Below are 576,716 nucleotides of genomic sequence, written 5' to 3' on the forward strand. Positions count from 1 at the left end.
TTCAAGCAAACATTACAATAAAAATTATACAAAATTCAAACACATCTAATCTTGTGAGTTAAAATAGTCTTCTAATGAGAACGTTTTTATAGCATCAAGAATTGTAAAAGAAAAAGTCAGAAGATAACAACAATAATAGCCCTTGATACTAATTATCCTTATAAAAAAAAATCACGAGAACCGATTTTTTCGACGTACAACAAAACGGTTGCTCTATCGTTCGAACAATTAAAAAAGAAACATCCTCCACATGATCGCAGAAAAATGGCTGTCGTTGTCACGTGACTCGAACTAAAAATAACAACGTCGGCAATGCAGAGAGGCAGCCGGATCGGCAAAGAACACGTTCGATCTTTCCACGCGGCGCGCCGATTTCTTCATAAAGCTGTCGCGATGTTTCGACGACGTACGGCCGTGTCTGACGCCAAGCAAATGAGTAATTTATTGCGCACACGGCCATCGATGGTTCCGTTGATATTTTTTTTCTGTCGCCGGTTCGCAGCCGCGCGTCGATCGGGAGCCCACGGCGTCGCAGGCAGCGCCCTCTATCTACGGCCACTAAACAGCTTTTCAGGTTTAGGAGCGAGCCCGTGTCGCGTTTCCCACGGCTGCAGTGTAGCGGGAGTTGCATACATACACTCGCATGCAAGAAACCAACCGCCATAAAATGTTCTTTACGCATTTCGCAGCTCCCGCTTAGGCGAACGACGAAAGGGAGCTCGCAGGAGCGGAGCGGAGCGTTCGCGATTTTTCTATCGGACCGCGGCCGTTCTCCGATGCGAGAGCCGCGGCTTTATATTTATTTCGTGTGGGTCCGGCGGAGCCCCCGGAGGAATTGCGCTCGCGTCGATGCGAGGCCTCTTAGAACGCTGCCGCCGCCGACGCCGACGCTGAACTTTCGGTCTCGTCTCCTCTTTCGTCCCGGAGCCATTGCGCAACCGAAAGAAAGAACGTTTAACGGAAAGAATATAAAACCTGGGAAATATTCGACACTTTCCAATGGGCTCGTGTTTCGCACCGCCGGTGTCTAAGCCTACCAGTGTCCGTCGAATAACCCATTTCATGTTTCTCGTTTAACAATTATTGAAATTACAGGTCGTTTCATTTATTTATTCAAGCATATTTTCTGATGGAGTTCGCACAAAATCTAAGTAAATTCGATCGTGTCATTTTGCAGAGGAAAATCATTCCACTTGCATTCACACATCCGTGACATCGATGGTATTTTTTTTTAGGACTATGAAAAATACTTTCCATTTATTGGAGCATACGACAGATATTTTCACATGTCGAAATATTTAGAATTCCACCGTCTGCATTGTTCTGGACAAGTGCCTCAACTTACTAAATGGACGAAACTGTTTCGGGACAAATGATTGACACATTTCTTTGCAATTTCTATTTTTATTTCCGTTGGAAATCAGCTGCTAGTTGTCGCGGTACGATCATCCGTCAGGAGGTGGCAGTCAAAGACATCGTTCCAGCCCTTTACAGCTGTCCGAAATCTGAAAACTGCGACAGACGTTGCACGGTACCGTAGAATCGACTATTGCAGAGGACACGGCCACGCTGGACCAAAACAACAAAAACAGTCACAAAGAGGAGACTTTTCCCTTGAAAATGGGCAATTGATCATCGCGATACGACCATCCTTTACAAGATGGCTGCCGTTTGAAGTTTCCGAAAGGATTTTCACCCTGCTTCTCGTACGTGTCGGGGAAGCTTTAAATCCAGCAACTGCTGATTCGTTTTTCAGAACTCGATAAAAAGAAATCGTACAACGATGTATCTGGACTCGTTGGAAAGATCTCGCGAAATGTAAACGAACAGTTTTACTCCCGATGTTAGAAAACATTTTTCAAACTGTCCACAGTTCTTCGAATATCGAAAACTGTGATGGACAGTGCACGGTCCTGTAAAAACCGTGGCTGCAAAGGGCACGGTCACGTTAGACCAAAACGGTAAAAACACTCGCAAAGAGGAGACTTTTCACTTGAAAATGAGTTATCGATTATCATGATACGACCATCCGTTACAAAATGGCAGCCGTTTGAAGTTCCCGAAGGCATTTTACCCTGCTTCTCGTACGACGGCTGCAATTGTTTAAATTAACTCGTTATTGGTTAAACACGATTGGTCTACCGAGTCAGCCATTTTGAAATTATATTTCTCCAGGCGCGCGACGTTCACTGGATTCATGGATTTCCTGTACGGTGCACGAGCCGTGTCTGGTAGCAATAGCCTGGCGAAAGATTTCGAAAATGGTCGACTCTCATCACTTTTCCTTTCACCCGTCCATAGTTTCGCGAACGATCGTGCAACGACAGGAACGCGAAGTCGCGTGATCCCCCACGCGGCTAATTGAATGAGATACGCGCAAGAACTCGGCAGGCCGGGCGTCATGAACGTGTCCATGATTGAATTTGACGAGAAGCAGTGCATATAAACCTTGCGGCGCGCAGTCGGCGGCCGCTAACGACCAATAAAGCATATAACTTATACTTCGTGCACAATGCAGCCATGATTTTTATGCTCGCCACAATATATGGAGAAGATTGAGCCATCAAGTGTGCTGCGCGCCGTGCGCGAGCATAACTCCGGGATGCGTTTTTAACTTCGCCCGAACATTTACGGTGCCCCGTCCGGGGCCCTTTTAAACGCGGCCCGCTCGTAAGCGATCAGTTTTTATGCGTCACTCTTCGACAAACATTTACAATATTCGCTCGCGGATCGCGGAACATCGAAAACGTTTCACGTCACGGAAGCTCCTTTCGATTAGATTTGTTCCATTACTTTCCAAACCGTTTTAATCGAATGTCCGCCATTTTACCACACCGCGATATAACGCTGTTCTCAATTTTTTTTGTTTACATTGCCACCGTTTTGAAATCCACGCGAGGTTAAGGTACCCTGTTGCTGCGGTGACATGCTTTACTTGCACCTTTTTTACACAGTTTCTTTTTATTCCTTGTGAGAAAACGAGTCTTGCACGACTTTTTCTAAAGAATAATGCATTTTAAAGTGTGAAAAAAAACGAGCGAGAATTGAGAACAGATATGAGAATAGATAACCTACAACCAACGCGTGCAGCTTGAAGACGAATATTAGATCGCGATGGAGTTGGCCTACCTTGTATATTCGATAGATGGCGTCACCATAGCATTACGTCCGTTCTCAATGAACTTCGTGCCGCAGTAATTATTACTGCGGCACCAATCGAGCGTACGTAACGTCGAGGGCTTAATTATTTTGTTGAAACTACCAGAAAAATCTCTTTTATTATTTTTTAAACGATGCAGGTATTTAAGAAAGAACCTTCGTAATCAACCGAAAGCAGTGCGTTGGATGTACAATTATTCAAGCAACGATTTTAATCTATTGATTAATCTATTAGTCTATTGATATTAACATATGAAAAATGTAAAAATGATTGAACAATATTTCCATTTCCTTGGCTAAAAGGTATTCCAATCGTATTACAGCAATTTTCTTAAGACAAGAAATCAATCTCTAGGCATTTTAATCTTAGCAGAAAAATTTGTAGTTTTTAGCGCAGGTACATCCTTTTTAACTGGTACACCCGCGATAATGGGTACACCTCTAACCTATACAGTTTCGTTCCGAATGCATATAAATCCGCAGTCTGATCGTGGAGCACCGTCTCGCGATTCCGAAACGATTGTTATTGAAAAAAAGCACCGCTGGAACACGAGATCTCCTTTCGAAACAAGGAAACGACAAATCCTTGTTGCACGCCGCATGGAAACGACGCTACTCATGTGCAACCTTGATATCCTCTGTCGTGCACCGAGTAACTGGTTAAGGTAAAGCTAATAATCGCAGACACGACGACTCGCGTGTACCTTTCTACAGCCGTGCCAGTGAACTGATTTCCAAGAGCTGCATCATTGTGCAACTGAATTCGTTCGTTGGAACCTTGGCTACTGTAAAACACGCCTCCCCGTTTATGCTCTGTTCACACTTGCTTTTCACGTCTATGTCGTTCCGACGGTCTCGTGGCTCGCGCTTTACACCGCGCAACGGTTTTACAATTTTATTTTCATTTTACAATAAATAATTCTCCGCCGTGAAACACAAAAAACATAAAAGAAATATAATGTAATATATTTTCAATATAAAAAGTTAATACATAATACGCTTGCAAGCATTTAAGAATTATAAATTATGCATAAGCTTTGATAAGTGATCTCTGCTCGTTGAAAAATATCTGCAATAAATAATTTACGTTTATCGTGCAAAAATATTGTCGTTTGAGATTCTTTTAGACGCATTTAGACCGCGGATTTTCTGCATTTATGGTAAAATTGAATAAATTAAATACAAAGCAGCGAAGATACAAGAAAAACGCGAGGATATTGTTATATTATTTTCACTCTGTTAAAATTATTAAAAAAAGGAATACATTCTTGTCTGCCTCCTGGTATTTGCAACTGACGAAGAAGCATTTCATTTTGCAACGAGCTCCTTGGTCTGGTCATATTATCGTAAATATTATATATTATCAAACAAATAAAAATGAAAATAAAAATAAAAATAAAATTGAAAATAAAATAACGGTGTTCCGTCGAACCTCGGTAATTGGAACCCTTGCCCCGTGTACACCACGGAAGACAATCGAAGATTTAGGGACCTCGTTTTAGGGACCTCGGCGAACGATTTAATAAAGGTTTTTCGTGACGCAGTTTAGGCTTATTTCTCAATTGATGCAGTTGACGCACGATGCGTATGCAGCTAAATCAGCCAATCTATAGCGCCACTCCGGCCCGTTTTTAACAAGATATTTCCGTATTGTCGCGTTAACGCACGCAGGCTCGCGCGCGCGCGCACGTACACGTGCACACACGCACACGTACGGGAAAGCGTCTCGACCCGCCCCTGTCCAGTCATGTCACCGCTAAATGAACCATCAGGGCCGCCATAAATCCTCGGACTATCAGATGAGTAGCCACGGACTTGCCTGTCCCGGATATAACGAGGGACCACCGCCCAGCGTAATGGAAGCACTCTCTGTCGACGGTCGAAAGATACCTTCGAGATTGGACCACGGGGCCCTTGTCCAGCTGGACGAACCAACTACACCTGATGCGGCCGCAGCCACGCTGTAACGCCGTTCTAACCACCGGTCTAAAGTTACCCTAATTCCGGTCATTTTAACCATCGCGCGGCGCGCGTTTCAATGATTCGCTCTGCTCCTGAGCCTGATTTTTTTTAAGTCGATACAATTGTTTACTTTGACGAGAAAGAAAGGGTTCACAGTGTTTTTGTCAATGGGGCCGGAAGACGTATTGCAAGATTTCAATTTTTTGTGAGGTTATGTCGAGGTTATTTTCAGTGTTTTCAGTATTTCTAGTAAGAAGTTAGTAAATGCTCCTTGCAAATTGTTAATTTAACATTGTTTGTATCAGAAAGGACAAAATAGATCCTTTGAGATATTAATTTAACGCAGTTAAATGTTTATTTAACGGTTTTACAGTTTATCAAACTGTGTTTTCCCCGAAGGGGTTGAAAAGTGTCTTCTCACAATTTTTATTTGACGTCGCGTTTATTTTAATTTAACACTTTTTTACCACTTTACACAATTTTAATTTAACACTGTTTATTAACAAAGTGGTTCAAAGACAACTTATCAATTATTAATTTAACATTGAGAACCCCAAGGACACCCTTTGATACATTAATTTAACGATGTTAATTGCCAAAAGGGTCGAAGGAGACCTATCATAGTGTTTATTTGATTGTATTTCCCCCGAAGGGGTTGAAAAGTGACGTTTTACAATTTTCATTTAACGCAATATTTAACAAATTAGTATACCCTTCCATATGTTAACTTAACATTATTACTAGCCAAGAGCTGAAAAGACAGCCTTCAAATTGTAAATTTAATATTATTTCTAAAAAATCCCCTTCCAAATTATTAATTTAACATTATTTCAACGAAATGGGTCAAAAGAGACCTATATGTCAATCAATAATAAGATTAAAAAATACCTTTCTGCAATTATAATTTGTCATTACTTTTGCTAAAGGACTAAACATACAGCTTTCACAATTTTCATTTAACACTGTTTTTAAATTATGAGTAAAAAGACACCTTCTACAATTTTAATTTAACAATATTTTTGCAGTATGAAGTGCAACGACACTTTCCACAATTTCAATTTAACAGTATTTTTGCATTACAGGGTGAAAAGGCATCTTCCACAATTTCAATTTAGCAATATTTATATTTAACAATATTTATGCAGTATGAAGTGCAAAGACACCTTCCACAATTTCAATTTAACAGTATTTTTGCATTATAGGATGAAAAGGCATCTTCTACAATTTCAATTTAGCAATATTTATATTTAACAATATTTTTGCAGTATGAAGTGCAAAGACACCTTCCACAATTTCAATTTAACAGTATTTATATTTAACAGTATTTTTGCATTACAGGGTGAAAAGGCATCTTCCACAATTTCAATTTAGTAATATTTATATTTAACAATATTTATGCAGTATGAAGTGCAAAGACACCATCCACAATTTCAATTTAACAGTATTTATATTTAACAGTATTTTTGCATTACAGGGTGAAAAGGCATCTTCCACAATTTCAATTTAGTAATATTTATATTTAACAATATTTATGCAGTATGAAGTGCAAAGACACCATCCACAATTTCAATTTAACAGTATTTATATTTAACAGTATTTTTGCATTACAGGGTGAAAAGGCATCTTCTACAATTTCAATTTAACACTGATCAGAATGTACGTCCAGCAATTCCTACAAGATGAAATTCATTACTATGTATTAACTAGAAACGGCCATAAGTGGACTCATGGTTAAAGAATTATGCCACGCATCTGGCATTTCTTTCCTGTCGGGAATCTCACGATTTCTCTCGCTGGACATACACGAGATTAAACAACCGGAAGCCATCGAGATTCTACGATGAATATTCTGCCGGACCTGTACCCGTTCCGTGGAAACTTTTACGAGCTTGTTTCATTTCCATCGATCACGCGAAATATTCGTGTTATTCGACCAGCTAATAAGTGAGCTACGCGCGTTTATCGCATTCCAGAAGATAGAACGCGCAATGATATTTGCAACTTACAATGATGGAATAATGATGGGAAACCTGGGTACTTGTGTACGTACAAACGCGACCCTATTTCAACAGACTCGTACTGATTTCATCGTATTACATTTTCTTCGAATAAAAACGAACAAAATTTCCATATATTATTTTACAATTTTTACAATTTTTCCATCCAATTTTCAATTCTCATATTTGTTGCTATTACAGTACATTGACTTTCTAGTACATCCATTTGCAGGTACTGTCGTAGATTGTCAATGATAAATACAATATCGAGCATTTTTTTCATATATATATTTTATTTATATATTTCATCTCATTTATGTACTTTATTTTATTCATATATTTTATTTTATTTATATATTTCATTTCATTTATTTATTTTATTTTATTTATATTTTTTTGTTTCATTTGTATTATATATTTTATTTTATTTACATATTTAATTTCATTTATATATCATATTTTATTTATATTTTTTTGTTTCACTTGTATTATATATTTTATTTTATTTAGATATTTTGTTTCGTTTATATGTTTTATTTTATTTACATATTTTATTTCATTTGTATATCTTATTTTACTTGGATATTTTATTTCATTTATCTTATTTTATTTAGATAATTTTGTTTCATTTATATATTTTAATTTATTTATATATTCATTCATATATTAATATACATTTATATATTATCCATATATTGCTTAACAACTAAAAAAATACGATTAGCAAAGTTTACAATTTGTTTGCTAAATTCGTTAATCCGTTTGTTACAACGAAGCACGTACGAATGGCTCCGCCACGTTTCCTTAAGCAGCCGGCCAGGATTAATTCATGATTTTATTACGATTAAACGCGATTTTTCAGAGCGCATAAGTAAGTAGCCGCCTTTATGAGTCAAGTTTCCGGTTCGAAGCGGCGCGCCGCGGCGGGAAGATAAGTCGGATCTTCGGCGAAATCAGTCTAAGAAACTCGACCTGGCCCAAGGTCGGCTAAAGGCGGAGAACATTGTTAATTACAGGGGCCCGATGTGCCGGGGTATCGATGTGGCCTGCTCCGTTCGAGTAACTCGGCCGAGTTGGCCAGCAGTAAAGATGGCATCGTGCACACTAACGAGTAACAAGTGGCGTGACGTTTCAGTTAGGCTTTAGTTTGCGATGTGCGCGCGAGAGACTGAGAAGAAGATATCGGTATGCCACGACCAGCCACCTATCGCCCTCACCTTCGGGGCCTAATTAACGGTGAGATTCATTATCGACACCTCGTTGCTCCGCCGGCCACTGTCTTAATTTAAGCCGCGGCCTTTTCCGTCATTTCGGTGCCGGCCACCGGTATTCACTTCAGAGAAATGCACGGAACGTATACGGCATTTATGGCAATGCAGCCGGGCTCGGCATTCCTGCGGCTGATAAATGAAATCGATGCTCGAGAAATTAAGTTGGGCAGATGAGGCAGGATTTGGGTAAATGAGTAAGTTAGGTAAATGAAGCACACGAAATTAAGTTAAGTAAATGAAGCACATAAAATGAAGTTAAATAAGTGTAACACAAAATTGAGTTAAGTAAGTGAAGCACACAAAATTAAGTTAAGTAAAAAAGTGAAGCACATAAAATTAAGTTAAGTAAGTGAAACACAAAATTAAGTTAAGTAAGTGAAGCACATAAAATTAAATTAACTAAGTGAAGCACATAAAATGAAGTTTAGTAAATGTAGCACACAAATGAAGTTGAATAAATGGAGCACACAAAATTGAGTTAAGTAAGTGAAGCACACAAAATTAAGTTAAGTAAAAAAGTGAAGCACATAAAATTAAGTTAAGTAAGTGTAACACAAAATTGAGTTAAGTAAGTGAAGCACACAAAATTAAGTTAAGTAAAAAAGTGAAGCACATAAAATTAAGTTAAGTAAGTGAAACACAAAATTAAGTTAAGTAAGTGAAGCACATAAAATTAAATTAACTAAGTGGAGCACATAAAATGAAGTTTAGTAAATGTAGCACACAAAATGAAGTTGAATAAATGGAGCACACAAAATTAAGTTAAGTAAATGAACCACACTGAATTAAGTTAAGTAAATGAACCACACAAAATTAAATTAAGCAAAATGAAGCAAAATTCCACATAATTAAGTCAAGCAAATCTTAAGTACCACAAACGCGGAACAAAACTTGAACAAACGAAGCAAAAGTCAAGTGAATCGAAAGAAGCATGAATCAAGTGAACCAAATGTAGCGAACGTCTGATTATACTTAGAATTAGTTACGAATATGGAAAAATGTGTATCGCATATGGCACGATGATGACTTAATTCGCCGGAGACCGAGTATCATCTAAGTCCATTATGCAAAGCAGAAATTTGTTCGGGACACGAATAACAAATGGTCGTCAGTCGGTGCCATCATTTGTAAGCCGCAGCTTACTTTGCATGTATGCATCTACGGGCCGCATTAAGTTAGTTACGCTTAAATGCAAATTGACGTGTTAATCGATCTGTTCCGACTTTGGAACTCTCTGTGTATAATGAATCTCCGCGCGAGATCGAGCGTAACGAAAAACCCGTGGCCGTATCATTGTTCCTGTGTTCAGGTCGAACTTAATTATATAAGAATATCTCTCTCTCTCTCTCTCTCTCTCTCTCTATTTCTTTCTCTTTGATATTTTAATAAAAAAATTTGTAAACTTAATAGAGATGTTGCTTGCTTATTCTATTTTCAAAGTTTATTTATTGTCCCTGTATATTTATTCTCCCTACGTATTTTTGAATTCGAACTTAATTTTAATACAGTTGAGCCTCGATTATCCGGATCGGCAATCTCCGACTTATTAATTATTCTGATTCGTTCCACACGACGAACGATTCAATCTAAAACGATTTATAGCAACTAAATTAATTGCACGACACAGTAAAACTGTCAAGTGGTCCGCCGACTAAGCAACTATTCCATTATCCGAACCCCAGGTCCGGATAATCGAGGTCTCGATATATCGAAAATTAGCAATGGAACGAAGAAGCTTGTTTTGAATAATTCGACAGAAAGCAGCGAAACGAAGAAACGTATTTCGAATAATTCGCCAGAAGTTCTAATAATCGAATTTTCATATTTTAAAGAATCCGGATAATCGAGTTCCGACTGTACTGCAGAACCTCGATCATCCGGATCGCTAATTTCCGACTAAAGAACAGTCGTTCGACCGTTCGATGGTTTTCAAACGTACGTTTCGCGGTGCGGGTCACATGCGACACGTGGTTCGGGCGTCGAGATAAGTAGAATTTCGACGAAAGTTCATGCAGTTCCCTGACACCATCGGCGCTATTACATTGTCGGCGAAACGATGGGAACCCCCTAAGCGTCCACTCAGGATTCTATGGCATAACAGTACCAGAAGGTAGGTGTTCACCCGAGATCGATGCTGAATTTGTGCCCGGGGCTTGTCGGCGGGCTCTCCGTCACAGCAGATTTGACTCGATCGTGACCGACACTCGAGCCGGTAGTAGCTTTCAATTCTCGTCCTTATTCGTGCTCGAAAATCGAAGAGTCCTCTTTCGATTGCTCGGATCGAATTTCAAACGGATTGCGACTGACCGTTGCGATGAATCCCCTGAACCGAGATTGTAACCCTTTGACGGACAGATTCGTATCATCCGCCGATGATACCACAACGCCCGGAGGCCTCTGGACCTCTCGCGAGTGACCGCGTCCGTTCTTTTAATCTGCAACGGATTTCTTTTTTTCTGCGTTTATCGAGCTTTCGTTTTGCCAATCTGCTGGAATTTTTCCAATTTGTTGTTGCGAAAGTAATCTCGGTTTTCCAAACGGACAGCTTGAACAGAAAATTCAGACCACTTTTGCGACAATCCGATAATTGTTTATTTTTCATTTTTACGCTTGGACTAGTATTTTATTTTTTTTATTTTTACACTTCAAATCAAAGACATGAATATTGTCAGTTGACAAACTAGTTTCTGATAATCAATTGAAATTTTCACGTGTTTCATCGAGGTTCGACTAATAAAATAACCTTGAAGAATATGTTGAACAGAATTCACAAACGAAACAATAAATGAGATGAAATAAAAAGAAATAAAAATTGTCTGCATTAATTGGAATGCGCAGAAGCTGCATGGATTATAATTGCTATTGATCATTTAACTAGGTGGCTATGATTTTCTGTAATTTTTCACATTTTGAGTATTAATGGAACAAGTAATCTGAGATGGATTATTTTGTCCCACCCGGTAGTTCCAACATTAATTGTACTTCGTGTAAATACTGTTCTCCCATGGATATAAATTGTATATAAATTGTGCATAATATATAAACAGAACATATAAATTGCACATAATATACATATAAACAAAATATATAAATTGTACATAATTCTATATGTCGTAAATTTTATGACAGAAAATATCAGGTGTAATCTAAAACAGTAAAGAGAATAAAAGAATTTAAAGAGCACTAGAACATGTAATTCCTATTCCTTGTAATTGTTGCAGAAAATTTGTATTTCTATTTATTTTATTCTATTTTTATATATAATAAAAGATGTTTATTTTAACTTCCTTAATTGCTTAGTATAGCTCAGCTAAATTGATTAAATACAGATTTCTTGCTTCGCAGAGCAAAGTTTTGCAAGAATGAGATTAGAAAAGAGATGTATGAATTAAAATGAAATATTCCGGCTTCTAATATTAAGAGTCGACAACAGAATAGTTGGTAATGATGCCGAAGCTGTTTGGTATGATTCTCATCGAATTTATTGGAATAAACAGTCAATCGCCTCCGTGGCGCAATCGGCTAGCGCGTTCGGCTGTTAACCGAAAGGTTGGTGGTTCGAGCCCACCCGGGGGCGTTTATTTTTTTCTTTCAAAGAAATACAGAAAGAAAGTTGAGAAGGTAGAGCTCTCGTCAATCAGCGAAGTACAACATCCAAGCTGCGTTTCCTTGTCAGAGATATTGTCGAATTTTCATTGATCTTCGCATTTTCTCTAGTATTTCAGAAATGACCTGGAATCAGATCACTCCTTGTATATTTCGTTGTCTTATTTTCTCTATTAATAATCGCCGAATGCGGCATATTTAATTAATATTAAATTAATAATATTTATTGCAAGCTCGACCGCGAATGATTCTTGCCGCATTGCTGGTAAGAGGCGGTTGAAATCTCGGCGAGAATCATTTGCTTTTAAAAGTCTTCGAACAGCGCCATTCGACGTAGCGGCGAAACGCTGAAACTGGTAGATAGACGTTGCCGCTGGTAACATTTGGGTATACAGACATTCAAAGAACTTAATCGATTATATTATAAATATCTACGCTGATAAACTCCGTCAATTTTCAATCATTTAAATTTAATAATTCTCAATTTTTAAATATTTATATTGATGAATTTTATACTTATTGAGATTTAATAGAACTTTCTTCGACGAAAGTTTACTTCAGTCTGTTTATTTCACAAAAGAAATTTGTTGATAAGTACAGAAAGAACTGAATTGCATATTCATGAATTGTTCCTATATCCGGTAACGTCATAAATTGTTAGTCTATATTGTGGATAAAATAGGAAATTTTGTGCAGACATTGATAATGAAATTTCCTATTTTATTAACGACAGCTATTCTGCCATTTTAACGACATCTTTAATACAGTAGAATCTCGATTATTCGAATTCAAAATTGATAATTCAATCCTTTTGTTTTCGATTAATTGTTGATACAACAGAAGGTTGAGGTTTCTTCGAGGGCCTTCTGTGGTTTCATCGCTATTATTTGGAATAATAAAAAATCTAAATAATAAAGATCGAAGAAAATCCAGTTCGATTAATCGAGGTTCTACATCAGGGGTGTCAAACTCAAAAGCTAACTTGGGCCAAATAAACAATGCTTAACTTTAGGTGGGCCGCAAAAAAAAATCAATGTTCATAGAAACAAATATTTTTATTTTGACTAGTACATTGTAATAAACATATATAAAGTTAAATTATTGTTTACGTCCTGATACTTGACATCAAAAATGTTCATCTCGGGCCGCGAGTTTGACACCCCTGTTCTACATAGACTACATCACATTTTAGTTTGAACAAAATTTCAGATATCGATCGAAAAAATGGATACCGACGAACGAGTCCGTTATCTTACCACAGTATTTTCCGAGTCGGTAATTCAGATCCTGAGACATACCTTATCTGTGCTATTATGTTTTCGTTCCTCTTTATTATGTATTCCCTTAATTTTTGTTCTCGAAAAGAAATTTTATTTAATCTACAAGTGGAAAATAATAAGTTAAAAAATTACCTATTGCTTGGATAATTGTCCCTTTCAGCACAGTTTCATGCTAGAAAATGATCTGTAATTTGTCTTGTAAACAAAAAGATGTTTTAAACAATTCACTTCAATTTTACAAGAGTTCATTTTTATCCTCATTTTATTGTTTCAATGTGCCTTCACTTAAAGATTTATCAATATTTAAAAAATTAATTAATTTATGGTTGAAAATTTATTTTTCTTCGCTCACCCTTTCATCCAGAGATGAATTAGCTCTTCCGAACAACTTTTGTATAAACATCTATGAGCGAATATTTATCGATTGAATATTTATTCGACAATATCGATTAAAATTGTATTCATTAATCTTTATCTTTTATCCGTCATTCAAACAAACTGTTGCCCAATTTTAATCGATACATAGTGAGTGCATTATCAATTGGTCGTCGTCAAGTGCGTTTAAGTAAATATTAGGTCTACCGGAAAGTTCTGTCCGATAGTGTCACTTCAAGTTTCAATCCATATGCACATGTTGATTTGAGACATATATGACTATCTCTCTTTATCATTGCATTTGCACACATGTACTCTCCTAAATAAACTGAAACAAAGATGTCTCATGTCATTATTAAGTGAGACGCGATCGTGAAAACAGGGCTACCGATGATAATGCCAGACCACATGCTGCTTTGGCAACTCGTCAGAAAATCGCAGAGCTAGGCTGGGAAATTCTGTCGCATCCACCATACTCCCCAGACCTAGCACCCTCCGATTATCACTTGTTTCTCTCTTTGCAAAACTTTTTACAGGAAAAAAAATTCAAAATGGAAGCTGATGTCGACCAAGCACTAGTTGAGTTCTTCGCCTCTAAAAATAAATAACTTTTTAAAAATGGCATTTACAAGTTGCCATCACGCTGGCAAGAAGTCATAAGTAACGATGGAAAGTATATTCTACAATAAATATTATTAAATGTATGAAAATTGTGTTATATTTCAATTCAAAAACGGGCAGAACTTTCCGGTAGACCTAATACGTAGATGCCAATAGGTTAAAAGTATCGGATAGCGCACGAAGCCCAGTTCCGCTCATTGGCTCGGCCGCCATGCGCCAGCATATCTCACCTCTCATTGGTCACTCTTTTTCGTTAATAACTCGTAAACGAAGCCGTGGATTGCATTTTCGCCAAGGACAAACTTACTTCGAATTACCTCGGGAACCTCCCATTCTCGAATTGCGAGACATTTTTCGGACACACACACACCCTATATATACAATAACCTTTAATGGAAGCAGTTTTGTGACTTCAATAATTGTGAAATGAAAAGTGTGTAATCGGTCATTTGACCGGCGGTGATAGTGATAGACATGATTTCGTCATATTTCACGATTTTTTCCCCGATCTTCTTTCTCAATTGCTTGACAATAGAAATTCCGTTCTGCAGTTCGTGCTTCTCAAATGTTTCACCGCGAGTGCCAAAGAAAGTGTTGCTTTTCTTTGCGCGGAATATAACTTCGGCGGTGGTTGCGAAATATATATATAATATATATATATATATTATAAATATTATATATTATAATATATTATAATAACTTATTATATTAATATAATAATAATAATAATATATAATATAATATATTATATTAATATAATAATAATAAAATAAATTATATTATATATTATAATATAAATATATATATATTTTTTGGAATTCTTAGAATTTCTTCGGATTTCTTTGAATTCCATCGAATTATTCTCGGACTTTTTTCGACTTTTTTCGGATTTCTTCGAATTCTCCCGAATACGTATAGCGAACATTCTAGTTCTTTAGAGTGATGTAATTGGGAGGCTAGTCACCTTGCACCTCTTACCTCCTCCTCGATCATCATACGTGAAGCAGCCATCTTGTCGCTTTCCGTTAAATATTTCGCAAAACCGTTAAGACTCCTCCCGCGACCCCCCCCCCCCCTCCCCTCCCACGAATTTTTAATTCTGCATCATATTAAACTCGATGTTTCATCGCGAGAGTTTTCGGAATTGTATTTATTTTGATTTTCTTCTTAATTCCCGTTTGTTCTTTGTCCGTTAGCGTGACGTCAGAGGGAGGCTGGCCATCCTGAACCATCTTGGCTTCGTGAAGCGAATCAACGCTCGGCAGGCCGCCATTTTAGATCTTGCTGGTGCCGCCTGTGCGCATCGATTGGTGAGCACTGCCTTAGCCTCTTAAATTGTATAACAATTAGATCCATTGTTCAAACATCGAGTAAGTGCTACAAAGAATGATATTTCATCTTTTATTTCGGATTATTTCATTTTCTATGGATTCCATCTTGAATTCCATCATTTTATTTCTTTATTTTTATAATACAACTCTGTGGTAGTCCCCGCTTCGTGTTTAGATACAATTATATAAATACCGAAATTTATGAAACTTTCGATATTTTGTGATTAAACTTAATTGAATAATTCTGTTCGTTTCAATTTCCATTCGTGAATTAAGTGAACGATGCGTATTGAAACTAAAATGAATTCTGTGAACATTTCAGTATTTAGCGTAGCAGGTGAAGAAGCCATTTTGTGGCCAGACATCTTTAAATCTGCTAATCTCCTCAAGAGCCGCCCCCGCCGTGCTGTATTCGCTGGTGCCTTCGAACGGCCATTTTGCCACGCCCAATGGATCCAGTGTCCAATTAGATACCTCGAAGAAAAATTACAGACCTTCCGACCCATTCTGCACCTAGTCGATCCGGTACTTGTTCTATCTAAACAGTCGTTTATTATTTTCTCTTTTGTTCTCGATTTTTCAGAATGCGTTCTAGATAATTTGTACTAACTTCTATTACTATTTGTAGACGGTGATTAACGAAGTCGTCGTCGGTGAGTCCATTGATTACTCTTCAGTGGGAGTTCGATAGTGGAATGACAATTTATTTATATTGACAAAATATTGAATATATATTTATGTGTCTACGGAGTATTTATTTACATGACTATTCACATATGTGACTAATATTTGTTTATGTCTCTATTTGATATTTGTGTATTTGTATTTCTGTATTTGTATGATGATTTCATATATAGATACAGATAATGTATCTAAACTTGTGGAATGAGAAGAGCTAAACTTGTGTATAAAAGTGTAACATGAATACACAAAGTAGGCGTGCAATTCTTCATTGCTCTGCAGCCAATAAATCTCTGCCGAATAAGATAAAATAGCCAAGCAAGTATCTAACGACTAATTTTAGTTTGGAAGCGATCTGAAAAAATATTTTATCTAATCTTTATTTTATCTAATTTTTGGATTTTCTCAAAGCCACGCGGGCCCGATGCGGTACGCGGCTGGCGACGTTTTCATCAGCGAAGTCTGCTGTGCACATGAAAGTAGTAAAAAAATAATCAGGGTAGGTTTTTCTCGCCTAATCCCTGACATCTGCAAGCTCGGATGGTTATTACGGTCGCCGACCGTGCGCTGCTACATATATCTGTTTTTATCATCTCAGTGTCGCTCCCTGTAATTTTGAAACGTTTTATCACAGACTGTGATTCACGATCTAGAAATCGTAAGTCTGTGTTGATAAGGCAGTCGACTTGGAGTAACCGAAATTCACGAGTTCTCGGATCTATTCTTGTAACTATTCCATGCTTGTACATATAATGTACTTTTTATAAGAAATCTTGTGAATTGTATAGTCAACGGCGTAGACAAAAAGTTGCATTGCACTATGCGTCTATAGAAAATCTTTAGTTCGTGACTTCATGTGCTGTCCGATAATATTTCGTGATGCATGAACCGTTTGCGTATGACAATTTGACAGAGTTCGTGTGACGTCGATACTTTTTATAAGTATCGCACCATGTGCATTCAATAATTATGAGCATAAAAAAATGGTAAAACTATATTTCTCAATGGTATACGTATAATAATGCGTGAACGTAGCAGTGTAAATCGGCAGTAGTATATAATACATTCACGATATACGGTCACGAATAGTTTTCTGCTACCTTCTGTTTGGCACTATTATTTGCATCTGTTACCTTTCCATATTTACTATTTTCCGAGATAAGATACTGTAATTCCTAGATATCATTTGTTATCAAACGTAAATACGACTCGTGCTCAGGAAATGTTGAACTTCGCTATCACAGTGCTACTTCTAATGAGTAAAATCTAAGCTTTAATCTCTTCAATTGTGTGATTCACAGACTTTCAGCAATTCCAGCAAAGATGTCAGAAACGGTAGATACAACTGCAGAGAAAATTGATGTTGTCCTTCCAAGGCAAGGTTTGCTGTTCCAAGAAGAAAATCTAGATTACATACTCTGCAAGCCCAAGTTGATTCCGTTGAAATCGATTACATTAGAAAAGTTGGAAAGCATGCAAAGAGATGCGGAGCTGAAGATCAGAGAAGCTACAGAAGGAGAGGACAAAGCAGAGAACAATGAATAGATTTATGTCTGAGAATTGAGGACAGGACATGTGAGAAGTTTGTGATAAAGCAAAATTAAAAGAAGAAATACAAAATGATTCTCGGAGCATTTCTGATAGAAATCGTGGTAGCATTTTGCCTTGCCGCAACTTTGTTATACAAATATGGAAATATTTTTCGACACCACATCTTTGTTACAATCTCTGTGCTCGTAGCATGGTACTTTTCGCTGCTGATAATATTCATATTGCCTTTAGATGTTTCATACGTAAGCCAAGTTTTCAGAAAGAAACTTTCTATTATATAAACTGTAAGCTAAACAGAAGTTAATGTTAATGTATATGTTTACAGACTGTTTTTAGACAGTGCATTGAACAGAACACCACTAAAGCAACTAGCGATAGCACAACATCGCTACCATTTCATGCCTGCAAAGAACCCTGGCCTATTGTTCCAAAAAATGTATTTCCAAATTTATGGAGAATTGTATATTGGACATCGCAGTGCTTAACATGGTTGATATTGCCACTTATGCAATCGTACATAAAGGCAGGGGATTTCACTGTTCAAGGGAAACTGAAATCTGCTTTGATAGATAATGCTATATATTATGGGAGCTATTTATTCATATGTGGCATTCTCCTAATATATATAGCATTGAAACCTGGTCTAGATCTCGATGGGTAAATATCTGCCATTGATACCCAATATTTGATGTGTAATGATACAGGCGCTACATCAACTTCTATATTTTACAGACAAAAGCTGAAGGCCATAGCTTCATCCGCATCTAACACATGGGGCTTGTTTTTGTTGGTACTGCTTCTTGGATACGCACTTGTAGAAGTTCCTCGTGGATTATGGAATGCTAGCAAACCGGGTTACACATTAAATTACAGCTACTTTAAGGTTGCTAAACTAAGTTTAGACAAATGTGAGGCAGAAGAGACGGTGGATGATATACTAGAGGTAATACTTTTAATCGATGCTTGACAGTAAATTTCTGTGTGCAACGCATTATTTATGCTTTCGTTTAGTCTCTACAAGCTGCTACGGTGTCTATTGGGCCAGGACATCCATTTCATTGCAACTTAGAGACAATCTTCCAAAAGATTCCTGCAGAATTAAAAGATAGGATGAACAGGAGACAACTACCTGATGACACACCAACCGACACACCATCTGAGAAATCTTTGATTCGTTTACATAGACAAGTTCGTTCACATTAAAAACATCGTATTAACATTTACGTATATACGTAAATAAATATTGACGTATCCAATCTTCCTTCAGACTATAAAAGCGTTACAAACTTTGCAACGTATAGAAACACAATGGGGAATCTTGGTCAATAAGATAATAGATTTAGAGGATATAGCAAAAAATCAAGAGAGCCACGACAAAAGATTCAAACCGACTTTCCCGGCGCATCGTTCATTTCCGCTTCGTGTCTTTTACAATCCTGTTATTGGTATGTACCAATGTACGCAGAGTTCCAATCTTTTACTCAATGTTTGCAACTTCTTCAAATTTTTTAGAGTGGTACTGGAAATGTGTCGTAAAGAGTTACGTCCAGAAAATTGCAGCTATTATTGCTGGTTGCCTTTCGGCAGCTGTTGTATGGTCAGAAGTAACATTTTTCAACAAATCTCCAGTGCTGTCGTTGTTTGCTCAATTCGTGAAATTAGCTAAGGAGAATTACGATTATTTTACAATCGAGGTGAGAACGAACACTCAAACATTAACATAATATTTACTGCTTGGACGATCCAGGTTCAGAGTTTCAAGCGACTCGCATTCCTTTGCTTCGAATAAATCCTGGAATAGTGAACCGTACCATCGATACCGACGATAGAGGATCTCATTTATAGAATTGTAATATTTTCTTTCCAGTTACTGTCCACCCTGATAATCGCGTACCTCTGTTACTGTGCTTACTCGACGGTTCTAAAAATTCGTGTCTTGAATTTGTATTATCTGGCGCCGCATCATCAAACAAACGAGTACAGTTTAATATTCAGCGGTATGATGTTGTGCCGACTGACACCGCCGATGTGCTTGAATTTCTTGGGTCTCATCCACATGGATTCGCACATTATTAAGACCCATATATTGGAAACTTATTACACTCAAGTTAGTTCGATGTCAACTACCCCCTAGTTCTCTTCGATCAACGCGACTTAATTCTTCGAATTAATTGCACAGGTGATGGGCCACATGGACGTTATTTCCATTATTTCGGATGGTTTTAACGTGTACTTTCCAATGGCAATTTTAGCATTTTGCCTAGCAACGTATTTTAGCGTAGGAAGCAGATTATTGTCGATGTTGGGTTTCCAACAGTTTCTGGATGACGACGAGTTCACGACAGATCTTGTCGAGGAAGGTCGAGAATTAATAAAGCGAGGTACAATTCCATTTATTTGTGTATGTGTGTGTGTTTATTACCAAGGTTATTATTTATACATTTTTTATCCACGTTGCTTTCAGAGAGACGCAAACGACAAAGAGCCGAGGACTCGATGTGCAGAAGACGCGAATTCCAAGAAAGATTCAGCGGTTCTGCGACCTCATCTCGTTACAGAACGTCGCGGCAGAGCACTGACACAGGTATACAATGTACGGATTATCCTGTGCAACCGAAATAAGCTGTATTATTAGTTCTCGGTTGCAAAACATGCGAACTTACTCGCATATATATATATAAATACAAATCGTCAGCTAATTGCACAAGATGTTTACATAAAATGTTTAGCCTCATTTTGCCTTATGTAATGTTTCTCTTGTGTGATTAACTCTGGCCTTGAGTCGAGACGATACCGAGAAGTAAACACGAGATTTGATTTCGATTTTTGTTGCAGTGAGACCTTTGAAACGAGACGAGTCAGTGGAGTCGGCAAGGGCTGGACTACTGCGTGATTTCGATCCGGCGGATTATTACATCGGCATGACTTCCGGTGTGGAGAGTTATGGTGCAAATAATAGTTATGATAGAGACTATCAGGTAGACGATTTTTACGAAGAGCGTGCAGACAATGCAAGAGCATTTACCACGAACACGAACCGTGTAGGACCCCCGCCGAGGGGACTGTTCGACGACATTTAAAAATTAACCCAAACACAGTTTAGTATTTGCCCAGTAAATGAATTACTAAACGAACACACTTATAGTTAATAAATACTCACATTTAACCCATCTACTCTTGATACATAGAGTTTGTTTTTTTTAATACAGAGGTTGTGAACATCATTATGTGTTTGAATGGTAGAAATAGTATCAAAATATGCTGTCGTAAATACGGTATCAATTGAGGTATGATTTTAAAAGGTGCGATTAAATGAATTTTCAATTTACATGTTCCCGTTGTTCATTACAACTGGATTGCGGATTTTTATGCGATGCGCGTTGTCAGTAGTTTTATAAATATTATGATAAACAATTTTTATTAAATTGATTATAAAATTCTTTATAATGAAAAGTTTGATTAAAATAACATTAATTTTTGTTGATATACACGTTCCCTTTTATTTAATTATCGCAGCTGTCGCGAATGCATAAAAATCTACAGTCTAATTATGACATTATTAAGCGAATAAAGGTAAAGTGCATGATTTTCTTATTAAAACTTTCAGAAAGTTCATTGATTCTATTCATGTTTGTATATTCGCATCATTGGAACATTTATCACTGTCCAAATAAATAAATCATAGAAATAGGTTTTGTCAATCCGACGTAAAACGTTAAATTTCGTACAGTATTTGATATATTTTTAACAATGAATACGTAGACGTAGGGTACATAAATAAACGTAAAATATTCATTATTGTAGTAAATTAATAGAAATGAAAAGTCGAGGTACACACGAATCGTTAGTGTTCCTGGTCTCAATTTTATTTTCGACTCGAAATGCCTGAAAACTTGAATGCGTAGCTTTCGCGTTCGAAATTCATCGTGCGCGAATAAAATTATAGATTAAGTTCCAAAATCTAGGAATAATTTATCTATTCGTTGCGCAACAGTGTAGTTAATTGTATAATTCAATAATTATATGTAAGTGGGTACTTATAGTTCTTGTCGCAAAGTTGAAGTAAAAAGTATTTGCTTAATTGTATTTATATTGCATGAGAAATGAGCTAATTTGCATAATTACAATGGAAACAGGGATGTTTATCTGTGTTACGAACGTGTTAATCGTTCGGTTGTTATTTTGAAGTTTCAACAAATGGAGAAGTTTAATATTTATACTAAATCGATGCTGTCTATCCTAAGTGTAAGTAGAGTTTCATTTGCTTCGATAACAGCAATATGTTTTGTAAATAATAGGTAAATATTTTATTATCTAATTAATAACACAGCGAGACTTTATTTACCATTATAATACTATATGTGCACATTGTTCAATAAACTAATTTATTTTATACCACATGAAATATATATATGGAAAGGAAGAAAGTATTGCTAAAGAGGGGAATATATAGTTCAATAATGATTCCACCGTTATGCAAAATAACATTATGTATATTAATTTTATTGCAAATATTCCATACAGATATGAAAGCGATTAAGAAAATATGTGTCCGAAATATACCTGCAATATTAACGGCATCTGCTAATAAATATATGATTAATATATTAAAAAACAGAGTTAGAAATCTCAACAACCCGTTTATTGTCCCGGTAACCGTTTTTATAAAGTTTCCAAACTGTATGAAAAAATAGTTATCGTTCAGCCAATATCTGCTTCAGTGTTACATAAATAGAATTTCTTTTCGTTGTTGTACAATTTTGTACTAATGTTTCTCCATAAAATCGCTGGAATACAGTTCCCTAACAATGTATATAAATATGTTGTTCTACATGGTTATATGTAAGCAAGAACAAGTTTCAAGTAGCATTAACAAATAATAATAATTAATACAATAATTAGATATGCGACAGAACAGTTAACGTTGAATTGTCGTATAAACAAATTTTATGCAAACAAATGCTAGTAAATTAGAAAAATTCATTTTCTTCAATGAAACGATCTTTCTACTTCTTTTTCAAAAATGCGTTCCTTTCGAATTTTCTCTCTCTCTCCCTCTTTTTCTCTCGAATGTGTTTTTATATAATCGTTTCCTTTCGTTCAAATTTCTACAATTCTTCGAAGATTAAATTATGTCAAATAATTAATTCTCTGATTCCGTGTATTCGAAGTTTTACAAACTCCTTAAAATTCAGATCGGATTTCGAGAAAGTAGAAGCTCTCTGGGATATCGCTACATATATTATAAGTGACAAAAATGTGTTCCGCTAGGTCCGCATAATCCTCAAGTGAAATAAACTATGTAAAACGTAATCGTCGCTAATATGAAAAATGACAGGGTGTAAGCAATAACAATTTTCACTATTTTCATGTGTTCCGATTGCGCGTACCGGTTCTTCCTGTGCCCGTTCCTCGGTCTTGTGAACTCCGGCATCAGCAGCAACGGCTCCAACAACAACAAACTGGATCGGTTCGCCCTGTGCTCGACAACATCATCTTGCTTGAAACCATGCGATCGGAATACGTCGTTTCGGTAGTTCATCCAGTTCTGCAAGTCGGTGTCATAACCGACGTGCTTTATGCTGCTCAGAATGTTATTGTGGTCCATGCGAAACGCGGCCGCGACTCCGGTGTTGGATATTCTGTTGTAAAAATTACTTGCACAACGGTGATACAAATCCGTGCTGACTACACCCTTATTTTGGCCTCTAATGAGAAGAATATTCGGTAAGAGCGAGGTCCTTAAGTCGAACGTGTCTCTAACGGACCCGTTAAAATAAAATATGCTGGATGCATTCGTTTTAGTATATGCGTAGACTAACAAGCGATGCTGAGTATTATCGTATTGCGAGAACATTATGCCGTTACGTTTACCGTCTTCTGGACAATACTTGAAGCATATAATATCGTTTAGCTGGAACAAATTCACCTCCCTTGCGTTCAACGGTCTCTTTCCGTATACCAATCGGTCGGAGTATACTGGGCTGTTTTGTAAGCTGGCGCACTGTTTGCAGATCTTTTGCCGAGGAAGGAAAAGCGTATTGATCAAGGTCTTCGCGGTCGTTGGACTATATTTCTCGTAATAATCCATTATGTCGTACTCGAACGCGTTCACCTCTTCGTAAACGTGATCCGTGTTTGCCGAATACTTTACGCCCGTTTCAGCCTCCGTGTTCTCGTCCGCGATTACGTTGCTCTGATCAGTCAATTCGTTTAGGAACTTTGCCGATAGTTTGCTCGAGTATTTCAATGGCTCGTTTCCGTAGGTAACTTGTGCCGTTTTGTGCGCCTCGCCTCCTGATACCGTCGAAAGGTCCGCGGTACTCGACATGGCCTCTATCGCCTCTAAATTACCGGGGTAAGCAGGAAAAACGAACTCGTGCCTGGCGTCTGATCCGCTTCTGGTCTCTTCGGACTCTTGGATCGAGTACAAACCGTTGTTCGTAGAAATGATATCGGTGGTAATAAGTTTGCACGGCGGCGTGCTTGTTTTCTCTACGTGCGAAATACCGTATGCGTGTGTCTCCGTGCGTTGTGTTCCTGCGACAGTATCCGAGTGGTGCAACTTGTCGTCGTGTTCTGTACCTCTATGTCTACGTTCTTCCTCTAATCGTAAATGTTCTAAGTGTAACTGGCGGTGGTGAACACACGCAAAATTGTATCAGTTCGTTCGTTCGATCTCCTCGGAGCGTAACTCCCGTTTTATTTTATCTAAGTCGTAAAGAACCTGAAATCGAAATATGAATTTATAGGCTTTAATTATGGAATTTCTATAAATGTATAGATCGAATTTAAAATTTAAGACTTGTAGAGAAAACAAAATGGCTATTTTCTTTGAAAAATGCAGAACATTTTCTGCCGTCATTCGAACCTCTAGGATAGCAGAAGCGCTCCAAGCTTGGGTCCTGCAGCTGTCCTTGCAATACTCGCCGTCCTTGTTGGTCAGTTCAGGAAGACCTCTCCAGTGATTTGTGGAAGCCTCTATGTAATGTCGAGAAATAATCGCTTCGGTTGATTCGATGGTACGGAGCAACTCTTCCTTTCCGCCGACTAGCGGAGCAAAGTACAATCGTGCTCGAAGGAAATATCCCATAGGCCAAACCCATTCCTGTTAAATTCAACATATTAGTATCGGTTTTATTTTCAAACACGTCAGGGTGACAAATAATTCCTGGAACACTATTTACAGGGCCTTGATGGTAATTCCAACCGTGCGCTAATTTAGTATCCCCACTGTCGTTAGAGTTGTCATAGTATCCATTGTATGCCCAATCAGCAGGGTCCAGTGTCTTCATTCCAAGCGATCCTAACAAAATTTCTTCTGCCTTCTTCAGCGCAGTCCACGCATGTTTCGGATTAAACAATTCTGGAGCCTTTTCGAAACGACGATGTTTTAATTTTGCATTTTTCAATAAATACGATAAGCGATTGCAATACTTACAACTACCATCGCAATTGGGAAATTAGGTCGCAATTGATAATCAGCCCATGCTTGGGTTGCTCCGTGGCTATCTTTATATATCCCACGACGATGGATCAGTTCTGTCTGCAATTCGTTCTCGGTTTTAACTTCATTGACGTAAAAGTTTTTCTCGAAACTCATTGAAATCTTGTCTGCCCATTGCTTGTAGCTCCATGTTACGACAGATCCTGAAAATATTACATCAAGGTAGAGACGACAATAGAAGGTAAATTATGAAGAGAGGAGCCGAGTAAGTCTCACCGTCGCGGTTCTTTCTTTGCACGCTACCATGCGGGAACAGATTCTGTTTGTACAGTTCAGCCAGGAAGCTCAGAATGCTCTTACTGAGCCCCACTATTTCTACGGCCGAGCCGTCTCTCGGTGTCGCAGGTTTCCCCTTGTTACCTGCCTTCTCGGAAGATCCCATTTTGTCCATCCATGTGCCACAATTTGCGTCATTTCCGCCAAATACAAACCCGGTCTCCGGATGTACCCCGATCTGATTATTAAAACCGCGGTCAGTCATATGCTCGTCGATTTGTCTTCCAGCGTTCCTTTCCCTGAAGCACAGCCCTTGGAAGTGAGTCAGCAGTGCCTCTTGGATAACGTCATGAAGATGTTGGTCCTGAAAATTCGTTGCAACATTATCCACCAAATTGCTTGGCAATTTTCTCCAGAATATAGACACTCTACGTACTACTTCCCCTGCTGGCAGTGCTGGCGAATCGTCGGTCGGGAACAGCCGGGAGACTTTATCAGTGAAGATCTTCAAACCATTTGGCACTTCTTGTATGTAACATTGAATTGTGTACAACCACCACCACAAAGAATCTCGGCAGTTATATCTAGGAAGAGAAGTAGTTCGTTATTGGAACAGTTTGGTATTTAATATTGTTGCTGCTTGATGCGGAATGGCTCTTTACCTAGCGTTCTTTCCTTTGTCGAGTAGATTAGGGATCAAACCATGTCGTAGAGTTTCCGCATAACCGAGAATGATGAATCTCGCTTCGGTGTGTCTGCCTGTTAGTATGAGCAATCCTCGCACAGCAATAAAGGTATCTCTTCCCCAGTTTCTCATGTAACCGGTAGTAAAGTGTGGCAGGCCAGCGGACAGTGTCATGCACATTTGTTCGCTCTCTCCGTTGTATTGTTTAATCGGTGGTTTAGGAGGGTCTAAATTAGGCGAGAGATCCGGCAACGGGGAAGATCTTACTACGCCTCCCATTTGTATTGAAATTAGAGAGAGCATCTTGATAAAGGTGGAACCGTCTTTCACGAAGCTAATAACATAATTAGTAGTTAAATATAAATACGAGATATGATACGTGTACTACGAAATAGATACCTTGACATTAAGCTGTAGGACTGTTCGAGGAGAATCATGTAAACGTTTACAACGATGACATCGAAGTAACTGGGCACTAAATAACGAGGTATCAATTTAAACGGCTCGGTAGCTTCTTCCAACCATTTTCCGAGAGCTCTAGTCCCGTCGTCCTCCTTCAGACGTTGCCACGTGTAATCTGTGTGTTTATATGTATTTAAGTATAATACTATGAGTTTAATTAATAGAAGCAGACTATACACTCACCTATCAACCAATTACCCTGTCTCAGATTAATGCACAGTGGATGACCCAGATCGTTGTTTGGACGAATATCCGCCAACAGAGAAATGACACCTGATAATGAACAAAATGTTCCTTAGTTATTGTAGTCAACGAATTATTTGCAAATAGTTTACCTTGCAATCCTGCGTAGACGAGAGGACCGTATCCAGGGATATCGTACACACCGAATCGGTTCGAGGTTTCATCGCGTTCCTCCTGGTCGCATCTGTACAAGGCCTTGTTCAAATCCACTAAATTCATACGGGAAGCTACGACACGTAAGTCAGAGCTCTTTGATGATGTTATCACGGAGATGGTGTTATGCAGTTTCGCGAGAGCAGGTTTTATGTTGACGTGAAGCGACACGCTGAAACGAAATGTTCATAGTAAAATCGGCGACAGAAGTATAAAGGGGGAATCATGTCGATGTATTACCGAATTGCGATGATAGAGCCTGGCTGGAAGTTTACAAAATTCAGCTGAGTGATCTTAGGATCTCCAGAGTCAACTTTCTCCAAAACCTCGGAATCGCAGATCTGTATATGCTCTTTGAGACTTAAAACATACTCGGACAGACCGTTTATGTACGTTTCGTCTTGCGTGTATTTCTCTGGATAATGGAAAGGCGATGTCCCATTCCTGAAATCAACGCGATGTCAATCAGGTTTCGAGATGCACGCTAACGGGGGTAATAAAGAAGGAGGTACGAAATGTCTTACTTCACTCCCGCATGAGACAAAGACGCTTCTAAAATAATTTCTTCCACCACACCTTCTACACGCAACGGTTTCACATGCCTTCTCAGATCGTTGGCGTTGGGGTCAGGGTGTTTGAATGCTGTGAAGGCGACCAGGACCACGCTGTCGTGACTCGTCGGAGAATGTCTGGTTACGGCGACTATATCAGTATCCATTTGGTCAACAAAAACCTGTAATTCCGATGATTAGATCGTTCATGATTGATACAATACACAGTGCCGTAAAAGATTGACATACTTGAGAGAATTTCTGCTGTCCAAGAGTATAATGTAGCTCATTCAATGCTTTCTTCCCTAGGATTATGCCTGACTTTGATCCAACATGTCCAATACCGTCCACCAAATCTTCGACGTCTGTCCAAGAAGTATATTGTCTTGTTTCGTCCACCACGTGTATCTGTGGAAATGCATTTGTTACGACAAATCATCTCAAATAGGAATAGCTGTATAAAAGAATTTACATGATGAGGAACTAGTTCGTCGTATCCACGATTACTGCCGCTAGCACACGCTGCCATTGACACGAGTGCAGCACTTGGTAGCAAATCAAACACGCTGCGCTTCTCAACCGGATTAGGGTTGTCGTGGGTTAGATCCAAGAAAAGCGCGTGCGCTATGCCCGGTACTAGAGGCCGTTTACGTGGTTGCATGAAAGCTCCAACTGGTTCGCCTCCGTATCTGTATACCAATCGACCTTCCTCGTGACTGTCCCACGCTGACATTGCCTCTGTTTCGTCAATCATCAAACATTTAATAGCAATACCGACTTCGTTTCGCAAGAGTATCGCAAGCAAAATGTGAATGTTCCGTACCCCTAATTAAAGAAGTAATACCAAGACGATTCACAAATATATTATCCTTCTGATCGGAATTTGTAAACAACTCTGCGACAACGTATAAATCTGGACGCACTCGACGAGCAGCATCAAGCATATACTGAAACGTTCGAGGATACATACGTTAGAGATTAGTATGAACTTCTGTATACTTTAGTTTCGTTTGTTGAAGTACCTCTGCGACCGGAATTGGTGTCGAATGACAATTGTCCAAACGGATCCCATCGAATATCTTAGCTGTCTGTTCAACATAAGCAGTCATATGTTGCCACAAAAATGGACTATCTTCTGGTTTTTCGCCAAACCTGGAGCACATATATCAGCATTTAACAGGAATAATAGAGACCTTGAAACCCTTTAATCTGAGAAAGAAGTGTTCGTGTTACCTTAATTTTACACTGTCGCCCCAAGCAATTAGCTCTCTTCTTATATAAACATTGGAATCGGGATCCGCGAAATTTTTCAAAGGATCGCTATTCATCACCCAACCGTTATGAACCATCAAATAACATCCTGCGTCAGAATACATAGTTGCTTCTCTTTCAGCCAACGTTTGAGGCGCTCCGTAGTCAGTAAAATATCTGAATTGTCATTAGAAAAATCATTCGTTATGCTTTAAAATAAGAAAGATAAGCAAGGTCCGAAAGCAAGCAAATTTGTTCGAAAGAGGAATACCTAGGGACGAGAGGGTTCCTTTCACTTATTTCTTTAAGCCTTGGTCCGTCAGGTTGAACTCTGAAGTATCTGATACCGGCAACAGTGTTCTCAATCGCAGCATTCAAATGGTTTTGTACCTCGTTGATTATTCCGTCGTTAAGCTCTTGCAACTTTTTTCTTAAATCTTCGGCACATCGTTTCAGACGAGTCTCCTCGTCGAAACAATCCACTCTGTAATCACATAATACAACAATGATAAAAAAAGACATTGTATCGTTGTTACGAAACAATTTACCTATATATATTGTATTTTTGCAATGCAAGCTGCATATTTATCGTAGCCTTTAATCTACGGAATTTCGGGTCCTGTATCACTTTAATATCCTCCGATATTGGCTCAGCAATGTCCTGAGGCATTTGATTTCGTGCCAAGTTCAGAAATTCGGCAATCGTTTCGTTGATGTCTACTATGTATAATTCTTGTATTTTTATGAGCGGTAGAAAATATGTATGCAGTGCATGACGAATCGACTGAAATCATAAAAGGATAGTTAATACGTATGGCACAGTTGTTGTTATTACAAATGTAATTTCTTCGATTTACATTTAGATGTTCTTCGGTTTCAACTACCGAAGGAATACCCTTGAACTCCCATTCTCCAGCAGCTACTTGTACTGTTAATTCAAATAGTGCAGCATCCAAGATATATGCGGGACGCAAATGAGGACTGTTCACGCAATTGTATGTACATTCTGGGTGAGATACTAAGAAATGACTTTCGTTGGCCGTGTGGTTCAGTACAATATCACATACACTTAACATCTGTAATTGGATAACATTAAAAAACAAATCGTTCCGTTTAGAGGAAATTAAACAACTTACATTCCACTCGTTACGCATTTTATTTGTGAATCCTTCAATATCGTCGAATGTAACTGGTTTATCTTCATTATTAAAGGATGGATTTAATTTCAATTGATCGCTGAGGCTATAAGATGATTTAGAGGATCCCAGTTCCTAAAAAATAATATAATTATTATTAGAAACTACACTGCATGTGCGTAGACGCTATGCAACTGTTACAAATTAATATTACCTGGATTGGTGTGAAATGGACTACATTGTATCCAGAATTTCGAGCTACTAGAAGCTTGTCTTCCCATGTGGAGAAGGGTCCTAAACACTTCGCCAGAACAGTTTGACATTGGATACAATCTAACGGCAAATTTTCTCCAGATGCTCCAATTTTAAGTTCTGGATCAACCAATAAGTATCCAGAAGCAATAGGTTTTGTGCCTTCAGAACTAAAACATTTAATACGTTTTAGATAGTCAATATTCAGATTCTACGTGTAATAATACTTACTTAGGATCTGTAAGATAATAATGGAATGAACCAGCTGAAGATAAACATATGCTAGCTGTCTCATTTGACCACTCTAATGGATAATAGGTGTGTCTTTCGAATGGCTGAGTGCTGCTCAAAGGATAATTTATAAATAGATCAAGTGTTTTCCCAAGCAAGGAAGCGCCTAATCGAAATTCCACTCTCCATCCTGTAAGAAATCATTTTAAGTTTAAATAAAATTTGTACAAGAACGACATCTACATATTTATAATGACATACCTTTCTTTAATCTGTATAATATACCATCAAGATGTTCTCCATTATTTAAAGTTAAGACTCTTATTTGTTCAGAGTCCACGCTTTGAGACGATGACATATGCTCTGTCATATTCTCTGCCAATACCTGCAAAAATATTTAATTATTTTTTTGTAACTTCTAATGTCTATATGTATTCTGTAGATTGTACATAAGAAAAATTTATAGTATTATACTTTCACAACATATTTCTTGTGCTACACACCGTACTACAACACTAAATAATCCTGTTAATAACACAACAGAGGACTTCTGAGGGCAATAGATACTAAATAGAAAGTAAATAAAGAATTTATCTTAACAGATACACTGAATTTACTGAAATGATTTGAAGTTAACAAAACATTTCGAACTAAGCGCGTAAATCCATATTACACATGCAAAATAAATTGCTCGTCAAGAGATTAGTACTTACACGCGAGATGCGGTAAATGGATAAATACTTAGGCCACGACTCCCTTAATATAAGTTAGCAGCACAAAGCAGTTAGCGAGCGTACAAGATGCATATTACATTACAAGGTTCCGCTGCACGAGCATGCACAAAGTCTTGAGCTATTCTCATCTAGATGCTTGGATTACCTCTTTGTAATAGTAAAGACAGAAGCAGACTTCCCACTATATGATATTAATTGTATATTTATTACTATAGTTCTATGTCTGGCACCTAGTTTAATTGTGACTAATTTTAACAGACAAGTTATTGTGATTATTTACCTGTTGTAGCATTAGTCTAAACATTCAAAAAAGTATTCTGTTTCAATGTTGTTAGAATGAAAATTTTAGTATTAAATACATAATAACATGTGCATGTACATGTACATACATTAAATGTTAATGATCTTTGACCGAATCACTGTGATTACCTTGACCGAGTGTTATGAAGACAATGCATTATCAAATGGTAATTAAATGAATAATGAGCCCTTATCAGTCATGACAAATGATGCAGAAGTAAGGGGAATTATTGGAGACCAATTGATATAACTGTTGAAACTTACATAATAGCAAAGACATTTTAAGTAGTGACAACTGTAAAGACTCCGAAGAATGCTCCTAAGTTTCCTGATTAGTGCCTTTGATGCATTTCGAACAAAATTACTTATTGCAAGCACAGAACCCATTCTCAAAATAACGTAATCATACAGCTGAAATCACTTGTTACTAAGCGAAACGAATTCGTTAAATTAATTGTATATTATCACAGCTCTTATCACAGTTGATTTTTTTTTGTTACTTAAGCAAAGGCCATTTCCTATAACAAATGCAAAGATATATGTATATAAATAGAATTGATGATAAACCATTAATCGCTTTCAGTAAAAAAAAAGTGTCTTAATTCCTTTTAAATTAGTGATAAGAAAATAATCCGAAAATATTAGTTACTAATATTTACTGTATCGTATTATTAAAACAAGATATTATGTTAGAGAAAAACTGCTTTATTTGTTCTTTCAATGTACAATGTACAATGTGATTACATTCGAAATACAGTAATATTAATTTATTTATTGCTTGCATTCGATTTTTAAACAATGTTAAGAACGCGTGTTTATATAAAATTTTCGTTTAATAAAATAAAGATTCGAATCGAATCGTCGATAAATGAATGGAGTACAATCGTGTAAACATAAAGAAACAAACGACGATAATGTTGTCAAGCTTGTATAAAAGAATAGTGTAAAGATTTCAAAACAATTATTTGTAGATGCTACTTGAACCGAATTATTATGATTGTTATAATATGAATACATGATTGATCTGTAACGGTACATAATATGTATAGTGGGTTAATATAAATGCAAAGAAAATTCTAATTAATATTTTGCCCTCGTGTAACTAAACCATGCAATGTAAAATAGTTACAACGACTTTCTTAGGAAACACAAATATTACAATTTTCTCCTGAAAACGATCCCGTTCGTTTTGCTTTCATACCTGACCACTCTGCTAACTTTTTCGATGCGAAAAATAATTTTATACTCTCATTCCAAGAGAATAGGAGAAAAGTGTAAATATCGGGCAGAGAAATTGATATTCTAACGAACGTACGTGTTTCTACGGAACAAGTGTCTAAATAGGATTCACTGTACAATGGATTATTTTTGTAATAAATTTAAGGCTAACGCGTTTCGTTCGAATTTGACCTCTAATTCGACGCAGACAAAGTTTGGAGGTCACGAAAATAGAAGCATGGTTCAAGTTAAGGTAACATATAACAGCTGAAAGCAGACGACAGGTTGCAGTTGATAAAATCAGACTTGTTGATTGGATGATCATCCACGGCAACTTCGTAGCCATTCTTTAAATATATCTTTCGCGTGAAATACATATGTATTCATAATTTATAATGAATTATCTTATTTAATTATGTAATTGAACGAAATTAACTACCGAAATTAACATTAACTGAACGAAATCTTTAATTCAATCGGTTGATTCATCTTTATGATTAACCGGGATTAATCGTCGAAAATAACAATTGTATTTGTATTCACATAGTCTATTATGAATATGAATCATTGATCTTTATTAGAAATAATAATTGTTAGCCATTGGCAATTGTTCCGTCAAAGCCTTTGCTTTCGAGCTCAATGACATGACACTTTGATCTGAATTATAAATTCATGAAAGCAAATTTTTAATCTTCAAAGAGCTGTATCTAGGGAAAAAGAATTTTTCGATTAGGAAATAATGTAAATTACACATTAGGTCTCGGTATTTGTCAATAAAAACGAAATAGTTTTCTTTCCGTTCTGGAATAGCAATGATACGATCCTAACTTACTTTTAATTAAAACCATTTTATACAAGATCTATACATTTGCATATTAAATTAGGTTATAATTCTGCAATACACAGTACAACTACATACTAACAATTGTATAATTGTACATAGTTACTTGTGATACCTCAATTAAAAATTTAAAAACTATTTAACAATATTTCAATATTAAATAAAGCAAAATTTTGTTCTTTTATGTACATATTCTATATTTAAATGTTTCCAATGTTGTGAAGATAAATGTTGAAAATCAAATATTATCATTTATAATGTGAATCTGCTGAATTTAGGAAAACGAATATAGTGCATTAATCATTTTTTAGTATAAATAGCATTGTGAGAAACAATGACTTTAAAAACTGTTGATATGTATTTCTTATTGTAATCGCTGTCATTCGCTTTCTCTTGCGCACATTATTTCAAAATGGCAGCCGCTACGGACGAGCTTAGTAAGTAATCTCGAAAAAACTCAAAATTATTCTACATTTAAATGTTTTTTCTCAATCGGATGATGCTTAATATCATTAAACATATCGTGAGTTATTTAATAAAATCGAAATTGTTAACGATTAGAATAATATGAACAATATCATTGCTCAGAAAGAAAGTTAGTTGTCATGCCGTGTTGCAGAAGGCAACTTTAAATGTTTATCTCATTTTTTATAGCTCTCATTCAAATTTTATAATTGATTTCACGGTTCAACATTATTTCTTAACGATTTTCTATTCGTTTTTGTATTTGTCAATTGTGTGATATTGTGTGACATTCTTCTTTTTCCTACCATTTATGGCTTAATATCATTTAATCACTAATTGTAGAATTAAAATAATTACTTTTTTGTAACATATAGTATAGTAGTTTAATCGTTACAAGTTGTCAAATCTTATTAATTGTTAACACTTTTGTTTAGTACTCAATGTCATAGATCAAATTTGAAAATTCTCAATTTATTTTCTATATATTTTTCAATATAGGTAATATTGTTAAATATTTAATAAATAATTTTAGATACATTATGTAAAATTAATTTATCTATAATTTATTTCCTAATAGTTTTATTGGAACGAGTGTTTCTTCGAGTGGGGTTAGCAGAAACCGACGAGCAATTGCAGACGGCAATATGCAAGTTTCTACCTCCAGTTTTACTGAAGTTATCCAGCTCCCAAGAAGGAGTCAGGAAAAAAGTGATGGGTATATTAATCCATATAAGTAAAAGAATTAAAAACAGGCCTCTAGTTCAACTGCCAGTCGAGGCTCTACTATTGCAATATCAAGATCCAGCAGCTAGTTCATTTGTCATTGTACGTTATCTTCGTAATATAGTCAAGAAATTGTGTTGAAAGAAACATATAGGAGGATCAACTGTGTACTATTTTCATTCATTAAGTTTCTATAGTGCACAAAATAATTATTATATGTTTGCAGAATTTTACTATTATATACATAAAACTGGGATATCCTAGGATGGAGATGAAAAGACAAGCCAACCTAGTTCCGAGTGTGTTGAACGCTATAGAAGGAAAACCTTTGCTTCATCAAGATGGGTTTGTTAATAATCTATTATTAAATGTAAATAAAATAATCTATACAATTGAACGTGTCTATAAAAATGTTTCAGTTTGTTACTCATAATAATGCCCGTGTTGGGTCACATCAATATCCCTATAGATCCAGATAAACGGGCATCCCTTCTTGGCTTACAAGATAAACCTTACGTACAAAAACAGCTGCTCGATTTTATGCTTGATACACTGTTACTACCATATGCGTAAGAATATTTACTATATAGTTCCACTTCAAGCTTATTTAATTACAATCAATTTGAACTCTATAAAACATTACTACTCTAGATCTGTAGGGGTACAACAACAACAACAGCAGCTGCAGACTCCTCCACGATCTGGGTTAAGTGAATATGCTTTTAAACGAGTAATCGGAGAAAAACCACCGACAGCTGAACAGATTGAACAAACAAAGCTTGGGATTGTTAAATTCTTGGCTGGAGGATTTTTCCTTGATTCAGATATCCTCGTACATTTGATAGTGGCTGCTGCAGATACTAGATTCAGCGTGGCTAACATGGCAGATTTGGAACTGAAGAAAATTGTAAAGTAGGTTTACTTATATGTGCACGTAATTCGTAACATACACTAAAGCTGACTATGTTAAGTACTTTAAACTGTTCTTGTGAATATTTAGTACATTGGATTGGTCTTCGGAGCAATTAGCTACTCCACTGGTTACGTTATTTTTGGGTACTAGTGACCCTCTGAAGGAAGTTAAGCCAGAAATGAAGCGACAGCCTGCGAGTACCCGAATTCGATTGAAATTGTTACATTATTTGTGTCGTATTACGAAAGCCGATTACATTGTAATGCCGTGCATCGAGGTACGTATTTTGGTGGTACATCTCGTGTAACGATATCTAATATAAATTAACTCATAGGTAATTTTTGAGTCACTTTATGGAACGGATACAAATTCGAAACTGAGATCAATGGCACTGCAGTTTACGTTAAATATTGTCCAACAGTAAGCCTAATATATTCTAATTGTTTTGTACTCTGGATTATTATTTGTATGTACAGCAATAATATATTTTCTGCGTTGCTTCAAGGTGCAGCCTTGCGCTATTAATTGGCGTAGATGCTCTGATTCTACAAGGAATGATGCAATTAATCTCTGAATTCGAGGATAGCCACAAAATAATGGCGTGTACTATTATTGGACAATTGGGACAGAGAATTCCGTCATTGGTTACCAGAAATTCGAATATGCTAAAGAATTTATTTGACACGCTTGTATCTGTAAGTAATTAACAACAATCAATTGTACGTTAGAGATATCGAAACATTTCGTTACGAACTTTTTCGTAAAATTCTGATATATAGTTCCAAACATCGTCACTATTAATTGCAGATGGCGTTGTCCTATAATACATGATTGTACGTTATGCTAATCAAATTTCCTGTCACAACTCACACATTTTTTTTATGATGTTTAAGACTGAAGGTGATTTACGGAGGGCTGTACGCGATGCTTTAATCTCCGTAACTTCGGCATATAAGCTTAGTAAAGAAGACGAGAGTAAAATAACTAGGATGAATGATTTATTGTCTACTTACATCGAATCACCCGAGTCTAATGTTAGGCAAGTGTATATGATTATCTACGTTAATAAGTATGTATACAAAATCCTACGCATTATTTTGACTGTCCTTGTTCCTATTGCAGATTTGTAGCCATGCATTGTGCTGCAAATGTATTTCCATCAGATGATATACCTTCCCGTTATCTTCTATTACTGTCAGCTGGCGATACTAAAGACGAAATTAGCTCAGAAGCTAGAAAGGCTCTGTACGGTGCACTTCACAAGAACAAGAGCGACGCGCAAGAAACCAATCAAGTTGTGCTGCCAGATTTTCAAAAAATGGTCACTTATATATATTCGAAGATGCAGACTAGGATGCCTACCTCTACCGATGGAAAGATTAACATAGAAAGTAAAGTACTTCCGTACAGTGTTGCTGTATTCACACAGGTAATTTATTTCAAATAGATTCGTGTATCTCGCGTGACTAATTAAAGCTTTTCTCTTGCAGATAATCAATTATCTCCGAATTTGTTTAGCGAGAAGCGCTAACGTGGTTGTAAGCAACGAACCGTTACAACATCCCTGTGAAAGTACACCGTTGATCGCACGTTACGTCGAAACTCTGTATAAAAGTCAGCCTGAGATATTGAACAACTATCTCGATATGATCTTGCTTCTTAGCCATGTTTCTGCAGGTAGAAATAACGATTGCGACTCTACATTGATCATTAGTGTGTTCCACTAAACATTAGATTTTTCTCCGATACAGATCAATGTTCCCTGCAAGCTTTATTGGAAGTAGACAGTTCTATTCCGCAATATCTAACACATCTATACGAGAAAGAGACTCGAGAGAAGTGGCTTTTGGGTTTGCTGAAGTCTGCGAAACCAGAAATACGAAAGTTAGCTGCTCAAATTTACGGCGCGATCGCAGCTCCATTGGTCGATTCTGTCTTCTGGAACGAGATACGCGAACTTACAAAGTTGACGAAAGATTACGACAAGAAACAGAAGAAGAATGTCGAGGAACTGCACGGAATGATATTGGCCTTCACGTACATGATAGAAAGACGATTGTTCTCTTGTAAAAACTCCATGACCTCGTTTAATATAGATCTGTATGCTGATATTGTACAATCTACATGTACGTATATCGATAATACATACAGCCACGAAAGCATGTTCAAACTCTATTGTGAGAATACTCTTTCAGGCGTTCTTCTTCACGACAATTCGCGCCTGCTAATGGAGGTTGCGATTGAAAGCATCGGTATCCTAGGAAAAACGTACAGCTTACCCTTACCCGACGTTGGTGGCGATGAACCGAACAAGAAAAAACTTGTAGAAGAACTATTTTCTATAGTGACTGATGCTAAGCTAAACGCCAAGGTTACACTGAGTTCATTTTTAAAATGAAATCCATGAATTGAGACACTGATCCTCATCTTACACATTTAACTTTCATTTTTATAGCTTAAAGAAAGGGCTGCCATTTCCTTAGGATATTTATGTTTAGGGGAAAATTTTCCACACACCACGGACATAGTGACCAAAATCATTACTATGGTCAAGGAGGTAATTAGGAAATATTGAAACTCAGATCGCCGTGTACTGCGAAATAAACTCTACTGATTTTACAGACGAAAGATATCGAAGTGCATTTAACTTTGGGAGAAGCTCTGGTGTGCTGTGTTCAGGGGCCGGCACACGTGCAGGCACGAAACGCTTGGGAGACACTGCCGAGCGAGTATCAAGTACCTCTTAGCAACTCTAGTACAGAACTCCTGATACACACGGTAGACGAGTTGCTTAAAATGTATAGAGTACCGCATCCCAACTTGAGACAGGTATTCATTTGTTAACGTCCGTTCTAAAATCAATGGTCTTTTCATTCTTAATATTCTCTTTGCAAGGCGGTTTGTGTGTGGTTACTAGCGCTTCTGAAATACAATATTCAGGAAGAGTGCATTAAACAAAGGTTTTCGCCGTTGCATCATGCGTTTGTAGATTTTCTTTCGGACGATAGCAGTAAGTGCTGCCATGCTTCATAATTTTACCGAAAATAATTACACAATTTTTTCCTAATGTACGTTATTCCAATTGTAGATATAGTGCAGGATATTGCAGCGAAAGGACTCAGTTTGATACACGTTAACAGCTCAAAGGAGGAAAAAGAAGTATTGGTTTCGAGAATATTAGATCAATTTATACGGGGTCGCACAGCTGTGAAACAAGTGACCTCCGATACAAAATTATTCGAGGAGGGTCAACTGGGAACAACGCCCACGAGGTATAACATTTTCTCGCGCTTCTCAAGCTTCGCTCGTTCGATTTATCAGTATTGAAAGCATCTGATTTGTAGCGGAGGCTTGTCAACGTACAAAGAAATTTGTTCCCTAGCCACGGAACTGCAGAAACCGGATTTAGTATATTATTTTATGCACCTGGCGAATCACAACGCGATGTGGAATTCTAAAAAAGGTGCTGCATTCGGGTTCGCAGCTATCGCTGAAATGGGCAGCGACGAGCTGAACAAGTATCTGCCAAGTATAATCCCGCGTTTGTACAGGTATCAGTTCGATCCGACGCCGAAAATTCAGCTGAGCATGTCCAACATCTGGCGTATTATCGTTCCTTCGACGAGCAAGGCCGTGAGTACCCGCTGCTAGAAAGAAGATCTGCCAACTTCTCATATGCAAGAAATCATTTACAATAATCTTTCGTGCCTTGATAGATCGAACAGTATCATAAAGAAATATTGAAAGATATAACTGATAATTTAACGCACTACGAATGGAGAGTGCGTATTAGTTGTTGCAATGCGCTTGCAGATCTGTTAAGAGCGAATGTTCGTTTCAATCTCGCGGAAATCGCGCCCGAGTTGTGGAAAAAACTGTTCCGAGTAATGGACGACATTCACGAGGGCACCAGATTGGCAGCCACGAACACGACCAAGCTGTTCAGCAAAGTTAGTTCTCCGTTTAACATTTCCGCGAGCTTTTTTCGGAATCGTTGTTCATAATCTTTACCGAATCACAGATCTGTATTCGTTACTGCGACTCCTCCAACGGCAAAGAAGGAGAACAAACCATACAAGCGATACTACCTGTACTGTTGGATACAGGGATAACTAATTCTGTGGACACCGTGAGATCGGTGTCCCTGCAAACGGTGTCGCAATTGGTATCGAAAGCCGGCACGTTGCTCAAATCCTCTTTGGCGACTTTAATCCCGGCTATTCTAACTTCGATTGGGGAAGCGGAGAATCCAAATTTATCGTACTTGAGCATCAGACATGGGTCCTCGTCGGAAACGCAGGAGACTATTGATAATATTAGAGCCAGTGCCGCTAAAGGACACACTTCTACTGATACGTTAACAAAAGTAAGATTTCTTGTAACAGTACATGTATATGTGTAGTGTACGGAAGATTTACACTATAATAATATTCTACGTTTATTTGAATATAGTGTGTACAGTATGTTGACTCGGAGACGTTAAAAGAGCTAGTACCTAAAATAGTGGAGCTAATAAAGTCCAGCGTAGGATTCGGAACGAAAATAGCTTGTTCACATTTTGTAACTCTTCTAAGTCATTATCATAAGCTGGAATTGCAACCTTACGCCGGTAATTTGTATATCCGTTATAATTACAATGACAGCTTCGATCCAACCGATTGTATTTGTCATACTATTTTGTCGCACAGGTAAAGTTTTGTCTGCTTTGTTGAACGGTTTGTCGGATCGCAATTCGATCATTCGGAAGAATTATGCGATCGCCATCGGTCACATAGTAGGATCAGTGAAAGAATCTAGTCTGGACAAATTGTTCAAAACGCTTCATACATGGTACACAGAAAAAGGTATGTAAGAGTTCTTAAACGCCACGCAGCTTTGTCGAATTACCGAAAATATATACCGTATTTTTCATTTTTCATTTCAGATGATTCGACCAAACTATCGATTGGACAAACGCTGCAGGCTATAAATAATCATAATCAAGATACGTTGAAGAAATATTCGAGTATCGTTATACCACTTACCTTCTTCGCGATGCACATGCAAAAGACACAGGGTTCGTAGTTGCTCTAACTATATTATTTGTAAGCAATTTCCGATATTTATGGATTGATATCTTATCAGAGAATGAAAATATGGTCGCGTTATGGACTGACCTCTGGAACGAGATAACACCCGGGACAGAAGCCGGAATTATGCAAAACTTGGAAACAATAACAGAACTTTTGCGGACCTCTCTGGAGTCACCGTCATGGACGGCAAAAGCACAGGCCGCCAACGCGGTTCATACTTTGGCACAGAAACTGGGACACCGTCTCGATCCCGCTGTTCGGAACACTCTGCTGAAGGTGTTGACGGACGGTTTGCGTGGAAGAACTTGGGACGGAAAGGAAAGGGTGCTGAATGCTTTGGCTACGTTGTCGAGCAACAGCAAGTACGGACAGAGACATGTTTTCTGCATCTAGGATGAATTGCTTGTAAACTTTTCTCACGGATTTTATGGATTACAGGCAAGCCCTAAAAGAGGACCAGGAAATGTGTGCGATCATAGTCGACACGTTGCACAGAGAAAGTAAAAAGGAAGCTATAGAATACCGACGTCATGCTCTGCAGGCCTTCGGTACTGTTCTGCATGAGCTAGACATTGATAAGTTCCAGGAAATAAGCGATATATTTGAAGAAATTTGGGGAACGGTAAATTCCTAAATATTTAATTGTATAACACGATGTTTCTATAATGTGTAGCATGATTTCAACATTTGTATCTGAACCGGTCATAGGTAGGAAATAAAGATAACAACGAAACCCTACTCTCTGACGAGAGAACAAAGAGAAATGAAGACATCCTGAAGTTACATGAAACCGTTTATGGGGCTCTTGGAAAATCATGGCCGACTTGCAAAGAGACTCAAGGTAAACATGTGAAACGGAGTCAGCACACGAGATTTATAGCTTTCTATATTTAATTTTTGTTTGTTTAGACAAATATTGTGTAGAATTCGTAACCCGTTTTGAAAAAGTATTACCTACACAGTCGACATCTATACAGGTGTCGATGTTGACATCGCTTACCTTATTTGTGGATAAACTTGCCTTGCTCAAGATGAACAGCGCGGAATTGTCAAGCACGGATAAAGAAATGCTGCACGCGATCTGCGATAAATTGAATGAAATACTAAGATACGGTCTAGGTAAGTGAACTTCTAAGCTGTATTGTGAAATTTTGCAGATAGATTCATTTTACATGAAAACACTACTTACCAGAAGAATTTCAAATAAATAACTTTTTCGTTTCAGGTATTTCGTACACTAGGATTAGAAACGAATCTTTGAATATAGTTTTATCCCTTGGCACAAAGTTGCGCGACACTAAAAATGTTGAACATTTCAATAAAACGGGTGTAGTAGTCAAAGAGTTTCTACCCCAGTTAACGAATGATAATGAACCGGAGGTCTTAGCCAGGCTTATGATTATCAAGCAAATATTTAAACTGTGAGAATCAAATGAAATTTGAAATACTACTTAATCTAAATGTTGTTGATAATTGACGTTGAAACAACAGTGATACAAAAAAAAAAAGCGTAATATTTGCAAAAGTTCTTTTAATGATGAAATTTCATTATAATCATGGCTCCTATGTATAACAATAACAAAAATTGTCTACTATCGCATAATTTAATCCTGTCGCGTTCTTCAGGATTCCCTTTTTAATAATATTACAGTCGAATATTTATTTTGTATGAAGTCGCTCGTTCTTTTAAAGATAGTTTCGTAGTCCAGATAAAAATAAGAGAATTGTTATTGATGTGCATGTTCACTTTTTTCTGAATATCGTTCTAAATGTATGGTGCAATTTAGGATCGCGGCAGGATGAAATCTAGCTTCAGTACTTCATACTTCTTTTTATGGTTTCCTATGTTTTTATATGATCTTATAGAAAGATAGGAAAATGTATATTTATAAATATATTTGTCGGCCGTATAAGTTCTGTACGAATAATATATTACATAGAATGATCGTGGAATTTGATTGAATACGATGTACTTGTATTGCAAATAAAATTGCAGCGAATGATTTTACCGCTGACATTTACATTTGTTACGTTGTTACAGTTGCTTCTAAACTATGCATCCTGCAGAATTCGCAGTTGTCGCAGTGACGTTTCACATTTTACAACGTTTCTTTAAATTGTTTAAATAAAATTTTCGCTCCTGAATTTGTTTTTAATTTCAGAGCATTCTTTATTGGATTCAATTTAGAACGTAGAATATTCGTGATCGATTTCACTTCGTTTTCTAATAAAAATACTAATAAAAAGCAGCCTCTATTAAATTCTATCCATTCCTCGATGACATTTCTTTCTAGACGATTGATCAGTATTTCTCCGAATGTGGTGTCGTTATTTTCTCGTAACTTCTTATCATTCTGTATAAGTTTCTTCAACATCATATGTAAACCTGGGTGTTCAACAATCTTATGTTCAGTGTCGTCCACTTCTTTGATTTTTGAATCAGGATCTGTGATGTAGTCAGCAATGGACTCGAAAACTAGCTTCAATTTTTCTCCAGTACCTGCATTCAAAACTGCCAGTGTTACCATTGCAATGGAACTATTAGACATCCATGTTGCAATATTTTCGACTACAGTTTCGAGTAATAAATTTGAAATGCTATCTCGAAGTTCTTTCTCCCGAGTGTCCGGTAACTTCTTGCTTGCTTTATTGTGATCTCCTTGTTGCAAAAATTTAATTAGATTAGGATGGAAGTAACGAGGGCTTCTTCTTGCTACTAAATACAAAATTATGTGCTTTCCATGTTCGTTTAGTGCTATCTCTGTCAGATCTTTCTGAACTTCTGATAGTATAATTTTCTTTACAAGTATAGTATCATCTACTGTGTCGAACAATGCTAGTAGTATTAAGTATCCATGCTCAGACATAGATACAGTCTTTACGTTTCCCTTAAGACTTTTCATAATCAATTTCCTATCTTTGTTGGTGCCGTGCCATATGCATTGAACTACGATTTTTGAACCGGGTTTGGTCTGAGATAATTCTACAACGGAATCTTTTAACATAACTATCATTTCCGATCTATCTTCGCTTGAACACTCGCATATGTATTCTAAAAGTATAGTCTGTACAAGTGTAAACTGCAAAAGTTTTTTATTTAATATCCTCATTAGATTTCCTTTTACAGCTGTCAATGTCGCCGATTTCATATTTTCTGCAGTTTTATATACATCGGGAAGAGACTTAATTTGATTGTCTTTAGCTTGTTTGTACATATCACCATAAAATTCTTGTTTAAAATGCGCCTTCTCAGTGTTTTTTGCATACTTAGTATACACAAGTTCTATCAAAGGTGCAGATACAGAGTGACTCATGAATTTCACTATGTTACCATAGCAAGCAGAAATAATTTCATGTTTCACATCTCGTGGACCATACTTGAATATACTTTTCACACAGTTCTTTGCATATTTTGACAAAATCATTTCTTTGATAGATGGTTTTATCTCTGTATAAATATCTCTTTGAATTTTTTGATCGCTGAACTTGATCATCCATTGAATAATACGAGATAAATCATGCGTGAGCATTACTTTATTGTAATGAGAGCTTAGCAATTCGTGAGTGTTTAAAATCAACTTTTTACGTTCTAATGCTGTGCAATCTGATCTACGTAACTTCTCGCCGATCTTTTTAGCTTTAATCGTTATTTCATAGATATTATTTAATTTCTTTGCTCTGTACTTTTCTTTCAATTCTTTCTTCTTCTTTTTAATTTCCATCCAATTAGGTTTCTCCATCTCCTTGTTACCATTCGCTAAGTGTTTCTTGTCCCTTTTCTTTTCTTTTGGAGATTTTTGCGTATCATCGTGAGAAATATTATTTTCATTACTTACAATATCGTTGTTTACAACGTGTGATATCTTACAATGCTTAACTTTCGATTCTGTACCGGGGTGCTCTTTCCGTTTCTCCATTTTGCAACACCTCTAAAATTAAATTAAAATACATAATATAACGCATGAAAACAAGATCGTTTTTCTCTTTATTTTTATGATTACCATATTTACAAATAAATTATACTAACTACTAAAATATTGCTAACATTAATAGATCAACATAACCAACAATAAATTGTAACTAACCTAAAGATTCTTTTCAACGTGTTTTACTGATATTTCTGATATGTATGCACTTGTGCGTTTATATTATATTAAATTCAATTCGGTAAAATTGTTTTCAATCATAATTAATCACTAATTACTGAATCTAAATAATTGTGTTCGCTCCTACACGTGCACACAAGTTGCACGCCGCACTATGAAATACGTACAGTCCAGTACAGTCAACCGGAAAAGTAATTCGTACATTGAATTTCAGATTTTTGATAAATTCTCGATTGATTTGAACTGTTATAGTTTCGTAAACACGTGTTGCACAACAACAAGCCTAGACTCGTTTTAAAGCTTAAAGCTTCTAGTTACGCGCTCCATCGTTCAGTTTTCTCTAACGCGTTTTTGCATAATGCAACAGGTGGAAAACTGGAGACATAGACTTTCTCGTAAATGTTATGGAAACTTCTGTAAATACACTGGAGAATTTTATTCACAACTCATCTTAGCACAGATTTCAAGATAAAAGCCTCTCCTTTACAACGAGCCCTTAAACTTTGATGTACGATCTTTTTTAGTCACTCTATCAAACTTCGAAAGCAAGGTGTACAACCTGTGCTTTTAGAGTCGGGCAACTTTTATTTTATATAATAGATGACAAATTAAATTAATATTTAAATCATCAAGTCATTCAATCATTTAAGTAATTCGACAAATGTTCATATATCTGTCCGGAAGCTTAATACTACTTAAAAGTCTATTAGAAAGCAATCATCTGAACGCAGTTTTCATTGTTCATTGCTGACAACATACTTTATTTCGTTTCTTACATAAATAATGAAAAACAAGTTGAAAAATCACAAGCTAACCGAGAGTGTGTTACGAATGCATATACAAGAAATTTATTAATCGTTCAACCATAAGTGTGCTATATTTGTTAGTGATGCTTAAAACGAATATAGTTGAAAGTAATCTTCGAAGCTCGTTTCACGCCCGTGAAATCAAGTTTACAACGGATACAGAAACGTATATATTCATATTAAAACAACAATAACGCATTGCATAAATTGCGGAAGTACTATTCAATTAACACAAGATATCGTTCTTTTTTTAATATATAAATTTATAATGATTTAATACAGTTTTCTTTTATTATTTAATTTAGTATAATAATAATAATAATAATAACATTAATGAGCTAGTTAAAATAAAAAGTAATAATACAATTTTTACTTTTACAATTATTCGTGTATAAATCACTGTGTATGAGTGCAACTGGATGTTTTCCTTCACATGAGCCGGATTCTTTATCGCGGAATGATTGGTTATTTCTTAATGTTCATTGCCCTTCCAGTAGGTATTATATTATAAATGTACGTTAGTTTTATTTCACATCCTCCATCTTTCCTTTCAGTGTGCGCGTCACTGCGTGCACGATCCATGTTTCCCATAGAGTTCCCTCGGCAAACTCTCAGTTAAATAATCTAATCTGATCCTTGGCATAACGTGGCCGATCAGCCATGGACATGTAGCAAACTAGGTATTTTTCCAACAGAATATAACTGATTCGTTTGAGATTTGTTTTATTGGCTAAGGAGTGTTCTTATCTCTTTGTGCATATGGCAAAGGAAGTCAACGTAGCTGGGACTTCCGTCCGTTCCTCTGTCTTCGATCAAGAAGTGACGTAACACCATCTCGAGTTTCTCACGCTGTCTCACTACGGTTAGCTGAAAAATACGACGATCAATTGTAGTCGCATTCTTAAACTTTCAAGACAGTTTTAGATGTTGGAAAGTGATTTCTTCTTTTGTAATTGCTTACCCTCATACAACGATGCCTCTCCATGCGCACACGGTCGATAATATCTGTTATTCGTTTATTTAATGGAGTGTCTAACATTGGCAGTAAAGTACGATCCGTGTCGACTTGGACCACCGATGGAACTCCGAACACTGCCTGTACCCATTGTGGAGAAAGTGCGAGGCCCAGCCATAAGAACATATGTATACCGTTTTCTAGAGAAAAGAAAAAGGCAAATAACAGATTAGCGACATACGTTTTCTTGGTATTTTCCAGGAATGAAAATACATGGAACAATGAATAGCATATTTACCAAGTAAAAATGCGCCATCATCGGTAAACTTGTCGATGGAACAGCGTAGCAACTGTGGCAACTCTGTGTCTTGAGGATCAACGTTATGTAGGGGTAGTAATCTTGGGTAAATGTACACAACTGATATTGAGATAGGCATTGTAGCAACAGTTTGCATAACGAAAGATCTGTCGTCAATAGTCATATCAGCTCCTGTTAAACAATTACGTTAATAGACGATAGACAGCAGACGACCAATGAATAAATGAAATAAAAAAATAGTACCTCCAGATAACGCGTCGCTCTTCAATAATGCATTTGTATAAAGCGGAAGCAATTTCATGCATTCCGGTAATATTAATTGACCAGCACTTGATGGGGAAGCACAGTGCTTCCGGTATGCAGCTAACATGTTCGCGCATCTCGCGACCAAATTTTCTTTTACAGTTTTCGGAGTCGATTCGATCAATTTGAAAACACCTGCGAGAACGTGCGTTTCAGTTTCAACCATTGATAATGTGTACGTGGGTGAATTAGTAACAATATGTCTTACTTTGCTTGGCGAAGAAATTTAAAATGGCGTCTAGGTCACACACACGGTACAATTCAGCTATTTGAGACGATGTCTTTAAACTAAGATTAATGATACGCAATCTTCTGATTCCGCTGCAAGAAGTATACAACAAAGCCGCTTGAATATATACACCTTCGTCATCCGTCAATTTGTCATCGTGTTTCACTTCTACAGCGATTGCCTGCGATGCAGAATGAAAATGTTAACGACACGATACATTTACAAGCCATACGATACAGCTGGAATTGGTTGGAGTTACCTTATTGCAATCTATACTAGCTAATTCTATCTCTGTAGTATTCGACATGAAGAAATGCCCGAAGAAATCGGTTGCTCGAACACCGGTAGATGTGCGTACACGCATGGTCGCGTTAAACGCGATTGGTCTGCTAATATTGTTAATAACGTCCGCGATTAAACGATCCCCGTCTATGTCGGCCTGAAAATATGAGACGTTGTTACGCATTTTAATAGTAAATAACAAACAGCTTAACATGAATCTGTAGTACCTGGAAGTAGGTGTACTTGTTAACCTCTCCACCGGTTAATCTGGCAACCTGGCTTATCGTCGCAATATCCACGTATGAATTATTGAAAACGAACAAATCTACAGAACATCCTGCACTTTCACAGTCTTGTCCTAAGTTATTATAAACGTTATTCTGCGGAGCTGAAATGGAGGAGATCGTTTCATCAACACTGTTCGTGCTTGTGATGGCAATACCAACGCATGAACAAACGATTTACCTAATACCGTTTTCTCTTTCTCCGTTCCAAGCACTTTACGATCGTCACGATTTTTTAATTTTCCAGGAGCATCGGCGATTGGCAAAGAAGAGTGGAAAACCAGTAATTTACCAGCACAGTCCGAAGCCTTAAACATAAAGTGAATTACTATATCATAATAGGACATCCCAACGTTCCTATCCAGTTAGCAAAAATACCTTCAACGCTTCCAGCCCAGCTTGTATCGCAGGCGCAAGAATAGTTTCTGTTTCACGAGTGTCCGCGAACATTGCCGGTATCTGCGTCATTAAACTGTCTATAACTGCTTCGCTTTCCTCGACGTCGCACAGGAACCCGTCCAGAAGCGGCATAAACACGTCTTGTATGTCTCCGACGACCATCATTTGCGGTTGCGCGAGGCACGAGTTCACATTGTAAAAGTGTACTGTATTATTGTACGTTATAAATCCTACTTTCATGTTCGACTTCGCTTGGCCGATGTCGACCGGCAGATTTCGCAGAATTGATTTCATCTTCGCGCAAAGTAAATTGACTAAGCCAGACTTGACTGTGTTGTATGACACGTCGATCACGAACACAAGGGCTGGTGGTTTGGGGAAAGTATCGTTCTACGAAAAATGAGAAGCAATTACAGATATTTTAAATCAAAATCGACGCAATCATAGTACCGGTTAACTCACTTTGCAGTACTCTTTTGTAGCAAGGTACTCGTACGTTCCCAAAGTTAACTCGGGTCTTTCGTAACGATCCATGCGTTGACCGGTATGATCTAAATGTTGGAAATATTCGGCTGGAACTGAAATAGAAAAAGAAATGGTAGTTGGGACGGTGGTGTAAAGAATCCTACAGAAAACACGGCGGTAGATGTACCTTCAGTGGTTGCTTTACAAAACATGCATTGAAATCTTCTTCCCGCATCGATGAAGTTCATAAACGGGCTCATATAGGCTTTGCATCGCACGCAACGAACTGGACCATTCTCTCCCATATCTACAATAGGCGGTTCATACTCTCCTTCCGCTATACGAGCCATTGGACTTATTATTAGACCAAACGGAACATTCGTCTGCGAATGAAATACGTTGCATAAACATCACGAAATAACATCAGCGCACGTGGTATGTACGTTCGACGATTAAATTACTTGTTTTATAATATCTGCAGTTGTAGGAACAGTGTACATAGTGGACCTAATATATCTAGGAGAGGCGTTTCCCTGATCCTGCGTCACGAACTTGGTAGTTACTAATGGTGGAATCAATCCCCTTTGATTTGTTACGAATACACCTCCCCTGACATGTTGATCATCTTCTATCACTTGAATCTGTATGGACAAATAAATACTCAAAATTAGCATGAACTATCAACGAACGATTTTGCAAGCATCTTAGGTCGATTTGTTTACCGGGCTTGGCATGTTGTCAGGATCCAAGCGTCTAGCTTGTTGTGTTGGAACATCTTCGGCCTGGTATCCTCCAGGCGCGCCTGGTATACCACCTTGATATGATGCTCTTTGAGCGCTGTACATATCCTGCAATACAACAAAAATCATTTAACATGATACAGCACGGTAGATCCAGCTGTTACAAACATACATTATTATAGCCTTGGTATCCAGTAGGTTGGTAACCAGCCATTGCACCGGGTACAGAACGATTAAGCCCTAAAGGAGGTACCATAGGTTGTCCCTGCATGGGAGGACCAGTTGTGTATTGTCTCTGACCTGACGGTGGTAAATTCGAAGCGGTATTCATCATGTGTCCCATAGGTTGACCGGGTAATGGGGGTGGACCTTGCGGATCCGGTAAATTTTGTTGTCCCATGTACGGATGTCTATTAAAATTTTGTTGACCTGGTAGTGGTGGTGGTGCTATGTTTTGTTGTCCCGACATTGGCGGCGGACCAATGTTTTGCTGACTCGAGATTGGCGGCGGAGGAATATTTTGTTGACTTGACATCAGAGGCGGAGCAATGTTCTGTTGACTCGACAACGGAGGCGGGGGCAGATTTTGTTGGCTGGACATCGGAGGCGGGGGCATGGATTGTTGACCCATCAAAGGAGGACCAGGGAGATTGGATTGGCCATGTAAATTGTACGACGTCACGTTCGAGTAGTCTGAATAGGACTGACCGGGTCTCTGCTGGCCCTGCATCGGTGGGTACTGTTGTCCAGGTAAAGGAGGCCCTGAGAGATGAGCAGGCAAATTCGACTGAGCTAAGTTCTGCGATAAATTCTGCTTGGATAACGGAGGCGGTCCAGATAGAGTCTGTTGCCCGTGTACTCCTTGCGGAGCTGCATTATTTTGATTTTGTTGATTCGGTAATGGAGGTCCAGATAAATGTGGTTGAAGCGGCATTAACGGGGTAGGCAGATTTTGGTGCCTTGGCAAAGGCGAATTAGAGCTCGGTGGCGGTGCCTGCATCGGCAGATTAGGCATGCTCGGCTGGCTTGGCAAAGGTGGAACCGATTTCTGTCCCGTTGGTGGTGGTCTTGGGAAATTCGGTTGTCCAGGAGCTGCGTCAACGACGTTTCTTTGACCACTTTGATTAGGTAATCTTGCGTTAAATCCTTGTTCAGGCGATGCATTTTGGCCGGGATAGTATTGTCCGAGATTAGATTCCATAGAATGTCCAGAGAAAGGGAAACCAGACTGAAATGTGGAAGGATTTTTTAAACCTGCTTTCAGCTGTAGATCTTGCCCAGAAATCGTTGATACAGGGTTTCCACCAGGATCAGTTTGTCCAATAGGCCCTGCTGAAATTAAATACACATAGTATTAATATATAAATATCATTCGATCATTCTCTCTGTATACTAACCAGCTCCAGGCGTTGATGTATCTAGAGCATTGTTAAATCTATTGATATTTGCAGGTATAGACATCGGTGGACTACTTTTCCCAGGTAAAGGTGGCGGAGGAAAATTCTACAATATATTCAGTAGTATCATTATCAAATAATAATGTTGTCATTACTGCTATTTCATTCAAGATTAATTACTGCAGACGGTGGTCTTTGTTGATCTCCCAAGGACATGTTGGAGATTTGATTAACTATATTGTTTTGACCGGTTGACGATGGCATCATGTGTGGATTGTTTGTTGATGGTTCAAACTGAGTATTTCCTGAAGGATAATATATTCTGTTCACATGGAATTTACATGTCGCATGAACATGCGAAATGTAATTAGATTATATCATGATGTGTTCTCAATGAATTATTAATGAATTTATAAATATAGTACTTTTTCAGAATAAACTCATTTAACTTTAACTGTTCGAATGTAGTTTCACTATTATTTAATATATGTCAAAAGTCAAAAAATCCTATGTAAGATCGGTACAGGTAACAACACTTTTGATTTGACATTTATCTTGACACTTATATGTCTACAAACACTGTCATACGTATTCATGAAGGCATAGATATGGACTATTTTTGTCTACAGATAAACGTGAATTTTCTGAATCAGTTTCTACATTGGAAATTCTTCTTTCTAATTGTAATACGCAAGTGTATAAATTATGCTTAATGCTCAATCTGTTTGTAAAGACACACAAACGTACAATGTTTCAAAAAAATGTGAACAGATTGTACAAAGTAAGCACAGGTATGAGAGAGCTACAATTCTCCAAAATAATGTATTTAGGAAATTCGATAGGTTTGTTGAACGTACAAACATGATACGTGTTAAAGTGCCAACAGACTGTTCGTTGGCATGACCGAAAGTTTGTAAATCAGTAGGAAACGTTCAAAATATGCTACACATTGACAGCGTAAGATAACCTATACGGAAATCTCTGTACAATCTCCATGGGCTGCGAACGCTGATCACGCGTAAAACGTTTCTGTTGACTGTTGAAAAGTATTGTCACTAATCGACGATCAATTATTCGAATCTTCTGTTGCTTTACCGAACGATAAAAAGGGAATTAGCCATTTTGCACACGAATCGCGTTTAACGAACGAGCCACGCGAACGCGAGGGTCCGGCGATAGTTGCACGGAAAATCTTGCGTACTTACGTTGTGTCATTGTACGTATTTGAACCATAACAAAAGCGAATATTTCCACAACTGTTTACAGTAAAATGAAGAAAATGTATTTCGCTGCAATAGTGATTGTTGCCGATGCCACGTAAGGTGGCATTGCGCATGCGCCCAATGCACGCTGACGAGACACGTCATGATAAAAATTGGAACATGTTCAAAGGGATAATTAAACGAAGACACGTTTCTCGTTGGTCCAGTAATTTTATTGACGAAGAAAATCTTAAGATCCGACGAAGCAACGAAAAAACACATTAAACATTTCGTGGGACACGTCGGTCTTTCAAAGTGAAAGCATGCACACGTTGAAACATTTTTAGTTTCCAGCCAATTGGTTGGCGCATACGTCAGCGCATCATTTGAAAACTTCCGTAGCAATTTTATTTTCATTTCGAATAGTTCTCTTTTATCACTATTTCGAACACTTCCTTTTTACATTTATTTCAAATACTTCTTTTTCTTATTTATTTCAAATATTTCTTTTTTTATCGTTATTTCAAATACTTCTTTTCTATCTGTATTTAAAGTATAGTTCTTTTCTTTTATCTTCATTTCAAATCAAATTCGTAGGTCCGATTGGTGACGAAAAAATTCGACGACGTCGAGTGGACAAATTATCCACGTTCCAACAAATTAGCCTGGTATTTTGAAGTTACGCTACCTGTATCAGTAAAATACGGTACAAATGGATAATATAGACCAATTTCGCTATGTCTAAAGAACCCCAAAGTACGCTCAGAAATGTATCTACCAGATACCGGTTATAATCGCTGCAATTATACACGACACATATGTGCAAACATAAGTATAAAATGTACAACGCCGTTAAAACTTTCAACGAAATTCCGTACACCATGTTCACCAGCGACACCGTTTTCCACAGCTTCAAAAGGAGCACCTTTGACAGTATCAATCTGAAATCTGTATTAATTATTATTAGTATATATAGATATTAGATTATTAGTATATATAGATTATTAGATATATAGATATTATTAGTATATATACATATATATTAGTATATATATATATATATATATATATATATATATATATATATTGTATATATATATTGTATTAATTATTAATTAATTTTAATTTAATTTCAATTGATTTATTTTTTTAGGGTAAGACCGAATTTCATCGACCAATTTACCATTGTTGACGTCCGATCCGATGACAGAGATGAAATTTTTCCCGCCATTGATGCTGTCTAGAAGCTCGTTGATTTTTCGAAATCGGAATTGGATTTTGCGTGTCAGCACGGCGAAGGAGCATAAGACGATCGTATTAACGAAATCCGGCGTTCGATCCGCGATCCACATCAGAACGTACATGTAGTTTCTATCGTTGTCGCTTAGACCATAGTAATCCATCAAGTTGAATAGTATCGTGACGAACGCCACGGTCGTGATCTGAACGATGTCGGTTCTCATGCATCTATTGTAGTCGATGTAAACGTTCAAGAATTTCATGTTTTCGTCGACGCTGTTCAGATTCTCGAACGCCTTTCGCGTCTTGTCGCAGCGGCGGCTGGTCGATATCACGACGACGAACAACATAACAACGTTCGTGTAGAATCTGAGCTGACGTATTTTAGTTGCCGGGGTTATGATCATCATGAGATTCATTTTTCGTGTCGCGTAATGAAACACGTTGCTGAAAAGACAGTAGTAGGGTAGCAGAATTATGATTCCGCATATGTGGTTCAGATATGGAGATCTGTGGAACCTGATCGGGTATAATCCTAGGTAAAAGTTAACAGAGAAAGTTAGCATGATGGATGGAGAGCTAATGAAATGTCTTTTTTTTTAACGATTCCTTACCTAACAGTTTCATGTAGAAAAACAAGTACCACGACTCTTCGTAGACATTAGAGGGTCGGAACAGAGGGCCGAGCTTCATGACCGCAAGCTTTTACGTGAATAAGTCAGATTCATAAAAACGTTTCGCTTTCTACAGAGCGTTCGTGTGTTAAGTTCGTCGATAATTGCGTGGGTCACGTTAGGTAATAGTGCATAATTTATTACACACTTTAGTATTCGTGATTTATAATCTGTACTAGTTCATCTGCTTCGTGTAAAATTGATCGATGCACGGAGCTCGGGCAATTCGAGCCCAACAGATTCGAAAAATATCATCTACTGATCCAGGCTTAATGTGATGATCCATTATCTTATGATCTAATGATCCATTGTTCACTTAATGATTCGTGCTTTTCACGTCGCTCATAACGTCGCAGTGACTTTGTCGAAATTATATCGTGTAATATTATCAAGTCGCAAATTTATTCTATTTTCAGCCACGAATGCAAGTTTATCGTTTTAATCCGATTTTGAATTCAAATTGAAGATCGAAATGTTGCGAACCTGCGCAATCACAGCGCGCAAGATAACTAGATTCTAGTTACAGGATCAGCAGGGTTAGTGACACCTCAATATTGAACAGATCCGTTGGATTATGTCGATGTAAACAAATACAGAATTAAATGTAAATTGTAATTTTTTATTGTACTCGTCCCCGTTTATACTTTTTTTTTTGTAGTACCGGAAGATTATACCACAAGAATGAATGAAAACGAGACAAGTAATATGAATATTTTAACATACTTCTTTGTTTTCCTTGAGTTTAACAGACACTTAACTGTGAAAACGTATGCATAAAAATATAATCGTGTACAATCGTTCGAATGGCCTGTGTAATAAGTGAATTTTCATGTCGCAGATAAAAACCACTCTTTGCAAAAGGTTCTATTACCTGGGCATGATCCAGGATGGAACGATCCTCCAAAATGGGCATACTCCGGCACGCAAAGTTCCACAACGACGCCCACTAAACGAGTATTGAACAAGAGGGTAGCGTTTCCATTATCTTCTCCACAAACTTCCAATAAAGAGACTCCAGTATCAAGTCCGTCAACGTCTATGCCACCATTGCCACAATCTTCCATTAATTTGACAACAGCGTCGCATCCTCCTTTGATACCTCCTTCCAGTGCAGATGCTGAAATCAGTACGAGTGCAATGACTATTGACAAGGAACAGGCATTGAACGAAGTATTAGCGAGTTTACAAACTGCAATCGATGAGCATATGAGTAAAACTAAAGCTGAGGAAGTGAAAAGAAGATTAGATGCGCTAAAAGCTGCATGGGTGGAAGATAAATTAAGTGATGTTATATGTAAGAATATTTTAGATTTGTCGAAAGGTTGGTATTATGTGGATTTATATGGAAATCAAGGATGCAGTATTTCCTTGACTATGCAAAGAGACGACAGAAAATATTGTTTACAGCGCTACAAGAGGGAAATGCTGATAAAGCGGATCAGATACATCTGACACTGATGATGCAGCATGCCAGCCTGTGCAGTCCTTGGATACCTGGCATTAGGCACATCATTTTAGGATTAAAGAACAAGCAACAAGATTCAAATGCGATGCAATCTAATAACTGACAATATCTGTTTTTATTTAGAAGAATGTTTTAAAAGTGATAATAAGATGGAATAACAATTGTTTCTTAATTTCTCCAACGAATGCTTATAGTAATAATAATAAATGTATATATTTATATTTCAGATTTGATATTTTCTTCCGTTTATTGTGCAATTTCTATTTACAATTAAAATTGTTGTTCGTCGATGTGTATAAAATAAATTTTATTGAAGAACAAATTGTATTATTTTGCGAGAAATAATAGTGGCTATTATAGCACAGATATAGGAATTCATATTAAAAGTTAAATAAGAAATTCTAATTATTCTTCAAAACATGTTGAAAAAGTACCTTTAAACAGATATTTTATTATATTTACAATATTGTCACAGAAAATCTTCGAAATTACGCTATTTTTTGGGTCGCTATAGCGGCGTTATCTTAAATATTCTGACGGTGTTATCTGCACCTCCAGACGCCATGAATTTTGGATTTGACCAGTTGCAACATAACACTTTGTCTTCGTGACCGGATAGGTCATACAACGGTGCTTTCGGGCTGGAAACAAACAGTTTTAAATTAATCAAAACCTTACACAATTTACTAATAATTTGATTTATCATACTTTCTGGTGTCCCAAAGTTTCATGTCGTTATCGTATGCTCCTGAAATAAATAAATGCTCATCTATGGTCGACCACTTTACGGATTGTACCCATTGCGTGTGAGACGTGAATACTGTTTTCACAAGCGTGCCCTCTGAAAGTAATTACATTTAGTTTGTAGAATTCACAGTAACTGACAATTAAAATTAAAATTCTGAGTGTACCTGTAGACCTTGGGTCGTACAGTCTAATGTGCCTATCGGCGGACGCTGTTATTACAGAGCGATTTAATGGCGAGTAATCTATATCAAAGAAGCTTTTGTTGCCAGCAAGTTCGTGTTTGATACCACCTAGTTCTGAATCCCACACTTTTATCGTGTGGTCCCACGCGCACGTTATAATTTCCATTTTGTCGGACCAAACTATACCACTGATGACTTCTTTGTGACCTTTCATTGTTCTTTGGGGCACCTACAAAATCACAATAATAGGAGAGACTAATAATAACAAAATTTATAGATCGTACTAGCGCTTCTCGCATTTATGCGTATTAAACTTACTCTTGTTTTACCGTGCTCTGATTTTGATCGTTTCGATGTAGACTCACCATCTTCGTTTTCATCTTGAGTAGCTAAGAACACCAGTAGGAGGATAAATCGTATGCTATACGCTGTTCAGTCACTTAGAATATTTTTGTTTAATATCCACCTGTAGACCAAATCTTCACCATAGTATCCCAAGATCCTGTAGCCAGAAGTGTACTGTCATAATTAACGCTAACCGCTTCGAGTCCACGTTCGTGACCTCTGCATACATGTATACAGTCCACAGAGTTCTCTGCGATATTCCAGTCCCATATTATAGCTGTTTGATCTTGTGACGCGCTGTGTACATGTTTATTATAGATCGAAATTATTTGAACAGACCCATGCTACTACTGGTGATTTACCTAACAAAGCTAGCAGTGTCTTCGTTCAACGATATCCAAGCTACAGCCTTGATTGGTGATGTGTGACCAGGAATTACAAGGTGATGTTTTCCTCTGTACGTCCAGATGTGCAATGTATTGTCATAACATCCAGTTAATATCCTATCAAAACCATAATTCTGTATGAATATTATGTGGATTATTATTGTCGCTCTATGTCGATAAGCTATAAAAGTAACCATTTCTCACGAACTGCAACAGCGGATACCCAATCGTCATGTATGAGACAGTCTTGAGGTTCCGGTGGTGGATATTTCTCGATGTATTCTACATTTATTACATCCTCTGTAGAAACACTTTTCTCTGTTATGTGATCTAATAGTGAGGAGCGCAGAAACTGCGAGCATACCAAAAAATCAAACTCCACATCGTTTTTTATACTGCCTGATTCTACAAATAGAAGCATTTCATCGGTGAACATGATTCATTGAAATTCATACAATAGTTCTAGACGGTATACCTTTCAGAAGTTCATTTACGAGAGTATTTAATTCGTTCGGCACAATAGCCGCATGTACGGACAATGGAAAATCTGGAACAGCGTATCTGGAATTGATAAAACAACTATGTAAATATATTTGTATCGAGCGTACATAATATTGAAATTGTTTTGTGTTACTCTAAAGAATGTATGTTGTCAAATGTATTTTGTTTATGCGTTTAGCATAATGCATTAACCTCTTAGTATCTGTCACAAAAAATAATCGTAAGGTTTACTTACTGTTCTTGTTTGGTAACAAATTTGATTTGAATTTGCGGAGCATTACTGTTCATTGCAGTGCTAGCCATTGTGATCATTTAATTTATAATCTTCTATTAAATATAATGTGCTTCTTCTTAATATTTCTACAAAACAGAAGCTTGCAGAGATTCCCCGAGGTTGCACGTGCAATTTAAACTGACACTAATCAATGGCATCAATACTGAATTGATTGCTCGAAACTCGAAGCATCTATGGTTAACTTCACAGTTCGTTATCTTCATATTACATAGTATCGATTGTTTCGACTAAACTATTGATAATTTTCGATTGTTTCGACTAAACCATCGATAATTTTCGATTGTTTTGACTAAACCATCGATAGTTTTCGATTGTTTCAACTAAACCATCGATAGTTTATCGATCGTCTCATTAAGGAGGGAGATTCAAATTAACTGTTAAAGTAAGGATGATTTTCAGTAATCTTTTTATAAGATAAAATATTGATGAAACTTTTCCTGACATTAAATTTCAGTTAATGTTTATATCATCATTATGCCTAAAGTGAATAGAATGAACAACACGCTGTTTTAGTTAAATGAATGCAATCTCAAAATGTTTTGTATTATGTATAATAAATTATATATATGGATATGAGTATTAATAAATATGTTTACAATATAATACATTGCACATACAATACAAGGTGTCTCGTAGCATGTGAGATCCACTTCAGGAATAGATTCTACACATGAAAACAATAAAACAGAGTTCATATAAACATATTGTATCCTCTTTGACTTTGTTTTTCAATTATAGTGAGTTTCTTTTTTAACGCACTGTATTTGCTCACATTCACAACAACTTTTGTTATTGTTTTTATGTGTAGAATCTATTCCTAAAGTGGGTTCCATATGCTGCGTGATACGGAACACCCAATATACAGACATATTTATAAATATGTATATTATTCGCTGTCGCTAGTCTCTTGTCCAATAAGATTTTTATATGTTTTGGGTACTTGTTCCATTTTATACATATCTTGATTAAAATTTTTTAAATAGTCATCGCTTATGATATAATTCGAACATACTGTGCCGGTATTTTGAAATTCTAATTTGATTCTGCATAATGCAGCAATCGTGTCGGATTTAAGTCGATCACGATCCGCAGTTTTTATTTCGCTGACCATGGAAAAAAATCTTTCGGTGTCTGCGTTCGAGTGAGGCAAAGATAAGCACGTCATTGCCAAATTATAAATATTTTCGAATCTTCTTTTCGCTCCAATGTCAGACATATTATAAATTTCCTGCCAAAAGGCGTGAATTCCTAAACCCATTAATTGCTCTTTAAGAACTTTATCACGGATAGTTAAAAATCCAAGCGCGTGCCATTCGTCTCGAATTATTGTCCAGTCAAATTTCTCCCCGAATTTAGTTATCAAACAATCTAATTGATTCGTGTGTTTCTCGATGTCTAACGCGACAGAAGGATCGAGAAACTCCAGAGCCTTCAAGAAGGCATCGTTGATCGGCAATCGTTTCACGGCTCCTTTGTATGCCGTTTGATAAAATTTTTGACATCTTTCATAAAATTTGGTAAGTCTGTTTTGTTCTTTGTTATCGGTCGTCATTGCTTTAATTTCCTCTATTGTACGTTGTGCTTTTCCACCAATATAAATGGATTCAGGAGGCAATAAATTCTCAACTTTGAACGGATCTATTTCACTTAAATTTTCAGCTGTTGCCAGAACCGTGTGCTTAATGAAATTACTGCCTATTTCTTGCAGAAATTGATCGCAATATTTCGACACATTGAAAACTAAGATTTCTGAGGATTTAAATATTTGATTAAATTTTGTTATTATATTCAATGAAAATTGTACGAACTCTAAGAATGCTTTGGTGTATAAACTGCGCAAACTATTCATTATCTCTGTAGATATCATACTTAATCTTGGCATATCTGAGCTTTCTGCTACATCCGATTCCGACTCACTTTCATACATGCCACGCACTTTCCTCTCAAAATAGTTTCTGAGCGCATCCCACTGCTCTAATATTCTATCGACGCATTCTGACACTGCCAACCATTTTGTTTTCGATGGCTCAAGCATCTCCTGCATCGCCAGATTCATTTCCGTTTGTATTTCCCGTAATCGCTGTTGCCGTTTTAAACTTCGCGAGAAATAGGTGTAGACCTTATACATTAATTTAGCTAAATTTTTGGGAAGATGTTCGCACGCATCGGAAGCAAGCAGCTGTATATTGTGGCAAATGCACGGAAAAACGGCAATGTTAGGGTTGCTTTTTAATAACAGCGAAACAAACGATTTTTTTTTCTTCAACGTGACGCTTGAGGTATCGATTGAAATCCCGATTACGTTTTTCATAGACAATTGATATTTTTCCAATGCAAATTCAAAATATTTGTATAAGCTCTCTGCATCTGCATTTCGAATATTTACATATTCCAATAGATAAGTTTCTATTTTTCCCTCATGCGTGTATCGGGCTAAAACACATAAGGCAGATAAATCTGTACTTTCCTTGATCAGTACCGAAAAGTATTTCTTTTTCAATATTCTCGTCCTCGTCTCTATGATTGTCTTATCAAGAACATTTTTTATTATTGCCTTAATTTTAGTTCTTTTCAGTCTCATTTTTCTGAGACTTTCACACTCGCAATCAGCATGCGCTGCCTGAATGATAGGAAAATATTGTTTATGCGCATAAAAGCTTCTACCATGATTCACTATGTCTAATACATATCTTATCTCTGTTTTCTTAATCGAGTTCCTATCTTCGATGCCGCTAGTTTCACTACCACTGTGGGAAGACATGCACTCTGAGAATTGCATTCCAGCTAAGACCATGCACTCTGTATGTCTTTTGGTGTGGCTGTGCCTTAGAAGATCATTCTTCCCTCCTCGCAGTGGTATCCCGCACACAAGGCATTCCGCTCCATAGGGGATTTTATCAGATTTTCCCAACCATGATGCAAGAAAGGGATTTGTCAGCCACGAATCGCACAACTGCATCAAATGACGTCTTTTTACAGGTGGCGGGTGCACACTGCTATCAGTATCTGACCCTGAATTTGCTAATAAAATTTGAATCGTTAGACGATTTATAAAATATAGTTAGAAATGTATGTCTAAAGAATAACATAGTTGGAAATATGACATGTTTCATTTGTGAATCAGTTTGGACAACCTTGCGTAGGATTTCTCATTGCTAAGTAAAAGTTTGACTGACCCACGTACGACCACTACTCTATTTATTTATAGATTTGAAAGGTAAATGACCAAAGTTCGTGGAAAAAAATTATTGGTCTCCCAACTTCGAAGTATGGACAGTAAAAGCTCTACACGTTGGTAAAAGTTCTGCCCAAAGCTGTCCAAAATTAATGCACAACTACAATAGCACAGAAATAAGATATAGATATTTACATCATAGTTCTATAATGAATATTACTCAAAAAACATATACATTACCTTCACTGAGTACAAAACTTGTATCTCCACTGAAAGTAATGGGACCAGGTTTTTCTTCAAATTCAGTCTTGATATCAACTGTTCTTAAAATAATATCCAACATTATAATACATTCACCAAGGTCAAATAAAATAACAATACAAATATATTCGAGTTGTAAAATGAGTTGTAAAGTGCACTGAAAAAGCACATTTTCAGCATTTCAAAGTATCTATTAGTAGACTGTCTCTTCTCTAAAATAATTGACAATTAAATGTATATTTTACCTGGATAGAATTCACCAGTTGTAAAATTAATCGCACTGTTACTAAAATCAGTCATGTTGCTATCTATTTCTGAAATAATAATTAATACAATGTGATAAGCATAATATAAGTTTACAATTAACAAAAAAGTAGCTGTATAGTCATTTATATTATGTATTTAAGCTATACTGATTTAATATTCAAAATATACCGTACCTGAATCCTCAATAATTATGAAAAACTCACGATATTATGAAATATTATAAACAGTGCTCGGAAACTCTGTATTCTGAAACTAAACTGCACGGTGGAGGTCACCAAAGATGTATTCGAAATTCCAAATGAAAACAAACGTAAACCAAATGAAAACGTCAGCCGCCTTGTTTAGTACAAAAGAAAAAATAACTGTTATTCTGGTACATAACTAGATTGATCTGGAAATCCCTAGCTGGTGTAACTATACAAAAAATGGCAACACCAATTGACCATACAAGATGACAGAATAAAGTAATCCGACCAGCTGGAAGGGTTGGAGGAAGAAAAGAAAGAGAAGCGTTTCGTCCTGGTCCGCTAGAGGACTCGTAAATAAAATTTTTCTAGCTTTTCAGTTTTTCAAACTGAGACGGATCAGCTACTTGCGGGAAAAGGAATCCATCTAGAGGTGAACGCCGGAGGTAGTTCCCACACTTGGCATCCCTTATTGGAAGGTATCCATCTGGTGGCGGGCGCAGAAAGCAGCAACTCCACACCTGCCCCTAACGAATGGCTACCCCACATTCAAGATACCTGTCTTATGTATCGTCGTTTAGATCCGTAATTTTTTATCAATTTCCGGGTTCTGTCAGTGGCAAATTATATATATATATTTGGTTAATGAATTGCTATTTGCTTTCTATTTCATTTCTTACATGTAAGTCACGAAATTATTATAAGTTAATTGTATTCTCGCATGAATGTGCTACAAATGTACTATGTATTTTCAATGTGTGAAATAATTTTTATAAGACACATATTCTTAGGTTTACACTAATATTGCCACGTGATCAGCGATGACGAGTGCTACCAAGTTCTGTTTTTGCATGTTACTATTGAAAGTATTATTATAAAATGTTTGTTTAAATCTCAGACCATATATATGTATGTATATGGTCTAAGGTTTAAATGTTGTTTAGGTTAGATTTTAATATCCAAATTTTTATTTATCTATAGATTCTATGAAAGATGACTGAAAAAGGAAAAATTATACTCGTAACTGGTGGAACAGGGCTAGTTGGTAAAGGTATTCAAAATATTATTGGAACTGATAAAAAAGAAAATGAAAAGTGGATATTTACAAGCTCCAAAGATGCGGACTTATGGTAACTTATCTTTTACATTACTATAAATCAACTACTTAAGGCTTGAATCCATCTGAGAGTGAAACTCTTTCTAAATTTGTAGATTATCAGAAATAAATGTGTTTTTAATTTTTAGTGACAAGAAAAGCACAGAGAAATTATTTGAAAAACACAAACCTACTCATGTTATTCACTTGGCTGCCATGGTCGGTGGCTTGTTTCACAATATGACACATAATCTGGACTTCCTGGTAATTAACATGAAATCAAAGGTATTAGTGTCTCGTTGACATTGCATCAATTAATATTCATCTCTTGAACATTTAGAGGAATAATATTCGCATGAACGATAATGTATTACAAACGGCTCATGAGAATGGAGTTGTTAAAGTTGTCTCGTGTTTGTCGACTTGTATATTTCCTGACAAGACTACATATCCTATCGACGAAACCATGGTAATATTTTGTAAAATTCTAATTAATATCATATGCATAAATGTGCTGTCTTTATATTAAAAATTTCTTCTAGGTTCACAATGGCCCACCGCATCCATCAAATTATGGTTACAGTCATGCCAAGAGACTCATAGATGTATTGAATAGAGGCTATTATGAACAGCATGGTAGACTTTATACCAGTATTATTCCCTGCAATGTATTCGGACCAAATGATAATTACAATCCAAGTGCTAGTCATGTTATACCAGGATTGATGAGAAGACTTTACGATTTAATTAAAACTGGTACAAAATGTTTCATATTAATTTTTTAGTATTCAGACACCACGTAGAATGTAATCTGAGGGAGTGTACATTTTTTTTTAAGGAAATACCGAAAACAAGATATTTACTGTATTAGGTTCTGGAAAACCCTTGAGACAATTTATTTATAGCTTAGACTTAGCCAAATTGATAATATGGGTATTAAGAGAATATGAATCTGTGGAGCCAATAATATTATCAGGTACACAGACAGCACAAGGTATAGTATAACTAAACGATGGTTTTCAATTAACTGTTCGCTCTAATCTAATCCAGTGGACGAGTCCCAAGAAGTCACAATAGCGCACGTGGCCGAAGCAATCGCACAAGCATTCAATTTCAAAGGAAAAATAGAATATAATTTATCCGCAGCCGATGGACAATATAAGAAGACCGCGAGCAACGCGAAATTGCGGAAATATTTACCAGACTTTGAGTTCACGCCATTCGACCAAGCCATTAAAGAAAGCGTCGATTGGTACATAGCTAATTACGACCAAGCCAGGAATTAATAAACGCTGCCTAATTATATATTCCAGTCTTAGCACATTTACAACGTATATATATACCACTAAGGTATATTTTAATGACGTTAAATTTTAGTGTAAGATATTGCGTGTAGGGGTACTTACTCGATTGTATGATCATCTGTTGGGAGATTGGGACTGAGTTATAATAATATCCCTTCGTTCGTGATATTGTACGCTACACAATTCCAGAATAAACTCGTAATTAAGCATCACCGCTAGAAATATTGTATATTTTTGGAGTTAATATTCTGTAGATATCGTGTATTTACATGTAAAATAAAGACTCGTTATTTTCGAATAAACTTGCGGCGAATAAATGAAATTCCAGGAACCTGTAGCGTTTCTAGTGGGGGTGGGCGGATATCGTGAGCTTCGGTGCACCTGCACCTAGCAAGTACGGTCTCGCGAGGACTCGGGTACGCAGTGAAATTTATTTTTGATATCGCAATGTGTAACACAATGTAACACTTTCTTTTAACAAAAATTGTACGAAATGATCTCGGCAACAGAGTCAGCGAAATCGGTAGCGGCTCTGTTAAACTCCATTTTTGCCACAAGTTTTATGTAGGTCAGAAGTTATTATTACGCCGTTGTTGCTTGGTAATGTGTCCGGTCTTCTCCATTAGCAATTACAATAGAACCTTGGTTGTCCGGACTAGTTAGACAAACAGAAGCGTTTGAATAATAGACCAGTTACTTAACTACAGTGTTACATTAAGACTTCGTTGGTTTGTACAATAAATAGTGTTGCCTGTGCAGTGTCTTAACGTGAACGATATATGTATGTACATGAGAAACGTGCTCGTGCGGTAAAACGTTACAGACATTACAGATCCGGATAATCGAGATTCTCATAAGTCCATGAAAACTGTTTTCTTTTTTAATACTAATGGTATCAATACATATAGTACTTCGACATGTGACATTATTTTCTTCTAATGAAATTCTTGGTGTCATTATGCTTTCATTATACATTATACTGTCAAGACAGTCTTTGCTCTTGTCTGTATAGAAGCTTCTATACAATTCTGTGACTGAAACGAACCCAAGCCTTTCCTATCTCTCACGGTCTAATAAAATCACGGGAAACGGTTCAGAATTAGTCGACCCTTTCTTCTTTCCGAGCATACATTTTTCCTGCATTTCTATCTTTATCTTTTTGAGGGTGAAACTTTGTTTACCTACTATACCGAGGCCCTCTACACACAAATGTAAGAGACACACATATACGTGGAAGTGTTTCAACTCGCAAGGGTTCCGGATATTTCGTTTTAACCCTTCAATATCGCAATAAGTAGTTCGAGTGTGGTGGTCGATTGTGTTTCCTGAAAGTTCAATCTAGGCCGCTTAAGTCTTCAAAATGCTAATTCTGACGTTATTGTGGAACAATTTAAGTAATGTAAATCTCCAGTAAAATGCATGAGATGATATCGCGGACAAAATAAACAAAGAGGAGTCGCGATGAATAATCGTGTACTATAAACAAAGTCGGCTTACCGCTTGGCTCGTATGTCGTACAGACTAAACTGTGACAGGGTTTTTAACATCATTTATACATTTTAACATAAATTTATAAAACATATTTATTGTATAAAATTAAAAGATAGATAACATTGATTAAGAACAGAATTACATAGGCTACTTAAAAACTTGTAACAAGTTGGAAACTTGTTACAGCTTGAATAAAAGCCGATTTTACTTCTCGATCGTCCCTCTTTGCCTTAATCACTCGTTGACTGTACCGGGAAAACTCCAGTCGCATGACCCGACAGACCTTTGCAAAAGCTGGGCCTTTCATCCCGCTAGGTATAAGACAGACGACCATTCTCTCTCTCTCTCTCTCCCTCTCTCTTTTCTCTTTCTTGAGATCTTAATAACCTTAATAACCTATCTTTTTATTCTACATTGAAATATACAGGGTGTCCCAAAATTATTGTACAAGCGAGAAATGAGGAGTTCAATTGGCACGAAGCGGCTGAGCCAATCAGCGGAACTAGACTTCGACCACTCGTTGGCTCGGCCGTCTCGCACCAGCTGATCTCGCCTCTCATTGGTCACTGTGTTTCGTTAATAACTCATAAATGAAGCCGCGGATTGCATTATCGCTGAGGAAAAGGTTACTTCAAATGACCTCAGGAACTCCTCATTTCCCGCTTGTACAATAACTCTGGGACACCCAGTATAATTCTTATAAATGCCAGAACCAATGCAATACGTTGCTTTAAAGATTAGAAGACACAATGAAAAAAGTCAATGTTTTAATGTAGAATTTAATCTAGCATTCTGTACCTAAATAACTGCTCTGTTATTTGAATCTTGATTAGTTCAGATAATCGAAGTTCCACTGTATTCGATTATGGGACACGTGAACAGAAGTTTGAAAAATAAAAAACACAAAGTCCACTCGTTTGTCTACCCGTAAATCAACCCTTAACTGATATAAAGATTATCATCGCTAAGCGATGACATACATGGCTCGGGTCATAATAGACCGAAAACAAAAAACGTACACGAATGCGAATTCCAGCGGAATATAGTTCTAATTTTAGCTAGCGTACACGATAATTAAAAAGCATGGACAGTAAGCTTTTACAGTAGAGCCTCGATTATCCGAATCAGCCTTTGTTCGAATAATTATGTAGTTACTTAATTAGACGACTACCTGACAGTTTCACAGCTGTACAATTATACAATTAATTTAGTTGCTATGCATTGTTTTAGATTGAATTCTTTATCATGCGAAACGAATTAAAATAATTAATAAGTCGGACATTGGCGATCCGGATGATCGAGGTTCCCCAAAAAGTACTACAAAATGAAAACGAAGCAATAGGTCACAATAGACTCGAACTAAAAAAACAAAAGCAAGCAAACGTGTTTCCAGTCAATCATTCCTATCCAAAATAAAAGAATAGTATGGAAATTCAACTTTAAAATGATGGTAAAATGTCGGCGGTCACCAATGACCCAGCAGTACCAGTAAAGAGTTAGCCGACTTGAAGAAGGCGACCTCCTATACTATATTTTTTTCTTTTCCTTCTTTTTCACTTTATTGAATTGGCCATCAGAGTATCTATATTCTGTATAAGCAAATGTGCTGCAGGGAGTCCATATCGCGGACTCCTTTAGCGACATGACGAGGAAACCTCCACTGAAGAGTCCTCTCAGGCTTCATTGAGGTCCGATAGCCATAATCTTCTCAGTCCTCTTCCGATGTGTTGGCGAAGTAATGGTTGAATGAACTTTATTGGTTTCCTTATAGATTACAAGTGGTCGATCACCTTGTATCGCACCTACCCTACAATAAAATAAAACGGACAAAATAAAATAAAGTAGAATAGACTAAAATACAATAAATTATATCCAAATGAAATACAATAATTTATACAACCAATTGAAGATTATACTATTATTAAACTATTAATATTATTAATACTATTATTAAACTATTAATATTATTAATACTATTAATACTATTAATAACTACTTATACAATTTATACTATTCACACTATTAATACTATTCAAATTATTCATACTATTAATACTATTAATATTGTTTATACTACTTATACAATTAATGCTAGTTATACTATTTATACTATTTATACTATTTACACCATTTATATGATTTATACGATTTATAATATTAATACTATTAATATTATTTATACTACTTATACAATTAACACTATTTATACTATTTACACCATTTATAATATTTTAATACTATTCATACTATTAATACTATTAATACTATTAATATTATTAATACAATTAATACTATTAATACTATTAATATTATTTATATTATTTATACCATTTATATGATTTATACGATTTGTACCATTTACAACATTTATACCATTAATACTATTAATATTATTAATACTATCAGTACTGTCAATATTATTAAACTATGAAACCATTAAACTATTAAGCTATTAAACTATTAAACTATTAAACTATTAAACTATTAAACTGTTAAACTATTAAGCTGTTAAACTATTAAACTATTAAACTATTAAGCTATTGAACTATTAAACTCTTAAACCATTAAACCATTAGTACTATGAACATTGTTCAACTATTATTGCTATTCGAAACAACTAGATAACAACTATATATTCGCTTTTCTATTGCCTCTAATTTTGCGATGATTCCAGCCCGAGTGTATTTGGACGAGTCCCGAGTCTGGCACGGTGTTTGACGCCCCATCATGCATTATTCTTTTTATTCAGTGTATTCCCGGATGCTCGTGAACGGCCATACCGCATCGAATCGGAAAAAAATACGTTCCCGTCCACGTTTCATCCGACAGGATCAACGATGTGAGCACTGTGACGACGATGTCGAGTAGCGGCGACGCGACGCGTCGCGTCGCGTCGTCCGCGGCACGAGGCATCGGGAGCAGGCGTCGCGACGCCTGCGCGCCGGCCGTGGTAAATTGAGCGCCCCCGTCGTCGGTGGTTGCACGACGTCTGAAATATCGTTGTTCAGTTGCGCTCGAGGTGGCTCACCTCGACGGTCACCGGGGTGATAAGCGTTTCCGGCGTCGCGATAAACACGGTGTGTCGCGGACATCATGCCACGGCCGCACGTGGCGCGGCGTCGTCGGCCCTGGCTCCGCGGTTGAGATGCGCGAACGGGAACGACGGAACGGGGACGAGACCGACGAGACGATGGGGGTGGACTCGCTGGCGTTCTGGCACCGTGCACGGTAACGCCGGCCCGATCGGCTTTGCCGGTGGGAACGCGCCAATGGGGGAGGCCGCTATGGGGTTTCCGAATCTAGCGAACCACGCCAGCGGAAGCAGCGGTGCGATTTCACCGAGTCATCGTTGAGACTGGCCGTCACTGCCGCCGGAGACTCTTATTGTTGTTAGTGCTGTGAAATCAAGAGGGACGCTGTACCGTTCAACGATAGACACCGGTGTGGACTGTACACCGAGGCTGCTCGGGAGAGCTGACGAAACTCCGTGAGGAAGTTTGTGTGATCATCGGGAACACAGTGCGCAAACAGGTAATTTCACGAGGGATTTCACGCGAGGGATTAACCCTCGGACACGGCGGTCCATTTTCACAATTGTACGATCGACGGTTTTTTTCTCTTTTTTTTATAACAATTCCGCGCTTCATTCGACTATTTTTCCGAACGTATTTTCGAAGATGCAGCGGCGTGCATGATTTTAGAGTCGAAGCAACTTTTACATCGTTACTGATATCCTAAACGAAAACTAATAAAATATCATATTTATATATTTTTAGTTTCTATTATTTCCAGTATAGAAATGTACAAGTATGATATTTTGTTGAGTTTCTTTTTCTTCGAATATACTGAATTATTCAGTTATATAAAAGAGATCATCTACAGTGCTGTGAATAATTGTAAACCCAATGTAAACTTAACATATTTACAGTTATCTAAACAAAAACCAAGAAAATAATTGTATATTTGTATATTTCTGTGTTAGAAATAATAGGAACTAGAAAGATACAAATATGATATTTTGTTGAGTTTCTTTTCTTTAAATACAGTGTTGTGAATAATTATAAACCTAATATAATGTTTACATTTTCGCAGATATTTAAACAGAAACCAAGAAAAGAATTACAATATGTTAGTGTATTAAAATGAATAGAAAGTAGAAATATACAAATATGATATTTTGTTGAGTCTCTTTTCTTTAAATATACAATATTACTCGACTAAAATATCATCTACAATGCTGTGAATAATTGTAAACTCAATATAACTTTTACATTTTCGCAGATATTTGACCAGAAACCAAGAAAAGAATTACAATATTTATATATTCCTGTATCAGAAATAGCAAAAAAAAAATAGAAATATACAAATATGACATTTCGTCAAGTTTTTGTTTAAATCGTCACCGAAAGTGTAAAAGTTACTTCGAGTCTCTAATTATTTACTCCCCGTATTTCACGCAGACCTCTTGGTTTCTTTGTCGTCGCCAGCCCGACCAACCATTCATTTCATTCAATTGCCGAAAATCGATTGATTAGGTGACGATTTAAATGCATCGGGTCGCAGAGGACCCGGCGACCGCAGGCCGACGGATTAAGCGTAATCTCTGCTCGTTTCGCAAGCAGGCCGACTAATTCAGACGAGGACAAGTTGATTAGTATCGATTGTGCCTCCGCGATGATGAACTTGCCGCCTTCCGCGGTAGCCGAGAATCTTCTTTTTTCTTTTTTTAAATTAGTTCCGTTCTCTTCCTTCGGGCAGATTAATCTCGCCGCTTCTTACAAGAGGCGTTACGTCACCATCGCTTTAATGCCGCGCCGGGCGAACACGGCGGCCTTTCTTTAAGGTCTCGCGACTCCCTTAATAGGTCCCATTGATTCCATGTGAGAAACTGCGGTATAAAGAGCCCGTTCCGCCGCGGCTCCGGTTCCAAAGAACTCGTCGTCGAGGTCCTGGCCTGTCCCGGCGTTGTCTCCGCCGTTCCGGGCATCCTACGGGATTTAAAGCCTCGCCTTACAGGCGTAAACGTCGCTGCTAAGTACTGTCGTACTCGTCGGCCCGTCCGGCACACAGCTTCTTCTTCGAAATAAGATTCCCTCGGCCCGCGTCGTCTTGCTCGAAAGTTTGTTTAAGGGGAGGAGACTCGGCGAAGCGTCCAAACGAGAGCTGATATTTGGCAATTTTTTTACAAGAGCGAGTCCTTAATGAAGTTCATCGCCACTTGACACGTATATTCTTAAATAAAATGATACAAAATGTTCTTTCCTTTCGTTACATTTTATCGACTCTTAATGAAATAGTACGTCTGTTATTTTTTTATCGTCGACGGCGTGCAGCGTAGCGTTCTTTCCCTTCCATTTAGAAAGAAAAGTCGAACGACGTTTTCGTCGTGATTGTATTACGCGTCGTACGAACTAACATCCTTGATAGTAATAATTATTGGTAATAATTATTGGCAGCGAATTAAATTATTAGTAATAATTATTTAAACTGTGTCATTCTTTCTGCGTTCGTAGACGCGTATCTTCGGCAATTTTGCATTTTTCGAAGGAGAAGTTCAATTTATACGACGCGTTATACTATCGCGAAGAAAATGGAGTTCGATATTTCCTTCTGAATCGAAGGAAATAGACGCTAGACTGCACGCCGTCGACGAGGAGTTCGATAAAGAATAACACACGTACCATCTCGTTAAATGTCGATAAAACGTAACGAAAAAGAAAGATATTTTGTATCTTGAAATGTTAGAGAATACGTGTGCCAAGTGGCGATAAAATTCATCACGGTCTCGTGTTATAAAAAAAATTGTCAAATACATATCAGCTCTCGTTTGAACGCTTCACCCGAGGCTCGGTGCGACAATGACTGCAAGCGCAGCTTTCTATTTGCGTCCCGTAGCATTCGCGTTTACGAAGAATACTTTTGCTTTCCGGAGTGTAAAAACCGCGATCGGTTCCGTTAGCGTAAACACGCGCGGAGCTTAAACGGTTGAACAAAAAAAACAACCACGAGTTCAGCTGCGAAAAGAAGCGAGATTATGATTATCTCGATCAGATCGCGTGAATCTCTGCAACATTATCTTATCGTCTCATACAAATTAGTAGAACTTTGTTCCTTCTTATTTTTCACGCCGCTTTAAAAGCAGGAAGACAAAAATGTCGAGGCGCAGTGTGACAAGTGACTGCTGTCGTTCGTAAAAAGAAATGTTTGACACTGAACCTACCGTAGGCTAAAGACGTCGAACGTGTGTTGTTTTAGAAGAAGAATCACAAGACCGAATTTATTTAGACGTGTTACCATTTCGATTAATGATTATAATTAACGTGTGCTATTAATAAGTAGACTGCGGATTTTATGCGTTCACGATAAGAACGGACAGGCGAAGTTTAAAAGGACGTAAATATTGAAAGAATTTAAGGGCACGTGTGTGTTATTTTCACCTCACTGAAATTGGTAACGAGGGAAAGAGAACTCTCTGTTCGACTCATGCTTGTTGCAATCGATAAAACTAATTTTTATTTTGCGGAAAGATCCGCGGTCTGCTTGAAATACCTTTAAAAATATGTTCGGAAAAACTGTCGAATAAAGCACGGAATTGTTTGAAACATCGTCGATCGTATAGTCGAGAAAATGGTCCGCCGTCCGAGGTTACGTCTCCCAGTCTGGTCCCTCGGTGCAGCCTCTTAGCCTCGGATATAACTTCGCAGATAAAGAAACTCTATACACCTTCAATTCCGACCGAAACCGTAACTCGATCAACACCATCGGGCACGATGATTACGTCTCGCCGACGACCGTGTCCATCCGGAACGCGTTGAGGCTCCACTGTGTCAGCAACGCGACGAACGGATGCCGACACGTGACCGCGAGAGATAGCGGATGTTAATCGTCCGAGCGTCTTCCGTTTGCCTGCGGAAAAAGGAAAAGGAAAGAACCGAGGGTCTCGGTTGGCCCAGCAGTAGTGTTCGACCGGTCCAGTGGTAGATCGTTCGCGAGCCAGTGAGCAAGTGACAAGTGTTGAGAATTCGACGACGAACGACCCTTCGGAACGTTATTCTGCGAAACTTGTTCGTTGGGATATGCGCTGTCGTTGGGCGGCGGCGTTGCCGTTCCATCCGCTCGTGAACAATAGTAGCTAACGCCTGGCCTCGGAAGAGGATGGGGAGGACTCGTGGCCGGCAGGACGATAGCTACGGAAATGCGCGTCTCGGTACGCGGCGACGACCCGGAGGATGCGAACGGCGCCAGTGTCGGGCTTCGAAGGGATATCGGTGCAAGCTGCAGGCCCGGGCCCGGTGATTCGAGGACGAAAATCGGCCGATCCCGGTTCGCCGGAGCACTCTAGGCGATTGAATGGGAGCTGAGAGAAGAGATGCCTGGTATCGTGGTATTCCGACGCCGATGGAGCGTCGGCAGCGACGACCTCGTCGTGCCTGGAGCTTTCCTGTTCGTCGTCCATCTGATATGGTGAGCGAACCACCTCTTTATTTTCCTTAAGCCGTTAAGCACGGATTTCGCAGCGAAATTATATATATATAAAACTAAAATTTATTAAGACTAAAAATTATTTATAAATATAATTTATATATATACATATATATATAAATTATATTTATATATATACATATATATAAATTATATTTATATATATACATATATATAAATTATATTTATATATATTTTATACTTGACGGGTTTCCTATCCCAACGTCACATGTGCGTGACGACCACGACGGATTTCGCACGGAAAGCAACGAATTAATTTTACAAATATAATTACTAGACCGCGGATCTTTGTGCAACAAATAAAAATGTCCTGTATCAATTACAAGGACAAACGAGCCGAGCGCAATTTTATTTGTTTCTGTAAATAATTTTAATAAAATGAAGCTAAGTATAGCAACGTTCCCAATTTCTTTCAATCTTCTCGCTATTTTCAATTATACCTACTTATTTATGCCATAAATGCATCAGATCCGCAGACTAATAATTATTTAACACCAAAATCGAAATGTTCGGTTCCACATTTTGTATTCAAATAATAATGTTAATAATTATAATAATAATGATAAGACGTTTATTTAGACGTAAATTTTAAGCCTGTAATTCTTAGAAAATAACGCGTGTCAGTTGTTTTTAGCGCTAAAATAGGTTTAGCGTTAAAATTCACACTTGGAGACACTTGGAGAATCTATGGCGACTCTTTGACGACGTTCTTGTCGCATTTTACATGATGATACGACGTATTTTAATACGATAAATACAAATAATAATACAAGTAAACATTAAAAAGAAAAAAAATTAAAAACATTAGTACAAATATACAAGTAAAGATTAATCAAATAATTAATTTATCATGATAAGTACAGTAAGCTTAACCAGGTACGCTAGCGACGCCGCTAGAGAACGTGTTGATGACCTAACCTTATCCAGGTCCTTGGGTAAGGTCGATCGCTTTGACCCACGGACCTAGTTTTATCTTATTCCAATCAACAGGAACTTAGTATACAACGACACAGCACACTTGTAGAATCTAGATTACCACCAATAAATTGTAATTGAATCGCGGCGTGTGTTGATTCAGCTAAATCAGAGATTTTTCATGATGTTCGAACATGGCTGGTCATCCTGGTTATTTCTGTTTTCTTGAAGACTATGCAGCGTGAACACTTGCATCGATCCTGTTGCAAAACCAAGTTTCCGTCTGTAATTTGCACAGCGCGTCTCCCTCGATTCAGCTAAACTTTTGTAAACTGGATTTCCGTGTATCATTAGCGGCAAACTTCAGACCGCGCCATTACTCCTCCGCCATAGCTGTAATTCTCAGCGGTGTCAAATCTGTTGTTCTTTACAGGAACTATGAGAGTAGTAGAGCTATAAAAATTAGCTATATGTGATATTGTAACAGCCAAGAATGATCTCGGCAAATTGTTATTAGACTGATCCTTGAAGAACAATTAAATAAATAAGTAAATAAGAATAAAAATATATAATAAAAAATAATAATAATAAAAATAGAAAAGTAATAATAATAATAATAATTTTTTTTTGGTTTTTATAGCGGGGGAAATTTTATATAATAATAATAGTAGAGCTATAACCGCCAAGTTCACGTGATACGAATTTCTTCTTATAACTAAAATGGTTCACTGAATATATTTCTCTGTAAATTGTAAGTCACCTTCTTCTTGTAATCATTTGGTACACAATGCTGTTTATGTACATCGCGGTATTTATTATAATCCTTGCATTCAGATCAGGATGACTTCCGGTTTTATACGGTTACGCGCTTTTGTCCCTAGTCTAATTTAACTCATTGTTTTTTAACATCTATTGTTCTTAACGACTATTGTTCTTGATACGTATTGTTGTTAAGCATCCTATGCTTATCTACTCGACTTATCAAGAGACACAGATCCTATTGTATCTGTGGTTCTTCACCTTTGGTCCGATTCTCTCTCGGTTCTCCCTCCCCCCACTCTCTCTCTCTCTCTCTGTTTTGTTATTCTCTCGTACCTTGTCTGTTTCTCTTAACAGTTCCCCAATTAATAATTATCTGATTCGTTATCTTTTCATTTCTCTTATCGTACACTCGAAACAATCTTTCATCAATCTGTTGTTGGGAATAAGAATTTAGTATATTCTAGGACAGGCTCTTCTGTAACAGATAATCAAATTTTAATGAGATATTTAGATAAGTATTAAAAAATTTTCATAAAAACACTCTGATAAGTATTATCAAATTTTAATATTTCATTTCAGATAAGCGATATGATATTTTATTAAGTCATTTAGATAAGTACTGTAAAATTTTAATATTTCATTTTAGATATGCGATATAAAATTTTATTATGACGTTTAGATAAGTACTGTAAAATTTTAATAAGTCAATTTAGATAAATGATATAAAACATTTTAATATAACACACATTTAGGAAAGTATTATAAAATTTTAATAGGTCACTTAGATAAGTACTATCAAAATTTAATAGAACACTATAGATGAGTACTATACAATTTGATAACAAAAGACTTATCTTAGGTAAGTACTATAAAATTTTAATAGAATACTTAGGCAAGTACTATAAAATTGTATAATAAAACAGTTGGTAGTACGCTCCACTGACACTATAAAAATTTAGCTGATTTTGATCGACGTCAATCGAAAAACAAACGCAGGTCTATTACTAGACCGCGGATATTTATGCAAAATAAAAATTGTCCGAAACTATTCTTTGAAACAGAAATGAAATAAAAATAAAATGTTTCTGTTAATCATTATGATAAACTAAGAATAGCGTTAACCGTGTTACAAAATTCATCTTATGTCTTTACAATTTAATATTTCATCTGCACACTTTTGTCATGAATGCATAAAAAATCCGCAGTCTAGTTATTATTATCATCATCTTTCCTCCATCAGAAAAATATATAGCACATCTCGGTCAACGATTCTTTCTTCGTGAAATCCCTCGAACGATCGACCTAGACGGGCTTTTTTTCACGTATCCATAAATATCGACACCAATACGTGTTCACGGTGCGCAGCTTTATTTTTATCACGTGGCTCGTTCTGCGTGCAAAAAAACAAAACGAAATGTTTATTTATACACCGTCGACCGATTATTCATTTCGTCGCGTATTCATTATCGCTGCGGACGCAAACACGACACGCCGCGAACGTTTCCTTTCGTATAGTCGCGCATCGTTCAGTTCATTTGTCGACCTGCTTTTTAATCGGCGGTAAAACGAACGGAACGAGAGATCGATCGATATCTCAACGAAAAACAGCTACGTTGACGACCAATCGCAAATCGGTGTCGAGCGTGCAACAGTTACGCCAACGTTGTCGCTCCCCACTCCTCTCGTGGCAGTCCCGGTGCGTCACGTGACCTATCCCCACTCCTTCGATCTGAAATTTAGCTTGATTTACCGGGGTTCGCACCCGGCCGTAATTAGACGAAGGACACATGAGTTTTTGCTCGCAATGAATAGATAAGGGCGCGAAATAAATAAAATAGAAAAACAAGAAAAATAATAATAAATAATAATAATAATTATTATTATTATTATATATATTATATTATATATAATATATATTATGTTACACACTATATTATATATTTTTTATATTATATATATTATATACATATATCATTTATTATTATTATTATATATAGAAATATATATACTATTTATATATAAATAGTAATAAATAATAATAATAAACAAATAGAAAACCAAAACAAATAAATAAAAAATAGCAAAATAAATAAATAAAAAACAAAATAAATAAATGAAAAGTAGCAAAATAAATAAATAAAAAACAAAATAAATAAATGAAAAATAGCAAAATAAATAAATAAAAAGAACAAAATAAATCTCAGATGAAAAACGGAAGTCATTTACGAGTCGACCTAATAATTATAGCGCCACCTTAAAGTAGGGTACGTCCGAGGGTAATCCCGTGCGACCTAGATTTTCGGCATCGAGCCGCCCACGGTGCACGCCGTATTACAACTAATTAATAGAGATATTAGCGGACCGTCATTTCCGGCTGTTGATGACGACTGTAATCGAATAATCCGGGCCCCCGTTCCCCGCGTAAATGCGGGGCGCACGCGAACTTGCTATTGACATTCGTGGATACGTGTAGACGTCGGACGATTAATTACGTTAACGTGTAATTAAGCGCGAGAGCAGCCGCTTCGGGCCGGAATTTCAATTACGCTACCGAGGATTTTCTCTACGGCGCGTCGGCCGCCCAGCGGCTTCGGCCGTTTCTCTTTGTCCGGGGGCGAGAGAACCGCCCAGAATTATAGGGGCCAAGAAATATTATGCAGATTCGCGTCCCGTCCCGTCCCGTCCCCGGCCCTCTGACTACCGCCACCCGGCCTGCAATCAAATAAATATCCCCGGTACCGGCGAAACGGCGGAACGTTTAATTAATGGCGGCGAAACATATTTTCCGTCGCGTGCCGCATGTGTTACTGGAAAAATTAGTCTTCCCTCCCGACGTTCCGACGCTAAGCGAATCTTCCGTCTTCTTGACGATCGTCCCGTGACTCGCGCCGCTTAAACATTTACGCGCGCAATTATTTCAGCCCGACGGAAGCCGACGCTGAATCGGTCGGTATAATCGCATTGCCGAGGCGAACTGCGTTTCTTGTTTCTCGGTGTTTTGTGTTCGCTAAACGTTCGGACGTTATTTGATTGCAGATTTTATGCATTTGTGCCGAAAATGTATAGATCAAATGCAAAATAATAAAAATATTTAAACAATTTGAAGATGTTATTGCATCGTTATCGACTCGTTACATTTATTAAGAAAGCAAAATAAATGTCTACGTGGGTTTCTGCATTTAATGCAGGAAATTAATGGAGGCAATTTCTCTTTTGCATAAATTTTGGATTTAATACTGATTTAATTGCACACTTGTTCTACCTGACAATATACAGCGTGTCCCAAAATTATGGTACTTCCGAGGAATGAGGGATTCCTGAGGTTATTTGAAGAAACTTTTTCCTGAGCGAAAATGCAATCCGCGGCTTCGTTTGCGAGTTATTAGTGATAAACAGTGACCAATGAGGAATCGCGTACGGCTGACGCCCTGCCCTCGCGACCACCGCCGCTGCGTCAGATGGCCGGCGTAGCACGGCATTGGCCGCAAGGGCGGAGCGCCGGTCGCACTCGTTCTCCGATTGGACACTGTTTTTCGTTAATAACTCGTTAGCGAAGCCACAGATTGCATTTTCGCAAAGAAAAAAGTTGCTTCGAATGACCTCAGGAACCCCCACTTATGAATTGCGAGATATTTTTAGGTCATCCTGTATACTTAACAGTGAAATTAAAGCATTGCTAATTGTTGGCCGATCTTTGAACAGCTGTGACTGCGTTCGAAGCTATCATAAAATTATGAGCCTTTTTGTAAATTATAGTTTGAAATCTCTACTTTACGATACTGTATTTTAATTTTTAATATCATGCATACCCGTAATCGTGTCCTAAATCTGGAGTTATGTTCGCGATATCGAAAAAGTGCAAAGTTTAACGTCCTCTATGGTCTCGGACAAATTTTCGTCCTCCATGCCGTTCACAGCATCGTAAAGTTCGGTCCTTTCTCTTTTATTTGAGGGCCGAATTAAGCAGCAGAGATTTTTTCTCGCGAAGTTACAGCACTTTAAATGATCGATGCGCCGTCAGCATTGGAATAATCCAAGGTACGCCACGAGGCGTAGGATTTAGGGTACTGCGGTCATGGGGATGCATGATATTAAAAAGTAGAGTATGACATTGTAAAGCAGAGATTTCAAGCTTTAATTTAAAAGAAATGCCACGATTTTATGATGGCTTTCAACGGAGTTACAGTCGTTCAAAGATCGACTATTTTTCGGTCGAAACGTTAACAATGAAAACTTCGGAAAAGTGATTTGGAAACGAGCGTCCGCTTGCACTTTTCGTACGGTCCGAAAAGGGTTCGAATTCGAGGGTTTACGCGCCATGAAAAGCGAATGGGAATGTCTATAAATGGAAATCTTATGAAACTCATTTTTTTTTACCGAGTCATAACCCTTCCGGCTGAATCCAACTGGAGCACAGTCACGCTTTCCATAAGCAAAGGGATACGCATCAACATTAATGCGGCGCTTTCCCGTGCTTGCCGGCAGATGGTTACCTTCCCGGCTATTACACAAGGGACTAGGTCAAAATTAGACGAATATGAGAATATTTTCTGATTATGGAAACAACTTATGAAAATAGGAAAGACATTTTCGAGTGGCTTACGTTTCTTACGGTCCATTGGACAATTCTTACTTTGCGTAAAAATTGTAGGTCTATCGATGAGTCACTTTGTATAATCAGGACGACATGAACTTCTTTTCTACTACTTCTCTGCCATTTAGGTGGAATTCTAATGCAAATGTATTTCTTGTCCAGATTCAATTCTAAACCAGATTTAATTCTAATCCAGATTCAATTCTAAACCAGATTTAATTCTAATCCTGATTTAATTCTAATTCAGATCAAATTCTAATTCAGATCAAATTCTAATCCAGATTAAATTTTAATCCAGATTCAATTCTAATTCAGATTCACAATTCTAATCAAGTTTCTACTCTAATCCGGATGAAATTCTAATTCAGATCAAATTCTAATCCAGATTCAATTTTAATCCAGATTCAATTCTAATCGAGATTCAATTTGAATCCAGATTCAATTCTAATCGAGATTTAATTCTAATCCAGTTTCAATTCTAATCCAGATTCAATACTAATTCAGATCAAATTCTAATCCAGATTCAATTTTAATTCAGATTGAATTCTCTAATCGAGATTCAATTCTAATCAAATTTCTGTTTTAATCCGGATGAAATTCTAATTCCGATAAAATTCTAATCCAGATTCAATTTTAATCGAGATTTAATTTTAATCCCGATGAAATTCTAACCCAGATTCAATTCTAATCTGGATGAAATTCTAATTTAGATGAAGTTCTAATTCAGATGAAATTCTAATCCAGATTCAATACTAATTCAGATCAAATTCTAATCCAGATTCAATTTTAATTCAAATTCAATTCTAATCTAGACTCAATTCTAATTCAGATTCAATTATAATTCAATTATAATTCTGTTGAAATTCTAATCCAGATGAGAGAATTCTTCGTACGCAAGAAAATAATATCGAAGCAGCAACGTCGCTACTTTGCCGAGGCATGACTCTTTTACAGGTCTGTTAATTACATGCTTAAGGTGTTATTAGGCGCCGATATCATTGGATTATTATTAGCGACGATCAAAGGGTGGTTTTCGCGTCACGACAATCCGTGTTAGCAGGTCTTCTCTCAGTCTTCGGAAAATCGTTAACCGACGTGGTAAATGACCCGGGACAGAGGGGCAAGGGTAACAGGAATTGGCGATCGTCCATTTCGTTTTCGTCATTCGTCCTCCTACCCTGCCCCCCAGCCCCCCGTTCTCTCCTATCTCAAGCGACTTTCAATACGTCGATGCAGCGTCTTGGCTTCGTCGGGTTTCCTTTCACCCTCGTACGAACATGTACCACGGTCGATAAAATTTTAATTAAAACAACGTTCCCGGCCATTGTTGACATTTGCACAATTTCTACGGACGAATATGCAATCAATTTTCGCACTTCATTTCGCGCATTCCGCCGTGAGATTCGTCACGCACGGATGTCGAAACCTCGTCTCAAAGTGGGGATTAATGATTGCGAACGAATTCTGCTTCGACCAGGCTCGCTTTTTTAAATGAAATTTGTTTCGCTGTAATAATAATGTAATAATAATGTAATAATAATGTAATAACAATTGTTGATATTTATATCGATTTTCAGAGTTTATTTACTTATTTATTTAGTTATTGAATATATACGGCAAGTTAGCTATTAGTTATCAAATTGCAAAAAATATACACAAAAAAATATAGAGGTTAAGTATAATAAGATAACTGCAATTCCTTAAATTAATATGATAAGTTTTTCCAAACGTATTTTTGCAGATGCTTCATGCAGTATTATTAGTTATTCCGATGCTTCTGTAATGTATTTCAAAGGGGCTTATTTCAAATATATAACAACATTTATAAAAGTAAATTATTGGAGTTATTAATTTTGTCGTGTTAACCGCAGCGACAATAACAATCGACAAATATTTTATTCACAAATAGAAATATAATTTCTATAATATACATTCAATAGTAAAATGTTTTGTTATATGGTGCAGCGAAATGCTAACTTACCCCCTCCACCGTGCTTTAAAGTACAAATATATTCCAAGATCTAAAAATTAACTACGAATGAACAATGTGACATTGTGGCGCTGAACATGAAGAGAATTTTGAGAATCTATTTTTCACTCGATGCGTTGGTTACTGTGCTGCTTACAACGGGATAAGTTTACACAACCTCAAATCTCAAATCATCTGTGTCGTATTTTTAAAGAGGTTAAAACAGTCATCTGTAATGTAAACTTGTAAATAACTTATTATTATACTGAATTCTTTTTATAAAATAGAAAATTTCTGAAAGTACATTAAATATTAAATTTTTATTGTGCACGGTTGTTGAGGCTCAGTATTCAGGGAGAGAGCACAGTGATCGACACACAGTGTTCTGGGATTTTTCTAGATCACAAGCACTTTATCTTTCGCTTAATATCGAAAGGAGGTCCGATACTTGTGTCATAAAATTGCTATCGACAAAAAGAAACGTTTAAATTTACCTCCAGCTCCTCAAGGAATGTCACTTACATCGCTAAAGTTGTTTTCACCCTAAAGATGTCACCACATCTAGCAACGCGCAGTAATATCTCTCACCTTGTCCCAATTCTTGGAAACGAAAATGGACAAATTGGAAAAAGCAGAAACGATAATTCGAGTCTGGCGGCACGCTTTTATAGCTGTTAATACGTTCAGTGCCGCGTGAGTCACGTATGGGTGACTTTTTAATATAATAATTAATTAATTTGATATAATAATTATTATATTATATATATTATTAATATATACATAATTATATTATATATTATTATTAATATACACATAATTATATTATATATTATTATTAATTATATAATAATTAATTAATTAATTTAATATAATAATTGATATAATATAATAGTTGACTTTTATGGGTTAATTTTTAACTAGGCTTTTTGAAATTCATTTCTATTGCAATATATTGAACAAATCGAATATTACCCAGAATTTGTAGAATACAAAATAGCTGAACCAATATTTCCTATGGAAAATGTTCACTTTCTAGTTTTGGGTTTCATTAATTAAATAACCTCGAAATTGTATGAATTTCTCGAGTTGATATTCATCACTTAACCTGTCCCCGATCGGCAACTGTAAGAGCGAGGCTCGATGAATCTCTCTCGCCTCTTCCCAAGTTGTCCATTTTCGTTCCCAAGCCGAGATACACTGCGACAGAAATCACTGTATCCCTCCGCAACCCACAGGCCGACCATAATTGGGACGGAGGGAGTTTCCAGGAAGGGACAGAGACACTTCGTAGCGTACGTTTCGCAGGCACAGGTGAGATTCCTGCTGGTCGCAGCATGACGGGCCGGCCGGGGATGGGTTGTTCGTTCCGCGTTTCAGTGATCCAGTGCATCCGTGACAGCCGGCTGGTCACGAGGTCCGGTCGTTCGCCTCGTGCCGAGTTAGCACAGTGTGCGGAGAGCGCGCGGTCCGGCGCGTCACCCGGCGCGCGTTCTAGGTTATGTCACCGGCTGTGCGTGACGTTCCGTCGTGTTCACGAGGGGCGCGCGGATCTCTGGGTCGGGCGACGCAACGTCTGGCGAAAGGATGCCGAGTTTGGTGGCGTTCGGCAGGCGATGGAGGATCGGCAGCGACGACCTGTTGTTCCCGGCCGCCCTCTGGGCGATCTTTCACCTACTCCAGTGAGTGTGCAGCCGCTAAGATAATCATTTCGCGCCTAAACGATTCGCGTTAACGCGTTGAGTGCCGCGTCGGTCACACGTGGGTTTTTACTGTAACAGTATTTATTATTTATACAGAACGACATAAGCTTTCAGTTTTGGAATGATTTCCAATTTCTTGACAATTTTACTGTGATACATTGAACAATTCGAATGTCAACACAATTTTTCGAAATACGAAACTGTTGCGCTAAATTTTAACTTGCTGGTTCCGGTTTCGTCGATTAAATGACATATCGTGGAATTTCTTGGTGCCGATGCTCGGCACTTGACTCGTTAAGGAAAATCGTTGCATACCCGATTTCATTGCGACCCGTCGTCCGGGTTTTGAGCCCGAACGTGTCGCACCCGAACGTCGGATAAATCGGTCTCGCCGACGTCAGCTCCTCTGCCGTTGGACTTTGATCGATGAACAAGCCCGATACGTGGCTATCCCGCGTTTGCACGATCGACGTGCACCGTGACATGTCGAGTGGCCGAGATCACTCGCGGATGAAATCGAGAGCGAAGCTTCTCCTCGTTCCCGGCAACGGCGGACCGCGGGCGCGTAACGAAAGTACCGTGCTGCAGCCGGCGGACCGTTTCGTTGCGTACGGCGCACGTATATAGTGCGTTTAGCTGTGACAGATTGTATGGCTTAAGGTCACGCGAAGGTCACATCGCTATAGGTAACGTTTAAATAAAATTTATATAATAAAAAATTATAATTAATAAATTATAATTTAATATAAATTTTAGTTAAATTTTAATTTTTAATATAAATCGTAATTAAATTTTAATTTTTAATATAAATCATAATTTAATTACAATTAATAATAATAATAAAATTTATATAATAAAGTTTAAATAAATAAAATATCCCATTTAAAAAAACATCGACGACATTGAAATCACGAGAAATATGATCTTCAAGAAAAAATTATTATTTTCTCATAATATTTTTGGGTATCGTTAACGATAACGGAGATATTGCCGGCACATATGAGATATCTTCGCACAAACATGAACCGTTCCCGTCCCTTCTGCGAAGTTCGCATCAACAGCATGGGTGGGGTTAGTGCGTGCGACGTTCCATTTAGGACGCTTTGTAGCATTCGACGGTAATTTGGACGAAAATTCATACCGATTGCGTGGCGCGTGTGATAGTTCACTAGCTTCTAGATATCGTGTTGAGAATTCGCGGTTTATGGGAACGTCGCCATCTATTCGTGCCTGAAGTAACGAAGATGATTTTTTATGGTGGGGGAAGCGATGATCTATTTTCACTGAATCTTTAAAATCTTCAAATATTTATTATTGTTTATATCTATGTTTGTATTGCCTCGTAGATGTAGACGCAGTTCGCTTTTACGAAGTGCAAGTAAATCGTAAATTATATACAGCTCAGTACACATATATTTATAAATAAAATATCGATTTTTGAGTCGCGTTAGGCTGAATGCTTGACGGTCCAATGACTACTTGATCTTGAAATATTTCTACTTGGAAATTCGGTGGTTGAGGTAAGTAAGTGTCTCGCTGCACCGTGTAATCTGACACACACGAACGTAATTTAAAAGTATAAGAGTATAATAGTATAAAAGTATAAAAGTATAAAAGTATAAAAGTATAAAAGTATAAAAGTATAAAAGTATAAAAGTATAAAAGTATAAAAGTATAAAAGTATAAAAGTATAAAAGTATAAAAGTATAAAAGTATAAAAGTATAAAAGTATAAAAGTATAAAAGTATAAAAGTATAAAAGTATAAAAGTATAAAAGTATAAAAGTATAAAAGTATAAAAGTATAAAAGTATAAAAGTATAAAAGTATAAAAGTATAAATGTATAAAAGTATAAAAGTATAAAAGTATAAAAGTATAAAAGTATAAAAGTATAAAAGTATAAAAGTATAAAAGTATAAGAGTATAAAAGTATAAGAGTATAAAAGCATAAAAGTATAAAAGTATCAAAGTATAAAAGTATAAAAGTATAAGAGTATAATAGTATAAGAGTACAAGAGTACAAGAGTACAAGAGTACAAAAGTATAAGAGTATAAGAGTATAATAGTATAAGAGTATAATAGTATATAATAGTATAAAAGTATAATAGTATAATAGTATAAGAGTATAAGGGTATAATGGTATAATAGTGTAATAGTATAAGGGTATAATGGTATAATAGTGTAATAGTATAAGAGTGTAAGAGTATAAGAGTATATAAGTATAAGCCTGCAAGAGTATAAAAGTATAAAGTACAAAGCACCGGTAAAGTATAAAGTTCACAAAGTATTTTTATGGATAAAAGGTATAATGGAATTGGTTCAAGCACGGTCTGTCAGATCCCCGATGGTCGCAGCGTGTGTCTTATCAGTTTTCTCTTTCGTCTCATTATAAGCGAGTGATATCGGCAAAAATGGCGTACACGCCGAGCAAAAGTGGTTTACCATAACAGGGACAATATCGATGATATCCGTTTAACGTATAAGTGATGTCTCTTCTACACGTCGCGTTACGTGACGGGCCGAGTTCACGGGAAAAAGTTTTATCGAGCACGCTGCGGAACTTCTCCAAAGAGTAATAACCGCGCGCGGATATGTGCACAGCATGGACTATTTTCCTACAAAGTGACGTTTCAGCGTCTTTGCGACCAAGATGGCGGCTGCATTTCGTTAACCGGATGGGAAACATCTTATTAGCTTTCACACGAAAAATATGCAAGCGTTCTGTCATCGCGACGATATTTTTATCTTTGACAGAAAGAGTTTGAAAAAAGTTTGATCTTTAAACACAAATTGTTGAGGGGACAAAATTTGTATTATTTTTGGTAAGAAGTTTGAAAAATGTATCAATTTACTTGCGAATGACTCATAGACTGTTGTAGAAAAGAGATCGTTGATTTTGAGAGTTGATTCAATGTTGATCTTTCAATATTGTTGTGAATGTTGTGGGGAATGTTTGCATGGAATGTTTGCATGAAATGTTTACATTGAATGTTTGCATGAAATGTTTGTATGGAATGTTTCCATAGAATGTATGCATGGAATGTGTGTATGGAATGTTTGTATGAAATGTTCATTTCTATGGAATGTTCCTAATGGAATATTTATATGGAATGTTTGTGTAGAATGTTTATATAAAATGTTTCTATGGTATGTTTGTGTAGAATATTTTGTGTGGAATATCAATGTATACAGTTTGCACCCAATCTACATTGTCAAGAATAAACATCCTCCAGTTTACCTCGATTTTCCACGCTCTTTTTCTCCATTGGTCTAGATCAGGTCCGAAGATCTTAATGCTTCTGGAGAAAGGATAGAATATAATGTCGGTCGCGTCTCTATATTTCTCGAACATCGCCGCCCATAAATTTCTATATTTTTCGAAAGTTATTCGAACAGCCAGTAAATCTCAGTATTCCGACCATCCAAGAGCACACGATGCACCGATGCAAGAATAAAAATCGAGCACGTACAGCCCGAACCATTTCTTCAATGGAATAAAAAGTAAAACAGCGTATCTGGTGACCTGGAACGATGGTATTTTTCTGCGATTCTTCTCGTGCAACGTGCCTAAACCCACGTGTAACATTCAACGCTTATTTTCCAGCGAAAAGTCGCGGAGGCGGCGCGGCGCGTCCCACGTTTGAAGTTCTATTAAAACTCGCGAACTCGTTGCAATAAAGTTCTCCGGTGATCGGAAACCTCGGACACGGATACTTGACGGTGTTCGTACATTTTGAACGGGACGGGATCTTTGTCTGGTTCAGTTAACTCATTAGGAAATCGGTCGGTGCTGGGGAGTCTCAGAAACATTCACTGCAAACATTCACTACAAAGATTCAGTACAAATATTAAGTTCAAACATTCACTGCAAATATTCGTTGGAAATATTGAATACAAACATTTGCTGGAAATATTGAGTACAAACATTCGCTAGAAATGTTGTCTAGAAACAGTTTAGATTGAGTACAAGCAGTCTATATTGACATATAAACGGTTCATATAAACATTTCACACAAAACATCCTATGCAAACATTTCAAATAAAGCATTCTACACAAACATTTCATGGAAACATTCCATAGAAGCATTCCTTAGAAATATTCTATAGACATGAATAGTCCATGTAGACATTTCACATAAACATTCCATAGCAATATTTTACACAACAAATATTTCATACAAACATTCCACAGGAATATTCCATAGAAAAATTCTATACAAACAGTCCATAGAAACATTTTATAGAAACATTCCATATAAATGAATAGTCCATATATACATTCCACATAAACATTCTATACCAACATTCTAAACAAACATTCCATTAGTAACATTGCATAGATTAGATATAAACAGTCCCCCCCCCCCATTGGAACATTCCATAGATACATTCTACAGGGTGTCCCAAAAATGTCTCGCAATCCGAAAGTGGCGGGTTGCTCAGGTCGTTTGAAGCAACTTTTTCCTTTATAAAAATTTTCTCCGAGGCACCATTAACGAGCTATTAACGAAAACCAGTGACCAATGAGAGGCGAGCTCAGCTGGCGCGAGGCGACCGAGCCAATGAGCGGAACTGGGCTTCGTGCGCTGATTGGCTGGCCCACCTCGCGTCAGCCGTACTCGATTCTTATTGGTCACTGTTTTTCATTAATAACTCGTTAACGGTGCCTCGGAAAAAGTTTTTGTAAAGGAAGAAGCTACTTCAAATGATCTGAGGAACCCGCCATTTCCGGATTGCGAGACATTTTTGGGACATCCTGTATATAAACAGTCCAGGCACACAATCATTCTTATAAACATTCTGACAAACATTCCATTCATACATTCCATATAAACATTCCATGCAAATATTTAATGCAAACATTCCATGAAAACATTCCACACAACATTCACAACAACATTGAAATATTTATTTCTCCCACGAAAGCAGTTCCAAGTCTCAAAACCAGCAATTTATAACACACAAGCCCAACAAAATCTCGCATTTTAGCTGCAGGAAATTACATTTTGCTTGGATCCGTAGTCAATTTCCCAGATAACGGTATTCCACAAGGGTACATCTGTCTCGACCGCGCGGTTCCTTTGACAAAAGTACCCGGAAAATCCCGCGAGCGTTTGCTAATACGACCCAGCAGATATCTGAAATTTTCAAACGCCATAAATGCACGCGTGCTCGCGGACAAGCGATGCGTCAGCTTCGCGAGAGGCAGTTCGGCCGAGCGGCGGCGCAGAGTGACGCGAGCAATGGAAATAAATAAATCAATTTTTTTTTTATAACATAACCCTCCAGCATTTGCCTGTGTGCATTGGCCTGTGCCTGTTACATCGCAGTGTGCCTGACATCGAGTTATTCAAAGTACATGCGGCAATAAATATAAATACGAATGGATTATTCGATCGATGATACCAGACGCTTGTTATTTCGATTCTGAAATGATTTAATTGCTCATCTTATTATTCAGTTCTATTTTCTCGCAGTAATGCACCAGCAGAAATGCTGTCTGAACGCGCCGCTGCGGCGCTGCGTCCCTTGAAAACGCTCGCGTTTCCTTCAAACGCTTCTCGCCGCGGTAACTTTCCTTTGAGCTTGTTTGGGAGAACGTGGCAGCGCCGGTAAACCGAATACGTAGACGATGGTTTGCTCTTTCCGGTCCTCGCCCGATCACGTATCCGTTCCGCGCTGCAACGTGTCCGAGGCACGAAACTGCGACACACATTTCGGCGCGTTTTCTCGATTTATCTCTGACCTTTGCGGACCGCTCCGTTTACCCCAAACGCGGACAGCGCCTCGCAACACCGTCAGCTGACATTTACAGCGGATAGCGAAAGTATTCGGACGCCGTCTTAAACGGCATAACTTTTTCAGAGACTGGATTGAACGACATGAATTTTTTTTCAGATGATAAATCGACCAGTCTGCGTAACTAGAATGATTTTCTGAAATTTTTCTGTCGCTTGAAATGACACACACACACAAATAAAAGCTCATGTCTTCGAATTTACAACGAAATGCAAGCCTACAACGAAAATATGTCAAATGCGTTTTGTATATATTTTTTATATAATATAATACAATACAATACAATATATATTGTATTAATAGTAGAATATAGAATATATATATATATATATATTATAATAACAATAATTATTATTATTATATTATAATATATATAACAGTATATATTATTATTATTATTACTATTATATTATAATTATAATTAATATATTATTATATATATATATACACCGAGAACGCATTTTTCTTCGTGCTGGAGATTGGAAAAAGGAACACGCGGAGCTAGTTTCTCGGCGTATCGAGTCCGATACGGACGACGACGACAACGACGGATGATAAACGATGACGAACAGAGGCGTTCCCGAGCCGGCAAAAAGTAAGGAAACGGTTAGGACCGATCTCGAACGATCAGTGATAACGGGTTTACGGCTCCCGGCGGAGGCCGCGTCGAATGCCCGGCAAATTTATAACGTTGCTTCAGAATCACTTTGTAGATGGAATCGCCATTTCACCGTAAAGACCCGCGGATGTATGTATACCGGCGCTATTGCGCGCTTTCGGCGCCGTGGACGCGAACAGATGCACCGTGTTGCGGTTAAATGGCGCGTCCCACGCGTGGCAAAAAATTTTTATATCGCTACATTTATCGTGCTTCGCCGTATAAAAAATATGGCATGTAAAAAGATATAGGGAGGAAATGTATCTAGAGTGTAGATTACGGAACATTCGGACGCGAATGTTCACAACGTGACGGGAAAGTTTTCGAGCATCATCGGATTTCTGAAAATATCACGAAAACTAATTATGTTTTTGCCACGATATCCTAATAACTTTTTGCGTGGAATGAACAGAGGAATCGACCTGTCCAATAAAAAGTATGCATTTCTATTTAGAGAAATGATGCAATTGTTAATTGCACATGCACCGATGCACTTAAAAAATATCTGAGGGCCTAGAAATGTAGAGCTCTTCGAGCCATTTATCTTTCTCCTTTGTCATTTTTTCGTAACTGCACTGATAGCGGAGTTACGACCCGAAACAATCGCGTACACCATCCCTGTATACAGGACTTTACGACGAGACACACTGGGTGTCCTAAAATTATGTTACTTCCGGGTAGCGAGTGATTCCTGAAGTAATTTGAAACAACTTTTACCTCAGCGAAAATGCAATCCGCCGCTTCGTTAACGAGTTATTAACGAAAAACACTGACCAATGAGGAATCGTGTACGGCTGGCGCCCCGTCCTCGCGACCACCGCCGCCGTGTCGGACGGACGGCGCGACGCGGCATTGGTCGCTGTGGCGGAGCGCCGGCCGTACTCGCTCTGCGATTGGTCCGTGTTTTTCGTTAATAACTCGTTAACGGAGCGGCGGATTGCATTTTCGCTAAGGAAAAGGTCGCTTCAAATGACCTGAGGAATCACTCCTTTCCAGGTGTTAATATAATTATGAGACACTCTGTATAATACTCTAATCAACTTTATGTTACTTTCCTTTTCTTGTCAAGATAAGAAGTTCGCCTTTGATTTTGTAAATGTCATGCTTTACAATTTCTCCCGAATTCGTAGTCAATTGATGTCGTCGCATTATAAAACACCCTGTATAGGCTTCAAGGGTAATTCTAGTAATAAAAGAGCGCTGTCGGCGACTGTCGAACCGGGTTCGAATTTTCGGAGACAGCTGCGACGATTTGACAGCTGCCTTCTGTTTCCGCGTGCAACGTTTCCCACTTTTCCGACGCCGGACGTCGAAGCGTCGCGTGGCGGGGTTCGACGGTAAACAGCTCCGAATCCGACGTCGCATAAACACATCGGGCGTCCCCATCCACGAAGCGTCGACGGTATCCAGGCTTTTCTGCGACTCCCGGGTCCTTTTCTCTCCCGTCTCGAATGAAAAATTCATAGGGCTGCCCGTCGGGCTCCATTAAATTTCAAATTTCCCGCGGCTCCATTGGCGCACGGGGAACCCCGGCCATGGAGATTCCGCGGGAAATTCATTCAGTAAATTAATAAATAAATTTGTTTACTATTTTTTTTAAAGGTCATTTTAGGTTGTTTCAATTCTTCTAAATGAAATGCTGCATTTTTGTTTCGCTGGAACGAAAGAGCGTAAAAAACGTATTCAAAACAAATTCAAAACGCTATTTACAAATAACCTCGAAGTGACCTTGGAATGACTTTCCAAATAGTAAAATGTACAATTTTAGTGAAACAGACCAGGATGGGTTTTCTGTTCTTTTATTCGCGTCGTCTGCAGAATGTGCGCAAAATTTCTTTTTTTCGACTTGGAAGGTCACTTCAAGGTCACTTTTAAATAGCGTTCTGAATTCGTTTTTTTTACGCTCTCTCATTGTAGCGAAACAAAAATACAATGTTCCATTCAACAGAATTAAAACAATCTTCAAATGACCGTGAAAAATTTAGTAAAAAAAGTCCTTTATATAAAAAATACATTTGACGCTTTTTTCATAAAGTAAACCGTTTACCAGTTATTCAAAGTTATTCAAAGTCGAAAAGAAAATTTTTTAGCACATTCTATGGTCGATGCAAATAAAAGAACAGAAAAACCCGTTCATAGTGTTTAGAATTTGTTTTTTACGCTCTTTCGTCGTAGCGAAACAAAAATACAATACTCCATTCCGAAGAATTACAATAACCTTCATACGACCTTGAAAAATTTAGCAAAAAATTTAATTATTACTCGCTAAATTCATTTGCTAAATTAATTTACTAAAAAAAAGAAACGTTAAAAATGCGTCTCACTCTTTTTTTTCATGGCGTCAACCAGTTGCCTGTTATTTCAAAACGACACCCTCTATGATAAACACAGTTTTCCAGAGTTGTTTAGTTTGTAAGAAACGTTGCAGACGCATTCTCTGGTTCGTCGACACGGCGAAACCGTCCTCGAAAGGCCGCCGGTTTCCAAGTCGGACCGGATTCATGCTGTCGTTTTCTAAAACGATCCCCTTTAAAGCCTCGTAACACTGTCGGCGACGGGCACGCACCCCCGGAAAAGAAAAACGCGTCCCCGAACAGCGCCGTGCGCTTCGGCCTGCTTTTCACGGCGGGTGGGGGGGGGGGGGGGCTCTCGTCGTCGACCGTCTCGCCTATTCGCAGACCCGCTGGTCCCTTTCGGTCGAGCAGAAAGCCATCGCGCGTCGCGCGTATTTCCGCGACAGAGGGATGACCTTTGGAAAATACGAACCGGGCGATCGTAAAGCAAAACCTAACCCTCGTTTCTGCGACGCCTCGTTTCGTCCTCCTCGTCCTCCTCGCCCCCTGCCCCGGTGTTACGGCGAACATGTTAATCCGGACGTGAGCGCAACATTTCCGATCGGAATTAAAATCGCGGACGGAATTAATGAATTTTTCGGGCCAGCGATCCTCCCTTTGTGTACATTTCGTTCGCGGGGATGATCGCGTTTTTCTCGCAATTGCGCCGTGTCCGTCATTTGTTGGCGAGGATTAACGTTAACAAAAATATATTACGAACGAAAATTTTATGCGGCTATAAGGAGAAACGCGGCGAGTCAAAATTTCGAGAAATTTCAATTAATGCAGTAATTGAACTGTAAAGTATATACATATATACATATGTATATACACGCGATGCTCGACTGGCTTGAGGTCACGCGAAGGCCACGTTGTTACAGGCCATCGAATTCGTCTTGATCTCAACTATCCTGATGAAATGATAGAAATATGTAATCCCGTTTAAGAAAACATTGGTGACCTTGAAATCTCGAAAAATATGACCTACAAAAAGAAATCATTTCCACCGCAATATGCACCTCTTTGAACTGTACAATATGTTCCTGTAGCATTTTTCAGTACCGTTAACGGTAACGGAAATATCGCTTTCGTGAATCACCCTGTATAAGAATTTTCTCGGTTAGCTTGAATAAAGACACTGTTCTGTAGATTTTGTTACCAATATTTTTTTTGCCGAAATATTTTAATATTTTTACTTAATATTGTAATATTTTTAATATTTTAATATTTCTAATATTTTAATATTTTAATATTTTTGATATTTTTAATATTTTTAATATTTTTAATATTTTAATATTTCTAATATTTTTAATATCTTAAATATTTTTAATATTTTGATAGTTGTAATATTTTTAATATTTCCAATAATTTTTAGGATCCACTGTTCATGCAATGCACACCAATTCTAAGCTCAAATTTCATCCCCGCATACAGGCGGAACCTAACGGTTACACCACCCGTGTCCCGTTCGGCTTCGGTATAGTCATCGCGGTTCAATGACAGCGTTAGGTTGAATCAGCGTAGTGTGTCAGGGATCGGCAAAAGGCATCGGCGATACTGCTCTTCGAGGATCAATACGTCAGCGCGACGGTCTCGCTCGTGAATGGCCCGTTACACCCTCTCTCGCCGACTATGAATCATTTAAGGGTCACCCTATATATCCATTCTCATTCAGGGCCATTGTGTTTACGCGCGCGTTACGCGCTCGAAAACCGGTGCGTGTCCGCGCCGTCGGAGATCGATGGAGAAATTCTCTCTCTCTCTCTCTTTCTCTTTCTCTCTCCCCCTTTCGTTACGTCTTTGTTTCTCGTTTCGTGAACAAAAGGAACGTGGCCGAAATGAAAAAGAGAACTCGTTCGTCCCGCGAGTCGCCGCCAAGAAAAGTTGAACAAACTCCGTAGCAAGTTGTGATCATCGCGGGACGAAAAAAAAGAGGACTGAATCGATCGGATTTCGCAATGCGAGATAACGTTATTCCGAGGAGAGCGCATCGTTTCCGTGCGAGTCCACGCGATTCGTTCGCTGACGCAGCGGTTCCACGTTTATTAACTCATTTGCATCGCAATCGCGGCGCAGGCTGCTCTGTTCGCGGTTCTTCCTCCTCGAGAAACGCGACCGGATTTTCATCGGATTTAGTCTCTGGTTCGAGGAGAGTAAGCAGAATTTGATGTTGGCTAATGACACGGTTCTCTGAGAATGATCAAGTGTGATATTAAGTTTTTATTGTGTCGCCGCAATTCAATTGTTTTAATACGTTCAGTTCCTTCTAATGTACGTGATACAGCAAGCTGCAAGCGTGATCTTTAGCTTCTCTTGTATTGCTACAGTTTCATAAAGTTATTTCTAATGCACCATAAGCGATCATCAATTTTCGAAAATGTCTCGTAATCTCGGAATTCGGGGGTTCCTGAGGTCATTTCAAGTAACTTTTTCCTTTGCGAAAATGTTCTACGAGGCTTTGTTTACGAGTTATTAACGAAAAACAGTGACCAATGAGAGGCGAGCTAGGCTGACGCGAGGCGGCTCAACCAACGAGCGCGCGATGGCCAGTTCCGCTCATTGGCTCGGCCGTCTCGCGCCAACCGAGCTCGCCTCTTATTGGTCACTGTTTTTCGTCAATAACTCATAAACGAAGCCTCGTAGAACATTTTCGCTAAGGAAAAAGTTATTTCGAATGACCTCGGGAACCCCCATTTCTGGACTGCGAGACATTTTTAGGACACCCTGTATACTCAACGGTGAAATTAAAGCATCACGAATTGTTGACTGTAAGATGGCCAATGTTTGAACAGCTGTAACTGCGTTCAAAGCTATCATAAAATTATGAGCTTTTTTGCAAATTGAAGCTTGAAATCTCTACTTTATGATACCGTGTTCTAATTTTTGATATCATGCATACCCGTGATCATATTTTAAATCTGAAGTCATGTTCGCGATACCGAAAAAGTGCACAGTTTATCGCCCTCTGTGGACTTGGAAAAATTTTTCTTTACCATGCCGTTCACAGCATCGTAAAGTTCGGTCTTTTCTCTTTTACTCGAGAGCCGAATTAAGCCGCTGAGATTTTTTCTCGCGAAGTTACAGAACTTTAAATGATCGATGTGCCGTCGGCACTGGAATAACCCAAGGTACACCACGAGGCGTAAGGATTTAGGGTACTACGGTCATGGTGATGCATGATATTAAAAAGTAGAGTACCGTGTCGCAGAACAGAGATTTCAAGCTTTAATCTAAACGAAAGTTCATAATTTCGTGATAACTTTGAACGGAGTTACAGTCGTTCAAAGATCGACCATTTTTCGGTCGAGAATTAGCGACGCTTTAATTTTGCTGTTGAGCGCAGTTTCGCAAAGTTATTTCTAATACACCTTATGCGACTATAACCGATTCAAGGAACTTGCGTCCAATATACCTAATGCAAACACGCACCAATTCGTGATCAGCCAGCCGTTCCACGGCCTCGTTCACGAGTCTCTAATGAATAAAACACAAGAAACGCATACTTCTCCCGCTCGAAATTGTAATAAACGTCAAACGTGATCAACGGGACTCCGCATAAACTCGTGTTTAAAGCACGATTTATTGCACGGGTTGCCGGGCGAAAGGCGCGGTATGATTGCACACCGTAAATTGGTAGACGACAGGTTGAACAGCAAATTTTTCGCGAGCTCGGATTTGTCACGAGCCGATCATTACCGGCGGGTTGCGCCGTTGAAACAGGAGCCTGTCGCGCGCGCTTTTTTTTTCTTTTTTTTGGCGAAGATAGCTAACCGTCGGGAATGTTCTATTTATGCTTCAACCGGGCCGTACGTTTTCATAAATCATGGAATGCGCCAACGGCGAAATATTCTCGCCGCGGGTCGCGCCGTTAACGCGCGCGTGCACCGCAACTATTACCGCCCGAAACCATTATACACGCGTATTGTACCGGTCGCATTCTGGACCGATATCACGTGCTGCCGACACCTCGATAGATTATATTCGATAAATTTCTGGGGCACGCCGCATTCCCGGCGTTTCTTCGGCGTGTCCGACCGTGGCGATTCTACGGGATCCAAGGTACGTTGGAAAAAGTAGCCGGGGAGGCTCCGCTCGCGTCGCTGCGACGCTATTTTATGTCACATAACCTCAAACGACGAGCATCGTTACGTCGCGGAGTTTTCTGCAATGTCGAGTTTCACATTGGACTGTCTTTCGGTAATTATATAATTATATATTCGAGTTTTACTACGTTTTATTATTGTTTTTAGAGGACCGCGGATCTCCGTGCAAATTCTCATTTTCATACGTCATTTTACGAAAATTAGGATAAAAGAGAAGTTGGCTTCGTCAACTGAAAGATTACTTATTTCAATAAATGAAGTAAAAATGCTATTAAATCATGTTAATTTTCTACGTTTCTTTGCATTTCAAACATCTCGTCGAAATTATTAAATAAATGAACTAATTCTTTTTTCATTTCCGTTTCCTAGAGTCGTCTTGTAAATAGAATGAAAAATGAGTTGATTTATTTAATAATTTTGATGAGTTGGTAATGGTGTGATATTATCATTAAATTCTTCTTAATGTCTTCATACGATTTTATGTTTCGGCTACTCGTTTCTGTCATAAATGCATCAAATCCGTTGTAAGGTTATACGTTGAGGTTAATGTTAGGTTAGGGTTAAGGCCTAATAGATCCTATGAGAGTGCTATAGAAGGCAGTAGGTAGCGAACAATATTTCGTTTTTTTCTTTTTTAGAACAGTGATAGATTTTATTTATACAGAATTTTCTGTTAATAAACGTTATTTATTAACGCAGAACTAGGTGAGACATGTAATCAATTTTTAACGTATAACAACAACTTATAATTGGACTTATCATACCTAATCCAGACCTAACCTCGAACCTAATGCTGGTTTAGTTATACATATAGTTTCTCGCGAATATCTGGCAAACGAAAACAGATCGAGATTTCTTACAAAGGAAACGATTGTTTAAAACGATGCCTTTGATAACATATTTCGAGATCATCGAAATCAGAATGGTCTCCCTTGAAGTGCACATTCACCCTGAATTCCAATAACTGGGTGGCACAAAGCAGAGAAAAATTGTATCGCAGAAGTCTGGAATTGGATCTGTCTGCGGCAATGAAAATATTTGTAGAAACGAATCGATTTCTGAGCACAGTCCACCGCGAGTGCTCTGCGTAAGTCGGCGTTTAACGCAATACATTCTAAATGGTGACGGCTTATAGAACGAACTTATATTTAGCCGCCTGCATATCGGAGAAAAAATAGTATTCGATACACGTGCGCGTGGAAGATGTTCCACCGAGGCTTATCGCACGTTCGCGAGCAAATGAATCCGGACTCGAGCGAAAGAACTATCGTATTTTTGTTACTAAATACACTTTGGCTTGCGTTAGGACTGTGTTAGGTCTACGCTAGGTCTGCTTTAGGTCTGTGTTGACCGCCTGGCTGTCCGGAAATCTTAAGATATTAAATAACTAATTAACTAATCTACTAAGCAACTAATTAACTAATCAATTGACTGAATGTTTAACTAATTAACTAATTACTTTATTAATTAACAAGTTAATTGACTCAGCAACTAACTATAATTAATTAGATGTTGATTAATAAATTTCATTTAGAGAATACTGTATTATTACAATGTATTAATATTAATTGACTTATTACCTTGTAAATCATATTATTATTAATTATATAAATAAATAATAAAACTAATTAGTTCACTAGGTCTTGATTCATAAAATACATATAGCAAACACGGTATCATTACAATGTATTAATATTAATTAAATTATATTATAAATTACATTATTATTAATTAAAGAAATAAATAACAAAACTGAATAACTAATTAGCTAGGTATTGGTTAATAAGTTACACGTAGAGAATACTGTATCATTACAATGTATTGATATTAATTAAATTATTATATTATAAATTACATTATTATTAATTAAATAAATAACGAAACTAACTATCTAATCAACTAGATCTTGGTTATTAAATTACATTTAGATGAATACCGTATTATCGCAACCTATTAATAATAATTAATGGCCTCTTTAACAGTATATTTTAAGTGCATTAAAATCGAAGCCGTCGTCCCTGAAACAATTCCTCGTTCAGTTATCCAAGTTTCTGCGTTTTATCCGGGATAAACGGCGCTCGGGAAGGCTTCTTAGATCGGACGAGAATCAAGCGATTATTTCTCGCACTCGGACCCCGATTACTCTTTATTCAAAGTTTAAACATGTATGCGCCCGTACTGCGGAGCAGAGAAGAATAGTAAAATCGATAGAAGGTATTCTGGCGCGGATGAGACCTTTATCAATCCATCGCCGTATGCGTTCTGGCGTCCTTCTTTTCTTCCCTCTTCGCTTCCCAACCGTTCACAGGAATCCATTAATTTCGACCGATCGCGCGGGCTCATTGACGGATGATTTATTTTCAATGCGATACCGCCGCGCGCCGCCGATCGAATCTCTTCCGCCCGTCACTTTTCCGCACGCCGCTTTTCCGCATTGTTCGCTTAAGAAAATCCCATTTTCCGCGTCGCGATAATAAATATTGCCTTCTAATAGCAACGCGGACGAAGGAAGGTAGACGTCGATATTTAATTAGTTTCACCGTGAAGCGTTTCATTTTTGTTGGTTATGTTGAAAGCAGCACGTGTCGGAGAATGGGTCGTCCGAAGTTATGTTCCAAGCTTGTATTTGATACCGTTCAACGCACGGAAAATTATGTATACGACAAAATGATGAGAAATAATAAAATAAACAGTTACAAAATAAAATGGACTAATAAACAAAACGAAATAAATTAATAAGATAATCATACAAATAGTAACAGAATAAAATAAACTGATGCAATAATAAAATAAACGGTAACAAAATAAAATAAATTGATAAGATAATAGAATAAACAGTAACGAAATAAAATAAATTAATAAAATAGGCAGTAACAAAATAAAATAAACTAATAAAATAATCATATAAATAGTAACAGAATAAAATAAACTGATAGAATAATAAAATAAACGATAACAAAATAAAAGAAACTAATAAAATAATAGAATAAACAGTAACAAAATAAAATAAATTAATAAAATAGATAGTAACAAAATAAAACAAACTAATATAATAATCATATAAACAGTACGAGGATAAAATAAATTGATAAAATAATAAAATAAACGACAAAAACTAAAATAAACTAATAAAATAATAAAGTAAACAGTAACAAAATGAAATGAATTAATAAAATAATAAAATAAGCAGTAATAAAATAAACTAATTACTTCTTGGCTTTGCGTTTTCTCTCTTGGTCATTCTACGGCAGCTTGATTCACGTCAACCTGTTCAAATGAATTGTTACCAACGATCTATCATAAATATCCATAAATCCAAAGTGCAGTAACACTTGAACTCGTACACGTTTACCATCGTATTAACGGTTCCGTGGTCAGCGTTAAAAGTTGCGTCAGCGGGAAAAGAAACTGAATGTAAGGAAATCGGATGAACCGGACTGAAATATGGTTGGGACCTCGTTCGACATAGAAATTGCTCGATAATGCCAGAACTGGAAGGCTCCTATCGTCGCTTTGAGAAAGTTAGCATTGCTGATTCGGACGTTTCAAATCAGTATTGAAAAGAGAGAGAGGGTGAGGGAGAGAGAGAGAGAGAGAGAGAGAAAGAGAGAGAGAGAGAGAAAGAGAGAGAGCAAGAGAGAAAGAGAAAGAGAGGGAGAGAGAGAGCAAGAGAGAAAGAGAGGGAGAGGGACAGAGAGAGAGAGAGAGAGAGAGGGAGGGAGAGAAAGGGTCTTATCAGCAGCATGCGCGGACACTGATACCAAAGTTTGTCCTCGCCCATTGTCCTTATTTGTACGGCGTTCTCGTAACACATCTCGGCGACCAGCACAATTCCTTTTTTTCCTCCCCTCTTCCGGTGAAACAGATGGTCTTCCAGCTTACATTCTAAAGGCTCGATATCATTGGCTCTGATTCCGATTGTCGGCCATGTAGGTCGCTAACAAATCAAACACACTCGCCGGACAGCCTCGAAAAAAATTGTGCCACTTTGTCTGCCGGTGGAATTACTCGTCCTTGACACGGACACAATTTTTCAACATTTAATATCGAGCCCCGCCGTTTAGAAAATTTCTGCTAGTGGAATCACTGGTTCGTAAAATTGAACTTTCGCCATTTTTTAAATTTCTGCGAGTAAAATAACGCAGTTTTCACAGATACGGAATCTTTTGATCCTTAAAATTGAACTTCGCCATTTTGAAAATTTCGGCGTGCAGGATATATATATAATAATAATAATATAATAATATAATAATATAATAATATAATATAATTTGTTTTGATCCTCGAAATTGAGCACGAAGTTGAGACCAGTTTTTAAATTTCTGAAACAAATTTCTTCGAACAAACAATTACGTGCATACAACGTGATTTATAATAACTATCAACGTTATCTTACTCTGGCAATAAATCACTGAACGATATTAACGAGATCCTAATCTCAGTGTAATTCTTAAAATACAATTTATCTCTAAAGATTCAACCGATTGATTTAATGTAATGGAAATAGTTTAAAAAGGACGCCGCATAAATAGACGGCGTGGGTCAGAACGGACCCAATCGGTCGAGCCGATGCTCGAAGGTTGTCCTTTTCTATTAAAAAAGCATGAACCGGGTCGGCATCTGACCAGCGTCTTTTTGTTCTCGATGTTGCAACGTCGCACAGTGTTGCCATTCGAAATACTAACTTCTATGTGTGTAACAAATGAATGCACTTATTGTTTTATATGTGCTGCGGTGACTAATAAAAATTGTTTAATACGACATCTCGTTCACAAGGAACGTATTGATTGAAAAATAATCAAATAAGGTGAAATAAAATAATATAAAATTATATTCAATTAAATTAAATTTAATAATAAGTCTATTAAAATAATATAATAAATAATAAATCATCGTTTGCAGAAGTAGATGCTTCAAGGTTAGATGAAACGATGTCTTCATCAAACGAATTTTCGATGGGAATGTAGCTAAAATTTATTCGTGTTCGCAACACTGTCAGAGAAACACCGATACTCTGAATTGTGTGGACGCTGCACCGTGCGGCGAGCATATATATTTTTTCCGAAATCGAGTTACCAGTTTCGTCCGCCTAATTGGCACAAATCGCAGTGCCGCTGTACGTCGCCGCCGGTTAATTAAAACTGGCGTTAATCCTGGCATTAACGGGGGGATCTTAATTGAACGAGTTACCATCGTCTTGAGGACGGGTTTACCGGTCGCCGGGCGGACAAAGGTGGTAACCGACGCGAAAGATCGATACCAGGTGATTATCGACTTGAGCAAATTGGAGGGAGTGCGAGCCCCTCAATCAAGCGGATGCGTAATCGGAACGCGGAGCTGTGTTGCCTCGCGACCGAAGGGAAGGGGAGAACGAAAGACGCGGCACGCGCGCGCTCTTTTTGGTCGACTGTGCCGAATTCATGGACGAGAGAAAGTCCGATCTGTGTGTCAGGACGAAACTGTAAGTCCTGGCACATTAACCTTTGGACGGCGGATTATTCTCGAGCAATTTTATATTAACATTATTTTATTTTATTTTATTTTATTTTATTTTATTTTATTTTATTTTATTTTATCTTATTTTATTTTATTTTGTTTTATTTTGTTTTGTTTTATTTTATCATTTTATTTTATACTAATATTTTTATATTAATATTTGTATATTATTAAAACCACTTTGTCGAGACCAAAGTTAAACCTTCTATTAGTTTCAATATTAATAGTTCATAATTACATACGACTGTCGCAAAATTATAATCTAGGTGGAATGTTTGTAACTCCGGGTCAAAATTGACCCGGCGCCCGCTATCCGAGGGTTAAATAGAAATATAGAGTTAAATAGAACGTCTGACAAGAAGAGGTCCTCAGGCGTGACGCTCACTTCTCGATGAGATTTTGCACGGTGATAGAGCTCGCGAAGCTGAATCTAACGATACCCGGTTTTGCGTGCAAGCGGCTTATAGTTCCTGAGATATTTAATGTTAAAGTTGTTAGTGAGAAAGCCAGAGAGACGGCTCGCTGCACCGTGTCGCATGCTAGAGGAGTGCTCGCGAGTGGTGGGGGAATGGTAGAGGCGAACGTTAGGAGTGGGAGTGAGCGCGTCTTCCCATAGGTCCTTTTCCCCCACTCCATCGCCTCGCCACCCTACTCCGTCGCACGGTGCCGCGTCACTGACAACTTTAACATTAAATATTTCGAAAACTATAAGCCGTGTGCACCTAAAACCGGGTATCATTGGATTCAGCTTTACGAGCTCTATCACTGTGCAGAAGCTCATTGAAAAGCGTGCGTCACGCCTGACATATATAATAATAATTATATTTTATAAATAAATATATATAATATAATATATTATAAATAAATACATATATACATATAATAATAATAATAATAACCTGACCACGTCACTGTGGCATCACCGGTACTGTGGTATTCTGTGCAACTCGCATCATCCTGTTCGCATGGCTCCGGCGAGGAGACAGTGGATGACAAAGCGTCGCGCTGAAATTCTATTAACACTCCGCCGGCCAACCACCACCCCTTTTGGTGACCCGCGATCCCCACGGTGATCTGTTTAACGCTGCGACTGCGATTTTCCCGCATTTTAGCAACACGGCGCGTTCGACGAGATAGGTAGAACGAATGGCCGGATAATGGAACCTTGGCACGGTGCTAGACTTGATATCCGTTGATTTATGCGATTTCGTTTTCGGCGATTATTTTTTTGGAGTCTTCTATTCGTCGCTGATACCGATGAACCTGAAGACCTATTAATGATAGTAATAACGCTTTGTTGTTTATTGTACAGGGTGCCTCATAATTATGCTAACACCCGGAAAGAAGTGATTCCTGAGATCATTTGAAGTAACTTTTTCCTTAGCGAAAATGCAATCCGTCGCTTCGTTAACGGAACAATCGGAGAGCGAGTGTGGCCGGCGCTCCGCCCTTGCGGCCAATGCCGCGTCGCGCCGACTGTCTGACGCGGCGGTGGTGGTCGTGAGGGCGGCGCGTCAGCCTTACGTGATCTCTTATTGGTCACGGTTTTTCGTTAATAACTCGTAAACGAAGCCGTGGATTGTATTTTCGCTAAGGAAAAAGTTACTGCAAATGACCTCAGGAATCACTCCTTTCCGGGTGTTAACATAATTATGGGACACCCTGTATACATAAACATTTAATATGTAACAATTAATAAGTTAAAATTAATTACTCTAATTTGTAATTTAATGTAGTAAAAATATATTTCGATTTTTCAGACGTTTCTGTCTTTAGAAATGTTTTTATTCGTATAAAAGTATTTAAAACAAATATTTCTTAAAATCTTAAAAATTTACTTTTCGTATACGTTTTTAATCTGGAATCACAGCGATTGGGACAGGCGCAGAAATTGGGACAGGCACAGAAATCGGAACAGACAGAGAAATCGGTATAGGCACAGTAATTGGTACAGGCACAGTAATCGGGACAGGCACAGTAATCGGGACAGACACAGTAATCGGGACAACTATCACGTCGCTTCGTCGATCTCAGACTGTACCTTTCCAGACACTCGAAAAGACCCGATGAGTTGCGCGAATAAAACTTCCCCGCCCTTTGTTCCCTCGGAGAAGTTTCTTTCCAGACAGTGACAAGGTTCAATCTTCGAGCAGAACGGCGACGGAAAGGGCTGCGGGATTCCAGGAGAAAGGGGTGAAGCTCTTCCTTCTGGCTTCTTCCTGAAACCGAGCGTCTACGAAAATCGATTCCGCGTATCTACCGTGCCCCGGCTGTGGTGCACGCGACGCGAAAGAATTCGAGAATACGCGCGGACACGTCCTCCTGTCAGGCCGCGGGGCTCGCAGAAATATCATAACATCGGAACGGTACTATGCCCGCAGAAAATGAGATGCAGTAGCTTCTGCTGAAGTTTCCCGCATCGAATTCCCGGCGGAGCAGCCGCGAGCATCTAAAGTCTAAGCGCTGCGGCGAGAACTCCGTCTGGTTTGTTGCTCTCTTAAAATTCAAGACGTCCGGCTTGGGGCACCTGCGCTCGCGAACGTGCTCCTGCAGCCGCAATGGGGACAGGCTGCTGCAACTTACGGGTGCAAACGACGTTTAACTACCGCACGTTGTTCCAGAAGTTCCGTTCTCGGATTGACGAGTTGATAATGAAGGAACGGGCTCAGCCTGTAGGTACTCGGTGTCCACGGAAACTCCGTGAAACGAAAGCAGTTGGTTCGATCGAGGTAACATTGACGAGGCAAGATTCGTTAACTTGTTGGCTGCCGGATGGCAGCCTAGACGAATTCGTTCAGATAGAGATAATTTAGGGATAAAGCAGGTTTACCAAAGGGATATCCGAGGTCTGTACAAGGTTTGATCAAGATCTGATCAATGTCTGACCAAAATCTGACCAAGCTCTGACCAAAATCTGACTAAGGTGTGACCAAAATCTGACTGAGATATGACCAAAATCTCATCAAGATTTGACCAAGATATGACCAAGATGTGATCTAGATGTGACCAAAATATGACCAAGATATGACCAAGCTGTGACCTGGATGTGATCAAGATATGACCAAAATCGAAATAATTTGGGGCTAAAACGGACCTATCAAAGATCTGATCGAGATTATGATCTAGATGTGATCAAAACCTGATCAAAATCTGACCAAGATGTGATCAAAATCTGACCAAGATGTGACCAAAATATGATCAAGATGTTACCAAGTTATGATCAAAGTTATGACCAAGATGTGACCAAGTTATGATCAAAGTATGACCAAGTTATGACTAAATTTTTTTCCAAGATGTGACCAAAATCTTTTCCAAGATGTGACCAAGGTATGACTAAGATGTGACCAAATTATGACCAAGATATGACCAAATTATGACCAAGATATGACCAAAATCTATTCCAAGATGTGACCAAGTTATGACCAAGATATTACCAAGTTATGATCAAGATATTAGCCAAATCTGACCAAGATATGACAATAACATGACCAAGATCTGATCAAGACCCGGCCCAATTGTTCACATGGAACTCAACGCGTTCATTAACGCTACTCATAATGTGCGTGACTTCGCTCAAACCTAATCTAGAGATAACCAGGACATAACGGAGACGTAGCCAAGACCTAATGGAGAACTAACCTCAAATCTACTCCAATTGTTGATAGAGTAGTGAACGTGCCAATAACGAGTTCGTTGCAGGATTCTTGGAACACGATGCTATTTACTCATCGATCTGTTGAACGAAGCCCCGTGATCGGAAGGCTCTATCCCGCAATCAAATTGGTTAGCTGCGAAGCTGTACAAATAGGCCGCCGCCATTTTCTTTAACCTGGTGTCCGAGAACCGTGGAACCTGCGACGATTGCACCATGATGTGCCTCTCTGAAATGGGATTTAGAATTGGGTCTTGATGGTGGAATATTCAGTGTACAATTATTGATCTATATTTGCAAAAAGATGAGTCATAAAATATGAGAAGATCGGGTACCATGTACATAACCTAACCCTTACATTTTTATTTGGCGTTGGAAGGCATTATGGTTACCATTGATACTCTAATATTATTTTTATAATAATAATAATATATTATTAAATTAACAATATTATTATTATACATGTGTATAATACTCTAAAATACGTCAGTAATTGAAAACATCTAGGTTCGATATAGGTTAGGTCTGGGTTAGATTTCGATTTGGGTTAGGCACAAAATTCCGAGGCCATAAGATGTCATAGACATAACCTAACACTTAAATTTTTATTTAGCCGTGGAAGACGTTATGGCTATTATTGATACTCCAATAGTTGACTACTGTTTCAGTAATTAAGTTCAGTCTGAATTCGATATAGGTTAGGTCTTGGTTAGATTTCGATTTGGGTTAGGTCTGAGTTAGACTTCGATTTGAATTAGATTTGAGTGAAGTTTGGGAAAGATGGCGTCATAGTTGTCTGCTTAAGTATTGATCAAGATGGCGCTATTGACAACGGCACTTTTTTTTACTGTCATCTCGATAGCAACTCGATCGAGAGAACGAATTAATTTCCGCGGGATAAAAAATCGTAAAGACGCGAACGATGCTACATTTCTGCTTCTTTTCACGGCACCGTTCAGCCTCGTCTCTCCGAATCCCATAAGACAAAAAAAAAGAGTGCGAACTTCCACCATTAATTTCAGACATATCCGATTCCGTTTTCCATATACTGAATTATGGAGCCGCTCGGAAATCCGCGACCGTATTCCTCGAAGCCTGCGGTTCTACGTGCACTGCTTATGGCTTATGAAAATCCTCGCAGAAAGGATCAAACAGAGGCTCCTCTTTTATATTTTCAATATTATAGAAGATTTCATTCCGTCGCCGCTTTCCCGGGGAAAAAAATTTGCAATTTCACTCGACCAATGTGAATTCCTTGCCGCTTGGTATTTTGCGATCAGCCGAGCACCCGTGCGATTATCATTTTTTCTCGTCGACTTGATCGTTCCTGACAGCCCTCATTGCCATCCGGAATATTAACCCGATCTTCGATAATAAAGAGAAACGAGACTCTAACATTTTTGCTAATTTGCCAGAAGCATCGAAATTGTTTTCCTTCGAGAAAAATATTCTCGCATTGTATTTATTAATTATTATTTTGATTATTAATTATTACCGTCAATTATTATCGTAATATTATCAATTGTTATCGAAATTATTAATTATTATCCTAATTATTAATTATCATAACAGTTATTATAATGGCTCGGCGGTGTCGTAATTATTAATTATTATTCCAATTATTCGTCAGCAATATTTCCACGGAGAGATTACGAAAGCTCGAACTTGCGTTGAGCAATTAGTCTTCGAGCTTCGTAATGTTGAAAGCTGCGACCAACATTAACTAGTTCATAGATTTATCCGATACCTTAGCGCCCATAGTGGAAGAGAGAGAGAGAGAGAGAGAGAGAGAGAGAGAGAGAAGCAAAGAGTGAGAGAGAGGGACAGAGAGAGCTGGCGGAACTCACGAGGCCGCTAATAATAGCGGCGCATCTAATTGCAACTATTACTCGTGATTTGTGATCGATAGCTGAGTTATTTTCTGTTCCGTGGCGTAGGTTCGCTGATAAATGGCGAAACCAGTTACGCCGGAACCAGTCGCGGCCGCAACTCGAGCTGGCTTTAGCAAATCTCTGTTGAAACGCCATTAAATACCATCGACACGCTCCTTGATCCGTATCTGGAATACAATTCGCTGTTCCAGAAGAGTGTGCATCACCATTCGTACAACACGTGGGGTTACAAAACCTAGAAATCGTTCGTACTTAATCGTACGAAACATTGAAACTGATACATTGAAATTAACACACGCTTTCAGAATAACTTGAGAATTTGAATCTCAGATATTTACGAGATCGTTCGATGAAAATTGTCGCTTTTCTAGACAGAGTGCCCTGAAAACGATTCCTCAGGCGATTTCGAGTAACTTTTTCCTTAGCGAAAATTTCGTCCGAGGCTCCGTTAACGAGTTATTAACGAAAAACGCGGACCAATCAGCGATCGAGCGCAGCGGACGCGTTCCCGCGCGATAGCGAGCGCGCCGCGCCATTGGCCGCGCGACAGTGAGCGCGCCGCCGTACTCGTCCTCCGATTGGTCCGCGTTTTTCGTCAATAACTCGTCAACGAAGCGTCGAACAAAATTTCCGCAAAGGAAAAAGTTGCTTGAAATCGCCCAAGGAATCGCCTGGTTCTCTCAACAAAGAGTTCCGGGACACCCGGTGGTTACGGCGCCGCTGCGTATTCTGCACGGCAACCTTCTCGCCGGCGTCCTTCGCGACACAGAAAAATCCTGATTGATCAACTAATAATAAAAAGATAATAGGGGTGGACCGCGCGCTGCGGCATAAAAAATCCATACCATTATTATTTTCAGACGTTCTCGCCGATGATTATATTTAGAACCGTCGCGAGAGCCTCCATCGAAAATCTCGGCGGATTCAATATCAAATCGGCCAAAAGCCGGCGTTACACGACGGGATCACGCGACGATTCCTCCTCGCTCGCGTTACCGTGCCAATATCGACGTGTTAGTTAGTTAGCTCGAAATATCATTCCAAGTTTATTCCAAGTGTCGGCCGAAGTAAATAACAGGTTTATGTATCCCGCGGCGGAGAGCGGTCTCTCCCCGCGCGGCTTCGGGACGCGAGCCGAACTTTCGACACGAACTAATACGAACGAGATCTCACGTTTATCGCTACTACGCCCGTGTTAATCCCGATTATTCATTAATTAACGACAGGGAAGACTGTTATCCGAATTGTACGGACACAGCTGTCGACGGCGACGGACTCTACGGAATTTTCGATCGCTCCGGACCGTACGCTTCGTTCCAACTTACTTCGCTAACAGTCTGCCCTTTGGGACGCGTGACGTCATTAACTTCTTGGACACCGTTCCATACAGTTAGGATGTCGGGGATCGACTCATTTAACTAATTAATTTTTATTTACCCTGTAGTGGTAGAAAGAACAATACAAATTAATAGTATATAAATGTACAAATATAATATTTTTGTATATATATAATATTTATTATTATATTTATATTATAATATACATACATACATTTATATATATATATATTTATATATTTTATCATAATATTTAATTATATTATTATATTATATTTATATATATAAATATAATATAATAATATAATTAAATATTATAATAAAATATACAAATAATACACAAATCTTCTCTGCTTTTTGAATGTAGCAAGTGCAAGATTTTTTAAAAAAAGTCAGACGTCCAAATAAACTCTCAGTTATTTTTACAACTTATCGTTGAATTTTTATGTTTATCTAAAAAAGTTCAAAAGCGCGACTAAACTGTCTACCCAAATCTAGAACAACGAGACAGAAATCTCACTATTTTGCAAATATCTGTCCACTGTTCTTTTTTTTAAACATCCTGAACAATTTTTAGCTATCAAATACAATATTTATTCGAGTTTTATTCAGGCATTTTCCGCTAGAACAATTTCAAACAACACCGGTAACGACGGGTAAAGAGGACAACAAAATTGGTACTCATTAGTATTCATTGGTATTCAGAGAGAAACATGGTACTCATTTATCTTTCTACCACAGTTTCGTCGCACAGTTAAGTAGTTATTTCGTCGAATAAACGATGAAAATAGTTTGAAGAATGAAATGAAAATAATTTCAATGGAGCAGCAACGTTGCCCGCGACGTACAAACACGTCCCAGCAACCGGCGATTTTAATCAAGGTCTGCGCCCGTGGCGGAATGTTCGAAACGTTCACCCCATCGACGGTCTCACCCCCGCGAGAGGGGTAGAAGAGGTCCGTGAAGCATCCCACGCATCTGGAGGGCTATCCCGACCGGTCGATTTTTTTCGGTCGACCTTACGGACGCGTCCCCTCCCCCCCTCCCCCCACGCCGAAGCCCCTCCACGCGTCAAACGCCGAATTGTTTTACGTAGCTGCCCCGCCGTGAGAGGGTGGTCCCCTTCCCGACATCGATGCAAATCCACCCCCGCGATCCTTTCATGCCGCCTACCATCGAACCATACTTCCTTCCCCCCGTACCATGCCTCCTTCCACCGAACTAGACCCCAAACCCAGCCGTACGTGGCAGCAGGAAGCCCCTCTGGACGAAAATCTACGTCTATCCTCTTTGTGCGCGAATCTGCAACGGAAAAATCTGCGAACCTGACGCAGACTAAACGTGAATTATGGTTCAGGTTGTAAGTAGACTGCGTATTCTTTTGCGGAATAATTATTTTTTCATGTTGTGTTCTCGAATTATAATTGAAAATATTGGGCAGACCTAACAGGAACCTAATCAGGACGTGATTTAGACCTAATGCAGACTTAAATTGTAATTATGACTAGATCGAGGATTCTTTTGCGGAATAATTATTTTGTTAATGTAGTATTCTCGAATTATAATTGAAAATATTGGGCAGACCTAACAGGGACGTAATCAGGACGTAACCTAAACTTAACGCAGACTTAAATTATAATTATAACTAGACCGAGGGTTCTTTTGCGGAATAATTATTTTTTAATGTAGTATTCTCGAATTATAATTGAAAATATTAGGCAGACCTAACAGGAGCCTAATCAGGACGTGATTTAGACCTAATGCAGACTTAAATTGTAATTATGACTAGATCGTGGGTTCTTTTACAGAATAATTATTTTGTTAATATAGTATTGTCGAATTATAATTGAAAATATTAGGCAGACCTAACAGGGACCTAATAAGGACGTAACCTAGACCTAACCCAGGCTTAAATTATAATTATAACTAGAGGATTTTTAACTCGGGAATTTTACGAAATTTTTCTTATTAAAAGATGAAGTTTATTGATCAGGTTGTGTCTGGGTTAAGTATGCCAATAAATAATAACAAATAATAAGCGAGAAAGAAGAATAAATAAAAAATCGTAAGAAATGTTTACATGATTAAGATCAACGACGCGATATATTTTACAAGGAATTGCTGAATATTTAAAATTCCATGTTGGGGATGCGATCATGGGGCCCCATGTAATTTGAATATCGGGTAATGACTTTTTCGAATTTCGTCCATGGCAACGTTCCCCTCGTTTCTGTTTGTCGCGCGTGCGAGGGGTCGATAGAGGTTTTTCGGGGGCCGTTCCCAGCGTCCCGTTGCGATAAATGCCCCTTTGTCTCTGGCAAACGACAAAAGTGCCTCCCTTTTGCGGCACAAGGCTGCACCGCGCCAAGAGGACGCTTCGTAACCAGCCACGTTCCTTTTTCCGCCTCTAATTTCACGAACGATATGCTCTCTCTTTCCCTCTCTCTCCCTCTCTCTCGCTTGCTCGTTCTCTCCCTCTCTCTCGCTTGCTCGTTCTCTCTCTCTCTCCCGCTTGCTCGTTCTCTCTCTCTCTCTCTCGCTTGCTCGTTCTCTCTCTCTCTCTCTCTCTCTTGCTTGCTCGTTCTCTCTCTCTGTCTCTCTCGATCATTCGTTCTCTCTCTCTCTCTCTCTCTCTCTTTCTCTCTAAACGGAGCACTCGACCCCCTTCGGGTTCGAGGAACGGGTGCTAACCCTTTGAGGACAAATGTCGGCGTTTCGACGTCACCAGAACGGCACATCTTATTCCAGAAGTTGCAGGACCTACAGCTTCATTATGCATACTGACTGAGTCATCATCTATCATTCTCGCCTGAAGTGTCTTCGTTGCTTCCAATTGCCTGAGAAAATGCACAAAAACGGCTAACGATTGCCCAACGACAAGTTAATTACTGCAATGTAAGAGATCTTTGTCATCAAACCCAATTTTCACGAAATTTCAAGGTCATGTCAACGTGTTTTTTTATATTGGATGATATAAAGTCAATAATGTATATCGGAAATGTAAAGTCAATAATGTATATTATGTGTTGACCTCCAAGTATCCTCCGAAAGAGATTCTTCAACAATGTTTTACTGTTTAGATTAGCTGATCTTTCTTCTCTGCGAGAACATTGTTGCTAGACCCCAAGTATAAGTACAAGATTCGTCTGTCATCTCCTTAGATATAAGTACATGCGAAGATTTTAGCTATATTATTTCCACAACATTTTTCTGTAATGTATTTGCTATAACATTCTGTTGTATATTGTAGCAATGTATTTGCGACACAATATTTTAACTACAATGTTTTTGCTACAACATTCTTGCCATAATATTCGTGTCACAACATTCTTGCTACAATATTCTTGCTACAACATTCTTGGCACAATATTCGTGTCACACTATTCTTGTTACAACATTCTTACTACAATATTCTTGCTACAACATTCTTGATACAACATTCTTGTCACAATATTCGTGTCACAAACGCTTGCTATAATGTTGGTGCCACAATGTCCTTGCTTCAACATTCTTGCCACAATCTTGGTGTTATAACATTCTTGTTACAACATTCTTGCTACAATATTCTTACTACAATGTTTTTGCCACAACATTCTCGATATAACATTCTTGTCACAATATTCGTGTCACAAAATTCTTGTTATAATGTTGGTACCACAATGTTCTTGCTATAACAACCTTGGTACAATATTCTTGCCACAATGTTCGTGTCACAAAATTCTTGCTACAACGTTGGCGCCATAATATTCTTGCTACAACATTCTTGTCACATCATTCTTGTTACAACATTCTTGCTACAATATTCTTGCTTCAACATTCTTGCCACAATCTTGGTGTCACAACATTCTTGTTACAACATTCTTGCTACAACATTCTAGTTACAATATTCGTGTCATAAAATTCTTGTTACAATGTTGGTGCCACAATATTCTTGGTAAAACATTCTTGCCACAAAGTTCGTGTCACAAAATTCTCGCTACAATGTTGGTGCCATAATGTTCTTGCTACAACATACTTGCTACAATGTTATCACCACAATGTCCTTGCAGTACTATTCCTGTGAAAATATTCCTGCTGCAATATTCCCGCCACAAAGTTCTAACAGCAATATTCCAGTCACAACGTTCGTGTCGCAACGTTCTCCCTATAACATTCTCGTTTCCCGAGATCGTAACATCCACTGTTCTCGAACAGTCGCATGGAACCAGCGACATTCCGTTGCTACAACCCCAGAGCGGCGGGCCGCAGATACGATCGAATCACTGCGAAACACGAGATTAGGTTTCACCCATAACCTGGTTCGCGAACTCGCGTGTACGGCGATAGTCAGCACGCGTAATCGTCCGGTTTCCGACGAGTGGGCTCCGGCGGGACTAAACATCGGTGCCGTTTGACGAGCTGGTACGAGAGAGAGCCGGTGGCCCAATTAAGCTGCAAGTCGATTTCCGAAAGACCGATCCCGCGGCCGCCGCCGCGGCCCGCGCCCATAATTAATCGACTTCGCGCGGCTTGTCGGTTAATTTACGATGCCGGCCGCGCCGCGATATTGCACAACCGCGGCCTCGGCAATCTTCCGCAACACATTAAGCATGCAGTTTCAAAATTTTAACTTTCATATATTATGACTTGATATATTATATATATTTCATTTTATACATTATATATATTTTTTATTTTATATATTATATATATTTTATTTATATATATTATATTATATTATATTTATATTATATTATATTATATTATATTATATTATATTATATTATATTATATTATATTATATTATATTATATTATATTATATTATATTATATTATATTATATTATATTATATTATATTATATTTATCGGTAATTACAGAGTTGTGTGTAACATTCTGGAGGGGGGGGGGGACATTTTCCCGTAAATTAGAATTGAGGAATTGATATTTCGCCAAAAAATCGCGTAAGCGTTTCGAAGATCGTTGAAACAGCGTGAAAAAAGGAACTAATCTCGATTCGCGGCTGCTTTGCATGGAGCTTAGCGCCATGCCACTCTTTCGCGGAGTCAATGCGGATGGCTGCGTGGACCCGCAATTTCGCCGAGCTATTTCCGTGGGAAGAAGATTGCGGTCGGCTCTTTGTGCGATCTCAGGATCAAGTACTTTCCGTGCGATTGCTTATGTAACGTATCACTCTTGGCGCTGGAAGTGGTGAGAAGGCGATCGCGTTTGTTTGCTTCGGTAACGTAAGTAGAGCGAAGTCGTCAGAAACAAAAATGAAAAATTGTCCAAAAATTGTTTAAATATTGTCTAAAAATTGTCTAAAATGTTCACGTACAATTTTCTAAAATATCCATTTTGATTTAATTTTCTAAAAATTGTCTAATATATACACATGTAGTTTAAATAAAATTGTTTAAATATTGTCTAAAAATTGTATGAAATATTCAAGTGCGATTTTCTAAAAATTGATTAAAAATTGTCTAAAAATTGTCTGAAATACTCAAGTGCAATTTTCTAAAGATTACTTAAAAATTGTCTAAAAATTGTCAACAATATTCAAGTGCAATTTTCTAAAAATTGACCAATAATTGTTTAAAAATTGTCTAAAAAATTGACTAATAATTGTCTAAAAATTATCTAAAAATTGTCTTAAAAAATCGACTAAAAATTGTCTAGAAATTGTCTAAAATTTGTCTAAAATTCGTCTAAAAGTTGTCTAAAAAAATCGACTAAAAATTGTCTAAAAAAAAAAAAACGTGCAGTTTTTAAAAAATTGTCTGAAGATTGTCTAAAACATTCACGTGCAATTGTTTAAAAAGTTATCTAAAAGAATCGTCTAAAAATTGCCAAAAATCGTCTAAAAACGATGCAAAAGCCGGAGCAAGAAGGAAAAAGAATTGCCGTACTCTGTCATCCGAAAGATCATAAAAAAAAAGATTGGCGCAAATAAAAGTAAACGTTTCGTCCGTAGTAACGAGTTCGCAGCTGCTGCGAAAGAGCACGCGCGCCGCGATGTTTCACGAAGGGGAACGGTGTTCCATCAGCGATCGAATATAGTCTTCGTAACGAAATGTTCAGTCGCGGTGAACTTTAGCTCCGGTTCGCGATTTCTATTCTTGGAGCGTAACATTCAAATTCAGATTTAAACACCGTCGCTCGTAATGGGGCATAAAGGTTAATACCGCGTGTGAAACAACAGCGGGCGTGGGTGGAGAGCGCGTTCTATCAGAAAAACAGACGGACGCGTGGCTGTTTTGCCGGGGATTACCAGAGTAAATTTGTTTAGATGGTTTTTTCACATTTTCACGACAATGTACTTTGGTATTTAGGTGTACGTTTCAGCGTTCGCCGCGTGGCAATTTTTATGATTATGCACGTATATATATATACGTACAATATTTTAAAAATTATCTGAAAATTATATAAAATATTCACGTGCAATTTTCTAAAAATTGCGTAAAAATTGCGTAAAAATTGTCTAAATATTGTCTGAATATTGTCTAAAAAATGTTTAAAATATTCACGTGCAATTGTCTAAAAAATTGTCTATAAAAATGGTCTAAAAATTGTCTAAATAATTTTTATTTAAATAATATTTTTTAGATATTATCTGAAAATTGTCTAAAAAATATTTATACGTGCAATATTTTAAAAAATGTTTGAAAATTATATAAAATATTCACGTGCAATTTTCTAAAAATTGCATAAAAATTGTTTAAAAATTGTTTAAAAATTGTCTAAATATTGACAAAAATTGTTAAAAATATTAACGTTCAATTTTCTAAAATATTCATTTTGATTTAATTTCCTAAAATATTCATTTTAATTTAATTTCCTAAAAATTGTCTAATATATAGCGCCTTGACTTCGAAAATTTCTTTATTATTATTCTTATTATTTATTCATCGTTTCACGCGGAAATGGGTCTTTTAACGCGAAACAATTCTGAACGTGCGATTTGAATATCGTTGATAAAGTATGACGAACCAGAGAGAGAGAGAGAGAGAGAGAGAGAGAGAGAGAGAGAGAGAGAGAGAGAGAGAGAGAGAGAGAGAGAGACCCGGTCGAAACAGTTTCGTGCGATTCCACATAGTCGTGGATCACATGATTCGTGTTCCCGAAGATACTTGAAATAAGAAATGGCTCGCGTGTTCGCTGGAAGTTCGCCTGATTAAATTACATTCTACACGAACATGCTAATACGAACGTTTTACGCGAGCTTATCGAATATAATATACAAATGTAAATTGGCGAATATAAATTCCGCACGGTAACGAAAACTTTCTAATAATTACGGAGCGTTTGAAATTATAAGCTGCAGCGAAAAACACCGACGAATTAATTCTTTTATTATTCCAGTTCAAAATCACGCGTTTCATTGAGCTAGGGGCTGCGCTTGTTTCAATTTTCTGGAAGGATCTCGCGATTTCCTTTGCAACCTAAGTTTACCTATATTAAAATAGATACTTTCAGCTTTAATTTGAGCTAAATAGCATTGAAAATGTTCTGCAGGAACATTACCTAAATTTATCTTGAGTTATCCTTTTAAAATCAGAGCATTTTTCGTGGAGTTCGGGGTTGCGCTTTTTCACTTTTCCGAAATGGTCTCATAATTTCTTTTGCTACCTAGATTACACTATATTAAAACGAATACTTTCAGCTTTAATTTGAGCTAAGTAGCATTAAAAAAGCCCTGCAGGAACACAACTTAAATTCACCTTGAAGTTTCCTTTTAAAATCGAGACATTTTTCACGAAGTTCGGGGTTGCGTTTTTTTAATTTTACGAAATGATCTCGCGATTTCTTTTGGAACATAAGCCACCTTATATTAAAACGGATACTGTCAGCTTTAATTTGAGCTAAGTAGTATTAAAAAAGTCAGACGGGAATATAAGTTATAATCGACCTGAATTGTCTGTATAAAGTCGAGGCATTTTTCATTAAAGTAGGGCTCTGCATTTTCCGATTTTTGAAACTGATTACGTTATTCTTTTTTAAGCTTCTCTATCCTTTCTTAAAGTAGAAATATGAAATTTTAATATAAGCTAAGTAGGCTTAAAAAAATCGCACGAGAACACATTTTAAAATCGTCTTCAACTTTCACCTTAAAATCGAGACATATTTCTTCGTGGTAGGGACTAGGATTTTTCGATTTTTCAAAATAATTAAGCTATCCTTTTTTAAATATCATTTAACCTATCTTAAAGTAGAGATATTAGGCTTCAATTTGAGCTAAGTAACGCTAAAAAAGTCTCCCGGGAACATACTTTGAAAGCTTCTTAAATCTTCCCTTTAAAATCGAGACATTGTGCTTCGTATCACTCCCTGCGATTCTTCGATTTTACAAAATGAATACGCTAGTCTTTTTTAATATCATTTAACCTATCTTAAAGTAGAGGCATCGAACTTCAATTTAGGCTAAGTAGCATTAAAAAAGTCTCCCGGGAACATAATTTGAAAGCTTCTTAAACCTTCCCTTTAAAATCGAGACATTGTGCTTCGTATCACTCCCTGCGATTCTCCGATTTATCAAAATGAACACGCTATTCTTCTGTAATCTTATCCACTCAGTCTGAAACTAGACACTTCCACCTTTAATTTCAGCTAAGTATCATTAAGAAAGTCCGCCATGAACGCAACTTAAATTCAACTTGAATTATCCCAATGAAATCGATACATTTTTCATCGCGTCGTCGGGGCTCGATGTTTCCCGATTTTTCGAAACGATCGCGCGATTATTTTTCCACCCGACTTAATTCATCTTCAAATGGAGATTTCCACTTTAACGAATTCGAATTAAACCGAATTCTTCAGCATCGAGAATACCTCCGAGAGATATATCCGCGAGAGTCTTAATGGGAGTTTGATGAGCGCCGAGATGATCGCGTAAAAATCTTCGATCGAAAAAGGAAACAGCTCTGGCCTTGATATAATCAGAAGTTTAAACACTTTCCATCTAAACGAATTCCATTTCTGAACGGGGGGTAGACGGATTTGCTGTCTTAGCAGGATCCCCGGGGAAGAATCCGAAGAAGAGATCATTCCCGTCTCTTGCTCTCGTCGGGCGGCGCAGCTCGCGTTGATCGAGTTTTCTAAAATGCAAATGGAACGGTGTCTGTCCGGGGCCAGGCACCATTCCTCATCGAACGAAACAAACATTCCGTGACCAATCAGCGATCCGCGCTATCACGGGAGAACACACGATAATTCAATGTTCGCGTAAACAGATTACTCGCCGTTAATCTAATCGATATCGTGATCTACGATCGACGAATTGGAGCGGAGCAATCCTGGCTTTAGAAATCTTAAGATTTTTAATCGGATCAAATTTTCAATCTAAATCTGACTCGAGACCTAACCAACAGCTGACTCAGACTATACTGATAATTTTGTTATTATACTTAATTATTATAAGTTATTATACTTAACTAAAGTTTGCAAAATAATTTTCGAGAGCGAGCCTGGATTAGGTCTGAATTAGGTTAGGTTGTTCGAAGTGTATGTTAGGTCTCAGTTAGGTCTCTCGATTAGGTCTGCGTTAAATCAGAGATAAAAGAATGACTGTATTATAGGCTGTTTTATTCAGTTAAGCCTGGATTAAGTCTGGATTAGGTTAAGGTTAGGTTACTCACAGCGTAGGTTGGGTCTCAGTTAGGTCTCGGTTAGATCAAAGATAAAAGATAAGGTTTAGGTTAGGTTATTCGAAATGTAGGTTAGGTCTCAGTTAGGTCTCGATTAGATCTGCGTTAGATAAAAGATAAAAGAGAACTATTATATTATTGGCTATTTTATTCAGTTAAGCCTGGATTAGGTCTGGATTAAGTTTAGGTTAGGTTGTTCGAAATGTAGGTTAGGTCTCAGTTAGGTCTCGATTAGATCTGTGTTAGATAAAAAATATAAAATAGTTATTGTATTATTGGCTGTTTTATCCAATTAAGCCTGGATTAGGTTAAAGTTAGGTTGTTCGATGAGTAAGTTAGGTCTCGGTTAGATCTGGATTAGGTCTGCGTTAGATCAAAGATAAAAGAACTATTATATTATTGGCTGTTTTATCCAGTTAAGCCTGTATTAGGTCTTGATTAGATTAAGGTTAGATTGCTCGATGTATAGGTTAGGTCTCGATTAGGTCTGGGTTAGATCAGAGATAAAAGAAATTACATTATTCTCAATATTATTATAAATTATATTATTAGCTGTTTTATTCGGTTAAGCCTGGATCAGGTCTGGATTAGGTTAAGGTTAGGTCTAGATACAAGAGAACCATAATATTAATAACTATTATATTGAGTGAGGTCAAGAGTACTATCTCCAAAAACTGTCTCGAAATTTTTCTTCCACGAGCATAGGTCATGGAAAACATTATTAATGTTTCACCGCGTGACTCGGAATTTTCTGAAAATTATAAAAGTATATTTCCGCACGAAAGAACTGATGGTATCTTGACGAGCAGCACTTCCGAGCAGCTGGAATCGCACGGACAAGATCAATTAGCGTTCTTCCGGCGTGTAATAATATTCTCGCGAGCAGTGACACGACGTGCACGCCGCCCATGGCTCTGCCGCCGCAGACGTGATCGATCAATTTTCTTGGATTGCGTGGAAATAGTATTATATTTCGCGCGAATCGTTTCCTACGCGAGAGAAATTGATGAACGGTCGCCGTTCTCATTCTCGTTCTCGTTTCACACTTCCGGCGCTTCGGGCGCGTCGATACGGTCTCTCTGTCACGCGAGAAAATCTCGCGAATGTTCTACGGTATCCGTTATTCGTCCGCCTGTCGACAGCTAATCGATCATGCCCGATCGAGTTGTCGCGGCGTGAAACTTTGATGAAGACGACGATTGGACGGCCGCGATAAGACACGATCGCTTTCCGCAAAGCATTCATGGCTTCGCGATTTCATTCGAACAGCAGACCCCATATTATATTTGCATCACAAAAATTGCTGTTTTTTCTTTATTAAATTGTTGTCCAGAAATTTCATTCTGTTTTGTGATTGAACCGGAAGCTAGCTAAGCGTAAAATTGTTTCCAGGTATTTTTTGTAATTAAAAAAAAAGATTATTCTCGTTCAAACACCGTCAAATAACGTCACACCAGCAAAATACCAATTAAAATGAGTATGCCTTTGTCAGGAGTTTTGTCCGACAACGTCGTACAAGAAGGTGAACAATCGAAGCAAATGCATTTGTATTTATTTTTGTTCAAACAACGTAAAACAACGTCAAACAACGTCAAACAACGTCGTACAAGCAAAATAACAATTGAAAGAAGTGTGCTTTTGTTAAGAGTTTTATCCAACAACGTAGTACAAGAAGAGGAACAATCGAAGCAAATGCATTTGTATTTATTTTTGTTCAAACAATGTCAAACAAAGCATTTAAATCAAATAGATTTATAATTATTATCATTCGTACAAGAAGAAATCACAATTAAAACGAGTGCATTTGAAATTATTTTAGTTCAAACAGTGTCAAACGCCGTCATACAAGCAGAATCGCAATTAAAACAAATGCATTTGTAATTATTTTCGTTCAAACAGTGTCAAACGACGTCATACAAGCAGCGTCACAATTAAAACAAATTTATTTATTATTATTCGACCAACAACGTTATACAAGAACAAACCTTTCGAACCGCGCGATTTTTCTATCTTCGTGAGGGACAGAATTACGATCGATCGATGATTCAGTTGCACTGATTAAAGCACTGTACTTCTGCGCGACCTAGACGGCACTAAATATCTTGGAAAGCATTCGGAAGCAATTCTAGCTGCGGAATGGCACCGAGAGACTCGTGCCGACGATTTTTATGCTCCCTTAGTGATTCACTAAATTTGCTCGGACAGGACTTAGCCAGCCCTCCGGTGCACGGAGGCTCTGGCGGGATCACGAAGAAAATTATTGTTCTTTCGGTCCCTCCCGGAATTCCGGAAATTTCTCTCCCGTAGCCGTTCAATTAGATAAACTGTCTGTTTTATTAACACATTAACCGGGTATTTACTTACTTACTAACTCACTCACTTATTTACTTACTTACTAATTAACAGACTGACTGACTAATTTATTTATTTACCGACTAACGATATAACTAACTAACTAACTTACTTATTATCCAACTATCTTACATACTTGCTAAGTAATTATCTCACTTGCTTATTTTACTGATTGACTGATTTACTAACTCACTTACTAATTAACCCACTCATTTACTTACATACTAACTAACTTACTTAGTTACTTACTAATTATATTATTTATTTGTTAATTAACTTACTTACTCACTTACTTACTTATTGACTTACTTGCCACCTAACTGACTAACTGACTAACTTACTAATAAACTAACTAACTTGGGTTACTTACTACTCAACTAACTTACTTACATACTTACTAATTAACTTACTCAATTATTTACTATTTATTTACTTATTTACTTGCTAAGTAAGTAACTTATTTATTTACTTACTTGCTGGCTTGCTAAGTAATTAACTCACTTATTTATTTGCTTGCTAAGCAATTAACTTGCTTACTTGCTTGCTTGCTAAGCAATTGACTTACTTACTTGCTTGCTAAGCAATTAACTTACTTACTTGTTTGCTAAGTAATTAACTTACTTGCATGCTAAGCAATTAACTTACTTACTTGCTTGCTAAGCAATTAACTTACTTACTTGTTTGCTAAGTAATTAACTTACTTGCTTGCTAAGCAATTAACTTACTTACTTGCTTGCTAAGTAATTAACTTACTTACTTGCTTGCTAAGCAATTAACTTATTTACTTGCTTGCTAAGTAGTTAACTTACTTACTTGCATGCTAAGCAATTTACTTACTTACTTGCTTGCTAAGTAATCAACTTACTTACTCATTTTCTTGGGTGCCAAGTAATTAACTTAAATTCTTACAAAATAACTAACTAACTTACTAATAAACTAAATATCCTTGCACCACCAAAATGTACATCTTAATATCTCAGTTTCTGTATCGCGGAATCTCATCTGGCCTCATTCAAATCTTTTCGTCCAGCGAAGAGTATCTGTCCACGAAAGATACAAACGGAAGATTGAAGTCCCAATCGAACGTTTTCTGTCAGTTTACCGTCTCGGGATTCGTCACGTAGCACCGAACCCCACCGGCGAAGTGGGTATTAAAACCGTGGCTTGCATCTCAACGAGTAACCTTGCACCAAGTCGTCTGGCCACAATGAAGCCATCTTCCCCGACGCGTAACTACAAACTCCACAAAAAAAAGTTCATTCGATTCTCCCGCTAATTCCAACGTTACGTTTCCCGATTCCCCTCTACGCCATTCGAATGACGCTAATCACCGGTTAATCGAATAAGGATCACGTTGATAGAGTTTCAAAACCAAGCGAGTACGAGCACGTTGTACGGCTGCCGGGGCGGAGGGACGGACTGCAGGGTCGACGACTCTCTGAAATAAATCTCTGTCTCGAATTACAGCATGCGAAAAGTGCGCCCGGGATGTCTCGTTCCAATGTCCCGCGGTGCGCGGGTGTCGAAACGATTTTTTTTTCAAGTATGATGCATGTAGTAAATTCTCACAAATTTTACCTCAGCTTCTAAACAAAAATGGACAATTTGGGAAGACGAGGCTCGTTTTTATAATTGTCCATTTTTGTCATACATCGTTCCGAAATTGTCATAAGCAGTTCCAAAGATGTCATAAGTTGTACCAAAGTTGTTATACATTGTTCCAATGTTGTCATACATTGTACCAAAATTGTCATAAGCTGTTCCAAAGTTGTCATAAACAGTTCCAAAGTTGTCATAAGATGTAAAATGGAGAAAACCGCAAAACTACCGTAATGCAACGTCGCATACGTCGTTTTAAAAATGTCTATGACACTGGATTGCTAAATTCATCGACAGTAACTTTACCTAAATTTTGGTCACTGTCCTAAAGTGGTCATAAGCTGTTCCCAAATTGTCATAAGCTGTTCCAAAGTTGTCATAAGCAGTTCCAAAGTTGTCCTACGTTGTTCTAAGGTTGTCCCATGTTGTTCCAAAGTTGTCATAAGATGTAAAATGGAAAAAACTGCAAAACTAGTGTGATGCAAGGTCGCATAAGTCATTTTAAAAATAGCTATGACACTTGATTGTAAAATTCATGGACAGTAACATTACGTAAATTTTGGTCACTGTCCTAAAGTGGTCATAAGCTGTTCCCAAATTGTCATAAGCTGTTCCAAAGTTGTCATAAGCAATTCCAAAGTTGTCATAAGCTCTTCGAAAGCAGTCAAATGCAGTTCCAAAGTTGTCACAAGCAGTACCAAAGTTGTCAAATCGCAGTTTCAAGGTAGCCCTTCACGTTCCAGCCAGCACCATTCGCCCTGTTTAAATCCCAACGAACGACCTCAAAGTCTTCCTAAACCTATCATAAACTAACCAACACCGTTCCTCTCCTGCCGGAAGCCTCGACGGGCCGACTAGAGGACTGCATCAAACCGCTGCTCGAATTTCCCCGGGCTGCGCCGCGGCAGCGTTGAAGTGTCCACTTCGTCAGGATTGGCCTGGATGTCCCTTTCACAGCGAAGAGCACAGTGGCGGCCGCTCTTCTTGCCCGGTCGGTGGCCGTGATATCCGTCCGCGAGGTTGCAGCTCTTTCGCTGCGCTCGCTAAATGAGCCTACTGTGTGTTCGTTCGAGTTCCCTCTCGCATCCGCTTCTTGCGCTATCTGCCGAACGCCACTTGGAGCCGCGGAAGAAAACAATTAATCCGCGAAATTCAGCCCGGTGTGGCTCCGTTAGACTGCGCGATCCCGCAGCCGAAACCGCTAAGCCGGGGTCCGGGTATTATTCGCTGCATTCATCATTCGCTGCTACGATCCGGACGCGCACGCTCGCGCTCATCCGTTTATCTACGGCCGCCATTCTACGCGTGCTTTCGTCGATTGTTCCTGGCCGGCCTCGGCTCGGGACCCTTGTCTGAGCTTTGCCGAGGAGCCGGTAATGGATGGCGCGATGTAAAACATGTGGGAACCCGCCGTAGGAACATGTGGGAATGGGGTAACAAGATTAACGAGGGAGCTGTGGATGATCGGGACTGAAAGGTTTAAGTTTCAGCGCGGTACTCCGAGAGCTAACGATAGCTGTGTTTCCATTCGTTGGGATAATGTGACGGCCGTGTAGTTGCAGTTAATTATGAATCTGCGAAGGAGATCGTGTCTTTGATTGAACCGTTCGCGTGTGATACGTGCTCGGATAATAGGGGTTAGACTTTTCTTTGGGGGTTTCTATTGTTTTGGCTTTTCAATGTACGTTACGATGGATTTTGTCGAGAAAAGTCCAAAAATCGAAACACCGAATCTAGGAATTCATTTGTTAAAAAGTTATGCGCGTCCAAAGTTACATCAAAGCTAGACTTTTCATTGGGGGTTTCTATTGTTTGAGCTTTTCAATGTACGTTCCGATGGATTTCGTCGAGAAGAGTCTAAAAATCGAAGCCCCGAATGTAGGAATTCATTCGTTAAAAAGTTATGCGTGTCCAAAGTTATGTTAAGGCCTGCCCTTTTCCTTGGGGTGGTTTTCCTTGGAAGGTGAATTCAGGACTTAATTCAATTACATTCCTAGATTCGGGACTTCGATGTTTCGACTTTTATCAACAAAATCCATTGGAACGTATACTGGAAAGTCAAAAAATTAGAAACCCCCAAGGAAAAGTTTGATCGAGATTTCAGAGTTAAGATTATATAATATATATATAAGATTATATAATTAAGTTAGAGAAACTATTTTGAATTCAGAGTTAAAATGGCTTCGAGTGCAAAGGATTAAGATCGTCATGGCTATCATGAACTTTCCGCAAAAGTGACCTTGACCATATTTTTCAAGGTCATGTTTTTTAAATGATAGCATCCTATCCTACTCGTCGAGAGGAGTAAACTTGCAAAAGGAACCATATATCCCAAAGCAACTATTTCGTTGTAATTAAATTTTTGAACATTTGCCGATTGAATTCCATTTATAGTAACTTACGTGCGCCACATAACCGTCGCTAGGATTTTTCAAGCAATTTCCGACAGTCCAACAAAAAAATGTTCCGAATGAAAGTTAATCAGTACATAACCGGCTATATATTGAAAAATAACAAACTTCAAAAACCATTGTTTTTCTACTAAAACTCAAGGTCATCTTGACTGTTCTAAATGGCACCCTGAATTTTCGACTGTGTAGGGTAATTGCCGATGAAAAAATGAATTCAACTACCTACTACACCGTGACCTTCAGACGACCCTGACTTCAATAATTTAGAATTGTACAACAGAGACTGTCTGTTATAAATTTGTTTTGAAAATTATGCTCTTGATGCTGAAGAAATATGCACAGAGTAGAAGTAACCAGATTAACAGAAGCGTCTATTAATTATTATTGTTAAGTATCGTTAAGTAACTATGGAAGATCAGGATAAAAAGGGTTTGACGTGTGAATTATGTGTTTGAAGATGGTCTAAGCTAATCAAGAAGTCGAGGACGTTTAAATAATAATATAGTGTACAATCACGACGATTACAATTAGTGTTTATGTGCACAAAAGATCGTGTTACGTTTGGTTGTGTATGAATGAAGACTTCAGACAGGAAGAAATCTATTCAATCTCGATGGAAGTGAAAAAGTGCTGGACTAGTTTGTAAACAAATATCTGCGATGGTGCACGATTTATTGCTGTTTGACCTTGTTTGCCCATGTTTGACCATGTTTGACCAAGTTTGCTAACTCCAAACAATCGAGACACCTCGAATCCGTTTCTCGATTGGCCACCACCAGCTGACCCGGCACGAAGTTCAGATGGATTTGCGCCGGATAGAGAGATAATTTCTGTAAAACTGTGGAGGACGGCTTGGTCTTCGTCATCAGATTCTTCGTGAAGACGGATCGGCCTTCGGGAGCCGGCCGTTAATCCGTTCGCCGTTTCACGGTCGACCCCCGATTGAATTAACGCCCTCGGTGACTAGCCAATCGATAACCATTTACCGAAGAACTCGATTATAAATCCGTGTCATTTGTTCCGCTGACGCGGCTGTAACACAGCGTCCTTCTGGAAACGGCGAGCGAACGCCACTATACCGCGTCTAACCGAACGGCTATTAATTTCGGGAAACTTGTTCATACTCCGTGGAAACTCGATTACGTTATTTGGAAACGTATGCGGATCGATTGATCGCGTCTGCTGAGTGCACTGCGGCGGCGGCAGAAGAGGTCGGTACGTTGTTTATCCGGTCCGCCGAGTACCCGAATGTGATTGATCGACGCAACTGCGGCAACCGACTGCACAAACTCGGCCGTGCTCCACAATGCCCAATGGGAACCAGCAAAATATCGTCGGTACGCATTGCGTAATTTTTAGAGCTGGTGAGCTTCCAGTGAAATCTGAGCCTCAAGTTTGTAGGGGGGTTGGAATGTTTGTTTCAGCATGATTCTTGGTTTGGCTTAGTTTGTTTCGTTTTGTCGGTTAGACAGTTTGTTTCAGTTTGAGTCTCAGTTTGGCTTAGTTTATTTCAGTTTGAGTCTCAATTTGACTCAGTTTGTTTCACTTTGTCAGTTAGCCAGTTTGTTTCAGTCTAATTCTCAGTTTGGCTTAATTTGTTTCACTTTGTCAATTAGTCAGTTTGTTTCAGTTTGATTCCCAAATTGCCATAGTTTGTTTCACTTTGTCAGTTAATCAGTTTGTTTTAGTTTGAGTTCCACTTTGGCTTCATTTGTTCCACTTTGCCAGTTTGTTTCAGTTTGAGTCTCAGTTTGCCTTAATTTGTTTCACTTTGTTAGTTAGCCAGTTTGTTTCACTCTGATTCTCAGTTTGGTTTAATCTGTTTCACTTTATTAATTAGTTAGTTTGTTTCAGTTTGATTCCCAAATTGACACAGTTTTTTTTCATTTTATCAGTTTGTTTCAGTTTGACTCTCAATTTAGCTCAGTTTGTTTCACTTTGTCAGTTAGTCAGTTTGATTTACTTTGTCAGTTAATCAGTTTGTTTCACTTTGTCAGTTAGTCAATTTATTTCAATTTGAGTCTCAATTTGGTTTAATTTGTTTTACTTTGTTAGTTAATCAGTTTATTTCAGTTTGATTCTGAGTTTCTTTCACTTTGTCTGTTTGTTCCAGTTTGATTCTCAGTTTGGCTCAGTTTGATGCTCAGTTTACTTCAGTTTGTTTTTCAGTTTGCTTCAGTTTGATTCTCAGTTTGACTCAGATTAATTCTCAGTTTGTTTCAGTTTGTTTGTCAATATAAAACAGTTTGCCACTTTGGTTCAGTTTGATTCTCAGTTTGTCTCGCTTTGTTTGTCAATTTGTTTCATTGTTTGTTACTTTGTTTCAGTTTGTTTGTCTGTTTGTTTCAGTTTGTTTAATCGTGTCTGTTTGTTTTAGTTTGTTTAATTGGGTCTGTTTGTCTCAGTTTGTTTAATTTTTTTTGTTAGTTTCAGTTTGTTTAATTGTGTTTGTCTGTTTGTTTCAGTTTGTTTGTTTCAGTTCGTTTGTCTGTTTGTTTCAGTCCGTTTGTCTGTTTGTTCGTCAGTTCGTTTCACTTTGTCAGTTTGTTTTAGCCTGTTTCTATCAAACATTAAATTACATCACGTTACATTCCATCATACATCGATTTCCTAAAATACATACAAAAACAGTGTAACCAGTAAAAGCGATCTAAATTCTTGCGAACAAAAATTCCACCAACAAATCAGGCTACCCAAGTACGTATAAACTACATGTAGATCGCAAACGACATTATACATACCATGCAAATGACGGCGCGCCGTCGTTAATATTTATGCACAATAATTTACGAAAGCTATGCAAACTGCGTCAGCGAAGATACAGATAGGTCAGACCAACGGGCACAAAAAGTATTCCGAGCACGGAAATACCGTGTACCCGTTGTTCCACGTTGCGGGACTTTCCCCGCACGTTCTACGGTGAAATCGATCGGACAAGCTCGTTGCATCGGTGTCGCAGTCGCCGTAACCTGCGCGGCTGATTAAAAAGTTTCGATTTTTCGAAGCGCCGATACACCTTCGTGCCGGTCTCAGAACGGACCGAGGGCACGACGATAGCCGAGGGAAGTCGATAAAATACGAGTTTCATCGTTCGCCCGGACATTTCTCGGCACCGTGGACCCAATAATCCCGTCGACGATAGTAAACGTAATCCACACGGAAGACCTGTTTCCGATACCTTGGCCAGCGTCGCGTCACCGGCACCGTGCTCCGCGGGCAAACAATAATCTGCGGTCGAAATTCAATTTCTCAGCTTTCGTATTTACGCGACGTTTTCTCGTCGTTGCGTATCTCACAATTCCTTGGGAATTTCGTTGGGAACAATTGTAAAAACAAATATATGAAATCAAAATTGGAATATCAAAATGCACGTTCTTCCTGTACTTTTACGTGCGTGAGCACTTGTAGGCTTTTAGTCTCTGTAAACGAAGGAATTTGTTCTCGTTCACTTTTCTATTTTTCGTCCATTAGAATGTAAAAAGCTTCTAAGAAGAATTTCGTTTTATATAAAAAGATATTCAGGGCCTGAGAATTCGTAGTGATCGTTTCGTATATATGGATATACAGCGGGTCCCATAATTATGTAACAGTCAGGAAAGGGGTAATAGCTGAGATCATTTGAAGTAACTTTTTCCTTAGCGGAAATGCAATCCGCCGCTTCGTTAAGGAGTTATTAACGAAAAACGCGGACCAATCGGAGAGCGAGTGAGGCCGGTGCCCCGCCCTCGCGGCCAATGCCGCGTTGCGCCGGCCGTCTGACGCAGCGGCAGCGGTTGCGAGGGCGGGGCGTCAGTCTTTTTCGTTAATAACTCGTGAACAAAGCCTCGTAGAACATTTTCGCTAAGGAAAATGTTACTTCAAATGACCTCAGCAATCATCCTTTTCCGGGTGTCAATATAATTATGGGACACCCTGTATATTTGATCTCGGAATATCCTAGCCAACGTCGGGACGACTTCAACAACCCATCGTACCATAACCTTAAACCAAGAAACGTCTCAAACACACGTTCGTCTAAATTATAAATAATAAGAAATGAATAATAATAATTATCACAGGCAGAGCATCTCAAAAAGCAGAAATCATAAATAAGCAGATCAGAGATTATAAATCGGCAGATCAGTAATTATAAATCGTTTAAAGTTATACATATTCTGGATATTCTGGGTCAAGACTGACCCTAGCACCGACCCCGTTTCACCGACAGCTACGAAGATCCGAGTGAACCGCTCGACGATCTAACATGGGCTACTTTAACGTCTGCCAACTGATCCGGAGCACCGGCGACGCTTTGAAATGGTCTCAGAAGATACGCTATGGCTTCCCGAGATCTTCCCCCTCAGCGATTCCGAACGTCCTGACGCAATCGACTGACGTTGCCTAACGGGTTCACGGCAAATAACTCGAGGATCAACGGTGTTCTTCAACGGAGTATTATCGTCCAGTCTACAGTGAAGATGAAATCTTCACGAGCATTATCTGGCTGCTATTCAGGTTTTCAGATCTAGGACAAATTTGGTAGAACTGATTTGGTAGGACAGGTTTAATAGAATAATATTGGTAGAACAGATGTGGCAGAATAAATTTGGTAGAACAGATTTGGAAGAACAGTTTTGGTAGTACGAATTTGGTAAAACATAGTTGATAGAAAAATTTTGGTAGAACTGATTAGGTACAACAGATTTGGTAAGACAGATTTGGTAGAACAATTTTGGTAGGACAAATTTTGTAGATCTGATTAAGTACAACAGATTTGGTAGAACAAATTTGGTAGAACAATTTTGGTAGAACAATTTTGGTAGAACAAATTTGGTACAACAATTTTGGTACAACAGATTTGGTAGAACAATTTTGGTAGATCAGATTGATAGGACAGATATGGCAGAATAAATTCGGTAAAATAAATTTGGAAGCACAATTTTGGTAGAACATATTTGTAGAACAAAGGAAGAATAAATTTGGTATTTTTCAATGCATAAATATATTAAGAAATATTAAACGGTCTGCGATGGAAAATTAGATTTAAGACAGACTCTGCTAGTTAGCTCTACTGTAGAGTCCTCCAGCTGACCCAAGTCGCAACGCACCGTTTGCGTTTCTTTTCCACCGTCATTTTTGCACACCTGTTACAAGCTTCTACAAAGTCCAAGCAATTCTCCAGAGTCTACGAAGTGTTTTTAGCTGGCTCAGACAATTAAATACTTCAGAACTGTCGAGGTTCCCGGGGAACCCGAAACCCCAAAACTGCTCGAATCCTCTTGATAGACCCGGAGGACCTCTATATGCCCTCGGCGCTCTCTTGGTAGACCCCAGCAGTCATCGAGGGCCTCCCCAGAGAGAACTCTCCAGCTCGTTGTGGCAATTCAGAATGGAAATGTTGTAGTACACAGCCCTATGCAGTCCTATGCAGTCCTATGCAGTCCTATGCAGTCCTATGCAGTCCTATGCAGTCCTATACAGCCCTATGCAGGCTATTTAAAGACAGTCGAAGGTCCACCCTCGTTGGAACCTTTGTACAAGACTCTTGGACGATAATACTGCTCCCCTTAACGGTAATGGCCTCGTGTTTGCGCATTTATGGGATATGCAAGGTTGCCAAAGCAAGGAAACTGTATTCTACAAAAATTAATTCAAGCGCTGCACTGCGTTTTCTCGGCTAAATTGTAGGATAAGTGTGTTTTATAGCGTGTAATTTTCTAAAAATGAATCTCGTAACTTTTTTATATGTTTAATATTGATAATTTATGACATACAAGTAACAGCAATCGCAGTTTTAATTCATCCATTGACTTTTGATATACGGAAGCTTATAGAAACATCGAGTCTTATGAAATACTCGTAACGGCAGCTATGAAAACGCCGATTCGAAAGGCATTTATATTTTGGTAATTAATAGTAAACTATTCATTTCAGCGTTACTTTTAAATAAAATAATCATTACTTTGATAAAAAATCGACATACACTGTCATCTATCATCAAATATTATTTTCTAACAAAGTATTTGTCGCATAGTTTTTTACTATGTCTGTACATTACCGCGGTGCTTTACCGAACTACGTACCATAACCTATACAACAAGCGTAGTTCTCGAGGAGCCGGAGCGAGAGCGCGCTTGATCGTAGAGTGCATATATGCCTAATTTGTAAAGTGCTACAGTGAGAATATCTTGATCCTAGGAATTGTAGCTGTGTATGTACATTTGAAAGAAAATGGGGGAAAAGTACAAAGGAAGAAGTCAAAGGAAAGAGAACAAAAAAATATCGAACGACATGAAGAAAAGGAAAAATGTAAGGTTATGCTGCCCTGAGGAAAACGTGGCGTTGGCCGTGCAAGAAATTCGTGGGGGAAACTCTGTTGCACAAATATCTTGGAAATATAAGTAATCGAAATGTCCACAGTATGTATTTGACACGAAATAATCGGAACGTCTGCAGTATTTGTCACGAAATAATCGCAACGTCTGCAGTATTCAATTCGAAGTAACGAACACATAACCGCGATAATGTATGCACGCGTATGGTTTCTTTACATTACGCTTTTCAATGAAATACGTGCGTTCAGAGGTCGAATATTTTGTGAAAAGTAAATGTTCAAGTTAAAGAATAATAGGTGTAGCTCAAGTTGCCAATTTATTGGCGTAAAATTATTATATTATTATTTGTATATTTTATATTATATATTATATATATACATTATTATTATATATTATATATATACATTATTATTATATATTATATTATATATATAATTATTATATTTTCTCTGTCAAAGTTCGCCTTCATTGAGAAATCTATAGTAATAACCTACACTCACCTTAGCGATCGTGCTCGGTGTTGACGTAGCTGTTTTGCTTGTTTTTACTATTGAAATCCGGATCATTGAAATTCCCATTCATTCGATCGCGCGACTGCTCGCTGAATGTCTCATTCAGTCGATTATTCAACTAATTTCTCACTCACGCACAATTGCACATTGTAAACACACGCTCGGGTTTCGATCGCGTCTGTTGCTCGTCGATCGCTCGAAAGCTGATAGAGGTCGCGATAAGATCAAAACAGAGGAGCAGCGCTGCTTTCGTTGTGACTAAGAATTAATATCGAAATTGCGGCGATTCCAATGGATACGGTGGAACGTCTTCGTGATGCTGTCGTCCAGAAATAATTACAGTGGTGTGTGTGTGTGTGTGTGTGTGTGTGTGTGTGTATGTGTGTGTGTGTGTGTGTGTGTGTGTGTGTGTGTGTGTGTGTGTGTGTGTGTGTGTGTGTGTGTGTGTGTGAATAATTATAGACTCGATGAAATTATTACAAACAAGTATAGCTTTTTTTTGGTTTATTAATTGTAATTGATACATTTTATTATACTTCTCATGCAGATATCAGCAACAATGTAAAGGTTACATCGAATCTATAATTATTCGCACACCACTATAATTATCTAGAGCAGGGGTGTCAAATAAAATAGAAATGTGAATTAGAAAGTTTGAAAGTAGTCTCGGTCAATAAAATTTCTCCCGAAATAGGAAAGATAGTATCAGAGAAGAGATGTCAAGTATCAGGACGTAAAGAATAATTTAACTTTATATATGTTTATTACAATGTACTAGTCAAAATAAAAATATTTGTTTCTATGAACAGTGACTTTTTTTTGCGGTCCACCTAAAGTTAAGCATTGTTTATTTGGCCCAAGTTAGCTTTTGAGTTTGACACCCCTGATCTAGAGAGTTACACCTAGAGACGTTACCCCTAATTTTAAACCAATCAAATCGATCCTCTATGGCTTTCTGTCCAGGCGAATTTAAATAAATAATAATAAAATGATAACATTTGTATCGATTACATTAAATATATACTCAACCTACTTAATTGAAAAATAAACGATCTCTACGAACTTTCAGGCACTGAGGCAAAATTAATGAACAAATCTTTCGGACAAAAGTATTCGATCAACAATAAATTGTGTTAATGCAAGTCTGTACAAAGTTTTTATTCGACAAAATATAAAGGCGACGACAATTTTTTTTCTTATGAAATCATATAATCTTTTTTATGCAAATCGATGCATTTTTGTATTCTCTTTGACAAATTATCGAGGCATTTCGATCGAAAAATTGATTAGTTTAGAAGTTACGATTTTTGTCCGGGAACGCCCATTTAACCGTCCCACGGTACGTCGCCGCGACGGAATCGAAGCTGACGTCGATCCTTCGGCAAAGTAATCCGCGATTTCCTCCACCTCGAGCGTCGTCCCCGGACGTTTTTTCTTTGGAGAGAAGTTCGTCCAAACAATTCTCGATGCGCGGCGCGGCGCCCGCTCGCGATCCCTCATTATTCCGGTAAAAAACTAACCGACGACGTCGCCGCGGCTTTGCCAGCAAGTTGCCGCATAAAAAACTCCGCGGCGGCGTTTCAGTTTAATTGCTCGGCCGGCATCGGCTTTGAAATAATGTCGTCGTCGCTCGGCGATGCACTTTGCCTGCTCCTTGAGCGAACGCGTGTCCTGGCACCGCCGTGGCGCGGCGCGACAACGTGGAAACCCGGGAGAGGAGGAGGGGGGGGGGGAGAGAAAAAGCGAAATCTGCGGCCATAAAACGCACAAAGGAAGATAATTCAACGACGCGCTGGGGAGCGCCGCTTTAAAATCGGTCCGCGAGCCAAAAGATGCTCGCGACAATACGCGCGGAACCGTTTGTGCCGCGAGCCGGCCGAACCCGCGACCATGTTTGTCATCCTGGTGCACGTAAATGGGCGAGCCAGCTCCTCAAAGGAACATTTCACCGGAAATAAAAGGCACGGCACGCCGACGACACCGATTTATCGGCGCGACAGGATTTTACGACGGTTTTTTTTTAACTGGTACAGTGGTGCACGGTTAAATTTACACGGAATCCGTGCGATTAAATTTACACGAGTCGGCACCGAGGATTCGTCCAAATGTAAAGGAACAGAAAATTACCGCAGTGAAAAGGAAGGAGATATCAATACAATTTCACGACTAATAAATGGATAAATATGCGAGAAAGATATTTTTATTGTCATTAATATCCATCTTACGTTATTTATTCTAGCATAAGCGGATAGCTGAGATTCTTCCGGTTAAAATGAGTCCGAACAGGATGGAAATCGCACTACTTTTACCCAAGAGCACATTGATATATACCGGGTGATCAAAATCACTTGGTCCTTCTGAACATTTCACTCGTTTGTTTTATAAAAACAATGTCAAGTATGTTCATTTCAATGTCCATTTTAAATGGTGTATATATTTTTATCATTACGAAGTTGTAACTAGATTCACGATCTACCCGATGTCCTATGACGCAGCGACCTTCGGGTGACCATGAATTCAAAAAGTTTTGACATCCGTATTCCCAAAGTTATGACTTTTCTTCGAACTAAAGACTATTTTGCTTCGATATTTTCGTTGAAAAGCAAGTAAAATATTGCGAAAGTGATCAAGTTATTTTGTACACCCTGTAGATCGCTTGTCGAATGATCTTAAAATAGCTAAAATCGATCTGATTTGCGTCGTGTTTGGACTCATTTTAATCGGCAGAATCTCAGCTATCCGTTGACGCTATAATCATAAAGATGAAGCGACAATTACTGAAAATGAACGTATCGAAACCTCGAGCGCTGCGATTCTCGCGCGTTAGAATGATAAGCACATCCACGGTGGCAGCAAGTTCCGGCGATCGAGCAGTTTATTTCCGCGGGATTTCTTAAAGTGTTTATTTGAACGCAAATGAGCCGGATGCGACGCGCATGAAAATTGCACCGCCAATAAAACGAACTAATGAGGGAGAAGCTGACGTCCGCGCCCGTTGGGAGTATCCTCGATGTTAAATATGCAGTAAACACCCGGCTCAAGAGGGTCGCTTTTGCAGTTGTAGCTTTTGCTGTGCCATGCTCGCCGCCTCTCGAAAATAATTGATTATTCGGAATGCGTACAGCGTTTTCAACAATCCAGAAGTGTTTAGACAGATTGCAAATCATTTTTACAGAAGATAAATTAGAAACTACCGGAAATACCGTGCTGTCATACTTACGCAAAAGTATTCTACGGTATCTCTTGTAATATAACCACGAATTCTTTATTATCCAAACACGTCGTATACAAGATTTTGCAGCATTCTATTTATACATGGAACGGGATGATTCCCGACGTAATTTGAAGCAACTTTTTCCTTTGCGAAAATCTTCTCCGAGCTTCCGTTGATGAGTTATTAACGAAAAACGACGACCAATTGGAGCGCGAGTTCAGCGCATGGCTTTCAGCACGGCCAGTGGCACGTCGCGCTAGCTATCGCGCAGGAACGCCCCCAGTCCTACTCGCCGTCTGATTGGTCCGCGTTTTTCGCTAATAACTCGTTAACGAAGCCGCGTAGAACGTTTTCGCTAAGGAAAAAGTTGCTTCGAATCGTCCGAGGAAGCTTTGTATCGCGTAAAATAAGAAATCTGCGACACCTTGTGTATAAATAAGAGTTCTCTACAATCGTAGAGATCGCAGCTCGATTTTCGTGCTCCAATTCATCAGTTCTGATGCGTTGAGATTAGTGGAAAAATCGGGGCGTAAATAGTTCTGCCGTGCACACCTTTGTCACGCGATAGAATCGCAAATCGCAAAGGCACACAATGTCCCGGAGCCGCGGCGCGGGCTTTCCCCGTGAGCAATAACTTTCCGCGTAATTAAACACATCGCCGGGCAAAAAAATATTTGCGCGGCGCCCGGCGCTTCCATTTTCTTTTCACCGCGCACACGAACCTTTTCACGCTTGTTCTGCCGAATGCCGGGCGAGTACCATGCGAGCCGGGCTCGTAAAAAAAACGTCGAAAAATGCAGGAACAGAAGCCGGAGACAGAGTCTCTGTTTTACCTGAACGGTTTCGCGGAGAATCGCGTTTGTAAAATCGTTCATAATCGCGTTCTGTCCCGGCAAATTCCGGGCGCTTTCGATGTTCTCGTTAGGTAATTTTTGGGGCCGTTTTTTTTCTTTTGGATTTCACAAAAATTCACGAATCCGCGATTCTTGTGAAGTGAATTTCAACACTGGTTCTAAATATTAATTAGGTTGAGATTATTATATTATTATATATTATTATTATTATGTTATTATATATTATTATTATTATGTCATTTTTTATATATTATTATTATTATATTATTATATATATGATATTATTAAATCAGGATAATATTAACCGGGTTGGGAGGATGATTGTGAAGCGTCCCTAACTTTTCTGAGGCTGGCGTTTGCATACGTTCAATCTAGGGAGTTCTGGGGGTCCCTAGTCGATCTCGACGCGGAAAGCGGAAAGTATTAAAGGCACCAGTCTTTTTTCGATTATGGAGCGCAAGTGTTCAGCAATCGAGAGGGGGACTATTGACGTTTGAAGGATTCCAGCAATACTTGAACGCTGCACACCGGGTGTCCCAGAAACACGGGCCAACCTTGAACAATTTTCACAAATATTTTAAATTCTATTTGTTCGCGATCCATATTATTTATCCATGGATTTGATTTCAGTTCTGGTCCTTTTTCACACACTATACATCATCGTACTGTAGAAAATAAAATTTCAAATTGTATCAGAAAAGTCGAAAGGTCTTTTTATTCCTGTTACGATTTTTCTACGGCACGCTTTCACAGTCATCGCTGCTCAAATGTATTCTCAGACGTTTTTCATGCACTATACACAATTGCACTATAGGAAACAAAATTTTTAAACAAATACAGAAGACACATTGTGCATACGCATCAGTAGCAGTATTAAAGAAAAGCCTCTACGCTCTTTCGAAAAATAGTTTCGTCCATTGTTAATGTATACAATACATAAAATATTAATATATAAAAAAGTATACAGTCGCGTATATATACTATACCAATAAATAGTCCGCCATCACATTTCCAAAAGTGTAAATTACGATCGAAATGTCCGAAGTACGTGGAAACGTGGGCAATAGTTTAACGACGATGGAAAATTTCCGCAAAACCGCGCGCCAAGATATCGCGCACGATGTTTCCATGCCACCCGGTGTGCAGTGTCAGCGGCGAATGGATTAAACCGGAGGAACACGTGTGCGTATCTCGGAAAAATAGCGCAGTTGAGCCACGACCTCCGTTACTTCTCTGGGCGCGGTATCGCCGTGAATTTTGCATGAAGACGATGCACCGGTAACCTTTCCAACGGCGGCGGCTGGCACCTGGGGAACATCTCGCGGCAATTATTTCGGAACGTATCGTAATCGCCGGCAGCCGTGCAGACATTTTATCGTAGCGCGTTAGAGCTCTCTGTCCGTGGATGGAAATTAGAGATAATGGGAGGCCCGGGCGTCGGAGGGAATATTAAAAATGGTCCGAACAAGGGAAGCGACGCCGAGGAGACGCCGAGGAGACGCCGGGGAGACGATGTGCAGTGGCCTGGTTTCCATGCAAAAAGCGGAGAAAGACGTGTAACAACGAAAATTAAATATTTAAGCCTAACTTATTCATTTTGAAATGGGGGATTCCTGCGGTCATTTGAAGAAACTTTTTCCTTAGCGAAAATGCAATCCGCGGCTTCGTTTACGAGTTATTAGCGAAAAACGCCGACCAATGAGGGATCGCGTACGGCTGACGCCCCGCCCTCGCGGTCACCGTCGCTGCGTCGGACGGCCGGCGCGACGCGGCATTGGCCGCGAGGGCGCAGCGCCGGTCGCACTCGCTCTCCGATTGGTCATTGTTTATCGTTAATAACTCGTAAACGAAGCCTCGTAGAACATTTTCGCTAAGGAAAAAGTTACTTAAAATGACCTCAGGAAGCCCCCATTTCTGGCTTGCAAGATATTTTTGGAACACTCTGTATACTCAACAGTAATATTAATGCATCGTTAATTGTTGGCCGAGAAATGGTCAATCTTTGAGCAGCTGTAACTGCGTTCAAAGCTATCATAAAATTATGAGCCTTTTTGCAAATTCAAGTTTGAAATCTCTACTTTACGATACCGTCTCCTAATTTTTAATATCACGCATACCTGTGACCGCATCTTAAATCTGAAGTCATGTTCGCGATACCGAAAAAGTGCGAAGTTTAACGTCCTCTATCGACTCGGACAAATCTTTTTTCACCATGCCGTTCACGGCATCGTAAAGTTCGGTCTTTTCTCTTTTATTCGAGGGCCGAATTAAGCCACTGAGATTTTTTCTCGCGAAGTTACAGCACTTTAAATGATCGATGTGCCATCGGCATTAGATTAACCCAAGGTTCGCCATGAGGCGTAGGATTTAGGACACTACGGTCATGGGGATGCATGATATTAAAAAGTGGAGTACAGTGTCGTAGAGCAGAGATTTCAAGTTTTAATTTAAAAGAAAGTTCATATTTTTATGATAACTTTGAACGGAGTTACAGCTGTTCAAATATCGGCCGATATCGGTTCAAATATAATTTTCCGGAACAAAAATCATAACTTCCAAGCTAATCAATTTTCGACCAAAATATCTTAATAATAATACAAAGAGAATACAAAAATGCATCGATTGGAATAAACAAAATTATATGATTTCGTAAAAAAATTTCTTAGCAGCTTCGTTCCTTGTCGAATAGAAACTTTCATGCAGATTTTCATTGACATAATTTATTGTTAGCCGAATATCGAGCAATTTTTGTCCGAAAGTTTTTTTTTCATTAATATTGCGTTAGTGCCTGAAAGTTCGTTAAAATATTTTGTTGAACAACTCGGGAGATGGCGGAAAATTTGCTTGAAATTAATCTCATCTTTGAACATTCCGTTGCTAAATATAATAATTTGGACATTTTAACGCATCGTGCACGTAGTTTTGAACGGATAGGAAGCAGTGACTTTTTTGAATTTTGTGAATTGACGGGCGCAGTATGCGTCGCCGCGCCTGTCGGCGCAAGCGTCGACCCTTTTCACTCTCGTTATCTGGTTTTCCTGGTAACCGAGTGCGGCCAACCCGGCCCCACGAGCACTCCGTCTCGTTACGACACGCCGCTCCGCGTCGGAATACGTCTAAGCCGGCCGTCACTGTCTCTCGCGCGGATCGTGCTACGTCACCGAAAAAAATCGATCTTTCCAGCCCACTTTTTCGGACACACACAGCTTCGCCCCACTTAACCTAAGCTCGTCAACCCCTCGCGCGCGCGGAAAGTCATGTATATGTACATTATTTAGAATTTGATGTGATATTAATCTAAAAAGTTTTAATATTAATCTAAAAATTATATAAGACATTTGATATTTTTTCAATGTGACGCACCTTTCTAAGAAATCTGAAAAAATTGCAAGTTAACGATCATAATTAGCTGGCCATACTGTGATGTCAATATAATTAAATGACTGACACCGCCGGAAATATGAAAAGTTAACGGTTTTTTATTTTTTTAACTATGTGCCCTCACTTTGAAAAATCTGAGAAAATTGTATGTTGTACGTACAAATATAAATTTAGTTGTTTCATAATATCTATAAGAAACCGGTATTTCAAAACTTTTTTTAATTACTAAAAATTCGATTTTAAATATAGAAATATAGACTTTAGTTATAATAATAGAAATAACGAATCTTGAATCTACGGGAAATGAATTAAATTTTTATATTGTAAAATTTGTTGTGTTTATGAGTAAAAATTTATAGTATATATATATGATAATAACTTTATAATAACTTACTAATAACTTACAGAAAACGCGCACTAAATAATATAAAAATGGAAAGGAATTTTTGTATATATTAAATAAAAATTAGGATTAATTATGAATAATATTTAAATAATTGTAGAACGGAAATAGCACTTATAAAAAAGGAGACTGCGGATTTTATGCATTTCTGACAAAATTATGTGTACGGAGTGACGCGGCATTATTCTCGGTTCCCACATCTGGACCAGACGCATTTAAATGACCGCGGTCGAGCGATACTCGTTCGGACTTAATTCGAAGCGTCGATAACAGCGGAGCACACGCGCTCGTGCACGCAGGGCACGCCGAAGGGAAATAACTGAGCAAGATAAACCCGGGTGCCGCTGCAGCTCCGGTTGCGGGGATGCTTCCGGAATATAAATTAGCGTATCGAACGACGACGCTAATTTACTAGCGGCGCTACACGTTCGTGGAACCTCCAGTCGGGGACCATTGCGCAGTGCTGTTCGAACTTTCGGAATTACACGGTTCTGTGCCACCGGCTTCCCAATTGATGCAGTAATCTGTGCACCGCGATAACGCAGGCTGTTTGCAAAATTACTCTTGTTCACTCGTCACTTAGACTGGCGATTTTTATGCGAAAGAAAAATTTAAAACACAATAACTTTTTCAATTTTCCATAATTATTGTTAACAACCGAAAAGGTGCGATCACTGAGGTCATTTGAAGCAACTTTTTTCTTTACAAAAACTTTCTCCGAGACATCGTTAACGAGTTATTAACGAAAAACGCTGACCAATGAGAGGCGAACTCGACTGGCGCGAGGCGGTCGAGCCAATCAGCGGACGAAGTCCCGCCCATTTGCTCGGCCGCCTCGCGTTGCGCATGCTGCCATCTAGCGGCGCCGCTCATTGGACGTCTATGGACTGGGCGCGCAAACCTGTCAAAAACGCTGGAGATTCGTCAACTTTGGATGCGCATAACTTTTCAACAAGTGAATTGAGGACTTATTTTAATTACATTCCTAGATTCAGGACTGCGAGCTTTGCACTTTTCTCGACAAAATCTGTTGGAATGTACACCGAAAACTCAAACAAATAGAATACCCTAAAGAGAAGCTCAAACCAATTGACTTTATAAAATGTTTCCCCGTTTTGTATTTAATCTACTTATTTTTATTACACTTGCACGATACGGTCTAGCTACAATTCTCGCATAGAAAATGACGCACACTTCGCCAGGCTGATATGTCACTTGTCATCGATGGCATGGGAAAATGTTATGATACGTAATATATGATTTTGTTCAAGGTCGCATCAATAAATTCTCATCAGTGTCATATTTTATCAGACTTCGTCGTTAATGTCGGGTGCATCAGTCTCGTTTTTATCACCGCTGTATAATTGTGCAGATAAAAACCGGGGCAATTATGACACCACGTCCTTCATGCAAGTCTAAGCGTCGACTTTCGTGTCCGCTGCGCGAAAGTCTGAAGGAATTGTAAAATAAAAATGTTGCTTCTGCGGACGCTTTGATAAGAGCGAGACGATTCTCTTAGACTCGTAAGTAGACTGCGGATCTTCAAGGAAAATACAAATTATCTTCATCGATTGTAAGACAAAGAAATCGAACACAAGTTTATTTTTCTTTTTTTAATTTTTTAATAATTTTCTGTCTTCTAATCTTATGACGTTGTTTTAAATTTTGTCTGCTCATTTTATGCAGCTATGACAGAAATGTGTAACTGAAATATAAAACTGTGAAGACATAAAAAGAATTTGATAATACAGTTACACCATTTTCAGTTTATTAATATGATTGAAAGAAACAATTTTTGTTTATTTGATTTTTTGTTCCCGCAAAAGCACTTCGGAAATTTTTTATTTAGCATAAATTGTTTCAGCGTGGATAGTCAACTAAACGCGTAACATTTTTAAAAAATATAACAAAGCAATATTGTTGCCAAACGCGACTGCCCCAGCGGGTCGATAGAGCAGATTCCTGCGTTCAGTCGTGGCGCCTGCAGCGTTTCAGTGAAGTCCTCTTGTGATTCTAATTTTTGTTTTTTTTTCAACGTCATTCTATGTGAAGAATGTGGAACAAAATCGTAATAAATAAACTCGACGAGCGTAACTTTCTTCCTCGCAGCAAAAACGTCGACGCGTTCGGTTTTCATTTTTCTTTAACCACGGCGCAGCTCGACAAAAAATCCGAGAAAAATTGAGCACACTGCTCGCGATAGCACCCTATCAGGGAATTAGTGTGAAAATTTAACGTATTTTTGTTTTCAAGAAGTCTGCAGTTCTCCGATTTTTGTTTCTTTTTCTGCTTTTTCATTTTTGGTAACTGCAGCTTGCAGCCGAAAAATCTGAAAAAAATTCTATAATAGGCGGCTCGATGTCCCAAATAGGCTAGATTTTTTTCAAAATTTTACGAAGCCATCGAGGGGGTGAAACGGGCGGGGAAGCGCGCGATCTAATTTATCCTGTAACTTGTCCTTGCGAGTATAGTTGCACCCTCTCGATGGCTTCGTAAAATTTAAAAAAAAATCTAGCCTATTTTGGACATCAAGGCGCCTATTATAGAATTTTTTCAGATTTTTCGACTGCAAGCTGCGGTTACCAAAAATGAAAAACCAAAAAAAAAGAAAAAATCGGAGAATTGCAGATTTCTCGAAAACAAAATTATTTATTGTTGATATTTTGTGAAATTTAGCACAGACGAGTGTTTCTCAGTCAGCTGTCGGACGGTACTATAGTCATTGAAAAACCCCTAAGCACAATTTTGACCAAGTTAATCGGCCAGGTCCTTTGCTGTAACAATATTGTTGATCCGATAAACACGCCGGACGATCATCTCGCTCGTAATCCACATATTAGGTACACGGAGTGTTTGGACTGTGCTGAACAATTATTGCGTCCGCCTCGGATCCGGTCGTTGGAAAAATAAGCCACGCGTACGACGATTCCTCGGACAACTGGGTTAAAACAGCAGGGACCCTTTCGCCGGCGGTGTAAAGCGTCGCCGTTCGAGCCGAAAATTTTCGTAGAAACGGCACGGTATTAGCAGATTTAAATTAGGCTCGAAGGAGACCAGCCCTGAAATTTGCTCCCCGCCGGAAGATGACTACGGGCCTGGGCCGAGTGTTTACGTTGCGAGTAGGGGAGCCCCAAATTGCCTCCTTCAACAAGAATCGCGGCAGGTCCTCGCTTATATACCGACGGTCTTAATGGTTCTTGTCGTTCGCCGTTGTATGGAGTATGATTTGGAAGAACGGGAATCATCGGCGCACTTTGTACGCGTAATTGACGAGCTAATGTTGCCAGATCCGAGGCTCGAGTGTCTTATTAACTTCGCGCGGGCTCCAGCGGCTCTATTAACTCTTGCTTCGTTAAGTCGTGACGGGCTTCGCGGTTGTTAATGCGCCAACAAAACGAGGGGTTGATATTAGGACACGCGACATTTCTCGGATTTCCGTTGCACGATCAATTCTGCCAGTCGGCGCTAAAGACGAATTTTAAACTCGTTTTACGAAAAGGGCGATTCCTGAGGTCATTCGAAGCAACTTTTTCCTTTACAAGAACTTTCTCCGACGCACCGTTAACGAGTTATTGACGAAAAACGCTGACCAATGAGAGGCGAATTCGGCTGGCGTGGGGCGGCCGAGTCAACCAGCGCACGGAGCCCAGTCGCGCTGATTGGCTCGGCCGCCTAGCGCTATGCGAGCTCGCCTCTCATTGGTCACTATTTTTCGCTAATAACTCGTAAACCAAGCCTCGTAGAACATTTTTGCTAAGGAAAAAGTTGCTTGAAATTACCTCAGGAATCACCCCTTTATGTGTGTTAACATAATTATGGAACACCCTGTATTAACGAGACGTCTATTACTATCATTCTTAGGATCTACTATAGATATTTCAATTTCAATCTTTCTTTTAATTATTTTACAAAATTTATTAGTTCACATAACCTCGAACTATCAGTTTCAATTATTCAACTATATGTATTTATTATTTTAAGTTTATTATATTATCATGAAACATTTTATTAATCGTCTCTTAGCGTCAGCTGCGTAGCATATTTAGGTTTAGTACATCAGTTCCAACAATTTTTCTCCAATACCAGAACAAGGTTTGCGATAGGTCTGCTTTAGATCCACGGTTTTTAGCGAACATCTCAGAAACCAAAGCAGATGAACATTTCGTGCAAAGGAAAAATTCGTTCCAAATGTCATCCCCCGCAACGTATTTCTCCTTTATACCTCGTTGGAGGTTAGATCCTTGGACGAAGAAAGCGTCAGAGAAATGTCCGTAACGCTAGCTTTCAATAAAAACCAACGATTCCATTGGATCTCAAGAAATCGAGTGGCGACGTTATCGCCATTTGCCGAATACCAGGTGACATGTTATTGCAAATGCCACTCTAGACCAGCTGGCTCGTCAACGGATCTTCTGCCGGGGAGGACGCGGGCCGAGAACAAGTAGCGGAACACAAACAGAAAGGGAGAAAGAAAATCAGCAGTCGGCCTCTGGCTTTTAACTCGTCGAGTAGTATGGTGGGACAAAGCACGGGGAAACCGAGAAAGAGAGAGAGAGAGAGAGAGAGAGAGAGAGTGAGCAGAGAGAGACAGAGAGAGAGAGAGAGAGAGGGAGAGCAGAGAGAGAGAGAGGGAGGGAGAGCAGAGAGAGAGGGAGGGAGAGCAGAGAGAGCGCGAAAGAGAGCAAGAGAGAGAGAGAGCGAGAGAGCGTGCGAAAGAGAGAGCAAGAGAGAGAGAGAGAGAGCGCGAAAAAGAGGGAGAGCAGAAAGAGAGAGCTCGAGAGAGAGAAAACTCGAGGGAGAGAGACAGCTCGAGAAAGAGAGCGAGAGAGAGAGAGCGCGAAAGAGAGAGCAAGACAGTGAGAGAGCGCGAAAGAGAGAGAGCAAGACAGTGAGAGAGCGCGAAAGAGAGAGAGCAAGAGATAGCAAGACAGTGAGAGAGCGCGAAAGAGAGAGAGAGAGAGGGAGAGCGTGTGAGAGATAGCGAGAGAGAGCGAGAGAGAGTGCAAGAGAGTGCAAGAAAGAGAGCAAGAGAGTGAAATCAGCGAGAGAGAGAGAGAGAGAGAGAGAGAGAAAGAGAGACAAGCAGAGAGAGAGAGAAGAGAGAGACAGAGACAGCGATAGATACAGAGAGAAATAGAGACAGAGAGAAGAGTAACGGAGACAAAGTGGAGAAAGAGAGTAAGAGAGAGAGAGAGAGAGAGAAGGGGAGTGATAAAGTAACGTGGAAACGGCGGAGAACTCGGCACAAGGTAAATCGATACGGACCTCGCAGCAGCCAAGGCTGACGGCCCTTCGTTCCGGCGTCTCTACTTTCTCTCCTCCTCGGTTCTTCGCACCCCTTTCCGACCCTCTCGCCCGCGACCCCCTCGCGCACAGATTATGGTGCTCGCTGCTGGCTAGCGATGGGAATGGAGTGCTACTCGTACCACAAAGTTTGCCATCGCGGCGGAGCACAGTGGATCAGGTTGCATGAAGATATCAGGTCTTTATTGCTTTTCTTTTTTATTTAAAATACCAGCTTTTCTTCGTTTTCCAGCCTTTTATTTTTATGTCCGCGTGTTCACCGCGATTACAATGTAGCGTATATTCTTTTATTACTTTTTTTACATTTGTTCCTATTTTCTTTTTAATTTCTTCTTTTCATACCATTACATGTTAACCCTTTGCAATCGAGTGGTGACTCCGAGACGTCATTAAGAATATTAAAAACTGTTAGGTCGCGTTTCAAAATAATTTTAATTAATCGAATTCGTTTATATTTAAAGAACTGTCAAAGCTGTTGCACAGAGTCGCAAAATTTCAATTTCGTATGTTCAAAATGCACTGGGTTATGTAATATGGAAATACCATGGGTCAGAGAAACTATTTAAAATTTTTCGTTAATTTGGCTTCGAGAGTGAATATAAAAATATCAGTTTGACATCAAAAATACCGTAATTTACCGTCGAAGTAATAGCAAAAATATTTAGAACAGTATTAGTTGTTCATTCGTTTGTTTAAAATCAATAAATAACACGCATTTCCAATATTGCGAAAATAAGGTTATGTCCGATCCTGAACCACAGTGCGGAGCCTGCCCCCTCCCCCCCTCAACAAAGCCCATTGCACCTTCCGACGGCAGCCAGTTTTTCAGCGCAGTCATCGGCACTCGTCGACGTGATCGACGCACCCGACCTGGCAAACAAACCGTCTTGGTACGTATCTCCGCTCCTCTATGCCGACTCTGGGTGCTGAAGTTTTATGCGGAGGCTCGGAAATCCTGGCGAAAAGCGTTTTGATCGAACGCCCGTGAAATGCCTTGGGAAAAGCTATCGCCCTGTTGGGTGCCGAGATGCTTCTAACCCGGGGCGATGAACGGGATCGTTCATCCTTAGGAAGTACAGGTGCCGCCGGGGCTGTTTGGATGTGAATGAACCTCGGCTACCCGGATCGTGTAATCTGGGCAACTGAACCGGTCGCATGATGGAGTGGTTGTTTAATTAATTTGCTGGCTGAAGCGCTCCGGGATTTATGGAATACGTTGTGTGCCGTGCGATCAGTCCATATTGTTCGCGATGGATACATCGATTTAAGACGACTCGTAGACAGCGTTGCAGGTTTTCGGTTGATCGTTGTACCGACGGCTGTTGAACTGTAAGCGGGGAGGGAGAAATCAGGAGTTTCGGCGAAAGCGACAAGGTTATGTAACAGGTTGTGACAAACGCGAGATAAAGTGTCGCTAGTTGTAACGGAAAAGGAAGGTCACGATTTAGGAGAGAAGTGCGGAAAACGCACAGGTTATAACAGTGCGGAAAGGTCGCAACTTGTGATAAAATCCAGGGAGAAGTCACGAGTTGTGATGCAAGCGAGGATGAAATGATGTGGTATAACAAGAGTGAGAGGAAGATCGCAAGTTCTGAGAAATTGGGGGAGACCCACAAGTTCTGGTGAATGTGGGAATAGCCCACAAAATTTGATAATTTGACGGTGATATCACAAGTTCTGATAAATTGGAGAAAAACCACAAATTCTGCTAAATTGTGGAAATCCCACAAGTTCTGTTAAATTTTGGAAATTTCACAAGTTCTGACAAATTGGGGAAACCTCACAAGTTCTGACAAATTGGGGAAACCCTACAAGTTCTGATAAATTAGGAAAACCACACGAGTTCTGACAAATTGGGAAAATCGCCGAATTTCTGACAAACTGAAGAAATCCCACAAGTTCTGATAAATTGGGAAATAATTCCCAACTGTAGATAAATTAGGGAAACCCAACAGATTCTGACAAATTAGGAAAATCACACAACTTCTGACAAACTGAAGAAATCCCACAAGTTCTGATAAATTGGGAAATAATTCCCAACTGTAGATAAATTGGGGAAACCCCACAGATTCTGACAAATTGGGAAAATCACACAACTTCTGACAAATTGGAAAACCCCCACAAGTTCTGATAAATTGGGAAAACCACGCATTTTCTAACAAATTGGAGGAACCCCTCAAGTTCTGACAAATTGGAGGAACCCCACAGTTTCTGACAATTTGGTGGAACCCCTCAAGTTCTGACAAATTGGAGGAACCCCACAATTTCTGACAATTTGGTAGAACTCCTCAAGTTCTGACAAATTGGAGGAACCCCACAGGTTCTGACAAATTGGAGCATCCCCACAGGTTCTGACAATTTGAAGAAAAGTTCGGAAGTCCTAACAAATTGGTAAAAATCCCTCAAGTGCTGACAAATTGTGCAATACCCCCCCCCCCCCAAGTTCTAAGTAACTGAGTAAAAAAGTCACGAGTTTTATACAAATCAGAAATGATTCAATTTCTTCAGTCTACCAGAATAATTAACGACTTAGTCATGCTCGACGAAAACAATAAGCAAACACAGGAAACAGCAAAATCAATAAAAGAATTTAACTTAGTAACCGCGGCGTATTGCCGTGCAAAATGGCCTTGCTCCTTCATCAAATATAGAACAGCGAAAAACTTTGTAACGCTTTGAACGATACAAGTCGTTAAAAAAATATTGTACAATGCTGGAGAATGATTGAAAGCTTCCTGAGAAAGTTCTACTTCCAGCGGTTAGAGTACAAGGATTGATCGAGGACAAAGCTGTAGGTTTCACACAAACTCTCTTCCTCTCTCTCTCTCTCTCTCTCTCTCTCTCTCTCTCTCTCTCTCTCTCTTTCTCTGTGCGTGCGCGCGCGTATGTGTGTGTAGTGCGCAAGCGAGTCGATATGCACGTGTGCAGAGACGGTCGGCTGTCGGCTTTCTTGAGTTTGAGACATTATGAGATTCACACCACTCCCATCTTAGATTGTCTTGTTATTACGAGATGTCAAGTGCTCTGAAAATTACAGTTGTTGAACACGTACCGAATATGTGTAGAAGCCCGAGCAGTGCCAGCTGTAACCTCCAACTCCGGGCAACTTTTTTATGCACGGAGCTCTCGACGCTGTTTTAATATCTCTGGCGTTTCGTAGTCGGTGAAAAAAGGTCGATCGTGTTCCAAATTGTGTTAGTTATTAGTATAGTACATTATTAGTTATTATATACTGTTATACTATTGCTATCATATTATTAGTATTATACTATTACTATTATACTATTATTATTATACTATTACTGTTATACTATTACTATTATACTATTATTATTATATTATATAGTATTATACTATGCTATATATTATTATATATATATATATTATTAGTTATTAGTATAACCGTTCAATTGATCGCTACAACTGTTTACTGAATAACGTAGTCAGCACAGTATACTACGCTATGGTATACTACGCTGTACTGTCATGTGAATAGGTTAGAGTCATCGTGGCGTGAGTCACATTTTCCAGATTGTGAGAAACAGCGAGTGTTATCGTGTACCGACGTGTCTATTGTTCACTGGCCAAATTTATTGTTAACATTTTCCTTCTTAACATTTTTCCATGTACGGATTACAGTTCAAGAGAGAATTCAAAATTTTCGGAAGTATCGCTTACGTCACTGCGCTCCTAACCTAGTCACGTAGAAGAAATTCGCAAGTTCCAACGGAAGCGGGAGAGAAATCTCAAGTTCTGACGAGCTCCCTTGCAATTTGCTGCACAATATTTCTATCGTGTGCAAAGAATTCCTGTTTGCAAACAAAATACAAAAAGTTACAACAAAATTGCAAAGAATTCGTCCGCAAAAGGTTTCGAAGATTTTGCCCGCAAAAAGGATCGCGAAGATTTCACCGACGAAAGATTGCGAAGTTTTCTCATGCCCCCGTGATCTTCCGTGTCCCAGCGGTGCATCTCGTGGCTGCGGCAGATGAAAATACGTCCTCGCCGATAGCGGTTGGAATTTGGAAAAAAAGTGGCGGTGTCCTATGAACCGAGGTGGACCGAAGACGACGATGAAACAGAGTATGCGGCTTGGCATTTTCGAGGATAACCACTCGCTCGGCGGAGTAACGGTCGTATCATAAGCTTCATTTAGCATCCTGAACAGGAGCTATGCATGCATGTGCCTTGCGGCCGAGGACGCAGTTTTGCGACGAGCATGCAGCGCTGTCTTCGGACGATAGCGGGAGGATTCCTGGGACATCGCTTGCCGGGCGAAGGCCGCCCGCGACAGCCTTATTTTTATCAGCAGGAGTCCCCTGAAACGGGCGCTGTGTGGCTTGTAACTCGACGCCCGGTTCTCTGGAGTGACAGCGAAGGTTGTCTAACGCCAAAGGCAAAAATCATCGGTGCGTCGTGGAATTGATCTGTGCGAGCGGCAGAATCATTCATGAGCCTCGAATTGAATTTCTGAGCAGGTTGTTTTCGTTCTCAGGAGATAGATAGAGAGAGAGAGAGAGAGAGAGAGAGAGAGAGAGAGAGAGAGACTGAGGTGATACAAAAACTCTTGGAGATTATAAATCAAACGGGAAGAGACCGATTACTTGAATGCTTCGGCGAAGAAAGGAGGGGGGTTCGAGGTGTGTTCACGATAGTCAGGTTTTTTTCGGAACTAGGGTAGCAAAGCCGGTTACTTTACAGCAGACAAGCATAATTAACTTTGTATTTATCGTATAGGACATGTCATATTTTTTCAATCCAATCAATTATTTACCTGTTAAAATTAAACGTGTAAGAGGCGGAAGTTCCTAAAATACTAAATTGATTAATTTTCTTATGAATATGCGAACATACGGACGACGTCTCTCCTTTGTTCATCGCAAGAACTGTCAAACCAATCAAAATAACTGGTTTCCGGTTTTTCATTTTACAGTTGCTACCATACAGATATTTCTATAAGAAATTTGTTGATAAGCTTCTCTATTCGAGCATATATTCTCGTAGAAATCGCACGAAGTTTAAGTAAATCCAATCTTTCCGTTGTTACAAAACAATGCGTATTAGTCCTGTTGAAGATTCGGTAATTCTAATATTAGGTGCTGCAATTAGTTTTCATTGTGGCGACTGCTTTCTTCGCTTGTCAACAGATGGCTCTGTTGCCACCTGATCCGTCGCCGATCCGCATGTAAGGCAGTCTTGCTAAATATCCGTACCGATGAGTCACTTAACGGTCTCAGGACTAGGACAAAAGTCGCCCCCTTTACCTCGAATCTTTCATCGTCGACGGATCCGTCAAAAGAGCATTTATCTATCGGTTTTTTTCTACCGAACTGCAACCGGTGGTTTTCATAGAACGAGTTCTCGTTTCATCGCGATCGGTTTCTTCAATGCACGCCGGTCCCAGCGAAGGCACGTGGAAAACCGTTAATCCGATACGCAAGTGGTACTTCCGGTTGATCAAACCGTTTGAAAGGGCCGACTCAGTCCATTGTGACAGGCGGTGCAGACGTCATGCATCGGCGGCTGCTTCGGTCAAAGTTCAGCCGTCGAATTCATAACGCTGTCCGATGGGTTTTAAAGGCTCGCCGTTCACACGGCCGAGGAACTCTTGAAAATTATTCGGTCGTGCACCTTCCGGATAGTTTGATGCTCCTTCTTCCATGCTGGATCGTGCACCATCGCTGCAATTTGAAAGTTTATTGAAACCAGCCTCTGTTGGGATACGTCTTTTACTTTCTTTCGCGAACTCCGACCAAGGGTTTCGCTAAGTAAGCAGTGCAAATGTAACGCTCTTTCTCATTTTACGAAAATTAGAGAAACTTCTCAAGATAAGCCACTTCGTTAGGGAAACAATGCGGAACAGCATGAAACGCCGGGAAACGTTGTACGCATTTGTAAACATTTGAACCTTGTACCATGTTTGGTCATTTGATAAAAATATGCAAATCTGACACAGTAGGAATATTGAAGGAATTGAAAAGTGTTAAATGATTCTAACGAAATAAAATTTCCGAAGCGAGATATTTTTATTTGGGGTCTTCTCGTCGTAATTAATGCAAGATACTTCGGTCGATCTTACGTTAAGGGGAGCTAAGATTGGTTTTAGGTTAGGTTACGTCTTGATTGCGGCCGCATGAGATCTAGGTTAGCTCTTTGGGGATTATTATTACTCATTAGTAGATTGAGAGTTTTATGCATTTATGACGAAAAATGGTAAAACTTAATAGGTAAAATTTAAAACAATACGGAGATTAAAATAAATTGAGAACGTCTATGCATTAATTTGAACTCCCTATGTCCTGCAATTGATGCAGACAATTTTTATTTAGCATAAAGATCCGCAGTCTAGCCATTAGTATTACTCAGACCTAATGCAAAAAATCATTATTATAGTTATTATTACCAAAATTGTCCAAACTATATTTCATTCAAATTTAACTCAAATTTAACGCAGATTTCATTCAGACACGACTTACGCTAAACACAGGCGTATCCTATTCCAAGCACAGACATAACCTAAACAAAGCCAACGTGTTTCGCGATAATAAAAACAACCTAAGCGATTCTAATAAAAATACAGAATTTGCTGTTCGAAAAGAAATCTGAAGAATGTTGCCCGGAGGTGATAAGAAAGCCGGCAAGTCCTTGATCCAGTTTGTCACCGCAGTCGCAAGGGCGCAGATAATTTCGGTCGGCGAGGTAACTTCATGGTAGAGCTATTGCGGAAACTCAGCTGCGGAACTTAAGCGGTGCTCGGCCAATTAAGCTATCAAGAGGATCTCCAGTGTCGTAGACGTTTAAGAAATCGGTGAATTAAGGCGCGATAATAATCCCATCGGGACGGAAGTGTGGCACTCGTCCGGGAGCCTGTCTCCTCGAGCGAAGATTCCGTTCGAGCAGACGCGCGTCCCACGGCGCGCTTCGAGTCCTCCGAATTCTGCCAACCGGCTACGAATCAATTAACTCCGCGCGTTCCCGAGCGCCCGCTAACTTGAGGAACATTTGTCAAACAGGGCCTCCGTAGTTGCCCCGAGAACGGGACAAGCGGCGCGGAACGTTTGTCTTTGACACCGCCGGCTGATTCATGCGATACTACGTTGCTTGCCGGTTGCGCGCGGCTTCCGAATCATTCGAATAAATCAGCGCATAAAAATAAATGAGCCATCCCTTATCGGGAGTTGCACTCGCGGTCACCGGGCTACGCCGCCACGTGAATAATGCGCCGTATCGGTGTGCGTGCGCCGAACGAAACTAGGAAATAGTACGGAAATTGATAGACTCGATTGTTAACGGGATTCTGGAACGGTTATTGTTGTTATTTTTTTTTGTTGAATTCGTAGGTAAACATTTCTGCGATTGACCAGTAACATGATTTTGTAATTCTAACTTATTCAGGGTGTTTCAAAATTGTGGCACATGCGGGAAATGAGGGATTCCTGAGATCATTTGAAGTAATTTTTTCCTTTACAAAAATTTTCTCCGAGTCACCGTTAACGAGTTATTAACGAAAAACGCGGACCAATTGGAGAGCAAGTGCGATCGGCGCGTCGCCCTTACGGCCAATGCCGCGTCGCGCCGGCCGTCTGACGCACCGGCGGTGGTCGTCAGGGCGGGGCGTCAGCCGTACGCGATCTCTCATTGGTCCACTGTTTTTCGTCAATAACTCGTTAACGATGCCTCGGAGAAAATTTTTGTAAAGGAGAAAGTTACTTCAAATGACCTCGAGAATCGTTTTACATAGAAATTGGTATAAGATCAGTTTCTGCTCTATCGACGTCTATCAATCTAGTTAAGAAAATGTCCGGTGGAGGAGTCAATTATTGTGCCTCGTTAGCAGCCTTCAGGAATTTTCGCTAGTGGACGCAACCTTAGCAGTTTTAAAATTGAAACAATTAAAAGAATTAATTAAATAAAGAAATAATTAAGAGTGGAAAATCATTTTCGTGGTATTTTGTGAATTACGTGCTATTCTAACAATCGAATTTAGACAAAAATGATTTGATATATCTAACACGATAATTATAAAGTTAGTTGTGCTTGAGAATAAACGAAAGACACAGTAATTGACTCCACTCCACCCTAACCGGCTCCGCTACCCTATCCTTTTTTTTCTTCGATCAGTTCAACATTTCACGTTCCATGTTCCACGTTGGAACGGGAATAGTTTTGTTTTCGGTTTCATTTTCGAGGACCGGCACGCGGACCCGAAAAGAGCAAGGGCCATTGTGAAGGAGATAAGGGACGGATAACAAGCGGGGCGAAGAAATACGCGAAGATGGGGGTCCCCGGAACGAGGAAGAAGGAACGCGACGTGCGGTTAGGGGAGATTTAGTGAGGTTGCTTGCTATCCCGGATAAGTAGCGTTGGGATCAAGAGGCTCGCGCGCTACATTTATACCCGTGCAACTTTTCCTATTGGGGTCCGACCCGCCGCGGACGCGCACTCTGAACGCATCGCGCGCCGCATCCATTAAGATAGCGACGAATTTATGCGCCGGTAATGTTGCGATACACTCTACGCGAATTTCCATGGCGTCCGCGGCCGTTTTCATGGACCATCGGTTTCATCGTTTATACCCCGGCAGCACTTCGATCGGCTCTCTCTTCGAGTGTTGTTCAGGTTGATTTCAGGCCGTTTACAGCGTTGCCGCGCTTGTTTTGTATTTCACGAATTTTTACGTTCGCGTCCGAACAATGGGTGAACTATCGACCGCAGAATGACGTTCCTAATTTTCTGACGTAAAAGGGGGTACGTTGGAAAATGGCAACACTATAACAGAATCTCAGAGAACGGCAACCCTGTAATAAAATCACTGAAAATGGCAACCCTGTGATAAAATCTCAGCAAATGGCAACTCTGTAGTAGAATCTCAAAAAATGGCAACACTGTAATGAAGTCTCAACAAATGGCAACACTGTAACAGAATCTCAGAAAATTTTTGCTTTTCGAATTTAAATCGTCCGTCCACCGAAACTCGGCGATCGCGTTGCGTCGAGGTGCGTGTGAACGTTTCGTCAACGACGAAATATTTATCCGGCCGGCTGCGAGTGTTTACAGAAACTCGCAGTTTCAGTGGCGGTGTTTCAAAAATAAGCATCGCGAGGTCCCCGCGCCTCGCTGAAGAGCGCGCCGTTGTTTGCGAAACGTAATAACATAAGTCACGTGTTTTCGCTCTCGAGGTGCTCCGGAATGGTTGAAGAGCGGTCTTGACCAGTGACCTTGGCGCTATTGTATTTTTGTTTGTAGAACGATCCCTCGAAAGCATTGCACTACTCCGATCATTTTTATCAAACGCTGCCGGTTCCTTTTTTTATTCAATTGATGAACAGTGCGCGAACCATTGACCAGAGAATGACGTTCCCAATTTTCTGACGTAAAAGGGGGTTACGTTGGAAAATGGCAACACTGTAACAGAATCTCAGAAAACGGCAACCCTGTAATAAAATCTCAGCAAATGGCAACACTGTAACAGAATTTCAGAAAATGGCAACCCTGTAATAAAATCTCAGCAAATGGCAACATTGTAACAGAATCTCAGAAAATGGCAACAGTGTAACAACATCTAAGAAAACGGCAATACCGAAAACAAATCACAGAAAATGGCAACCCTGTAATAAAATCTCAGCAAATGGCAACACCGTAACAGAATCTCAGAAAATGGCAAGACTGTGACATCTCAGAGAACGACAACAGCGTAACAAAATTACAGAAAATGACAACCCTGTAATAAAATCTCAGCAAACGGCAATGTAACAAAATCTCAGAAAATGGCAACACCGTAACATCTTAGAAAATGACAACACTGTATTAGGCTGCAGATCTTCAAATTCATATACCGATGATAAAGTTGACCACTTGTTACGTTTTGTTGCGTCTTAATATTATTATTTACTATATTTTGCTTTTAATATTTACAACGACTTGAAAATACGAAATATTGATAAATCAACGGTAAACCGATGTTTACTGAAAATACTGAATTATCTAATAGATTATTAAAAACGAATTGAAAAAGTCTGTGTATTTGCAATCCCCGATACCGTCTCTCATTTACTTCGATTTCGCGGTTCACTTGTCGCCGGCGTATTCGCGTATAGAAAACCCAATGACAGGCGCTTATAGAGAGCTCGCGAAGAATTTAGTGAAAGCGCGACTGCACCACGGAATCACGTCAAAGCCGCCGCAAGAAACGAGGCGAAACGTGCCCGGCAACTGTGAATGGAGATACACACCGGCTGTGCATTTAATAATGCAACGTGTGCATCGTGTTCTATGGATAAAGGTCTCAAGGGATATGACCGATCGTTGTGCTTCACCGTTTGTTAGCCACTTCAGAACACGATCTCTCGACAGCTTTGTATCGCGGGACTCGCGGTGTGCACCGTTGCAGACAGGCCCGGCCGGTAAATGAACGTGTCACGAGAGACGGGAACGCTGCTCGAGACCGTGCCGCTTCGCGTCGTCAAGTCCGAATGAAATCTCACGGACCTCCGAACATTTCCCTCCAATTAGCTGCCAACCGATGTCGGGGACACCGACGATTTTCTTCGAAAAGCTTTCTTCATACGATATTCGTTCGAAGGATTTTTATTCGAACAGTATTCCTTCAAACAATTTTTATTCGATGAATTTTTCCTCGAACGATTTTTCTTCGAAATTTTTTCGCGAAACTTTGGTAGCGATCGATCGATTGTTTCTTTGCACGGCTTTCGTGCAAGCCACACAACCTGTATTAATCATGCTCCGTGGGAATTGTTAATCGCCGGCCGTAGGTGTGTAAAGACGGTTAATCGATCGGTTCGGCCTGCTTCGGTTATGCTTTGTTACTACGAAACTCTGTTGGGTCAACAGAAAACTATGAGAAAAGTGACGCGCTACTGTATTAACCCGCGGACATTATGCCTAACCTGCGGTTACAATGTTCGTAATTTACAGGTTTCTAGTTTCTGTTCGTTGTGGGTAAACAGTGCAACGGGCGTACTCACTGGAACAAACAATGCTGACTTAAACAAAACTTACTCTTACTTAAACCAGACGTAATCTTGACCTAACTCGGGACTATTTAATACTTGTGATTAAACTGCAGATTTGTATGCAGAATAGAAATTTGTCGAAACTAAATTTTAAGAAACGTAAGTCGTATGAAAACGTGTCTTCTATTTTATTAATTTTAATAAGGTATACAGGGCGTGTCATAATTATGTTAAAACCCGGAAAAGAATGATTCCTGAGGTCATTTGAAGAAACTTTTTCCTTTACAAAATTTTTCTCCAAGGCTTGGTTTACGAGTTATCAACGAAAAACAGTGACCAATGAGAGGCGAGCACACCTCGCCGTCTCGCGCCAGCCGAGCTCGGCTCTCATTGGTCAGCGTTTTTCGTTAATAACTCGTTAACGATGCCTCGGAGAAAATTTTTGTGAAGGAAAAAGTTTCTTCAAATGACCTCAGGAATTCACCCCTTAACATACTTATGGGGCACCCTGTATGTATACAATATAAATGTATCCTAAAACTTCGTCAAATTTGTAGTACTTGAGTCTGAGTCAGATCAGGGTAAACAATCTATAAAGCAGATGAAACAAATAATAGAGACCTAACCAATTTATAACCCTGGCCTAACCTACAACTAATGCTAAATTAAAATCACGGAAAATTCGAAAAATTTCTGCCTGCGTCTCGAAATCTAAAACCGATCGGCCGGTGACATCGACCTTGACGATATCGTTCAAGGCCATCGTAATCGATAAACCCTTTTCTACGGAGTTTCCGGTGAATCAATTCTAGAAATCGCAAATACGCGTGTACAACGTTTCAATCGTTATTCCAAGCATAGCAAAAGTTTTGACGAAGGTACTCCTCGCTTGAATAATAACGCGCCATTAAGGAACGAAAGTGAAACGACAAAGGGGGTTTCAAGATTCGAAGGAGCCATTAAAGCTGTTCGGCCGATCCGCTCTTAATGATCGCTCCCGGACAATGCTCGCACCCCGCACTCGGCGATCTCCATGTGGCGACCATTGATTGTGCATCGTTAATAAGTCATCCCCATCTGTCTACAGTCCGCAATGCAACGCTAACGGCACTCGACGGTCGCGGTGCTCTCGCGGGAATATTTATTGGAGTATCCTCGACCGGCCGCTCGTCTCGTTCGAAATAAAACCGAACAATTGGCATTTCGTCGTGTGGTCCATCGACGTTCTAAATTATTTCATGCATCACTCGCAGTAAGGCCAACAGGCCTAAGTTTCCTTCCAACGGCGACAACGACGACCGAATTCGGTTTTGATTTTTTTTCGCATTGGCGCAGCCGTACGAAAAATCTGAGAAAAATTAACGACACTGCTTGCGCCAGTACTCTATCGGAGAATTAATATGAAAAACGTATCTTTCTTCGTTTTCGAGATATCTGCAATTTTTCGCCGTTTTTCGTGGTTTTCCATTTCTTGCGATCGCTGCTTGCGGCGAAAAAATCTGAAAAAATGTCCTTAAACGAGACCAAAGATACGAAGTGTGTCGCATCTTTTTTCCAAAATTTTTGCATGCATTTAAACAGAAACGATCGTTCGTCAGTTTGCACAGAGGTTCGCAGTCGAATAATTCATTCGAATGAAAATGTTTACTGCGCTTTAACGGTCGCATAAATCACATTTACATTCGGGCGATACCTTTCGACAGTGCTGAAAGCAAACGATACGAGCTTAACTGTTCGCGACAGGCGGATAAAATTTATCGTCGACCGAAGGGTAAAGAAGGTTAAATTACAGTTCCCCACGCGTCGATGTTCGTTTCTGTACAAAAAAAACGTCGTACGAGAAATTAACGGTTAATTTACGTTTTATGATTAGAGCGAAGTTTAGAGGACGCAGGGAATAGTAATTTTGTTCGAGCTAAGATAACCCAGGCTAAAAGAATTTTTAATAGGTTTTGCAAATTTATGGAAATACCATACGCGATGAATTCGTTCCCCGGAGGGCTGTCTGAAAGGGCGTAAATTAGGAGCGTGTGCCGCAGCGCTCTTCTCCTTTTAATCCCGGTCGCTTTATTGCCGGACTGCGTGAGATCCTGCGGGACCACGATCCAGCAAATATTTCATAGCGTTGTAGTCTAATTATCCAACGAAATTCAAGTTCCAATTAAATTAAAGAGAATTCTTCTAATTTCCGAGGCAGCGGCCGCGCGCGTGCGATATTTCACGGTCAGTTTAATTGCGTCAGTCGTTACCAAGCAATTTTAATTCGATGAACTACATTTCCGTCGGAGTACGTTCGAACACAAATGCGTAATCGTTAAACGACGCGGCTGCAAATTGACGAGACACTCGCAAAGCGAGATACTCTCTTTCGACTCCATCGCACCTGATTTATAAATTCGTTTATTGTTAACAATTCCGGCTCTCGTTAAAATTTCTGCATTGCTGTTCTTTTTTCCGCATGATGAATTGCAGGAATTTTTATTTAAAAAAAAACGTATATTCCTCAAGCGTTACGATTGATTAAATATAAAATCATCTAGCTCCAACGAGTGATACGGAAACTCCTTAAAGCCAATGCTGTTGCTTTCTTGTAACTTCCTCGAACGGCGTGTTAACACGTCGCTGATTAACCCTGCGGATCACGAGGGCGCTCCCAAAAATGTTCGAATCGAACGAAACGAGGCGATTCGGAGCAACTTTTTCCTTTGCGAAAATGTTCTCCGCGGCTTCGTTAACGAGCTATCGAGGAAAAACGTTGACCAATCGGAACGCGAGCACGGCCGACGAGTTTCGGCGCGGCCAATGCCGCGTCACGCTCGCTGTCACGCCCGGCCGCTTCGATTGGCCCGTGGTTCTCCGTCGATAACTCGTTAACGGAAGCTCGTAGAGAATTTTCGCTAAGGAGAAAGTTGCTCGAAATCGCATCAGCTATCGATCAATTCGTTCGATTCGAATATTTTTCTTTCGAGCTGTTAACGCGATTGATCAGCGTTTTCGTACGTGCCGGCGAACGATAATTCCGATTACACGGAGCACCGTGAATTTTCCGAACGATGTGTCTGAAGATGGCAACATCATTCGAGCAAGTGGGCCATAAATATAACGGCTGAACGCGACGGTGAAATACGGCACGGTGGATATGAGTGAAAAGGGCCCAGCGGTGGCCGTGTCACGTGCTCCTCTCCGGAGCGTTTCAAACCTCAAAGACCGTTGGATAGACTTACACTGCTCGATGTATGCGATCTTTATAGCGTCGACCGACGCGGATAGAATTTCTCCTATAATTTATGCGCATACCTGCCGGCGAACTTCGGCTTTATTGGGGCCGCTAAAAGCGGATGGAAAGCATAACTCGGCGACCGTTAGTCTCCCGAATCGGTTATGGCGTCCTATCCGTCAGTGTCGACCATTCAATAGGTCTGTATTCGAACTTCGGATAGTTGGCTTAGTTTTCTGGTATTTCATCGATTCTTATCAAGAATTTTAATACTTTTTGGCACAATGTATCTTTTCTCAACGGTCGAATTATGTAAGTCAAAGTTCCATATATTTTCGAAAAATTACATTGCAGTCCATTATAAATGATTAGACTGCGGATTTCATGCATTTCTGACAAAAATCTATGAATCGTACACAAAATTATAAAGACATTAGACGAATTTTATTTTATTTTATTATTATATATTTTATTATTATTATATATTTCATTATTATTATATATTTTATTATTATCATTTTCAACCAACTTATAATTCTCGCAATTAACTTACACAATTTATATTTTTCACAAAGCTCCGCAGTCTGTAAATGATGCACAGGTTTCATTATTGATCTGCATTACCGGCCGTGTTTTCTCAGCAACGACCGCGCGGGGTCGCTGTTTGTAACAGAACACTAGCGCCAGTAGCGGGAACTGTTGGAAGTTCGAGTTGACGTTGGGAATACGACGTTTTACAAATTAAGCGAGCAACTAATCCACCAAAAATACATACCATCGGCTCTGTTCATGTCCTGGCTAGGACGGTATTTTCCCAGTTTCGCTGTGCGAACGCTAAATCTCGTCGTATTAAGGGAATTCGTCGGTGGGCAGCCATCTTGTGACGTCACGCTTCGAAAGCTTGGCGATGGGCCTGTTACGAATTACAGATACCACGATGACGTAAAAATAGGATTTTTGAAGTAAATCTCACCGGATTTGACCCTAGATCGGACCATAGATCTTCCAAAGGATTCCTCGCGATATTAAGGTGCACTTACATAACCTTAAATCGAGCAATAAGCAAGACGTTCCTTCACGGAGTCTTATCCGTTTAAAATCTGTTTGAGGGAAACTCGTTTCAGACGCTCGACACCGTCGACAATTTTCCATAAAGGAAAGCGGCATTGTAGGTCACGAGTTAAGCAGAGCACTCTGTGTGCAATCGATTTTGAGAAGCTTTGCTAAGCCGCGGCGAAGACACCGAGCGACGCGAGCATTATCGGAAGACGTTATAACATAGAATACACGAAACGCGTGATTTTCCCCATAATGTAACCGAAATTCTGGGACACCTGTTGTACATAAACACAGATTCGAGGAGGTCGACGGTATTTTCCGAATTCGCCGTAGAAATATTTAACATTGAAGTTGGCAAACATAGATCATGATTTGTACGACGTAAACGAAAATTATCAAAAATTCCTAAAGACAAAAAATTACACGAATCAACAGTAACGCTATCGTGGGTCTAAATGATTGAATTTTAATTTCACAATACCACGAAATTTCGAGACTTCTTCGCGGGCTATGATCGAGCAAGTTTTATAATTGAAACTTTACAAAATCTAAATGAATTCTATTTCTCATTCCTAAGAAATGCTAGCTCCACATAAAAATTATGATATTTCCGGAAAATGAGGGATTCCTGAGGTCATTTGAAGCAACTTTTCCCTTAGCGAAAATGTTCTACGAAGCTTTGTTCACGAGTTATCGACGAAAAACAGTGGGCCAATGAGAGGCCGTGTACGGCTGATGCCCCGCCTCACGACCACCGCTGTCGCGACGCGGTATTGGCCGCGAGGCCGAAGCGCCGGCCGCACTCGCTCTCCGATTGGTCCGCATTTTTCGTTAATAACTCGTCAACGAAGCGGCGGATTGCATTTTCGCTAAGGAAAAAGTTACTTCAAATGACCTAAGGAATCCCTTAGTTCCCGAAAGTACCATCATTTTGGGGCACCCTGTAGACAGACGCGGTGGTTTAAATTCACGATCCGACCGGTTTAAAAAACCACGAAAGACCAACGCGACGTTTAGCGCACGATGGAAATCCGAGACTCGTCAAATTGACGGGTAAATCCGGCGGGAAACAATAACCGAACAAATACGGACCGCGGTCCAATTGTGTAATTTCGGCGGTGCGGCTAATTAAACGCTGAGTCGCGGGACTACACCGGCGTTTAATTATTCGAAAACAGAAAGGATAGAGGTGGCTGGATGAGAAGGATTGGGCTTCGCGTTATGCCATGGGAACGAAAGTAATTAGAGGAGAGAGATCTCTCTCCTTCTCTCTCTCTTTCTCTCTCTCTCTCTCTCTTTCTCTCCTCTGTCGCTCACCCTCTTTCTAGTTGCTCGACAACGTATTCCGTTCATGGTTCGATGACTGATTCGACAGGCGTGATATCTTTACGGGAACGCCGGTTCGAGCCGAACTCTGATTTCATTCCTTTTTTTCTGACGCCGTTGTCTGACGTTTTGTTACAGGGCGGTAGTGCTGGGCGTTCTGCTGGGCGTCCTCACGTGGGATCGCAGCGTCACGTGCATACTTCTTCTCTGGGAGTACGTCGTTGGCTACCTGGGGATCCTCGGCGTCTCCATGCTGGTCGAATTCTCCATTTGCTTCCTGTCCACCAGGGGCAGCATACTGGACACTGCGGCGAGGGCACCGATGCAATACGTTCTCTACGTACGACTTTGTAAGTTCTCCGTTTCGTCACAATAGATACAAATACATGTCCCGGAATTATGGCAACGCCCTAAGGGGGCGATTCCTGAGGTTATTACAAGTAACTTTTTCCTTTACGAAAATGTTCTCCGAAGTGTCGTTCACGAGTTATTGACGAAAAACGCTGACCAATGAGGCGAGAGCTCGACCGGCGCGAGGCGGCCGAGCCAATCAGCGCGCGAAGCCCAGTTCCGCTCGTTGGCCCGGCCACCTAGCGCTAAGCGCGCTCGCCTCTCATTAGTCCGTGTTTTTCGTTAATAACTCGTAAACGAAGCCGCGGATTGCATTTTCGCTAAGGAAAAAATTACTTCGAATGACCTCAGGAATCCATTACTTCCCGGAAGTACCATGATTTTGGGACACCATGTATATTTAAAAAAGTAGCTATTGTTTTGCGACATTTGTACAAGAGAGATCAAAGTGAAACACTTCACAGTCGAATAAAATAAAATAAAAGTAATAATGGGGCACCCTGTACAGATTTTTTAATTATCGAAGAGTGTTCGTTGAAAACTGTAAGCGTCAAAATTCAAACATTTCGTTTTTTCTTCAGTTCCATTTTGGTGCAATGGCTTTTTATAATCAGTTATAAATAGATGACGTATTTTTTTGCATTTACGACAAAAATGAATGGGTCGAATACAATGTTGTAAAGGAGTTCCAAGAATTTATGGTCAATATTACATCATTTTGCATTATTGCAGATGATATTTACAAATTAATATCCAAGGTCATTAGGCAACTGCTCTGAATAGTTATAAAATTGACTGAGCCCTAATCGAGACCTGAACTATACTTCGACGCTGGAGATATTATAAAAACTGTTCCGGAAAATTATAACATTGTCACAGAACTAACCTAGACACAACTCAGACATAACCTAAAAAACTAATTCCAACTTAAAAACGCAACGAAAATCGTAAAAAATATTTTCGTTGTTCCTTGGACACATGACTCATAATATGAAGGAAAAATAATAGGTTAATAACCTAGATCCAACTCAGACATAACCTAAAAGACTAATTCCAACTCAAAAACGCAGAAAAAATAGTAAAAAATATTTTTGTTATTTCTTGGAAAAATAGGGTAAACTCTTCGAAGGATCTTTGAAAATAGCGTAATCTATAAAAAAAACTGTAATCTTCGGAAAGTGTGTAATCTTGGACAAAAGAATAAACTGGTCACGCTGATTGAAAAGAAAAAGTGCGACTTTCGCTTGTCCTACTGTGCGCGCGTGTCTAGGACGTTTTAATTCAAAGGAAACGCGGAGCTGTTGTGTCATCGTCGTGTAATAGAGAGAAAGAAAAATGGGAGTGAACGTTGTTTCTTTCGCCTCTAAAACGTGCGAAACTGTGCGGAGTTCGCGCGCGCGTCGCTTAATCCATTCGTTAAATCGCGCGACAGAATGAACCTTTTCGTACGGAATTCCAAAGCTTGTGTTCCAGGAAAATATTAATTGTGTGTAGGCGAGAGTCGAGGCGGCGTCATTGTGTCTGGCACAGGCGCTTGATACGCGTGTTTGCCGGATGTACAAAGATACCAGGTTTTAAAAGAATTTCGGATCAAAGTAAAACAGACGGCTACAGTGACAAGTGCAACGCTGACTTTTTACTCCAGATCGTATCCCCAATATGCATTGTTTTAATTAAATATTTTCCGACATCGTGAGAGTTTATTTTTCTATTAAAAACATTTCTATATTAATTTTTATATTAAAATTATTTATATATTTATTTTTATATTAAAATTATTTATATATTTATCTTCATATTAAAATCATTTATATATTTATTTTCATATTAAAATAATTTCTATATTTATTTTCACATTAAAATAATTTCCATATTTATTTTCATATTAAAATTAATTCTATATTTATCTTCATATTAAAATTATTTCCCTATTTATTTTCATATTACAACTTTTTTCATATTACTTGCATATGTATTTTTTTATATGTCAAACTATATTATATATTTATTTTAAGATTTATATATTCGATTTATTTTTATTTTTCATTTGCCCAAGTGTCCAACAAAATCTTCTACCTAATGATAATAAATCAATGCAATAAATCAATGAAACATTAAGGTATTTAATTGGAGCGTTCGAAGACGGCTTCGAATTTTCCATTGAGCCGATTGTGCAACGAGATTCTCATCGAACCGGACCGCGATAATGTGCAATACCGTGTTCTCACCGTGGCAGGTTAAGTAACGAACACCCCCGGGACTGCAACGGCTCACGACACCTACTTTCAACGCCAACTTCCCTTTTTGTACCGGCTCGCCCTCCGGTTTTCGATATCATAAATATATCGGATAACCGGGCAAAGGACGGGCAAAGGTTCCGAGATTGACGACGCTCGATTTTCTGTCTATAGGGGAGACTGATAAAAATCTGATCGATCCGGCGACCGTAGGAAATATACGCCCCCGTTTCTCGCCTATGCTGCCCGCGTAACCTCAAGCACCCAATTTCCTGTTTATATAATTATTTGCTCAATGATTCACCAAACGATATCACTGCTGCTTTTGTAACGCGGTGACTAAACTATCGTGGAAACGATAAATTTTTTTTTTTACCTGATCATTTTTCTTTATATTTTTATCTTTTTGTTTCTTTTTCTAAGAAATGTTTCCTTCTGTTGGTCGAGACACGACACAGACTTAAACTTTATTTATAACTTAATCAAGAAGTAATTCAGATTTAATCTACAATTATAGTTTAATCTAGGCGGAACACAGACTTAAATTATAATCATAGCTTAATCCAGACCTAACTCAGACTTAATCTATAATTATATTCTGATCTAGATGTATCCCAGACTTAATCTGTAATCATCGCGTAACTCAGACTCAACTCTCTCAGATTTGATCTATAATTATAGTGTAAATCAGAGGTAACTCTGATCTGATGAAGATGATCTAGGTGAATCTCAGACTTAACCTATAATTATAATCTAATGTAGACTGAACTCAGACTTAAACTATAACCATAGTGTAAGCTAGACGTAATCCAGACTTAATCTATAATTATAGCGTAAGCCAAACTAAACTCAGACTTAACATTTAATTATAATTTCTTCCAGATGTAACACAGATTTTCCTTATAATTATAACCTAGACTTAAACAATAATTATAGTGCGAGCCAGAAGTAATTCAGACTTAACCTATAATTATAATCTAATCTAGATGGAACTCAGACTTATAATTATAGTGTAAACCAGACTAAGACTTAACCTATAATTACAGTGTAATTCAGAAGTAACCCAGACGTAACCTATAATTATAGTGTGTGACAGAAGTAACTCAAACTTAATCTATAATTATAATTTAATATAAATTGAATTCAGACTTCAACTATAATTATACTGTAAGCCAGGCGTATATATATATATAACCCTGACTTAATCTATAATTCTAGTGTAAACCAGAAGTAACTTAGACTAAAACTATAATTATAATTTAATCTAGATATCACCCAGAGTTAACCTATAATTATAGTATGTGGCAGAAGTAACTTAAACTTAATCTATAATTATAATTTAATGTAAATTGAATTCAGACTTAAACTATAATTATACTGTAAGCTAGGCATATATAAACCTGACTTAATCTATAATTATAGTGTAAACCAGAAGTAACTTAGACTTAACCTATAATCATAGTGTAATCCAGAAGTAATAACCTTGACATAACCTAATCCAGGCTAACGGGAATATATGAGCGTGTATCGAAGAATTGAAAGGGTCGATATTGGTAGATAATAACTATGATTTAGCGTTGAACGTATGTACACGTGAAATGCGATAATTGCTGACGGACACGCAGGCATCTCGCGGCAGAGTTGCAGAATAGGTCGGGGCAACCTTGAACGATCATTAACCGTCGAAAAGTTTTGAAAACCGCGTGCCGATTCCCAGTAAAACGGTGTCGCGTGACCAATCTCCCGTTGATCCGAGGCTAATATTTTTAGAAACAGCCATTCGGTCACTTAGTTGGCCGTTCGCGGCCGAGCAAAGTTTGTTGACTCAACAAGCATAACTTCGGTTCCTACCAATTCCGCCAAGCGACTTCGGAACTCTCGCGGCCGTCAACAGTGGTTTACAGCTACAAACGTCGGTCCATACAAGATACATTCGATCCCAGTCAATAAAATCCGTCCGCCCGAAACATCCGGCCAACGAGAATTCTTCGGGGCAACTATTGCAAAATAAATGCGCGGGATTTACGAGATTTGGCCGGCAAACCTCGCCGGATCATCCGCCGCAAATTCCACTAGGATTAGAACAACAAACGTACGGTGTTTCGCCTATTTTCGCGAAGTTGGCTTCTTGTTGCCAAGAGCAGTGCGAAAGCATGGGTACGCATAATTGCACTGTGATCTAATTTTATTTAGGAAATAATCTAATTCTCGGAATCTACTTCTCCACCCAACGGCATTCCTGGGTCAAAAATAAGCGAACAGTATGCTTAACCTTTTGCACTTGACTGTAGCGTCTTTTGCGCGATTCCTGAGGTCATTTGAAGTAACTTTTTCCTTAACGAAAATGTTCCACGAGGCTTTGTTCACGAGTTATCGACGAAAAATAGTGGACCAATGAGAGGCCGCGTACGGCTGACGCCCCGCCCGCGCGATCACCGCCGCCGCGTCAGGCGGTCAGCGCGACGTGCCATTGGCCATAAGGGCGGAGCGCCGGTCGCACTCGCTCTCCAATTGGTCCGCGTTTTTCGTTAATAACACGTTAACGGTGCCTCGGAGAAAATTTTTGTAAAGGAAAAAGTTATTTCAAATGACCTCAGGAATCTCTCATTTTCCGCATGTGCTATAATTTTGAGACACCCTGACTAAGTTAGAATTACAAAATCCTGTTAAAAATTCCATCATCCAGTAAATCGAAATTAAAAACTGGCGAATTTTGGGTTGCGCCTGTACAAAAATCGAAGAATTCAGCAGATGGTCAAGGGTCAAGGTTTTGTCCCGAAGGGCGGGACAAAGATTACACCCGAGTTTTCATCCAACTGCGCAAGGTTTTCGCGGCTCCTGTGATCGCGGCGGCGTCCTCTAATGAATTTCATTATGCGGCTCGGCCCGGCGATTGCGTGGCTAATCAGAGATTACGGCGGCCATCAGAGATTCTTTCTAGACCGTCAATAATCATGCCTGGGGAATCAAAACTGATTCGTTGGGGCGCGGCGCGGGGTTCGTTAGCGCGGCGCTTCGTCGACGGCGACGGGAGGCCACTTCTTTTCCCGTCGACCCTTGCAATCTTCCCCTGGTCGACAACGGGGGGGAATATTAATAAGGTCTGGTCCTTTAGTAGTAAGTCCTCGGCCGATAATAAACCGGGCGTGCTCGCGAGGGTGAAATTTTCGGGCGCGGTGTTTCCCAAGGAGTACCATGTCGGAAATATTTATCGCGGCGAATCCGATTATGGTTTCGAGCACCATTCGGTTGATTCGTTCACTAATTTCAGTTGAAAACGATTACAGTTTTCAGCACAATCGCAGAATTTTTATTTCGCGGATCGTGCAATAATTTCGAATAATTATGTTTTCGTGATTTTAGGTTTTCGGCGTAACCTTAAAAGGAGTTAACGCGATGGGGAAGGTTAATTCGTGAGTTTGTAGATTGATGGTTCACTAATTACAGTTTCTAGCTAGGGTACGATGGAAATGATTATTGTGAAAGGAATTGTTTGGTAATTTTATTTAAAATCTGTAGAGATATAATGAAATTTTATCGATATAAGTCCATAAATGCAGAACAAAAGGCTAAACTTTTCCTTGGGGGTTCCTATTTTTTTGACTTTTCAATGCGCGTTCCAATGGATTTTGTCGAGACAAGTCCAAAAAACGAAACCCCGAATCTAGGAATTTATTTGTTAAAAAGTTATGCGCGACCAAAGTTACGTCAAGGCTAAACTTTTTCTTAGGGGTTTCTATTTTCTTGACTTTTCAGTGTATACTCAAATGGATTTTGTCGAGAAAAGTCCAAAAATCTAGGAATGTAATTAAAATTAGTCCTGAATTCACCTTGACATCTGGTGGTTCCACGTAACGCGTGCCGCCATCTGACGGCGCCGCTCGTTATACCACGTCCGTGGACCGAGTACGCGTCAATAACCTTGACATAACTTTTTAACGAATGAATTCCTAGATTCGGGACTTCGATTTTTGGTCTTTCCTCGACAAGATCCATCGGAACGTATGCTGGAAAGTCAAAAAAATGTGAACCGTCAAAGAAAAGTTTAGCAATTTTATAACTAAAATCTATGGAAATGTAATAAAATTTTATCAGTTTCGGTTGGAACACAAATGCAGAACGAAAAATTGCTCAATCTAGTGACCTAACAGTATATTCCATTTCTTTTCAATGTTAATCTACTAATTCTATATTACTCTTCGCGATTTTTACGCTATTATTAGACCGTCTTCGTGCTTTCCCTCATTTTTCTCCAACCATTTCAGAACAGTCCACGAAAATGCCATATAAATCTTAACAGTTCCGGCTAATAAATAAATAAATAAAACGCGTAGACCCCGCAGTCCAACTATAACTGTTGCGACGATTATGGTCGACGGGTCATAGAAATTAATTTTGGCCCGGCGGCGACTAGATTGCGCAACAAATCCGATGCTGAACATTTGGCTGCGCGTCCCAATCCGACCAATAAGTCTCGTTAAGCCTCTCCTGAATTAGTCTCGGCTGATTAAAGACGTCCAAATCGTTCCGATACAATGGCAATCTTGGATCGTGAAAGATATCGGAGGCCTTGGTCGCGGCGGGGAGGTTGGGGAGGGGGGAACGCGTCGAACAATGCGTAAATCGATTGCGAGGAAGCATTGTTGAATTTTACTCGGAATAATTCGGCATAGAAACTGTCTGAAATTCGCGGAGCCGCGGATCGAAGCTTGCTGACCAGAATAGAGCGATTCGCCGTGATAAAAGCCTTCCCGGCGTCTGTGCAAATGACACCTGCCGGCGGCTGAAACAATGGGAATGAAACGCTGGGGGTATTTTGTAGGCCCTGTAAACACAGATTACACGCATCTGCCCGCACAGATGCCGACCGCTGAACCTTTCGTTTCTGCGATCGTTCCGATTTCACGCGATTTCACGTTTAGCAATTTCATTGTTTCTTTGCCGTGGTACGCTTGATCACGTGATACTTTTGCTCCTAGATTCGCTTTCCTTTCCACGTTTTACTTCCGTTAACTGCTACGATCCCCATTTGGGGATTTTGGAATTTCACGTACACCACTTGGCGCGAGATAATATTAACAATATTAAAAAATATTGTTTATAGCAGACGTTGAATGCAACAAAATTATCATATTTGAAGCATGATGTTTTCGGCTTGGTTTTTATATTAGATATAAATATGTAATTTAAAGGTTATAGTAACCATGCGTTACTTACTCAGTCTCTTGTTTTTCATACAATAAAAATAAATTCTTTCTTTTTTCGCAGCCTGCTAGAATCTATCGATCATGCTAAATATTTCGACAACAAAACATGATTTTAATATAATTATATTGCATAACTTTTTGTACATACACGTAACTTTTCCCGTCAAAAATTCAGAGCAAAAATAATTTGGCAGTTAATGGGATAATAGCGTTCGGAGAAACTTTGTACCAGAAATTTTCTACTTTTTTTTCGTATGATACCGTGAATTTTGACGAGAAGATGCCAGAGATCCGAGTGTTAAAGTTTGGAGGCTATTGGTTCAGAAGCTATACGTGTGCACGACTGAGTCAGTTCAAGCGATCCGGTCAGCCAAGAGTGCCGCCATATTGGCTCGTGCGCAGAGCTATGGGACCTAGCGGCGCAGCCACTAGATGGCAGCACGCAAGGGCGGCCATCTTGGCGTTGTACTCGATCGCATTGCAGCGTTGCTTGACGCAGCTGATTCTCTTCTGTCGCAACGTTTTCAATCGGCGTAAAGGTGCACCTAATCAAGAAATAAATTCACTTCCGACATTTCAACTCAAATAACCGATCACATCTTAAATAATTAATTATTATGTTAACGAGCGCGGAGTGACTCGGTGCTGAATAAGCTCGGCCGTTAAATAAACCGGGGACGCAACGAGCGCCTCCAGCGCCACGTTAGCCGAGCCGCGGCAGCGTCGGCGATAGCTTTCCGTTTTTACGATTTAAGGGCGACGGGAAACCTGCGATTAACATTCACGCGGGATCGGTTCGAAGAACAGCGTCGCCAGCTCCTATTTTCCGGAAAAAGATTCTCCTGGTCGCCCGTTACCGCAACGATGGAGAGAAAGATTGATCTGCAGTTTTAATTCACCGTGCCCGTCCGACTGCCGGCTGAACGTCTTCGGCTCCCGGCTCTTTCCCTTTCTCGGCGAGAAGACGGGCGTGAAATTCCCTGTCCTCCCGGCCATTAAGAAATAGGAAGTCTCGCCGTTCCATTTCTCCTCCCGTCGGCGCGGCGTTCGGTTACCGCTCCGAGACACTCGTTAATTGTCCGTTCCGCTAATGAGCTCCATTCATGGCCGTCTCGGCGAGGCCGTTCGATGCACGATATTTCAGCAATTTCGACGACCATCGACGAACGGTGGTGGATGGATTTGGTCGGAAAATTCGAGGCGGTGGCTCGATCCAAACATGTCCAATTACGATCAAACATGTTCGAACAGATCCAAACGTAGGTAATCGTGTCCAAACACGTCCAATCACGTCGTCTGACATCGTCTGAAGACTCTCAGCCATGTTCAATCGCGGCCAAACTCTTTCAAACATGTCCAATTGCGACCAAACATGTTCAAACATGTTCGAATACGCGTGAACGCGTGTAATCGTGTCCAAACACGTCCAATTACGTCGTTCAACGTCGTCTGAAGGCTCCTGGTCATATTCAATCATGACCAAACACTTTCAAATATGCCAATTACAGTCTAACCGTTCCAAACATGTTCGAACACGTCCAAAGACGTATAATCGCGTCCAAACACTTGCAATCGCGTCATTTGAAGGGTCCCGGTCATATTTAGTCGCGATCAAACACATTCAAACATGTCCAATTACAGTCGAACTGTTCCAAACATGTCCAAACTCGTCCAAACGAGTTCAAAGTCATCCGAAATCACGACCAAACACTTTCAAATATGTCCAATCATGACCAAACACTGTCAAACACGTCCAATCTCAACCAAACAATTCCATACATTTACAAACATTTCCAAATGCTTCCAAACACTTTCACACATGTTCGAACACGTCCTAGAAAGGTCCAATTATGTCCAAACGCGTTCCATAATTGAACGGTTCGATCAAAATTCGCCTTAAAAACGTACATGTTCTATTATCCGAACGTTTAGTTCACCTAATCATGTAATAAACTAGGATAAACTGTGACGTCACAGCAAATTGTTAATAATCCATAACTTCCGACAGAATTAACATAAACGGATGAACTATTTTTTAAATCGAAGCTGAAGCTTCGCGATATCGTTGAAAAATATTGGTACAGACAGACCGACGTGTCTTAAGCTTGAAAAAAATTACGAAAGTCGTCCACCTCTCTCGAGACTTCCAAACCCGACTCTGCGTGTCTCTAACGCGATCTTCGATGAATTTTCCAAGGTCGCGTTCGATTCGCCGATTCACCGTCATATTTTTCCTCGGTCCGGCGACGTTTCAGCTTGAATTCGAAGAAAATTCCATCGCTCCATCTCGATCCGGCGGGAAGTTCTGCAATTTGGACTGTTCCCGTCGAACTCGAGAAACACCTGCAGAAAAATGCGGCTCAGCGCGGAGCGAACGTCCACGCGATTAGATCTTCGCAGTTACGAAGAAGTCCCGGCGGGCATTTCTACGCGACGTTCGGAGTTAGCTTTAAGCTCGCGGGTTCGAATCGTCCGGCTCCGGCTTTTAAGTTGAAGGGTTCGATCAGTCCCGCGGGGAGCTTGAATTTTTCATGCGCGGGAAACACGATTCCCGGGAGGAGACTTCTCCGATCCAACGTTCGACAGTGAATTCTCGATGTTTTTTATCTCCGTCGACGATCCGCACAATTTGCACGGGACCCCCGCGGCCGGGAACTCGGCGGCCGTTGGACCGCGCAGACGTCCCGGGGACGATCTTAATAGGCGAAAGTAGTTCGGGGCGGCTTCCTTCCGGAGATTTAGGGGTTCTCGAACTTTCGTGATACTGAGACGCGAGTTACTGCAATCCCGGGGTTCTTTTGTTACGCGCGGCTCCTTTACGTGCTCGTCGTGCCCGCTGCTGCGGGAAAACAATTCCGCGAGACTCGATTCTGTTGGCGAGAGCCAGAAACTCGTTTTTACAGTTGTTGATTACAGTTGTTCTTCAGAAATTGTCCATTTTTATCCTGAATCTCTAGGAACGTAATTAAAATAAGCTCTGAATTCATTTGTTACAAAGTCATGTTCATAAACTAAATCGATCCAGAATTTCAGTTTTAATTACTTTGGAATTGGAAATCTTAATTTAAAATTATTTTAGAATTAGAATTCTAATTTATTAAAAATAAAATTTGAAATTAGAGAATTTTAAGTTATTAATTATTTCAGAATTAGTATTTCAATTTATTAATTTTTTCAGAATTAGAATTTTAATTTGGTAATTATTTTGGAATTAGAATTTTAAGTTATTAATCATTTTAGAATTGGAATTTTAATTTATTAATTTTCTTAGAATCAGAATCTTAATTTATTAATTATTTTAAAACCAGAATTTTAATTTGCTAATTATTTTATAGAATTAAGATTTTAGTTTATTATGTATTTTAGAATCAGAATTTTTACTTAGTAATTGTTTAGAATTAAGATAACTATTGTCACGTACTAGCACTAGTGCTGCCATCTAGCGGCGCAAAATCGTTGTTAAAACCTTAACTTTGGACGCGCATCACTTTTTCACAAATGAATTCCTAGATTCGGGATTTCGATTTTTGGACATTCCTCAACAAAATCCACCGGAACATGCGCTGCAAAGTCAAAAATATAGAAACCCCCAAGGGAAAGTTTAGCCTTGACATAACTTCGAACGCGCATAACTTTTTAACAAATAAATTCCTGGATTCGGGGCTTCGATTTTTGTACATTTCTCGCCAAAATCCATCAAAACGTACCTTGAAAAGTCAAAGAAATAGAAACCCCCAAAGAAAAGTTTAACCTTAAAACGTCGTCCGGCGCGATTCGACTAAAAGATTTAGTTAAATTTCACAGCAAAGCCGTCCATAATGCAAGCCGCGCAAAGATCAATGCGACTGGTCCAGCGAGAAAAGACAATGGCTGGTGTCAGGCCGCTTCGTTATCCGCGGATAAAGCGTTCCCGTTTTACGATGTCGTGGATATTATAGTGCTCGCAATATGCCAGCGTATCGTGTACCGTCGTGTCATTCAAGAAACGGCTTCCGACCGTCTGTTCCATCGGAAGACACATACATCGCGGCGTATTAACGGTTTTGGAGTGGATCCAACGGCGGGCCCCGCTGTTCCGCCCCGGTCGGAGAATTGTGTTGCGGGCCGGCGAAAAATTCGACGGTAATTCCGATCACGTACAGCTGATTGGTTGGATGCGTGCGGAGTGCCGGGCCACCGGCGTACCGGCTGGTACAGCTCGGTCCTTTGTTCGACCCGGCTCGTCTGATTTCGACAGGCGCCGACTATGAGACGCCGTTCGAATGGGAACGTGCGGGACGTGGACGAACGGTTCGACGTCGCCGGCGAAATAAAATTCCGGGACGTATCGAGCGGATTCCGCGACAGCGACTTGCGGTGGAGGTGTCTCGAATCAGGACATCTAGAGACATCTAGAGACACCGGTTACCGGATTGAAGCATCTATGACGGGGAATAGACGGATTCGGGAACCTGGAAGATTACGTGGAGCTAAATTTATTGACGGTTGGATTTCAGAGATCAAATAGAGGAGATCAGTTGTCCTAAAACTGAAGGATCCGAGTTGAGAAGCGGCCGGATTCGGAGAGGATTGCTGCGAGGATTTGAATTTCTGTACACCTGGATTTAGAGATGAAAATTGGAGGAGTCCTTGGCATCGAGGTGAGTTAATAAACAGCCGTATTCGGAGACTAGAAGATTATACGAGGATCTAAGTTAAGAAACAGTCAAATTGTAGGACAGCCAGTTCTTAAAGCCAAGGATCCTGGTTGAGGATCGCACCGGTGGAAAGATTCAAATTGGAAGCCACGCTTAAAGGATTCGGGCTAAAGAACTCTCATATGCAGTGGTTGCAGTTAGAGGACACTCCGTTAACCCAAGGAGCCAAGTTGAGGAACACTCGGCTGTCGGAGCCAGGGATTCAAATTAGAGGATGCTCGCACGATGACAGCAAAGCCGAGTCCCTCTGAACCTAAAGACCACGACTCGAGGAGCTGGAACACTTTGATGAACCCAAGGAAGCCTGCTGAAAGGACGCCGATATCATTGGAGTAATAGCTTAGGATCTGTAGATCGAGAAATCGAGCGAAAAATTGCTCAGTACTCAGAAACGATAATGGGATCGAAAAGTGACCTTAGCGAAGGTTTCCAAGTTCTGCGGCCTTTTGGCCCGAGTGCTATCGACAAGACTAGAGTGGCGGAATGATTATTTCGTGTTCCGTGGACGCGTTGATACATACGCGGGTAATTAGGTCAAACCTATTTCCCGCGACTCAGACAACATCAAAAGCAGCCCCCAAGCGTGTCACCGCTTTGTGACGAAACTATCAACGGCTACGCGGACGAAGAAAGCACTGTCAATATGTTGAATCGTTGTCCGGCGAGACGGCGCGGCATTTACGTCGACGTGTTTTTCTTTCGACCAACAAATACCAGCCAACCGTGACAAAAAATGTCCGGTTGCCAGTTCCGCGACACCGTTTGACCTAAATGTTTATCCAGTCTCTTGCGCTCGGGCAGCTTTCGAGATATTCAGGACAATCCTAGGCAAAACCAGGACTTAAGCTGACGTAACTTTACTTTCCTTGAACTTTGTGATCGAATCGGTGTAATTTTGTACATCAATGGGGCTAAATTATCTGTGCTTTAGTACTTGAACTATGTGATCAGATAGTTCCATTTTTGTACTTGAACTTTGTGATCGAATGGTTGTACTTTTGTACTTGAACTTTGTGATCAAATAGTTGTACTTCCGTAATTAAACTTTGTGATCGAATATTCCTACTTTGGTACTTGAACTTTGTGATCAAATAGTTGTACTTCCGTAATTAAACTTTGTGATCGAATATTTCTACTTTAGTACTTGAAATTTGTGATAAAATATTTCTACTTTTATAATTGAACATTGTGATCAAATATTTCTACTTTACTACTTGAACTATGTGATCAGATAGTTCCATTTTTGTACTTCAACTTTGTGATCGAATGGTTGTACTTTTGTACTTTAACTTTATGATCACATAGTTAAACTTTTGTATTTGTATTTTATGATCAAGTAGTTATACTTTTGTACTTGAACTTCGTGATCAAATAGTTGTACTTTCGTAATTAAACTTTGTGATCGAATATTCCTACTTTGGTACTTGAACATTATGATCAAATATTTCTACTTTTGTAATCAAACTATGTGATCAAATAGGTGCACTCTTGTAATTGAACTTTGTGATCAAATAGTTGTACTTTTGTACTTGTACTTAGTGATCAAATAATTGCACTTTTGTACTTGAACTTTGTGATCACATAGTTCTGCTTTTGTACTTGCACTTTGTGATCAAGTAATTCTACTATTGTACTTAAATTTTGTGATCAAATAATCGTACTTTTGTAATTAAACTTTGTGATCAGATATTTCTACTTTAGTACTTGAAATTTGTGATCAAATATTTCTACATTTATAATTGAACTTTGTGATCAAATATTTCTACTTTAGTACTTGAACTTTGTGATCAAATAGTTGTACTTTAGTACATCATTTTTGTGACCAAATAGAAGCACTTAGCCTAACCCAACAGAGACCTAAACGTTTTACTCTCGCCGTCCAGTCGATAGACATTCTCCCGAAAGCGTTATTAACGCGCGAACTTCGCTTTATCCGGCTGTGCTGCAGGATCTTCAAATTGAATCGGTCTATTCCCGCGACGGCAAAAAGGAAGCGGCTTGGAGTGATTTCAATTCGGCTCGGGCAAATCTATTCTTGGCAAGCTCTCCTTTCTCGCTGCTTCTATGATGGCAGGTCGGAGAAGTAATAATGTTTATCCGTTCGCACGAAGACATGCGAGTCTCTTTCGACGATTTCTTTTTTCCCCGCATTCGTCGGTGTATTGGTTCAACGCGCTCGAGTACCACGAAAAACGTACGAGAACTGTTGAGCCTGCCGATATACTCGCAGCCAGCCACTTCGATTCGTATTTATTTCCTTTTACCAAAGGCGAATCGAAGCCGACTGTTTTCACCCGCGTTCTGCTCCTCCGCGGTATAAATTTAGGAAGCCGAGCGGAGGGTTTATCAAACGTTCGAGTCGCGTTTCCGTGACTCGGACCATTTTAAAGAACAGAGACTCCGGGACAATGATCCTTTGGAGCGTGTTGATTTGTTTCGAGTAGTCGGGAATGTGGCTGCAGATGATCCACGCGATTCTTTACACCTGAAATTTGTGATAAAATGGGTGTTTTTGCAGTTGGACTTTACGATCAAAGAGATGTACTTTTGTACTTGAACTTTGTGGTAAATTATTTGTGATTTTGTACATGAATTTTGTGATCAAATACTTCTACTTTTGCACTTGGATATTGCGAACAACTAGTTCTACTTTTGTACTTGAACTTTGTGATCGTAAGATGTACTTTCGTGCTTGAACTTTGTGGTAAATTATTTGTGATTGCGTACTTGAACTTTGTGATCAAATAGTTTACTTTTGTACTTGATTGTTGTGATCAAATAATTGCACTTCTCTATTTGAACTTTATAACAAAATAGGTGTAGTTTTCTACTTGAACTTTGCGATCAAATCGGTGTACTTTTATACTTGAACTTTATGATAACGTAATTGTACTTTTGTATTTGAACTTTGTGACAAAATAGTTGTACTTTTGTACTTGAACTTTGTGACAAAGTAGTTGTACTTTTGTACTTGAACTTTGTGATCAAATCATTGCATTTCACTTTGTGATCAACTAGTTCTACTTTTGTACTTGAACTTTGTGATCAAATCATTGCATTTCTGTACTTGAACTTTGTGATCAAGTAGTTCTACTTTTGTACTTGAACTTTGTGATCAAATAGACGCACTTTTGTACTTGAACTTCCTGGTAATTTATTTGTGCTTTTGTACTGTAGAACTTTATGATAAAATGAATGTACTTCTGTGCAAGAACTTCGTGAGTCGTGGTTCTTTCGCACAATTTTGTGTGTTATTTCATGGTTAATTATAAGTTCGGTCTTGGTTAAGTGTTAGACAGGTATCCTCTTCTGTACTTGAATTTAATAATCGAATGACACGTTCTTCTGCATCTTCTAAATTGTTCTATGAAAAGTAGATCCAACGAAGCAATCGATTTCCTCCAGCAGAAGTTTTGGAAATCGTGAACAACCTCGGTAAACTTCCGTCCACGGTGCAATGTCTGCGTTATAAAACCAAACTGCGAAGAAGCATTAACGAAAGCTTCCCATAAACTTTTACCATGCAATGAGTTACAGGCTAAGTGTAGTTTAGAACAGAGCTTAAGTGTTCAACTCGAAACTTTTGCATATGGATACTCGATAAACATTATGTACAGGGTGTTTCTAAAATTATGCACCGCTCAATTCCACCACAGAAAAATTAATCAAAAATTTATTCCAAATTTTGTCCAACCAACACTATGGTTTTTGGATGTATAAGTAAATATCGGAGTAACAAATGTCATAATTCCAAAGTTACATAAAAGCGACAAACTTGTAATTTTTGTGTATCGATAAGCATTACGTACAGGGTGTCCGTAAAATTGTGAACGACTCAATCATTTCCACCGATAAATTTAATAAAATATGTTCTAAATCTTGTAAAGCAAACAATTTCGCTTTTTCGATTATGAATGAAATTCTGGCTTTAAAAAGTCGTTAGTTGTTCTGACAAGTAGTTGACACGAATTCAAGGGTCACCCCGTATGCAGAATTGTCTTGAAACTTGAAATTGCGCACATTTCGGTCTGTACGATTTCCGTGAAACTTTATTTCAGTTCTGTTGCTGGTGGAGACGGGATGGCTGTGCGCAGGTGTGACGTGGTTAACACACTACTACCAGACCTGTCCGGTCGACCAAGTCAGAGAAGTAATGTTAGGTAAGTGAAACTTTTCGTGAGCACTCGAAACCCGTTCAACCGGCGTTTTTCCTCTCGCTTGGCATTAAACGGAAGCGATTCTCGCGGGACAGGAATTCTTTACGACTCGAATTTATGCACAGTGAAACTTCCCACGCTCTACCTAATTGCACTTGCAAATCGTACTTTCTTAATATCGGTCCTGGCGTACTCGGATGTGCAATGGAATTTCCGTTTAGTCGATCATTACATTTCTGAGAAATTCAAATGCACTTTAGGTCACTGTAATACTGTTTTCAATTATGAATTTCGCGAATTTAATTCAGATTTTAATTAAAATATTGCTGCGAACCAAACGTAGATAGATTTTGTTGAAATTAATTGAAAATATATGTACTTTTCCATTTCAATTTTTGTGATAAAATTATTCGTAGTTTTATACTTGAATTTTGTGATAAGATATATGTACATTTCTATTTCAATTTTTGTGATAAAATGTTCGTAGTTTTGTGCTAGAACTTTGTGATAAAATATTTGATCTTTTCTAGTTGAATTTTTGTGACGAAATGTATGTACTTTTGTACTTGAACTTTGTGATAAAATTCATGTACTTCTCTGCTTCAATTTTTGTGATAAAATGTTCGTAGTTTTGTACTTGAACTTTGCGATAAAATGTTCGTAGTTTTGTACTTTAACTTCGTGATAAAATATATGCACTTTTCTATTTCAATTTTTGTGATAAAATATGTGTACTTTCGTACTTGATCTTTGTGATAAAATATATCTATTCTTCCATTTCAATTTTTGTGATAGAATATGTGTACTTTCGTACTTGACTTTTGTGATAAAATACATGTACTTCTTTGCTTCAATTTTTGTGATAAAATATTTGTACTTTAGTACTTGTACTTTGTGATAAAATATTGCTAGATTTCGTTCACAAAGCCTCTCAACAATCTCTGTTGACAACGTTCGCAAAATATTACTTTAGAATAATTTCTAAAATACCTTGTACACATTTCAATTATAGGTTAGGTCTTGGTTAGGTCATGGCTAGGTCCACAGTTTCCTGCGAATATCTCGATAACTGTAGCACATAGAAATTTTTCACAAAGGAAAAAGTTGTATAGATTGTCAATCTGCACAACATACTCGAATATCATGAAAATCGAAGAATAAGATCCTTCAGCAAAAAACTTAGATCGTCACAAAACTGTCTGAACAGACTAAAAATTAACGCAAAGAATCGCGGCTCTGAAATCCAAAAGATTTGAAATCCGGAATAAACTTTACGCACAACAGGTTTAGTGGTATCGAATTGGTGCGTGCTGGCGTTCGTGATGGTGACCGTATGGTGCACGTACGACGCCGCGGGTAGATCGTGGGTGAAAATGAAGAAGTATCAGCGCAGCATGAGGGAGGCCGAATCAAGATGCGCCAAATTGCATTACAATCGGAGCGGCAGCAGAAAGAGAAACTGGCGGCAAAGGTAACCGGAGATATTCCACTTATGCTCGAGCTGTGTCTGACTTATTGCCGTCCACTTCCACTTCCACTTTCGCTCTCCGCGAAACCACCATTGCATGACTGTTCCATCAGGACTCGAACAATTTCATTGTTACAACAATTTGGGAATTTTGCCATCCAGCAATTGAATTTGTTTTCCGGACCGCGAACTTTTAGGCAAAATAAACATTGTCCTCGTTAATTTAAAGAAATAGATAACAATGTGCAGGATGGGTTGAAAGTCGCAATATATAAGCTTGTCATATTTAATAAAATTAATAAAATAAATAACAAAATAATGTATAATAATTATACAATAATATAAATAATAATAAATAAATAAATATGTATAATAAATATATAATAATAAATAAAAATATATAATATAATATGTAATAAAAACAAATTTCAATTAGAAAGTTATTAAATATTCTTTTTTATTTCTTAATTTCAAAATTATGTTATTTTGTAATTAAAAGAAGTTATTAATTATATAATAAAAATAATTATCGATATTTAAAGAAGTTACTAAATATTTCAACCCCTTTGTGACTTTTAGCCTACTCTGTATATGTTTAATAATTCTAATTATTCCTTCTACCGTTTTTACTATTTCGGGTTGCGTGTTATAATTTTTATTACAAATGCATGGCTAATGAAATTTTCGTGGAGCTTCGCCGAAATTCTATTTACAGGCGAATATTGTCAAGAAGTCGTATTTAGCTCCGCGCAGTAAATCTACAGCATATTGTCCGCGAGAAATTATCTGCGGCCACCGAAATCGCGATTCTGATTAAATTTCTCGTCCGCGTGCCTCCGGCAAATAGAATATCTGCGGGTAGACGATGCAATCGATATCAATACCGCGGTCGTAGAATGCGACAGTAACGAATGATTGCAGAATACCTCGCTGAATTCCCTGTCCATTTTCATTATCATCTGTTGGCGTCTTCCAATTAAACTGAACTCTTCGAACTTCGTTCCTGAAAATTTCTCGATTTCGTTCAGCGACGTACCGAATTGGAAAACAAAATCGAAATTAGAAGATAACTGTCTAAAAGACTCTCCGTTATGACAACACAAAAGTTGTTCTATAAACGCATAAAAATCCACAGTTGTTTAAAAAATCTGTTGTTTAAAAATAGTAATAATAATAGTAGGTCTGCGTTAAATCTATGATCGATCAATTTTTCTGACCAATTTCGTATGCATTGTTACTAACGGGACGAAAAGATCCTCGAGGTGATTCGAAGCAACTTTTTCCTCAGCGAAATTTTTCTCCGACGCTTCGTTCACGAGTTATCGGCGAAAAACGTGGTCCAATTAGAGAGCTGACGCCCCACCCCGCGGCCAGTGGCTAGTTCCCGCGCGATAGCAGGCGCGGCGCGCCACTGGCCGCGGGGCGGGGCGTCAGTCGTGCGCTCTCTCTAATTGGACCACGTTTTTCGCCGATAACTCGTGAACGAAGCGTCGGAGAAAAATTTCGCAAAGGAAAAAGTTGCTTCGAATCACCTCGGGAATTTCTCTACCCACTCTGAGACACCACTTCTCGACTACTCTGTATAATTATTCAAAAATCACGTTGCAGGAAGGTGATAAGAGCGTACCAGGACAGCTGGGACAACAGATGCAGAGTGTTGTTCTGCTGCATGGGCAATTCCGACAGAAGTCGGGTGAGTATACGCCGGCACATTTCGGCGTTCACATTTTCGCGCCCGATGGAGACGCTACGAAACCGTTGTTCCCTGTTCGCAGAACTCGTTCGCGGACATCGCGAGGCTGCTCAGCGATTTCTTCCGCGACCTGGACGTGGTGCCGTCGGACGTCGTCGCCGGGCTCGTGTTACTCAGGAAGTTCCAGAAGATCGAACGCGAGCTGATCGTGAAGCAACGGAAGAACGACACGTACGAGTTTCTGTCCGGCGTGCCGGTCACGCCGCGCACCAAATTCTTGTCCTTGACCGAGGACGGTGATCTGGGACACTTCCAGTCCGCCATTCACTACATGCACTTCGCCCTCGCTGCTTATGGCTGGCCCATGTTCCTCGTTAATCAGTCCTCCGGCCTCTGTCAGTTGTGCACAAGGTAATCGGCGAGCTGTGCTCACGCGCAAGTGTTCCCGATGATTTCGTCGTGTTCGCTTGTCTCTGTGTTGCTCGGCGTTAATTAATTAATTAACATGTAAATTCTTTGGATGATCACTTGTGCTGATTCACGCGAAGTAGAGATTTATAAGACAGTCTGACAAAGTTGCATAAACAGTTTTTGTAAATTTTTTAGACGACTACTTCGATCTGAGATTAATGTATTTTGGTACAGACAAGCTTTTTAGTCGTGATTTTACAATTATGCAAATTTAGATTAAGTATACTTTTTTAAGACAGACTGATAAAGTTGCATAAATAAATTTAATACATTTTTTAACTCAGCTACTTCAATCTGAAATTAATGTATTTTGGTCACGATTTTACATTTATGCAGATTAAAATGAAATACAGATTTATAATAATACATTTGTATACATTTTTTGGTCGGACAGCTGTCTTGATTTGATAAAAATGCTTTCCGCTGCAGACAAGGTTTTTGGACACGATTTTACATTTATGAAGATTAAAATGAAATACAGATTTATTGTACAGCCCAACAAAGTTGCATAAATAATTTGTACACATTTTTTAGTCGGACAGCTGTTTTAATCCGAAATGAATGCTTTATAGGAAAGACAATTTCTTCGTTACATTTATACACATTGTAAATTCAGTATGAATCTTTAAGACAACGTAACAAAGTTGCATAAATAATCTGTATAAATATATTAAACGAACAACTATTTCAATCTGAAAGATATTTTGCATCCGACTGTTAACGATTACTTAGTTCGTGTAGAGATGAACAGTCTAAAAATAACAATTCCATGCAATAATTTGGACTATTTTTGCGTGCCTTCTTCCGGAAACCAAGCATCCTAATTAATCAGCACATTTCGATTGAAGCTAATGATAAAGTTCGAATCGAAAGTAATTAATATTTGGAATATTATTTAACGGAGCCTTTGAATCACGGTTTCATTTCCTTGCTGCGCCATATTGTTGGCGAACATGCACGTGCAAATTTCTGTCGGTTAAAATCGATCAGTTTATTGTGCACGCCACACATCGGCGTTTATTCCGCGAGCAACAAGGCTGGTCCTTGGGTTAGATTTAATAACAATGCTGTTTAATAAGCGCCGTTTAATCCCGCCCATCCGCGTTGTTCTCACCGTCAAATAGCTTCTAAAGTATCGATTTCGTCGTTTTTACGATTTTTCCTTCCCGCACTTTTAATAATCTTGCGCGAAATTATGCTAGTTCGAATAATAACAATGGAGAAACGATTTTGCAAAATTAAATAGAAAATGAAGGACAGTGCAAATTGTGCAAAAAGATATTTCAAAGTATTCGAATCAGTGATTTTCAGCCGAAATATTCTAAAATATTCGAAGCAGTGATTTACAGTTGAAATATTTCAAAATATTCGATTCAGTGATTTTCAGGTGGAATATTTCAAAATATTCGAGTCAGTGATTTTCAGCTGAAATATTTCCAAATATTCGAGTCGGTGATTTTCAGCTGAAATATTTCCAAATATTCGAGTCGGTGATTTTCAGCTGAAATATTTCCAAATATTCGAATCAGTGATTATCAGCTGAAATATTTCAAAATATTCGAATCAATAATTATTAGCTAAAATATTTCAAAATGTTCGAATCAATAATTATCAGCTGAAATATTTCAAAATATTCGAATCAGTAATTATCAGCTGAAATATTTCAAAATATTCGAATCAGTAATTATCAGCTGAAATATTTCAAAATATTCGAATCAATGATTTTCAACTGAAATATTTCAAAATATTCGACTCAATGATTTTCAGCTAAAATATATCAAGATATTCGAATGAATGATTTTCTTTTCATTTCTTTATTTAATATAATTTCTAGGTGGAAAAGCTATGTTATTCTTTCACCGAAAATCGCGTGGAAATATTAATACCACAGTGAATGGTTAAACCGATGAAAAATTGTCCTGCGGCGGCAACGCTGCAGCAAGTAGAAACAGCTAGTCATGGTCAGACGCATTAGTCAGACGAATTCAGAAGCACGCGTGCCCGATAAATTCTCGTGTTCGATTTCGAGGAAAACGTGGCTTCATATGACACTACTTTATGTCATGATGTATCCATTTTTCTGCAACATTGTTATCACGATTTTACCAATGTATTTTCACACAAACATTTGCTTCTTTGTGTCAACATTTCTATTCGAATCAGCATTAAATTCTGTGAACTGGTTAGAATTCGATTATATTCGTTTAAATTAAAATTCGTCTATATTCATTTTTTATTCAAAGTCAATTCGATCAATTTTTATTCGTATTCAATTAAATTAATTTTTATTTAAATTCGATTTAATTAATTTTTATTCAAATTCAATTCAATTAATTTTTATTCAAATTCAATTCAAATAATTTTTATTCAAATTCAGTTCAAATAATTTTTATTCAAATTCAGTTCAATTAATTTTTATTCAAATTCAATTCAAATAATTTGTATTCAAATTCAATTCAATTAATTTGTATTCAAATTCGATTAGATTAATTTTTATTCAAACTCAGTAAAATCAATTTGTATTAAAACTCAATCAGATTAATTTATAATGAAAATTCCGTTCGACTGTGTGGTTTTTATTAAAATTCAATTCGCTTAAATTAAAATCGAATCAAATCGTCCGCAGAGACCTCGCGAATTAAAAAAGTTACTCGAACGTAAAGACCTGTGCAAATAAACAATCGTGGACAAGGTGTGTTGCGTCGGGGCGGCTGGCAGAGTTATTCGCGGCGTTGCCGGAGGCGGTTCTTTGCAGAAGTCTCGTGCGTTGAACCCGTGATTCGAAGGTGGATGTTCGAGATGCTCGAAATGATTGGTGCGAGCGGATGAATTTCTCGGTGGCGAGGGATTGTCCGGGTGATAACGGCGCCGGAATCTTGTCCCGCAGATTACGATGCGGCTGTTTCCCGTGCGGCCGCCACCAGGATGACGCGACCGTCGTGGAGGACAATTGTTGCCAGTGCAATTACGCCGCGCTCAGAAAGATGGTCGACGTCGCCGAGGTGGAGGTCGTTTACGCGACATTTCACGTCGACGTGGGCGAGACGCCGTTCTACGTCGCGCTCGATTACACCAGGAAAAAGGTTTGTTTCTTCGGTCATACGTGCGCGACAGCTCGTGCGCGAACCGAAACCAGCGATACCAATAAATCGTATCGAATCGAAACTGTTTTGCATGATTTCGTAGAAATAAGTTCGTTCGGATTTTTCGAGATTTTTTTGTTCCGAACGGACGATATTCGATGATTCCGCGACTTTCGGAATTTTAGTAATTGTTTATAAAATTGTTGATAGAATAATAATTTATGATTCAGGATGTTCAGCTTGATAGTTTGAACAATTTGCCACTTTGCAGAAAGTCTCTATCGGTAATGGTTCCCGAGATATTCGCGAAAAACTGCGGACCTAACCCAAACCTAACGCAAACCTAACCTGTACTTGGATTGATACAATACATTTTAAAAAGAAATCTCATAAACTGTGAGTTTGCAGATGTTTTAAATATAGATTCGGCCTGAGTTTAAATCTGGGTGCAAACTCGAACCTAACATAGACCTAACGCAGACTTAACGCAGACCTAACGCAAACCTAACCTGTACATGAAACGGCCAGGGCATTTTAAAAAGAAATCTCGTAAACTGTGAGTTTGCAGATGTTTTAAATATAGATTCGGCCTGAGTTTAGATCTGGGTGCTGACTTGAACCTAACGCAGACCTAACTTATACTTATGACTTTCCTAGATTTACAGTTTTAACTTTTTAAACTTTTTGGTACAAATTGTAAATGTAAATTACAGGTGAATTAGGCCTACATGAGGCGTGTGTTAGATCTAGGTTAGGCCTAGGTTAGGTCTGTGTTAGGTCTAGATTAGGTCTGTGTTAGGTCTAGGTTAAGTTTGTGTTAGGTATATGTTAGGTCTACGTTAGGTCTGTGTTAGGTCTATGTTAGGTCTACAACAGAAATGCACGAAATAAACGGCATCCGTGGTCGATTAATCCGAAACAAAATTGAATAATTCTTCGCGAATGTGTCTCCGCAATGATCGAAGCTGACGGTTTAAATTGAGAATTAAACGGCTCGCGTCGAGCTGGTCGCTCTATGAATTTCTCATTCGATGCTTAGCGCAATCCCGCGCGCCGCGTACGGAGATCCGTCCCCACGATTGCTTAATTATAAAACGCGCGGCGACGGCTCCTCGCTGGCCCTAATTAATTACGAGTTGTCCACTCGGCGCTGCTGCGCGTTCCGGCCGCCAACCGAGGCCTCCCAGAAGAATTGTTACTGTGTTTTGCCAACTTTCCGGTCGTTTTTGGAATTCGTTGGGTCGCTCGCCACTGCATTGCGGAACTTCGCGACTCTCTTTTCGATTTTTCAAAATGATTACGCAATTCTATTTCAATCCAGTATATCCTACCTTAAAGTAGACACTTTCGCCTTTCATGTAAGCTAAGTAACATTAAAATAGTCTCACTGAAACACAATTTAAAATCGTCCTGACTTTACACCTTAAGATCGAGGTTGTTGTCTTCGACTAATTAATCGGTTTTATACGATTTTTCAAGATGATCGCGCGATTCTATTTCTATCCACTGTACACATATCTTAAAGTAGACGTTTTCGCCTATAATTTAAGCTAAGTAATATTAAAAACGTGTCATTGGAACCTAATTCAAAATCGGTTCGAACTTCCACCCTAAAACCGAGATTTCTTCTTCAAGTAAGGAATCTAGTTTTTTGAATTTTTCAAAATGATTTTACGATTCTGTTTCAATCCGATTTACCACATCCTAAAGTAGACACTTCCACCTTTATTTCTAGCTGAGTAACATTAAAATAGTCTCATTGGAACCTAATTCAAAATCGTCCTGTACTTTCACCCTAAAACCGAGAATTTTTTTTCCAGTAAATAGTCGGACTTTTTTAATTTCTCAAAATGATTTCACGATTATTTTTAAATTCTATATAACACATCATAAAGTAGACACTTCCACCTTTAATTTAAGCTAAGTAACATTAAAATAGTCTCACTGGAACATAATTTAATGTCGTCGTGACTTTACAGCTTAAAATCGAGTTTATTATCTTGGAGTCAAGGGTCGGGTTTTTTCGATTTACCGAAATGATAACGCGAGTATATTTTAATCCAGTATACCCTACCTTAAAGTAGACATTTTCATCTACAATTTAAGCTAGGTAGCGTTAAAAAGGTCTAACGAAAATCCAACTAAAAATTGTCTCGAATTCTCCCTTTAAAACGAGCCATTTTTCTCCGTGTTAACGGTCGATGTTTTTCGATTTTACGAAATAATTTCGCAATTATTCTTAATCCAATCTGCACAACGTTAAAGTGGATACTACAAAAGACAATTTAAGCCGGCTATCACTAAATTACCCCCTGAAATTCGAAACAGAAGAATGTGGGTCATACGGACTTTTATTCCTTCCATCGAGAGCCAGGATCTAAAACACTGGCATTTTTATGTGGGTGCGACAAAGCATGGACGCCGCGGCGCTATGCATTTATATCGCACGTAAAAGTCACCCGAACCCGGCGAAACGGCGAAATTTAATCATGCTTCGATGCGGTGCCACGATATGGTTCCATCCGCCAGCACCGTTTAATCTGAGACGTTTAATAAATAATCGCAGTGCGTTATCACCGTTTCGAGATTCTCGTGAACGTATAAAATCGCTGTGAACGTTCGAATTACAGAAACAAGGTACGATATTTGTTCGCGAAAATTGTGGCAGTTTCGTTTAAATGGCGCATCGAGAAAGCGGCGAAAACTGTGGAAATTTTCGCGTCAAGGGAAATCGATATCGCCGGCGATGATGTTATTCGAGACGAATTGGATCCGCATTGAATGCGTGCATCGAAACAATTACTGCACCGGAAGCTAATTAATATGTAGATCTCATCGTGAAACAGCCTGAATCTTCACATTCTAACGAACACATCGACCGCTCGTTTATCGCGACATATTTTTCCGGAGCAGCCAATCCTTTCTGACGTTTTCAATTTTTCGGAGGGATCTCGGGATTTCTCTGGTAATCTGAGTTACCCTATATTGAAACGGATACTTCCAGCTTCAATTTGAGCTGAGTTGCGCTTAAAATATCGTACAGGAACGCAACGGAAATTCAATTTGAAGTTTCTATTGAAAGTCGAGTTAGGGGTCGATTTTTCTTCGAGTCAGCGGTTCAGGTATTTCGATTCACCTAAATGATCCCGCGATTCTTTTTTAATATATGCTACTCTATCTTAAAGTAGACACTTCACTCTTTAATTTCGACTAAATAACATTTAAAAAGTTCGACAGGAACGCAACTTAAATTCAACTTGAAATATCCCTTTAAAATCGTGGCGTTTTTCTTTGAATCAGGGGTCTGCATTTTGTGATTTTTCAAAATGATCATGCTATTCCTTTTTTGTCTTATTCACCGTATCTTAAAGTAGACACTTTAATCTTTAATTTAGGCTAAATAACATTAAAATGGTCCCATAGAAACGCAACTTAAATCTATCTTGAATCATCTCTATAAAATCGATGCACTTCACATCGGTGTCGTCGGTCAAGATTTGTCGATTTATCATACTGATCCCGCAATTATTTTTTAATATAAGCAATCCTATCTGAAAGGGGACACCTTAATCTTTAATTTAGGCTCAATAACATTAAAAAATGTCCCACAGAAACGCAACTTAAATCTATCTTGAATCATCCCTATAAAATCGATGCATTTCATGTCAGTATCGTTGGTCGGGATTTATCAATTTATCATACCGATCCCGCTATTCTTTTTTAACCCAACTTACCCCATTTTAAAGTGTACACTTCCACCTTTAATTCGCGCTAAGTTTCATCGAAAAAGTCCTACGGAACGATTTTTCCCGGAATTAATATCTGAGAGTTACACGCGCACGCAACAGCAGCGCCGACAGCGATCTTACAGAGATCGCTGAGGATCTCTCGGTGGATCGTTAGAACTGACGATCCATGCTGATAACGCGCTCGTTACGATCGCCTTCGTCGCCAGGGCCTCTATCAGAGAACAATTAATTACCGATCCCGTGTTCCCCCGGCCCCTTTTTCTTGTTTTCCAGGTTGTCGTCAGCATACGAGGCACCCTCAGCATGAAGGACGTGCTAACCGATCTGAACGCGGAGGGTGAAGTATTACCATTGTCGCCGCCGAGGGAGGACTGGCTCGGTCACAAGGGGATGGTCCAGGCCGCCGAATATATCCGTAAAAAGCTGCTCGAGGAGGGCATTATATCGCGCGCCCTGGCCAAGGTATCGTTCCCACTTCTAGCCGCTTTAAATGCAAATCAACCGGCCCGACCCGTCCCCTCCTCCCCTTAAACGGAATAATTGCTCACGGCGTACCTGCCGATAGCCTGTTACCCAAGAAATTTCGGATCCTCCGGGAAATCCGGGCGCGACTATCTCGGAAAAGGTCGACGGTTGTCGTCGTCGTCCCGCAAAGAGAATTCGCGATGCTGCAATTTCTCCCAGAAATGCGCACTGGTTGGAATTGGAACCGGCTAATCCGAGAATTCTTTTATTTCTAATTTCTTGCTATGATTAGAAGGTCATTCCTAGGTCACGTGACACGATTAGAAGGCAACTCCTAGGTCACGTCACAAGATTCGAAGGCAATTCCGAGGTCACGTGACACACGATTGGAAGGCAATTCCGAGGTCACGTGACACACGATTGGAAGGCAATTCCGAGGTCACGTGACGCACGATTAGAAGGCAATTCCGAGGTCACGTGATACACGAGACATACGATTCGAATGCAATTCCGGGGTCACGTGTGACACATTTCGTAGGCAATTCCGAGATCACGTGACACGATTCGAGGGCAACCGGTAAATGCATACAATTTTTGTCGAAATCAAGATGATTTTTTAAATTCAATTTAACAAGTCTAAACTCTGCATTGCTGCTGGAAAAAAAAGACGAGACGACAAATAATTAATTTCACCCGGTACCATTTTTTAGTGGGTTTAGAGAGGTACCATTTTAAATGTTTTCTCTGACAATTTTGCCGCATTGTCCGACCTTGTTGCTTTATGAAAAAGATCTTGTTAAAACGCAATATTTGTTGCTATGTGCTCAATCGTTGCTTCCGCTAACCTATTCAAAAAGTACCATTTTTAACGACCGGTATTCTAAAATGTACACAATTTTTACCAAAACCCAGCAGACCTTTTTAGTCCAATTTATAGATTCGAACCTATGCAATGCAACTGGGGGAAAAAACGAGTGCAAGCTTGTACCATTTTGGTGAACCATTTCGTTGACTCTTCAATGACAACGGCGACGGATCCCGTGAGCCTGCCGCCCGAAAAATAGAACAACGTGGCTCCGCGAGATTACGTCCGCGGGACCAGTCCTAAATCATCCTGTAAACTTGATGCCAAGTTTATCGTGTGAATATCCCGAGCTGTTTCATATTTACGACCGGCGGCGTGCGTCCGCGTAAGATGGCCTACATACAGCACGCACACTGTAGAGAATGTTTATCGACTCCGAGACGTTTTTATCGAGCTTCGGAACTCTCGCGCTGGCATTCAACGGTCGCGGATATTGTCGGTTTACTTGACACTAAATGGCCCCCTAAATTTTTTCTTATTCGCCGCCGCCCGTTAATTGAGCCCGACGCTTCGAGCTTTCCGCCGCTTTCCACGGGCTGTATGGCCGCGTTGGGAGCCGGTACCTCTTTATCGTCGCATTTCTGGGAATTCGGAGCGCGACTGCACCGCGATTATAATATTAATCATTGACCTTTCAGACATTTTAATTTTTAAGGGGTGATCTGTAAGAACAGAGAATAAGAAAGATTGAAGATGAACAAGTTGGGAGATATTGACATAACCTTCAATTTTTCTATGACCCACCCTATACAGTATACTATACTGTATATAATATACAATACAGACACTGAACATAATATATTTTATACAATATAAATATTGTAGACTATGTACAATAGACTCTGTATATAATATATAATATACAATATACAATAAACAGTATAGAGAAAATGTATCAAATACAATACATACTGTATAGTACAAGAATAATATATAATTATTATAATTATTCAAAATATAAAATGAACAATACACATAGTACACAATATACACTCTACACAACATATCATATACAATACATTCTGTATACATTATAAAATATACAATATACACTGTATACAATATAATAATAATATAAAATATACGCTCTATACAACATATCATATACAATAGACTCTGTATACATTATAAAGTATACAATATAAAATATAATAATATACAATACTGTATACAATAATAATATACAATACATGCTGTTTAAAATATAAAATGTACAATACACAGAGTATACCATATACACTCTATACAACATATCATATACAATAGACTCTATATACATTATAGATATATATATGTCTATATACATATATAGAAAATGTACAATACACGGAGTACACAATATACACTCTATACAACGTATCATATACAATACATTCTGCATACAATATACAGTATAATACGTACAGTTATACAATACACACTATATACAATATAGAATATACACTGATAATAATATAAAATATACAGTACAAACTGTATATAATATGCAATATGCAATGCACACTGTATAAAATATATAATATAGAATGTATATTTATTATACTCGATATACAATATATCATGTACAGTGCACACTGCATACAATATACACTGATAAAAATATACAATGCACACTGATAAAAATATAAAATGTACAATGCACACTGTATACAGTACACAATATGCAATGCACACTGTATAAAATATACAATATACGTTGTATGTTATATACTATATACAGTACATCATATATAATACATTACATACTGTATACAATATACAATACGCAATCACTGTACAAGATATACAATATGCAATACACCCTGTATAAAATATACAACATCCAATACACCATATAAAATATCCAATATGCAATACACACCGCATACAATATACAGTACACACAATTCTGTTGCAGGATCCCACGAGGGGGACCGATCAATTCGGTCTTGCATTGGTCGGCCATTCCTTAGGAGGTGGCACGGCTGCTATCCTCGCGATACTCCTCAGGCAGGAGTATCCGGACCTGATCTGCTTTTCGTTCGCTCCTCCCGGCGGTCTGTTGAGCATGCCCGCGCAGCAATACACGCAGGAATTTATTACATCCGTGGTGGTTGGTAAGGACGTCGTGCCGAGGATAGGGCTCCGGCAAATGGAGAGCTTGAGGGCCGATCTTATCAATGCCATAAAAAGGAGCGTCGACCCCAAGGTACGTGGTATTCCTCGATGCGGGAAACTGGAACACGACGGAACACGGGTTTACTACCAACGAAATTATCAGTGGAATCGCGGTACCTCGCGCAGTCTCTATCAATTTCCGTTGGAATACAGAAGATCGTGTTAACATACCATGCGCGGGAGAGATATTAATAGCGTTTTATACAAATTTATTTTGTTTAAATTGCGTTGTACAGGGTGAGTCACAAATTAGTCCCCACGATTTTTCAGCCCCTTCCGATGCTCTGACAAAAAAATGTTTCGTACCATAGTTAATTGTTGTTTAACCGGCAAGAAATTGCAGTTGTTTAAATTTAAAAACGAACTGACTTTCGATAAAAAAGCAAGGTCACCGTTATATTTTTAAACAAAACTAGGTAACTGTAACGTCATAGCATTGTAGGCGACGTCGAGACGAATTCAACGACCTGTTGCACGATGACCTTCGGATGACATTGCAATCGAATCATGGCAATTTTTCCTTCAATGTCATCCGAAGGTCATCGTGTAGCCGGTCGTCGAATACGTCTCGACATCGCCTACAATACTATCAAGTTAAAATTACCTGGTTTCATTTAAAGATATAACGGTGACCTTGCTTTTTCATCGAAAATCAATAGTTTCTTTAATTAAAACAATTGCAATTTCTTGTCGATTAAATACTAATTAACTTTAATAGGAAACATTTTTTTGTCAGACCATCGGAAGGGACTGAAAAATCATGAGTACTAATTTGTGACTCACCCTGTATATTTGAAAGAATTTTTTCTGTGAAATCCTAACAATCCTCGTTATATACCTGTTATCGAAATCTTAATCGTCAGCTTTGCAACTGTTGAATGTTCTTTTAAAAACGGATTTTTTTCCAAATTTATTAGACGTGAGTAAAGCTTCCGATCTATGACTCGCGGATAGTGTGTTAATTTAATCAACCATTTTAACGGCAGCACCGGCAACAGCGGCAGCACTTTTATGTCCGCGCGATAATTGATACACAGAGAATCCAACAGCGGGCTGGTGTTAATTAGCTTCGTTGGAAAGATGCAGAGTTTAATTACTTCCGTGTCACAGATGTAAAGTTTAATTGCTTCGCGACCGCCCCACGCTTTTTCAATGGAATTTTCGAAATGATCGAGCACTTCGAGATGGATCGCGCTCCGGTGTTTGCTTGCGGCGTCGTTCGCGGAGCGAACACTGAAGAAACTTATGAAAATAAGGGAAATCGGTTCATTCTGTTGAAACTCGGCAGATAATGTTTACTCGGCTTCGTTTTCTGGAAATATTATGCTCGCGAGATGGATTTCTACAGAGCCGAAAAGCAAACCGAACCTAACCTAGACTTAATCGAAACCTTGATAAAGCAGGCAGTTATGTTATCCAGATCTAACCAAGACCTAACTTAGACTTAACCAAGACATCGATAAGGAAGCGACTTCGCAGTAAGAACACGTCCCTCGCGAAATTTCGAGCTACTGAAATTCAAACAATATCCGAGAGACAATTGCTTTTATGCAAAATCAAGCTCTACGCAAGATTTCAGCAAAATTGGGTCACAAATGTTATCAAGGTTACACTATATATTTTCTTTTCAAAATTTTGAACCGTATCTTTCACATCGCTAGAAATCCGAGATATAACCCATATTTAACTCATACCTAACCTGGAACTAATCGGAAACATTCTCAAATTCAAAGTCTTGAAGTTTGCATTGGGTCTGCTTTAGATTTAGGTTAGGTCTGTATTAGATCTCTAACCTCATTCTGCGGATGTGGAAAAAGTGGCCACGATAGATTCCTGCTAGGTAAGAAAAAGGTTATGTCTGAGTCAGCTCTGTTTAAAATAGTAGGGTAAGTGTGGGTATTACTGCGCACGCCCCAAATATTGTGGTGTTTTATAAAAGTTTAAAAATCTAACATTTTATAGTGTGCTATCTTCTAGAAATGAATCTCATCATTATTTATATGTTTAATATTGATAATTTATGACGCGAGAGCACGCTTGATCGTAGAGTGCATATGCCTAATTTATAAAGTGCTCCAGTGAGAATATCTTGATCCTAGGAATTGTAGCTGTGTGTGTGTACATTTAAAAGAAAATAGGAGAAGCACAAAGGAAAGAGAACAAAAAATATCAAACGATATAAAGAAAAGGAAAAATGTAAGGTTATGCTACCCTAAGGAAAACGTGACGTTAGCCTTGGAAGAAATTCGTGACGGAAACTCTATCGCACAAATATCTCGGAAATATAACGTTCCAAAGTAACGTAGTATGTAATCGGAACGTCCGCAGTATTTGACTCGTACTAATAGATACATAACCTCATTAATGTATGCACACGTATAGTTTCTTTGCATTACACTTTTCAATGAAATCTGTGCTTTCAGGGATCCAGTATTTTGAGAAAAGTAAATGTCCAAGTTGAAGAATGATAGGTATAGCTCAAGTTGTCGACTCATTGGCGTAAAAGGTTATATTTTTTCTGTCAAAATTCGCCTTCATTGGGAAACCGCGCTAATATCTCAAAAACTAAGACGTGGTGACAATACGAACAAAATCTGTCCAAAATGGAATTCCTGACAACACATCTCAAGCCCGTAATTTTCCCGAGGAAAGCTACCTCGATATTTTCCCGAGTTTATTGAAAGACCGTGCTCCAGGCTCGGTAGAATTTTGCGGAACGTTACGGGTAGCCATGAAATTCCGGGGCAATCGTGCGATCGCGTATAGGCAGCGATGCTTCAGGAAAGGAGGGCCAGTGATAAACCGTCGTATCAATCGTGGCATTCGTTACAGTGGAAAACGATAGCGTGCTCGGTGATGTGTTGCGGTTGCGGTTCCACCCCCACCTCGGCCGCAAATTTGGAGGCTGGCGGATGCATCAGCGAGTACCAGAGGGACAAGGACTTGGCCCGTTCGGAGACCGTGGTGCCGAGCGACTCGAGTATCGCGTTGACATTGCACAGACCCCTGTACCCGCCTGGTCGAATCATACACGTTGTCCGACATCATCCGAACAAGGGAGAGTAAGTTTTGGCATAACATTTGGCCCGCTTCTCTCCGAAGGGAGAGAGAGAAAGAGAGAGAGAGAGAAAGAGGGAGAGAGCCTCTCCTCTCACGGAGTCTCGAGATATGATACCGAGGTCTGGGACAGAAACCGAATCTCCGCCCGGCGTCATTTTAATCGACCATCTTTTCCGTTTCTAGGCAGAAGTATGAGAGCCGCTGGAGGTACGTTTATCGAAAAGTTTGCGTTTTCAGGGCTGCTCTGGGTAATTGCATCTTGAGGATCTGCCCGCATGCCTACCTTGGACTTTGTACTTCTACACTTGTTTCCCTAAAGCGTCTCTGACTCACCGTCTATCCCATGTCGCAGACGACTTGGCTCCCACAGTGATGTCTCTCCCTTCGGTTCGTCGCCAAAGTAACCCGCCCGTTCCACGCCGCGAGACTTGCCTAATTGCTATTACGTCGTTCCATTTCTCTCAATTTTCAACGACGAGGAAACATTGCGTCCCTTGTACGGCGATTACGTCGCCTTTCGCTCAACCTACCACGATTGAAGAGTTCCAGTTACAGACACTGAAAGTATTAACTTTAAACTATTAACTTTCTTTGTTGATTAATGTGATTACGAAACAAGTGTATCAGTATATTTTTTGCACTTTGCATCGGTTCAACAGAGTGCTCGAAGATTGATGTTGGAGCTTGCAATAGAATATTGCTGAGACGATTTGGAACAACTTTTTCCTCAGCGAAAATGTTCTCTGTGGCTCCGTTAACGAGATATTGACGAAAAACGGACACCAATCAGAGAGCGAGCACGGCTGACGGCCCGTTCTCGCGTCCAATGCCGCGGCGCGCCCGCTGTCGCGCGGCAACGCCCCAGCAACTCCGATTGGTCCATGTTTTTCGTCGATAACTCGGTAACGGAGCCTCGTAGAACATTTTCGCTGAGGAAAGAGTTGTTCCAAATTGTCTCAACAATCTCCCATTTCAGTTTGCAACACCAATTACGGAAAACGATTGGACTTTGTCAGTTCTTATCACCGTCAATGGTTACTTTGGCGACGAATCGAACGTGCATGTACGAGTCTAGAGAAGATCATACTCTGTACGATAGGATACGTAGAATTTGATGTTTGATGCACGGAGTAAGTTTCGTAGATCCGATTATCTCCCAATGTCCGGGTACAGTGTTCGATTTACAGGTGATGATGTATAGTTTGCAGGATTTCAACGGCACGTTCATCTTTCTTTAATCATTTACAGAGATTCCCACGTAATGACCTATCGAATGAGAAATCACGAATTCTAGTGTTCGAACGATGTCTGTAGATCGACTAGAACTTAGAAATTCGACTTAGAGAAATATCGACGCTGTTTCTTTTCGCTTTGCATCGCTCGAATACGTATCGGCCGCTGAAAGCTGTTTGATCCTTGTCGTTCGCGATCTTTCCCAGAATAATCGTTTCGAGTTTAAATCGACGCTCGAACAACCGGCGATTTTGTTACTAAATAAGATCGGATCACAGCTCGCCGACGATCAAGCATATTTGAGCGGTTGAGTAGTCGCGGCAATCTCCGGGTGCATAGCATAGAAAATCGAGTTTCCCAACTTCCGGTTCCGCGAATGCCTCCGACTGCATGCTCCCAGCGTTAGCGAGGTTATAGTTGCTCTTAGAAGACAGCCAACGTCGCAGGTAGCAGTGTTCACTGTATTCACGTCGCTTAAATTTCATTGACAGCGATCACGCTGCTCCCAGTACCATCTGCAACGCACCGTCTCATTTGCAACTTTCTACATTTCTACAGTTCCGCGTTTCTACATTCCCACTGTTTCGAGCAAACTTCAAGCCCCGCTCGTAACAAGCTCTCGACAGTTTTGTTAGCTTTCTGCTCTTCGACTACGATCTTTACAAGGAAAAGTCGAAGACTGGATATCCAGGTCAGAATCAATATCATACTGCTCGAATGAAGACACATAAAAGTTCTTATCGATAAGTTGTAACAGATTCTAAGGAGGTTAGCTGGTTTTCTGTTCTTCCACTTTTATCCTATAGGGTTAAAATTCGAATATCTAGAGAAGTTAATATCATTTCACCAAACGGATTCAAACTAACAAAAGTGCTTACTGGAGTATTGTAAACAATTCTGCGTTAACTTGCTACCCTTACACTTCTTTCTTGAACGGGTTAAACATCGCTGACCGAGCTAAATATTCTAGGAATTTTTCCATGTCCCCTAAAATGTATAACAAACAGCTACCTACACACAGTAATGTAATCTTAAAGACATCAAAGGGATACAGCAACATTGTGAACATTGTATGTTTATAAAATTTATATAAAATTTTTTTTATATAGAATTTATTAAAATTTATATATTCGCAATGTTATAAACATTGTAGGTTGTGCTACCGAATATTTACAATGTTATGACATATGTGCCAACAATGTTGCAAACGTTGCATATTGTAAATCATATACAATATCTACAAGGTTGAAAACATTGTACGTTACGTAATTGCATATCCGAGAGTTGCGAGCATAGTACACGCATAAGACATATATCTTCACAACATTGCAAACATTGTATATTGTACAATCACATGTACCAACAATATTGCAACTGTTGTGCGTCGAGCAGTCATTACGCAACAATGTTGCAAATGTTGTGCGTAGCAAAATCATATACAATTATCTATAATGTTGCAAACATTGTGCGTTATAGAATTGCATATCCAAGTGTAGTGAGCACAGTACATGACACATATATATATCTTCACAATGTTGTAAACATTGTCATCAAATCTACCAACAATGTTGCAAATGTAATGCGTTGCACGATCGTATACTACGATGTCGTCTATGTATCTGCTTAACCACTGCTCTCTGCGACGATTACACGGCCACGTGGCGAAGCAACGCGTCAATCGATGTTCCCACTGATCCCTTTGTCGGATTGCAGACAGGTGTTGAAGAAACACGATCCGGTGTACCAAGCACTGTGGGCTGGCCCGTGCGACTTCGACGAGGTGCTGATCAGCCCGGTGATGATACAGGACCACATGCCGGACAACATGCTGAAGGCCCTGCTCAAGGTAAGCCAGGCCGCCACGATACTCGATCAGGTAAAGAGGTCGCAGTTGCCGGTTAGCCGGATGTCCTCGGTAAGGCCCGGTATTTACGAGCTGCTGGATGAGACGACCGACGATCCGGACGTCCCCAAGGACGCTCAGAAGCTACCCGAAAACCGGGTGCAGGGTAACGGACACGCGAACGATCCCGAGCGTGATAGTACGCAAGTTCAAATCGCGACGATCAATGTCCCGGAAACGACCGGCGAGACCATTGTCGTCGATGTCGAGGTATACGAGCGAACGGATACGCAATCTCCAGCCCGTTGACGCGGCATCCTGGGCTCATTGTTGATCCGCCGCCTTTTCTTCGGCCGCGCTTTTTTCTCCGACGATAGACTGCGGATGTTCACATAACCTATACAATGCGACAGCGTGGCCAATGAACTCGGTGGCCACGGTACTTGCAATTAGGAGCCGCAGAGGTTCACCTATGTGACCGTCGAGTTCGTTACCAAGGTCAGTGAACTGAGTCACTTTAATCAAGCCTCTTGGATTTAGTTTCGAGGTTAAACACGTTTTCAATGGGTGTGCATCGTTGTCTTCAACATTGTGTTCCGACGAGATTCTTTTTAACATTGTTGCATTGGACTAAACTGCGAATGTTATACGGTTGTGGAAAAAATGTGTGATCACAGAACAGTAAAGACTTTTTGGGATTTTGGGATACTGTAACAGTGTTTGTGATTTATTGATACTATTTTATATATATATTTTAATTCTTTAGTTCTTTAAGTTTTTTTATATTTTTTAAGTTTAAGATTTTTAAGTTTTTTTAAATTCTGTTTTGTACAATTAATCTAGGTAATTTTTATTTCGCGCGAAGGTCCACAGTCCACGTATGACAAATGTGCTGTGGGATTAGAAGATTCTTTCTAACCTAGATTTATGTTTTAAGGGCAAAAATGTTCTTATTTTAATTGGTAACGGAGATTACTATTTCTGTAGATAATTTCGTGAAGTCTCGTATAATATATATATAATATTATATATAATATCCATGAATATCCAGTTACAAATGTATAAAAAGAAATCAGTGCACTGACAACACATTTGAAGAAATCATTGTCCGTTACTTACAATGCCCCCGAAAAAAACTGTAAACTCACATTCACGTCCGCAGTCTATCAGAGCTCGGCCTCTTCCGACCAAGTTTCAAGATCCGATTTCTACCGATTCACTGCGTCCAGTTTTTGTACAGGATTTTATTCAATGTAACAGTAGTCGTGCTAGTTGTAGCCCGTAGTCACCGTTGAATAGTATGTATAGTGTGTTACGTTTGTATGATCGTTGGCGTTACTTTGATTTTAGTTTAGTTCAGCTTAAACACGGATCACCGACGATAGAACGTCCAACACTAATGCAATACAATGTTTCCACGCCGAGTATCTCTTGCCGAGCATCCGCATTCTATTATGTATTATTTATTTGCTCGGACCTAGGTCGAGTGATCGACACGCATGCTCATCGACACTGCATGAGTTTTAACCGCAACGTATTGCAGATAGAATTAATCGTGTATGTAGCTCCTTCACGTAATTCGATATTGTACTGCTGTTTTCTGTTCTTTTTTATGTTACTCGATCATATTGTTTTCGATTCGGTTAAACTTTTTCTTGGGGGTTTCTATTTATTTCACTTCCCAGTGTTCGTTCCAAAAGATTTCGTCGAGAAAAGACCAATAATCGAAGTCCCGAATCTAGGAATTTAATTAAAATAAGTCCTGAATTCATTTTTATGGCGTTTTTGACGCCATATTGATGCGTACTCGGTCCACGGACGTAATTTAATTAGCGACGCCGCTAGATGGCGACACGCGTAGAGTAGAACCGCTAATAAGCTACAACCTTGACATAACCTGTCAAAAACGTTGGAAACCTTTCAACAAATGAATTTAGAACTCATTTTAATCAAATACTTAGATTCAGGAGTTCGATTTGCGGACTTTTCTCGACAAAATCTATTGGAATGTACACCGGAAAGTCAAAGAAACATAAACCCCCAAGGAAAAGTTTAGCCTTCGATCCTCTAAAAGGATATCTCTCTCTTCTCTCTTCTTTCGTTTTCGTACGAAATTGACTGCATCCAAAACGACTGAAGCAATCTGTCTCTACGTTGAATGAACAGACGGTGCTCGTGTTTAGTTTCCGCGTGTAATCGAGCATTAAATAGATCCACCATCGCTTGTAACTGTAACTCGTGCGTGGATTTGTAACATATAGCTCTACCCATACTTATACGTGTACACATTTCGATACCTGTAACTAACTACTAGTGGTCGTTTTGATTGCACCGTGATTACTCCGATTCTGTATAATTTTCCATGTACGCTACTTCGATCAATATACTTTCTACCATGATGAACGTTGTTGTTTATTTCGCAGGTTTCGCTTCCTAACTCTGTGCTTCAAGCGTTCAATAAACATTAAACGATCGATTACAGTAGTTCGAGTTTTATTCGTTTTGTTGTTCAGACACCGCTTTCGTTGTACCCATTCTTGTTATACAGGGTGTTCGAGTGTCGATGGAACGTACCAGTAGATTGTAGCCAATTTATGCAACGCAAAACTTGTCTGCATCAATTGCAAGATACCGCTTCTTCATTTATTTTTGTTCTCGACAATCTTTAAATTATAAATATTTGAAAATTCTTTAAATGTTTCTACTATCTACAAATATTTTCCCACAAATGCTTAAACTCGGCAGATTATCTGTGAGTGAAAACAATGTCGCAAGAACTATAGGATTACGCACGCGTAATTAAACAATAAAGTTGACCCACTTACAAGCCGAATTATCAGAGAATGCGGTGTGATTAACGGTTTAATGAACTCTAATGGGATTCCCGGTCCACTCGAAACCAGCCAGAGGCCATAATGTCAAAGCGATGAAATCTCGGTTTGTCTCCTGTGCCCGCGCATTTCCGGTTCCCATTTAGCGCGCCACTGTTCATAAAGATTGCTGCACAGGCGTGATCCATTAAGGATGAAACAACACCTTCAAATCTCCGATTATGTCCTTCCTACCAGGACTCGCGTTTTCACTCATAGAACGTTTAAGACACCCTGTATAAAATATTCTTGGACAGAATGTCCCCGTTGCAACTCGGAAAGAAAGATTCCTCGGGTGATTTGAAGTAACTTCTTCTCCTTCGCAGAAATGTTCTCCGTTGCTTCGTTTACGAGTTATTGACGAAAAAGGCGGACCAATCAGAGAGCGCGTACAACTAGCGCGGTCCTGCGTGATAGCGAACGCGGCGCGCCATTGACCGCGTAGGCGGAGCACCAACCGTTCCCGCGTTACGATTGGTCCGCGTTCTTCGCTAATAACTCGTTAACGAAGCCACGGAGAACATTTTCGCTGAGGAAAAAGTTTCTTCGAATCATCTCACGAGTCATCTTTTCCCCTCTGCCAGACTATAACAGAAATTCTGGGACATTCTGTACAGTCGTTCTCTATAGTCTCGTCACTCGTCTGCGAATATTCACTAGAAATTTTTCACACAAGCATTCTGACAAAAAATTGTCTAACAGAAAATCTTTAGCTTATTCTAACGTCTTCAAAATTTTGCACGATTCGTTGCCATCGTAAAAATCGCAGCCTAATCAGAATCTCTTGAGCCTATAGAGTGCGAAATACGTAGTCAATAGACACGCAAGAAACGCAGTTACATTGCCGCTTATGTTTGTATTGTGATTTCATTAATTCGTTGATTGATTTCAGCTTTCCGTCGGTTTTCATCCTAATTTCGATGCTGTTTTTTAGATCACGCTAATGCATCGACAACGAAGCGGAGAGAGAACGGCTGTTTCTGCTTCCGCTTTTGCATGCGAGTCAGACATCGCACATATTGCACCCTTGCGATTAGGGTAGCCCGGCGTATTTAGAAAATCTTATTATGTAGGAATGCTGCGATTGAATGCTCCCCCGTGTAGGTATTAAGTAACGGAACTTTAGACATCTGTTTCGAACGACTTAGTGTTTTAGCTGGCAACGGACTCCGGAAAGGAGAGTTGAACCACCACACGCGGAGGCAATTAAGAGTGCTATCGAACGGTAGGCGTTAAAAATTCACACGCCTCAGGAGTCCGGACACCGTTTAGAAATTTTCTTTAATTGCCCGACACTGCTGTGATTCACCCCGATTGCCTATCTTTGTAGTTTAGATCTATATATCTATCTGTTGCACGGAAAAATTCCTGGAGCAATTCGAAGTCACTTCTTCCTTAGCGAAAATATTCTCCGCCTCTTCCGTCACGAGCTATTAGCGAAAAACACGGGTCAATCAGAGTGCGAGTACAACAGGCGCGGGCTCGCGACCGCGATGCGCCATTGCTCGCGTAGGCGGAGCGTCAACAACTGTTCTCGGTCTATGATTGATCCACGTTTTTCGTTAATAACTCGTTAACGAAACCACGTAGAAGATTTTCGCTAAGGAAAAAGTTACTTCAAATCATCTCAAGATTCCTTTCGGAGTGCAACGGGACTTTTAGGACATCCTGTAGATTGGATTGCAATCTATGAAATAACAATCTATATTTTACAGATTAAGAAAACATTTTGTCCTGAATTAATCATGCATTTCTAGAACGTTTTACGATTGCATTATACAGCATGACCGTGTAAATTTAAAAATTATCTGATCCAACAGGATGGTAGAGATAATTATGGCTTCGCGAGTATTGCCATTCTTTGTCAAATTCCATTGAATAAGCTAAGACTATTTTGTTTCGTCCAGATCAAGAACAACAGGTCAAATAAAAAACTCAAGGCTCCGCTATTTTTACGAATAAAAAACATATACAATTGCTAAGTAATTATCTAATTAAGGGTAAGAAAACATTAATATCGATTCTATTTCCTACGTTGCAATCCAATTTTGACGAGCTCTCCGTTAGACTAGGCATTAACCCACGGAAAGCGGACAGAGACGACCGCATGCAAGGCGAACGCCGGGTCAGTTCTGGCCCATAGTAAACTTCTACGTTTTACCGCATCGTAACAGAAACTTCTGCATGGGAATGTTAGTCGTTACTTATCTAGTTTCTTACCTCTCTTCGAAAATGGGAATGATTAATAATTTCAGAGGACAGGAAACGTGTTCGCGAATTCCGAAATCGATTCTCGAGCGTCCTATGACCCGGTGTTTGCTATTGGAGGGTTAACAGTGTGCAGGTTGGCTCGATCACTTCGGCGAACTGGAATGTCCCCGTTGTTTTGTCATCGTTCTGTCTGAGAATTTTTCGAAATGCCAAGGCCGCTTCTATTTTCTATAATGACCTACAACAGAGAATCACAAAGTTCAATAACAAAACAAAAAGGTTATCTTTATTTCAAGAATTCTGTATTCCTAGCGATGATTATGATTGAAATTTTTTTTTGTGATAGAGAGGTGCCTATTTTGAACGATCAATCACTATGACAAAGTTCTATCATTTTCTACTAGACCCAACACCCTGTAGATTTACAAAGTCTACAGAATGTCACAAAATACATATTATACCCGGAAAGAAGTGATTCCTTAGGTGATTTGGAGTAACTTTTTCCTTGGCGAAAATGTTCTACGTGGCTTCGTTAACGAGTTATTTACGAAAAATACGGACCAATCGGAGAGGGAGCGCGCCCTTGCGTCCAATGCCGCGTCGCGCTCGCTGTCGCGCAGGACCGCCCCTGCCTGCCTGATTGGTCTGTGTTTTTCATCATCAATAACTCGCTAACGAAGGCACGGAGAATATTTTCGCTAAGGAAAAAGTTACTTCAAATCACCTGAGGAATCACTCCTTTCAATCGGTAACAGTTTTGGGACGCTTTCTATTTATTATACAAATCAGTGAAGACTTGACCCTGCGTTCTAATTAAGTAACTGTTCTGTCATCCGAACACCGATTAGTTCTTCTGCATTAGAAGAGCGCCTGCATGCTATAAAACTTGTCGACACGCAATAACGGAGGCATTGTAGATCAGACCGATGCTCGCGCCGGCCTGCGTACCCGCGAAGTACATGTTCGAATGAAGTAAAACGAAGTGTACAAAGAGCTGGCGAACGATGTCCCTTCGAATCGTGGCTAATCAACGAGCCTTACGAGAGGATGTATGGCTGAGGGTGTGTGGTGTGGATTAGGTGTCAGCGTGCAGAGATCGGGGCGCCGCGGAGGCCGGTGCAGCAACGCATGCAACGGTTGCAACGGACCCAGGGACCCAACGGAGGCCCGATCAACGACACGTCGTACTCCACCATCAAAGTACACTGGCCACCTTGCATAGCCGCGACGCCGACCTCAATGCCACCACACACTCTTCTCGCCACGACACAAGGTACAGAAGACGTCTTCAGGCTTCTCGGTGTCTTTTCCGCAAAGAGTTGACGCACGCGCCAGTGCTATCGTTCACCAAAATGCTATTCTGACGATGTTCTTCGTTTCGCCACGAGGTGTCGTCACCTTTCGACTCGCTCCAATTTTAAATAGTCGTAGCGCTGCGGCGGCTTCCTCTTACGCTCGCCAGCAGATGGCGCTTCATCGCTGCTACCCGATGAGTCACCGACCTGCTCCTTACGATGTCCCATAAGACTGCGTTTGTTATAGACACTGATGAGTCATCCAGCAGGCCCAAGATGCTCCATTTCTTTTCCTTCGTCATTTGCAGAGCAGCCAATGTGTGAATTGTACTTAGTGCAGTCGTCATTTGAGCAAAGATTAGTAAAAATTGGGAAACAGAATTCTTGCATTCTTAGTTTCTCAGATAATCAGGTTTCACCGACTGCTTCTAAGTGGCAGTACAAGTATTTATGGAAAGACTGACAACACAGGAGTCGCTTATACAATGCTGCAGATGTCCGCAGTTCTCTCGAGAAAAATTTTATTCTGCACTCTCGGTTATTTGCACTTTACGGTTATTTGCCCTCTTCGTTGCATTCTGCGTGAATGAGATTAATCCCGCGACGAACAAAATTACAAAAATCAGTTCAGATTTGTTTGCACTTTCTCTGCAATCTATTCGGATTATTCGTTGAAACCTAAAAAAATGAGTGAGAATAATTAAACCAAAGATTGAAGAATTACACTGAACGAAATACAATTTTTGCATACATGTAATAAACACTGGGTGTATCACTTAATCTTCCGCGGTCTGCTGATGTTAGCTGGAGTGATAAGTGTCCTCTGTTTCTCTACTTCAAGTTCCTTGTTGACTGAACAATTGTGTTCCACCCCGCGCGTCTGGTGTCTCGCAATTATTAGAGAACAGAATTACGGGACGTGAGACACTTTCACAGGAGGCAATGATTGGAAACGATGAAATCAAATTTTGTTCATGGATCACAATAAAATGAAGTATTCGCATGGTATTATAGAACGTAAGATAATTTTACATGGTAAAATGATTAAAATCTAATTTTGTTCGGTGCATACAGAAGTGTCAAAATTCTCGCGTCACGCCCGAAAAGATTCTACGGGTGATTTGAAGTAACTTTTCCCTCGGCGAAACTATTGGCCGAGGCTTTGCTAACGAGCAATTAACGAAAAACAAACGCTCCGCCCCCGCGGCGGCAAGTGCGACGCGTCATTGGCCGCGAGGGCGTGGCGCCAGCAGTGCTCGCCCTCTGATTGGTCCGTACTATATCTCTTCAATATCTCGTTAACGAAGCCGCGAGGAATATTTCCGCGTAGGAAAAAGATTCTTCGAATTACCTGAGAAAAATCACCCCGTCACCACTTTCCGGATTTAATGGCAGTTCTGGGTCGTTGTGCAGAATAAAATTAAGTGTTCGAAAGAAAGCTCGGCAGCCTCTGATTGCCTATTTCTTTGAATGCACTCGAAAGCGGGAATCTCTTGCCGGGGAACTGTTCCGTGGATGTTAATTCAGCAGACATCTCGACGAGGGGGAACGGTCGAATTAAACTTCGACCGAACGGCAAAGCGAAGAGAGTAGCTTGGAAAGAACAATATCACTGGTGCGAGGTCGCTGTAGACGAGTCTCTCTTGGAAATTATTTTATACCGGGCCGAGGTGCTTTTGTTATTAATCCTCTTTCCGTAAGATCCTTAATAAAGCTCGCACCTGAAGAAACAGTCGCATCAAACACTCGCGAGCATTGAAATTATACGATCTCATTATCCATGCACTTTTGGCATAATTGAAGCAGAGGCTCCCGTAGACGGCTTCCCAAAAGCAATATGAAAGCATCGATGTCTATATAATATCCAAGAGATCAATATCATCGGAATCCTGAAGCAGAGCTCGTCGCAGAACGTCGCGGCAATTAGGCACGTTACGGACAGGTCTACAGCGACCGGCGAACTCCGAGAGATAAATCATTTCTGTCATCGTCACCATTGCAGCCCATTCTCGCCACCTTCGTTCGCATTCGATCTAACGCACTCGCGGTCACGGTATTTAGTCGTATCGCTCACCTCCATTCACCAACGAACCCGAGATCACGCGGGAAGTACGTATCCACGCAAATGGACATACCGTAGAGATTAGTGGTATCGGATCGGTCCGAGTGACGATGTTGCCAACGATCGGCTCCGTACGATCACCGTGATGCGATTAGATCGATCGTCCAGTCGGTTGAAACAGCGACGAGCATTATTTCGGCGTGATCCATCCGTATCTGGGACGGATCGATCTAATCGAGTAACGAGAAGTCGGAGCACTGTTAAATTTCGACGGGGTCGCTGGTTACTCATCACTGGATTTGGGAATGGTATTCACGATCGATCATGCATGTGCACCTCGCATCATTCTACGTTTTACGCTCTTTAGACGCGCCATTCTGCAATGATTCTTGCCGGATGCGATTTAGGTTTCTGCCGTTAACGTGTTAACCGAGGAAGACCCCGTAGTTCTTTGTTCCCCTTCGACGATCGCTTGCACCCACTGTGACGTTCGAATAATAACTGGACTGCGGATTTTATGTGTTTCGTTGTCTCAGACCGAAATGAATGAAACAAACAGCGACACAATAACACTGTCCTGTGTCAGAACTAACGCAGACATAACCTAAACTTAATTCACACGTAATTGAATAAAGTCGCCATGATACAATCGCTTTTGTTACGCACCTAACCAAAAAGTTGTTCAGAACGTCGAGCTGCATATTTAAATGTCGTTCAACCATTTGTTTTCCATTGTTTTGAGACAGTTTCAACAAGTTGAAGCGAACACAACGGTCCACAAATACAACATAAACTTTTCCCGAGCTTGGTCTTATGCCTGGGTTCGTTCTAGGTTATGTTTGGGTTCGAACCTAATTCACTGGCGTCTCATTCCCAGCTTATTAAAATTGTCGAAACTGACTACAACTTTTACGGCCACTTTCAACCTCGCATAAAGCTCCGCAGTCCTCTCTAAAACAGTGCAAGTTGGCTCGTGTCTTGGATTCATCGACGGTCGACAAATCAGTTAACAGGTTAATAATCCGCACACTCCTCCCGAACGACTCTCAGCAAAGGTAAAACTAGTTACCGTTATCCAGTACGCAGTCCTTTCATCCCGTAAAATTGCAAAAAAGAATTTAGCAGCGCGGGATCAACTCGAGCGTATCAGTCCGGTCCGCTTTGTAGCGTAAATTATGGCGGCGTTGCCTCGCCGGCCGCGTGTTACGTAATCCGTTTTTGGAGACTTCAACCGTGCCGCGAACGAACGAGTCGTTACCCGGCGTGCACTTTTAACCGAGCTGCCTCGGCGGGTCCGCGATTCGCGTGAAATATTCAGCGGACGTTCGCCGGGAGGCCTTGTCCAATAATGGGGATGAAGAATGCACGATCGTCGGATCGAAACGCGACCCCGGAGCCCGTTCTTCTTGTCGAGAATGCCGCCCGCGGGATATACGGATTGGCTCTCAGCGGAATTGCCTCGTGAAAACGTGAAGAACAACGGTCCCCGCGATTGTCCCCGGCCCTCCCAAAAAACGAACGCGTAACCTACTCTCGGCCGCCCCTCTTTGTCGTCCACCGAACGGAAATTTTCATTCGAGACGAATCGATCGTTCAAGGCCACTGGCGGAGACCCACAGCATGCCTTCATGGTCCAACGTGTCCGAGAAGTGGTCTTGAAACGTCGACCGAATTCCGGTTGGAAATGATTCGGTACAATTGAATTCTTCTGTGCACACTCGCGGCGCGCCGTGTTCCCTCTCTATGGACGCGCGTCCCGGTCCCGGGGCCGGTAACGCGATTACGGAGCGCCGTCGGCGCCTTGGCTCCCCCGTTCCTACGCTCCCAAGGCGGAATTTCCTACGAGAATCAATATTTTTTTATTGCTATCGGGAAAACCAACGCCATGTCTGTCCATTGTTCGCCGCGGGGACAATATGCCGGATGACGACGACGCGATTATAAGCGCGATTACAGGGAGGGATATTGTACGTAAATCGCTACGCCTCTTTGTTTAATCCGTCTGCCAGCTGATTTTTCGAGGAACGTAGCTGCCCGCTCCTCTCTCATGCCGCAGACCAGTGAACAGTTATTTCGTTTTACGAAGAAATAAAGCCATTCGACGGTGCGCAATGTGCAACGTCGAAACGGCTGCATTGTCAATTACGCTCTGAATCAGTCGTCCAATCAGGGATCGAAAGAGTTACGGGTATGTTTTCATGTGAAACATTCGGATGCTGCGAACTTTGCGATTTACTGTACGTGTTCAGGATAATTGAAACCTAAAAATTTGTATAAGATATTTTGCAAGATCCCGTTAAATTACAATCAATGCTACTGATGCATATGATATTTTTTGGTCTGCAATCGTCTCCTACTTACTCTATGGAATTATAACAAATTACAACAAGTTACAAGTACAATCATGACCACTCAGTGAAGATCTTCCCCTTGTCAGCCATCAATGAAATAGACAAATTATTGTCTTATATTATTATCCTTATATATTTGAAAATATAATATAAACACTTTCTGATGGAATAACTTTTCTGCCAAATCTTTGGACTTCATTTGGCATACACCCCAATTTCAACTTCATTTGGCACAAGTCACCGGACACTTATCATTCTCCACCACGCCACAAGTACCAGATGATAGACGGAAATGAATGCAATGATTACATAGGTATTAGTGCACGTCGAATGTCGTGACATTATTATTATTATTGTAATCGGATTTATTCGGATCATATGCAGAGCCCATCAGATTGTTGCTTAATAAAATTTTGACAACAAATGAGCGACGATTGACGTTTTCTAAGATTCCTAAGGGAAGTGTCCTCGACACAGCGCACAGCAAGGTCAAGGCCCAAGGAAGATAGCTCCCCTATAGTAAATATTTAACATATTCGTTCGTCGAAGTTCGGCCAAGAGTATGTACCGAGTCCGGCTCGTTTCGATCCCCGAATTGGACGCCATTGTCCGCCAGTAACATCGTGCTCGGCGAGCAATCGATATTAGGAAACCGCACAATCGGATGTAGAAGTAAACCGCTAAATCAGTTCCATCAGCGCCATACCACTTTATATTCCTAAATCGGCGACTATCATTCAATCATCCGCTAATCGAGTACCGCGAAATAGCGATACGCGGTGTGGCGACACCAGTTGTCGATGAAAGTCGAGCGGCATTCGCCGGATCGATTAAACGCGGGCCTAACGACCGACTGGTCAATTCGGCGAGGCACGATTTACATGGAAACACGCGTGTATGGATATGCCAGGTTGTAACGACGCTGGGTCCGGCGAAGCCGCAGAGGCTGGCTTCCGGTCACGCATCGTCCACGGAGGCGTCGGAGGCGCGCGAGGTCGTCGAGATCCAGGAGATGGAGATCGAACAGGAAATGAGAGCGTTGCTGTCCTCGTCCAGCCCGGTGAAATCGCATCCGAGCAATCTGGCCGGCACGCCGCCCCACAGACTCTGCCTGGAGACTAGCTTCACGTCCCTCCAGAGCCCCTCGGAGTTCCCTCAGGCTGGCCGGGAGCTCAGCGTCGACTCAAGGGGGATCCCGTGGGAATACGTCAGCCTGGCCAGCGAGTTGCTCAACACGCCGAGAGCCGAGGAATGCAAACTGTAAGAATAGCACTTTTACGACCGAACCATCTCGTCTGCGTTGTTCCCGTACCCGGGGGGCTGACCACCGAAGATATACTAGGATACCTAGGATTAACTTTGATCTGAAGAGCTAGGAGAGCTAGGATCCGTCGTGATTAGGCGGTCCTCGGGACCGTGGATGCCAGCCGGGCTAAATTCAGACGGTCTTCGTACGCTGTCACGGGCTCCCATCACACGATAATCTCATCGGATTTGCGTCACGCTCTCGTTCACATTCGCTTGTTTCACGACTCGCAGTATTCACCGCTTAAACAGCCGCGCGCACGAACGATCATTATTGCACCGAAGTCTCCGAGTAACAGGCGGTCCTTGAAGGAACGTCGTTCACAAGGGGATCCGCTGCCCCTGAGGGCTGCAGCCGTTTCTACGCGGCCCTCGTCGCGCCGAATCTATACCCGAAGTCCATTCGAAGAGCACCGAGAGCCGGCAACGAGGAAAGCGATTAGTAATTATGCGTGAAAGGTTACAACTCGCCGACTTCCATAGAGCAAATCGTATGTCGTACAGCGACCGTAAATCTGACCGACCCATCAACGTGACAAAAATGAAACAAAGGATAATCTACGATCGTGACGCGACCATAAGATGTGTTTTGTTTGTTTCTTGTCGCGTTGGCCGGTCGGTTGGACGACAACTAATCAGGACACAGAGCGTAACAGTTATATATGTATATATGTATATCGTAAAGGTTAACCTACTAAACAACTTTTGCTTATACGTAGAACCGCCACTCGGGCTTGATCCCCGAGATATATTCAGGGACACTGTGGCTACACAACTACTCTAAATATTGAGTGTTGAAACAAATATAGCAGACCTAATCCAGACCTAATCCAGGTTAAGCCAGATCCAGCTCAGACTCGACAACTATGAGCGAACGTTATAAACATACGTCTGGGTTAGGTCGAGGTTAGAAAAGTGATGATGACAACATATTAAGAAATCATCTCAATCGCTGAGGTATAACCTTTCACGTACAATTACGAACTACTTCTAAGTCTAGTAAATCTCCACGTTAATCGGGGTCTCGCTTAATTGCCTCGACTCGTTGCAGCGAGAGTCCCCCACCGAGAAATCGCTGCAGCTATTGCCAATGCCACGGGGTCCTTCAAGGACGAGCGCGATCCACTTCGACCCTTTCCGTCCGAGAAGATCGGTAGCCTAAGAGGAGCATTCCGTTTAACGTGTACAGTCTTCTGCCACTGTTCTCTTCGAAGCTGAATGTCGCTCTTCGGCTGATGTTCCAGTGGTGGAGTGGGAACGATTATGTGAAAGGTTGTTGTCGCACATAGGTCGAACCGTCGGAGCGACTGGGATGATGCCTCTCGAACAGCGCCGCTGGCGACGCCGGAAACCCTTTCGGAAGCATCGAGTAACCCTCCATCACCGGTGCCACCACCGAGGCCGATGAGGCGCACCCCGAAAATATCGGGAAACTTGTCAACGGCGGCGGACGACTTGAAGAACAACCTTCACTTCGCCATGCTCTCGGCGAAGAACTACTTCCTGAGGGAGGGGAACAACGGCAGTAACACCAGCAGCGGGAATAGCGAGGCGAGCTACGAGAGCGCCAGGAGCTTGACCGCTGGTCTTCCGCCGCCAGTGCCGAGGAGACGGGACTCTGTCACCGTCAGAAGGTACAATTCAATTAACAAGAAATTTTGGCAACGCTTCGAGTGACCGCTACAACGTATAACATAGAAACCGTGGGCGCAATGCATGATTTTTGTTTACAAAAGTTATTCACAATGAGCTATAGGATCCGTTAAGAGATAGTCCAATCTTCGCCAGGTCCAAATTAGGCTACCCTTCCCAGTTTATGACAGCTTGCATTATTCGTAGATTAATTGGATAGGTGTCGAAACTTTGTACCTATTAATTATTAATATATTAATGTAACTAGCTTAACCCCTTAACTTGTACGCTCGAGTTAATTCGAGCGCGCTAAACAGGCCAAACTGTGCACACTCGAGATAATTCGAGCGGCGTTGTATTTTATGCTGCTATAATTTTTCACACTCGAATATAATCGAGAACTGAAAATAACAATGTGAAAGCAAAGAAAAAAAATCGTTTTATTGATATTTATCATTTACATGGGATTGTAAGCTATAACAATTATTTATTCAAGAATAAAATATGACATAAAAAATATTACATTAAAAAGATTGATTTTTTTGGCCGGTTTAAAAAAAACAATTGTGCGTTAAGGGGTTAAGTATATCAATTTACAAAAATAACACGTCCATGATCTCATGTTATACAGGCTGTTCCACAATTATTTTAACAGCCGAAAATGAGGGGTAGCTGAGGTCATTTGAAGTAACTTTTTCCTTTGCGAAAATGCAATCTGCGGTTTTCTTTACGAGTTATTAACGGAAAACACTGACCAATGAGAGGTGACGGCACGAAGTTCGAGAGCCCGCAGCCCGAGGCTTTGACAGATGGTCGGGACGAACTCGAGCCGCGTTCGAAGTATTGAACAAATCACGAAGCGAGAACTTTCCGGATTTTTTTTTACTACGTAACAGTGATATTTTTAAGAAATACGCTGTTCACCTTTACTTTAGAACGTCTGAAGAATATTTACTAATTTTTCGGACCCGAAATAGTAAGTAATTTAACCGTGACGGCCATTTTAATTTTCTAGTGTGCATGACACCTTGTGTGTAACATATGAAATTTTTAAGCAAGGTGTACAGTGAAGATTAACAAAGTACGTAAATGATATTTTAATTTAAATAATTCCGTGTCCGAACACAGTTCAACGAATGATTCGCAAAGCTAATTTAATAAATAATAATCGTGTCAAAGGACGTAAGGGATATGTTTGTTAGAGAAATATGAAGAATATTATCAATAAGATACTCACCCATTTAGTTGTAAAATCCACTTCATGTATCCGACGGCGACGAACAGAAGGATGTCTCCGGGCAGGTTATGTCAAGGCAGTTATGTCAAGGCGATGTCAATGCGATGTCAAGGCTATATCAAGGCTATGTCAAGGTTACGTCAAGGCTATGTCAAGGTCAACAAATTTCTCTAACAGACATATCCCTTACGTCCTTTAACACGATTATTATTTATTAAATTAGCTTTGCGAATCATTCGTTGAACTGTGTTCGGACACGGAATTATTTAAATTAAAATATCATTTACGTACTTTGGTAATCTTCACTGTACACCTTGCTTAAAAATTTCATATGTTACACACAAGGTGTCATGCACACTAGTAAATTAAAACGGCCGTCACGGTTAAATTACTTACTATTTCGTGTCCGAAAAATTAGTAAATATTCTTCAGACGCTCTAAAGTAAAGGTGAACAACGTTTTTCTTAAAAATATCACTGTTACGTAGTAAAAAAAATCCGGAAAATTCTTGCTTCGTGATTTGTTCAATACTTCGAACGCGGCTCGAATCTGTCCCGACCATCTGTCAAAGCCTCGTGCTGCGGGCTCTCGAACTTCGCACCGTCACCTCTCATTGGTTGGTGTTTTCCGTTAATAACTCATAAACAAAGCCGCAGATTGCATTTTCGCAAAGGAAAAAGTTACTTCAAATGACCTCAGTTACCCCTCATTTTCGGCTGTTGAAATAATTGTGGAACACCCTGTATACTGTAAACTGTACAAAAGCACTTGGTGCAAAAACAGGATAAGTCCTTCTGTTGAGTGTCAGCCTTTTTACACTGTCTTAAATCGTAAACTATGTTCAATATTATAATGACCTAGCAGTAAGCAGCTATTTGAACTGTTTCCAATTATAAGATTGAGCTTCAGCTGTGTGGAACATTGCAGAGAGCAGAGAGTCTGTACAGCTGCCTGCTGCAGGGACGACTTATCCGAAAATTCTTCGCCCCACACCTCTTCTCATTCTTCTGGAGCGTCACACGTCTCGGGCAGGGCACAACAAGGCTACGTCGAAGAGGAGAATGATACGAACGGTTCCAGTTTGGACTTTTATGAAGCCAAGGTACAATGCTTGCTTCGCATAAGTAGGAAAACGCAAACATAACTTTCTGCAGGAGCTAAATGCTCGGAGCTTGCTCCAGGAACCTCATCTCAGCGTTCTTCAAAATGGCGGATGAACCCCTGTGTAGGCACTAATGATGTACAAACGATTTTAGAAGTGTCAATCTAGGTGCTCACACAAGGGTTGTACATAATTCGATGCATGTTAACAATGTTGTTTTACAATTGTATACAAAGCTGGATATTAAACGTCGATTTTTACATTTTAGGGTTCTTCTGGACAACGCGACAGTAGCAACGACGTGTTCCTTAGCGTTCGAAGTTCTCCGGAATGCAAAGGCCTTATGGCACCGGCGACAGACCTAGGAGCGGAATGGAAGAAGAAGTTCGACGCGACCGGAATGAGCGGAGACGCTTCTTTGCCTCTGCTACGCGGCCTTTCGCCGACGCCCACGCACGGGCAACACAGTTCTCCGTTTTTCAGCGCGAAACGGAAGAAGTACGTGTATCCGATCACACTGGTTGGTCGAGGCGAAAGTAGCGTTTAACATAGTAAGATTACCGACCGACCGGGGACCATATGGCAATGGCCAGGATAGGTGTAAAGTAACTTGTTAGACATCTGTGCCAACACCGCAGTCACGTATGATTGTTTCGACATTGGTTTCCTCAATCCCTGAGTGGGTGCAATTGAAATATTCTAAAATCAAGGGGCCACGCATCGCAGCCTCCTTTTGCACGAACATTCGCTGAATGTCCGTGCACACTCGACGGATCCGCAGTTTTGACGTTATCCTGTAAAATTTACTCGCTGTGAGGAAGTAGATAGTGAAATTTGAACGATATTGAATTTTTATAGTAGGATACTATTCTCTTTCTCTTTGTACAGACAAGCTATTTCATTGACGAGACAAAATATTTTTTAAGCCGAGAACATTTTCTGCCAACAGCAAAGCAAAACACGAACACCGAGCAAATAATGTTAACTCTATATATTACATATAATGTATATGTATATATTCTCTCTTTTTCTATATACATTGTGTATGTATATAGAGTTAAGTGTAAATAGATATCATACGTAGGATCACGGATGATTAGTACGAAGGTTACGTACCATATAAATAATAGTTTACATAAATTGAAATGCCTTGCTACCGAGAAATTAAATAAATTTATCTTATTAAGTTTCGTTCGCGCACTGGCCTATTCTACACCGCCGATGTTTGTTTAATACAAAACTTTGGGAGAACACATTTTTGTACAGGCAATTTATATAGAATCAAGAAACAACACAAAATATAACTGTTTGTTAAATCTATTATTTGTAATTGTCTAGATATAATTTTCTCGTATTGTTTAACACGAACTTTGTACTTAATGCCAATAGATTACTTTAGTCACATGTTTAAATAATTACTTTTTTACTGATTTTTGAGAAAAATGGAAAAACGGGACTGAGTATGCGTACATGTAAGTAAAATATATATGGAATGTAATATATGCAGCCACTGGAAAAAAGCTGATCCTGTAAGGAAGGTTGAATGGAGAAGCATGATTTTTACTAGCAATCTCTGATAATTGAAAATCCAAGGTCACTGTATTTATGTAAAAAGTAGATAAAATATTTAACTCTATACAATATTTATTGAATTTATTGTAAGTTATACCTGTAGAATATCTTTAGGAGCAAGTGAATTATAGAAGAAAGGTTCATTTAATGTAATAAAGTACAATACTTTTTAAGAAATAAAAGTGATGAAATCAACTCTGTTCCCATTACCTTGTTAAATCCATTTCTTTTATTTTCAGTTCATTGAATTATACCAGATAAAACTTTTGAGAATCGAATAAAAATTATATTAAACAATTAGTAATCAACAAACATTATAGAGATTTTAAATATTTTTATTGAATCGCAGATGCCCATGGTGGTGTCATAGGCTGTGGATTTTGTAAGTATGACATAACAACCGCTGATATGGAGAGCATAAAACTGCTGAGAATTTGTTTTGTATCATCACTCACTTTAGAATTTGCAAAGCTAATGCAAGAACAGTATAATGCAACCCATGCGCACCACTTTAGTCTCATCATCAAGCCGCACATGCTAAATATCATTCCTAATATATTCATGTAGTCTGGTGTTGATGTGTCGCTTGGCTGAGCCTGACTGCTCGCCGCAGCAGGTTTATACCTGACTTCCCGTTCAGGGCGTCTTGGATCTGATGAACTATTCATTTTGCAGCTGAAATTTATACGTATATTCCATATTTAATGGTGAAAAAATTTAGAAATAACGCAACTGTCACAATACTAAAAGATACAATTTTATTATCAGCAAAATCGTAGCATTCTTATATCAGCGAATATGTGAAGCTACTCACCAATCTTGTATAAAAAGTACAAACTTGTATAATAAAATTTACTATTTAGTAACACAAATTGACCAGCTGATAATCACTTTTTTAAGTTAGCTTGAATGCTATGGAAAATTTTTGCCACCTGGATAGTTGAAGTGTGCACCTGAAAATTTCATTTATAATGATTGACTTGGAAAAACCATATGTTTCTTGATACTTACTTTTGTTTTTAAGTTATTTGATGTAAATGCGATGTATAAATGAGACTTGTAAATATTATTGTACAACTCACTTTTGGCACTTAACTAATCGAATTTTGAGAAGTCATATAAGCAGACACATTGTCAGCTGATCATGCATGGCTTTTCCATAGACGTTGTAACATACAAGTTTTACTCATCATGACATTTTTGACAGAAGTTTCACGTCTAGACAAATATATGCACTGTGACCTGTGACTATCTTTATACAGTAATGACGAGGAGCGTTAGCAGGGGTCGGTATAGAAATTTTCTTTGCTCTGATTAGCTGACGATTCACTGCTGAGACAGAATTCATTGCAGATTGGATGCGTAGTAAAATGGTGGGAATGTGCACGCCAGCTTAGAGAGTAAGATAAGCGTGCATTACATACTGTAATCATAATGATAATGATAATACTACTTTCAGAGTTACAGTGAGAATACTTGTAGACACATGTGTGTTGAAATTAAATTTAAAAAGACAGAACTTTAATGCAATATAAATATTGTTTTCCTAAACATTATTTTAGACATATAGAATAAAAATGAATGTTATACCATGCATGACTTGGGTGAAGAAAGGAGTCGCAGCTAAGAATCCTGTGAAGGTTAATAATTTGGAATAAGTTAATGTTTTTTAAAGTCGAAATTTTCAGTCCGTTTTAATGTAAATCTACCGAATGTATCAAATTTATATTTTCATATTATATTGAAACGAATTGCAGAAAATTTCGCAGCTCAATGATTTTTTTCCATTTGGTTCTACATATTGCACATTTGATTGTAACACTTACAGGTTGAATTAACGCCGACAGAATTAAAGAAAATATTAGAGGAGAAACAATCGGAGTTACAGTAAGTAATTTGTGCATTTCTATTAAGAACTTTTTGATACATGTACATATGTATATTTAATCAATTTTATTCTCAAAGTGCCGATGTTGAGGACGAAGACAATGAAGTTTCGAAGCAAGAAAATGAAACTGAGATGCAGTCTAACATTATTCAACAGGATGAATATGGTTTCGACAACTATGATGAAGAATGTAAGAGAAAAGCTTTATACATATATTACTCAATTCATATATACATTTTTTGACAAATCATTTGATTATCTTCTGTGATACTCAGCTGGTAGCATACATTGCTCTATTGGTAATATCACAACATTTGATAATTATGGGAAAGATCCTTTAATAACAAAGGACGACGATGACGACGATTCAGAGAAGGAAGATGATGGTATAAAAATCAATGACAACCTTGTGGTGATAGGGCACGTTGATGGAGATGCAAGTATCTTGGAAATATATGGTAATTGCACAAGTTATAATTGCGTTTTACAAAGAAATTTCACATTTTACATAGTTTTCAATTATTTCCAGTTTACAATGAAGCAGAAGATTCTTTTTATTGTCATCATGACATATTATTACCATCGTTTCCATTGTGTATAGAATGGCTCAACTTTGATCCTGCCGACTCAAAACCAAGTAATTTATGTGCGCTTGGTAGTATGAGCCCCATTATTGAAGTATGGGATTTAGATTTAGTAGACTGTTTAGAACCAGCCTACAAACTTGGTCATAAACCAAGCAAAAAAAAGAACATAAAACGTATTGGACATAAAGATGCGGTTTTAGATTTGGCTTGGAATCAGAATTACACGCAAGTATCTACTAGAGTTTGGAGTTATGTACTTAAATATAAATATTGATACACTATAATGTTGTGGGTATCTTTCTTACAGGCATGTGCTAGCTAGTGGATCAGTTGACCAAACTGTTCTGTTATGGGATTTAGAAAATGGTACACCTGTTAATAAAATTACCTCTTTTGATGAAAAAATTCAATCGTTAAAATGGCACCCAACAGAAACGCATCAATTATTAACAGGCTGTGCAGATAAGTAAGTTCTTGACATATTCAGATCAAATGCTATTCGAATGTGTTTTAAAGATTTATTTTATCCTTATAGAATGGTTAGATTGTTTGACTGCAGAGACCAAACAGTTATAAACTCTTGGGAGACATCGGGGGAAGTAGAAAGAGTATTATGGAATCAATTTGATCCAAACTACTGTATAGTTAGTATAGTGCATTTGATAATTTCTATTTCTATGACAAAGTTTTCACATATTGATGTTTTTATTGCAGGCAAGCACAGATAATGGTCACATGCTGTATTTCGATATCAGGCAAAATAAACCAATTTGGAGTATAGAGGCTCATACCAAAGAAGTTACAGGTGCTTGCAACAATTACATATAGACAGTGCAATACGTAGGAATTAGAGTATTTATGATATCATGATTTCAGGTCTGTCTCTAAGCTCATCATGCCCTGGTTTCCTTGTTACCTCCTCAAACGATGGCGTTATAAAAGTGTGGGATATAATTAAACACGAAGAGCCGTCGTGTGTTTGGGAGAACAAAACTAATCTCGGTGCTTTATTATGTCTCGCGTCAAGTCCAAATAATCCTCTTACTTTCTCCGCTGGCGGCGATAACAAGTCGCACAATCTTAGAATATTCGACTTCGCTAAAATAGCGAAAGGTGAGTTTCATGATATAAATGGATTGATACTTACACATTTAATCGTTCCACGATTTCATATAACATAATATAATATTTTGTTGAATAGTGTACGAAAGATTTGAAGATAGGATACCGAAAAGTAACAATCACAATGAAATGATGGATATAACAGATAATGTAGGATCAATAATGCTTAGTAACGACAGTGGCTCTAATACTACGTTTGAAAAGAAGACGAAGAATAAATTTAAGAAATCTCTAAAATCTAAATGACAAATTGTACTAATGTTGAATTCAGCAAAGACTGTACATAAGAGGTACTAAGTGTTCTGTTATATTTTGTATGGTACTTGATACAAATAAAATTTTCAAAAAAATCACAACGGAGAGACGTAGAAAGTTTCTATAATTTCTTTTCTTAAAACATTTAATTTATTTTTTTTTCTTGTAATAATATAATGTTAATCCCAACAGTGTTTTTCGAAAGTTTTACAATCTGTACAACATATTAATTTCCTAATCATTTACAACACACACAAATCCAATTTTATTTGGTTTAACATATTCTTATACGATGAAGGCAATGGGTACATATTTTTGATTCGCATTAATTCGATTACCGCAAGAATACGAAAAAATTATTCAAAAACTGATGTTTTTAACATTTACTAAATACCTACTATATTGTAAAATATGGATACCCAAATTGTACACAGTAAAGTAACAATTTTAAGACTATATATTGTTTCGGAGTGATGTTCTAATAGGATTTGAAGAAATCTTTTACCTAATCGATCAATTTTTTTTTCGTAAAACTAGTATGTACACGCAAATTATTTATCTAAGAAGAGAATTTACATAATTAAGAAAAAAGAGAACTAATAAAATGTTAATAAAAATCGATATCTTTTTAGTATAAATCGGACATTTTTTTTTATAAAAGGTTTATATAATTATAATCCCGATGATATTTATGAAATACTATTTACGAGATGGAAACTTGTTATCCGAGTAATGTTGTACTTATGTGTAAATATTTGCAAAAAGTATTGTTTACTTTCGGAGTTACGATGCAGATCGTTAATTTTATTCACAAATTAATTTTCGTGTTTTATTGTAACTGGCATACTAACATTTGAAAATAATTATTTATATGACATTTTGTAATTTTATACACTTATGAAATAATCCCGTTATGCTCTGGTCCTTACAGTCAATAACTTTTTACTTTGTGATTCGATTTTGGTAATATATTGATTACCTGGTAACGTAAAACATTTAAAAATAAATATGAAATGAATTATAAATCACAGTTTAAAGTGATCAGGCAGTTGCTAATATGTGCCAGCTCTGTAGCATTAATGGTTATTTTATAATAATACCAATAATAAAAAGAAAGTTTCCCACTGCATTGCTTCATGATTTAGCGATATTACTAATTATAGAAATTAATGTTTAATAGATTGTTCCAGTATTGTTTACAGTTCGTATATAAAATCTATATGCTCTGACATCATTTAAGTATACTATGTAATGTAAATATTTTTTCCGAGGTGTTTTAATACAATAAATAATATATGAACAATCAAAATTAATGGACGCGCTTATTAGAAAATCAAATATCCTCTAAAATTTATAAAATTGTGTATCACTTTGTATTACTTTATGTATTTCAATTGCAAAATCTTCCACGTGTATAAATTGGAAACTTCTATATGATTGGTATTGATTTGTTACCGAGCTATAAAGCATACAATAAATGAAATTCGTACATAGATAATTTTGGAATGGGATAAAGGTATATATACGTACCAATGCCAGTTTCTGAATTCACTGTCACAGTAATTATTAAATAAACAAATTAAATAACTCACACATAAATGAGTCGATTAAAACATTCTAATTAACGATAATCTTACAACATGCTTTCTGGCAGTGGTGTTATAGATTCAATGAAAGTCGTATGCGGACATCATTATGTCAACAATGGATATATAAAATTCCATTTTGTAGTATTAATGCACGTAACTGCGCTTGTTACAGTCGATACTATGTAAATAGAGTAAGTAATATCCGAAGTTGCACAAATAAAATTATCTAAAATATTGAATTAAATATTAGAACGCGTAATTTAGAATACTCTCAAGCTATGGAATAAATAACATTAAGTACAACTTCAGTTGATGCGTCTGAATATGAACTACATCATTGTCATTATGAACTGGTAATTTTGATGTTCCTACAAAACAACGATACATGACCACAAGTCTTATATTACATTGAAATCAAAGAATTCAATGAGTCCACTGATAGCATAAAACGTCTGACCTCATTGAATGTTATATAATCTGCAACACATAGAAAAAGTAGTTGCTTCTGTCCACAAAATGTACCATAGTCCATAGAGATTGACGTACATTATATAATATATTAATTAGATTAATTCATACACATATGTGATATACCGCGTTGAGCTAAGCATCAGTTCCTATATCCAAACTTCTAGAGTCTTGATTAGAATCGTGTTGACTTCCATTCTCAGATGATGCACTGCTAGATAAACCAGACTGATCGGAACTTTTCTTCACTTTTGGCTTATACTCCGTAATTACGACAGTAACGTTGTTTACTGTCACTTCATTGGTTTGAGCTGTACTGCGGTCTATATTTTTAAGACGAGGTGGATGCCTATTTTTCCGTCTTGGTTTGTCCAATTTACGGTCTTTCTCCTTACCACTAGTAGCCGTACTACCGCCGCTACTACCTTCCTTTTTCCCTGGCTTCAATAGTGGTACATACTGTTGCTGTGCCACCTGTAACATAAAATGATCGTGTTATTTTAAAGAGTCAAGAAAGACGGTACACTGAATAATGCATAAATAATCGACCTGCTGTGCCACAAGCTGAGGATTTATGCGGGGTTTCCGCGTAGAAGTTCCTTTACGGACGTCACACATGAGGCACTTAAATGCTTCTGCTGTATTTCTATATGTGCAGACACTGCAATCCCAATAGTTTTCTTCCAGAACCTTCGCCTGACGTTTTCCACTTCCCGAATGGTTCATTGTTCATGAAAGTCAGTTGTAGAACACTGTACCTTCTCAAAAGAGAGTTCGCCTTCCTGTACGTGCCTTCAGCCTCATTAAAAATGATTTTATGAACACTGGGTACTTTACGACAATAAGATTGCTCCGGAAGAGCAAGAATAAAGATATGCAATAAAGTTAATTCAGAATTGCCTAAGACAATGGTCTGTGCATCAACTAAACAAGATAAATAGCTGTCGAACGTGTTCATCTTTACTATACGAACTATCTAGATCCGTTCTGTGTATCATTCTGATGTACATTTTTTTCAAATAGTACCTGAAACAAAACAACAACCAGTTAGTCTATCAATCAATATTTATGATTTTATTTTTGGATTTATCATTCTTTAATTGTTACTTAACGTACACGCGTCTGCGTGAACGCAATCGTGTGCAACGTATTATTTAAAAAAAAATCATAGATCGATTTATTTGAAGAAATCCTTAAATAGAATTGATTCTCGATGAGGCGATGATTAAACATTGTTTATTCGCGGACTTACCGATTGAAAGCGCCAGTTTATGGAACTTTTCTTTTCATCGAGGGTTATCCGTCTTTTTTTTCCTGTGCACTATAAATTTGCAACTTTCCCAACACGGCAAAAAACTTGCTTCTCTCATTAAATATCCATGATAACGTGCAACTTAAACAAGCATAATTCAGTAATATAATTGGACGTTCCTGGTAATGCAAGGGTTTCAAACATTCTTTTTCTTAATGAAACAGATGGAATTCCTGACTTGCATATAAAAGTAGCATTATTGCACGTACACGACGTTCTCTTCTTGACAGTATTATCTCCGGACTTTCGTATACGTACACGGTGCACACTCCGACACAGTCACAGTCAGGATATTTTCTCGGACTTTCGTGTCATCGTGAAACGGTTGCTTTGAACAGAAAAGTCAGTAAAAAATCAGCTAACTCGAAGATATTGACAAACAATCCACGGCGCTGTTCCTCTATCGGTCGAACAGTGGAATGTTGAATGTGGACCAAAATACTGTTCGCTTTGGCAACATTGCATACGCTAATGATGTATCCTCTAGTGGAAAGGTCCCTTACTACTTAAGTGTGCCCGATATTCCCTTTGTAGCGTCTTACGATTCGATTGTAATAGATGAGACATTATAGAGAATGGTGGAAAAGTTTCTCTTGGTTTTGATTGGGTGAGCGATGGAGCTGTTCTCGCAGTTTAAACCTTTCGTTATCATTCAAAAGATAAGTATCGTATCCATTACCTACTCGTATCAAATGAAAACAAATTACAAAGGAGTCCAGGAATACCAGAATGCTGGTAAACACATCGTGGTACTTTTTAAGCCCATGTATATTTACAAAACTATTAAAACAAGTCGTTTACCTATTAAAAATCTAGGTGTTTAATGTTGGTTACATATGTGGACGATATTATATGGCTTGGAAAAATTATGAAAATTGCCTTGCAGATGCCGAAGAAACTGTTAACTTGCTACAATCTGTAGAATTTATAATAAGCAGTAGGAAGAGTAAATATCAATTCAATTCGATATGCAATTGAATTGGAAAAGGGAGCACAAAATTTCATGAGGATTGTTTCGTCGGAGAAGGAAATCTTATTTTGCAGCCAGCATTCGTTTTTTTCAGGTTGAATTCTCCTCCGAGAGGAAAATGTTCTCGACTTCCTTTTAAAACTCGATGCGCATCATATGTTTTTCGACGAGTTTCGTTAAGTGAAACTTGAACGTCATCAATTTCTCTACACACCTTTGGTATTGGAATGTGCGATTGAGTGACGGGGATTCAAAACGCGACACTAGGGAAGTCGCAAAACGCAATGTTACGAAGAGCATACACACACTATATATGTATACATACATATTCAACGATAGTTTAAATGCTTTAACATACTCTAAATATTTGAATAAATTGTTCAGATGAAGCAATAATAAGGGGAGAAATTTATTGTTGTACCTCTGTAACAGTGAAACGATTGTAAAATTCATTTTATCGAATATTTGTAATAAATGGTTTATATCGAGAGATTGTTCACGTAAATAGTGTCCGTTTCGTCTCACGAAAACGTTTTCTATTAACAATTTATATTATATATAAAGATTTTGTTGTTGTATTTCTATTTATTAACGCTTTGACAACTGTTCCTCGTGAAATAGAGGACTCTAGTTAAAGACTCGCACATTCCTGAGACTTTCCTTTTGAAAGGTTTGAATTAAATTATACGGTAGATGTCACAGCACCGATTACCGTGTCCGATAAATCCGTTTGCGGAGTGGGTGTTTTTTTGTATTGTTCAGTTTGACAAAAAAATACCAAATACATGTAAATGTAATTACGAGGGAAAATAACAGCTCGTTACCTTGAATTTGACTGGGTGGTATGGTATGTTGCCCAAATATTTACTAGATTTAATAATTACTGCTCCGAAATTAATTTCCAGGTTAATAAATATAAACAAATAATAACAGCTATTAATTACCCGTTTCGTATAGAGAAACAGTGATGGAGCCCTGTGTTGTAATCAATTATTCAAGCATATTGTAGAGTTATGCTAGCTATACTTGAAAATATTTATATAAACTTTCATATTGTAGGACATATCAGATGAAATGGACAAATCATGGAATCATCCATGGACCACAGAGGAAATGAGAAAGAAAAGAAGAGAATGGAGTTTGGCTGGCGATGTTGGGCTTCTTAAGCACCTCCAGCAGTTTTCTGAGGTACCGTTCGACTCTGTAACATTTATTTTGTCTACAGACAGCTGTACATGTTGCGGTATACTTGTTGGTGTAATGTTGGTGTTACTTTTTAAAGAATCTAGTATCAAGGGCAAATAAAACTGATGAAGCACTGAATTCATTGACTACTCAACTGAATGAAGCAGCAATACTTATAGATAATGTCACTAATACATCCCTCGCTTTGGCTAACACCCAATTCATTGAGAGTCGTGTGCAGGAAGATGATATAGAGATTGAGAAAAAGGAAACATTGGTTCAGGTGATTCATCATTATAGAACATTTTAACCTTTCGAGTTGATGATATATTGAAATTGCGATTAATTTATAGGAGTCCAAGAATAATGATGTTGCAACTGCAGATTTAATAGCCAGTGTAAGTGAAAGCATAAGGGAGGGTCTAAACATAATGGATTTAAAGTATAAGAAAATGGAATTTCTTGATAGCGATAGCGAAGAAGAAAGTGATGGAGTAGTATTGAGGTGAACAACTTTATTGAGTAAAGCTTTCTCTTGAAGTTACTTTGTATAACTGTATAATGAAATTGCAGCGTTGTATTGGGGCCGAACGATCCGTATCAAGATCGGCCATTACCTTATGTTATTGGTTCTAAGCAGTGGACAGATTCAAGCAAAATCGGCTTAGAAAGTAGCAGCAGTAGCGAATCGGAACAAGTAGACGAAGAAGAAGAAGAAGAATCAGAAAGTGGTAATGATACCGCAACGCTTAGGGGCTATAACATTCACAATGAACCAAAATCAGACATATTGATTGGACCAGATTATGTTAAAAGGACTGATATAACATATATGGACGTCGATAAACTCGATGTAGTTAGCCAAAATAATGTATATTCTGCTTCCGAATCAATTACACCTAATGATAACACACCAAAGGTTTGTTTGTGCTCCAGTATACTGTTTATATAGTTCTCCTTATTTTATGCGTAATAATATCTCAAAATCTTCGTGTGTCGTTTAGGTACCAATATCAAACAATTTAACACCGAACTTCGCAGAAGAATTAGCCAAGCGATTAGGTACAGTTCGGCAAGCTGAGAAACCAGTAATTGTAGACGATAAGAACGAAGCATCGATAAATCGTTATAAAGGTACTGTAATAAACTCGATCCCATTTTCATCGACGTATGTTGACCGTTGCCATACGTTTCAGATGACTTATTTACACCGGATGGGGATGAGAATGCCTTCAGCGAAAAATCGAAGAATATATTTACCGGTAGCACGATACTGAATGATCAAGCTTCCGAAAATTCGTGGAAAGAAAAACCTATTATCAAGCCATACGAAAATAATATTATACCAGCCAGCATCGACGTACCACCTCCCATTAGCACAGTTTGTAAGCTCTTTTCCATTTTCAAGTTCTCCCCAATGCGGAACAATGAATCTCCACGACGGGATCTCATGAAAATGATCTTTCAGCGACAAAACCGAAGTCCGCGATCGACGATCTTTTCGGCGACGTAGACTCCGAAGACTCCGACGATATTTTCTCCTCGAAAAACACGAACAAGACTATCGCGAAGCCCAAACAATCGAATAACAATAATGCTAACGCGGAAGCTGCTAAGAAGAAATACTTGGACATCATAACACCGCCGGTTATGGCAACAAGCACTCCGGAGACTAACGTGAACGATAATAATATATTTATGGACGACGATGAGGACGATCTGTTCGGCTCGTCGAAAAATCCAGTGCAAAATAAAAAAGTAAAATTCGAATCCGTTTTCATTTGCCGAAGAGCTTTGCTCCGGTAAGAACATTTAAGAGGCATTAATCGTTTCAGCAGCCTGTGGGTGGAGTATCCATACTTGGTAACATTTCAACATCGGACATGAAGAATAAATTGTCGAATAGAATAATGCGAACCGAGTCGTCCGAATCTTCCGGCAGTGACACACCGCCGAGACGTGAGGCCAGTCAGGAGTCCGCACGTAGAAACTCGCGAAACACCCTTTCGAATGACAACAATGTCAACGATTGGAGTTCCATCGTTTCGGGAATGAATAACGCTGAAAATGTAGCCGGTGCTTATAGCAACAGCAGCAGTGGAATATCGATCCAGCCACCGAGTATTAATAATACGGAAGGTTATAATACAAGGTAAGTGTTAATATAACTACTGTTTTAATTCCATATCTCTATTCGCTTTTCATCCAGGCTGAGTCGCGCTATTAGATGCATTTCGAGTTTCATTAAAAACCAGGGAGATCTATTATTTCACTGATTTATTACGCGCTCTTCAAATTATTTCTTCAATAATTACAAGTTAATCTCGTAGTTGTTTGGGCTTCAGAAACGCGTAAAAATATTTACATTATATTATCTTCCTCACTTTCTTGAGATTATAGTGTTTTTACATGGTGATTCATATAGAGTGGTTGATAATGTTATCTCTTCGATCTATGTACGCACAACAGAATTATTTATTGGTCTACAGCAGAAGGTTACACTTGAAACACGGTATATTTGTATCAAGGCTGAAGATATTCTACAATCTATTGAATCAAATCAGTTCTATAAATATTATTCTTTGAAAGCGAATACATTCGAAGTTCACAGAGGTGAAACAAATACATATGTTTTTTTCTATTTGAGTCTCTTTTACCAGAGAAATTTAACGGGGCTGAAAAATATTGCGAGCACACGAGAAATGTTCCGGAGACTCTTTTGCATCTGCAATATGCAAGAAAAGTTTATTTATTGCAAATGTAGAGAACAGACGAATATAACAGTATTTGTCACAAGATAAAATGTAGAATAAAGCAAGAGTCATCCCCTGATTATATAAAAATAGCGCTATTACACTTAGTGGCAGGCCAAATTATCTAGAGATGATTGTTCCGAGGGTTCGGCATTTTTACACAGATGGGGCCACCATTATAAATTCGTGGCAGATAATGAAATTTTCTACTTTATGTACAATAGTTAGTTTTATATTAATTTTTATATCGATTGTTTTATATATTGATTATATTGATTAGGTACTGTTCTTGCCACCTTGTACATTAATTCAATTATTTACTGTCACATATTAACGAATTTCATTATGGAACCTTGTTCTTGACATACTTCTATTTTTTCGAAAAATTAACAGTTAAAACTTCAATTTGTTCTTGCAATACTTACTGCTCTTTTAAAAAATATAACGTCGAGGTAACCGAACAAGTGTGGAGGTGTAAATGAACTAATTGATCTTGACATTTAAACTCATTTTTATAATTTAATTTGGTTTTTAATATTTCTTATTTTAATATATCGACGTGAAATTGCTAAATTAATGAATAAATTATCCCTGTTTTAGGTAGTGATGTTTATTATTATAAACCGTTTCCATAAAATGTGATTCTACGTTGTGTAACGATAAAAAGTTAAATTAACATTTATAAGGTGGCAAAATCTTCATTAATTTAATAACTCGATTTAATCGAATCGATTTAAAATTGTCGATGGAATAGAGAACTAACACGTGGTAACATCTAGCGGTAAAATGTTGAAACTGGAAGACAAAATTTTGGCTAACAGTTTGAGCGTTTCGCCACTCCGCGCAATGGCGCTATTTTTATGTATAAAGAGCAGATGATTCGTGCCGAATTCTGCATTGTACCTTATGGAAAAATCGGCGAGAATCATCTGTCTCGTATATTTACAACAATAAATATACTCAGCTTCCTGAACATTTATGTGCCCTAAAAATATACTTTCAGTCCCTCAATTACTATTTTCAAGTCGCAGTGATAATAAGGAAGAAAACAGAGAGACAATCCAATTATTTAAAGATTAGGGAAATTTCCATTAGGAAAGTTGGTTAGAACTATTTAAAAAAACGTTTAATTCGAAATTTCGTTAGGAAACTTTGTGAGAACCATTGAAAAGTCGAATGCTATAAAAGATGTCCTCCGAACCATATTTCCTAGCTCCGAACGAGCGATATTTTTAAAATCATTTTGTCCTCGGTCACATTCAATCTCTAATAGAATTATTTACAAGTGATAAGTCCACATACAATTGCCCGCATACATGCCCCTACAATTATATACAGGGTGTGACAAGTGACTGCTGCCACGATTTTCAAGCGCTTTAATAAACAACACTGTCCGACAAAATCAAACTCTTTTTCTGATTTCCTATAGCCACTATGAAATTCTTGTAGAGCTTCACTCCCCGCAGAAGAATCCGAAAATCGAATTGCCCCATCACCCTCAGTTTTTGAAAAAAACAAACTTTTGTGAAAACCTAAAATTTTCGACAAAAATGAGGTATTGCATGAAATGTACAAACGTTAGAAAGTTCTAATCGGTCTCAAAAGATAGAGGAAAGTTTTCCGAATATAGTGGCATACAATTTATTAATTGTTTTTGGTCCTAAATAACTATAAATTAATGTCAAAGTTTAAAAAAGTGTCGACGTGCGCAGTTTCTCCGCAATATTTTTGTACTTTTACGAAAAGTTCTTTGTTCAGCACGAAAACTCTACCCAGGATCGGATTCTGTAGACATTTTTGAAGAAGAAACGGCCCGATAGAAGTGTCGGAACGATGTACATTTTGAATAGGTCGAGAAAATGTTCGTCGGCAACATGTACACGATGTTTTACCGCCATGTGCTTCGCTGCTCGCTTCTCTCTGTCCGACAGGGCCGAAGCTATGTGTAATCAACATCGATGGAGGGATCCAATGGGGCACCCACTTAACGTGTTGGGCGTGCTACTTTGAATTTTGTTGAGTACCTCAATGTGCTGCCTTCTTTTACATATTTCTGTGGATAATAATCACCAAACTGTGAATTATAAATTAAAAAGTACGAAAAACATGGTTTTAGGAATATAGAAGTAAGATCATTAATTTTCAAATGGAGAAATAATAAAAGAAAAATAATGAACAAAAATATTCATTTTATTCTGAATTTGTTCGAATTACAAGTATATCATGTATACAGTTATCATTTAAATTATAGCGATAATACGATTATGAATAAATAATCATTTTCAAAACGTTAAACTTCTTGAAACATATTGTTAAATATATATTTAAATATTTATTTAATTATATGGCGTAGAAGTCAAAATTATACTAGTGTTAGAATATTTTCGTTATCCACTGCAAATACTCTGATGTGATTTTTTTTGTGAAATATATCACAGTTTAGTGATTATTACCCACAGAAATATGTCAAAAAGAAAACAAAACATTAAAAAGTACTAAAAAGAATTTAAATATTATTTACGAAAAGTGGGTGCCCCATTGGATCCCTCCATCGGTGTTGATTACGAATAGCTTCGGCCCTGTCGGACAGAGAGAAGCGAGCAGCGAAGCACATGGCGGCAAAACATCGTGTACATGTTACCGACGAACATTTTCTGGACCTACTCAAAATGTACATCGTTCCGACACTTCTATCGGGCCGTTTCTTCTTCAAAAATGTTTGCAGAATCCGATCTTGGTGCTGAAGAGAGTTTTCGTGCTCAACAGAGAACTTCTCGTAAAAATACAATAATATTGCGGAGAAACTGTGTACGACGACACTTTGAACTTAAACATTGACATTAATTTATAGTTATTTAGGATAAAAAACAATTAATAAATTGTATACCACTATATTCGGAAAACTTTCCTCTATCTTTTGAGACCGATTAGAACTTTCTAACGTTTGTACATTTCATGCAATACCTCATTTTTGTCGAAAATTTTAGGTTTTCACAAAAGTTTGTTTTTTTCAAAAACTGAGGGTGATGGGGCAATTCGATTTTCGGATTCTTCTGCGGGGAGTGAAGCTCTACAAGAATTTCATAGTGGCTATAGGAAATCAAAAATCGTGTCGGACAGTGCAATGTACGTTAAAATAACCTAAATTGCTAAAGTCAAGGTCATCTGATGGTCACAATGTAACAGTCCGTCGAATTCATCCTTTCGTCAGCGGCAACTCTACGAAGTCGGAAATACATATAGGGTGCCATTTTTGAAAAAGTCAAGGTGACCTTGGCTTTCAGTCGAGAAACAATAGCCATCGAATTCTGTGATTTCACAATACGTAGCCGACTAAATGCTGATCAACTTTCGTTCGAAACATTTTTTTGGTTAGACTTTCAGTCGAAAGCGATTGAAAAACTGCCCCGTACAAAAACCATCGCAGAAGCCTGCCAGTGAATTTCTAAAACGTTCCGTTTCGCTTCCCCAAGATATAAATATTCTCTCCCGATACGATGCAGCTCCTCGATACGATCCTCGACTTTAGTCGCAGTTAAGCCTCAATCGGGAAGCAACAAATCGTATCGGCAAATTCATCGCGCCCGATTAGATAACACCGTCCACTGTCTTCGTCCAGAATCCGTGAACTACGAGCCGCGTTTCTCCCGATCGCGGCGGACCGGCAACGGGCGAACAAGTACGCGTGCCAAATACTTAAACTGTCATTGAATTGATGATCCAAACATTAGTCATCCACCATTGCGTTACAGTGATTGTGCGACGAGCAAACACGAGGCTCAAGGCGAGCTCCTTCAGTTGCATAGCATCTCGTCCAGTAGAATCAGTATCCCGCGCGCGTGCAGTCCACCGTCGTTTCGGTTCCAGCACTGGACGTCCCCGTTTGTGAACTTACGAGGCATCGAATAAACCGTGCTACAACGGCTTCCGGTACGGGAGAGTCTCCTTTCGCTCTACTTACCTCCGCGGACCATTGGATCTCGCGGGAACACGAATCGTTTTCTCTCGGACGCCGTCGATCGTTCGGCAGCGTTCCGCTACATTGTGCAAATCGAACAGCTGGATAAGGACGGCGCGAGTACGCCGCGAAAACCGCCCAGCTGACTCAGTTCGAATTTAGTTTACCGTCACGATTGTTGGTGCCGCGGCGTTTATTTGTTAGCCTGGTTGAACAGTGCGCATTCGTTTTCACGCGGAAACACGACATTTCATACGGTAAATTCTCCCTAATTGACCCCTTAGATCGTGCACAAAAACGTAACAATTTGAGCCTTGCGGCTTGTTTTTATAGTTGTTGGCAATCGGTAACTATACAAACGGAATCGAATGATAAATAATAATATAAATATAAATAATGATAATAATAAATAGTAATATAAATGCAAAATAATAATAATATATTATTTATATGATAATATATAAATAATAAGTAAAAAATAATCGAATAATCGTATCTCCTCTTCCAATATTTGTGCACAATTTGTGCGTCGATTAGAGAGAATTTACAGTATCAGAATCTGTTGTTCGTGTCTAGCCAGTATGAGTCATCGGAACGAACGAATCTTTGCTTTTACCAAACGGATAAGGGTTCGAAATAAATGAAACAAAAAAAAAAGAAAGGCGAACGAAATAAATGAAAAGAAAAGAACGAAGTAAATGTCTGATAAAAAAGAAAAGAACAGAAGTTATTTATGCATCGACATAATAAATTGAAGTGCAGTCACTTCGATCCGCTCAGAATCCGATAGATCACCAGATTTAGGAGAAGCGACCATAAAGAAGATTTCCTGTTGAATATACGAACAACTTCACGGAGTGCAACACGTCCGTTTGCTTAATTAGCTTGAAGTTTGCAACTGCGATCTGATTACGTATAATTGAACATTCGGCTGAGCTTGCGAGATGAATATTAATTTTTTGTAGACATACACGTAAACGCACATTCTCTCTCTCTCTCTCTCTCTCTCTCTCTCTCTCTCTCTCTCTCTCTCTATTGCTTGACCATGATAATTTCTTACTTTTGCGTAATTTCCTTTTGAAAAAAAACATTAACACATTTCGTCATTTCGTGGGAAAATGAGAAATATCGTGAAATTCAGAATTTCATAAAGATTATGTTTGAACGAGTCCGTTCGGTTAGATAAACGTCGGTATCCTCTATGATTTTTATATTGACGTTATGTACGTGTTATCGTTGATATTACGCATCCATCGATGTTTTAATTTCAACGAGATCAGTTATCGTTTACTTAACCTTATATGTAATACAATATATTAACGATATATATATATATATATATATATAAATGAAGATATATAAGATATATAAACGAATATATATAGAAATGAATATATATATACGGTACAATTTATTAATAATATACAGTCACAAATTAGTCCCCGTGACGAATTCGACGACCTGTTAATCGATGACCTTCACATGATATTGAATAAAACATTGTCACGAAACGATTATCACAATTTCTCCCCAATTCGTCTCGGATTGCGCACAAAAATGGACAATTTTGGAAGCGGAGAGTTTAGTTGAGATAGTTGTTGACAATCGGTAACTATAAAAACAAGCCGCGAGGCTCGAATAATCGTATCTCTACTTTCCAAATTGTCCATTTGTGTTTCCAAGGTGAGGGTCAACTAGGGAGAATTTACTGTATCACTGAATCATTTCAAATACAGTAATTACAATACGGTATTGTAATAAGATATTATAAAAACGAAATAGAATAATAAATAATAATATAAATATAAATAATAATAAAAAATAACTAATAAAAAATAATAAGAATAATCAAAAATAAATAATAAAAACAATAAAAATACTAAAAAATAAATAATAATACATAATAAGAAATAAAAAATAATAATACATAATAAGAAATAAAAAATAATCGAATAATCATATCTCTAGGTTACCGCTACCTACACCCTCGTCCCCGAACAATCGAATCACGAACCCATGACACGTGGTCTGAAAACACTCGTATCTCTTTTCAGCAGCGCGAATTTCCTACCGCCGATGACCTCGACCCGGCTGAAGTCCGAGGAGATCTACCGGGAGCGAGTGGTCAGCGACAGCCTGTTCAGCGGCCGGAGCCGTAATCCGGTGTCCTCGAGTTCGACGACGAACCAGGCCCAGGAGGAGCCGGCAGCGGAGGAGCCCTCGTCGGCACTGGACAACGACGTGTTCGAGAACGAGGAGCTGTTCGGGCCGCCGCCGTTGCCGAAAACGGAGCCGAAGCCGAAATCGAAGGTGTCGTTCCCGTTCGACGACTCCGACTCCGGCGACGAGTTGTTCTCCACGACCAGCTCGGGCTCCAGGTCGCAGAAGAGCACCGACTTCCTGACCTCGGTCCCCCAGCTGTCGGACAGGTCGAAGGCGACGACGCAACGGCGCGGCCTGTTCGACGAGGACATCGACATCTTCGACAACAAGGACTCGCCGGACGTCGATATATTCGGCATAGCGTCGAGGACGTCGAAGGAGGAGGTCAACGTCGCGGCTAAGAGGCTGGCGGACACGGTGGACGATGCCCTCTTCGCGAGGAGCGTCAAGGACACGGTGCCGAGGCTCGACGGGCCGGAGAAGCGGCCGAAGAAGATCAACCTGTTCGACGACGTCGAGGACGCGGACGACGGGGACCTGTTCTCCGTGAAGCCGGCCAGGAGCGAGGCCAGGATCGAGTCGAAATTGTTCAGCAGCGACGACGACGGTGACCTGTTTTCCGTGAAGAGGCCCGGGGACCTGGAGCAGCTCGATGGACCAGGTCCCGCGAGGAAGGACCGCGAGGAGGACAAGTCCAGGGACGAGAGGAACGGTCTGTTCTCCAGCACCATCGGTTCCCATGGGCTGATCTTCGAGGACGACGACTACGACGACCTCTTCAGCAGCAAAGCTGCTACCGATTCATCTGCGCCAGATGACAATAAGCACGCGAAAATAGAACCGATCGCGCCCGTCGAGGTCGAGTCCATTGTCCCCGAAGACAGTGCGAAGATGAACGCTTTCGATGCCAGCAAACCGGAGCTGAAGGAAGCTCATCGAGCGACTGCTATCGCTTCAGAGACCGCAGAGGTTGAGCCGAGGAGGAGTCCGCCGAGGTTCCTGGATATTCAAGCGACGGTCTCGTCGTCGCAGTCCCAGGAGAACAGCCAGGCCAACAGGAGATCGGTATCTGGAAAGATAAAGAATCTGATGGGTAAGATGGGCGACTTGAAGATACTTTCGCCTATGGACACGCCGCCGCTTTGGAGGAAAGGCGAGGAGAGGACCGATGACGACGACAGCGTCGCGGATAGGGACAGCGACGATGGCGGATGTATCAGCACGCAGGGTCATAGCTCACCGCCTAGTATATCTGGTAATGACTGGCTGTGTTCACTGGGCCGGCTCAGTTCTATCCACTTCCGCTCGGTAGTCTGTTTGTACACTAGAACGATGTATACTTCACTGTGCCGACTTCAGAAGCGTTCACGGTGTATAAGGGCTGCAAACAATACCAAACAGATGTACATTTCAATTGTTTCAATCTCGAGACTTTCGTAGACACGGTTGGATAATAGAAGAGATTTGTAGTGACTGATTAGGTTGGGGCCTGAGCAAAAGACCCGCTCACACAGTGTATTAAAATGTAGCCTGCACTGTAAGTTATTGGCACGGTGATTAGAAAATAATGTAATTAGAAATACAAAGAGTTCATCTCTTTTACATTGAATGAAGAGTTCGTCTCTTTTGTATTATTGAAGATGAAAGAGTCGATTGCCGTAACATGAAGGCTGATCTTCATTAACACGTTTATTTAATGCGTCAGAAAAATTGTTCGTAGCAAATTTCAAACTGAAGAATTAATTTCCACCAGAAGAATGGGTTATAATAAGTTTGTTCCATTGTGATATATATATATATAATATATGTATGTATATATGCATGTATGCATGCATGTACGCGCGCGCGCGATAATTAATAATTACATATAATATATCGAGTTTTAGTAAAATATCAAATGGTCAGTGTGAAGAGTCGAGTAAAAATAGCTCGACGCGGGACCAAAACATTAACCAAAACATTAACCTTGACCGTCTGCTCGCAGAGGACAGCACGGCACAGAAGCAGTCGTTGCAGTCGACGGTTTCCGGTGGAAGCAACGTGGAGAGCGCAATCAGTTTCGACGAGCCCGCCCAAGTGGAAACGCTGTCCACGGCCGCCTCGAAGGTAATCGCTGGAATGGCCGTGTAACCATTCCCCCGAATCTAATCGGCGTCTTTCGTATCTTATGTATCGAGTGTTGTTTCAGACGCGGGTGAGGATCCAAGCGAAACGCCGGCCCCAGAGCAGACACGCTCGAAAGTCCGCTCTCAGGCACAGTGGGATCGACTTCGATACCGTCGACGTAGGAAGCAATGCTCAGGACGACACTCACAGATCCACGAACACTCGCGGCAAAGAGCCGACGAGCTCGTCGAACGTGCCGCAAGTCCCGGATCGTCTGGCTTCGTCGGGTAACGACGGCCACCATCGACTCGGCGACCCGAACGCCTTGGCCGCGGATGAGAAGTCGGAACTAGGTAGCATAAGCAAGGAGAGTTCGATGAGCGCTAACAAGAACACGCTACTGTCACCCTCCACCGACGAAGAGGACCTGTTCGACGTGCCACCGGACTTGCCGGAGGACCCTCAAAGAGAAGATACGCTGTTCGGCAGAGCGCCGATTCTCTCACCCGTCGACAGAGTCCTCGCCGAGAAACCAGTGACCAGTTTCAAGCCGCTCAAGGACACTCATATCAAGACAATAGAAAACGCTGAAGCGAACGCTAAAGATGTAGATAACGATCGAATTAGTAAGGTGATTGAAGTTACCAGCGAGGCTACCATAGAGTCTGTAGTTCCTAGCTCCGAGCAGCAGCAGGAGGAAGATGCTGTGCCAGAGTCGAAGGAGATGATGGATCCGCTAAGGGACAGCAGTCACGACCCTCTGAAGGACCCCAGCCAGCTCTTCGCCTTCGTCACTAAGACGCCATCCCCGGAGATGGGCAAGAGCCTGCTGTTCTCCGAGGACGACAGCCTCTTCTCCACCGGTAGCAAGAGGCCTTCCGTAGACCAAACGAAGAAGCCGATGCTGGATCTGTTCGCCGACGACGCCGAGGGCGATCTGTTCTCGACGAGCCTGGCGAAGCCGGTGAAGAAGCCGCTAAAGGACACCAAGATCAGTTTGTTCGACGACGACGGCCAGGACGATGAAGACGACAGCCTCTTCGGCCCGGTGAAGAAACTGGCGAAGGCTGAGCTGGAAAAGAAACAGCTGCCGGCTCAACAACCTCGGAAGAAGATCAGCGTGTTCGACGACGGGGACGACGACGCGAACCTGTTCTCAGAGCAGCCGGAACAGGCGCAAAAGTCCGACGCCGGCAGCATTCAGGAGCTACCGAACAAAGAGATCTTCGCGAGCACCGCTGGACCTGTGAAGACCTCGCACATCAACGACATATACACGGACCCTTCCAGCGGGGAGGACGACATCTTCGCATCGAAGGCCACCGCGAAGAAAACCGTCGCTACGTCGAAGTCGCTGTTCCCATCGGACGACGACGACGACGACGACGGAAACATTTTTGGGAAGAAGTCCACGGCCAGTGAACCACCGAGACCAGTGGAAACGAGGACAACCGTGAAGAAGTCGGTCACCAGGGACCTGAAGAAGACGGCTGAGAAGATTAGCGAGGACCCCTTGAGCATTCTTCAGGACGACTGAGCGGCTTTCACTCTCGAGGACCCGATAGATATTATTTATGCTCGTCCTTCGCCATTTCCCGGCTTGATTTCGGATTATAGGAAATTTAATATTTAACGGAGAGTGACGGAGGGGACGATGACGATGGAGATGTGTATAAATTGTCAAACGAAACTGAACACTGTGCGAAGATAATACAAGTGCGTTTGCTTTCGTTCGTTTGATTCGCGTGGAACGGTTTCCATTTGATTTGTAAAGTACAGCGAACAAAGATATTTTTCTCTATTTTTCCACGAGAGTATTTCGTCGATATATACGTCTGAACGGTGACCAGAGAGGATTGTATCCGAACTACTTCATCTTATCGTCGAGAACAACGAACAAAAGGGTATCGCTATTAGAGCGCGGATTTCACGGACTCGCGGCAGCGACGAGTAGATCGTATCGCCAAATAGGAAAATCACGTAGAGAATTTACGACTATTTATTGAAACGGTTAAGAAAAGAAACGAGCGCCCGCGTAGCTTACAGTTCGTGCATAGATACAAATTATTCTATTTTGCAAAATAAATCCGCGATCTAATCGTTACCTAAATAAAAACAGATCGATCCGTAACGTTCGACCAATACGCACGATCGGTCTGCAGGCAGTGCAATTTACGATTAGATCTTATATTTTGTTTCTTTTCTTTGTTTATAGTATATGCCATTCCAATGATGTATTGTATATACCGTAGTCTTCTTGCATATGTATCAGTACAAATAAATTGGTAGAAGAAATCTAAACGTGACGGCGTACCGTTCACTGACTTGACACAGAGGTTAGGTGCCGTTCGAAAACAAACTGTAAAAGCAGAGGATTCGCGCGACCAGCACACGTGCTCGCTTATTAATTACGCATACTCAGCCTTAAATAGATACAATTTATTCGAAAGGGCAATTACTAGAGCGACCTCGATATATATCACGTAAAAGCAACGTCATTGTCGGGTAATGTGTCGGCTAAACAAACCCGAGCGACTTCGTTGCCGGAAGAAAAGAAAAGTGCTGTACCCATTTTACTGTCAACGGTACAGAATTAATGCGGTGCACTGCATTTTCGGTTTCCGGCAAATTAGTATATTGATTTCGAGAAAAAACACTGTATTGTTTTGTGGTGCAGCATGTATCATCATAAATTAAGCAACCAAGGCAAACATAGGTGCACGCTTAGAGGAAATGTCATTCAGTTCACATCGAACAGAGCACTGAGTTGTTTCAGTCCAGGTACGTGGTGACAAAAAAGGCATGGACACTTCCGTCTGTTTTCGAAAGCCTTTTGTATAACTTTTTACATCCACTCGATCTTCTTCTATTTGGTTCGATTTTCTACCTTGTTCGATTTTGTATTTGGCTTAATTTTGTATGTGAATTTATATTGAATTTATACTGAACTTATACTCCAGTTGTTTCACAAATGAAATGGTCCGCAACTTGTGATACTCTGCGTCAAGCGAGAGTTGCATTGTCCTAAGGATTAAAGGCCATCCTCTTGCATCATTCAGCATATTGAAAGCCCGAGGATCCGACGTGTTATAATAGTTTAAGGGGAATCATAAGGTTCCAAAGAGTTCCAATTAGTGGCAACGAGAGTCAGCGAGCCACATTAAACTGCGAATTTTATGCCAGTTAAACAGGTACGCGAACGAGATGTCGTCGGGCAGGAGCGAAGAACCTAATTCCCAAGTCCCGGAGAAGAATGTGAGTGAAATCGTCGATTTTTACAAAGGGGCGAAAGTTTTGGTGACAGGTGGGTCTGGCTTCATCGGCAAATTAATCATCGAGAAATTATTGAGGTGACTATTTTTTATATTAACAACTGAGATCGTATCGATCCGAATGAAATTGTGAATAGTTAGAGTGAAATGAATCGCGTCTATACAGGGTGGGGCGATTAACTTTGGTCACCTCGGATATCTAAGTTATTTTTTGAGACAAAGAGAAACTTTGTTAACGAAAGTTGTGCGGTTTGATGGGGGCCGTAACGTGACAGTAATCGTTTTTATTTTTACAGACGAAGGAATATTGAAGATTTTAGGGTTACATTGACATTTTTTTTTAAGTGGCATGACATACTGTTTTATTCCTAATGAAGAAGACGATTCTAACACATCCGGTCTGATTACTATCGAAGTCATAGCGCATACAATTAGAATTAATTAATATATAACTTCGATTAAAAACGAGATTAAACGAGGTAAACAATGACTATCATTTTCGGAAGCCTCGTGCGTTCTGCTCTCTTCGAAAATAATTTATAGATTACAAGGAAAAGCATCGGGCGACAACTTTGACACCATTATTTATACATTTGAATATTTATGCGAATTATGTGTATCTTGGACAATTTATTCTTGTTTTTATCAATTTTAGAACATTACGATATTTGCAAAAATTTCCGAAGTTGCATATGAAGTCGAAGAAGCTTCCATACGCGCGAAAACATAATCATCCTGGTTCTTGGAAAATACAGTAAATTCTCCCGAATTGACCCTCGGATTCTGCACAAAAATGTACAATTTGGGGGGGGGGGGAAGAGGAAATACGATTATTCGATTATTTTCTACTTATTATTTATGTTATTATTTTTTATTTCTACTATTTATTTTATTATTTATATAATTGTTTATCATTATTATTTATTTATAATATTTATTGTTGTTCTTATCGTTATTGTTATTGTTACCGTTATTATTATTATTTATATCATCATTATTTATTATTCGATTTGGTTTTTATAGTTACCGATTGTCAACAACTATAAAACCGACCCGCAGGGTGCGAATAATCGTATCTCTTCCAAAATTGACCAATTTTGTGCGCAATCTGAGCACGAATTAGGGCGAAATTACTGTACCACCGAAAAAAATTATTATAGCATCGTCGGGTGATGATCTTTCCTTCAAATTGGAGCTTGAAACCTCTACTTTAAAATAGTTCTAGTGCTCAATGTTAGATATTGTTAAGTCTGTGCTATAATGTTGTTCAGCAATTATTATGCTATTTATTATGTTATTCTTTGTAAAAATAACTGAGAATATGTCGTACATCCGAACAGAATAGTTATGGTTGATCGCAATAAAGACGAAATAAGATGAAAGCTGCGGATTCGAATATGTTTTCACGAACAAGTGTTTGTCATATGTTCGCAGGTGCTGCCCGGATATCGCAAAGATTTACATGTTGATAAGACAGAAAAAGGGGAAGTCTGTGGAGGAACGATTCAAAGACAGCGTCGACGATGTCGTATGTAACATTATGAAGCAACTATGAATACTCGTTGAACGCCAATCAATGCTTCCGTTATCGGGCCTAGGTATTTAGCAAGACGAAGCGGGAACAGCCAGACTTCTTAAATAAGATAGTGGTAATAGAGGGCGATGCTGCCGAAGAAAATTTCGGATTGTCTGCGCAATCTATACTGACACTGAACGACACAAATATCGTAATCCATGCTGCTGCAAGTGTCAACTTCAACGAGAAGCTCCGTTTGGCGGTGCACACTAACGTGAGAACTACAAAGCAGTTGTTGCTGTGGGCGAAAACGCTGCCGAACTTGAAGGTACGTCAGATATTTCTTAAAACTGCCATCGCGTAACCTGTATTAGTTAATAATCAACCATGTGCAGAAATATATTCTAATATTTCGTCCTTGTCGGGAAATGTATTACTATTATGATTGTAATGAGCGCGCGAAATATGTGCGAGCACAGGAGATCGATAGACGAACTGCAAGACGACGTCAAGCTCGGAAAATACAATCACATATTGTCGGTAAATTACTAATTACTAAATTACTAATTCAACGAACAATAAAATTGCAAATTCAAAAAGAGTATTCGCCCTATTGTCAATAGAAAAATGATCAGAATGATTTGAACTACAAAACGGCTCTTTCTAATTTGTAAATCAGATCTTTCCCTCGGTTCTGGTTTTCGTAAAATAATCGATATAAATTGGGTTTAGCATAAATATGATCAGTGAAATCGTTATGAAGAATAGATCTGTCTTGTACAGTCGGTTATACCAATGTTCAATGTACTAGAAGGAAATTCATCTCTTGCTCTAATAAATCGAGCGTGATCTAGACAAATCGGTGCCCCGGAAACTGTTTCAATCGCAGCTACCGTAAAATCTGCAGTCTAACGTTCATTGGCGGTTCAGAAGGGAATCCACGAAATGATCGTTAATTATTCTGTTCGCAGTCATTCGTGTACGTATCGACAGCATTCTCGAACTGCGTACATGAGACCATCGACGAAATCCATTACGATCCCCCGATGGACTGTGACAAACTAATCACATTGGTGAAATGTTTGGACGACGATAAACTGCTAGCAATAGAGGCTACGTAAGTATTCGTCCGAAAACAATTGTTATTATTACAACAATTGTTGTTATTACAATAGTAGGTATCATTAAAATTGTTCCATATTGTAGATTGCGGGGAAAATGGCCGAACAACTACGTTTTCTCTAAATCAATTGCAGAAAGTGTTGTTCTAAAGTATGCGGGTGACCTTCCAGTAGGGATTGTTCGACCTTCAATTGTGACGACAACGTTCCACGAACCTCTCGCAGGATGGATCAACAATCTAAACGGTGCCACTGGCATTGTTTTCGCATGCAGTTTGGGACTGATACATACAATGCACTGCGTGTCAGAGTACACAGCAGAGATTATACCTGCGGATTTTGTCGTGTCCAACACTATCGCTGCAACTTGGGATATCAATAAACGGTGAGCGTTCTGTCTAAACGAAGATCAAGGTATTGTTTTGAAGGTTGCCGGTGATGATTAATTATATTAGAATCACTTGAATGAATTATCAATGATACTAATAATGTCGTTTGACGTATTTATGTAACTCGATACGTCGTGAAACAATAAATCCACGAGCGAAGACTTGATCACATTGAATTCTCATTATTTTTGTTGATGTACAAGTAGTGTTGTCGGGAAAATAAATCAAAGATAGAGAATATTCGTACGAATGACCAGTCAGTCGTACTATGCGTCAAATTGATTTATCAATGATTCCTTTCTAGGAATTTTTTGGCAAAACTGGAGCAGAAGTCGGACATGCCTGACGAGGAGAGGGTACCCGTTTATAATCAAGTAACGTCACCTCAGAACCGAATCGAATGGAGCAGATTCATGTATCTAACTAAATACTACGGTATTCCAGTCCCTTCCAAGCACGTGATTTGGTACTACTGGTTGATATTGAACAGAAACCTGTTCATTCACAATATATGCTCTATACTCTTCCACATCATACCGGCAGCCATCGCGGACACGTTGGCGCGAATCACAGGACGTAAACCTATGTACGTCTCTGATATTTCGCATGCTACGGTAACAACGCGCGGAACGAGCAGTGGTTTTCATTGATATCACGTTTTGCAGGTTAATGGATGCTTATGCGAAAATTGGAAAGTTCAGCGGTGTAATAGACTTTTTCACCATGCAACAGTGGAAGTTTCGGGATGAGAACGTGAAGAAATTGTGGTCGAAGCTGAGACCCATCGACCGGAAGATCTTCAATTTCAACGTGGCGGACATAAACTGGTCCCTGTACTTGTTTGGGAACATTAGAGGCATTCGTGTATACTTGATGAAGGATCCATTCACTGAAGAGTCCTTACGAGCGGGCCGCAGTAAATTCTTCAAGTAATACTTGTAGTTCCAGTGTCATAATTAACAAAACTATTAAAAAAAATTACAACGAACCTTCTTTGTTTCAGGTTGCGCATTGCAAATTATGTCGTAATGACGCTATACGTGCTGTTGGGACTATGGATTGTCTATTCTTTAGTTTCTTTCGTTTGGTCGTTCTGTCCGTTGTCGCATTAGCGTTTTCGCTAGTTTTGTAAGCACCAGAGAATTGAATTAAACTTGAAATAATTTTCTGTGTGAATCTATAAGAAAAGCTGTTTCATTTTGTTGTACCGAACAATGTTTATTGTGAAATCTTCGTTTTACATCTGACACTAGATTGAACAACATAATTTTATAAATAGTGTCCACGAAATTTTGTATGACAGTAAAGATATTTGTTGTAAAACGTGTAACGTTAAAGACACTTAACTCTCAGTCCTACTTTAGCATATAGTATCTTCGTAATTTATTAGAAATTTTAGTTAATACATCAGTTGAACTTATCTATGCGTCTAATTAAATGAAATAATAGACTTGATGGTGTGAAGATTAGGGACCTCTTCCAATTATTAGACTATAAGTTTATTGAATAATTATTAAAAAGCTTAACAGGAATATAGTATTAGGCATATTCAATTCTTACTAACAACTCTATTTCCCTGCATCATTGACACGAAGCTCTTGCAGGTTTCAGACTATACTTATCGACAAAGTAATGCAATTTCTTCAGCACGAACGCAGACTTAGAATCGGCAGTCATCGCAAGTTATGGGCTTTTCTGTTCAGTTTTGAAGGGCTCCAGAGTAAGGCTGTCGGAATACTCGAATATTGGAGCAACTTGAAATCTAGACCGAGTCTGGACTTGGTTTTCGATCCGAGCCGAGTACTCGATAAAACCGTGAGGTCTTATCGTCATGTTTATATAAACACTGCACTTAAGAGTCCGAGTCCCAAAAATCCCATCCTAAGTCATCGCCGTGAAGAAGATAAAATGAGGAGTAGTATATGTTATGTGTATTTATATACAAACACATAAAGAAAAGCATTATTAGTTCTGCTAAAATATTCGCACAGCTGTGTGAAAGTATCTTGAAATGTAACTGAAAATATCTAAAATAATGCAGTAATAAGTATAATATGTTTATTGTACATGAAGAACAGTTTATTCGGATCTCTGGGGGCGCTCGATCATAGTGTGATGCTTGAAATGCGTCTGAATTTCTCGCTTATATCCGAGCCGCTCGGTTACATTCGAGCATTTCCTTTGCAAAACTGCAATCCGCAGCTTTCTTTACAAGTTATTAAGGAAACACGCTGACCAATAAGAGGCGAGTTCGGCTGACGCGTGATGGCTCGATCAACGAGCGTATGAAGCCCAGTTCCCCTCATTGATTCCTCGTATTGATCACAAAGATAACTATAATATTAAAGTTGTAATAAATATATAAAGTTATAATATTAAAAAATCATAACTGTCTCATCCTGTATAGATGCGATTGCAATTTTGTTCATAAATTAAATCAATAACGTTAATAAATTTATTAACTTTGTAAATACTCATACGCTAGAAAAATGTGTATACGTGTACCATAACTAGTTATATAATTAGTAGAAATAATAGGTCGACTGTCCATAAAAATAATTACACTTTATATCACATTTCTGTAGCACATTAAATAGAATGACTACAATTTAAATATTTGTACCGAATACATACACTTGTTGTCTTCAAATAATAAACAGCACTCGCAGTAGAAATATAATGTACAAGACACATTCGCTTCTTGCTAACGTATGTATTTTTCGGGAACTATCGGTAACGTCGAATACGACACGAAATGGTAAGGGTAGAGCTCTCGAGTACTCGCAAAACACGAGTCATATATGTATTACTCAGCACGAATAATCGATCCAAGTCGAAGCTCGAATATATTCGAGCGGCTTGAACGTAAGCGAGCAATTCGGATGCATTTTATGCGTTTTCGGGTACAATAAACATATTATACTTATTACTGCATTATTTTAGATATTTTAACAACGAAGCTACCCAAACGAAGATTTCACAATAAACATTGTTCGGTACAACAAAATGAAACAGCTTTTCTTATAGATTCACACAGAAAATTATTTCAAGTTTAATTCAATTCTCTGGTGCTTACAAAACTAGCGAAAACGCTAATGCGACAACGGACAGAACGACCAAACGAAAGAAACTAAAGAATAGACAATCCATAGTCCCAACAGCACGTATAGCGTCATTACGACATAATTTGCATTATGACACTGGAACTACAAGTATTACTTGAAGAATTTACTGCGGCCCGCTCGTAAGGACTCTTCAGTGAATGGATCCTTCATCAAGTATACACGAAGGCCTCTAATGTTCCCAAACAAGTACATGGACCAGGTTATGTCCGCCACGTTGTATACAGCTTCATTTTCCAATCAATTCGGTTCTGGGTTGACGACACTTTGTTGTAAATGGGCACCCTCTCTTCGTCATGCACGTCCGACTTCTTCTCCAGTTTTGTCAAAGCATTCGTAAGATAGAATCTCTAACAAATCCGTGCTTCGACCATTTCGAATATTCTTCTCTTTGATTTTGTTTTACTCATAAATCTCAACAATGTCTCACAATCCGGAAATGGGGATTAATGAGGTCTTTGGAAGTAACTTTTTCCTTTGCGCAAATACAAACCGCGGCTTTGTTAACGAATTATTAACGAAAAACACTGCCCAATAAGAGGCGATCTCTGTTGACGCGAGGCGGCCCATCCAAAGAGCGTACAAAGTCAAGTTCTGCTCATTGGTTCGGCCGCCTCGTACCAGCCGTGCTCGTTTCTCAGTAGTCACCGTTTTTCTTGAATAATCTGTAAACAAAGTCGCGGTTTGCATTTTTGCAAAGGAAAAAGTTACTTCAAATGAACTCAGACGCCCCCCCCCCCCCGCCTGCAACAGTGCGAGACGTTTTTAACATTAACATGGTCTTAAAGTAGTGGGTTCAAGCTTCAAATTGAAAGGGAGACCATCACCCGAAGATGCTATAATCTTTCTCGGCCGTATATTTTCCAAGAATCAGAATAATTATGTTCTCGTAGAGGAGCTTCACCGAATTAGCATTCAACTTTATACATTTTTGCAAATATCGATATGCTCGATACTTAATAAAAGTGAGAAGGAATTGTCTGTGGCGGCTACATCTAGAACCGCCAACGGGTGGATTCTCTTCCCGCAAATAACCGATGCGCTTGAATTTGTATACATATACAGTAGTGGCTCTCTTCTCGCCGTAACTTGAGTATGCCGATTCTGACACCGAGATATTGCCACGGCCCTGTAATTTATTGATTTTCTTGCGGCGCCCTAATTGATCGATTGTCTCGCTATGCTAAAATTCGATGGTGTCGGTGAACATTTATGCTGCGGCACGCGCCGTGACTTCTTTGATTCAAATTACTGGAAGACAACTAACAATGTAATGACATAACTTTTTTTAATTTTAACATTTTAATACTGATCTTTTTTAACATATTGCTGATAGTTTCCTGATTAAAATGAGACCAAACACGGTATAGTTTGGATAGATATTCGTGTTGACAATAAAATCAAAGACGATAGACGTTGCATGTAACTTACTGCCAAGATGCACGTGGTGTGCGATGGAGAAGGGTGTAGGCAAAGTTGTTGCATTTACTGATGTTTATTTCATTCTCCCAAAAAATACAAATTTGTCGCCTTAAATGATGTTTTCCGATGTTTAGTTGACAGTTCTGTTTCAAGATCCTTTAAAACATACAAGCGTTATATAACAATATAACGCTTATATAACGCTAATAAAATATTGTTATATATATATTATGCATGTTTAATAACGTATATTTTTTTGTTGATGCCATAATATTAATAGTAAAGCTATGCGTATGTAATTCAGAGTGTAAAACAATTAGAAAAGAACGATTTTAATTGTCACAATTTATATATCACTAATAACACTGGACAGGAAAAATTGATTAGGTACTAAAAGACTTTATTTTATGGCGCGCTAGGGAGTTCTTTACTCTAAGAATGTTTTGCAAGGACTGGCTTTGGAACTCCAAACAGATGACAAGATTCTGCTCGTACACTCGAGAGGAGGGAATTTTCCTCTTAGGAAAACGTGGCTTCGGTTCTAGCCCTTGTCCTTCGTCGCCACATCTGCAACTCACTTGTTGCGCTATCGACGCTGAGTTTCGAGGACGCTGAATGTCGTTGTTCTTTCTCGATGTTCGACCTCTTAAAATTCCAAGGTCTATGGAAAATGTACAGAAAACAGTTCCTTCACACCCTTCGCGCGTAGGCTCCTCCTCAAAATGATGTCAACTTCTCCCGTGCCGGCAAATTTTCAATTAGAAACTCTTGGTTCTCTTCGTTCTCCCATGCCTGTAAAGTCTTCTCATTTTCGGCTTCGAACGTAGGCTTGAATAGCGTAACTTCACTGATATTTTCTTTCGGAAAACATATGTACATACCTTCTTTGACCTTGCCTTTGATATATCAAATGTGAAAAATCGGTTTTCCCAGTGCTTTTTTCGCAAATAAAATAAGTTACTTATTACGGATAATGGTCTAAAGCATGTCGTGTTTGGTTTCATTTTAATTGGAAAAATGTGTTCAATATATTAACAAAATTTTCATGAACAAAAAGTTAGAAATAAAAAAGTCATCATCGTTTTTATTCTATCACTACAATGTTGTACACCGGCTATCTACGACGATGACCGCTACCCTTACAGATAGTTTCGCTCGACCCGAGAATCGTTCTCTGTCCCTCTCTCTGAATTGTTTTCTCTCTGTTGCGCCCTCTCTCGTTCTTTCGCTCCCTCCCTCACTCTCTCTCACTCTCTCACTGTCTCTCTCCCTCTCTCTCTCTCTCTCTCTCTCTCCCTCTCTCTCTCTCTCTCTCCCACGAGGTGTCGGCAACAATAAAGGCCAGCCGCGAGGCTCGAAGAAATCAAGTCCTGTGTGCTGTACTGGACACCTTAGAATTCGGCCCCGGCTACAAATAGAGAGATTTTACTGTACAGGGTTTTTCATCTAACTTGACCTCCTTCTTTTGTATGATAGAAAAGATGTCATGTGGAGACAAATATTCCGTTCAAAGCAGCCAATACGAAGATGGGTCGAATTGTTTTCTCAAAGTCATTTTTTTCGTGATTTTAAGGTCTTCGTAATTTTTATAAAATGGGACTACATGTTTTCACTACAGTAGTCACATAGCATAAAAAAAAAGTCCAGCGAGATGTAAAATGTTGACTTTCACGCGACCTTTAGCGAGAAAATCATGAAATGATTGTAAGTAATTTCAGTACGTGTTCAGGGACAGTGTCATTCCGAAATCCCAACGTCTAAGGCAAGGACCCGCATGAATGGCTTTATTGATGAGTCTTCTAGTGGGTCCCAGACGAAATGCTCTCGCTTCCTTTTTCCATGACAGCCATTTCAGTCGCTCTCAAATTGTCTAACAATTAGATACTATTCGCATAAATATCCAGATGTATAAATAATGATCTCATTGTTGTGTGTGTTACCCATTCTTCTCTAGAAATCTATAAATTCTTTTTGAAAAGGCCAGAACGCAAGAGCTGCTAGAAATTATATTCACTGTTATACGCTTTTTAATCGAGATCATATATGAATCAATACGCACGCAATGGCAACGTTTACCAAGTAGACCGGATGTACCTTTTGATCTACTGAGTTTGAAAACATCGTATAGAATGGTGAAGTCATTATGTTATTCATTGTGTTGGATTCCGGGTCGGTGTAATCAATTCAACGCGTTTTATGCAAAATCTTCGAAATCTATTTCACTATCGACGGTACAAATGCGTCTCGCACTAGGGATCGTCCAGTGTTGGAGTAAGAAAAAAGGTCTGAGGATTCTTGGGATGTGGGTGTATATATAGTGGGAATTTTGGCTGCGGCATGGGGGGGGGGGGGTGACGGAAAAGAGACGCGACAAGGGCTGGGATGTTTAAGGGTCAGTTTGGTTTGATGAGTAATTTGTTGTGACTAATCGGGATGAGTGTTGGAGTTAGAGACAATTGTAACATTTCACAATATTGTAATAAGCGATAGGGTGACACCGAATAATTTTTTTCAATGCATAGACTAATCAGTATTGATTCAGAGAATCGTAAGGCTCACCGTCGTGATGATATTTCAACTTGTGCAACTTATTTGAATGTTTTTGAACAATTTTGCACGTGCTAAATGAAGCAAAATATCAAATCAAGCAGAATACAAAAACATAGTAAATTACAAAATGAAGCAACGTACGAAATAGAACAAAATACAAAATCCAACAAAATAGGGAAAGGTCAGGCCGATGCAAAAAATTACGAAAGAATTTCAAAAAGTGGCGAGTATCGTTCGGAATCTGGTCTCTGGCCAATCAGGTTCCAGATCTGTTATATTGCCTTAATGTAATTACTAGCAGCATTAGTAAGTTTATTCTATGCATTTTTAATATTACTTTGTGTAATTTCCAACCAGGAATTCGACGAAATGGAAATGTAGTTTCTTAATGTGTTATTGGTATAAAATTTATACTTCCATCGTATGTTACTGTTTCTTCCCCTGTAAACTGCAAGGGAAATATTTCCTGCATTATCGACAGTGACGTGTAAAGTACTTATCACAAATTTATTTAAATTTTTATTATTATGGGATTGGACGAAAATATAAATTTTTAAAGTAAAATGATTTATCTTAAAATTGTTGACTAAATAAATCGTTTTATAACTTTCATTTGCCTGTGATCTTCATTATCGTCGTACGTCGATGTACATATTCGTTGTACAAGCAAATACGTCCGAGAAAAGCATAACGATCAAACGCGATACAATGATGACTTGGGTTGGAAATATTGGGACTGGGACCCTTAACTGAATTGTTTAGGTAAACATGAAGGTGAGCTCGCTCAGTTTTACCGAGTATTCGACTGGAATCGAAAACCAAAGCCCGTCTCAGCCCAGATTTTAAATAGCTCTAATATTCGAGGAATCCGACAGCCTAACAAATCTGAACAAAACAAAACAAAATGCGATGACTATAGTGATCCTAAGTCCGCGTTTGCATTGGAGAGGTTCCATTACTTTGTTGATAACCATAATTTGAAACTTGCAAGTGCTTCGTGTCAATAATTCAGGAACTGGAGTCGTTAGTAAGAATTGAATATGCCCGATACTATATTTCTGATAAGCTTTTTAATAATTATTCAATAACCTCATAGTCCAATAATTGCAAGAGATCTCTAAAATTCACATCGTAGGTCAAGTTCACTATTTCATTTAATTAGACGCAGAGATAAGTTTAATTGATGTAATAACAAAAATTTCTAATAAAATACGAAGATGCTATATGCTAAAGTAGGACTGACAGATTTTCTTTTACAACTATACAGAATTTCGAGGACACAAGCTATTTAAAAACCTATCCTATTCAATTAAGTGTCAGATGCTAAACGAAGAATTCGCATTTAATATTGTTTGACGCAACAGAAGGGGACCACTTTTCGTATAGACTCGCACAGAAAATTAAATTAAGTTTTATTAAATTCACGGGGCCTTACGAAACTAGCGAAAACGCTAATGTGACAATGGGCAGAACGACCAAACTAAGGAAACTAAAGAATAGACAATCCATAGTCCCAACAGCGCGTATAACGTCAATACGACGTAATTTGCAATGCGCAACCTGAAACAAAGAAGGTTGGTTGTAATATTTAATTTTTAATGGTTTTGTTAATTATGACACTGGAACTACAAGTATTACTTCCAGAATTTACTGCGACCCGCTCGTAAGGACTCTTCAGTGAGTGGATCCTTCAGCAAGTATACACGGAGGCCTTTAACATTGGTATACATGTAATCCGACCAGTCTATGTCTGTCACGTTGAAATTGAAGCTTTTTCGGTCGATGGGTCCCAGCTTCGACCACAATTTCTTCACATTCTCATCCCGGAATTTCCACTGATGCGTGGAGAAAAAGGATATCACATCGCTGAACTTATCAACTTTTGCATACGCATCCAGCAACCTGCAAAACGTGAACTCGGTGAAGACCATTGCTCGTTTCACGGGTTGTTACCATTGTACGCGAAATACCACATACGTACATCGGTTTATGACCTGCAAGTCGTGCCAATGTGTCCGCGATAGTTGCTGGTATGATGTGGAAGAGTATAGAGTATATATTGTGAATGAACAGGTATCTGTTCATTATGCACCAGTATATCCAAATCGTACGCGTGGTCGGGATACTGTTGCCGTGGTTTTTACCTAGATACATGAAGCTGCTCCATTCGAGTCGGTTCTGGGGTGACGTCACTTGGTTGTAAATTGGCACCCTATCCTCGTCTGGTAGGTCCGACTTTTTCTCCAGTTTTGCCGAAACATTCCTAGGAAAGAATCATTGACAGATCAGTTTCGGGCATAGTTCGATCGTCTGGTAATTCTTTCGAATATTCTTTATCTTTGATTTTGTTTCCCAGTGGCACTACTTGTATGAGTGATAAAATCTGTCATCCATTCTATTTTACTATATTATTTACTATATAATCGACTATATATGTACTATATATAAATGGATGAGTTCCTTACTGATAATATTTTTCATATTTCTCTAATAAACAAATCCTTTACGTACCTTAACGCGATTATTTATTATTAAATCAGCTTTTGCGAATCATTCGTTGAACTGTGTTCGGACACGGAATTATTTAAATTGAAATATCATTTACGTACTTTGGTAATCTTCACTGTACACCTTGCTTAAAAATGTCATATGTTACACACAAGGTGTCATGCACAGAAAATTAAAACGGTCGTCACGGTTAAATTAGTTACTATTTCGGGTCCGAAAAATTAGTAAATATTCTTCAGACGTTCTAAAGTAGAGGTGAACAGCGTTTTTCTAAAAAATATCACTTTTACGTAATGAAAAAAAATCCGGAAAGTTCACGCTTCGTGAACTTCAATACTTCGAACGCGGCTCGAGTCCGTCCCGACCTTCTGTCAAAGCCTTGTGCTGCGAATTCTCTCGCGGACTCTCTCTCTCTCTCGCGCCGTCACCTCTCATTGGCCAGGGTTTTTCGTTAATAACTCGTATACATAGCCGCAGATTGCATTTTCGCAAAGGTAAAAGTTACTTAGAATGACCTCAGCTACCCCACATTTCCGTATTGCGAGACAGTTTTGGGACACCCTGTATACTATATATAATTTACTATATCTTTTACTAAAGATTTTACTATATCTATTATATCTTTGTTATGTATGATACACTGTTCCTTAATTTTCTTCTTGTATTGTAACATGTTTATTATATACATCCGACTTTGTTTATTACACTCGTGGGACGACTACATAAAATCTCTTTCCTTTTATATCTTCTTCTGCAGCAAAGGGTTCTTTCAACCGTATACACGAAGAAATGAATAAAAATGATATTATATACTGCTCAAGAACATTATAACATACAAACATTTTGAACAGTACGTACCCGAAATCATAATAACGCTTTAAATGTAACCCTGAGAAGTGCAGCCCTTTCCTGATATCCAATGTATAGGATATGCAAGCGTTACGTTAAAGCGTTATAACATCGTGGAGAAAAATCGCAGCCACGATTCTTGTTCATTTAAATAAAGTAAGGGGATCGATTCGAACAATCGCGGTCTTATATTTAAATTGTTAATGTGGTCCAACATCGTCCGAAGAATATTTCAATGCTATAATAATTTCTTAATTTTATAACAATTTCATCCGCTGCGTATCACAATTGAAGCAAACATCAGCGACCTTGGAAATACAACCTTTAATTTCCTTCAGACGGAACGCTCACCGTTTATTGATGTCCCAAGATGCAGCAATAGTGTTGGACACAACGTAATCCGCAGGTATGATTTCTGATGCATACTCTGGCAAGCAGTGCAAAGTATGCAACAGACCTATAGCGCCTCCGACAAGTAAGCCCGTGGCACCGTTGATATTGTTAACCCATCCTGCGAGAGGTTCGTGGAACGTTGCCGTCACAATTGAAGGTCGAACAATCCCTACTGGAAGGTCACCCGCATACTTTAGCACGACATTTTCGGCAGTTGATTTAGAGAAAATGTAGTTGTTCGGCCACTTTCCGCGCAATCTACAATATGGATTATTTTAATAATATCTGCTACTGTAACAACAACAATTGTTGTACTAGTCACTATTGTTTCCGGACGGATACTTACGTAGCCTCTATCGCCAGCAGTTTATCGTCGTCCAAACAATCCACCAATGTCATTAGTTTGTCACAGTCTATGGGAGGATGGTAATGGATTTCGTCGATGGTCTCATGTACGCAGTTCGAGAATGCTGTCGATACGTACACGAATGACTGCGAACAGGATAATTAGCGTTCATTTCGCGGATTCCCTATCTGAACCGCCGATGAACGTTAGACTGCAGATTTTACGGAAGTCGCGATGGAAGCAGTTTCAGGGCACCGATTTATCAAGATCACGTTCGATTTATTAGAGCAAGAAATGAATTTCCTTCTAGTACATTGAACATTGGTGTAACCGGCTGTACAAGACAGATCTATTCTTCATAACGATTTCACTGAACATATTTATGCTAATCCCAATTTACATTGATTATTTCACGAAAACCAGAACTGAGGGAGACATTTGATTTACAAAATAGGAAAAACCGTTCCGCAATTCAAATAATTCTGAACTGCATTCGATTGACAATAGTGCGAATAATCTCATCGACTATGTTCGAATTCTATTGTTCGATGAATTAGTCTTTCAGGACTGTTGGAAAGCGTTAGTATCGATTAGCAATTCCACGATTACGGCATTCTAATTCACCGACGATAAGTGATTGTATTTTCCGAGCATGACGTCGTCTTGCAGTTCGTGAATCGATATCCTGTGCTCGCACATATTTCGCGCGCTCATTACAATCATAATAGTAATACATTTCCCGACAAGGACGAAATATTAGAATATATTTCTGCACATGGTTGATTATTAACTAATACAGGTTGTTCCATCGCGAAGGAACAAACACGTGGAGTCTTTGCGACCGGGTTTACGACACGGACGTGACCATAGTTAGGCTGCAGTCAAGGACACTTTCACAACCATTTGGCGGCCAGATTGTCCGGATGCCATCCGGACATGGCACAAATCACAAGGCAGACGTTTTTTCTTTCCTTTTACTCATCGTAAATAAGCCGTTTCCTTGACTGCCATAAGGTCTCATAAACCCGGAATTTCCGAAGGGTCAGCCGACGTCGAGCGCGCGACGGGGCCCGCTACCTGGGTTGACCTGACGGAATCTCCAGGGGATGAACCAGGGTCGCAGAGATTCCACGACCCAGCGACTAGCATTCCTACCCCCTCCAGGACAAGTTCCGACGAGGAACCACCCACAGGTTACGCGATGGCAGTTTTACGAAATATCTGACGTACCTTCAAGTTCGGCAGCGTTTTTGCCCACAGCAACAACTGCTTTGTAGTTCTCACGTTAGTCTGCACCGCCAAACGAAGCTTCTCGTTGAACTTGACTATTGCAGCAGCATGGATTACGATATTTGTGTCGTTCAGTGTCAGTATAGATTGCGCAGACAATCCGAAATTTTCTTCGGCGGCATCGCCCTCTATTACCACTATCTTATTTAAGAAGTCTGGCTGCTCCCGCTTCAGTCTGCTAAATACCTAGACAGGATATCGAAAGCAATGATTGGCGTTCAACAAGTATTCGTAGTTGCTTCAGAATGTCACATACAGTATCGTTGAAGCATTCTTTGAATCGTTCCTCCACGGACTTCTCCTTTTTCTGTCTTATCAACATGTAAATCGTTGCGATACCCGGGCAGGACCTGTGAATATATGACAGGCACTTGCTCGTGAAAACTTTTTCGAATCAGCATCTGTCATCTTATTTCGTCTCTTCTGCGAAAAACCATGCCTATTCTATTCTGATGTGCGACTTATTCTCATCTCTTTTTTCAATGCTGAACGAAATTGTAGCATCGAAGTATTTTGCATGAATATCGGCCTACTTTACACTATCTAACATTAACACTAACAGTATCTTAAAGTAGCAGTTTCAAGCTTCAAATTCAAAGAAAGTCCATGACCCGAAGATGCTATAATCTTTTTCGGCTGTATATTTCCAAGAACCAGAATGCTTATGTTCTCGTATAGAGACTTCTCCGATATCATATGGAACTTTAGACATTTTTGCAAAAATCCTTATGCTCGAAACTTAATAAAAATGAGAATAAATTGTCTAACAATCATATACTCTTCACATAAATATCCAGATATATAAATAATGATCTCAATGTTGTTGCCCATCCTTTCCTTTGAAATGTATAAATTCTTTTTGAAAAGATCAGAACGCAAGACCAGCCGGAAATTATATTCACTGTGGCATCGTTATTAATCTAAGACATGTGTTAAATAATTCTAATGGCACAGGCTATGGCTTCGATTACTGAGTAGGCCGGATGTAGACCTTGAACTATTGCGTTTGAGAATGTTAAGTGAAATGGTTATGTCATTGATACATTTTATAATATTCTACTAATCGATGACAAAGGCACCGTCGAATAATTTTTTCAAATAAACTGAAGAATCAATATTGATTCAGACAATCGTAATAATTGTTGTCCCATTATGGCCCCCTTCAAGCCATATCAACTTTCGTTAACAAAGTTTTTCTTTATCTAAACAAGTAACTGAGATATTCAAGGTAATCGATGTTATCGTCCCAGCCTGTATAGACGCGTTTCATTTCGCTGGAGCTGTTCACAATATTATTCGAATCGACACGATATCGGTTATTAACAAAAAATAATCACCTGAGTAATTTCTCGATGGTTAATAGGCCGAGGAAACCCGTTCCACCCGTCACCAGAATTTTCGCCCCTTTGTAAAACTCGGCGATTTCACTCCCATTGTTCCTCGGATTTTGTGAATTAGGTTTTTCGCTCCTGCCTGACGACATCTCGTTCGCGTATCTGTTTAACTTGCATAACATTCGCAGTTTAATGTGACTTGCCGACCCTCGGGGCCCGAACTCTTTCGAACCATTAATTTTTTTTTTAACCAATTGATTTTTCAGAACAATTTTCTTACATGTTATGTCGATCACATTGGTTGCAGTTTCTTTCGGCGAGTTATTCTAGAATTGTTCTGAAATGTGCGCAATTTAAGAATACATTTCACAAGCATTTCAACGTAAATCGTAGGAGAAGTATTTTCGTTGTCAGATGTAAAATTGTCATCCCCTTATGACGTGCATACACGTCGACCACAGCTAAGAGGTTAAACTATTATTATAGGGTGTTCCATAATTATGTTAACACTCGGAGAGGAGTGATTCTTGAGGTTATTTGAAGTATCTTTTTCCTTAGCGGAAATGCAATCCGGGAGACGAGATCCGTTGGCGCGAAGCGACCGAGCCAACGAGCTATCGAAGAGCCCAGTCCCGCTGATTGGCTCGGTCGCCTAGCACTAGACGAGCTCGCCTCTGAATGGTCAACGTTTTTCGCTAATAACTCGTAAACGAAGCCTCGTAGAACATTTTTGCTAAGGAAAAAGTTACTTCAAATGATCCCAGGAATCACCTCTTTCCTAGTGTTGACATAATTATGGGACGCCCTCTATGTCGGATTCACGGGCTTTCAAAATACTGATCGATGCAAAAGAGTTTTAGGTTGGAATGCTTGTCAAACGTATTTATAAATCGCGCATGTTTTAGAACAACTCTAGAATAACTCGCTGAAAGAAACTGCACGCAGTGTGATCGACATAATGCTGTGTCTAACATTAACACAGCACAAAGTTCGTGCAGGGGAGAAAGTTGTGAACAATTTTATTGTTGAAATAACTGTCGCCGCACGAAATGGAGTATCAAGCAAAGCAGGATAATGAAGCGAGGCAAGAAGATCGTCCAGTGGACGAGATCGATGAAAGTACAAAATTTAGCCGGTGTAAAAAGTTGCAAAGGGTTTTCGATAACGAGCGAGCATCGCTCCTTTGTCACTGTTTGTTTGTCCTTTGTCCTGTTCCTTTGTCATCGCGTACATACCTGGACTGAAACGACTCGGGTGCTCTGTTCGATGTGGACTGAACGACAGGTGACTTTCCACTATTGAATTATTTCGATCTGGCTCAATAGATGCAAAAACTAGATTCCCCCTACGCATGCTCTGGTTGCTTAATTTATGACGATTCATGTAACTTAAATCGGACAATTTAAATTAACCTGTCTTCCTGTAATTAATATTCCAATCTGATGCAAACTGGAAATATAATACTATTAACCCTTTGCACTCGAGTGGCGACTCTGAGGCGTCACTAAAAATAGATACACTATTTTTCAAAGTGCGTCCTAAGGACATCAGATTTTCGTTTATATTTAAAAAAAAAGAAAAACTGTTAAAATTGCATTATCCTTCTTATAGGCTCAATCTCATATGCATAAATCGCAATAAATTATGTAAAATAGATGTTTCGGATTTCGAATTTAAATAGCTTAGACTGCAAAGGTTTAATAGGTTCTCCTGCTTTGCGCAATGAATACGATTTGCTTTCGATTTGCTTTCACGCAGTGAAATACAATAAATGCCCTTTCACATAAACTGTATGCATTTGAGTGATGACATGCATAATTAACGCATTATTTGCAGAACATGTCGCTCGCGCGTGGAATTCACTGATCGACCAAGTTCCCACAAAATTTGTCCGTCACACGCTTACCATTAGCCCGCGACTGTTACACAGCTCCGTAGTCAATATGTTAATACAGTAATGTTTAAATGTGGGAAGATACGATTGTTCGAGCCGTGCGGCTCGATTTTACAATTGTCGACGGTCGGTAACTATATGAAATAAATAAAATATGAAATAAATAAAACACTCCTAATATATGTATATACAGGGAGTTCACCGTTGCGGTCGCCACTATTTTTGAGACATTTAGGCCAATCTGACAAAAAAATGTTTTGAATAGAAGTTATTCGGTACTTTCATGGGAATAAAATGCATTAATAAAAATTGTGAAAAATGTATTTATTCAATAAAAATCTAAGGACATCTTGACTTTTTTAAGTAGCACTATGTATTTTTAACTCCATATTGTTATAGCTGATGAAAAAATGAATTCAGTAATCTACCATACAATGACCTTCGGATAATTTATATACAGGGTGTTCCACAATTACTTTAACAGCCGAAAATGAGGGGTAGCTGACGTCATTTGAAGTAACTTTTTCCTTTGCGAAAATGCAATCTGCGGCTTTGTTTACGAGTTATTAACGAAAAACACTGGCCAATGAGAGGTGACGGTGCGAAAGAGAGAGTCCGCGAGAGAGTCCGCTGCACGAGGCTTTGACAGATGGTCGGGACGGACTCGAGCCGCGTTCAAAGTATTGAACAAATCACGAAGCGAGAACTTTCCGGATTTTTTTTTACTACGTAACAGTGATATTTTTAAGAAAAAAGCTGTTCACCTTTACTTTAGAACGTCTGAAGAATATTTACCAATTTTTCGGACCCGAAATAATAAGTAATTTAACCGTGACGGCCATTTTAATTTTCTAGTGTGCATGACACCTCGTGTGTAACATGTGAAATTTTTAAGCAAGGTGTACAGTGAAGATTAACAAAGTACGTAAATGATATTTTAATTTAAATAATTCCGTATCCGAACACAGTTCGACGAATGATTCGCAAAGCTAATTTAATAAATAATAATCGTATTAAAGAACGTAAGGGATATGTTTGTTATAGAAATATGAAGAATATTATCAATAAGAAACTCACCCATTTAGTTGTAAATCCACTTCATGCACGGAAATGTGTGCAGGAGGATAGTGCATTGACCTCGTACAATGTATGATGAACTGCTCAGCTGATCTGTATCCGACGGCGACGAACAGAAGGATATCTCCAGGCAGGCAATTTCAACGTTTACTTTCACTGCATTATCACTAAACACTGATCACTTATCAATAATATTTATGGACCAACTTTCCTGGATTAATATGTATGGCCCTGAAAAGAGCCGATTGTTTTATGCGACGAGTTCGAAGTTCATATCGTTAAGAACACATACCGCGTTGACGGGATGATCTGCGGAAGACTAGCACGATGGCTGACAATGTTCGCGTTCGATGGGAAACAGTTGAAATTCGCTCGTAGGAGAACGAAGCACAGTCGGCCATCGTGCCAGTCTTCTGCAGTTCATATCGACAACGCGGTACATACGTGTCGATAATAGTGAGAACTTCGAACGCGTCGCATTAAAAAATCGGCTCTTTTCAGAGCTATACATATTAACCCAGGAAAGTTGGTCCATAAATATTATTGTTAAGTGATCAGTGTTTAGTAATAATGCAGGGAAAGTAAACGTTGAAATTGCCTGCCCGGAGACATCCTTCTGTTCGTCGCCGTCGGATACATGAAGTGGATTTTACAACTAATTGGATGAGTTTCTTATTGATAATATTCTTCATATTTCTCTAACAAACATATCCCTTACGTCCTTTAACATGATTATTATTTATTAAATTAACTTTGCGAATCGTTCGTTGAACTGTGTTCGGACACCGAATTATTTAAATAAAATATCATTAACGTACAATATCATTTACGTACTCTGTTAATCTTCACTGTACACCTTGCTTAAAAATTTCATATGTTACCCACGAGGTGTCATGCACACTAGAAAATTAAAACGGCCGTCACGGTGAAATTACTTATTATTTCAGGTCCGAAAAATTAGTAAATATTCTTCAGACGTTCTAAAGTAAAGGTGAACAGCGTTTTTCTTAAAAATATCACTGTTACGTAGTAAAAAAAATCCGGAAAGTTCTCGCTTCGTGATTTGTTCAATATCTCGAACGCGGCTCGAGTCCGTCCCGACCATCTGTCAAAGCCTCGTGCTGCAAAGGACAAAGTTACTTCAAATGACCTCAGCTAACCCTCATTTTCGGCTGTTAAAGTAATTGTGGAACACCCTGTATATTTAACGATTATTTTTGGATTCATAATATGGTTATTAAGAATTATATTCTTTATAATTAAAGAATCGTGGCGACGATGCATCGAACTTAAAATCCGGAGAGTATCTTAAAGTAGACATTTCGGACTTTAATTTGAGGAAAGATCATCATCTTACGATGTCTTCCGCGGAGTTATCGTCAATTCAATTTGGCCACTTTTTATCCGAAACGTTTTTACGCTATAATTTTTTCAGCAGCATATTTTCCAAGATCCAGAACGAATATGTTCTCGTATTGAATCTTCTACGATTTCATATGCAACTGTCAACATTTTTTCAAGGATTGTTATGCGCGAAAATTAGTAAAAAATAGGAAAGAATTGTCTAAGATACTATACACGTTAATATCCAAATGTATATATAAAGAACTCTACAAATTGTTTTTGAAGACAAGAGATCGCATGAGATTCCGGAAATCATAGTCATTATCTACATCCTTTTTAATCGAGATAATATATATCAATTAAATCCAATTGTATGCGTTATGATTGCGATTGCTAGCAGGCCAGATATACTAGACTCGTTATAATATCCACTTCTGTATTAGGAATAGAAAAGTATAGCATGCCATTTAAAAAAATGAATGTAAGCCTAAAATTTTTTAGTATCTATTCACCTGTAAAATGGTAATTACTGCCATATTACGGCCCCATTCAGAGCATACATTAGCAAGTCTCGTTAGACTCGTTAGACGCGACACGTTTCGCTGGAGCGGTTCACAATTTTATTCGAATCGACACAATTTCGGTTATTAATAAAGAAGAATCACCATAGTAATTTCTCGATGATTAATAGGCCGAGGAAGCCCGTTCCACCTGTTACCAGAACATTGGCCCCTTTGTAAAACTGAACGATTTCACTCCCATTGTTCCCCGGAACTTGCGAAATAAGTTCTTCGCTCCTGTCTGACGACATCTCGTTTGCGTACCTGTTTAACTGAATCTTATGATTCGCCTTAAGCTATTATAGCACGTCGGATCCTTGGGCTTTCAGAATACTGAATGATGCAAGAGGAAGGCCTTTAATCCTTAGCACAATGCAACCCTCGCGTGACGCAAGGTATCACAAGTTTCGGATCATTTCATTTGTGAAACAACTGGAGTATAAGCCAAATACAAAATCGAACAAGATAGAAAATCGGACCAAGTAGAAACAGATCAGATCGATGTAAAAAGTTATACAAAAGGCTTTCGAAAACAGACGGACCACTTCATCACGAGGCAGAAGTACCCATGCCTTTGTCACCACGTACCTGGACTGAAACAACACAGTACTCAGTGCGGTGTGGTTTGAAGCGGGCACTTACGTATATATTTGTTGTCTAATTTATGGATATATATGCTGGTAAATTGTATCTATTTAAGTTTGAGTATAGGTACTTTCTTCCCGAGTTTGTTTTCGTACGGCACCTAACCTCTGGGTCAAGTCTGGAATTGTGCCCCGTCACATTTACATTTCTTCTACCAATTTATTCATACTAATTCATATGCAAGATCACTACAGTATATACAATACATCATTGAAGTGGCATATACTATAAACAAAGAAAAAAGACAAAATATAAGATGTAATCGTAAATTACACTGCCTACAGACCGATCGTACGAATTAGACGAACGTTACGGATCGATCTGTTCTTATTTAGGTAACGATTAAATCGCTGATTTATTTTGCAAGGTAGCATAATTTGTATCTATGCATGAACTGTGAGTTACGCAGGCGCTCGTTTCTTTTCTCAATCGTTTCAATAAATAGTCGTAAATTCTTTACGTGATTTTCTTATTTGGCGTACGACTTACTCGTCTCAGCCGCAAGTACGTGAAATTCGTGCTGTAATAGCGATACTCTTTTGTTCGTTGTTCCCGACGGTAAGAAGAAGTCTTTCGGATACAATCCTGGTCTCCGTTTAGACGAATCGTCGAAATACTCTCGTGGAATAATAAAGAAAAATGTCTTTGTTGGCTGTACTTTACGAATCGAGTAGAATCGTTCCATGAGAATCGAACGAACGAAAGTGAGGGCACTTCTATTGTTCTCGCACAGTTTCTCATCTTACCAGAGAGAAACCTACTTTACGTCTACCGGAATACACATGTGCACGCGTAGTTAGCCTATCCCCGTGTTAACCCGTTTACTTTTTAATTCACGGCACACGAGTATACGGTTCCTGAAATGCACAGCTACACGTATAACTATTGTATCCGTGTTGCGAAAAACATATCGAACGTGTGCGCCTGTTACCTATGCAAATCTGCTGATTTAACCTTATTTCGCCTTTTCTGCGAACTACAATGTCTATTCTGTTCACATGTGTGACTTATTTTCATTTATTCTTTCAATACTGAACAAAATTGCAGCATTGAAACATTTTGCATGAATATCGGCCCATTTTACACTATCTAACGTTAACACTAACATTGTCTTAAATTGGTAGTTTCAAGCTTCAAATTGAAAGGGAGACCACCACTTAATAAAAGTGAGAAGGAATTGTCTGTGGCGGCTACATCCAGAACCGCCAACGGGTGGATTCTCTTCCCGCAAATAACCGATGCGCTTGAATTCGTATACATATACAGTAATGGCTCTCTTCTCACCGTAACTTGAGTATGCCGATTCTGACACCGAGATATTGCCACGGCCCTGTAATTTATTGATTTTCTTGCGGCGCCCTAATTGATCGATTGTCTCGCTATGCTAAAGTTCGATGGTGTTGGTAAGCATGTTTGCAGCTGCACGTGCCGCGACTTCTTTGATTCGAATTACTGGAAGACAACTCATAATGCAATGACATAACTTTTTTTAATTTTAACATTTTAATACTGATTTTTTTTTAACATATTGCTGATAGTTTTCTGATTAAAATGAGTCCAAACACGGTATAGTTTGGATAGATATTCGTGTTGACAATAAAATCAAAGACGATAGACGTTGCATGTAATTTACTGCCAAGATGCACGTGGTGTGCGGTGGAGAAGGGTTTAGGCAAAGTTGTTGCATTTACTGATGTTTATTTCATTCTCCCAAAAAATACAAATTTGTCGCCTTAAATGATGTTTTCCGATGTTTAGTTGACAGTTCTGTTTCAAGATCCTTTAAAACATACAAGCGTTATATAACAATATAACGCTTATATAACGCTAATAAAATATTGTTATATATATATATTATGCATGTTTAATAACGTATATTTTTTTGTTGATGCCATAATATTAATAGTAAAGCTATGCGTATGTAATTCAGAGTGTAAAACAATTAGAAAAGAATGATTTTAATTGTCACAATTTATATATCACTAATAACACTGGACAGGAAAAATTGATTAGGTACTAAAAGACTTTATTTTATGGCGCGCTAGGGAGTTCTTTATTCTAAGAATGTTTTGCAAGGACTGGCTTTGGAACTCCAAACAGATGACAAGATTCTGCTCGTACACTCGAGAGGAGGGAATTTTCCTCTTAGGAAAACGTGGCTTCGGTTCTAGCCCTTGTCCTTCGTCGCCACATCTGCAACTCACTTGTTGCGCTATCGACGCTGAGTTTCGAGGACGCTGAATGTCGTTGTTCTTTCTCGATGTTCGACCTCTTAAAATTCCAGGGTCTATGGAAAATGTACAGAAAACAGTTCCTTCACACCCTTCGCGCATAGGCTCCTCCTCAAAATGATGTCAACTTCTCCCGTGCCGGCAAATTTTCAATTAGAAACTCTTGGTTCTCTTCGTTCTCCCATGCCTGTAAAGTCTTCTCATTTTCGGCTTCGAACGTAGGCTTGAATAGCGTAACTTCACTGATATTTTCTTTCGAAAAACATATGTACATACCTTCTTTGACCTTGCCTTTGATATATCAAATGTGAAAAATCGGTTTTCCCAGTGCTTTTTTCGCAAATAAAATAAGTTACTTATTACGGATAATGGTCTAAAGCATGTCGTGTTTGGTTTCATTTTAATTGGAAAAATGTGTTCAATATATTAACAAAATTTTCATGAACAAAAAGTTAGAAATAAAAAAGTCATCATCGTTTTTATTCTATCACTACAATGTTGTACACCGGCTATCTCCGACGATGACCGCTGCCCTTACAGATAGTTTCGCTCGACCCGAGAATCGTTCTCTGTCCCTCTCTCTGAATTGTTTTCTCTCTGTTGCGCCCTCTCTCGTTCTTTCGCTCCCTCCCTCACTCTCTCTCTCTCTCTCTCTCTCTCTCTCTCTCCCACGAGGTGTCGGCAACAATAAAGGCCAGCCGCGAGGCTCGAAGAAATCAAGTCCTGTGTGCTGTACTGGACACCTTAGAATTCGGCCCCGGCTACAAATAGAGAGATTTTACTGTACAGGGTTTTTCATCTAACTTGACCTCCTTCTTTTGTATGATAGAAAAGATGTCATGTGGAGACAAATATTCCGTTCAAAGCAGCCAATACGAAGATGGGTCGAATTGTTTTCTCAAAGTCATTTTTTTCGTGATTTTAAGGTCTTCGTAATTTTTATAAAATGGGACTACATGTTTTCACTACAGTAGTCATATAGCATAAAAAAAAAGTCCAGCGAGATGTAAAATGTTGACTTTCACGCGACCTTTAGCGAGAAAATCATGAAATGATTGTAAGTAATTTCAGTACGTGTTCAGGGACAGTGTCATTCCGAAATCCCAACGTCTAAGGCAAGGACCCGCATGAATGGCTTTATTGATGAGTCTTCTAGCGGGTCCCAGACGAAATGCTCTCGCTTCCTTTTTCCATGACACAGCCATTTCAGTCGCTCTCAAATTGTCTAACAATTAGATACTATTCGCATAAATATCCAGATGTATAAATAATGATCTCATTGTTGTGTGTGTTACCCATTCTTCTCTTGAAATCTATAAATTCTTTTTGAAAAGGCCAGAACGCAAGAGCTGCTAGAAATTATATTCACTGTTATACGCTTTTTAATCGAGATCATATATGAATCAATACACACGCAATGGCAACGTTTACCAAGTAGACCGGATGTACCTTTTGATCTACTGAGTTTGAAAACATCGTATAGAATGGTGAAGTCATTGTGTTATTCATTGTGTTGGATTCCGGGTCGGTGGAATCAATTCAACGCGTTTTATGCAAAATCTTCGAAATCTATTTCACTATCGACGGTACAAATGCGTCTCATACTAGGGATCGTCCAGTGTTGGAGTAAGAAAAAAGGTCTGAGGATTCTTGGGATGTGGGTGTATATATAGTGGGAATTTTGGCTGCGGCTGGGGGGGGGGGGGGGGTTGACGGAAAAGAGACGCGACAAGGGCTGGGATGTTTAAGGGTCAGTTTGGTTTGATGAGTAATTTGTTGTGACTAATCGGGATGAGTGTTGGAGTTAGAGACAATTGTAACATTTCACAATATCGTAATAAGCGATAGGGTGACACCGAATAATTTTTTTCAATGCATAGACTAATCAGTATTGATTCAGAGAATCGTAAGGCTCACCGTCGTGATGATATTTCAACTTGTGCAACTTATTTGAATGTTTTTGAATAATTTTGCACGTGCTAAATGAAGCAAAATATCAAATCAAGCAGAATACAAAAACATAGTAAATTACAAAATGAAGCAACGTACGAAATAGAACAAAATACAAAATCCAACAAAATAGGGAAAGGTCAGGCCGATGCAAAAAATTACGAAAGAATTTCAAAAAGTGGCGAGTATCGTTCGGAATCTGGTCTCTGGCCAATCAGGTTCCAGATCTGTTATATTGCCTTAATGTAATTACTAGCAGCATTAGTAAGTTTATTCTATGCATTTTTAATATTACTTTGTGTAATTTCCAACCAGGAATTCGACGAAATGGAAATGTAGTTTCTTAATGTGTTATTGGTATAAAATTTATACTTCCATCGTATGTTACTGTTTCTTCCCCTGTAAACTGCAAGGGAAATATTTCCTGCATTATCGACAGTGACGTGTAAAGTACTTATCACAAATTTATTTAAATTTTTATTATTATGGGATTGGACGAAAATATAAATTTTTAAAGTAAAATGATTTATCTTAAAATTGTTGACTAAATAAATCGTTTTATAACTTTCATTTGCCTGTGATCTTCATTATCGTCGTACGTTGATGTACATATTCGTTGTACAAGCAAATACGTCCGAGAAAAGCATAACGATCAAACGCGATACAATGATGACTTGGGTTGGAAATATTGGGACTGGGACCCTTAACTGAATTGTTTAGGTAAACATGAAGGTGAGCTCGCTCAGTTTTACCGAGTATTCGACTGGAATCGAAAACCAAAGCCCGTCTCAGCCCAGATTTTAAACAGCTCTAATATTCGAGGAATCCGACAGCCTAACAAATCTGAACAAAACAAAACAAAATGCGATGACTATAGTGATCCTAAGTCCGCGTTTGTATTGAAGAGATTCCATTACTTTGTCGATAACCATAATTTGAAACTTGCAAGTGCTTCGTGTCAATAATTCAGGAACTGGAGTCGTTAGTAAGAATTGAATATGCCCGATACTATATTTCTGTTAAGCTTTTTAATAATTATTCAATAACCTCATAGTCCAATAATTGCAAGAGATCTCTAAAATTCACATCGTAGGTCAAGTTTACTATTTCATTTAATTAGACGCAGAGATAAGTTTAATTGATGTAATATCTAAAATTTCTAATAAAATACGAAGATGCTATATGCTAAAGTAGGACTGACAGATTTTCTTTTACAACTATACAGAATTTCGAGGACACAAGCTATTTAGAAACTTATCCTATTCAATTAAGTGTCAGATGCAAAACGAAGAATTCGCATTAAATATTGTTTGAAGCAACAGAAGGATACAGCTTTTCTTATAGACTCGCACAGAAAATTAAATTAAGTTTTATTAAATTCACGGGGCCTTACGAAACTAGCGAAAACGCTAATGTGACAATGGGCAGAACGACCAAACTAAGGAAACTAAAGAATAGACAATCCATAGTCCCAAAAGCGCGTATAACGTCATTACGACGTAATTTGCAATGCGCAACCTGAAACAAAGAAGGTTGATTGTAATATTTAATTTTTAATGGTTTTGTTAATTATGACACTGGAACTACAAGTATTACTTCCAGAATTTACTGCGGCCCGCTCGTAAGGACTCTTCAGTGAGTGGATCCTTCAGCAAGTATACACGAATGCCTGTAACGTAGACGTCGAAGTACTCGGGCCAGTATATGTCCGCCACGTTGAAGTTGAAGATTTTTCGGTCGATGGGTCCCAGCTTCGACCACAATTTCTTCACATTCTCATCCCGGAATTTCCACTGACGCGTGGAGAAAAAGGATATCACATCGCTGAACTTATCAACTTTTGCATACGCATCCAGTAACCTGCAAAACGTGAACTCGGTGAAGACCATTGCTCGTTTCACGGGTTGTTACCATTATACGCGAAATACCACAAACGTACATCGGTTTATGACCTGCAAGTCGTGCCAATGTGTCCGCGATAGTTGCTGGTATGATGTGGAAGAGTATAGAGTATATATTGTGAATGAACAGGTATCTGTTCAATATGAACCAGTAGAACCAAATCGTACGCGTGGTCGGGATACTGTCGCCGTGGTTTTTACTTAGATACATGAAGCTGCTCCATTCGAGTCGGTTCTGGGGTGACGTCACTTGGTTGTAAATTGGCACCCTATCCTCGTCTGGTAGGTCCGACTTTTTCTCCAGTTTTGCCGAAACATTCCTAGGAAAGAATCATTGACAGATCAGTTTCGGGCATAGTTCGATCGTCTGGTAATTCTTTCGAATATTCTTTATCTTTGATTTTGTTTCCCAGTGGCACTACTTGTATGAGTGATAAAATCTGTCATCCATTCTATTTTACTATATTATTTACTATATAATCGACTATATATGTACTATATATAAATGGATGAGTTCCTTACTGATAATATTTTTCATATTTCTCTAATAAACAAATCCTTTACGTACCTTAACGCGATTATTTATTATTAAATCAGCTTTTGCGAATCATTCGTTGAACTGTGTTCGGACACGGAATTATTTAAATTGAAATATCATTTACGTACTTTGGTAATCTTCACTGTACACCTTGCTTAAAAATGTCATATGTTACACACAAGGTGTCATGCACACTAGAAAATTAAAACGGTCGTCACGGTTAAATTAGTTACTATTTCGGGTCCGAAAAATTAGTAAATATTCTTCAGACGTTCTAAAGTAGAGGTGAACAGCGTTTTTCTAAAAAATATCACTTTTACGTAATGAAAAAAAATCCGGAAAGTTCACGCTTCGTGAACTTCAATACTTCGAACGCGGCTCGAGTCCGTCCCGACCTTCTGTCAAAGCCTTGTGCTGCGAATTCTCTCGCGGACTCTCTCTCTCGCGCCGTCACCTCTCATTGGCCAGTGTTTTTCGTTAATAACTCGTATACATAGCCGCAGATTGCATTTTCGCAAAGGAAAAAGTTACTTAGAATGACCTCAGCTACCCCACATTTCCATATTACGAGACAGTTTTGGGACACCCTGTATACTATATATAATTTACTATATCTTTTACTAAAGATTTTACTATATCTATTATATCTTTGTTATGTATGATACACTGTTCCTTAATTTTCTTCTTGTATTGTATCATGTTTATTATATACATCCGACTTTGTTTAATACACTCGTGGGACGACTACATAAAATCTCTTTCCTTTTATATCTTCTTCTGCAGCAAAGGGTTCTTTCAACCGTATACACGAAGAAATGAATAAAAATGATATTATATACTGCTCAAGAACATTATAACATACAAACATTTTGAACAGTACGTACCCGAAATCATAATAACGCTTTAAATGTAACCCTGAGAAGTGCAGCCCTTTCCTGATATTCAATGTATAGGATATGCAAGCGTTACGTTAAAGCGTTATAACATCGTGGAGAAAAATCGCAGCCACGATTCTTGTTCATTTAAATAAAGTAAGGGGATCGATTCGAACAAACACGGTCTTACATTTAAATTGTTAATGTGGTCCAACATCGTCCGAAGAATATTTCAATGCTATAATAATTTCTTAATTTTATAACAATTTCATCCGCTGCGTATCACAATTGAAGCAAACATCAGCGACCTTGGAAATACAACCTTTAATTTCCTTCAGACGGAACGCTCACCGTTTATTGATGTCCCAAGATGCAGCAATAGTGTTGGACACAACGTAATCCGCAGGTATGATTTCTGATGCATACTCTGGCAAGCAGTGCAAAGTATGCAACAGACCTATAGCGCCTCCGACAAGTATTCCTGTGACACCGTTGATATTGTTAATCCATCCTTCGAGAGGTTCGTGGAACGTTGCCGTCACAATTGAAGGTCGAACAATCCCTACTGGAAGGTCACCCGCATACTTTAGCACGACATTTTCGGCAGTTGATTTAGAGTAAATGTAGTTGTTCGGCCACTTTCCGCGCAATCTACAATATGGATTATTTTAATAATATCTGCTACTGTAACAACAACAATTGTTGTACTAGTCACTATTGTTTCCGGACGGATACTTACGTAGCCTCTATCGCCAGCAGTTTATCGTCGTCCAAACAATCCACCAATGTCATTAGTTTGTCACAGTCCATGGGAGGATCGTAATGGATTTCGTCGATGGTCTCATGTACGCAGTTCGAGAATGCTGTCGATACGTACACGAATGACTGCGAACAGAATAATTAGCGTTCATTTCGCGGATTCTCCATCTGAACCGCCGATGAACGTTAGACTGCAGATTTTACAGAAGTCGCGATGGAAGCAGTTTCAGGGCACCGATTTATCAAGATCACGTTAGATTTATTACAGCAAGAAACGAATTTTCTGCTAGTACATTGAACATTGGTGTAACCGACTGTACAAGTCAGATCTATTCTCCATACCGATTTCACTGATCATATTTATGCTAATCCCAATTTACATCGATTATTTCACGAAAACCTGAACCGAGAGAGACATTTGATTTACAAAATAGGAAGAACCGTTCCGCAATTCAAATAATTCTGAGCTGCTTTCAATCGACAATAGTGAGAATAATCTCTTCGACTCTGTTCGAATTCTATCGTTCGATGAATTAGTCTTCCAGGACAGTTGGAAAGAGATAGTATCGATTAGCGAACCCACGATTACGGCATTCTAATTTACCGACTATATGTGATTGTATTTTCCGAGCTTGACGTCGTCTTGCAGTACGTCAATCATAATAGTAATACATTTCCTGACGAGAACGAAATATAAAAAGTATTTCTGCACATGGTTGATTGTTAACTGATACAGGTTACGCGATGACAGTTTTACGAAATATGTGACGTACCTTCAAGTTCGGCAGCGTTTTCGCCCACAGCAACAACTGCTTTGTAGTTCTCACGTTGGTGTGCACTATCGTACGTAGCTTCTCGTTGAACTTGACGATTGCAGCAGCATGGATTACGATATTTGTGTCACTCAGTGTCAGTATAGATTGCGCAGACAATCCAAAATTTTCTTCGGCGGCATCGCCCTCTATTACCACTATCTTATTTAAGAAGTCTGGCTGCTCTTGCTTCAGCCTGCTAAATACCTAAACAGGATATCGAAAGCATTGATTGGCGCTCAACAAGTATTTGTAGTTGTTTTAGAATGTCACATACAGTATCGTTGAAGTATTGTTTGATTCGTTCCTCCACGGACTTCCCCTTTTTCTGTCTTATCAACATGTAAATCGTTACGATATCCGGGCAGGACCTGTGAACATATGACAGGCACATGTTCGTGAAAACTTATTCGAATCAGTAGCTCTCATCTTATTTCGTCTCCCGCGAACAACCATATCTATTTTATTTCCGTGTGCGACTTATACCCAGTTATTTTTACATTGCTGAACAAAATTGTGGCCTAGAAACATTTTCGAAGAAAATCGGTCAAATTTGACTGATGATAATTTCTCGACAAATCATTATAGGATGATGACTTCTTTCTTAGATTGTAGCTTGAAACCTCTACTTTAAGATAGTATTTCTGGATCTTAACTTTGTTGTACCGCGATCACCATAACTCTTTAAACGCGAGGCCGTATTTGTCACATTGAAAATTTGCCAAGTTCAGCGAAATGCATAGACTTCGTAAAATTTGACTCGAAGATGCTGTTCACTGCGGTTGAAGTTCGATCCTTCTACTATCTTTAAAAAATAGAGAAACTCGACGTGTCGATTTTTTTTTCGCGAACTGACAACACTTTGAAGTAACCCTCGCTAATCACATACATGTCGGTCACTTTGAAAGGAGTTGTGTTTTCGAGGTTATATTTAGAGCATTAGAGTGGCGACGATGCATCGAACTTAAAATCCGGAGAGTATCTTAAAGTAGACATTTCGGACTTTAATTTGAGAAAAGATCATCATCTTACGATGTCTTCCGCGGAGTTATCGTCAATTCAATTTGGCCACTTTTTATCCGGAACGTTTTTACGCTATAATTTTTTCAGCAGCATATTTTCCAAGATCCAGAACGAATTTGTTCTCGTATTGAATCTCCTACGATTTTATATGCAACTGTCAACATTTTTGCAAGAATTGTTATGCACGAAAATTAGTAAAAAATAGGAAAGAATTGTCTAAGATACTATTCACGTTAATATCCAAATGTATACATAACGAACTCTACAAATTGTTTTTGAAGACAAGAGATCGCAGGAACTTCCGGAAATCATAGTCACTATCTACATCTTTTTTAATCGACATAATATATATTAATTAAATCTGATTGTATGCGTTATGATTGTGATTGCTAGCAGGCCGGATACACTGGACTCGTTAAAATATCCACTTCTGTATTAGGAATGGAAAAGTATAGCATGCCATTTAAAAAAATGAATGTAAGCCTAAAATGTTTTAGTATCTAGTCATCTGTAAAATGGTAATTACTGCCATATTACGGCCCCATTCAGAGCATACATTAACAAATCTCGTTAGACTAGTTAGACGCGACACGTTTCGCTGGAGCGGTTCACAATTTTATTCGAATCGACACAATTTCGGTTATTAATAAAGAAGAATCACCTTAGTAATTTCTCGATGATTAATAGGCCGAGGAAGCCCGTTCCACCTGTTACCAGAACTTTCGTTCCTTTGTAAAACTCGACGATTTCACTCCCATTGTTCCCCGGAACTTGCGAAATAAGTTCTTCGCTCCTGCCCGACGACATCTCGTTTGCGTATCTGTTTAACTGTCACAAAATTCGTAGCTTAATGGGGTTCGCTGCCTCTCGTTGCCACTCTTTAGAACTCTTTGGAATCTTATGATTCCCTTTAAACTATTATAGCACGTCGGATCCTCGGGCTTTCAGAATGCTGAATGATGCAAGAGGGTGGCCTTTAATCCTTAGCACAATGCAACCCTCGCTTGACGCAGAGTATCACAAGTTGCCTACCATTTCATTCGTGAAACAACTGGAGTATAAGTTCAGTATAAATTCAATATAAATTCACGTAATAAATTAAGCCAAATACAAAATCGAACAAGGTAGAAAATCGAACCAAATAGAAAGAGATCAGGTCTATGTAAAAAGTTATACAAAAGGCTTTCGTATACAGACGGGTCGCTTTGTCACTGGGCTGAAACAACTCAGTACTATGTTCTGTGTGGACTAAATAGTCGATGATATACTACGTCTAAGCGTGCACCTACGTATGCACTTATTACCCAATTTATGATATATGCTTCTCCACAAAACGATTCAGTTATTTTTCCCGCATCGATATTCTAAACTGCTGGGATTCGGAAATGCTAGATTCCATTGCATTATTTACGCTTCGTTGACAATGAAATGTGTATTGCACACTTCCTTTCATTTCGTCAACAAAGTCGCGCGTGTCTGATTATCCGACACATTAACAAACAATGACTTTGTTTTTACGTGTTATGCATCGAGATCGCTCTAGTAAAACTATATCTATTTAGAGCGGAGTATGCGTAATTAATAAGCGAGCCTGGGTGCTGGTCGCAGGAATCCTCTTTCTTCACAGTTTGTGTTTTCGAACGGTACCTACCCTCTGTGTCAAGTCAATGAATGGTGCACCGTCACGTTTAGATTGCTTCTACCAATTTATTTGTACTAATTCATATACAAGAAGACTACTACGGTATATTCAATACATCATCGGAGTGGCATATACTATATACCAAGAAAAAAAACAAAATATAAGATGTGATCGTAAATTGCACTGTCTGCAGACCGATCGCGCGAATTGGTCGAAAGTTACGGATCGATCTGTTCTTATTTAGGTAAGGATTAGATCGGGGATTTATTTTGCAAGATAGAATAATTTGAACTGTAAGCTACGCGGGCGCTCGTTTCTTTTCCCAACCATTTCAAGGCTCTTTTCGTTCCAACTCTTTTGTTTGTTGTTCCCGACGGTAAGGAGAAGTCTTTTGGATACAATCCTGATCTCCGTTCAGACGAATCGACGAAATACTCTCCTGGAAAAATAGAGAAAAATGTCTTTGTTGGCTGTACTTTACGGATCGAGTAGAATCGTTCCATGCGAATCGAACGAACGAAAATGAGGGCACTTCTATTGTTTTCGCACAGTTTCTCATCTTACCAGAGGTCCCTACTTTACGTCTACCGGAATACACATGTGCACGCGTAGTTAGCATATCCCCGTGTTAACGTGTTTACTTTTTAATTCACGGCACACGAGTATACGGATCCTGAAATACACAGCTACACGTATAACTATTGTGACAAACGTATCGTGTGCATGCGCCTGTTACGTATACAAATTTGCTGATTTAATCTTATTTCGCCTTTTCTGCGAACTACAATGTCTGTTCACATGTGCGACTTATTTTCATTTATTCTTTCAATACTGAACAAAATTGCAGTATTGAAACATTTTGCACGTATATCTGCCCACTTTACACTATCTAACGTTAACACTAACATTGTCCTAAAGTAGCGGTTTCAAGCTTCAAATTGAAAGAAAGTCCATCACCCGAAGACGCTATAATCTTTTTCGGGCGTATATTTTCCAAGAATCACAATGCTTATATTCTCGCAGAGGAGCTTCTCCGAATTCGCATGCAACTTTATACATGTTTGAAAAAATCGTTATGCTCGAAAATTAATAAAAATTAAGAATACATTGTCTAACAATAAGATGCTGTTCACGTAAATATGCAGTTATATAACTAATGGCCTTGAAAGTTCTTGGCAATCCATTCCCGTTGAAATTTACTTATAAATTCTTTTCGAGGAGAGCGGAACACAAGAACTTCCGGCAATTATATTCATTGTCACTTTCTTTTTAATCGAGATCATATATTAATTAATTCTAATGTCACTCGGTATGGCTTCGATTACTAAAGCTGGATGTGCCTCTTGAACTATTGCACTTGAGAAGGTCACGTGGAATGGTTATGCCATTGCAACATTTCAAAACATCTTAATAAACGAACGTAATAAACGACGTAAGACGTCGCTGAATACATTTTTAAAATGCACTGACTAATCAATTTTGATTCAAATAATCGTAAGACTTGCTGACGTTTCTAGTGATATTTCAACTTAAACAACTTATTCAAATGTTTTTAAACAGTTTGGTGTCGACTTCTTCATCGCATGAGGAATGTCAGATTCGTAGGCTTTTAAGATACTGGTCGATGCAGAAGGGCGGCTTATAATCCTTAATACTGCGCAACGTTCGCGTGGCGCAGAGTATCATAAATTGCGGACGATTTCGTTTGTGAAACAATTGTCACCGCAAAAGATACAATATCAAGCAAAGCAAGATAATGGAGCGAAGGAATGGAATCGTCCAGAGTACAAGATCAAGCAAAGTTCAAAATAAAACGAAACACAATATCAAATGAAATAGGAAAAAAGGCAGGTCGATGCGGAAAGTTACAAAAGGATTTCGGCAACCTTTGTCACCATGTATCTGAACTGAAGCAACTCAGTGCTTTGTTTGATGTGGACTGAACGAGGAATGACTGATATATTTTAATTATATTTTCTAATCATAGCGATCGGACGCAATAGGCAGAAAATTACGCATGCATTAGTTACAGAATTTATGGTGATTCAGCCATCGGTGTTGTTTACGCGTAGCTTCGGCCTTGTCGGACAGAGAGAAGCGAGCAGCGAAGGATATGGCAGCAAAACGTCGTGTACATATTGCCGTCGAACATTTTCTCGACCTACTCAAAATGTATATCGTTCCGACGCTTCTATCGGGCCGTTTCTTCTTCAGAAATGTCTGCAGAATCCGATCTTGGTACTGAAGAGAGTTTTCGTGCTGAACAGAGAACTTCTCGTAAAAATACAATAATATTGCGGAGAAACTGTGTACGACGACACTTTGAACTTAAACATTGACATTAATTTATAGTTATTTAGTACCAAAATCAATAAGTAAATTGTATGTCACTATATTAGGAAAACTTTTCTCTATCTTTCAACACCGATTAGAACTATCTAACGTTTGTACTTCTCATGCAATACCACATTTTTGAAAATTTTAGGTTTTTACAAAAGTTCGTTTTTTTTCAAAAACTCAGGGTGTGGAGCAATTCGATTTTCGGATTCTTATTCGGGGAGTGAAGCTCTACAAGAATTTCACAGTGGCTACAAGAAATCAGAAAAAAAGTTTGATTTTGTCGGACAGTAGCAGATAGCTCAGATTGTATCGATTGAAATAATCTCTACTTCAAGATATAGTGTTAATGTAAATGTTCGACCGATATTTATGCAAAATGTTTCAACTCTACAATTTTATTCGGCAGTGTACAAATAAATGAGAATATGACGCACGTCCGAATAGAATAGACATGGTTGTATGAAATGACGCGCACATGATGATGCGAATACGTTTTCACAAATAAGTGTCTGTCGCATTTCGACTACTCTTCTAATTGTTTTATGGAATATTTTGTTGCTAACTCAAAAAAAACTGATTACATTTAGATATTAAAGTTTCACGATCTATTATTTATTTTGACATCTAATTGCTACTTAATATTTTTTCATCATATATGCGCTGTGAAAGCAAAAATATGTGCGAGGAAAGCATCGCGATCAAACGCAATACAGTGATAACTTGGGTTGGCAACTTTGGGACTGGGACCCTTAGATGCATTGTTCATGTAAACATGAAGATAAGCCCGCTCAGTGTTACCAAGTACTCGACCCGAATCGAAAACCAAGGCCCAAGACTCAGCCCCGATTTTAAATCGCTCTAATATTCGAGTATTCCGACAGCCTAACAAATCTGAACAAAACAGAACATAAAATTCAATAATTATACCGATCCTAAGTCCGCGTTTGCGCTGAAGAGATTCCATTACTTTGTCGATAACCATAGCCTGAAACTTGCAAATGCTTCGTAAGAATTGAATATGTCTGATACTACATTTCTGTTAAGCTTTTTAATAATTATTCAATAACCTTATTGGGATTATGGAATGAAAATGAATATGATTCTAATACTTTGCTTAAAAGGACTTTATTTTATTCCTTTATTGAGAGAAGGTATATGAGCGAAACCGATCGAGCGATCAAACTCTACTGAGAGTCCGGTAAGAAGAAACGCTTCTTTTATACCCTTTTTGGGTTCGTCGTGTCCACCAATCAGAGACGTTTTATTTGTCGCGTCTTACATTGTATACGTGACGGTCAGGGCACGATGTACATCAAAAGGTACCGGCGATGATGTATCGCGGCATTTAATATATACAGATTACGTCACCGTCGCTGCCCGCTGACGGAGCCGGCGAAATGTAAACCGTTATCTTAACTGAAGATATCTTACTAAGTAAACTATAGATTAATTTTTGTTCGAGGCTAAAATTTCAACACCTTTGATATATCAAATGTAAAAAATCGGTTTTTCCAATGCTTTTTTCGCAAATAAAATAAGTTACTTATTACGGATAATGGTCTAAAGCATGTCGTATTTGGTATCATTTTAATTGGAAAAATGTGGCCAATATATTAACAAAATTTTCATGAACAAAAAATTAGAAATAAAGAAGTGAAGCCATTGTTTTTATTCTATCACTACAATTCGTTCTCTCTGTCTCTCCTCTGAATTGCTTTCTCTCTGTTGCGCCCTCTCTCGTTCTTTCGCGCCCTCTCTCTCTCACTCTCTCTCTCTCTCTCTCTCTCTCTCTCTCTCTCTCTCTCTGTGTGTGTGTGTCTCTCTCTCTCTCTCACTCCCACGAGGTGTCGGCAACAATAAAGGCGAGCCGCGAGGCTCGAAGAAATCAAGTCCTGTGTGCTGTACTGGACACCTTAGAATTCGGCCCCGGCTACAAATAGAGAGATTTTAATGTACAGGGTTTTTCATCTAACTTTACCTCCTAATTTTGTACGATAGAAAATATGTCATGTGGAGACAAATATTCCGTTCAAAGCAGCCAATACGATAATAGTTCGTATTGTTTTCTCAAGGTCATTTTTTTCGTGATTTTAAGGTCTGCGTAATTTTTATAAAATGGGACTACATGTTCTCACTACAGCAGTCTTATAGCATAAAGAAAACAAATCCAGCGAGATGTAACATGTTGACCTTCACGCGACCTTTAGCGAGAAAATCATGAAATAATTGTTAGTAATTTCAGTACGTGTTCAGGGACAGTGTCATTCTGACATCTCAACGTCTAAGGCAAGGACCCGCATGAATGGCTTCACTGATGAGTTTTCTAGCGGGTCCCAGACGAAATGCTCTCGCTTCCTTTTTCCATGACACAGCCATTTCAGTCGCTTTCAAATTGTCTAACAATTAGATACTATTCGCATAAATATCCAGATGTATAAACAATGATCTCATTGTTGTGTGTGTTACCCATTCTTCTCTTGAAATCTATAAATTCTTTTTGAGAAGACCAGAATGCACGAGCTGCCGGAAATTATATTCACCGTTATACGCTTTTTAATCGAGATCATATATGAATCAATACGCACGCAATGGCAACGATTACCAAGTAGACCGGATGTACCTTTTGAACTACAGAGTTTGAAAACGTAGCGTAGAATGGTGAAGTCATTGTAACATTTCACAAAATTGTAATAAACGATAGGGTGACACCGAATAAGTTTTTAAAATGCACAGACTAATCAATATTGAGTCAGAGAATCGTAAGGCTCGCCGTCGTGATCATATTTCAACTTGTTCAACTTATTCGAATGTTTTCGAACAATTTGGCACGTGCTAAATGAAGCAAAATACAAAATTAAATTAAGTAAATTACAAAATGAAGCAACGTACGAAATAGAACAAAATACAAAATCGAACAAAATAGGGAAAGGTCAGGTCGATGCAAAAAGTTACAAAAGGATTTCAAAAATTGGCGAGTATCGTTTGGAATCTGGTCTCTGGCCAATCAGATTCCAGATCTGTTATATTGCCTTAATGGAAATACTAGCAGCATTAGTAAGTTTATTCCATACATTTTTAATATTACTTTATGTAATTTCCAACCAGGAATTCGACGAAATGGAAATGCAGTTCCTTAATGTGTTATTGGCATAAAATTTATACTTCAATCGTATGTTACTGTTTGTTCCCCTGTAAACTACAAGGGAAATATTTCCTGCATTATCGACAGTGACGTGTAAAGTACTTATCACAAATTTATTTAAATTTTTATTATTATGGGATTGGACGAAAATATAAATTTTTAAAGTAAAATGATTTATCTTAAAATTGTTGACTAAATAAATCGTTTTATAACTTTCATTTGCCTGTGATCTTCATTATCGTCGTACGTCGATGTACATATTCGTTGTACAAGCAAATACGTCCGAGAAAAGCATAACGATCAAACGCGATACAATGATGACTTGGGTTGGAAATATTGGGACTGGGACCCTTAAATGAATTGTTTAGGTAAACATGAAGGTGAGCTCGCTCAGTTTTACCGAGTACTCGACTCGACTCGAAATCCAAAGCCCGTCTCAGCACAGATTTTAAACCGCTCTAATATTCGAGGAATCGGACAGCCTAACAAATCTGAACAAAACAAAACAAAATGCGATGACTATAGTGATCCTAAGTCCGCGTTTGCATTGGAGAGATTCCATTACTTTGTTGATAACCATAATTTGAAACTTGCAAATGCTTCGTGTCGATAATTCAGGAACTAGAGTCGTTAGTAAGAATTGAATATGCCCGATACTATATTTCTGTTAATCTTTTTAATAATTATTCAATAACCTCATAGTCCAATAATTGCAAGAGATCTCTAAAATTCACATCGTAGGTCAAGTTTACTATTTCATTTAATTAGACGCAGAGATAAGTTTAATTGATGTAATAACTAAAATTTCTAATAAAATACGAAGATGCTATATGCTAAAGTAGGACTGACAGATTTTCTTTTACAACTATACAGAATTTCGAGGACACAAGTTATTTAAAAACCTATCCTATTCAATTAAGTGTCAGATGCTAAACGAAGAATTCGCATTTAATATTGTTTGACGCAACAGAAGGGGACCACTTTTCGTATAGACTCGCACAGAAAATTAAATTAAGTTTTATTAAATTCACGGGGCCTTACGAAACTAGCGAAAACGCTAATGTGACAATGGGCAGAACGACCAAACTAAGGAAACTAAAGAATAGACAATCCATAGTCCCAACAGCGCGTATAACGTCATTACGACGTAATTTGCAATGCGCAACCTGAAACAAAGAAGGTTGGTTGTAATATTTAATTTTTAATAGTTTTGTTAATTATGACATTGGAACGACAAATATTACTTCCAGAATTTACTGCGGCCAGCACGTATGGACTCTTCAGTGAGTGGATCTTTCAGCAAGTATACACGAATGCCTGTAACGTAGACGTCGAAGTACTCGGGCCAGTTTATGTCTGCCACGTTGAAATTGAAGCTTTTTCGGTCGATGGGTCCCAGCTTCGACCACAATTTCTTCACATTCTCATCCCGGAATTTCCACTGACGCGTGGAGAAAAAGGATATCACATCACTGAACTTATCAACTTTTGCATACGCATCCATTAACCTGCAAATCGTGAGTTTGGTGAAGACCATTGCTCATTCCACAGGTTGATATCATTGCACGCGAAATACCACAAACGTACATTGGTTTATGACCTGCAAGTCGTGCAAATGTGTCTACGATAATTGCCGGTATGATGTGGAAGAGTTTAGAGTATATATTGTGCATGAACAGGTATCTGTTGTATATTAACCAGCAGTGCCAAATCATTCGGGCGGAGTGGACTGTGCCAAGGGACCGTCTACACATATTCAGGTGCGTTCCCCAATCAATTCGGTTCTGGGATGACGACACTTGGTTGTAAATGGTCACTCTCTCCTCATCAGGCACGTCCGACTTCTTCTCCAGTTTTGTCAAAGCATTCCTAAGATAGAATCTCTAACAAATCCGTGCTTCGACCATTTCGAATATTCTTCTCTTTGATTTTGTTTTCTCATAAATCTCGCATTTATTATAATTCACTGTGCTATACGCTATTACCACAGAGTGTCTCAACAACGTCTCGCAATCCGAAAATGGGGGTTAATGAGGTCTTTGGAAGTAACTTTTCCTTTGCACAAATACAAACCGCGGCTTTGTTGACGAATTATTATCGAAAAACACTGCCCAATAAGAGGCGATCTCCGTTGAATGAGACGGCCCATCCAACGAGCGTACAAATCCTAGTTCCGCTCATTGATTCGGCCGCCACGTATCAGCTGAGCTCGCTTCTCAGTAGTCACCGTTTTTCTTGAATAACTTGTAAACAAAGGCGCGGTTTGCATTTTTGCTAAGGAAAAAGTTACTTCCAAAGACTTCATGAACCCCCATTTCCGGATTGCGACAATTATATTTAATTTAATTTAATATATATATTATATATTATATTATTATTTAATATATTATTATATATAATATATAATATATTATATGTATATTAAATATTATAAGCAGTTGTAAATGTTTACATAAAATAGTGTGTAATGAATAGTTACAATAATCCAGCATAAAGAAACCCTTGCCAACCTCATGTGTCAAACACCTGTAAAGAATATCTTGATTTTCGTTTAAACACAACGCTCACCTTTTACTAATGTCCCAAATAGCAGCGATAATATTGGACACGACATAATCCGCAGGTATAATTTCTGCTGCGCACTCTGATACGCTGTGTACTGTATGCATCAGCCCCAAACTGCTAGCAAAAGCTATGCCAGTGGTACCGTTAATATTGTTAATCCATCCTGTGATAGGTTCGTGGAACGTTGTCGTCACAATTGAAGGTCGAACAATCCCTACTGGAAGATCACCCGCATACTTTAGAACAACACTTTCTGCAGTTGCTTTAGAGAAGACGTAGTTGTTCGGCCACTTTCCGCGCAATCTACAATATGGAACAACTTTAATAATACTTGCTATTGTAACAACAACAATTGTAATAGTCACTGTTGTTTCCGGACGGATACTTACGTAGCCTCTATCGCCAGCAGTTTATCGTCGTCCAAACAATCCACCAATGTCATTAGTTTGTCACAGTCCATGGGAGGATCGTAATGGATTTCGTCGATGGTCTTATGTACGCAGTTCGAGAATGCTGTCGATACGTACACGAATGACTGCGAACAGGATAATTAGCGTTCATTTCGTGGATTCCCCATCGGAACCGCCGATGAACGTTAGACTGCAGATTTTACAGAAGTCGCGATGGAAGCAGTTTCAGGGCACCGATTTATCAAGATCACGTTAGATTTATTAGAGCACGAAACGAATTTTCTGCTAGTACATTGTACATTGATGTAACCGACTGTACAAGTCTGATCTATTCTCCATACCGATCTCACTGATCATATTTATACTAATCCCAATTTACATCGATTATTTCACGAAAACCAGAACTGAGGGAGACATTTGATTTACAAAATAGGAAGAACCGTTCCGCAATTCAAATAATTCTGAACTGGATTCGATTGACAATAGTGCGAATAATCTCATCGACTATGTTCGAATTCTATTGTTCGATGAATTAGTCTTTCAGGACTGTTGGAAAGCGTTAGTATCGATTAGCAATTCCACGATTACGGCATTCTAATTTACCGACTATATGTGATTGTATTTTCCGAGCTTGACGTCGTCTTGCAGTACGTCTATCGATCTCCTGTGCTCGCACATATTTCGCGCGCTCATTACAATCATAATAGTAATACATTTCCTGACGAGAACGAAATATAAAAAGTATTTCTGCACATGGTTGATTGTTAACTTATACAGGTTACGCGATGACAGTTTTACGAAATATGTGACGTACCTTCAAGTTCGGCAGCGTTTTCGCCCACAGCAACAACTGCTTTGTAGTTCTCACGTTGGTGTGCACTATCGTACGTAGCTTCTCGTTGAACTTGACTATTGCTGCAGCATGGATTACGATATTTGTGTCGTTCAGTGTCAGTATAGATTCTGCAGACAAACCGAAATTTTCTTCGGCGGCATCGCCCTCTATCATCGCTATCTTATTTAAAAAGTCTGGCTGCTCCCGCTTCAGTCTGCTAAATACCTAGACACAATATCGAAAACAATGATTGGCGTTCAACAAGTATTCGTAGTTGCTTCAGAATTTCACATACAGTATCGTTGAAGCATTCTTTGAATCGTTCCTCCACGGACTTCCCCTTTTTCTGTCTTATCAACATGTAAATCGTTACGATATCCGGGCAGGACCTGTGAACATATGACAGGCACATGTTCGAGAAAACTTATTCGAATCAGTAGCTCTCATCTTATTTCGTCTCCCGCGAACAACCATATCTATTTTATTTCCGTGTGCGACTTATACCCAGCTATTTTTACATTGCTGAACAAAATTGTGGCCTGGAAACATTTTCGAAGAAAATCGGTCAAATTTGACTGATGATAATTTCTTGACAAATCATTATAGGATGATGACTTCTTTCTTAGATTGTAGCTTGAAACCTCTTCTTTAAGATACTATTTCTGGATTTTAACTTTGTTGTACCGCGATCACCATAAATCTTTAAACGCGAGGCCGTACTTGTCACATTGAAAATTTGCCAAGTTCAGCGAAATGCATAGACTTCGTAAAATTTGACTCCAAGATGCTGTTCACTGCGGTATGAAGTTCGATCCTTCTACTATCTTTAAAAAATAGAGAAACTCGACGTCGATTTTTTTTTCGCGAACTGACAACACTTTGAAGTAACCCTCGCTAATCACATACATGTCGGTCACTTTGAAAGGAGTTGTGTTTTCGAGGTTATATTCAGAGCATTAGAGTGGCGACGATGCATCGAACTTAAAATCCGGAGAGTATCTTAAAGTAGACATTTCGGACTTTAATTTGAGAAAAGATCATCATCTTACGATGTCTACCGCGGAGTTATCGTCAATTCAATTTGGCCACTTTTTATCCGAAACGTTTTTACGCTATGATTTTTTCAGCAGCATATTTTCCAAGATCCAGAACGAATTTGTTCTTGTATTGAATCTCCTACGATTTTATATGCAACTGTCAACATTTTTGCAAGAATTGTTATGCACGAAAATTAGTAAAAGATAGGAAAGAATTGTCTAAGATACTATTCACGTTAATATCCGTGATATCCGTAATAAATGTATACATAACGAATTCTACAAATTGTTTTTGAAGACAAGAGATCGCAGGAACTTCCGGAAATCATAGTCACTATCTACATCTTTTTTAATCGACATAATATATATTAATTAAATCTGATTGTATGCGTTATGATTGTGATTGCTAGCAGGCCGGATACACTGGACTCGTTATAATATCCACTTCTGTATTAGGAATGGAAAAGTATAGCATGCCATTTAAAAAAATGAATGTAAGCCTAAAATTTTTTAGTATCTATTCACCTGTAAAATGGTAATTACTGCCATATTACGGCCCCATTCAGAGCATACATTAGCAAGTCTCGTTAGACTCGTTAGACGCGACACGTTTCGCTGGAGCGGTTCACAATTTTATTCGAATCGACACAATTTCGGTTATTAATAAAGAAGAATCACCTTAGTAATTTCTCGATGATTAATAGGCCGAGGAAGCCCGTTCCACCTGTTACCAGAACTTTCGTTCCTTTGTAAAACTCGACGATTTCACTCCCATTGTTCCCCGGAACTTGCGAAATAAGTTCTTCGCTCCTGCCCGACGACATCTCGTTTGCGTACCTGTTTAACTGTCACAAAATTCGTAGTTTAATGGGGTTCGCTGCCTCTCGTTGCCACTCTTTAGAACACTTTGGAATCTTATGATTCCCCTTAAACTATTATAGCACGTCGGTTCCTCGGGCTTTCAGAGTGCTGAATGATGCAAGAGTGTGGCCTTTAATCCTTAGCACAATGCAACCCTCGCTTGACGCAGAGTATCACAAGTTGCCTACCATTTCATTCGTGAAACAACTGGAATATAAGTTCAGTATAAATTCAATATAAATTCACGTAATAAATTAAGCCAAATACAAAATCGAACAAGGTAGAAAATCGAACCAAATAGAAAGAGATCAGGTCTATGTAAAAAGTTATACAAAAGGCTTTGGTATACAGACGGGCCGCTTTGTCACTGGGCTGAAACAACTCAGTACTATGTTCTGTGTGGACTAAATAGCCGATGATATACTACGTCTAAGCGTGCACCTACGTATGCACTTATTACCCAATTTATGATATATGCTTCTCCACAAAACGATTCAGTTATTTTTCCCGCATCGATATTCTAAACTGCTGGGAATCGGAAATGCTAGATTCCATTGCATTATTTACGCTTCGTTGACAATGAAATGTGTATTGCACACTTTCTTTCATTTCGTTAACAAAGTCGCTCGTGTCTGATTATCCGACACATTAACAAACAATGACCTCGTTTTTACGTGTTATGCATCGAGATCACTCTAGTAAAACTATATCTATTTAGAGCGGAGTATACGTAATTAATAAGCGAGCCTGAGAGCTGGTCGCAGGAATCCTCTTTCTTCACAGTTTGTGTTTTCGAACGGTACCTACCCTCTGTGTGAAGTCAATGAATGGTGCACCGTCACGTTTAGATTGCTTCTACCAATTTATTTGTACTAATTCATATACCAGAAGACTACTACGGTATATACAATACATCATCGGAGTGGCATATACTATATACAAAGAAAAAAAACAAAATATAAGATGTGATCGTAAATTGCACTGTCTGCAGACCGATCGCGCGAATTGGTCGAAAGTTACGGATCGATCTGTTCTTATTTAGGTAAGGATTAGATCGGGGATTTATTTTGCAAGATAGAATAATTTGAACTGTAAGCTACGCGGGCGCTCGTTTCTTTTCCCAACCATTTCAAGGCTCTTTTCGTTCCAACTCTTTTGTTCGTTGTTCCCGACGGTAAGGAGAAGTCTTTTGGATACAATCCTGATCTCCGTTCAGACGAATCGACGAAATACTCTCGTGGAAAAATAGAGAAAATTGTCTTTGTTGGCTGTACTTTACGGATCGAGTAGAATCGTTCCATGCGTATCGAACGAACGAAAGTGAGGGCACGAAAAATTAATAAATATTCTTCAGACGTTCTAAAGTAAAGGTGAACAGCGTTTTTCTTAAAACTATCACTGTTACGTAGTAAAAAAAATCCGGAAAGTTCTCGCTTCGTGATTTGTTCAATATCTCGATCGCGGCTCGAGTCCGTCCCGACCATCTGTCAAAGCCTCGTGCTGCAAAGGAAAAAGTTACTTCAAATGACCTCAGCTACCCCTCATTTTCGGCTGTTAAAGTAATTGTGGAACACCCTGTATATTTAACGATTATTTTTGGATTCATAATATGGTTATTAAGAATTACATTCTTTATAATTAAAGAATCATGGCGACGATGCATCGAACTTAAAATCCGGAGAGTATCTTAAAGTAGACATTTCGGACTTTAATTTGAGAAAAGATCATCATCTTACGATGTCTTCCGCGGAGTTATCGTCAATTCAATTTGGCCACTTTTTATCCGAAACGTTTTTACGCTATAATTTTTTCAGCAGCATATTTTCCAAGATCCAGAACGAATTTATTCTCGTATTGAATCTTCTACGATTTCATATGCAACTGTCAACATTTTTTCAAGGATTGTTATGCGCGAAAATTAGTAAAAAATAGGAAAGAATTGTCTAAGATACTATTCACGTTAATATCCAAATGTATATATAACGAACTCTACAAATTGTTTTTGAAGACAAGAGATCGCTTGAGATTCCGGAAATCATAGTCATTATCTACATCCTTTTTAATCGAGATAATATATATCAATTAAATCCAATTGTATGCGTTATGATTGCGATTGCTAGCAGGCCAGATATACTAGACTCGTTATAATATCCACTTCTGTATTAGGAATAGAAAAGTATAGCATGCCATTTAAAAAAATGAATGTAAGCCTAAAAATTTGTTGTATCTAGTCATCTTTAAAATGGTAATTACTGCCATATTACGGCCCCATTCAAAGCATACATCTTTCATTAACAAGTCTCGTTAGACTCGTTAGACGCGACACGTTTCGCTGGAGCGGTTCACAATTTTATTCGAATCGACACAATTTCGGTTATTAATAAAGAAGAATCACCTTAGTAATTTCTCGATGATTAATAGGCCGAGGAAGCCCGTTCCACCTGTTACCAGAACATTGGCCCCTTTGTAAAACTGAACGATTTCACTCCCATTGTTCCCCGGAACTTGCGAAATAAGTTCTTCGCTCCTGTCTGACGACATCTCGTTTGCGTACCTGTTTAACTGAATCTTATGATTCGCCTTAAGCTATTATAGCACGTCGGATCCTTGGGCTTTCAGAACACTGAATGATGCAAGAGGAAGGCCTTTAATCCTTGGCACAATGCAATCCTCGCGTGACGCAAAGTATCACAAGTTTCGGATAATTCATTTGTGAAACAACTGGAGTATAAGTTCAGTATAAATTCAATTAAAATTCAATTAAAATGCAGTAAAATTAAGCCAAATACAAAATCGAACAAGATAGAAAATCGGACCAAGTAAAAACAGATCAGATCGATGTAAAAAGTTATACAAAATGCTTTCGAAAACAGGCGGGCCGCTTCATCACGAGGCAGAAGTGCCCATGCCTTTGTCACCACGTACCTGGACTGAAACAACTCAGTACTCAGTGTGGTGTGGCTTGAAGCGGGCACTTACGTATATATTTGTTGTCTAATTTATGGTTATATATGCTGGTAAATTGTATCTATTTAAGTTTGAGTATAGGTACTTTCTTCCCGAGTTTTTTTTTGTGTTTTCGTACGGCACCTAACCTCTGGGTCAAGTCTGGAATTGTGCCCCGTCACGTTTAAATTTCTTCTACCAATTTATTTATACTAATTCATATGAAAGAAGACTACAGTATGTACAATACATCATTGAAGTGGCATATACTATAAAACAAAGAAAAAATACAAGATATAAGATGTAATCCGTATCCGAGTTGCGAAAAACGTATCGAACGTGTGTGCCTGTTGCCTATGCAATTCTGTTGATTTAACCTTATTTCGCCTTTTCTGCGAACTACAATGTCTATTCTGATCACATGTGTGACTTATTTTCATTTATTCTTTCAATACTGAACAAAATTGCAGCATTGAAACATTTTGCATGAATATCGGCCCATTTTACACTTTCTAACGTTAACACTAACATTATCTTAAATTGGTAGTTTCAAGCTTCAAATTGAAAGAGAGACCATCACCCGAAGATACTATAATCTTTCTCGGCCGTATATTTTCCAAGAATCAGAATGCTTATGTTCTCGTAGAGGAGCTTCCCCGAATTAACATTCAACTTTATACATTTTTGTAAAAATCGGTATGCTCGATGCTTAATAAATGTGAGAAGAAATTGTCTGTGGCGGCTACATCCAGAACCGCCAACGGGTGGATTCTCTTCCCGCAAATAACCGATCCGTTTGAATTTGTATATACAGTAGTGGCTCTCTTCTCGCCGTAACTTGAGTATGCCGATTCTGACACCGAGATATTGCCACGGCTCTGTAATTTATTGATTTTCTTGCGGCGCCCTAATTGATCGATTGTCTCGCTATGCTAAAATTCGATGGTGTCGATGAACATTTATGCTGCGGCACGCGCCGTGACTTCTTTGATTCAAATTACTGGAAGACAACTAACAATGTAATGACATAACTTTTTTTAATTTTAACATTTTAATACTGATCTTTTTTAACATATTGCTGATAGTTTTCTGATTAAAATGAGACCAAACACGGTATAGTTTGGATAGATATTCGTGTTGACAATAAAATCAAAGACGATAGACGTTGCATGTAATTTACTGACAAGATGCACGTGGTGTGCGGTGGGAAAGAGTGTAGGCAAAGTTGTTGCATTTACTGATGTTTATTTCATTCTCACAAAAAATACAAATTTGTCGACGCTGAGTTTCGAGGACGCTGAATGTCGTTGTTCTTTCTCGATGTTCGACCTCTTAAAATTCCAGGGTCTATGAAAAATATACAGAAAACAGTTCCTTCACACCCTTCGCGCGTAGGCTCCTCCTCAAAATGATGTCAACTTCTCCCGTGCTGGCAAATTTTCAATTAGAAACTCTTCGTTCTCTTCGTTCTCCCATGCCTGTAAAGTCTTCTCATTTTCGGCGTCGAACGTAGGCTTGAATAGCGTAACTTCACTGATATTTTCTTTCGAAAAACATATGTACATACCTTCTTTGACCTTGCCTTTGATATATCAAATGTGAAAAATCGGTTTCTCCAATGCTTTTTTCGCTAATAAAATAAGTTACTTATTACGGATAATGGTCTAAAGCATGTCGTGTTTGGTTTCATTTTAATTGGAAAAATGTGGCCAATATATTAACAAAATTTTCATGAACAAAAAATTAGAAATGAAAAAGTCATCATCGTTTTTATTCTATCACTACAATGTTGTACACCGGCTATCTCCGACGATGACCGCTGCCCTTACAGATAGTTTCGCTCGACTCGAGAATCGTTCTCTATCCCTCTCTCTGAATTGTTTTCTCTCTGTTGCGCCCTCTCTCGTTCTTTCGCTCCCTCCCTCACTCTCTCTCACTCTCTCACTGTCTCTCTCCCTCTCTCTCTCTCTCTCTCTCTCTCTCTCTCTCTCTCTCTCTCTCTCCCACGAGGTGTCGGCAACAATAAAGGCCAGCCGCGAGGCTCGAAGAAATCAAGTCCTGTGTGCTGTACTGGACACCTTAGAATTCGGCCCCGGCTACAAATAGAGAGATTTTACTGTACAGGGTTTTTCATCTAACTTGACCTCCTTCTTTTGTATGATAGAAAAGAATGTCATGTGGAGACAAATATTCCGTTCAAAGCAGCCAATACGAAGATGGGTCGAATTGTTTTCTCAAAGTCATTTCTTTCGTGATTTTAAGGTCTTCGTAATTTTTATAAAATGGGACTACATGTTTTCACTACAGTAGTCATATAGCATAAAAAAAAGTCCAGCGAGATGTAAAATGTTGACTTTCACGCGACCTTTAGCGAGAAAATCATGAAATGATTGTTAGTAATTTCAGTACGTGTTCAGGGACAGTGTCATTACGACATCCCAACGTCTAAGGCAAGGACCCGCATGAATGGCTTTTCTGATGAATTTTCTAGCGGGTCCCAGACGAAATACTCTCGCTTCCTTTATCCATGACACAGCCATTTCAGTCGCTGCCAAATTGTCTAACAATTAGATACTATTCGCATAAATATCCAGATGTATAAATAATTATCTCATTGTTGTGTGTGCTACCCATTCTTCTCTTGAAATCTGTACGCATTTTAATCGAGATCATATATGAATCAATACGCACGCAATGGCAACGATTACCAAGTAGACCGGATGTACCTTTTGAACTACTGAGTTTGAAAAGTTCATCGTAACAGTTCACAATATTGTAATAAGCGATAGGGTGACACCGAATAATTTTTTTCAATGCATAGACTAATCAGTATTGATTCAGAGAATCGTAAGGCTCGCCGTCGTGATGATATTTCAACTTGTGCAACTTATTTGAATGTTTTTGAACAATTTTGCACGTGCTAAATGAAGCAAAATATCAAATCAAGCAGAATACAAAATCATAGTAAATTACAAAATGAAGCAACATACGAAATAGAACAAAATACAAAATCCAACAAAATAGGGAAAGGTCAGGCCGATGCAAAAAGTTACAAAAGAATTTCAAAAAGTGGCGAGTATCGTTTGGAATCTGGTCTCTGGCCAATCAGGTTCCAGATCTGTTATATTGCCTTAATGTAATTACTAGCAGCATTAGTAAGTTTATTCTATGCATTTTTAATATTACTTTGTGTAATTTCCAACCAGGAATTCGACGAAATGGAAATGTAGTTTCTTAATGTGTTATTGGTATAAAATTTATACTTCCATCGTATGTTACTGTTTCTTCCCCTGTAAACTGCAAGGGAAATATTTCCTGCATTATCGACAGTGACGTGTAAAGTACTTATCACAAATTTATTTAAATTTTTATTATTATGGGATTGGACGAAAATATAAATTTTTAAAGTAAAATGATTTATCTTAAAATTGTTGACTAAATAAATCGTTTTATAACTTTCATTTGCCTGTGATCTTCATTATCGTCGTACGTCGATGTACATATTCGTTGTACAAGCAAATACGTCCGAGAAAAGCATAACGATCAAACGCGATACAATGATGACTTGGGTTGGAAATATTGGGACTGGGACCCTTAACTGAATTGTTTAGGTAAACATGAAGGTGAGCTCGCTCAGTTTTACCGAGTATTCGACTGGACTCGAAAACCAAAGCCCGTCTCAGCCCAGATTTTAAACCGCTCTAATATTCGAGGTATCCGACAGCCTAACAAATCTGAACAAAACAAAACAAAATGCGATGACTATAGTGATCCTAAGTCCGCGTTTGCATTGGAGAGATTCCATTACTTTGTTGATAACCATAATTTGAAACTTGCAAATGCTTCGTGTCGATAATTCAGGAACTAGAGTCGTTAGTAAGAATTGAATATGCCCGATACTATATTTCTGTTAATCTTTTTAATAATTATTCAATAACCTCATACTCCAATAATTGCAAGGGATCTCTAAAATTCACATCGTAGGTCTAGTTTACTATTTCATTTAATTAGACTCAGAGATAAGTTTAATTGATGTAATAACTAAAATTTGTAATAAATTAAGGAAATACTATATGTGCCAAAGTAGAGGATTCAGAGATAAGTGTCTTTAATGTTACACGTTTTATTGCAAAATTGTTTACATCTATACAGAATTTCGAGGACACAAGCCATTTAAAAACTTATCCTATTCAATTAAGTGTCAGATGCAAAACGAAGAATTCACATTAAATATTGTTTGACGCAACAGAAGAGTACAGCTTTTCTCATATACTCGCACAGAAAATTAAATTAAGTTTTATTAAAATCACGGGGCCTTACGAAACTAGCGAAAACGCTAATGTGACAATGGGCAGAGCGACCAAAGAATAGACGATCCATAGTACCAACAGCGCGTATAGCGTCATTACCACATAATTTGCAATGTTCAACCTAAAACAAAGAAGGTTGGTTGTATTATTTAATTTTTAATAGTTTTGTTAATTATGACATTGGAACGACAAATATTACTTCCAGAATTTACTGCGGCCCGCACGTATGGACTCTTCAGTGAGTGGATCTTTCAGCGAGTATACACGAATGCCTCTCATGTAGACGTCGAAGTACTCGGGCCAGTTTATGTCTGCTACGTTGAAATTGAAGCTTCTTCGATCGATGAGTCCCAGCTTCGACCACAATTTCTTCACATTCTCATCCCGGAACTTCCACTGTTGCGTGGTAAAGAAGGATATCACATCGCCGAACTTATCCATTTTTGCATACGCATCCATTAACCTGCAAAACGTGAGTTTGGTGAAGACCATTGCTCATTCCACAGGTTGATATCATTGCACGCGAAATACCACAAACGTACATTGGTTTATGACCTGCAAGTCGTGAAAATGTGTCCACGATGGCTGCCGGTACAATGTGAAAGAGAATGGAGAATATATTGTGCACGAACAGGTATCTGTTGAGTATTAACCAGCAGTACCAAATCATTCGCGCGGAGGGGACTTGGTAAAAGGACCCTCTACACATATTCAGGTTCGTTCCCCAATCAATTCGGTTCTGGGATGACGACACTTGGTTGTAAATGGTCACTCTCTCCTCATCAGGCACGTCCGACTTCTTCTCCAGTTTTGTCAAAGCATTCCTAAGATAGAATCTCTAACAAATCCGTGCTTCGACCATTTCGAATATTCTTCTCTCTGATTTTGTTTTCTCATAAATCTCGCATTTATTATATTTCACTATGCTATACGCTATTACCACAGAGTGTCTCAACAATGTCTTGCAATCCGGAAATGGGGGTTAATGAGGTCTTTGGAAGTCACTTTTTCCTTTGCGCAAATACAAACCGCGGCTTTGTTGACGAATTATTATCGAAAAGCACTGCCCAATAAGAGCCGATCTCCGTTGACATGAGACGGCCCATCCAACGAGCGTACAAAGCCTAGTTCCGCTCATTGGTTCGGCCGCCTCGTATCAGCCGAGCTCGCTTCTCAGTAGTCACCGTTTTTCTTGAATAACTTGTAAACAAAGTCGCGGTTTGCATTTTTGCTAAGGAAAAAGTTACTTCCAAAGACCTCATGAACCCCCATTTCCGGATTGTGAGAATTATATTTAATTTAATTTAATATATATATAATATATAATATATTATTATATATTATATATTATTATATATAATATATAATATATACATATATATATTATATATTATTATATATAATATATAATATATATATATATTATATATATTATATATAAATGTCTCGCATTACGGAAATGTGGAGTAGCTGAAATCATTCTAATTTTTTCCTTTGCGAAATTGCAATCTGCAGCTTTATTATAGTTATTAGTTAGTTAGTTAGTTTATTATAGTTATTAATGAAAAACACCAACCAATGAAACACAATGGCCAATCGATCGAGTGCCATGTGCTCCTACCACAGATTTTGACAGCTGAAGGGGGACTCTGTGCAGTGTTCAATCAATGAACAAGTCACGGAGCATGAACTTTCGATATTGTTTTTACCACGTGCCAGTGGTAATTTTAAGAAATACCATAATTTTATGGAGTACTATATGAAATTTTTATGCAAGGTGATGATTAACAAAGTTCGTAAATGTTGATTTATTAAATTTTAATTTAAATAATTCCGCGTCCGAACACAATTCAACAAGCGATTCGGAAAGCTAATTTAATAAATAATAATCGTGTTAAAGGACGTAAGAGATTTGTTTGATAGAGAAATATGAAGAATATTATCAATAAGAAACTCACTCATTTAGTTGTTAATCCACTACATGGTCGGAAATGTGTGCTGGAGGATAGTGCATTGACCTCGTACAATGTATGATGAACTGCACAGCTGTTCTGTATCCGACGGCGACGAACAGAAGGATGTTTCCAGGCAGGCTATTCCAACGGCCACTTTTACTACATTATCACTAAACACTGATCACGCGCCATTGTGTCTCATTGGTCGGTGTTTTTCATTAATAACTCGTAAACAAAGCCGCAGATTGCATTTTTGCAAAAGAAAATGTTACTTAGAATGATCTCAGCTACTCCACATTTCCGTAATGCGAGACATTTTTGGGACACCCTGTGTGTGTGTGTGTGCGTGCGCGCGTGTGCGAGCTACCGCAATAGAGTAAGGAGAGCTGCGATTTCTCCCGAAATCTTACCATAGATCACCTGCCCCGGTAAGTCTAACGAGTAGATGTATGCTTGCGTATATATGTATATTAAATATTATAAGCAGTTGTAAATGTTTACATAAAATAGTGTAACGAATAATTACTATAATCCAGCATAAAGAAACCCTTGCCAACCTTATGTGTCAAACACCTGTAAAGAATATCTTGATTTTCGTTTAAACACAACGCTCACCTTTTACTAATGTCCCAAATAGCAGCGATAATATTGGACACGACATAATCCGCAGGTATAATTTCTGCTGCGCACTCTGATACGCAGTGTACTGTATGCATCAGCCCCAAAGTGCTAGCAAAAGCTATGCCAGCGGCACCGTTAATATTGTTAATCCATCCTGCGATAGGTTCGTGGAACGTTGTCGTCACAATTGAAGGTCGAACAATCCCTACTGGAAGATCACCCGCATACTTTAGAACAACACTTTCTGCAGTTGCTTTAGAGAAGACGTAGTTGTTCGGCCACTTTCCGCGCAATCTACAATATGGAACAACTTTAATAATACTTGCTATTGTAACAACAACAATTGTAATAGTCACTGTTGTTTCCGGACGGATACTTACGTAGCCTCTATCGCCAGCAGTTTATCGTCGTCCAAACAATCCACCAATGTCATTAGTTTGTCACAGTCCATGGGAGGATCGTAATGGATTTCGTCGATGGTCTCATGTACGGAGTTCGAGAATGCTGTCGATACGTACACGAATGACTGCGAACAGGATAATTAGCGTTCATTTCGTGGATTCCCCATCTGAACCGCCGATGAACGTTAGACTGTAGATTTTACAGAAGTCGCGATGGAAGCAGTTTCAGGGCACCGAGTTATCAAGATCACGTTCGATTTATTAGAGCAAGAAATGAATTTCCTTCTAGTACATTGAACATTGGTGTAACCGGCTGTACAAGACAGATCTATTCTTCATAACGATTTCACTGAACATATTTATGCTAATCCCAATTTACATTGATTATTTCACGAAAACCAGAACCGAGGGAGACATTTGATTCACAAAATAGGAAGAACCGTTCCGCAATTCAAAAAATCTGAACTGCTTTCGATTGACAATAGTGCGAATAATCTCATGAACTCTGTTCGAATCCAACTGTTCAATGAATTAGTCTTTCAGGGCTGTTAGAAAGCGATAGTATCAATTAACGAACCCACGATTACGGCATTCTAATTTATCGACGATATGCGATTGTATTTTCCGAGCTTAACGTCGTCTTGCAGTTTGTCTATCGATCTTCTGTGCATCGCACTTGTTGTGCACGATCATTATGATTATAATTATGATAAATCTCCTGACAAGGATGCAATATAAAAAGTAGTTCTGCACGTGGATGATTATTAAATAATACTTGTTACGGAATAGCATACCCCTCGTTGGTCATTGCGCCAGCTAACGACAGGTTTACGAAATATCTGACGTACCTTCAAGGTCGGCAGCGTTTTCGCCCACAGCAACAACTGCTTTGTAATTCTCACGTTAGTGTGCACCACCAAACGGAGCTTCTCGTTGAACTTGACGATTGCAGCAGCATGGATTACGATATTTGTGTCATTCAGTGTCAGTATAGATTGCGCAGACAATCCGAAATTTTCTTCGGCGGCATCGCCCTCTATTACCACTATCTTATTTAAGAAGTCTGGCTGCTCTTGCTTCAGCCTGCTAAATATCTAAACAGGATATCGAAAGCATTGATTGGCGCTCAACAAGTATTTGTAGTTGTTTTAGAATGTCACATACAGTATCGTTGAAGTATTGTTTGATTCGTTCCACCACGGACTTCCCCTTTTTCTGTCTTATCAACATGTAAATCGTTGCGATATCCGGGCAGGACCTGCGAATATATGACAGGTACTTGTTCGTGAAAACTTATTTGAATCTGCAGCTGTAATCTTATTTCGTCTCTTCTGCAAAAAGCCATGTCTATTCTATTCTCATGTGCGACTTATTCTCATCTCTTCTTTCAATGCTGAACGAAATTGTAGCATCGAAATATTTTGCATGAATATCGGCTCACTTTACGCTATCTAACATTAACAGCAACAGTATCTTAAAGTAGCAGTTTCAAGCTTCAAATTCAAAGAAAGTCCATGACCCGAAGATGCTATAATCTTTTTCGGCTGTATATTTCCAAGAACCAGAATGCTTATGTTCTCGTATAGAGACTTCTCCGATATCATATGGAACTTTAGACATTTTTGCAAAAATCCTTATGCTCGAAACTTAATAAAAATGAGAATAAATTGTCTAACAATCATATACTCTTCACATAAATATCCAGATATATAAATAATGATCTCAGTGTTGTTGCCCATCATTTCCCTTGAAATGTATAAATTCTTTTTGAAAAGACCAGGACGCAAGACCAGCCGGAAATAATATTCACTGTGGCATTGTTGTTTATCTAGGACATGTATTAATTAATTCTAATGGCACAGGCTATGGCGTTAATTACTGAGTAGGCCGGATGTAGACCTTGAACTATTGCGTTTGAGAATTTTAAGTGAAATGGTTGTAATTGATACATTTCATAATATTCTACTAATCGATGACAATATTGATTCAGACAATCGTAATAATTGTTGTCCCATTACGGCCCCCTTGAAGCCATATCAACTTTCGTTAACAAAGTTTTTCTTTATCTAAACAAGTAACTGAGATATTCAAAGTAATCGATGTTATTGTCCCAGCCTGTATAGATGCGTTTCATTTCGCTGTAGCTGTTCACAATATTATTCAAATCGACACGATATCGGTTATTAACAAAAAATAATCACCTGAGTAATTTCTCGATGGTTAATAGGCCGAGGAAACCCGTTCCACCCGTCACCAGAATTTTCGTCCCTTTGTAAAACTCGGCGATTTCACTCCCATTGTACCCCGGATTTTGTGAATTAAGTTTTTCGCTCCTGCCTGACGACATCTCGTTCGCGTATCTGTTCAACTTGCATAACATTCGTAGTTTAATGTGACTTGTCGGCCCTCGGGGCCCGAACTCTTTCGAACCATTAATTTTTTTTTTAACCAATTGATTTTTCAGAACTATTTTTTACGTGTTATGTCGATCACATTGGTTGCAGTTTCTTTCGGCGAGTTATTCTAGAATTGTTCTAAAACGTGCGCAATTTATGAATACATTTCACAACCATTTCAACCTAAATCGTAGGAGAAGTATTTTCGTTGTCAGATGTAAAATTGCCATTCCCTTATGACGTGCATACACGTCGTCCACAGCTAAGAGGTTAAACTATTATTACGGGGTGTTCCATAATTATGTTAACAGTCGGAGAGGAGTGATTCTTGAGCTTATTTGAAGTATCTTTTTCCTCAGCGGAAATGCAATCCGGGAGACGAGATCCGTTGGTGCGAAGCGGCCGAGCCAACGAGCTATCGAAGAGCCCAGTCCCGCTGATTGGTTCGGTCGCCTAGCACTAGACTAGCTCGCCTCTCAATGGTTAACGTTTTTCGCTAATAACTCGTAAACGAAGCCTCGTAGAACATTTTTGCTAAGGAAAAAGTTACTTCAAATGATCCCAGGAATCACCTCTTTCCTAGTGTTGACATAATTATGGGACGGTCTCTATGTCGGATTCACGGGCTTTCAAAATACTGATCGATGCAAAAGGGCTTTAGGTTGAAATGCTTGTCAAACGTATTCATAAATCGCGCATGTTTTAGAACAACTCTAGAATAACTCGCCAAAAGAAACTGCACCCAGTGTGATCGACATAACGCTGTGTCTAACCTTAACACAGTACAACATTCGTGCAGAGGAGAAAGTTGTGAACAATTTTATTGCTGAAAGAACTGTCGCCGCACGAAATGGAATATCAAGCAAAGCAGGATAATGAAGCGAGGCAAGAAGATCGTCCAGTGGACGAGATCGATGAAAGTACAAAATTTAGCCAAATACAAAATCGAACGAAGTAGAGAATCGAACAAAATTGAAAATCGAACAAAATAGAATACGGTCTAGCCGATGTAAAAAGTTGCAGAGGGATTTCGATAACGAGCGAGCATCGCTCCTTTGTCACTGTTTGTTTGTCCTTTGTCCTGTTCCTTTGTCATCGCGTACATACCTGGACTGAAACGACTCGGGTGCTCTGTTCGATGTGGACTGAACGACAGGTGACTTTCCACTATTGAATTATTTCGATCTGGCTCAATAGATGCAAAAACTAGATTCCCCCTACGCATGCTCTGGTTGCTTAATTTATGACGATTCATGTAACTTAAATCGGACAATTTAAATTAACCTGTCTTCCTGTAATTAATATTCCAATCTGATGCAAACTGGAAATATAACACTATTAACCCTTTGCACTCGAGTGGCGACTCTGAGGCGTCACTAAAAATAGATGCACTATTTTTCAAAGTGCGTTATAGGGTCATCAGATTTTCGTTTATATTAAAAAAAAGAAGAACTGTTAAAATTGCATTATTCTTGCCTATAGGCTCAATCTTACATGCATAAATCGCAATGAATTATGTAAAATAGATGTTTTGGATTTCGAATTTAAATAGCTCAGACTGCAAAGGGTTAATAGGTTCTCCTGCTTTGCGCAATGCATACGATTTGCTTTCGATTTGCTTTCACGCAGTGAAATAGAATAAATGCCCTTTCGCATAAACTGTATGCATTTGGGTGCTGACATGCATAATTAACGCATTATTTTCAGAACATGTCGCTCGCGCGTGGTATTCACTGATCGACCAAGTTCCCACAAAATTGGTCCTTCACACGCTTTCCTTAAGCCCGCGACAATTACATAGACCCGTAGTCAATATGTTAATACAGTAATGTTTCCTTAATTGGCGTACACATTGTGCATAAAAATGGACAATTTAGGAAGGGGAGATACGATTGTTCGAGCCGTTCGGCTCCATTTTACAATTGTCGACGATCGGTAACTATATGAAATAAATAAAACACTCCTAATATATGTATATACAAGGTGTTCACCGTAACGGTCGCCACTATTTTTGAGGCATTTAGGCCAGTCTGACAAAAAAATGTTTCCAATAAAAGTTATTCCGTACTTTCATGGGAATAAAATGCATTAATAAAAATTGCGAAAAATGTTTTTATTCAATAAAAAACTAAGGACATTTTGTCTTTTTTAAATAGCACTATGTACTTTTAACTGCATATTGTTATAGCTGATGGAAAAATAAATTCGGTGATCTACCATATAAATAATCCGACATAATCTAAGTGTATATATAATAAATATATCAATCCTATATAATCTAAATATAATAAATAACTAAATTTTATAGTTCTTAAATTTATAGTTATTAATTAGTAATTAAATTTATAATTTTGAATTTATAATTATATTTAATAATATAATTCTTAATAACGCTATTATCAATCCAAGAATGATGACTAAATATATAATCTAAAATATTAATAATATAATATATATCTAAAATTGACGTGTATTATATTATACGATTATTATATTATGTTACTATTATATGTTATATATTATATTACTATAATATATTTAACGATTATTTTTGGATTCATAATATTGTTATTAAGAATTATATTCTTTATAATTAGGATATGTTGGTCGTTTTCGTTTCCCACTGTAAATATGTACCCTGCTGTGACTTTTCGTTGCGAAATATGTTCATCAGAGTTTGGTTATTAGTATCCATAGAAATCTGTAAATAAATAATAACTTTTAAAGTGTTAAATTTCTTGAAACATGTTGTTAAACAATAGAAGTATGTCTTCAGAAATGTCCACAGAATCCGATCCTGGGTCGAGTTTTCGTGCTGGACAAAGAACTTCTCGTAAAAATACAAAAATATATTGCGGAGAAACTGCGCGCGTCGACACTTTTTTAAAACTTTGACATTGATTTATAGTTATTTAGGACGGAAAACAATGAATAAGTTGTATGCCACTATATTCGGAAGACTCTCCTCTGTCTTTTAAGACCGATTAGAACTTCCTAACGTTTTCACTTTTCATGGGATACCTTATTTTTGTCAAAAATTCTGGATATTCAGATAAGCTCATTTTTTTCGAAAACTGAGGGCGATGCAGCAATTTGGTTTTCGGATTCTTGTTCAGTCAGTGAAACTCTACAAGAATTTCATAGTGGCTATGGGAAATCAGAAAAAAAGTTCGATTTTGTCGGGCAGTGTAATTCGCGTGCTTCGATATTGCTAATTTAATCAACTCGGTCCGAATTTACCGATTTAGTTTACTCGTCCAGACATCGCTAATTTAATGTGCCCGGTCCGATTTTAATGACCGCGCTGTCTGTCTAAACGGTGGCCACAGATGGGTTCAAAGTTCGCTTAGCATAATGACCGATTACTGCAGGGGTGAAATATGGCCGCAGAATGTCATCAATTTACAGGCAAGATACAGAGAAAGATTTACAGAAAGAATCTAATAATTAGCATAGACGTCTTCTAGTCTCCGTCGATCTCAGAAATTTTTGCTATGTTCTATTTCGTTCCGTCGATACTCGGGTTCGATCACCGCGGTTGTTAGCATAAATTTTCTATCTCCGACGACTTCCGGATTAGGATCTGCACGATGCGTTCCGAGCAACGAACTCGCAACTGTAGGAAACAGCGACAGCTTGTTCGCTCGCGAATTGTTCGAAAAACTAAATGACGAATCAAATTACCATACAAAGATGGTCATTCTCGCTCTTCATATAAAACTGTATCACATCGCGGCCCTTCACAGTCGAAATTCAGTGGTCGTTGTGCACGCATCCGAAACCGTCACCCACGAAATTCTTGCAGCTCGGGTAAATCAATTAACGAAGGTATAGTAAGACAATATCGCTCAATTAATTTTCCCGTGCTCGATCATTTCTCGCAACATTTCAAACTGATTTCTATTATAAACCGTAATCTCAATCGTGTTGATTAAAATTGTTGTTCATTGGATGGCTTTTGCCAGTTTCGTTCTCCTTTTTTGAATTAACGACTAAATTATAATCATTATAACCTTTATGATACGAAGATTATGTTATAAGAATCTTACGTTAGAATCGCGGGAACATTTTCGACTGGACCAAATCAATTTTGGCTTGTGTCTTACTTTGCATAAAAGGTCGTACAAAAGTAATTCTCTATTCGCAATGAAGCTACAGCGACCTATTTGCAATAATCTGTATCGGAAAATAGATTCTACAATTTGTTCTAAAATTCATTCGATTGTTTCCATTTCATTGCAATTTGTCGCTATTCCCGTAAATCAGTTTGAAAGATACAGTAAATTCTCACTAATTAACGCTCAGATTGTACAAGAAAATAGTCAATTTGGGAATAATCGTACCTCCTCTTCCCAAATTGTACATTTTCGTTTCCAAGCTGAACGTCAATTATTATACTTTAGATTATATATTCAATGATCATTTTTGGATTGATGACAAAATTACTAAGAATTATATTATTTATGATCCGGATATGCATAAATATATTTATTTTAATGATGTTATTTGAATGGGTTAAATTTAAGAATTATAAAATTTAGTTATTTATTATGTTTAGGTTAAATAGGATTGATATATATGTTAGGGTAATTTTAAAGTTACCGATTATTGTCGACAACTATAAAAACGAGTCGCGAGGCTCGAATAATCCTATCACCTCTACCCAAAATTGCTCATTTTAGGAAGATTAGGGTGGTCAGTTAGGGAGAATTTACCGTATAAACTGAGCGTCAATTAAGGAGAATTTACTGTAAATTAGGGCGCAGTTTGTGAAGCGAGCGCAACGATCGTACAAATGAGAGAATTTCGATAATTCTACAAAAGAAAGAAACCCTGACAGGTTCGGCTAGAAAAGTTGATCCTCGATCGGTTGCGCTCGGATTGCTGCGTTCTAAGAAGTGCATCGGTGCATAGGGAGAAGACATGGCGCCGGACACCAACGAGACGAACGATACATCGAGTTCGCCGGAATTGCAAATTTCGTGCGGCGACGATAGAAGCGAGATCGCCGAATTCTACGATCGAACGAATGTACTGGTCACTGGTGGAATGGGATTCGTCGGCAAGCTGCTTGTCGAGAAATTACTGAGGTAATTAATTCCGATAATCGGATTCGGGCCTCCCGTCCGAAATTTGTTCGGGTCGCAACGTTATAAAAATACCGAGGCGGTACGCACATCCGGTTGCGACACATAAATTAATTAGTAACTGAATTTGTTTTACCGATAAACAGGAAAGAACGATCGGTGTAATATAATCAAGATATAATTTCGTCGCCACGTATCGAAACTCGTCTTGCTGCATAATATGTAATAAATAATTAATCGGTGAACGCGCACAAAATATCGTCGCAGGTGTTTTCCACTTTTTTTCGGGCGAACAAACAGGCAGCCGCTGTTGCTCGGTCATTTATTTGTTTCTCACGCGAATTTAATGTCTCATTAACGGTATCGTTGAACTGTAAACGACGTCCCGCTTCCAACCCTAAACAAAGATCATAACCGTCTAAGCACGAATCATGCAATGAATCACACTCGTTTTTGCACTCGCTGTATGAATTCACTCGGAATCGATCGCAGCTCACTAATCGATCGATAAATGAACACCGTTGTCGAAGTGTTTTGCCGCATTGCTTGCAGGTCTTGTCCAGGCATAGCGAAGCTTTACATGATCGTGAGGCCGAAAAAGGGAAAATCCGCCGAAGAACGGTTCAAAGAGAACTTCGACGAACCCGTACGTACCGCAATTAAACGTATCGACCATAGGTTCTAGTTCTAAGCCAGCCACCAAGAGTAGAGGCTCGTTTCCGGTCATGTTCGTATTGCCCGCAACTTAGTGAAAAAAATCGTACAATGTTCTAGCCGACCACGTTTTAAACGGTGAAGCATCTGCTTCGACAACACACGACTTATACTTTCCGCAAACATTTCTTCTTCGTTGGAAAACGATGAGGGAAACTGATGCCACTTTTGCCAATTAGTCGCACGTTTTTTGCTCCGCTAATTTTTTCAGATTCAAATAATCCTGAGGAGTTTAAACAAATTTTTTAGGAAATTCGTTTCCAGGTGATCATTACAGGGAAGTCTCCCGTATGCAACGATCACTGAAAAACTTGATATACGACTTTTTCTAGCCGTTCTATCGCACTTCAGACGAAAAACAGTGTCGGACGATGACCTGATAGTTTAACCTGATTTCCGACCGCGATGACAGATATGTTAACAATAGTTTTACACGTGACTAGGTCTATGATAGACTGAAGCTGGAGAGACCAGATTTCATGGACAAGATCGTGATGATAGAGAGTGATATCGCTGAAGAGGATTTCAACGTTGCGGAGGAAGTCAATGATATGTTGAAGAACACGAACGTCGTGTTTCACGTTGCCGCGACTGTTCGATTCGACGAGAAGCTTCGGCTGGCAGTGAATACCAACGTGAGGGTCACGAAGCGTTTGCTGCTGTGGGCGAAAGGATTGCCGAACTTGAAGGTAGACGATCATCTTGGTTGACAACGTGACACGCGGATCGATTGCATTTTAATTAATCCATATTCAACAATTCCGCAGGCATTCGTGTACGTGTCAACAGCGTACTCGAACTGTCCCAATAATGTCATCGACGAAATCCATTACAAAGCGACCATCGATCCTGACGATTTCATATCGTTGGCGAACTCCCTGGACAATGATCAACTCGAAGCTATCAAATCGGCGTAACTACACATTATTTTTGTAATATAGCAATCTTTGTATATACTCGGCGATAATAATCGTCGGTTCGAAGTAGGGCAATTTGTATCGAAAATTTTTCTATGCCATAATTTTTTCGTGCAGTATATAACGATCGTAATAGTGCATAATAAACAGAGTGACGCATTACAGTCGTTCTCTACCACAGATTGTTCAGCAAATTCCCGAATAACTATGTCATCACCAAAGCAACCGCGGAGGCCGCCGTACTAAAATATGGACAAGACATTCCAACAGGTATTGTCAGACCTTCCATTGTCTTGGCGACGTCCGAGGAACCATTGAAGGCATGGGTAAACAATTTATACGGTAGTACTGGCTTAGCTGTTGGAGTTGGTCTTGGTTTTGTACGAACGATATATTGCATACCCGAATACGTCGCTGATCTGATACCAGCCGACTATGTCGTCGCTACTATTATTGCTGCTGGTTGGGACATTGCGAACAGGTAAGTGCTGGTCGGAATCGTACAGTTGTCCTTTTTACGGTTTTACACGTCCCGAGTCAATTCTCTATTTATATCGTTTATTTTGTATTAGTTGGCCCCAACAAGTTCGTTCTCATTTTTTTCAACACTTTGACTATTTGGTGAAATTTGGAGATTAATCTTTTACCTCGAAAGAATGTTGCACAGGGTGTAAAAAAAGGTTATGTCATGACTAAAATAGATGTACTCTACACCTTTAGATCGATGGAGATCTGTTGAAAAAACATTTCGCAGTAGTGACCTTAACCATATTGTTCAAGGTCAAACTTTTTCACGTTTGCGTTCTATTCTACTCATCGAGAGGAGCAAACTTGCAAAAGGAACCATAAATCCCAAAACAACCGTTTCGTTATAATTTAATGTTGAACGTTTGCTGATTGAATTCCAATTTTCGCAACTTATACAAAGTGTGGTAAATAACTGTTGCTAAGATTTTTCTAGCACTTTCAACAGTCAAACGAAAAAATGTTTTACAAGAAATTTCAAAAACTATGGTTTTTCTATTAAAAGTCAAGGTCGCCTTCACTGTTTTAAATGGCATCATGTATTGATGCCATGTATTGATGAATAAATGAATTCAACGACTTGCAATACTATGACCTTCAGATGTCCCCGACTTCTGCAATTTACGTTTAAACAACAGAGATTGTTTATTATAAATTTGTCTTTGGAATGATGTTCTCTGAACCAACATAGATCATCTCTAGACCCGTGTAACTTTTTAACAAATAAATTCGGGACTTTCATTAATTACATTACCAGATTCAGGATTTCGATGTTTTGTCTTTTCTCGACAAAATTCATTGGAATGTACACCTAAGAGTGAAAAAGATAGAAACTCTCAAATAAATGTTCAGCCCTCCACTGTATTACCCTGCAACAGCGAATGAGTATGATAATCAAATTCAAATGTTTACGCATCGGTTGTAACAAACGGTAGCATAGCAAGAATTAATTGTTTATTATTTGATTAACTTGATGATATCCCGCACATATTCTAACATTCCCTTCGATATTTCGACCGTTTCACATTACCTATTTTCTAGGAGATCTCTAACGAAACTGGAGGAAAACACAAACTTGCCTGACGAAGAGAAGGTACCTGTATATAATTCGGTAACCTCGCCGCAGAATCCAGTCACTTGGCGCGAGTACATGGAACTGAATAGGGACTATAGTGTCCAAATACCGTCTATAAAAACAATTTGGTATTTCATACTTTTCTTCGCCAGATACGTGTTCATATATCGCGTCAACATTTTCCTGTTGCACACTATACCAGCGATTATCGTAGACACGATAGCACGTCTTATAGGCCGTAAACCAATGTACGTACGTGTTTCGTTGATTGTCGCGTTGATTGTCGTGACCAACGTTCACAGGGAAATAGCAATGACTGGGGGTAGGCGACGCATGCGCCAGGAGTTACGCACAACGCGTGGCGCCGCAGTCTTATAAGAATCTGAAAAGTTTCTGTGTCTCGAATCGTAACGGAGAGTTTTATATTCCTTCATCTGCTGCACAATGTGGCTGAATGATAACATTGTTCATCAAACAACGAAAATTGCCTACGAAATACTGTTATATCATTGAAAACATTGTTATTACAAATACTGTTGTATTTGTTTTGCAGAAAGTAAGATCGGCAATAGATGTTCTATCTTGACATTATTTTGTCGACAATGTTATCTTGCATTATGCGGCAGAAATATGCGTATAAAATTGTTCGTTGCAGTACGAAGGACAGAAACATTTCAGATTCTTGTAATATAACAAACAACCAACTGTAAATTACTTCAATCTCAAGATATGTTGTGCCGTTTCGGAAATATGTTAACTTGAAGCTGAATATAATTGAGCTTCGTCTAAAAATGATGTACAAAAATTGATGTACTTTTACTTTCTGTACATATAACATGTGCGTTTCCAATTGCATACGGGGGGAAGTAACTTTTTCTTTAGCGAAAATGCAATCCGCAGCATTGATTACGAGTTATTAACGAAATACAGTGACCAATGAGAGACGTGTTCAGCTGGCGTGCGACGGTCGAGAGCCAATCAGTGGAAGTGGGTTTCATGCGCTCGTTAGTTGAGCTGCCTCGCGTCAGCCAATCTTGCCACCTATTGATCACTGTTTTTCGCTAATAATTCCTAATGAAAGCAGTGAGTTGCATTTACCTTAGGGAAAAAGTTACTTCAGATCACCTCAGGAACCTTCCATTTCCGAATTACGAGACATTTTTGAGACACCTGTATAATAATTTGAGTTCTGATACAGTTGCACGAGAATATTTGGATTTTATATGTATGTCCAGAGAAGCCGCGTTGTGGCGCCACTGGGCGAAATTCTCTGCGCCTGCGTCGCCAACCCCACCCATTGTGTGACTTATTTTCCTGCGGACACTGACTATGACTATACAATTAAAGATTTCTGAAAGTCAAATTAACTAAACGAAACTGAAGCTACATGGTTCTTGTCATCTCAGCTTTGCCATATTCTTTGAATTTACTGGTTCACAATGGAAGTCGAATGGCAATAAACGTGTTCATAATTTACACACGTGAGATAGAACAATCATTGAAAAATATTGGGACTTTTCAGGTTAATGGATACATATAAAAAACTACATAAGTATGCCAGAGCGATCAATTATTTTTCGGCGAAACAGTGGGAATTCCGCAATGAGAATGTGAGGAAAATGTGGGGAAAGTTGAATTCTGTCGATCGGAAAATGTTCAACTTCAACGTGGAGAACATAATCTGGAATGATTACTTTTACCATCATGTTAGAGGTTTACGGCAGTACTTGGTAAACGATCCACTGGAAACTGTGGATGCAGCTATCGCCAAGTACAACAGGTAATATATTGCTCAAACAAATTACATGGTGAGAAAAATTTTCTATAAAAATTGGCCTACTTCGACCGACGATTACTCGGCGATAAATCATCGTAGGATGATGACTTCTTTTTAAAATTACAGCTTGAAACTTCTACTTTGAGGTAGTGTCTCTGAATTTTAAGGTCGACCCACATTCACGACTGTAAGTCTTTAAATGTAACCCTAAAAAGGCAACCACTTTCAAAGAGATTGGCCTGAGATTGGCAAATGTCACTTTAAAGTGGTGTAGGACCGCGAAATATTGTCATTGAATGATGTTCTTCGTTTCAAATTAAAGATTGAAACCTCTGCTTTATGATAGCCTTTCTCGATTTTATCCTCGACGTACCCTTGCAACTGCAATCCTTTAAATGTATCCCTAAAAACAGCTCCCCTAACATATCAGATTGGCAAGGGTTACTTCGAAGTACTCTAACTTCGCGAAAAATGTCGCAGTCGGGTGCCATTTTTTCAGAACGAAAGGGGAAGGGTCGAACTTCGTTCGGCTCTCAATGGCATTTCCGAAAAAAATTTTACAAAGACCGTGAATTTCGTCGAACTTGGCAATTTCCAATATAGCAAACACGTTCTCGCATTTTAAGGATTATAGTGGCGAGGATGCGTCGTACTTAAAATCCAGAAACAGTTTCTGAAAGTAGAGGTACCATGCTTGAATTTGAAAACAAGATCTTCATTCTACATTAAGTTTTCGCAGAGTTGTCGTCAGTCACATTTGACCGACTCTTATCAGAAATTTTTCTATGACATTATTTCTTTGAGCAGTGTATATAGCAGTGTATATTATAGTGATTGAATTATTCTATCTAATCATTACGTTTTTTGTTCCAGACTACGCATAGCACATTACACGGTAGTGACGCTAATTACGCTGTTAGTGGCATGGCTCACTCTACCAATTGTATCTTTCGTTTGGTCGCACTTTCCTTGGGCTTATTAATTAATATTCGACTATATTGAATAAATGATTTCCCGGTGAAGCAAACAATTGTATTTAAATCGCTCATTGTCGGCATTTACAAAAGCTCCTTTTTTTCGAAAACTGGAAGTGATGGAGCAATTCGGTTTTCAAATTCTTGTTCGAGGCATGAAGCTCTACAAGAATTTCATAGTGGTTATAGGCAATCGGAAAAAGTGTTTGAAATTGTCGGACAGTATTATAGACAGCAATCTATCAACATTTTATGTGTTAAATAATCATGAGAAAAGTAGTAATTTAAAGCCAAAGATAAGTTTAAATTTAAACTAATCATAAATAATATCAGACAGGCGGGCGACTGAGAATTTTCGATGCTTTGGCCACCCTTGATTTACAGGAAAAATAGCGATAGCTTATAATTAGCATCGACACCTTTTAGTTTTAAGATACAATTTCCGCCGATCTCTGCAATTTTTGCAACATTTTATTCTGTTCCATCGATTATGAGGTTCAATTACGGCGGCTGTTAGCATAAATTTTCTTTCTCAAACGATTTTCAGATTAGTAACTGCTCGATGGGAAAGTGAATGTAATGAACTCGCGTAATGAACTCGTTTGCATACTCTTCATATAAAACTGTATCACATCGCTGCCCTTCACAGTCGAAATTCAGTGGTCGTTGTGCGCGCATCTGAAACCGTCACCCACGAAATTCTTGCAGCTCGGGTAAATCAATTAACGAAGGTAAAGTAAGACAATATCGCTCAATTAATTTTCCCGTGCTCGATCATTCCTCGCAACATTTCAAACTGATTTCTATTATAAACCGTAATCTCAACCGTGTCGATTAAAATTGTTGTTCATCGGATGGATTTTGCCAGTTTTGTTTCTCGTCTCCTGAATTAATGATTAAATTATAATCATTACAATCTTTACGATACGAAGATTATGTTATAAAAATCTTACTTTAGAATCGCGGGGACATTTTCGAGTGGACAGAATCAATTTTGGCTTTTGTCTTACTTCGCATAAAATGTCCCACGAAATTAATTCTCTATCCGCAATGAAGCCATAGCGACCTATTGGCAATAATCTGCATCGGAAAATTGATTCGAAAAATTGATCTACAATTCATTCGATTGTTCTCGCTTCATTGAAATTTGTCGCTATTCCCGTAAATCCGTTTGAAGGATACAGTAAATTCTCACTAAGGAACTTGAGTGCGATGTTTTTCGTAAAGTTAGAGCACATCGAATTAACCCTTGGAAGGGTTATGATACGTCAATCTGATACGTGAGTCGCCTGGAAGGGGCTGTCTTAAAATACATGTTTCAATCTTTAATTTGAAACAGAGATCATCATCCCACGACGATCTTTTGCGGAGTTGCGGCAGTTTGAACTGACCCCTGCTAATCTCATAGTCAGTCTCTTTGAAAGGGTTTACCTACCTAAAGAGTTAACCCTATGTTCAGGATTACATTTAAAGGCTTATGGTGGCAAGAGTGCGACAAGCATAAAATCGAGAAAGGCTATCTGAAAGTAGAGGTTCCAAGCGTCAATTTGTAAGAAGGATCATCGTGCTGCGACAATTTTTCTTAGAGTTATCGTCTGTCATGGTTGATTGTTATTCAAAATTTTTCTATGCAGAAATTTTTTCAAGCACTATGTAACGATTGTCATAGTGCATAATAAAAACAGTGGCGCATTGCAGTCGTTCTGTATCACAGATTGTTCAGCAAATTCCCGAATAACTATACTATCAGCAAAGCAACCGCGGAGGCCGCTGTACTAAAATACGGACAAAATATTCCAACAGGGATTGTCAGACCGTCTATTGTCATGCCGACATCGGAGGAACCATATGGTGGTACTGGCGCTGTTGTTGGAATTGCCCGTGGTTTCCTTCGTACAATATATTGCATACCTGAATACGTCTCTGAACAGATACCAGCTGACTACGTCGTGGCTACTGTTATTGCTGCAGATTGGGACATTGCGAACAGGTAACAGCTAGTCGGAATCGTACAGTTGCCCTGCCTACGGTGTTGCACGTCGCGTGTCAATTCTCTATTTATATCATTCGTTTTTTATTAGTTGACCCCATTAAGTTCTTGCTGTTTATTGTTCCCATTTTCTTCAACACTGACTGTCTCGACATCTATGTATGAAAGATGACATTATTTGGTCAAATCTGAAGATTAATGTTTTACCTCGAAAGAATATTGCACAGAGTGTAAAAAAAGGTTATATCATGGCTAACGTAGATGTACTATACACCTTTAGATTGATAGAGATCTGTTAAGAAAACATTCCACAGAAGTGACCTTGACCATATTGTTTAAGGTCAAACTTTTTCACGTTTGCGTTCTATTCTACTCATCGAGAGGAGCAAACTTGCAAAAGGAACCATATATCCCAAAACAACCGTTTCGTTATAATTTAATGTTGAACGTTTGCTGATTGAATTCCATTTTTCGTAACTTATAAAAAGTGTGGTAAATAACTGTTGCTAAGATTTTTCTAGCACTTTCAACAGTCAAACGAAAAAATGTTTTACAACAAATTTCAAAAAGTATGGTTTTCCTATTAAAAGTCAAGGTCACCTTCACTGTTTTAAATGGCATCATGTATTTCGACTTCGTAGGGTTATTACGGATGAACAAATTAATTCAACGACTTGCATTACTATGACCATCAGATGACCCCGAATTCAGCAATTTACGTTTAAACAACAGAGATTGTTAATTATAAATTTGTCTTCGAAATGACGTCCTCTGAACCAGTAGAGATTATCTCTAGACTCGTATAACTTTTTAATAAATGAATTCAGGACTTTCATTAATTACATTACCAGATTCAGGATTTCGATGTTTTGTCTTTTCTTGATAAATTCATTGGAATGTTCACCGCAGAGTCAAAAAGATAGAAACCCTCAAGTAAATGTTCAGCCTTCCACTGTATTACCTTGCAATAGCGAATGAGTGTGATAATCAAAAGCAAATGTTTTCCGCATCGATTGCAACAAACGGTAGCATAGCAAGAATTTATTGTTTATAATTTAATTAACTTGATAGTATCCCGCTCATTTTCTAACATTCTCTCCGATACTCTGACCGTATTACATTACTGATTTTTTAGGAAATCTCTAACGAAATTGGAGATAGACACGAACCTGACTGACGAAGAGAAGGTACCAATATATAATTCGGTATCGTCGCCACAGAATCCAATCACTTGGCGACAGTACCAGGAACTGACTAAGAAACATGGAGTTCGTGTACCGTCTGTACACACTATTTGGTATTACATGTTTTACTTCTCCAGAAATAAGTTCATGAATTGCGTTTACACTTCCCTGTTGCACACGACACCAGCGATTATCGTAGACACGATAGCACATCTCATAGGCTGTAAACCAAGGTACGTACGTGTTTTATGTAAACACGTTGATTGTCATGATCAACGTTCGCAGGAAATTAGCAAGGACTGAAGGGTTAAGCGAAGCATGCGCCAGGAGTTATGCACAACAACGTGGCGCGTCTTATAAGAATCTGAAAAGTTTCTGCGCCTCGAATCGTAACAAACAGTTTTATATTCTTTCCTCTGCTGCATAATATGGCTGAATGATAACATTGTCCATCAAACAAGGAAAATTGCCTACAAAATTTTGTTATATCATTGAAAACATTGTTATTACAAATACTGTTGAATTTGTTTTACAGAAAATAAGATTGGCAATAGATGTTTTATACTTGACATTATTTCGTCGACAATGTAATCATTTAGCCGCAGAAGCACAGAAATATTTCATAATCACCTTCCATTTCCGGATTACGAGACATTTTTGAGACACCCTGTGCAATAATTTGAGTTCTGATACAGTTGCACGAGAATATTTGAATCATATATATGTGTCCCGAGAAGCCGCGTTGTGGCGCCACTGGGCGGAATTCCCTGCGGCTGCGTCGCGAACCCCACCCCTTGCGTGACTTATTTTCCTGCAGACACTGACTATGACTACACAATTAAAGATTTCTGAGAGTCGAATTAACTTAGCGAAGCTGCATGGTTCTTGCCATCTCAGCTTTGCCAAATTCTATGAACTTACTGGTCCACAATGGAAGTCGAATGACAATAAACGTGTTCACATTTGTCACACGTGAGATAGAACAATCATTGAAAAATATTGGGACTTTTCAGGTTAATGGATACATATAAAAAACTACATATGTATGCTGGAGCGATCAATTATTTCTCGGCGAAACAGTGGATGTTCCGCAATGAGAATGTGAGGAAAATGTGGGGAAAGCTAAATTAACGATCACCATGAGAAAAGTAGTAATTTAAAACCAAAGATAAGTTTAAATTTAAACTAAACGTAGATAATGTCAGACACACGGGCAACTTGTAATATTTACGCGATAGCTTATAATTAGCATCGACGTCTTTTAGTTTTAAGGTACAATTTCTGTCGATCCCTACAATTTTTGCAACGTTCTATTCTGTTCCATTGACTTTCAGGTTCAATTATCGCGGTTGTTAACACACAATCCCTTTCTCCAATGATTTCCAGATTTCTGATCAATGCGGAAATGAATGTAATGAACTCGCTTAATGAACTCGCAACTGTAGGAAACAGCGACAGCTTGTTTGCGTACGAATTGTTGGAACAATCAAAAGACGGAACACATTACCATATAAAGATAGTCATTCTCGCTCTTTAAATAAAACTGTATCACATCGCGGTCCTTCGCATTCGAAATTCAGTGGTCGTTGTGCGTGCATCCGAAACCGTCACCCACGAAATTCTTGCAGCTCGGCTAAATCAATTAACAAAGGTAAAGTAAGACAATATCGCTCAATTAATTTTCCCATGCTCGATCATTCCTCGCAACATTTCAAACTGATTTCTATTATAAACCGTAATCTCAACCGTGTCGATTAAAATTGTTGTTCATCGGATGGATTTTGCCAGTTTTTTTCTCGTCTCCTGAATTAATGATTAAATTATAATCATTACAATCTTTACGATACGAAGATTATGTTATAAAAATCTTACTTTAGAATCGCGGGAACATTTTCGAGTGGACAGAATCAATTTTGGCTTTTGTTTTACTTCGCATAAAATGTCCCACGAAATTAATTCTCTATCCGCAATGAAGCCAGAGCGACCTATTGGAAATAATCTGCATCGGAAAATTGATTCGAAAAATTGATCTACAATTCATTCGATTGTTCTCGCTTCATTACAATTTGTCGCTATTCCCGTAAATCCGTTTGATGGATACAGTAAATTCTCACTAATTGAAGCTCTGATTGTACACGAAAATGGTCAATTTGGGAATAATCGAACCTCCTCTACCCAAATTGTTCATTTTTGTTTCCAAGCTGAGCGTCAATTATTATACTTTAGATTATATATTCATTGATCATTTTTGGATTGGTGACAATATTACTAAGAATTATATTATTTATGATCCGGATATGCATAAATATATTTAATTTAATGATGTTATTTGAATGGGTTAAATTCAAGAACTATAAAATTTAGTTATTTATTATATTTAGGTTAAATAGGATTGATATATGTTGGGGTAATTTTATTTATTTCATATTTTATTACGATTATTCGAGCGATGTGGCTCGTTTTTATACTTAACGATTATTGTCGACAACTATAAAAACGATTCGCGAGGCTGGAATAATCCTATCACCAATTGCTCATTTTAGGAAGATTAGGGTGGTCAATTAGGGTGAATTTACTGTAAATTAGGGCGCGGATTGTAATGCGAGCGTAACGATCGTACAAATGAGAGAAATTCGATAATTCTAAAAAAGAAAGAAACCGTGACAGGTTCGGTTAGAAAAGTTGATCCTTGAACGGTTGCGCTCGGATTGCTGCATTTTAAGAATTGCATCGGTGCATAGGGAGGAGGACATGGTGTCGGACAACATCGAGTCGAACGATGCATCGAGTTCGCCGGAATTGCAAATTTTGTGCGGTGACGAAAGAAGCGAGATCGCCGATTTCTATGATCGAACGAACGTATTGGTGACTGGTGGAACGGGATTCATCGGCCAGCTGCTTGTCGAGAAATTGCTGAGGTAATTCATTCCGATAATCGGATTCGGACCTGCCGTGAAATTTATTCGCGCTGCATCGTTATTAATACACCGAGGCGAAACGAACATCCGGTCGCGACAAATGTTTACATTCGACTTAATTATCAATTGAATTTATTACCGAGAGAAACAGAAAAAGAAAGATTGGTGTAGCCTCTCGGCATGTTCCATAATAAACAATAAATCAGCAAATGCGCGCGGAACAATGAAAAAGAAATAACTGCGATAAATATATCGTCGCTGGTGTTTTCCACTTTTTTTCCGGCGAACAAACAGGCAGCCGCTGTTGCACGGTCCTTTATTTGTTTCTCACGCGAATTTAATGTCTCATTAACGGTATCGTTGAACTGTAAACGACGTCCCGCTTCCAACCCTAAACAAAGATCATAACCGTCTAAGCACGAATCATGCAATGAATCACACTCGTTTTTGCACTCGCTGTATCAATTCACTCGGAATCGATCGCAGCTCACTAATCGATCGATAAATGAACACCGTTGTCGAAGTGTTTTGCCGCATTGCTTGCAGGTCTTGTCCAGGCATAGCGAAGCTTTACATGATCGTGAGGCCGAAAAAGGGAAAATCTGCAGAAGAACGGTTCAAAGAGAACTTTGACGTACCCGTACGTACCGCAATTAAACGTATCGACAATAGGTTCTAGTTCTAAGCCAGCCACCAAGAGTAGAGGCTCATTTCCGGCCATGTTCGTATTGCCCGCAACTTAGTGAAAAAAATTGTACAATGTTCTACCCGATCACGTTTTAAACAGTGAAGCATATGCTTCGACAACACATGACTTATACTTTTCGCGAAGGAAACCGATGCCACTTTTCCCATTACTCGCACGTTTTTTATTCTGGTAATTTTTTCAGATTCAAATAATCCTGAGGAGTTTAAACAATTTTTTAGTAGATTCGTTTCCAGGTGTTCATGTAGAAGGAAGTCTCCTGTTTGCAAGAACCACTGAAAAACTTGATATACGAGTTTTTCTTGCCGTTCTATCGCACTTCAGGCGAAAAACAGTGCCGGAGGGTTACCTGAAATACTCTTGAACACAAACAGTGTTGCCAATTGCGCGATAGCTCTTTTGTTTCGGTGCAAAAGCCTGAATTAAGCCTGAATTCTAATAAATTTCTTCGCTTCAGGTCTGAACCAGGCCTTACCGAATGACATATGAGTAATGTGTTAGTCATTCTGTTTTTAGATAAAGTCTAGGATAGATCTGGCTTAAGTCTAAGTATGAGTTAGGTTAAATCTAGGTTTGATCTAGACTAAATCTAGGTTTTTGCTCTAGGTTGAAGCTACGTTCGATCCAGGTCAGGTCTAGACCTTAAGTCTAGATTTTACCCAGGTTAAATCTGGTTTTGATCGAGGTTAAACGTAGATTTTTTACCTATGGTAAGTCTAAGTTCGATCTAGATTATGTCAAAATTAAGTCTACATTGGATCCAGGTTACGTCTAGGTTAGGTCTCCTCAGCAAAATACTCGAGTATCACCGAAACCGAAAATGACTCCCATAAATTGCATATCGACACGACGATGGACGTACTAACAATAGCTTTTCGCTTGACTAGGTGTACGATAGACTAAAGCACGAGAGACCAGATTTCATTGACAAGATCGTGATGATAGAGAGTGATATCGCTGAAGAGGACTTCGACGTTGTGGAGGAAGTCAATGATATGTTGAAGAACACGAATGTCGTGTTTCACGCTGCCGCTACCGTTCGATTCGACGAAGAGCTTCGGCTGGTAATGAACATCAACGTGAGGATCACGAAGCGTTTGTTGCTGTGGGCGAAAGATTTGCCGAACTTAAAGGTAGACGATCATCTTGGTCGACAACGTGACGAACGAATCGATTGCAATTTAATTAATCCACATTCAACAATTCCGCAGGCATTCGTGTACGTGTCATCAGCGTTCTCGAACTGTCCCAATAAAGTCATCGACGAAATCCACTACAAAGCGACCATCGATCCTGACGATTTCATATCGTTGGCGAACTCCCTGGACAATGATCAACTCGAAGCTATCAAATCGGCGTAACTACATATTATTTTTGCAATGTAGCAATCGCTGTGTATACTGCTCAAGAATCGGCCAAATTCGTCTGACGATAACTCGACGGGAAGTCAACATAGAGCGAAGATCTTATTCTCAAATTCATGCTCGGAACTTCTACTTTCATTCCTGGATTTCGTGGTCGATGCAATCTTACCACTGTAATCCTTTAAATGCGAGGCCATGTTTGTCATACTAAAAATTGCCAAGTTCGATAAAATTCACGGATCTTGTGAAATTTTTTTCGGAAATGCCGTTTGCGGCCTCGCGATGTTCGCTCCTTCCACTTTCACTTAGAATAAACGGCACTCAGCTGCGATTTTTTTCGTAAAGATAGAAGCTTCGAAATAATCCTTCGAACGGTTTCGATACGTCTGTCTGATATGTCAGTCGCCTGGAAAGGGGTGCTTTATTAGGGTAATATTGAAAGGGTTATATACTAATCATTAATTTGAAACAAAGATCATCATCCAACGACGATCTTTTGCGGAATTAGGGCACTTTGAACAGACCCTTACTAATCTCACACGTCAGTCTCTTTGAATGGGCTTGTCCATTTAGTGCCACATTACAGGCTCACGGTGGCGGGAGTGCAATAAGCATAATATCTATAAAGACTATCTGAAAGTAGCGGTTTCAAGCAACAATTTGTAAGAAAAATCATCGTGCTGCGTCAATTTTTCGTAGAGTTATCGTCGGTTATGGTTGATTTTTATTCAAAAGTTTTCTATGATGTATTTTTTTCGAGCAGTATATAACGGTAGTCATAGTGCATAATGAAAACAGTGGCGCAATGCAGTCGTTCTGTATTACAGATTGTTCAGCAAATTCCCGAATAACTATACTATCAGCAAAGCAACCGCGGAGGCCGCTGTACTAAAATACGGACAAAATATTCCAACAGGAATTGTCAGACCGTCTATTGTCATGCCGACGTCGGAGGAACCATTGAAGGGGTGGACAAACAATTTTTACGGTGGTACTGGCTTCGTTGTTGGAATTGCCCTTGGTTATCTTCGTACAATATATTGCATACCTGAATACGTCTCTGAACAGATACCAGCTGACTACGTCGTGGCTACTGTTATTGCTGCAGGTTGGGATATTGCGAACAGGTAACAGCTAGTCGGAATCGCACAGTTGCCCTGCCTACGGTGTTGTACGTCGCGTGTCAATTCTCTATTTATATCATTCGTTTTTTAATAGTTGATCCCGCCAAGTTCATGCTGTTTACTATTCCCATTTTCTTCAACACTGACTGTCGCGACATCTATGTATGATTAATGACATTATTTGATCAAATCTGAAGATTAATTTTTTACCTCGAAAGAATATTGCACAGAGTGTAAAAAAAGGTTATGTCATGGCTAACGTAGATGTACTGTACTCCTTTAGATTGATAGAGATCTGTTAAGAAAACATTCCACAGAAGTGACCTTGACCATATTGTTTAAGGTCAAACTTTTTCACGTTTGCGTTCTATTCTACTCATCGAGAGGAGCAAACTTGCAAAAGGAATCATATATCCCAAAACAATCGTTTCGTTATAATTTAATGTTGAACGTTTGCTGATTGAATTCCATTTTTCGTAACTTATAAAAAGTGTGGTAAATAACTGTTGTTAAGATTTTTCTAGCACTTTCAACAGTCAAACGAAAAAATGTTTTACAACAAATTTCAAAAAGTATGGTTTTCCTATTAAAAGTCAAGGTCACCTTCACTGTTTTAAATGGCATCATGTATTTCGACTTCGTAGGGTTATTACGGATGAACAAATTAATTCAACGACTTGCATTACTATGACCATCAGATGACCCCGACTTCTGCAATTTACGTTTAAACGACAGAGATTGTTTATTATAAATTTGTCTTCGAAATGACGTCCTCTGAACCAATAGAGATTATCTCTAGACTCGTATAACTTTTTAATAAATGAATTCAGGACTTTCATTAATTACATTACCAGATTCAGGATTTCGATGTTTTGTCTTTTCTTGATAAAATTCATTGGAATGTTCACCGCAGAGTCAAAAAGGTAGAAACCCTCAAGTAAATGTTCAGCCTTCCACTGTATTACCTTGCAATAGCGAATGAGTGTGATAATCAAAAGCAAATGTTTTCCGCATCGATTGCAACAAACGGTAGCATAGCAAGAATTTATTGTTTATTATTTAATTAACTTGATAGTATCCCGCTCATATTCTAACATTCTTTCCGATACTCTGACCGTATTACATTACTGATTTTTTAGGAAATCTCTAACGAAATTGGAGATAGACACGAACCTGACTGACGAAGAGAAGGTACCAATATATAATTCGGTATCGTCGCCACAGAATCCAATCACTTGGCGACAGTACCAGGAACTGACTAAGAAACATGGAGTTCGTGTACCGTCTGTACACACTATTTGGTATTACATGTTTTACTTCTCCAGAAATAAGTTCATGAATTGCGTTTACACTTCCCTGTTGCACACGATACCAGCGATTATCGTAGACACGATAGCACATCTCATAGGCCGTAAACCAAGGTACGTACGTGTTTTATGTAAACACGTTGATTGTCATGATCAACGTTCGCAGGAAATTAGCAAAGGACTGAAGGGTTAAGCGAAGCATGCGCCAGGAGTTATGCACAACAACGTGGCGCGTCTTATAAGAATCTGAAAAGTTTCTGCGCCTCGAATCGTAACAAACAGTTTTATATTCCTTCCTCTGCTGCATAATATGGCTGAATGATAACATTGTCCATCAAACAAGGAAAATTGCCTACAAAATTTTGTTATATCATTGAAAACATTGTTATTACAAATACTGTTGAATTTGTTTTACAGAAAATAAGATTGGCAATAGATGTTCTATACTAGACATTATTTTGTCGACAATGTAATCATTTAGCCGCATTATGTGGCAGAAAAATGCGTATAAAATTGTTCGTTGCAGTTCGAAGCACAGAAATATTTCATAATCACCTTCCATTTCCGGATTACGAGACATTTTTGAGACACCCTGTGCAATAATTTGAGTTCTGATACAGTTGCACGAGAATATTTGAATCATATATATGTGTCCCGAGAAGCCGCGTTGTGGTGCCACTGGGCGGAATTCCCTGCGGCTGCGTCGCGAACCCCACCCCTTGCGTGACTTATTTTCCTGCAGACACTGACTATGACTACACAATTAAAGATTTCTGAAAGTCGAATTAACTTAACGAAGCTGCATGGTTCTTGCCATCTCAGCTTTGCCAAATTCTATGAACTTACTGGTCCACAGTGGAAGTCGAATGACAATAAACGTGTTCACATTTGTCACACGCGAGGTAGAACAATCATTGAAAAATATTGGGACTTTTCAGGTTAATGGATACATATAAAAAACAACATAAGTATGCCAGAGCGATCAATTATTTCTCGGTGAAACAGTGGGAATTCCGCAATGAGAATGTGAGGAAAATGTGGGGAAAGTTGAATTCTGTCGATCGGAAAATGTTCAACTTCAACGTGGAGAACATAATATGGAATGATTACTTTTACCATCATGTTAGAGGTTTACGGCAGTACTTGGTAAACGATCCACTGGAAACTGTGGATGCAGCTATCGCCAAGTACAACAGGTAATATATTTTTCAAACAAATTACATCGGGGGAAAAATTTTCTATAAAAATTGGCCTACTTCGACCGACGATTACTCGTCTCTGAATAAAAAGGCAACCACTTTCAAAGAGATTGGCCTGAGATTGGCAAATGTCAATTTAAAGTGGCGTAGGTCCGCGAAATATTGTCATTGGATGATGTTCTTCGTTTCAAATTAAAGGTTGAAACCTCTGTTTTATGATAGCCTTTCTCGATTTTATCCTCGACGTACCCTTGCAACTGCGATCCTTTAAATATATCCCTAAAAACAGTACCCCTTCCCGGGTGACTAACATATCAGATTGGCAAGGGTTACTTCGAAGTACTCTATCTTCGCGAAAAAATGTTGCAGACGAGTGCCATTTTTTCAGAACGAAAGGGGAAGGGTCGAACTTCGTTCGGCTCTCAATGGCATTTCCGAAAAAAATTTTACAAAGACCGTGTATTTCGTCGAACTTGGCAATTTTCAATATGGTAAACACGTTCTCGCATTTTAAGGATTACAGTGGCGAGGATGCGTCGTACTTAAAATCCAGAAACAGTTTCTGAAAGTAGTGGTTCTATGCTTGAATTTGAAAACAAGATCTTCACTCTACATTAAGTTTTCGCAGAGTTGTCGTCAGTCACATTTGACCGATTCTTATCAGAAATTTTTCTATGATATTACTCCTTCGATCAGTGTATATGGCAGTATACATTATAGTGGTCGAATTATTCCATCTAATCGAGCATTACGTTTTGTGTTCCAGACTGCGCATAGCACATTACATGGTAGTGACGCTAATTACGCTGTTGGTGACATGGCGTACTGTACCAATTGTATCTTTCGTTTTGACTATATTGAATAAATGATTTACCGGTGAAGCAAACAATTGTATTTAAATCGCTCATTGTCGGCATTTACAAAAGCTCCTTTTTCGAATTCTTGTTCGAGGCATGAAGCTCTACAAGAATTTCGTAGTGGCTATAGAAAATCGGAAAAAATGTTTGAATTTGTCGGACAGTATTATAGACAGCGATCTAACAACATTTTATGTGTTAAATGATCATGAGAAAAGTAGTAATTTAAAGACAAAGATAAGTTTAAATTTAAACTAAACATAGATAATGTCAGACACGCGGGCAACTTGTAATATTTACGCGATAGCTTGTAATTAGCATCGACGTCTTTTAGTTTTAAGGTACAATTTCTGCCATTTCCAACAATTTTTGCAACGTTCTATTCTGTTCCATTGATTTTCAGGTTCGATTATCGCAGTTGTTAACATACAATCTCTTTCTCCAATGATTTCCAGATTTCTGATCAATGCGGAAATGAATGTAATGAACTCGCTTAATGAACTCGCAACTGTAGGAAACAGCGACAGCTTATTTGCGTACGAATTGTTGGAGCAATCAAAAGGCGGAACACATTACCATATAAAGATAGTCATTCTCGCTCTTTAAATAAAACTGTATCACATCGCGGTCCTTCGCATTCGAAATTCAGTGGTCGTTGTGCGTGCATCCGAAACCGTCACCCACGAAATTCTTGCAGCTCGGCTAAATCAATTAACAAAGGTAAAGTAAGACAACATCGCACAATTAATTTTCCCGTGCTCGATCATTCCTCGCAACATTTCAAACTGATTTCTATTATAAACCGTAATCTCAACCGTGTCGATTAAAATTGTTGTTCATCGGATGGATTTTGCCAGTTTTTTTCTCGTGTCCTGAATTAATGATTAAATTATAATCATTACAATCTTTACGATACGAAGATTATGTTATAAAAATCTTACTTTAGAATCGCGGGGACATTTTCGAGTGGACAGAATCAATTTTGGCTTTTGTCTTACTTCGCATAAAATGTCCCACGAAATTAATTCTCTATCCGCAATGAAGCCATAGCGACCTATTGGCAATAATCTGCATCGGAAAATTGATTCGAAAAATTGATCTACAATTCATTCGATTGTTCTCGCTTCATTACAATTTGTCGCTATTCCCGTAAATCCGTTTGAAGGATACAGTAAATTCTCACTAATTGAAGCTCTGATTGTACACGAAAATGGTCAATTTGGGAATAATCGAACCTCCTCTACCCAAATTGTTCATTTTCGTTTCCAAGCTGAGCGTCAATTATTATACTTTAGATTATATATTCATTGATCATTTTTGGATTGGTGACAATATTACTAAGAATTATATTATTTATGATCCGGATATGCATAGATATATTTAATTTAATGATGTTATTTGAATGGGTTAAATTCAAGAACTATAAAATTTAGTTATTTATTATATTTAGGTTAAATAGGATTGATATATGTTGGGGTAATTTTATTTATTTCATATTTTATTACGTTTATTCGAGCGATGTGGCTCGTTTTTATACTTAACGATTATTGTCGACAACTATAAAAACGATTCGCGAGGCTGGAATAATCCTATCACCAATTGCTCATTTTAGGAAGATTAGGGTGGTCAATTAGGTTGAATTTACTGTAAATTAGGGCGCGGATTGTAATGCGAGCGTAACGATCGTACAAATGAGAGAAATTCGATAATTCTAAAAAAGAAAGAAACCGTGACAGGTTCGGTTAGAAAAGTTGATCCTCGAACGGTTGCGCTCGGATTGCTGCATTTTAAGAATTGCATCGGTGCATAGGGAGGAGGACATGGTGTCGGACAACATCGAGTCGAACGATGCATCGAGTTCGCCGGAATTGCAAATTTTGTGCGGCGACGAAAGAAGCGAGATCGCCGATTTCTATGATCGAACGAACGTATTGGTGACTGGTGGAACGGGATTCATCGGCCAGCTGCTTGTCGAGAAATTGCTGAGGTAATTCATTCCGATAATCGGATTCGGACCTGCCGTGAAATTTATTCGCGCTGCATCGTTATTAATACACCGAGGCGGAACGAACATCCGGTCGCGACAAATGTTTACATTCGACTTAATTATCAATTGAATTTATTACCGAGAGAAACAGAAAAAGAAAGATTGGTGTAGCCTCTCGGCATGATCCATAATAAACAATAAATCAGCAAACGCGCGCGGAACAATGAAAAAGATATAACTGCGATAAATATATCGTCGCTGGTGTTTTCCACTTTCTTTCCGGCGAACAAACAGGCAGCCGCTGTTGCACGGTCCTTTATTTGTTTCTCACGCGAATTTAATGTCTCATTAACGGTATCGTTGAACTGTAAACGACGTCCCGCTTCCAACCCTAAACAAAGATCATAACTGTCTAAGCACGAATCATGCAATGAATCACACTCGTTTTTGCACTCGCTGTATCAATTCATTCGGAATCGATCGCAGCTCACTAATCGATCGATAAATGAACACCGTTGTCGAAGTGTTTTGCCGCATTGCTTGCAGGTCTTGTCCAGGCATAGCGAAGCTTTACATGATCGTGAGGCCGAAAAAGGGAAAATCTGCAGAAGAACGGTTCAAAGAGAACTTTGACGTACCCGTACGTACCGCAATTAAACGTATCGACAATAGGTTCTAGTTCTAAGCCAGCCACCAAGAGTAGAGGCTCGTTTCCGGTCATGTTCGTATTGCCCGCAACTTAGTGAAAAAAATTGTACAATGTTCTACCCGATCACGTTTTAAACAGTGAAGCATATGCTTCGACAACACACGACTTATACTTTTCGCGAGGGAAACCGATGCCACTTTGCCCATTACTCGCACGTTTTTTATTCCGGTAATTTTTTCAGATTCAAGTAATCCTGAGGAGTTTAAACAATTTTTTAGTAGATTCGTTTCCAGGTGTTCATGTAGAAGGAAGTCTCCTGTTTGCAAGAACCACTGAAAAACTTGATATACGAGTTTTTCTTGCCGTTCTATCGCACTTCAGGCGAAAAACAGTGCCGGAGGGTTACCTGAAATACTCTTGAACACAAACAGGATTGAACGATGTAACAAGATTCTAATAAATTTCTTCGCTTCAGGTCTGAACCAGGCCTTACCGAATGACATATGAGTAATGTGTTAGTCATTCTGTTTTTAGATAAAATCTAGGATAGATCTGGCTTAGGTCTAAGTATGAGTTAGGTTAAATCTAGGTTTGATCTAGACTAAATCTAGGTTTTTGCTCTAGGTTGAAGCTACATTCGATCCAGGTCAGGTTTAGTTTAAGTCTAGGTTGGATGTAGTTTAGTCTAGACCTTAAGTCTAGATTTTACCCAGGTTAAATCTGGGTTTGATCGAGGTTAAATGTAGATTTTTTACCTATGTTAAGTCTAAGTTCGATCTAGATTATGTCAAAATTAAGTCTACATTGGATCCAGGTTACGTCTATGTTAGGTCTCCTCAGCAAAATACTCGAGTATCACCGAAACCGAAAATGACTCCCCTAAATTGCATATCGACACAAATATCGACAGCCTTTGATAGTTTAGCTTGATTTCCGACCACGACGATGGACGTACTAACTATAGCTTCTCGCTTGACTAGGTGTACGATCGACTAAAGCACGAGAGGCCAGATTTCATTGACAAGATCGTGATGATAGAGAGTGATCTCGCTGAAGAGGACTTCAACGTTGCGGAGGAAGTCAATGATATGTTGAAGAACACGAATGTCGTGTTTCACGCTGCCGCGACCGTTCGATTCGACGAAGAGCTTCGGCTGGTAATGAACACCAACGTGAGGGTCACGAAGCGTTTGTTGCTGTGGGCGAAAGGTTTGCCGAACTTAAAGGTAGACGATCATCTTGGTCGATAATGTGACGAACGGATCGATTGCAATTTAATTAATCCACATTCAACAATTCCGCAGGCATTCGTGTACGTGTCAACAGCGTACTCGAACTGTCCCAATAAAGTCATCGACGAAATCCATTACAAAGCGACTATCGATCCTGACGATTTCATATCGTTGGCGAACTCCCTGGACAATGATCAACTCGAAGCTATCAAATCGGCGTAACTACACATTATTTTTGCAATGTAGCAATCGCTGTGTATACTGCTCAAGAATCGGCCAAATTCGACTGACGATAACTCGACGGGAAGTCAACATAGAGCGAAGATCTTATTCTCAAATTCATGCTCGGAACTTCTACTTTCATTCCTGGATTTCGTGGTCGATGCAATCTTACCACTGTAATCCTTTAAATGCGAGGCCATGTTTGTCATACTAAAAATTGCCAAGTTCGATAAAATTCACGGATCTTGTGAAATTTTTTTCGGAAATGCCGTTTGCGGCCTCACGATGTTCGCTCCTTCCACTTTCACTTAGAATAAACGGCACTCAGCTGCGATTTTTTTCGTAAAGATAGAAGCTTCGAAATAATCCTTCGAACGGTTTCGATACGTCTGTCTGATATGTCAGTCGCCTGAAAAGGGGTGCTTTATTAGGGTAATATTGAAAGGGTTATATACTAATCATTAATTTGAAACAAAGATCATCATCCAACGACGACCTTTTGCGGAATTAGGGCACTTTGAACAGACCCTTACTAATCTCATACGTCAGTGTCTTTGAATGGACTTGTCCATTTAGTGTCACATTACAGGCTCACGGTGGCGGGAGTGCAATAAGCATAATATCTATAAAGACTATCTGAAAGTAGCGGTTTCAAGCAACAATTTGTAAGAAAAATCATCGTGCTGCGTCAATTTTTCGTAGAGTTATCGTCGGTCATGGTTGATTTTTATTCAAAAGTTTCCTATGATGTATTTTTTTCGAGCAGTATATAACGGTAGTCATAGTGCATAATGAAAACAGTGGCGCAATGCAGTCGTTCTGTATTACAGATTGTTCAGCAAATTCCCGAATAACTATACTATCAGCAAAGCAACCGCAGAGGCCGTCGTACTAAAATATGGACAAGACATTCCAACGGGGATTGTCAGACCTTCCATTGTTGCGACGACATTCGAGGAACCATTGAATGGGTGGATAAACAATTTATACGGTAGTGTTGGCTTTGTTGTTGCAGTTGGCCTTGGTTTTATACGTGTAGGATATTGCATACCTGAACACGTTGCTGACCTGATACCAGCCGACTATGTCGTGGCTACTGTTATTGCTGCAGGTTGGGATATTGCGAACAGGTAACAGCTAGTCGGAATCGCACAGTTGCCCTGCCTACGGTGTTGTACGTCGCGTGTCAATTCTCTATTTATATCATTCGTTTTTTAATAGTTGATCCCGCCAAGTTCATGCTGTTTACTATTCCCATTTTTTTCAACACTTGAAAAAAAGGTGACTGCCGCGACATCTATGTGAATGATGACATTATTTGGTCAAATTTAGAGATTAATTTTTTACCTCAAAAGAATGTTGCACAGAGTGTAAAAATAGGTTATGCCCTGGCTAACATAGATGTACTATACACCTTTAGATCGATAGAGATCTGTTTAAAAAAACATTCCGCAGAAGTGACCTTAACCATATTGTTTAAGGTCAAACTTTTTCACGTTTGCGTTCTATTCTACTCATCGAGAGGAGCAAACTTGCAAAAGGAACCATATATCCCAAAACAACCGTTTCGTTATAATTTAATGTTGAACGTTTGGTGATTGAATTCCAAATTTCGCAACTTATACAAAGTGTGGTAAATAACTGTTGCTAATATTTTTCTAGCACTTTCAACAGTCAAACGAAAAAATGTTTTACAAGAAATTTCAAAAACTATGATTTTTCTATTAAAAGTCAAGGTCACCTTCACTGTTTTAAATGGCATTATGTATTTCGACTTGGTAGGGTTATTACGGATGAACAAATTAATTCAACGACTTGCAATGCTATGACCTTCAGATGACCCCGACTTCATCTGAGATTGTTTATTATAAATTTGTCTTCGAAATGATGTTCCCTGAACCAATAGAGGTTATATCTAGACCCGTATAACTTTTTAACAAATGAATTCGTGACTTTCATTAATTACATTACCAGATTCAGGACTTCGATGCTTTGTCTTCTCTTGATAAAATTCATTGGAATGTACAACGCAGAGTCAAGAAGATAGAAACCCTCAAGTAAATGTTCTGCCCTCCACTGTATTACCTTGCAATAGCGAATGAGTATGATAACACTGTCCGACACGATTTTTGATTTCCTGAAGCCACTATGAAATTCTTGTAGAGCTTCACTCCCCGAATAGGTATCCGAAAACCGAATTGCTCCATCACCCTCAGTTTTCGAAAAAGCGAGCTTTTGTAAAAACCTAAAATTTTCGACAAAAATGAGGTAATGCATGAAAAGAGTAATATAACGTTAGAAAGTTCTAATCGATGTTAAAAGATAGAGGTGAGTTTCCCGAATATAGTGGCATGCAATTTATTAATTGTTTTTGGTCTTAAATAAATATAAATTAATGTCAAATTTCAAAAAAGTGTCGACGTGTGCAATTTCTCCGCAATATTTTTGTACTATTACGAAAAGTTCTTTGTTGAGCACGAAAACTCTACCCAGGATCGGATTCTGTAGACATTTTTGAAGAAGAAACGGCCCGATAGAAGTGTCGGAACGATGTACATTTTGAGTAGGTCCAGAAAATGTTCGTCGGTAACATGTATACGATGTTCACGAGGGATCCAATGGGGCACCCACTTTTCGTAAATAATATTTAAATTCTTTTTAGTACTTCAATGTTTTGTTTTTGTGTGAAATATATCACAGTTTAGTGATTATTACCCACAGAAATATGTAAAAAAAAACAAAACATTGAAATACTAAAAAGAATTTAAATATTATTTACGAAAAGTGGGTGCCCCATTGGATCCCTCCATCGGTGTTGATTACGCATAGTTCCGGCCCTGTCGGACAGAGAGAAGCGAGCAGCGAAGCACATGGCGGCAAAACATCGTGTACATGTTACCGACGAACATTTTCTGGACCTACTCAAAATGTACATCGTTCCGACACTTCTATCGGGCCGTTTCTTCTTCAAAAATGTCTACAGAATCCGATCCTGGGTAGAGTTTTCGTGCTCAACAAAGAACTTTTCGTAATAGTACAAAAATATTGCGGAGAAACTGCACATGTCGACACTTTTTTGAAATTTGACATTAATTTATCGTTATTTAAGACCAAAAACAATTAATAAATTGCATGCCACTATATTCGGGAAACTCTCCTCTATCTTTTAACATCGATTAGAACCTTCTAACGTTTTTACTTTTCATGCAATATCTCATTTTTGTCGAAAATTTTAGGTTTTTACAAATATTCGTTTTTTTTTTCAAAAACTGAGGGTGATGGAGCAATTCAGTTTTCGGATTCTTATTCGGGGAGTGAAGCTCTACAAGAATTTCATAGTGGTTATAGGAAATCAGAAAAAAGGTTTGATTTTGTCGGACAGTGTAATCAAAAGCAAATGTTTACGCATCGATTGCAACAAACGGTAGCATAGTAAGAATTTATTGTTTATTATTTAATTAACTTGATAATATCCCTCTCATATTCTAACATTCTCTCGGATACTCCGACCATATTACATTACTGATTTTTTAGGAAATCTCTAACGAAATTGGAGATAGACACGAACCTGACTGACGAAGAGAAGGTGCCTATATATAATTCGGTATCGTCACCACAGAATCCAATTACTTGGCGAGAGTACATGCAACTTAATAATGAACATGGAATTCGTGTACCATCTATACATAGTATTTGGTATCACATGTTTTTCTTCATAACAAATGAGTTCATGTATTGTGTCTGCACTTTCCTGTTGCAGACGATACCAGCGTTTATCGTAGACACGATAGCACGTCTCATAGGCCGTAAACCAATGTATGTACATGTTTCATGTAAACACGTTGATTGCCATGACCAACGTTCACAGGAAAATAGCAAGGAGGACGGCCTCGTGTCAGCCGAGCTCGCCTCTCATTGGTCACTGTTTTTTGTTAATAATTCCTACACAAAGCCATGGATTGCATTTTTGCTAAGAAAAAAGTTACTTCGAATCGCCTCAGGAACCTTCCATTTCTGGATTATGAGACATTATTGAGACACCCTGTACAATAGTTTGAGTTCTGATACAGTTACATGAAAACATTTGACTCTACTAAGTGGGACCCTCTGCGCCTGCGACGCCGACCCCACCCCTTGCGTGACTTATTTTACTGCGGACACTAACCATGACTAGACAATTAAAGATTTCTGAAAGTCGAACTAACTTTGTTCGACTGCAAGGTTCTTGCCATCTCAGCTTTCCCAAATTCTATGAAGTTACTGATTTACAATAGAAGTCTAGTGGCAATAAACGTGTTCATAGTTGCCATACGCGAGACAGTGCGATCATTGAAAAATATTGTGACTTTTCAGTTTAATGGACTCGTATAAAAAAATAAATAAATATCTCACAGCAGTGCACCATTTCTCGACGAATCAGTGGAAGTTCCGCAATGAGAATGTGAGGAAAATGTGGGGAAAGCTGAATTCTGTCGATCGAAAAATGTTCAATTTCAACGTGGAGAACATAATCTGGAATGATTACTTTTACCATTATATTAGAGGTATACGCCAGTACGTGGTCAAAGATCCACTGGAAACTTTGGATGTAGCTATCGCCAAGTACAACAGGTAATATATTGCTCAAAGAAATTACATCATGGAAAAATTTTCGATAAAAATTGGCCTACTTCGACCGACAATTATTCGGTGAAAAATCATCGTACGATGATGACTTTTCTTTTAAATTACAGCTTAAAACCTCTACTTTGAGATATTATTTCTGGATTCTAAGGTCGAAGCACCCTCGCCACTGTAAGCCTGTAAATGTAACCCTGAAAAGGCAACGCCTTTCAAAGAGATTGGACTATGAGATTGGCAAATGTCAGTTCAAAGTACCGTAACACTGCCAAAAATCATCGTGGGATGATGATCCTTGTTTTAAATTAAAGATTGAAACCTTCGCTTTAAGATAGCCTTTCTCGATTTTATCCTCGGTGTACCATTGCAACTGCAACAGCACCCGTTCCCGGGTAACTAACGTATCAGATCGGCAAGGGTTACTTTGAAGTACTCTGACTTCGCGAAAAAATATCGCAGTTGAGTGCCATTTTTTCAGAACGAAAGGGGAGGATCGAACTTCGTTTGGCTGGAAACGGCATCGTCGAAAAAAATTCACAGAGTCCGTGAATTTCATCGAAGGTAGCAATTTTCAATATGATAAACACGGTCTCGCATTTAAAGGATTACAGAAGCGAGGGTGCATCGAACTTAAAATCCAGAGACAGTAAAAGCAAAATCATCGCTCTATGTTGATTTTTCACGGAGTTGTCTACCGTCAAATTTGGCCCACTCACATCAAAAATTTTTCTGTGATATTATTGTTCAAGCAGTGTATATAGTAGTGTATAAGCAGCGTATATTATAGTGCTCGTTATTCCATCTAATCGTTCATTACGTTTTGTGTTTCAGACTGCGCATAGCACATTATACGGTAGTGACGCTAATTACGCTGTTAGTGGCATGGCTCATTGTATCAATTGTACTTTCCGTTTGGTCATACTGTCCTTGGGCTTATTAAGTATTATTCGATCGTATTCAGTAAATGATTTCCCGTCGAAGCAAACAATTGTATTTAAATCGGTCATTGTCGATTGTAAGAAACGGAAATTTCGTAGAAATAAATTGTTTCCGTTAATAATTTTGGTAAGTTGACAGCAACGTAATGAAATAATTAAATTCTTCTTACGTCTTCACGGTTTCATACTTCAGCCACTCATTGTTACCATAGCAGTTCGTACTATCGTAGACGAAGTATAGTTGATACATCAATTGTCGCAAACGGGGTGGATGATTAATCATTTCCGTGTCGCGCTCGTCGTTACCGACGTTTTCGAAATTTAAGCTTCTTAGCATGAATCGGTTATTCCGTATACCTCGTTCGTATCACGATACGATTACCCGGAAATATTCACCGTCGGAAGGTAATCATTTGATCAGTGAAATTCATCTGCCGTAACAACTGCATGATACATTTATGCTCCAGAAACGATTTTTCCGCTTCCATCAGCCATATTCGTTAACAAATTAAATGGTTGAAGTTGTTCGAAATCCTGACAACATGCACAAAAATCATCGACGATCGGTAAAGTTGTCGCTCTTTACAAATTATTTCTTATTATTTACAAATTATTGAAAAAAAAGCGAACAGTTTCTCACGACATTCGTTTAACGTAATTCCACTTTAATATTCCACCCACTCGTTACAATTTAAATTCAACAATATCAAACGGGTGTACAGATGAGTAAAAAGTAAGGTTCGTTAAATGCATTGTACAAACATGATCTAAGGAGCAGAACGGGATTTCATGAAATCGTCAATTAATTGAAACAGGATTCAGGGGCTCCAACGCATCACAGCGAACGTCTTTAACGTTTCGGTTGTTTCAGAGGGCCCCCTTGATCTTTCGTTCTTGCGCTTCGATCGCGAGGGCTGGCCTGATTGCCATAATTCTTCTCAGTAGTCCGCGGCTTCTGCTTCTGCTTGTTCTTTCCGCTTGACGATCGTCGCAGAATATCCTCAATGTACCGTTGATCCTTCTCGTCCAAAAGGAAGCTATTCCTTTGGTGCTCGTCCTTGTAACTGGAAATTAAACGAAATCGAGTCAGGATTGATCTCGCCCCGATTTCGAGTCGAAGGAGCGACGGTAACCACACTTCTCAGACGAGTAAGTCGCACCTCATTTCGAAGGAGTGGGGATAGGTGATGCATATGGAGGGAATCCCGTGCAGCGGCGCGGCGCGTCTACCGGGTGATCATTCTAATTCTGAACTACGATCGGACGGAGGTCCTACGTCGTGTCGCAGTTCAGAATTACGATGGCCACCCGGTAGACGCGCCATGCCGCTGCACGAACTTCCGGCGCACGCGTCCCCTATCCCCACCTCTTCGATGACCCTGGGCGGTAGGCCACGTGACGCGGCCGAACTGTCGCGCAGCGGTGAGTAGAATAGACTTTATATTTTATATCAAACGGTTAAACATTTTTGCACTCGTTTCGACCGTTTCACCATCTTCAACCTTCCACTGTCACACTTCCTATGCGAAACACGCGTCTCATAGAATTTTCAAACAACGGTCATTCGAAAATTAACAATACCATTGAGGCCCGAAAATTTGAGAATATAATTTGAACATTCTCGAACATCGTTTCCTTCACTAGAACTCGCCATCTCCGAAAATGCCATATTTCGGATTGCTGTGGTCACGCGACGCGGCTCCTGTGACTGAAATTCCCGGAATGAAAGCTCATAATAAACAATAACAAAATTGTCTTAATTTTACAATTTTAAGAATGAATTTTCTTGTAGCATATAGCTGACAGTTTTCTGATTAAAATGAGACCAAACATGACACGGTTTGGACTAATTGATTTTATTTCTAATTGAAATGAAATCAAACACGAGAGATGCGAGTTCGATTACATATAGGGTAATCGTCGATGGTACCAAAAAATTTTTCAAACGAAATTTGTATGCTTCTGAGGGCGAGTCGCGAGTCTCAATTCCGACCTCCGAACATTTTTCTGTGAAATTACTGTATCCTCTCGCTCATTGTCGTGTTGGCCAGCTCCGCGGCAAGTTCGCGTCTCCAGGGTTTGCGTTGCGGTGTCTGGCGAAGTTCTTTCAGAAGCGCTATCAACAGCGACAGCGGAAAACTTCGTTTCACCGTGTAACTAGTTTGCTCGTTAAATACTTGAAATGCTTGTTTCCGTTCCGTCGCTCGTCGGCGCGCCGTTTCAAAGGTGGCTTTGCGATTAAACCGTCGTCGCATAGGCGCCCTTCCTCGTTCGCGCGGTCGCCACTTAATTTAAAAGCGAACGGAAGTTGAAGGTTGCGCACCCGAACTTCCAAGACGCCGAAAGGCGAGCGACGTCGGTCATCCTGAACGCGTACGCTTGCAAGTTACGTCGCGAGAAGGCGCTGATTATGCGGTTTGAAATTTCTAACTTCCGAAAGATAGTGGCTTCGGGAACTTAGCAGCATTCAAAATATTAGTGGCGATCGCTGTGACCCGGCGAAGATTTCTATATACAGGGTGTCCCAAAATTATGTTACTTCCGGGAAATGAGGAATTCCCGAGGTCATTAGAAGCAACTTTTTACTCAGCGAAAATGCAATCCGAGGCTTTGTTTACGAGTTATTAACGAAAAACACTGACCAATGAGAGGCGAGAACGGCTGACGCGAGGCGGCCGAGCCAATCAGCGAAACTGTCCTTCGGCCGCCGAGCTGGTCCCTAATTGGTCAGCGTTTTTTTTTGTAAATAACTTGTAAACAAAGCCGCGGATTGCATTTTCGTTGTTCATACTAAAATTGTACTTAAAAGCATTCGACTGATTTGTTTAAAAAACCACGAAAACATAATAAACGCCGTGAAGAAATATCTCAAGTGTCTTAAAGACGGCTCGAAACAGACGTCTTTAACACGTCTTGTCTCAGGCGTTAAAAGGAAGTTCATCTTGGGACGTCTTAAACACGTTTTGTTTCAGGCGTTAATATAACGTTCATCTTGGGACGTCTTAAACAGACGTTAAAAGGAGGTTCAACTTGGGACGTCTTAAACACGTCTTGTTTCAGGCGTTAAAAGGACGTCGAACTTGGGGTGTCTTAAAGACGTCCATTTTAAGGCGTACGACGTTCAGACCTAAAATGGACGTAAAACATTTCGATTAAAATTTTGTCTGCGAATATCTTGGGAACTCAACCGGCCGAAAGGAACGATGCGATTCTAGCGCGAGAAGTCAACAAGGATTCGGAAAGGATACCGTAGAAGATAAAAAAGATGGCAGAGCTGAGCCGAGACAAGAGGGGACATCGAGGTCAGAGGTGAGCGGAAACAACACCGGGGCGGGCGAGTCCGCTAGCGGGAGCTGTGCACTTTGCATTTTGGCAAGGAAATTGCATTTCGAAATGGAAAGAAATAGGGGTGTGCCTAGTCGGCGACAAGCTCCCGCGTCTCGTTGGGCGAAATTTGAACCGGCATTCTCGGCGGTACGTTACGACGGCCGTTCTCCGCTAATGAAACGACTAAAATGCGGAGGGTGTAGCCCGGGTTCGAGCGATAGCCGGGGCGCCGTTCCCCGGCAAAAAGCGGGATCCGGCGATTTCCCTTTTTCCTGCCCGTTTCGGGAAGCGTTTACGCGCCGCCGTCGAGACTCTTAAAACAAGTAGGCCCTCTGGTTTATTTAATTATCTGTCCTGCCAGCGGTATCTTCCTCCAGGACTAGGGAAATAATCTTCGGAAAAGCGCGCCGACGACAATGGAATTATCGTAACGGATATACAGCAGCTTCACTCGGATATACAGTAAATTCTATTAAATACCGTAATTTCTCCTGGAAATGCTAAATTTCGGGTTGCCGTGAATTTTTCTGTGCTGGTCCTACGCCTATGCGATTCATTGCTACGTCGATGGTACAGCTTGTTCACAAGAGGAGAGCCTTGCGGCTCTTTTGTTACTGATTGTTATACCGATTGTCAACCTAAATTGTCCATTTTTGTGCGCAATCTGTGCGCCAATTAGGGAGAATTTACTACGTACTAGGTACGTGACCGTCGGATCGTATCATATGTCGAATTGCATTCGAATCGTATCATGTTTTAGCGGCTGCGACGTTTCTATGTGTGAATCTCCCTATTGCGATTTCCCTAGCGTTTGTAACCGGACGGACACGCGGTGGCAGTCACTACCGTTGAGGTTAGACACACACGTGGAATGTTAATAATTAAATGTGACTTTATTAAAAAGGAAACAATATATAAATGTACACCGCTTGCTCGGCAAGGAAAAACGAACTAGACTAATACTTGGCAACCGGCCAGATTTAACACGCGAATACGATTTGCGATCAACTACGCGCGTGTTCGCGCCGCGCGGTCCGGACTTCGAGTCTCTGCTCTTTAAGAGCGTTCTCTTCTCTTCTTTGTTTCGGGGGAGGAAAACGGAAACGGCCGCTAACCACACACGGTGCAGAGCGTAACTCGCGAAGAACGCCAACGCTGCGAGTGGTCGCTTGTGGAACTATGTGTCTGCCATAGACTACGTATCCGCCACGATGTATCCTCCGAATTGCCTTCGAATAGTGTCATGTGTCCTCCGAATTGCCTTCGAATCATGGCAGAAAATTAGAAATAAAAAAGGTTAAGTCATCGTCTTTATTCTAGCACTCCAAAACCATACAAATTTCGTTCGAAACATTTTTTGGTATCATCAACGGTTTCGAAGATATGTACATGACTAGACTAATTTAAACGGGTCACCCTGTGCACGATCGAACTCGTATCGTGTGTTTGATTTTATTTCAATCAGAAATATCTGTCCTAACTATGTCATGTTTGGTCTCATTTTAATCAGAAAACTGTCAGCAATATGTTACAAGAAAGATTCATTCTTAAAATTGCAAAATTAAAAAAGTTTTGTTATTGCATATCGTGAGTTGCCATTCCGGGAATTCTAGTCACAGCAGCCGCGTCGTGTGTCGCATCGTACGCTTCACCGACTCCGCCGAATCTTAGCATAGGCGTAGGAGTGATTCATATAGGCGTGTGAATGACACGGGGACAATGTGGGCAGACCGTTAACAGGGACAACGTGGGAGCATTTACTGCGCTTCCTTAACCTCCTTCGGACCCCCGTCGGGTCCGATTATTTCTCTCGAATTATTCAGACGACATCGATGCCAGGTTTTACGATACGATCGAGTGTCGACCTTATCGACACCATCGCATCTCCGATACTTATTTGGCAAGTCATAAGAATTCCTTCGAGGGTTTGGGGCACGGCTGACCTCCTTCGCACCTCTTTCATACGTTATGTAAAATAAGTCACCGAAGTTTCTCGCACGAAAACAATTTTAAATCGCCCCACGGCGGAATCCTGCGGTGAAAAGGACAAGGATCTCGCAGTGGTCTTCCAGCGAAACGAACGCGGACTCGCTCAGCCGTCCCTGCTGCGCGTAAACCGTGCAGATCTAATTATCGATTAGGAAAGGGAAGTTTCGAAGCGGTCGGGCGGCGTGTGCTCGGATACGGATGCCGGAGATACTCGCCCGGACCTAATTCCCAGGTCTCTCGCGGGGGACACCAGAATCCGGACTGTTTCACCGGCTGCAGTCATGCTCGTTTAGCTTCCGTGCGATTATTGCACACGGTTTCTTTTATTTCGACTGCTTTCCAACGATCGCGACGCGAACTGTAGCGAAGTGAGTTTATTTCTTTAATATTCTTGATGAATAAATAAATAAATATATAAATATAGATCTATGCTTAAATATATAAATATTTAATTATTGTAATATTTAATTATATATATATGTATAAATATAGATCTATATTTGACTATACAGATGTCCCAAAATTATGTTACTTCCGGGAAATGAGGGGTTCCTGAGATAATTTCAAGCAACTTTTTCCTTTACAAAAATGTTCTCCGAGGCATCGTTAACGAGTTATTAACGAAAAACAGTGGCCAATGAGAGGCGAGCTCGGCTCGCGCTAGGCGGCCAAGCCAATCAGCGGGACTGGGCTTCGTGCGCTCGTTGGCTGCGTCGCCTCGCACCAGACGAGCTCGCCTCTCATTGGTCAGCGTTTTTCGTCAATAACTCGTTAATCATGCCTCGGAGAACATTTTTGTAAAGGAGAAAGTTGCTTCAAATGACCTGAGGAACCCCTCATTTTCAAGAAGTAACATCATTTTGGGACACCCTGCATATGACTAGACCGCAGACTTTAATGGTAAAAATAGTAAAAAATTAATGGTAAAAATGAGTGGGTGAAGATCTAAACAGCGAACAAGTTGAAATGAGCTGGTATTCTAATTTCAACTTGATAACGTTATTCAAGGAAGAAGGAAAATTTTGCAATTTATGCAGAAATTTTTTCATTTTGCATAAAGATCCGCGGTTTATGTACAATTATGAACAACTGCGTACAAAAATATGCAATTATTTACAAGCACATACACCTATGTATAACTATATACGAACATATGTAACTCTTTGAAAGCACATATGTATAACTGTATACAACTGTGCATTACAATATTTACGACACGTAAAGTGATTAATTTCAAATGTTGTCAATTCTGGAAGAAGATTCCACGTTTGAATTTTCAACCGAAAAATAATCGAATTTTTGTATTTTCTACGGATTCGATTAAATTTTATGGACCGTACGAATTTCAAAGTAACGACGCATCGAAATTTTGAGTTCGAAGATAAGTGAATTGTAAAAATAGTTTCTATTTGATTACTTGAGTCGGCGGTAGAAAGCTGAGTCCTTTTACCTTTGCTGACAGTTATACAGCTTCGTTGTTAGCTTGTTTAAGTAGAGGTTCTCTTTTTGCAGTGACTTCAATTCCGATTCCTTCTCCTGCGAATTATTTTTCCCAAACTTCGTAAATGAATTTTCATGTTAATTTATCGAATCTTCCATATTAAAATCCGTGAAACGTAAGAATATCAAGAACATATTATCGATGCGACACCTCACTAACTTTTCAATTTGAATTACGTTAAATGGAACACTCTAGTTTCCCGCAATTTTTGAGGTTGTTCGCGCGGCTGTCTGAGCGCCAATGAAGAAAACAATGATCCCAAATACGGTCTGCAGGAGGTTAAGCCGGATTTCAAATAGAACGTGAGTGAGCAGGTCACATGACGCGCCGGGATTCCCGTACAGCGGAGTGGCGGTAGGTCACATGACACGCCGCGACTCCCGTACGGCAGAGTGGCGGTAGATCACCTGACGCGCCCCACTCTGCGGTACGCGAGTCGCGGCGCGCCACGTGACCTACCGCAACTCCGCTGTACGCGAGCCGCGACGCGTCACGTGATCTACCGCCACTCCGCTATACGGGAGCAGCGATGCATCATGTGACCTACCGCCACTCCTTCGATTTGAAATCCAGCTTGATCTCCGGCGAATCGTAATGATTCTAACATATTTACCGACAGAGCTTTGTTGACAGCTTGCAGCTCCTCGTAACGCGTGTCCGCCATGTGACGAGCCGTGATTGTCTCCGTAGTAAATCGAGTCAACTGCTGCCTGTAATTTTGCTCGCGCTCCATCGCCTTGTCCCACGCCTCCTCCCTGGCGATTATAGTGTCCCGGAGGGCTTTCATGTCCTTCTCGAGCTCCTCCAGCTCCGATCTGCTCGAACACCGCGAACGAATTAGCACCAGACATTTTTTCGATGAAGAAATATATCTAAGAAGACAGTTACATTGTTATTATTATTATTTTGTACTTTGGTCAAGTTTTGTGAATATAAAAATGCATCGAGATATTATCAGAAATGTAAAAAATTCGTCTCCATATGTTACAGGTCTCAAGAAGTTTAATGTTTTGATTCGGTTAGGAACATTAAAAAGTTCAATATGTGTAATTTAGCAACGTTGTCTTTAAATATATGTAAAACTACTGTGAGGACACAGTAACCACGGGGTAGCACGGTAATCGCTACGCTTATCCTATGGACCATTTCGGATAGATCATTACTTTGGAGAATTTTTTCTCAGAATACGAAACATGGCTACGCTCTGTTAAGCCCATGTTTAAAAGTGGTGGTCCTTCTAAGTATTGTAATGTTGCGTATGTATTGTTGTGTATCGCCCTATCAGTCAATAAACTATGTCTTCTAAAATCTCTTATTACTGTTCAGCTTTGGACCTCTTAATCAGAAATACCCTTCCCGTAGTTCTACCATTCTCTTAACCAAGAAAAGGAGCCAACCGAGGAATAACATTTGCCAGTGTCTACTTGGTAATGGTGACAGTGGGAGGTAGTTTCTCGCAGCTCTCCAGCTTCCTCTGGCACCCGGAGCACACCGCCCAAATCTGCACGCCCCTGTCGAGCTTCGTGATAATGTTCGTCGTGGACGTTCCGTTCGCTTCGACGGCCGGCGCGTGCTTGCACTGAAATCATAAAAGAATGTCTTAGTCGGTGAAAGCAATTCCAATGCAGGCTGTCCCATAATTATGTTAATATCTGGGAAGGAGTGGTTGGCCAGTGGTTAATGGTCAGTGATCAGTGGACAGTGGACAGTGGTCACTGATCAGTAGCTAGCTACTGGTTAGTGCGCAGTGGTCTACGGTCTGTGGCTAGTGGACAGTGGCCACTGATCAGTAGCTAGTGGTCAGTGCTCAGTGGTCAACGGTCAGTAGCCAGTGCTCTATGGCTAATGGTCAGTGATCACTGGACAATGGTCACTGGTCACTGGTCAACGGTCAGTGACCAATGGCCAACGGTCAGGGTCACTCTTTTTCGTTAATAACTCGTAAACAAAGCCTCATAGAACATTTTCTCTAAGGAAAAAGTTGTTTAAAATGACTTTAGGAATCCAGGCGTTAACATAATTATGGGACACCCTGTATACGTGTCTGCACCGACTTGTTCCGCGGCCTCCTTTGTCTCCAGCAGTCTCAGCTTCTCGCGATCGAGCTCCATCCGCAGGACCATCATCTTCTTCTCGAGCCTCAGTACCTCGTTCCGTTCTTCGTCCAACCTTCCGAATAAATCACCGAAACGGAAATCATTCGACGAAAGGTCCGAACACGTACGAACCATTATTCAAAGAGTTTGCTGGGAACAAATGGCCTGAGGTGTTCCGTTAAACGCTACGTTCGCACCGTCTCACAATGATGCTATTTTATGGGCATTCGGGTCAATAATCATAACTTTTAGTCTAATTAATTTTCGACCCAAGTACATTAATAATTCTTTAAATGGAATACAAGAACGAATCGATTTGAACGTTAATAATATACAGTCATGTTAAAAAAATTACAACGATATTGTTTTTTTGTTGAATAAAAAAATATTTTACCACTATTTAGTATTGTAGTTTTTTAGAAACTGTTTATTGACTAATTTTTATTCGAAGCATTTTTTATTAAGAATTACTCGGTGTCGGGTAACACATATTCTAACATAATACATACGTAACTGACACATATTTGAATATAATAAATAAAGAAGTAACAAATATTTCGATGTAACAGAATAATAAATATAAATACATTATATATATAAATATGTGAAGGTTCTGTCAAGGTCTATGATCAATAGTCAGTGATCAGTGACCAATGCTCAATGGTCAGTGATCAGTGCTTAATGGTCTGTGATTAGTGATCAACGGTCAGTGGTCAGTGACCAGTGTACAATCGTCAGTGGTCAGTGGCTAATGCTCGACGGTCAGTGGTCACAGGTCAAGGGTCAGTGGCCAGTGTCACTGTTTTCCATTAATAACTCGTAGACAAAGCCACGGATTGCATTTTCGCTAAGGGAAAGATTACTTAAAATGACCTGAGAAATCTCCCCTTTCCAAATGTCGACATAATTATGGGACAATCTATAGTAAACAAATGGCGCGTGTAATAGTATCAGCCTCTCACTTGGCCAAAAGCGCTTTGTTCTCCTCGACGAGGCTCTGATTCCTTGTTTGCATTGCCACGTTACTGTCCTCCAGCATCTTTAACGCCGTCTGCATTTTCTCAAGGACGTTCGGGTCCACGCTTCTGACCGACTCCTGCCTGCAGGACGACGCTCTTCCAGTTACCATCCTGGTGTCCGTGAACGGCTGGTCTCCTCTAGCCGAGCAGTATTCCCTTCCTATTGAGTTTCGATTAGATTCATCAGTTTCTTTTTCTTTTTAGATGACTTGTTCGGTATTACAACGGATCAGAAGAAGCCAGGGGTTTACCTGACGACTGCATCTCGAAGCTGCTGCTTTGGGAATCCAGCGATCTCCAGCCGGCGCAGTATCCTGAAATCCGGAGGTAGCCACTTGATCGGTTGTATCCGAGCGTTTCGTAGCGGCTGTCTCCTATACGCGCCAGCAGATGGCTACCTCTCCCGTTTCTACCTGATTCGTCACCGATTCGCGCGTATAACGTCCTCGACCGTTCTTATGGTACCCCTGCGTCTAACATAGGGCCTACCAGGGAGCCTTATTGATGAGTCCTCTAGCAGGCCCAGATCATCGTAGATCGATGAGTAGCTATCTAAGACCGGTTCAGTCACGGCAAGTGATTTAGTGGAGTGGCGAATAGCTAATTAAGATCTGTTCAGACTGATCCAGTGATTTAGTAGATGGAAGAGTAGCTTCTTAGTAGGTCAAACTTATGTCGATCTTGACATAACCTTAAAGACTGTTCAGACCGGTTCGGTGACTTAATAGATTGGAAACTAGCTATTTAAGACCGTATCAGAGGCAGCAAGTGATTTAGTAGAATGGCGAGTAGCTAATTAAGACTCTAATTAACAGCACCCGTAATTTAGTAGAACGGCGAGCGGCTAATTAAGGCCTGTTCACATCAGGGACCAAAAGTAACACTTATTCGACAAATTCCGCTAAAAACAATCAGTAAGGGAACCGTGCTTATTGTTCAAATTGAAGCTATATTAAAAAAGAGATGTGAAAGGAATTGTTCGAAGAACCACACAGTTGAAAGACAATCATAATTAACCATTATTTAATCATTATCTTCCGCCACCGACGATTATTACTGATAAGTCACTTTTACACATATTTGATACTATAAAGCGTAACGAGCTATAACTAGAATTGTAAATGGATTCTACTTGAATATACTAATTTTATTCATTTATGCTTCATTGGTATTAGTTTTGGGGCTCACCGTAGAGCGGCGCTTCTAACATTCTGCGCCATTTTACCTTCTCACGGTGTAACATGCTCGAAATCGTGCAAAACCGGTGGTTGTTCTTGTGTAATATTATTTTACTGCGTTATTGTCTGTACAATCAACTATATATATTGTCTTTTGCTTAACGCATTTTGTGCTTGTCACAGATCGAGTTTTCCTCGCACATCTGATCGGTGAGTTTTGAAAATGTCCGCTTTTATAAAGAAACATTTAACATTCTGAAAACTGACAATGAGATCTGGGTAACAAGTACATAACCAAGAATTTTAGGATTTCACAGTGATTCTTTCGAACATACAACGAAATTAAAAGGAAATCAACTTTTTAAAAAGGTCATGTCGCATAGTGCGGTTAATAAATAACGAGCACATAAATGTATATGTTAACATTGTTTTAACGACCTTTACAATTTCATATTCGACGCGTCCATTTTCGTCATAAATGCACAAAATCCGCGGTCTAATTATAAATTGATTCTAACCTCACCGCGCCGTCACGGATAATTCGGTACACTAAATAATTACAGCCTGTCGCAAGTACAGTCTCTCTAATTTAACGTTAAAAATTGTCGTTTTTGCGTGAAGATCGTGAAGCGATGTTGAAGTTGCACCACGAAATGTTCGAATGTACTTGAAATGCAGCAGTTACCGGTTCGGTAGGCGTCCTGCGACGCAATCGTCGGCGAATAAGGGACCTTCGCGTAACGATTGTGCTGCCCGCTGTAGTAGCACCTTTCCCTCGGAGGATTCGACGATTGATGACGCACGCACGACATCGTGGGTCCGGGACTTTTCCGCGTGGATCGCTCTCTTCGAGACGTGTTTCGCCGCCCGGCCGGCCCAGGGCAGAGTCGATCTCGGGGACGAGAGCCTGGGATCAACAGGTGTTCCGGCGACCTGGGTCAGGAGAAATTATCCTCTTCTCTCGTCGTCGCTCACATAATACCGACAGTGATACCTCCCGCAGGAAATGAGCAGGCGTGTCTCACCGGCTTGAAAGTCGCGAGCTCGTGCCGTCGATCATTGCCAACGCTTTTGTTTATCGAGCTCTGCGCCAATTTCGTCGGGGCCGGTCGTTCGAGAAATTGATTAATGCACGAGGGTTTGGTGATTAATGTTTAACGAGATACTCTGCGGTCGATTTGTCATTAATAATTTTTTTTCTTCGCTATTAATTAATATCGAATTAATTGTAAAATGAATGTAAAGTAAATGTAAAAATAAATATTAAATAAATGTAAAGATAAATATTAAATAAATGTAAAAATAAATATTGAATACATAAATCCAAATGAATATTTATAATATTTATAACATTTATAATATAATTTTAAATTATAATTTAAAGAAAAAAATTAAGAATTCTATATTTCTATTAATTGTTTCCCGTTTTGGTGAAAAGGCTACCGGGAAGAGTTTTGTATTTGAATAAAAAAAAAAGAGGAAAACAGTAAAGAATTCGTTGCTGCCGTTCGAAATATTGTTTCGTAGAAACGTTTTTTGATATCGTTCACAAGACAAATTCGGGCGAAACAGTTTAAATAATTCAACCCCTGTATTGGAAACGTTGCAATTATTCCGGCTTACGTTGGTATACCAATAATTGTTCGGTATCATGTTCTGTAACACGATAACCGACCCACAGATAATGGTATTGTTTTGCAGCAGCCCGCAGCTCTATCATCATTGGTCCTTGTACAAAGTAGTGAAGATAGAAAAATTGAGGTTAGCAATTAATTACCAGACTCCTGATCTTGTGCATGTACGTGAAAAACGGGCGCGTGTTATTTTTATCTTTTCATCTTCTTTTTAAGAAGAAAAACATTGAATAACGTCGACATACTACTTTCGACAAACACAATTATTAACTCTCGGACTACGGGTCATGTTTACATTGTTTACAACAATTCCGAACTTCGTTCAACGATCTTTCCAAACATATTTTTGAACGTACGGTAAATAAGTAAATTAAAATAAAATAACCTTGACATAAATGAAACAATTTGTGAAGTGACATAAGCTTCACATAACTTGACATAACCTCGCGGCTCGTTCTTATAGTCACGGATCGTCAACAACTACAAAAACGAGCCGCAATCATATCTCCGTTAATTAGAGAGAATTTACTGTACATTTTGCAATCTTGTTAACCTTTCTGCGGGAAGGAAGCAAACTGAATTCGCGGAATAGAGAATCGTCCGAATACTTGGCTCCGCGATTATGCGGTCCGGTTACGGCGAAAGTTCTCCGGAGCCATGACGAAACGAATATGAAAGGAGTATTTATCTGGCCACGGGAATTTCGGACGGGTTCGACGAAAACGGTCTCGGAAACGGACGGTGGCTGGGCGTGAGGCGAATGAAAGTCCTCGGGAAATGCGGGGAGGGGTGGGGGTCGGTTATAATTAATTCCGGGGCCGTTGTTCGCGGTGACGGATCGTTCCGGGCGACGGTCGAGTAAATAAGCGACGATGAAAGAGGGTCGAAACGATCGTTCCCGGCGGCATTCGACTTATCACGACGCCGCGCCGCGCCCGGCCGACGCTGAATTTTACAGTCGGGGGACAACCGGCCCATAAAAACGGAATCGTGGAACGCCACGAAAAATTTTATTTCGTACGCGTTCTTCCTCCTTTACGCACGATTTCCCGGCGGGCGGGGGGGTGGGGAGGTGGGGGCTCGTAAAACGTTTTTACGACTCCCGGAACGCGAATCGACCCCGAAATCGTGTATATTAAATCGTCTAATCACCCCGAACCATTTCGCTCCAATTGAAATTCCGATTGGAAATCAGTCCATTAACCTTAAAGTAAATAAATAGTAACCTGAAACGCGCGCACGCATAACCTTAAAGTTCGGACGAACAAAATATTACGCGAATTGGCCGCGAAATAATAACAGCGACGCTGGTAATGCAAAGCGAAATTTTTGCTGTAAGATGACACTGTTAGACAACGAGAGAAAAATGTCGCGGTTGATTTTTCTTTCTCAGAAAATGCAGTTCCTTCTGAGCAATTTCGTTTGACAGACGCAGGCAATGAAATTTTCTATTTTATCGATAACTGCAATATCGAACTAGCTTCCACATTATGTTTTTGAAGCTTTTTGCCACCTTGGAAGTGTTAATTGAATTTTTTGCTGTTCAGTCTTTTTTTGTACCGTGGACGTGGAATAATTTATTTCTTAATTTCTCATCGTTTCACGTCGATACATTTCAATTTGAAATGTTAAATATTAAATTCAATTCGAGACGTGAGTTTCAATACGTGGTCAATGTGCTCTGCTATTTATTTATGAATTTATTATTATTTATAAGTATTATTTATTATTTATCATTTATTGTTTATTACTTATTTATATCGATTTAACATCGTTTCTAAGGAAAAAATGAGTTCCAACGTTACAAATAGACTGCGGATTTTATGCAATAATGGTCACAGACATTAATTCTGAACGGTTGAATGATATAATAGTCAACCCAATAATAATAATAATAATAATAATAATAATAATAATAATAATAATAATAATAATAATAATAATAATAATATTGTTATTCGAAATATATCGTTTGTTCAAATAACTAACTATTAATACATTTGTCAGTTGCGTGCATATTGATCAGTTCTTTTATGTATACAGGGTGAGTCACAAATTAGTCCCCACAATTTTTCAGCCCCTTCCGATGGTCTGACAAAAAGATGTTTCCTGTCAAAGTTAATTAGTATTCAACCGATAAGAAATTGCAATTGTTTAAATTTTAAGACGACTTGACTTTCGATAAAAGAACCGTTATATTTTTAAACAGCACTAGATATTTTTAATTTCATAGGCGATTTGTAGGAAACTACAAGACGAATTCGACGACCTGCTGATTGACGACTCTCTAATTCTCTAATTGAAGCTGCGTACGAAATTTTATTACAAAGAGCAGAATTTTGCGTTGCAGAAGATGGAATGCAGCTTGAACATTTAATTTAATTACCAATTAAATGCAGATTTTTAACGAGCCTTTCCAATTTTGTTCTACATCAATTTTTCTTTTGTTTCATGCGATAAGGTCTGCAATTAAACAAATGAGCATTTGTAACGTTTACGTTCATTTGTTTATGTTCACATGTAATGCCTTTGTCTTATTATTATTTTAAATATTGTGGAAATCGATTCATGACAATTTTTCCTTCAATGTCATTCGAAGGTCATCGTGTAGCAGATCGTTGAATTCGTTACGACGTCTCGCCTACAATACCATGAAGTTAAAATTACTTAGTTTCATTTAAAAACATAACGGTGACCAAGTTTTTTAATCGAAAATCAATTCGTTTTAAAATTTCAACAATTCCGATTTCTTGTCGGTTAAATACCAATTAACTTTGATAGAAAACCTTTTTTGTCAAACCATTGGAAAGGGTTGAAAAATCCCGCGGACTAATTTGTGACTCACCCTGTATATGTACGTACACATTACAGGATGGGGCATTTGAAAGGAAACACCTGAATAACTCGCTTGTTTTTGACAATAGAAAATGAAGTGTCAGACAAAAGTTGTTTGATTTCAAGGAGCACGTTATACGATGCCAATAACTTTTGCATAGGCGGAGTCGTAGAGGACACATGAAGGTCAAACTTGTTTTTTTTTAATAGAACGACCTTATTTTTTTATTCACATTCTGATAGAGTCTTTCAAGACGAATACAGTGATCTACAAATGAAGGTCATTCGCAACATATGAACTACAATGAAAAACAATAGCGGTTAAAATATTTATCGCATTCTCCTCATTAGCCACCCTTTCAAATCGACTGGGTGTTTCGTTTGCGCCGCCTCGTATAACCAATAATAAATAGATCGCTTACCCAAACCCAGTCCAGTCTCTAAATCCATACGAACGTCATAAGTATAGGTTATGTCTGCGTCGGGTCTACGTTAGGGCCAACTTCCGAGTTAGTTTCGTCCGTGGAAGTTCGTCGAGGTTTAGTCGGATCGATACTGAACGGGTCCGGATAGCGGAAGGCTCGAGCCAGCCGAACTGGCCTAAATGCTGACGTCGGGAATTAGGGGACGCCCGAGGCCGCGTAAACCGTGGCTGGATAATATCCGGTGCAGCGAAAGTGACTTCGGAATTTCGAAAACTCGTCGCATAATCATGGCCCCTCGCAAACGGATTTCAAGAGTACCGAAGATCCCCATTGATCAACACGAGCCGCGCTAATCTGCCGGAGGGGACGTTTATTCGGCTAATTACGAGAGTTAGGGACCCGGGGTCCAGGCAATTACCTATTGCGACAGACAAACGCGGTAATTGAACGTTAACTGTGATTACGCGGGAACACGGGTCTTTCTTGTTACGATTAGCCGCGATGAAACGCCAAATTGTACCGTAAATTGATTTGCCCCGGATCCTTTGGGAATCATCTTCCGCTGCACGGACGCCGACACTTTCACCGTAATTTTGCTGACAAGCCGGATAGCGCTCGAAATTGATCGCGGCAAAAAAGTTCTCGTATATCGCTTCGCGACCAGATTGGATTTTTGGTAAAAGTTTCTGTGATACCTATTGTACAGGGTCGGTGTTTAATAAACGCGGAATTATTTTCGGTAGCAATGAATTTTTATGGTACAGACATTTGCAATTATTTTTTGTTTTAGTTCTGTAACACTAGTTATATAAAATCATTGAAAATGTTATTTGAATTGTTGGTGATACGGGTTATCCCATAATTATGTTACTTCCAGGGGATGAGGGGTTTCCGAGGTTTTCTTTTACAAAAATTTTCTCCGAGGCATCGTTAACGAGTTATTCACGAAAAATGCCGACCAATGGGACGAGAGCTCGGCTGGCGTGAGGCGGCCGTGCCAATCAGCGAACGAAGCCCAGTTCCGCTCATTGGCGCGGTCATCTCGCGGCTCGTGAACGAACCCGCGGATTGTATTTTCGCCAAGGAAAAAGTTACTTCAAATGACCTCATTTCCCTATTTCGAGTAACTTTTGGAACAGCCTGTATAATGGACCGTGGTAAGAAATTCGATTCAAATGAGACAAATAAATAATTAATGGCATAAAGAATTGCAACTAACTCAATTGAAAGAATTTATTCCATCATGATCTTTTCTAAATATCATTTTATAAAATTTACAATGACGTTCATGAAAATAATGGGGTCATGGTAGACCCCAAATAAAAAAGTACAAAACAATTGACATAACTTAGGTTTTTACTTAGTACATAAGATGTATATACATATATATATGCGGATAGCACGCCGGGGTCACCAGTGACCCCAACATTGTGCTTTCATTTCATTTTTTGGCAAAAGCATATACATACATAAGCATATATATATATATATATATATATATATATACAATATATAGTATGTATATGTATCTATATGCTAGCTTTTTCCAGCTAGCATATAAAATAATGAAAATCTGAAGAAGTCAAGCTTTTGCCAAAAAATGAAATGAAAGCACAATGTTGGGGTCACTGGTGACCCCGGCGTGCTATCCGAGGGCTGAACAAAATTCAATGTACGTTCCTCGATGAAAGAGAACGAAATAACTCATAAATGTTTCTTTCGCGTGTACTTACGTGAATCATCACCGTCCCGTGAACACGTGTGGGTCCCGTAACGTGTGTACATTTCGATTCAAGATGGCAGCCGTCGCGACATCTCGATTATGAACGTGGAGAAACGGGATCGTCGCGACGTTCATCCATCGAATAAAAAGCGAAATGGCAAGAAGTCGGAGCCCTTCAAACCATTCGACTTCGTCCCTCGCTATTTTCCTCCTCCTCCTGCTCCTCCCGCCCCCAGCCAGCGCAATAAAACACGGAATATAGGAGGTGCCGCGCCACTTTTCAGAGCCGTTTACTGCCGTAATTCGATGGAAGAGGGACTTCGAGTGAGTCGGGCGAGGCGACTGGGTGGATAGGTTTTGCATCACGTGTTTATTCGACAGTATGTACAAATTATATCCGTTTCCCCTTCGAACGGGCGGGAAACATGATTTTATAAATAATAAATAGACATGGTTACGAATACAGATTTACCTATCGTTTTCGGTCGACGGTACAATCGGCGTAGAAATTATTCGTGCAACTTTCAAACTGGAATAACTTTTTTATAATTGCACCAAGCGATCCGAATCTTTTTTTGGGCGGGGGGGGGGGGGGGATCCTAAAGGGATTACTTTGTCAAACAATAACGAAATTTTTGGCTTGGATAAAAAAGTCGAGAAAACACCATTTTTTAATTCTCTTATCATTTTAATCATTGTCTAGTAAATCAATCCCTCTGATATCCCACATAAATCTAGATCGCTTGGCCTAATTGTAAAAAATGTTATTCCGTCTCAAATGGTGTACAGATACTTTGTACACAGACTGTACGCGCAACCTCTGTTGCGTTGGTTTCTCGACTGGTCTAGAACGCGGTAATTCTTCGCCAAAATTAAGTAGTTCCCAAAATTGGGATGCATTAAAGATCACGCGTTTTAACTTATGGTTTACTGCGACGTGGCGTAGCTTGCTGAGATCCATGTGAAATTAAAATTCGCAGCTTAAATTTGCGTGATCCTTTTCGCAATTTTGTAGGCTTTCGGGTAAAACAAATTTAACATCGAGCATGTTCTATCATTTTTGAAAAACCCTTCTGAAAATTTAAATTGTAATCATTTCTGTATTACTTGCACGTTAAAAATAATAAATATTATATATATATATATATAATACTTATTAATATTATATATTTATAATATTTATTACATATATATATGAATATATAATAAATATATAAATATTACAACAATTCTCTTAAACGTCAAAATACAGGGTGTCTTGAAAATGTCTCGTAATCCGGAAATGGGGGTTTCCTAAGGTCATTTGAAGTAATTTTTTCCTTTACAAAAATTCTCTCCGAGGCATCGTTAACGAGTTATTCACGAAAAACAGTGACCAATCGGGAAACGTGTGCGGCCGGCGCTCCGCTCTTGCGGCCAATACCGTGTCCCGCCGGCCGTGTAACGCAGCGGCAGTGATTCCGTGCGCTCGTTGGCTGGGTCGCCGCACGCCAACCGAGCTCACCTCTCATTGGTCAGCGTTTTTCGTGAATAACTCGTTAACGATGCCTCGGAGAGAATTTTTGTAAAGGAAAAAGTTACTTCAAATGACCCAAGGAACCCCCTTTTCCATATTGCGAGACATCTTCTATAGAACGAACTTCATGTTCTAAAACCTGTAATTAAATCGAACGTTTTAAACTGAAATCTCCAAATTTGAATTTTGCAACGCGTTACACTTAATTGTCAAATTATCTGCTGGAAGTAACATTTGAATTTTCAGAGGCTTATCAAAATTCGTCGGTGGACAAATGTCCCGCAATAATTCGAACCGAACTTTCTGGCCAAGAAATTACCTCGTTCGAGCGCACCGTGCAGTGATGAGATCACGAATTAGTATTAATTATCGGCCGATAATTTTGTACAACTTTCAATTTAAATATCAACTTATCAATAAACAGCTTAGCAATGTTAGTTCAGCAAGCCGATTGCTCAGCAGCGGAGAGGATTTTTACATTGAAGAAGCAATTTTATTACTGACCCGGTCGAGAAGCTTCTTCAAACTTTCACAAACACGAGCCGAACTTCTCCCTCGGCCATGAAACTCAATCAACGACTTCCCGTCAATGCTGCAAGGGCGTAGGCGTCGAATCTGCCCGCGAAAGAAAAGTCCACCCGGCAAATTTCAATTAGTCCAATAATCGAAATAATTAGGAAACTTGACGGATGGAGTGATCGATGCCCGAGAGCGTGATCCCATCACCGCCGTTCGCGCGGTCCGAAATGTTGAAGGTCGATGCCGAAAGAATCGAGAAACAACCTCCAACGGATGGCGACGGAGGAGAGCCGTTAGGCTATCGGCTTCTCCGATCGGAGAGAGTTATATCAAAAGTTCTCGCGTCAGCGTGAATCTTCGCTCGCTATCCGGCGAGGATCACCCCTCTTCGCCGAGGCTGACGAGGCGTCAACGACAGAGAGATCATGGCGATCGCCGCGAAGACGATCGCCCGATCCGCGATCCGAGCGCCTCGACCCGCCTCGGGCGCACCCAGCTGACCGATGGAAGCGACCGAATGTTCCGGTGACCGATTGCCACGGGCTCCGCTGAAAAGTGTGCCGCCGCGAGAGCATCCACGGAATCTCATTAGCAACCTGAAGGATCCCAAAAAGTCGAAGCAATTTATTCGAGAGGAACGGACGGCCGGATAGGTAACTCACGTTCGCCAATTTGTTGCGGCCCGGTCAATCGTGCTCTTTTTGCGGTGAATCGGTCTTCCGTTGAAACGTGGAAGCTAGATTTCTATTTCGACGGGTTCCGAGAGAATCTTGCGCGAAGCGATTTGGTAATCGAGCATGTATGTGTTTTTGCAGAGTAAAATACTTATCGATTTGAAGCTTGTCATATTCGATACAAATTTTCACAAAAATATAACCGCGCCTGTTTCGGATTATCTGCAATATTATTTATGAATCTTTGACGCGACATAGTTTTTAAGACACGTTACTGTTTTAATGGATAGTCGAATAAGAATATTTATACTCTGGGTCCAAACGGACTAATATTGTTTACGGGTTTCTCACTGTGGATGGAAGTAGCTCGAATCGAGCCTATTAAACATTGGACGAAACTTTTCTTTGGGGGTTTCTATTTTTCTTTTTTTTGAGTTTTCAGTGTACATTCCAATGAATTTCGTCGAGAAAAGTCTAAAAATCGAAATTCTGAATCTAGGAATGTAATTAAAATATGTTCTGAATTCATTTGTTAAAAAGTCATGCGCCTCAAATATGTTGATGAATTTCCAGAGTTTTCGAACGACGCCGTGAGATGGCAGCACGCGCAACGTGGAATACGCATTGGATTATAAAAGATTGTGTCAAGGTTACATTCCTAGATTCAGGACTTCGATTTTTGTACTTTTCTCGACGAAATCCTTTAGAATGTACGCTGGAAAGTCAAAAAAATAGGAACCCCCAAAGAAAAGTTAAACAAAATATTGTAACGTTTTATGGGTGTAGGTCTCAGTTTGTAGTCAAACATGACCAGGCACTGTGTTGCCAAATATTAAAACTTGGTTGATAAGAACGTAAAAGTAAAATCGCACACTAGATTGGAATTTTAGAAATCATAATTGACTATTTCCAGATGGCGCCACGCGATATTATGGCGTCAATGTGTCACATCACAATATGGTCATTTGTAGTCAGCTGTTACCGGATAATATGCTATCGAATAACAGCGATTATTCTAAAACAATTTGAAGATAGCAATTTTGAAGCAAATTGCACTCTAGAGCAGACTTTTAGGAATCCCAAATGAAAGTATGAATCATACTTTCCAAATATGTCACGTCCCAAGATGATCATTTGTCAGACAATATGCTGTCAAACATTATAAATTAGGACACAAGATCGTAAAAGTAGAGATTTTGGAAAAAAAATTGCATCCTAGATAGGGCTTTTAGGAAGTACGATCGACTATTCCCAGATGGCGCATTGCGACAACAATAAGATGTAAATATGTTGTCTACGAAACTCTTGCAATTGGTTGACACCTTCCACTGATTTCCTACACCCATAAAATCCGAGGTTTTCTCACAGTCTCTGCGAATATAATTTCGATCAATCCTTTTGAACGTTTGAACATACTAATTGTCCATACAATGACGCTTACGTAAGTGGGCAGTATCAAGCTGTAGTGCCATCTTCCCGCTCGAATGTTCAAATGAGTGTGTAAAAATCATAGCGTCATTATTCACGTGTGTTATTTACTGACAAAATTTATTCTTCACAAAATTCATACTCAAGTCCACTCATAGTAACTTTATAATGTCATAATAACTTTATATATTCATAGTAACTATATAATGTCCTTTGAACATTACATTTTGAGACACAAGTCAACATTCCCGAAAATACGATTCGCGCCGCTATGACTCAAACGCACTCAAATGATCTCAAACTTATCTTTCAAACAAATTCGAACTAATTCGTAATTAATTCACAGGCAACTGGAAATCGTTGCAGGAACGAGATTTGTTATTCCATCACGTTCAGCTTCCATGAACGCTGGAGAACGCTTGATTTCCGATTTTTCCGCACTGACATCCGCGGTCCATTGATCAGAAAGCGATCGATGGTACCGGATGTCACTCAGCCGCCCGTTCGCCGTCTGTCCGTAGCCAATGATGCTCTCGGGGTCGACGTTAATTGAGAGGTATCGCTGCCATCGTCAACTCGCGCGGCGGTCTCGATTTATCATCGCGCGGCAGCCCGGCGGGCGAACGTCTCCGCGACGATCGCGACGGATGGAATACATTAATATATTACACATTTATGGTTACACGTAAGTATATACAAGAAGCTGCCGTCCATTCACTATGTATATATTTACATCTATACTTGGAGCGTATCATTTTCCACGCAGGCTGATCGATGGCCACGCTAATGCACCTTTCGTCCGCGCGGAACTCTTGCGAGACCGATGCAACGCTTCGTTAACAATTTCGTCCTTTTTAGTCGAAGATCGTTCTCCGCGCGATCTTCTAACCTCTACCTGTGAGCTCTTCTCGGATCAGGGTTAGGATTCGCCTTAGATTTCTTACGCGAAGTGCAAATTAGCACAAGTTCGATGCTGCGATCGAGACGTTTTTTCGTCCAAAGTACAACTCGGTATGCTCACCATCGTTGCCAGAAATTCTTTCGAATGTCACGCGACTCAATCAGTGACGCCGCAGGCGAGCGCCGGGAGGAGTAGGGGCAGAGGGCAGCACGATCGCCGACGCTCCTCTCACGATTGTGATTGGTCGACCGCGCCGCTCTTTATCTACGCTCTGCTCAACTTCTCGGCCGTGACGTCACCGATGGACGTCTCGTGACAGTGACGGCAATGGCGATGCTCGCGTGACGCGGCGCACAGCGGCGCCGAAGCAGCGACGTTTCATTTTACTATTACATATTACACATCATTTCCCACGGACTTCGACGCGCTGATTTCAAATCCGTTCGCGGAATTTGTCTAACGCTTCGCGGTTCTGAGGAAATGCCGATCCTAGTGAAAAAATGAAAGAAGTGATGTTTTCGTTGAAACGATTCGATAATCAAATCGTGCGCACGCGAATTGTATTTCTACGTATGAAACAGGAACTAAATAACGATCACAATGTAGCAAATTTCATCAGTTTTTTGTCACTTGAATCGACGCACTTTCGAAATCCTGCGGCCGGATTTGAGATCAGCGTGTCAAAATCCACAGGAAACGATGTCGTAAAGTAAGCATGTTACAACTTCGTCGCTTAACCCCGCTTTGCGATGTTAGACTTCGGACGTCGGCGGTTCTCGAACATTGTTTTCTTTATTAGAACCCAACGTCTCGTTTGCAAGTGCGTCGAATCGAATTCTATCACCTGTGGACAGTATCACCTTTTTCGAAGATAGAAAATGCGATGCATTTTGGCAGCGGACGTTTCACAGGTTGTAACATAACCTCAGCGTTGCAAGGGCGTTACTGGCAGACGAACGGCGTTCGAGGCGCAACGGTCGGACCCAGAATACTGATCACGTAAATACAGGAATAGAAAACTTACTATATATTATTCACACTTAAAATCGTTGAGTTCTCCGGCTCCTGGCATACACCAAAACGGAATCTTTGGTGCTCGCCGCGTTCTCGCAGCGTTGCCTGCCGTTCGACGCGTTCAGATGTAGAAAACAGATGGTTAACTACCGCCAAAAATCGTCATCAGTTCGCGTCGTTTAAACAGTTGTTTCGTTGCTGACAAACTGAATTATCGACGAGCTGAGTACGTCCGTGCCGATTGTTCCGGGGCCGGTCGACTGTTCGCGCTATGCTCGTCGGTGAAGCTAAATTGGCCACGTTTTGATTCAATTTTCTGCGACGAGGCTTCTCAATTTTTTTTTCTTTTTTAAGTTCTGTGCAGGTTATGAATTCGCTTTTTTTCGAAGACACTTACTAAGAAGGTTTCGAGGAACTCCTTCGCAGGATTCACGTAATAAAATATAGTCTGATCCTTTCGGAGGTTTCCTCTGATTAGGATCACTGACACGGGGGGGGGGGGGGGTTGTCTCGAATATGAATATTCGATATGTCTCAAATATGTGTGTGGTGCAGCAACGTATGTTCCAATGTCGAGTCCAAGATTCGAAATATTCGTTCGTCGAAATATTAATAAAAGGAGGTGAAAATAACGTTTAATTAATAATTAATTTAACTTAATAATTAATATAATTTGAAAATATTCTCCTTTTTTATTCATTTTTATTCATATTTTATGTGCTGATGTAATACACTTACACTATAACGTACTTGAGACACATCAAAATACCTGTTCCAAAGTATTGTTCGGAGGTCTGCTATAATAAATGTCCGAAGAAAAAATAGTAGAAAAAACCCTGTCGCACGGTTTATCAAAAATTCCACGGATCCTCCAATCGTCTGCATTACTTACGCTACATCTCTTACATTAATTACAAAAATTCTCTCGTCCTCCAGTATTTACAAAGTTTTCATCTACCTCATCCTATGGAAATCTGGTTCCAGGTGAATTTAATTCGTAGAAAGCTCGATACGATCTACTAAATCAGGCCTGGGCAACTTGTGGTTCGCGAGCCGCACACAACTTATTCCGCCACTGCTATAGAGCTATAGAGTCCATAGTATAATATAATATAGTATAGCATTCCTGAGGTAATTTGAAGCAACTTTTTCCTTTACAAAAATGTTCTCCGATGCATCGTTAACGAGTTATTAACGCAAAACACTGACCAATGAAAGGCCAGCTCAGTTGGCGCGAGGCGGTCGAGCCAATGAGCGGAACTGGGCTTCGCCCGTTCGTTGGCTCGGCCGCCTCGCGCCAACTGAGCTGGCCTTTCATTGGTCAGTGTTTTGCGTTAATAACTCGTAAACGAAGCCGCGGATTGCATTTGCGCAAAGGAAAAAGTTACTTCAAATGATCTCAGAAACCTTTGATTTCCCGGAACTATCATAATTTTAAGACACCCTGTATATAACACCGTCGCGGTGGAGATCGCCGAGCTGTGGCGGAAGAAGTCTTATACGGCTCACGGGCCACAAGGGGCAGGCCTGTACTAAATGATCAATTTCAGGATCAAATCGTACGATTGCAACGATAGAAGGTGTTCTATCTGTCCCGTCCTAAAACTATTGGATCGGCCAATAAGTCATTGCTAGGCCGCGGATTTTATGCATTTATGATAAAATTTACTATGTGAAATAGCGAATAATGATGATATCAGTAGAATTGAAGAATGTTTTTACATTCTTTCTAATCTATTGAAATTACCAATAGAAAACAAATATTTCTATTTGCTTTCTGTTTCTTGTAACTGAATTAAGAAATTTTTATTTTGCATGAAGATCCGCAGCCCAGTCATTGCGTTATATTGCAAGAAACGCGATGTCTTATTGGCCAACTCATTTAAACTTTTTCTTGGAGGTTTCTATTTTTTTTTAATTTCCAGTGTACATATCAACGGATTTCGTTGAGAAAAGTCCAAAAATCTAAGTCGTGAATCTAGGAATGTAGCCTTGACATAACCTTGGCATAATCTTTTATAATTCATTACGCATTGGAATGAATCCAAAATGGACGCTCTTGCACGCCTTTACTGCCATCTAGCGGCACCGCTCAGTAAACCATTCAGCGCGCATCAATGTGGCACGCTAATTCTTCACTTCAGTAATTTGAGTTTGAACAACAGAGATTTTTTATCATAAATTTGTCTTGAAAATTATGTACAATTGAACCAACGGAGATTATCTCTAAATAAAACATAACAATTGTAACGGTTAATTACGTAATTATTTGAAAACATTTATCGGTTAAACGTACTCATGTTAAGTTGTGTTTCTATTTGCAACTAATCGTAATTTGTTCACACGAATAGAATCGTGCTTACAAGAAAATATACTTCACTTCGAACACTTATGTAAATTGATTGAAATAAAATAGCTTTCGATATTGACGCTTTTGTTGTTCAGTCCTAAATTGCCGAAGTCAGGGTCGTAATACAATTTGATCTTGAAAAATATGGTCAAGGTTTTTTTGTGCGGAGAGTTTTTTAAACAGATCTCCATCGATCTATGTCGATCTATGATAGCCATGACATAACCTTTTTTTACACCCTGTACGCTGGAAAGTGAAAACAATAGAAACTCCCAAGGAAAAGATTAGCCGCCAATGCAATATACCGTAGGGTCCCCTTGTCAGTACAATATCCCAAATAACCTGCCAAAGGATGAATGTTTGCTTATAGGTCCGCAGAGCGTATCGGTAGCGACGTACTCGCGCTCGGAGGGCGCCACAGTCCATAGAGCTGTGAACCCAGCCAATGGTAAACGGGAGTCGAAAGTTGTCCTAATCGCCGTTATGTTCACACCAGCGACACCATGACCCGTTTCTTAGAGGTCGAGTGCAGTACCGCGATGTGCCCGCTCCTCCTGGACGAGTGGGCCGTCAGGGACGTGGTGACAGTGGTCCGGGTGCTGCTGTTTGGACCGCCGGCGCCGAAGCAGTGATGAGGATTCGTCGCGCACCATCCAGAAACCCAGGAGATCGCCTGCATGTTCCTATCGCATCATCACCGCTATATTCTCCCGTATGCCGTCCAACCTTTATTGCCTCCGTTTATTGCCGCCAGATTATAAAACCGGTCTCTATAAACCAATTCACGCCAGCTTCCTGACAGCCGTTACATTCGACAACGTTTGAGGCATTAGAAAAATCGTTATCGTGAACTACTGCTCTACAAAGTGGGCCGCGTGTTGTGTGCGTTCGTGGCGAAATTGGTTGGATCAATTACGATACAGTAAACGTATTCGAAGAGCCACGAAAAAATGTTTTTCAACCCGACATGATGACCAGCTTTTAGAATCCTTTTTATTTCGACTGTGCATCGCGTCATTCTAAATGTCTGTATTTTTTCCTTTTCGTGATTTTATAACTAATACATTCTATAAATAAATAAATAAATCTTGCAATTAAAGCAGCCCGTTTTTATTTTACATTAGAAGCAGCATGCTAGGTGTAAGGAAGGATTTGTTTCTAAGATATTCTATCTAGGAAAAGTACAGTTAAACGTATGTTTAGCCTGCGTTAACCCCGGGTTAGGTTAAGGTTAGGTTCAAGATCATTCTGAGTTAGGTTCGAGTTTTTCGTGAAAGTATTAAATTCATGAAACGACATCACATCGATGTTAAGTAGAACAGACGCATTCTATATTCCAGTGAACACTGCCCAAAGTTCACTAAGAATTATTAGCAGTTTCGGATAGATGTCGCTCGCGTCGCGGCGGCTTCAACCGAAACTGAGAGCAACCTACGCGCTGCCACGTAATATATTCGATATCGGCGATGATATTTACTGTGTATTATATCGAGAATTACGTCCTAAACAGAAATATGCTAAACCAACCATGAACATAACTTAGACCTAGTTTCGCAATGCCTTACCCTAGACCTGACGTAAACGCAACCCAGACCTAACCTAGATATAAATCAGTGCTGATCTGAACATGATCCGGACCCAACTCGAAATCAATCCCAGCGTGAAACCGCAACGAAAATTCGGAACAATATTTCCTCCTACAGGGTGTCCTAAAATTATTGTACAAGCGGAAAATGAGGGATTTCTGAGATCATTTGAAGTGACTTAAAGCGCCGACCAATAAGAGGCGCGCTCGGCTAGCGCTAGGCGGCCGAGCCAACGAGCGGTCGACGCTCAGTTCCGCTCATTGGCTCGGCCGCCTCGCGCCAGCTGATCTCGCCTCTCATTGGTCACTGTTTTTCGTGAATAATTCGCAAACGAAGCCCCGCAGAACATTTTCGCAAAGGAAAAAGTTACTTCAAGGAACCCTAATTTCTCGCTTGTACAATAATTTTCGTATAATTGCTAATGGAATTCATGCGGTGGATTCAGAAGATAATCAACGTAATTTTTCAGAACATAGCCGATGCATGGAGATGTTAATGGCCGATCGAGAATGGTTGGAGAGGACGGAGTCGTCGATGATTAATCTGGCCGGCGGTACTCACCGTATGGTCTTGCAGAACGAGGTGCTGAACAGACAGTATATGATCGGATTGGCAGCTGAGTTCAGAGGCGTCAAGCTCTGAATAAAGGTGGCCACGGCGATGTTGGTCTGGGTCTTCGGCACGTACCCGTAAACCTGGAGGAGGTCGAACACTATGTACGGGCTCCAGCAAAGTATAAATACTGGAACAGTCGAAAAATAATGTCGGCGATTTAATTTGACGGTTCCGTCTTCCGTCTGCGGAAGAGGGCGGAGCTTCTCCCATCGAACGACTGATCGCAGCCGGTCCCATTGTACGACGGTGTTTTCACTCTCGAACGAGCAGGTATTCCATGAGACGGCTGATTGAGCAGGACACCGAAGGACGTCGAGGAGATTCGCCCGATGAAGGATCAGGATGGTTGCGGGTAACGAGGACGCGGAGGTTCCATCATCTCGGCCCGACAAACCGCGACATTGGCAGAAGGATGGCGGATCATCGCTGCCGGGCAAACAGTCCCCCCCCCCCCCCCCCCCCATAGCCACAAAACTTGTCCTAATGCGATCGTTCGCTAGAATTTTCTTGTTTACTCTACTTGTTCACTCTTCTTGTTTACTCCATTGTACACTCTGGGTTCTTCGGTTTGCCTTTGGTCCTAAGATCTTTTACGAGTTCCGGAAAATTCTGTTAGTCCAGAATTCTTTATTTATTCTTTATTTATTCAATTCTTTATTTATTCATTTGCACCGCTAAACTTTACTTTAGGGGTCCAGAGATTTTTGGCACCTTCATGCATATTCCCGTAGATTTCATCGAGAGAACCCCGAAAATTCAAGTCCTGCCGCGCGCAAACCATTGATTCAAAAGTTGCACGCGTCCAAAGCCCACGGTCGCTAAAATCTTCGTTGCAGTCTTTCGAATTTTGTTGACACTATGATTTCTGTAATCGCAGTGTGTAATTTCTGCAAGCTTCTGCGAAGTCCCCGCGAGATTCTGTGAACATTCGAACAGTCCCTGGGACGCAAGCGCGGGTTCTAAAATTTCAACGTGGTCTTCGTAAGTCGACGAGAAAGACTCGGCCGGTGCAATTTCATTAAAGGAAATTGGCACGTGAGTGGATAAGAACGCAGTGACGGAGCGAGTAAATGCGCGAGCGGATAAGGACCGTTGATAATCCGTATTAGGTTCGCGTGCATGAGTACCGAACGGCCGATAAGTTAACGCGAAAAGGTATCGGAGTGTGAAGCAGGGGCCGGAGAAGCGAAAAAAGCTGATCGTAGAATCGCGGTGCACGCCTGGCGGAGTCAAAGTATTCTTCGTAAGAGGATTGTTTTAATTGATATCGATCCCCTAAATAATCCGCAAGGAAAAATGTTGGATGCTTCGTGTCGCAAATTAAATTCGTTGGCCAGGTTCCGCGAAAATTGTATCATCGCGATATTTATTACAGAGGTCGGAAGTATAAGTTTAGCACACCCCTTTTATTTAGCAAATAAAAAGTCCTAACGGATCGAGAATGTCCAAATGGCCGGCAGAAGGGTCCTTTGTCCGAAAAGCGACCACACGGATCGCTAATGGTCGATCGGGCACGTAACATTCTCCGAATAACCAGATGAATGATCGTATTGTACGCCGCGCCGCCTCGACGAACTTGATTATTGTTGTTCGGAAAGCCGTGCCGCCCGGCGTGACTCGGGAGTTCGCCGAACCTGTTCGCGATGCAACTCCGACGACCACTTAAGCGGCGGTGCAATTGGGTCGTTGGTAACAATGACTTTCTTATAAATATCACAAAGTGGCAGCACGGTCTGCTAAACATTCCTCGTGAACGTAGAACGAATTTGATACGATCGAACGGGGTCGTTTCGATGTACAGGGTGCCCCATAATTATGTTAAATTGATAAGGGTGATTAATGAGATCATTTGAAGCAACTTTTTCCTTAGCGAAAATGTTCTACGAGGCTTTGTTTACGAGTTATTGACGAAAAACAGTGGCCAATGCGAGGCGAGCCACGGCTCGCGTTAAGCGGCCGAGCCAATCAGCGGGACAGGGCTTCGCGCGCTAGTTGGCTTGGCCATCTCGCGCCAGCCGAGCTCTCCGCTTTCCGATTGGTCCGCGTTTTTCGTTAATAACTCGTAAACAAAGCCGCGAATTGCATTTTCCCTAAAGAAAAAGTTACTTCAAATGACCCCAGGAACCTCTCATTTCTCGTTTGTGCAATAATTTTGGGACACCCTGTATACAGGGTGGAGCAATAACTTTGATTACCTTGAATATCTATTTCTTAAGATAAAGAAAAACTTTGTCATTCCTTGCCGAGTGTTAACATAATTATAGGACACCCTGTACAGTGGAGCATCTCCTATCCGAACGTTTATTTTTTTGTAATATCCTGTTATCAGAGTATTTTATTAAGATTCGGTAATAAGTCATTGCGTCTTTTCCCATAAGTTTCGATGTAGAAAAATGCGATGACTTATTGGCCAACCTAATATCACCTAAAAATTGTATTCAGATACATTGTCGCCTAGTAAACAATTTATCTGGACAGTGTAATATTTAGATAATATTAGGATAATAAATAAAATATTAGGATAATATTTAGAACGTTTGGAATATTGTAAAAATAAATGTTCGGACAAGGGAGTCTCTTCTTTACTTTTACGATTTTGGAGCGTCGATATTACTCTGCTACGAAATAAGTAAATTTTAAGGTTACTGGTTAGTACGAAAAGAACGCGACAGTTGTCGCTTCAGTCGCAGGATTTTCGCGTCGTGTAGCACGAGCCACGGATGGTATGCGCAGCAGCACACTATTTTCCGCTCGGAAAGGAATTAACCGGACCAACACCAATCTCAATTTCTAGCAAATTGGAAACAACTGTTCCGCCTGCTGTTGGCCCGCTTGATTCTTTTTTCGAGCAATCGAGGTGAACGAGTTGCGATTCTCACACTTCCGACAACGTCAGACATCCCGGTGACCCAATTTCTTCAAATTCGGTCACTGGAATATTTTCACTATCTCTTTCTTTTAAAAAAGAAATTCTATTATTAACTAAGACAGAAAAATTCATGAAAATTTATCGTTAACCCTCGGATGACGGGCGTCGGGTCCATTTTGACCCAGAGTTACAAAGATTTCATCTAAATGCTAATTTCGCAGGCAGTGATTTTGTAGAACTATAGAAATGAATATTAATCGTAAAGATCTGAATGGACCCTAACCACGGCTGCCATAATTACTCGAAATTGTTCGCTATCCAAGGATTAATAAAAACGAGGAGAACCGCGATATAAAAACTCGGTTGCGAACCACTCTTCTCCCATCGTTTCCCAAGATACTTTCGAAGTCCACCGACGGTCGCGGCTCGTTCGATTAATATTTCCACGACTTCTGAGCACATTGCCATAAGGCTGGCCACTTTCCGCGGCGAGATACTGTCTATCCATTTTAATGGTTTCATCGGCGTCAAAAGAAGACGCCGGTGGGAGTTGTCCGCTCAAAGCACTCGACTTTGACTTCCTTCGAGGAAGATGTTCGCACTTCGACTTAAAAAGACAAAATGTTAAATCGAATCCGATTGGTCCGTGGAATTACCGTGAAGTGACCACCTTTGGGCAAGGGGGGGGGGGGGGTAAAAGGAAAGGGACCTTTGAGCTGCGAAGTCTCGCGACTCGCTCGGCAAATATCGGCTGTCGTCGTGGTTTACGGATGTCCTCGGGGCTCCGCTCGTGCCGAGAGTACTTCCGCTTAATTGTTAGCTTCGTTTGCTCATATTAAACAGCCACGCCACGCTCCTCGCCCCTTTTATCGCCCACCGAGATTTCGTCTCGGTTCATAGATCCGTTCAAATTGTAATTTCGTACGTCCTCGCGCGTTGGTAACAAATTTTTGGTAACAACATTTTTGCCAACGTAGTCGGAAAACAGATTTCACAATTTCAGTTTGACACCTTTCTTTTTCATTGTTACCTCTGAAATTTTAATTTGGCGCTAATTTAACAAACCGGTAGAATAACAATTTTCACAATTTTATTTAAAAATTTTAACTTTTTTTATATTGTCTTCGCCAGCGGTGTCAAAAAATACCTTTTAATATTTTAATTCAACATTATTCGTAAAAAGACGCCATGAGACAGCCTTTACTGCTTTAATTTTGCACTGTTTTTAACCATAAGTCGAAAACAATTCATTTCACAATTTTGTTTTAACAATACTATTTGTAAAGGGGTTAGAAGAAACCTTCCAAAATTTTAACTTCACATTGTCTTCGCCAAGGAGGTCAGAGGACATCTGTGAAAAATATTAATTGGAAATTGTTTTCTAACCTCAATCACATTTCTTTCTTCTTTAAGGTTTCCTCGATTGACTTTTCAGCATTTCTTTAATTGACTTTTCAGCTTTTCTTTGATTGACCTCTCAGCTTTTTTTAGATTGACTTCTCAGCTTTTCTTTAATTAACTTTGCAACTTTCCCGCAATTGACTTTTCAACTTTCAGTTGAAACTATTCTCAATTACCTTCGCTACCTCTCCTACATAAAGTAAAATAAAAATAATAACTAAGTGCAAATAGTATTAATAGTACACATGGATTTTTATGCACGATAAAAATTGTCTTCCATCAATGATTTTCCAAATCCAACGGTAATTGATCCGAATAAAGACTGAACGCGTCGATGCCCTCGGATGCATCAGATGTCGCCACTGTCTCAAACTGCGATCCATCTTTTCTCATGTATTCACGCGTCAAAATAGAATATCTTTAATAATTATGTTTCACACATTATCGACTTCTAATCAACAAATAACGAATCATGTATCAATGATATATAAATAAGAATGTCAAAATTTCTATTTTCCTTCAACAAAAGAAAAAAATAACCTGGTATCCTCACAGCTGTACAATGTTTACAGTGCAAGCGTCGGTCTCCTGTTGCTTGGTTATAATTGCATACCGTCGAGTTCGGATTTCAAAACGCTGTTGAACGTTACAAAAGGAGGTAACCAACAATGTGGCAAGAAATCTCATTATCCGAGTGCGTAAAATTTGTGGAACTGTGCAAACAAACGGTTTTGAATTTCTAATAATTTCAAAATATTTTCTTTAGAAGCTGCGACTCCGATATTGTTGTGCTTGAGGTCAGTGATTAAGGGCATCGCTACGAGCTATATTTAGCAAAATATTTGCCTCTATATCGATGGCATAAGGAGCTTTGCTTCGGGATGAAAGATGGAGACCCCAAGTTTTAGCTAAATCGTGTTTCCAGGCTCGGTTTTCGATGATATGGAGATTGAAAGAACGCAAGAAGAGGGATGTGGTTGCTTTTTATCTGGTAAGCGCGTCGTAGGAACCCCCGCAGGATGGCTGATTCGTGAAATATGACGGTTCACGGAGGATAAGCGATCGCGGCACATCGCGTCGCGTAGCTGTCGCGTTTCCCAAAATAGCTGGCCAAATCTCTCAAACTCGTACCATTTTTTAGGAGAATTTCTTACGTTTTTGCGATCGTTGATTTTGAGTACGTTTATTTATTTACTCTTCTACGGTAGTAACCGTATTAATATTAATAATAATATTATTGTTATTATATATTATAATGTTAAATAAATATATATAATATATAATAAATTTATATAATAAATATATTATATATTATAATACTTTTATAATGTATAATAATTGATATTATACGAGCAATTAATAAATTTATCGAAAATGCAAAATTTAAAGTGGAAAATCAGACACCACTGACATGAAGCTAAAGTTTTAAAAGAAATTTTTGAAAAAGTGATCTTGACCATATTTTTCAAGGTCAAATTTTTTTACGATTGCATCCTATTCTACTCATCGAGAGGAGCAAACTTGCAGAAGGAACCATATATCCCAAAGTAATAGTTTCGTTATAATTTAATGTTAAACATTTGCCGATTGAATTCCATTTATCATAACTTATACAGGGTGTGGCACACATAACTGTCGCTAGGATTTTTCAAGCATTTCGACAGTCCAACAAAAAAATGTTTCCAATGAAAGTTAATTAGTATTTAGTCGGCTGCATATTGAAAAATAACAGATTTCAGAAACTATTGTTTTTCTACTAAAAGTCAAGGTTACCTTGACTGTTTTAAATGGCTCCCTGTATTTTTGACTTCGTAGGGTTATTGCTGATGAAAAAATGAATTCAACGACCTGCTATACTGTGACCTTCAGATGACCTACACCTAAGCAATTTTTTTTTAAATAACCTTTTTTACATCCTGTACAATTAGAATGTATAACATGACTATTCAAATTATTTGTGTAAACAATTACCACGAAAATGTCAATCTCCCCGATTACTTCAAGAGTCTAGTAGATCACAGATATATAAAAAAGTATGTATAGTAATAAAATGTAATAAAATAATAAAAATGTAATAGTAATAAACGGTACAGTCAATTATAAAGTATACGATCGTAAACAATGTAATCATCAGACTGCTGATTTTATGCAGTTATGGCAGAAATGAGTGGTCGCGATTTAAAATAGTAGCAAGTTTAAAAGAATTGAAAAATGTCAATGCATTATATTAGATCTACCGAAAATGATTGAAGAACCCTGTATAACGTTGTACGCCGAAAATTGCATTTTGGCCAGCTGCGCCGGGAATGGGACCGCTGCGCGTCGTCGGGAAGAACGGTTCACTCACCGAACACTATCACCAGGGTCATCTTGACTGTCTTCACTTTCGCTCTGGGTATCAGACCTCTGGACGAGGCTCTTCTGGTGTCCCTGGTAGGTCCTTGACGCAACGCCCCTCCCTGCGACCATATAGTGACCACGATCACAGCGTAACAGCCCCCTATTATCAGCGTCGGGGCTATAAAGAGGGTGAAGCTGACCAGGCTCATGTAGATCTTCCAGAGCGTCGGCGATCCCAGGTCTATCCAACATTGGATCTTCCCCTGGCAAACGATCCTGCCCGATTATGCTCGTAATACGTAATAGAACGTATGAATAGACTTTTTCGTTTTTATAATTCTTTTATAATTCTTTCTATTGTATATAATATAGTATAATATATATATATATATATATATATATATATATATATATATAATATGATATGATATAATATAATATAGTATAGTATAGTATAGTATAGTAAAGTATAGTATTTGTATTCTATTGTATTGTATTGTATTGTATTGTATTGTATTGTATTATATTACATTACATTACATTACATTACATTACATTACATTACATTACATTATATTATATTATATTATATTATATTATATTATATTATATTATATTATATTATATTATGTTATATTATATTATATTATATTATATAATATTATATTATGTATATCATCTATTATGCACATAATATAATATTTTATAACATTTTATAATGCTTTCTATTTCTATGGAAAACTCGAGCAAGAATTAAAAACGCAGATCGCTGTGCTAATTATTAGGTTGCGGAGACTTATGCGAAATAAAAATGATCTTCGACAATTGCACCAAATAGGAGTCGGACGGAATCTTTTTTTTTCGTCTCTTAAGCCTTTGAACTTGAGCGTGACTCTTAGGCACCAATAAAATTGATATACAGGATTTCCCATAATTATATTAACACCTGGAAAGAGATGATTCCTGAGGTCATTTGAAGTAACTTTCTCCTTGGCAATAATGTTCTACGAGGCTTCGTTTACGAGTTATTGGCGAAAAACAGTGACCAATGAGAGGCGAGCTTGGCTGGCGCCAAGCGACCGAGCCAATCAGCGGGACCGGGCTTCGCGCGCTCGTTGGCTTGGCCGCCTCGCGCCAGAAGAACTCGTCTCTCATTGGCCACGGTTTTTCGCTAATAACTCGTAAACAAAGCTTCGTAGGACATTTTCGCTAAGGAAAAAGTTACTTGAAATGACATCAGGAATCGCCCCATTGTCGGCTACTAACATAATTATGGGAGACTCTAATATAACTTTTCAAAATGACCTTGAAATGATCTTGCAAACGCTCACACGTTAAAAAGCTACTTGACTCTCCACTCGAAATACTAAAGAACATGTGTCAGTTTGTTTTCGTATACCGGGTGTCTCAGATCACCAGTACACTCCCATTAAAATGGAGGGGAATGATTTTTATTGAAAAGCAACAAAATTTTGATAACGGCCTTACTTGCAGTTTCCGGCAATGACCGGAAATATGGGCTTTTTAGACCGGAAATTGTTTTCCTTTTTTAAATGACATAACCTGGAATTTTTTATTAAATATTCAGATTGCACGCGAAAAAGAAAATATAAAAGTATCGTCTCGAATATTTATTTTACAAGTTGAAGCTCGAAACGAGTATGGAGAAGAAAAATTCAATTCATGTCGCGGCCATTTTTATTTCTCTCTTTTATCGGTACACAAACGTCAAAATATTTTGCCAAGTGGCACGGAATTTCCATAAAAAACATCGGGATATCAATAATGAATATGATTTAATGGACAGCACCGCGTTTAAATGAAAACGAAACTAGGATTACGGTCAAACAATGGCGTTGCCGATATAATTCGAAGGGAGGACCACGAAATTATTGGGTTATCCTGACGCGATGTGCCGGGCTTTATGGAAATTTCTGTCATGTTCAGGTGCAATAATCGGGCAACCGTAAAAGTTTTGTATGCATTACCGATACATATGGTATTAATTTCCCGCCGCGGAAAATGACGAGCCTTTTCTGGTCTCGTGATTTTCCATTCAGCGATGATTGGAGATTAAAGTAAACGCTAATAACATTGCCAATAAAAGCTGCAGATTTTATGCGCGTATGAAAAAAAGAAAAATGGTTGAATCGAATGGAATTACCGAGCGATATAGACGCTGAAACCATTTTAGAATATTCTCACAGTTTCCGAGGTTCGTCGACATTTTTCAATTAAATGTGGCACGGTCCTCGATGGTGATAAATCCGATCTCATTTGTTTTATATAGGTAAGCGATATCGTTAAAATTCCGCGTAAACTTCGATATATTTTAACGAATTATAATATTTTAATTAAATTTTAATTAAAAGTACATATTACATTGAAGCACGCAACACGTTAATTCCGTTGCAATATTCTCTTGGTTAATGAATGATACTGAAAATAGAAGTAAAGGAGGAATGAAAAATAAATAGAAACGCGAAGAAAATGTAAAATACAAAAATAAAATGTAATTATACAAAAATAAAATAAAAAATACTAAAATAAAATACGAAATCCAAAGAAAATACAAGGATACAAAGATAAAATAAAAAATACAAAAATAAAATTATGAGAATACAGAAATAAAATACGAAATGCAAAAATAAAATAAAAGAATACAAAAATAAAATGCACGAATACAAAAATAAAGTGCAGGAATACAAAAATAAAATAAAAATGCAGAAATAATATAGAAGAATACAAAAATAAAATGCAAAATACGAAAATAATATAAAAAATGCAAAAATAATATAGAAGAATACAAAAATAAAATGCAAAATACCAAAATAATATAAAAAATGAAAAAATAAAATAGAATAATACAAAAATAAAATGAATAATGCAAAAATAAAATAAAGGAATACAAAAATAAAATGCAAGATACCAAAACAAAATGCAAAATATAAAAATAAAATACAGCAATACAAAAGCAAAATAAAAATTGCAGAAATAAAATAGGAGACTGCAAAAGTGAAATGAAAAATACTGAAATAAACTAATAATTGCGAATCGAAAAATCGCAGAGGAATGAAATTAACATTTTCGTTGGCACGATGCAAATATTTGTTACCTGTATGCGTTTCTCTTCGTAGAGGAAGATGATGGGCGTGCTAAATAGCGCGGAAAGGCTCCAGGCAGCGACCACCAACGCCCTTGCCCTCCACCCTGCGACCACAGTCGGTAATCCCGTTTACATTGGCACGGTCTCAGCTTTCGTTTCGGGTCGGGACGCGCCGTTAAATCGACTTCCGCGGTGGCGGCAATTTTATAAACGGGCCGAACGCCGACGGTCGCCGGCTTACGGGGGTAAATGAACGGATGCAGGTGCTCCCGGATCGCGGAACTTTCCCGTTTCCCGGTGCTTCTTTCGGAAGTTTCGCGGCAGCTGACCCTCCCTCCCCCCTTTCCGCGTAATGGTGAAGAATAAGGGCGCAGTAAGGCCACAGGCTTGCGCCGCGCCGGGCAATAAAGAAAGTTTCGGGGGCGAAGTTGCCCCGCTGCCTTGGCCGAGCGGCGTACACCTTTGTCTGCGGGTTATTAACAGGATCGTCGTTAGCGCGGTCACTTCGGCGGAAATCGTTTAGGATCGAGCGACGCGATCGTTCGCTCAACGATAACGGCATTTCTCGAGACATTTCGAACAATGAGACCGGTTCGCCGTGCTCAGTGGTCCGGGAAGCGGCGAATTCTGGCCAAAAGTCGGTCGCGTCAAATTTTTTATTGAAATAAATATTTTTATATTATTACTCAACGAGTAGGTGTGACGCTGCAAAGAGGAGAACTTCGAGTCGAAAATTGAATTTAATTGTTTTTATTATTCGTGATATGGGATACCAAATGCAAGCTGTTTAATAATATTTTTATACATTTCAAGAACTATATTTTGTTATTTTTGACCGGCGAAGAGAAAATGTTACTATATTATATATATATATATATATATATATATATATAAAAAATATTAAAATTAAAATATTAAATATAATAAATAAAATATTAAATATTATTATAATATATTTATTTTTTTTGAAAAAATTAATCTCTGTTTTCTAATATACATGGTGTTCCACAATTATTTTAACAGCCGAAAATGAGGAGTAGCTGAGGTCATTTGAAGTAACTTTTTCCTTTGCGAAAATGCAATCTGCGGCTTTGTTTCCGAGTTATTAACGGAAAACACTGACCAATGAGAGGTGACGGCGCGAGGTTCGAAAGCCTGCAGCACAGCACATAACCTTGACATAACCTTGATATGTCCTTGACATAACCTCGACATATCAAGGACATATCAAGGTTATGTCAAGGACATATCAAGGTTATGTCAAGGTTATGTCAAGGTCAACATGTGAAATTTTTAAGCAAGGTGTACAGTGAAGATTAACAAAGCACGTAAATTATATTTTAATTTAAATAATTCCGTGTCCGAACACAGTTCAACGAATGATTCGCAAAGCTAATTTAATAAATAATAATCGTGTTAAAGGACGTAAGGGATATGTTTGTTAGAGAAATATGAAGATTATTATCAATAACCTTGACATAACCTTGATATGTCAAGGTTACACACAAGGTATCATGCACACTAGAAAATTAATACGGCCGTCACGCTTAAATTACTTACTATTTCGGGTCCGAAAAATTAGTAAATATTCTTCAGACGTTCTAAAGTAAAGGTGAAGAGCGTTTTTCTTAAAAATATCACTGTTACGTAGTAAAAAAAATCCGGAATGCTCTCGCTTCGTGATTTGTTCAATACTTCGAACGCGGCTCGAGTCCGTCCCGACCATCTGTCAAAGCCTCGTGCTGCGGGCTCTCGAACATCGCGCCGTCACCTCTCATTGGGCAGTGTTTTCCGTTAACAAAAGTGTGCTTGTTTTCGTAAACAAAGCCGCAGATTGCATTTTCGCAAAAGAAAAGGTTACTTCAAATGACCACAGCTACCCCTCATTTTCGGCTGTTAAAATAATTGTGGAACACCCTGTATATACAGCGATATTTCGTCGACTTTTCTTCACATCTTTTGGACGTTTTCGTGTTTTCTCCATCGTAGATTGCATTGTCGAGCACGGCGTGTTGCGATACGACGCGCCTATCGTCACTCGACTAGGTGAGCAAGCTTAAGCGAATGTGCACGCTGTGTTCTCATGTTCCCAGATTAAATAATACACGCGATTCTCTGGATTAGATGGGCTTTAATAAGATCCCGCTGAGTTGCGACTTTCGCCGCGTCTTTTCGGGATTAAACATAAATCGACGCCGAATAATTAACTTGCGGGTCGTGTCACCACGAAAAGCCAGTACCAACCCGTCGATGGATTAATTAACCGCAGCGAGAGAAGTTTACGGAGTAAATTAAACTGACGCTGTATCGCGGCTACACGGATGGATTCGTTCGCGCGCAGTCTACACGATTTTAATTTATTCTCCGTCCGAGAACACGTCAACAGTACCGAGTGACGGCTAAAAGGGTGCACGAAAGTCCGATAATAAAAGCCATTGTACTTTATTAATAAGAAAATGCCGGAGTTATAGTTTCCACTGATTATAGACTGCAATACCCTATTAGGTGCATTGGCGCACTTGATTGCTCATGGTCTGCTCGTTCCTTATTTTTTCGACACGGAAAAGTTGGTGAACATTGCCGAGGAATGGTTAGAAATGTTAATGTGGGTCCCATGCCAAGGGTCAATCTAATTTAGCAATAAAAAAATGCGAAAGTTAGTCTAAAGTGTACAGAGCCAAGAATACCTGACAAAGCGCATCAGTGCATTCTATCGCTTATGGCTCTCATAGTTTTCATTTTTATGTCAATAAAAAAATGTGAAAGTTAGCCTAAAGTGTATGCAGACCCCAATAACCTACTAAATGATTCAGTGGATTTAAATTCTTGTAGTCTCAACACATTTTAATCTTTCCATTAGCCAAAAATTCCTGAATATTGCCAAGGAATGGTTAGAAATGTTCATGTGGGTCCCATGCCAAGGGTCAGTTTATTTTAGCGATAAAAAAATATGAAAGTTAGCTTAAAGTGTACGGAGCCAAGAATACCCTATTAGGCGCATCGGTGCACTCTATCGCTTATCGCCCACGTAGTTTTCATTTCTTCGTCACTCAAAAATTTATGAGCAATGTTGAAAGGTGATCAGAAGTGCTCACGCAGGTCCCAGAACAATAGCCTTCGTACGTCAATAATAAAAAAATGTGAAAATTAGCCTAAAGTGTATGCAGGCCACAATAACCTACTAAATGATTCGGTGGACTTAAATTCTTGTAATTTCCACAATTTTGATCTTTCCATAGGCCAAAAATTCCTGAATATTACCAAGGGATGGTTAGAAATGTTCCCGTAGGTCTCATGCCAAGGGTCATTCTAGTTTAGCGATAAAATAATGCGAAAGTTAGCCTAATGTGTACAGAGCCAAAAATATCTTATTAGGCACTTCGGGGCACTCTATCGCTTATGTCTCTCACAGTTTTCATTTTTTCATCCCTCAAAAATTTATAAGCACTGCTAAAGGATGACGAAAAGTGTACACACAGGTCCCAGAACAAAAGACATCGTATTTCAATAATAAAAAAAATGTGAAAGTTAGCCTAAAGTGTATGCAAACCGCAACACTCTACTAAGCGGATCAATGCACTTTACCTGCTCCTAGTCCTTTCAATTTTGATTTTGTCTCCGCCAAAAAAAATGTTCAAGCATTCCCGAGGGATTGCTAAAAATGTTCACAAAGGTCCCACGACAAAACTCTTCGTACCTGGACGACAAAAAAATGGGGTTTATCTGGAATACCCAGCTAAGCTAGTTATCAGCGTCTTCGGCATAGTCTGCGGCCGATAAAAAAGTCCGACTAATTGGAGACCGTCTCGGAAGCAGGGCCTGGTTCATTAATGTCCTGGCATCGACGTCGGTGGATCGCCGTTAACGTCGGCAAGGTTTTCACCGTTTTATTTCTTCACGGTTTTTCACCTTTCGACCTGCCGTCGTCGGGGACGCTGCGTCTATTTCTTGTGAGATAAAATGAGAATAAAAGCGTTACGCTCTCGGTAGCCGACTGGCTGAGAGCGATTTCTTGGCTGCCAGTAAATACTCGACTGCGACCGGCGAACGCGGAAGAGCTGCCGCTGCTCCAGAAAATTTCCCGGAGACATCAAGGATTACCGGTGTCCGCGATGAAATGTCGCCGGGTCTGCAACGGACGATGCTACCACGGCGTTGCTCGCGATGCTACCGCGAGGCAATCGATGACAAAGACGTCCCACCATCTCACGATCATTCCATAAACCCGGTTTTCCACTCGTGGACCCGGGACGGCGGGAATATCTTAACGAACCGTGGAACGATGCGTCGTTTACCAGCATCGTCAAAAATTGCCGTAAGATATTCCGGGATAATGCGTGCAACCGAAGGGGAAACGCGAACTTGCGTCGCTGAACTTTAATATCCATGGGTCGTTTGGGTATGAGACCTATGGGAACATTTTTAAGCATCCCTTGGCAATGTCCACAAATTTTCGGCTAATGGAAAGATCAAAAAATTGTGGAGATTACAAGAATTTAAATCCACTGAATCATTTAGTAAGGTATTGTGGCCTGCATACACTTTAGGCTAATTTTCACATTTTTTTTATTATTGACGTACGAAGGCTTTTGTTCTGGGACCTGTGTGCACACTTTTCGTCATCCTTTAGCAGTGCTTATAAATTTTTAAGTGATGGAAAAATGAAAACTGTGAGGGCGGTAAGCGATAGAGTGCACTGATGTGGCTTGTAGAGTATTATTGGCTCCGTACACTTTAGGCTTACTTTCGCATTTTTTTTATTGCTAAACTAGATTGACCCTTGGCATGGGACCCACATGAACATTTCTAACCATTCCTTGGCAATATTCAGGAATTTTTGGCTAATGGAAAGATTAAAATGTGTTGAGACTACAAGAATTTAAAACCACTGAATCATTTAGTAGGTTATTGGGGTCTGCATACACTTTAGGCTAACTTTCACATTTTTTTATTGACATAAAAATGAAAACTATGAGAGCCATAAGCGATAGAATGCACTGATGCGCTTTGTCAGGTATTCTTGGCTCCGTACACTTTAGACTAACTTTCGCATGTTTTTATTGCTAAATTAGATTGACCCTTGGCATGGGACCCACATTAACATTTCTAACCATTCCTCGGCAATGTTCACGAATTTTTGCGGCCGGAAAAAATGAGGATTGGGCGAACCATAAGCAATCAAGTGACGCGATATGCCTGATAGGGTATCGTCGTCTGCATACACAATGGGCTAACTTTAACAATTTCTTATTAGCATAATCTACCATGTCCAGCCACAAAATGGCTGTTAACATCAAAACGCGTTCCCCTCGAAACCATTGAACGCCTCACGAACCATTTCTCGGCACGAGTAATAACATTGGTGTAAATCGAAGCGGCAATATGCGGTGAACCACCCTCTATGAAATGATGCGGCGGTCTCTGTGACATGGACTCGAGACACCGTAGCAGTGTTAATATAGGCGGCGGAGCGGAAAAATGGAATGTTAGAGAGCAATACTTACACCTGCCAGTGAAGTTCATCGGTCTGGTGATGGCGTCGTACCTGTCGATGGACAACGCGACGAGCACGTACGTCGAGCTGTAGGTAACGAGAGCTTGCATGAACCTTATCAGCTTGCAGGCAACGTTGCCCGCGTGCCAGGTCACCGTCGTCCGCCAAATTATATCCGTTAGGACGGATATCAGGCCCACCAATAAATCTGCAACAAGATATGCAACGCGGCGCACCGTGGTGATTCATCGCGACGCTATTATTAAACCGTATCCGATCGGCGACCACTTCATTTACGAATGAATGACCGCGGACCGACCAATGCGACCCTGCCTGACCGACTCAGCGGTGATCAAAGCGTGCAAATCTAAGAGGCGAACACGTTCGCGATTACCTGCGAATGTGGTTCTTACGGATTTATGGCAAAATTCTGTCGCTGTAATATAACACTGCGAAGACATAGGGAAACAAAATTTTAATAACATTGTCGCACTGTTTTCTGGGCTTATCAAAATTTAAAAAAAAAGAAAAGAAGACAATAGTGAGACGAAACTTGAAGCTGCGTGTGAAACACAAAGCGTTGACGCTGATAAAATGCAAAGTGAGTCACGAATGAATGCAGGAACCGAAACGAATGAATAAATATCTCGTAAATCATGTTTCCGATATACGAATGTACTAATTAGGGCCCGGCGAGCTGGGTTGTCAGGATGAATATACGAGGTGTCTCAAAATTATGGTACCTCCGGGAAGTGAGGGGTTTCTGGGATCATTTGAAGCAACTTTTTCCTTAGCGAAAATATTCTACGAGGCTTCGTTTACGAGTTATTAGCGAAAAACGCCGGCCAATGAGTGGTCGCGCACGGCTGACGGCCCGCCCACGCGAGCGCCGCCGCCGCGTCACATGGCCGGCGTGAGGCGGAGCGCCGGCCGCTCGCGCTTTTCTATTGGCCCGCGTTTTTCGTCAATAACTCGTAAACAAAGCCGCGGAGAAAATTTTTTTAAAGGAAAAAGTTACTCCACATGACCCGAGGAATCGAATACCGTAATTTTAGGATACCCTGTAGATAAACAGAATAGACATAGAAGACAGCATGTTCGCCAGAGCTGCTCTAGCGTTTGCGATTGTTCGCGCCGCGTCGATTACGTCGCCCTTTATCTCAACTGCCAACCATGACGTCACCGATGACGTCACGTGACATCCGAGAGAATCCCTGGCAACGCAGGTCGCGAGCAATCTCGTTGTTCCATTGCGTCGACAACGGAGGGCCAGCTGGAAATAAAGTAATCGAAGCCGGCGGAACATTTTCCGGCGCGTGTCGCCGTCATGTCGTCGCTGAAAATAACTCACTTGATATAAAAACGACCTCATCCGCGGAAAGGTGTACAGAAACAGCGTTGCCCAGGACGTTCCGCGGCCCGTGTTCCCCGCGATTACACAAACGTCGTCGTCGTCACGTTTTATTTTTTTCGCCGACGCGACGTTTCAAATGCCCCTCCTAGAGGAACGATAAACGATCCCTCCGTCGGACGCGATAAAACGGAAGTCGAGCTGTACCGTAGATCGAGCGCAATACGCGAACGATTTCCTGTTTGCACGGCTTTCTTCCTCCGTCGCGCTGCCGCTCAATGATTTTCATTGCTCCCGCTGCCCGGACACCCCTCGCCGACGTCCCTACGGTTCCTGTTAAGGCTTCGTTCACCTTGGGGCAGCATTGTGTTCTTGGGTCCTCGAGCTCTTAGACTTTCGCATCGTCGAGTGATGAAAATTTTGGACGTTTGTGGTATCGGAGAAAGGATTGTTGTGTTCAATTGTTTGGGGCCACTTGTTGTATACAATTGTCGTTACAATTTCTTCTAGTCACTTGCTTGATCCATTTATTTGACCTGCTTGTTTTTTTATTCATTTGTTTTACACACTGGCTCCCATTCACATATTTCTGTATACTTGTTTCTATCTAGTAGTTTTTATTTAGTTATTTTTATCCACTTGTTTCTATCTAGTAGTTACTATTCCGTTATTTTTATCCATTTGTTCCTATCTACTTGCTTCTATCCACTTGTTTGTATCTACTTGTTCCTATCCACTTATTTCTATACAATTATTTCTATCCACTTGTTTCTATCCACTTGTTCTTATCTACTTATTTCTATTTACTTGTTTCTATCCACTTGTTTCATCAACTTTTGTTCTATCCACTTGTTCCACCTGCTTTTCCTACCCTCTTATCTTGCCCACTTGTTTCACCCACTCGTTTTTATTCACTTTCTTTACCCACTTATTCAAATCCATTTGTTATGCCAACTAGTTCTACCCGCCTGTTCTTAACCACTTATTCTACCCAGTCCTTCTACCCACTTGTTCTACCCACTTCCTCTGCCCAATTGTTCCAACTGCTCGTTTTACACAATCGCTCCGCCCACTTTCTCCGCTCGCAATCCCCGCCGTCGCACCCCGCCCGTCACCACTCCTGGGCATCGCGTAGTCCGCCCGGAAACAAAGGGCTCACGTTGTCCGCCTCCGCTAATGTGGATCAACCTTTAAGCAGTTGTTTCTCGCGAGAAAGGCGAGCACCCTGGTCCCAATACTCGTTTTCCGATACATCGGCGCGTTTTACGCGACGTCCGATGGATTTTACGGCTGCCGGCGGGGGGGGGGGGCTCGTCGTCGTGCGACGGACAAGTAGGTTTACGTCTCCCGTCCCGCCGTACGCCGCGCGCGTTACACGCGCCGGTAAAACGCCACTTACGTTTTGGCGCGTTTTTGCACGTGCGAGAACACCGTTTACGTGCGTCCCCGACGGAATCGATAATGTCGGAGATGTTGTGCGGCGCGGCTGCAGGCGGTGTCACGTGGCCGGACTATATATTTTTTCGTTCGTTTATTTTGGAGACAGCGTCGCCTTTTTTTAGCGACGTACGCGTTGGCGGCTCCGTGAAAAAGCAGCACGTCCGCGGAATCTCCCGGAAATCCAGAGAAATATAGAAATCGTGGCCCGGGGATTAAATAGATCGCGGCACTCTAAAACTAACCTAAATCTTTCCGTTGCGTGTCGTTTCTTACTTTTCCATACTAACGGTCTGGTTTTCGGATGGATAAACATTTTCCCGGTGAAATTAATCCGAATTAAATAAATCTTAAAAAATTGTTAAACGTCTCGGAAGGTTTCCTTTGCTCTACGACAGGAACGAATGATCAATAAACAATTTCAATTCCGTTGCAATTGGACAGATGTTTGTGTGGTCAAATTAACCCCGCATAATAAATTAATAATTTATATCTAATAATTAGGTCATATATGGATCTACACGTACGTGCATATATAAATAACTGTCATATTGCATGTACTTATTATTATTAATTCAGATATAGGTTAATTAATAATTCTATTCCGTTCGCGATAGTCGATATGCGTGACGTCAACCGTGCAACATATAAGAATAGAATATATCGACGAGTTGGACGTAATTTAAGAACTCGTCGCGTTCCCCTGAAATTCGGCTGACGATTCTGAAAATATTTTCGTTCGTCTCCGAATTAAATTATCCGTGTCTCGTTACAAAAGCTTTGTTGAGAAATACTGTACTTTCGTAGCGAATTATAGGTCGCTTAAGAACCACGGAACGAAAATATCGCCACGAATTAGACAGAGTCCTCGTGGGAGACAAACAGAGAGAGAGAGAGAGAGAGAGAGAGAGAGAGAGAGAGAGAGAGAGAGAGAGAGGGGAAGCTTCGAATTAAACTCGCCGAATTATGTGTACGTTGCGGTTCACCCGAGGCAACCGTAGTATCCCGGAACAATACGGTAATTTAAGTTGAACGCAATAGTCGCGTAATTAAATCCAGCTCGCGCGTGTCCATCTCAGCATTTGCCGCGCTTCGGTATAGTGTAACAGCGCGAGCCCTACCGTTTATGAAATAAATCAAGTTGCATTTCACTTTTCGTTCGGTGTACCGCCAATTATTTCATCACTTGCCGGACAGAAACTATATTAATATCTGTTTCGAAATTTTCGCCGGCGATTGTTAAAATTCCATTGTTAATATTTTTCCGCGGAATCACCGACAGATATAATTAAACACGAAACCAAACAAACTTCTCTTTAGAACATCGGAGTCCTTTGTTCGTCGTGAAACGAGACACGGTCGGTACACCGGTATCGTTAACGAGTCGTTAAGAAAGAAACACGGACCAATAGGAAAACGAGCACAGATGGCGCCACGCGACTCGGGCAAGTAGCGCGGCGCCGCATTGGTCGCGTGGGAGGGGCGTTGGCCGTGCTCGCTCTCCGATTGGCCCTTGTCTTTCAACAATAGCTCGTTAACCCTTTAATGGCCGCTCATTATTATGTAGGTGATTGTTTTATTAATTATCACACAATGGAAAGATATTAAATTTGTTGTATTAAATGTGTTGTTATTGTGTGTATAATGCTTTAATTATTATAAAGGTGATTGAATTAATAATTATCACAAAAAGGAACAATTTTAAATTTGTTGCATTAAATGTGTTTTTATTGTATTTTTTTTTGTTTTATATGTATGTGTTCGCACATGTTGAATTATTTCATGAATTTACATAAATATTGCCGGCCCTTGGCGACGTTCGACTGCGTAGACGTGCGGCCATTAAAGTGTTAACGAAGCCGCGGGGAACATTTTCACATAGAAAAAAGATTTCTCGAATCATTCGAGAAATCGCTCGGTTATCTCTTTTCGGTAATCTGAAAATGTTGCGTCATCTAAAACAGCGCACGGAACGCAACATTGGGCTCCGACTCCTCGGTTGCGCCTCCTGGGCTCCGCTTCCTGGGCTCCGCCTTCTGAGCTCCGCCTACCGCCGCAGTGTCTCGCTCCCTGTGTTGCCTCCGACGGCCGTGAGCGGGGAGTGGGGGCGAGGCGTTGCGGCAGAAGGCGGAGCCCAATGTTACGTTCCGAAGCGTCCCGAGCACTGTCTTAGATGATAACTCCGATCTAAAATATAATAATCGACAACAATACATCGCGATTCACTGTACGTTAAAAATTCGCAGAAAACTATTTCCGCGTGTTCAGCGCGTTTTACAATTCACCGCACAGATCAAAGTATCGGATCACGGAAAAGTCTCGTTTGAAATAATTCAACGGTGCACAAACCATCGAACCGATCGCCGAGCTTCTCAAAGGATTATTTTCATTTATTGCACCGTTCATGGAATTTGCCGGTGGGCCGGAAAAAGGTGCGACGCCGATAAATACTTACCGGCGAGAGCGAGCTGCTTGATAAAAAAGTCCATCCGCGTTTTCCGGCGCTTTCCCCAGAGGAGGCCAATCAGGACCGCGATGTTCCCCACGACTATCATCGCGAACAGCAACCACAGCACCGTGAATTGTTCCGTCTGCAATAAAAACAAAGAGCCCCGTTAGCACGCGAACAAGCAGCCATGGGTGGCCCGTTTGAGAGCTCCGTGACGATTGTTTTCCGAAGTGACGGCGACCCGTGTATCGACTTCCGATCGTTCGATACATCGAATGTTTATCGGCCACGCGGTTCAGGTGACAACTTACGTCCCGTTAAAGCGAATCGGCTTATTGGTCGGCAAGAGACACGGACCGATCGGAGAACGGCGACGGCCGGCACTCAATCCGCAATCCAATATTCGCAAGGAAATAGGCTACGCGAGGAGTGGGGGTAAGTAATGCATGCGTCAGCATTATAATTTTGAACCACTGTTGCGACACAACGTAGAGACTTATAATTGTAACGCTAGATGCGCCACGCCGCTGCGCGGAACTCCCGCGCATGCGCCGCCTACCCCCACTCCCTGCGTAACTTATTTCTCTGCGAACACTGGTTGTGATACGTTTTATCAACGACATGTTACAGATCATTTCCCGTAGATTTTGACACGCTGATTTCAAATCCGACGTCAAAATTGTTCTAGAACCTCAGGATTTTGAAAAAGCATCGGCTCCAATGGAAATACTGACGAAATCTCGATGATCTTGTTGAAATTATTGGATAACTGATTATTCACCACTTTATTATTTTCGTGTAGTTTGCATCATATATGTGGGAACGCAACGTGCGTTCGAATAAGCTGGTTCTGAAACGATTTTAACGAAAAAGTCACGATTCCGTTAGTCCTTTCATTCGAATCGAACTTTTATCGAAATTCTCAAGCGAATAAATTCTAACGGATAGAGAAATTCTGCGACCGGATGTGAAATCAGCGCGTTAAAATCCACGGGACTCGATGCTCGTTAAATTAAAATTAAACATTTTTTCCTTTCAAGATATCCTGCTGTACTTCAACAAAACACCCTGTATATGTAGCTTCAATTTACATGTAATACTACATGATGTAGCCCGTCCTACCAAACAACTTTTGTAGGAATATTTTTTTAATCATAGGAACGTTAAACAATTTAAAATTAAAATCAAACATTTTTTCTTTTGAGATATCCTGCCGAACCCGCTTAAACAAGACACCCTGTATATGTAACAACTGTTTGTAGCAGCTTTAGCTTCAATTTACGTATACAAAAGATTCCCGTAGATTTACGGACGCTTCAAAGCGGATTTACGCGTGGTCAACACTGCGTGGTCGTCGCTGTGAGAGAACGCAGTCGATAATGCAGGTCAATATTGCAACCCATGCGTCATTCGTGTTACACCTCAATTATAATAAATTGAGAAAATACACAACGACCAAACGTTATCCATGTAAACACTATACCTCTCGATAAGAAACTATAGCTTGACACAGGAAATTATACCTAAACCACGGTCAATGATCTTGTTACTTTTGTTTCAGTATTTACTGTAACCGGACACCGAACGGCAAACCATTATCACAACTGTACTATTCCACGACGTTTATAACAATTCCAAGCTTTATTCAACAATTTTCCGAAGCATATTTTCGAAGATATTTTTTCGATACTTATTAACCTTTCCGTCGTTTCTAATGCGACAGCAATTTACTGTATTCGAATTTGCCGAGAATTAAGTAACAATAAATAGCAATTAAGTGGTAATCAAGCGATAGTAAATGAGGGTTCAAAATAAATGAAACAGAAAATAGAACGAGAAAAATAAATAAAACGAAACAACGAAAAAAGTAAACAAAAAAGACACCACGAAACAAATGTCCGACAAAGAAATTGTAGTTACTTATGACTCCATCTAGTGGTTTCTTCCCGCGAAACAGTCCCGAAGAAGGTTAAACGAAAACAGAATTCGCACAGCGCTTTCGAAATCCTGGAAACTTGCCGAACACCCTTAAAAACGGATATTCTGTTGATCGTTCGTTATCGTTGTCGCCAAGTCTAACAAGGGTGATGAAAGGGGACTGAGATCGTCGAAACGGTTGAGCAGATTGCCTCAACTGCTCCGTCAGACAACAGCAGAAGTTCTCGGAGATAGACCGGCGCACCGCAAATCCGGAAAGCTCGTACTTCTTTCGGCCAACAGGCTCGGATGGTTTCGCAACGCGATCGGAACAGTCCGCCGGCGAAGTTTGGGGCGGAGGCGGGAAAGCCGGCCCGTAAATCGTCGAGGCACGTCGACCGCAAAATAGGAGAAGTCCGCCGACTGTTCCGGCCGTATTTCCTCCGGACCCGACGACATCGGTCATTTATGGAAAATCGATGGGGCCCGCCTCGATCCGTCCGCCGCACCGTGGGCTGGAACCCCGTTTCTCTGGCCGAAATAATCCTCGCCGTTGTCTCAACGCTTCGACCGCCGCGCCATATAACCTCAAAATTTCCACAAAGTCGAAGCGTCCACGCTGCTTAAATTTGACCTGGCCGAATTTGATCAACGATTACTCCGCGAAAAATCATCGTAGCGTGGAGACGTTTTTTTTAAATTGAAGCTTGGAACCTCCACTTTAAGATGGTCTATCTGGATTTCAAGTTCGATGCACCGCAATCACTGTGCCTCTTTAAATATAACCTTAAAAGGACCATCTCTTCAGGCGACTGGCGTATGGGATTGGTAAGGGTCGCTTTAAAGTGCTGTAACTTCGTGAGAAAAAATCGCAGTCCGGTTTCTTTTTTTTTAAACTAAAGGGGAAGAATTGAACTTCATTCGGCTGCGAACGGCATCTCGGAAAAAAGTTTTAGGAAATCCGAGCATTTCGTCAAACTTGGCAATTTTCAATGTGAAAATTCGGGATTTCGAATTTGGGACCTCGCATTTAAAGGATTGTAGTAGTGAGCGTGCGTCGAACTTAAAATCCACAGGCATTATCTTGAAGTAGCGGTTTCAAGCTTTAATTTAGAAACAAACGTCGTCGCCCTGCGATGATTTTTCGAGGAATCATCGCCGGTGAAAGTTGGCCGATTTTTATCCAAAATGTATTGTATTTAGTAATTTAATCAAATTATCTCGTATATCTGCTTTTGTTTCCAGTTGCAAATATTTTGGAAAATATTTTTCCGAATCGGAAATATTTTTGGAACAAGAAACGCTAAGCGAGACAATGTATCCGCTTGGACGTCTTCAAATGCTCGCTGGTTGACAGCAGATTTGACGCATTTCCAATAAAAACGCACGAATGAAATTGCACAGCGATAGAAACGATCGACTGAAACGACGGAGAAGGAAATAAATATCTTCGTAGCTGCTTTCGTGTTTTCGTGTAAAAATTCCCGATGATTCGCAACAAGAGTTTACTGCACCAAACAAGGCGGCACGTAATTAAGAGTGCAGACGTTGGAGGATGAATTTATTCAGCCGAGCAAAGAGACATTAATTAAGAGAGAGCGCGAGAAAGAGAGAAAAAGAACGAATCGAGGAGATGTGCAAAAAATGTTTGAGTTGCAACGGTGCATGGCGGTATAGAAATTGCTCCCGTTACCAGTTAGGATACTATCGAGTCAGAAATCTTAACATTTTAAAACACCATGTATGACCAGCATTTTTATAAAAAAAATTCGTTATTCGGATTATTCAAATACATTATAATTCGCGCCTCGAATAATTGTGGGCCGCACCGTGGAAGGGCGCTGTCGTTGCTGTGTGCCCTTCTAACCTAAAATGTGGGTCGTAAAACGTTGTTTCATCGGCATGTATTACAATGAATTCGTTGAATTAATTACGAACTCTAATTGATATTAATTATTGATACAATTCATGATCGATCGTTTCTAGTTTCCTTGTATCGTATTAAATACATTTATTACAACCTTGCAACGCGCCGTCAACTATCGCTGTGCGTCTGTCATACGGTTTTGCGAGTTTTTATATTGTGGTTCGCGGAAAAGCGAATGATAACGCGAAAGGAATAATAGTATATTTTTGTTCCGACACTCTGGCGGGATAACGTCTCGCAGCGAACAAATATGTTCCAGAACGCGGAAGTCGAAAAATTGGATCGTTGGCTATCGTTTACGATCGAGTGCGGCCATTTTTCGCGAGCGCGATTGAGAAACGACAGAACTCGTTGGAACGGCGCAGAGTATCCGGATAATTGGGTTTCCAATCAGCGGATCGGATTAGGGCACGTTAAAAGAGTTCCGACGACCGGTATACCGCCGTCTCTATTACACGATTGATGAATCGATCGCATGGCCGGCCTGTCTCGGATTGCAATTCGCAACACACAGCACAAGATTGCCCGCAGGATTATTCCGTTAATGCATATCGATGCACTCCTTATAACCGAATCGATCCGCGCGACCGGCCGCTGAATTTTAAGGGGGATATTCTCCAAGTGCGTATTCCGTTTCTGCTTAACCTTCCTCGGGTTCGTTTCACGCGTTGTTTCGTTTTATTTATTTCTCTCGTTTTCTTTCTGTTTCATTTACTTTGAACCTTCATGTACTATCGCTTGATTACCACTTAATTTACTGTTACTTAATTCTCGGCAAATTCGAATACAGTAAATTGCTGTCGCATTAGAAACAACGGAAAGGTTAATAAGTATCGAAAAAATATCTTCGAAAATATGCTCCGGAAAATTGTTGAATAAAGCTTGGAATTGTTATAAACGTCGTGGAATAGTACAGTTGTGATAATGGTTTGCCGTTCGGTGTCCGGTTACAGTAAATACTGAAACAAAAGTAACAAGATCATTGACCATGGTTTAGGTATAATTTCCTGTGTCAAGCTATAGTTTCTTATCGAGAGGTATAGTGTTTACATGGATAACATTTGGTCGGTGCGTATTTTCTCAATTTATTATAATTGAGGTGTAACACGAATGACGCATGGGTTGCAATATCGACCTGCATTATCGACCGCGTTCTCTTATAGCGACGACCACGCAGTGTTGACCACGCGTAAATCCGCTTTGAAGGGTCCATAAATCTACGGATATCTTTCATATACATAAATTGAAGCTAAAGCTACCATAAACAGTTGTTACATATACAGGGTGTGTTGTTTAAGTGTGTACAGTAGAATATCTCGAAATGTTACCACGAAAACTGTTTAATAGAACGGGCTACATCATGTAGTATTAATTGTTTTCTTGTGGTTGGAATAGTACAGGAGATCTGAAGGTCAATCTAATTTTCTTAAACGGAAGGCTATGTCTTTTTCTTCGGAAAGTAACAACAGGCACTGGCAGAAATCTAAAGAGGTGCTATATGATATTATTGCGAGGTCAATGAATATAAATAGGGTTAGCTTATGTTTACGTTCAGCTTTGGTCGACGACCAACACTCAGCAGTCGCTGCGGGGCAGCGTGGGTTGTGTTGTATCAAGTTACCGCAATTATGATATTGTAAACAGTGATTGAGGTTTATTGCTAATGCCATAAATTATCGATTGTAATTTTCACCTTACTAGGTGAATAATTTTGTATCCTTCTACGTGTCCACCATCATAGAAAATACAGGTCGCCACCAGGTAGACTTCCAGACCCCAATAGAAACCGTAAATGATTTAAGAACAAGAAGTACGATCGCATGCAGTTTAATATCGGACAAAATGTTAAAAAGCGTTGGGGCACAATTTTTAAAACGATTACAAATATGTATAATCCTTAATCACTGTTTATAATATCATAATTCTAGTAACTTGATACTGATGAACGCAACCGACGCTGCTCGGCAGCGGCTGCTGGATGTTGGTCGTCGACCAATGCAGGACGTAAACATAAGCTAACGATTTACCTTCATCGAACTCAGAATAATATCGTGTAGCACCTCCTCGAATTTCTCTCAGTGCCTGCTGTTGCTTTCAAGCCTTTCATTTAAGAAAATTAGATTGACCTTTAGATCTCCTGTACTGCTTCACCCATAAGAAAACAATTAATACTGCATGATGTAGCCTGTCCTACCAACTTTCCCGGCAACATTTTTTCAGATAATTGTAACTCCTTCCGAGAGATATATATCCTGCTATACTCACTTAAGCATGTATATACAAAAAATACAATACAATACAAAATATACAACAAAAATCTGTGCGCACGTAAACGATGTTAAGAATCCGTGGTTCCATGGAAAAGTAGAGATAGTAACACTACACCAGGCGCAGTCACTGCTGGTAAATAAACGGCAATAGTGAAAAGTGTCAGAACTAGGAGTCGGCCTTGTTTAACGAAGTAAATTAAACGAGGAAATTTCAAATTTACGTAACAGATTTGTCAATAATGTTATAATAATCCAATGCGTTATAATAATTATTATAATTATAATAATTATTATAATTATAATTATTATTATAATTATTATAATTATAATTATTATTATAATTATTATAATAATACTTACTATTTTAATTATTATTATAATTATTATTATAAATATTATTATTGTTGTTGTTGTTATTGCATTTTTGTTTAAAGCAGTTTGAGCAAGTGAAGTTGCTACGTTCCAAGCATACGGCTTTTTCGTATTTCGTTATGTATCTTTGTAGTTATGGACCACCAGACCGCCGCCGCGAGAATGGCGTTTTTCTGTAACGCGTTCGGTTGTGGACCGCATTGTTCATTTTACTTCGATATTCCGTTCAGTTCGTTCGATAGTCGCCCCGGGAATAACGGAGATGCTGTGCCGTTTTGAATCGTATCTAAAAATAAATATAATAAATTTTTGCGTTAATTGGATCTGTCCGACCAAATGATGCTACAAATTCAATTTCATTTTGTTATTAAAAGCATCATCCGGGCCGAAACTTCTTCATATTCTGAAATATTAATAATTCCAAAAAAAAATAATGGATCCATCAAATTATGATCACACCCTGTTTGTACCGTGCACGTTTGATATTTCGATGAATTTTCATTATACCTCGGCAACGTTCATTTGCGGTGGCCAACGCGACAGAATGAAAAATATAGAGAGACTGATATCCTGACAACTCTTACATTTTGCAAATTCAAAGTTATTAATGATCGCACGGTATGCGTTCCGAACCATGTTTGAATTACATTGGAATATATAATGCCGCGGGCGTGGGATTACGCTTTTCAGTCGAATTGCCCGTACATATGATCTGTTTAAATCATCAATAATCGGTGGAACAGAGCCATTGAGTAATAATAATCGTATCAACGGTGTTTGATACACGTCTCCATTATCGTGCATCAATTTACGTTAATGCAACGTTTAAACTGCGAATTTATCGAAATCGTGATCGATCGAGGGTGTACCGAGTACTAATTCCGCTTTGGGGTATCCGGACTCATTTTCGGGTATTCGGGTACATTTTCGGATACCCGGATACATTCTTGGGTACCCAGATCCATTTTAGAATACCCGGATCCATTTCAGGGTACCCGGATCTATATTAGAGTACCTGAATACATTTTCGGGTACCCGAATCCGTTTTGAAATATCGGGATTCGCTTTGTGGTACCCGAATCCACTTCGAGGTACCTGAATGCAATTTAAGGTAACCGAATTCATTTTTAGGTACCCAAATTCACTTTGCGTAACCTGAATCCACCTTGAGGTACCCGAATTCACCTTGGGGTTCCCGAAACCACCATGGGGTACCCGAATCTACTTTGAGGTACCTGAATCCACTTTGATGTACCCGAACTCAGTTTAGGGTTCCTAAATTCACTTTGCTGAACTTAAATTTACCTTGGGATACCCGAATCCACTTTGAGATACCTGAATGAACTTTAAGGTGCCCGAATTCATTTTAAAGTACCCAAATTCACTTTGCGGAACTTGAATACACCTTGAGGTACCCGAATTCACATTGTGGTACCCGAATCCACGTTGAGGTACCTGAATGCACTTTAAGGTGCCCGAATTCATTTTAGGGTACCCAAATCCACCTTGGGGTACCCGAATCCACTTTGAGATATCGGAATTCGTTTCGTGGTACCTGAATCCATGTTGGAGTACTCGAATCTACTTTGCAGTACCCTAAACCACTTTGCTGTACCCAAATCCACTTTGGAGTATCAAAATCCACTTTGGTATACCTGAATCCACTTTACGGTACCCGAATCCACCTTGGAGTACCCGAACTTTTCGAATTGCCGTGACCCGATTCGGACCCGAAAAAATATCCCGTTCCGACCAAAAATTACACGACCGAAAACATAAACTTATCTCGCACCCGATGCATGAAATCCGTAAATGTGTTTCGAACGTCCGCAGCGTTTCACTACGGAACGGTTTGACTAACGCTCGCTACGTCCTCATGCTAATTTCGGTGACATCTTCGGAGCTGGAACATGATATCCGTGAACACTCTGCTAACAGAATTTACAAACAGTCGAATCCCTTGTTGCACGGCTGCCTTGCAGTGGTCTACACGGGTCGGTTATTGTTGGCTATAGGATCAAGTGATTAAGGGTATTAGATCGTACAACCCAGGATCCCGGCGATATGTACCCGGCGATCGTTCTATTGAAATATTCAGCCGCGTTGTGCACGGTGATCCGTGGAAGCTTAACGCCCAGCTGAACCGTTCGACTCAACTAAAACGACTTCCTGCTGAAAGATTCATAGCCGGTCACTTCGGGAAACCGCTTAACGTCCTCCGGTTTCTTAATCCGAGCTTTCTCGGTTCTTTGATTGAATTTTTAATTGCCACTAGCGGAACGATCTATGAAACATTCACGAGCAGGCTCTCGACTACAGTAGCCGCCGGAGGTACAGAAGTCTCTAGTGACTTTACGTGCGGCACCTGCCCAAAGGCTTATCCACACGGCCCCCATGGGCGCGGAATTGAGATACGCTCAATAAGCGCGCTCCCACATGCCAAGCCATGCAGGAGCTACCAGTTACTACGAGGACGCGGACTCTCGTCAGCAGACAACTGGTGGTGCCGAGCCCTTTCTATGCTCTACCGGCTCAGCAGGTCGGTTCCCGAGCTGAATACCGCCGAAGGTACAGAAGTCTCTAGTGATTTTACGTGCGGCACCTGCCCAAAGGTTTATCCACACGGCCCCCATGGGCGCGGAATTGAGATACGCTTAATAAGCGCGCTCCCACATGCCAAGCCATGCAGGAGCTACCAGTTACTACGAGGACGCGGACTCTCGTCAGCAGACAACTGGTGGTGCCGAGCCCTTTCTATGCTCTACCGGCTCAGCAGGTCGGTTCCCGAGCTGAATACCGCAGCTCACCCGTCGAGGCCCCCAACAACTTTAGGGTGGGACATAACGAGGAGGGAGGGAAGAGGTAAGGAAAGGAAGGGAAGGAGCCTCTGGCCAACTTTAGCCGTTTACCACTGCCCCCTCGATGGACCTACCCACTGCCGGCCCGAGGTATCCCGGGCCAGATGGCCGGGACCTCGTGGGCACGCCGACACCCGAGGTACCAGTATTTAGAAGGCCGACTGGTAGGATCTGTCGTAGCTACGCTACTACCAGTGCTGGAGACACCGCATCTCCAGCACTGGTCGGCTAGCGCTTCGGGGTCGTGTAGTCGCTACTCTACAACGCCTAGTACTTAAGGAATCAGCAGAATAGGACCCGGCAAGCCGTATCCTACCCGCCTTTCTGCCTGTGTTCAGCGCTCTGCGCCACCGCCGGAGGTATAGTCGGTATAAACAGTATCCGTACGCACGGCACAGTATACTCTCCCCAGATTGTCCTTCAACTTGTAAACAAAAATGGACAATTCGCTGGGGGACGTTCTGAGAGAAAATACTGTAGTTCTTTGACGTGTCTTTAGTTTCGTTTTCTTGGCACGATTGACTGTGCATTTATCGAATGAGTCGTATTAAATGTTCTTATTCGAAAATAAACGAAATGAAAGAATAATAATAATTAACGGTAATAAAAAATAATATTAATAATATATAAATAATATAATATAATAATATAATATGAAATAATATAACAATATAATATAAAATAATATAATAATATAATATAATATGAAATAATATAACAATATAATATAAAATAATATAATAATATAAAATAATATGACAATATTAAAACTAAAAGTTATTTGAAACGATCTCAGGAATCACCTACATAATTATAGTGCACCGTACAGAATCGTTCATTTCCTCGCAGTTCTCTCTCACAGAGGCTGCGCACGTGTCAGAGATTCGTCAGCAGAGGGAAACTGGCGGGCCAAGCCGACGTATGGCAGTAACGCGGACCTTGGTCTTCGGGTTTCGTCGATTCGGCGATATTTCTCGCCGATGGGAGGTAATTTGCTGCTCGACGGGAGGAGTGTCGGTGACCTGGGGACCCCCTCCCCCCCCCCCCCCCGCGCAGGCCGATCCGAGAATTGGAAGCTACCCCGGTAACCCACCCTCCGAAATGTTCTCGTCGTATCCGGAAACCCAATTGGAAACTCGAATCTGTCTCGGTTAATAATCAACGCGAATTGTTCCTGCATATTCCCATTCCGTCCGTACGGAGGAATGCGCGGTTATGTTGTGTTTGACGGCGCGCGGCTTAGACGCTCCGAGCGTGAATCACGTTTAGGATTAAGGAATTAACCGTTAAGCGGTCGGCGCGAATGGAGAGCCCTCCGGTGTGAAAGTGGTGTAAGAACGAGTCTTTCGAATTAACGACGAGCGACGAGCTCGGTCGTATGAGTCGGTCGAGAGAGCGTATACAGAGAGTAACTTCTAACCTAAAACAACAAGAGGTTATCGTTGCATCGTATTAAATATACAGGGTGTCACAAAATTATGTTGCTAAATATTATCTAGTCGTCGTATTGTTTGACATTTGACGTTGGCCATTAACGTTTGACTTATTGGCCAACTTAATAGAATGTTTTGGTAACAGAATATTATAAAAAAATAAACGTTCAGATAAGAGAGGCTCCACTGTACAGAGTGTCCCATAATTACGTTAACACCCGGCAAGGAGTGACAAAGTCTTTCTTTATCTTAAGAAATAACTGAGTTCCGCTCTGTATACAGGGTGTCCAAAAATTATTGCTCAAGCGAAAAATGAGGGGTTCCCGAGGTTTGCGAGATATTAATGAAAAACACTGACCAATCAGAAGGCGAGCACGGCCGGCGCTCCGCCCCGCGGCCAGTGACGCGGCGGCACTGGTCGCGTGGGCGGGGCGCCAGACGTATGCGATCTCTCATTGGTCACTGTTTTTTCGTTAATATCTCGTAAACGAAGCCGCGGATTGCATTTTCGCTAAGGACAAAATTTCTTCAAATGACTTCAGGAATCTCTCACTTCACGGAAGTATCATAATTGTGGGATTTCTCTGTTCAGTATATAACAATTATATAACAAAACACAGTTCTTAATATTATAAAAATATTCCTAGGAGAAAGTTTTACGTACGCTTCTTTATTGAAGTACATATTATACCGTCAATCGTATGAAGTTTAAATAAATCAGTCTTGGCATTTTTATAAAACGACATAGAATAGTAGCGTTTTAGGCTTGGAAATTCGAGCGTTAATGGAAGATTACATCATTCGTGTTAAAGCAATCAATTATCGACGAACGCGTGACAGGAGAAGGGAAAATCCGATTCGAATTTTGAACATTATCCTCTTCTTTTCCCGCTACCACTTTAATTCGCTTCGCTCCGGCACGTGGATTTCGGAATAGGACGAGTCGACATCGATTACTGCTTGCCGCGCTGTCGAACGTGTCCGGCTTTGATTTCATCGGGACAGAAAATCCCGGCCGATTCCCACGCGACGTCCAGAGAGAGAAAAAAATATTGAGGGAAACAGGTATCGCCGGCTCGATGACGAAGTCTATTCACGAGCGGAAAATCATGGCATTACAGGGGAGCCTCGCGGGACTGCTGTCTGAAAGTCTTGTATCGCCTCGAATGCCGGCTCCGCAGGCGACGACTTTAATTTTCCGACGAAATTAGACGGCGAACCGCAGGGAGTTGCGCAAGCCAATATGGCGTCGGTCTCATTAGCAATCGCCCGAACGAAACAAGTCCCTGTCCATTCATGGAAAAGGCAGTGTAACCGTCGACGACGGCCCAGTCTCCACCTGCGAAAGGCGTGGATTCTATCGCATTCGAAACTTTTCTCCACCGATTGGCTCGCGCCAGAAACCATTCCCGTCTCACCTTCGTCGCTGTGGAGGCGTTTGTTACAGTCGCGTCAAGATCGGCGAATTCTTAATTCTCAGTTTTCAGTTTTCACTTTCCAATTCACAGTTTTCAATTCTCAGTTCGAAAAATGTCAATTTTTACTTGAATTCTTAAAATGAGAACGTTCTAATCAATTTTCAATTCTCAATTCTTAATTCTAAAAATGTTCATTTTTACTTGAATTCTTAAAATGAGGACCTTCTACACATTACTAATCAATTTTTAATTCTCAATTTCCAGATTTCAATTTTCACTTCTCAATTCTTAATTCTCAATTCTTACTTTCCAATTTTTAATTCTACAAACGTCAATTTTTACTTGAATTCTTGAAATGAGGTCGTTCACCACATTACTAATCAATTCTCAATTCATAATTCTGAAATTGTCAATTTTTATTTGAATTCTTAAAATAAAGATGTTCTCCACATTACTAATCAATTTTCAATTCTCAATTTCCAGTCTTCAATTCTCAATTCACGGTTCTCAATTTTTTTATTTGAATTCTTAAAATGAGGACGTTCTCCACGTTAGTAATCAATTTTCAATTCTCATTTCTCAATTCTTATTTCTCAATTCTTAATTCTAAAATTGTAAATTTTTACTTGAATTCTTAAAATGAGAACGTTCTAATCGGTTTTCAATTCTCAATTCTTAATTCTAAAAATGTTAATTTTTACTTGAATTCTTAAAATGAAAACGTTCTACACATTACTAATCAATTTTCAATTCTCAACTTCCAGTTTTCAATTTTCAATTCTTGATTCTCAATTCTTAATTTTCAATTTTTAATTCTACAAATGTCAATTCTTACTTGAATTCTTAAAACCAGGTCCTTCTCCATATTACTGATCAATTCTCAATTCATAATTCTAAAATTGTCAATTTTTATTTGAATTCTTAAAATGAGGACGCTCTCCACATTGCTGATCGATAATTGTTCAAAAATGCACCTAACGTATTCAAATTATTAAAAAATTGTTAAAAAATTGCTAGAAATTGTTTATAAACTATTAGAAATTGTACAAATATTTACAAAAAATTGTACAAAAATAACAGTACTGGAGCTCACAGGGTAGACAACAATTTAAACTGATTTTTCAGTTTCTAAATCACGGCATAGGAAGGAACGGTGGACCAACTTCATCCCTTCCCGTGTGATCTTAAACATTTACTTCTGATTGTACCTGCACGATACAATAACACTGCCGTAGTAGTACCGCGTTTGTACCAATATTATTAAAAGAAATAATGTATCGATAGATGCCGATGTTTCACTAGCGCCTCTAGCGGCGACTCGTGGAAGCAAACTTATAGCGCGGCAGGAATTTTGTGTTAGATAGGCGCAAGTGACACTTTCGAAAATGTTGACTTACATCTTCAAAGTGTAATCTATACGCGCCAGATTATTAAAAAGACGACTGAAATAAATGACGAAATAAATTAACTCGACTGTAAATTATCTGAACGATAAGTTGTCTCACATCTGTTGCCCAGTGAAGCGAGGACGGTTCCGACGATATCCTGGAATTGCACATTTTCCCAGGAACCTTTTTTGTAGGCTGCACCACCGGTCCCACGCGGCATCGCAGCCGAGTGCAGGATGCACGCGCGTGTCGCTCACCGTTTTTGTTTTGGTTTATCGCTGTCCAAGCACGCCGCCCACCGAAACAATAAGAGCAATATTCGGAACGGGTTTCTTTCTGGCATTGCTGCGGAGTCTTGACCCGGCACGAGCGAGCTACCCGCGCGAATCTCGAGACTTTGGGACCACGCTAGACCCACTCGACAATGGAATTGCCGAACGAACAGATTTTCAATCGTCGGCGTCACACAATGGTACCGTTTGCGATTCTATCCAAAAGACGAAGGCAATATATATCGGAGTGTGTTTGGTATATTTTCTTATTCTTGGCTATAAATCAATCTTGAGTGTTATGTCGTTCTTGATTATTAAGTCGTTCGTGACTCTTAAGTCGTTCTTGACTCTTAAGTTATTCAGGATTATTAAGTCGTTCTTCGTTCTTAAGTTTTTCTTATCAATTATGTCATTCTTGATTATTAAATCGTTCTTGACTCTTAAGTTTTTCTTATCAATTATGTCATTCTTGATTATTAAATCGTTCTTGACTCTTAAGTCATTCATGACTATCAAGTCTTTCTTGACTCTTAAGTCATTCATGACTATTACGTCGTTCTTGACTCTTAAGTCATTCATGATTATTAAGTCATTCTTGACTATCAAGTCGTTTTTCGGTCTTAAATCTTTCTAAACTATGAAGTCGTTCTTAACTCATAAGTTGTTCTTGATTCTTAAGTCGTTCTCGACTCTTAAATTGTTCTTGACTCTTAAGTCATTCAGGATTATTAATTCGTTTTTCCTTCTTCAGTTTTTCTTGTACATTAAGTCGTTCTTTACTCTTGAGCCTTTCTTGACTATTAAGTCATTCTTGATTATTAAATCGTTCTTCACTCTTAATTCATTTATGACTAGTAAGTCGTTTTTGACTTTAAAGTTGTTCTTGCCTCTTAAATCATTCATGAATATCAAGTCGTTCTTGACTCTTAAGTCATTCGTGACTATTTAATCGTTTTTCACTTTTAAGGCGTTCTTGACTATTAAGTCATTCTTCACCGTAATTTTTAACTATAGAATCGATTTTAACTACTATTAACGACTCACTACTATCAAATTGCTCTTAGGTATTAATTATTCTTCACCATTAAATCGTCCCTAACTATTAAATAGTTCTTCGCTATTAAATATTCCCCACTATTAAATCGTTCTTAACTATTAACTATTCTTAACTATTAAATCGTTCTTAACTATTAACTATTCTTAACTATTAAATCGTTCGTAACTATTAACTATTCCTCACAATGAAATCATCCTTAACCATCGTCATCTATTCTTCTCTATTAAATCGTTCTTAACCGCCATCAGCTCTCTATCCCTCACCATTAAATCATCCTTAACTATGTGTAACCCACCGCGTCGCGTCACCTACCCCCACTCCTTCGGCTAGCGTCCAGCTTATTTTGCCGACTACGTTAGTCGGTTGACGATGAAGACTAGTCAACGAAACTTCCCTTCTATTGTTTCCTGTTTCCCAAAGCGTCGCGACGGTCGCGACCGCTCTCTCGGTGGTTCTGAATGGTTTACGAGGGCTCCGCTCGTATTACCGCGCGTAATTTCGCGGCTCCCGAGGCGAAACAGAAAAAGAGGAGCTGCGGACGTTGATGAAGCGTCCCGTTTCACGGCGGTGTATGTGTCGCTTGCCGGCAGAAGAAAGTCCCGCGGTGGTTTAGAGTCGACATTAACCCACTTAATCCGCCGGCAACAGACGCGATATGTACGGCCGTAAAAATCTGTTACACGTAATCGGCCGCCGCCGTTAATTTCCTCTTCGACGACAGCCGCCGTAACTTACAGCTCAATCACGGTTCGCGTTCTTCGCGCGGACAGATCGTTTCGGGGAACGAATTTCGCGCGTTCCGATTGACAGGACGCTGTCGTTGCGTTTAGCGTACCGTCGGAGGTCCCCCAACGGCTCGCCCGCGGCGAGCTCACTTGAAAACCAGAACGCCAGCGACGCCGTGGCGAGTAGCCGTGCGCATAGGGGCTAGGTTCAGCGCCCGGACGTCCAGGGTTCGATTCCCGATGTCTTCGATTTCCTTTTTCGTTCCGTTATTTCGTTTTTTTAGATTCTAATATACATCATTCATCGTAAAAATACATGATAATAAAATTTTCGACGCTGCGTGCATCTAATAAACGATATTTAATTTCTGATGGACACTCGATTGTCATTTAAAAATATATTTCTTCTTCCGGGTAATTTGCCTCGCATACTTCAATCATGTCAATGTAAATAGCCGCTCTTCCGTGTATTTTAATTAATAATTCTTATCGATGTTATCGCATCTGCCGCGTTGCACAGCTCCGATATTAAATTGTCGAACTGTCTAGAAATCGCCTGAACAAATAAATACGAGCTCGGTTTAACAAATAAAGTGATAGACTAAAATGAAATAATAAATTATCCGGCAACGACCGTGCGTTCGCAACGACGTGTCGGTTCACAATTCTTCGTGTCGACGGCCGCGGAAAAGCTGCCTGCCGCCGGTAGAACAATGGATGCGGTAACGCGTTGATTTACGAGCGCCTTCGATTGTTCGATTAATACCGATCGGCGACGAATGATGGAAAGCTACTTTGCCCACGGATAATGCCTGTGGATAAACAATAAAAATTGATTCCGTCGCCGAACCGCGTCGGTGTCGCGCGCAAATTGGATCATTCCATTTGAACGGAGAGGCTCTCGTTAGCGCCTCGAGCAATTTCAACGTTTAGATTGCAACAACAGAAGTATTTGGACAGCGTTCGGGCGATGCGCCCGCAACGAGACGTTGGATAATCGTTGAAGCACCGTGTTCACTTCCGATCCGCCGGCGAACGTTTCCGCTGCTCTAGTGAAAAATAAACCGAAGGTTACGTCAAGGTTATTCGAGTTAAGTTATTCGATGCTTAGTTAAGACTAAGTAAGTTGTTCCCTACGTAATAATATTAATTCAAACAATAAATGTTACTGAAGATAGATAGATAATATATATTACATTTAATATTACTAAGAGAGAGAGAGAGAGAGAGAGAGAGAGGGAGAGAGAGAGAGAAATTAATAATATAAATAATATTAAATATAAAGAAAATAATAAATAATATTAATAATATAATAATATAAAGAAAAATTATATTCAAATTATGTTTTGAACGAAATTAAGAAATATTAAACGACGCGGAGGTCAACAAAAGTGACAACAATTAAGTATAAGATTGCTATACGTGTTGATTAATACACACCTAACCGATTTTGACAAGGCTTGGATATGTTATGGCCAGTGTAAATCTGAGCAACTTTTTCCTTTGCGAAATTATTCTACTTGACCTCGTTGACGAGTTATCAACGAAAAACGCGGACCAATCGGACAGTGCGCACGGCTGGCGCGACGACGGAGCGAGACGGGGGAGCGCGACGCCGCATTGGACGCTCACTGTCGAGCGTCAGCGGTGCTCGTTCTCCGATTGGTCCGTGTTGTTTCGCCAATAACTCGCGAACGAAGTGTCCTAGAAGATTTTCGCAAAGGAGAAAGTATCTTCAAATCGTCGTAGGAATCCCTTTCAAGGGCTCGCAATAATTTTCAGATCTACTGTATAAGCCGACGAGCACGCATTCAAGAAGGGATCTTCTCTGTAGAAAATAGAGAGCTCAGGGCTTCCGAGATATTTAATATCGTCGAACGTGAGAACCGTTGGAGTTGCAGCGAATCGATGTTGTAAATTCAACCGCGCGCGCCACGCCGTTATCAGCGGAATGATTCTCGTTCGCGGAACGACAAAAGAGGAGTAGAGACGGAGCCGAGAGGACTCGCAACAAATATCGGCGAAAAGGATCTTCGGATAGCGCTCTGTTCCCAGGGTTGCTCGAGAAACGACCATAATCGCACTCGATCCCACCCCGTTTCCGTTTCCGCTCCGAAATTCAATGGAACGCGATTCCACGCTGTTCCGGGCGGATCTGGTACAGAAAGTTCGTCGGGAATCCGCCGCTTTGGATGCGTCGAACTTTTACACTTCCTCTAGCAGCTCGAGAGCAATTACGATGGAATCGCTGTTAACCTTTTGCGTTGCCCGCTGGGGGTGGAACTTTCCTCGTTTTTCGCCGCGCTAAACTGCGGCATTAAGAAAGAATCGCGGTGCGTCCGAACAGGGAAATACGAAAGAAGATTGGAGCAGTCGAGTGGACTCTCTGCAACGGTTGGAAATTAAAGTCGTCTGTACGTAAATGTTCGGAAAGAGACCAGATTCGATGTAAAAGCGTTTCATCTCTGCGGATTATAACGAGTCCAGGTATTTTCTTGCTTTGACTGTACGCGTGTTTGTAACGGAATCAAATTATCTTCGTTCGTTAAAGGGCCGCCATAAATTTTACTGTTTCATTCCTCATTAATTTTATCATTAGTAATAATGTATAATAAAGCCAGTGGTATGGATTTTTAGTAATTGTAAATTTTTAATCGTTTTATTAGTTATAAATTACTCCTTATTTTATTAATATATCAAATAATATATATTATTATTTTATACATTAATAAATAATATATATTATTATTTTATACATTAATAAATAATATATATTATTATTTTATATATTAATAAAGTGAGAAAATAATGTATATTGTTATTTCATATATTAATAAAATATGGAAATAATACATATTATTATTTTATATATTAATAAAATAAGGAGTAATTTATAATTAATGAAAAAAGGCATTTATGACGTATATCAAGGTCACGTCGGGATTTTCACGTCGTTCCTTGCGGAATAAACTGCAGTCGAAGAAGAGGTTTGCCGGCATATTTCGATCAAGGAACGAGGGAGAATGGCGGAATGTAATAACAATGTCGAGGGCGACGCGACGTAACCCGATGCTAATGCCGTTAAATCGAAGCGCAACGATCCGCGTGTTTATGAAATCGCTGGTTAAATAAATGAACATGAGAGTCGAAGTGCCGCCACGGCTCGGCTCGACGGATTTCCGTTCTCATAATGGAAATCCCGTAGGGCGGGTCAGGACGCCGAAAAGTTTTCCGAGAACGCCGGCGTCGCTGGCAGCCGTTGCTCGAAAGTGAAATTTCCATCTAAATGAAAGGATAAATGTACGGTGAAAAGTATCCGTGGCCGGTGGGACGGGAAAATGAAACGGCGGAGAGCTTGTTATTTAAGTTCCATCGACTATCCGCGCGTCGGCGGCGACAACAACAGCTTTAACAGGGACGGCGATCTTCAGGCGAGAGAGAGAGAGAGAGAGAGAGAGAGAGAGAGAGAGAAAGAGAGAAAGAGAGAGGGAGGGAGAGAGAGAGTGAGAAAACAGACAAAGTGAAAGGGACACAGAAAGCGATAATGAAAGATGAAGAGACATAGAGCGATGATGAAAGACGAAGAGGAGGTAAAAGAGTGAGAGAAGCGGTGAGAAAAGGGAGAAGCAAAGAAAAAAAAATGTAAACGCAAGGAAAGAGAAAAGAAGCGAGAAAACAAGTGCGAAAAGACAGCGAGAGTAATATCGAAAAGAGGAAGAAAGGGAAGAAAGAAAAAGTGAAAAGAAAAAGAGAGAATAAGTGAAGAGAAAATCAGATAGAAGGAGTCAAAAGAGAACGAGAGAAAGTGTAAAAATAGAGAAACGGTGTAATAAACAACGAAAAGAAAAGTAGAGAGGAGAAAAAGAATCAGACTTCGGAATAGGGGACACGAATTTCTTGACTTCTCACGATATATTCTCGTAGATTTTGACGTGGGAACTACGAAGATGCAAGTCTCGAATCTAGTATAATTGTTTCAAAAGTTCTATGCGTCCAAAATTCCGTAATTTTCGGCGCTCGTTGGAAGGTAATAATGGGCGAAGCTTAGTAGATGCCGCCATATTGTTACATAAACGGACCAGAGTCGATAATGGTAGCTAGATGGCGGCACCTTAGAGCCACTAAATTGACTCACCCTATATATTTCTTCGAGCTATAAAAGAACGTCTCTGCGATCTTATCATCAATTTGTACAGAGTTTGTTTGTTTTGTTTTCTTGTCAGTTGTCGGCTATACCTTGATAACCTGACGCTAAGATTGTGCACAAAAATGGACGATTTGAGGAGAGGAGATATGATTATATTATAGTTATTATTATAATTATTATTATAGTTATATAGATATAGTTACAGTTATTATAGCTCAATGTTATTATTATAGCTCAGTTAGTTAGCTCAGTGAAGCTACTTGTAGATGTAATTTAGTATAAATAAAAAAAATATATATAATATATTATAATATATAAAATATAAATATATATATTATAGATTATATATAGATTTATATTATATAGATATATTATATAGATTAGATATTACATTATTATATACAATATTATATAGATCTCCACTTCCAAAATTGTCCATTTTTATGTACAATCTGAGCGTGAATTTGGGAGAATTTACTTTGGCAATGTCGCCCCCCCCCCGTCGCCGGGAGCTAGTTCAACCGGTGGCAAATTTTCCGTTCGATCGCATTGTAATTACATAATTAAATACGGCGTCACCGCGGTCCAGGAAATCAACGCGATCGCCTGTGTTTGAGATCAGCCGAGCCCGGGCGAAGTGCACAGAAACTCGTACATTCCGCCCACTCCACCGGCGTTGTTTGATCCCTTTTGCTCCGAGTTCGAAAGAAAACGATCCGTCGAGGAAATCACGTCCTCTGGAACAGGAGAATCCACGGCGGATTCCGTCGCGAACCGGCTAGTTAATTCTCTGGGACACCCGTAAACACGGATCACTTCCAGATCGTTATCTCCGATTTAATTTCACGTTTCCTGTCCTATTGTTGTTACATTAACAATAAATATAACAATTTTATACGTTTAACGGATTGAACCCTTTGTGATGCAATAAAAGAATACGATAACGAGCAAACGGTGTGTGTGTGTGTGTGAACAAGGAAAAGAAAGTAAACGAGAGAAATATTGTAACTACATGGCGGATTTTATGCGTTTATAATAAAAATGTCCGGGTGAAATTCGACACAATGAGAATATTGAAAGAATCATTATTAGCAACAATACCATTTCCATAAAAATTTAACGATGGCATAATCTTTGTAAAAATGAATTTCCTCTCGACGATATTTTATATCGTGAAATTTTTCACTTACTTTCAACATACAGGGTGTCCCAAAAATGTCTCGCAACCCGAAAATGGCGGGTTCCTCGGATCATTTGAAGCAACTTCTTCCTTTACAAAAATGTTCTCCGAGGCACCGTTAACGAGTTATTAACGAAAAACAGTGACCAATAAGAATCGAGTACGGCAGACGTGAGGCGGCCCAGCCAACCAGCGCGCGAAGCCCAGTTCCGCTCAGTGGCTCGGTCGTCTCGCGTCAGCCGGACTCGCCTCTCATTGGTCACTGTTTTTCGTTAATAACTCGTTAACGGTGCCTCGGAGAAAATTTTTGTAAAGGAAAAAGTTGCTTCAAATGGCCTGAGGAACCCGCCACTTTCGGATTGCGAAACATTTTTGGGACACCCTGTATATTTCGTTTACGATTTGAACTATTAGCCGTGCATTAGAGCGCTTCCAAGGACTGACAATATTCAGCAAAATTGAAATAAAGCGAATGCTTCTTCCGCGAACGGACTCCGCCGAGCGTAGACGCCCCGACGTATTGCTGCGCTAGACGAGCAAAGCCGATTCTGGTAATCTTTATGTTACACTCGCTGACGGTTCCCGCTCAGCGACCCGACGACGAGAATTCGCTTCATTACAGTTCCATGAGATTGAAGCGAAAACTCGCGTCGTCGGAGCCCCCGGTTTTTCACGGTTTCCGCTCGTTTTTGGGTCGAGTTGCAATCGCGCAAATGTTACCTGCGAACGTGCCGCCATCCTAAATTCTCTATCCTGCCGCTGGGAACGACGGTGTCTCGAGAACGTGACCAATTGGCGTCGAAACTGGGCGATGTTGCTATGGATTCGCTATGATTTTTATTCGATTTAAAAAGCAATTGAACCACTCACGTGGGGAAAACGATTTTCCGTACGCGGAAATACATAAAACGGCGCCTGGGGTGCTGAACACCCCACCCGAACTGAGCGAAATCTAAGCCATAAATGATTTGATGGCGCAGTGTATGGTTATGTATCGTTATACTAAATTTATTTACACCATATGGTACACAAAGAAACTACAGACGGCTATAAACACGGAAAATAGAACAGCGCACACGAATACAGTTTATAACTAATACTATAGAACAAACAATAACGCACAAAAACGATACATTGCAATGGCACGGCATGGTTACGAGCAACGTTATAGGTTATTGTCAACGAACGGTCTTAATCGAAAGCTAATGCGGCTATTAACAGCCAGATGATGTCACTTAACATTTCGCTAAAAAAATAAAGAAACGTCAGGTAGTAGTGTAGGTATTATTTTGGTTTCTCAATGAAAGCGAATATTGGCAGAGAGAATAGAAACTTTTACGCCAATAAATTGACAACTTGAGCTGTATTTATTATTCTTTAACTTGAATATTTACTTTTTATTTACTTTTCACAAAATATTGGATCTCTGAAAGCACAAATTTCATTGAAAAGCGTAATGTAAAGAAACCATGCATGCGCATATATTGCTGCGATTATGTACGTATTGCTGTGAGCCAAATACTGCCTCCGGATATCGGTCAAAAGTCAATAAATGAATTAGAATTGCGATTGCTGTTACTTGTATGTCAAATTATCAATATTGAACGTATCAAAAATTATGGGATTTATTTTCAGAAGATCGCACACTATAAAATGTTAGATTTTATTACTTTTATAAAATACCGCAGAGTATTTGAGGCGTCTGCAGTAATACCCATACTTATAAATAAAACAAATGGCTTGAGTGTCGACCACCCAAATGTATCTATCATTTAGTCTGACGGCAAATAACTGCTGATTTTTAGGTAAACATCATCTTGGATTCGTTATTAAATGATAATTGTGATCGGACAGTGGAACATTATGCGAAATTAAGATGCGAAATTAAGATGCAAAATTAAGATGCAAAATTAAGGGTGGAAAATATGCAAAAATATGCAAAAGTATATGATGTTTTTTGCGATATTTTCAATAAAAATGTGCTGCTAACCACGGCGTGAAATCGGTCTGGAATTAATATTGCGAATTTCGAGGTTTCAAAGAATTCTCATTTTTATTGGGAAAGAAGTTTCTTTCAAAACTTTTAATATTGACATATACATATATAATATTAAAAAAATCAAAAATAATATTGGAAACAATGGAAATAATATTAGGAATATTATAAATAACATTAGAAATAACGTTAGAAACACTAGAAATATTAGAAATATCAGAAAGTAGTATTAAGAATATCGAAAATAATATAACGAATATTAGAAATATCAGAAATAATATAAGAAATATATTAGAAACAATATAAAATACAAATATACAAATATGATATTCTCTCAAGCTTTTTGTTAAATATACAGGGTATCTCAGCTTAAAGGAGGCCATCCACGGCGCTGTGAATAATTATAAAATCACTATATCTTTCACATTTTTATCAATATTTATACAAAAACAAAAGAAAAGGCTGCAGTTGTATATTTCCATTCTCTATTATTTCCAATTGTAGAAATATAGCAGTACGATATTTTGTTCCCCCTGAAACATCGTTAAAACCATTAAAGTCGCTTTGAGTCTGTAATTACCATCACCACTGTATGAATAATGAGAATCAATTATGAACCGTAAGGATGCATTCTCGAAATGTGCGAGTTCAAACAGTTAATTGATTGTACCACGCTGTAGGGATCGATAAGGGATCCAGAGCCAACGTCGACGAGACTGTCGCCTCCGCCATGGTGATAACGTAATTTCCATGCGAGTCCCGCCCTAAGCCGAAACATCTCTGGGGAGTATCGCTGTTTATCTCGGGGGTTTCGGAATTTTTTGCCCCCACGAGATATCAAACGTTGGCAGTTTCTCCGTCTCCGTGTCCCTCGGAGTTTCTTCATAGCGTGCTGTAGACGCTGGTAATAACCGGCATTCGCATGCGAATCGCTCGCGACACGACTGATTCGGAGGACGATACAGGAGGAAGCAAATCGAGATCGTGGAATAACATTTTCCGCGATTAGTTTGCTATTTCTATGTACATTCAATTTCAATGACCTTGAGATACGTTGTCAAGGGCATTATTCTGAAGAACATTTTCCTGTGTACACATATGTACACCGTGCAATACATAATAATGATAAAATAATAATGATAAAATAATAATAATAAAATAACACCGTGCAATAACATCTAACAGCAGCTAATTTATTTTTCATGGTAAAGTTAAGATTTCCACGCTGAACTGCGCCAAATGTGTATCGAAATTAAATCAGAACGCAAATAGAAAATATTAAATGACAAGTCAATAAATGTCGACACCATCGAAATGAAATCTCGTAAAATTCGAATACGTGCCTGGTACACTTATTTTCATCGACAATTAAGTAAAATTGTTATCGTACAGATGAATACACAGTTCATCGATTTTGACGTCGCTGAAATATGTTATCGTCGGTGCGAAACTGAAAAACTTTTTCCTTTACGAAATTGTTCTAATTGGCTTCGTTAACGAGTTATTAACGAAAAACGCGGACCAATCGGACAGCGTGTACGACTGGCGCCGCGTCGTCGCGCCAATGACGCGTCGAGCTGAGCGTCGCGCGGCTACTCGGCCGCTACACTCTGATTGGTCAGTGTTTCTCGTTAATAACTCGTGAACGAAGCCGATTAGAAAATTCTCGCAAAGGAAAAACTTTCTTCGAATCGCAACAGGAATTCAATTTCAAGCTATTCGAACGCGTTTTTCAGTGGTTACATAAAATATATAAAAGTATATAGTATAAAATATATGAAATAAATTATAATAAAATACTTTTTAAAAGATTTAAAAATATAGCCAGTGAACGTGGGTGAAATTCGTTGACGCTATGCAAAAGTTTCTCATTTGTGTTGGTTTTCTCCTCTACACTCCACTGTCTGTAGCTCTCGAATCGAATGGTATCTCACCTGGGATTTCCTCGCGACATCCGCAACTACTTGTCTGGAAGCCGGAGAGTAGAGTCCTCGAACGAGACCATCCACTTTCGGTGAACCAGAGCGATACTCGCGTATTAGAGTCAGGATTTCATTTCGTTCTCCCTCTAGGACCGCCGCCGCGTCTTATTTTACAACCTTTTAGTATTTTATTGCGTTGCTGACGACGCGCCTAGGACCAGGCGAAGATTGAAGGGCCGGTCTATTGTTCCGCGAACCAAGCGGCGGACCCCTCCCCTCGCCCTCCGCCCCGTCACAGCGACGACAGAGATTCCTGTTACACACTTTGCGTCTTATCCACAGGAAATTCCTCAGACACTGCGTCTCTTCCGACGCCCTTTGCGCTCCTCCCGCGATAAAAAGTGCTCCGGAGAAAAAATTTCACTTGCTCCGGGAGCTAACGATCGGGCTCTCTTTGAGAATCCTCCGCGATTCTCCGGCGAGAACAATGTTAGAAACAGGTCAGTCGAATGCATCGACTGTGTCGCGTTAAACGTCGCTGTTTCTGCCAGTTCGCGTAACTTAGTTAGTTCTTATTATACGGTATTACTATTAGCGACGTTCATTCTTGCAATAATGGTCGTACAGTTACCGCAGACTATTTTATGCAGAGTGAAAATTGACCAAGTTAATTTTTCAAAATTTATAATTTAGCGATAGCAGTAAGTTGCGAAGAATGCGACAGTATCTTAACAAAAATTCTTTTAATGGCAATGTCTGGCAAAAGGAATTTTCATGAAATTTCGAACAACTTTTTCCTTTACGGAAAATATCGATGTACTTTAGTTTCCGAGATATTCGTGAAAAACTGTAAACCAAACTCGGACCTAACCTAGATCTAACTCAGACCTAATAAAAAAAACTTAACGTAGACATAACCTATACTTAAAATTAGACTACGGATCTTTACGGGAAAGAAATATGATCTTCAACAGTCGCGACGAAGAGTCGAATAGAAATTTGTTCCTTCGTCAAAGAATTTCGGCGAGTTGAAATTAATACGTGGATGTCCTTAAATACTTTTAATATTCTCATTGTTTTAAATTTCATCCGATTATTTTTATTATAAATGCATAAAATCCGCAGGCTACACATAATAACCATAAATTTATAATTTCGAAGAACGGTTATTAAAATCTTTTGAATTATAATTTCTAATAGAAATAAAATATTTTGAATTATAATTACAGGTTAAGTCTGTTTTAGATCTATGTTAGGACCATATTAGACCTGAACGAAGTCTCTGTTCTTTGTAAAACGAATAAATTCATGAAACAACGTTACATTCTTTTTTGTAAAGCAGAAAGCACAGATTCCAATCGATTTCTGATAGATGTCGCTCGCAAAACCGCGGTCGGCGCCTAACAAAGATCTAACCTACAAACAGCAACGAGTATATAGTTTCAATCGCGCATTCACGAAGAACTCGAGTGAAATATGAAACCGCGGCATGTATCAGACGAATATCAACACGCCGGAATTTGCATAAAATAACGAATTGCCGGTCTTGGGGGGTTGAAATCACACGGGCCGCGTAGCGAGTTCATTTCGACGGAATACGGCACGCACGCAATACCTTTGTTCTCAACTCCTTTGTTCTTCAATCTCCTAGATACACTCCGCGACAAAAGGATTTACATCTATGTGGGTTTTCATCACAAATGTGTTGCGCGATAACAACGGCTTCCGCATGCGAAGTGATTGCATTCCGAAGAAACCTTGAGAATTTGGGAGATTGTCAGTTAAGTTGGTCGCTTTATACGTATAGCCTGCAACTTGGTTGATACAAACAAATATAGCTCGCCATAAACAACATTAGAATGCAAAGAGGTATTATTCCTGAGGATCCTCGAGAATATATCTGCAAATACTAAGCGTTGTAAATTCTGCGACGAACAGATGGCACATTGTGCAACTTTGTTGATTCTCACAAATGCAGCACACTGAAGACAGTTCTCAAATGAATAGAGGCTGTGTCCCCAAGATTGCTTGAGAATTTTTCGAGGCTCAAATAAATATTGCCAAATAAAAATATAAAGAATTCTAAACATACTCAGTTCACATTGTTGCGGAAAATGTCCGCTGTCCAAGTGTTAACCCTTTGCACTCCGCTGTCCCCTCTCCTGGGACATTGTAATTCTAGCATATCACTCGGATGTCCCCTCTCGTGGGACATTAAAGTTTATTAGTGATTACGGGGAATTGAGTTAATTCAGCGCAACTTTTTGAGACATGCATGTTTCCCTGAAGTTTTCTCTTGAAATGGCACAAGAAATCAAATCAAAATATAGTAAAATTACTAAGGTATATACAAGAAATGTCAGCGGCTTTTGACGAGAACGTGAGAGGCGTGCTCACGACGGTCCAAGCACTTCAAAGACGCCACTTGAAAAGAGCGATAAGGCAAGTTTGTAGAAGAAAGATCGGTATGCGAACATAGCACGCACTGTATAGTGAGATTTATAATCATAAAATCTGGAGGAAAAGATTTTCAAAGCTGAACTCAGTCCGGTTTGAAGCGTCGAGCGGTATAGATAGATCTAACGAATGAGAAAATCGGAAAAGTGATTCTTCTCTTGGTAAATAAATTGTTTGGTAAAAGTTTTTTTGGTAAATATTATCTTGTGAGTTAGTAATAACAATTAGAAATTTTCAACCTATGTATTTATTCATATTTTTTATTAGAACAATGGCAAAACGTTCAAACACGAATGAGTCTCATAACACAAGTAGTAGTGAAGATGAGCTCCAGATAGACGTTTATACAGATATGTTAGAAATGTTACACACAGAAATGTTACTACAGATATGTAGAAGGTTTTCTTCTACAGTTAATCTATCGTTTTGATAGCAGTGATAGTGATATCGTCCAAGCAACAAGGCGACGAGAGAAAGAGTTCGCATAGATAGCGATTACAACAACAAAACAAAATTATAAAAAATAAAATATTGATTTTTTTGCAAATTTCTCGATTTCAGCCAAATTCATATAAGTCCAATATCATTATAATATGTTAGTTAGTTCCAAAACTATACTAAATAATACGAGGGTCTGTAAATGCCCGTTTATGCCCTGTAAATGCGCTGAGTAGCTGGTAGCCAACGTCCAGAATGGTTCGGAGTGCTAAGGGTTAATATTTCACATTATCTACTCTGCGACGAAAAGTCGGTATACTGTGCAACTTTGTTGATACAAACAAATGTAGCTACAAACAGCGCTCGAATGCGATGAGGTTATGTTTCCAAGGATCCGTGAGAATTCCGGAGGCTCAGTTAATGAAGAAAAATTCATTTGTTTTGACGAAGTGCCTGGAAAACAATATTGCAAAATATTAAAAAATTCTGAATCTACTCATCCGCATTGTTATAAAAAGTGTCAGCTGTCAAATTGTTAATACTGCACATCATCTACTCGTCGACGAGAAGACGTGTACCCCGTTGTCAATTTCTAGAAATCATCGCTTGATGAATACAAACTGGATTCATTTCCCGATGTGTTGAGCACGTTCTCGAGATTCGAGATCATCGCGTCGGGCATTTGTTCGACGACGCTTCTCATAAATCGCGGCACCCTCGTCGAAAGAATGATCCGACGGCGGTCGAACGAGGTTATCCATCGTGTTCGATGGAGGCAGAAAGAAAGCCAGCGCTCGCTGCTGTCGCGAAAGTCACGGAACCGCCTCCCTTTGCCGCTCCGCCGCGGGATCGTTGATCGATCGTCGGCCTTGCCGCAATAAATCCTCGGCGACGTCGGGAGTACATGAAAAAGAAACGCCGGGAGCCGGAAAAAATGGCTGGAGGGCCAAGCGGAACCATATTTCTCGGCGCGGCGCAGTGTGTCGCGGATGACTCTTCTCTTTCGGAGAAAAAAGTGCGGCCACCGCTAGTTACTCGGGCTTTTCCGCCCACTTTCGTTCCCGCGAATATTTGCCGTGAGATAACCGCTTATTTGTCTTTTCTTCCGACACAAACCGCCCATTTTTCCTGTCGTTCGGTGGAACGGTCCGCTTCCGGCTATCCCCGAGCCTCGTGGGTACAGTGGGCGACAATAAGAACGAAAGTTATTACGTCAGCAGTCTATACACGGCGCTCTTGTCGCTCCCCTCGAGCGGCGACAGACCGCGCTCCCGTCGGCCTCGCATCGAAGTTCCGACGCGCTCCGCCGCGACTCGCTTTCCCAAATAGTTGGTCGAAATTCATAAATTTGTACGGACGATATTCAAGGCGCACCGGTTGCAGCTGCACGGATGGAATGTCAATGGTAAAAATCGATGGAGCCGGTCGCGATGGCATCTCGCTACTTTTATTTCATTTCAGGGAACGTCGATGGAGTCACGTTTGCGTCGCGTAGAAAAAATACAATGTGTATTGATGCGTCTACATTCCGGGACAAAAAATGCGACGCTACGTTGATGCCGTATTTTTTAACGTATGAAGTAACACGTTGCGCGGACCTTCGGTGTTCACGGATGCAGAAATATATTAGTCCGAGTATTTTGTGGCAGCACCGATTCTTTTTTTCCAGCACAACTGCCGGTAATTGTTTCGGCAGAGGAAAGTGGGGAAATTGTGGGAAAATCGTTCCCGTGCCGTTCATACGAGTCGGTCCAAACAGATGAAAGATTGCTATGTTGCTTCAATTTTCAGTATTGTATGGAGTTCTCAGTTCCAAAGGAATTTTGCAAAATGGCAAATTACAAATATGGAATACTGGTAATAATAGGTACATTTTTTTGCGTAAATGACATCAGAGAAAAATTGCTTCTTTTTTATTTGTTACGGCGCTTCGTTTATGATATTGCATTTAATAGACAGTTGAATAGAAATTGAATTGAAAAAGTAGTGTCAACAAGAAATATAATTTTTCTTCTAAAAATTCTTTATATTTTGCGAAAATCAACGAAGTTGCACAGTACTATCTTCTTTGTCGTGAAGCAAATAATGCTTATTATTTACAGCCTCCTAAAGTCTCATCAATTTATAAGAATACTTTACACTCCAAAATTATGGTTACATTGTACTAGACTTCGTGGTGCAACAATGTTGCGCAGTGTATTATTCTCTAGGCCCATAGTGTATAATGCTTATTTATAGACCCTTCTAAAGTTTCAACGTCTTATAAGAATGTTTAGCATTTCAAAATTATAGTTACACTGAACTAGACTTGTTGGTTCAACAATGTTGCGCAATGTATTATTCTATAACCTCTTTGTGTATAATGCTTACTCATAGCCTTCTGAAATCTCAACGACTTATAAGAATGTTTGGCATTCCAAAGTTGTAATTATATTATAGACTTCTTAATTCAACAATGTTGCATAATATATTCTCCTCTAGTCGCATAGTATATAATATTATGCTACTTACAGGAAGATATCGTCGATTCATAAGACTACCTTGCATTCTAAAATTATAGTTATATTGATCTACACTTAACAATTCAACAATGTTGCACAGCGTATTCTCCACTCCTCGTCTAGTGTACAATGCTTCCTACTTACTGCCTCCTAAAGCCACATATATTTACAAGAATTTATTACATTCCAAAACTAGTTATATTGAGATCTAGACTTCACAATGCAACAATGTTGTATAGTGTATTATGTTTTCGTCGCGACGTAAATAATACTTAGTACTTTCAGTCTCCCAAAGTCTCGTCGTTTTATGAGAATACTTTACATTCCAAAATTGTAGTTCTATTGACCTAGACAATAGAATTTAATAATTAATAGAATGCTGAAGTTGACAATTCAGCAAAGTTGCGCAGTGTATTCTCCCTCCTCGTCTAGTGTACAATGCTTCCTACTTACTGCCTCCTAAAGCCTCGTGGATTTACAAGAAGTTTCTGCATTCCAAAAATATAGTTACATTAACCTAGACTTTTCAGTTCAACAAAGTTGCGCAGTGTATTCTCCTCTTGTCGCCTAGTGTACAGTACTTCCAACGTACAGTCTCCTAAAGTCCCAACGATTCATAAGACTATCTTGAATTCCAAAACCAGTTATATTAACCTAGACTTCACAATATAACAATGTTGCGCAGCGTGTCGTCTTTTTGTCGCAAGTTAGATACTGCTCAGCGCAGTAATGTCTCTCTAATTGACGTTCAGATCGTCCACAAATATGGACAATTTGGGGAGAGGAGATACGATTATCCGAGCCTCGCGGCTCGTTTTTATAGTTACCGATTGTCGACGACTATAAAAACGAGTCGCGAGGCTCGAATAATCGTATCTCCTCTTCCCAAATTGTCCCAAATTTGCCCAATCCGAGCGTCAATTAGGGAGAATTTACTGCATTCGCAATCTCTCGCAGTTAAATTGTACGCTTGCAAACGAAATTGGATTCGATGATAATGATTTCTCATCGGGTTTCTCGGGGCGCAGAAGAGATCGCCGGATTTTCCTGGAAAATCCAGGCCGGCGACGGATCGCCGATTCCGTATCGGTGCGGAACGCGGGATCGCGAAAACGCTCGAGAAGACTGGCACCGCGATCAAGAAAGCATCAGGTGTGGCGTAAATCGATGACCGACCGATTCCCGCGAGTGCAATAAATTGCAGGCAGGATTCCTCGCGGGTTCTTCTCAGCCGCGTATCGTTGCCCGCGCGAAGAAAAACACGCGAGAATTTTATTAGAGAGACACCGTGAGACGCCCGAGGGACGGGATCCCGGTGAAACGCCGCAATCTCGGCGATCATAAATCCTCGCCGGGAGAAAAAAAAATCGATTTGCCCCGGAACGGTCCCGCGGCCTTCTCGTGGATCTTCGCCAGATCGGAGATATTGTTTCTTTCTCTCTTAATCGTCGGGTCTTAGCCGACAGCTATCTAATCTCGATCGTTTCACCCTTGAGTCTGCAACCTGTTCCAGCACGCTGAAATGTCAGTGATTTCTTAGAATTTTTTTTCACGACAACTGTGAGTTGAACTTTCTCCACGCTCTATGGAGCGTGTTGTTGAACATTTGGGCAGTGCAAAAAATTTTTGTATTAATAATAAAGTCGCAAGCATGATCTTAAGGCGTCACTTTGTTTAAGTGGAAGACCTGCTTCTTAGGGCTCTGAAATGTCAATGATTTTTCAGAATTTTTTTCTGAGCAACTATAAATTGAACTTTCTCCACGCTCTATGGAGCGTGTTGTTGAACATTTGAGCAGTGCAAAAAATTTTTGTATTAATAACAAAGTCGCAAGCATGATCTTAAGACGTCACTTTGTTTAAGTGGAAGACCTGCTTCTTAGGGCTCTGAAATATCAGTGATTTTAAGAAAAAGTTATTTTTTAGAATTGTTTAAATCTTGGTCATCTCTTTCATCGAAATGAGCGCGCCTCTTAATTGTTTATAAACTGAAAGTGTGATTTCAAAATATTGCAACACTAGAAGAATTAGATAACATGAAACTTGTTAGTTGTAGCCTACAATTCGTGTACTGGTACGTGCCTTCTCTGCAGTCAGTTGGAATGAATTCTATCTTGTGGTACATGATGTGATACTTATTACTGCAACCGCAAGATCTAAAAATAGCCGCCAGTTCCATAGTTCCGTTGTCCGAGAGCCATAAACAAAGTTATGCTTTTCATAACATCGGACCATCCGCTAACAAGCCTCGTGTGTTCACCAATAAAAAGAAAAGTAGAAATCGATAAGATAAATTAAATACAATCAATACAATCAATATAATAAATATAATAAAAATAATATAATATTAATGTGTTAATATTGTATAATATTTAATATTAACTTAAATATTAACTTACATAATATTAAATATAATATATAACTAAATACAATAAATTGTTTCTTTTGATTATTTTGATAAGTTGAAAGCGATAACATGATAAAATTGTTAAATTCTTCTGCACAATTTTACATTTTCAGTCACTCATTTTCGCCGCAAATTCATAAAATTCGCGGTCCACTAAAGTCACAATTTTTTCTAGTGCAGCATTTAGATATTCATTGATTTATTTATTTGTTTTATTTACCGTTTGATTTATTTATATTTATTTATTTATTTTATTGATTTATTTGTTTGTAAATATTGAACCGAGCGTATCCATCATTTCTGAAAATGCGTATGAACGCGCAATTATATACAGCCTATTAACAGCTATCAGCACGAAGCTATTGTTCGAAATCGTGGGGCAACGCTGACACCGCGACAGACAATGGACCGATCGAAAACGCTAACGATGCTCGTTAGGCTCGCGCGTTTACGTTCGGGGATCAGCGTACACGGCCGTGATCCTGTCGCGTTCTAATGGGCCCCGCGGCGACCGTCGACACCTCGAGTCTCGATCACGATCGCATCGATACCCATTCGAGGCGTCTCTTGCGAGCTTGTCTTGCCGAGCGCGAATCTCTTCCACTTGATCTATCGGGCGTCGAGATTCGAAACAATCAGCCATCACCGGTGCCTTCGAAATGTTTTAATCGCTCAGCCCACAATTGAATCGTCCGCTTCACTCAATAACAATGCGGCGAATTTCTTTGTTGAACAATCGAATCACTTGTTTATCGTCAGTCGTAATTGTTTTTTTCTCTCTGACATATTGAAACCGTGAACAACGAAATAAAACTGCGAGCCGAAATAAGAGAACCTAATCTAATAACCCCACTGAATGGCTAGCTCTATTATTATATTGGCAGCGATGTATGTTTTTTAATACGAAGATAAAATTGACAGCAATTTTGATTTTGAGCAGACTTTTTCAGAAATGATAGTCGACGTGAAACTCTATTTTATACGAAAGAAAGAAGTTCGTAGACCTGATTGTCGATTGATGTCAGCCGCGTCAGCACTGGTCGAAAGTTTTGAGGTTATGGCCAATTGATACTCGATCGACGATATTTCAGGCGTGTCACTTTAATGACATTATTGAGATATGTCGCAGCGAATTTGTTTAAGTTTCGCAGAACCGTCTCGCGGTTTTATCGAATTTGCAATTCAAAAAAAAAGGTTCCATTGGCGTAACATCTTTGCAACAGCTTTATTGCAATTACGATGCCTTGCAAACCGGAATCTCCCAAGTATGGAATTAAAAGAATTTTGCAATTAATTAACAAAAGAGAGAGAGAGAGGTCAGATAAAGAAAAAGGAATGCGAAGTTCGAGATTCTTTTTTGCCAGTGTCCGGTAGAACGTAATTTTGTATTTTCGACGGCGCAACAGCGTCCGGGCGCTCGGAAAAATTAAATCGAGCGCGATATTTATGCGGCTATCTCGAACGTTCTGCCAGTGAGAAAAGGAAAACGACGGAATCGGCGAGGGAAGAAAAAGGTGGGCGAGCGAACGATAGGAGCGAGCGGGAAAGGGAGATAAGAAGAGTGGGAGAAAAAGAGGCGACCGAGGAGGAACATAAAATTAGCCGCCTAGTCGCGGCATCAAAAATAATGCGAGCGTTATGCGAATGCATTGCGGACAGTCGCGTGAGAAAGTGTCCTCTCCCGCGTGACAAATGGGCCGCGTTATCGGTGATTTTCCGTGGACGTTGTTATTCGATACTGTTCGATCGGACCGGAACGAGCTCCGTTATAAAAATGAAGAACATTCGCGTCGCAGCGCGTTGGCGTATTCGTACTGAAATAAAAAGAATTATAAAAACTGACTGGAAGTCGATTCCGAAAGCTTTGCAAAAATGTTTAAAATTTTTGCTTTCCGAGACTGATGAATTCGATTCGCTCGCGGGATTATTTCATTCTTGAATCATGAAATAATAAATTCAAATTGACTCGATTACAAAGAAATTCACGTTTATCGCGTGCTTTATTAATAAATTAATTACGAATAAAAAAAGATTAAATAATTTGGACAAATATGATCGACATCCGATTAAACGGGATTATTCAAACCGATTTTTAAACTGATCGTGTTATTACTAGAGCATTTGTAATAGAAATCAGCAGATCGCAAATCAGCGAAAACGTTCGAAGAATTCGAAAACGCCATTTGATTATTTTCATCTCGGTAAAATGAATTGTTCGGAGATAAAACAAAAATATGACTGGCTATGCAGCTGCCGTGTATTGTGATTGATGCGGACAGTTTTTATTTTCCATGAAATTCCGACGTACAGTTATTACCGTTAATAACACGATTTACGACCGGTGAATTCTTTCGGTGAACGAAATAGAACGCAAAACGTGTTGTCCCCGTTGGTTAAATGATTAACATTGTCGGTGGAATTAGTGGTAACATCGTCCGCGAGGAGGAACGACTCACGAGATTATAGTTATTGCCTCCAGATGTCGTATCGGCGTCAACAACATCATTAATACCGCTTAATAATAGCTTCTCCTTAAATAATGCTCCGAGCATTATAGTCACGCCATAATATCCGAGGGAACCTGCTACCGACGTAGCCAGAAAAATAATAGATTTCAAGCCGAATGAGTGAGATTATCAGGTTAGGGTCCATCAAGTATGGTAGCATTACTAGATTAGGTTCTACCATCCCAGGACATAGACTTATTTATTTAATATATATATTATTTATAATAATATTGTAATTATTTTTCTGATCACTGGCATACTTTTAGAATTGCTATTTTTTAAGGTGGCTCCTATCATTTTGAAACGCTCATTAATAACAGAGGTAGCCAATCAGTGCTGTCGTTACAGTTGCATTATTAGGTTAGGTTCTACCGTTTCGGGACATAGTTCTATTTGATTTTTAAATGTTCTAGTAGAGAAAATGTTTTGTTTCGTTTTATTTGTGAAGACATGTACCACGATTTTACTCGTTTCTAGTAAAACTTTTACAATTGCTACTTCGTAAAGTGATTCTATCAGTTTGGAACGCTCGTTAATAACAAAGGTAGCCAATCAGCGCCGCCACTATAGTGGCATTATTAGGTTAGGTTCTACTGTTTCGAGACTCATATTACATTTCGTTTTCAATTCTTGTACTCGAGAAAGATTTTATTTACGAAGAAACATGTAATTGTATTTCTTCTTAGTCGAACTTTTGGAGGCTCCGTCGTTTCGGGACGTAACCTCAAATCCGTGCGAGCCACCCCGGTTGTTTCAGCGGGACGGAGCGATGCAATCGAGTCAGCTGATAAGAAACAGCAACCGCGGGAGTGGATATACCGGCCAGACAAACGAGGCGGCTATTATTCTTGCCTCTTGCGGAGCCCCCTTTCAGTCGTTGACCGACACAGGGGATCTTGGGAAGTTGATTCTCTCAGGGCGACCGTAAACAACTCCATCGCCGGCTTCTATCTCCGGGATCCTTGGGATATCCCGGATACGAAATACGAATCCGTAAAAACGTCCCCCGGCCGATGTTCCCGCGGTTTTAATGCGCTACGGCCTAGCTTTTATTAGATGATCTTGCGGCCGCCCGCACATCCCGATAGATAGACATCGCGGGGACCGTATCTTTTTCACGGCGGAGCGAGCAGTCTTCCCCCCCCCCCTTTTTTTTCTCCTTCCCTCGATGCATTCATTGCTTTATTTACGTGCGGAGCATTCTTCGATCCACGCAGGGCCGCAATCTCCACAGGAATCCTGCACGCCAACCATTCATTTTTTTCCCGGGCTTCTGCGAAATCCATTTATCCCTTTAGAAGCCTGAGTCCATTTTTTGAAAGCTACGGAACTTTTTTGCGTACAGTACAAGTTGAACCTCTTGGAGAAGTTTACAATTTTTTTGGAAATTGTAACAGTTTCTGCTAGCTCCACGATTTTTCTGAAGGCTCCACAACTTTCTGGAAAACTCTACGATTTTTCTGCAGACTCTACAAAATTTTCGGAAACTCTAAAATTTTGGTGTAGGCTCTACAACCTTTTGGAGAACTCTATCATTTTTTACGAGCCCCACGATATTTTGGGGACCACTACAATTTTTTTTAGAAATTGCAATAGTTTTTGCTAGCTCCACGATTTTTCTGCAAGCTCCACAACTTTTTGGAAAACTCTATGATTTTTCTGCAGACTCTACAAAATTTTCGGAAGCCCTAGAATTTTTATGTAGGCTTATAATCTTTTGGGGAACTATACAACTTTTTTACTTGCTCCACGATTTTTTGGGAACCCCTACAATTTTTTCGGAAATTGTAACAGTTTTTGCTAGCTCCACGATTTTTCTGCAAGCTCTATAACTTTCTGGAAAATTCTACGAATTTTCTGCGGACTCTACAGAATTTTCGGAAGCCCTATAATTTTTATGCAGGCATTACAATCATTTGGAGAAATCTACAATTTTTTTACGGGCCCTACGATCTTTTGGCGACCTCTACAATTTTTTCGGAAATTGTAACAGTTTTCGCTAGCTCCACAACTTTCTGGAAATCTCGACGATTTTTTCGCATGCTTCACAATTTCCTGGAGTACTCGCGGAATTTAAAATTACCAACTGACAACAAGACGCGTACGGCCCTGCGGGCCCGTTCGCAAACAGTTTCGTGCCTCATCCCGAGTCCTGTAATTTCATCCGCGGGCACCACGCGCTCGTGTTTAACGAATCGAGCCGATTCCGTTACCCGCTGCGAGGAGCATCATTATCGTCGAATTAATATACTGCCTGCTTTGATATTTCGTCGGACAGGTCCCGCGGCCTTCATGACAGATGTTTACGTGAGAATTTCGGCGCGCTGTTAGCTCGGGAACAATGGGCCCAGGCAAACAATGCGTTTACAGGACTTTGTTGAAGTTTCATTTAATTAAGAAACTTTTCAGTGTACATCATTGCACGCGTGTAAACTTGCTTAACTCGCAAACGTTTACCCGGCAATTTAACGGTGCAGCCAGCAACACGTTGTTTTCGCAATTTTACGGTCCAACAGATACGGAACGATTATCGTACCTCGATTTTGATGCCACGCGGTTTATGATCGATTAACAACGTTCTCGTTGAAACTGTCAAGTTTTAATGGCTCTCATTCCACTGTGATTGTAGCAATATATTCTACTATATTGAACTCTCTGCAATATGTAGTAATATATATTCATAAATAGTAATGCGTTCTATTATATTGTAATATAAAAAGCAAAATTCGGTGATATAGTATAATAATATATGATAGGTACTATACATGTAATATACGGTAATATTATACCATATAATAATATACCATATGATAATATACAGGGTGTCCAAATATAATATAAAAAACAGGGTGTCTCGCAATCCGAAAATGAGGGTTCTTGAAGTTATTTCAAGTAACTTTTTCCTTTGCGAAAATGCAGTCCGCGGCTTTGTTTACGAGTTATCGGCGATAAACGGTGACCCATGCGAGGCGAGATCTCAGCCGGCGCGAGACAGCTGAGCCAATGAGCGCAACTGGGCTTCGTGCGCTGGTTGGTTGAGCCGATCCGCGCCACTCGAGCTCGCCTCTTATTGGTCAGTGTTTTTCGTTAATAACTCATAAACGAAGGCGTGGATTGCATTTTCGCTAAGGAAAAAGTTACTTAAAATGACCTCAGGAATCGCCGTTTCCGGATTGCGAGACATTTTTCGGACATCCTTCTTAATCATAAATACAAAAATATATCGAATTATATAGCACTATACGATAATATATAGTAATGTATAATAATATATTACCATATATACTAATGTACATAGTGCTACATAGTACTATATATTAGTATACAGTAATATATAATAATGTATAGTAATGTATTAATATATGCAATAGTATACAGTGATATATGGTAAGTGTACAGTAATATACAGTAACATACGAATAATATACAGTAATTATTAGTCATGATTAAGTAATTAAATAAATAAACAAATAAACAAATGATGAAATAATTAAATAAATAATTAAATAATGAAATAATTAAATAAATAATTAAATAGTTAAATAGTGAAATAAATAATTAAATAGTTAAATAGTGAAATAATGAAATAACTAATTATAATTAAAATAAATAATTAAACATTATTAGTAACCATATCGAAGCAGATGCATACGAAACATTTCAGAATATTTCAAACAGAATATTAAAAACGTTTCAACGAACTAAAACAGCGTTCTACATTAATTAGCAAAAGGCCAGCGGAAAGTAAAAAAAAACGTGAAAGCCGGAATTACTCTTGCATCGTGCTAACGGTTAACCTATCACGAAATGCAATCACAATTACGTGCAGGGTTGCCGCGTAATTCGTCGTAAAGGGGAACGGCGACACGATAATTTTTCGTTTTCGAATATCGTTTGCTCGGAATATTCGAAGCCGATAAATAAATGTTGCTAACGAGGAAATGAACGCGGCCCGTTCGACGCCCGTAGCGCGACGTACCATTTGTTCGCCGTGTTAACCGCTAATTGCCAGATAATATACGATACCGTGACACGCGAGACCTTCAAGATATACCGGTCGCTGTGCCTACCACCCACTCCGCCCCTCGCCCCGCTCGCCAAAATTTGAATATCTCCGTAGATATCGTTAAATGTTTCCACGTGTTCCTGCAAAGTGCCGTTCCGATGTTTCTGGAAAATCAGCTTCGTGCGATAATTAGGTGCGCCGGCACCGTGTTCGTCGCGTAACAACAACGTAAAATTTTCACGAATAAGTTACATTGTATCGGGGGGGCTTCATTCGAATAATTAAATACTAATTAAATACTAAATTAATTAAATGCTCAATTAATTAAATACTAAATTAATTAAATACTAATTAACTACGCCGCAGACTTTTGTCGAATAAAATTATATCGGGGGGCTTTTTGAAATTAAGATGAATCAGGAGCTTTGTTAAATTCAATTTACGACTTCTGATTGCATCGTTCTCGAAAATGAAGCTTCGCGGAATCTGCGACTGCGTTCGACTGTGTCATTAAACAAATTCGCAATAGACAGTAATTTATACAGCGAATTTAATAGACGGTAAATTTAATGGACGGTAAATTTGATAGACAGTAAAATTCACAGTAGATATCCGATTACGAGCGGCCAATAGAAATGCCAAGAGATTCGACGACGTTCCCCGCGCCCGACAATCTCGCTTGGAATGCAAGCGATGCACCGCGACGGCCGATCAAGGGAAATATCGATCGGATTTCGGGCAGGATCGTGAATCAGGTTACACGATCGCGTGTCCTAAAAAACGAGCGAACGCTTCGGAAACGAGTTAAAGAAGAGTAGAATCGCCAGGGAGCGGAGAAGCAGCCGAGAAAGAGAGAGAGAGAGAGAGAGAGAGAGAGGAGAGAGATCAATGATCTCCCTCGTTTCGGGTGGATTTACGTCGATCCGTCCACGGCGGAGATCGCGTCGCGAAGACAGAACGGAGCGATTCCAGATCGCGGCGCATGATTCCGGTTAATTAAAGCTCGTGTCGTTGATCCGACGATTGATTCGCCGACCCTTATTCTCGTCTGTTTTTAAAAGTTCTTCGGATCACCTCAAGCTTGTCTCAAGGAACTGTACAGAAAAAACTTGTTTCTGTGCTTCGTTCTATGCTTCCATCGTATCGAAACATAAACATCGTTTAAAAGACACGCAGTGACCTTGGCGTAACCGTCGGGCAGACAAAGATATAAATTCTTTTTCGTTACAGCGACATTCTACACACTACAGGGTGTCTTGTTCAAGCGAGCACAGGCAGGATATCTCGGAAGGAGATATAGTTATTAAAAAATTGTTGCTACAAAAGCTGTTTGGTAGGACGGGCTACATCACGTGGTATTAATTGTTTTCTTGTAGGTGAAGCAGTACAGGAGATCTAAAGGTCAACCTAATTTTCTTAAATGGGAGGCTATATTTTTGTCTTCAGAAAGTAACAGTGGCCACTGAGAGAAATCCAAAGAGGCGCTACACGATATTATTCTGAGTTCGATGAAGGTAAATCGTTAGCTTATGTTTACGTCCTGCATTGGTCGACGACCTACATCCAGCAGCCGCTACCGAGCAGCGTCGGTTGCGTTCATCAGTATCAAGTTACTGGAATTATGATATTGTAAACAGTGATTGAGGATTATTGCTAATGCCACAAATTATCGATTGTAATTTTCACTTACCAGTTGAATAATTTTTTATCCTTCTCGGCGTCCACCGTCATTGAAAATACACATTTGTAATCGTTTTAAAAATTGTGTCCCAACGCTTTTTAACATTCCGTCCGATGTTAAGCTGCATGCGATCGTAATTCTTGTTCTTAAATCATTTATGGTTTCTACTGGGGTCTGAAAGTCTACCTGGTGGCGACCTGTATTTTCAATGATGGTGGACACGTAGAAGGATACAAAATTATTCACCTAGTAAGGTGAAAATTACAATCGATAATTTATGGCATTAGCAATAAACCTCAATCACTGTTTACAATATCATAATTGCGGTAACTTGATACAACACAACCCACGCTGCTCCGCAGCGGTTGCTGCGTGTTGATCGTCGACCAATGCTGAACGTAAACATAACATAACCTTGTTACCTATTTATCTTGATTGACCTCGCAATAATATCGTATAGGACCTCTTTACATTTCTCTCAGTGCCTGTTGTTACTTTCCGAAGAAAAAGACATAGCCTTCCGTTTAAGAAAATTAGATTGACCTTCAGATCTCCTGTACTATTCCAACCACAAGAAAACAATTAATACTACATGATGTAGCCTATCCTATCTAACAGTTTTTGTGAGAACATTTTTCTAATAACTATAACTCTATAAAATTCTACATTTTACATTGTAAGCATTTATAAACATAAGTAGATATTAATAGACTTAGGAAATTTTTATTGATTGTAGTAGAATATACACGGTGTCCGAAAATTATGGTACTTCCGGGAAATCATCTTCCGGTTCTTTTGAGATCATTTGAAGTAACTTTTTCCTTAGCAAAAATGCAATCCGGGGCTTCGTTTATGAGTTATTAACGAAAAACAGTGACCAATGAGAGACAAGCTCGCATTGCGCTAGGCGGCCGAACCAATCAGCGCAACTGGGCTTCGGCCGCTCGTTGGCTCAGCCGTACCGTAATTTTGGGACACTCTCTATTTTCTACTACAATCAATAAAAATTTTCTAATTCTATTAATATCTACTTACATTTATAAAGTTGTCTTTTTACTAGAATTATACCAGAGGCTAACATAAGCGCCAGGTATTACGCGAACACTATTAATTACAGGCGGAGGATTTCAATTTTTGTAGTTTTTTCTTCGACTAGAATTACGTTGGAGGTTAATAAACACACACGTTCCGATGGGCATGGGCATCGTTAAAGATCAAAGGTCGAAATATTTGCAACGTGTTGTCGACGAAGGCGGATTTTACAAAAATAAAATTGATTAGATTTCACTCGTTTCATTCGAACGTGGAGAATGCTGCCAGCAGTAAATGAAAACGGACAGGCTTTTGTGTGACGTCTCCGTTCTACCAGCAATAAATACTTTAAAGGATCAGAATCCAATGAATTCAATATTCGTGGAAGCAGTTCGATATGAACGGTTTCAATCGATTTTCAGGGCTGTGTAACGCGCCCGATTTTTCGACGTGCATCCGGTGCAATTAGAATCGAACAATTCCGAAACTAAACTGATGCAATAAACGATACAAAAAAATTTCCAACATATTAGAAATGTTTTTGAAGGTAATTTGGCTAAGAAACAGAAGAATAATGATATGTTAAAAAAGTAAATTGTAAGTAATAATTCGAAATAAATTAAAAAAGTAAATTGATACACGACGGATTTAGAAAATTCGCTATATTTGACGGAGGATAACTTTTGGTCTCCCTCAGTCTCCGTGTTTTAGCAAAAAAGAATATTTTCTATACAGCTTCCTTTAAATAACTGTGAAAAGATCGCGTGACAAATATTATTTACTAACGCATGCCGCATAGTTTTTTTTTTACTGTGTGTGTACATCACTGCGGCGCTTCACCGAACTGCGCACCTTAACCTATACAGCGCAGTTCTCGACGAGTCGGCGCGAACACGCTCGATCGTGGAGCACCTATACCTAATTTCTAAAGTGCTACAGTGAGACTATCTTGATCCTAGAAATTGTAGCTGTGAGTGTACATTTAAAAGAAAATGGGAAAAGTGCAAAGGAAGTAGTCAATGGTAAGAGAACAAAAAATATCAAACGATATAAAGAAAAGGAAAAATGTAAGGTTACGCTACCCTAAGGAGAACATGGCGTTAGCGTCGCGAGAAATTCGTGGAGGAAACTCTATCGCACAAATATCTCGGAAATCTATCATTCCAAAGTAACGCAGTAATCGAAACGATCGCAGTATTTGACAGGAAGTAATCGGAACGTTCGCAGTATGTATTTGGCTGGCAGTAATGAATTCATAACCGCAGCAATGTATGCACACGTATGGTTTCTTTACATTACGCTTTTCAATGAAATTCGTGCTTTCAGAGAGATCCAATATTTTGAGAAAAGTAAATGTTCAAGTGAAAGAATAATGGATGTAGTTGAAGTTGTCAATTGATTGGCGTGAAAGGTCATATTGTCTCTGCCAAAGTTCGGCTTCATTGAGACCCTAGCGTGTGTGTCCGCGTTTTCGGCTCGAATCGACCACTGAGTGGCGCCGTTTAGCGGCGGACGTCGCGCGTCTGATTTTTTCGGGCGCGTGCGAGACACGTGTAACGTCGCGGCACAGTAGCGAACGGAACGAAGCGGAAAAGGAACAGGTGACCGGGTGTCGCGTCGTGTCGCGTCGTGTCGCGTCGTTCGCAGCTGACGAATTACCATAGACACCAGACAGGCGCCCGATTTAATTCGATCAGCCGACGGTTTTCGCCGTGTTTTGGCTAGGTGATGGCCCGGACACGTTGTCCACGAAATTTAATATTCGGCCGTGCGCAGGCTCTTTCGAAAGTCCGCCGGGAATAGAGTCGCCACCGGAGAAATACGGTCCCCGTTTAGACACCGGGGCCGCCTCCGAGATAATGATTTTACCAGGCGGGACGGAAATATCGGTGGAATTCTGAAGCGATCGGGCCAAATCGAACTGTCCGGGTCGGCGAACTTCGTCGGAGATCCACGGGCTCTCGGCGATCGCGATCGGCGAGCCACGTTGCCGCGGGACAACGGGCCGGTCCGTAATAACGAAACGCTGGCCAAAATTACACAGGGCCAAAATTACCGTCTACTCTTTCGATTAGCAATGAAATTGTTACGGTCGTCAAGCACGAAACGCATACTGCACTGTATAATTTAAACCTGTATCGTGTGTAATTGAAATCTCAGACTCCATTCCACGTGATACTTTTTTTTTACGTAGAATTTGACGCTTTATCCGAATTCGGGTGGAAATACTAGCCGCTCTATTTAAAAAAATTGAAGGCGACCTTCGTATCTCGATAAAAAAGCGAAACGACACAAAACTTACTGGAATGCTGTGTGTTCGCCTAGAAGCCGTGCACTTCTATCTGAAACATTTGTTCGTACGACAAATATTTTGCGAGTTATTTTACGTTGTTATAATTATTCCAATATTAATGGAATAATTAAGATAAAGTAAAATAAAGTAAAATAAAGTAAAATAATGTAAAATGAAGTGAAATAAAGTAAAAAAGTAAAGTAAAAAATAAAGTAAAAAATAAAATAAAATCAAGTAAAATCAAGTAAAATAAAGTAAAATAAAGAAAAATCAAGTAAAATAAAGTAAAATAAAGTAAAATAAAGAAAAATCAAGTAAAAGAAAGTAAAAGAAAGTATAATAAAGTAAAGTAAAGTAAAATAAAGTAAAATAAAATAAAATATAATAAAATTATAAAATATATAATATAATAAATAAAAAATTGTGGAATGGAATTGTTTTATCATTCTCGCAGTACAGCAAACATTCGGCGCTTTTAACGCTCGGTAGATTTAGTATTATTGGCCTAATCGAGTACCAAAATGGAGGATGAGAAAGCAAACGTCTAAAGGAATAGGCACTTCGCCGTGTTTTGAAGCGCTATTGTTGTATCCGTGTGCGACGCGAAACAAGATTCGATTAATCATCGGTTCGCGATTCGGTAGATCGCGCCGAAATAACTGGCGAGTTCGATTACATTTTTTTGCGGGGAACGGTGGACGTCGATGTTGGCCGTCGACACTGAAATTCATAACGATGCGCGAAGCTAAGCATATGTAATTAGCGCGTTACTTGCCGGCGTATACACGCGTTGATTCGCGCCAAGCTAGGATCATAATTAATTAATTTTCGACGAGCATCAACTGATGGCCCGATTAATGTTGAATTACGTGGCACGTGATGCCGCGTCGGTTGACGATTTAATCGCGAAATCCTTCGCGGTACCTTCTTGCGAGCTCTCCTGTGCCCGAGTCACGTTCAACCGCCCGTTTTGGAAACTCGAATTTCACGCGGAAACTTTGAAAGGCTGCGAAATTTCCTGCCGGAAATTGTTGGTAAATCCGCAGCGAGGGGAGGCGGAGGAATGTTGTAATACGGATAAAAATCGAGCTTTTTGAGTGAAGCGAAGTGGCACCGCTAGATTGCAACAAGTTTTAGCGAGTTGAGCATGGAAGATCCAAGCCAGACATCTTTAAACATCTTTAATTGCCAAAAAGAATGCAAAACAATCGAAAAATTTCGTCAAACGCGAGGATAAAATGCAGTAAAAAGCCTGAAAATCGCTCGTTTTAAGTGAAACAATTGTGTAATTACGAGATTTTAACAAGTTTTCAATTGGATTAACCATGAAGATCCGAGCTAAACTCCATCAAACATCTTCGAATACCTTCAATCGTCAAAAAGAATGCAAAAACGTCGAAAACCTTTATCAAACACGGCTATAAATCGCAGTAAAGTGCTTGGAAATAGTTCGCATTAAGTGGAACAATTGCGGAATTACGAGATTTCAACAAGCTCTCCACCAAATTCAGCATAGAGATTCCAACGGAACTCCTTCCATCGCCAGAGAACCGCCAAAATAACGTCAGGACTTCGTCGAAACTGTTCCTAAAATACTAATAACACCGAAAAGCGATAGAAATCCTGAGAAATGCTCTGCGAAACGCTCCAGACAGTGTAAGTCGCCTGCAAAAATCACTCCTAGCCGGCAACAATAGCATCAACCCCGAATCCGAGCAACATTTATCAAAGTGTCCCCTGGTATTTGCGCTGGTCGTTGCAAAGCGGTTCGATTAATTGCCGGGCAAGCAGCGAATTCACAAATTAGGGGTGCCTCGTTGCCGCAGCGAACCGATCCGATCCGGCCGAATCCGCAAAACCTTGTCGAAGTTGAACACGCCCGGATGTCCAACCGGTCCCGAGGATTCCGTGTCGCTGGCCTACCGCCATTAGCGCGTTTGTAATGCGAATCCGATGGCGTAACGACAAAGCGGCGCCCGTAGCTTCGGTAATTTCGAATTCGTTCGCCCCGCTCGCTGTCTGGAAATTCCTAGTTCCGCCGTGTTTCGAGTGCATTACACATATATTTCAGTGTTTTGAACGCGCTGTATCAGCGAAAGGGATTGCTCGCGCGGCCCAATATTGATGCCGTTTCGTTCCAATTCGCTCGAGTGGACGCCGTGCTCCGTTTAAATAACAATTCGCGTAATTCCTATTGTTTCCCGGTCGCTTTATGAGAATTTGCGGGGCGCGGTTTCAATGCGCGCTACGTGCCGCTAGTGGCCCGAAGATTTTGCGGATTTTCGGGGAAAATGGGTGACGGTATATTCACATCGAATGCACGGTTTCTCAAAAGTCGCTCGACATAGCAAAGCGAGAGATTCCTCGGGTCATTTGAAGCAACTTTTTCCTTTACAAAAATTGTCTCCGCTGCTTCGTTTACGAGTTATTGACGAAAAACGCGGGCCAATTGGAGAGCGCGAGCGGCCGGCGCGAGGCGGGGCGTCGGCCGTGTGACGCGGCGGCGGCGCTCGCGTGGGCGGGCTATCAGCCGTGCGTGACCACTCATTGGACTGCGTTTTTCGTTAATAACTCGTAAACAGAGCCGCGGAGAACATTCTCGCAAAGGAAAAAGTTTCTCCAAATGACCTGAGGAACCTATTTCCCGGAGATAACATAATTTTGGGACACCCGCTTCGGATTTTGGCCGGCTGTAATCGCGATCGAAGAAACGCAATGCCAAGCACCGTAACAATCGCTTGTCATAAATTCGATCGCCTTCTCGTTGCGCCCGAAGCGACGTCGCAGCGCCTAAACACCGTTCGCTTGTGGCAAGCAAAAGACTAGCGCCAGCTAAGCAATCGATTTGAAATGGCTTCGAGCGCGAAGGGTTAATTATGTTTGAAAATGAACAAAAGGCACGGTGATTGGCTACCCCACGGTAATCGGGTCCGCTGCCCTGTAATTGAAATTAACTAAAAATTAATTAACTCCGATTCTCGCTCGAAAACAATTTCGTTGAAGTAACGAGAATGATTCAGACAAACGCTGCGCGTGCACAGACCGTCCCTCGTCACCTCGGGCTTCGAATTCTATTTCATGAACACCCCACGCTTTTTTCATTGCGGCAGCAACGGCCGCTCTATTAATAGGTGAACGGTGGACGTTCCGTCGAGCGGCTTGCATCGTCCACGTGATTTTATAGTATCCCCTTATATAAAGATCAGATTCGTGGAACAGTTAGCTCCGGTCGCGTCATTGTTATCGCGGCCGCGCGATCCGCTCTGTGAGAAATCGATTCTTAATGTCCCTTCTTCAACCGTCGCAACGGTGTTTGAGTAATCGACTGTCAGCGAAGGGGATCGTAAGCCGAAAGAAATCCATAGAATATGACGCAATCGATTTTGCAAGTTCTGTCTATACAGGGTGTCTCAAAATTATGGTACTTTCGGGAAATTAGCAGTCTCCGAGGTTATTTGAAGTAATTTTTTTCTTGGGGAAATTTTTACTTCGGGGAAACTAGAGATTCCTGAGATCATTCGAAGCAACTTTTTTCTTTATAAAAATTTTCTCCGAGGCTTTGTTTTCGAGTTATTAACGAAAAACACGGGCCAATCGGAGAGCGTGTGTGGCCGGCGCTCCGTCCTGCGGCCAGTGCCGCGTCGAGCCGGCCGTGTGACGCGGCGGCAGTGCTCGGGGGCGGGTCGCCAGCCCTTACACGACGTCTCATTGGTCACTGTTTATCGCTAATAACTCGTAAACGAAGCCTCGCAGAACATTTTCGCTAAGGGAAAAGTTGCTTCAAATAACCTCGGGAATCTTCCCTTGTGTTAACATAATTATCGGACGCCCTGTATTAATCACATCTTTCGAACGTCTCGCACCAGAATTAGATAAATCGTTTAGTCTGTTTTTATTGTCTTGTCTTAAACAAAAGCGTGTCCCATTCACGGTAGTTCACCGCTGCACACCGCGACGGCAGAAAATTGATGTGGTCGCAGATCGCGGCGAAATGAAAGAAACCCGCGATGACCTAAGAGGAGGAACGCGGATCCGACGTTATCACGGTTTTCCATTATGCTCCGCCGAGATACGCCATAAATATACGCCTTTACCGGGCCCGTCTTCGAAAGTTTCTTTTGTCGTCGGCCACCGCCGAACCGCTCGCGGCGCCGTCGCAATAAACCAAACGGATCCCGTGGGCGTACGTTTGACGCGGAAACGTTTCTCCAAGAAATGTCAATACCATCTCCGTTCTATCACACTAAGAGAGACAAACAAATCGGACAGAGTCCTGATGGTCAGCTGCGTCGACCTAAGGTAGAGATAAGAGTCAAATGTGTACATCTATTGTTTGCGGCCGCTGTACCCAGTGTAATGGGGCAGTGGAGCCATTTACTGTGGGATGACTTTATTTGGACAAGGATAATTATCCACGTAAGGGTAATTAATTACAATTATATATAATATACTATAACATAATAACATGATATATTGTATATGCATACAATATATTATATTATATATAATATATTATATTATAATAGGGTATATTATATATAATTATATTTTACATAATATATTACAATATAATATGATATATTGTATATATAATATATTTCATACATAATTATAAATATTATAATCGCATAAAAGATGTTAACGATTGGACGAAGGACCATTTTCGAAACTGACTCGAACAATCGTATCTCCTCTTCCCAAATTGTTCATTTTTGTGCGCAATCTGAGCGCCAAGTTTATTGAACGACTCGCTGCAAACTACGGTTTGACACAGTTTTTCAGTATTTCTCACCATTTTTCACAAATTCACACGCATTTCGCGGTTGTATTTCGATTATTCCAACGTATTATGACCAGACAGCGGATCTACGTGCAAAATAAAAATTGTTTTAATACGTTCAAAATAATGCATCGACGTTCTCGGTCACTTTCAATCTTCTTGCTGATTTAAATTCTGTCTAGGATAAGCGTAAGTATTACTGCAATTTCTCAATGAAGGCGAACTTTGTCAGAGAAAATAAGACCTTCTACGCTAATAAATTGACAACTTGGGCTATAAATATTATTCTTTAACTTGAACATTTATTTCGCTCAAAATATTGGATCCCTGAAAGCACAAATTTCGTTAAAAAGTGCAATGTAAAGAAACCATAAGCGTGCATATATTACATTGCGAGGCTAACGTCACGTTTTCCTTAGGGTAGCATAACCTTACATTTTTCCTTCTCTTTATATCGTTTGATATTTTTTGTTCTCTTACCTTCGACTTCTTCCTTTGTACCTTTCCTATTTTCTTTTAAATGTACACACACACAGCTACAATTCCTAGGATCAAGATATTCTCACTGTAACACTTTTCAAATTAGGTATAGATTCATCTACGATGAAGCGTGTTCGCACCGGCTCGTCGAGAACCGCGCTGTATAGGTTAAGGTACGTAGTTCGGTAAAGCGCCGCGGGAATGTAAACACATACTAAAAGACTATGCGCCAAATACAGTGTTATTAAATAATATTCGAGGACAGTTGATTATGACAGTGAACAGCGATTTTTTTAACGAAGTAACGATCACTTTATCTAAAAATAACGCTGAAACGAATAGTTCATTATCAATTACCAAAACGTAAATACATTTCGAATCAGCGTTCACAGAATCAACGTTTCCATAACCTTCCGAATATCAAAAATCAATAAACGAATTAAAACCGCGACTGCTGTCACTTGCATGTCATAAACTATCAATGTTAAACATGTAGAAAATTATGAGATTCATTTTCAGAAGATTACACGCTATAAAATGTTGGTTTTAATCCCGTTCGGAACCTTCGCTGGTCAAATAAACAACCGGTACCCCGAAGAGCAGCGCTCGCAGCCGATTCCCCCGTGCCACCGAAATTATTAATAGGTCAACGTTTCCTCGACTTACCTCGTAGAAGTAGAACGAGTCGATCTCTTCCGTCGCGTTGGCGTCGGGGAGGGTGACGTTGAGGTATTCCGGGAAGGTGTCGAGCCGATACTCGGTCTGGTTTCCCTGGACGGTTCCATCGAGCTTGCTTCGGTTCCGATCTTCACTGATGCCGAGATCACCGGGGTATTCCACGGACATGTCGCTCTCTGCTTCTCTATCGGTCGCACTACGCAACAGAGCCACAGAATTCACGTTTCCACCGGCCGGGCCACCCGCGACCAGTTCATCGCCACCAGCCCTGTCGAAGTACCGCGAGATACCGGCTAAGCGTCCGACGACTTCATGTCTTCGTCCGGGTTCGATAGTTCCAGCGGCCGACCGATTCGTCCCCTACCTCTGCAAGGCCAGCAGAGGATTTCCGGTTACGATCGATCCTCGGGCATCCTCGTGGCGGCGTCCGGCGGCCTCCGACCGGCCGTATCTACGTCAAGACAACCGATCATATTAGCAATTCCATTAGGGATCAAAGGATTCGGGAAACCGCGGCGCGCAGATTCGAAGGGCCGGAGTTCGGATGGCGGTCGCGGGCTACGTAAGAGCGGCTCGGATGCCGGCTTAATTTCATTGTTTTACAAACCACCACCCCCTCCCCCACCCTCGCAGCGGAGACGCGCTTTGTGGGGACCGGGGACCGCCTTAACCTTCGTTCGTTCTTAACGGAGTTTCGTTCTTGCGACTCGTCCGGGCGGAATGATCGGTAAACGATATATTGGAACAGTTTTATTACGTTTCCGAAGTTTCGAGTATGCGGAACGATTCTTTTGTCAAGAGTTCTTTGGTTTGCGGCTTTTCTAGCAATTTGTTTGCATAGAGTAGTAGAGTCAGTTATTGTGGGATAGTGAATTACTGCGGCCTTTGTTTTCAAGCATCGCTAACTTTGTAACAAATTTATTTATTTAAATTTGTTTAACTATTTATTTGATAAAATTACACTTGCGGAAGTCGGAAGTTTCGAGTTACTTCGGGGTGACGAGTTTGAATCACTGATACGATTCCTCGCTTTCAAAATTATTTCGTACGTAATGAATCAAAATATTATTATAAAAAAATACTAGGGCCTTGTCCGATCTTTCTTTGAACAGGGAAAAAATACTTTGTACTGAGATTCGAAGAATCGACAGGTCGAAAAATAGGAATTTGCGAGTTTGAATATCGCGGCGTCGTACCAATACGTTCCCTTGCTTTAAAAATTATTTCGTAGGTAATAAATCAGAATATTATTATGAAAAAAATACAAGGGCCTTGTTTGATTTTTGCTTGAATAGGAAAAAAAATATTTTGCATCGAAAGTTGAAAAATCGACAGGACGAAAAATAGGAATTTGCGAGTTTGAATTTTGCGCCATCTTACTGATACGATTCCGCGCTTTCAAAATTATTTCGAACGTAACAAATCGAGATATTATTATGAAAAAAATACGAGGGCCTTGTTCGACCTCAGCTTGAATAGGAAAAAATTACTTTCCACCGAAACTTGAAGAATCGACAAGATGAAAAATAGAAATTTGTCTGTTTAAATATCGCGCCGTCTTACTAATACGATTCCGCGCTTTAAAAATTATTTCCAATGTAACAAATCAAAATATTATTATGAAAAAAATACAGGGACCTTGTCCGGCCTTGGTTTGAACAGGAAAAAAATACTTAGCACCGGGACTTGAAGAATTGACAGAACGAAAAATAGAAATTTGTGAGTTTGAATCTCGCGCCGTCGTACTAATACGATCCCTTGCTTTAAAAATTATTTCGTAGGTAATAAATCAGAATATAATTATGAAAAAAATACGGAGGCCTTATCCGATCTTCGTTTGAACAAGGAAAAAAATACTTTGCACCTAAGCTTGTAGAATCGACTGTACGAAAAATATTTCATCCCCACAAATCTACGAATAGCTCTCTACATTTTGTGGACTGCAACACCTTCTCTGTTGCACTAGCCTATCATTGTGTTAGACAGTGTTTATCAAATGAAACTTATCATTCATTATCAATATCAAATTGCTTTCTTTATGATTATATTCGAAATGATATGCGCCAGCCAGTCACGACGGCTGATTTGCCTATTTCGCTTCGTTTATATCGATGGTTTTATTCGAGTGTATGCCGCAGTCAAAGGGTTGCAAAACGTTATTCGAATTGCTAAAGTTGTGTTTAGTAGCGAGAACTCCTGAAGGCCGCTAACAGGACACCGTAATTGGCTGCTCTACCCTAGTCTCAATATTTAACTACGGAAGGTTTAACCTTCAATTGATGGCGCACGCCAATTTGTCGTCTCATCAGTCTGCGAAACAAGCTACGAAAAATTTGGTCACCGCTTGCAGGTTAATTAAAATGGGTCAGGCAATATACGGAATTGTGTTGCAACGCAATCGCGAAGCATCTATATTAAGTCGCTCAGGTGTGGTAAACATGAATCGCTGATCCAAAAACAGACCTCATAGAAATGTTCCAAAAAGTCACTGATTCAGAAACTACGTCACTGCGTCGTATTTTATGGAAGCCAAAAGGAAGCGGAATAAAAAAAAGTAAAAAAAGCGTTCAACGAATTCAGTGAGTCCGGGACATTGTCATTTTATCGTATTTTATGGAAGCCAAAAAAAGCGCAGAAAAATGTTTGTTGTACCGGAGGTTCGAAAGCAGTATAATATTACGATGTCGTACACAGTCACAATAAAAAAAAACAGAAAAGCGAAACAGAAGTAAATATTTCAAAATCAGACCGACGAGAATCAAGCGAAATTTTATGTTTATTAATTTAACCAAGAGAAAACGAATGTAAAAAAGAAAACGATTATTAATCTGTCCGATCAAAAAATATTTTATTAAAGCTAGCAGAAAAAAAGACAACAATATTTCGTGACCTGTTTAACCAAAAAATGGTATACCTCTGTTACATTGCATTTCACTATACCGAAAAGAAAAGAAAACGATTGGAAAGGAGCAAAAAGAACAGACTAATTAAGAAGCAGCGCAATTTAACGTCCTGTTTTGTTCCAACTGAAACAGAAGAAAATACACGAAAATTCAAGAAATAAAACGATTGTGTCGTATCGCAATTAACTCTTGCCCTGACTCAGAGACACTGGAAAGAAGAAGAGAAGGGGACGCCGGCTCCTCGAGTCGAGAAAGTCGCGGATTTGTTTGTCTCTCGGTCACGAACCCCTCGGATTAATAAAGCCGAATGTTTGCGATGCGGAAGAACCCGGAGACGTCATTGGTCGAGTATCGAGTGCAGAAGGGAGTGGGATAGCTATTCCGCCGATGATCCTTGCCGAGGATAAGGCGAGTCCTCAAAGGATCACTGGTTCCATTTAACGGCAGCGAACAATTGAAATTGCAAACAATTGAACGCAAAACCCGCGGGCATCCCATCGCCGACGATTTACACGCGAGAATGCAATTATTGCAGCCAGGCTCTGTCCCCGCCTGGCCAACGAGGCTATTAATCAGCTTCATTCTGAGCGCGTATCGAGCCCCACGAGAAAGCCGTAATCTCGTTTGAATTATTGAAGTAGTTAATGATTCGAAGATTATTTCATTACTCCGCCCGAGTAGATTTCGACGACGGTGTTCGAAATCGAGGTGGTGATATGCGAGGAACCATTCCGTATAAAATTGGATAACAGTCGAAATGATTGATCCATGTAATTAGAATTTGGCGATGGTCTTGTAAATCGGCGTATCATCGAACTGACACGATTTCTCGCTTTTAAAATTATTTCGAACGTAACAAATCAAAATGTTAACATGAAAAAAATACTAGGGCCTCGATCGAGCTTTGTTTCAATAGAAAAAAAATACCTTCCACTGGGAGTCGAGGAATCGTCTGGATGAAAAATAGAAATTGACGAGGTTGTATCTCGCGACGTCGTACTGATACGATTCCATGCTTTCAAAATTATTTCGTACGTAATAAATCAAAATATTATTACGAAAAAAATACAGGGGCCTTGTCCGGCCTTGGCTTGAACAGGAAAAAAATACTTAGCACCGAGACTTGAAGAATTGACAGGGCGAAAAATAGGTATCTGCGAGTTTGAATATCGCGCCGTGGTACTGTTACGATTCCTCCCTTGAAAAATTATTTCGAACGTAACAAATCGAGATATTATTATGAAAAAAATACCGAGGCCTTGTTCGGCCTTTGTTTGAACAGGAAAAAAATACTTAGCACCGAGACTTGAAGAATCGATAGGATGAAAAATAGAAATTTGCGAGTTTGGAACTCGCGCCGTCGTACTAATACGATTCCACGCTTTCAAAATTATTTCGAACGTAACGAATCAAAATATTATTACAACGAATCGAGATACTATTATGAAAAAAATGCAGAGACCTTGTTCGACCTTTGCTTGAACAGGAAAAATATACTTTGCGCCAACACTTCAAGATTCGATTGAACGAAAAATAGGATTTGTCGAGGTCGAATGTGTCGCGCTGTCGTACCAGTTTGATTTCTCACTTTTAAAAATTATTTTCAACAGAACAATTGTAAATATGACTATGAAAAAAATATAGGAGTATTGTCCAGTCTTAATTCTAACGTAAATAGATGGTGGACCACCCCGTACAAAATGGCGACGCTGAACGACGCTGAACCTGTAGACGGTAATCGAATACGCCGAGATCGAGCATGGTAGGTCGCGCGCGCGTGTATCATAACGCGGATGCAAAATGCAGGCGATCTGATTACGCTTGTCCCGCATCCTTGCCTCGGGGCCCATTAAAAATCGAGTTCCCGATCGTTCGGCCGTAGGCATTAAAAGCGATCCGGGTGTTTAATCGCGCAGCTACCTTTTATTGTATCTTATCCGGGCGTCATTAACGACAGGCCGGGGGCACGAGACGACCGTACCCGGTCGTTGATAAGCGCAAGTAAATAAATAAATTACTTTCGGATAAAACGAGTAAAACGATTCTCGAAGTGGAAAAGGGAGAAAGAGAGAGAGAGAGAGAGAGAGAGAGAGAGAGAGAGAAAGACGCATTAGTCGTAGCCGGGCGGGCACGAAACGGAGAATAAAATGGTAGGACCGTGGAGAGAAGCCGGTCGGATTTATGGTCTTCCCGATGCTTAAAATTCTGTCCCGGAACGATTCCATAAATCTTCCAGGATTATGAAAGCATAATTATTCGTACACGATGGCCCGGTTGCGAGCGGACCGATAAAAATGAGGATACCGGCGCGTAAGACACTGACGCACGAGAAACGTGACGGTGTCCCCTGGTTTCACCGCGTTCCGTTGTACTTCGCTGTGTTTCATAGTGTTGCATAATGCTCAAAGGGTTTTACAGTGTAACGTCGTGTGACACTGTGTTTCATAGCGAAATACCACGCTTTATAGTGCGCAACATCGTGTAACACAGTATTTCATAGTGTAAGACAGTGTTTCATAGTGTAACACTACGAATCATCACACCATATTTAATAGCATAACACCATGTCTCATGGTGTAATGTTTTATTTTATAGCGTAACACAATGTTTCATGTTCATTGTATTTCATAGTGTAATACAATGTTTCGCGGTATTTTACAGTGATTTAGTGTTTAATGCCATACACTATGTTTCATGGTGTTTTACGGTGTTTTAGTGTGTAATGTATCTTTCGCAGTGTAACGCAATGGCTCACGATGTTTTACAGTGTTTTAGTGTGTAATGCTGTATTTCATATTGGAACACAATGTTTTATGATATTTTACAGTGTTTTAATGACTAATGTCATATACAATGTTTCATGGTATTTTACAGTGTTTTAGTGTCTAATGCCGTACCACATATTGTAACACAATGTTTTATGGTGTTCCATAGTATTTCATTGTCCAATGCAATACACAATGTTTCATGGTGTTTTACAGTGTCTCAATGTGTAATGTGTATTTCATAATGTAACACAATGTTTCATATTGTCTTACAGTGTTTTAGTAGCCAATGCCATATTTTATAGAGTAATATAATGTTTCATAGGGTTTTAATGTGTTTAGTGTGTGATATTGTGTTTCGCAGTGTATGTATGATCATGCTTGACAGCGTATCATCATGTTTTACCGTGTCCTATAGTGTATCACAGTGCAACGTGTTGTGTCATAATGGGTCACAGTGTTAAATCGTGTTCCATAGTGTATCACAGTGTGACATTGTGTTCCATAGTGTCTGACCATGTTTCAAAATGATTTAATGTGTTTCATAATCTATCACATTGTGACAGATTATAGTGTTACACAGAGTCTCACCATGTTTCAAAATGGTTTAAAGTGTTTCGTAGTGTATCACAGTGTAACATCGTGTCCCATAGTGTCTCACAATGTTTCATAGTGTACCATATTGTGACATTGTGTTCTATAGTGTCTCATCATGTTTCGAAATGGTTTAACGTGTTTCATAGTGTATCACAGTGTAACATCGTGTCGCATAGTGTCCCATAGAGTGTGTCCAACACAGTGTGACATTGTGTTCCATAGTGCCTCACCATATTTCTCAGTGTTCTACAGTGTAAATTCTACAGTGTGCAGTGCTCCACAGTGTTTCACCGTTTTCTACAGTGCAATATCCTGTTCCACAGTGTTTCACCGTGTTCTACAATACAACACTGTGTTCGCAGTGTAAGTCAGTATTTCAGAGTGCAACATCGCATTTCACAGTGCAACACTGTATTTTATGGTGCAACACCGTATTTCACAGTGCAACACTGTATTTCATAGTGCAACGCCGCGTTCCACAGTATATCGTCGTGTCCCATCGCGTTTCACAGGGCAACAGCATCGTATTTCACCGTGCAACAACATGTTCGACGACGTAACATCGCGTTTCATAACAAACCCCGCGATTCGGTCCACAGAAATCCGTAGCTGCTGAACCGGCGCGCACAAAAATCCTGTAAATAAAGTTAATAAAGGGCCCGGCAGCTCTCGGTGGAAGTTCCGTCGTACGGTCCGCGCGTGGATTTTACAGGATTTTTGTGCGCGCCGGTTCAGCAGAATACGCGCGCTCATGGTAATCGGGTTTCGAGTGCTCGTAGCCGGCTAATTAATTTCGGACGGGGGATTAAATTGACGCGATTTTTACCGTCGACGTCCAAAAGGGGAAAAACGAAAGCGATCGGGGCGCAGAGAAAATGGAAGCGATCGAAAAATTTTGAAAATGGAAGCGATCCGATAGATGGAAAATGGAGGCGATCGAAAAAAGGGGAGAATCGAAGCAGCTGCGAAAGGAAAAACTCGAGACATAGCCTGCGAAAGGAAAAACTCGAGACATAGCCACCTCGTTGAGAAGACGTCCGCTTCGAATGGAATGCCCAGGTCTGTTCACCTCTTTTTTCAAATCAGGCACAGCTTTCTTTCGAATCTAATTGATTTATATATATATATATATATATATATATATATATATATATATATATATATATATATATAATATACTAATATATATACCATATTATATTATATATATACTATATTATATACTAATATAATATGTAATGTATATATTATTATAGTGTATATATATTATATTACACTATAATTAGTACAAAACAATATAAATAAATGTACTTGCCATAAAATAATACAGATCTCATTGTACACAATTAATTTCACCTTAACACAACCTTAACACGTTGAATGCCACGGGGGCCACCGGTGACCGGCACGCCAAAATTGATAGAAATATATATAATTTAAAACAAATGTCAATATCTAAAATTTTGTATTATTACCACCGTCAATTCAAGCAGTGACCCATGTCGCAATTAACATGTCAAACATGGTTATACACTGTAACTTATCTATTGCAGATAATATTTCAACATTATATGTATCGCATAAATTCATCGTGGCGCCACGGACAATTTCTGTAAAACCGGCGTGGCATTCAACGTGTTAGATGTAATATGAACTTCAACGCGAATAATTACAAACATGTGAACGTAATTTGCAAAGGGTTGAATTCCATTAAAAGAAAAAGAAAGAACAGACACGCGCGATCCAATAAATTTGATTCCAAAAATACCTGCGACTGAGAAGAAAAAGTAAATTTGATTCGGATGAAGATAAATTGGAATTACAGAAAATCGTGAATTCGATTTACGGAAGTGCGAATTAATCATTTACACGAGCGAAACTGCTTCGTAATGAGGAGCGAAAATTTGATTCGCGAAAGAACGAATTTTCATTTCGACGAGGCAGGAAAATTTGTTTCGAGGTGAAGATAAATTGGATTTCGAGGGGGAAATAAAATTCGATCCGAGCAAAAAAGCAAGAAGAGCAATTTAATCCGGAAGAAAACAGAGATTCGATTTGTTCAAGATAAACACGGTAAAACGATGGATTCAGCCAACGAATGCGCGAGCCTCGTATGCTCGTCAAGAACGGGGGAGAGAAAAAAACATGTCGAAATCCGAGGAGCACACTGGAGCAAGAGGAGGAGGAGGAGGGGGGGAAGGAGGTTCGAGCACGGAGAAAGAGGACCCTGACGTTTGACGTACGAAGATCCGCGAGCCTCGAAGATCGCGAGTTCCGGGACGAGGGGAACCTGTTCCGTTTCGAATAACGTTCCCAACGGTACGCGGGAGCATTTCGTTACGGCTGTTATTTATTCCCGCGACTGACCTTTGTGCGACCCCGCCGATCTCCGCTGGAACAGGACCTTTGACGTTATACGGAGAATGTAATGGTGCTGCGCGAAATCTGCCGTTCAGCAAAAATGTTGACGTCGAGCAAGAAGCCAAACTGCCTACAATGGTTCATTGTCGGGCATTCGCGAAGCGGAAATTTATAACGATATCGGGCGCCGAACGGGAAGTTCAGCTTTTTCAATTACAACAACGACAAACAATTGAATCTATTATATCATAGTAAGTAGACTAGCAGTAGGGTAAGTATGAGTATTACCGCGGACACACCAAATGCTGCGGTATTTTATAAAAGTAAAAAGATCTAACGTTTTATAGCGTGCAATCTCCTGAAAACGAATCTCATAATTTTTTACATGTTTAATATTGATAATTTATGACATGCAAGTGACAGCAATCGCGGGTTTCATTCGTTTATTGACTTTTGATATTCGGAAGGTTATGGAAACGTTGGGTCTTTCGAAATGCTCGTAACGACATCTGTGAACACTGATTCGAAATGCATTTATATTGTGGTAATTAATAATGGACTATTCGTTTCAGCATTATTTTTAGATAAAGTGATCGCGTTACTTTGTTAAAAAAATCGCTGTTCACTGTCATAATCAAACTGTCCTCAAATATTATTTAATAACACTGTATTTGGCGCATAGTCTTTTAGTATGTATTTACATTACCGCGGTGCTTTACAGAACTGCGTACCATAACCTATACAGCGCGGTTCTTGACGAGCCGGTGCGAACACGCTCAACGTAGAGTATATATATATCTAATTTGTAAAGTGTTACAGTGAGAATATCTTGATCCTAGGAATTGTAGCTCTGTGTGTGTGTGTGTGTGTGTGTGTGTGTGTGTGTGTGTGTGTGTGTGTGCGCGCGCGTGCGTGTGCATGCGTGTGCGTGCGTGTGTGTGTGTGTACATTTAAAAGAAAATAGGAAAGGTACAAAGGAAGAAGTCGAAGGTAAGAGAACAAAAAATATCAAACATGATAAAGAAAAGGAAAAATGTAAGGTTATGCTACCCTAAGGAAAACGTGACGTTAGCCTCGCAATGTAATATATGCACGCTTATGGTTTCTTTACATTGCACTTTTTAACGAAATTTGTGCTTTCAGGGATCCAATATTTTGAGCAAAATAAATGTTCAAGTTAAAGAATAATATTTATAGCTCAAGTTGTCAATTTATTAGCGTAGAAGGTCTTATTTTCTCTGACAAAGTTCGCCTTCATTGAGAAATTGCAGTAATACTTACGCTTATCCTAGACAGAATTTAAATCAGCGAGAAGATTGAAAGTGACCGAGAACGTCGATGCATTATTTTGAACGTATTAAAACAATTTTTATTTTGCACGAAGATCCGCTGTCTGGTCATAATACGTTGGAATAGACGAAATACATCCGCGAAATGCGTGTTTTAAATGTTCGTTACGGGCTCGGTTAAAAAATGTTGGAAGTAGCATCATTTTTTAATTCCTTTTTCGTGCCAACCAATTGCAATTTTTCCAAAGAATTTTTTATCCGTTTTCTAGTAAACCGATGCCTGTAACATCACGAAAGAATTTAGATCGCTTGGCCTAATTATGAGAAAGTCACTCCAGTTTGAGAGGCGAACGAATACTTTATGCACCGGCTGTGGTCGTTTTGGTCAAAAATGCATGGAATCCGTAGTTCGATCGAACGCTTGAAAATCATTCTTCTTGAGTGGGAGGAGATGGGAACTCTGTTGCCGAGCCAGTTCTGTCTATTCAAGCACGAATATCCAAGGCGAAATGTTTGAAATCGACATAATCGAGCGCGAAACGTGGCTGTGAAATTGCGAAAAATGCTGAGAAATATTGAAAAAACGGTGTCGAACCGTACCTTACTGCGAGTCGATCGAAAAACTTGACGCATCAAGGATCAGTAAATTCTGCCTGATTGGCGCTCAGATCGCGCACAAAAATAAACAAATTGGGAAAAGCAGATACGATTATTCGTGCCTCGTTTTTATAAATGTTGACACTGGGTAACTATAAAAACGAGCCGCGATGCTCGAATAATCGTATCTGCTCTAGCCGAATTGTCCATTTTTGTGTACAATCTGAGAGTCAATTAGGGAGAATTTACTGTATATTTCCAGAGAGGATCTTTCTCGTTTCGTTTCTCAGCCCTCGTGTTTACAATTGTTCCGCGTAACGGGGAACAGAGAAACGAACAGGCCGAAATTGAAATAACGAAGACAAACATGATCATTACCGTAGCTGCAATTACGAGGGGAGACTTTTTAGCCTTCATTAGTAAATGGCCGGGCAATTTTTGTACGCGGTACAGATTGCGCGAGACAGTGCTCGCCGTACTGCGAACTTTCATGGAACAGAAAAATCGTCGAAAAATTGTCCGCGCTTCTTGCAAGATGCTGGAGATGCACAGACGTCTACATACTTCCCTTCGAAGTCCTAAGTGTCGATTGTAGTCTTTGGATTGTAGTCATAGTCCGTCAATTATAGTCATAAACTGTGAATTATAGTCTGTGTATTATAGTAATGGACTGTGAATTATAGTCTGTGTATTATAGTCATAGACTGTGAATTATAGTCTATGTATTATAGTCATAGACTGTGAATTATAGTCTATGTATTATAGTCATAGACTGTGAATTATAGTCTATGTATTATAGTAATGGACTGTGAATTATAGTCTGTGTATTATAGCCATAGACTATGAATTATAGTCTGTGTATTATAGCCATAGACTGTGAATTATAGTCTGTGTATTATAATCATAACCTGCAGATTATAGTAATCCACTTCAAATCAAAGTAAAATATACAGTCCTATCGCAAATTTCAAGGTCACCTTGAAATCTCAAAAACACATCCACCCAGTAACAATTTGCCAGCATCATAAAATGCCTCTCTCGAAACAGTGTAAGTTTCATTCAACACGTTTTTCGAAACAAACTATAAATAGTTTAGGAGACAAATGAGCGCATCATTTCAAATGGGACACCCTGTATAATCGACGGGATCGATGGATAATCTGTCGCGTCCCTGTGCCAATCATTGAACGATTCCAGCTGAGAACTAAAAATGCCATTCGAAAAATGTTGGAGAAACAAAAGCAGGGAGAAGATTGAGTTCAAATCGAAGCGGTCGAACGCGAGATGCAGGAGAAAACCGTGCGAAAAACCATACAGAGGGAACGAATGAATTTCATCGCGCCGTTTCAACCGCGGCGATCCAGCTTAATCCGCCACGCGGGAAATATTATACAAGGGTCCTCGGATTCGGGAGGTGAAAGAACGTAACCTGTTGCGGGTCAGGGAATCGGAAACGCGAGAACGTTCGTGTGTGTCGGCCGGACTACCCTCTTCTCGACAGGGAAAATCAGCCGTGCGTCGGCTGATATCATTCAAGAGCTTTGTTCCTACGGAAATCACTTGCGGTCCACCGAACCGCTGCATAGTGACGCGGCGACGTCGCTGGAATTTCATCGTCTTTCATAATGTAACATCGTGCTTCACTGCGTTTTATTGTAAAGCAAAGAGTGGTTTCATCTTGTTTCATATTGTACCACCGTATTTCATGGACAAATACTGTGTTTCACAATGTAACAGGATGTTTCATAGTGCGCTACCCTGTTTGACAATGTAATATCGTGTTCCATAGTGTACTATCCTGTTTCACAATGTAACATCGTGTTTCACAATGCAACATTCTGTTTCATAGTGTACCACCCTGTTTGTCAATCTAACATTGTGTTTCATAGTGTACTATCCTGTTTCATAATGTAACGTCGATTATCACAATGCAACACCCTGTTTTATAGTATGCTACCATGCTTCACTATGTAACATTGTGATTCACAATGCAACACCGTGTTTCACAATGCAACACTCTGTTTCATAGTGTACAACCCTATTTCACAATGTAACATCGTGCTTCACAATGCAACACTCTGTTTCATAGTGTACCACCCTGTTTGTCAATCTAACATTGTGTTTCATAGTGTACTATCCTGTTTCATAATGTAACGTCGATTATCACAATGCAACACCCTGTTTTATAGTATGCTACCATGCTTCACTATGTAACATTGTGATTCACAATGCAACACCGTGTTTCACAATGCAACACTCTCTTTCATAGTGTACCACCCTGTTTCACAATGTAACATCGTGTTTCACAATGCAACATTCTGTTTCATAGTGTACCACCCTGTTTGATAATCTAATGTTGTGTTTCATAGTGTACTATCCTGTTTCACAATGTAATATCGATTATCACAATGCAACACCCTGTTTTATAGTATGCTACCATGCTTCACTATACATAACATTGTGGTTCACAATGCAACACCGTGTTTCACAATGCAACACTCTGTTTCATAGTGTACCACCCTGTTTCACAATGTAACATCGTGTTTCACAATGCAACATTCTGTTTCATAGTGTACCACCCTGTTTGATAATCTAATGTTGTGTTTCATAGTGTACTATCCTGTTTCACAATGTAACATCGATTATCACAATGCAACACCCTGTTTTATAGTATGCTACCATGCTTCACTATACATAACATTGTGATTCACAGTGCAACACCGTGTTTCACAATGCAACACTCTGTTTCATAGTGTACCACCCTGTTTGACAATCTAATGTTGTGTTTCATAGTGTACTATCCTGTTTCACAATGTAACATCGATTATCACAATGCAACACCGTGTTTCACAATGTAATATCGTGTTTCATAACGTACCACCCTTCTTCATAATGTAACACTATGTTTTACGGCATTCCACCCTGTTTGAGAATGTAACACCCTGTTTCACATGTACATCATCGTAAACACATCTTCACAGAAAAACGATTCATCTGATTTCTATGCCCCCGAACGACGAACCATGTTCACAACTGTACCATCGAAGAAGTACCGACAAATTCAAAGAGCTCCATTCAGCAATATTTGAAAACAGATTTTTGAAAATATTTTTTTCACAAACTTCCTAGCCTTTCCGCTGTTACCAATTTATCATCGATTCATTCCATTGAATCGCCGAAATTTGAATGTGCAATTGAACGATCTAAATGTCCCGGTTCAAAATTGTACACTGTACCCGGAGAGCTCCCTGAAAATTGAAGTCAAGCCACGGAGTACGAAGAATAGCCACTAGTTGGAAATTCACCCTTCGCTGGATGCGTTGCAAGGACTGCAAGGACGAAGAGAACTGCACCGACAAAAGGACTGCGTGGACGTCTGATTGCCGACGATAATAATGAGACAGCATCGCTCTGGACTGTAATCCCGTCGCCGAGTTGATCTCTCAAAAGGGACGTTCATCCGCGAAACCGAGGCTATCGATTTTCATTGGGAAAACATTCGAATCCCTTCAACCCTTTGCGGCTTTCTACGACAAGTCGAACGGTCGACTCGTGCACTGCTTTCGGTCACTGATTACAGGGATTTAAGTTCTGTTTATGGGTTGTGGATTATAGTAACACTCTGTGGATTATAGTAAAAAATGTGAATTATGATATTATTATTATTATAGATATTATATATTATTATTATAGAATTATTATATAGTGAATTATAGTTAGTTAATCATAAACTCTAAAATATAGACTGTGGATTATAGTCATTTTGGATTACAGTCACAGACTGTAGATCATAGTCATAGACTGTGAATTATAGTAACTATCTGTGGATTATAGTAATAGTATGTGAAGCACAGTTATAGTCTATCGATTATAGTCACAGTCTAAGAATTGTAGTCAAAAACGGTGGATTATACTAAAAAAAACTGTGGATTATAGTCCGTCAGTTATAATCATAAACTTTGAATTATAGACAGTGGATTATGTGAATTATAGTAACAGTCTGTAGATTATAGTAATAGTATGCGAATAATAGTCATAGTCTGTGAATTAAAGTCATAGTTTATAGATTATAGTCATAGACTGTAAATTATAGTCCTAGACATTGGATTGTAATCAAAGATTTTAGATCTTCATTCACTGATGCCACTTGCGAAATCATGGAACATGGAAACTCTTTCACATTGATTGAATTACACCAATCATGAATTAGGATGAATCAACAGTTAAACGTCAGCGACTCCACTGATCTATTTTGTCCAGAAGAAAGCGTTCAAACGGCAGTAATAAATTTCTTCCTTCTCCAGATTCGTACGAAACAATTGACAGAAGTGGGGACTGTCACAAGGATCCGGGTCACAATTATATTAAGAGATACATACGAATGACTTCATTGCTTCTCAGCTGTTCTGACACTGGTAGCACCAAATCGGACGAAACGACTGGTGTTTGATTTTCTCTTTTATAATTGCTGATGATTATAGGAACATTTCTGTGAAAAATGTTTTGACACGCGTGTTTGTGAAGTGTGTGTGAAAATTGTAAATCCAATATTGTCAGTGTTATAAAATAATATATTCATTGTATACTATGTAATAATATACTTTAATATATTATATTGTATTTGACATATTATATGATATATTATATTCTGTATAATGTGTTATGATATATTACGTTCTATATAACGTGTTATAATATATTATAATCTATATAATGTATTATAATATATTATGTATATAATATAATCTATACAATATACACTCTATTATACAATATATATATATATATATATATATATATATATATATATATATATATATATATATATATATATATATATCAAATTAATCGTGTTCAGTGCTACTCAATAGTGTCAGAAGTGAAATAAGTTGCAAAGTCAGATATGGGAATGTGACTTAACTATGTAATAAGATAATAAGTTTTAAAATCAAAGAGACACTTGGGACCACAGACGACCATTTAACCCCCAATAAGCATCTATTATCTCTCTCCCTCTCCCCCTCTCTTTCTCTCTCGAATCGAACATCTTCAATTATTTCTTGAACGTCGACCAATTTATCTTACATCCACGTCTTCTCATATCATCCCCTTCACGTTCCTCATAAAAAAATCGAAACGTTTCATAAAAGTGCTTCCTCTGCGCAATTTACGATCACAATTTTCTACATATTTTACCGAACCATTCAAATTATTTTCCGATCGTTATAACAATTATTATTGCTGCTGCCACTATTATCATCATTATTATTTCAAGCCGCGAAGGAGGAATGCGGCCGAGAATATAACGTTTCACGGTGGAGCCGAGTGAACGGTCCCTACCAGCAAGGACGATTTTCGAGGAACAGCGACGGTTTCCCAGGCGCGAGGATCAACATCGGCACATGTCCTTTTTTTCCCCCGGTATCCTCCGCGGCGGTTTCTCACCTCCGTTCGGCGAGACGCGCGAATGGAACGGACCGTCGGCGAGGGACGACGACGACGAACGACGGCGGCGGCGGTGGTGCGTCCGAAGGCAAACTCTCGGCTCGGGGGGGAGTTACGGGACGAGCACGAACGAGAACGTACTTGCTCGTACGACGCGCCGAACGCGACTACCGAGCCGGAGAAACTACCCGGCTACTCCGGCCGTGCGAGTTCTACGAGTTCCGCGGGACGGCGACGTGCGTGTGCAGAAGTTCGCCGGGGTTCCGTACGCATGTGCGAACGTCCTGGCGAAACGTGAGCGAGACCAGACCACTCGCCGCCACTCGGGAACTGCGAGCCGTCGGGGGTCCGTCGAGGAACAGGTGCTCGGCCGTTTTCCCGCCGGAATCGCCCGCGGTATTCTAAAATTCCGAACGAAGTTCGCCGATGTTACAGGTTGCGTTTCTTCGCGAGAATTTCTCGGAATGTTATGCGATTCTATAATTTCCCGCATCTCGAGAAATTGCCGCATTTCTTGAGAGATTTTAATCGAGCAACATTCTTATGAATCTCGTTTACTTTGTAACGTATTTTCGGAAATGAATGTTTATTTAGATCGAATCGCGTGTTAAGCTCGAGTAATCGTACCTCCGCATCCCGAATCGTTCATTTTTGTTCGCAAGCTACGTTCACAAGATCTTTGGACACCTAAGTCCTTTGGACGCTAAGTCTTTAGACATCAGACTCTTGGACTTCGGTGGTTTAGACATAAAGTCTTTAAACGTCAGACTTTTGGATGTTAGTATTTTGGATGTCAGTGTTTGAATTAAAGACTTTTGAGGGCCAGTTTTTTGGACTTCAGTTTTCTGAACTTCAATCTTTAGATATCAACATTAAGCAGAAAAAGGCATCAGTTATTTGAATATAAAGTCTTGAGACATCAGTCTTTTGGACATAAAGTATTTAAACGTCAGACTTTTGGATGTTAGTATTTTGGATGTCAGTCTTTGAAGACTTTTGAGGGCCAGTCTTTTGAACTTCAGTTTTCTGAACTTCTATCTTTAGATATCAGCCTTTTGCACAAAAAGTCTTTTGGACTTCGATCTTGGATGTTAATATTTTGGATGTCAGTCTTTGAACTTCAGACTTTTGAGTGCCAGTCTTTTGGACTTCAGTTTTCTGAACTTCAATCTTTAGATATCAACCTTAAGCAGAAAAAGGCTTCAGAGATCAGTTATTTGAATATAAAGTCTTGAGACATCAGTCTTTTGGACATAAAGTATTTAAACGTCAGACTTTTGGATGTTAGTATTTTGGATGGCAGTGTTTGGATTAAAGACTTTTGAGTGTCAGTCTCTTGGACCTCAGTTTTCTGAACTTCCATCTTTAGATATCAGCCTTTTGCACAAAAAGTCTTTTGGACTTCGGTCTTGGATGTTAATATTTTGGATGTCGGTCTTTGAACTTCAGACTTTTGAGTGCCAGTCTTTTGGACTTCAGTTTTCTGAACTTCAACCTTTAGACATCAGTTTTTTGGACCTCACAATCTCTGGTCTTCGATCTTTAAACATTAGCCTTTCGAATGTTAGAGTTTTGGATGTCAATCTTAGGACTCCAGACTTTTAAATGCCACTCTTTTGGACTTTAGTTTTCGGAACTTTAATCTTTAAATATCAGCCTTGTGTGCAAGACGTCGTTAAATATCAGTCTTTTAAACTTCAGTCTTTTAGATGTTAATATTTTGGATGTCAGTCTTTGGATTCCAGAATTTTGGACTTCGATCTTTAGTATCAGCCTTTTGTACTCAAAGTCTTCAGACATCAGTTTTTTGGATTTCATAGTCTTTGAACATCAGTCTTCAAACATCAGCCTTTTGAAAGTTAGTATTTTAGACGTTAGTGTTTTATATACACAAAAGTGGATGATTCGGGAAGAGGAGATACGATTATTCGAGCCTTGGGGCTCGTTTTCATAATTCTTGACAGTCGGTAATTACATAATAGCTATATCTATACAATCTATATAATAACTATAATCTATAACTAAATAATAATATTTTTTAACTTTACTTAACTATAACTATACTACGTTAATAACTATAACTATATCTATGTAATAACTATAATAATAACTACATACATATAATACAGAATATAATATTTATTTAATTTTTATATATTTATATTTTTTATATTATTTCATATATTTTATACATTATTACGTTTATCTTATACATTTAATTCAATTTAATACCTTTAATTCGAAAATACATAGCGTAAATTCCGGTTCGGAATTATAAAATAGAAAATTAATTTGCTTCTAGAAACCAGGTGCGGATAAACTAGGTTCCATTGTATCATCCAGTGACGTACGACGAGAGCTACGTAAAATACAAAATGAAAAGTCAAACGCCAGCATTATTATTCCCTTCTCTTTTGTCACAACAGTTTATCATTTGCAGCAACTTTTTACTTCGACGATCGCATGCCGGCCAGCTCTTTTTGTTTGACGGACCATCGCGTGCCACGATGTGGTCCCTTCACCCGAAAACTATATAGTCTTTCGGCCACGAGGAAAAAGAAGCCGCGCATCGTGTGGACTGCGTCGAGCGTCGCGGTAAGTGGGTTTGTAAGCGAAATTAATGAGCGTCCGGCGCGGACGTCCGTCGAATATCAATCGGGCGCGCGGAGAACAAGGCTCGCCTAACTGTTTTATCATCGATTGCAAACCGATACGCGGCCGTTCTAATAAACGGCGAAACACTCGAGACGCACACCAGGAAATTCGAACAAGGCGATCGTGTCCTAAATGCCGGCAGCGGGAGCATCACTCGATCTCCCGGCTAATTAAACGACTCGGGTCCGCTCCGCGAGCTCGATTCCCGATACCCGAGTAGCTAGCTAGCACTGTACCGAAATCGGAATCCGACTTGCTAACTATCGAGCCGTTTAGATGCTGCCGGTGATTTCTCACGTGAAATTATCGATCGTTTATTGAGCTGTCTATCGGATTTGCGATTGCGCGACGGGACCACGACGTTCAGCAGATGTCTGCCTCTTTTCTCGGTTATTCGATGGTCTTGCGACTTGCCTTATTTATTTAGAGGATTCTGCGACGGAAACGTACCTTTTTGATCGGTAAATGAACTTAAATGCGTCAAAGACAAATTGTATAGGGGTTTTTATATGCGTAGGATGAAATTGTAAAGGAATTCGTAAAGTGTTTCTCGATAGACTGATCGACATAAAATAGTCTTTGGGGATTTAGGCTTTGGACTTCAGTTTTTTGGACATAGGTGTCTTTAGACATCTGGCTTTGGACTTCAATTTTTCTGGACTTCGGGCTTTTGGATGATAGTATTTTGGATGTCAGTGAATGGACTTCAGACTTTCGAGTGCCAGTCTTTTGGATTTCAATCTTTAAACATCAGTCTTTTGGACGTTAATATTTTGGATGTTAGCGTTCGGATTACAATCTTCTGACCTTCAATCTTTAGATATCAGCCTATTCGACAAAAAGTCTTTAAACATTAGTCTTTTCGACTTCAGTCTGCAGGACATTGATATTTTGGATAAGTAAGTCTTTGGACTTCTTGGACTTATGAGTGCTAGTCTTTTGGATTTCAGACTTCCGGTCGTCAATCTTTATACACAAAAAGTCTTTAGACATCAGCTCTTCGGACACAAAGTCTTTAGATATCAGTATTTTGGACATCACAATCTTCAGGCTTCAGTCATTTGGACAAAAAGTCTTTAAACATCAGTCTTTTGGACGTTGGAATTTTGGATATCAGTCTTTTTTTTGGACCTCACACTTTTGAGTGCCAGTCTTTTGGATTTCAATCTTTAAACATCAGCTTTTTAAACAAAAAGTCTTTAGACATCCGTTCTTTGCATATAAAGACTTTAAACATTAGTCTTTTGGACTTCAGTCTTTTGGATATTAATATTTTGGATGTAAGTGTTTGGATTTCAGACTTTTGAGTGCCAGTCTTTTGGACTTCAATCTTTAAACATCAGCACTTTGGACAAAAAGTCTTTAGATGTCAACCATTTGGACACAAAGTCTTTAGACATCAGTCTTTTGGAATTCAACCTTTAAACAGCAGTCTTTTGGACGTTAGTATTATGGATGTCAGTTTCTGGACTTCAGACTTTTTTGAGTGTCAGTCTTTTGGACTTCAATCTTTGAATATTAGTTTTTTAAAACAAAATGTCTTTAGATATCATCCCTTTAGACTTCAGTATTTCGGACGAAAAGTCTTTAGACATCAGCTCTATGGATATGACGTCTTTAAACTTCAGTCTTTTGGACAAAGTTTTTCGGACACGATGTCTTTAGACATGAATTTTTTATATATCATACGTAAAACAAAAATATCTCTTCAAATAAATATTTATTCTAATTATTATTTATAAATATTTATTCTAAAGAGTCAAACATGGGAAACTGATCACCAACTCTACTTAAACTTAAAACACGCTTTATTCATATTTACAAAGAATTGTCTAGTGTTTCGAAGACACAGTCCATCATCTGATATTGCAACTCTTTAAATCATATCAAACTGAGACGAAAATGTCTTTCGATATAATTGTTGTCGTTGAAATTTTAATATAATGAACAATACACAGACTGTCGGACCGAGTCTTCTCGAACACAAAAATTCGTGTTCTTTTTGGGTCGTGCACAGGTAACGAGGAAAAGAGAAAACATTCATTAGGATGGAGTACCTGCCCAAAGTATTTCAATATAGTCTCTTGGCAAATTTATTAACAGAAGTGCAGTAATCTCACTCACATTCTCCCTCAGCGTGGAAACAAAAATGGACAACTTGGGAAGAGGAAATACGATTGTTCGAGTCTCGAGGCTTGTCTTTACAGTTATCGACTTTATTATTATATTATATGAAATTATTTAATTGATTATTATATTATTTGAAATTATATTGAATGGATTATTATATTATTATTATAGTTATTGACAATCGGCGCACTATAAAAACGAGCCACGAGGCTCGAATAATCGTATCTCTTCTTCCCGAATTACCCATTTTCTGTTACAAACTGAGAAACAACGTGAGAAAAATTACTGCATCGTGTTTTTCTACAGGATGGCTCATAATTATATTAACACTCAGGAATGATTCCTGAGGTGATTTAAAGAAACTTTTTCCTCAGCGGAAATGCGATCAGTCGCTTCGTTTACGAGTTATTAACGAAAAACGGTGACCAATCGGCGAGCGAGTGCGGTCGGCTCCCCGCCCCGCGGCCAATGCCGCGTCGCGCCGGCCGTCTGACGCGGCGCCAGTCGAGCTCGCATCTCATTGGCCACTGTTTTTCGTTAATAACTGGTAAACGAAGCGGCGGATTGAATTTTCGCTAAGGAAAAAATTACTCCAAATGACCTCAGGAATCACCTCATTCCGATTGCTAACATAATTACGGAATACCTTGTATAACAATTTCACTATCACCGCTTCGCCGATTTCAGAGAGGAAACCAGTCCCCAGCCCAACTCAGAGAGGAACAGGATCACCGATACGAAATTACGTCTGCCAACACTAAACAGCGAAGACCAACAGGAATTGCGAACTGGAAGACGTTCGTTAGAGGATCGACTCGAAGTTCTCCACGGATCTTTCGTGCACAGATGTCGGAGGTGGCGGGGAAACTTCCGAAAAGGATTCGAACAGAGGATCCTAATCGAGCCTCTTCGCCATGACCTTCAGCTCCTTGGCCTTGATCCCCGGGAACAGCTTGTTCCCCTCTTCGTTGTGCATGTCGTCGTAATCCTTGCTGTAGACGTCTTCGAAGCCACATCGCGCCGCCAGCTTCTGGGAGATCGGCGAGGTGAACGCTGTCGCTGACACCGTCATGTTGTACTCGCGGCCGATGTCGTTCCTACGGCAGAAGTTCGTGACGTTTCATGCTCTGGCGTGGCAACGCTCCGCTCTCACGGCTGTCTGAATAATTTGGAAGCAGCACGCGACTTGTGCACATTGTGCAGTTATATACGGCTATTTTTCTATTCGGAACGGCCGGACTGCGAATTTCAGGCTCTCTAACTCAGCTGAAATTTCAGTAGTGATTCATTGCGTGAAAAACGTAATTTGCGAATTTGTAAATACATTAATTTCTCATGAAAATGCCAAATTTCGGGTTGCTGTGAATTTCCATGTGCTAGAGCCCCCCCCCCCCGCCTATGTAATTTATTGCTACGTCGATGCTAAGGGTCGACGGAGTCCACGGAAGACAACACAAAATGGTCTGTTTGGATGCGAGTCAGATAAGAAAAACCGCTGAGGTACAAGGTATGTGGTAAGTATAGTAAATTCTCCCTAATTGATGCTCAGACTGTACACAAAAATGGACAATTTAGGAACAGGAGATACGATTATTTACAGTTACCGATATTTATTATTATTATATTATTATACATTATTATTATTTATTATTATATTATTAATATATATTTTTATTATTATTATATTAGTATATATTATTGTTATTATTATTGTTATTTATTATTACATTTATACCGATATTATTATATATTTTATAGTGACCGATCACCATCAACTATAAAAACGAGCCGCAAGGCTCGAATAATCGTATCTCCTCTCTCCAAATTGTCCATTTTTGTGAACAATCTGAGCGTCAATTAGAGAGAGTTTACTATACTAGGTATATAATCGTCGAATTACCTTCGAATCGTATCACGTGACCACCGAGTTACCTCCGAATCGGGTCATGAGGCTTCCGAATTGCCTCCGAATCGTGGCAAAAAATTAGAAATAAAAAAGTTAAATCATCGCTTTTATTCCGGCATCACTATGTATTCATATTAACGCTAGATTTACGGAACCCGTCAAAATGACGGGTCACTAATTTTTTAATTTACGATTATTCATACCGTAAAGATACATTTAAGAGTTATTTATGCAATTTATATAATGCTTACGACAAATGTTACAATAACACTTGTTAAAAATCAGAATTAATGTCTTATTGTTACTTTTATAAATTAATATGAAACAACTGTCTTTTATGCTCCGTAAATCTAGTGTTAATGTACACCGGCATACTATGAAAATGAGTCGTGAGGCCCAAAGAATCGTGACTTAGTATTCTCGGATTTGCTGGTTTCAATTCCGGGCTCCGAGCATTTCTGGGAAAAATTACTGTAATTCGTCGAAAATCCTGTTTCGCATATGCGATATTCTGCAACCTTTTTGTGATTTTCTAACGTGCGACGTACCGAAATTTCAATTTTGCAAACAAGGAAGACAATAGATTCTCAAGTATTAGACAATTAATTTAATCATTGGAGCACTGTTCATGTTGACGCTCTGAATTACCGACGCCTCAGATTTAGATGAACGTTTGTTCGTTATCTCTGACCTCGCGAGGCAGATTTGACGTTGGCTTATCAGTTAATCTACTTTTACCAAACACGACAGTACTGAGCGTTAAATAATATTTTTACACAAAATTAGTAGGTCCCAAACAAGTCGATAATGAAGAAAGTAAACATCCATGAAAGCTAACACCGTAGCAATTACAATCATTATGTAAAAGATTGTTGCATAACAATCATTATATTTTCATTCGACTGTAATATCGACTGGAAATATCTCTTGCTAAATCTCAGCTATTAGTCGACGCAATGATTATAAAAGTGGAACATAAATCGTCGGATTTAGCGGCATGTAAATTTAACCGTACACTATCAAAATCAACGTTCACCTAAGTATCCGCACTCCGTCGAGCACGAAGAACGGGGGCGGGGGGGGGGGGCATTCAGTATGGTTCTTCTCCTTTGTCAGCGAGATACTAATTCGAACGTCAACCAAGTCTACTAGAATTTCGTCGGAGCGAGGACGACGCGGTCGACAGTGACAGCTCGCCGACGCCGCGACTATTTAAGCCAACGCGCTCCTAATACAAGCTCCATCTTTTTAATTGGTCCGTCGAGAAGTCGGTTTCCACGAGTGACACAAGGCTTGCACCCGGAAGCCGAACGCGGCACGCGGACGCCTCGGTTGCTTCATTCGATAACGGAGATGTCCCCCGACGTTTCTTTTCTTATCCTGCCGCGCGCGAGGAGGCTGCCTCTGGTCCCTAACTTGGCGGGCTTTCAGCCCGCCCGGACAATGGAGGCCACCGCGACGGTCCGGGACTTATCTTTATTCCATGAATTCCAATTGAAGCTGAAGCAATTATGCCTTTTACTGGAGGCGTCTGAAGTACACAGTGTGAGAATTAATTCTTAAGACCGGACCAATGAAACATGATAAAAGACAAAATATAACAGAATTTCGGAATGCGTGGTTCAACTGATTTTGTGGTACAATAATTTCTCCCTAAATGTCGCCGAGCTGGAATTGTAACCAAATATAAGTATAAGAGTATATAATATATAATATAATAATAATATATAATAAGTATAAGTATAAGAATATATAATATATAATATAATAATAATAATATATAATAAGTATAAGAATACTGAATCGCGATTCTTCGAGCCTTGTAGGTCAGCTTAATAGCTGCCGAGATCTCGAGAAAGAGAGAGAGAGAGAGAGAGAGATAGAGAGAGAGAGGACGAAATTCGGGTCCATCGAGACTACCTGAAAAGGCAGCGGCCAGCATGCCGGTGTCCATTACTATGAATACATAGTAATGCTAGAATAAAAACGACGACTTTAACTTCTTCATTTCGAATCTTTTATACGTGAAATGTTTTTTAATATATTAGTCAGATTTTTCCAATTAAAATAATACTAAACACGACATGCTTCAGATCAAATTTATTCATTATACGTAGCAAGTAATTTATTTATGAGAAAAGCAATAGAAAAACCTATTCTTAACATATAAAATATTAAGGACAATGTCAAAGAAGCTATGTATGTCGTTGGAAAGAAAATATCGGCGAAGTTATGTTGAGTTATATCGAGCCTACGTTCGATTGCCATTTGGAGAAGACATGGCTCGATTCGACGACATTCGGAGAAGACGCGCCTCGATTCGACGACATTAGGAGAAAACACGTCTCTATGCAACGACATTAGGAGAAGACACGCCTCTATTCGACGGAGATTCGGTGGAACAAACCTACGCATTTGGCGAAGAGTGTAAAGGAACAGTTTACTGTACTTTTTCCATCAACCCTGGAATTTCAAATCAAATGATTTTTCATGGGATTGTGAACAATGAATTATATAAAGCCTTTGAGACAATGGCATCACACGGTGCAAGAGCACCACCTTTCACACAATGCATGGTGCAGGAATTAAAATTATTTTCCGTGAGCAAGGAAAATTAAATAAGTACGTAGTCCTACAATGATAAAAATTTGCAGCCAATTTGAATATGAATTATTCATAAAGTGAATTCTGTTTTTACAGTATTTGTTATTAAGAAACAGAGGAAAGCCATTACCGAAGGCCACGATATTATACGATTCCAAGGATGACATGTCACGAAACAATTCAGCTTTGAATATCATTTTTCACCTATCTTATTAGCATATGCATAATTGTGTACAATATCAATGCTGCTTTTTAAAGGACACATAATCGTTACGACACTTTACATAATACAATAGATTACTTTAATATATTAGAAATACACTATGCAATTATCATTCATGTGTCCAGTAAATTCTTCCTAATTGACTTTGGGACTTGCAATTATTCAAGCCTTGCAGCGAGTTTTTAATAATAATATAATAAATAACAATAATACAAATATGTAATAATAAATAAATAATAATAATAAAAATGAAAATATATAATAATACAATAACAATAAATATAATAATATCGGTAACTCTGAATAATCGTTTCTCCTTCTCCCAAATTGTCCATTTTTGTGCACAATCTGAGCGTCAATTATGAAGATTTATCGCGTCAAGTTAGCAGCCTTCAGGAATTTTCGCAGCTAAACACAACTTTAGCAATTTGAATGACATTTCTCTTAAGGACTCCAGGCTCAATTTCGAAGTTTGTCTAGCAACGCATGATTGCGGGGGCTTTTGTGGCCTCACCTGACGTCGAGAATATGCTTGCCCAGAGCAGCGCCCCTATACGACGGATGCACCGACAGGCCGATGGCACCCATGTATCTATCCACGCCGTACTTCTCATAAATATTCGCTTTCTTCATCAGGTCCATGAGCACGACCATCAGCTGCCCAGCTTTTTTCGACTGCAAAGCATTCGGACAAGCGTTAAACATTCGTTTGGAAATCCCGTCGACGACCGCGACGTTAATAACCTTGACATAACCTTGACAATGTGAGGCGATTCGATTATTATTGTCCGATTTTTTAACTTAAAAGTCAAACGACCTTCGAGATTATCGGACGCCGCTCGTTCTTTATTTTAAAAAAAATTATCAACAAAACCATTCCGCGAACGAATAAATTATTTTTAAACATTCTTATTTTTACCAAGCAACTCGGTAAATGTTTAAAAATGTAAACGTTAAACGAACCGTTTTCGATGGTCGCGAGAGTCGAATGCGGGGTCACTTAGACCCGTAATAAAGTTTGCTTTGGAAACCGGTGTCTCGTCGCTCGCGGGTCAAAATGACCCAGCATTCGACGAAGAATGACATTTATACTAAACAACTAGCGTAAGTTAAAGCCTTTCGTAATTATTTTAGCCTAATGTTTGTGCACAAGTTTGGCATAAACCACAACCGAGTTCGTAATGTTCGTCTTAGGTCAAGGTTATTTCTAGGTTATGTTCGGCGAACAAAGAAGCTTCGCGTTTTAATAGCAAAATTAACTCGTCAAAATTAATCAGAATGCGGCATCTGCAATCCTAACCTCGCCAGCAATTGTCATGTCGACGTCCTCGTCCTTGCAGCTCAGCATGAGCACGTTCATGCCAGCGAGTATCGGCTTGCCGCCATTTGGATCGTCGACGAAGGCCGCCACCGTCAACCCTTCCTTCAGCGTTTCCGTCCAAAGATTCCTGAAGAACTGCACGTACACCGGGTCCTCGATCCCATCTAAAAGGCGTTTTTAATTAACACTGTGGAGTGATCCTGACGCGGGGTCCTGATGTGAGGTCATGATGGACCCGTCCAAGAACAAGAGGGCGAATGGAAATTGGGGTAGCTGGAGGGTTCCACGGCGAATCAATTAGGGAGATTTTACTGTATTTGTTATCAAAGTCTTATTGTCACGTTTGCAAATGTTAAATATGTTTATAATTGGGAGAAATTAAATTTTTCAAATAGATATTAACACCTATTCGGCGCGCATAGTGCGTTAGCAGAAGCTGCTGGCTTTATCGCGTAATGTTTTCGATGAGAGCGCTGTTACACGCGTATTTTGAAACTTCCTGCTTCCCCGGCGATAACCTTGCGGCTAATCACAAGTTGAGATTGGAACACGGGATTTACTGTAGTCGTCGAAACTATGACTACCATGTAATCAGTGGGTTTCGTTCATTCGTGACAAAACTGAGTAGATTCAATTCGAAACGATACAATTCATTTGAGCAATTCCACGGAAAATGTAAAAATATGGAAATATGAAAATGCGAGAATATAATAATGTGTAAAAATATAATAATGTGAAAATGTAGAAATATAAAAATGCGAAAATATAAACGTGTAAAGGTATAATAGTGTGAAAATGTAGAAATATAAAAGTGCGGAAATATAAACATATAAAAGTATAAAAATGTAAAAAGGTGAAAATGTAAAAATATAAAAACGTAAAAATTTGAAAATGTAAAAATATAAAAATATAAAAACGTAAAAATTTGAAGATGTAAAAATATAAAAATATAAAAACGTAAAAATTTGAAGATGTAAAAATACAAAAATATAAAAACGTAAAAATTTGAAAATGTAAAAATATAAAAATATAAAAACGTAAAAATTTGAAGATGTAAAAATACAAAAATATAAAAACGTAAAAATTTGAAAATGTAAAAATATAAAAATATAAAAACGTAAAAATTTGAAGATGTAAAAATATAAAAATATAAAAACGTAAAAATTTGAAGATGTAAAAATATAAAAATATAAAAACGTAAAAATTTGAAGATGTAAAAATACAAAAATATAAAAACGTAAAAATTTGAAAATGTAAAAATATAAAAATATAAAAACGTAAAAATATAGAAATGCAAAAATGTAAAAATATAAAAATGTAAAAATATAGAAATGCAAAAATGTAAAAATATAAAAATGTGAAAATATAAACATATAAAAGTATAAAAATATAAAAATATAAATGTAAAAATATAAAAATTTGAAAATGTAAAAATATAAAAATATAAATGTAAAAATCTGAAAATATAGAAATATAAAAATATAAAAATACACAAATATGAAGCTGTGAAAATGTAAAGATATAAATACGTAAAAATGAGAAAATGTAACATTCTAGCAGAAATGTTGTAGTGATTGCTAAACGAAGTTGTTACGTGAACACGATAGGGGGGCTCAAAGTGGCGTGCACAGAGATCCATACTTTGTGCTATTTCTGGTGAATTGAGTCGCCCGAAGAACGTACAATTACGGCATAAACACAGCCGCGCCGCGGTCCCATTTGTCATCGCGTCATCTTACAAATTATAGCGTCACAGAGGGGGCAGGATACGTAAACGCGATCTTATTTTCGCAACGCGACAATTTTCGTTCGCGCGTGTCATCGGATCCGTCGTAATGCTTGTCACCGGGGATGCAAATTTTTCGGAAAATTACGCATAATTGTGGATGATTCAGTGGCGATAATGTCAAAGGTCGCTGTGAAGCCGCGCCAGCTTAATTGTTTACATCTGTGGAAGCGACAGAGCGCGGAAACAGGAGCAGAAAAGTGAGTGACCCCGGTGTCGGCGGACGGAGAGTCGCTCATCAACGAGCACTTGTTCTAAAAAGACGACGCTGAATATTAATAAAAGCACCTGACACGACCTACTACGACATGATCGCGGCGCAACGATATAAACGAACGAAACGTCACCGTCAACCATTTAAATTGATAGCTCGGCCATTAAGCTATGCAACACCCTCGAGATGTCCAGCGAAGAATACGGACGCGTTGCTCCGACTTTCATCTCGTTGGTCAAATTAATCAAACTTTAAAATTATTAGAATTATTAAAATTATTCGGTGGTAAACGTGGCGATGGTTTTCCCCTGTGTAACTGTGTTTATCAAACAACATTCGATTTCTTATCGGATCATTCATCATCTAATCGTCAAATGATCCCTTTATCTCTCGAGAAAAGAATCGATGACTCTACCTAAAAGATACTCACGGATTCGAATTGTAAACCAAAATTAAAAACAGTATTAAATGTTCGATGCTAGAAAAATACAAACTTGACTAACAATGGAAAGAAATTAATGTATCGCTCGGACTACAAGTCTTCTTGCCTGGGATTGTGCATTCTTTTCACTCGTGTATAGTGAGCCAAAATAAGCAAACAATATTAAAACCTCAGAAATGCAAAGAACGTTGAAACGTGACCGACGGTGTATCACTTATGACTAGACCTAAAAGAGTCTCAGTTTCCATCGTACATTCTTCCAGGTCGTGTATAATGTTCATCGAAATGAGCGAACAACGTCAAAAATTCGCCAACAGTGCCCGAAATCTCCCAAATTGACGCTCAGTTTGTGCACAAAAATGGACAATTTGGGAAGAGGAGATACGATTATAGTTATTACATAGATATAGTTATAGTTATTACATAGATATAGTTGTAGATATTATATAGATATAGTTATAGTTATTATATAGATATAGTTATAGTTATTATAGATTATAATTATAATAGATTATGGTTATAGTTATTATAGATTATAGTAATAGTGATTATAGATTATATTTATAGTAATAATAGATTAAAGTTGTAGTTGTTATAGATTATAGTTGGAATTACTATAGATTATGGTTATATAATAAACTATAGTTATAGTTATTATAGATTATAGTTGTAGTTATTATAGTTTTTATAGATTATAATTATTATAGATTATAGTTATAGTTATTATAGATTATAGTTACAGTTACTACAGATTATAGTAATAGTTACTATAGATTATAGTAATAGCTATTATAAATTATAGTTATAGTTATTATATAGATTATATAGATATAGTTATTACAGTTACCGATTATCAATAACTATAGAAACAAATCACAGGGCTCGAATAATTGTGTCTCCTCTTCCCAAATCGTCCAGTTTTGTGTACAATCTGAGCGTCAATTAGGGAGACCGTACAAACACTGTATATGTTACTTTCGGTAATTTAAAGGGTATTCTGCCTGCTGTCGAGCATATTCTCACTTACTAGAACCACGTATTTTCACACATAGGTACATAATTAAATTGTAAAAAGAACGATTAACAAAACGTGTCGTAAAAGAATAATTTTTCAGAACAATAAACAAAATACACTCAACGGTAAAATTAAAGCAACGCTAATTTTCGGCCGAAAAATTGTCAATCTTCGAACAGCCGTAGCTCCGTTACAAGCTGTCATAAAATAATGAATCTTCTTTTAAATAAAAGTTTGAAATCTCTACTTTGCGGCACCGTGTTCCAATTTTTAATATCACGCATCCCCGTGATCGCAGTATCTTAAATCTCGGGGCATGTTCACGTCATCGAAAATCGCCACGATTTTTCTGGCGAAGTTGTCGAGCGCAGTGAACCGTTAATAATAGTATCAAAAATTATGAAAATCGTTCTATGCCGGAAAGTTTTGGTAAGAAAGAATGGTTATGCAGCGAGAACTCCTGAAAGCGCTGCTAACAGGGCGCAGTATAGTAAATGCTCTCAAATTGTCCCCAAGCTTGTGAACGAGAATGGACAATTTGGGAAGAGGAGATGCGATTATAGTTATTATTATAGTTATTATATAAATACAGTTATAGTCATTATAGATTATAGTTACCGTTTTTATCGTTATCGTTAACGCTTTTATAGTTACCGATTGTCAACAATTATATATTATATCCTCCTCCCTAATTGTCCATTTTTGTTTCGCAATCTGAGCGTCGATTATTGAGACTCTACTCTACCTCCGCAAAAACGTAAAACATTTTCGAAAGAATCATAGCGAGCTATCGCTCAGGTGTTCTGTAAGCCGCGCAGAGGTCAGGGGTCACCGGTGTCGTGACCACAAATAGCGACATGAGAATGAAATCGACGTAAACTCACTCCAGCAGTTGCACATCGGCTCGTCGGCGATGAAATATTTGCACATGTGCTCGACAGCCTCTTCGTATCTGTCCTCGGGTAGCTCTTGAATGGTGAACTTGATCGGCGGGCCTTCGCTGCCCTTGGCCTTGGCCTCGACTACCTTCCAGATCGTGGTCTGTCCGGGCGGCTTGAAAGGGAACTGCGGCTTCGTCTTCCCATCTTTGTTGGCCATGGCGCCGAAATTCGTGTCACGAATGACTCTGGTCCAGGTCGAATAGGTGCTCGCACTTTGCTCCGCTGGCCACGAAGAAATCGCGCGAGCCGTCCACGAGCTACTTTGTCGGAGTCTTGCAAACGAATGACATGCGAGTTGATAAACGCTCTCGGTTATCTGCACCGGACACACGCCGCTGATTGTGCTGCCCTGTCGTCGCAACCAATTTGTTTTCACTGACGCCACCCCGCCGTTAGCTTCCACGGCGCGGCGACGCGCAGTTCTATTTTTCGCCGAAAAGCTGGCCGCAATTCATAGCTTCGTGCGTTTCGAGTGGAAGCGCGTATCGTTGCGATTTTCGGGTCGTCGAATTCGCAAGCGTGATGAAAGTTTCGACATTTTTGAAGTCAAAAGTATCTAGAAAAATACCTAGCAATTGGTTAAATTATTTTAGTAGCGTATTTTATTAGTACAGTAAAGTTTCCCTAATTGACGCTCAGAATGTGCACAAAGATGGAGAATGTGGGAAGGGGAGATACGATTATTCGAGTTGTTGACAATCGGTGCCTATAAAAACGATCACGATAACGATAGAAACGGTGACTATAATCTATAATAACTATAACTGTATCTATATAATAACTATAATCGCATTTCCTCTTCCCAAATTGTCCATTCTCGTTCACCCCATCTCGGGGACAATTTGAGAGAATTTACTGTACCCTGCCCTGTTAGTAGCGCTATCAGGAGTTCTCGCTGCATAAACATTCTTTGTTACCAAAACTTTCCGGCATAGAACGACTTTCATAATTTTTGATAGTATTATTAACGGTTCACTGCGCACGACAACTTCGCTAGAAAAATCGTGGCGATTTTCAGTGCCGCGGACATGCTCCAAGATTTAGGATACTGCGATCACGGGGATGCGTGATATTAAAAATTGGAACACGGTGCCGCAAGGTAGAGATTTCAAGCTTTCATTTAAAAGAAGATTCATTATTTTATGACAGCTTGTAACGGAGCTACGGCTATTCGAAGACTGACAATTTTTCGACCGAAAATTAGCGTTGCTTTAATTTTACCGTTGAGTGTATTTTGTTTATTGTTCTGAAAAATTATTCTTTTACGACACGTTTTGTTAATCGTTCTTTTTGCAATTTAATTATGTACCTATGTGTGAAAATACGTGGTTCTAGTAAGTGAGAATATGCTCGACAGCAGGCGAAATACCCTTTAAATTACAGAAATAATATATATATAATAATCTGTAATCTGTATAATAACTATAACTATAATCTATTGTAACTATTGCTATAATCTATAGTAACTATAACTATAATCTATTTTAACTATAAATATAATCTATAATAACTATAAACTATAACTATAATAACTACTACTATAATCTATAATAACTATAACTATAATCTATGATAACTACATCTATAATGTATAATTACTATAACTATAATCTCTAATAACTATAACTATAATGTATAAATACTGTAACTATAATCTACAAATAACTATAACTATAATCTATGATAACTATAACTATAATCTATAAAATAACTATAACTATAATCTATAAAATAACTATAACTATAATCTATAAAATAACTATAACTATAATCTATAAACTCTATAATTATAATCTATAATTACTATAACTATAATCTACAATAACTATAATAATTATAACTATATGTATGTAATAACTATAATCGTATCTCCACTTCCCAAATTTTCCATTTTTGTGCCCAATCCGTGCGTAAATTTGGACTTACTGTGCCCACTTAATAGCCTTCAGGAATTTTCGCTGTTGAACACAGCTTTAGCAATTTAAGTGACATTTCTCTTAAGGACTTAAAGATCAATTTTAATTTCATTTTCCTTTGTCGATATCAATTTTCTCTGGACACAAGTATCAAGTCTCCTTTGAATATCAGCCCTTTGCACTCAACGTCATCCCGGACGTTGTCTAACGTCAACTCGGCGCCACTTTGCGTCGTAGTGATACTTGATGTTAAGGTAAGAGGTTTGGAAATGGCTTTATGGTACGGGCGACCATTTATGAGTTTTTTGTAATCCGTTTAGGGCAATGGCAATTTCTTTAGCGGACCGGTTCGACACATAAATTAAATAGTTTCTAGGATGATGAAGGTCATGCCATCATTTAGGTTCTGGAAACCCTTACCATAAAGCCCCAAGGCTAAGGGACCAGAGAATCGGCCGCTAGATATCGGCATCGGCAATCCTGGCCAGCTGGACTTTTCCGGCCTTTCCAAACACCCCTCCACCCGCAAGCGCAAGCGGCCCACGCAGTCATCCCTACCAGAGACAACGTGCTTCGGGCACATTGGAAGGGATGGCCGGGGTTTTTCCGACTCCACGAAGGGGAGTAGGGTAAGGCCCAAACATCAGAAAGCACAGAACATCAGAAGAGACAGAACATTTTTAGAGCTTCAGAAGAGAACACCTTAGACTTTCAGACAGAACAGAACAGAAGACATAGAGAGATACGCGTAACGGTTAGGTTGCGCGTTACAAATAGAGTACTAGCAATTCATTTAGTCCCACGACAGTGGGTGGTCCTTCGAGTTAGTCGGCACCAAGTGCAATATTCAGAGGATCTCCGTCATCCATCTGATGAGTCCTCAACACTTGATTTATATGAATTTTGTAGGCATCGAGGAGCAATTTTTTGCAAAAGAATCAAAGGTTGATTTCTTATAATTTTCTACAGTGTGGTAAATTTTAACGCAATAGACTCGGTGATGTCTTTTCCTATATTTATATATTTTTATATAAATATATTTTATATTTATATATATTATATATTTATCCTATATTCTTCGCTTGGCAATACGTTATTTACTGGTACTTTTCCTTCTGCACTATTTTCATCGCTATCACTATCCATGCGATTTCCTTTTTGTCTTGTTGGTTGGATAATGTCACTATTATCATTATTATCGTTTTCTTTCGAATAAATATTCACTTTTTCTAACATGTCTGCATAAATGTCTATCTGAGAAACTTGTCTTCACTACTGCAGTGTACGTGTACTTATATCATGTTTGGACATCTTGCTATCGTTCTAATAAAAAAAATTTGAAGATATAAATGTTACGAAAAATATAAATATAAAAAACAAAAATAAATAAAAAATATAAATGTTAAATTCTGTTGTAAATGTTCATATCGTAATGCTTCTCTAGCTGTTTTTATAGATACTGCCTCTTCCTTCTCATTGAAAGATTTAATAACTTCTTTAATCTTCTCTAAATTCTCTGCATAAAAAATTGACGCTTCTGACCATGTCTCCTATCTGAATAACACAGGTCCTGGGGGTAGTGGAAAATTTTGTAAAATATTTTTATAACTTTGCACGCGTAATGGAGCTTTCAAAAATACTTTTTTACGGATAATATTAATTTATTAACTGCTGGGAACTGCTCTCGGATTTTCTCCGCAATTCTATTTATCCTATGCACTAAAAACACGTCGCATGTAACATATTTGGATAAAATATCTCAATTTCTTCCGGCTTTCAACATGTATGCCGCAATAGTTGCATAATTTGTTTCAGGTAACAACTCATAGGCTAACAAATGTGGTTGAGTTTCATTCTCGCATAATTTGCCTACAATTAAGTTTGCTATACAACCACCAGTCATATTTGTCATCTCATCCACTAAAATCCATACGTAACTGTCGCCAATATCTTTCTCGAATTTTTTCAACGGCCAAATTATAGCAATTATAACAAATTATATCTTGATTTATATATATATATTTCTTAAAATCTCTCCACACTTTATTATTCAACCATTTCCATGGCATATTAATCGCCATCACAGCTTAACACATTTCAATATAAAATAACTTTTTCTTGAAGAATGTGCCCCATTCGTTGTTATACGACTATTCGTACTATTACAACATTTCTCCTGTGCACTCCTGTTTCTAAATGTTGTATTAAACAACATCCACACACTGTTTCTAAATGCATGTATACAACATATATGCAAAATGCAAATATTCAAAATAAAAACTATATTTTCCGGATCCTTCGATGATGAAACAAATTTCTGTCTAGGTCCTATAACTTTATCTATGGGATAAAGTTATAAAAATATGCATTTGCATAAACATCCGCTGTATAGTAATCACTAATGAACTTCGAATGGTATGTTAGACTCCCCTTCAAAGGGGACAACAGAGTGCAAGGGGCTGGGAGAAAAGGTTCTTTTGAACCTTCCTCTTGTTCAAACAAGAGGGACCTGAATTTCCTCCTCTTCTGCCGATCTGCTTGCATAAGGATGTGTTTTAATCCCTTTTTATGACCTATGCGGGCCATGTTATACCCATGTTTCCGATCGAACTATTCCAACAGCCACGTCTAACTTCTTAATTGCCCTGATATACATTCACAAAATGAAATAAAAGAACAATTCTTTGAAGGTTCTAGACCAGAATTCCCCTTGTCTCTATATCATTTATTTTAAAAAGATAAATTATTTACCCAGACCTAACTTAAACTCGAAAATTATAAACTGCTGTCGCAGAAATAATCCTAGTCTTTGGTACCCTTTGAGCTCTCCGAAGACGTGGCTAGGAATATTGACACCTTTTTGCACATTTGTTATTTTTTGGCTGGTCGAAAATATTCTCCTGATCTATAATCCGCAACGTTCGCAACATCCGTGTGTTCTCGACGAACACAGCTTTCCACGGCTACAATTGCTTCTTCTTCGCAACATCTTCCATCTTACTACAATAACTGCGTAACAAATGGTTCGGATCAATTTTTTAAAATCATTTTTAAATCATTTTGTAGACACTGCTAAAGGCGTCGGCAATTTATCTCGCGTACACGAGATCTCTTTTTTTCTATGCTGGTAAGCCACAGAGTCTGCTAACCAGGACCTAACAGAAACTCCAAAACCATAAACTTTGCGAATGTTGTAAACGTAGATTAGGTTTTTATTATTTCTTTTAAGAAGTCACACACATCTTATCTGAAGATTCTAACTCTATCGATCGCAGGGGAATCTCGCTAAGTTCGTCTTATCTGATGATAAACTGCACTAATTCGTTGAATCCTACCGTTTGAAGATTTTCTGGAGTGCTATGGTATCTGTGCACAGGAGCGGACGTCGATGGTATCGTTGCCTAATCTACGACCGATAAGAAAGAAACACAAGAATGAAACGCGTCGGGTAAAAACATTGACTTGCATATTATTGAAAAAAAAAAACGCGAGGACATCGCGAACGGTAGAGCTTGGTGGTTTTTCAGGAAAAATTCGCATCACGATGAGTGATAACATTTATTTGCTTATATGAATCATGTATTTCTAAAAATGCTTTATCTCATGAGTGCCACCGTATCGCGCATGTATGCTTGCGCAAGGTACACGGGCGCCATTAAAATAATTGCTTGCGTCATCTGGATTATCGTGTCAATGAAGGTAAACAATTGTTTGTATAAAAACAATCACCTTCGTTACACACATATTCTTTTATTTACATTATACGTACAAATGTATCTGCAACACGTTTTGATTACGTCTAGAAGAAATTCATTTACCTATTCCTTCTCGACGAAGTCCGTGCTAAAATTATAGTCGTCAGGGGCGGAGATGTTGAATCCCTCCAACTGACCCGACAGCTGTACAGCTACCTTTTCTGTAACGGAACAGGCCCCAAAATTATGAATGATACTTCTGCTCCCTAAAGAAAATTTTCCCATGAACACGCACCTCGCCTAACTCGTTCCTTCTTCTCCTTCTTGAATGCCTTCTTGCTCATTTTATTCAACTTCTGGTTGCCCTCGATGTCGAACAGTGGGTCCGTTTTCTTTTTCCTTGAAGAATCATTGGCGTGCTTCTTCGCGTTCTCCATCTTCTTCTTCAACTTCGTTTGTATTTTAATTTTCTGCAAGAATATACGTTTATTATTCGATTAGGACCGTAATTTTTAAAAGACTCGATGAACTTACCTCTTCCTTTTGCTTCTCGACCTCCATCAAGGACACCACCGGCCCGGAACTCTCGATCAACACTGGATCCAGAGTGGAGGTCTTGGTGGCCTGCTCTTCGTAGTTATCAAGCATCATTTTCTCTTCCGCCGCGAAATTTTCGATCTCGAATTCCTTGCTGATTTGACTGACGATCTCCGCTGATATGTGACAGACTGGCTGCTCGGGTGGTACAGTGTAGTACCTTAACAAGAACAAACAAATTAACAAATTAGATACTTGCGAACCTTATATTACAATGAAAATGAGAAAACGTTGAAACAAATGTATGACAATAAATCTCACAATTCTTATAGAGCGACATGTGTCGTCGGCTTTTAGTACCCGGTAGGTTCAGTATTAAATATAAAGTGATAAACCAGAATGTATTCTCACCTAATTTTGCCGGAGTTCCAATCCTGAAGGACGCAGCGAGCAGCAGCCGTGGTGTCCGGTATCCCACCTTTTTTAAACTTTCCCATTCTGATCGCTTTCAGCGCGAAGAATTCATCGGGCGTCGAAAATTCTGGTAGATCGTACATCTCCATGATTTGCGGCTTCGAGACTCTCTTTATAATTGCAGCAGCAGGAGTGTGCGGGTCCTTCAACGATTGGATCAGCACCGCGTTCTTCAGAGCAACCAAAGATTTGTCCGGATTGTTTCCTTGACTGGCGAATACTATTCCTGGAGAGTCTAACAATTTTATTTTCGAGTCCAACTGCACCGCTTGCATAGTTTTCGTTATTCCTGTAACCCGAGAAACACAATTCGAGCGATTGTTAATCATTATTACTCTTTAATTGGTATACGCATATATATAAATTAAACATTATTATTATATATATAATTTATAATATTAATATATAATAAAATAATTTTGAACATACCGGGTGTGCTTCCCACGCTGCAAGCTCTGCTGCGCTTCAAAGAATTTATCACGCTTGATTTTCCAACGTTTGGAAGCCCGACTACCCCCACCCTAATACTGGTCTTCACATTGCCAATGTTCCTGCAATAATTCGCCAGCAAAGATAGAAGCAGTTCTGCGCCAAAACATGTACCGCCCTGTATCATGGCCTCCGTCTTTTTCCCTAACTTTCTTCTGCCCAGTCTTCTCGCCTGAGATTGCGTGGACGATTTGAAGGCTACAGCGGGTAAACTACCGCGCAAATATTTAAGCCATTGATCTAAATTCTCCCTGGGTATTAAATCAGCCTTGTTCAGGACAATTACCAATCGTTTATTCCCTTTAGCTGATTGCACCGCTTCTTCGACCTGCGAGTGATACAAAATAACACTTTAACTACCGAAAATGCATTCTGCTGTGTATTCCATTCGCTTATTTATACAGATATTCCATGACAAGAGTAAGAGAAAATGAAATATAATGTGATATACTAGAAAATTGAAGTGGAAGATGGATTGAAATATTTGCAGGGTAGAATGAAGGAAAAAGAAAGAAACTTAATTGCAAGATTTGACCCTTTCGCTACTACAGACCACTATAGTGGCCTTCCATATGATGCCACTGAGGTACTACGGACCACTATAGTGGCTTTCCATATGATGCCACTGAGGTACTATGGGCCACTATAGTGGCCCTTTATAAGATGCATTATATTGCATAATGTTATTTCCTCTCATACTGTAAATTAAAGATCGCATGCTAAGACGTTATAAATACCCTGGAATACCCTTTACTTATAAATACTCTTATAAATACCCTTGGAGAAAAATTTTTTCGTTCGAAAACATTCAAGCAGCTTGGGTTCTCCGCCGACCGCGGAGTACCGACTCTCGCTGACGATAGGCGTCGCGTAGCGTGCAGTGATGTCGCAGCGCTCCGTTCAGCGGAAGTACCGCGGCGGAGAACCCGCCCGTAGCAAAAGGGTTAAAAGTGGAAATGAAGTTAGAGGGAAACAAGATTGGCCGGATTACTGTTAGGTAAAATATTATCTAACTAAAGCGATGAATTTAATTTTACCTCCTTGCACCTGGTACCCAGAGGATCTCTGGCATCGACGACTTCGAGAATAACATCAGCCGCATCTATGACCTTCTTGAACTCCTTGTAATAAGCTTTCAGAGAGTTTTCTTGCTTGGTCAAGGCAACCTTGATCTTTTCATGAACATGATTGACTTCCATCTCTTGATGCACCGCTTGTTTGGTTTCCACATTGGATACTAAGCCCTGAAGACCTCCTTTAGCAAGCTCTTGACGTTTTTTCTCACGTGCATCTTCACGTTGCTTCTTTTTTTCTTCTTCGTGCTGCTTTTTCATAGCCTCCACATCCTTTAGAATGTCTTCTTTGAAAGGACATTGGTTCGGAATTTCTATTACCTTCTTCTTTCCTGTGAAATAATTAAACAATTAATTAAATAATTTCTGACATTTTAAAAATGATTAAGCATACGCAAAATTTTGACACATTGACTAACGTGGCAGAGATCTTTTAAGACACCGATTGATGTGGTGGTCACTAACAACCACTGTTAAACTTTTCAACAATGGTATGGTAATTATGATAGGTGATTTTAATAGGGACATTTTTACTCTTGTGTTGGAGGAAAAAATAACAAAATGCGCTTTAAAATTAAAAACGAAAACTTAGTAAGGTTCTTTATAATATAGCATAGTTACTTTTTGGATGCTTCTTAGCCTCCCTTCGCAGCTTCCGGTTGTGTTCACGAACTTTCTTCTCGATTTTATATCTCTTACGAGCTGGCATACGCTTGCTCTGCTTTTCTGTAACAAATAGAATATTGAATTAATCGAAAGATACATGTAAATAAGAACCAAGCCGTCTACTATCAGGTAATTTGAAACAAACATAACCTAATATATTCGTATCACGCAAAAAAGTTAAATTCAAATGACGAAATTAAAGTACTTACTCAAACAAAACTTCGCCATTTTACTAAAGCCCTTCCACTAGGTTTTAAAGATTAGAGAATACGTTTATAAACACTTATCACAAAAACAAAATCAACTCTACGATCTTTCACGTGCTATGCACACGCGGCGACTGCAATGAATTGTGAAGATAGGTTTAAACCGGTCTTGTCATGGACTTGGTGGTAAATTTAAATTTGAATGCTGCTTTATTCAGATGTAGAACATTCAGATAATAATTTCATAAATTATTATTAACTTGCACAAATTTATAAAATTCTATTAATTTTAGAGAAAAATTGCAGAATATAAATAAAAAATGAGTAAGTAATTTAATTAGATTATTGGGAAGAAAAAGATGCTTGTTTCCATATCTTTAAAAGATGGAAAATATTATTCGTAGCATTTCTGTTACACAAGCTATCGTTGAACGTGCAATTTTCACACTGAAATTTATACTAAACAACGATAAGTTTAATCTAAATTCCACAGATTTAGAAAATATTTTACTTGTCAAATTAAATCATGTAACAACTAATATTTTCGTTACTTTTGCTGATACGAATAAATGTTTCAGGACAAATTCGTTTAGTTTAAAGTTAAGAATGTTATAATTTATGACTTTTTTCCTCCTCCTCTCCTAAATTCAAGTTGTAAAGAAAAATGTATAATTACGTATAATTACGACTTTCATGTTTTTTTCAGTAGTTGTAGTTCTATTTACATCGTAAAACTTTTTCTAACATGTATTCTAAAGTAACTTGTTTTCTTGGAACTTTCATTACATACATTTTTTCCATGAGAACACTATTATTCTTCATGATAATAGTTAAAGTTAGTAGTGTTAAATTGTGCAATCAGAGATGGCGCCACCGTTGTCATTTTTAAACGCTCAAGCTGCTACAGTTAAATCACAAAGAAGATATAAGAATGGACCTACTCGCAAACAAGTTCTGAGAGTAACAATGACTTGAAACACAATATAATATTTTTTTGCCTCGAATTTTTTAGACTCCGGAAGCCCCAGTACTATTTCGATGTAGCGCGCTGCGTTACCGACAGTTCACTAATTTACACTTATTAGTAAGAATCGAGTATTCTGTATACTCCATTTCAGTTACGAGTTAATTCATAATTAACGGCAATTACATAATACATAAGGCGCGTATATTTGATGAGCGAGAATGGCGTTTATGATTTATCTACGCTACAATAATAAGAATCGATAGGTTCACGAGCTTAAATCACGGAAATAATAATTATAACTATCAGATTTATCATAATCATTATCATTTCAACGCATTAATATAAATGTCTACTCATCGCGAAGAATAATTCATCGCCATTTCTTCCTCAGCAATTTATAAACGAGTTAATCGCCTGTTTCTGAGGATTTGTCACTAATGGTTTATGCATTAATTTTTTGCGTTCTACGTATTTACATTCTTTCGCGATATATTGCACATTACGTATTTTAATATTCCTTCTAGATTCCGCTGTAATTTTTCTTGCGGTAGTACCAGGATTTCATGGAATTTTTAAAATTGCATCTGTCATTTTCCATATTCGCCTACAATTTTATAAAAAAATTATAAACAACTTTTTTGTTACGATTTCGATTACAAACAGCTTTCTTTAGGTAAATTTTGATTTTCTCTTATTTCACCATTACTGATTGCAACCAATACGTCCAGACGTTTGCGTCCGGCGCTTATAGGAACCCCTACCTACATATGCGCGCCTAACCCTGACCTAACCTGACATAAGCACACTGAAGATAGTCAACTGATCATCGGGCTACCTCGTGCTCGACAGACACCGGTGGATCGCGATAAACAATGATCAGCGGTGGTTTAGAATCTGCTGCAGAGTGGTGGAGGGGATGAATAAATAAAGTCGATAAATAAAGTTATTATTATTAGTATATATAAATGGATAAAAAAGAATGGGATTGGAGATGCCAATGAATTTCAACGGCAATTTCCAATGGCATCGTCGCCAGCACGTTCCGGTTCCCCCTCCACCACTCTGCAGCACATTCCACACAGACCACCATTGATAATGATTGACGAATTTGGTACTTCTCATCGCGCATTCGCATGAAAATGGATAGTTCGGCGACGAGCGGTTAACGCAGTTCTGTACGGAATTTGCTCGATGGAATCGTTTTCGCCGGTAACCGTGAAAGGACGACGAGCCGCATTCTTACGTTGGATTCGGCGCGTGGAACGCGTCCATTAAATTCGGCGCAAGAACAATCGTTACCACGAAAGTAACACCGTGAGAATAGGCGTGGAGAAATTCGTATCATTTGCTGAATGAAAAATCCGCGGAACACGGCGGTTTCACTGCGGGCGAAATAATTCATGTGAATTTCCATTCCGACCTTAACTACCATCTTCTCATCATCCGTGCCGCTGAACAACCGCTCTTTTTTCTTTCCATACCGGACGGAATGAAAGTGTGAGAATCCTCTTCGCAACTATGCGCCTTTCACTGTCTACCGTCGAAAATTTCAAGCCGGGTCTCGCTGAAAAGAATGGGATGCCCGCGGTGACGTCAAACGGCCGCTCCGATGCCGCAATCGAAATCCTTATCAATGCAGCCGGCGCATTCGGTTGCCGGCGAAAGGTCGCCGGATTCAGTCGACCGAGATCTATTCGATTTGCTCTGATCGATGGTTCAGATTTAATTAAACCGAAGCCACTACGAAGTCCCGGCGCATTCGGCTATTATTTTAATTACCGGATCATTACGATATTAAATTACTGCGCTGCGAAAGATTACGTTTCCGAGAGATTCTTCGTGTTTAATTAAACCGGTGTCGATAATCGTAAAATTGTCGTAATTCATTTTAACGGGGCATCGCTCGCGTTCGATTGAATTCGATTTAATCGACGAATATCGTAACGTCGATCGAATTAGTTTCCGATCTTTTTCTTTCACAGTTCCCGATAATGTAAAAATGTTTCCAGGACAAATTCTTCGATACGCTTCTTCTCAACGAAGTACATATTATAATTATAAATCACACGACGTCATTGCGAAACGATATACATTAGTCGCGTTTAGGGCTCGATGGTACTAGTGTTGATGAGATCCGAAGCTACTAAAACGTTCTTTTAATTACCGAGAATATTCGAAATATTCGAAGTTGATCGAATGAATCAAACTTCGTTTGAAAACATCAGGTGACTTTATGGGAATATACCGGCACCGTAAAGTGGTCGACAACGGTATTTCTGGTTTTCGGTGACTGGAGAAACAGCGTCGGGGTGGCTCCTATTATATTGTCGCGGGGTAGTATAACAGGATCATCAAGATTTAAATAGTTTCGCGCACAAAGCCCTCACGTTCGATTCCCTCGCAACGTCGCAACAACAGCAGCAGCAGCAGCAGCAGCAGCAGCAGCTGCTGCAGGTGCGCTGGTGGGGGTAAGCGTCGCGAGGCGTCGTGCACCGTCGCCGGTAGACGGCGTGCGTCGGGCCAGTTCATTCCTGTAATGGCCGCCCGTCTGGCGTTGTCGGTGACTCGGTCCGTTTCTGATTCTCGCGAGACCATAGCACCGGATCGTTCGTTTTCCGTCGTCCACGGACAAGCCCCGACAGTGCCGAGGAACCCGGTGCGACGTGGATAGGTGTCGGTGAACCCGTTGTGCACAGTGTTAACGTTGGTGGCCGGGTAATAGTATCAGTGTGTAACAGCGGCTTGCCTGTGTGTCGGAACGATCCGTGGATTCAAAAACGGTGAAAATCGCGGCGGTGTTACGCCGCTCCGTTCGATCGTCCGGTTTCGTCCTGAGCGGGTTTACAAGGCTCGACAAGAACCGAACGACACGGCGGGTGCAAGAGGAGAAACGAATACACGGGATCCTCGCGGGATCCGTGCGAGTAGATCCCCCTGTGTGTTCCCGAGACAGTAAACAAAAGTGACAGCGTGCGCGGACGCCACGGTTCTCTCGGTCATGCCTCCCGTTCTGGACGGGCCTGTCGACGGTGTTTGACGTTGTGCTGTTGCTCGTCAACAAGTCCGGTCCGAATTCCCTCCGCCGTGGTTCAAGGTCTTCTAAAACCATCCGAGAACCGTCCACGCTGCCAGCGTGCCTCCCAGTAAGTTGCACGCCGCACTCCCGATCGAACATGTTGTGTGTGTGCATGTGTGTGTGTGTGTATATGTATGCTACCGCCGGAGCATCCGCACTGACAGCCGACGTCACACGGTGGTTTTGAACTCCGAAATCAGCTTTCGTTTTCGAGCTTCTTGCAAGCGAACGAATTGTTGCTCGCAGGTTCTCGAAGACCAAACAAGGGTAGCTTGCTAACACAACAAATCCGAAAGCTCCGAGACTTGGTACATGAGTAGTATAGGTCCCCAAGTAACACGAAACTATTTCGTGCTAAGTTTCACTTTAAGGGGGTGAAATCAACCCCCAGAGAGTTTGCATTTTTGCTGCATAGCTTCGCAACGCTGAAAGATTGGACAAAGCTTTTCAGGGATGAATTGTGCAGTTTTCGATGCTCTACAACCCCGTTACGAAAGCGTTAGTCTCGTCGTGGAATTTTGTTAAATTGATAACTTTTTAGATTTGTTTGCATAACGGTAAATAAATCATTATAATGCTCCGTTATATTTTTTTGCGACTAGGGCACACGGTTGCATCTGTGAAATGCATTGTTAAAAAAGCATTCTTTCAGCTGAAAATGAAATACCAAGCAATAGACATATTTAAACTCTTCGAAAAGTGAGTTGTCCCGAATGCTTAGTTCTTGATGCTTTAGCTAGCGAAACGGAAGTCACGCGAAGCCACGATGAGACTTGTCGCAATGTATTCTTTATGACCTATTGAACGTAGTTGGGCAAGAATTTTTCGCAGTTGCGGAAGTTAGAATAATGTACGTATAGTCGAAGCTTCGGGACATCGCTTCGGGTCGAAACGGTGCGTCGCGGACACGGATCAAGATATTGTAAGAGGATTTAGGATGACTTTGGGGGTAGTAAACAGAGAGCAATTCAGACGATACTGTTTGACAGCTGCTGAAAAATACATGAAATCGTGCGATTGGTATCATATTCCAGTTTCGATACTGAAATGCAAGCGAAAAAATTATAAAATATTTCAAGAAGTACACCACACACGGATGTGTTGAAGAGTAAAAAACCAATGAAAATCTGTTTTGATGGCTGTCGCTAAGTTTGGATTCTAACTTAAGTACTTTTGCACTAGAAATAGAATAATATAGACAAAGATTTATTAGATTTTTTAAATTCCGTATATGTAGGGAGGCTGCAATTTTTGCAATATAAATGTACTATGTCGCAAGATATATTATATATAATTTTACATATTCGTGTACATATATATTTTTAGACGTTCATGTAAGCAAAATAGGATGAGCACCAAAAAAAGCGAATTTGGAAGTTAAAAAGCAATAATCGTGCAAGTTCTATTTGATAGAAATTAAAAAAACGAGGGTAGATCCATGCATTTTCGAAAAAAATATTAGTATAAAAATCGGAAAATCTCTAACGTTATTATATTACTAATTTAGTTCACGGTTTCTCGACTTCTAAACCACCGCGCGTGAACCGCGCTTTTTCCTGTTTACAACTACCCTTAGACGCCCGGCACGCTTCTTCTCTCCCACGCACAAAAATCATTACCGCCTGGTCGTGCAGTATTGTTTTCTTTCGCTAGCCTGTTATGGTGGGCCCTGAACACTCGTGTCTGGGTCATGGCCGACCCATAACGTATAAACGCTCCGCACTTGCGTTCGGAGATATAGCATGGCATGTTTCGCTGCAGTTTTATTAGAATTGTTCTGAACCAACTCTGAACTGACTGATTTTGTTTGTCGGGCGTTTCCAGCGGTTTCATCCATTTATTTTCTGGTTTTAGTGCATTCGGTTCTTTTTTGTTGTCGGAATTGTCCTCAGCGAAGTGAGGACACTGTTGACTCGGCAGTACACACGTGGGGGGTCCAATGGGAAGCCTTGTCTCCTCCTATTTTTATTGAATGAATTATATTAACGTTAATTATAATAAAAAGACGAAATGTACGTGGATATTCATTTATTGTTGTTATCAATAAGTGTCACTTCTTATCAGGGGTGCACAAGCAACCCACGTGGCACCTTCATTTTAGAAGTTCGCGTGTGTACTGCCGGGTTAATTTAGTTTGCCGCATGACATTGCGAATGGCGTGTTTTCCAGCAGTTTCGTCCACTTATTTTGTCGTTATAGTACGTTCTGTGCTTTTTTGCTGTCAAAATTTGTTACGTTATGCGTGCTACTGCAGTGTTAGAGTTGTTGTAGATGGAGTAAAAATAGCGCTAAGAACAGTACTAATGCACAGTACAAAAAGATTTACGGGCAAAACGTGTATTCTTAGCTAATTGTTTAGATCCTAAATTAAAAACTGTTCATACGTCCGCCAAAACACTGTACTTCGTCCGCTCATTATTGTCACGAACGCATAAAGTCTCAGCTGCAGACAATTCTCCGAACGGCATTCCCAGTTAATTGTTCGGATCCGAAAGTTGACAAATTTTCGTGCATCGTGCAGGCGAGTCGCCGTGCGACAGCCGGGAACGGTGCCATGCGAACCGGTCGAACCCGGGCGGAACAACAAGGGGACACGTAACTATAGATTCGGTACGTGCGTCTTCGATATTGTTTTTCCGCGAGCCAGTCTCTCTCGCCGCGGTGCATCGAACTTTCTATCGCGGTTTTCGTGTTTCCACGTCCAGCGCGCCGGCGACTGCACCATTCGAGGAAGCGCTTTGCATTCTTTGCGCATTATTGTTTCACGCCTCGGTTGGCTGGCCGTTCCTCAGCCGTTGTCAGCCGAGGGTTGTTGCATCGCCTCGGGAACCGTAGCGTGACCTAACCTAAACGCGAGCTTCTTCTGCCTGCCTGCCGTGCCGTGCCGGCGCACGGTGGCCCGGGTAACGATCACTCGTGACATGAATTCTATTTTTCATGTTCGAATAAACGGAGAGACGATTAAAATTGCTCTCAGAGGTTTCTCAATGACCATTATACCGTACGATGCCTGTGATCAAGAAAACACATCTGTGAGAAATTTTCCATTCTGTTTCTATCGCGTACCGAAATATCTGAAAAAATTCTACAATATGCGGCAGGCTGTCCGAAATAGGCCAGATATTTTTTCAAAATTTTAGGACACCACAGAACAGGGGGAAACGAGCGAAAGTGCGCGCAGTCTAATTTACCCTATCCTAACGGACAAGTTGCAAAGTTGAAATTTTGCTGAGACGAGTTTTAGCAATTTAAACTTTAACTTAATCTCGTTCTTTGTAAAAAAAAAGGATATTTTAAATGTTAGTACATACTTTTGACTGGATAATATTCTAGCTGGTGTCGAGACGAATTCGACGAGCTACTGCACCATAACCTTAAACCTTGAAACAACGCCGAAATAATTCGAGCGACGAAAAGCGAATTCCCGGGCCACTGTGCAGTGGCAGTGATCGAACGAATCCCTGGTTTGTTGTGGCTAGGATCAGCTTTGCTCCTCGGCCGGTTGTTTTGCTCTCCCGGTTTTATAAACGTGGGATCGTTAGTGCGGCTGAGTGCCGCTCGGCTCGTCAAGTGGCCGCGATTACGAGTAGTCGGTAATGTTGAGCTGTCAGAACTGGGACACGATTAAGAATCGTGACATTCGATGGGGACGGTTTCCCTCTCTGGTGAAACAATCCGGTGGTGTTCGGCATGCCTTTCAGCCACCGTTAGAATAAAAGTAGCTGCGGCGGTGTAAGCTTCAGCCTCTCTTGATTTCTGATGAGAGAACGATTCTTGCATGGTTTCTTCGAAAAGATAATGCATATTTGGGAACATAAAAAAAAATAGCGAACGTATCGGTACATATCGTACGAGGACGTGCTTCAAAACAGTGCTATGATCCTATTTTACATAGATTCTGTCGAAATGTTGACATAACCTTTCATCCCCGTTTTAATACCTCTGCTTTTGCAATTCATTTGCGATTCATTTGCAATTAAAAAAGATTTGACAAAGAAAAAGCACGATGAAATTATCATAGTTTATTTAACGAAATATTTAATGAAATTATCATAATTCATTGGTAGAAATTATAACGGTCTATGAAGGAAAATTATAATAGTTAAAATATAAGAAATTTTTGTGAAACGGTAAATTTAGTGTTCGCACACTTTTATCGAGTTCTTGACTGACTGTACCTAATTCGAGTCGATGAATATATTTGAATGAAATATTTTGTTTAACAGCACCGTTCGCTATCGTTCAATCGCGCCAAAATTTTATTAAATAATTGAGCAACCTATAAAGCTGCGTCTACAGTCAATTACTTAATATTTATCCGTTTGTTTATTAATTATACTTAATAAATGTGCTCATCGTTGAATCAACGGCTCCACGATTAAGCAATTAAAATTGTTAAAGACTAGAATTAGAATCTCTTAGAAGACACGGTCTGAAAGCTTCGAACGAGCACCGAATGTGCAGTTACGTGGTAATCTTTCCTTTTTTTCCTTCGCATTATTTTCGCCGTACTTCGACGTATATAGAGTGTGTAGACGAGTCTGAAATATTTTACAAGAAAAGCTGCATGCCGAAAGTAATAACAAAAATTCGCCGAGCTACGCGCGCGCGCGCGTGTGTGTGTATTTGTGTGGCTCGGTTGGCAAGAAAAATGGACACGCCGAGTTTCTCTGATTCTCATGCACTCGTAATTGCATTAAGTGGAATCGGTATCTAATTAGCAGGCGCGTGAACCGAGTCCTATTTAATTATTCGCTCGCCTTATGAATACCAAGTCCGATCTAACGAAGCCACGTTCGAAACAATTTTTGTTCTGCGATTTCTACTTGTACTCTTGCCGCCGCCGGGGGACCACCCCGCTTCCGGTTCAGCCCGAGACAGATGGCGTGCCGGTCGCCTCCGGCGAATCAGTTTCACGAAATAAATCCGAAAGCGTGATAGCTACAAGCTTTATGCGCGATTTAATTCAGTTTGTATTCGGTTGCCGCTCTCCCATTCGGTGAAACCGACACCGAGTCGGAATTTAATTGCGAGCCCCGTTAACAGGAAGAGAAACACGATTGTCTCGAAAAGTAAATCGATGTTAGTAACGACAATAGAGTCGAGTAAGATTGTATACGATCTACTGCATTTTACGTAACAGCTTCACAGTTTGCCATCAATTTTGCACGAGATGAAACTGGCAGAATGCGACCATAACCTCGAAATGTTGACCGATGAATTGCGAAACCCGTTCGACGCGAAAAGTAAACGGAAAATCGAGAGCAGAAATGACGTGGAATCAAATTTCATACTGTTTGCGATATTTTATGTAATTATTTCAATTATTTTTTTTTTTTTTAATATTTCGTACAAGTGAAAATTAACGTAAACCTGGAACACGATTGGCTCGGAAAATAAACAAGGAGTCGTCAGGAACAACAACTGAGTCGAGCACGCATAAATACAATTTTGTACATTTTATACATCGATTACAGTTCGCCGTAAATTTTGCACGAGATAAAACTGACAAACGTGACTATAACCTCGAAATGTTGACGATGAATTGCGAAACCGGTCTGGCGCGAAAAATAAACGGTAAATCGAGAGAGTGCAACTGTTATCGAATTTCATTGAGTTCTAAATATCTTACGTAACGATTACAATGTCGTGCAACACAAAAGTAGATTTCACCAGAAAATTCGGAAACCATTTGGCGCAGACGTAGCCCGAACGGTGAGCTGCGAAATTTTATTAATACCGATGTAATCAAATGTAACGTTGCGATAAATGAGTTTCGTTGGCGATTCGCCAACTGGTTTGCAAAATTGCATTTTCAATGTAAACGGTCACTAATAGCAACGGTTCGGCTGGAAACCGACGGCGGCCGATTAGACACGGACGTTCACGTGATTTGCGCGGTGTAATTGCGGACGGATCGCGTCTCCGGCGTGCGAAAACGATCACAGTGGTTTCTCGCGAAAGAAGTAGCGCTGCTTTGTAAATCAAATCGGCTTGCGCGCGCGCGTGCGAAGCCGCGGCAACGTTCGAGGAACAAGCTAGGCACCTGCGTCAGGGTTATTTAACGAATCCGTCTGCATTCCTTTGGCCAGGAATTTGGCATATTATTACGCGATACACGCGGCACGATTAGCGCCAACATTTCCAATTGTTTGTGCCTCGGTTGCGTCGGACGTGCGAGCCAGTGTCGTAAATCCTTTGGTTTCTCTTTACGAGCCTCGAACGACCCTAGCGATCGTAGCGAATCGGCCAATTTCGCACCGCGATCCTCGGATTTTTCTCTTCGACTCGTCGAATGAAGCATCTTTGAACAGAGATCACAGGCTCTGCCATGGGGCCTCGCGTCCTATAGGTCTTACTAGGATTTAGGGTATAAAATATGATGCAATTATTTTCTCATAAGTGAAACGCAGAACGGTGTATTATTTATTATATATATTATATGTATATATATATTATTAATATAATAACAATAGTATATAATATAGCATAAAATATAGAATATAAAATCTAAAATGTAGAATAGAGAATATAAAATATAGGGTGTCGTTAATAACCTTAGCAGGTTAAGCTAGGAAAGAAAAAAAAATATAGAATATAAAACATAAAATATAGAACATAAAATATAAAATATAGAATATAAAATATAGTATATAGAATATAAAATATAGAATATAAAATATAGAATATAAAATATAAAATATAGAATATATAATAATAATACTACTTTATATTATATATTTGGTGTGATACTTTTTTTCTGTAGAATTCAACGCTTTATCCGAATTCGGGAAGAAATATTAACAATTCGATTTAAAAATATTGAAGGTGACCTTCGCATCTCGACAAGAAAGCAAAATAACATAAAACTGATGGCAATATTGCATGTCCCCCTGGAAGCCGTGCAACTTCTATCTGAAGCCTCCGGTGTAAGTAAACTCTCCCAAACTATCCCTCGGCGTTGAAACAAAAATCGACAAAGAGTAGTCCATTTTCACAATTGTCAAAGCGACACCACTGAACATTGGAAATTGCAACGTGAAATAATCGCAGAACGGACGTCCGCGGGTTTAGTCTTCAGCGAGGCAAGGGATTATGTACACGACGGGGTCGTTAGGCAGAGGAATCAATGAGTCCGCGTTAGTTACGGGTGCTTGGCCGGCTATATCGGACCCGGATATTTTTTCAATGATGATCTGGCCTGGCCACAGAGCCGTTGTGAACCGAAGTTCTGCAGCGGACCGTACGCGTACCCGGATAGGTCAAAGCGAGCACGGATTAGACGCGGGTCAGGTGTTCGTAGTATTATATGTGTATATATATATTGACAGCGCAGTAAGTAGGATAGATATAGATTAGCTCAATATGCTATATTAACGCGGCTTTAATATTGTATATTAGGTGTGGGTTGCATCGGTTGCGCGGCGGATATGGGTTAGGTCGATGCAGCGTGACGGTGTCGTGCCGCAGGGTTTAATCCGATCCCATGAAACGTTCCGCGATTGAAGGGATCCGCGACAATAACGAGCCAGTTGCGATAGTTGGAATATCTTTTAGGACAAACGTCCGCGCTGTTCTCCGAATTACAAACAAACGACTGAATTATTTTGGAGGAAATGAAATGCGTGGTCAAGGTCAGCATTCTGGACAACATTCAACTGCATATTTTACCATCGCGAGGCCACAGTTTCCGAGATACAGTAATTTCTCCTAAAAATGCTCGGAGGATGATATTTGAGAATAATAAGTCGCGATTCTTCGGGCCTCGCTGCTTGTTTTTATGGGAACTCGAGGCAGCTGGCAAAAAAAGGCAGCAGGTAAAAAGAGACAGCGGCATCATAACTTGGACCGACTCCGTCGACCCTTGGCACCGACGTAGCAATAAACTACATAGGCGCAGCACTAGCACAGGAAAATTCACAGCAACCCGAAATTCGGCACTTCCGGGAGAAATTACTGTATTAGCTTAAACCTGTGGATAACCGAGAATTTAATTCAGACTTAATACAGACTTAACATGAGTTATAACTAGATCACAGATTTTATTTATATATGACGAGAATATGCAGATCAAATGCAGAGTAATTAAAACATTTGAACGAATTGATAATATTGTCGCATTATCAACTCGTTGCGATTTGATATTTCGCAGAAGAATCTACTGATAACTAATCAGTCTATTAGCAGACTAAAAGTCAACTGATAACGTTTCTAAAACGACACGAACGTTCTAAGTACAGGTTAGGTTTGGCTCGGGTGTGACCTAGATTAGATTTAGTATACTTAAGCTTCAGATATCGTTTTGAACAATTTCTCTCCGCACGTATTATCCTCGCTCGGCTTCAATTACTGCGATACATCCACGAAACTGTTGCTGCTGCTGCTGTAGCGAATACCGCATTGTATAGGTTACGGTCCGCACCGCTCGCTAGGCTGCAGGCGACATCTATCAAAAACCGATATCAATCCCAATGATTATACATTGTAATGCTAGAATAAAAACGATCACTTAAATTTTTCATTTCTACTCTTTTTCCCACGATTCGAAGGCAATTCGGAGGCCACGTGACACGATTCGAAAGCACTTGTAAACTTGTAATTTCGTATCTAAAATCTGTCAGATTATTTCGGTGCAGCCTGTACGTCACGAATGAAGACGGACTATATATATTATGTATATTATATGTATGTATATTATATACTATAATATATAATATATAATTAATACTATATATAATACTATAATATATAATATATAATTACTATAATAATATCTATAATCACATCTCTTCCCAAATTGCCCATTCTCGTTCACAAGTTCGGGAACATTTTGAGAGACTGTGCCCTGTTAGCAGCGCTATCAGAAAAAAAAATTCTCGCTACATAATCATTCTTACTTACCAAAACTTTCCGGCATTGAACGATTTTCATAATTTTTAATATTATTATTAACAGTTAACTGCGCTCGACAACTTTGCCAGAAAAATCGTAGCGATTTTTGGTGTCGCGAGCATGCCCCAAGATTTAGGATACTGGGATCATGGGAATGCGTGATATTAAAAATTCGAACACGGTGTTGCAAAGTAGAGGTTTCAAGCTTCGATTTAAAAGAAGATTCATAATTTTATGACAGCTTGTAATGGAGCTACAGCTGTTCAAATATTGACAATTTTCGGTCAAAAATTAGGGTCGCTTTAATTTTACCGTCGAGTGTATTTTGTTTATTGTTCTGAAAAATTATTCTTCTGTAAGCAAGAATATGCTCAACAGCAGGCGAAATACCCTTTGGATTACAGAAACTAATATACAGGGTGTCCCAAAATAATGGGAAATGAGGGATTCCTGAGGTCATTTGAAGTGACTTTTTTCTTTACAAAAATTTTCTTCGAGGCATCGTTCACGAGTTATTAACAAAAAACACTGACCAATTAGAGACGTGCTCAGCTAGTGCGAGGCGGTCGAGCCAACGAGCGCGCGGAGCCTTGTTCCGTTGATTGGCTCGGCCACCTCGCGCCAGCCGAGCTCGCTTCTCATTGGCCCACGGTTTTTCGCCAATAACTCGTGAACAAAGTCTCGTAGAACAATTTCGCTAAGGAAACAGTTACTTCAAATAACCTCAGGAACCCGTCATTTCCCGGAAGTGCCATAATTTCGGGACAACCTGTGTACAGTGCTCACATGTTCTCCTTAATTGACGCTCAGATTATATAGTAATTTCTCTCTAATTCGCGCTTAGATTGCGCATAAAAATGGACAATCTGAGTTATCAATTAGGGAGAACTTGCCGTATAATTCTCTCAAAAAAATGCATTCTAAAGAACCTAAACGAAGACAAGAGTCACGCATGATCTCTCACGACCCCACAAAACAATCTATCACCGAAGCTTTAAACTTATCAAATGGCATAATCGTTCGAATACTTTCTCACACCACCGCGCTGCCGCCACACACAGCCCCTCCCCCAAATACTCCAAACGAGCTAGAAAACCCATCGACGAGTGCTCGAATTGTTATTCACGGTCCGCCCGGGGCACAGATTTCTTGCAGGAAAGAGACTCCGAAGACGCCGACTCGAGGACGTTGGAGGAAGAGACGAGGTAGCCGCTGGCAGTGTAGGCGAGAGATGTGCCAAGTCGGTTCGTGGTGGCTGCCCCATGAGGTCCACGGTGTGGTGTGAGCCGCACGGTTGCCGCAGTGCGTCCGCCGGGCCCCATGCCCCATCCGCCATCGATTCCGGATCGTGATCCCACTGCCAAGCAACGGGGCTCGGACACGCGCGCCGAGTTGAAGCGCTGAAAGGATGCCGAGGATCAGCGCCGTGGGCGCAGCCCGCCGCGTTCGAAGCGTTCCCGCGACGTCCACGAAGCCGAGCACGCAGGTCTAACCCGGAAGACCGTGTCGCCTCGGTGGAGAAGAGGTCCCGGGGAGTCGTGTGATGCGGGCCGAGAAGACGGTAGCGAGCTGCCAGCGTTCCTGCCAGATCTGCCCGCAATAACGGCGAACATGTTCGGCAAGGTGCCACCCTCGAACACGCCGGGCCCACCCTGCACCGGCAAGTCCTGCAGCCCGAGCTCCGCGGGGGCCGCCTGTCTGCCGTGTTTCTCGTCGGAGGAGGCGGCCAGCCTGGCCGCGGACGAGGGCAAGCCGAAGCCCTGGAGGCCGAAGGACACCTGCGCGCCGGTGGTCTCCGAGGCGCCACACCTGCTCGACGAGAGCAAACCGAAGCCCTGGAGACCCAAGGACAGCGTCGTGCACGACGCGCCCGCCGTGGAGGACAAGAAGCCCAGAAGGGCAAAGGAGGACGTCGCCGGCAAAGAGGACAACAAGGTATGGAGGCCGAAGGAGAGCGAGCCGTGTTCCCACCTGACCGAAGACAAGTCGATCAGGAGTCCCACGATCGACGATAAGTCCGCCAGCTCCCAGGAGTCCGGTCCCCCTGGGAACTGCGCGCAGTCGTCGACCCCGTTCGCGGAGCTCGGCAGACCCTGCAGGGCCGAGGCAACGACCTCGAAGAGCTGCTCGAAGTTCTCTAGCAAAGAGTGCCACGCGAGGAGCCACGCGCTGCCGGCGAAGATCAGCTGCCCGAGCCCGGCGATTCACAAGTGCTCATCGAACCCGAACTGTCCCAGCTTCGCGAAGGCCCCGGGCTGCGCCGCGAAGTCGCAGAGGGCGCTGTGTTCGGGCAGCCTGGGCAGCCTGAGCGCGGACGCCAGGGAGCCCTCGTCGAAGCTGGCGAAGAAGCAAGTCGGCTCCAGGGAGCCGCAGAGGGTCGCCCAGACCCTGGCGACCATGGTCAAGGGCACCTCGAGGTCGTCCAGGCCAGCCGGCGAGCCCTGCGACGAGGACGCCGAGCTGGCCGCTATCCAGGACTCCTGCCAGAAAAAGGTGTACCTAGAGAAGGACCTGGCCGCCGCTGCCTGCGACAGGATCTGCAGGGACGGCTCCCCGGTGCAGAAGGACTGGCGGTGCAACGGGGACGCGCTGCAACAGAGCTGCATATCCTGCTTGCCGCAGGACCTGCCGACCGAGCTACAGCTCTCCTCGCCCAGGACTTACAAGGACAGGGAGAAGTGCAGAGACCCTTGGCGACCCACCGAGATGGAGAGCAACGTGTGCACCAGCTTGAACGTGTGCCCCGGGGACGTATTTCAGGACACCGGGTCCAAAAGGAGGACCGGGGCATCCTGCCAGGCGCTCAGGCACGCGGTCGCGTCCTTGAACCGGCTCGACGACTTCTACATGGAGAAGATCGGCGCCGGGTTCTTCTCCGAGGTCTTCAAGGTGAGTGCCTCTGTTTCGCTCTCGATAATATTATACATTCCCGGCACTAGGATATATTATATATATTACATGTATACATGTAATAACAGATACGATATAATAATAAATATGTGAACAATGAAGGGATGATTAGCTGGGATGATTCTTGAGGTCATTTGGAGCAACTTTTGCTTTTTCGGAAATGTTCTACGAGGCTTCGCTTGCGAGTTATTGATGAAAAACCGTGGGCCAATGAGAGGCGTGCTCGGCTGGCGCGAGGCGGTCCGCGCGAAGCCCAGTTCCGCTGATTGGCGCGACCGTCTCGCGCTAGCCGAGCGCGCCGCGCCTCACATTGGCCCACGGTTTTTCGTCAATAACTCGCGAACGAAATCTCGTAGAACATTTTCGATGAGGAAAAAGTTACTTCAAATTATCTCAGGAACCCTTCCTTTCTCGCTTGAACAATAATTTTGGGTCACCTTGTATATGGTGTCCTTTTTAAATCGCGCGTGCAAATAGAAAATGGACGACGATGAGAAAAATGTATTCGAATGCTTGAATAGTGAATATTGAGCCATGGTCGACGGCCCGTCTCTTCGAGATCAGATTCGAGATCATCTCTTCGAGCTCGCGAATGCATAAAATCCGCGGCGATGCAGCTGGCGATAACGATTCGAAAATAAATGAAAGGAACAGGTGTTCGCGCGCAAGATCGCTAGCTGCGCCGTTTCATCGAATGGCGGGAACGGTATCGCGGACGAGAGCGATGCGATCGCGAGCCGGGTAGATTTATTCCGAGCGTGTGCACGTTTCTTGTTCCGGAATCCGCAATTAGGATACGCGAACAGTGGACTCCGTCGGCCAATTAGCAATGGTTTCTCCGCTGCGCGCCGGTTTTTGCCCGTTTCATATTTTCGCTGTCGCTGTTACATTATGTATCGCGTTGTTTCCGTCGCTCGTTTCGCAACGCCGATCCACGTTATCGCCGACAGATTAGCATCGCCGGCGGATTAGATTGGAACGTGCGCGCAACATTCCTGGAACGTCGGTTACATTTCGCCAGCGATCACACGTTTATTCGCCCATCTCTGCGCTTTTTCCCTTTTCGGGATTTTCAATGTTTGCTCTTTACGAAATTAAAAGCGATAAGTTAGTGGTAATAATAGGCGATCTTTTCATCGAACGTTTCTCGAAGATTAAATCCGGTTTTTGGAAGAATATTCTACAACTTCAGTTCTATTTATATCGTTTCGACGTAAGACAAGAAAATTCTTTATTGCTGTGAAGTATAGTTCTCATTAATAAAATTTATTTAATTAAATAAACGTCGATAGAGTTGATCGTACTTTTAGTAACTGTCGTTTTACCTTTATAATAGTGTCATCGTCGAATAGCTGAGATTCTCCTGATTAAAATGAGTCCAAACACGACGTAAATCGAACCAGTTTAAGCCACTCTCAATTAATAAACAATCTACCTGGTGAGTCAAGCGACTCGCACACCCGAAATAATTTTTTAATTATGCTTTTCCTGAAAAATTGTGAAATACATGGTATCAGAGGTGAGTCGAGGTCCTCGTATATATAGAGAAGTTATCAAGTTTCCAACACAGTACACGAAGTGTGCAATATGTACAAGTTTCGTGGCTCACCCGGTATAATAATAAGCTCTTCAATGGCTGTAGTCCGATTTCCGTCGTGTTTGGACTCATTTTAACGAGAAAAATCTCAGCTATTCATCGGTGCTACAATTATCAAAGTAAAAGGAGAATTAACTGGCAATAAAATAACATTTTTAAAGTAAAATAACATTTTCCTTGCGTGTTTACTCCATCCGCGGCGTCATACCGACGCATGTTAGCCTCCTTTCTTTTCACCTCGGTCGTCCTCCGTTCTCGTCTACTGAATCGATTTGAACGCCCCGGGTCAAGATGACCCGGTCGCCGCGGTTCAACGCACAAACATTCGCCGCCTCGTCTATTCACGTCTCTCTGCACAGAATATCCTAAGCAAAAAGGGGGCAGAGACTTTCACCGCTGCTGAAAAAATACAATCGCCCGGACGGATTGCACGTGCATCGTTTTACTACGATCACGAGTCAAAAGTGACCTTGGGTCAGCGGCTCGGGTTCAAAGCAGATTCGAAATTACCGTGGGCTTTCGTTGCCCGACGAACATGATTTCGAGCGGCGTGTTAGAGATTCGCGGGAGAAAAAAAAATTGTACGGCCAGGTGAGCAGCGTATCCCTGCGCGCGCGTGTCGTTCCGATAATAATTCGTGCCGCTCGCGGCTCTCGAGCGTATGGCACTCTCCGCGCTGCTCTCTCACTGTTATTACTAGGTCATTGTCCCTGGCAGCTTCTACGGGAGAAATTGGAAGTTGCTAGAGACCTTGTCCTAATAACACGGAGATGCGTTGCGTTCGCTCCCACTCGGCATACCATCGCCGTCCAATCGGAGCCGCGGCACGCGTGGACCCCTTTCTCATTGAGTTCATCCGCAATTTATTTTTTCAAACGCTATTCCAAATACCGCGTATAGGTTCCTACCGACGGTCTTCCACGGAAAACAATCTCCACGTACGAATAATTCTAGTCGTCAGCGTTTATTAGACCGCGGATTTTATTTATGCAAAATACAAAATTGTCTGCGTTAACTGCCGTGAGGAGTTGCATACAGGATACAGTGTGCTAAAACTATAGCGCTTTCTATAGTTTCGGTTAGTTTTGTAGTTGGCTTAAGAACGCGGAAAAGTTGTTTTTCGTTGATTCATTCAGTTAATTATTACCTAATTTGATGTTAAAAATTATTATAAAATTTTGGCGGTGCTATAGTTCCGCGCCACACTGTAGATGTATATATATATATGCAATATAATATATTATGCACTATATAGTATAGTATAATGTATACTGTACTATATATATTTACTGTACCATACTGTATACTATTCTAAATACTATACTAGACCATATACTGTGCTATATTTACTATACTATACTATATAGAAATATATATAAAATCTATTACGAAAATATTTCATTTTGATATTTTGTATAAAGTTATTTATTCGTAATGTTATTTATTCGGAATACTATATACCATACCATATACACTTAAATTCCTTGAATGGCTGCATAAATGAATTTAAACTTCGAAAATATTAAATCAAAGACGTATTGCACAGTGTCTATTGTGTAATTGCATATCCGTGTACTCAATCTTTTGTCGAACCATTTAAATTAATAATGAAACGCGAAAAATATAGCTCGATTAAATTGAAACGAATTATTAAAAAGCAGAGAATCGCAGTTACAGATCTTCGATCGCCTGTCAGGTAGTTTCGTCCCACTCCGCGATGATTTGGTGGCACGCAATAAAACCCGGTCAAGCAGGTGGCATGTTTACGTGTTTCTTGGCGGATCGGCCGACCTGACGCGTGACGTAACGACGCGCGATTGTTAGGGTAGCGGGAGTGGATTATGCATCGCGTTCCGTGAAATCACGGGCTTCCTTGTTCCGCGGCTTTATTATCGCGATTCCCAGAGAAGACAAATAATTATAATCATCTCCTTGGATCTATGTTGGTCAGGGCTGGCCGCAGCTGGTCGACTTTGACGCATAGCGAAATGGAAACCTGTTTTCCCTGGCCAAAACTCAATTTCTGATGCTTCAATTTCGGAAAAATTTGTGCGCAGCCGTTCCACGCTTCGAAATCCAACGTATTGGTCGTTTTAAATGATTATGTGCGCGGGGACGCAACGCTGAAGGCAAAGTTCGAAGCAACAGGTTTCAATGACTGTTTTATGTAATGAATATTATAGCAACTGATTATACAATAATTCTGACTGCTTTATATACTGTATATTATACTGACTGTTTTATATATTATATATCATAGTGACTGTTTTATATACTATATACTATAGTGACTGTTTTATGTACTATATATTATAGTGACTGTTTTATGTACTATATATTATAGTGACTGTTTTATATACTGTATATTATACTGACTATTTCATATTCAGTATATTATACTGACTATTTTATGTTCAGTATATTATACTGACTATTTTATGTTCAATATATTATACTGACTGTTTTATATATTATATATTATAGTGACTGTTTTATATACAATATATTATAGTGACTGTTTTATATACTGTATATTATACTGACTATTTTATATTCAATATATTATATTGACTGTTTTATATATTATATACTACAGTGATTGTTTTATATACAATATATTATAGTGACTCTTAAATATATTGTATATTTTACTGACTATTTTATATACAGCATATTATACTGACTGTTTTATACACTACTATATTATACTGTCTGTTTTATGCACTAGAAAATAATTAATTGTATCTTCATTTGTATAAACAATTCTTAAGAATTATTTAAACCACATACGAACGCCGCAGAAATTCGAATGTTCATATGAAATATTTTAAATAACCGAGCTCGAAATATCGGGGACATTTTGGTTATAAAGTTTAAGCGGTACACCCGGTATACGAGGCGTGCATCTGGAGAGGCTAAAAGATTTCATCGCGCGGCCGAAATGGCAACAAGTAATAACAACGACGGAGCGTTCGAGTAGGCGGCAGGCACTTAAGGAGGCTTTGACCTACGGCACTGATCGCGGCGATCCTCCACGGAGGAGTGGATTTATTTTCGAACGGAACCGCGGAGGATGCGTTCTGCCTTCGCACAGCGGGCTGGCAACCAAGAAGGGACCATTGTGTCGCTATGGTCCTTTTTCTAAAAAAGCTGGCCGACATTCACACGATTTTTATGGAAGCCGACACTCTTACGTTTTAGTAACTCGGAGATTTCGGGCGTTGACTTTGTATTTTGCAACCACATTGTTTCCAGTTTCATTTTTCATTTCCTTTCTTCATTTTTTATTTTCCGTTTTATGGTTCCCATATTTCATATTTGATATCTTATATTTCATATTCCATATTTAATATATCATATCTGATATTTCATATTCCATATTCATATTCCATATTTCATATTCCATATTTCATATTCCATATTTCATATTCCATATTTCATATTCCATATTTCATATTCCATATTTCATATTCCATATTTCATATTCCATATTTCATATTCCATATTTCATATTCCATATTTCATATTCCATATTTCATATTCCATATTTCATATTCCATATTTCATATTCCATATTTCATATTCCATATTTCATATTCCATATTTCATATTCCATATTTCATATTCCATATTTCATATTCCATATTTCATATTCCATATTTCATATTCCATATTTCATATTCCATATTTCAAATTCCATATTTCATATTCCATATTTCATATTCCATATTTCATATTCGATATTTGATATTCCATACTTACTATTCCATATTTCATATTTCATATTCCATATTTAATATTCCATATTTGATATTTGATATTCCATATTCCATATTTGATATTTGATATTTCATATTTCATATTTCATATTTCATATTCTATATTTGATATTTGATATTCCATATTTGATATTTGATATTTCATATTCCACATTTGATATTTCATATTTCATTGTTGTTGTCTTGGCACTATTATTATTATTATTATTATTATTATTATTATTATTATTATTATTATTATCGTTACTAATATTATTTTATTATTATCGTTGTTAATATTATTTTATTACTATCACCACTATTATTATTGTTTTATTATTATCATTATTATTCTGTAGAATCTTTGTGCAGAAATTAAAAGGGCATCTGTCCAGTTTATGTTAAATAAGTAAATAACAGTAATTACCGGCACATCGTTGATCATGCTCGAACAGCTGTGATCGTCGATCCGATCTCGCGGGATCTCTCCTTTTCCCGTTCCGAAATTACGCTCCGCGCGAGCGGTAGACGGAGCCAGCCTGCTATCGTACGTTTCTCCGTTGAATTAACGGCGATGTTCGAGGTCGCGTCCTTGGCGCGTCATTACGCGAGAACCGATGTGAGTCAATTTGCGCGAAAGTTTCAGCTGGGTGAAAGTCACGAAAGTCGATCGAAGAAATTGCGAAAAATCGGATGGAGAGTCGCGAGACACTGTCAATTAGGTCTCCGGGTTCTCGTATTCACAAATTCCTGGTGACGGCGATCGTTCAGGATCAGAGGACGATCGAGATTCGAAATAACGGAAGTCGGTCGGTGAGAGTTTAGAAATTGATCGATCGCCGGATCGATGGAACGTTTGGCGACTCCAGATTCTTAAAAAGTAGGAAGTCCATAGGCGGGCACAAGCAATTATTCGTGGTGAACATTCGATTTATTCGAGGATCCAAGAGGAGCTCCAGAAAATAAAATTTTTTCTGATAAGACGGTCGTGATTTGAAAAATTGGGAACAACGTGGAACACGATAATTCATATTTGATATTTGATATTTGATATTCCATATTGATATTTCATATTTGATATTTCATATTTCATATTTGATATTCCGTATTTGATATTTGATAATTCATATTCGATATTCCATATTTGATGTTCCATATTCTATATTCCATATTCGATATTCCATATTCGATATTCCATATTTGATATTTCATATTCTATATTTGATATTTGATATTTGATATTTCATATTCGATATTCCATATTTGATATTTCATACTTCATATTTCATATTTCATATTTGACATATCATACTTGGTATTCCATATTCGATATTCCATATTGAATATTTTATATTTGATATTTCATATTTGATATTTCATATTCGATATTCCATATTTGATATTGCATATTCTATATGTTATTTTTGATATTCCATACTTGATATTTCATATTCTATGTTCCATATTTTATATTTCATATTTGATATTTCATATGTGACATTTCATATTTCACTGTTGTTAACTTGGCATTATTATTGTTATTATTATTATTATTACTGTTACTATCAATTGTTATCAAACAATTCAGATAACATATTTATATCCAGCAAACAAGAAAAAGTAAATAGCATCTGGCTTTATCCTATTAACAACAGTGTCCAAAGGAACAATAATCTACAATACTAATCTACAATACTAATCTAATTGTACAATAATCTGAGATCATCGAGAGATAAAACACGTCGCAGAATAATAAAAATTTCTCCGTTATCGGTCGAGGAAAAGCCGATAGAGATCACCTTTTACAACGGCATATCCGGGCGGTCTTTGGATCAGCCGCGAGATAAACATAAGCTCATAACATGCACGTGTCACACAAGCCTCCACGAAAAGTACCAGGATGAACAAAAACTGCGAAACTCCCCCCGGATTCTTGTGTCACGTCGTGCGACGTCGCGTCGCGTCAATGATTAAGCAAAATCACGAAAGCAATTAAACTGTGTTACGAAGTCCGGCAATTTCGACGGAAATTCGACGTCGTCGTCGTCGTCGTCGTCGTCGTCGTCGTCGTCGTCGTCAACATCGTCGCCACCACGGTGACGGGGCTCGATTAAACTTGTCCCCGACTAGATCTTGGATCGCTGGAGATAAGGCACGCGCGACAGTGATCGGTTGTCGAACAGGGTCTGGAGATTCGTTGGAAAATAATGCAGGATCGATTTTTCTAAAAGGAATTTGTGAAGTGGCGAACGTAATTTTATGCATTTATAGGAGAAATAGGGTGTTAGTTTCTTGGACTTCAATATTTTGGACTTCAGACTTTCCGACTCCAGTCCTTAGACTTCAGTCTTTTAGACTACAGTCATCTGGACTTCAGTCTTTTGGACTTCAATCTCTCAAACTTTGAATTTCAGTCTTGGACTCCAGTCTTCTTAACTTCAGTCTTCGAATCCAGAGTTCTGGACTTTAGTCTTTGGACGTCAGTCTTGTGCACTTGAGTCGTTTGACTCCACTATTTTTTCGTCAAACATTGGACTTTAGTCTTTTGGACTCGAGTCTTTACATTTTTGTTTTTTAGACACCATTCTTTAGTCTTCAGTCTTGGACTCCGATCTTCCGAACTTCAATTTTGGTCTCCAGTCTTCTGGATTCCAGTCATCGGACTTCAATCTTAGATTTCAGGCTTGGACTTCAGTCTTTTAGACTCCAGTCATCTGGACTTCAGTCTTTTGGACACCATTTTTTAAACTTCAGTCTTGGACTCCAGTCTTTCAAACTTCAATCACTGAACTTCTGTCATTGGACTCCAGTCTTCTGGACTTCAGTTATTAGACTTCATTATTTAGACAACAGTGTTTTGGACTCCCGTCTTTAGACTTCAGTCTATTGGACTCCTGCCTTAGACTTTAGTTTTTTGAACTTCAGTCTTTAAACTTCAGTCTCCTGGACTCTAATCTTCTGGACTTCAGTCATTGCACTTCATTCTTTGGACTCCAGTCTTTTAGACTTCAGTCTTGAACTTTACTCTCTGGACGCCAGTCTTGTGCAGTCTTTTGGATGTCAATCATTAGACTTCAGTCTTTTGGACTCCAGTCTTCTGGATTTCAATCTTCTGGACTCCAACCTTTTGGATTCCAGTCTTTAGACTTCAGTCTTAAACTTCAGTCTTTGGACATTAATCGTTGGACTCGAGTCTTTTGGATGTCAATCATTGGACATCAGTCTTTTGGATGTCAATCATTGGACTACAGTCTTCTAAACTTCTGTCTTCTGGACTTCAGTCTTTTGGACATTAGTCCTTTGGAATCCAGTTTTTATTTTTCAGTCTTGGACTCCAGTCTTTTGGACTTCAGTCATTTAACTACAGTCTTTGGACATCAGTTTTGAACTTCGCCTGTTGACATTAGTCGTTGGACTCCAGTGTTTTGGATGTAAGTCATTGGACTTCAGTTTGTGCCTTTTGGGCTTCAGTCTTTTGGACTTCAGATTTTTAGATTCCAGTCTTTTGGACTTCATTCTTTTGGAGTCCAGTTTTTCGGACTCCAGTTTTAGACTTCATTCTTAGATTTCAGTTTTGGACTCCACTCTTCTGAACTTCAGTCATTGAACTTCAATCATTGAACATCAGTTTTGGATTCCTGTCTTCTAGACTTCCGTCTGCTGGACTTCATTCTGTCCACTCCAGTCATGAGAAATTTCTGATAAGGAAACTGTCTGCGCCAATTTCGAGATATAGAAACCAATTAGAAAGCTTTACTTTTTTTCTTAAATAATTTTACTAATTTAAAAAATAATACATTAACACATTTCAGTTCTTTTAATCTCTCTACTCTATTCACATTTATTTCTAATCAATTTTTCTCATGAATGATAATCTGTGAACTCTTATTATGTGAATACACTGCTGTTCTCGTGAACATATTTCTGCCATAAGTAGTCTCATCCTGCGACGAAGGCGCAATACGCGTATTTTCTTCCAAACACTCGAGTCTGAAGTGCTTGCACAGTGAAGTGTTAATCTAGCGTCTGAAGGCCATTAGATACGATTGCTACGCTTCTTTATTACCGCGATAGCGAAAAGTAATGCGAGCCACTCGTAAAAATGACGTGAGAGATACAGGAACGAAGCGACACGGTGATAATCCAGTGTTTCTTAGTAGCGAGCTTATCGGAAAAGAATGTGTTTTTGTACGGCAGGAATTGCAGCGGTTCTCTCGCTTTCGAACGCGATGCATTTGCTGACCCGCGATTGCAAATTCCTCCACGTGACATCGTTTTCTTTGTTTCCCAAACCACGTTGCTGTTGTGTCCTGTTGCACCTGCGACTGCTTTGATCGAGCAATTATCCGTGCACCGTGAAACGAGAAACCGGTCTGTTGTGTACTCTGTAATCAGGCCTCAGTAATTAAACCGCAGTTGTGTCAAGGCAATTTTAATTAGTCCACAGAGTTTCAAGCATTAAAGGTTTTGGTAAACTACGAAATGTTTTTCGTTTTGTAACATCTCGCTGGATTTCAATTTTATTGCATATGTGATTATGACTTAGAAATATTATTGTGTACATATATATATGTATACCCGATAATACGTAATAATACATATACACAATAATACATAATAGTACACAATTTTCATTCGTTATGTGGGTATACAGTTATTTTTTTAATTACACTTGTGAATGGATTAGTCATTTTTTAGATATACATAACATTTCCAATGTACATAATGTCTTTAGGTCATCAGTCTTTTGGTCTACAGTCTACCGGAATATAGTCATTTGGAGTCCAGTTTCCTGGATTTCAATTTTTGGGGTCCAGTCTTGGACTCCAGTCTTCTCGACTTCAGTCCTTGGACATCAGTTTTGTGTACGTCAGTCGTTGGACTCCAATCTTTTGGAGTCAATCATTACACTTCAGGGTTTTAGGCTCCAGTCTTATGAACTTCACTCTTTTGGACTTCAGTCTTTTGGACACCAGTTTTTATACTTCAGACTTTTTGACTCGAGTCTGTAGTCTTCAATATTGGTTTTCAGTTTTAGACTCCAGTCTTCTGGATTTCAGTAATTGGACTTCAATCTCAGATTTCAGGCTTGGACTTCAGTCTTTTAGACTCCTGTCATCTGGACTTCAGTCTTTTGGATTCCAGTCATCGGACTTCGATCTTAAATTTCAGGCTAGGACTTCAGTCTTTTAAACTCCAGTCATCTGGTCTTCAGTCTTTTGGACACCAGTTTTTAGACTTCAGACTTTTTGACTCGAGTCTGTAGTCTTCAATATTGGTTTTCAGTTTTAGACTCCAGTCTTCTGGATTTCAGTCATTGGACTTCAATCTCAGATTTCAGGCTTGGACTTCAGTCTTTTAGACTCCAATCTTTTGGACTCCAGTCTTTAGACTTCAGTCTTTTGGATACCATTCTCTAGACTTCAGTCTTGGACTCCAGTCTTCCGAACTTCAATCATTGAACTTCAATCTTGGTCTCCAGTCTTCTGGATTCCAGTCATCAGACTTCAATCTTAGATTTCAGGCTAGGACTTCAGTCCTTTAAAATTCCAGTCATCGGGACTTCAGTCTTTTGGACACCATTTTTTAAACTTCAGTTTTGGACTCCAGTCTTTCAAACTTCAATCATTGAACATCAATCTTGGTCTCCAGTCTTCTGGATTCCAGTCGTCAGACTTCAATCTTAGATTTCAGGCTAGGACTTCAGTCCTTTAAAATTCCAGTCATCGGGACTTCAGTCTTTTGGACTCCAGTCTTTTGGACGCCATTTTTTAAACTTCAGTTTTGGACTCCAGTCTTTCAAACTTCAATCATTGAACTTCAGTCTTGGACTCCAATCTTCTAAACTTCAGTCTTCGAATCCAGAGTTCTGGACTTTAGTCTTTGACTCCAGTATTTTTGTCGTCAAACATTGGACTTTAGTCTTTTGGACTCGAGTCTTTACATTTTTGTCTTTTAGACACCAGTCTTTAGACTTCAGTCTTGGAGTCCAGTCTTCTGTACTTCAGTCGTTCGAGTACCAGTCATTGAACTTCACTTTTGGACTCCAGTCTTCTGAATTTCATTGAACTTCAGTCTTGGTCTTCTATTTTTGGACTCCAATCATCATCATTTCAATCTTTGCTAACTAGTCGATTTCTAACTAACTAGTCGTTCAGTCTCTGCCCCTGAGTCTTTCAGCATCAGCCTCTGAGACCCAGTCTGTTGCACTTCGGTCTCTTAGATACCGGTCTTCTTGGTCGTCAGTCTTCTAGATCTCAGTTTTGCAGACATACAGTTTTCGAACTTCGCAATCCATCAACTTAAGGCCACATGACACGATTCGAGGGCAATTCGGAGGCCACGTGACATGATTTAAAGGCAATTCGGAGGCCACGTGACACGGTTCGAAGGTAACCTGACTTACACCTAAACAGGCCATTTCGTATCGTCTTCCGGGAACCCCGTCGCCTCTTAGCATCGACGTAGCAATGAACTACATAGACGTAGGCCTAGCACAAAGAAATTCCCAGCAACCGGAAATTTGGCATTTCCGTGAGAAATTACTGTACTTAGTTCTTGATCAGGTCAGTTATACAATACGCGAAACTAAAATTCCTCGTTTCAAGCTCATAGTTGTCGTTGCAGGCGTAGGTCCCCGTTTATCGGACCGATTCTCGCGCGTACGCCCGGCGAACGCTCGCAATTATCGGAGCGACGCAATTGTGCGTCATTTAATCTCGCACTTTCTTCGCTCGTTTTTGAAATTATGTCAGTGATCGTAACCCGAATGCGTGCCCCACGGTTATTTCGCCGTATCTAGCTCGGTTTTTCCGTCGGGCCCGAAAGTTTTGATTCGAGCGCCGCCACTTTCTCTCGTTATCTTTGCTGATGCGGTCCCAGCGCAAGGACAAGTTGCGAGGGATCGCGCACAATTTCACCGTACTTTACGTTCCGCTCGTGTCATTCATATTCCGCTTTCTTCGCATTAAACGACGTGACTTTATCCGATATTAAACGGGCTGAAAAACCGTTCGCGCTCGTGGGTTCCGCTCGCGATAAATACACACAATGCCGGCCGAAAGTCCCGTTCCCGCGTCTCGCTTCTGAAATCCCGGATTATTAACGAGGCCCCGCGATGACACCGGGTTTTTACCTTTGCAATTTAACGAGGTCAATGATCGCGTACTTTCGGCCGATCAGCGGAACGGCGACGTTTCTTCAATTAGTGAGCTCTATTATCACGTTCTCTCGACTAATGAGCGAGCGATCACGTTCTATCAATTTACGTGGCGTCTGTATGCAGTTTGCAAGCTCAGTTTTGATTTCTTTGGGGTGTACAAATTCGGGGTTCTTGTTGAAAGGTGGACGAAAGTGCTCGCGGATATCTCGTCACGAAGGGTTTCCTACTTTTATCAAGAAAAATTCGCAAAGTTAGCCTAGGTATCGTCGTGTAGACTCCAGAATATTGAACGAGGCCAGTGTGATTAATTGTTTATGATAATTACAATTTAGACTTTTGATTTATGACAAAATTTCTGAATATACTTCGAATCTGCACGAAAACGTACGCTGAAGTCTCATGTTAATAACTTTCGCAGTTTCGCGGTGAAAAATTCGCGAAGTCAGCCTAAGTGCTACACTGTAGACTCTGGAATATTGCAGAACACGATTGAAATGAATTGTTTATAACGACCATAATTTTGACTTTTTCTTCATGACAAAATTTCTAAATATACTTTGAATTTGTACGAAAACGTACACTGAAGTCTCATATTAATAATTTTCGTAGTTTCGCGGTGAAAAATTCGCGAAATCAGCCTAAGTGTCACATTGTAGACTTTAACCTCTAGACTAGTATAGAACATCATTGCAATTAATTGTTTATAACAGTCACAATTTTGACTTTTTTCCATAACAAAATTTCTAAATATACTTCAAATCTATACGGAAACATTCACTGAAGTCTCATATTAATAGCTTGCTCAGTTTCGCGGTGAAAAATTCGCGAAGTCAGCCCAAATATGACCCAGTAGACTCTAGTTTATTGCAGAAAACCATTGCAATTAATTGTTTATAGCACTCACAATCTCGACGTCCGTTTCATGACAAAATTTCTAAATGAATCTCGAACCTGTACGAAAACATACGCTGAATTGTCGCGTTAAAAGCTTTTGCACTTTCGCGTGAAAAAAATCGCAAAGTCAGCCCAAGACTGTGGGATCCCCTTCCCATCGTCTGCCCAAGTGAGTGGCACTCGGTTGCCAATTTCCGCGCGAAAAATCTCGAAAAAAAACGCGGCGATGGTACAATCGGAGAAGTAGCGCCGGGTTGCAGTAGAACCGCAGTGCCGCATTTCGGGATGGCCCGATAGAACGCCGCTCACTGACGCGTTTCCGCGTGGCCCGCTCCTCGTACCTCGAATGAAATGGCCCGCGGGCGTTTTCGTAACCGGCTGCGTCTATTGTGCAAAAATCCGCCCGGGTTCTCTCGTGTTCGCGTTTTCTCCCGTTTCAAAACCGCCGCGGCCCGAGCAAAACGAGAAATTGCCCGAAACACGCGGCTCCCCCGCACGCCTTGCCCCGCGACTTATTTGAATTTTTACGCAACGCTTTAATTACCGCCTCCGGAATGCTCTGCGCTGGAAGAACAATCCTTCTTGCGCCTTCCTGATTTCCGTGCCGACTTATCGCGCCGCTTCGATCGCCACGGGACCCCCTTCCGGTCGCGGGAACGCCATTACCTTCGGTCATTGTGTCCTCAACACCGGGAACCACTGTGCAATTAAAGTGGCTGGCTCTAATTAGTAGAGCGCGGGTCTTCTTTGTGCACTTGTGGAATTTGTTAAATTGTAAAACACGGGAACACTTTCGTGTCGAGTCAACAATGCTGATTTGTTACGATCGGAAGGAGTTATTCAGCCGGGATGACAGATTCGTTCTGGTCTCTGCGAAATCGTTCGATCAACGTGGAAATTTCAATGAAGTTTCACAGAGGCTGGCAATTATTTATGCAAGATTTTACATCTTATTTACGCCCATGTATTTTCGAATTAATACACTGTTTATATTGTATTCTGTAATCTGGAGGATATTTTTGCCTGTTTAATTAATATATAATAATAATAATAATAATAATAATTGTTGTTATATTTGATGAAATTTGAATATGTTGTAGAGCTGGAAATTTTAAGCAATTTTTTCCTTTGTACAAATTGTCGTTTCCCTTTAGTTTCTGAGATATTCGCGAAAAACTGTAGACCTAACCTATACCTAATTCAGAACTAACACAGACCTAACCTAGACCTGACTTTATAACGTTCAGGATATTTCAGAGAACTTTCTGGAGAATTATAAATTTGCAGACGTTATGGGAGGTTTGTGAATTTCTTACATTTATTGCAAAAATTAATAGATCATATACAAAACAGTAAAAATATTTGTATAAATTCACGAGATGTAGTTGCATTATTTTTATAACTTAATAAAATAATTAAAAAGAGGACGGAATGTGGACGTAGCTTCTGCATCTTGCAATTGACGCAGACAATTATTATGCATCAAAATTTGTAATCTAGTTGTAAGTATAGGTTAAGCCTGGATTAGCCTTGAGTGTTGCAACTATAGTTCTAGGTTGGGTATAAGTTAGGTATTGTTAGGTCTAGATTAGGTCTAGATTAGATCCTTACAGTTTTTCACCGATATCTCGGAAACGAAAGCAGAGCGACATTTCTTACACAGAAAGAAGTTGTTTAAAATGTCAAGTACTGCATCATACATGAACGTTTGAGTTAATTCTCGGTTAGGTCTAGGTTAGGTCTACACTTTATCACAAATATCTCGGAAACCAAAGCAAAACGACATTTCTTACAAAGGAAAAAGTTGCACAAAATGTGACGCTCTATATCATACGTAAATTTGTAAATTTATTTCTGAGTTAGGTCTAGGTTAGGTCCACAGTATTTCGCAAATATCTCGGAAACCAATGCGAATCGACATTTTCTGCAAAGGAAAAAGTTGCTTAAAATGTCAAGCTCTACATCATACGTAAATTTGTGAACTTATTTCTGAGTTAGGTCTAGGTTAGGTTCACAGTTTTTTGCAAATATCTGGGAAACTAAAGCAAGTCAACAGTTTTTACAAAGGAAAAGATTACTCAAAATGTGAAACTCTATATCATACGCAAATTTGTGAATTTATTTCCGAGTTAGTCTAGGTTAGGTCCACCGTTCTTCGCGAATATCTCGGAAACCAAAGCGAATCAACATTTTCTGCAAAGGAAAAAAATGGTTAAGAATGTTAAGCTGCACAGTCCTATGAAGTTTCATTGAAATCGATGAGGAATAATTTATCACGGAGCCGTTACCCCGGGGTCCCGTATTATCAATGGGATTAACGAGGAAGGCTCGAGGATCCGAGAGGCGACAACGTGATTATCCGTCGCGATAGCCGCGAAAGAGGTCTCGACCGAAGACGGTCCGCGTTGAAACGACCTTATTACGATGGAAGCTCGGTTTCCGGCGCGGTGCTTGCCCGGCAATAACGCGGCCTCTCATCGACCGGATCGTTGCCGGCAATTTACTGCATTTTCACCGGGCTGCATCCGCGACCATAAACGCAGGAATTACCGGGACCGATAATAATTGCATTCCGGACGGGGCCCGATGCGCCGCCTCGCGAGGAGTACTTCGTGATTTATGTCGATAACGCGACGCGGGAAAAAAACGCGAAAACGAATGCATATACATACATGGATGTGCCCGCGGGTTCGCGTGTGCACTCGTTCGATTTCTTTGTCCCAGTTTCGGCGCCTTATCAGACCCTCGTCTGCTGTCGCACGTGTGTGACTTCGCTCCAAATAAATGCTACCTGCCTTCCCCGAGTCATTGTTTCTACGTTTTCGCAAAGCGAACTTACAACGTTTCAACATTTAGCTAATTAGTTATTTACCTAGTATCGTTAGTTACGCTATTTTCGTTGTTTTCGTTGTTTTCGTTAGTTTCGTTATATTTGTTATTTTCGTTGTTTTCGTCATCTTCGTTAGTTTTGTTATTTTTATTAGTTTCATTATTTTCGCTATTTTCGTTGTGTTTTCGTTACTTCCATTATTTCGGCTATTTTTGTTGTTTTCGTTATCTTCGTTAGTTTTATTATTTTCTTTAGTTTCATTATTTTCGTTAGTTTCGTTGTTTTCGTTATTTTCGTTATCTTCGTTAGTTTTATTATTTTCTTTAGTTTCGTTGTTTTCGTTATCTTCGTTAGTTTTATTATTTTCTTTAGTTTCATTATTTTCGTTATTTTCGTTAGTTTTATTATCTTCGGTATTTTCATTATTTTCGTTAGTTTCATTATCTTCGGTATTTTCATTATTTTCGTTACTTTCATTATGTTCGTTATTTAATTGCAGTATCATGTCTTCATAATTACACACTTGCAATGGAAAGTTGCAAAAAGTTGCAGAGAAATGCAAAGCGTATCAGCCACATTGAAATTTACGATTACACCGGTCGATAGCAACCAGAGCACAATGCGATACTAATTGCTACATCTTGTGTATCACAGTACCCGCGGCGTGTCGGTGCAACAGAGTGATGCACCAACACGTTTTGCCAGCGCGGTGGCCCGGTGTGTTCGGTACTCGATAAAACTAAGCGGAACGCAACCGAGCAGAAACTGCACGCTGTCGCTGCGATTCCGCAGTTCTCGCCGCAATCTGAAATGCTTTAGCCGTCTCGCGGCGGTAGAAAAACACGGTCGAATAATAATAACGATAAGCCGCAATCTGGTTGCATTTACTTGGGGCAGATCGGCCCGTAAACGAACGCCGGCTAGGCGTAAAGTATGCAAAAGGTTGATGCACACACTAATAAAACTTTCTCCCGAACGCCGGCAATAGATTGGGAAATTGACCCGCATCACGCGTGGCTGGAATCACGTTTTTCTCTTTCTGGCCAAAATTCGTCCGCGTCATTTTATGGTTTTCGGCTGCGAAACGACAAAAACAAATTTCTTGGAATTTTTTAAAATTCGAAATTTATGGAAAAATAAACACCCATACCATTTTTGTTAACGGACCATTGGAACCTATGCTATTGCAGAACGCCAGTGAGATTAATGGTTTACAAGAAGCACAATCTTGATTTTTAATTTATTAAAAATTTAGTAAAATTTTTTAGAACCATATAAAACCTATATGTAATACATACGCCAAAGTTTACATGAAAAGCTTTTGTAGTTTTCTAGCATTGAGGTCGCAAAATTCAATGCATATATTAAGTGTAATAATTTATAAATAATAAAAATTTATATCTATTATATATGTTAATTATGTATATATCATATATATTAATTTTATATGTATCATACATATTAATTTTATATGTATTATACATATTAATTTTGTATATATTATATATGTTAATTTTGTATATATCATGTATATTATTATAATAAATATTATATAAGTGCAATGATTTTAATTTCTCTGTTTTACAAACCTTTTCTATTTTATATATTGGGATTTTCGTAATCAATTGAAGCGTGCAGAAATTTATTAAAAAAAGTGAAACTACGAAAATTTAATCTCGACCACGAAAAACGGGTTTCCAGCCCGCCGTGTTTACGTTGCTTGGCCCGCGGTCGCGATGATACCAGACGGAAGATTTCACCTTTCAGAGAAATAGAAATGCCATTCCATCAGCATTCCTTCACGCGAACGCGTTCATCAAATAGCTCGTATCTCTTATCCAGTTCTCGCTATTTCAGATCTGAACGGGTCTCGCTGCAACGATCCATGTAAAAAGCAGGCACTGAACATTCGTGTTCTCACTTTCAATTATCAGCACTAAATCGCATCTTCCTAGTCAGATAGAGCCCATCATCGTTAAAATCAATCAGTAAAACATAGACCATCAATTAAAGTCTAAATCATCGTGAAATCTCAGATCATCGTGCACCGTAAAAATTTCTTGCGTCAATCGCTAAGAGTCAACGACCACTTTATCCGCCTCCATCGTAAGATACTTCGCAGTCACGTGACTGTTGAATTATTCTGACACAGTATTTTAATAACTTTGCATAATGAGCTGCGAGAACATTGCAATGTCACGCCTCCTGCGACATTCGGGCCGCATTTTTATTGTGTCATTAAAAGGAATAAAACTGCTGCACATGCAACAATAATTTCCCTGAGGCGGTTCACTGGAACATAATATATAAAATATCGCGAACTATACAAAGTGTACCGATACTGGTGTTACGAACCGAAAGAAACGATTCCTGAGGCGATTTGAAGAAACTTTTTCCTTTGCGAAAATGTTCTCCGAGGTACCGTTAACTAGTTATTAACGAAAAACACGGACCAATTAGACAGCGCGTACGGCTGGCGCTCCGCCCTCGCGACCAATGCACGCGTCAGCCGTCTCATGGCAGTGGAAGTGGCCGCAAGGGTGGCGCATCAGCCGTCTTGCGGCAGTAGAAGTGGCTGCGAGGGCGGTGCGTCAGCCGTCACGTGGCAGTGGAAGAGGCCGCGAGGGCGGAGCGTCAGCCGTCACGTGGCAGTGGAAGAGGCCGCGAGGGCGGAGCGTCAGCCGTCACGCGGTAGTGGAGGTGGCCGCGAGGGCGGAGCCTCCAGCCGTACGCGCTCCGCGATTGATCCACGTTTTTCTTTAATAACTCGTTAACGGATCCTCGGAGAACATTTTCGCAAAGGAAAAAGTGTCTCCAAATCGCCCGAGGAATCACGTCGTCACGTTTATTTTCGGAAGTAACGTGAATTGTAAGACACCTCGTAGGATTAAACTACTACAGTTTACATAGTACAGTTCACCTACTACGGTTCACCTCTTTCGGTTCACTGACTACGGTTCACCGATCACAGTTCACCGAGTACACGTGCTCCGGGAAGAGATTATTTTTAGGTCGACCACATCCAGCCTCCCTTTGACCGGTCGACCGAACAGCCTGCCGCACGGATTCGGGCGCAGCTTAATTAGCGCACGGTGTTATGCAGCGATTATATGTCAGGCGTATTAATATCGTTAGACGCGCCATTAAGATCGATTAACATTACGTCGCGTCGCCGAGCGTTCTTAATTACGTGCTTCGAATTCCGATCGACGGTTGCTTTACGAGCCGGCTCCGACCGTTGTCTAATCGATTCGCCGTGACCGATGCTCCTTCCTTCTACCGCGGGATGGTAATTGAAACGATCTCTCGACCGTTCTACGCCACGCAATTACCGTTTTTGCTTGGCAAGCAGCGGAGAAGCGTTCGCCACCATGCGTGTTTCCCGGTTGAATCGCGGCTCGTCCCGCACCGGTATTTCCCGGACTTTCATCTCGCGGATCTCCGTCGGAATATTCGTCGATGTGGTCCGTAACTGTTGGAAAATGTGTGTCGTGATCCGGTGTCTTGAACTTTCGTGTTATTTTTTTTGATTCAGTAAAAACAAAATCGCGGTGGAAACATTAAACTGTTGATTCTCGACGCGAGATCGTTACAGAACATCGACGCAATTAATTGCTCGTTATAAGCTCGTTGTTGATCTCTCCTCGACACGAAAATTTCTACGCGTACTCGAGACCCGCACGAACACATTTGCGGAGTGTAGCGACCGAAACGGTTCTGGTTATCTGATAAAAAAAAAAATGAAAAGTCTGCCAAAGGTATCTTCGTTACAACGAAGTGGTAACAAAGCCTCGATGACTATGGCGGCTCATAACGATCACATTTTTCATTTCGGCTTCGCTCAAAAATTCCTGACTGTGCTGAATACCCGCGCGAAAATAAACAGCGCGGTTTGGAACGAAAAGCTTCGACGGTTCTCGAGCGAAAAAATCACAGAGTTCGCCTAAAATACTCCTTCGCCTTTGGATTATAACAAAACTCTAACACTGTTCTCTGTTCTTTGTCAATATTTAGTCAGTCAGGGAATTTAAATTCTCAAGATTTACGTTTATTTTATAACGTTTATTTTATTTTATAATAAATTTTATATAAAAATATTTTATAAAAAATATATATAATATATTTAATAAAAAATATTTTATATAAGAAAAAGAATTGTTCTAATTTCTTCTAATTTAAATTTATGTTGCTTCCTCTTTTTATTGACGTTTCATTGGGATGATGTTAATTTAGAATTTTGTATAATAAATAAGATCAATATATTAGGTACTTTATTAATTTATTTTATTATAATTTATTTTTATTATAATCTGTTTCAATTTATTTTTAATTTATTTCATAGTGATTCCTTTTTCTAAAGAATCGGCCGAAACGCGATACGGCCAATGCAAGGCGCAGTCTCTTTATGGAAAAAAATACTAAAAAAGTGCATAAAGAAGAAGACCACCTTAAGGTGTCGCATCGCTCTCACGGGAGACCTTCGTAAGGTCGTGCACGTCGTCTGGGGCGAACGAACGATCTCGCGGAAGTTGGTGGTAGGCCGTTCTGTAGCAAAGAACGACGATGATGACGGCGACGGCGACGACCTTGCCTGGCCGCGACTCAAGAAACGTCCGACCGCCTCGAGCATTTCCTTCCTGCGGCGAAATAAAACTGCGCGGAGCAAACGTGAAAGCCGGTCACGCCGCGTTGGCCATGGAGTACGAACACTCTCTAATGAGCCTCTGTTACGGCTACCAGTTCCTCGCTCATTTTCGTTCCACGGCCGATTCATTACCCCCGGCCGCGGCGGGCCCCGGGACACGCGCGGACCGAGGTCCCGTTTCAATCCATTCCCCGATTCGGACGGGACCGGGAATCCTCTCTCTTTCCGCGAAATTCCGCGGGAACCGCCGCGATTCCGCGCGGACCGTGAAAGACGACTGTGCGTTTCGGCGCCGTTGCGGTCGTCCTTGTCGCTGGCGCCAGCAATCCTCGACTCCTTAAAGGAATAATGAAATTTTCGGGATCGTACGTCAGCGGTACGGTTTCTTAAATAGCTAGATGAAATTTCTCAACGAATTTCCGAGTTGTTGATGTTGATATTTATTGCGAAAACCATTTGTTAAATTATTATACAGAAGATTTTAGATTATTATACAGGAGACTTTAGATTATTATAGAGGAGATTTTAGATTATTATACAGAAGATTTGAAATTATTATACAGGGGACTTTAGATTATTATACAGGAGATTTTAGATTATTATACAGGAGATTTTAAATCATTATACAGAAGATTTGAAATTATTATACAGAACATTTTAGATCATTATACAGAAGATTTGAAATTATTATACAGAAGATTTCAGATCATTATACAGAAGATTTGAAATTATTATACAGGGGATTTTAGATTATTATGCAGAAGATTTGAAATTATTATACAGAACATTTTAGATCATTATGCAGAACATTTGAAATTATTATACAGAAGATTTTAAATCATTATACGGGAGATTTTAGATCATTATGCAGAACATTTGAAATTATTATACAGAAGATTTCAGATTATTATATAGAAGATTTTAAATCATTATACGCGCGGGAGATTTTAGATCATTATACAGAACATTTTAGATCATTATACAGAAGATTTTAAATTATTATACAGAAGATTTTAAATTACTGGATGTTGCAATAAGTAATAAACTGCTACGACGAAACATAAATTAATTTAAGAAGATAATAATTAATTAGAAGATAATAATATTTATAATATATTTATAATATAATATATTTCATTATATTTATAATATAATGAAATTCAGCGACTACAAAATCATAAGAGTAACGATTTCCATAAAAAAAGTTCTGAAGTTATTTCTTTTTGTACCGATATGTTATCAACGCGAATGTCAACTTTTTGCAGTCTGATGGCCAGGTTGAGGAAGGTGAACAGACGTTGTCTTTTACAACGTTTTAAAAATACAGTTGTTCTTTTGCATATTTAGCATACTGCATACGGTTTGCATAAGCGTATGTTCCTTCAATAATTCATGTTTCTGCGCGTATCTGTAGATCTCGCGTGCATGCATATTTGGCTGATGGTCATCCTTCAAATATGACGAGAAACATGTCGTAGCTAAATTTATTTGTGTAAGGAAAAATAATAGTAAATATAATAGTGAATATAATAGTGAATATAATATTAAATATGATAGTAAATATAATAGTAAATATAATACGGAATATAATAGTGAATATAACAGCTAATCAACAGTAAACATAATAGTAAATATAATAGTGAATATAATGTTAGCTACAATAGTAAATATAATAATGAATATAATATTAAATATAATAGTATATATAATAGTCAATATAATAGTCAATATAACAGTAAATATAATAATGAATATAATAGTCAATATAACAGTAAACATAATAGTAGATATAATAGTAAAGATAATAGTGAATATAATATTAGATGTAATAGTAAATATAATAATGAATATAATAGTAGATATAATATATCATTGTTATTTATACACTATCCTATATGGAATAACATTTATTATAGGTTTCGGGTGTCATAAAATCCAACTTTGATAACGATTTTTATATAAAGTAATTTTAGTAACGATTTTAAACAATTAATTATGAAAATACATTTTTTGCACAAACTTGGATAGCAGAAACAAATTGTAATATAATCAACTTAAGGAATTCACAAAGTCGTTCCTCTTACAGTATATAATACTGTATAACGACATATTAATAACAGTATCAATAATATTAATAATAATATCATTTTATTTTTAATAATATTATTAGCAATGTATCCGTCAATATTATTAATATCAAAATATTCGCATTTTTCGGTACAAAAGCCAGCCGGGTCAGCCGAGTTATCAATCCCCCACGATGCTGCGACGCGAGCGCGACGCTGAACAGTTTAATTAGCGAGATAAACGCGGCGAAAAAAAGGACTGAAACATCATCGCAACATAAAGCGGGAGATAGGCCGGGTGTCATAAAGTTTACAGGAGCGCAGATAACGTTGGGGGCATGAAGATTAATGACGTGTAATAATCGCCTTCTCCAAGGTCGGGACAGTAAATTAATGCGACCGCGTGAATCCGCTAATAGAGGGAGAAGCTCTAAGCCGGTTAGGGTGCCCGCAGGTGTGGTTCAAGGGTTAACTCGTAAACTCATTAATGATTCGCGTTATCGGTTGCCCAGTGTTTAAGGAAACTCCCACCGGCCAACGACGCATTCCTGCCTGTTTCGTTCAGCTGATAGACTCGAGGAAATACAGCCAGATAGAGCAAATGATTACACGGGCTATCAGCGAATCGCTCTTACAATCTCGACGGCTGGAATTCGCACCAAGATATAAGTCGAGTGCGTTGTACAGAATGTCGCAAAAATGTTCTGCATTAAATTCGCTTATTTTTCTTGAAATAATTGAGACATTTCTAAATAAAAGAACGGTGCTTATTGACCAAGATGACATATCTGTATTTCTGAGACATTGGCGAAAGAGAATGTGTGTGAAAATTAATGTTGATTGCGTGCTTTTTCATAATTTCTTTTTCGAAATTTATATTTTTCAGGATGGCAGATTAAATCACACGAAGCAATCGCATAAAATCAATTTTGTTGCATTTATAGGTTGTGATGTATCAAGAGATTTCATTTCTTTTTTCATAATCTACACGATGTCGAAGAACTTGCGTTACACGAGATGATCGCTAAGGCGATTTGAAGAAACTTTTTCCTTTGCGGAAATGTTCTCCGAGGCTTCGTTAACAAGTTATGAATGAAAAACATGGGCCAATCGGAGGGCGTGTGCGGCTGGTGCTCCGCCCTCGCGATCAATGCCGTGGCGCATCAGTCGTCTCGCAGCAGTGGAAGTGGCCGCGAGGGCGGCGCGTCAGCCCTCTCACTGCAGTAGAGGTGGCCGCGAAGGCGGCGCGTCAGCCGTCTCGCGGCAGTAGTGGTGGCCGCGAGGGTGGCGCGTTAGCCGTCTCACGGCGGTGGAGGTGGCCGCGTGGGCGGAGCGCCAGCAGTACGCGCCCTCCGATTGGCCCGTGTTTATCGTCAATAACTCGTTAAGGAAGCCACGTAGAACATTTCAACAAAGGAAAAAGTTTCTCCAAATTACCTGAGGAATCAGTCTGCGCCACCCAGTATAGAGTGCCGCATAAGAGACTATTTCGCTTCGCCGAGAACGTAAACGTAAATTCGCCTAATTGACGGGACCGAGACACGATAATTGACGAGGCCCGCAGAATTTCTGGAAACGGTGAATTCTGATGGCAACGGGACAGCAACAAGCGCACGATCGCGAAAAAGTTAATCGAGTGAGAAAGCCGCGGATCTGGCCGCGATTTGGCAGCGGCAATTAAGTATTTATAGTCGGCCAGAAACATCTGCATCGCGTTATGATTTAGCGCGTACCGTAGCCGTGTTTCCACCGGTGAATGTATAATTAAGCGGCCGCCGTTACTCTTTCCGCGCGGCTGTCTCGATAGAACGATCAAATAAACCGGCGACAGCGGGATCACCCGAGTATAATTACGCGACCCGGTGTCTGCTAATTGCGACTCGAGGAAAAGTTCATCGTAGAATCAACATCGTTAAAAGAACCGCTGCATGCCCAGCGTTCTACGCACCGACGGCAGCATAATCACTCTCTTTCACGTCGCTCTGCTCGGTTCTTTTGTCTCGGCTTCCTTTCGTTCTTCGGAACAACTCAGCGATATCGCGAGCCTAACTGTAACGTAAGCGTTGTTGCTTTCACAGAGATTCCAGCTGAAATATTCGCGGTTATTGTTCGCAAAACGGTCCGCTTCTCCGATTTTAACGAAAGCTGAATATACTGTGCGGCTGGACTCGTTAAGGTTTGCGGGACGTACGCGAGAAATTCTAGACCTAACCCAGATCTAACCTAGACCTAACCTAAAAATGTATATGTTTGAATATTCTGCGCAGCTGGATTCGTTAAGGTTCGCGGGACGTTCGCGAGGAATTCTAGACCTAACCTAGACCTAATCTAGACCTAACCCAGACCTAACCTAAAAATTAGTCCGATTGGCTCTAGGTTAGTCTAGAGTTAGGTTTAGGATAGGTTCACAGTCTCGCATGAATAACTCGGGGACTAAAGCGAAGGGAGATTTTTTCTAAAGGGAAAAGTTGTTTGAAATACGATGCTCTACAATGTCAATTTATTCAGAATTATTTACAACGCAAATTTATTTACAATTAGTCACAATGTAAATAATTATCTATAATTCGTGGTTAAATTTTGTTCTCAGAATATTATATTGTAAATATATTGTAAATATTATAAATATTTCGTCCAAGTAGAAACATTATGAGATAGAATAGCAATTGCAGTTTCGTGGTTAGGACACGAGCCAAACTTTTGACCGGCGCTGTACGTCCGATGATAAATCCTTTCGAAGTAGACTGTGATCCATCGATAACAGGAATCAAGTGTTTGCGGTTGTTGATCAGGACACACGGAATATCATTGATTACCCGTGCTATCTCGTCGCTTTATTGCTTTAATCCATTATCACCGATACTCCCGTTAATACAGAAACGCGAACGTTTATTCACAATATCGTTATCGTTCTTCGCGGAGACAAAAGTCGGTCGATTCGTCACGAGAATTAATTGCGAGATACTGAGGATCGACATTTCTTGGTTTCTTCCATTATTTTCTTGAAAATATTGCAACAATCTTTTGAAATTAGTTAAATATTTTTCGACCTTTTTTATGAGTGGATGTTTACGCAAGATAAAAATTGTCCAAGTGAGAGAGAGAGAGAATTGTCAGAAACATTAGTCACATGTCTATCTTCTTATATACAATACATAATAATTATATAATTATTATAATTATTATTTTAATTATATTATTTATTTAATTTATTTAATTTTATTATTATTTTAATTATATAATTATAATAATTAATTATATAATACAGTATATATAATACAAGTTCTACAGTTATGTAGTTGGCCTGATTGATTTTCGTCACTTTTATATTTTTAGTGATGTTTAAACAAAAACTTAGCAAAACCTAATACTTCTATATTTCTATATTAGAAAATAGAAAATAGAAAATAGAAAATAGAAAATAGAAAATAGAAAATAGAAAATAGAAAATAGAAAATAGAAAGTAGAATATAGAAAATAGAATATAGAAACTAGAATATAGAAAATAGAAAGTAGAATATAGAAAATAGAAAATAGAAAGTAGAATATAGAAAATAAAAAATAGGAAATAGAAAATAGAAAGTAGAATATAGAATATAGAAAATAGAAAGTAGAATATAGAAAATAGAATATAGAAACTAGAAAATAGAAAATAGAAAGTAGAATATAGAAAATAGAAAATAGAAAGTAGAATATAGAAAATAAAAAATAGGAAATAGAAAATAGAAAGTAGAATATAGAATATAGAAAATAGAAAGTAGAATATAGAAAATATAAAATAGAATATAGAAAATAGAAAGTAGAATATAGAAAATAGAAAGTAGAATATTGAAAATATAAAATAAAATATAGAAAATAGAAAATAGAAAATGGAAAGTAGAAGATAGAAAAGAGAAAATAAAAAATAGAAAATAGAAGACAGAAAAGAGAAAATAAAAAATAGAAGACAGAAAAGAGAAAATAAAAAATAGAAAATAGAAGAGAGAAAAGAGAAAATAAAAAATAGAAAATGGAATATACAAATATACAGCAATATTTTTTAAAATTATTTTTGTTTAAATATAAGTAAAAATCTAAAACTTGCTTCGAGTTTATGTCAAAATATATTAGTATGTTCAGTATATTAAAAAAAAAACTAAACAAAATATTATGCAAATTAGCACATTTCTCTGTTAGGAAGAAATTGCATTTCTTATGCAGACGTCCAACAATAATTAAATGAAAAAAGAACATACAAGCAGAACCAACAAAGAAAATAAAAATATTTGTGTAATGTAAAATTCTTCAAATCTATTCTCCTTTTTACAACATATCTCTGTACAAGGAAAATATTTCTCAGAAAATCCTGGCAAGGTTATTTTATTATATAATCCTTTCACGTTGAAAATAATGAGTTTGACGAACTGTTATCTCGTGGCTTTTAGGTTATGATAGCCGAGAAATATTTCCGTGCACGGCTTCGACGCCGGCCAGAGAATTAATCCGGCGGCCGAGCGACGTTTCTCCGCTGACGGGGAACGAGATTAACCCGTTCCGTGTTCGGTTTCGTTTGAACGCGTCAAAGCAAACGAGACGGAGTCGCACGAAATTCGCGAGCCGTAAAGCACAACGCGACCGGTTTTCCAAGACGACCTCGCATACTTCGCCGGAGAAACCTAACGCGATTTGCATGCCGGCTAGAGCCGGCGTCGATTTTTTCCCGCGTCCCTCCGCACCGCGGCGGCCAAAGAATCGCCTCGATTAATCGACTGTCACGGGACATTTCGGATCGCGAGCGAACGGGCGCCGTGCTTTCCACCGGAACTGATACCGTTCGCGTATCTCCGTTAACACGGCTAAATGTCAACGCCTCGTGTAGTCCGGTTCTGGCCATATTCTCTTTCCCTATTCACTTCATTTGCCGGAATTGCCAGCCAAAATTATTCTACAATTATTTGCTACAATTATTATTCATTATTTACCTCGAAAAAGATACACAGGTTAATAAGTTAATTTACAAATGTCTTTACAAATTTAATAATTTCTACAATTTTTTTACAGTTTTAATAATTTACAAATTTACAAATGTTTATCAATATCATGCGTTTATTTATACTAACTTATTTTGATAAGAATGTTTCGTTTGCAACTGTGGATTTCAATGAATTAATCTCAATCTATATGGAATTCACATAAAGGGGTTTATTAAGCACTATGTACTTGTTTATACTATCTTATTTTAATAAAAATGTTGCATTTGCAATTATGGATTTAAATGAATTAATCTCAATCTATTTGGAACTCATAAAAGTTTATTAAACACTATGCATTTGTTTATACTATTTTATTTTAATAAAAATGTTGCATTTGCAACTGTGGATTTAAATGAATTAATCTCATTCTGTGTAGAATTAATAGAAGTTTATTATACGTCATGTGTAAACATAAAATATTGTAAAATATTTTACTTCAATAAACATATTTCGTTTGTAATTGTTGCTTTAAATGTGTCAGATTCATTTTTGATCGAACTAATTCATCTCTAAAATATTTGTAGCACATAGAAAAATGCTGGTTAAATAAAAGAGATAAATAAAGATGCAAATTCTGATCAGCAGAAAATAAACGAAGCAGAAAGAATCGTCTCTTTTTTCGGAATACGTGCTCGAAGAATGCAGTTTGAGAGATCGGTTGCACAACATAAAAGGTGAACCAACGAGACTTGCTCTAAAAGTCATCGCTAACTACCTGGACAGTTTATAGTTTATATTACCTGGTATAAATTGGCGTAGCATGCTATTACTTTACTACGTGGATCTGGAGGTGTAGATTAGTTGACCATTCTTAAGACAAGTGACATTTGGGTGCTGGTAATAGCTTAACAGTTCCGCAATTACCACTAATCTTACCAGAGAGTAACGGTAATCGTGTAGATTAAGGCACACCTCATTGATTTTCATGATTTTTAAATATGTCGTTTGGAGCGTGATTCTGAACAACTTTTTCCTTTGCAGAAAATGTTGATTTACTTTCGTTTCCGAGATATATGCGGAAAACTGTAGACCTAACCTAGACCTAACTCAGAAATAAACTCAAAAATTTACGTATGATGTAGAGCTTGATATTTGAAGCAACTTTTTCCTTTGCAGAGAAAATGTTGATTCGCTTTAGTTTCCAAGATATTTGCGAGAAACTGTAGACCTAACCTAGACCTAACCTAGAAATAAACTCACAAACTTACGCGTGATATAGAGCTTGATATTTTGAGCAACCTTTTACTTTTGCAGAAAATGTCGATTCGCTTTAGTTTCCAAGATATTTGCGAGAAACTGTAGACCTAACCTAGACCTAACCCAGAAATAAACTCACAAACTTATGCGTGATATAAATCTCCACATTTTGAGCAATATGTTACCTTTGTAAAAAAGTGTCGCTTTGCTCCAGTTTCCAACATATTTGCGAAGAAGTGTAGACCTAACCTAGATCTAACTTAGATCTACCCTATATATAAAATTAGGCTGCAAATCTCTACACGAAATTAATATCCCCGATAACGCGCTAAAAAATCATTAAAATCGATGTTGCGCGTGCTAACCTATATAACTATCAACTTGTTCGCTCATTTTCCATGCTAGATTCTGTCCACGATGCCGGCAGATTCGAAATAAAAAAGAAACTACGAAACGGGCACGGTGGGTTCGCCGTTAATTTGTCAAACCGGGCCGGGAACGCGGTGGTTGGATTGTACAGAATAATTTCGCGATAGCATGCGGCAGCTGCTCGATCAGCGAAAATTTCTCTGATGATCGATCAGCGCCGGATAGATCCCTCTCGGAACGTCTTCATCGGGCCTGTCTCTCATTAGCATGGACGCGATTGATCAGCCGCCGTCCCGGGACAGTCGTTAACACACTTCGGGGCCCGATTGCGGTGTTTTGTTGCGTGAACGGTGCGCCGCGTTGTCGTCGCGCTGTAATAAACCACGACAGGGACATTAAGGAGGATAATTCGATGCAAATCGTTCGCGGAGCTGTTTTCATTTGCGGCCGTGTAGCGGCGTGTACGCGTGGGGAATTAGATGTGTATATTGAATTTGCGCGCGCGATGTGTTATTTGAATTCTGATATTTCGCGGTCGTTTTTCCAGCCCGGTTCTTGGTAGAGAGTAATGTATGCCTGGGAAATTTCTCCGCCACGGGACACCATCGTTTCTAGATCGTAGATTTGTGTTTGCGATAGATACGTGGACATTCACCTTTCTACTCTAGATCTCACTCATTCCCATGGTTCGTAGAAGATTAAGCTAGATTTCAAGCTGAAAGAGTGGGGGCAGGTCACGTGGCACGCCGGACTCCCCACTCCGCTGCACGGGAGTCCCGGCGCGTCACGTGACCTACTCTCACTGCTTCGACTTGGAATCCGACTTAATCTCATGCCATCCGTACGCATTCTCTTAATTTTATCATTTTTTTTAGTGGAGAGTGAGGAGAGATTCTGGCTTGGGACTTTGCTGAGTGTTTTTGTACATGTTTCATGTACATGTGCAAATTTTTTTAACTGGCAGAAATAAAAATTGAGCTTGTTATAAACAATTATGTGCATCGATGTCCTGTCATAGTTTAGACTGCGGAGGGTGAATGTAGAGCTAACTTCACGATTTTTTTCCTATAAAGTTACAAAAGCTTGTGGTTCGGGACCTTGCTGTGCGCTTTCGTACATGTTTCAAGTACACGTGGAAATTTTGTCAACTAGCAGAAATCAAAATTGCGCTTTTATAAACAATTACAATCGTCGGTGTTCCATTACAATTTAGACTGTGGATCGATGCATTTAGAGGCAACTTCGCGATTTTTTCACCGACAAACCACGAAAGCTTTTTCCACGCAGCTTGCGCCAAAACGCGCGTCTTGGCTTCGCCTGCGTAGCAGAATTTTTCGAAGGCGACGCAACAGCTGGAACCGGTAAAATTTCGAGCAGAGACAAAAGCGTGACGGCGCGGTGGCTCGCGCGTCTCCCGTGCCGGATTCGGGCAGGTGAACATTCAGCGGCAATTAAGAGTGCGGTCGCAAACGGCGGAGATTTATGAACTGGTTCCAGGGCTCGTTAAAGCCTCGAGTTCAATATCAGAATCTCAGTCGGCCAGAGCGTACGCTCTATTAAGCAATCCCGCCTATTGTTGGCGGCCGGTCGACGGAACAGGGAGATCCGCGGATACACGCCGAACGTTGCGAAACTATTAAATAATCGGGGGAGCCGTATCGTTCGCCGGGATCGATCCGATCGACGATCGCCGGCGTTGTTTCTCGGCCAGCAGGAAGACATTCCGTCACTTTCCAATTCCTCGCGGTTACCTTGCTCGAACGACTCGAGGATACCGATCTCCTCTAGGCCGGACGGCCTCTTCCGCCGGTAGTCGGGGCTAGAGGCTCCGTCACTTTCGAAATGGCAACGCGATCGCACCGGTTTTAAGCAAAGTCGCCGAGGTTTACCGGGAATACCGTGGAAAGAGAGAGGATTCCCGGGGAATCGGTACACAAACTCGTGCAAATCGCTGTGGTTGACACGGCACGCTGAAGCTTTGCTGCGAGAAATTTTGGTTACGGATTTTGATGTATTGATTTAGCATTGTTTTCAGCGTAGCTGACGAGATACACATTTTAAGATCTTGTTTTGCCGTTATTTTTTTTTCTTTTTACTATTTTATTTTGGCACTATTTTTACCAAATGTGACCAAAGACACCCTTTGATACCTTGATTAGGTACAAGTTTTATTAAAAGGGGCGAAATCCACATTTTAAAATTATGACCCGGTATTATTTTTTACCAAATGGGATGAAGGACAGCCTTTACTGTTTTTGTTGCACAACGGGATCAAAAGACGCCTTTCAGAATTATAATTTAATGCTATTTTTACCAAAATAGTGAAAGGCGCCCTTTGCTACTTTGATTTAGCACTATTTTTATCAAAGTGGTTGGGAAACAACATTTTACAATTTTAATGTCACATTATTTTCATCAAAGGGGTCAAATAACACCTTTTAGAAATTTAATCTAACACTATTTTTACCAAAGTAGTCACGAAGGACACCCTTTGCTACTTTGATTTAGCACTATTTTTATTAAAGTGACTGAAAACAACATTTTACTATTTACTATTAAACGTCTTACTATTTTTATCAAAAAGAGGTTAAATAACACCTTTTAAAAAATTTAATTTAACATTATTTTTACCAAAGATGTCAAAAGACACCTTTTACTATTTGAATTTAGCACTGGTTTTACCAAATTTGTCAAAAGACACCTTTTGCAACTTTGATCTAGCATTATTTTTATCAAAGGCGTTGAAACCCGCATTGTACAAATTTTAATTTAATACCATTTTTATCAAAGTGTTCGAAACTCACATTTTACAATATCAATTTCTCACCAGTTTTTTACCAAAGGGTTCAAATGACACCTTCTACTATTTTAATTTAACTCCATTTTAACCAAAATGTCTCAAAAAACACCATTTACAATCTTTATGAAATTTATCACAATTTCTCTCTAAAAGCTCGAATAAAATGATAAAGTTCGAGAAATTCCATTGAAATTGATTACCATAGAAGCAATCTTCAAAATTAAAAAAAAAACTGCTAATTCATGAACATCAATTATTCACAGCTCATAACAATCTTAATTACCTCTACTCACCTCTGAGACCGCGTACTTATGTGATGATTTCTCAGAAAAAGCACAACTCGAAATTTATTTCTGGTATGCAAGTTTCGCGGCCCACCCGGTATATCGACGGCGACTGAAACTGAACCGATGTCGATCGTGTTTGTACTCATTTTAATCGGGAGAACGACAGCTATCCATTGATGCTACAATCGCAACGATAGGACGACAATTACCGAAAATAAAATTCGCTTCATCGACGCGTATTTTTGTCGCAGTGTCCTTTTGAGCGCCGAAACTGGAGCGTCGCAGCTGGATGTCGCCGGTCCACCTCTCTTCCGCCTGTTCATTCCATTAAAGAGAAACGTTTTCGCAAAAAAGGTGATCGGTAAAAATATTAATATAGAAACTCGGAGAAAGCTTGACTTGTGGACAGAGGCGAGAAGGATAAATTTATCGTTGCCGTGGCCGGAGATCGGTCGGTCCAGAGAAATCCTTGTACAGGCTCCCGGTACACGGCGCATCGGTGCTTCGGCGCTTCGTCTCGTTTCGTCCAACCCGTTCCCGGCCGCATCTCGAAAGCGCGTTCGATCCCGCAACTTCCGGTCCGCCGTCGACACTTGAACTTTCGCCGAGCCGCGACCGCGCCGGGGAAAACTCTGAACTTGCGGAGGCCTTACAAGGCACGGCCTTCGATGCGAGCTCTTAATTGGTAAATCGTTCTTAATAGAACTGCTTTCTACGCGACGTGTCCAAATGACTCTCGTGGACGGTTTTCCGCGACCTTCTATCCCCCTCCCTCTCCTACTCGTCGTTTCGCAATGTTTCTCTCCACGGGTTGGCCTAGACCTTTGACCCTGCTGCGTTCACGTTATTCCGAAAGCTCAAGTCGTCAGCTTTTATGTAATTGGCCAGGGATTAAGCTCGCTATTACAGTTTTATTCGGACGCGTAACTGTTTTAAAATATAAACTTTATTATGATTAACAAACGTGCGATACCGAAATCAGTGGTTGTAATCGTTCGAACGATTCGTCGAATTGTTGATTATTTTTTGTCGGTAATTTATTGTACAATTAGAGACGGAAGTCTTTTTATTTTATTCCTGCATTTTCTATTTTATTTTTGCATTTTTTATTTTATTCCTGCATTCCATATTTTATTTTTCCATTTTTTATTTTATTCCTGCATTCTGTATTTTATTTTTCCGTTTTTTATTTTATATTTGTATTTCTCATTTTATTTTTGCATTTTTTTATTTTATTTGTGCAATTTTTATTTTATTTTTGCATTCGTTATTTTATTTGTGCATTTTTTATTTTATTTTTGCATTCGTTATTTTATTTCTGCATTTTTTATTTCATTTTTGCATTTGTTATTTTATTTCTGTATTTTTCATTTTATTTTTGCATTTTTCAATTTATTTTTGCATTCGTTATGTCATTCTGGAATTTTTTTATTTTCATATTTTATTTTCCTTCGTTATTCTAATTTTTTTAAATTGTCGAATAACGAAGAAGCTCGCAGGTGCTCGTAGCCCTCGGCTCGCTCTGTTGCACAGACCGCGGCATAATTAAAATCCACGCACCAATTAAAAGCGCGCGGGTTGGCACGAGGGCGGCGGGCACTTTGGAAGTTCAAAGTTTACGCGGCGACGCGTGCTACCGGGCTTCAGGAATAGTCAATTGCAGGGCGTGGTTAACGAGAGAGCCACGAGCCGACCGACGCACTTTCCGCAGCGGCGTCGGCAACACTTTCGATGATTTTCTAAAATTGGAAAAAACTCGCTTTCTTTCTTATATGCGAGCCGCCACGCGAGCGCCGAGAGGCGAGATCGTGGAGCACGGACGAGTGCGGGTGCTCGTTTGCCGGATAATTTCTCGATAATGAACGTCGATTTGCGTTCGAATGGTCTTTGGAGATTCTTCTTGGACTTACGTCGCTAATTGTGACGATACTTGAAAGAACGATATGTGCAAAGATTTGGAAGCAATCGGTCAAGTCTGTGTTTGAATTTAAGTTTAAACATTTTAAGGATTGCATTTTTGAACAAAATAGCGTTTTTCGTTGTTTTACTAATATTGCTAAATGTTTTTGAGTTAAAGATGACGACTTCGATGAACAACGATGAGCTGTATGTGCTAAAAACATATACAACGTAATGTAATATAAACAATGTAATATTTACAGTAACGAAGAATACGCATTGCACGATTTGAAGCAACTTTTTCCTTTGCGAAAATGTTCTCCGCGGCTCCGTTGGCGAGATATTAACGAAAAAGCACTGACCAATAACCGCGCGATGGAGGCTGACGCCCCACCCTCGCGGCGAATGCCGCGTCGCGTCAGGTGGGGCGCCAGTCGCGCCTGCCCTCTGATTGGTCCCTGTTTTTCGTTAATATCTCGTCAACGAAGCATTTCTCAACATTTTCGCAAAGGAAAAAGTTGCTTCAAATCGCCTCAGGAATCAATTTCTTCAAGGTCTTGCGACAATTTTATAAATCCTGCACATCATTGTGTAAAATAAAAATTGTCTCAGTTGTGAAACACAGAAGTCAAAGAGAAATGCATATTTTTCTTGTAACAGTTAGCATAAGAGACTAAAAATCTGCAGTCTAGTTATAATTAAAATTAAATCTAGGTTGGATCTAGTTTACGCCTTTTTGTAAACAATTATTTTTCCATTATTTAACGAAATCCTCCCAAAGGATTAATAAACTCATTCCTGGTAAAAATAGCGATCTTTGCGAATTTTTAGCCTGACCTTTAAGTCCTGATTTCCAAGAAACGTCTTCGCAGCTTTGCATTTCAGTTACTCGCTTCTGGCATAGACGCATACATTCCATAGTCTATTAATTACTCAATCTCTGGCGAGAATATTGAATGAATAGTGTTTACATTAGGAACAACGTTACAACACTGAATGAATATAGTCGAATAACTCTGACTCATAGTCACAGCCTTACTGGCAACATAATACAGTATACGGGATACTGAAAACAGAAACAGTATGTATTTCAAAACTTGTTGTCGAGCTCGTAAAGTCAACAGTGATTCACCCGAAACTATAAATGATGTAACGAACACGAGCGCGATAGAAATATTCAAGCGGTGGTCCTGTAGCGGACGTTGGTAACGTGAATTTCCATATCATCAATTTTGTCAGTTTTTCTATTTCATTGATATTTTCGATATCGATGATTAAATTATATCAACGAAGTTTCTCCAGTATTGTCAAAATTGATTGGACTTTCCAGAAGTCTAATTAATTCGACATAATTAAATTTAAATTAAAATTAAAACTAAAATTGAAATTAAAATTGAAAGTAAATTGAAATTAAATTGAAATCAAATTAAACTTAAATTTAAATTAAATGTAAGTTAAATTAGAAGTGTGAATATAAATGTCAATGTTGATATATTTATTTACATAATATACGTTACAGTGTAACGTTGCCAACGACCTCTGCTGTCACAGCAATGATAAATCTTTAAAAAAAAAATACCAGCATATTTATAAAAGCAGTAGGTGGACAAAGTATGTTCCAGAAAATAGATCAATGAAGCTGCGAATGGGGTGTCGAGCCGGGGATATTGTGCAGTTGTAAAGAAGTCCTGCCGGCTAATTGTGAGAGTGTTGTAACAGTGTTGGCCGCTGTCAGTACCGGGGTTTCCGGGAAAGGCAGAGACGCGGTCGCGTGACTAACGCCGCCCACGACAGATTTTTCATTCAGAGCCCGATAATTGGAATGATTAAGGCGTCACAGAAATAGCTCGCGTTATATCGGTCATTTCTCATACGCAGCTACCCGGTACTCGCGAGGCGGTCACAAATAGACGCCGGCTGACCTTTGCCGGTCTCTCTCTCTCTCTCTTTTCTATCTACCCTTCTCTCGTTTTTTTCTCTCTGCTCTTCCCTCTTGTGTCAGATGCAACGAACTGTTTACTTAAAAATATAAATTAATTTGTTCGGTGAATAGAGGATTTTTTATTGTTAATAGAAAATTTGAATTGTTAATAGAGAATTTTGTATTGTTAATAGAAAATTTGAATTGTTAATAGAGAATTTTATACTGTTGATAGAGAATATTATATTGTTAATGGAGGATTTTGTATTGTTAATAAAAAATCTACTGTTGTTATTAGAGAATTCTGTATTGTTAATAGAGCATTTTGTATTATTAATGGAGAATCTAGTATTGTTAATATAATATTTTTATGACATTAATGAATACGTAAATATGATTAATTTTCTAGAAACAAATTCAATTGTCTAAACATGAAATTAGCATATTTTAAGAATTATAATTTCGCATTTATTTTTACTTGTGATTATTTATTTCAATTATTTACACTTTTGCTACAATTTATTCTCGTTCAAGAGTGAAATGACGAACAATGCAGAGATTTCTAGACAGCAACTATTTATTTATAATTACTGATTAACGAAGTAAATTTGTTACTCACTCTCCCGCATAATATAATCGATTTTTACAATAATGGTAACTTATTGTCTTCGTTAATTGAACAATTAGACTCAGGTCATTTAAAAAAATCGACAGCGCGTAATTTTTACACTAAAAACCTGATACCATTCTCAATGATCGGTTTTCGGTACGCGTGACGTCAGAGCGGACGGTTATCTTTGCCTCACGGTGCTCTCGGATTCTCTGTGCACGCACTGTACACATGCCGCGGCTAGCGGACGAACGAGTAGCCCGCGTCTGCTTGCCCTGCGGAGAAAGAACGAGAACCGGCCGCGTCGCGGCGCGGCGCGCTAATTGCTCTTCTGATTCAATAAGAGCCGCGAGGAGATCGTCGTCGAGAGCCACGGCCAGATAAGAATGGAATTATAAATCTTCGGAGCAATTAAGGTCGACGAGCCAATTAAAGGGTAAACACACTGCGCTTTAAAGAGCAGAGCTTTGGTCGAAGATTCCGCCTACCGCGCGGTCTGCAGACCGAGGAGAGTGACTGACTGAGAGAACAGAGAGGGGAGGGGGAAGGGAAAGAAAGAGAGGGAATGCAGAATGAAACGTGAGAAACACAGGATCAGATTAGTGACGAATTAGATTTTTGGCGAAACCTGACCACAGATTAAACAATATATTATAGAATATATTGTTATAATGTATCAAATATAAAACACTGTTATAATATACAAAATATAATATATTGTGATAATATATGAAATATAATACATTGTATATACATTGATATAATGACAATATATGAAATATAATAAATTGTGATTATATTATATATAAAATATCATACATAGTTATACAATATATAAAACATAATTATGGTTATATTATAACAATATTAATTAAAATGTGTAAATAAAATTTGCAATAAATTGCACTATAAAATAGAACAATTCGCAATAAATGGCGCTAAGAAATAAAATACTTTGCAATTAATTGCACTAAAAACTAAAATAATTTGCAATAAATTGCACTAAAAAATAGAACAATCCGCAATGAACTGCACTAAAAAATAGAACAATCCGCAATGAATTGCACTAAGAAATAAGATAATTTATAATGAATTGGACTAAAAACTAATATACTTCGCAATGAATTATACTAAAAGCCAAAATAATTCGCAATAAATTGCGCTAAAAAATAGAACAACCCGCAATAAACAGGATTAAAAAATAAAATAATATTTTAACAAATTGCATTTAAAAAATGTATCTACTAAACGTTAAATCGACGACGAGCCGTATAAGATAAAGAAATAATTCACACGGAAATGACATCGGACACGAGATGTTTTTTTTCACCGCGTTCGGCCTGGGTCCGCGGCATAGCGCGACGACGCGGCGCGCGGCTAATTATTTCGGAGGGGACTTTCGCGGCGCGTGGAAGACAGTTTCGGGCTCGGCGGAGAGCAGCGAGCAACACTTGCTTTCAACCGCGCCGCCACCGGGTGAAAACTACTTGGCATAGTTTCGTCGTTAGCAAAAAACGAGGAGGCGATATTTCGAGGCCCCGCTTTCAGTACGAACACAAAGGTGGCTCTCGTAATTAACGTCTTCCGAGGCGCGCGCCCCGTCTTTGTCTCCTCCGTCCCGTCGCGTCTTCGACGCGAGAAACCACGGGACGAAGACCGGCCGCGGCTGTCAGTGAAACGCCGTGCAGCCGCGTGGGAAATCGAAAATATTTAACGGCGACGTTCTGGTTACATCGGCGCTTCATGCTCCGCGGACCACTTAGAAATCGAATTCCAAACTCTCTCGGGGAATCGGCGACTTCGCGACCCCGTTGCCGGCGGACCTGTTAAACCGTCCTTTCCGGCCGAAACTTCTCCTGACGGCTCTCGATCCGAACCGTGAAGTCTCGCGCTTCACTCTCTCCTCCGCATTCCAAATTAAAAATTATTTTTACGAATTTTTACGTTCTGTCTAGCGTGATTAAGAAGCTACAATAATTGTTTATAAACCTTTGTACGATCGTCAATTTGTATATATAATATTTATTAGTTATAATATTTATTTAGGAATCTATTAATGTCATAAATGATTTACAGATTTATATGCGATCGTCAATTTTTCTGGAAATTATTTACAAATTTTTATAGAATCGTCAATTTTTACGTAATATTTATTAGTTGTAATACAGTTATAATATTTATTTAGTAATTTACAAGAGAAATTATTTAGAATTTTCTTTATGATTTGTGGTCAATAATTAATGTCATAAATGATTTAGAGATTTACACGCGATCGTCAACTTTTCTGGAAAACTGGAAATTATTTACGAATTTTTATAGAATCGTCAATTTTGATATAGATATAATTTACTCCAAATAATTAACTTCAGCAATTAGCTAGAAATTTGGTGTACAATCGTAAATATTTCTGTAAAATTTATTGCTAATAATTAAGCTCACGTATCACAAATCTTTATACAACCGTCAATATTTATATAGAATTTAAGGTGAACGATTGACCACAAAAATGATTTGCGTATTCGAATACAGTTGCAACGCCATCTATCGAACATAACCTATGAGGCCTGATCCAGTACCTGAGATTAAAAAAGAACAGAAAAGAAGATTAACGAAAATATAGGCCTTAAAAAAGAAGAACGAAGAAGAGTTACATATATTTTCATAGAAAATTTAGGAGGAATAATAATAACAACAATCACGACATAACCCTAAAAATAATTTACATATTTTTATACAGTCCTCAATTTTTATATAAGGTACATGGTAAATGATTAACCCCAAAAACATAACTTAAAAATTTCTGTAAAATCGTCAATTTTTATATAAAATTTGTGATACATGATTAACGCTGAAACCATAACTTACAAATTCGTTCGACGATCTTATAATCGTCAATATTCCCATAAAATGTATGGTCAGTGATTAACCCCAAAAAATGATTTCAAAATTTTTATACAGTTACGAATTTTTATATAAAACTGTTAGATAATCCAACCCCAGCAATTATTTACAAAATACAATCGACAAATTTATATATAACATTTACTGTAAATAATTAATACTATAAATATCTTCTCATCTACTGTTTTCTAATTTGCAGTCAAATGTATCATTTTTCATAATGAACGAAATGTTTACACAGCGTGCGCCAGATTAATTTCTATCGTTAATCATAGATCATCGATAGTCATCGATCTCTCTATGTGTGCCAGATGAGAGAATGAAAATTTTAATGATTGATTATCGCAAGATGGTCGGCGCAGTGTCGTCGTCAATGATATATCCTCGATTATTCTTTTCACTCGAGATCTCTAGCGTTTAGCCTACTTAGCAACGATCTCGCTGGGTTTTCCGACCTTGCTAATTCTTGCCGTATGACTCAAGGATCTATCGCTGTTTGGAGAATCCGGTGCACGCTGTCCATTCCGAAATACCTCGCGGATGGTGAGATCTCGCGCGAACTATCCATTCAGACTTCGTTGCCTCTGAATAATGGCCGACACATGTTCCCGGCTTCTTCTCGCTTCTGGTTGAATTTTTTACGGACTTCGAGGAACAGCTGTGTCGGAGAAGTGAAAGGTTTGCATGATTGATCAGCGAGACAAATCAATTATAATAAAAATCTGTTGCACACTCTGCTAGAAATTTCTACAAAGTCATTCTACAGGGTGTTTCAAAATTATGGTACTTCCGAGAAATAAGGGGTTCCTGAGGTTATTTCAAGTAACTTTTTCCTTAGCGAAAATGCAATTCGCGGCTTTGTTTACGAGTTATTAACGAAAAACGCGGACCAATCCGAGAGCGAGGGCGGTCGGCGTCCCGCCCTCACAGCCAATGCCGCGTCGTGCCTGCCGTCTGACGCAGCGGCAATGGTCGCGAGGGCGGGGCGTCGGTGTTTTTCGTTAATAACTCGTGAACGAAGCCGCGGATTGTATTTGCGCTAAGGAAAAAGTTATTTCAGATGGCCTCAGGAATCCCTCATGTCCCGGAAATAACAATTTTGGAACATCCTGTTTTTTCTGCCGATTTCTTGCAATTATTAGACTGTAGATTGTATGCAAAATAATTGTGTGAAACGTAAGACAGGTGAAAAAATGTCTATCCTCTTTCAATCTTTTTAATAAATTGTTCACAATATGAAAATATCAGTTTTGTTAAAGATGCATAAAATCCGCAGTTTAGTAATTGCATACACAGGTATGCAAATATGATTGACAATAAAGTAACTAACACGTATTAATTGTAATAATTTATTTTATACACATTAATGACAATATCGTAGCGATTTAAACGTTTCGCTGTTGCATCTGTCATTTTAACCGACATTTATAGTTAATTGTTAATTAGATCAATGAAAAATTTAGTTTCTGTACCAACATTATTTTTGCCAATATTTTCTATACATCTATTTTTACTAAATTAATTGAAGAAATTTTAAACAAAAATTTTACAAAGTATATCTTGCTCTCTTTGATAAAGGTAGTGACAAATTAAAATTGCAGAAACATAATTTAACAAGAAACAAAGTGGGGGATTTCTATAAAACCGTTTAGGTTTTTTCTTAAATAATGTTAAAATTACCCATTGTTTTCCATTATTTTCGTATTGATATAAAATTATTTTATTAATACATGAAAAATTCAATCTAAAAGAATGTTGGTGCCGCTAGTAAATATTGTTACGGTTTCGCGTTCGCTGCGCCGATTTTTCTCGCAACTGCGCAAGATCTGTAATCCACTTACAAGAAACCGTAAAAAAATCGAGGTGTGAAATTGGTTCACCCGGCGTAGATTCGATTAAACTTCTAATCGTAGTTGTCAGCTGAGAGAACGTTTTCGCGCGGTAGATCCGGATCGAAAAAATTCGCGATCGACGCCGCCAGCACATAAGTTGCCGGGTTAGATAATAATAGACCGTAACAAAGGCCGGGAGAACGAAAAATCGAGCCTTCAATTTCCTGAAGCAGAGCTGGAAACTCGATAGCCCAGAGGAATCGATCCGGCCGGTTGATCCCGCTGCTGGAACGAGAAACGTTACACCGATATCACGGAGGAGCAGCTGTGTCGTTTAATTCGATTAAAATCCTGGAAAGGAACAATTCGATGTGGATCTTCGAGTGTATGTGATACTGCGGCAACGCCATCTATCGAACGTAACCTATAAGGCCTGATACAGTACCTGAAACTATAAAAAAAACAGGAAGAAAGATCGACGAAAATATAGGCCTTGAAACAGAATAATAAAGAACAGTTACAAATTATCATATAAAATTTATGGTAAATGGTTAAACCCAAAAAAGATTTACAAATTTTTACACAGTTGTCAGTTTTTATATGAAATTTGTGGTAAATTATTGCCGCAAAAGTTATTTACAAATTTTTATACAGTTGCAACGGCGTCTATTGAACATAACCTATAACAGAGAGAGACAAAGAAATAAAAAAAGAGAGGTCAGACAAATAAATAGAGAGAGAGAGAGAGAGAGAGAGAGAGAGCATACAGAGGAATAAATGAAGGGAGAGAGAGAGACAGAGAAATAAGTAGAGATAATGATGGAGGAATAAATGAATAAAGTGAAAGAAAAATAAATGAAAAAAGAAGGCAAGAGAAACGAGAAAGGAGAGCCAGAAATAAAAAAAGAAAGTAACGGAGAAGTAACAAATAAATATAGGGACAGAGAAATAAATGAGGAGGGAGAAAGACGGAGAACTAGAAAAAGAGGGAGGGGGACAGAGAAGTAAAAAACGGAGAGAGAAACAATGGGAAAGAGAAAGAGACGTTTTTTTGACGCGGCGCGCGTTACACAATGACAGGAATTCCGGTGGATTCCGAGAGGAGCCCGGTGTTCTCGTTAGCTTCGCTTTCTCTTCGTCCGTGTATCTTCTATTTTTTGTCTTGTTGATCCTCTCGCGAAACGCTCGATTTGCAAGCGCTCTGTTTACCCGCCGGCTCTACGCCGCGTGTTCGTCATCGTTTGGACGCGGCCCAACTAAGCCAGCCACTGCCAAGGAATCCTGGCCAGATTCCGCTCGGATATTCTCGACTTTTTAACCCAAGGAATTTCCATCTCGCGACACACACACACACACACATACACAAATACTGCGCGCCTCGTCGCGTCCCTGCTCCCCCTCGCCTTTCAGCTTCGTTTTCCTGTTCAGCTCGATCCGCGGAATCAGGCTGCCAGAGCGCGCCTTCTTCCACAACATTCTAGATTCTACCTTCTCGCGACACTACGATTGGCCGATGTCACGGACTACACTTTGGCCAGCTGTACGTTATCGTGGAGGACAGTGTTCTGGATACGTCGCGATGGTCCAGATCGCTTGATGGCAACGAGAGGAATCGGAATAGTTTCGTACAGTTACGTATTTCAGTAATTGCGCTGCGGATCTTTGTGAAAAATAGAAAATTGTTCGCATCGATCGAAGGAAAACTGCATTTCTACTTTTAATGATTGCGATTGGTTATGAGTAACACAACAGTGTTCATGAATTCCTTCAATTTTTCCACTGTTTTGTACTTTACCTTTGATTTGTTAAATTTGTTTTTTGTCATAAATCAATCAAATTCTCAGTCTAGTAATTGTATTTCATTTATGGATGAGAATAACGAAACAGTTGTTACATTATTGTCGTTTCATTCAATTTAGTTTAGGTTAGGTGTGCGTTAGGTCTGAGTTAGGCTTGAAACAAGAGATCCAGCTAGGCCTGGAGTAGGTCTAGGTTAGGTCAGGGTTAGATCTGCCTTAAGTCTGTGTTAGATCTTGGTTAGGTCTGCACTAGGTCCAAAACGAAAAATACTATATAAACAAAAATAGTGTCCCTTTCATAGTATTCCTTTTTTTTACTTTACTGTATCGATTATAACGACGCCATCTTTGTCTCGAAACATTAGAATTGCAACTTGAGTCGTTCATCTTCGATAATGACTTTCCAATCGTCTCTAAGAAATACTCAAAATTGCCACGCACTCGATCGTAAGTCCCACTTTGCGGAACATCGGATTAGGTTAACCAGCTACAATGTTGACTTTCTGCTTAATGAAGTCAGATGCAAAGTGTTCTTTGGAAAAGGTTTTTTTTTCCTCGAAGCTAAACATCGCCGGCGACAGCTGAAGTTCTCCCGGCGCTGTCGGTTGTTAGCGCGAATCTGCTCGATTGGCCTGATTTCCGCGGGAGTCCGAAATCCCTAACGGTAACCGCTTACTTCGCTGCGGAGAGGAGGACACAAGTAGACAAGTTCACGCGTCACGGAAGCACGAGCGCGCGGGAATTCGTAAAAAGTGCGGGACGCCGTTCTCGTCGTCCCGTAACGAGATATACTCGTCGGCGAATTAAAAATGAATACGGTAATAACTGAACTGCTGCATGTTCTTTGAACCCGCGGCACGGCGCAAGAAGGACAGGTGGACAGACGTAATCCGTGACGATAAAAATGTTGCGATAATAAGTTAATTGCAGCGAGTTTCCGCTAGAGGCGCTATCTCCGTTCTAGTTACGTATTAAAATCTAGTTACGGAATAAAATCTCGTTAACCAAGTAAAATCTAGTTTTCAAAATAAAATGTACTAATTACAAAATAAGATCTAGTTTCCAAAATAAAATGTGCTAGTTACAAAAGAAAATTTAGTTACAAAAGAAAATGTACTAGATACAAAAGAAAATGTAGTAATTACAAAATGAAATCTACTTGCAAAATAAAATCCAGTTACAAAACAAAATATACTGGTTACAAAATGAAATCTAGTTACAAAACGAAAATCGAGAAATCTCGAGAACCAGATGACAATCCTCTCTAATAAAATCGAGACCCGTTCGACACGCCTTAAACCAGCCAGAGAAACGAAACTTCCCGGACAAGTCTGGCAGCTGACACAATATTTCAATACAGTTTCGAATCGATCCGAAATGGTCGACAGCGAACGCAAAGCCTCTCGGTGCACAAACGAAACAAGCGAGAGGGATCGAAGTTTCGTCATTTCGAGTGACAACGCGATTCATCGCGACCCATTGTACCGTGGGGACACTCGTTCCTTTTTTCTGTGCCGGTCTTCGATTCACCGGCGAACAAAACGATTCATCGGCGACCGCAAATCCTGAATCGCCGTTCGTTTGAATAGCGCGCGCGTCTCGTTTCACTTACAACAGTGCCCGTTGTTGCGTGGATCGCGCGACGGTTGTCTCTCACGCGGCGCTCGAGTTGCGGGAACAACAGCGGCGGCGTATATCGCGTCGCGATCGGGATAACTCGCCGAGCGTCGTCGTTCAATGGGAACGCTTAATTACGGTGCACGATCCGCGACGAGATCGTTTTCCTCGGCGCGAAGAAGCTGTAACATCTTTCGTAGTCACGTTTTGCAAGGTTTATTTATGCGTTTTTCGCTAAGATTTGGCAAATTGTTTATTTAAACATAGTTAAAATCGGTGGCATCGGCCACGTGGCGACCATGATAGCGGCCATTTTGTTTATCCGAAATGAGAAAACTTCTAGGATTCTTAATTAGGATGAGTTTGGCTGTGTATTTGAAAAGAAGTGGCGGTGTTTTGAAATTTGATCCGCGCCCGAGAATGCAGTGCGAGAGTTTTCGTAACGCTGAGAGCACGTTAGGGACGCCTGCGTTCAGGAATTTTTCATGGTGAAATAGGCGAATGTAAAATTATGAAAAAATTAGTGATAGCTAGATGACGCTTCGAAGAGTGTGTATAAAAATTGTCATTTCTGAAAATTCTTTTTTTTTGCGAGATATGATAATTTTTATAGGGACCTCTTGTTGGCTATAAATCGCTTCTGAAATAGCAGTTTCATTTGTTATTGTTTTTACTTATTTACTGATTTACTTTCAACGTGTAAACGTCTACCATTTCCTGATTGGCCAGCGCGTGGCGCGTCGCAAGACGACGCGGACGGGACCGCGACGCTACAGAGGAAATAACGTTTCATTCGTTTTTACACGCAGAAACAGTTTTCGATCTCAACTGGTTTATCAGAGACAGAAATATCAGTGTGACACTGATCTCGAGAAAGTGAAGACCCATCGTGAAAACTGGATCGTGCCGTAGATTATTTCCCGTCGTCGTGAAAACCGCCAATTAGCGCGACGGTGTTCGATCACTGCAAGGAAAATCAATTATAATTTTATTATTCTGTAACTTCGCTTCCACTCACTTTCTAACGCCGATTTAAACGCCGGACGAGTTCCACAATTTCTTCGCGTTTATCGCGGCTGTTCTTCTTTACGTTTATTAACTGTCCGACACACTTTTAGTGTCCACTTAACGGACATTTAGAAAATTGTAACTGCATCCCCGACGCTCTGTCTAATCGACGAGGAGCAGCTGCTCTCCGCTGTTCCTTCGAAACTTTCTTCGGGACTCGATTCGCTTAACCCGGCGTCACCGTGGTTTAATATGACTGTGATGGGGTGTTTATCTACCCCAAGAAATTTGTTTAAATGGACGTCTACGTATTAATAAATATAATACATAGCAGTAAGTAAAATACGTAGTAATAAATATAGAACATAGTAATAAACATAATACATAATAATAAATATAATACACAGTAATAAATATAGAACATAGTAATAAATATAATACTCAATAATAAATATAGAACATAGTAATAAATATACTGCAGAATAATAAATATATAACATAGTAATAAACATAATACATAATAATAAATATAATACACAGTAATAAATATAAAACATAATAATAAATATAATAGACAGTAATGAATATAAAACATAGTAATAAATATAATACTCAATAATAAATATAGAACATAGTAATAAATATACTGCACAATAATAAATATAGAACATGGTAAATAAATATAATACATAATAATAAATATATTGCAAAATAATGAATATAGAACGTAATAATAAACATAATACATAACAATAATTACAATAAATAATATACACAATCATAAATAGGCCAGAATAGCCCAAGGTATAAAAAAATAAATAGATACTTCCCCACGTACATTCACCTACCGATAAAAAATTCGATAAATTCAAGAAAATCATTTCAGCCACCTAGAACCACATTATGAATTCCTATGGGTTTCCGTCAGAAACCGTTGAATAACCGAGCCCCGCCGATGAACTATTCGTCGCACGGCCGAGCACCGTGACCGATCGGCAAACAAATCATGCTGAACCAGTGTTAAATCCTGTTTCCAGGTAACACACAAAGTGACGAGTCAGGTGATGGTGTTGAAGATGAACCAGCTGCCGGCGAACAGACCGAACATGCTCAAGGAGGTTCAGCTGATGAACAAGCTCAGCCATCCGAATATACTGAGGTAAGTCGAACCGAGATCCGGTCCACTTTTACGCTAGAGAAACTCGGAGACCGCCGATCTCGAGGAAATCGGGTGCGCGCGCCAGCCGAATTTCCTTCTTCGTCCCCGAACGGCCAGGTGGCGTGCCTAATTAGCTCTCGAGCTAATTAGCGGTGGCTCCCTCTGCTTTGACATCAACTGTTACTTGGGGCGAGACCCCGTTGGATCAGAATCTTTCAGTCCCAGTGTGTTGGCATAGAAGTTGGAGAGGGTTGATTCTGAATTCATTATTAATATAATATTCTGAAAATATTATTAATATATAATTATTATATATATATATATATATATATATTAATATATATATATATATATATATATATATATATATATATATATATATATATATATATATATAATTATTATTAATATATCTAATATTATTAATATAATATTCTGAATTTATTATCCGGGTCCATTTGGACCCAGATTCAGAAACGTTCCATCTAAATTCTATTTCTACGGCAGTCGTATGTAATTATTAACTATTAATATTGAAACTGATAAAAGGATTAACTTTGGTCCGAACAAAAATTATTTATCACATTGGTAGTGCAGATAATCAAGGTTTTACCGTAATTAATTATTCTATTATTCGAACATTTATGTCTCTCCGATTAGTTCGGATAACCGAGGTGTTATCACACTTTCCAGTTGATCGTACGTGTCTCAGATCAGGGTTAGGTGCTTTGACACATCGTTGGGTTATCTTTACACTAACGCTGCCAGCTTTCGTTTATCGGCAATTGAGAAAGGATGGTACCCCATTAACGAATATGTGAGTCACAGTGGATGATGCATCTGCCGGTCTGGAGCTGATAATTAGCATACATATTGTATATTTAACGTGTACGGATCACTAAAAATGACTAATGTCGCTTTAGAAAAACCGCGGGACTTAGTCAGATCTTCCGCTTGACTGGCGAAGCCTGTTTAATCATTTTCCATGGAAGCGGTTTCGCAATTTTTTTAAAGTAAGACAGAAGATTGTATTTCATTTAGTCGAGAAATTCGCGCGGTTCTTTGATAGATGAAAATAAAAGACAAGTGCATTGTCAAGAACCGCACGATCCTCTTGATCGATGCAATATTTATTTAAAAAGTTAATAGGTTGATAGGTAGGCAGTCGTCTGCTAGATATTGAAATTGACTTCTCTAGTAGGATCTGCTGTATATTGAAGATAACTTTTCTAGTAGAGTTTGCTAAATATGAAAGTTGATTTCTCTAGTAGAATCTGCTGTAAATTAATGATGACTTCTTCAGTAGGATCTACTAAATATTGAAGATGATTTTTTTAGTAGAATTGCTAGATATTGAAGTTGTCTTCTCCAGTTGGATCTGCTAAATATTGAAGATGACTTCTCTAGTAGAATCTGCTAGATATTGAAGTTGACTTCTCCAGTAGAATCTACTAAATATTGAAGATGATTTCTTTAGTAGAATTGCTAGATATTGAAGTTGACTTCTCCAGTTGGATCTGCTAAATATTGAAGATGACTTCTCTAGTAGAGCATGCTAGATATTGAAGTTGACTTCTCCAGTAGGATCTGCTAAACATTGAAGATGACTTCTCCAGTAAGATCTGCTAGATATTGAAGATGACTTTGTAGCGCCGTGCTTTTACGACGCCTTTTTGACGCGCGGGGATCGAACTTCAACCCTACCGGGGTTGTAAGGCCCGGGCTTCAACTGTATGAAGACGCATCGGTTTTGTAATGGTTATCGGTCCGATTGACCGATTTCGAATGAATGAACGATTGAGTTCCCGAGTCGAATGAGTCTCCGGTTGCGACGAGTGAGTCTCCGAACGATTGAGACTGTTTGACGCACGATTGGTGTTCTCGAAAATTACGATTTCCCAATCAGCGTCCTCCAAACGTTTCGTCACCACCCTCTCGTACCGTCCTGCACGGGCCTTGTCTTGGAGAGGGGTGCGACACGTAATTGCGTGGTCGGGGAGGTCCTCTGGGCCTTGAGATGTCATCCCCGCGACGGTTGGGACTAACTTTCCCAAGACGCGTTCAAAAATCTCAAGTGTTATTGCGGGATTTTTTTCGGTTGCCTTTTGGATTTACGACGCGTCGCGATCATTAGAAAAGACGGAGACACTGCCCAGATGTTCGGCAGCTGCAAAAAAAGGTCTCCGTCTCCTCAGATGACCCACGCTTGTCCGCGCCATAAACCCTTCACGAGAGAGGTCTGCGGGAGGTCCTACGTGACGGAACAGACTTCTCCAGTAAGATCTGCTAGTTATTGAAGACGTCTTCTCCGCTACCAGGGATCTCCAGATACTAATAAGCGTACTAAAAGCCTACTAGGACCTGCTGGAAACTACTTATAATGAATTGTCTAGCAGGGTCTGCTTGCTAGATACTGGTGAGATTTTACTAAAATACTACCGGCTCCTCTACCAGAGTTTGCCTCGATATTGATAAATCCTCTAGCAGATTTTGCTAAAATATTTCTGAGTCCTCCACCACTGTCTGCTGAATATTGATGACGTCTTCTCAAGTGGGAGCCGCTAGGCATTACAGATGACTTCTTCTGTATTAGCGACCGTTGGATTTACTTTCAGCTTATGTCTTCATTAGATCTGAGTGATGGCTCCTTTAAACATGTTGACTCTTGCTTCGTTGAGATGATTACGGTAATAAATAATTCCTCGCTTGTCATTCGACCAGAAGCGACGATCCCCGTGGCAGTTGCGGAACGAAAGCAATCTAGCTGACGAGCGAATGGAGATTGTGCTCTCAAAGGGTTAAGATGATAGACAGTAGATTGTGATTCATAGTCGGACATATCCAGCCGACGCAACGTCTGCTCGGGTGATTAGCTCTCTCTCTCTCCCTCCTGTAAAACAAATAGGGCGACAGACAGCGGCCTCATAAAATTTCCCCGTCGCCTTTGAACCCCGTGTTACGCGATATCGCCAGACAGCGAATGGAATCATAGACAGAGGCCCTGTTATCGGTAATCTGATACGGGCGGACCGGCGACTCTTCTGCAACAAGCCCCCATTAGCCGTTTCAATTCCATCGAGGATACGCGGCCGTCGGGTGTTCGCTAGTATTTGGCACGAGAAAATGGAAATTGAACGAACCGGTGCGGCCGAATCGATAGGTTAATATCGTAGAGTAATGGACGAACGGTACTTCCATATTGCTGGCTGGCCGGTCTGTGCTCCCCTTTGAGAACAACCTGACATTCATTCATGCCGTTCGGGGGCTTGGATCCTGATACAGATAGCGATCCTAGCCGAACAAAATTTATTTAACATTTGCTTCTGTCCTTTTCTGATTTTTTGATTTTGTTCTTTTTTTATATATTTAATGTCGGGAACGAACTTAGAGCAAGGAGCAAAAGTCCTGGAAAAAATGGTAGAAGTTTTTTGAGACTAGTCTAAATTATTTCAGCATTTTTGTAAATGTTAGAGGGTCTTGTTTATTGTACCGGGTATTTTATTGTATAAAATATCCGGTTTTTAATTTGGATGTTAGAGGAGAATTATCATGAATGAGATACGTTTGTTTAGGACAAGGTAACAAGAAAACAAAGATTTAAAGAGTGTCACTTTTGTTTCTTAATGCATGCCTTCTGAATAGAGTAATGTGTTAGAGGTTATGTCAGGTTGTTTACTATCATGGTTCCCTCGTTAGTATTTATTTATTTGAAAACAAGAAGTGTTGGTGTCTGGAACAGATTTTAAAAAATAGGTTAGGCAGTGAATGCGTTAATACTAGCAGAGCCACCAGTGGGTCGTCGAAGACCCAGATATTTATCTGCTAATATCTAGATAAAGATTCTGATTCGCTTTCTTTTTAGTTATCTAATTATATATATTATTCTATCTAATTATTAATAATAGTAATAATCCTAATGTTTGTTCTGTGAGATGAACCCTTTGTTACAGATATTCTTACAATAAAGCAAGGTTATGTCAGGGTGCAACTGCTGTAAAATCAACAATTTCGAGAATTTTGCAAACACCGCGACGCGTGGCGAAAATAAAAGAAATTCAAATACCAGCAAAATATCCAAAACGTTACCGTAGAAAGCTCGAAAGGCTCGAAACGATCGCCAGCTGTCCGTGCGGCTGTCAATCGCGGGGATCTGTGTCGACGCTCGCTCTAGAAGAGGTTAAAGCACTCGAAGCACGCGTTCAGTGGTTCGTTCGGTGTCGAATCGTTACGGCAGCGCAATAACGCGCGGCTTATAAATAATTTGCACGATTACATCGCGGAATGACGGGCTATAAAAAGCGTTGCGCGCCGGGCAACGTGTTGGAGGGGCGAGATAAAGGGTGGAGGAGCGAAGCGCGACGGGCCGGTGTCGGGCCGGCGATGCACAGTAGGCCAGGAACCTGCTTTCCGCGGCAATAATTAATTTTATCGTCATTTCAAGGCTTATGCACGTGGTATAGTAGGTCGTTGAATTCGTCCTGATGTGTCAGGCATGACACTACCGAGTCAGAAACACATTACGTGTAACGTATAGAAATTTAGGTGACCTTGAGTTTCGCGTAGAAAAGTATTCCCGAAATTTTTGAAATTTTCTCCGTATCCGACGAAATTCGAACAGTCGTCCGGATCGAGAAATTCAGTGACTTTCTGTTATAACTTTTGAACCATCAGAAATATTGCAATGAAATGTTCACGAAAAATACTTAAGAAATAGTCGTTTCTAAGTATGGATAATTAAATATTTTTTGCATTTGTAAAACAATAATATTTGATTAATTTTCATTGATATTTTTTGTGGAAAAGAAAACTGCTTAAATATAATTTTATAAATTATTTTTAACTTTCTACATATGTATTTTATATTTATGTTTCGTACACGCAACGTTTTATAGAACACGTAGAATATAAATTCGAGGAACATTGTTGATATTTGTGACAATAATTGATAATAATTATAATTTTTTAAATGGTTCATCCTAGTAAACAGATACTATGATACCAACAACTTTAAATACTAATAACTCGACAAGTGGGACGAAGGGAGAAATGATTATCTTTATGTCAATATTCACAGAAAAGTATACTGAAAATCCAAGACTCTACCACGTCGCAAACTGGAATTTTGTGAAATACAAAAGATATCGTCTATTAATAGTAAAAAATTTAACAAATTTTTCTTACTGCATTCGGCATAATTTTCTAGCAAATTATTCTCATTATAGGTTAATAAAAGATGTAATTTCTTGCCACAAAAGATAGCTCTGCGCGTTAAAAAAAAACAGATATATACATAAAGTCTCACCTTTAAAATAATTTAAATAAGAATAACAATAAATAAGAAAAAGATAAGAATAAAAAATAAATAAATAAGAATACTGTCTTTAAAATTTCTAGTTTCGAATAGTAATATTATTGAATATTTGATCTGTATTTTATTAATTCCTTCACTTTTGAGGTTACTGGACATGTCGAAGGTGCAATAAGAGCTCAGTAAACGTTGATAGTTAGAAAGATGATTTTTCGACGAAATGTTACTGGATTTCTCGCTACGGACCACTGTGCGCCACCGTGCGAAAGGCAGAGACCGCCTCGGTAGCGAGCCGCAGCGGTTGGAAACAGGTTTTGGCGCGCAAGAGAGGAGACGCTGCTTGTCCCTTTGACAAACGGTGCGCTGACGGTTGACGCAACTGGTCCGAGCCGGTTCGGCCAGGCTAATGCCAAAAGAGTTCCGCGGTTCGCGAGAGTTACAAGTTATGACATAATGGCGTGGCGCGGCGCGGCGTGCAGCGACGGCTAGACCGGCTCCTCTCCGCCTCGTCCAGCGGCTCTCCGTGCCGAGGCTCTGCGAGTCGCATCCGCGGCGACAACGCATTCCAACGATATAAACGGCTTGGCCCAGATTCGGCCGTGTGTGCGTGTGTTTATGCCGCACGGCCGGCGCGGATCTTATTTCTGGCATTTCTCTCGTTGAAGGCTGCGGAAACCGCGGACGCCGCGCCGCGCCGCTCCAGGACGCTTCGGTGACTCACGCGCTCATTGAAGGAACGGCCGGTCCGGACGTCGGTCCCTTAGCCGGCCATCGGGCCCTCCGACGTGACAGAATGGCCCTCGATGGTCGGGAAACTCGTTTCTCCTCGCCAAGATTCAATTTTTCAAGCTTCATGTTTTTTTCTATTATTATTATTTATTGATCACCCGTTGTATAGATAATAGATTATCTAATTTTATAATGTGAACTCTTTCTGGATTTTTTGTATTATTTGAGGCACCTTTGCTGCAAGGATATTATTTTGAACTATATTTATGAAATATATTCCTATTGAAAATAGACTCCTTAATTTTACAATATAAAAGAATTTTCTGAATTTTGTACATTATTTCATAAGTGTTTGTTGCAAGTAAAAATATTATTGTGAACTATATTAGTGAAATATATTTCTATTAAATGTAGACTCTCTCTTTTTAATTTTTCAGTGTGAAAAAAGTTCCTGAGATTTGTAGGTTATTTCATAAACGTTTGTTGCAAGCAAATATATTATTATGACTTATGTTTACCCAATATATTCCTATTAATAGTAGACTACCTATTAAGTCAGGTTGTGTTCTAAACAGCATAGTGTAATATAATACAGTATAATACACTATGGCATATAATAATATAACATAGTACAATGTAACATAAAGTACTATAATGTACTATAATACAAAAATAACAGGACATAATACAGTCGGACCTCGATTACGTTTATAGGTTATGTTCGGTTCCATCGAAGCGACAGGCCAATAAAAATCGATTACGTTTTACGTAGATTATTATTATTGGATTTTGTGCACTTATGCCAGAAATACATACGCGAAACATAAAATATGGAACAGATTTTTAAAAAAAAGGAAGAACTAAATACATTGATGCATTATTTCCAACTTATTAAAATTATTTAGTAGTATAAAAAAATTGCTTTCATGTGATCGTTGCAGACAATTTTCATTTTATATTATATATTATTATTTTAAGGTCCGCAGCCCAATTGTTATTAATAATCATAATCGTTCGACCCACTGAAACAGTGTATGCTCGAATTGAAAAATATAATCCGTCGTCGCGCCAAGGGGGTTGTATACAAACGGATCGATTTTCCGCGAGCAGCAGATGGATTTCGCAACTGTTGGACCGAGAACCCCCCGCCAGGTGTGGCCGGGAACCGTTTCGGCGAATATGGATGAATGAAAACGGTCGATACACCCTAGTACGAACAGCTCCGGCATGATTCCCGGCCGGATCGATATCACGTAGCCCTATTTTTCCTTGAATTTCGTCCAGGACGTGCTCGCGATTAAATTCGCTCGGCACTTCGGCACTCCCAAGGCCCCCCCGGTTCTTTGAAAGGTTAAATTAGGATGCCACGAATTTGCGGAATCTTGAGTGCTCGAGCGAGCGGGCGGGAGCCTCGATTTAGACCTACGAAGAGCCCCTCTATCGATTTGCTGACGGTACTTTCGTATACCTGATTCTTTTTTACTAATTAACCTCGAGCAATGTCACGCTGCCCGGACCGATGAGATTCTTCGAAGAAAGCCCAATTGACTTTGCGCATTGGCCAGTGCAGCCGGGGTCACTCTGTGCTGACCAATTACTGTGCCTTTGTGCTTTTGGTTTTCGGGCATTGATTTTATATTTACGGAGTAGGACATATTAAATTTGTTTATTCGAAAATAAATGAAATAAAATTGGATTCGTCGGTCTCTATCTCGTATTCGTCGTCGGAATTAAATTTCGCCCAACTGTGACGCCTATGCACAGCCAATAATTATCAGTAAAATTGAAATATCTCGAACAGAAATGAAGCTATTGAGCTGAAATGTTTACTACAGTTTCTGCACACGATCTTAAAGAGAATTGTATATGGCCGTCTCGATCCGATTATTTTTTCCTAAAAAAAAATTTCTTTATTATTACAGAAAATTGTTGACGAAGTGATTTTCACACGATTCGACTTAAAAAGTCGTAAAAAATTCTACCGAAACGCGATACCTTCAAAATGTTATCTGGAAAGGGTCTAGCAGTTGATTTTCGACTGAACGCTCCCCCCCTCCCCTCAAGGTCCGCACAGGAAGCGTATCTTATCTAACAGTTTGAAAAGCGTCTCGTCGAACCGCGTTGCTCCGGTGGAGCGCCGGGCCGCGGCTCCGTTGCGATTAAATCGATACTTGTTCTAACTGTTTCGCCGGCGAAGAAACGGCACGGACGGAACCGTAACGTAAATTGCCCGGTTACGGGATATCCAACACTATAATTCCACGGTGAAACTCCGCAATCATTGTTCCTCATAACATATATCACAGTTTATCATTGTTCCGCGTTAATGCTATTCGTTACCTCATCCATCGTTCGGAGCTCCCTTTTGATCCTGTTATGGCACACATCGCCGCGGTCGCGGCGCGGTCCTCGATTTTTTTTTCTCCCAGCCAAGGTCACGCGAAGGCCACACCGCCGCTGCGTCGTCGTCGTCGCCGCTCCTCGAACTGATTTTCATGTTGATTGTCGCGCGACAAAGGTTAAGGCGTACAGTTACGTTGAATAAAACATCGCCGACCTTGAGGTTTCACGAGCGGCAAGACCTTCCGAAACATTTGTGATTCATGGCGCGGCGGTCATTACAGCGAGGAAATTGTGTTTCCGTCTGGCGAGTTATTTCCTGTTTCTCGTTGGGATTAGGGGTCATTTTTGAATGCGATCTGGAACTAGATTGTAATTTGAGAGAATGATGGTACAAGTTTAAGTCATTTTTTCGATGACTTTTTATTCATTTTTTAACCGTAGTATCTTTTCATATGTATGGTTATGGTTATGTTAAGTGAGAAAGATTTTTGAAATTCGGAGGTTATGTAAATTGTGAACCAATGGGATATCATCGAATCGATGACTTAAACTCCTTCTAATATATTAGACACTACAACATTCTCGATATTCAGGTCAATCGAACGATTCAATAACCTGTAACTCATCGACTGACCTCAGAGATGCGTTCATATTTCCTGGAAAAATAATCGAACTTTCGAAGTCTGTATTTTCGTAATCAACGAAAAATCATCGAAATGATGACTTAAACCCCTCCTATCTTTTCGTGCACTACATCATTCTCGATTGTCAGGTCGATCCAACGATCCTATGTCCTCTAACTCTTCATCTAGTCTCAGAAATGCGAAGATGTTGCGTACGAAAATAGTCAAACTTTCGAAGTCTGTATTTCTAAAATCAATGGAAAATCATCGAAACGATGAGTTAAACTCCCCCTAATATTTCATAAACTATATCATCATCGATTGTCAGGTCAATCCAACGATCCTATGTCCTCTAACTCTTCATCTAATCTCAGAGATGCAAAGATGTTGCGTACGAAAATAGTCAAACTTTCGAAGTCTGTATTTATAAAATCAATGGAAAATCATCGAAACGATGACTTAAACTCCTCCTAATATCTCGTAAACTATATCATCATCGATCACCAAGTCGATCCAACGATCCTATATCTCCTAACTGTTCAACTTGTCTCAGAGATGCAAAGATGTTGCGTACGAAAACAGTCAAACTTTCGAAGTCTGTATTTATAAAATCAATGGAAAATCATCGAAACGATGACTTAAACTCCTCCTAATATCTCGTAAACTATATCATCATCGATCACCAAGTCGATCCAACGATCCTATATCTCCTAACTGTTCAACTTGTCTCAGGTTAACATTCAAATCACGTTAAAAAGTAGACAATCTTTTACGATCCGTATTTCTTAAACTAATGCAAAATCAGCGAAATAATGACTGAATAAAGTAATTAATAATATAAATAATTAATAGACTATTTTATTGTTGCAAAAGTGACCTCGGTGTACTAAACAGGTTTACGAAAAAAACCAAAATTACTTTTGCAACGACTAAATAATATAACTTGATGAAATAATCGAGTTTCCAATCGTCGAAAGGAATTTCGATCAATTTATATCCTGCATCCCATATCATTTAGATGCAACATCCTCTATCATTTAGATCGCACATTCTGTATCATTTAGATCAGCATCGCGGAGATCTCCAGCGATCGATCGGCGAACACACCTCGGTAGATAGAAATCGCCTCGGAATCGAGTCCGTCAATCTCCGTGGCCCCCGGGAGCGAGCCGCGTGATTCGCGAGTTCGCGTGCGAATTTCGCGCTGTCCGCGGTCGCACGATCCAATGAACAATCGCGACGCTTCCGATCGCATGATCGAGCGGCGTCGCGCCGCGATAAAGTCGAATCGAGACAGCTGCGGCGGCACAGCGTGGCGGTTCGACGCGTTTCCACGCTTCGAATCGTCAACGTCCGGTTGTTGTCGCGATAAACTCGGAGCCGGTCGCTCGATAAATAGCCTGCGAACTTTTACCAGTCCGCTTGATTGCGCAACCACCGGGCGATCACGTGACCGCGCCAGCCGGACGAATCAGCTGGATTTCAAGTCGATGGTAGGGGGGGGGGGGGTAGGTCACGTGACGGGACGGCAGAGTCGCGCAGAATTGCAATTGAATTACTCGCGGAATTATAACTTCAAAGTAATTCAATTTCATTGATTATCATTCGTAATTGTAATTGACGAACAATTACAAAATACTAAGTAATTACAATTAACATGTATTTTCGTTCTAACAATGTTGCTTTGTAAATTTATTTCTATTTTATTTCCGCATCACAATTACACTGTATTTCAATTACACCCGGGATTATAAAATAATTAGCAACCGAATTAACTGAGAGATTCGAATCACGTAACTGAATTACAACGCAGTCGAATTACCATGCAATTATTCTACAATGTATTTAAATCGCGAAATTGAATTACAATGTACTTAAATCGCGAAATTGAATTGCAATGTATTTAAATTGCGAAATTGAATTAAAATGTACTTAAATTGTGAAATTTAATTACAATCTAATTGAATTAGCACAACTAGTGTACATTGTAATTCTGAACACCGAAGGCGACGGTATAATTATCACTATAATGCCGGTATAGTATTCACAACAGGATAGGAACATCCGTTGCGCCCCCCACTCCGCTGCACGCGAGCCACGGCGCGGCGCGTCACGTGGCCCACCCCCACTTCTCCGACTCGAAACTCAGCTTATTCGCCGAGCGCCACGGTCACGTGACACCGTCTCTGAGCGTGGAAATACCGCAGAGTACCGCGGCGAAGAAAAACCGAGCCCCATCTCTTTCACCTTTCTTTTTATACAATTGTTAATTAACAGCGCTCGCGAGCGCCGGTCGCCTAATTAATTCCAGGTGAAATTTAATCGGCGCCGCGGCCGCGCGTGCTAACCACGGCTATTTAACTCCGGCAATTGGATCGGATGGATTAGGGGAAGAGCATGGTCGTAGCTTCTTCAGAAACCTGTCTGCTTGGACACGGACGCGTTGCCGGCAATTATTTACTCACACTGATCTGGAACGAAATTGTTTCTCGACCATGCGTGTGCGCGCGCCGAGGATTGACTGCTCTTTCACCTGGAAGCAAAAAGAAGATTTGTAGAAACGGATCGCGAAAGAAGACGTTCGAACATTCCACGGAAAGAAACGTCTTGTTTTCGTTCGATCTTTTTACAAGCTGGCTACGTAGGCGGAATACATTGTAAAAGCTGTTTTTATGCGAAAGAAAAACGTTCTAAGTGAACCGTATCAGATGTCAGTTGGATAGAAATGCATTTCACTCGTTGGGGAAACGCTAGCGACGCACGGCGCCGCAGTCCGTCGATGTTTATTTCCGCGAATCCGCTCGAGGGTAAGTCGATTATGGAGATTGTATCGATTCGCCACGGTGCTCTATTGACACCCGAGCCGCTAACGAACCTCCTGCTCCCGCTCGGCCGCGGCGTAGTCAGATCAAGACTTTTCTCCCACTCGAGAGCCTTCCCCCTCCACGACGCTGTTCCCCCATCTCGCGGCGCGAGCATCCCCACTCCTCGGCCACATGCGCGCGACGCACCGACGCAGCGTGCTGCTCTAACCTATTCCAGCCCATTCTGTTCCATAACCGCAATGCTATAACACCTTTTCTCGAAATAAAATTGAAATCTAAACATTTCACAATATTCGTGTATAATAGAACCTGGATTATCTGGAGAGTTTGTATAATGGAATAGTTACTTGGATGACTACGTGACATTTTTACTATGTTGCAGAATTGGTTTACTTGCTGTGCATCGTGTTACATTAATTGTTTATTGCGAGGAATGAATCAGAATAATTAATGTGGCAGATGGTGGCAGTGTGGATGATCAAGGTTTCACTATAATTTGCTTCATTCTCTCAATACTATACATCCATCAGTTATTTAGAATTTATTTACTTGAATACCAGACTCTTTAGTTGAACAAAAATATTAAAAATTAGACGACCATTATATAAAAAAAAATTGTATATTCTACAAAAATTATATAAATACCAAACCTTTTCATTTATCAATTATTTAGAATTTATTTACATGTACAAATACAAAACTTTTTAGTGTGATAGAAATATTAAAAATTATACGACCATTATACAAAAATTATACACTCTATAAAATTATAAAATAATTATAAAATCGTATGCACAAATCAAATTGTCAAACTCGATTTTCTTGAAATCTAACAAAAAGCCCGAAAAGAAAAAAGGTGATTCTATTTCGGGGACACTGTATACACAAAAAAATTCGTAGATCCGTAAACAGGGTTAACAGTCCGTGGTTCCACGGAAAAGTCCGTAGACGTGGCAACGCCGCTCGGCCGAGGGACCGTTCGATCCTCTTTGGCAGTCGAACAACCGGAAAATTTCAACTCGCTAAAGACGACCGCCTTCCTCGAGCCGTGCTTTGCCTCTCGTTGCGGTTAATTAGCCATGCAATTCGCTCACCGAACAGAATTAATATCACTCGACTTCGCCGCGAGCCGCGGATTCTCGATTTGGCCCGCTGACAGCGCTTTTGATCAATTTTCGTCAAGAATATTCGTTCGACTGCCTTTCGAGCAATCTCGTTCCCTTAATACGACAAGTCCAACGGTAATGTTGCTCAGAAGTTATATTAAGAAATAAAAATGTGCTGTCAAGGTCACACTATACTGAACGATTTCTTGAAAAAGATTCAGAAAAAATTGTTCAGAATGTTGAGCTCTGCAACGTATCTAAATCCCATCGAAATCGCGCTCATACAATAGAATTATTATTATATAATTTTCTAAGTTTATATTATATTCATATTTTATAAATATACACATAGCTTTTCAAACGGGATAACTTTTTTTTAAAAATTGGTACAAATAACTTGAATTTATTTTTAGACGACATAACCTTTTTTTTATTCTGCTATTACTTGAATTAACAAGAAAAAAATCTCGTGTTTTCTTTTAACTTTTTTATTCGAGCCTATAACGAGAATTAAAAAATAAAATGCGTTTCGCAGATCCTGGTGACTTGTACGCGTGCTGAAAACTTCGCCGTAATCGGTTGACCTTGAAACAAGCTGTAAATAATTAAAGACCGCGTGAATCGCAGCTTTCTCCCGATTTTTGACACTTTCGACCAAGATAACGGTTAAACTTTTCCTTGGGGATTCCGATTTTTTTGACTTTCCATTGTACATTCCAATGGATTTTATCGAGCAAAGTCTAAAGAACGAAGTTCCGAATCTAGGAATGTAATTAAAATGAGTCCTGAATTCGTTTGTTAAAAAGTTGTGCGCGTCCAAAGATGATGAATTTCCAGTGTTTTTGACGGATTAGCGCTCCATTATTGACGCGTGCTCAGTTCACAAACGTTTAACGGCGCCGCTACCAGATGGTAGCACTAGTACAGTAATTTCTATCTAATTGACGCTCAGCTTGGAAACAAAAATGGACAATTTGAGAGAGGACGTACAATTACTCGAGCCTTGCGACTCGTTTTTATAGCTGTTGACAATCGGTAACTATAAAAAACGAGCTGCAAGTCTCAAATAATCGTATCTCCTTTTCCAAGCTAAGCGTTAATTAGGAAGAATTTACTATATCTAGCAGAGGTGATTGAAATTCTAAAATAACCTAATTCTAAAATAATCGAAAAATCGGAGTCCCAAATCTAGGGATGTAATTAAAAAGTAAGTCCTGAATTCTCAAAATCTGAGTTTCTAGTATTTTAATTTTAATTGTTTTAGAATCGGAATTTTTGTTTATTAATTATTTTAGAATTAAACGAAAATTCTGATTCTGAAACAATTAATGTTGAAATTCTGTAAACTGAAATTTTGAAAATTCAGGACTTACTTTTTAATTACATTCCTAGATTCGGGACTTCGATTTCTCGACTTCTCTCGGCGAGATCTATTAAAATGTACACTGAAAAGTCAAAAATATAGGAACCCCCAAGGAAAAGTTTAGCCAAAATAATTGACAGAAATTAAACAACTAGACTGCCGCTCGCTATAATCGTGGAAACGACCGCAGGATCGCGATCGATTTGGTGCTCACGAAGGAAATCTAAAGTGGGTCGTTTCGATTTGTTCTTGCGTTGCGGAGACATCGGGGCGTACCAGTGAAAACTGGCAAGAAAGTTCTCTCGGTATCGCGGCGCGTATTCGATCATTTTTAACAGAGCGGAGACAATTTATCCGGCGATCCATCTAGGCGTTGTCAGCGCAGACCGAGTAACTGCGGTAGCGGTGGAGGGGGGGTTATCACTCGAGAGGGTACGATAGCGATCAGCGTTTCACAGGATACAGTCGGAGCCCCGACTCTGCGGCGATCTGGGAGATTAGATAGCTCCGCAGGTGGCTGGTCGCGTTCGGGGCAAAGTTCGGCTTCGTTTGTCCCATTATTGCCCTTTAACGCGACGACCCCGCGTCCCGATAACTACCAATTAGCAGCCAGCTCTTGTCGGCAATCGGCGTTGTCGTTCGTTTGTCCCGATTCCAGGCACCCCCTTATCGGACTGTTTCGCCCGGATCGTCGGTGATTTACGACGACTCTTGGCTTATCGAGCATCGAAATCCGAGGAACGAGCGTCGTGTCCTTCTCAATCAGTTTTTGGTTTCTAGCGGGGTTGGGGGAAAGATAGATTTTTGAAACAGTAAGTGGACTATAAATATTTGTATCTTCTCGTGTAATATAATATTTGGCAGATTATATTTTGACAATGTTTTTGGAACAGTAGTCACGTATGGCAATAGCATTTCAAATATATGTATTATTATATATTTATATTTATTTTATTTAATACATATTTATTATTATATATTTATATTTATTTTATTTAGTATATGTTTATTATTATATATTTATATTTATTTTATTTAGTATATATTTATTATTGTATGTTTATATTTATTTTATTTAGTATATATTTATTATTGCATTAATATAATAAAAAAGTTTATTTGCCAAATTACATGAGATAAAAATATGTATGTTTACTATTTCAAAAATCAATTTTTTCCCAGCCCTTGGATATTGCTACTTCATTGGGTTAGATCTAGTTCAGGTCTCTGGGTTAGGTTCCAAATAAAAATCTATTGATAAAATCCACAGTCTGTTTATAATATTCTATAATTTTGAGCCATCTTTTCGTCGAATTCTGTGCGAATTCCTGCAATAAAGACGCTCTCCGCCATTGTTATTGTTAACGCCGTCTCTGCGGGCATTGCCGTGTACAAATTAGTCGGTCAGCAGGTTCGCGTTAGGCAACCGATGCTAATAAGTTTAACGAGGGTCTAAGCGACCGGTGCGCGCGCGAACACGTTCGTGGAAACGTGTTAAACGGCCAGAAACACCGCACCGAGACGTTAGAGAAGGTGACCCTTGGTCTTTCGAAATAAACTGCCCGCGGACTCGCATCCTTTGAACTCAAACAATCACGCGAGCCCGTATATTTTCCCGACCATCTGCCATCTACGTCGGACACTCTCGTTTTTTCCCTACACTTTCGCCGGCGTGTCACCCACGTGCCATCGACGGAATTATTTGCCGATTGAAAAAGCGAATTTTCACACTATTTTCGCAAGATTGAAAACGCAATCACCGTCACGCATTTAACATTTTTCATCTTTATTTACACTGAACTCGCGTTATTTAATTTTGCGACATTTTTGAGGTTAGCTCCAGCAGTCGAAGAAATATCGCTCGGCGTTCTTTCGTTGATGTGGCGGCTTCGAATATTTCTGGAATTCAGAAATTTCGCTCGGCTTTCTTTTGTTGATGTATTGGTTTCAGCCAACATTTCAGCAATTCGTCCTTTTTCGTATTCGTCGAGCATTTTTCAACCGTGTGTCGACTCTGAACATTCGTAACGATTGCTGGGCTAGTGTTGCCAATTATATGTATCTTTTGCACTAGGAGAATTTTCTTGGATCACCTAACCATAAAATCGAATATATTTTCGGCGAAGTAGTAAGTTAATGTTTTCAAGAAAATATACAATGATGGAGCATTATAAATAATTGCACGGTTTACATGAAATTTGATGAAACATTGTTCCGATGTAGGAGATAAAAATCGTTAATTTTAAAGGTGCTATAATTATCACAACAGTTTCCTCCCCTGAGAGGAGACATGCGAGTGCAAAGTGTCAATAATAGTGCAAGCAGTGTTGTCAATATCGTAGGATTGTTAGGTTAAATTCTAGCATTCGAATAGACGGTTTGACTTTGTTTTGAAATCTCATACTCGACGAAGTCTTTCGTTTTGTTCTATTTATGAAGAAATATACAGTAAATAAATATATTAATCGCGTGAGATCGTAACTTTTTTCTAATAGCTACCAAACTTTTATAACTGCTGTTTCATTGTCAGGTACAGGCAGTGTTCCCAATACCGTAGGATTGTTAGGTTAGGTTCTACCATTTTAGGAGATGCTTCAACTTTATTTCGAAATCTTATATACTCGACGAAGTCTTTTGTTTTGCTTTCGTGGAAATAAATATTAAGTGATATTAAAATAAAATTAAATTAAATTAAAATGAAATAAAATTAAATTAAAATGAAATAAAATTAAATTAAAATGAAATAAAATTAAATTAAAATGAAATTACATTCATTATATATATATGTTATTTCATTTTCTGTCAGTTTTATATCTCTCCTCTCGATCACTCTCTCTTTCTCTGCCGCTCTCTCCACGATTCGATCGCATCCGACCGCAGCCACGAAAATATACATTGTCCATCGGCCGCTTTCATCGGCCGGCCGACAATGGAAGACAATCGTTGACCCGGGCGCTATCGGCGGCTTTTTATTCGTGGCTCTTTTGTCCGGCGCGGTGGCTCGTGCCGGCGCGCGGCATTCTGGGTCGAAGACCTTCGGTCCTGCGGCTGTCCTCGGGGCCGGAACACGAAGGTCGCGGGGCCTTTATTGGGAAAGATGAGTAACGAGCGAAACACAACATCGCCGTTCGTGCGCGGATTGGCAAGGCGAACCGTCGGCCGCGACTTGCCTGGCAATTAAACTCTCCTCCTCCCACTCCTCCCCCGAGCACACTTTGCCTTTTAACGCCTCGCGTTTACGTGTCCGGTGATTCGATCGACCCGCCGAAGGACGTGCTGACGACCCGGCCCGCCGATCCCCGATCGAGCAGATTTTCGCCGGGCCGTCCGCGCTCCGGATCTCATATTTAGGCTGCCGCCGCGGTCACGTACCGGGTGTCCCGGTAATTAAGTCGCGGAGAAAGTCATTTGGCTAAGCAATTCTCGCCGGGAAAGTTGTTTATGGTTTGAAGAGTAACGTTTGCCTTGGTTCGTTAGCTCGAGGAAGTGATTGTGAAGCTGATTCTCTCGATGGGTCGAGACTGTCGGGATTTATTTTGTAGCGGGCGAGTTAACCTTTGGACGATAGATATTTTTTACATCTTCACGATTAACTTTCATTTGTATTGTAATCTCTTTGTTCAGACCAAAATGAATCGTTTTATTAGTTTCAATATTAAATAGTCAATAATTACGTATGACTGCGCATGACTGGAAATTAGATGATGGTGCGGATTTTAGTGAACTGGGTGTCCAATGTGTAAATAACTTTTGATTTTTGTTATAGTAATATAATATACACAGTGCAACAATTAAATTTTAATTCCATATCAATAAAATACGATAGAAAGAAAATACACAAAATTTTACATTGTTTTATTCAAAATAATCTTCTCTTGCTTCGATACACTTGTTACAGCGATTCGAAAGGGATCCAAATGCATGATTTAGCTGATTTTGTAGTTCCTGAAGTCATTTGAAGTATCTTTTCCCTTAGCACAAATGCAATCTGCGGCTTCGTTTACGAGTTATTGACGAAAAACACTAATCAATGAGAGATCGCGTACGGCTGACGTCCCGCCCTCGCGATCACTGCCGCTGCGTCAGACGGCCGGCGCGTCGCGTCATTGGCCGCGAGGGCGGAACGTCGGCCGCGCTCGCGCTCCGATTGGCCCGCGTTTTTCGTTAATAATTCGTAAACAAAGCCGCGGATTGCATTTGCGCAAAGGAAAAAGTTACTTAAAATCACCTCAGGAACCCCCCTTTTCCCAATTATGACTAACTTTTGAGACATCATGTATATTTTTATTAAGGCTTTCAGTGGGCTCGCTGCACAATTCAATCCCCACTTTCGACATCGTCTATCATCGTTGATAATGCTTCCACCGAACCCAACCTGTCGGTTCTTGTTGAGCCACCTTGTAGACGATCCTGTAGCAGAAAAGCGGAGCGGGTGTAATAACCTCCCGAAGTTTGACCCGGCGGATCGGCAACCGTCTAGATAGGGTAATTCTAGTAATAGTTGCGCTCTGCACGCGCAGTTAGCCCGACGAGCCTGCCAAGATTTATTCCTTGAAAGGGCATCGGGATCCTCTACCCTCAATTACGCGGGAACCATGCGGCTCGGCTCCGGCTCGGTGCAGTGCACCGACTCGGTAATGGGATCCAGGGATTGGGGGCGAAGAAGGAAAGCAGAGAGGAGAAGAGTCTCGCAACCAGCGCGGAGAACGGCAATTAGAATAATAACAACAGCGTTAATAATCGCGCATCGGGGAAGACGCTAGGCAGCCCCCCAGATTAGACTGTAATGGAGGTTATCCCGCGGACGCGGTGTTGCCACCTCCAATTTTTATGAATCCGTAGGGACGTGATTCTTGTAAATCTAGGAGATGCAATTATGAAGCGTGTGCAATCATGGACTTGAACAATGCTACATACTGTATGGAATATTTTTTAGTTGTAGGGAAATCATAGTTTTGAAATTTCTTCTTTCTATTGATTTAAACAGCATTTATGTATGCACGTATTATACAAATGAAATTGTTTGCACTTTTATGCACTGTTTAAATGTACATCTATTACGTTATTGTTGTGAAATCGAGGCGAAGAGTTAATTTTACTTGTTCAAAGGTTGTGATGGTATAAGGAGAGCAAAACTCAGCAAAACTCAGTTTTCATTTTCAATTCGAAAGGATTTTCTTGCAAGCAAATTTTCTTATAAAAGCATTTTATAATAGCAAATATTTAATCACTCAAGATCCAAGATCAAATGAAGCATATGATATAAATCGCAAATATAATCGTGTGCAGTAAATTCAGTCAAAACAAAAAAAAAATCACGATCTAGTGGCGCCATCTCTAGCTAGAAGCATGCGTTAGTGGCGTGAACGCGACGCAACGTAAGTCCTCTGCCCGATCGCAGTTCAGAATTGTAACGTTCGCGCGACGCCGCTGCGTGGGACTCTCTACGCATGCGTCGCCCATCCCCACTCCTCGCGTAGCTCGTCTTCCCGTTCGCGCTGTCTCCTGTTCCCGCATCGGCCGATTCTGAGAGAGCTCGACGGTTGCTTCCAGGTTCATGGGAGTGTGCGTGCACGAGGGTCAGCTGCACGCGCTGACGGAGTACATAAACGGCGGCAGCCTGGAGCAGCTGATCATGGCCAGGCATACGCCACTGCCCCACCTGGTCAGGATGAACCTGGCTAGGGACGTGGCGAGGGGCATGGCCTACCTGCACAGCCGCGGACTCTTCCACCGCGATCTCACCTCCAAAAACGTCCTGATCAAGAAGGACGACGGCACCGCGGAGATGACCGCCGTGGTCGGCGACTTCGGCCTTGCCGCGAAGATACCCGATCCAAGCACCGGTTACAGGCTGAGCACCGTCGGCAGCCCCTATTGGATGTCGCCGGAGTGCCTCAAGGGACAATGGTACGACCACAGGTCCGACGTGTTCTCATTCGGCATCGTCGTATGCGAGCTGATCGGCCGGGTGCCCGCCGATCCCGATGTCCTGCCACGCTCCGACAACTTCGGTCTTGATTACCTTGCCGTGGCGGAGATCTGCGCTGCCGCTAACCCGCCAACGGACTTCCTGCATCTTGCCTTCAACTGCTGCACGGTGAGTTGTCTACTGTAGCATCGACACGGTCGCGTTCTTTCTAGACAGAGAAAATAGTTTGGTTTTTTGTCAGCCTCGGTTTTTTGTCAGACTATAGTTGTTCGAGATTTTGTCATTAACGAATAAAAGCAGTGACCAAAAGTATGGCACGAGCGTAGTATCAGGTGATCGCTCGTGCAAAATTGAACGATAAGTGTACAGTGCAATTTTCTTGTATAATAGCCCGGTTCAGAGATAATTGGCCTAGAAGTCGCATTGGACGTGAGTGGGCGTGGCCGAGCCCGTGGGCGTGGCTGAGCGCGTAGGCGTGGCTACGGCCATGAGCGTAGCTACGGCCATGGGCGTGACTAAAGTCACAGGCGTGGCCGTGGGTGCAGCTGATGCCGTGGGCATAAGCTTAATCAGTCTTCGGACTCGTTTTTCTTGAAAACGGAGCATCCGACGACAAAATTATACTCCTTGTTGTTTATTTCTTTTTGCACGAGGAATCGCATCATGCCAGATTTTCGACTATAACTCGCGTAACCCACAATGTTGGAAAAAGCGGGAAGTTGTCAACTGTATATTATCGATTGAAGCGACGATGCTTCCCTGGTCATTTCCCTATTTCTGCTGCTATCCGCGATACATGTTCCGCTCACCTCTAACCTTCTTACATAACACGGGCAAGAAACGAGACATACAGAGCGTAACAAAATGCTGGTCACTGCTCCCTGAAGTGCTCCCATACCTCTGGATTAGAGTTGACGCAAGAACACCTGCCGTAAAATTACAATCGCGTTGCAAATTTACGTGAAAGTCCGTTTTCTGAAGGCGCGTTCCGCCGCAGCAACGGAGAGGAAAAGTTCAACCCTCGCAGTACCAGCGGTTCGACGTTCACGTGAAGTCCCGTGTTTGGTTTTTTATGTATACAAATATTTTCACCTGAAATTTTGTTGTCATTATCGTCATTGCTATTATTATTATTATTATTATGATTATTATTTCGATTTAACTTTTCCTTGGGAGTTTCTATTTGTTTGACTTTCTAATGTACATTCTAACGGATTTTAATCTGATTTCTAATGGATCTGGAAAAATCCAAAAACCGAAGTCTTGAATCTAGGAATTTAGACATATACAATCTTGACGTAGCCTTGACAACATAACCTTTTTATAATGTTTTTATAATCCATTGCATATCGGAATGAATCCTAAATGACCGATGTTGCATACCTGTACTGCCATCTACCTGTTCTACGCATGCTACCATCTAGCGGTGACGCTCATTAAACTACATCTGTGGACCGAGCACGCATCAATATGGCGCGCTAACCTGTCAAAAACATTGGAAATTCGTCAACTTTGGACGCGCATAACTTTCTTACAAGTGTATTCAGGACTTATTTTAATTACATTCCTAGATTCGGGACTTCGATTTCTGGACTTTTCTCGACAAAATCCATTGGAGTATACGCTGGAAAGTCAAAAACCTAGAAACCCCCAAAGAAAAGTTTACAGTATATTCCTGATTGACGCTCAGATTGTACACAAAAATGGACAATTTGGGAAGAGGAGATACGATTATTCGACCCTTGCGGCTCGTTTTAATAGTTGTTGAAATCGATAACTATAAAAACGAACCGCATCACAATCACAGCGTCAATTAGGGAGAAAATTTTCTACATTTCTATTATCTTCCCGTACTTTTTTTTTTAATGAATGCCGAACGGTGTTAAGTGTTGCCAGGTCTCGAGCTCTGGGTCCGAAAGAACCCGGCCATAGTACGAAGTGTGTTGAAACAGTCATCGAGGATACGTATCAACAGCGATTCGATTAGCGATTGTTGCGCACGATGATAAAGGTTCTCGCCTGTTATGGCACTTTTAATCTCTACCGATACGGCTTCCCGGGAACGCGGACGCGATATTTCGTAGCTCGGCCCGCGTAAACGAATTATCTTACGTGCGGTTTGTCAACCATCTTGATGAAACTGACACTTCCGGCAAGCGTTAGATCCCCTTTTTATTTTCTTTAGTCTGTTTTTTATTACGCTACCGAACCCCTATCCGGGTTATTATTATTTCTTGAAAAAAACGAAGAAAAAAATTATTTCTCGAAAAGCTAAGCTCGAGTGTCGCTTGCAGTGGCCAAGAAACAGCCCGCACTCCCGTTTCGTATCGACCCATCTCGCACTCTCAGCGACAGCTCCAGTCACGCTGCAATCATCCTAGCAATTAATTTTAATTTCGACAGAGACTCGCACGGTTTTCCTTTTGGTTTGTTTTTTTGGTACCTCTTCACGTCTCGTTCGCTCCCGTTCCTGTTCGTTAGGCCTGTCGACTCTATTCAATCAAACGTTACGCACACGTATGCAGCGTATCCATTTCACTGGATTAGTTACTTAATACCGCTATAGTACCATTCGTTGAGTAATATTCGGTATGTGTCACGATGACGGAGAGCTTTCTCGTTACCGATGAACGGAGAGTTGGAGAACGATTTTATTTTTACTGTGACAGATGTTACAGTGTCACATTGACAGAAATATTAAACGTCGATTTAATATTTATTATTAAATTATTTATTATTAAAACGTTGACGAAATTAAAATAGCTAAAGGCAAAAATGTTCGTAATGTGGTATTGAGAAATGTTGTTCGAATCGAATTTGATTCGACGAATTTATTCGAAGTGTTTTGTCCGAATGAAATTTCATTTGAGAAATTTATTCGAAATGTTGACTGAGAGAGAATAAAATTTAATTCGAAGAATTTATTCAAAATATTAACTGCACAAAATTTTATTCCAAGCATATATTCGAAATGTTGACTGAATAAAATTGTATTCGAAGAATATATTCGAATGATTAGTCGAATAAAATTTTAATCGATGAATTTATTCGAAATGTTGACTGAATAAAATATTATTCGATGTATTTATTGAAAATATTGACTCAACAAAATTTTATTCGAAGAATTTATTCGAAATATTGTCAGAATAAAATAGTATTCGAAGAATTTACTCGAAAGATCACTCTAATATAATCGTATTCGAAGAATTTATTCGAAAGATCACTCGAATAAAATTGTATTCAAAGAATTTATTCGAAAGATAGCTCGAATAAAATCGTATTCGAAAAATTAATTCGAAAAAATTAATCCTTACAAATAATAATAATAAATAACTAATTAATATAAATAATTAATCCTTATAAATCCTCGCATCGCGAATCCATGTAAATTTATCCGTACAGCGCCATTTGCAAGACCGCCGAAAAATCATTACAAAATGCGGATGTTTTCAGTACGAGCCGAAATCTCGGCCGACGTTCCCGGAGATCACGTCCCGCCTGGACAGCATGATCGCGAACGGCGAGGAGGAGTCGAAAAGCAGCATCGGCAAGTGCCCGTCGGTCGACCCGACGCTGATGTCGTCGATGGACGAGATCACGCGGGAGGGACGGCCGGCGAGGCGGAGAACCGCCCGCTTGAGGAGTCAGTCGGCGGACGCGCGGGGCTGTGACAACGCGACGCCCTCGGACAAAGCGAGATGCCATTCGGCGCGGCGGGTAGCCGAGCTGGCCAGCAGAAGGGACCCTCACTACAAGCCGATGACCGCGAACCCGTTCCACGCGCTCGGCGGCGTCAAGAAGATCCTCGGCGACCTGTTCTCCAGCTGCCTGGAGCTGCCCTCGCTGGAGGACGTCCGGCCGAGCGTCACCGATGCTATCGGCAAGTTCAAGCCAGCCCCGAACGACAGTATCGCGAAGATCTTGGACAGGAAGAAGCCGAACTCGGAGCCGAGCAGTCCCACCGCCAGGAAGAAGTGGGAGAGAAAGGTAAGAACGCCGCGGCTCCGTGACTCCGATCGCCGCGAATTGTTCCCTCGGAATAGAAATCACCGTGCTTTATTGGTCCGATGCTTGGGATTAAAGAACGCTGCTGTATGTAAACGAAAGCGGATCTCGAAACGGCGATCCTTAACGACCGCCGGGGCTTAGTCGTTTTTTGTTTTGTTTTGGTAACATGAGACGGGATCGCCTGCCGCTCGCAAAGCCGCTTCGCGTGTTTATTATCGTTATCGATCGGCTGAATGTCTTGCCAGCCGCGGCCGGTTATGATGCAGAAGTGTTTCCGAACGATTTCTCTGCTTTCGACCTTGTGTGACCTTGACGATTACTACACCGCGGCTCGTTATAATTGAGACTTGTCGCGCGTATAAGGCATGATATAGTAATGTACACGTTCGCTATACTATTACTGGAATGCTTTAACGGAGAGTAGTATCGTCGTAGGTCTTTGAAAAGCGGTGGTCCTGTGTATAAACATGAGATGACCTTGATATCGCTAAGAATATAAATATATATTGTTCTCGAGACATTTGACATATCACTGACCCACCCTATATATGTATAATTATGTACAACCATGTGCAGCTATACAGGGTGGGTCATTTGAAACAAGTCACCTGAATAACTTGCTTCTTTTTGACAACAGAAAGAAGCATTGGAAGAATTGATTTTTCATTGTACTTCATATGTTGTGATCTTGAATGGCCTTCATTTACAGACCATTGTATTCGTCTTGAAAGGCTCTATCGGAATGTGAATACAAAATTAGGTCATCCCATTTAAAAAAAAACATGTTTGACCTTCATATGTCCTCTATACCTTCATCTGTAAAAACGTTACTGGCATCATATAATGTGCCCCTCGAAATCAAACAACTTTTGTCTGACACTTTTTATTCTATTATCAAAAACAATCTTGTTTCAAATGCCCCACCCTGTATATTACCATCGTGTGTAATAATTAGACCGCGGTTTTTCTTGTTTTTTTTCGGTTTAGAAAATGAATGAACGAAACACAGAACAGCGAAAACAAGAAATAAATTTAGAAATACCGCAGCACTGCTTTCACTATACTAACATCGTTAAACGAAGAAACACGTTTTTATCTCATTTCTGTTTGATGTGAGCGATGATTAGAATATTTATTTTGCATAAAGATCCGCGGTCTAATAATAATAATACATAATATCAAGCAGTTCTTAAATATACATTGACCACTGTATACCCGGAAAGATACTTTTGAACAATAGCAACCATGCAGCAGCGTTCTCGCGATCGTCCATCGTTCCCCCGCAGATTCTTTCGGACCCCGAACCGGCCTCATTTTCCGCCTAAACGCCAGGCGTCCGCCGTTTCCGTCTCTCAAAACGGCGTACACCGTTCGCTGGCAGCTGCCAAAAGCGACCGGTCGAGAACCAGACCATAACCGCTTATTGTCCACCGCTCCGAGCGGTTCAAAGACCCCTTAAGAGAATCGTCTCTGGGAGTCGGTTCTCTAGCGCCGAGAACGTCTCTTCGAACGGCGGCCTTGAACGCGAAGAGATCGCGAACCTACGCGAGCCCTCGACCTACCTCTAACCAAGATGCCAGCTGGCGTGAGGTAACAGTGGGACTGTTGCCTGGTTCACGGTCAAGGAAGTGACCCTCGGGCAAGCTAATGCCGGTCGGTCGCCGAGAGCGCGGCAGACGGGTTGCATAACGGGAGAGTCGATGAAACGTGGAACGAAGTGAGCAGCGGGCAGCAGCCTCTCAGCAGTCCGTTGGACGTTTTCGAATCGTAACGACCGTTCGGAGGGTCCGAAGGTGCCCCCGAACTTTCCTGATCAGCGATCGGCCGCTTCGCTCTTCCATTCAGGCGGCCGCCTCTCATTTCACGGCTTTCTCTCGGCGATGCCGAGATATGTCCCATTCGTAGATTAATTCGCCAGTTCCTTTAAAGATATAATAGGGTAAGTGTAGGTATTATTGCGGTTTAAAAATGAAACTGAACTTTGAGCTGTACCTACTATTCTTCAACTTGAACGTTTACTTTTCTCAAAATATTGGATCCCTGAAAGCACAAATTTCATTAAACAGCGTAATATGAAGGTGCATACATTACTGTATACGTGTGCATATATTACTGCGGTTATGTATCCAAATACTGTGAGCATTCCGCGCGTTACTGTGGAATGTTATATTTTCGAGATATTTGTGCAATAGAGTTTCCTCCACGAATTTCTTGCAAGGCTAACGCCATGTTTTCCTTAGAGCAGCATAACCTTATATTTTTCATTTTCTTTATATCGCTTGATATTTCTGTTCTCTTTTCTTTGACTTCTTTCTTTGTACTTTTCTCATTTTCTTTTAAATGTACACACACAGCTACAATTCCTAGGATCAAGATATTCTCACTGCAGCATTTTACAAAATTGCGTATAGGTACATACTCTGCGATCAAGCGCGTTCGCACCGGCGTATCGAGAACCGCACTGTATAGGTTAAGGTATGCAGTTCGGTCAAGCGCCGCGGTAATGTACACGCATACTAAAAAACTATGCGCCAAATAAGTACTGTATTAGTAAATAATACTTGAGGATACATGATGCAATTTATCTAAAAATAACACTAAAATGAATAGTTCCTTATTAATTATACATAAGATCCAACGTTTTCATAAGTTTCCGAATATCAAAGGTCAATATATAAATTATTGCTGTTAATTATTGCTGTCGTATGTCATACATTATTAATATTGAACATACAAAAACGATGAGATTCATTCTTAGAAGATTATATTTTATCACTTTCATTAAATACCATAGTATTTTGGGCGTCCGCATTAATAAATACCCACATTTACCCTAGATGTTGGAAGCTGCTTCCGTCGCCCGAATTGCTCGAGGAGACATAATAATGTGTTCGGATACTGGAAACATTTGCATGGTTACAGTATCGGATCGAATATGCTTTACTGACTTGTACAATAAGCAGCTTTGTGTGTGGATCGCCCTAGATCTTTACCGGCTGCGTAAACGATGGAGGAGCGGAGGAAAGGAAAGGGCGGGATGACTCGTCGGTGAGGTTATCTAGCAGGCCCTGTTTAGACGCGGTGCTACCGTGTGGACGGTTAAGGACGGTATATATACGGATCGGTGACGGATCACAGGTAGTCGCGGGAGAGGTGTTGACCCATTAGCCATCTGGTGGCGAGCGTAGGAGCTATCCGCCACCGATCGACGATGACGAGAGAATTCAGATCTTAGAGGTTAGGATAACCCAGGTCCAACCGTAGTCGTAGAACCCCGGTCACTTCTAATCGAACGAAACATTTTATTTTAGTTCTCTTCGAAAATAGAAGATCCAACGTGCCCTCTTTCTCGTGGTTCCAGGTAGCGACGAAGGTGGGCGCCGCCAGTTTGTTCACGCACCCGCTCTTCCGCGACGGCTGGGAGCCGAGAAGACGGGGCAGCTGCGAGTCCGGGTTCTGGAGCTGCGTCGGCGAGGACCTGAGCCCGGAGCCGCCGAATCGGCGGCACACCTCGACCCTGAGCAGCTCTGCGGCCAGCAGCCTGTTCCTATTGGACGACCATCGGACCAGCTCGATCTACACGGACTCGTCTGAGGACATCGCCAGCCTGGGCGGCGGCGACTCTTGCTGGGAGGATCGGCTGAGCGGCATAGGCTCCTCCAACAAGACCATCTCGAAGATCGTCGAGTACTTCGAGAGGAAGCAGGCCGGCAGCCTGAGGCTGGTGGACCACGAGGCCGGCTCCAGCAGCCGGCTCGCCCTCCTCAGGGCCAGCCTGGAGGGCCACGGGCCTCTCTGCAGCATCTCCGCCGCCCAGAGGCTGGTCGTCTGCGAGGGTGCCGTGCGCAGCAAGCTGCCGCTCTTCGACAAGAAGTGATACGCGACCCGCGGGATCTGTTCCTTGGGACTTTGCGGCCCCCACGTGGAGATACGCGAGCTCTAGCAGACGGAGGACCCGTGTCGGTTTGGGTTACGCGAGACAAGGGGATCTGGCGCGGCTTGCCAAGGAACGCCGTGTCCGGTGAGCCGGCAGACAAGGACCGACCGAAAGTAACTGATAACCAAGAACTAGAGCGTCCGCGCCGGACTTGGTTGTTTAGGGGATGCGGACTAGGGTGGTGCCCGGCGACGATCGTAGCCAGTGCTTCGTGAAGCGACTAGCAGGGTAAAAGAATCGAGACTATGGTCAATTTTGATCGTAAAGACAGTTTTATTATTCTACGTTCAGTATATCTCACCGAGATATGGACTCTGGAACATATTGGGACATTGTTTTGCTTTTGGCGTATTGCTTGTTGCATCGGTGTTACTACATCTTAAATCACATTTCATTGTACTTTGTCGCTGTTTGTAGAGCAGGACTCGGAATTAACTGTACATGACGGAGACTGCTCTGAAATGTGCTGCGGGTGAGATCTCACAAATGGGACTGTACGATGCAACTCCGCGGCGCATTTCAGAGCAGTCTTCGGAAATACTCTGTCTCCGTCACGCGCAGTTAATTTCCGAGCCGTGTCGCAGCGAATTGCGAGCAAATTTTAAGAAGCTCGTCGACTAAATTAACATCGACGGAAGCATACGGTTCGAGCTAGTCGATTCAATTCGTGACACGATGGTCAAGCTGTTAGCCCGTTTGAGGTTAGGACTCGGGCGCGTCTTGTCGTCTCAAGTCGCGCATCGGGATAGAATTTTTATTTTCACGACGATCTCCGACGCGAACCGTAAGCCAGCTTCGAGAGACGATCGCGTCGGCGACACCTCCGGCGTCATCCCCTAAGCAGAGCTCAGCCTCGGGTCCGGCGTGGACGCGGTCAGCCACGAATTCAGCAGACGCTTCTCTCTAAAATCTAGTAACCTGACTGTGATGTTTTTTGATAATCTACATACATTATTGATCCGTGCGACGTAAGCGTCGGTGAAGCCGTCGGCGGAGGCGTTTTTGTCGGTCCTTGGGCTGCGGTCCGCCAGACGCCGGTTAGCGATCTCGGGGGCGTCTGATCACGACATCTGACGGCGGGGCGCCGCACTATCGGCGTCAGCGTGACGAACGTGTCGACTAAAGTATTCCACGGGCGAGGACGAACCGACCGTTCCTCGGGAGGATCGACGAAAGCAATACGTATATAGAATTTGATTTGGAGACTGCGGCAACCGGATGCCGGTAGAGAAGAAAAGTAAACACGCTGCTCATTGTTCTTACCTTTTTCGCAGTGCCTCGCAGTTCCTAGTTTAGCCACCTCCGTCCTAATCCACGTCGGCCGACTTCTCGGCGATCGCCGCGAACCAGAGATAGAGAAAGAGAGAGGGAGAGAAAGAACGAGAACACGAATTATACACCGATAATTCGACTCGGACACGTTGAACACCCGGCGTCACAGTGGTTTTCGTTGCCCTAAATTGCTCCGCCCTAGCCTTGTTTCGTCCCTTGACCCCGTCATTAGACTCGGAGAACATTGTCGGAGGTGTGTGTTGCTGGGTCGTGTACCAGACACGCGAGAACTATACGACCTCGTACAGGAGAAAACGGCAATCTTGTAATGGTAGCGACGTTGCTCTTTGTTAATCGCGATCGAACGAACAGGGACGAATGCGAGCACAGAAAGGTCCGCGCCGCAAAGCGTTCGAGAACTGTGCGTCTCGACTCGGCTGAATATTCATGGCAGAAAATGCTGTGCCTTATTAAGAACGTGCCACCCTCGGTTACCTTGCGTTGAGCCGTGAACATTCGGACGTCGATGATACATGCAATACCCGGAAAAGGAGTTTGATTTTTAGTCACGAATATTCAGCCTGGCGAGATGTCCCGTCGGAGACCTCTCGCGTCCTTTTGTACCGTAGTTCGACCCTTCTGTGCCGCATTCGGCTGGAGAATCAGTTGCCATGTTCGAAAAAGTTTCTGCTCTAAGATTCGACTGATCGAAAGCTCGCGATGGACTGCGGATCGATGACATCTTCTTTGGTACATAATTCGAATCCCGCTTGCATTGGAAAAGACGAACACTCGGTCGAATGGATCCGCAGTCTGCCGAGCTTGTGGCGGCTCTTCGCGTAGAATTAATCACCGAGGAGCTTGATTCTCGCCGAATTGGCGTACAGAGTTCAGGGCGATGTAGGATAAAACGATACCCGCGAGTAACCGTACTGCCGTCTTCTTTTGTATTACGCGACCGTGTTAGATTCGCGAGTGGATTCACGATGAATCGTCAGGGCCTACGCTGTGCTTCGATGAAGAGGTGTTATCGATACTTCCGTATAGCGTCGCGGTGGCGTCCGCGGCGCCGTAGTTTAGCCACTCAGGATGCGAGGAAGCAGAACATAGTATATTTTGTTGACAGAGATGACACCGCGTGTCCTGAATATTTTTGTTGACGTGAAATCGGGACGATTGTCCGCGAATAATAGATTGAAAGAGATCGTGCGACAGAGAGAGAAAGAGTTAAGAGTGCGACAAATTAAACCGGAAGAGAAAAAAAAACAAGAGAGACAGAGGAAGAGCAAATGAAACTGATCTAGTCAGTGTATTATCGTGGCGGCCTTATCTTTTGTATGTCGTAGCGCTAATAACTTAAGTGTTCCAAGAGAAGCGAACGAAGTACGCAAAGGAAAGGGAGCTAGAGAGAGAGAGAGAGAGAGAGAGAGGCGAAGACTCAGAAATGTTGTTTCTGTTGTTGGAGAAGGCGAACAGAACTCGGAATGTACATGGTAATATAGAGCGAGTGCGTGTTTGTGAGTTTCAATTTGTACGACGAAGAAAACCGCGTGTGTCCTTTGGTTGCTCGAGGTCTCTTGGCTGAAGGTCGCTGGAGGTTATGTCTACGTCTATACCGGACTGCCATCTGCCGCTATTTTGCTGAAACGTGACCTCCGCATGGTGTCCATGCTCCACAAACACTTTTGCACTCTTTCATCTTCTTATTGCTTTGATACGCTCCGCAATTTTTCTCAGCTTTCAAACACCTCCATTTTATTTTCTATGATGTCTTCGTGGATCCTAATAATTTTGCAGACTCTTGCAATTTCTGCAAACGAGAGTTTTCGGTTTCTTAAAAATTCAAAGCGTGTCTTACCGCTTCTTCTGGGTTCCCAAATTTCTTCACGGATCCTATAACATTTCTTCTAGCTCCTTCTAGACCCTAACACGATCTCCGGTCTCTGAAATCGAAAACATGGACGATCGACCTTGAGTTACCAAGCAGAATTAGTGCACATTCGGAGTGACGAGCTGAACAGACACAGCACATAGGACACATTGCTTTCTAGTTGCGCGGTGTAGCCTCGGTACGGTATTCTCGAAGCAGCTGGTGACGCGAGCACCAAAATCGTCTTCCTGGTTCCGATTTTCTTTCGATCTCTGCTTGTTTAATTAGCGAGACCATTTTTATTTGTCCCGAGTCCGGTAACAAAGGCGCCCTCTCGCTGTAAATTCCACGCTGCTCTGAACAGAGGACTCAGCAACGGGGATCTACAGTTAGAGGGTACAAAGTGATCTATCTTCTTGTTCAACGGCCGACGGAATACCGTACCCAGTCGTAGCGGAAGACGTCGAGGACGCTTTAGGTAGCTACCACTTTGGCCGGTCAGCGCGAATCGTTTCGTCGACCCGGCTGCAGGACGAGTCGAACCAAATTTCTACTAGGATAATAGGCCACTATACCTTTTTACTTGTCAGAGTTCGTTCACGGGTTCTACTTGATAAGACTGCGTGTTTGTTAAATATGTATGTAAGTAGTAAGTCCCCGATGCAGTAATTTCTCTCGCATTGTCCCTCCGCTTGGAAACGAAAATGGACAACATGGGAGGACCAGATACGATTGCTCGAGCCCGCGGCTTGTTTTCATAGTCGTTGACGATCGGCGACCATTAAAACGAGACTCGATTAACAGTACATATTTCCTCTTCTCATATTGTCCCTTTTCATTCCCAAGCTGAGGGACGATGCGAGAGAAACGACTGTAGTTCGCAGTCCCTTCTTCCTTGCCTAACGGAATGCACCGTCGACCAGAGTCCAACATGTTTTTCCTTTTTTTGTTTCGCTCTAGTCGAGTTGATGCAGCGGTACAACTACGTTGGCCGAGGTTCGTTCGCATAAATGCCACGGGTTCTCTATTATTCGTTCGGTTCAGTTTCGGGTGTTGCCGGTCGACCCAGGGATTGCTGGGTCGATATCAACCTGTCTGGGCTGTTCAACACATTGACTGCCACGTCACCAAAGCTCACCGTAACTTCAAGTATAATTAACACATGAACTACCAAACCAGTCAGAGTGACTGATTTCTGATTTCTTTCTTTTACAATTTCTGATATCAGAAAAATGTTTTTGTTGGAAATTTTTATAGGAATTTCTTCATTGAAGCACATGTTACAATAAAAATCGTAGGAAGTTTCGTTATTATAAAAACAAGATACTTTAGTCACGTTTACGGCTTGGTGATTCTAGTGTTGAGGACATTGAAACTGAATAGCTAAAGTTGATTGACGATGATAACCTGGAAATGGTTTTCTCAGAGAATGTAACATACAATATTTACTAAAATACTTAAGAATTTGTAGATTAACACTCGGACGGCGAGACTTGGGTCAATTGGGACCTAGAATTCAAGTATCGTTATTTGTCTATCTAATTTCCGACAATTAATTGAAACTGTCAACAATTCCATGAAGGTTCTATACAAATTCTCACGAGTCTAGGAGAAGTACATTAAAATATATGTTGAAAAAATTGCTAAATAAAATTATAAATGATCCTGAGCAAGTTATATTCTTGTCAAAAAGGTCCGCTATTCGAGGATTAAAGCTACAAAATCCAGTCATTCGAAACAAGTAGTGGCGATAATAAACAAAAATATTGACGAAGTCAATGACCAACGTAGCAGTCGGTGTGTCAACAGGTTCTTAAAATGAATTCGTCGGTTCTGGTGGCAGCTTGAAGCTGTCGCCGTCCTCTTAACCTCTAACGGTCTCTTTGAAACATAGGACAGGTTTTGTATTTATTGTATAGTCGCGTTCGTACATTTGTAATAGAATTAAGTCCCAGCGAGTTCGGCTCGCGTCACCGCGATTTCTCTGCACAGTCTTCCCGAGGAAACTTCGAGCAGTACAATGACGACGATTTGAGTTGGGCCGCCCGCGGGCGCCCTCTACCTTTGCATCGAGTCGACGAGGCAGGAACGATGCGTTCTGCTTCGACGCGTCAATCGGTACCTGAAGAAACCTAGAAGCAAGGACTGCGAATGGGTTTTATTTTTAATAGTCGCGGACATATCAGGAGTGGGCATATCCTGAAGGAGTTTGTTGCTCGTGCGAGAGTGGCTGAGACATGAGAAACCGAGAGAGAGAGAAAGAGAGAGAGAGAGAGAAATGGAGGGAATGTATAGTGTGTGTGCGTGCAAGAGTGTGTGTGACGATTGGATGAGTGTACATCGGACTCGTGAGATGGCGCATTTTTCTTCTTCAAGAGGGTTATTTATTTTAAGTAAAAATAGGTATAACGTGTAGGTACACATTTAGAGAATCCACTTAAATCGTCTCTTCCAATACTTTTCCGGGACTATCGTCCATGTGGCCCGCGATGGACGGCCAACCACCCGACCTGTACATATTTATTACGAGGAGAAACGAACGAAGACACTACAATACTGTTTCCGGGCGTCGTTCTATGTACAGAGGAACAAGGGAGTTATTGCTCCTACGATCGTCCGTTTCGACATTAAATAAACAAAGGGAAAGACAAAGAGCGTAGACGCGACCGGGGAGGGGTGTACAGACGACGATGGTACTGAGGATAATAACAATTCTAATTGCTAAGAATTAATATAACGAACGAGAAGAGAAAGATTTCAGCGAAGCTATATATTATATTATATATTATAAATATATATTATATATATATATATATATTGTAAAAAAATTCCTATATACAAAAATAAAGTTAAGGCTCCAATTTTTACCAAACATCCTTGCAGGCTTCTTCGATAATGCCACACAACGCCCTCTGACGAGACGTATCACGATTAAATACAGCAGAACCTAGATTATCCGAAACTTATGTATCTGTATGAATCAATATTTAGTCTGGCACTATAACTAACTATACCGTTATCCAAACGTTTGTGTCGCCACGCTCAAGCTCGGATTATCGAGGTTCTACTAGAATATACTACCAACCTGGAACAACGATCCACAGCACATTTTGGTTCAACTGAACTAACGTTATAGTTAACGCTAATTTTAGTTTTCATAAAGAATATAAAATACTGTGTAAGAAGGTAGTAATAGTGAAAATGCGAGTGTCAGAAGTTTAATCAACAGAGCCACAGTAAGACGTTTAGGTTAGCTGATCTAACCCAAGTATCCATTATTCACCTAAACGTGCTTCGGGCCGTTACACCCGGATGGTATTCAATTACACGTTGCCACGATCCACAGTATAGAGGACATCTTTAATTAACAAAATACAAATCGTTAGTCAAAAAAGCATCGTTGTCGAACAACAACATAGACATCAGAGTCTAGAACACTAGACTTCTCAAACGCAACAACATTTCCGAATTTATAAACGCAATAAATAGATAAACCGCATTCGAATCAAACAGAACTTGCGAGAGCACTGGTCGGTCCTCGGAAGACGGTACCTGGGTTGCATTCGACCCTTCGACGCTTCATCAAACTTTCCGGCTTCCGGTGACGATCGCTGGAGGAAGTACGATGATAATTTAATAAATAATAGTTCGGATTAGGCCGGATCGTCTACAACGTTCCAGTAACGTCTTCAGAGGGCCGATGAGGTAAAAAAAAACAAGGTCACAGAGTCGTCTCGCCCAGTTTAACAGCTTGGAAGCTGCGGTCAACGAAGTTCCAATTCGTAGCAAGAGCGGACAATTCCGGAATTTCCAACGCACAATTTCAAACACAAACGCACAATTCGAAACATCAACATAGAATTCAACGAGTAGGTTCCAAAGATTCAGAACTCCGGTAGCCTCAACGTTCCCTCTCGACGGTATAGCGCGGCCTGCCGAGGTCCTCTTCGGGGATCAGAGGTATGTATCTAGTCCTTGGGTCCTTCTTCCTCTCGTACGCGTAGGGGAACACCATGCTCCTCCTGGTGGAGGTTCTGACCTCGGTCCTGGGTTCCTGAGGCCTGGGGATCCTCTGAATATTTGACTGCGCCGGCGTGGTGGTGCGAGGCTCCGTTGGGTCATTAGAGGTCGTCGAGGACTCCTTGACTTCCGGTTCAATGAGAGGAATGTACTTAGTCTCCTTCTCGGCTTCGTTCGATACACTTTCGGACTCTCTGACAGGTTCGGACACATGGATTGTTTCTACCTTGGACACGGTGCTCGCCCGAGGAAGCTCGTTGGAGACGTTGCGGGGACTCTCGGTTGAATCCTTGACATCGGCCATTGCCGTCATAGGCACCCAATCGTCTCCAGACTTGAAGCTACTGTTCTCGGAGCTGTCGTCAGAGTCGATGGACCAGCTGTAGGTAGCGTTCTCCCAGTTCAGAGATCTGGACACGTTGAATTCCCTGCGAGACTGGGCCGAGACCGTGTTCACGTTCGAGGAGGGACTGATAGGCGTCCATTGGTCTGTCGCAGCCTCGGAGTCCGTCGCATTCGAGCTTGTCCTCTCGGGATGGACCGCCTCTACCACTGCTGGCACCTCTACCGACGCGATGTCAAAGATCTTCTCACTAGACAGAACTGGCAGAGACTCCGAAACAGTTTCTAATTTGCTGCTTTCGTTCTCCTGGTCGAGCTGCGCCTCTTCAGACTCCTTGCTCTCCTCCGAGGCAATATCTCCCAGAGGAGGGAAGTACTTGGGCTCCTCGTAGCGCGACCCGGTCACGAAGCTGGGAGTGTACTGGGAGATCAGAGGCAGCAGAGTCTGTCTCGCGTACCTCTCAGCCTGGGCCAAGATGCCAGCTAGCCTCTCCGGCAGGAACTGCACGGTGAAGGACCTCGTGGTCGACGAAGTCTCTTGTATCTCGTCTTTTTGCTGCTCCCGAGCATGGACCTCGTTTCTGGTGTTCTGCCTCGCAGACCGCGGTCTCAGAATAGGCTCCGTGATCTCCGGCAGCTTCAGAGACCTGCCGGTCTCCTTCTTGCTCACCCTGAGCACCGGCTCCCGGATCTCTGGCAAGAATTCCGTCGAGGAGTCCAGAGACGAGGAGTCGGAGGACGGGGCCCTCTGGAAGAAGTTCGGTCCCGAGAATCCTCTCCCCCGCTCGGAGTCCGAGTTCTCCAGCGAATTCGAGTCCCCGTCGCTGGATATGTCCGCGATATTCCAAGGATTCGCGCTGCGACGGTTCGTCGGGTCCTCGAAGCTGTTCGCCTTGAAGGTCTCCTTCCTCTCCACTATCCGGATGTTTTGGTCCTTCGTGAACGGGCCCAAGCCCTTCGACGTCGACGAAGACGTTTTTTCCTTTGACAGGGCCTCCACGGGCTCGTAGTTCTGCTCCTTCGTGAACGGACCGATCCCGCCACCTTGCTTCTCCTGGAGAAGCCGCTCGAGGATCGGGGACGTCGAGTTCTCTGGCTCCGTGGGCACGTTGCACTCGCCGGAGAACAGAGGCAGGAACACCGGCTTGCCCGACTCCAGGCTCAAGCCTTTCCTGCAGATCGACAACGTCTTCCCGAAGCTGTCGATGATGGCTACCTTGTCGATGCTCCAGGACACCAGGCCGGAGGAGATCCAGCCGCTGTACGCCGTGTACTTGATCTGGAAAGCCGTTAGAAGTCGTGTTTATTGCTTACCCAATTAATCGCAAGGACTTTGCGTTTGTGGTCGCTAAAGCTAAGACTAGTTTAGTCTACGAGGTACAGTAATTTTTCTCACATTGTGAAGGCTTTCAAAGAACTTTAGAATGGTTAGGTAAACAAGCCTTCGCAAGATCTTACTTCGATAGCCTCCAGAGTGGAGATTGCAGGGTGCGGTACGATGATCTTCTGCAGAACAGCCCCGACCAGTAGCTCCTCGTCGTTCCTGGTCATCGCGAAGCTGTCGTTGAAGGAACCGTCGCCGACCATAGTGACCTGCAGCTTGCCGTAGGTTCTGGTGGGTCGTTCGCTGTGGCTGTTGTAGACCTTGACCTGATACTGGTGCGCGCAGAATGGTTCTTCTTCTCTCGTGACAAGGTAGAGCTGCCCTCTGGCGGGGGACTCGTCGCTGTAGTAGCCCATGTCGCCGCATGGTCTGCCCACCCCGTTCATCCCGCAGGGGAAGCACTCGCCTTTCACCAGACCGTCGTAGCCACGCTCGCAGGGGAACGCTGGGAATCGGCACTTAGGGCTGACCGAGTCAGTGAACAGCTTGTAGGCCCTTCTGTGGTTGCAGAGGGATCTACCTTCCACCGCGCTCGCTGAAAATCAGTCAAATTTTTGTCAAATTTGTGACTTACCGAACTCGGAAGTGTCTAGGATCATCAGACTGTGGATTTTTATACGGAATAAAAATTTTCCAAGGTTATTGCGGAAAAATCGAAGTTAAAGACAAATAAATTATTCCTTTGAATAATTCTGATAAGTTGAAAATGGCGTGGCAATGTTATTACATTGTTCTTATGTTTTCACGATTTTATATTTTAGCTATAATATAATATTAATTAATATATATAATATAGTTATAATAGTAATAATAATAATAATAAATAATAATAATAATATAATAATATATTATAATAATAATTAATAATAATAATATTATTATTATTACTATTATAACTATATTATATATTAATTTATATTATATTATAGCTAAAATATAAAATCGTGGAAACATAAGAACAATGTAATAACATTGCCACACCATTTTCAACTTATCAGAATTATTCGAAGGAATAATTTATTTGTCTTTAACTTCGATTTTCCGCAATAATTATATATAATTATTATATATAATTATTATATATAAATCCACATTCTAACGATGATAGTTATTTCAAAGTCCTGTGTACATCGAGATTTCGCTCGCTGTTGCTTGGCCTTCTACCTCCTCCACCCGCCACCAGGTGGCTACCTCCCCGATACTACCTGATCCGTCGCCGATTTGCGTACATATTTTACAAATTTGTTTTCAATTGACCTCGCAACATCCCTTAGGACAGAGTCTACTAAATACCAATGCCCTACTAGGCCCTGAACGAAACGACCACCGTATTTTCCACAATTCTTCATCGTTCACAGAACCGCCACGCATCTTTAAACTTTTGGATGGTCTGTAGAGCTCCTAACTGCTACTACTAATATACCGAGGACTCGTAAGACTTGATAGACTCGCGCTTCATTGCCAAAGACTTCTAAATGCTGCTAACAGTACGCTCTGGTTCGTAGAACACTATAAGTTAGGTCAACACAGTACAATCTTGCTCTTGATTGGCTGTGCAAAGACGACTCCCAATTTTGGTAAACGTGGCACTGCTGAACTGCAGTAGCAGAAGCAACTGTATAAGCACCTAACCTCTAAATGAAGGATTATGGATTGTCGCTCTGCTCTTAACAGAGTGGCGACCACTTACGAATTAGGCTAGGCTGGATAGGATTTTGCTAGCTCGCAGCTGGACACACGGGTGACCCGCTTTCTTTCGGTCAAAGAATTCGATCCACGTTGCGGACAAGGTAACATTACCCCACGCGTGAAAAACTTGCGGCGGGCTTTCTAATCGTTCGGCTCAGGAACTGTTTACGTCGGAAATGAACGATGACCGTGGGACGAGCATATTCGCTCCCGGACGAGATGATATATTCTTGTAAATGTATGGCATTTTCGATGCTATCGAAAATGGGTAATTTGTATGTTTTACGGCCTTGTCCGTTTTTTTAGGTAAAACGGCCCTTGCTGCCCATCTGTAGGGCACTTGAGCGATAAACGTGCGTTGACTTGAAAGTCCGTTACACAGATTGGTTATTTATGACCACCAAGGATTTTTCGACACACAGTTTGCAGGTCTTCCGCGTTTTTAGTCAGTCGTCGGTGAGCAGCTTACGAGTACTCTCGTTGTCTCTAAGCTCTTACGAGCAACCTGTAGATTAGATCTTGTGTGTTCAATAAATATACTTTTATCTAAAACTCTGCCTTTAATTATTTGCAAGCAAATAATCAACAATTCTACAGGGTGTCCTCGAAATATGTGAACGAACGTCGGTATCGAATTCTACACCCCCTAAAAATATTTCCTGATATTTCGTATTTAGAACTGGAACTACTGTATCCAACTGTGCTCCGTCTGCAAGAACCGGTGCAGGTAATTTGTCTTATCTTACGTATTTATTTAAATTCATTCGTTTGCAATTTCTCTATTAACGAGCTCAGTGACATTTTCAGAACTTCTTGCTACAGGAATTGACGTGGATAAAAGTGGCGTGTTAAGTACTCACACCAAATGATGTCGGACACAGCGCCCAAGAACAGATTCGAGCACCCGGTTTGCATTCTGCCGCCATTGGGGTAGAAGTCCACGTCGCCCATAGGTTGCCACGAGCCTAGACCACCTAACAGCAACTGCTCGCCATTGCTGTGTATCACGTCGACGAAGTTGGCGTCGGATTCGTCGAGTCTGGCCCTCGGATCCTGCGACTCGAACAGGGGTCCTGCTGGGTCCAGTCCTGCAAAATCAGGCATCACTTTTACTAGCCTAATCTCATTCTATGTTACCGTAAATGCATTTCAACCCCTTCGATTTTTATTTTCATGCTCTATTTATGATCATTGAAAATCCATGTGAGATTTATTACGTCACATATCACAAATCTACATAAAATTTCAAAATATAGGAATCAAGGATCAGTTTCTATTTTCGTCACATTTACATTGACTTAGTCTCTTTGTCTTAAATAACTTCCCTAGTAGAAAATTTTTCTGGTTTCTTCTTTATTAACATCTCCTTTTATTTTTGTACATTCTTTAATTTAAAGAGTAATGTAGCATGTTCAATTAATAAAATAATAATAATTCCTAGATTTTGATGACAGAAGAAGCCGTTTCAGTTTCAAAGAAATTAATAATATTAATGTTCAATAGGTTACGCGTTGATATGTTTAACTAGCTCGTTCTTATTCGTGAAAGGGTTGAATGCTCGTTCAAGCTAGTTGGGAGATTGTCATAGAACATTGGCTTAGTTTTGGTCATCGGTGAAAGAGAATGTCCAAGCATCTGTGATGAAAAATGAAAATTGATCAAGGCGAACCGGACGCCCGCGCGATCACGCTCGCTTTTCTTTTTCCAAGCGCGCTGAACGTACGAATGCGTCGACCTGCGGAAACCTCGCCAGTGAAAATAGCTCGTTGTCGATCTCGGGTACACACACGCCCGAAGACCAACGGAGCGTGGCAAACGGAAAAAGTAGAAGTTTCCGAGCCACCGGTCGCTTGCACAATTTCGTTGCCAATAGCAAGATAGCGCCGATGCACTGCGTGACGTTAACATTGTCTTACTTTTGTGTATGAAATTACGACACCGTTGCATCTAAGCCGATTTCTAATTCGAACGTCATCCTACCTTTGATAATTGTAGCACCAATGTACAGCCGAGATTCTTCCGATTCAAATGAGTCTAAACACGACGGAAATCGGACTACGTTCATCGAAGAGCTATATACTGGGTGAGTCACATAACCCGCATGCCTCAGATAGCTCGAAATTAGTCAATCTTGAAATCATGGAAAATTTTCTACATGCGTGAACCTCTGCTCACCTTTGAAACGATGCATTTAACGATTTTTCGTACATGGCATTATTTAGAAGTTATTTAAGGTGTGCGAGTTATGCGGCTCACCCTGTAGACTGCATATTGATTGAAAGTGCCTCGGACTAATCCGATTTACATCGTGTTTGGACTCGTTCCAATCAGGAGAATCTCAGCTGTTCATTGATGCTGTAACTATAACGGTCTGATGAGAATTACTGAAAGTAAAATATACTAGGCAACATAACTATACCATCGGTACAATTTTCAAAAGAGTTTCGTTCAAGTACATTTGTACAGTGATTTGCAACAGAAGCAGGGATGAATTTTATGTAATATGAATCAAATCAATATCCGTTTTTTAATGTTGCAAACTTCGTCTCGCTCTTGACCATGTAAATTTAACCGTGCACTACAATGTGCCCAAAGTCTAGCATCTCGTTTTAGCAAATATTAATTCACCTTGTGCATCGACGGCACAATATTAATTGTAAATTATTAGTCAATATTAATATTATTAATATTAATAGTTAATATTCTAATTAATTAATATTAATATCATTATATTAGTTAATATTAATTAATATCAGTTAAGTTGATAGTAATATTACTAATATTAATTAGTATCAATTGTCAATATTAATTGCTAAGACAAAATAACCGAGAGTCGTTGACGCACGGCCATCGAAGAAAATGTAACTAATCGGCTTTGTGGAAGTCCTCGTTACGATTCCCAGTGAATAGGCCCCGGCCGTGGACCAATCGCTAATCATCGAGCAACTCCCTACCTTTCCCTGCGATCGTCGCGGTCCATTTGAATAATTAAGATACCACGGAGGGCTCGAGTAGGTTTCACGATCGTTCCTTTCTGCGCAGACGATTAACCCCGTTCTTCATTGCTACCGCGTGATCGTTTGATACACTTTACCGCCAACGGCTGTTCCCACAGCGTTGTCAGGATGAAATGAAATCGCCTTTTACTTCACGAAGGACGACGGGGCTGCACAGTCGTCGTCGATTTTGCAACTCCGTTGGAAATATTCTCTACCCGTTGATCAAACCCGATCGACATTCGTGCATATTTATAGTGTTTTCTTTTTAAAGATTTATTCTGGGTTTTTTGTATACATACATTACCGTACGAAAAACGAGGCTATGGAAGAAAAGTATCTCTTGACACATATTTATTCATTATCCGTCCGATAATTATTGACATTAAGAGAATGATTGAGAAATTAGTAGCTGGAATTTTTGAGAGTGGACAGATCAAGGAAACAGATTAGCTTAAAATTACTCACAAATTTTATTTTCGACCAACAAGGTATACTAGCATTTTTATTTTATTTTTAGATTGAGTAATGCTTTAATTACTGACGGAAATTACCTTTCTTAACTATTTTGTATTGACAAAATCAACAATTTAAAAAATATTGATACAGTAATCCTTTGGTTGACGATGGAGATTTTTCTTTAAAAAAAAAAATTTATTCTGCTACGAAAAATTCTGAAAAAATTCAGTGACTTGTGCCCCGTTAGGTAGAAGATTCGTGATTTTTTTCATAATTTTCTGTCGAGTAGAACAGAAGATATAGAGCATAATCTGTCAATCCGATTTTTCTCAAAAGGAAAAAGAGGAATAACAAAAGAAGAGGGGAAAAAAAGGAGAAAGATATAGAAAAGAAAAAGAAGGAAAAAGTGAAAGAGAAGGAAAAAAGAAAGAAAACGAGGAAGAAAAGGTAAAGTAAAAAAATTGGGGCATTAGACGCAGTAACTACCCCTGCGGTAGGGGTAGCAACTTGAACAAAATTGACTCAGATGGTGTCCTTTCACTGGCCGTCGAATTGTCAAAAGAAAAATCAATTTGTTTATGTGGCACATTTCACCATTTTATCCAGTTATACCCTTTGGTGGATACGTTACCTGTGATCCTGGACACGTTGCCCAATTCGGCGCCAGCGAAGCCAGCCACATGGGCACCGAGACTGAAACCAATCAGATGGACCTTCTCCAAAGGCACGTTCAGGCTTCTAATTAGTTTCGCTAGCTGTCTGCCAACCAGCCGAGTGTTGGCAGCTGCTCTTACGTAGTTAGGAACTGCGCTCCCTGGACCCCAATCGACGCACACTGGAAACGGATATGGCGTAATCACGCGTTTATGGTATTTTAACGCTTTATGCAATTTTTGCGCAAATTTGCAAAATGCAAGAAATCGTGCGTGTCGATAAAAATTATATTAACATTTTGATTTTACTTTCATCGTACGGAATCTTTTAAACAAGAAATTTTTTTCGTTGTAGTCTTTATAAAATTGAGTTACGATTGTGCAAATTTGTTCAGAGATTCGCGGTCTAATCGTCACCCATTTGAAACAAATTATATTTAAATAAATATAGAGTGAGTTTGTAAAAACGATTACCTAAGATGACTTTATTGATTTTTTTTTTAAATTCTTTGAAGCAACGCTTATTTTGTCGCCCTGTGATACACCCTGGCCTTCAGTTGACCTTGTCTAGAGTTCGCAGCATTTTGTTCAGAAATATTGGCCTTGAGATACAAGGTCAATTAAATGTCATCCGGTACAGGTTTCCAGACACGAGGTCAATTTTAAATGTTATCCTGTACCGGTTTTGAGGTTTGAGGTCAATCGAAGGTCATTCTGCACAGGTTCTGCGAGACCTAATCAATTAAATCACCTTCGCTACGATACCTTATAACCGAAAATTTTACCAAAAACTCTTGACCGGAAGATATGAATTTCTCAAAGCGTCGGTTAATTATTGAACACACTGCATATAAAATTACAACATAAATTATTGTCACGCAATTCGACAATTGATACCATAGAGAAGAATTCAAGGTATTCAATTGCTAGGTTCTTCGAATAGTTAACAGATTGCGCTTAAAAAATCGAAACGGAGGTTCTACAGAGTGTCTCATAATTATGTTAACACTCGAAAAGAGATGATACCTGAAGTCATTTGAAGCAACTTTTTCCTTAGCGGAAA

At 39.7% G+C, this 576,716-nt stretch overlaps 28 protein-coding genes, 7 long non-coding RNA genes and 1 other non-coding gene across 74 annotated transcripts in view; 17 read left to right on the top strand and 19 right to left on the bottom strand.

Annotated features, from left to right (window-relative positions):
• The first annotated feature begins 11,892 nt into the window (after positions 1–11,892).
• Positions 11,893–11,966, top strand: TRNAN-GUU (transfer RNA asparagine (anticodon GUU)). The gene has a single exon. It is a non-coding gene; the product is annotated as a tRNA-Asn (tRNA).
• Positions 11,967–17,110: 5,144 nt separating this feature from the next.
• BBIP1 (BBSome interacting protein 1) lies at positions 17,111–17,906 on the top strand. 2 transcript variants are annotated; one of them, XM_076526338.1, is made up of 2 exons: positions 17,111–17,269; positions 17,585–17,906. In XM_076526338.1, exon 2 carries the CDS (start codon positions 17,607–17,609, stop codon positions 17,826–17,828), a length of 222 nt encoding a protein of 73 aa, XP_076382453.1. In that variant the 5' UTR covers positions 17,111–17,269; positions 17,585–17,606; the 3' UTR covers positions 17,829–17,906. The 2 variants fall into 2 exon arrangements, with proteins under 2 accessions (XP_076382453.1, XP_076382454.1); XM_076526339.1 differs by lacking the exon at positions 17,111–17,269 and adding an exon at positions 17,312–17,451.
• LOC117225670 (LMBR1 domain-containing protein 2 homolog) lies at positions 17,903–22,229 on the top strand. 2 transcript variants are annotated; one of them, XM_033479371.2, is made up of 10 exons: positions 17,903–18,076; positions 18,160–18,491; positions 18,567–18,777; positions 18,846–19,022; positions 19,102–19,279; positions 19,347–19,528; positions 19,702–19,941; positions 20,014–20,215; positions 20,299–20,427; positions 20,670–22,229. In XM_033479371.2, the coding sequence occupies exons 1-10, from the start codon at positions 17,903–17,905 to the stop codon at positions 20,912–20,914; spliced, it is 2,070 nt and encodes a 689-aa protein (XP_033335262.1). In that variant the 3' UTR covers positions 20,915–22,229. The 2 variants fall into 2 exon arrangements, with proteins under 2 accessions (XP_033335262.1, XP_033335263.1); XM_033479372.2 differs by having other exon boundaries at positions 20,299–20,418.
• Positions 22,230–24,358: 2,129 nt separating this feature from the next.
• On the bottom strand, positions 24,359–33,035 carry LOC117225668 (glycogen debranching enzyme). Its single transcript, XM_033479363.2, has 26 exons — positions 32,757–33,035; positions 31,820–32,073; positions 30,783–30,906; positions 30,522–30,711; positions 30,253–30,460; positions 30,039–30,173; positions 29,760–29,978; positions 29,451–29,686; positions 29,174–29,386; positions 28,885–29,079; positions 28,674–28,803; positions 28,475–28,598; positions 28,124–28,389; positions 27,901–28,059; positions 27,625–27,833; positions 27,341–27,544; positions 27,040–27,272; positions 26,888–26,977; positions 26,642–26,819; positions 26,220–26,576; positions 25,994–26,141; positions 25,558–25,921; positions 25,276–25,484; positions 25,022–25,207; positions 24,706–24,942; positions 24,359–24,561 (listed from the first exon to the last, which is right to left on the bottom strand). Exons 2-26 carry the CDS (start codon positions 31,940–31,942, stop codon positions 24,496–24,498), a joined length of 4,803 nt encoding a protein of 1,600 aa, XP_033335254.2. The 5' UTR covers positions 31,943–32,073; positions 32,757–33,035; the 3' UTR covers positions 24,359–24,495.
• An 861-nt stretch (positions 33,036–33,896) lies between these two features.
• On the top strand, positions 33,897–42,810 carry LOC117225667 (proteasome adapter and scaffold protein ECM29). The gene is made up of 28 exons (XM_033479362.2): positions 33,897–34,051; positions 34,657–34,904; positions 35,029–35,147; positions 35,222–35,371; positions 35,454–35,714; positions 35,803–35,992; positions 36,050–36,135; positions 36,221–36,410; positions 36,609–36,754; positions 36,838–37,144; positions 37,206–37,392; positions 37,467–37,841; positions 37,911–38,086; positions 38,171–38,272; positions 38,338–38,544; positions 38,611–38,725; positions 38,804–38,987; positions 39,060–39,348; positions 39,432–39,665; positions 39,737–40,081; positions 40,168–40,324; positions 40,404–40,559; positions 40,640–40,771; positions 40,840–41,149; positions 41,226–41,409; positions 41,496–41,628; positions 41,697–41,906; positions 42,013–42,810. The coding sequence occupies exons 1-28, from the start codon at positions 34,027–34,029 to the stop codon at positions 42,210–42,212; spliced, it is 5,418 nt and encodes a 1,805-aa protein (XP_033335253.2). The 5' UTR covers positions 33,897–34,026; the 3' UTR covers positions 42,213–42,810.
• On the bottom strand, positions 42,302–45,466 carry peng (Pumilio and CPL domain-containing protein penguin). Its single transcript, XM_033479373.2, has 2 exons — positions 44,873–45,466; positions 42,302–44,716 (listed from the first exon to the last, which is right to left on the bottom strand). The coding sequence occupies exon 2, from the start codon at positions 44,702–44,704 to the stop codon at positions 42,887–42,889; it is 1,818 nt and encodes a 605-aa protein (XP_033335264.2). The 5' UTR covers positions 44,705–44,716; positions 44,873–45,466; the 3' UTR covers positions 42,302–42,886.
• A 470-nt stretch (positions 45,467–45,936) lies between these two features.
• Sec24CD (COPII coat complex component secretory 24CD) lies at positions 45,937–52,424 on the bottom strand. Of its 6 annotated transcripts, none has more exons than XM_033479367.2 (17): positions 52,278–52,424; positions 51,253–51,377; positions 51,073–51,178; positions 49,848–51,004; positions 49,658–49,783; positions 49,397–49,576; positions 49,123–49,318; positions 48,933–49,048; positions 48,450–48,860; positions 48,253–48,379; positions 48,015–48,175; positions 47,765–47,944; positions 47,485–47,686; positions 47,217–47,411; positions 46,953–47,144; positions 46,661–46,854; positions 45,937–46,566 (listed from the first exon to the last, which is right to left on the bottom strand). In XM_033479367.2, the coding sequence occupies exons 1-17, from the start codon at positions 52,303–52,305 to the stop codon at positions 46,423–46,425; spliced, it is 3,840 nt and encodes a 1,279-aa protein (XP_033335258.2). In that variant the 5' UTR covers positions 52,306–52,424; the 3' UTR covers positions 45,937–46,422. The 6 variants fall into 6 exon arrangements, with proteins under 6 accessions (XP_033335258.2, XP_033335256.2, XP_033335261.2 ...); XM_033479365.2 differs by having other exon boundaries at positions 49,848–51,007; XM_033479370.2 differs by having other exon boundaries at positions 49,848–51,007; positions 51,253–51,366; positions 52,278–52,406.
• A 61-nt stretch (positions 52,425–52,485) lies between these two features.
• LOC117225673 (uncharacterized) lies at positions 52,486–54,275 on the bottom strand. Of its 2 annotated transcripts, XM_033479377.2 has the most exons (4): positions 54,128–54,275; positions 53,458–54,048; positions 53,053–53,222; positions 52,486–52,962 (listed from the first exon to the last, which is right to left on the bottom strand). In XM_033479377.2, exons 1-4 carry the CDS (start codon positions 54,204–54,206, stop codon positions 52,954–52,956), a joined length of 849 nt encoding a protein of 282 aa, XP_033335268.2. In that variant the 5' UTR covers positions 54,207–54,275; the 3' UTR covers positions 52,486–52,953. The 2 variants fall into 2 exon arrangements, with proteins under 2 accessions (XP_033335268.2, XP_033335267.2); XM_033479376.2 differs by having other exon boundaries at positions 52,486–53,222.
• Positions 54,276–54,582: 307 nt separating this feature from the next.
• On the top strand, positions 54,583–55,878 carry LOC117225677 (steroid receptor RNA activator 1). Of its 2 annotated transcripts, none has more exons than XM_033479386.2 (4): positions 54,583–54,723; positions 54,846–54,887; positions 55,026–55,508; positions 55,595–55,878. In XM_033479386.2, exons 2-4 carry the CDS (start codon positions 54,869–54,871, stop codon positions 55,753–55,755), a joined length of 663 nt encoding a protein of 220 aa, XP_033335277.2. In that variant the 5' UTR covers positions 54,583–54,723; positions 54,846–54,868; the 3' UTR covers positions 55,756–55,878. The 2 variants fall into 2 exon arrangements, with proteins under 2 accessions (XP_033335277.2, XP_033335276.2); XM_033479385.2 differs by having other exon boundaries at positions 54,629–54,769.
• A 205-nt stretch (positions 55,879–56,083) lies between these two features.
• LOC117225675 (ribosome biogenesis protein WDR12 homolog) lies at positions 56,084–58,491 on the bottom strand. The gene is made up of 9 exons (XM_033479380.2): positions 58,049–58,491; positions 57,788–57,873; positions 57,507–57,717; positions 57,289–57,429; positions 57,048–57,223; positions 56,900–56,970; positions 56,564–56,810; positions 56,361–56,493; positions 56,084–56,293 (listed from the first exon to the last, which is right to left on the bottom strand). Exons 1-9 carry the CDS (start codon positions 58,123–58,125, stop codon positions 56,161–56,163), a joined length of 1,275 nt encoding a protein of 424 aa, XP_033335271.2. The 5' UTR covers positions 58,126–58,491; the 3' UTR covers positions 56,084–56,160.
• Positions 58,492–58,615: 124 nt separating this feature from the next.
• LOC117225674 (uncharacterized) lies at positions 58,616–62,271 on the bottom strand. 2 transcript variants are annotated; one of them, XM_033479378.2, is made up of 4 exons: positions 61,985–62,271; positions 61,790–61,858; positions 61,524–61,601; positions 58,616–61,129 (listed from the first exon to the last, which is right to left on the bottom strand). In XM_033479378.2, the coding sequence occupies exons 2-4, from the start codon at positions 61,842–61,844 to the stop codon at positions 58,995–58,997; spliced, it is 2,268 nt and encodes a 755-aa protein (XP_033335269.2). In that variant the 5' UTR covers positions 61,845–61,858; positions 61,985–62,271; the 3' UTR covers positions 58,616–58,994. The 2 variants fall into 2 exon arrangements, with proteins under 2 accessions (XP_033335269.2, XP_033335270.2); XM_033479379.2 differs by having other exon boundaries at positions 61,524–61,606.
• Positions 62,272–62,535: 264 nt separating this feature from the next.
• Positions 62,536–64,698, top strand: Gmer (GDP-L-fucose synthase-like protein). Of its 2 annotated transcripts, none has more exons than XM_033479381.2 (7): positions 62,536–62,678; positions 62,978–63,126; positions 63,242–63,356; positions 63,433–63,561; positions 63,635–63,848; positions 63,931–64,068; positions 64,143–64,698. In XM_033479381.2, the coding sequence occupies exons 2-7, from the start codon at positions 62,990–62,992 to the stop codon at positions 64,376–64,378; spliced, it is 969 nt and encodes a 322-aa protein (XP_033335272.1). In that variant the 5' UTR covers positions 62,536–62,678; positions 62,978–62,989; the 3' UTR covers positions 64,379–64,698. The 2 variants fall into 2 exon arrangements, with proteins under 2 accessions (XP_033335272.1, XP_033335274.1); XM_033479383.2 differs by lacking the exon at positions 62,536–62,678 and adding an exon at positions 62,840–62,858.
• Positions 64,699–69,387: 4,689 nt separating this feature from the next.
• Positions 69,388–215,709, top strand: inaE (inactivation no afterpotential E). 9 transcript variants are annotated; one of them, XM_033479631.2, is made up of 17 exons: positions 69,388–69,418; positions 72,592–73,351; positions 161,280–161,491; positions 177,692–177,793; positions 179,075–179,261; positions 180,867–180,951; positions 181,034–181,362; positions 184,310–184,505; positions 188,528–188,716; positions 191,482–191,772; positions 194,574–194,803; positions 194,985–195,008; positions 197,748–197,880; positions 204,038–204,231; positions 211,261–211,605; positions 213,768–213,942; positions 214,211–215,709. In XM_033479631.2, the coding sequence occupies exons 2-17, from the start codon at positions 73,257–73,259 to the stop codon at positions 214,487–214,489; spliced, it is 3,066 nt and encodes a 1,021-aa protein (XP_033335522.2). In that variant the 5' UTR covers positions 69,388–69,418; positions 72,592–73,256; the 3' UTR covers positions 214,490–215,709. The 9 variants fall into 9 exon arrangements, with proteins under 9 accessions (XP_033335522.2, XP_076382437.1, XP_076382444.1 ...); XM_076526322.1 differs by having other exon boundaries at positions 69,402–69,418; positions 72,507–73,351; XM_076526329.1 differs by lacking the exons at positions 69,388–69,418; positions 204,038–204,231 and adding an exon at positions 209,577–209,926 and having other exon boundaries at positions 72,030–73,351.
• Positions 96,181–132,614, top strand: LOC143260546 (uncharacterized). The gene is made up of 2 exons (XR_013034824.1): positions 96,181–96,316; positions 130,762–132,614. It is a non-coding gene; the product is annotated as an uncharacterized LOC143260546 (long non-coding RNA).
• Positions 102,552–104,061, bottom strand: LOC143260544 (uncharacterized). Its single transcript, XR_013034822.1, has 2 exons — positions 103,760–104,061; positions 102,552–102,989 (listed from the first exon to the last, which is right to left on the bottom strand). It is a non-coding gene; the product is annotated as an uncharacterized LOC143260544 (long non-coding RNA).
• LOC143260545 (uncharacterized) lies at positions 148,982–154,580 on the top strand. The gene is made up of 2 exons (XR_013034823.1): positions 148,982–149,206; positions 152,731–154,580. It is a non-coding gene; the product is annotated as an uncharacterized LOC143260545 (long non-coding RNA).
• LOC143260543 (uncharacterized) lies at positions 198,886–209,579 on the bottom strand. The gene is made up of 2 exons (XR_013034821.1): positions 205,005–209,579; positions 198,886–204,931 (listed from the first exon to the last, which is right to left on the bottom strand). It is a non-coding gene; the product is annotated as an uncharacterized LOC143260543 (long non-coding RNA).
• On the bottom strand, positions 215,244–216,684 carry LOC117225851 (PAT complex subunit Asterix). Its single transcript, XM_033479636.2, has 3 exons — positions 216,526–216,684; positions 216,329–216,467; positions 215,244–216,189 (listed from the first exon to the last, which is right to left on the bottom strand). Exon 3 carries the CDS (start codon positions 216,180–216,182, stop codon positions 215,850–215,852), a length of 333 nt encoding a protein of 110 aa, XP_033335527.1. The 5' UTR covers positions 216,183–216,189; positions 216,329–216,467; positions 216,526–216,684; the 3' UTR covers positions 215,244–215,849.
• Positions 216,685–216,946: 262 nt separating this feature from the next.
• Positions 216,947–219,471, top strand: LOC117225777 (no child left behind). Its single transcript, XM_033479533.2, has 10 exons — positions 216,947–217,154; positions 217,343–217,401; positions 217,480–217,592; positions 217,678–217,860; positions 217,932–218,214; positions 218,297–218,455; positions 218,525–218,633; positions 218,704–218,794; positions 218,866–219,102; positions 219,191–219,471. Exons 1-10 carry the CDS (start codon positions 217,092–217,094, stop codon positions 219,355–219,357), a joined length of 1,464 nt encoding a protein of 487 aa, XP_033335424.2. The 5' UTR covers positions 216,947–217,091; the 3' UTR covers positions 219,358–219,471.
• Positions 219,472–219,493: 22 nt separating this feature from the next.
• On the bottom strand, positions 219,494–223,131 carry RYBP (ring and YY1 binding protein). 2 transcript variants are annotated; one of them, XR_013034820.1, is made up of 4 exons: positions 222,676–223,131; positions 221,973–222,449; positions 221,502–221,897; positions 219,494–221,432 (listed from the first exon to the last, which is right to left on the bottom strand). XR_013034820.1 is itself a non-coding variant. In XM_033479534.2 (3 exons), the coding sequence occupies exons 2-3, from the start codon at positions 222,147–222,149 to the stop codon at positions 221,559–221,561; spliced, it is 516 nt and encodes a 171-aa protein (XP_033335425.1). In that variant the 5' UTR covers positions 222,150–222,449; positions 222,676–223,130; the 3' UTR covers positions 219,494–221,558. The 2 variants fall into 2 exon arrangements, 1 of the variants encoding a protein (XP_033335425.1); XM_033479534.2 differs by having other exon boundaries at positions 219,494–221,897; positions 222,676–223,130.
• A 796-nt stretch (positions 223,132–223,927) lies between these two features.
• Positions 223,928–238,171, top strand: nclb (PWP1 homolog no child left behind). Of its 5 annotated transcripts, none has more exons than XM_076526320.1 (12): positions 223,928–224,610; positions 224,765–224,893; positions 224,988–225,173; positions 225,244–225,395; positions 225,464–225,809; positions 225,895–226,024; positions 226,087–226,275; positions 226,359–226,648; positions 226,726–227,042; positions 233,656–235,019; positions 235,749–235,870; positions 235,953–238,171. In XM_076526320.1, exons 2-12 carry the CDS (start codon positions 224,780–224,782, stop codon positions 237,405–237,407), a joined length of 4,665 nt encoding a protein of 1,554 aa, XP_076382435.1. In that variant the 5' UTR covers positions 223,928–224,610; positions 224,765–224,779; the 3' UTR covers positions 237,408–238,171. The 5 variants fall into 5 exon arrangements, with proteins under 5 accessions (XP_076382435.1, XP_033335413.2, XP_033335412.2 ...); XM_033479522.2 differs by having other exon boundaries at positions 223,928–224,552; XM_033479521.2 differs by lacking the exon at positions 223,928–224,610 and adding an exon at positions 224,619–224,687 and having other exon boundaries at positions 233,659–235,019.
• A 261-nt stretch (positions 238,172–238,432) lies between these two features.
• LOC117225775 (fatty acyl-CoA reductase wat) lies at positions 238,433–243,491 on the top strand. 2 transcript variants are annotated; one of them, XM_033479531.2, is made up of 10 exons: positions 238,433–238,651; positions 238,831–238,984; positions 239,054–239,220; positions 240,577–240,670; positions 240,741–240,986; positions 241,630–241,775; positions 241,865–242,164; positions 242,473–242,754; positions 242,834–243,097; positions 243,172–243,491. In XM_033479531.2, the coding sequence occupies exons 3-10, from the start codon at positions 239,075–239,077 to the stop codon at positions 243,278–243,280; spliced, it is 1,587 nt and encodes a 528-aa protein (XP_033335422.2). In that variant the 5' UTR covers positions 238,433–238,651; positions 238,831–238,984; positions 239,054–239,074; the 3' UTR covers positions 243,281–243,491. The 2 variants fall into 2 exon arrangements, with proteins under 2 accessions (XP_033335422.2, XP_033335421.2); XM_033479530.2 differs by lacking the exon at positions 238,831–238,984 and having other exon boundaries at positions 238,435–238,651.
• Positions 243,492–250,657: 7,166 nt separating this feature from the next.
• LOC117225776 (fatty acyl-CoA reductase wat) lies at positions 250,658–298,265 on the bottom strand. Of its 3 annotated transcripts, none has more exons than XM_076526332.1 (9): positions 298,160–298,181; positions 255,986–256,152; positions 254,905–254,998; positions 254,589–254,834; positions 253,359–253,504; positions 252,971–253,270; positions 251,244–251,525; positions 250,901–251,164; positions 250,658–250,822 (listed from the first exon to the last, which is right to left on the bottom strand). In XM_076526332.1, the coding sequence occupies exons 2-9, from the start codon at positions 256,129–256,131 to the stop codon at positions 250,714–250,716; spliced, it is 1,587 nt and encodes a 528-aa protein (XP_076382447.1). In that variant the 5' UTR covers positions 256,132–256,152; positions 298,160–298,181; the 3' UTR covers positions 250,658–250,713. The 3 variants fall into 3 exon arrangements, with proteins under 3 accessions (XP_076382447.1, XP_076382446.1, XP_076382445.1); XM_076526331.1 differs by lacking the exon at positions 298,160–298,181 and adding an exon at positions 257,218–257,322; XM_076526330.1 differs by lacking the exons at positions 250,658–250,822; positions 250,901–251,164; positions 251,244–251,525; ... (3 more) ...; positions 254,905–254,998; positions 255,986–256,152 and adding exons at positions 291,477–291,800; positions 291,879–292,142; positions 292,222–292,503; ... (3 more) ...; positions 295,821–295,914; positions 296,858–297,024 and having other exon boundaries at positions 298,160–298,265.
• LOC143260541 (fatty acyl-CoA reductase wat-like) lies at positions 266,148–272,872 on the bottom strand. The gene is made up of 8 exons (XM_076526337.1): positions 272,253–272,872; positions 270,846–270,939; positions 270,530–270,775; positions 269,737–269,882; positions 269,349–269,648; positions 267,623–267,904; positions 267,280–267,543; positions 266,148–267,201 (listed from the first exon to the last, which is right to left on the bottom strand). Exons 1-8 carry the CDS (start codon positions 272,396–272,398, stop codon positions 267,093–267,095), a joined length of 1,587 nt encoding a protein of 528 aa, XP_076382452.1. The 5' UTR covers positions 272,399–272,872; the 3' UTR covers positions 266,148–267,092.
• LOC117223403 (fatty acyl-CoA reductase wat) lies at positions 279,377–284,863 on the bottom strand. Of its 3 annotated transcripts, none has more exons than XM_076526334.1 (9): positions 284,718–284,863; positions 284,241–284,630; positions 282,821–282,914; positions 282,505–282,750; positions 281,670–281,815; positions 281,284–281,583; positions 280,303–280,584; positions 279,960–280,223; positions 279,377–279,881 (listed from the first exon to the last, which is right to left on the bottom strand). In XM_076526334.1, the coding sequence occupies exons 2-9, from the start codon at positions 284,384–284,386 to the stop codon at positions 279,773–279,775; spliced, it is 1,587 nt and encodes a 528-aa protein (XP_076382449.1). In that variant the 5' UTR covers positions 284,387–284,630; positions 284,718–284,863; the 3' UTR covers positions 279,377–279,772. The 3 variants fall into 3 exon arrangements, with proteins under 3 accessions (XP_076382449.1, XP_076382451.1, XP_076382450.1); XM_076526336.1 differs by having other exon boundaries at positions 284,777–284,791; XM_076526335.1 differs by having other exon boundaries at positions 284,241–284,863.
• A 1,753-nt stretch (positions 298,266–300,018) lies between the features above and the next one.
• Positions 300,019–312,870, top strand: LOC117225773 (fatty acyl-CoA reductase wat). 4 transcript variants are annotated; one of them, XM_033479525.2, is made up of 9 exons: positions 300,551–300,880; positions 301,967–302,142; positions 302,692–302,785; positions 303,297–303,542; positions 303,621–303,766; positions 303,952–304,251; positions 305,337–305,498; positions 306,893–307,150; positions 308,021–308,177. In XM_033479525.2, the coding sequence occupies exons 1-9, from the start codon at positions 300,746–300,748 to the stop codon at positions 308,127–308,129; spliced, it is 1,626 nt and encodes a 541-aa protein (XP_033335416.2). In that variant the 5' UTR covers positions 300,551–300,745; the 3' UTR covers positions 308,130–308,177. The 4 variants fall into 4 exon arrangements, with proteins under 4 accessions (XP_076382322.1, XP_033335416.2, XP_033335414.2 ...); XM_033479523.2 differs by having other exon boundaries at positions 300,681–300,880; positions 305,337–305,618; XM_033479524.2 differs by having other exon boundaries at positions 300,804–300,880; positions 301,893–302,142; positions 305,337–305,618.
• LOC117225774 (uncharacterized) lies at positions 312,845–330,540 on the top strand. The gene is made up of 17 exons (XM_033479527.2): positions 312,845–312,946; positions 314,037–314,213; positions 314,760–314,853; positions 315,807–316,052; positions 316,131–316,276; positions 317,111–317,410; positions 318,547–318,828; positions 319,653–319,910; positions 320,680–320,781; positions 322,581–322,757; positions 323,304–323,397; positions 324,387–324,632; positions 324,711–324,856; positions 325,691–325,990; positions 328,395–328,676; positions 329,214–329,471; positions 330,312–330,540. Exons 2-17 carry the CDS (start codon positions 314,047–314,049, stop codon positions 330,418–330,420), a joined length of 3,207 nt encoding a protein of 1,068 aa, XP_033335418.2. The 5' UTR covers positions 312,845–312,946; positions 314,037–314,046; the 3' UTR covers positions 330,421–330,540.
• A 522-nt stretch (positions 330,541–331,062) lies between these two features.
• LOC117225781 (uncharacterized) lies at positions 331,063–342,771 on the bottom strand. The gene is made up of 8 exons (XM_033479542.2): positions 342,214–342,771; positions 340,602–340,664; positions 340,294–340,510; positions 339,290–339,404; positions 338,660–338,814; positions 337,849–338,050; positions 337,185–337,270; positions 331,063–331,482 (listed from the first exon to the last, which is right to left on the bottom strand). The coding sequence occupies exons 1-8, from the start codon at positions 342,338–342,340 to the stop codon at positions 331,269–331,271; spliced, it is 1,179 nt and encodes a 392-aa protein (XP_033335433.2). The 5' UTR covers positions 342,341–342,771; the 3' UTR covers positions 331,063–331,268.
• Positions 342,772–349,639: 6,868 nt separating this feature from the next.
• On the top strand, positions 349,640–357,646 carry LOC117225782 (uncharacterized). The gene is made up of 3 exons (XR_004491606.2): positions 349,640–350,833; positions 352,629–352,967; positions 356,918–357,646. It is a non-coding gene; the product is annotated as an uncharacterized LOC117225782 (long non-coding RNA).
• CCAP-R (Crustacean cardioactive peptide receptor) lies at positions 355,532–445,466 on the bottom strand. 3 transcript variants are annotated; one of them, XM_033479540.2, is made up of 8 exons: positions 445,294–445,466; positions 429,325–429,787; positions 379,202–379,337; positions 373,969–374,166; positions 368,474–368,568; positions 365,366–365,621; positions 358,695–358,875; positions 355,532–357,230 (listed from the first exon to the last, which is right to left on the bottom strand). In XM_033479540.2, exons 2-8 carry the CDS (start codon positions 429,502–429,504, stop codon positions 357,035–357,037), a joined length of 1,242 nt encoding a protein of 413 aa, XP_033335431.1. In that variant the 5' UTR covers positions 429,505–429,787; positions 445,294–445,466; the 3' UTR covers positions 355,532–357,034. The 3 variants fall into 3 exon arrangements, with proteins under 3 accessions (XP_033335431.1, XP_033335430.1, XP_076382323.1); XM_033479539.2 differs by having other exon boundaries at positions 445,189–445,466; XM_076526208.1 differs by having other exon boundaries at positions 365,366–365,634; positions 445,189–445,466.
• Positions 445,467–449,738: 4,272 nt separating this feature from the next.
• On the bottom strand, positions 449,739–460,863 carry LOC117225769 (arylalkylamine N-acetyltransferase-like 2). Its single transcript, XM_033479516.2, has 4 exons — positions 460,474–460,863; positions 456,112–456,296; positions 455,326–455,486; positions 449,739–451,175 (listed from the first exon to the last, which is right to left on the bottom strand). The coding sequence occupies exons 1-4, from the start codon at positions 460,685–460,687 to the stop codon at positions 450,974–450,976; spliced, it is 762 nt and encodes a 253-aa protein (XP_033335407.1). The 5' UTR covers positions 460,688–460,863; the 3' UTR covers positions 449,739–450,973.
• Positions 455,783–456,540, top strand: LOC117225770 (uncharacterized). Its single transcript, XR_004491605.2, has 2 exons — positions 455,783–455,915; positions 456,023–456,540. It is a non-coding gene; the product is annotated as an uncharacterized LOC117225770 (long non-coding RNA).
• Positions 460,864–465,635: 4,772 nt separating the features above from the next.
• On the bottom strand, positions 465,636–469,725 carry Ns1 (Nucleostemin 1). Of its 2 annotated transcripts, XM_033479568.2 has the most exons (9): positions 469,590–469,725; positions 469,336–469,440; positions 468,679–469,046; positions 467,582–467,969; positions 467,090–467,441; positions 466,676–466,898; positions 466,437–466,611; positions 466,265–466,362; positions 465,636–465,852 (listed from the first exon to the last, which is right to left on the bottom strand). In XM_033479568.2, the coding sequence occupies exons 1-8, from the start codon at positions 469,606–469,608 to the stop codon at positions 466,265–466,267; spliced, it is 1,728 nt and encodes a 575-aa protein (XP_033335459.2). In that variant the 5' UTR covers positions 469,609–469,725; the 3' UTR covers positions 465,636–465,852. The 2 variants fall into 2 exon arrangements, with proteins under 2 accessions (XP_033335459.2, XP_033335458.2); XM_033479567.2 differs by lacking the exon at positions 465,636–465,852 and having other exon boundaries at positions 466,177–466,362.
• A 3,335-nt stretch (positions 469,726–473,060) lies between these two features.
• cdi (serine/threonine kinase) lies at positions 473,061–566,982 on the top strand. Of its 4 annotated transcripts, none has more exons than XR_004491627.2 (7): positions 473,061–473,696; positions 483,666–485,410; positions 532,673–532,794; positions 552,645–553,191; positions 556,477–557,010; positions 560,017–560,268; positions 560,393–560,530. XR_004491627.2 is itself a non-coding variant. In XM_033479626.2 (6 exons), exons 2-6 carry the CDS (start codon positions 484,133–484,135, stop codon positions 560,906–560,908), a joined length of 2,997 nt encoding a protein of 998 aa, XP_033335517.1. In that variant the 5' UTR covers positions 473,063–473,696; positions 483,666–484,132; the 3' UTR covers positions 560,909–566,982. The 4 variants fall into 4 exon arrangements, 2 of the variants coding, with proteins under 2 accessions (XP_033335517.1, XP_076382413.1); XR_004491628.2 differs by having other exon boundaries at positions 560,343–560,480; XM_033479626.2 differs by lacking the exon at positions 560,017–560,268 and having other exon boundaries at positions 473,063–473,696; positions 560,393–566,982.
• LOC117225848 (uncharacterized) lies at positions 556,793–559,671 on the bottom strand. The gene is made up of 3 exons (XR_004491631.2): positions 559,145–559,671; positions 559,028–559,071; positions 556,793–558,952 (listed from the first exon to the last, which is right to left on the bottom strand). It is a non-coding gene; the product is annotated as an uncharacterized LOC117225848 (long non-coding RNA).
• A 469-nt stretch (positions 566,983–567,451) lies between the features above and the next one.
• LOC117225844 (uncharacterized) overlaps positions 567,452–576,716 on the bottom strand; it is a 48,953-nt gene continuing 39,688 nt past the window's right edge. Inside the window, exons 4-7 of the mRNA XM_033479625.2 lie at positions 575,632–575,835; positions 572,406–572,633; positions 569,931–570,391; positions 567,452–569,751 (exon numbers count right to left, since the gene is read on the bottom strand). Coding sequence (XP_033335516.2) covers positions 568,012–569,751; positions 569,931–570,391; positions 572,406–572,633; positions 575,632–575,835 — 2,633 coding nt within the window. The 3' untranslated portion in view covers positions 567,452–568,011. The remainder of the gene's footprint in view (positions 569,752–569,930; positions 570,392–572,405; positions 572,634–575,631; positions 575,836–576,716) is intronic.

This window comes from Megalopta genalis, chromosome 14 (genome assembly GCF_051020955.1).
Source record: "Megalopta genalis isolate 19385.01 chromosome 14, iyMegGena1_principal, whole genome shotgun sequence".
In the NCBI taxonomy this organism is placed as follows: Eukaryota; Metazoa; Arthropoda; class Insecta; order Hymenoptera; family Halictidae; genus Megalopta; species Megalopta genalis.

Excerpts from the sequence above, each read along its gene's own strand:
- LOC117225674 (XM_033479378.2), bottom strand. The coding sequence starts at position 61,844 with ATGACTGATTTTAGTAACAGTGCGATTAATTTTACAACTGGTGAATTC. Across the intron at positions 61,602-61,789 it reads AACTGGTGAATTCTATCCAG|TTGATATCAAGACTGAATTT; the intron begins GTAAAATATACA and ends TTTTAAGAACAG. Across the intron at positions 61,130-61,523 it reads AAGTTTTGTACTCAGTGAAG|CAAATTCAGGGTCAGATACT; the intron begins GTAATGTATATG and ends AAATTTTATTAG.
- inaE (XM_076526329.1), top strand. The coding sequence starts at position 73,257 with ATGCCTGGTATCGTGGTATTCCGACGCCGATGGAGCGTCGGCAGCGAC. Across the intron at positions 181,363-184,309 it reads CTCTGTCAGTTGTGCACAAG|ATTACGATGCGGCTGTTTCC; the intron begins GTAATCGGCGAG and ends CTTGTCCCGCAG. Across the intron at positions 213,943-214,210 it reads TGGACTTTTATGAAGCCAAG|GGTTCTTCTGGACAACGCGA; the intron begins GTACAATGCTTG and ends TTTACATTTTAG.
- LOC117225677 (XM_033479386.2), top strand. Across the intron at positions 55,509-55,594 it reads TATTTTAGATTTGTCGAAAG|CGCTACAAGAGGGAAATGCT; the intron begins GTTGGTATTATG and ends TATTGTTTACAG.
- cdi (XM_033479626.2), top strand. The coding sequence starts at position 484,133 with ATGTTCGGCAAGGTGCCACCCTCGAACACGCCGGGCCCACCCTGCACC. Across the intron at positions 485,411-532,672 it reads TCTTCTCCGAGGTCTTCAAG|GTAACACACAAAGTGACGAG; the intron begins GTGAGTGCCTCT and ends TCCTGTTTCCAG. Across the intron at positions 557,011-560,392 it reads GGAAGAAGTGGGAGAGAAAG|GTAGCGACGAAGGTGGGCGC; the intron begins GTAAGAACGCCG and ends TCGTGGTTCCAG.
- nclb (XM_033479519.2), top strand. Across the intron at positions 224,894-224,987 it reads ACCTCCAGCAGTTTTCTGAG|AATCTAGTATCAAGGGCAAA; the intron begins GTACCGTTCGAC and ends TACTTTTTAAAG. Across the intron at positions 227,043-233,655 it reads ACGGAAGGTTATAATACAAG|CAGCGCGAATTTCCTACCGC; the intron begins GTAAGTGTTAAT and ends ATCTCTTTTCAG.
- peng (XM_033479373.2), bottom strand. The coding sequence starts at position 44,704 with ATGGAGAAACGGAAAGAGCACCCCGGTACAGAATCGAAAGTTAAGCAT.
- Gmer (XM_033479381.2), top strand. The coding sequence starts at position 62,990 with ATGACTGAAAAAGGAAAAATTATACTCGTAACTGGTGGAACAGGGCTA. Across the intron at positions 63,562-63,634 it reads ATCCTATCGACGAAACCATG|GTTCACAATGGCCCACCGCA; the intron begins GTAATATTTTGT and ends AATTTCTTCTAG. Across the intron at positions 64,069-64,142 it reads GGAGCCAATAATATTATCAG|TGGACGAGTCCCAAGAAGTC; the intron begins GTACACAGACAG and ends AATCTAATCCAG.
- LOC117225774 (XM_033479527.2), top strand. The coding sequence starts at position 314,047 with ATGGTGTCGGACAACATCGAGTCGAACGATGCATCGAGTTCGCCGGAA. Across the intron at positions 323,398-324,386 it reads AAGAGAACTTTGACGTACCC|GTGTACGATCGACTAAAGCA; the intron begins GTACGTACCGCA and ends TCGCTTGACTAG. Across the intron at positions 328,677-329,213 it reads CTCATAGGCCGTAAACCAAT|TTTAATGGACTCGTATAAAA; the intron begins GTATGTACATGT and ends GTGACTTTTCAG.
- LOC117225851 (XM_033479636.2), bottom strand. The coding sequence starts at position 216,182 with ATGAATAGTTCATCAGATCCAAGACGCCCTGAACGGGAAGTCAGGTAT.
- LOC117225773 (XM_033479523.2), top strand. The coding sequence starts at position 300,746 with ATGGTCATTCTCGCTCTTCATATAAAACTGTATCACATCGCGGCCCTT. Across the intron at positions 300,881-301,966 it reads GGGTAAATCAATTAACGAAG|GGAGAAGACATGGCGCCGGA; the intron begins GTATAGTAAGAC and ends ATCGGTGCATAG. Across the intron at positions 304,252-305,336 it reads GGTTGGGACATTGCGAACAG|GAGATCTCTAACGAAACTGG; the intron begins GTAAGTGCTGGT and ends CCTATTTTCTAG.
- LOC117225670 (XM_033479371.2), top strand. The coding sequence starts at position 17,903 with ATGATTCTCGGAGCATTTCTGATAGAAATCGTGGTAGCATTTTGCCTT. Across the intron at positions 20,216-20,298 it reads TCGAGAATTAATAAAGCGAG|AGAGACGCAAACGACAAAGA; the intron begins GTACAATTCCAT and ends CGTTGCTTTCAG. Across the intron at positions 20,428-20,669 it reads CACTGACACAGGTATACAAT|TGAGACCTTTGAAACGAGAC; the intron begins GTACGGATTATC and ends TTTTTGTTGCAG.
- LOC117223403 (XM_076526334.1), bottom strand. The coding sequence starts at position 284,386 with ATGTCGTCGGGCAGGAGCGAAGAACTTATTTCGCAAGTTCCGGGGAAC. Across the intron at positions 281,816-282,504 it reads AAACGCTGCCGAACTTGAAG|TCATTCGTGTACGTATCGAC; the intron begins GTACGTCACATA and ends TCCTGTTCGCAG. Across the intron at positions 280,224-280,302 it reads CTTGCAGGTCATAAACCAAT|GTTAATGGATGCGTATGCAA; the intron begins GTACGTTTGTGG and ends CACGATTTGCAG.
- LOC117225781 (XM_033479542.2), bottom strand. The coding sequence starts at position 342,340 with ATGTCGTGCGTGCGTCATCAATCGTCGAATCCTCCGAGGGAAAGGTGC. Across the intron at positions 337,271-337,848 it reads CTGTCAACAAAGCTCTGTCG|GAGAAGGAATCGGAATTGAA; the intron begins GTAAATATGTTA and ends AATAATTCGCAG. Across the intron at positions 331,483-337,184 it reads CTGTATAACTGTCAGCAAAG|TTACAAGGACGAGCACCAAA; the intron begins GTAAAAGGACTC and ends TTTAATTTCCAG.
- LOC117225668 (XM_033479363.2), bottom strand. The coding sequence starts at position 31,942 with ATGGGTTCTGTGCTTGCAATAAGTAATTTTGTTCGAAATGCATCAAAG. Across the intron at positions 25,922-25,993 it reads CACTGCCAGCAGGGGAAGTA|GACCAACATCTTCATGACGT; the intron begins GTACGTAGAGTG and ends ACGAATTTTCAG. Across the intron at positions 25,208-25,275 it reads TCCCAATTGCGATGGTAGTT|GCTCCAGAATTGTTTAATCC; the intron begins GTAAGTATTGCA and ends CGTTTCGAAAAG.
- RYBP (XM_033479534.2), bottom strand. The coding sequence starts at position 222,149 with ATGAACCATTCGGGAAGTGGAAAACGTCAGGCGAAGGTTCTGGAAGAA. Across the intron at positions 221,898-221,972 it reads CTCAGCTTGTGGCACAGCAG|GTGGCACAGCAACAGTATGT; the intron begins GTCGATTATTTA and ends TTTATGTTACAG.
- LOC117225667 (XM_033479362.2), top strand. The coding sequence starts at position 34,027 with ATGGCAGCCGCTACGGACGAGCTTA. Across the intron at positions 36,755-36,837 it reads TCACCCGAGTCTAATGTTAG|ATTTGTAGCCATGCATTGTG; the intron begins GCAAGTGTATAT and ends TTCCTATTGCAG. Across the intron at positions 40,082-40,167 it reads CTACTGATACGTTAACAAAA|TGTGTACAGTATGTTGACTC; the intron begins GTAAGATTTCTT and ends ATTTGAATATAG.
- CCAP-R (XM_033479540.2), bottom strand. The coding sequence starts at position 429,504 with ATGTCCGTGGAATACCCCGGTGATCTCGGCATCAGTGAAGATCGGAAC. Across the intron at positions 365,622-368,473 it reads ACGAAGAGAAACGCATACAG|GGGAAGATCCAATGTTGGAT; the intron begins GTAACAAATATT and ends ATCGTTTGCCAG. Across the intron at positions 357,231-358,694 it reads TCGTTCTGCAAGACCATACG|GAACATGCAGGCGATCTCCT; the intron begins GTGAGTACCGCC and ends ATGATGCGATAG.
- Sec24CD (XM_033479365.2), bottom strand. The coding sequence starts at position 52,305 with ATGGTTCAAATACGTACAATGACACAAC. Across the intron at positions 48,861-48,932 it reads CTACAAAAGAGTACTGCAAA|AACGATACTTTCCCCAAACC; the intron begins GTGAGTTAACCG and ends CATTTTTCGTAG. Across the intron at positions 47,687-47,764 it reads CTAGTATAGATTGCAATAAG|GCAATCGCTGTAGAAGTGAA; the intron begins GTAACTCCAACC and ends TCTGCATCGCAG.
- LOC117225777 (XM_033479533.2), top strand. The coding sequence starts at position 217,092 with ATGAATGTTATACCATGCATGACTTGGGTGAAGAAAGGAGTCGCAGCT. Across the intron at positions 217,155-217,342 it reads CAGCTAAGAATCCTGTGAAG|GTTGAATTAACGCCGACAGA; the intron begins GTTAATAATTTG and ends TAACACTTACAG. Across the intron at positions 218,795-218,865 it reads TCATACCAAAGAAGTTACAG|GTCTGTCTCTAAGCTCATCA; the intron begins GTGCTTGCAACA and ends TCATGATTTCAG.
- LOC143260541 (XM_076526337.1), bottom strand. The coding sequence starts at position 272,398 with ATGTCGTCGGGCAGGAGCGAAGAACTTATTTCGCAAGTTCCGGGGAAC. Across the intron at positions 270,940-272,252 it reads ATCATCGAGAAATTACTAAG|GTCCTGCCCGGATATCGTAA; the intron begins GTGATTCTTCTT and ends ATATGTTCACAG. Across the intron at positions 270,776-270,845 it reads AACAATACTTCAACGATACT|GTATTTAGCAGGCTGAAGCA; the intron begins GTATGTGACATT and ends TATCCTGTTTAG.
- LOC117225673 (XM_033479376.2), bottom strand. The coding sequence starts at position 54,206 with ATGAAGCTCGGCCCTCTGTTCCGACCCTCTAATGTCTACGAAGAGTCG. Across the intron at positions 54,049-54,127 it reads TTTCTACATGAAACTGTTAG|GATTATACCCGATCAGGTTC; the intron begins GTAAGGAATCGT and ends ACTTTTACCTAG. Across the intron at positions 53,223-53,457 it reads CGGATCGGACGTCAACAATG|ATTTCAGATTGATACTGTCA; the intron begins GTAAATTGGTCG and ends TAATTAATACAG.
- BBIP1 (XM_076526338.1), top strand. The coding sequence starts at position 17,607 with ATGTCAGAAACGGTAGATACAACTGCAGAGAAAATTGATGTTGTCCTT.
- LOC117225776 (XM_076526330.1), bottom strand. The coding sequence starts at position 297,003 with ATGTCGTCAGGCAGGAGCGAAAAACTTAATTCACAAAATCCGGGGTAC. Across the intron at positions 294,782-295,504 it reads AAACGCTGCCGACCTTGAAG|TCATTCGTGTACGTATCGAC; the intron begins GTACGTCAGATA and ends TCCTGTTCGCAG. Across the intron at positions 292,504-294,249 it reads ATTTGGGACATTAGTAAAAG|GAATGCTTTGACAAAACTGG; the intron begins GTGAGCGTTGTG and ends ATTCTATCTTAG.
- LOC117225769 (XM_033479516.2), bottom strand. The coding sequence starts at position 460,687 with ATGGCCAACAAAGATGGGAAGACGAAGCCGCAGTTCCCTTTCAAGCCG. Across the intron at positions 456,297-460,473 it reads GCCGATGTGCAACTGCTGGA|ATGGGATCGAGGACCCGGTG; the intron begins GTGAGTTTACGT and ends AACGCCTTTTAG. Across the intron at positions 455,487-456,111 it reads ACATGACAATTGCTGGCGAG|TCGAAAAAAGCTGGGCAGCT; the intron begins GTTAGGATTGCA and ends AATGCTTTGCAG.
- Ns1 (XM_033479568.2), bottom strand. Across the intron at positions 469,047-469,335 it reads GGCTAAGAAGCATCCAAAAA|GAAAGAAGAAGGTAATAGAA; the intron begins GTAACTATGCTA and ends ATTATTTCACAG. Across the intron at positions 467,970-468,678 it reads TGGGTACCAGGTGCAAGGAG|GTCGAAGAAGCGGTGCAATC; the intron begins GTAAAATTAAAT and ends TATCACTCGCAG.
- LOC117225775 (XM_033479531.2), top strand. The coding sequence starts at position 239,075 with ATGTCGTCGGGCAGGAGCGAAGAACCTAATTCCCAAGTCCCGGAGAAG. Across the intron at positions 240,987-241,629 it reads AAACGCTGCCGAACTTGAAG|TCATTCGTGTACGTATCGAC; the intron begins GTACGTCAGATA and ends TTCTGTTCGCAG. Across the intron at positions 241,776-241,864 it reads CTGCTAGCAATAGAGGCTAC|ATTGCGGGGAAAATGGCCGA; the intron begins GTAAGTATTCGT and ends TCCATATTGTAG.
- LOC117225675 (XM_033479380.2), bottom strand. The coding sequence starts at position 58,125 with ATGATCACAATGGCTAGCACTGCAATGAACAGTAATGCTCCGCAAATT. Across the intron at positions 57,430-57,506 it reads GTTGCAGTTCGTGAGAAATG|GATATTAACTGGATGTTATG; the intron begins GTTACTTTTATA and ends TGGTTTTGATAG. Across the intron at positions 56,811-56,899 it reads CAGAGCACGGTAAAACAAGA|GTGCCCCAAAGAACAATGAA; the intron begins GTAAGTTTAATA and ends GTGATTTTGTAG.